We start from the raw sequence: 523,237 nt of genomic DNA on the forward strand, positions 1-523,237 counted from the left end.
GGATGTGCTGGATAGTCTGGGAGAGCAGGCACAATCTTGCATCTCTACCACATATGATGAAACAATGTTGTTTTGGCCAGGCCAATGGTCACAGTGAAAAATGTTTTAGCACAAAGACCATACATTTATCTGAGGGAGGAAGGCTCCTCACTTAGCTGAAGTGCTACTGGATTAGAACTCAGTATCTCTAGCTATAGGAGTATCTGTCCTGTAGGCAGTTTTCAAAAAACAGAGGATACAAAATTGTACTTATTATACCTTTCCTGGTGGATAGTTATGAAGCTCAGAGTGGTTAAGAGTGGAGTTCTTTTATCTGGAGAACTGGGTTTGATTCCCTACTCCTCCACATAAAGCCTGCTGTTTGACCTTGGGCCAGTTGCATTCTCTCAGAACTCTCTCAGCCCCACCTACTTCACAAGGTTCCTGTTGATGGGGAGGTAGAGTTGCTATGTCCAACTCAGCAAATATCTGGGGACTTTAGGGGTGGAGCCAGGAGGCGGAGCAAGGTTGTGACAAGCACAACTGAACTCTGAAGGGAGTTCTAGCCATCACATTTAAAGGGACCAAGTTCCTTTTAAATGCCTTCCCTTCATTGGAAATAATGGAGGATAGGGGCATGTTCTTTTGGGGCTCATAGAGTTGAATCCCCTGGTCCACTCTATTTGAAACTTTGGGGGGGGGATTTGAAGAGAGGTACCAGATGCTATGCTGAAAATTTGGTACCTCTACCTAAAAAAAACCCCCAAACAAAAACAGTCTCAACAGACCCCAGATACCTACAGATCGATTCTCCATTATCCCCTATGATAATCAGTCTCCATAGGGTATAATGGAGTGCACAGCAGACATTTCCCTCCCCCCCCCTCCACACTGTCTGATAACCCTGAAGTGTAGGGAGGACCTCCGAACCAGGGGATCCCCTGCCTTCAACTGGGGATTGAGAGCAAAGTTATACAATTGTAAGCCACGTTGAGACTCCTTAAGGTAGAGAAAAGGAGGTATAAAAACCTATGCTCCTTCTTCAACATATAAACATTTTAGATATTGCCTATTGATTCATATATTTGATTTCATTTCCTATTCCATTTGGTTTGTGGAATAAACTCAGCATTTAAAAAACTGGTACTAAAATAATAACAATATAGTGAATTCTAGTGTGGAATTAAGTATTCCTTTTCTTTACTGAAGGAGCTGGCTTTGCTAGTATACCTGGACGGCTTTCCTTGAGAATTTGCATTGTTAGGGAATATAGCACTAAGCATACTTACTTGGAAACAAATCCTGATTTAAGCAATTGAACATATTTATTTATTTAGAATATTTCTAAATATATAGAAATAATTAGAAATAATATTTCTAAATTGCATTATTTATTTATCTAGAATATTTCTAAATATATATGCCTCTAATATTAGTCCTTGGGTGATTCTGCGCTCATGTTGCAGGTTTGCCCCATGCAAAATGCTGGCGCAGAGCAACTGGTGTGAAATTGCCAGCTTGCTCCACCCCAAAATGGAAGCCCCCCCTCCCAAACCAACGTGAGTGCAGAATCACCCCTCCTCTAATATTGTGGCTTAAAATTAAAAACCACAATACGAAAAATACAAACTACATAAAAACTCTCCATAAAACAAGGCCATTAACAATCTGATGAGAAAACCCCCTAACTAAAACCCCAGCTAAAAAGATGTGTTTTAGCCTGCCATGTTAAAAAAAAAAAAAGTAAAGTGGGTGTCAGGTAAACCTCAAGAGCGAGGACATTCTGAAGACAGGGTGCTGTCTCAGAAAATGCCTTGTCTCTAACCACTCCTCTAAAGGTGGGGACACAGAGAACAGGATGCGAGTGGCAGATCTTAACTGGCAAGCTGGATAGTTCATGCTTCCATGTAGATGCATAAGATGAGGAATGATTCAGACAAAGTTACCGGAGGTGCAATGCACCAGGGTCTTCTTTTGCCTATGTAAAATGACCATGCCATTATTTTTCATGCAAAAGAGCAGTGCCCATTGATTTCAGTTGCTGATGCAGTAAGAGCATTGTTGGAGAAGTTTGCATTGCCAGGCTCTATTCCCTGAATCAAGGTCTCAGATGCCCCAATTCCTATTTAAGCACATACAAAAATAGTCTGAATTTTAGCAGAAAAACATAGAGACAGTAAAGAGGTTTCCTTCAACTTTTGCTATTTATTTTGGGCCATTTCTTTTTTTCCCAAAAAAGGGTCAGAACAACCTTTTACTCACCCAAAAGGCATGCACATGGCTCCCTGTTAAATTCTTCAAAGCCACTGCCTCATTTGACCCAAGAGTGTGGTTTATGAGGGACACACAGAGCAGATCCTGCAGTCTCTGCGGTGCCAATCAGATTCCCCTAGCCTGGGAGAAGAAACTCACATTCCCCAGTTGGATGTCCTACTTCCAAAGAATCACAGCTATCATGTAAACATTTGGCCCAACAGGCTGCTCCTTGACTGAAACTAAGACATCCGACATCCCCTCAGCTTGTTCAAATGTTTGTAAAAGAATAAAAATTAGACTTTGAAATGAGGCATGGTATTATGCATTCTGGACTCTGAAAAGCTTTATTAAAGTACTATCAGCCCACTAAAAATATAAAAGGCCTTTTATACAAACTGGCCTCAGAGTACAGACATCCTCCATGCATTGACATGTATGTGATGCATGTATTTATATCCCACTCCCCCACCTCCACCCCCACTCCTAGTTTGGGGCTTTTAACATATCAGTCTCCTCTCTTCCATTTTCTCACAGCCACAGCCCTTGAGAGGTAGGCCAGGCGGAGAGTCTGTAATAGGCCCTAGGTCAGCCAGTGAACTTCTATGGTGGAAGTTGGGATTCAAACCCAGGTTGCGTAGAGACCTAGTACACCTCTCTGTCTACTACATACACAGTTATTCCTTTCAGGACCTTGAAGCCTGTTTGTGTATAGACATGTTTCAAGTTTCCTTGTTAAAACAATTTTATTTGGTAAAATATGGTAACAATATCTATTTCTTGCATCATTAATAACTTCTTTTTATCTATACCATATATTACTTTCTAACCACCCCTCTCCCTGTTACTTGACCCCCGCCAGTGTTATTTATTTAAAATACTAATATTTAAAGGTACCCTTAACTAATAAAAACAAAAATTAATATTCTTCTTCCTTCTAAGACTTAATCATTATCAAAAATTGTCCAATGTCCTTTTATTTTCCACTCTTTTTCTACATATCTTCTGAACTTTTTCCAGTCATAGTCCCTTAAAGTTCTTGCTAATTTGTCCATTTCACTCCATATCATAACTTTTACAATCCAATCCCATTTCTCTGGTATTTTTTCTTGCTTCCATAACTGCGCATACAATGTCCTAGCAGCTGAAAGCAAGTACCAAATTATAGTTCTACCTTCTTTTGGCAATTTTTCCATTTGTAATCCCAACAGAAAAGTCTCTGCAACTTTCTTAAATTCATATCCCAAGATCCTAGAAATTTCTTGTTGAATCAACTGCCAATACTTTTTTGCTCTTTCACAAGTCCACCACATATGGTAGAAAGAACCTTCATGTTTTTTACATTTCCAACATCTGTCTGGCATCTTATTGTTCATCTTTGCCAACTTTTTAGGAGTCATATACCATCTATACATCATTTTAAAACAGTTCTCTTTAATACTATGACACGTCGAAAGCTTCATAGAATTCTTCCACAAATATTCCCAAGTTTCCATCTGTATTTCTTTATTTACATTAATTGCCCACAATTAATCCTGATACTATCATGTTTTTGGACATGGTGTTGTATCACACAGCTCATAATACCTTAACAATCAAGAATCATAGAAAGGCAGTGGCCAAGAATGGGTATCTACATTATGCTTCATTCCATCCTCCTTTTCTGCGTAATAATGTACCTTATGGACAATTCTTACGCATGAAACGAAATAGCACCTCAGTTACTAAGTATAGAAAATCTAGTAATCAATTGACAGTGCAATTTAGGGAACGGGGTTATCCAGAAGCAGTTATTAAAGGGGCGGAAATTAGGGCTGTGAAACAAGAACGTTCCCTTATGTTACAGCATAGGAGTATCAATCAATCAATCAATCAACCTTTAATGGCATATAGGAGTAAACATAATGTACGAAGAGAGGCTAGGGAAACTCAAAGGCTATTTTGTTCACTACAGTATACTCCCAAAGCATTAGCGATTAAAAACATTATCCTTCGCCATTGGGGTATTGCTTCCAGCATTGCAGGATGTGCTTCTCCACCTATAGTGGGTTTCCGTAGATCTCGGAACTTACGGGACTATTTGGTGCATACTGATTTGAAGAAGGCACAAACATCTTCTTGGTTGCCCCCTGGCCATTTTTGTTGTAAAGCGTACAAATACTCATTACAAATAAAAGAGTATGTGGATTCCAAATCCAAAATGATCATCAAATTAACTGGATTCACTAACTGTGACTCTAAGGGTATTATTTACGCCCTGGTTTGTGGAGACTGTTCAAAAATGTATATAGGATGCTCTCGCAGGGCAATTAAAACACATATCTTGGAACATATTTCAAGGGTCCGCCATCAAGTTCCTGGCATTCCTCTCCAACATTTTATTGAGACGGATCATGACTTGGAATCTTTAAAAAAAATTGTGATACAAAAGGTTGAAATTGGAGAAAGTAGAGGGGGTGATTTTCAAAGAATTATGTTACAAAAAGAGGCAAGGTGGATACACCGTCTAAACACTATTGAACCCTTTGGTCTTAATCAACATAATGATCTTTCTTGTTGTTTATAGTGTTTGTTGTTTCTGGGGTATGTCCTTATAATTTCACTATGTCTCTTGTAAATGGTTGATTAACAACAGCTGTGACCGTCTTTTTAAGAAAATCTGTGTGCTCAGCAAGATTAAGCCGTCAATTAAGATACTGAAATGGGCGTTTGAGAGAGACCTTGGCTGGAAATTTCAGGTTGTTGTATCAACTGGATTTGCATGTTTTTGTCAATATTGGGGTTTTTTTGTAGAGACTGCTTTTACCGGTCACGTCTGTTATTTACAGTTGGCTTATGAGAAAACTGCAGGAGCAGCGGAACGCAATAAAAAAACGGTGGTTGCGTGAAGGCAAGAATTTCTCCTTCAGAAGCCAACAAGCAACGGAGAGACTCCTTTGGAACTTTGTTGTTGAGTCTTAGTGAAATTAAGAGACCTTGATGGGTCCTCCCTGAAATATCACATTTCAGACTTTTGTTTGGCTAAAATGTTCTGAATTTATGATAACTTTTGTATGTTCTTCATAATATATTTAATTTGTACAAACTATTTAAGAATGTGAATTGCACAATATTTTTGCCATATTGGCACTATCCATAATGGCTTTCTCTCATCCCCATATTTCTTATATTTAATTGCAGCTATTCTGCCCAGCAATGACAAATTAAGTTTATTCCATCTTATCATATCTTCGTCCATTTTGCGCCATAGCTTCTCATAAATATTTTTAAACAAATCAATATTCTTCATTGATATCTCCACACCCAGATATTTTACCTTAGAGGTAACTTCACATCCCATTAGCTTCTGCAATTCCTTTTGTTTATTTACTTGCATATATTTACATAAAAGTTTTGATTTTTCTTTATTAGTATAAAGTCCCACCAATTCTCCATATTCTTGAATTTTAGCTAACAACAAGGGTGTTACTTGTATAGGATTTTCATTTATAAACATTATATCATCTGCAAATGCTCTATATTTATAAATAAATCCTTTTACCTTTAATCCTTCTATTTCTTTGTCATCTTGTATTTGCATCAGTAAGATTTCAAGAGTCATTATGAACAACAATGGGGAAAGCAGACAGCCTTGTCTTGTACCTTTGCTAATTATCATATCTTCTGTAAGATCTGCATTTATACACAGCCTTGCACATTGTTCAGTATATATTGCTTTTATCATCCTTATAAAGTTTTCCCCCAACTCCATTTTCTCCATTACTGCAAACATAAAGTCCCAGTTTAAATTATCAAATGCTTTCTCTGCATCCGCAAAGAACAATGCAACTTCCTTTTCTGGATGTCTTTCATAATATTCTACAATATTTACAACAGTTCTAATATTGTCTCTTATTTGCCTTTTGGAGAGAAACCCCGCTTGATCTTCCTTTATAAAATTTATCAAATATTGTTTAAGCTGTTCTGCCAATATTCTTGTATATATTTTATAATCATTATTTAATAGTGAGATTGGTCTATAATTTTTTACATTCGTGACATCTCTATCTTCTTTTGGAATCAATGAAATTACATCTTCCTTCCATGTATTTGGTATAGTCCCTTTTATTCTTATCATGTTCATCAATTTCTGAAGTTTTGGTATTAATTCCTCTTTAAAGTTTTAAAAAATTTAGCTGTATATCCATCTGGCCCAGGTGCCTTTCCAATTTTCATTGCATTAATCGCTGCTTTAATTTCTATTTTTTCAATTGGATAATTCAAAACTTTTTTCATGTTTTCTGTTAAGGCTGCTATTTTAATATTTTGTAAATACGCTTCCATCTTTTCTTTCTTTATTTTAACACCCTTAAATAATTTAGCATAGTACTTAAAAATTCTCTTTTTATTCCTTCTTGATCTACCATCTCTCTTCCATCAGCCACAATTTTATTAATAATTTGCTTTCTCTGTTTTTTTTCAATTGCCAGGCCAAATATTTTCCAGGTTTATTCACTCCCTCGAAAGATTTCTGCTGTAATCTATTCAAATTCCATTCCAGTTCCTTATTTAACAAATGTCTCATTTGTGTTTGTAATATTGTGATCTCCGTCATAATTTTCTTTTTCCCTGGCCTTTTTCTCAGTTCCCCTTCTTTTTTCTTTATTTCATTTTGAATGTCCAGCATCTGTTTTCCTTTTGCCCTCTTATCTTTATTATTGAATGTAATCAATATTCCTCTCATTACCGCTTTATAAGCATCCCACACCATCTGAAATTCTATATCTTCTTTATCATTTATTTGGAAGAAAGCTTTAGTTTCATTTTCTAGAGATGTCACTATTTCTTTAGTCTGTAGTAAATCTTCATTTAGTCTCCATCTTCTCAACTTCTTAGATAATTTTGTAATACACATTATTGGGTTATGATCAGCTCCTATTTTAGGTAAAATCTCTATTTTCTTTGTTATAAGGCCTAAATTAGTGCCCCACAACATGTCAATTCTGGAAAAAGTATTATGTCTTGCTGAAAAAAATGTATAGTCCCGTACTTCAGGTTTAAATTTTCTCCATATATCCTTCAGATTTTCTTGTTTAACCAATTCAAAGAAGGACTTTGGCCATTTTCCTTCTTTATTATTTTTTTCCCAGACTTATCCAGTGTATTCTGAATTGTTCCATTAAAGTCCCCCATTATCAAAACTTGATCATATGTCACTTCATCAAATTGTTGTATAATGTCTTTCAAAAAAATCCTTTGCTCCATTTGGTTTTTTTGCGTTTAATATTATTTCTACCACTACAAATCTGCCATTTTTGTCTTTAAACACTAATTTCAGATCCAATTCTTGTTTAATATAAAAAATCACTCCCCTTTTCTTCTGTTCAGCCAATGTATGAAATTCTAGTCCCAATTGCTTATTCCATAAAAATTTGTAATCCTTTTGTTTGATATGTACTTCTTGTAGACAAACTATATTACAATTCTGCTTTTTAATCCAATGAAACATTGCCTTTCTTTTTTGTGGTGAATTTAGTCCATTTACATTCCAAGATAACAATTTGTAATCCATCATGGTGCAAATTCTTTATGTTCTTCATAAAATCTATGTAGTTCCTTTGTGTTTGTAATTGTAATCCTTTTTCCTTGAAGTTCAAAGCTCAAACATAAGAACATAAGAGAAGCCATGTTGGATCAGGCCAACGGCCCATCAAGTCCAACACTCTGTGTCACACAGTGGCAAAAAATTTTATATACACACGTACACTGTGGCTAATAGCCACTGATGGACCTGTGCTCCATATTTTTATCTAAACCCATCTTGAAGGTGGCTATACTTGTGGCCACCACCACCTCCTGTGGCAGTGAATTCCACATGTTAATCACCCTTTGGGTGAAGAAGTACTTCCTTTTATCCATTTTAACCTGTCTGCTCAGCAATTTCATCGAATGCCCACGAGTTCTTGTATTGTGAGAAAGGGAGAAAAGTACTTCTTTCTCTACTTTCTCCATCCCATGCATTATCTTGTAAACCTCTATCATGTCACCCCGCAGTCGACGTTTCTCCAAGCTAAAGAGTCCCAAGCGTTTCAACCTTTCTTCATAGGGAAAGTGCTCCAGCCCTTTAATCATTCTAGTTGCCCTTCTCTGGACTTTCTCCAATGCTATAATATCCTTTTTGAGGTGCGGCGACCAGAACTGCACACAGTACTCCAAATGAGACCGCACCATCGATTTATACAGGGGCATTATGATACTGGCTGATATGTTTTCAATTCCCTTCCTAATAATTCCCAGCATGGCGTTGGCCTTTTTTATTGCAGACGCACACTGTCTTGACATTTTCAGTGAGTTATCTACCACGACCCCAAGATCTCTCTCTTGGTCAGTCTCACACCCCATCAACTTGTATTTGTAGCTGGGATTCTTGGCCCAATGTGCATTACTTTGCACTTGGCCACATTGAACCGCATCTGCCACGTTGACGCCCACTCACCCAGCCTCAACAGATCCCTTTGGAGTTCCTCACAATCCTCTCTGGTTCTCACCACCCTGAACAATTTAGTGTCATCCGCAAACTTGGCCACTTCACTGCTCACTCCCAACTCTAAATCATTTATGAACAAGTTAAAGAGCATGGGACCCAGTACCGAGCCCTGCGGCACCCCACTGCTTACCGTCCTCCACTGCGAAGACTGCCCATTTATACTGACTCTCTGCTTCCTATTACTAAGCCAGTTTTTGATCCACAAGAGGACCTGTCCTTTTACTCCATGACTCTCAAGTTTTCTAAGGAGCCTTTGATGAGGAACTTTATCAAAAGCTTTCTGGAAGTCAAGGTAAACAACATCTATCGGGTCGCCTTTGTCCACATGTTTGTTCACCCCCTCAAAGAAATGTAACAGGTTAGTGAGGCAAGATCTTCCCTTGCAGAACCCATGCTGAGTCTTCCTCAATAACCCGTGTTCATAAATGTGCCTACTCATTCTGTCCTTGATAATGCTTTCTACCAACTTTCCCGGTATTGAAGTCAGACTGACTGGCCTGTAATTTCCCGGATCTCCTCTGGAACCCTTTTTAAAGATGGGGGTGACATTTGCTACCTTCCAGTCCTCAGGAACGGAGGCAGATATCAATGAAAGATTACAGATTTTTGTTAGAAGATCCACAAGTTCAACTTTGAGTTCTTTCAGAACTCTCGGATGTATGCCATCCGGACCTGGTGACTTATTAGTTTTTAATTTGTCTATCAGTTGTAGGACCTCCTCTTTTGTGACCTCAATCTGACTCAGGTCTTTCAACACCCCTTCCAAAATTAGTGGTTCTGGGGCGGGCAAAAAGTTCTCGTCTTCCACAGTGAAGACGGAGGCAAAAAATTCATTTAGCTTCTCAGCCATTTCCCTATCCTCCTTCAGTAATCCTTTTACCCCATGGTCATCCAAGGGCCCCACTGCCTCCCTGGCTGGTTTCCTACTTCTAATATATTTGAAGAAAGTTTTATTGTTGGTCTTTATGTTTTTTGCAATATGCTCCTCATAGTCCCTTTTTGCCTGCCTGATCACAGTCTTGCATTTGATTTGCCACAGCCTGTGTTCCCTTTTACTAATCTCACTTGGACTGGTTTTCCACCGCTTAAAGGAGTCCTTCTTACCTTTTACAGCTTCCATTACTTTGTTTGTTAACCATGCGGGCCTTTTCTTATGCCTGTTTGCCTTCAGGTATTATCCATCTATATCTCATTTCATTGTCCCGTAATTTTTCTGTCAATTTCTTATATGCTCTTCTGTCATTTATCACTTTTCTTGGCAACTCCATAATGCTTACTCTGCTGCCTCCCGCTATCAATGTCTTTTCAAAGTGTTTGTTCATGATCTTTCCCACCATTTCTTTTGTCATATATCTTATAACCACATCTCTTGGTAGATTATTTTTTGGGGGGCATAAAGTGACTTCACTCTATACATATAGGCATACATATTTCTAGTCCCTTCAGGATCTTCCTCCAGAAATTCTGCAATTATTTTTATTATATATTCTTTCAAGTCAGTTTCTTCATCCTCAGGTACTCCTCTCAGACGTATCTGGGTCTCCATCAATTTGCAGTCATGAATTGCCAATTTCTTGTATTTTTAACAAGGTGGAATCATGTACTTTCACTCTCTCTTCCACCTCTTGCACTTTCTTTGATGTTGCCACAGTCTTGTTCCTGAGATCCTTTATATCTTTTTTTATCTCTTCAATATCTTTTCTAATTTCTTTTTTGGAAGCAGTTATCATCTCCTTCATCCCTTTCATTATTCTGGCTTCCATTGCATCTAATTGGTTCTGCATTTTCTCCAGCGAAGCAGTCCTTGCATGGGTTTGCTTGTGGTCTGACATGTAAAAACACTGAAAATTTTGACCTCACCAAATTAAATTTCAACTATCAGGTTTAAAAGAGTGAAGCTTGCTTTCTTCAATGAGCCTAATTTCACCGTCCTCAGAGCCTCCTGGTCTCAGATATTAATTTTTAAAGTTTTTATTTTTCCCAAAATGGTGGTCGCAACTTTCTGCCTCACTTTAAAAAAAAAATTCTTTTTTCTCTAAGGACTTCTGAAATAGTTATTAACAATAATATCCAATAGCATTTACCTTATAATCGTCACCTCTGTCGGCTCCACCAATTTTTAATGTCCCAAACACTTTAAAAGTTTTATTTAAACTTTAGCCTCCTAGCAATGGCCGCTGATGTTTATCTATGTTATTATAATCCTAGAGTAGGCTGGCTGCTTCGATGATTTCCCTTTTCCATCCAATACTTCCCGCTTTACTTGCCACCAAATCCCGTTTTCGCTGGTAGAGAGATCTCACGATACTTGACGTATTTCCTGTGTTGACTGTGAGAGCTGCAATTCTATGATGATGGGGCTTTGTCTCAAAAACCGCAGGTAGACCAAACAATAAATTCCTTTCCACTTTTTAGCACTGTCCTTTAAATTTACAAAGTCCAAATTTCACCCCTTTTCCCCTTCTTCTTCCAAGCTTTCTGGATTTCAATTTTCCACCTTCTGATTTTATCTTGTTTAACTTTAATTAGTACTGGAATGAAAGACAGCAATCAGTACCTTTTCTGTAGTTATCCAGATCAACACCAGTCTTGTGTAGCTTTAGATGTATAGTAGTATCAATGGAGATTAGGATCCTGTCGAGCTTATGTCAAATAAATGACTCTGGAAACTTCTGCAGATGATGAAAATGCAACTTGTCTCCGGAGACCCCTCAAAGCCTCAAAGAAGCCCCCCCCCCCCCGGGACTCCCTTTTAGCCAAGGTAAATCTCCTCAAAGTTTCCTGTGCATATCTTGGACTGATCTCTGTCTGAGAAAAGTAGGCAGTAGGCATTAGATTGCCTTCCACTACCCCTAACAGAAGTTCCAGCCTGCTCCCCTTCTGAGAAGCAGTTCAGCTCGGCATTTTCCAACCCCGGAAGTCCTAGACAGGTTTCAAATTTGATACAATTTTTCCAGAAATGCAAAGAGGAAAGGGACATTTAAACTATACACTTTTGTTTAGATTAAAAGGGACAGTGTTGTTATTTTTTAAAGCAGAGCAAGAGAGCACATTCAAAACTGAACAGTTGGTCCAGCAGAATATCATATACCCCCAGGGCAGACTAGTGTTCTGAGCACTAACCGGATGAGAGCCAGTTTGGTGTAGTGGTTAAGTGTGCGGACTCTTATCTGGGAAAACCGGGTTTGATTCCCCACTCCTCCACTTGCACCTGCTGAAATGACCTTGGGTTAGCCATAGCTCTGGCAGCGGTTGTCCTTGAAAGGGCAGCTGCAGTGGGAGCCCTCTCGGCCCCACCTACCTCACAGGGTGTCTGTTGTGGGAGGAGAAGATGTAGGAGATTGTAAGCCGCTCTGAGACTCTGATTCAGAGAGAAGGGCAGGGTATAAATCTGCAGTCTTCTTCTTCTTCTATTCTTATGTAAAGATACCCTGAAGAGAAGTGTCTTTTTCTAGTTCTGGGTGGTGGGGAGGGAACAAAAGGGAGAATATATACTTTGCCTGTCCAATGAGAACAGAAGGGGAGGGCTGCATAGTTTGAGGTTCCTTGAAGGTTGTGAGAAAGAGAGGGAGGGAGGGAGAGAAGGCTCTTAGGGATGCATCCACTGTAGATTCCCAAAGATGCCTGAATCTGAGTGGCTGGGCCAGAGAGCCCACTGGGGTTTGGATTTGGGCTGGAAAATTCCAATTTCTGATAGAGCTACTGGAACTGCTAAAAGACTGGCTGGGTGTGCATTGGGTGGGAGGAGAAACTTTACTGAGTTCAGATGGGCAGATTTGGGTAGTAGTTGGATTGGCATTATCCATGTCCTGCTTCTCTGGATGACTCTGAATACTGGCTTTCATTTTGGTTGAAACATTTAAATCTTGAAGATGGGAGTGCAGCAGTCACCAGCAAACAATTATTAGGCATCCAAAACACAGGCCTTCACAATAGTGTCACCAGGTTCTACAAGGCTTGCTGGGCATTTTATTTGTGTATGGTGTGGTTAATCTTAATACAAATTGGGTCAGGGCCCTAGTAGTCTTACCCTCACAAAATGATAATTCAGTGCTAATTTACATAGATGTTTTATTCTGGACTCCATGTGGCTTTGAACACTTGGGAAGGAACTTTACACATTGTACAAGTCAAGCCCTGGTCTGCTCCTGAGAGATTCTAAAGGAAAGGAATTGAAGCTTGTGATTCAAGGGCAGATAGTGGTTTGGATCCACACTAAATCATCCCTCTGTAGTCTCTCCCCCTCCCATGGTAGCTTCTGATCTCTACAAAATGATGCTTCTGGGAGGTAGGGGACTCTGTGGGGATCCGTATAGGGAGGGGAAAATCAGTTGAAATTGCTTATTTAGTCAGTCTGCTTAGGCAGGGAGGGTGGGATATAAATGCGAGAAATAAATAAATAAGTATCCTACTCGATATCCATATCTGTCACCCATATCAAATGCAGCAAAATGTAGTGGACTCCATTAATACCTGTCCCCTGCTTTTGTTCAATTTCCATTCATTTCAAAAGGATTCTCAAGAGAAAACTAACTGATGGATTCTTTTTAGCATGTTCAGAAGACTTGGAGAGTTGGCTACATCAGGGATGTGTGGCCTAATATGCAAAGGAATTTCTGCTACAAAAAAAGCCCTAGCTATAACTATTTCTCATAATATTTCCTCATAAGAAGAAGCTTTTGTGTGTATTTTTGTGTGCCTATGTATATGTGGAGTGATGTATTTATTTATTTAGGGCATTTAATCCTCATTTTCCCTATAAAAATACACACATATTATACACATACATGTCCCTAGATAACGCTGATGTTTTTAGGGAATAGTTATTCTTTTACCCCTAAAACTACCATAGTATTGGTGAAGCAATGAAAAGAAACTGTAAATAAATAAAGCTTTTCTGTACTTCTTACTCAAAATTGCTGTTCAGTGGGGGGGGAATGGGGGGGGGAATCTTCCAGCAGAGGCCTGCTGTTCTAAGCCTCACTTCCCACTCATTCACCACTTGCTCCTGTTTTCTTTCTCTGGCATTGGCTGCTCACCTAGGAAGCTTTTCTAAAATAAAAAAGGCCTGTCGACATAAAGCTAAATAACTATGCCTGATATAATATCTTTTTATGTTTAAATAAACAGAAGCCAAGTGCGTGTGGACAGCAGTGCTAATGGAAGGTTTAACCCAGAGAAAGAAAGAAAGAAAGAAAGAAAGAAAGAAAGAAAGAAAGAAAGAAAGAAAGAAAGAAAGAAAGAAAGAAAGAAAGAAAGAAAGAAAGAAAGAAAGAAAGAAAGACCTTGCTGTCTTTCCTCAAGCTTGGATTGGTTGGAGTGTCTGAATTGAGCCTCACATAATTCCTAGCAAGACCTCAGCTTTTTTATTTTAGTGCCCTGAGTTGTCTTTTTATCTTTTTATTTGTTTTAATGCTTTGTTTTAGAATTTTGCATTGTTTTAATCCTACTTGGTTGAAAGTTACAAGACTGACCTTCTTGGTTGGGAGAGAATATACTTGTAAATTACAATTAAATAATCATGACATAAGCAGGATGGGGACCCCAAATTAGCATACTGATAAGATGCAACTGGTGAATATGCTGTATAAATCCCCACCCAAAAAAAATCCAGCAAAATTTGACTGATCTATGGTATCAGTGAAACAGAGGAAATGTCTTTTTATGACCAGAAGAAACAATGACATTTTCAAACAATTTTCTATTTAAAACTTTTGGTTGCCTTTATCTTTGGCATAAATTTACCTCCACAATCCTGCGGGACTAGAAACATTTTTTTAAAAAAACTGAAAAGGGAGATTTGAATTGTTATGACTTTGCTAAGAGCCTGTGAGCCACATACACTGCTGCGCACCTCTGGACTTTAATTGCTACCTTTCCCATTTCATTCACTGCGTGTTTTTTCTCCGTAAAAGACAGACTGCCAGATCCTATATAAGCCCTTAGTAGTCCTTATTTATGTGTGGATTCCCACTAGGAGTACTCAAATGCCTAAGGGTTTGCAAGCTAGAGCCAGTAAAAAGACTTGCAAGATTTAGTCTTCCTGTCCCTTTTCCAATAAAAACACATGTAGAGAAATCTAGAATTATATGTAAGTCCATTTACTTTTTGATATTACCACATCATTTCCACTTCTGGCAAGGAGACTTTGCTGAGGTTAATTCTGGGCACCGTTTCACTGAGCACATTGGCACCCTTCTATAATCCCGATAGAGGCCTCATTCACAGGAATAGCTATGGCGACCTCGGTGCCCTCTAGTTCTTCTCACAGAATTATTTGTTGAGTCTCTCTAGCTACTGTCTGAGAGCATAAACATGCTACACAGGCAGCATGGACGTGAAATACAGATGATTATATTTAAGAGCTTACAATGGTCATTAAGAGCTCTTTAACCACAAGCTCGAGCTTCAGCTGCACTTTTTTGGCTATTCCCTTCAACTGATGTTCTGTTTCTCCACTTTGAAACCTGGCCAATTGTATCAGTCCAGTGGCAATGGGGAGGGAAGGGGGGTGGGGGGGAGAAAGGACACAAAACATCCAGCCCTGTTAATTGGATTATAAGATTTGAGGGCTATAATGTTGTTGCCGATGATTTATTTTGAAAGTTGATTTTGTTTTAGTGAAAACAAGCCCTGTCCAGTACACAAGGGAGTTCCAGCCATCTTGCCAACTACAATCATTTCTGGTTTGAAAGATGTGATTGCTTTTTAATGTGGAAATTTCACAAGGTTACAAAGACGAGTGGGGGGTGGAGGAGGAGAGATTAAACTCCTTTCTTATAACAAAGTCACTTTGAGATATGTGCTACAACTCCTTGACAGTGTCCAGATACCCCCCAACTCCTCTCTGTACCAGAACAGATGGAAAGTACCAAATTCTCAAGTGAATTTCTGTTATGGCTCTTTAAATACCAGCAGAGAGGCAGGGAGGGATTCCGTGGAGGGATGGCAGTTTTCTTGTGGGAGAGTGAGAAAAATAAATAAGAGAATAGGGAGATTTGGACTGCCAACCGTGCGCAAAGACACCCAAAGGGCAGTGAAAAGGGATGGGCAGAAAAACGCAGTCAATCCAATCAAGCTATCGGGACAAAATAATCTCACTCGTTCTCTTTGATAGCTCAGCGGCCGAGCTTGACAGCCCACAATTTGGCATATTCTGAAGGAGTTTGGTTTTTGAGGCTACTCGACATCCTTCTTCAAATTGGTCAGGAAAATAAGCAATATTAATAATAACCATAATAAAGAGCCCTGTCATTTTAAAAAGCTATTTTCCTAAGGACATAAAGAGGGATGCAAGAAATGGTAGTGAAGCCCTTTTTCATCCTTTTAGCAAATGTCTGCTTCTAGCTTGGAAAAAACTCGACAGTCCTAAATATTGGCAGAGGGGAACAATGAGCTCTCAGGGATTGTCAGTTTTCTTCATCTTCTTCTTTGGCACAGACATGTTTTTGTGCATGGATTGTGGCCCAGCTGAAACAAGGTTGTTATTGAATAGTACCTCTGGAGATTAATTTTTCCAAGTGCAAAGCGCAGTTCACAATTTCATTGTTTCTTTCTCTCTCTCTCGGCTTGGCTTCGTGAACGAAGATTTAAGAAGGGTGCAATAGTCCACGTCTGCTGCAGGCTCGCTGGTGGCTGACAAGACCAATTTCTTTATGAACTTGCTAAATTGCCTTATATAGATCCACCTAGTTTGTATTTTCAATCCCGTGTCAAGCATAAAAGTCAGACATGAGCTGCAAGTTCCCTCAGATTCTGCACATTTATTACCTGATTCATATCAGGGCTGCAGAGCAGTACACCATTTCCCTAAGTTGAAACAACCCTTAGGAAACACTATTTGGCATATAGTCCCTGAATTCCCCATGTGGGTTTCAAGAACAGGTCAGTTAACATACTCCCAAGACCACTGCAGGATGGAAAAACAGCATTCATCCCCTTTACCACATGTACCAATCAGGCACTGCATAAGCAGGAATTGAGGAGAGCCCACAACACATCTGCGACATCTGATACAGGATGGGGGATTACAGACCCACCTTATGTACTTAATAATGTGTGAATCAAGTTGTGTGGCTCTGATCTATCCAGGTGTTGGACATCCTTTAGCTGAACATTCTGAGGAATAAATCTGAGACTTCTCCAGTCAGTCTGGAGAAGAGGAGGTTGAAGGGAAACATGATTGCTCTCTTTAAGTATTTGAAGGGCTGTCATTTAGAGGAGGGCAGGGAGCTATTCCTATTGATAGCAGAGGATAGGACTCACAATAATGAGTTTAAATTAAGTGTGAGAAGATACCAACTGGATATTAGAAAACACTTGTTTACAGTAAGAGTTGTTCAACAGCGGAATCAGCTACCAAGAGAGATGGTGAGCTCCCCTTCATTGGCAGTCTTTAAGCAGCAGTTGGACAAACACTGGTCAGGGATGCTCTAGGCTGATCCTGCATTGAGTAGGGGATTGGACTAGATGGCTTATATGGATTCGACTAACTCTGTGATTCTATGATTCTGTGACTTTCTGCATGCAAAGCAGAAGCTTCAGCACTGAACCTTTGACACTTCCCATCATCTGAGTGGGCTCCCATGCACAGAAATGTAGTACCTACTACCTAAGATTCTTCAGCTGGAGATGCCGGGGCAGAAACTAGGACCTTGTGACTGAGCTACATTCCTTCCACTCTTTCTTACATGTGGCATTCATCTACAGAGGCTTTCAGTTTGTATATTTAATACTTTTTGAACTCTCAAACTTTCCCAACTCAAGGGACTTTGGGATGGATTACCAAGTCACCTTGGTTAAGATCCAAGTAGTTACAGATAGTTCAGAGATGCATTCTCAGAATATGTTCCAAGGAAACCATCCATAGAAAGGAAGACTAGAATGATTTGTAGGTGCTGGGAGAAAGATTGTCCTGGAGCTGCAAAGCCTGGTCTGGTGGGCAGAAAAGAGAAGGATGGAGGATGAAACAGGGGACACAGGGGCAGTTGTTATGATAGTCCCTATGTGTCAAGGTGCTGGACTGCAGGCAGCTGGAGGAGGAGGAGGAGAACTGGTTTTATACCTTTCCTTTCACTACCAGAAGGCATTTCAGAGGAGCTCACACTCACCTTCCCTTCCTCTCCCCCCCAAAACCACCCTGTGAGGTCGGTGGAGCTGAGAGAGCACTAAGAGAACTGTGACTTACCCAAGGTCACCTAGCTGGCTGCATGTGGAAAAGTGGTGGGGGGGTCAAACCTGGTTCTCCAGATTAGACTCCACCACTCTTAACCACTACACCAAACAAAGTAGAAAGCAAAGACTGACAATCCCTTGGACTAGAACCTGAATGGAGTCCAGTTGACAGGCCTGAAGAAGGGAGGTGATGAGAGGAGGCATGCTGGCAGGCTGCACATTCAACCCTAACAACTGCCTAGTCATTGACAAAGCACAGCATGACCTGACCTTAGAATGGGCTTCCAAGGCAGGAGAAGTAATCCTGGAGTCTTGGAGAACAACCTTGGAATTTTGCACTCTCTGGCTCTGAGTGGTTCATCATAAAAGGCCAGGCCAGATATAAAGCTTTTAGTTCAAACTATTTTGGTTCCCGGCAATATAGTATTAACTCAAGGCTTTGTGCTTGCATGCATGATCTATCTTTCCCTTTGGCATGACCAGTTTCTCAGAGTGGGGGGAGAAAACATAAACCAATTAGCTATTTAGACTCATTGTTGGCTTCTAATGATGACTCCCCATGTTTGAAAATGGTGACTGCCATGCTTATATAAAAGCTAAAGCAAACAAAATGTTCACATAATGGATTTCAAGACTGCATTAAAAGAAATTTGGCTTATTCTTTACATCAAGGTTAGGAACTATTTTTTTTTTTCTGACTATACACTTGAAACCTGAATATTTGCAGGTACTTTCTATCTTAGATAATAGGACAATTGGTACAGAAAGTATTGTCAGGTGAATATATTTGCCTGATGGGAATGCATTGAAGTTAAACTTTGCTGAAAGTGTTGAAAATGAGACTACAAAATTATTATCTTTTTGCAGATCTCATAGAGATATGTTTAGACATAAGAACATAAGAGAAGCCATGTTGGATCAGGCCAGTGGCCCATCCAGTCCAACACTCTGTGTCACACAGTGGCCAAAAAAAATTATACACACACTGTGGCTAATAGCCACTGATGGACCTCTGCTTCATATTTTTATCCAATCCCCTCTTGAAGCTGGCTATGCTTGTAGCCACCACCACCTCCTGTGGTAGTGAATTCCACATGTTAATCACCCTTGGGGTGAAGAAGTACTTCCTTTTATCTGTTTAACCTGACTGCTCAGCAATTTCATCGAATGCCCATGAGTTCTTGTATTGTGAGAAAGGGAGAAAAGTACTTCTTTCTCTACTTTCTCCATCCCATGCATTATCTTGTAAACCTCTATCATGTCACCCCGCATTATTTATTAATATTATAGAATCATAGAGTTGGAAGGGACCTCCAGGGTCATCTAGTCCAACCCCCTGCGCAATGCAGGAAACTCACAAATACCTCCCCCTAAATTCGCAGGATCTGCACTGCTGTCAGATGGCCATCTAGCCTCTGTTTAACAGCCTCCAAGGAAGGAGAGCCCACCACCTCCTGAGGAAGCCTGTTCCACTGAGGAACCACTCTAACGGTCAGGAAGTTCTTCCTAATGTTGAGCCAGAAACTCTTTTGATGTAATTTCAATCCACTGGTTCTCATTCTACCTTCTGGGGCCACAGAAAACAATTCTGCACCATCTTCTATATGACAGCCATTCTTGAAGATGGTGATCATATTACCTCTCAGCCACCTCCTCTCCAGGCTAAACATGCCCAGCTCTTTCAACCTTTCTTCATAGGACTGGTCTCCAGCCCGATCACCATCTTTGTCACCCTCCTCTGGACCCGTTCCAGCTTTTCTTTTAAAAAGGATATGGTGCCCAAAACTGAACACAATACTCCAGGTGAGGTTTTACCAGAGCAGAGTAAGCTATAAAAACTGAAATTAGTTCGCAGTTTATTTACTAATTATTTCATATCTGTGGAAGGCTACAACCCTCCCAGTAAATTGTTGGATAAGCAATATATACTTCATTGCAAAGATAACAAGTTTTAAAAAGCATAAAGAAAACTTACAGTAGATAGATGCCTTCCAGAACAGGTGGATGACATTTAGTAGAGACTAGGAAAAGAATGGTTTGTCATTTGGTTTTGTCAGAAATGGATATGTCTTGGATGAAATCATTTACAATATTGTACATTTTGATGGGCATTCATTTTTAAAAGTGTGATTAAAAAAAACCTGGGGCAACAAGGAATAAACAAATATAGTAGATCAGGGGGCCCATGCCTTTCCAGGTGCTTTTAGAAAGTGGGTAGGTCCAAGTGTGGCTTTTGTCCAGCAGGGCTTCTGATTGGCCATTAGAGATCTGATTGGCTGTGCAGATCTTTAAAAGCCTTGCTTTCAAAGCAGCTGTCACCACAGTACAAGAATCGTTACTGTGTGACTGAAGGCAAGCTGTGCGCATGCAAGAAAATATTTTAACATGATTTTTTTTTAAAAAAGGCATCCTGTTAAATGGAGCTTCTGCCTGTAATGTTGAAGAGTTATTATTAGAGTTATGCATAATGTCATTCCCTGACATTTTCTGGTTGGCTCTGCCTCCTAGGACAGCTGTTTTGTGGTTGACTCCCCCTCCTGTGGCAGCTGTTTTGTGGTTGCACCCACTGCCCTGCATCAGAATTCCAAAGGTTCCCACAGGCTCAAAAATTTGGGGCTCCTGAATGAAAAAAAAATGGCAACATCAAGACTGTGGAGGTTTATGATGGCACAATTCCACAAGCATAGAGTGTGTCCAATGATCTCTGGTGGGCTGTATGCTCCATGCCTGATCTGTATCCATTAGAACCACCAACAGTGAGTGGGGCCTGTAAGGATCATTCTGTGCCTATATTAAGTTGATATTTCGGTTATGTAAGCATACTTTTTCCCAACAGCCTACCCTGGAGACACAGTCAGCTGACCTAATAACACTTTCTGATTTTGTCATGAGCATCATTTCCATATGTGGCAGGGGTAATACAACTATGAGTGCTAGTGGTCCCAGCACTGTCAATTTTGACTTTTCACATCAGGAAAAATATTGGCAAGCATTCTTTGTGTTCTGCACATTGTATGTTATGTGAATGGCTACCATCCATACAATCTTAGGAGCAGAATAATATGGAAAGAAATAAAAGTGTTTCATTGAGATCATCTGAGTGAGCATCCAAACCATAAACCAAACTGTTATGGGGGAGCTGTTTCTGAGTGCTGCAGCCCATTAACCAGACTGATCTCTTGAACCCAGGGCCTGCGGGAGTCCCACGGTCTTTGAATTGGAGGAGACTGGGTTCTCTCTGTCACTTAGCCTCTCTCTCCAAAGTTCAGACCTTTATTGGCCTAAGAGTAATAATGATGCACAATCAAAAGTAGGTACAAAGGCCTGAAATATAGTAGGAACAATACAGAAACAATCAATTAAAATAGCAGCCAATAATACTAATCATGAGTAGATACCCAGCAATTAAAATACAATAGTATGCCTAGATTTAATTTTATAGGCTTCTACTAAGAAGCAACACATGTAGTTATATGGGGATTAACATCTTCTAAAAGGTAGGATAGAATTTTTCTTTTAGTAAATACATTGTGTTGGAGATATTCAGCTAAAAATTGTCTATGTTGTGAGGCCAGGAGAGGACATTCTAAAATAATATGGGATATAGAATCAAGGACTCCTAATTCACATGGGCATAATCTATTTTGGAGAGGTATCTGTCTAAACCTACCATAAAGAACTGTTGATGGGAAAGCATTTAGACATGCCAAAGTAAAGTCCGACGATGGAATTGGGAGTCTAAAGTTAAAAAATAATGGGGTATCTTCCGATGTCTTTGGGGTATACCTAGATTGTCTGCAGAGCAAACAGGGGAATGTGAGGGGAACACTTTTTGGTATTCAAGTGGCCCCGCCTGGTTTCTCCATCCTTCACCAGGCCCGGACTAGCGGGCGGGGGGGAGGGGTGGCCTTTTTCATATGGGAGGATTGCTCCTTCAGGATACTTCCGCCGCCAGAGATCAAGGGCGTGGAGTGTGTGGGTCTGGTGTGGGACGTTGGGGAGAGTTTGGCAATCTGGCTGGTGTACCGTCCGCCTAACGCACCGGCCAGTGCCCTGCTGTCCTTGATGGAGGCTGTAGCAGGCTGGGCATTGGAGCACCCTCGACTTATAGTCCTGGGTGACTTCAATGTCCATGCTGAGGACGCAGCTTCCACTCGTGCGACGGACCTGGTGCTTTCCATGGCAGCACTAGGACTTTCCCAATATGTAACAGCGCCAGGCTGGACACACACTGGACCTGATCTTTGCGGCGGGAGTAGTAGTGGATCAGATATCTGCCGAGGCAGTGCCATTGTCTGACCACCAGGCCCTGAAGGCTCGTGTAGACATGCCACCCCTGTCCCATTTAGGCGGTGAGCAGATTCTGGCTCGCCCGCATAGTCAGATGGACCCGTTGCGGCTTCAAACGGCTATACAGGATCCTTGGCCCACCGGCGACTCGTTGGATGAGCTAGTGGAGACCTGGAATAACTGGGTCTCCAAGGCCATCGACGAAATCGCTCCCCGACGTCCTTTTCATCCTCGATCATGATCCGCTCTGTGGTATACCCCAGAGCTGTGATCAATGAAGCGACGATTAAGACGACTAGAGAGACAATGGCGCTATGCTCGTGATGAAGCTACGAGAACATCATATAGGTCATTTATGAGAACCTATGAGATGGCTATTCGGATTGCAAAGAAGGATTACTTTGCATCCAGAATCGCATCTGCGACCTCGCGCCCAGCACAATTGTTTAGTATAATTCGGTCATTAACAGAATTGCCGCAGGGCAAACAAAATAATAGAGAATTGGAAATAGGCTGTGAGGCTTTTGCGAGCTTTTTCACAGATAAGGTCTCGTTGCTCCGACACGACCTACCCGCTATAATTAATACAGTAGATGAACTTGGGGCACCGAGCATTTCTTCTGGTTCAATTCTGGACTCCTTCGGTCCACTTAGTCTGGAGGAAGTCAACAGGATCCTTGCAGCTGTGCGCCCTACGACCTGTAGGTTAGACCCGTGCCCGTCTTGGCTTATAAAGGCTAGCCAAACGTGGCTGCATGAACCACTACAGGACATTATCAACTGGTCCCTGACTGAAGGGATCTTTCCCACACCTCTTAAAGAGGCAGTGGTCCGTCCCCTCTTAAAAAAACCATCAGCAGACCCGGCCATATTGGCAAACTATCGGCCGGTGTCAAACCTTCCCTTTCTGGGCAAGGTCATAGAGCGGGCGGTAGCGATTCAGCTGCAGGGATTCCTGGAGGACACTTCCGTACTGGATCCATTCCAGTCCGGCTTCCGGCCAGGTCACGGGACGGAGACAGTTCTGGTCACCCTCATAGATGACCTTATGTGACATCTGGGCCATGGCGGTTCCGCAGTGCTGTTGTTATTAGATCTGTCAGCCGCTTTTGATATGGTTGACCATCAGCTACTGACTAGCCGCCTTGCCGATGTGGGGATTCAGGGATTGGCCTTACAGTGGCTGACCTCCTTTCTCCAAGATCGGGGACAAAGGGTGGTGATAGGGGAGGAAGCATCCCAGAGGCACTCTCTTAGCTGTGGGGTGCCGCAGGGAGCGGTCCTATCCCCAATGCTATTTAATATCTATATGCGCCCCCTTGCCCAGATTGTCAGGAGGTATGGACTGGGCTGCCATCAATATGCGGATGACACCCAGCTCTATCTATTGATGGGTGGCCAGTCTGACTGTACCCTGGAAAATCTAGACCTGGCGTTACAAGCCGTGGCCTCTTGGCTCAGACTGAGTCGGCTGAAATTGAATACAACGAAGACGGAGATTCTCTACCTGGGTCAGGGCGGTCCGGGGAGAGAGATCCAGCTGCCGGCCCTTGACGGGGTACCATTGATACCGGTCCCTAAGGTCAAGAGCTTAGGCATGCTTCTTGAGTCCTCCTTTACAATGGAGGTTCAGGTGGCAGCCACTGTTAGATCTGCCTTTTTTCATCTTCGGCAAGCGCGGCAGCTGGCCCCTTACCTGGAGTGCAATGACTTAGCGACGGTAATCCATGCTATGGTCACCTCAAGAATAGATCACTGAAATGCTCTCTACATGGGGCTACCCTTGACACTAACCCGGAGACTACAGCTAGTGCAGAATGCTGCAGCACGGCTGCTAATGGGGCTGCCGCAACGGGAGCACATTCAGCCAATGCTGAGAGAGCTGCACTGGTTGCCTGTTGTATTTCGAGTTCGCTTCAAGGTGTTGGTATTAACCTTTAAAGCCCTCTATGGTCAGGGACCTGCCTATCTACGGGACCGCCTTTCCCCATATATCCCCCAGAGAGCACTGCGATCAGGGACAAAAAATCTGTTGTCCGCCCCTGGCCCAAGAGAAGCCAGGCTATGTGTAACGAGATCCAGGGCTTTTTCAGTGGCAGCGCCAGAACTTTGGAACACCCTCCCAGAAGCTATAAGGGCCCTGCGGGATTTATCTCCGTTCCGCAGGGCCTGTAAGACCGAACTGTTTAAACAGGCTTTTGTGATCTAACTGAAAAAGGGCTGCCACCGGACACCGGTGGGTCTGATCATAGTTAAGAAGTCAATACCGCCTATACTGGATTGAAATAGCACTATAGAATGGTTTTAAAGTTGATGTAAATTATGGTTTTATATGTTTTATTGGATTAATTGTTTTATAATGTTGTAAGCCGCCCTGAGTCTGCTTGCGGAGAGGGCGGGATATAAATGAAAAGTAATAAATAAATAATAAATAAATAAATTCATAATCCATAAACCTTAGTTAGATTGTTCTTAAGATATATAAATCGTCACAAGAAAAGAGTGTCCACCTCAATACCAAGTGTTTGTAGTTTGTGGGTAAATGTAGAGAGCCAAGTAATGCTATGCCTGTCTTTCATCAGGTAGTGTAATAAACTTCCTGAATCCATTTTGAAATGAATTTTTTACCAGAACTTAAAAGCCTTAATCCAGGCTCTGGTTTCTAGAAGATGTAAACCTAGCTCTGCACAAATGGATGAGCAGAGGACACATTTGGGAGCACCTAAAATCTGACGGCAGAATGATGATTTCACATTCTCCACGCAGGGACTAAAGGCTCCAATCCACAAAGGTATTCCATATAGCAACTGAGGGAGGATTTTAGCATTGTAAATTTTCAGAGTTGCTGGAATGAACTGGTTACTTCCTAAGAAATAGAACTTTTTAATTTGCTCCAGAGAACATTTTACTAGACTTACAGCTCTATTACGATGCGTTGGCCATCTAAGGTTGTAGTTAAAGGTAATTCCCAAATACGTGTAAGCTTTCACTTGTTCAATTTCTTCTGTACCAATGCACCATTTACATAGGTGCCAGCTCTTTGAAAAAAACAGGATTTTTTATTTTTTCTGATTCAGTATAAGGCAGCTTCATAAGTTCATATGTTCAATAACAGTGTCATCAGCGTATAGCAGTAAAGGCACTGCTGATTGTTCTAAGAAGGGAGGGTGGCCATTCACAATGGACATATGTTGGTTCAAATAATTCAGAAACAGATTAAAGAGATAAGGGGCAAGAACACAGCTCTGTTTTACCCCCTTAGTAATTGGGAAACTGGAAGAGAGTTGACCATCAGGGGATACTTTAATAACACCTGAGGTAGCATCATGTAGTTTCTTGATTAAGAAAATTAGGCGTGGTTTCATCCCCAGAGTTATAAGTTTTTCCCATAGCAGATTTCTGGTGACTGAGTTGAAAGCGCCCTTTAAATCGATAAAGGCTGTATACAATTTCCCTCTTTTAGGCTTCATATATTTATCTGCCAAGAAAGCAAGTGTGGAACAATGATCAACTGTAGATTTCCCTTTGAGGAAACCAATTTGTTCCAGGCCAATGATCTTTTCTTTAGTTAACCAATTTAATAGGTGACGTTCAAGATGTTTAGAATACAGCTGGACTTCCGGGGTTGGAAAATGGCGAGCTGAGTTGCTTTCCCTAACGGGGGCAGGCTGGCACTTCTGTTCAGGGTAGTAAAAGGCAAATTAATGCCTTCTGCCTACATTTCTCAGCTAGAGAATTGTCCAAGATATGCACAGATACTTTGAGGAGACTTACCTTGGCTGAAAGGAAGTCCCGGGGGGGGGGGGGGCTCCTGTGAGGGATCTCCAGAGAGAAGTTGCATATTCATCATGTTGTTGGGAGGACTAAGTTTTAACATCGTTTTTAAAGTGACTGAAACATTAAAAATTAGTGGAGTTAACAGATTTGGCAATTAAAAATTACTACTGTTGGATAGTAGATAAGAAGACTTGTACTGGTAAAAGGGAAAAAAGAATTTTTTTTAAAGTGAAGCAAAAGTTGTGACTGCCATTTTGGGAGAAATAAAAGCTTTAAACATTAATATCTGAGCCTGGGAGGCTCAGAGGACAGCAAAATTGGGTGTATTGGAAAGGGCAAGCTTCACTTTATCAAACCTGATGGTTCAAATTTAATTTGGTGAGATCAAAATTTTTGATCTTTTTTTACATGTCAGAAACAAACTCGTGCTAGGTCTGCTTCAATAGAGAAAATGCAAGCCCAATTAGATGCAAGGGAAGCTAGGATAATGAAGGGGGTGAAAGAAATGATAACTGCCTCTAAAAAAAAATAAAAAAGGATATTGAGGACTCAAAAAAGAATTTAAAAAAAGAAATAGAGAATCTCAGAAATGATACTGTGGTAATAACAAAGAAAGTACAAGAAGTGGAAGAGAGAGTGAAAACACATGACTCCACCTTGTTGAAATTACAAGAAAAAGTGACAATTCATGACTGTAAACTGATGGAAACTCAGATCTGTCTGAGAGGTGTACCGGAAGATGAAGAATCAGACTTGAAAGAATACATAATAAAAATAATTGCAGAATTTTTGGAGGAAGATCCTGAAGGGAATAGAAATATGTATGACTCTATGTATAGAGTAAATTCACTCTATGCAAAAAAGAACAATCTGCCAAGAGATGTGGTCGTAAGATTTATGACAAAACAAATGGTGGTAAAGATCATGCATAAAAACTTTGAAAAGTCATTGATAGTGGGAGGCAGTAGAGTATATCTTGATATCTTGGAATGTAAGTGGAATAAATTCACCACAAAAAAGAAAGGCAACATTTCATCGGATAAAAAAACAAAATTGTAATACAGTATGTTTACAAAAAGTGCATATTAGTCAAAAGGATTATAAATTTCTGTGGAATAAACAATTGGGACTAGAATTTTTTACATTGGCTGAACAGAAGAAGAGAGGAGTAGTCTTTTATATTAAACAAGAATTAGACCCGAAATTGGTATTTAAAGATAAAGATGGAAGGTATATAGCGGTAGAAATTACTTTGAATGCCAAAAAATGTTGTTGTTGGGACTTTATGCTCCAAATGATGCTAAAGACATTTTCTTTAAAAATATTATGCAACATCTTGATTAAGTGACCTATGAGCAAATTTTATTGATGGGGGACTGTAACAGAACAATTCAGAACATGATAGATAAATCTGGGAAGGAAAAAAAATGATAAAGAAGGGAAATTGCCCAAGTCTTTTTTTGAATTGGTTAAACAGGAGAGTTTGGAAGATATATGGAGGAAGTTTAATCTTGAAGTACGGGACTATACCTTCTTTTCAGCTAGACATAGCTCTTTCTCTAGGATTGACATGTTGTGGGGTACTAAAGATTTGGGACTTAGAACAAAGAAAATAGAGATATTACCTAAAATAAGAGCTGATCATAACCCAATAATGTGGATTACAAAACTGCCAAAAAAGTCAAGAAGATGATTAAATGAAGATTTACAACAAAATAAATAAATAGTGACATCTCTCGAAAATGAAACCAAAGCGTACTTCCAAGTAAATGACAAAGAAGATATAGAATTTCAGACGGTATGGGATGCCTACAAGGCAGTAATGAGATGATTACTAATAACATTGAATAATAAAGACAAGAGAGCAAAAGATAAACAGATGTTGGGCATTCAAAATGAAATTAAGAAAAAAGAAGATGAATTAAGGAAAAGGCCAGGGAAAAAGAAAATTATAAGGGAGATTACAATATTGCAAGCACAAATGAGACATCTGTTAAATAAAGAATTGGAATGGAATTTGAAGAAATTAAAACAGAAATCTTTCGAGGGAGCGAATAAACCTGGAAAATATTTGGCCTGGCAATTGAAGAAAAAGAGAGAAAGTAAAATTATTAATAAAATTGTGGCTGATGGAAGAGAGATGGTAGATCAAGAAGGAATAAAGAGAGAATTTTTTAAATATTATGCTAAAATATTTAAAGGTGTTAAAGTAAAGAAGGAAAAGATGGAAGCGTATTTGAAGAAGATTAAAATAGCACCCTTAACTGATTATATGGGAAAAGTTTTGAATGATCCAATTGAAAAAAATAGAAATTGAAGTAGCGATTAATGCAATGAAAATTGGAAGGGCAGCTGGACCAGATGGATTTACGGCAAAAAATTTTAAAACGTTTAAAGAAGAATTAATACCGAAACTTCAAAAATTAATGAATGTGATAAGTATACATGGGAAAATACCAAATACATGGAAGGAAGCAGTAATTTCGTTGATTCCAAAGGAAGATAGATATGTCACTAATGTAAAGAACTATAGACCAATCTCATCATTAAACAATTATTATAAGATATACACAAGAACCTTAGCAGAACAGCTTAAACAATATCTAATATACTTTATAAAGGAAGACCAAGTGGGTTTTCTCCCTAAAAGGCAAATAAGAGACAATATTAGAACTGTTGTAAATATTGTAGAATACTATGAAAGTCATCCAGAGAAGGAAGTTGCATTATTCTTTGCGGACGCAGAAAAAGCTTTTGATAATTTGAATTGGGACTTTATGTTTGCAGTAATGGAGAAAATAAAGTTGGGCGAAAACTTTATAAGAATGATAAAAGCAATTTATACTGAACAATGTGCAAGATTATGTATAAATGCAGATCTTACAGAAGAAATGACAATCAGCAAAGGTACAAGGCAAGGTTGTCCGCTTTCACCATTGTTGTTTATAATGACTCTTGATGATGATGATGAAGAAATTGAAGGAACACGAATTAAAGGATTTTCCTATAAATATAGAGCATTTGCAGATTATATAATGTTTATAAATGAAAATCCTATGCAAGTAACACCTTTGTTGTTAGCCAAAATACAAGATTTTGGAGAATTGGCGGGACTTTATGTCAATAAAGAAAAGTCAAAAATTTTGTGTGGAAATATGCAAGTAAGTAAACAAAAGGAATTGCAGAGATTAACGGGATGTGAAGTTACCCCTAAAGTAAAATATTTGGGCGTGGAAATAACAATGAAAAATATTGATCTGTTTAAAAACAATTATGAAAAGTTATGGCGTAAAATGGATGAAGATATGATAAAATGGAACAAGCTTAATATGTCATTGCTTGGTAGAATAGCTGCAATTAAGATGAACATTTTGCCGAGAATAATGTATTTGTTTCAAACTGTTCTGATTGTGAAAGACAGTAAACAATTTAATAAATGGCAAAGAAAGAGTTCAGAATTTGTATGGGCCGGGGAAAAACCAAGGATTAAAATGAAAGTTTTAACAGATGCTAAAGAAAGAGGAGGATTTCAACTACCAGATTTAAGATTATATCATGAAGCAGTTTGTCTAGTGTGGACAAAAGATTGGGTGACGCTGTTGAATTAACGTTGGAAGGTCATGGAAATAAATTTTGCTGGCACGCTTATATGTACTATGGAAAGAAAAAGTTGGAAGTTTTTTTTTTCTCACCATTATATAAGAAATAATCTACTAAATATTTGGATGAAGTACAAGAAATATGGCGACGAGAGAAAACCACTATGGATAGTGCCAGCAGAAGTAATAAGAATAACAGCTGAGACAGGAGAGGATAAAGGGATGTCATATAATCAATTACTAAAAATACAAAGCAGTAAAATAGAATTGAAAACTGCTGAAGAGGTGAATAATAAATATGGTTGGTTTCAAATGCAACAAATAAAAAGTTTGGTGGAAAGCAATGTTAAAACTGAAGGAATAAGACGAGAACAAACAGAAATGGAAAAAGTTCTGCTTGGTGATAATGAAAAATTAATTTCAAAAATTTATAAGTTACTTTTAAAATGGTCTATGGAAGATGAAGTAGTGAAATCTCAAATGATTAAGTGGGCAATTAATGTAAATAAAGAAATACAGATGGACACATGGGAATATTTGTGGAAGAACTCTATGAAACTCTCAACATGTCAGAGTATTAAAGAAAATTGTTTTAAGATGATGTACAGATAGTATATGACTCCTAAAAAGTTGGCAAAGATGAACAATAAGATGCCAGATAGATGCTGGAAATGTAAAAAACATGAAGGTTCTTTCTACCATATGTGGTGGACTTGTGAAAGAGCGAAAAAGTATTGGCAGATGATTCAACAAGAGATTTCTAAGATCTTGGAATACGAATTTAACAAAGTTGCAGAGACTTTTCTGTTGGGATTACAAATGGAAAAATTTTCAAAAGAAGACAGAACTTTAATCTGGTACTTGCTCTCAGCTGCTAGGACATTGTATGAGCAGTTGTGGAAGCAAGAAAAAATACCAGAGAAATGGGATTGGATTGTAAAAGTTATGACATGGAGTGAAATGGACAAGTTAACAAGAACCTTAAGACTATGATTTAGAAGTATTTAAGATGGAGTGGAAAACGTTCAGAAGATATGTAGAAAAAGAGTAGAAAATAAAAGGACATTGGACAATTTTTGATAATGACTAAGTATAAGAGGGAGGAGGATATTAATTTTGGTTCTTATTAATAAAGGGTACCTTTAATATTAAGATTTTAAGTATATAACACCAGCAGGGGTCAAGTAACAGGGGGAGAGGTGGGTAGAAAGTAATATATGGGATAGATAAAACAAGGTAATTATTAATGATGTAAGAAATTAAAATTTATTACCATATGTTACTAATAAAATTGTTTGAAACAACAAGATGTTTAGAATACAGCTTACATGAGATGGAGAGTAGGCTGATTGGGCGATAGTTTCCAGGGGAAGCCAAATTACCTTTTTTTATATATTGGGCATATTAATAATCTTAACCAGGAGTCAGGGATGTTTCCGTTCTGATCAATAAGAGTAAATAGGTTTGCCAGTGGAATGGCCCACCAGTCCATAAGCAGCTCTCTAACGACTTGCAAAATAAAAAAGACTGCTTTAAGAATTGGAAGGAGGGCCTTATAACCAAGAATGAATATAAACAAATCACCAGTGCTTGTAGAGAAAAGGTTAGGCAAGCTAAAGCTCTGTATGAGCTTAGGCTGGGCAAAGATGCTAAAAACAACAAAAAAGGGTTATTTTATTATGTTCAGAGTAAGAAAAAGAGCAAAGATATGGTAGGCCCATTGCAAGGGCAAGAAAGTGAAATTGTAACAGGTAATGAAGAGAGGGTGGAAAAAAGAGGATCCGGGTAACTACTGACTTGTCAGCTTGACGTCTATACCTGGAAAAGTTTTAGAACAAACCATCAAACAGTCGATCCTGGAAGATTTAGAAAAAATGGATGTGATTACTAAGAGCCAGCATGGTTTTCTCAAGAACAAGTCATGTCAGACTAACCTGATCTCTTTTTTTGAGAAAGTGACTACCTTGCTGGATCGCAGGAATGCTGTAGACATTGTTTTGGGCTGTATCAACAGAAGTATAGTGTCCAGATCATGGGATGTGATTTTATTGCTTTACTCTGCTCTGGTAAGACCTCATCTGGAGTATTGTGTTCAGTTTTGGGCACCACATTTTAAGAAGAATATAGACAAGCTGGAACGGGTCCAGAGGAGGGCAACGAAGATGGTGAGGGGTCTGGAGACCAAGTCCTATGAAGAAAGGTTGAAGGAGCTGGGAATGTTTAGCCTGGAGAGGAGGTGGCTGAGAGGTGATATGATCACCATCTTCAAATACTTAAAGGGCTGTCATATAGAGGATGGTATGAAATTGTTTTCTGTGGCCCCAGAGGGAGGAGTCATCCAGGGAGGAGATGCTGGCTCTTGGCCCAAATAACAACAGCTGGGACCATGTAATTATAGAATCATAGAGTTGGAAGGGACCTCTAGGGTCATCTAGTCCAACCCCCTGCACAATGCAGGAAACTCACAAACACCTCCCCCTAAATTCACAGGAAGGTAGAACCAGAACCAATGGTTTGAAATTAAATCAAAAGAGTTTCCGGCTCAACATTAAGGAGAACTTCCTGACCATTAGAGTGATTCCTCAGTGGAACAGGCTTTCTCGGGAGGTGGTGGGCTCTCCTTCCTTGGAGGTTTTTAAACAGAGGCTAGATGGCCATCTGACAGCAATGAAGATCCTGTGAATTTAGGGGGAGGTGTTTGTGAGTTTCCTGCATTGTGCAGGGGGTTGGACTAGATGATCCTAGAGGTCCCTTTCAACTCTATGATTCTATGATTCCGTGGTCCCAGCTGTTGTTACTTGGGCCAAGAGCCAGCATCTCCTCCCTGGATGACTCCTCCCTCTGTCTTGAATAATGTGCACCAAACTGTTCAGGCACCCCATGACTTTCCTTCTCCCTATCAGACCACCATAGTGATGAGCAGGAGTAGAATTCTAGCAGGAGCTCCTTTGCATATTAGGCCACACACCCTGATGTAGCTAATCCTCCAAGAGATTACAAGGCTCTTTTTTGTAAGCTCATGAAGAATTGGCTACATTATGGGGGTGTGGCCTAATATGCAAAAAAGCTCCTGCTAGAATTCCACCCCTGGTAATGAGTCATTCAGAGTCCCACAACACAAGCCATTCATCTCTTCTAAATACAACCTTTGCACAATCCAACATATTCATATATTTTGCAAAATATTGTGTCGGGGTGGGGGGGCTGCTCCTTCCATCACAGGTTCTCCAACTGACCTGAAGAGCACAAGTGGTCATTTAGAAGGGAGGCATAAGAAGGACACAAACGATGCAGCCCAAATGTTTCCTTGTAAGAGTGGATTGAAATGACACATATGCCACAGAACCTTTTACTTTTCTATGTAATTTGCTATCATTACATGTGTATGGTGCATTCTGAATGCATGTCAGCTTGTTCTCTTTTTAACTCCAAGGAGAGGGGAAGGTGGTCTTATTGCAGGGTTCCTCGCAAAAAGCTCAGCAGACATTGTTATTATTATATCTGCTGGGCACAGCACAGAGAGCACAATATAATGCATGTTTATTAAAGGGACATGGTAAGTGTGAAGAAAATGCATTCTGCAGTTGTTAGGAAAGCCTGGGGTTCGGAGATGCAGGAGCAGAGTGTACTACTGTTAAAAGAAAGGGGGATTGATCCTACTTTTCTAACTGAATAAAGCTCAACAGTATGATGCATCTCTCCTCTGCTGCTTCTTATTCCTTGCATTTATATCCTGTTTTTCATCCACCACAGAACTCAAGGTGGAGTAAATAAGTATCCCAGACAACCTCCCATCCAGGTGCTTGTCAGACTCTCCCCTGGGACCCCATGCGTCCTCCGACTCTCCCCTGGGGCCCTTTATGGCTAATGCTACACATGATAATCTGTCCTGTATTTTGTAGAGGTCTGTGTCCTACCTTAAGCTGTAGGGTGTTCCTAAGGAGCCTTCCTACAACATAAGTGGCTCTTCCAGATTTTGCTTAGTGCAACAGAGGGATACAAGTCAATGTATTGATTTTGTCCATCTTTTACTATATGGTTGCTATGCTTCTGGCTTCCAAAGCCATGCTTTTAATCAGTGATGCATATGAAGTGTTGGGAGAGGGGGTAGGGCATGTTCTTTTCTCCCAAGAAAGTCCACATAGTGTTATGAGCATATTAGGGGTGGCCAACAGTAGCTCTCCAGATATTTTTTTTGCCTACAATTCCCATCAGCCCCAGCCAGCATGGCCAATGGCTGGGGCTGATGGGAGTTGTAGGCAAAAAACATCTGGAGAGCTACTGTTGGCCACTCCTGGCCATGCGATATTTTTATCCCGCCCTTCCTCCAAGAAGCTCAGAACAGCATATGTAGAACTTCAGTCATCTTTCTCACATAGACTGTGTGAAGCAAGTTAGAATGCAAGACATTGGAGGAACTCAGGTTATCCATTGAATGGTGTGGCAAGTGGGAATTTGTCTCCCCATTGTAATCAAACTGCAAGTCCAGCACAGCAAGTCACTGGTGTATATAGGTATGAATCTAAACACACAAAGCCACCATGCATCGATTCAGACCATTGATTCACTCACCATGGTCAGTACTGTAACTGGCAGCCATGTATCAGGTAGAGGTCTCACATCACCAACTGCCTTTTAACGGGAGATGCTGAACCTAGAACTTTCTGCATGCAAAGCAGACTTTCTACCACTGAGCCACAGCCCCACCCCAATGGGTACATTAGCTCTAAGAGTTCAGAAACATGAACTCCATGTTTTAGCAAGAGGAAACATCACCCGTCAGAAACAACAAAGAGTCCTGTGGTCCATCAAAACATGTCTGTGGTCAAATAACGATACAATTGTTGGGTCAGTGGCAGAGCATCTGCTTGGCATGCAAAAGGTCCCAGGTTGAATCTCTAGTAGTTCTAGTTAAAGAATCTGGTACTAGGTGATGAGAAAGACCTCTTTCTGAGGCCCTGGAGAGTTGTTTGGTGTAGTGGTTGAGTGTTAAAAAAGCCAGTTTAGTGTAATGGTTAAGCGTGCAGACTCTTATCTTGGTGAACTGGGTTTGATTCCCCACTGCTCCGCATGCACCTGCTGATGTAACCTTGAGTCAGTCACAAGTTCTCACAGAGCTGTTCCTCTCAAGAACAGTTTCTGTTAGAGCTCCCTCAGCTCCACCTACCTCACAGGGTGTCTGTTGTGGGTAGGAGAAGGGAAAGGAGATTGTAAACCACTCTGAGACTCCTTTGGGTAGTGAAGGGTAGTATATAATCCAATCTCTTCTTCTTGTTGACAATACTGACTCTGATGGACCATTGGGCTGATTCAGCATAAGGCAGCAACTTCATGTGACAATGCTTCAAGCCTGTCCACTTTTGTTTCTGACAGCCATCTGATAATGAACACATGAAAACATCGCATGAACACATCAAATTGCTTTACATGAATCAGGCCATTGGGCCAACAAACCAATATTGTCATCTCACATTGACAGCAGCTCTCCAGGGTCTCAAGCAGAGGTCTTTCTCATCACTGGATTTATTTTAACTGGAATTACCAGGGATCAAATCTGTGACCTTCTGAATGCCAACTGGACACTCTACCACTGAGCTACAGCCCTCCCTTGGGGTAGTAATGATATCAGTGGCAGTGATCATTTCTGTGATGACAGCCTCATTGCATCCTGCAGTAGGACTCTTGCCTCCTTTGCCAACTCAGGTTGGCTTTGGAAAGAGAGAACAGAATTTGCTCTGTGGCTTGTCATGCTATCCTGAAAGGAACAGTGTGTGTGGAGTCCACTGCTCTCACTCTCCACTCTCGCTTTCTGTGAAAAAGCCTAACTAGCCTTAATGAAAAACGCAGCCCGAAAAAGAAGACCACAGCTCACAGGTTTCTGCTGGCAAAACAGACTATCAGAGGCCTAATGTCAGCAAGACGCTGGACGAGAAGCCGCCTTTCATTGGGTTTGTCTTACTGAGAGGAAAAACAGCTTTGTGTAATAACTTTATGGCAAATGTTGGCAGAGGATTTGCACTGCATACTGAAAGAGAGACATTTCTTACCACAACTCCATGAACCGCACTTGTTTACTCTGGCACCTGGCCATTAGTTGTTCAGAGGCTTTCTGTCTCTCCTCAACGTGTTCCAGTCTTGGGGCTAAGTTATTGCCAGTAGTTTCCAGGACATTCCGCTAGGCTAAGCAAAATTGCCCTGAGCAGGAGTCAGAAACCAGGGGGGTAGGACTGTTAAACCCAGACCAGTTGCTGAAAAGGAAAGATAACCAAACATCCTCCCTGCCTGCCTGGCTTGTGGTTGCTGTGCATTAAGGAAGGGAGAAGAGCACAATGCCCTCCATCCTAAGAATATTGCATAGCTGTGACATCATGCTCAGTGGCATGTGCCAGTGGAGTGAAAGAAGCAAGGCAAGGCTGTATATGGCTCTTCGGGTGAATTTCAGCTCCATCCTCTCCAATGAGTGCCATATGTCTGGCACATTCACTTTACAATGGCATCAATGGATTCGTGGTGCCTGGAATGGTGTCTAGATGACTCATGCTTGTGTTGACAGTGGTCAGCTATTTCATTCTGTGAGGCCAGCATTACACTATGGTAACCTTATGCTCTAAACTAGCCCACACTAGCAAATAAATTAGCATATGTGGGAATGATGTCAGTGACAGCCTGTGTCAGGGATGGGCTGCTGCTTTATGAGCCTTCCCACATCACACTTTTGTTGTGCAAGAAATTCACAGTTGTTTCTCATCAGTTGGAGCCCAGTCTACACATCTGCTGTCAAGGTTGCCCTTCTGCAGAGGGAATATTGCATTTTCTGACCATTTAGCTATTCATTTTGCACCAGAAATACTCTCCAGATTAGGTTACCTTACCACCAGCCCTTGTGGAGAAGCCTTCACTCAGTGGGAAAGCACACATCTGGCATGAAGGTCCCCGATTTAATCCTCAGCATCTCTGCTTCAAAGAATCTCAGGTACCAGGTATTAGGAAGTCTTACATGGGATCCTGGGGAGATACTCCCTGACAGAGTAGACAGCAGTAGGCTGTCTTGGAATAAAGCATTTTATATATTTCAAGATTTTTAAAAAATTCTGAGCTGCAGTTTCCCCCCAAATATAATGAGCAGATATGGACAAAAAGGGTCTTGCTTGTACATTCAGCTCTGTAACTTTCAAAGTCTATGCTCCAGCTCTTTTCTCATTCCTATGTTCCATGCTGGCTGCAGTCTGTATAACACCACTATTGTTCTAATAAGGAAAAGAGAATTCAGTGGACAAGGAATAATCAAACAAAAGGGATTCATGGCCAAAGGAAGCGATGGAGTTCCTCCCAGCCTTTTAGATGTTATGTTTTCCTTGAGGCCTACTGAAGTCTGGTTTCTTCCCCAGCTTTGAATGCATTATAATTAACTCATAATAGCACTCAATTAAAAATGTTCATGTCTCCCTGTCCTTGCTGCAATTTCCCATCACATTTGACATTTTTGTAGACAGCGGAGGAGCAGAGGGAGGCAGGTATACAGAGAGCGGCCACATCAAACAAAATCCAAGGGAGGGAGGGGGAACATTTGACACCTTCTTGCTTCCCTGCATGTTTTTAATTTCACCAAATCACTCCCGTCTGGGGATTGTATATTTTCAGTGGCCTCTCAGAGATGCAGAGCTACGTGGCCCCTGCCCCAAACTCGAGTTAAATCTTTTTGAGGTGCCACATATTTATAGGATGTCAGACCCAACAAGCAAGAAGGGACGTTCAGCTCAGAAGACTAAACCAAAACAAAGGTCTCATGGCTCTGGAAGGCAGGGCCAAGAAACCATCCAGTTCCATTGTTTTTACTGTGGAGATAAGCTGATAAAAACCATGTTGGACTTTGCACGTCATGGCTTTGGTACCATTAATTGGGGCTCTTTAACCCATGTTGATTATTCAGTGTCAATAACTGATATGATTCACATCTCCAGTGGCACTTTCAGAGTTATCCTGACAAGGCTCCAGCAATTTCATAGCAGGAGCAAATTCAACAAATAATGTTTTTCCCAACGTATAGATTCAGCAGTGCATCATTTGAATTTATGTCTTATGAACAAGTGTTAAATGCATAGAAGCCCTAGAAGAGAAAAACATGGAAACATTGCTTCCAGATTTTATTTTTTAATTTTTTTTGCAGGGCAGGGGTGCAGGGAAGACTGAAGACACTGGTTGAGTCCAGATCTACAGGAATTTTAGTCTACACTGGCCCTTGCCAGTCAAAGTGGATGACAAGAACTTTAAATAAAGATGGGCAAGAACTGGGAAAATTTGGTTTAGTTTGGTTCATGGTTTGTGGTGTGCCCAGTTCATGAGCCACATATTGTCGTGAACTTTTAATCTCCAAATGAACCAGTTCAGTTCATGAGGTTCATGATGTCGTCAAAGGTGACACCCCCCCCCCCCGCAACTTTCTAGAAATATCAAACTCACCAGGGATCTCTGGCTGACTCTCTACCTACACCCCAATTGGTGAGGATTGGATTTACTGGGTCCAACGAACAGCCCCCTCCCCCCCACGGTTCCCCCAAGGAAAGTGCGTTAAGCGCATTTGGGGGAAATGACTGCTGCAGGTCCAAGAGGCTGTGGAGTATCTAGAATGCAAGCTAGAAACATCAAACTTGCAGGGAACCTTCCCATAATGGCCCTCTACATGGCCTCCAATGTATGTACAGATTGGACTTAGGGGATCTGAGTTATGGCTTCCCAAAGAAAATGCCCCCAGGAAAGTGCTTTTGGAGAAAATGTCAGGCACAGGTTTAAAAAGTGCAAGCTACACACATCAAATGCACAGGGAACCTATTGGTGTTTCCAAGGATAGAGAATTCTGCCCCTGCTGTTGCTTCAAAATTGCTTTGTTGCTTTGAAGCTTGTTAAACATTTTGATTGAGCTGAGACAGTCTGTGTGGAAATGTATCCATTCAAGAACTAAAATGAACAATAACTGTGTATAAAGCAATTGGAATAAAGGAACACCAATAAAGATATTACAAAACACTATGTCATATACTAAGTATGGATAAATAATACACAAAGGAAATAACCTCTGAATAAATTTAAATATACTATGTTCCATTTGAGAAACATGTATTCCAAAGTTCATTCAATGTTCCAAAAGTCAGTTCAAGACGGGCTGGCTAGCTGGAAGCTTGGTCACCGAACTGAATCTTCACATTATAGCAATCTGTTATTCTGCAGCGTGGATAAGCAGGTTTTTGGTCGTTTGAATGGTGAACAGATTGTCTTATTATAATGCTTATCCATTCTGCAGAATAACAGATTTGATATAACCTGGAGATTTGGTTCAGTGAGCAAGCTTCCAGTTAAATGTGGCTTTGATTGGAGCTAGCCAGCCCATCTTGAACTGACTTTTGGAACATTGAATGAACTGTGGAATATACATTTCTCCATGGATGAAATTCTAGCAGGAGCTCCTTTGCATATTAGGCCACACCCCCGATGTAGCCAATCTTCCAAGAGCTACAAAAAAAGAGCCTTGTAAGCTCTTGGAGGATTGGCTACATTGGGGGGTGTGGCCTAATATGCAAAGGAGCTCCTGCTAGAATTCCACCCCTGCATTTCTCGGATGGAATGGACCTTTTCAAGTTGTTAAAACTGACATGCTCAAGTTGCAGAATTTAGGGGTTTAAATGACTGTTCTGTTGTCTGAGTATTACCATATAGTATCATATTTAATTTATTCAGAGATTTCTTGTGTGAATTATTTTACCATATTTGACCACTCGAGGGATAGGACAGGGTATAAATCAAAATTTAGAATTAAATTTAGTAAAGGACATAGTGTTTGGTAATATCTTTATTGGTGTTCCTTCATTCCTTTTGATTTATATACAGTTATTCATTTTGGTTTTCATTATTGTGTATCTCACCTCTGTGTTGCTTTCCATTCAAGAACTGGCAAGAACCACCATGAACAACTTAAAAGTTTATGGAAAGCTCGTACCAGTTGACCTGCCATGAGCTTTAGTTCATGAACTACAAACTGGCCAAAATTAGCCACAAATTTTAGTTCATGAGCCGGTTCATGTCCTCCCCTAATTGTAGAAGGGTCAAATAAGGGATGAGATACCCATATTGGAGTTGGTATAGTCAACTGCCTCTTTAAGGGTTCTTGAACCTCTAAGGGCATTGGAACTGGAAAGTCTCTTGATCAAATATCACCCAAGTCCTGAGTTTACTGGGTGATTTTTAGTAGGCTGCTGTCTAGGGTTGCCAAGTCTCCTCTAGCCACTAGTGGGGGATGAGGGGTGGGGTTGCCAAATCCAAGTTAGGAAACACCTGGAGATTTGGGGATGGAGCCTGGGGAGGTCAGGGACCTCAATGGGATACAGTGCCACAGAGACTGGCCTCCAAAACATTCATTTTCTCCAGGGAAACTGATTTCTGTAGTCTGGAGATGAGCTGTAATTCTCAGGGATCCTCAAGTCCCACCTGGAAGCTGGTATCCCTAGCAATTTCTCATCCTTTATACCCCATCTCAAATCTATAATGTTGGGTGTATTTATGCCCTACCATACAAGCAGGGTTTGATTAATAATGTGTGTCTATGTGCCAATTAGAACTTCTTGCTGTGTGTAAACATGCTAGCAACACTAATCCAAGCAACACTAATGAATCAATAGACATATTTGTGCTGTATATGTCAGGTGCACAGAATTTCCTATATATAAACAATTTTTATTCGTTATGTATGAAATTGTCCTGCAAGCTCTTCTTCTTCTAGGACATTTAGTTCATCAACTGTAAAATGAGAATAAGAACAATATATTTTACCCAGAAGTTGTAAGGAGAACCTCTATGAAGTTCATAAAGCATTTTGAACATTCATTGCATGATCTTTATAAACCAGAAGCAGTAAATATCACCTGAGATCTTCTTTGGGAGTCTATGGCTTCTGGATACTATTAAGGCAATATGCAGAAGTTTCTCACTGAACTTGGAATTTAAATGCCAACGTCTTCTAGCTTCTCCTTAGCAATCAGCTGACTAGACTCAGGTGCCCAGCTTCTCTGTACCATCAAGAGAGTAAAGTCAATGGCAGCAAATTGACTGTGAGCAGGCTTAACCCCACTGTGACATCAGAGCAGGTAGCCAGTCACTGCCTATTCATAAGCTTTGGGCTGGGAACCTACTTGAACCAAAGACAATTGACTGCACTCATGGCTTCATTCAACAACATTGTTGAAAGGGTTTTAATTCTTCCTCTGATATCCCTCATAACACATTTTGCAGTAGCTTTAAATAGAAGCATTGTAATGCAGGAGACAGGAAACAATGAATAAGAGGTTGGGATTGTATACCCAAATCTGCATTTCATTTGCCCAAAATAGTATGTCTGGATTCCATTTCTTCTCCATGCTCTACATTGACCTTACTTTCCCCAAGAAATTAAGCATGCGTACATAACTGTTCAGTGCTGCATAAATAAAGCAGATGCTGCTGGTTACCATTTCTGTCATCCATTTGTTACCACTTCCTAAGCAGCTGTCAGTGGGTAGTATGTTTTCTTCAAAACAAACAAATAAACCAGTTTACTGACCTTAGCGTGTGGCATTTCTTTATTATGAATTATGCATCTTTTATTAGCATGGTATTAATTAAGTCCTAATATATTAGTGAACTCCCAGGCATTCATTTGGAACAAGACATATTTATATGCAAAGCTGTGAATTTATATGGTGGCATACTGAAATCAATTGTGGTTTAGCATTTCCGCCCAATCAGTTTCTGGTACAATATATGCACATTTGTATTTCATTTGTGACTCTTCTCTCGAGGCTTCTTCTTGAGACAGAAGAAAAGCAAAACATCTGAATCCAGTTCCACTCAAAATACATATAGAGCTCAAGGAACTTCCTGCAAGCATCATGTCCTTAAAACATCAATTTTTCTGATCCTTTGTATGAAACTTTTCTGCCAGCAGTATGGAAGTCAGGGAACCATTGCAGACACCACAGTTGAAGCCAACTCCCATATAAGTTTTCCACAGGCAACTCCATAGATAGTCAGCAAGAATATTGGATTCTGTTCATGGAATCAGTTCTGGAAAATTAATGTTGCAGCTTGAATTCTGATTGTGATGGATCTGTCTATTGTATATAACCAAAAGAATGGTTAATGTGTCTTAACAACTGAGGATTTCTCCTCAATGGGCCTTAAGTGTCAGAAAATTATACTTAAGTGGTTGAGTGCCCGTCAGGGTCTGGAAAAGGTGAGCCCTCTTCCTGGACTCAGATACGTGCCTGACTGCAAAGAAAATGCAGTTTAGACTCCAGAAGAGACAGAGCAGGGAGCTAGCAGGCAGAGCTCTGAGTTGGCTGGAGTACCTTGGGGTGTAATATTTCACTCCAGAGACCTGGTGTCGGGTAGCATATCTGCTGCCCTGTGAGAATTTCCATTTGCCTGAACCTGTGCTCTACCTGTATACTGATACATAAACCAAATATCACAAAATCACCACAAGTCACCAATGCCCTGTCCTCCAAAGGAAACCAACCCAACCCATGTCCCACGCTTAACTGGGAACTTCCCACCAATCAGGGACATGGGGTGGGACTGTAGCTCAGTGGTAAAGTATCTGCTTTGCATGTAAAATGCCCCAGAGCCAATCCCTGGCATCTGCAGTTAAAAGGCTCAGGTAGTGTGCCATGTGTAAGACCTTGATCTGAGACCCTGTTGGTCAGAACAGACAATGCTGAACTTGATAATCTAATAGTCTGACTCATTATAAGACCTTTCTGTACATTTATTACATTTCTATCTTGCCTTTCTTCTTCTTTGCATAGTGTTTGTGCACCCATGCCTGGAAGTCATGGCAACCTCTGGTGACTCCTACTGGTGCATGAAGAACATTCAGAGAAGTGGCTTGATAGCCTGACTCTGACTCTGGTATTCTCTGAAAGCCTCCCATCCAAATACTTGCAAGGGTCAGCCCTGCTTAGCTTCTGAGATTAGATGAGATTGGGCTAGCCTGGGCTATCCAGTCAGGGCTATCTTGCCTTTCTTCTATGGAACTCAGAGGTTTCCTATCCAAGCACTGACCAGATCTAGACCTGCTAAGCTTCTTTGGACTTCCGGGGTTGGAAAACGCCGAGCTGAATTGCTTCTCAGAAGGGGAGCAGGCTGGGCTTCTGTTCGGAGTAGTGGAGGGCAATTTAATACCTACTGCCTACTTTTCTCAGTCAGAGATCAGTCCAAGATATGCACAGGAAACTCTGAGGAGATTTACTTTGGCTAAAAGGGAGTCCCGGGGGGGGGGGGAAGGGGGCTCCTTTGAGGGGTCTCTGGAGACGAGTTGCATATTCATCATCTGCAGAAGTTTCCAGAGTCATTTATTTGACATAAGCTCAACAGGATCTTAACCTTCTTTGAGACTGCTAAACATCTAAAGCTATACAAGTCCAGTGTTGGAGCTGAATAACTGCAGAAAAAGGTACTGATGACTATCTTTATTCTGGGACTATTTAAAGTTAAACAAAATAAAATCAGAAGGTGGGAAACAGAGATTCAGAAAGCTTGGAAGAAGAAGGGGAGAAGGGGCGAAATTTGAATTTTGTATATTTAACGGACAGTGCTAAAAAGTGGAAAGGAATTTATTGTTTTATCACCTACCTCTAATTCACAGTTCTAAGTTGCCTGGTCCTCTATTAATTTAATCTGTAGTTACTTAAATTTAAACCCCAACCCTAATCTCCTCAAATTGATTAGCTAAAGAAAAAAGTAGGGGAACTGAGAAAAAGGCCATGGAAAAAGAAAATTATAAGGAAGATTACAATATTACAAATGCAAATGAGACATTTGTTAAATAAAGAACTGGAATGGAATCTGAAAAGATTGCAGCAGAAATCTTTCAAGGGAGCAAACAAACCCAGAAAATATTTGACCTGGCGACTGAAGAAAAAGAGAGAACGTAAAATTATTAGTAAAATTGTGGTGGATGGAAGAGAGGTGGTAGATCAAGAAGAAATAAAAAGAGAATTCTTTAAGTATTATGCCAAATTATTTAAAGGTGTTAAACTAAGGAAGTAGCATTATTCTTTGCGGATGCAGAGAAAGCATTTGACAATTTAAATTGGGATTTTATGTTTTTCAGTAATGGAGAAAATGGAGCTGTAAGAAAGCTTTATAAGCAATATATACTGAACAACATGCAAGGCTATGTATAAATGCTGATCTTACAGAAGACATGATAATTAGTAAAGGTACAAGACAAGGTTGTCCACTTTCTCCACTGTTGTTTATAATGACTCTTGAAATATTACTGATGCAAATTCAAGAAGATAAAGAAATAGAAGGATTAAAAGTAAAAGGATTTACTTACAAATACAGAGCATTTGCAGATGATATAATGTTTATAAATGAAAACCCCATACAAGTCACACCTTTGTTGTTAGCCAAAATACAAGAATATGGGGAGTTGGTGGGACTTTGTATTAATAAAGAAAAATCAAAACTTCTATGTAAAAATATGCAAATAAATAAGCAACAAGAATTGCAGAGACTAACGGGCTGTGAAGTTACCTCCAAGGTAAAATATTTGTGTGTGGAGATAACAATGAAGAATATTGATTTGTTCAAAAATAATTATGAGATGCTATGGCGTAAAATGGATGAAGATATGTTAAAGTGGAATAAACTTAATTTGTCACTGCTGGGTAGAATAGCCGCAATCAAAATGAATATTCTACCAAGAATAATGTATTTGTTTCAAACTATTCCGATTGTGAAAGACAGTAAACAATTTAATAGATGGCAAAGAAAAATTTCAGAGTTTGTGTGGGCGGGGAAGAAACCAAGAATTAAAATGAAAATTTTAACAGATGCAAAAGAGAGAGGTGGATTTCAATTACCAGACTTAAAATTATATCATGAAGCAGTTTGCTTAGTATAGATAAAAGAATGGATAATATTGTTAAACAAAACACTCTTAGCGTTAGAAGGTCATGGAAATAAATTTGGCACGCTTATATGTATTATGGGGGGGGGAAAGATAGACGGCTTTTTCTCTCACCGTTATATAAGAAACAGCTTGCTAAATGCATGGATGAAATATAAGAAATATGGAGATGAGAGAAAACCGTTATGGATGGTGCCAGCCGAAGTGATAAACAGCTGAGGCGGGTGAAGAAAAGTGGTTGTCATATAATCAACTATTAAAAATTCAAAGTGGCAAAATAGAATTGAAAACTGCTGAAGAGCTGAATAATAAATATGATTGGTTTCAAATGCAACAAATAAAGAGCTTGGTGGAGAATGACATTAAAACTGAAGGAATAAGAAAAGAGCAAACAGAAATGGAAAAAGTTCTGCTTGGAGACAACGAAAAATTAATTTCAACATTATATAAATTACTTTTAAAATGGTCTACGGAAGATGAAGTAGTAAAATCTCAAATGATTAAGTGGACAATTAATGTAAATAAAGAAATACAGATGGAAACTTGGGAATACTTGTGGAAGAACTCTATGAAGCTTTCGACGTGTCATAGTATTAAAGAGAACTGTTTTAAAATGATGTATAGACGGTATATGACTCCGAAGAAATTAGCAAAGATGAATAATAAGATGCCAGACAGATGTTGGAAATGTAAAAACCATAAAGGTTCTTTCTACCATATGTGGTGGACTTGTGAAAAAGCAAAAAAGTATTGGCAGATGATTCAACAAGAAATTTCTAGGATCTTGGGATATGAATTTAAGAAAGTTGCAGAGACTTTTCTGTTGGGATTACAAATGGAAAAATTTTCAAAAGAAGATAGAACTATAATTTGGTACTTGCTTTCAGCTGCTAGGACATTATATGCGCAGTTGTGGAAGCAAGAAAAAATACCAGAGAAATGGGATTGGATTGTAAAAGTTATGACATGGAGTGAAATGGACAAATTAACAAGAATTGTAAGAGACTATGATTTAGAAGTTTTTAAGATGGAGTGGAAAAAGATCAGAAGATATGTAGAAAAAGAGTGGAAAATAAAAGGACATTGGACAATTTTTGATAATGATTAAGTCTTAGAAAAAAGAAGAATATTAATTTTTGGTTTTATTAGTTAAGGCTACCTTTAAACATTAGTACTTTAAGTAAATAATACTGGCGGGGGTCATATAACAGGGGGAGGGGTGGGTAGAAAGTAATATATGGGATAGATAAAAGAAGTTATTAATGATGCAAGAAATATAATTTGTTACCATATGTAACCAAATAAAATTGTTTTAACCTTAGACCTGCTTAGCTTCAGCAACATTAGTGCATCAAGTGCCATCTGACTGTACCCTTTGGAGAAACTAGAAATCTATTCTTCACATGATCACATTAACTGAATATGTTATCCCATAACTGCTAAACATCATATGAACATATGAAGCTGCCTTATACTGAACCAGACCCCTTGGTCCATCAAAGTCAGTATTGTCTTCTCAGACTGGCAGCGGCTCTCCAGGGTCTCAAACTGAGGTTTTTCACACCTATTTGCCTGGACCCTTTTTTGGAGATGCCAGGGATTGAACCTGGGACCTTCTGCTTCCCAAGCAGATGCTCTACCACTGAGCCACCATCCCTCCCCCACATCAGCATTAATCACATCAGCATTAATCCTAATCAGGGATTTTTTTGGTAGAAAAAGTCCAGCAGGAACTCACTTGACCCCAAGCCAGCCGGTACTGCGTTCCTGTGCGTTCCTGCTTTTAAAAAAAACCCCTGATCCTAATGCTCTTGCTATCTTTTTGAAATATTCTGAAACAGAATACTAATATTTTGGTAGCTGCTTTGGATTCCCACTGGGAAGATAAGTGGGGTATAAATGAAGTAAAAGATAATAATGCTAAAATATACAATGCACTGGCAATGGTAACAAGAAATTTCTGGCATTTGAAAATATAACCTTCATCTTGAAAATCTGAGCTGAAGCTAATAACAGCTTGTACATTTGCAGAAAGGTGGGGTAAAGAGAAAAAGAATATATCTGTGGTCAAAAAGAACAAAAAGAATTTGATTGAATTTGCAGGAAGGAAAATGTAAAGCTAATATTTTTGAAGTACCACAAGATTGGCTGACTATTTTCCGTGGATTATTTTGTATTCCTGATGCCTAAGAGCTTTTCACTAATAGATTGACTAAACATCTATCAAGACTGCTTAGATTTAGGAATTTTGTACTGAGAAAAGCATCAAGTAGCAGACTGAAGTAGACTTAACAGCAAAGAGAAGATTGAACTATATGGATGAAAAGGCACAAATCAGAAGAGTGGAGAAAGACATTACTAATCACTTACACCACTCTTTTTCGCAGGCTGTTGCAAGAATCCTGTATTGAAGATCAAATAGTTTTGTTGCATAGAGTAAGACCTGAGACTGCATGGTAGCAAGTTGGCCAGGATAACTCAGTAAATGTACCACAGAGCAAAAAACAGAAGGGTGTATCTATGCTACAGACTTATTTCTGTTTTATACTGGCTTAGCTGTCACTTGAAAGAGTTCTGGTGGTTTGGTGGATAGGCTGACAATTATCTGTTATAGATCTCTAACATAACTCTGAGGAGAAGAAAAAGTTATTAACGTAGTCTGGGTCCACAGGTCATATGGAACAGGCTCCATACTCTCAAAGTAGCTGAAAGATGCTTTTGTACAGAAGACAAAGCATGGTAAATCACCTTCACAGGTGTCGCTGGGTGTTAACAAGCTGAGAGCTCTGAGAACACAACAAGAGTTTGCCAGTAGTGTTAGAATTTATGTATGTTCCTTGCCAAAACAAATACCACAACAGTAAAACAAAAAGATATTTTTTGTGAAGGCAAATTCTAGAACTTTCTACAATCATAATGGAATTTTCAGGCATGGATTTGTGAGAGGAATACACCATAAACATGCTAAACTCTGCATGCAGAATGAAAGTGCTCAGTGTTCCTGATCCTGATGAGAAAGTTGGAAAGCTGAAGAATTAGAAAATGAGTTTAGCAGTCCCATTTTGCAGTTTAATTTAAATGTATTATTGGATGAAATGAAGAACCATCTATGCCACTCTGAGCACCTTGGAGGAAAGTTGGACTAAAAATGCAGATGGTGAGGGACACAGGGAGTGAGAGAGAGAAAGAGAGGGGAGTGAGTGCAAACCCAAATTTGAAAGTTTTCTTTCAGGAAGAAAAAGGATAGCAGAAGAATAGCATGGTATTCAAGCCTATTATCAAACTTTGTCTTTCTGACTGATCTTATCTTAGAAGCACCTTTAAGATCAGAACCAGGAGAAACTGATGGTGAGGTGCAGCTCTTGCAAGAGAAGAAAGTACTCAGAGATAGAACTGCAAAGCTGCTGAGTAGTTTCCTAGCGTATTTCATTTTCTGCGAAGTCATAGCTGTAGTGCTACACATACTGCATATACACTTAATGATCACATGAGGGGTCACTGGGAAGGAGGTAATTGCAGGTTTTCAAGTTCTTATGGGAAAACACAGGGATCATCTGCATGTTTAAAGGCACAAGATACACTCCTGGCACTATATCACTACAGAAAGCAATGGGGAGATAATATATCTGAATGCTCTCCCAGTCATAAGTTCTTTTTTTCCCATAGAAAGGGGTTCTATCCCAGCCTGATATGCCACTTTTCTATATGTGCATAGAGAACATTCAAATAAATAGGATATTTTAATCATCAGTTTGTACTAGGAATGAGATGATGAATGTTACATGTTTGACACAACTTTCTAAAAAAAACCCCTCGTTTTTCTTTCATAAGAGAACATAAGAACATAAGAGAAGCCATGTTGGATCAGGCCAACGGCCCATCAAGTCCAACACTCTGTGTCACACAGTGGCAAAAAATTTTATATACACACATACACTGTGGCTAATAGCCACTGATGGACCTGTGCTCCATATTTTTATCTAAACCCCTCTTGAAGGTGGCTATACTTGTGGCTGCCACCACCTCCTGTGGCAGTGAATTTCAAAAGTGACATGATCTTAATATAGTTTTATGGCTTACTATCCAAATCAATGGAAATTCTACCACTAATTTTAGAAGTGGGATAGACTAAGTTAGACTCTTGTGGTCCAATTTAATATCAGGTTGAATGGGAAAGAAGGCAGTTGTGTAGCCCAGTCTCATCAGATCTTGGAAGCTAAGCAGGGTTGGTACATGGATGGGACACCATCAAGGTCCGCAGACAAAGGCAATGGCAGGCCACCTCTGCTTCTCACTAGTCTTGAAAGCCCCTCGCTAGGGTCGCTATAAGTCAGTTGTGACTTGACAGTACTTAACATATTTACAGAAAGAACAATTATGTATGTATTCTATGCCACCTGATATGCTATAGCCCTGTTCACAAGTTACAGTGAATGTACAAGCAATCTGTGTACAGTGTGCCCTTAGCTTTTCTTTATAAGTTCATAGAGTAATTGTTATCATAGAGTAATTGCTCTCTCCCAGATCGCGCCCCCGGGATACTCGGTCTTTCACCAGTCGCGGACTAGCGGGCGGGGGGGAGGGGTGGCCCTGTTCATTCGAGAGGTTTACTCCTTCCGGGCCCTCCCGGCTCCGGAGATCAAGGGCATTGAATGTGCCGGCCTGGCGTGGGATGTTGGGGAGGGGTTGGCGATCTGGCTGGTGTACCGACCGCCTAACGCACCGGCCAGCGCCTTACTATCACTGATGGAGGCTGCAACAGGGTGGGCATTGAGGCACCCGAGACTTTTGATTCTGGGTGACTTCAATGTCCATGCCGATGACGTGACCTCCAATCAGGCGATGGACCTAGTGTCTTCCATGGCGACACTAGGACTCTCCCAAGTAGTTACGACACCCACTCACCAGGCCGGTCACATGTTAGACTTGATCTTCGCGTCGGGAGTTTTAGTGGACAATCTTGCTTCTATAGCGGTGCCATGGTCGGATCACTATGCCCTCAAGGCTCGTGTGGACGTCCCACCCCAACCCCGTTTGGGCGGCGAGCTTATTTTAGCTCGCCCGCGGAGCCTGATGGACCCGGAACGGTTCCTGACGGCTCTGCGGGATCCCTGCCCCCCTGGCGATTCCCTCGATGACCTGGTGGAGTCCTGGAATAATAGGCTCACCAGAGCCATCGACGAGATCGCGCCTAGGCGTCCTCTGCGCCCTCGCGCAAGGCCGACACCCTGGTATAACCAGGGGCTGCGTCGGCTGAAACGGGGACTCAGACGACTAGAGAGGCAATGGCGGCGTACTCGAGACGAAGCGACTCGAACATCTTATAGAGAGGTTATGAAGTCCTATGAGATGGCAGTCAAGGCCGCAAAGAAAACTTACTTTGCGGCGGAGATTGCGTCCGCAATTTCGCGCCCGGCACAACTGTTCAATACAATCCGGACCCTTACAACGCTGCCACAGGGCAGACCAAATTTTAATGAATTGGAAATTGGCTGTGAGGCTTTTGCGGATTTTTTTGCGGATAAAATCGCATCGCTCCGTTCCGACTTTCCTGCCATATTAGATACAGTTAGCGAACCTGAGGCTCCGTGCCTGTCTTCGGATCGCGCCCTGGACGGCTTCGGCGCGCTCAGCCTGGAAGAAGTTGACAGGATCCTCCTATCTGCACGCCCAACAACTTGTAAATTGGACCCATGCCCCTCCTGGCTTATTAAGACCTGCCGGAGGGAGCTAAGATATCCTATACGGGATATCATAAATAGATCCCTACTGGAGGGGCATTTTCCATCAGCGCTCAGAGAGGCGGTGGTCCGTCCCCTCTTGAAGAAAACATCGTTAGATCCGACCGAATTGGCACACTATCGGCCGGTATCGAATTTGCCCTTTTTGGGCAAACTTATCGAGAGGGCAGTGGCGTTGCAGCTACAGAGCTTCCTGGAGGACGCTTCTATCCTTGACCCCTACCAGTCTGGTTTTCGCCCGGGCCACGGGACGGAGACGGTGCTGGTCGCCCTGGTGGATGACCTTCAGCGGCATCTGGATCAAGGCGGCTCGGCAGTGCTGATGTTGTTGGACCTATCGGCAGCGTTCGATATGGTCGACCATCGGCTTCTGGCGCGCCGCCTTGCCGACGCAGGGATTCAGGGGTTGGCCTTGCAATGGTTTTCCTCTTTCCTTGACGGTCGGGGACAAAGGGTGGCAATTGGGGAGGAACTGTCCCGGAGACACACGCTTGATTGCGGGGTGCCTCAAGGGGCGGTGCTCTCCCCGATGTTATTTAACATCTACATGCGCCCCCTTGCCCAGATTGCCCGAAGGTATGGGCTTGGGTGTCACCAATATGCTGATGACACCCAGCTCTATCTGCTTATGGATGGCCGGCCCGCCTGCGCCCCAGAAAATTTGGACCGAGCGTTACAGGCAGTGGCTAGGTGGTTTAGGCTGAGCGGGCTGAAGCTGAATCCGGCGAAGACAGAGGTCCTGTGCCTTGGTCGCTGCGGCCCGGGAAGGGAAATCCCCCTGCCAGTTTTTGACGGCGCGCCACTAACAGCGTCGGGCAGGGTTAAGAGCCTGGGGGTGCTATTGGAGCCTTCACTGACAATGGAGGCCCAGATAGCAGCCACTGCCAAGTCCGCGTTTTTTCACCTTCGGCGGGCGAAGCAGTTGGCCCCCTTCCTGGAACGTGACGACCTGGCAACAGTGATTCATGCTACGGTCACCTCGAGGTTAGACTACTGTAATGCCCTCTACATGGGGCTACCCTTGTGCCGGACCCGGAAACTGCAGTTGGTGCAGAACGCTGCTGCCCGGCTGTTATTAGGGCTCCCAAGACGGGAGCACATTCGGCCGGGGCTCCGGGATCTGCACTGGCTGCCAGTAATATTCCGAGTCCGGTACAAGGTGTTGGTTATTACCTTTAAAGCCCTATATGGCCTAGGACCTGTCTACCTTAGGGACCGTCTTTCCCCACACGTTCCCCAGAGAGTACTACGCTCGGGTTCACAAAACCTGTTGATAGTCCCCGGGCCAAAGGAGGCCCGTCTAAAATCCACCAGGGATCGGGCCTTCTCAGTAACGGCACCTTATTGGTGGAACCAGCTGCCGGAGGAGGTGCGGGCCCTGCGGGACCTAGGGCAGTTCCGCAGGGCCTGTAAGACAGCCCTCTTCCGGCAGGCCTATAATACTGACTGACAAGGAAATCTTTTGGATGGAACAAAATGCATCTGTAGACCGCCGGTTTTTATCTATCTTGCTTTTATTAATTTATGGTTTTAATTTTACTTGTAAGTGTTTTAAATTGTAGTATTTGTATTATCATGTTGTAAGCCGCCCTGAGACACTTCGGTGCGAAGGGCGGGGTATAAATCCCAATATAAATAAATAAATAAATAAATAAATAAATAAATAAATAAATAAATAAATAAATTATGTTTTTTAACAATGAAGTCTTGATTTAAATCTCAAAAAGTATACAAAACAGTAGGCTAGCACAAATATGACACAATCTGAAGACAAAAATTAGATACCAAACAACAGGCAAAAATATAAATCTTGAGAATGCTTTGGTACCTCAAAAAAAAAAAGCGCTGAACATGTGTTTGAAACTATGCATTTATCCAGATACTGGTTCCCAGTTTCATTTGGAAAGTGAATGCATGATGGTTCTTTTTTACAAACCGATGTATGCTCATACATGCAGGATGTACATGTGTTCACCAATGTTCCCTCTAAGCTGCAGAGTCTTGTGAGCAAAAATTCTGCTTTGTGAGCTACTGGTATTAAAGCTGTGAGCTGCGTGCATTAAAGTTGTGAGCTACTGCATAAATTATTGTCCTTTGGGGTCATCCTTCCTGAGCTAAGACAAAAATATGTGAGCTGGAGGCTAAAAATTCATGAGCTAGCTCACACCAACTCAGCTTAGAGGGAACACTGGTGTTCATCATAAACTTGTGGACAAGGCTAGAGTGAGGTTGTGAACAAGGCTAGTTTGGTTATAGCCTACTCCTCTTGTGCTAATGTAAATTTAAGCATTTTTATTAATTTAAGTATGAACTTATATTATGTAAATGTTTAATGGTGTACACCACCATGAGCTCAATTATTTAGGAGAGAGTGGTTTTAAAAACTAATTAAATAAATAATATATAGCATGAAAGGCATATACTGCACATACCAGCCTACATGTGTACAGCACACCAGAAATTTGTAACTCAGTGGGACATACTGCTGGTGCAATAATGCTATAGATGGATGGACCAGCAACCATGACAAATACCTTTAGACTTGATGACATTCTCTATATGGAATACCTGTAAATGCATTTTGTAACGCAGCATCAATTATGTCTGTATTAGGCATTCAAATATATTGATATTGCATTGTCCATATGATTGCAAGTGATTTGCACAGATCACATAAAGGAGATTTTGAGATAAGTATGCTGCATGGGTTGGCATTGCATGCTACAACAACAGAGTGCAGCTTAATGTAATTGTGATGTAATTCAGGGGCCTTAAATACATCTTATTTTCTTGTATTGAGACACCGGTGAGGAGCAGGTAAGAAGATGCCTGAAAATGATGGACTGGATGTACTGCCCAACAACAAAAGCTTCAAGTCAACTTCAACAGCAACTGTAAAAAATGAAAAAAGATGCAATTAATAACTTACTAAGGAGCAACATCTGTGCTTGATATACTTGCAAGTCAGCCAGAAATTCATCACATTAATTTTTACAATGTTATATGTGATGTGAATAAAAACCTATTCAGAAGCCATGCAATGGAACAGCCTGTGAAAATCAGAATAATCAGAATGTCAGAATAAGCTTCACAGAGCTAGCAAATATGTATACATATTTGTTTAGTTCACATAACAAAGGCCACAGGTAATAATACTAATAACAACAATTTAGTATTTAATTGTCTAGACTACAGACAATGCAAAACCTTCCTCTTTTAGCTGATGTGTCAGGAATGGCAGATAATTCCTTCCTTTCTAAAGAAGAATGAACCAGCAAGAAAGTACACATGAGGTTCTCATGTTACTAGACCCAGATCTGTTTAGCTTCAGCAACAGTGACAAACTGGCCATTAAGGCCACCAGGGATAGTCCTATAGGATCAGCTCCCTACCAAAGCCACTCTAACCCCAGGGAAGGCCCAGACAAACTGGGCAGGAAGCAGTGAAGGGGTGGGAGCCACTGCTGCCACAAGCTAGTGGTCCCCACCCTCTACAGTGCTGATGGGTATGAGCCAGGGTTTCCAGGTCTCTTCTGGCAACCAACAGGGGATGGGGGTGTGGCTTACCTGGAGAAAGAGAAAGACCCAGGCCTTGTCACTAGCATCACAGAGGAAGTGTTGTCATCACACCAACAATGTCCAGGCAATGCTCTGGTATTTGGGCAACAATGCTGTGGTAAAATTTGCTTCTACATAGAGTTTTTGCCCAGAGTACTGCCTCTGGTGTGATGACATCACTTCCTGTGTGATGCCAGCAACAAGGCCTAGACCTTTCTCCTTCTCCAGGTAAATCCCCCCACCAGCCAGCTGACTGGCAACTGGGGGGGCAGGGCCTGGTGGTGGGGGACTCATGCCTCCACTAGGGGTCTAGCAACCATAGACTGTGAGCTAGGTGGAAGCCATTGCAAGTCTGCTCCTTCTTTCCCCATCTATGAGGGGGGCAGGGTTGGGCCCTCTTTACCCTTCTCTGCTGTGGGATGGAAGTGGAGTCCTTTCTAGGGCAATTTTTGCCTCCCTGTCTGCCCCTGTTTAGAAAAGTTGTCTTCAGACTATACCCTAGGACTGACTATGGACCATACCTGGACTTGGCCATGGTGTGTGGGGCAAGAGCACAGCACAGTGAAAATTCAGAAGGTCAATGATTAAGTGGGCCTACAAATTTACTGCTAACACAGTCACAGACTTGACAAAGGAGTTCAGTATTGCAAAAACAGCCTCTCAGCTTGAAATTTTGAAGAACGTTCATTTCCAAATAAATGAGTACTCTGCATTGTTGATGTCAATACTGATGGCAGAAGACACCAATAAGGAGAATGTCACACAAGAAAGGTAAGATTAGTTGATGAAATTCCTTGTAGAATATCTTTCTTGGAGGGATTTAACCTCATTTAAAAAACTGTTCTTTGATGAAATAATATATTCACTCTTGCCTCTTCTTTAACTTCACAAGGAGCTATCTTTGAAAGAACTGTAAGTCAGATCAGATTCACCTTGCAAAATTTTAACTCACAAAGATTCTACAGGTATGTAACCTCTTCTGTATGACCTGAAAGTCAGTGTATGAGCCACTATGTGAAAGATACTTCTCCAAAAGCTGGCATGTGATAGAAGACTCAGACATCTTGGCTATTATATTAGTTGCATGAAAAAAAATTGGCTCAGGAATCTAATTAGCAAATAATAGGAATATAAGTAGCCCACTTCAGACACAATGGCCTATATCCTACTACTTCAGTAAGCAAAGTTCAAAGCTTTCCTCCAGCATAATGGAAGAGCCACTTTGTAGGTAGGTATAACTTCTTCCAGCCTAATATTAGTGCCCAATATTATTTTTCCAATGAAGATAGGTATACCAATAAATCATTGACTGTTTGAAAACTCCTGATTAACCAAAGTGTCCAGACACTGGTCACTTTCAAATTCCTGCAATGAATGCTTATGGACACCATTGCCAAGAATATGCATGTCTAATCACGGAGTTCCCAGCAGACTGTCCCCCACCCCTGTACTGGTTGGTGGTAGCATATGGAATTCTTACTGGATGGCCTTGGGCCATTCACTCGTCTAACATACCTGATAGGGTTGTTCTGAGGAGTGTGTGTGTGTGTGTGTGTGTGTGAAGACTATCTACCCAGCCTTTAGATTCTTAAAAGAAAAAGTGGGATAAAGATGTGACTAAGGCATGTCACAACATCAGGAAGAGACAGCATTGTGTATTTCCAGCATGCTTAATTCCTTGATCATATAGTGCAAATGCGTAGTTTTGTGTGCATTTTGAGTTTTCTGTCATCAATTCACCAGTCATATTTGGAACTGGTCAGTGTTCTCCCTATTTCCATTATGTTCTTGTGATTGACAGGAGGCTGCCTGGCCCCCAAGTGGTCAAATAACTGTTCCTGTGTAAATGCCTGAGCCAATCTGAAGGCTTCAGCAACATCCAGTCAGCTTTCAGAGATCTAATGGTGCTCCAGGGAAAGTGCAGGCATTTGACAGTGGAGGTCTGACTCTTGAACAGAGAAGATGCATGTTGTTAAGATCTGTCTCTGGGAGTTAGCAGACATGTTACTTCGGTCTCTGCCTTTTTTATTCTTAAGATGGGTTTCTTAATGCTGGTTTTTAATTTATATCTTTTAATTTAATAGCTTTATTATGTTATTTTGTAAGTCCCTCAAATAAATCATAACAAAAAACTATCCGTATTCATATTACACTGGATGCATGTATAACCTGCATGTACAACATGTGTACATCTGCTTGTAAGAAACAGCCAGTGAGAATTCACTTCACAAATGAAAGTAAGGATCAGTATATGGGTAAATATGTGGTTTCAATCACACATTCAGCTGTAGGTACATTGGATGCAATGTGAGAATTATTCAGAGATTGTATAAAGAACAGTTAAATGTACACTGAATGTGGATTGGGCATGAGTTCACTATAAATTGTGCATGAACAGTTGCTGTTATTGGTGGAACAAACTAGGTAGGCTGTGGGTCTAATCTGGTTCAAGGCAATTCTTCAGTTGGGAGACTGGCTAGAAACTGTTTGTCAAGGCTGTGTGAATAAGGCAGAAATTGACTAAAGGGAAAGGCCCTGAATAATTAGTGGCTGAAAAGTTATCATTCAGCAGTGAAATATCCCTTAAGTGTCTGGAAGTTATTGAGATAAATTGTATATAGAACTTTTCTTCCATGAAGAAGAAAATATTTACCTCAGCCCAGACTGTAAGATTACTTTTACGGTGGAATTTCTGAGATGGCAAACTACATCTTCCAATGCCCCTGACTCTGGCAGTGGGGGTGGAGATGGTGGTTGCCATCTCTGGGTGCAGATCTTTGTGCTGACAAGAAAAAGTAAAGCATGGCTGTTAGCTTTTCCAAGATTGGAAGTGGGGTGAGACTGCCCAAATCCTGATAACCACTTTGGGAAGCATGTTGGGAAGCCTGAGCTAGGAAATACATATATGTGAGTGGGATATTATTGGGCAGGGATTTCAGCCTAATAAACCTTCATTGAATCCATTTTCTTGTGTCTGACATCTTTATTCTTGGGTGTCATAGCAAGTTCTAGTACCATTCACTCTTGATGGAGAGATTTAACCACATTTTCTATCCTTGAAGGATGCTCAAGAGTTTGGGTGAGGCAGTGTTTAACTCACTGGTTTACTTTTTCAGAAGGTATCTTGGGCAATACTTCCTTAACACCCCATCGATTAGTAAAGCTCTTCCTGAATATGCCAGCCTCATTGTGGTAACATTGCTTCTGTATAAACCAGATTGGACTCACAGCCTACCTAATCTGCTCCACCATCTAATAAATAGCCCTGTTCACAGTTTATAGTGAACACAAGTACAATCCACTTACAATGTACACAACTATTCTGTCATTGGTGTTAGTTTATCTGGGCAAGGCTGTGTCGCATCTATGTTGTGTCCGACATCTAGCATACCTCTTCTGTTAATAATGTCAGTCAGTCATTCTTTATTATAGTCATTTGACCAAACATGTAACACATTTACACACACAAAAATTCAAGGCATAAATAACCAGATAAAACAATTTAAAATTAAACTAGTTACAATAAAGTTTCCAAGACCAAAAAATCACCAAACAGAATCTGGCTACCTGATGAGTAATGTTAGCATTCTTATCAGACAGAAGATAATCAAGTCTAACTTTTCAATAAAACCAGAGATTTTATCAAATGACAGAGTGATTATTTCATCACATGCTTCCTTATAAAATGGGCAGCTAAAAATTAATTTTGGGTATATCCACACTGCAGATTTCAACCAGCTGAACAGTCATTCTGAGAAACCATGGAAATGTGGTTTAGTGAAGGCAGGGGCTAGAGATTCTAATAGACTATCAGCCCTTTATCAAACTACAGTTTCTAGGATCCTCTGAGGAAAAACCCGCGGCAGTTAAAGCCAATAGAAGTATAGGACTGCAAGTCATTGTAAAAGTTGCTGAAATTGAGCACAGAAAGCTGCCTTATGTGGAATCAAAATTCTAGGTTCGGACTTTTGGAATTTTGAGAAAGGGTAGTGGCCGGGTGCCACCATAAAATGTTTACCATAGATGTAGGGCAAAATATCTCACCAGGGGAAGAATTAGGTTTCAGTTTCCAAAGAAAGAAAAGGATTCACTCCCTGCACACCCACAGAAAGAGGCTGCCATTTTGCCACATAAGGAAGTCTGTGTCTATGGCCAAGCCAAGGGCATATTGCTGTGACACAGCTGCTTAGAATGAGCTCAGTCCTTTGCGCTGAACAGGTGCGATATGACCAAGAGCTCTCCGTTGTTTTTTCCTGTTACAATCAAGATCTTTGAATGGAATAGAAGCATCAGGAGCAAGTAGGAGCCAGGTGGACACCATGCAGCTCACAGACACCATGCTGGAGGATCACTGATGTAGCTCAGTATTGCTGCTACTGGCTCTCCAGGGTCTCTGCCAACATCTCCTGTCTGAAATCTTTCAAACTGGAGGCCTGGAGACTGAACCTGGGACCTTCTACATACAAATGACATGGACAACCAATGAGTCATGCTTATGTAAAGTACTGTAAAGTCACAACCAACTTATGGTAACCCCAGCAAGGGGCTTTCAAGGCAACTGAGAAGCAGAAGTGGTTTGCCGTTGGCTTCCTCTGCAGAGTTCCAATGAGTTATAGCCCTCTCATAAGCCAGATGCATGTAGCCCTCAAAGAGCAATGCCATAAATAACAGGCACTCTTCTTCAGGTTGTATTAGTATGTACATCAATACATGCCTGTTGTACAAGTTATCACAAGCTGGAGGCAGGGGAGAGAGAAAGAAAGATACAAAGCTGGCTCCTTTCCCAACTCTATTGCAAATTGTTATTTCTAATCTGTACTGACTAATGGCTTCATTAGAGGTCTCTCGAAGAGCTTTACCAACTGTTGGTAGCCAGAATGGTTGTAACTGTACACTAGGTACAGCTATTAAATTATGTTTTGTTAATAACTATTCTACCCATTATGTACGTAACAAGTTTTAAACGAATAATTTAACCTTAGAAATGATTAATGATAGAGATTTTTCTGTCTTGTCAAAACATACTACTTGTTGAAAGTGAGTACAGGTTTTTTCCCCCTCCTCCAGGATAGTTAATTTTTTAGCCCACACAATTGGCTTTATACAAGCAGTAGCTAAAAATCAGCTTTCAAAGGGGAAGACTGTTATTTCTATATAATCTCACCTAGAGGGGGTCAGTGGGAGGTAGCAGGCTTTTCTCAAAAGCTAGAGAAGGCAACATCAGTTTCTAGTCTTTTGAATGAGATATAATGTAATTGTGAGAAATCAATATTAATTCAAAAAATGATGGCTTTTTTTCTGGTTAGATCCTCCTCAGCTCCTTTGGCTGTGCCTGTTCTGAAAGCAGTGGGGTTTACACGCATAAGGGAAGAATGTTGGGGCTAATTCTACTACCATTTATAACTCTCCTTAATTTCTCTGCTTCTCTTATGTCATGGCTGTGTCCTCTTCAGCCTCTTGCATCTGAAACGATGGGTGAAAAGGTATTCTTCTCAAGTGTTCAAAAACCCCTGAAATCCAAAAATGGGGTCTGGATCCTGTGAGCAACATCCAATCATTTCATGGAAGAGAAAATAATAAGGATTGGGGACCCACACACATGGCACTCCATATCAGACATTATCTTATGCACATGAGGGAATAAGCACAAGCACCCTGCTTTCTGCCACACTCACAACATTGTCAGACACAATAAACATGAGAATTCAGTTGTTTGAATTCTCAAGATCATTACTATGAAGGCAGCCACATTTTTAACTCTGGTATGTCAATGGGATCCTGCCTGGAGTAGCCGGTTTGGTGTAGTGGTTAAGTGTGCGGGCTCTTATCTGGGAGAACCGGGTTTGATTCCCCACTCCTCCACTTGCACCTGCTAGCATGGCCTTATCGGTGCGTGTGTGTGCAGAGTGAGGAATAGAGAACCGTACAATAGTAAGCTCTGGGAGGAAGGTGAGCCACACACCAGCACCTAGTATTAAAACAGTGTATTTACAGAATATATACAAAGTAACTAGTGCGGTGACAAACATAGATCTGAGCGACAAAGTACTCCGCCAGTATCCACCTCTCAAGTGAGAGAACTACGTACAGGCAATGCAGTCCTTATATATGTACATCAGCCAATCAAGGCAGTCCATATACTTGCTGACTCCAGCAGGTACTTTCCCTTAGTCATTGTCCAGCCAGAACCGGCTTGCTGACAAGGTTACTCTGACCTGACCTGTCAGATAGATCCACCTGCTTCCTTGTTGCTCCTGTCATGCTGTGTAAAGGAGGACTCCATATACCGACAGGCCTTGGGTCAGCCATAGCTCTGGCTGAGGTTGTCCTTGAAAGGGCAGCTGCTGTGAGAGCCCTCTCCAGCCCCACCCACCTCACAGGGTGACTGTTGTGGGGGAGGAAGGTAAAGGAGATTGTGAGCCGCTCTGAGACTCTTCAGAGTGGAGGGCGGGATATAAATCCAATATCTTCTTCTTCTTCTCTATAAGCCTTTAACTGTTTTTGCTTGTTCCTTCAATTGACTGCATGAGGTCTACGGGGCATTCAAAAGTCAATGATGGGAGTGTGGCTCAGTGATACAGCAGAAAATCCCAGATGGCACTTCTAGTTAAAAGGATCAGGTGGTGGGTAATGTGAAAAATCTCAGCCTAAGACATTGGGTGCTGCTGCCTGTCAAGAATAGACAATATCGACCTTAATAGACTAACAGTCTGACTCAGTATACAGCAGCTTATGTGTTTACGTTATTTTAAAATCATTGCTTTATTTATTGTTTATACTTATTATCCTGAAGATCTCAGGGCTCCATTCATCCATTTTGTATCCTCCCCCATCTTCATTGTAGCTGGGAAATAGTGGCTGGCACAAAGTCATCAAGGGAGACTCACAGTATAGCAAGGTTTTGAACTTCAGTCTCCCTGGCCATTGTCTGACTCTTTAACCATCATGCTACTGTTTTATCTGCTTCTTATTTGATTGACTCAGAGAAATGAAGTCTAGTTAAGGATGTCCCTTATTCCCTAGATTCATGTGGGAATCCAAACATCATCAATCATATTGTGTTGCTTTTTCCTTCAGATGACCCTCTGTGCATTTAATAACATCCAGATTGCAAACTATCCTCTGCACAACTCACTTTGTCCTTATTATACTGCCTCACTAGTAAAGGATAAGGAGGAACAAAGCGTTCTATGCCAAAGAGCATAGATGAGACACATTCCCCAACAATCAAAAGGCCATCCATTTTATTCCACAGTATTTTAGGTCTGTATCACATGGTCAGTTTCTCGCAATACAGTATGCAGCTTAAACTGTCCTAACTTTCATGCACACCTATTACAGTTGAAGCAGGTTCCACAAATATAGATGAAGCACTCTTTCTGCTCGGCTACACATTACGAGAAGACAAGAGTCACTGAAAAAGACAATAATGCTAGGAAGAGCTGAGGGCAGCAGGAAGACCCAACATGAGACAGCTTGGCTCAGTCAAGGGAACTATGACCCTCAGTTTGCAAGACCTGAGCCAGTTTGCAAGGTGGTTAATAATAGGACATTTTGAGGGTTATTAATTTACAGGTTTGACGTAAATTGGAAACAACTTGATGGTATTTAACACACACATATTTATTCAAGCTACCATATTTATGGGATTGGTACTAAATTACTACAGCAGTATGGGACTGACTGCAGATAACATTCTTTGTTCCCATACATCTCTAGATGCATTCCACATTCGATAAGTTCACTAGGCATAGACATGCTATCCCTGTTTCAGAAAAATGACAGAACCCAATATATGGTTGTGTTATTAACTTCTAAAGCTATTTATAGTTATAGTTGTGATCTCTCAAAGATTTAACATTTCATAACGTCCGTTTTATAATGTGAAATCATTATTCAGTTATCAGATACTTCAGTTTAAAAGAAATACAGTTAACAAGAGGTATTGTCAGGCCAATATAAAGTTGTTAGCAAAACCTGCTAATTCAATGTCAGACTATTATTTCTGTCCCAGAGCTTCCTAATATGGAATTATTCTTGCCAGTATTATGCTGGCTTTATAGTGTCATTGTTCCAGGTATTTATTCATCCAGAGGTGACTGAAACACTTATCAAGGTACCAAAGATTTTCAAGTGAAAATGGAGACATAAAAGTTATTTCGGAAACCTAATCTCCACTCCCCTTATCTAGAAAAACATTTAGCTTCAATTTATAAATGCACAACCCAGCTCATAAACTGGGTTTTAAAAGATTTCAACCCCCTTTACACCTACACTTTGAGGCTTGAGCATGTGGATCAGTGGTTGAGTATCTGTTTGGCATGCAGGAGATCCCAGGTTCAGTCCCCAGCATCTCGAGTAGATTTCTGTGAGAATTACACTGTTGTCTACGTTATAAATTTTAAGTCGGTTTTGAACAGTGTCAACCTATCACATTTTCCTATAAAAGTCCCTGGAAGTTTGGTTTGTAAAATTGCTTACAACCAGGCCTCAGATTCAGTGGGAGCTCACAGGAACACAGCTCCTGAATCTTTCTGAGAGTTCCTCCTCCTCCTTCTGAGAGTTCTACCTCCTTGTTCATTGAATAGTAGGTGCAGCTGCATAACAATCCCTGGATGAGCTCCACCACCTATTTGTCTACAAAATGACCTCTGCTTTCAACTATTATTGGGAAAACCCTTTGCCTTGGCTGCAATCCAGAAGACACTTTCTTGGGAGTAAGCCCCATGGAATAATGTGAGACTTACTTCTGAATAGATCTGCTTCAGGTGATTCTGTATAGGTGTCCCATACTAGTGTGGAAAAGCAGCATGATGTGTACAGCTCTAAAATGTAAAATCTGCTTTAATTAGTTTTAAACTGAGTTGCAATACTTGAAACTATTAGCCCTCAAGCATTTTTCTGATTATTTTCTTTTGATTTTTATCTCATGACACGAGAACTGTAACATTTAATTGAATGCTTCCCATAGCAGAGACCTTGCTTCTTGTACTCTGTTAAGTGCCATACACATTGATGGCACAACATGATGATGATGATGATGATGATGATGATGATGATGATGATGATGATGATGATGATGATGATGATTATGATGATGTAGTAACGATAACATAGGACAAACAGGTACCCTTTGGGGAAGCAAAGGAATGCCTTCAAAATATATGCCAAATTAAGTTTATAACAATTGTCACACAGTGTTTAAAATGTGTGAGTTGGCCACTCTTGTATGTGAGACATAAATGCATTTTCCCCCTGTAATTCTCTGTTCTGTGGAAGACTTTACCATGCAATTTTTCTGAACATATAGATCATCCCAAGCTAGATAACCTTTAAGGCTCTTGAAGCCCTCCAATCCCATGATTTCACTAATAGCCACCTATGTTTGATGAGTATGCTTCAGAAGAAAATAGATGATATTTCTGAAAGAATAGAATTAAATCTTAATTTCTGCTCTTCTTCTTGGCCTGCCATGAATTTCCCTTTTCTTCTGCCTGTGTCAGTTACAAATTGAATGGGCATTTAATCTCCTTCCAGTGTGAAGCCACAATATTTCAGAATGTAAAAGGGTGGGCACCTTGATGCGACATTTGAAATCTGTCCGTGACTCTCAGCATCTCGTGTTTCTCTCCCCAAGTCAGGCTTGTCATGAAGATGTAGAACAGCAGCTAAATGATAATGATTATTCTGAAGTGTCAGATTCTGATCTTTCTCACATAGTGCCCCATGTAGGATGAGATTTTCCTAATGCATAAACAATAACTATGATTATGACTTTTGACAATGAAGGTGTTGGGGGAAATGCTATTCTTGTGTAAAACCTGCAGTTTTGAGTTGAGTGGGAGGGAGAAGCAAAGCATTATATAGTTCTTCTTAGCTGTTCCAGAGAGACAGACAGACAGACAGAAAGACAGAGGACTATGACATCTCTAGCAGAAGATGTTATCTGGCCAGAAATATATTCCATCATTTCATCTATAACTCTTTGTAACTATGAGTGAGGACAGACAGATATTGTAAAATGTGGTGGAACTGGTTTGATCACAATGTATTATATTCTGAGGCATTTGTTTCCAGGCACAAAATAAGTGCTCATATCACTTGAAGTAATTGAAGACAATAAAATAATAATTCAAGTTCTTGATTGGTAGTTTATGCTCTTTAATATTGGTCAATAGTCTGATTAACCATAGTGAGATTGCTCTTACACCATGGAGGTATCTATATGTTGTCCATGGGCACGTGCCCTCTGTATCCACCAGTGTATGGTGTGATCTATGACATTATAATCCCACAGTTCTTTCCATGAGTTCAGGGCAGGATACATGCTTCTCCTTTTCTCATTTTATTCTCATAATAGCCCTATCAAATAGGTTAGGCTGAGAGAGAGTTAAGGGTCCAAGATCACCCAACAAGCTTATGGAGGAGTAGAGATCTGATCTTCCAGGGCTTTAACCACAATAATTATTCTACAACATTGCAAAGAACCAGTCACAAACTCTTAGCCTAATCTACCTCATAGGGTTGTTTTGAAGAGAAAATGGAGGGCAAAATAATATAAATAAATAAATAACAAAATAAAAGGATAATATTTATTTACTTACTACATTTGTATCCTTCCTTCCTCTCCAATAGGAGCCCAAAGTGGCTTAACCATTCTCCTCTCCTCCATTTTAGCCCCTAATATTTTAGCCTTACAACAATCCTGTGAGGTAAGTTTGGCTGAGAATGTATGACTGGCCCAAGGTCATCCAACAAGCTTCCGTGGCAGAGTTGGGATTCAAACCTGGGTCTCCCTGTTCCTAAGTCCAAGGTTCTAAATGCTACACCAGGGATGTCAAACATGCAGTTCAGGGGCCGAATCAGGTCCCCAGAGGGTTCCTATCAGGCCCATGAGCAACTGGCTGTCGTCTGCTTCCTTCTCCCTATAGCTTGCTTCCTTCTGCATAACAGCCTGCTTTGCATGACTTGCTCAATCACACAGGAACTACAGAGCAAAACTTCTATTTTCTCCATTGGCTGAGGCTACTCCCTTGGGAATAAAGGGGGGAAGAATAGCTTGCTTTGCCAGGCTCTCTCAATTGCACAGTGAAACTACTGAGCCAAGTCTCTCTTCCTTCTACTGGTTGAGGCTCCTCCCCAAGGAAAGGAAAAAAGAGTCAGAGCTTCCTTTGGCAAGTTCACTGGATCCCAAGGGACAAATACAAAGAAAGCATCTTTAAGACCAAGAAGTGCTAACGTTTGAAGCATGTTTTTAAATTTTTTAGAAAATATATACGGTATATATGTGTTTGTGTTTTTTATAAAATTTATCTCTCTGCTACCTAATCTTAAATAAGTACACAAGTGGCCCGGCCCAACATGGCTCAACCCAACCTGGCATAACCCGGCCCAAGAAGATCTCATTTATGTCAGATCCAGCCCTCATAACAAATGACTTAGACACCCCTGTGCTACACCATGCTGGCTTTGTAGTGTATTAGGGGAACATCTGAATCAAAATGTCAGATGCTCGTAGTTCAAAGCTTTTTTCACAAGAAGTTCCCACTGTAAACAAAAGATTTCATGTATCTTCATTGCCTTCTCTAGTGTGCAAGATATGTTCATGTTCAGCCCATTATTCTTCCCACCCACCCAGCACAGAGTCAAGAGATCAGAATAAGATGAGGGACCTATATGGTTTTCAAGGATTAGACAATCAGGTTGACTGCATGTACTCCCCAAATATTACTTATGCCTGGGAAAATGTGCTTTGGGACCTATGCCCTGCATTGCCATATAGATGTTATTTAGAAAAGCAGCAATGAACACTGGACGTTCAGATTCCCATTTGAAGACAGTAGGCAATCCAAGTTGTTTATCTCGGCTAGGATACCTAGGAGGCAGAGGGATCATTGGATGCTGGGTCATTTGTGTATGTCTGTCAGACTTGTTTAAAAAAAACATTTAAAATAACTAAACAAAGAAAAGACACCACCTGGGGTTCCATAAGCATTTCACTAATTTAATTCACTGAAAACCCAAGCAGCTACAATTTTTAGAATGTTAGTAAGAAAAGGGACAGGAGGCTTCATGAACACATTAAAAGGCATCATGACGAACAAATCTAGTTCACCTGATTCAGGGCACTCGTTCCAAAGCTAAAAGTAGTTTGTCTTTCCAAACATGAATATATTACAATCAGGGCATTCTCTGTTTTTCCTGTAAAGTTGGAGCTAAGCAATATTCAGGCTTTTATTACAGTGTGGATCTAGTGCTCTTTAAAGAAGGCAGGGGCGAGTGGGAAAAATATAAAAATGAAATAGTGGAGCAAAGGGATCTAAATGGTAAAGGAAATTGCTTTCTACAAGCTGTGTAAACTTCAATTAGAAGACAAAGGGCTCTGTTCTCTTTCCAGCACTGGACTTGCTTGGCTTGCACACTCCCAAACGCTTGGGATGGGGTGAGGGGAGGGTGCGTCTCTGCTGGGTGAATCAAAGTCCAAGGTAAGGTGAATGCAGGTAACCATATGCAAATGGCAATTTACCATGGGTGTACCTGTAGCCGGATGATAAATTATGTGATGTAAACTTGATGCTGGTGGGCAGAAACTTAACTGAGCAATACAACCTGTTCCTACAGCCTTGCTTAAAGTGGGCTTGCGGCCACTGCACATGCAGCGTTGCACACCAGAGTTCAGTAGTCCAGGCATGTGTTGTGTTACATTGCATGTGTAGCCAGAATCTCAATTCTAATGAGATGCTGGGCATGAGCAGTATCACATGGGTATGTTACTTCTTGTCCATCTTAAATCAGGCTTCTGTATCCTCCTGATGAAGGGTCACCAGAAATGTACGACTTTCCTGCTTCCCCAGATATCTGGAGTGAATTTATGTTTGCTGCGGGAAGCCAAGGGATGAGGGCAATACTACCACGATTCTGTACACAGCTAAAAATCCAGGGAAACAGCAGAGTGGTAAGAATAACTTTACCACTTGGCAGGATCAGTACAGATGATGACCACCTTACCAAGACATTATTTTGCATACCGTGGGAAGTTATCACTTGCTATTTACTTCAAGTCATTAAAGAGGATGTTATGGTTACAACTATGTTTTGGATCAGAAGGAGCTTGTTTAGTTCATTTAATAAAGACCAGCTGATATAATCATTTGGCTATTACTGATGGTAGTGAATACTGATTCAAGTGGATAGCCAGTTTGGTGTAGTGGTTAAGTGCACGGACTCTTATCTGGGAGAACCAGGTTTGATTCCCCACTCCTCCACATGCACTTGCTGATGGGACCTTGAGACAGTCACAAATTCTCACAGAGCTGTTCCTTTCAAGAGCAGTTTCTTTTAGAGTTCCTTCACCTCCACTCACCTCACAAGGTGTCTGTTGTGGGGAGGGGAAGGGAAAGGAGATTGTAAGCCGCTCTAAGACTCCTTTGGGTAGTGGAAGTGAATAGTTTATTGTAAATGGACATTGACCGTTACAATATAAAAGCACATTATAAAAAACACAATATAGAATTTACATTCAAAATACCAAGCTTAAAAACCAAGTCTTCAGGTTAAAACTGTATGGCGCTTCTAAAATTTCAAGCATACAACATTTAAAATAGTTAAATTATATTAACTATGCTGAACTATAGAGCAGTGAAAGTGAAAGGTGGGGTATAAATCCATTCTCTTCTTCTCTTCTCTAGCTGCGTTGGTCTGAAGCAACAAAACAAAATTCGAGTTCAGTGGCACCTTTAAGACCAACAAAGTTTTCTTCAAGGTATAAGCTTCAGTGTGTAAACACACTTTTTCAGATACATTGAAGTGAACAATCCATAATTTAGGTAGATGGTGAGCAGCAAATTAGCATACAACATAACAAAGATATTCAACAGATGCAAGGACCAAACAAAAATTGGAGATCGTAATTTAATTCTCCTGGAATTAAATCCAAACAAATAGTGACCACATAAACTAAGCTTGTTATACCTGTTTTGTTCTTGCATCTGTTAAACATCTTCATTAGGCTGTATGATAATTTGCTACCACCTACGGACTGGTAACTTCCATTTCAATGTATCCAAAGATGTGTGAGTGCACATGGAATTATATACCTTCTACAAAGAAAAGCAGCTTTTCTCCTGGGAGGTTAGAGATGAGCAAAGCCTCCAATGTGTGTTTTTTAGATTTTTTTTCTCCCTCTGGGCAGAAAGCAGGCATGGGGAGAAGTTTGTGCAATTGTTTTTACAACATACTTCAGCTCATCTTCATTCAAATGCTAACAGATCTGGCAGGAGATATAATGGGTAGGTCCAGATCTCTCCCTTCCTCCTAGCAGGAAACATAGGTTCAGAGGACTTTAGGCTAACAAGGCTCTATGACTAATCTTCAAAAAAAGAGATGAAGGAAATGTTTCCTTGACCTGGCCTGGCCAGGTCAGTGGGTGGAGAAACAGAGATAATAAAACCTCTTTGCAAGAGGAAAGAGATCTCTTTTCCTTGGGTGCTGTGTCCATGAGCACACAGAAAGTTCTCCACTAGCACCATTCACCATGTGCTTGCCTCAAGAGCCAGAACAAGCTTCAAGGTTATAGAAACTCTATAGGGATCTGTAACATCCTAAGCAAAAGGGACTTATCCTATTTTAACATCTGATAGGTCATGTATGGAGAAAGGGACAGAGGACTTGCGTTTTCCCCATTTCTTTTGGTATTCCTTGTTCAATTTAGTGCTTGTAAACATTTTCTTTTTAATAACTACTTTATAACTTTGGATGCTGGGAGGTCTGTACCACAGAGACCTCTACCATCTTGGATACACTATTTTAAAAGAAGTGCCGGGGGAAGGCAAACAGTTGGCAAGTGGCTATTCCTCCAGGGGTGCAGATGGCAGTACATTGTCCCCGTAGTGACCTGGTGCTGGGCAGCAGGAGACACAGAGGCAAGGCCTCAGAATTTGGAAGGGAAGATGGGAGTCCTGACCCTCCTCCCCAGTGGGCAATTCCAGCAAAAGGTCAGCTGGTGGCTGCAAACTATCCTGAGAGTGGAAGAAAAGTCCCTACAGGTGCAGAAAAACACCTAGGAGGGCAGGGTGCAGGCCAGAGCAGGCACACTCTGCCACACCTTGAATAACACTTTGTTGGTCTTAAAGGTGCCATTAAACTCAAATCTTGTACTGAATATTGTTATTAATAGATAATTGTCTAAGCAAAGGCATGTCCAACTCACACACTAGAGTTAAAAGAAGCCTCCAGTGTATAGGGGAGGGTCGTTATGTGCCTCATGGCCTGTCACTGGCCCCATGCTTGCTGCCATGTGCTGGAGGAGGAGGAGAAGGAGACCTTTATCTGCAAAATGTGTTCTAAAATAGGATCCACCAACAAGAAGGAGTCCATCACTGGAACACTGATGTTTGGTCACCAGATAAAGGGGTCATGGGAGCTGACAAATGAATCGTAACAAAATCCAGAAGAGTTTGGGTAGTTTGCTATAGTTAAAGGATTAGGCTCTAAATATGACTTCAGACAATATCGGTAGCCACCCCGATCTACTTAGAAAACAGTATAGAGGAATGACATGGCCATGGCCCTGTTCTGCATACTTTTGAATCTACATCTTTTCCCAAGTTCTACACAGGCAGCTTCCCACCTATCTAGCCCATCTCCGTAATTCAACACTCAATCTTTTTGCTATTCTCAAAAAGGGGAAATTTAGTTGCTAGGCAACAGAACTCCTTCCCGTTCTCCTAGATAAAGATAATCTAACTATGAAATATAAACCCAGTTCTAAACCAGCCTCAACACTCTGGTTTGGATTTTTCCGAGGTGTATTCAACTTGAGTCTCTGTTCCAGCCTTCCTCTTGACTTCTGCACTGTTCAGCATTCCTACCCATCCACCCAATTTATCTGACTGAAATGAGTCTGGTTAGACCTCAAAGTGAACTGCAAGAGCTCTTCGGGTTAGTAAGACAAGCTTGCAAAAAAACTCATAGTAAATCCTGAGAAGTGAACACAGAACTAGAAACTTCATCAAAGAGAATTCTGGTATACGTCGTTGCCTGGAAACATGCTCATAATTAGCATTTCTTTAATTTTTCTGAGTAAAACATTGCTATTTAATCTTTGTCTTAAGTTTCTACATCATTCTAGCAAATGGTTCTATGAACCTCACCCATTCCCATGTTTCATCCAAAGAAATGATAGCAATGCTTACTTATATTGGTTTCTTCCGCAACTTGACATTAAATACCAAGATCCCAGTCCCCACCACAACTCTAGTTCAAATTATTTGCCCTCTGGTTGCTGGAAGAAATGTAGGGGGGAAATAGAAGAGATCCAACTATACTTGACTGAAATGACAGAAGTATCAGTGGAAGTGATGGATACTGTGTGCACTTAATTTCAGTTTTGCCTTTTCACTTTCTGGGTATTTGTCTATTTATGGTACAGCCTTAATGACATCATGTAATTGCAAAAACTACACCCAAATATGCTCTCTGTAAATATGTGGACTAATTTCTGTTTAGTGTCAGAGCAATTCATCATTTTGATACACCATCAAAAATGCTTTGGGGCAGAGAGTATGAATGTATATTTTCATTAAAAGCTCTCCATTTGTTCCCTTTGCAATTGACTAGAAAATGTTGGTAGTTTTGGTCCGAGAATTAGAGAAGGAAGAGGGGGAGGAGAAGAATAAGAAGAAATACAGAGAGAATACTATCAAGATATATATATATATATACTATCAAATATATAGCAAATATATATAAGTCTGAGCAAAACTGATCCAGGTATATCATTATGCTAGCAATGTTTAAAACTTTCCAGACTTGCTTTCACACTTCACCTTACGTGGAGTTTCTTGACTTAAAGAAGTGGCTTATGTGGAGTTTCATGGTTCTCCATGAAACACAATTAAATATATTTTAAAAACTTAAAATAAAACATGCTTATAACATTTTTAATGAACAGAAAATGCAGGTACCCCACTGGAAGAAAACCTAAAAGCATCAGTAGGGTAATATGGTTGATCATCTGAAAGGTCATCCTGTTGTAGCTTTTGAATTTCCCCCCAGTAATGAAAGGCTTTGATTTAATTTTTGAGGCCCAAACCAGCATAAGATTGAAGAACATTGCATTAAAAATTTTACTATACACTGAGGACCTAGGCCACTAACCAAATGGCCACATTCCTTTTTCTTCTACTAAGAAAAGCAGCAATTTGGGCAGATTCCTTATACCAGGTTTGTAAAACAATGTCCCTCAGGTTGGAAGAACCTTCATCTCTGGCTAGATTAATTCTCTTGGAGGAATGCCAGGTATCCAATATCTGCAGCCCTTTGTGGAAACATTTAAGGCCCATGACCTAACACATCAAAAGCAGAAGCAGCAGACATGAGAAATTATCTGTATCCCAACATATGCTTTGCTCCCACTCTTCCTGGATTCAGAAACAAGTGGTGGCCTTGCATCCATTTTTTCCCAGCCTAATGCAATGCTAGCTCTGCCTGACTCACCTTTATTTGAGAAGTATGAACAGATATGAGAGGAAAAGCCTTGTGTTCTGTTGAAAGAAGGCATCAAGATAAGGGGCAGAGGATATGAAAGGAAACAGCAAAAAGAAGAAAGAAGTGAAAACTCTGAGAAGGGAACATAGTCTTGTAGGACAAGAGAAAAAGAAAGGGTAATAAGAGGTAGGGGTGCAAAGAGAAGAATGATAGCATCACAGGGCACAAGGAGAGCAAAGGATGTAGCAAGACCTCTGGGAGAAAAACAGAAGGAAAAGGGAATAACAGAAGGGGGCTAGGGATGCCTGTGGTGGCCCAGAGAAAGAGACAAAATGAACACTGTGGGATGCATAGAGAAAGTGGGAATAACTGAGACAGTATACAAAGACAGCTGTGGAAACAGAACAGCACAGATGGGGGAGGGGGTCAGCCCAGAGATGCTTCAAAAATAAAGAGAAGAAGACAGACCTATGGATATTGTCTTCCCTTTTGTCCCTCAGCAGGTGAGAAGTGTAAGGTTCAGAGAAACCTGTGTGTGTGTGTGTGGTAGGGAGAGAGAGAGAGAGAATGTGAATGTGAATGCATTGTGGGATGTAAAAACTAGGGCCAGTCGAGAAAAGGTTCAGGACAACACAGTGAGCTAAAGTTCCAGCAAAAACACTTTTTTCCAGCATTTGATGCAGCCCTCACAATGGTCTCTCCTGATTTATATATGTAGAATGCTGGAAAGGAAATGAGGAAATGAACATAGCTAGAAGTGGCTTAAGCTTTATAAAGGCAGAAGGTGATTTGATTTAAGAGAGACATAGGAAGGCTGAGATTCCAAGAGCACAGCATTTGGATTAAGCCAAATTGAGTTCTGTGGGGATCATTTCTGAGTACATATGCATGGAGCTGTTTGTTGTGATTATTGTGCTGGTTTTAATTTTAAATTAAACTTCCTAAAGAACTTACGTTGCTTTGCTGCTACATCATTATCCAGCCATAAAGCAGCCTGGCCCTTTGGCAGTTTTTTAGATACCTGCAGATATCTGTCCTTTTGGTATCCATCTTAACGGTCAAGCTAAATCAGCATCTTCTATAGTCAGTCTCCCCTTAAATTAGTATGTAACTAGAAAATGAAGCTGTGAAGTCTCTCAAAAAGTGTGCCTCTTTGTCAACCATTGAATGCAGCTTAGTTCTTTATTATTTTCCATATTTTAGTTTACTTCATTTATGCCCTGCCTTTCTCTTCAAAGGGGGAGGGGGGCAAAGCAGCTCACACAATCCTGCTCTCCTCCCATTTATCCTGCTCCCATTGCTAGGTTCCTTGCTGGTTCCACCCACCACAAAAATCTAAAGCTTATTCAAAGGTGTGGGAAAGGCTGACTAATTCTTTGCATTCATTGCTGGGTCCTTTTTCAGCTTTATAGTTGAGGTGGCCACAGCAAAGAATTCCCTTCTCTAAAGAGAAGCTGCTTGAAGTGTGTGTATTAGGGGGAAATGGAACTCCCTTCTGTCCCTCAGCAGATGTTTGGCTTGTTTTCTGCAGAAATGAGAGTTAATAAAACGGATGGTTACTGACTGCCTGGAAGGGGAAAATGTGCTGTCCTTTTAATAGACCCTTAATATGATGTTATTTACCAGGTGATGCTATTTACTTCCATGCTATTAAAGGCTTCTGTTGCCCTTTTCCATACATTGTCTGCTAAAGAGACAGACCAATTTTCACCAGGCTTGTTGGTACCTCTAGAGAAACTGGTTTTTAGTCATTAGAGTGCCATTATCGATGTATGTACCAGCTTGTGTATTGTGGAAGCATCATAACAATCTTATACTCCCATGAAGAAGTAAGACCCCAATACATATATGTATGTAATACAATGCGTTTTCCCTCTACAAAATACAACCTAATCTAATCCAGTCTATACACAAGATGCAAATAAAAGACCTTAAGATCATGGCCCACAATATACTCATCCCCTTTTGAGCATCCACTTTGATTAAATATTCTCTAAAACTAGAAAACTTGCACATTATTTTGCAACATTTTGTTGGTCATATAAAAGGTACTGTGTGTATCTTTTGGTATACATTTTACCATGGGGCCTTTAAAAGAACATGCACAAATTAGGGCAAATCAACATATCATTTCATGCCCATCTATAGTCAACCAATTTCATGTTGGGTGGGTGGAGAGTACAGCCACAATGCTCTTAATCTTGAAGGTAATCACTGAAGCATGGGTAGCTTTAATCTCTCATTTTCAGTCATCAAGTTATTTTCTTTATTCTGGCATTTCTCTCGTTACCACCTGGCAGTGAAGGCCCCAGAAACCCAAGGGCTATATCTTGCCAAAAGCATTTTCCCCACAGTGTGATGACCTGATTGCTGCTGTGAGCACCCTTTAGAGATCAAAGGAGGATTAATGTGTATTTTTAAGCATTTCTTTGGCACATGGCAAACCTCTAGAGATGGGAAGGAAAGAAAGCCCAGAGAGCAAGTGCAAAACAAAACAAAGTGTCCCAGAGAGCATTCAATGAGGAAAGGCTAATACATATTGAAACTGGTTTGCCCTATCAGTTGAATAATGTCAGCTGGTGCTTAGAAACATATGGCCATTGTGTTTCAGACTAGCCTGCCAAGAGACTGACATTGTCATCCTAAACACAGACCATTGCTCTTCTTTAGTGGGAAATATGCATACAATTAAACAGAAACATATTTTTTCTCTAATAAACTATATATGAAATACATAAGTATTCAAAGCAGATATATCTGGTTATTACTCTGGAGTAACACATTGAACAGATGCAATCTTATTATCCACTAAAGTTTATCAAATACATGTTGGGGAGTGAATGTTTTGAAAACTACAGTGAACTATAAAATGGAAGACTAGTACTGAGAGGGATTGACAAGACCAGGGGTGGCCAAAGTGTGGCCCAGGAGCCACATGTGACTCTTTCACACACATTGTGTGGCTCTCAAAGCCCCCACCATCCCATCAGTCTCTTGGAAAAGGTATTTGTCTCTTTAAATCACTTCTCCAAGCCAAGCCACCCAGCAGCTTGGAGAATGCATTTAAAGTTGTTTTCTTTCCACCTCTTTCTCCCCCATCTATTTGCCTGCCTTCCTTTAAACATCTGACATTCATTTCTTGTGACTTTCAAACATCTGGTGCTTTTCAGTGTAGCTCTTATGTTAAGCAAGTTTGGCCACCCCTGAGCTAGACCTTGATTCAAAGTCTTATTTTGCCATGGTGGTTACTGGTGGATATTTCAGTCTAACCTAGGGATGGCTAAACTGTGACTCAAGAGTCACATATGTGTGGCTCTCAAAGCCCCCACCACCCCATTATCCAGCTTGGAGAAGGCTTTTGTCTCTTTAAATCACTTCTCCAAATCAGGCCGGCCAACAGCTTGGAGAATGCATTTAAAGTTAAAGTTGCTTTCTTTCTACCTCTCTCTCTCTCCTCCTTCCCCATCCATATCCTTCCTTCCTTCTGGCTCTCAAACATCTGATGTTCATGTCTTGTGGTTCTCAAATATCTGATGTTCTTGTGACTCTCAAACATCTGACTTTTGTTCTATGTGGCTCTTACATTAAGCAAGTTTGGCCACCCTCGGTCTAACCTATTTTACAGCGTGATTGTGAGGATAATGTAGTGTGAGCATGAATGCTTGTTGCATGGGGTTACTCATTTTTCAATCAGCATTAACAGTGCCACCAGAAGCAAAGGCCCACCCTGCTAGGATCATGGAGCTGAATGGATGAGTAACTTGGTTTAGGATGGTACTGTCTCACAGGACAGATAGGCAGGGGAAATAATCAACAGCAAAATGTTTATGAATTGCAGCTTGAAAGAAGCAGCCTTTTCAATAGGGATACAGTATTTCTAATGTAACTTTTCAGCAAAGCAAACAGACAAACAAAAAACCAAGCGGGCTTCTAGTCTTCCCATGACAGAAGGCAACAGATATTTTGCCAAAAATGTGCCCTTCTTTAAAGATGGGGAAATGGAACCATACCAGTCTGATGCAAGAAAACCCAATCTGATCTACCACCATAGGAAGCTTTTTTGTGCGGAGAACAAGAAATGGATTGTGCTCCCATTATTATACATTAAAGACTGCAGGTTGACCTGTTTCTCTTGGCAGCCGACAGGGCTTGAACCGACTATGCAGTTCGCAGAGGCCTAAGGGGTGAAGGAGGGTCCCTCATGAAAGATCCGAGCGAGCCCACCATGCAATGCGGGGCTTTCCACTCAGCCTCCTGGCGCCTGGCCCTGGCTTTCCGGAGGATGTGGCCTGCGCCCACAGCAGCCCGTGAAACTGTGAGGAGAACCGCAGCTGGAGGTGGAGGCGCGCTTCCCACCCGGTCGCTTCCCCCGCCCTACCTCTGGCGGCGGCTGCTGCTCTGGAGAGGAGGGGAGCGCGGCTGAGGCTGCTGGTTTTGGACTCGCCTCTGCAACAGCAGGGCTGGCCTTGGGGAGAGAGAGACCCGCCTGTCTGTCTGTCTATCTGTCTCTCGCTCGGATTGCCGCGGGGCCTTCCCAAGGGCCCCGGGAAAGAGGGGCCTTTCTCCACCCTCCCGGCCACCGGCCCGGGCGATCAGAGCCCTGTGGGAGAGTCACGCTTGCCAGGGATCTCGCCCGGGAGACGGGGAACTCCTTCGGGGGGCTTCCCCAGCAGATCTTCCCGGCTGGGGACTGCCTCTCACTTTCCCAGCTTTGGCGGCTATTAAAAACTTCTCTCCCCCGCGCCCCAGGGGAGAGAGAGAGAGAGAGAGAGAGAGAGAGAAACTGCCGAGAGAAAATAAGAAATAGACTCAATGCTGCGGCCCCCTGATAAAGGAGAACAGGGAAGACGACGGGGCAGCAAAGGACAACGGGGGTGGGGGGTGGGGTGGCCACTCTCTCCAGCAAGTTTTTCTCCATCCTGACACCAGTTGCCCTTGACCACAGCCTGAGCGCCCCATCCTAAACACGTCGAGTGGGACGCCCTTCCTGTTATTTCCCACTGACCTTGCAACCCAAGGAAGTAAAATCAGTCCCAGTACCATTGCAGCTTCGGGTAACCGTTGGCTGCGCTGCGTGCTGGGAAAAGCAGTACCGGCTGAATTTCTGCCTGTCACGCACCCTGTAAAAGCGCAACTGTATGGGGTGCAGAGGGAATGACCCATCCCTGATCCCCTTGTCTTTGCCTCCCCTTTGTCTCGTCCTGGCGCCTCTCCTCCACCTCCTCTCTCTTCCTCCTTTTCCTCTCTAGATTTTCTCTGCTGGGAAACACCTCCCCCCCCCCCCCACCTCACCACAAAAAGGTCCGAAGAACGTCCTACACCAAGAAGTTCGCTGGAGGGGAGGGGATGGAGGAGAACTCCAATTGTACCACAACACTCGAGAGACCAGCACACTCACAGATGCTTAGGGACAAGGAAACAGGAAAAGCTTCCCGCGATTCAGGCATCTGACGATGGCATCCAGGGTCTGCGCGGGAGTCGCCGTTTCCTCTGCCCGCCAGCCAGGCCAGGCAAGTTAAGCGAGGCGATCCCAAGCCTTGTAGTTTGGTCTGATGGGCTGCAAGAGAGGACCACGAAGGGCTGGGCCAGTGATTCTTTCCAGAAGAAGGTATTGTAGCACCCTGCACCCGCAGAAGCCCCTCCGGGTCTCGAATGTATCCTTAAACTCCCCGGCACAAGCACTTGGGAGGAAGTCCAGTTCGGTTCAGCAAGGAGTTCAAGCCCGCCTAAGATCGGGCTGCTCAGTTTTGCAGAAAGAGTGGCCTCCCCCTGCCTCCACCGCCTGGTTTGTGGGTGGATGAAAGGACATAAAGGAGCTTCAGATGGTTTGTTTAGGAACTGCTGGGTCCATCTGAGAGAAGAGACATCTGGGTTGCGATATCCGGACACAGGGCATCCCCCCGCCGCTTTCTGTTTGCACCCCAACCTTAAATGTACCGGGGCAGGCTCCATTAAAACCAACGGGAAGCCAGCAATTGGGTTCAAGGGGCGTTGTTGGAAAGCGTGACCAATTTCGCACTAGACTTTTAATCCTGGTTTAACTCTGTCCCCAAGCTGAAATTCTGCACTAAAATCATAGAACCATAGAGTCATAAAGCTGGTTTCTCCGAGTCTAATGTAGAATGTCAGTTTGGGGACAGAGTTAAGCCAGAATTAAAGCTCTAGTGCGAGATTGGTTGGTGTCTTTTGGAACCTGCGGGCCTTTCTGCCACCTACATTGAAAGGTTTGGTTTCTCCGGGCTTGAAGCAGAGCTAGAAAGACCCTTCTAAGAAACCCCTGCCCTTTGACGTCTGCAGGCCAGCTGCCCACCCTCCATCAAACCGCATCATCGGCTGTGTCGCGGATCCGGCTGCTGCGACCAGCCATCTACCTGCAAAACTCGAACAGGGCCGGGATTGGATTGCGTTGCTGCCCTCAGTGCTCGTTCACATGTTAATCAGAGCTCAGCCGGAGTCGGCCTCCGGAGCCCACTGTGAGAAAGGGGGACATCTGGCAAGCATTGTATTCTGAGGTCTACTCTTAAGACGCTGTAGGAGGACACCTATAGGCTGTGATCACATACACTAAATAATGCATTTTCAATTCACTTTCAGTGCCATTTCCAACCGGATTTTACTGTGTGAAGTTGCAAAATCCAGTTAGAAAGTGCACTGAAAGTGGATTGCGAGTGCATTATTTAGCGTGTGCGATTGCAGCCATAATGTAACAAGCCCCTGCTGTTATTCGAAGGGGGCTAATTCGGAAATAGGGGCTGGATCCAGATCCCCCTCAGATGGCTTTGTAGGGCCAAAAACCATGTCTGGAGTTACAGCCAGAGAACTCGAGTGTCACCTGTAGCTGCTCACGCATAACTACCCGCCTTCAGATGCCTATATCTGACCATGGGGTGGGGAGGGGGAGGACGTGATAATGAGCACATGCGCGAAATCGAAGTTCGCAGGCAGGCGCCTCTCTGCGCGCTTTCCCCTTTCGGCGAGCACATGCAGACTCCCAGGAGGCGGAGCTAAATGCGCATGCCCAGTGCAATTCAGTCTTCCAGCTGCCCGCTAGTGTAAACTGGGGGACTCGGAGGCTCTTTTAAAACGGCGCGGGAAGGGCGAGGAGAGAGAGAGCTTTGCAGTTTGGCGCTTTTGCTTCTGCTTAAACGCTATTACTTAGTTCCAAAGATCCGCCACCCAGTTCGATCCAGTTTACGCCGACTCACAAGCCACTTAAGCCCAAGGAGAGTCCCTCTCCCCCCGCCCCGCCCTTTAGCACCTGCAAACGTAGAGCCGGACCACATTAATTCGGAAGTAACGTCTCGTGGTTTCAAGGGCTATTTCTTTTGGATGATTTTGCATAGCGTTGCAGCCTGACTCGCAGACCAATTCCACTGAATCTAGTTATACTCCAAAGAAAGATGTGGGTAATTCCGGTGCCGAACAGGTCAAATCCTACTCGCTACAGTGAGTGAACCGAGTTCTCTGGAAGGGCTGTTGGACTCTGGATTTCTCAGGTTCTACTAAAGCTCAAGATCCCCGCAATTTCTAAATCAAGACAACCCCCCCCCTTCTCCAATCCAGCCTCTTTGATCAGGTCTAAACTGGGTTACTCGCTGGGCGAAGCCTCCAAGATCTCCTCCCTGCAACTTGCTCCTGATCTGTAGGTTTAAGTATAGCAAGATGTGAACGGGCTGAGCTTGCGTGTCTTGAAGCCTAAGCGCCTGAAGTCCCCTCCCCCCGGAAAAGAATCGTCCCCTGATTTATTGCATATTCTTCTATTTTTCCAACACTGATAACTAAAAACCTGGATAATAAAAGGAAATAAAGGAGCCCGCGAGTTCCACGCGGAGCCAGAGACACGCACGCTCGCGTCTATGTACATGTTAGGCCAGAAAAAAAAACAAATTAAAATTGCCGGGAGGGGGAGAAGGGAAGAAAATAGATCGAAAGGCAAGAGAAAGGGGGACCTCGATTTTTCTCCCCTCTCATTTGTTTATCTCTAGATTTCCCAACCAAGCCCCCTCCCAACCTTTTTCCCTACAAATTCATTTGAATAGCTTTCAAGCTCCGAAATGGTAATGTAAGCTCCTGCCCTCTATTTCAGCTGCCGCAGCCGCGTCCTGGCAACAGAGCAATTTTCTATCATCAAGGATAAATGGCATCGAACAGAACATTCTGATAAAAAGGAGGGGGGGGAGAGGGAGAGCAAGTGGGGAGGGGGCGCTTGAGCCCGACGAGACCGTGATTGCTGCCCTTCCTGTCTGTCATCCCCTTCCCCAAACCCCTCCTCCAAACCTGAGCCGGGCGCTGTCAGACCTAATAACGTCTTCCAAAGGAGGGAGGGAGGGGGAGGGAGGGAGGAGAGCCGAGAAAGAAACGGCAGGCAGACAGACACAATGTTCCCATTTATGACATGGAGCTCCTTCCTCCTCTCCTCTCCTCTCCCCTCCCCTCCCCTCCCCCTTCAAAAGAAAAGGGGGAAATTGAAAATATATATCTTTGTTTGGTTGGCTCGCAAATTAAAAAAAAGAAAGAAAAGCACGAGGAAGTTGCACGATGCACCCTTTTATTCGTGTCACAGCAAAGCATCATCCCTCCGCATCTGCCTGCTTAGGTCTCGGCTGCAAAATAGAAAATGAAAAAAGTCAAAATGGCTCGTGCTCTCTCTCTCGCTCTCTCTCTCCTATTATGATTTTTAAAAAAACCAAAAAAACAAAACCTGACTGTGTATCTGTGTTTAAATGAGGTTATTTGCTGTTTCCTGAGCCTTGTAAAAAAAAAAAAATGTAGTGCGTTGAGATTGGATAGTAATTCGGTAATAAACTATTTCAGACTCCCCCTCAGGTTGCCCGCAACTCTCGCGAACGCAATGATCCCGAGAACTGGGCCTTGGATGAAATCATAGCCCAACCCACGACCCGGATCAATGTATATTTGGAGACAGAATCGCCACCCTGCTGTGCTGGAAAGGAAGACCATTTGCAGGGGGTTCAATACTTCTAAGGAAAGAAGCACAGGACAGCAGCCCCCTTGAAACCAGCAGGAAAATGCTTCTGGAACAGACCAACTGGGGAAAAACAGCTGCCCAGTTGGGAGAACAGTCCCATTTCCCTCAGTGGCCATGTCACCCTTCAAACACGTTCTCCACGGAAGTCACGTTGATTTCTATGGTGCAAGAAGCTGCCAAGGAAGTTCCAGAGACGTTCCCTCCTCACTGGCTTAGCGATAGCATATCTATATGACTGAATCCTGCTCTTCCTACCACAAGGCGAGGTGCCATAGATGGCGGTTCTTTTTATTCTCTCTGCAGCCCTTCCAGGAAGGTCAGCCTAAGAGAGTGAGTGGCCCAAGATCACCTAATGCATTTCATGGCATGGCTTTGACCTCCTAGTCTGACACTCTAACCACTAGCAACACCAAACTCAACGTCCAAGAGGCAGAAAGGTGGATTCTCCCTATCGTTGCTTCTCTAGATTAGCAGCCTGGGACTGTATTCACAGCCCGTGGAAGTGATGGGAGAAATACGCCCCTCTCAATACACACATGCCAGTGCTGTTTAGCACATTACTTGGAATTCAATTCCACTGAGTTCACTTCACCTGGCCACAAGCAAAATTACTTCCTGGAACAAAAATCCACTCATTCCAGTGCCTTCACATAAATTTGTTTAGCACCTCGGAGCAAGGCACTGGTTCTCAGACTTTTTAAACTGTGGTTGACTTCTAAATTCCCTGCAGTTTTGGGGTCCTACTTGCCAAATAACTCCGCTCTCCCTCAACCTAAAATGCAAGGATTTCATAACACTGAACACATTTTTTTTTTTGCTTTTAATGATTAACAGCATTAACAAGCTGCATTTCACAGTCACTTTGCACATAATGCAGAGGGCAATCCAATGAACCTTTCAAAGAGTTCAGCTCACCCTGTTCGTCCTCATCTTCCTCTGTTCCAGTCTAGAGACCCCCTTGTGGCATCCTGACCAAAAGTCTGAGAAATGGTGTAAAATGATGCTCTGGAGAAGTCACTAGCCCTCAGTTTTATGCAGAATGGTAAGAGTGGGACCCTAAAAAGTAATTATATCAATAATGATTAGTGGGATTTCACTGAAAACTGTTTAGGTAGCCTGCCTCCGCTCCTTGAAAAGAAGAGCTATTTGTTTCCTGTAAATACTTACTAGGATCTCAAATGCTAGCAAAATATACCTACATGCATGCATGCAACCCATTTTCACCCTTGTGATTAAGCACACACACACACACACACAACAAATAATCAATGGCTATCATCTGATCTCAAATGAAGTCAACAAGTGAAACCTAAACTGTATGTTAGAAGTTCAGAAATAACAACAAAATAAAGGAGGTATTTGTTGCAAACTATATAAATTGGGGGTGGACGAATATCTGTCTATTCCATGTGCTTAAAGCCCTGAATTGCATTTGCTGATGCTCACAGAAGACAAAAGAGTTGATTGTTTTGATGTTGTTTTATTGGACCAGACAGTGATCTGAAGGTCGATTGTGCACTTATACAGCCTGGCTTTGCCAGTGGCCGGATGGGAGGCTACTAGGGAGACCCACATCCATTGCTCTGACGTCTTTAGTTGAAGCAATGTAATAATAAATAATGCCTTTTTGACTTCTTTTTTAAAAAGCACAGAGATCCCTGTTTCCAGGGGCCATACCACAGCTCATAGCTTCAGGGGTCAAATAAGAGAGGGAAAGTAATCTCAGGAATATTAACTGGGCTCCCTTGTGGAAGGTAGATCTCTTGCAACTTTTCACAACCTTCCAGCTCGTTGCATTTCTTTCTCCCTCTCCCCCCCCCCCCCAGGTTATTCAAGGAGCTCTCTCTTTCTTTGTAAGATAAAACACAGCTAGATTCCAAGGGCTTCTTTAAGACCAACATAGTTTGATTCAGGGTATGAGCTTTTTTGTGCCAAGCACACTTTGTCAGATACTGAGATAGAATTGAAATAACACTCCTACATAGAGAAGGTGGGCAGTGAATTAACGTGCAAAATAGTGAAAATGTTTTTAACAGCCTCAAAGAATAACAAGGTTGGTTTCTGGTTATCATCTGCCTGGGTTCAACTGGGGTGGGCTGGGGGGACAGCAAAGGCAATAAACATTTGTGAGATAAATGTTACTTTACGTCCCATCATTTGAAAAGTGAAAATAAATGTTCAGTTGCAGGGATGCATACAATCCTGGATGGTGAATGCTTAGGTCTGAGCTCAAATGTTTCCTGTGTAACACTGTGCCATTCCTGAACTGACCGGGGTTTGCAACCTGCAAGCGTTTCTGGGTATGGGTCTTGGTCTTACGTTTACTGAGTCTTACATGTACTGTGGTGGATGAAGGGAGCTTGAACTCTCGAAAGCTTATCCCCCTGAAACCCTTGTTGGGCCCTAAGGTGCTCCTGGACTCAACTCTAACTATTCTGTTGCAGGCCAACATGGATACCCTCTGAAACAATTTACTTTCAGCTGTTAGTTTATTTCAAAAAAGGGTCTGTGCTGTCTCATCAAAGGTCAGCTAGCAAGGTAAAGAAATAAAAACAAAAAACCATCAAATCACAACTAAAACAAACATAAGCATCAGCAATATTAAAATGAGCCATAAAATAATCATCAGGCTAGAAGCAGATAATTTTTTTTTAAAGATGAAAGCCTTGGTTAACAGCAATATTCTGTCCCCAGCATATAAAAGACAGTAAAGGGGGTGCCGGGCAAATCTCAAGGGTAAGCGCTATCTATTGGTGAGGTGCCACCACTTAAGAAGTCCTGTCTCTGGTTGCTCACTTCTCACACTGCCTCTTGCCAGATGGGGCATAGAGAGCCATGCTTGGGGAAAAGTTCTTCCTTTCCTCAAGCATAGGAAAGTTCCCAAGTTTAAGGCATCATGCAAGGAGGCTGTGGCTATAATGCTATGCACTCCCTATCCACTAGGGGAATAATCCCCAATGAATACAGTGTAAAATTGCACAGGAGTACACTGTACATGACTCATCCTATTTATGTTGCCTGAATGGTCAGTATTTGCTCTCACTCCCAGATGGATAGGTGTCCTCTGTAGGTCTCAGATCTGGGAAACCCAGGGTCAAACCCACACTCCACCACAAAAGCTTGCTGGATGACCCAGTCACAGAGTCTCAACCTACCACACAGGGTGATTGTGAAGATAAAATGAAGAAAGCAGTGATGTGGCAAGCCCACTTTGGGTACCCAGTGTAGAGAAAAGCAGGGGATAGATGAAGATATAAAAGAATCTTCTACAAATAATGGAAGGGATGTCTCCTAAATAACACGTTGACACTAAGCTGAAATCTTTGATCCACTTTCACATTTGCCTGGACACAGACTTGGTCTCAGTCCAAGTCATTTTCAAGAGTTCTGGGACTGGAGGAAGGAGCCACTTCCTCCAGTGATCATGGGGACTGGATACAATTCCTTCTGGAAAGCCATCTGTCTTTCCGATTGAAGGTTTCCAAGCAGCATTTGATAGCTGCTCTTAAGCAAATCCTGTTGCCTCCTTCTCAGCTTTTCCCCTTCCTTCCCAGGCCACCGTTCTTGTCTTTCTGGCTGGGGTGAGGACAGCCTATGTCCTTCCACCCAACAATTTCTCTGGGGTGCTGCTCATCCAAAGCACATTCTTGCCTGGTTAGCCTTGCTTTCTTGCTCTCTTGCCTTCTCCCCACCCCCTTTCTCCTAAACTCCTCCAGACTTTTAGTTCCGTCACATTGCTGCATTTGCTTCTCTGTGGGTGCTGTACAAGTATTAACATCATTAGCAGTATCAGTAACAATTCCACACACACACACCCCGTATCATCACCACCGCCAAGGAGCCTTTGGCCATCCCTCCCTTTTTTGGTATCTCTGGAGTGGCTCTGTGGCCTCTCCACTGAGTTGGTCCTCTTCCAGCAACACCTTTCTTTTCTTTTGAAAATGGACATGCTGCCTCTCCAGAGACCTGCTCAAGGCCAGTCACAAACTAAAGCTCAAAAAAATCATTACAATCATTACAATGAACAAACCATTAAAACCACAGCCATTAAAAACCAGTAAGAGCAGAGAAACAGCGTAAGAGAGACCAACTGCCTTCAAGGATCCTTACTGTAAAAACAGTGTAAAAAGATAGATATCAGAGAGACACATGTTTTGACCTGGCGCCTAGAAGAGAGTAGGGTATCTGTCAGACCAGAGGTGGTGCCACCACTAGGAAAGCCCTGTCTCCTTTAGCTACCCATCTCACTTCTGCAGATGTGGTGGGGGCATAGAGCACAGGCTTGTGAGGAGGATCTGGGACCGGACAGTGCAGGAGACGGTGGCCCTGCAAGTATTCTGGTCCCAAGCCTCTTAGGGCCTTCGGGGATAAGAACCTGCACTTTGAACTGTGCCCTGAAACAAATTGGCAGCCAGAGCCTCTCGCGCAGCACAAGGGTCATCAGACACCTGTAATCCAATCCCCAACAGAATCCTGACTGCTGGATTTTGGGCCACCTGAAGTTTTTGGACAAGTTCTGAGTCCTTCCTTTCCTCCCAGGTCTTGCAGAAGAAGCACTGTTCGCACACTGGCACTCACTCACTCACTCACTCTCACTCTCTCTCTTTCTCTCACTCACTCACTCACTCACACACACACACACACACAGGCTATTCTGGAGTAAAGCAAGACAGGAACAGTGGAGGAAAGGGGGAAGACTCCTGCCAATTTAGTGTTCCTTTCTCCCATCTGCAGATACTTGTGTCCAGGTTGGGAGGGAGGAGAGTATAGAAATATGGGGAAGGGGGTGGGGGGAGTGATGGGTACTTCTCCAAGGCAGTTTGATTGCGCTGGTGGCTGGAAGGGGGTGATATGCTCGGGGACAAAGAAGGACACGAAAAGCGACTGGTGGGGGATGGGAGGGATGTATGTAAGTGAAAGACTGCCAAGACTCTGGGTAGGTTTGCTTTGGTTTTTAAAAGCACAGCCTGGTTCGATATTTTAGCGGCTAAAACACCGCGGCGTCGATGGCTTGTGGAACTCGAGAGCATCACACCTGAATTCTGACCGCATCGGTCTGGAAGGAAAGGTCCGGCATCGATTTCCGAGGGATTTAGAGAAAAGTACCATTTGACTTACACAGTGGCTTGCTGAACAATCGCCAGCGAGAGGAGAGTGATCGATTTCCCCCGCGCGGTGTTTTTCTGCTTAGATTGGATTTAGGGAAGAGCAAATCAGGGGTTTGGGGGGGGGGGGAGGGGGGCGTTTCGAGCCAGGGCAGGAGTGACTTCGAAGGAAACCGGCACCAGTACAGATCAATGGGCCATTCCTTCCAGACACAAAAGTGTGTTCGTCACCCAGGCACCATTTTCTCCGAAGGGGGCCCGCCGGCGACTTCAGCCCGACGCTTCCAAGCCGCGCAGAAACCTGAAGCTCTTTCGGAGAGAGACCTTCCTTTCCTTCCCGGCTCCCCTTGGCTCAGGATCTTAATCAAAGCTGTCAGAGGCGACCAACTGCTAATAGCAATGGACGAAAAAAGGCACCCACATGGGTCCCATACCTGTGCCTTTCGTCGGGTTTGGCGCACTCCCGATCCTAAAGACAGCAGCAGCGCAAGCCCAAGTATGACCCCCCCCCCCCCAACTCTCACTGAATTCAATAGAACCCTTTCCTCAAGCACAAGGTTGCTCTGTTAAAGCCAGTGGCCTTGTTGAAACGAAGAAAGATTCTACTTTTACGTGTAAATAAGCCCTGGTGACGTCAGCGGGACTCATTTGCCTTCAGGATCGCGCTGCCCTTCGAGGGGACTTGCTGCAAGTCCTTTGCTGGAACCCGGCTCCCCTTCGGTGTCCAGAGACCGTGGACACGGACCAAATAATACTGCCAATTACCCCTGGCCGGCGCCTAAGCGGATCCTTCCTTATTGGATATGGACTGCGGCAGCTTTTAGCTTGGTCCTAGGCGCACGGTCCAAGCCCGCTGCAGGGTTCCTGCCTAGCCTAAGACGTAGGGAAATACTAGGTTCCCCCCAATATTCCCTGGCCAGTAGGCCAGCCACTTGGGCAGCATGGATGGGCCGGCTGGCCGAAAGCAGCTCCAGAGCTTGCTCCTGTTTCTCTGACGCTCTGCGCTCGGCGCTGCACAGGGAAGCGCACCTGGCCGGCCTGCAAGTGCCATCTCGGCGGCGAAAGGATTTCCATTGAGCCCTGCTGGGCTTGGTTAATTTCTTGTTCCTCTCCACTCTGTTGGAGCCTACATATGGGCCGACTGGGGCTTCAAAGGCTCAGCTGAGAAGCAGCAGGACAAAAGAGGAGCTTCTAGCTTGTTGGACCTGAACTTTGGTTGACTGGAGATGGGTTAGGAAAGTTTATATCATAATGAACCTCTTAGGCAGCCAATCCCATTGGAATAACGGAGATTTCCTTTCAGGTAAACACGTGGAGGTTTGGCCTACTCGTCTTTGAGGTGCCCCCCCTTCTTTAGGGGAAATACTTATTCCAACAAGGAAGGGTTTTTCGGTAATCAAAACTGTAAGAGCTGGTGACGGAATATAGCGCACCATACATATCCACTCCCTGCAAGCAGCCGTTTCTGAACTTTTAGGTGCAGACGAAGGATAGAGAAATGCGGGTGGGGAAGTATGTCTTCATGCACTAGGCACGGGTGTTCTTGCCCTGCCTTCCCATTCTGGATCGGGGGAGAGAAAACAGACTTCTAAGAAGGTCGCAAGGCGTCATTGGGCATCCCTTGTCCTCGGATTCCTCTCTTCCAGCTTCGTTCTGCGCCTGTCCCTTGGGATGGAAATCCTGCCGACTTCCCGGGGACTTATTTCCAGGGCAGCGACCACAAGTACACTTCCGGGGGGGGGAGGGGTTCCCACTAACCTCTAGAAGTTTTACTCCCCAGCAGGGCTTTTTTGGTAGAAAAATCCCAGCAGCAACTCATTTGCATATTAGGCCACACACCCTGATACCAAGCCAGTCTGAATGTGCCTTCCTGCTTTTAAAAAGCCCTGCTCCCCAGTAATTGCGTTTACGGCGGAATGTTACCTGTTTTAGGGAAAGGAGATCTGTATAACTCTCAAATCTGCATTTATTTGCCGGAGGATTTTTTTTTTTTTTAAGACCATAGACTAACACAACTGTTGTCACCTAGCGGTATGCTGTGACTAGCCTGTGATGGGAAGTCCCTGCTTCAAATGTCACCCCTGGGTGGGCCCCAGCTCCGCCTCCCTCCCCCTTGTGACCGATGGGGGAAGGGCTAGTCCTAGCATATCCGACGACTGGGCTGTTAGGACAAGATCACGGCCACGAAGTACTCTGGAGACCAGACGCGCCCTATAAATGCTAAAGACTGTTTTCGTCGATATTCACTGAGCTTGCTAGCGTTACAAATAGTTCTATCGACCGGAAATGAGGAGACACGACCCGAAAGGGAAAAAAAAATGTGATATCAGTATTCATCGGCCGCCAGACCCGGCTCTCTTTTCCTCCCTTGCCCCGGCAGCTAGAATTGCCAGGGTCCTTTATACCCCGCCTCTCCCGCCCCGCCCGGCAGGGAATCCAAAGCACCTTGCATCCTTCCCCTCTCCTTCGTTTAATAAGAACATAAGAGAAGCCATGTTGGATCAGGCCAATGGCCCATCCAGTCCAACACTCTGCCACACAGTAGCCAAAAAAAATAGGTGCCATCAGGAGGTCCACCAGTGGGGTCAGGACACTAATCTTCACAACAATCCTGCGAGGTAGGTTAGGTTGTTAGGCGGAGAGCCTGTGACTGGCCCAAGGTCGCTTGTGGTGTTTCTATGGCTCCAAATAGGATTCAGACCCAGGTCTGGCAAATACTACACACCACACCGCCTCTTAAGCGGGATAAGATAAAGAAACATCCATCCAGGAAGAAGGGGAAGTCCGCCCGACTGGCCAGCTCTAGTAAGGACTTGACGTTGAACTGTCCTCTTGCCTCACCGCACAGACACACACACGTTGCGCGCATCCATCAGTCCCTCAGATCCATCAGTCCCTCAGAACCACGAGGCGTCTCTCCCAACTTGACAGATCTCTGGGCCTTACGTCCGGCCAAAGCAGCGCCCCTAGCCCAAGCAAACTTACTTGGAAGTAAACTCCACCGAAGGAAGTGCGATTTACCTTCGAGTAGACATCGTTTCGACCCCAGAAGCAAATATATTAAGGAGTAGAGAGCGGCGCGTGGGCCATGCTGGTGGTAATCTTAGCCACGGAATCTTCATCTGTGTCCCAGGGGGTGGTGAAACAGGGAAGGGGAAGGAAGGCGAAACCGCTTAGCAGCAGATCGACAACGTATTGCCAGCCGATCCTGCTTTGTCTTCGTATCTGTGCATGTAACACCTATGCCCGTCCATATGCCCATAGATATTATATCAGTAAGGAGAACGCCCAGGAGATCTAAAGGGCAGCAGCTCTGCTGCAGACGTTTCCCCTTTGTACACCGGCCAAAGAGAAAGAAGATTCACTGATTGATTGATTGACTGGTTGATGAAATATCGTAGTGGAAGAGGACTAACCAGCACATGATCTAACAGTGCAACCCTAAATCAGTGGGTTTGGAAACTGGCAACTGTGTTTAGGACTGTACTGTTAAGACTCCACGCCAAGCGTTTTAACTTGATTTATGAATCTAGCTATAAATTTGCAACTCTTAAATGTGCGCAGTGTTTATTTTGGCGAGCTAGTCACAAAAAAAAAATCGACTTTAATAGAGATTTTTGTGGGGCTTGGTGGTGGACATAATTATAGGCAGAAGTCAGAGAGGGCTCTCGCTCTGGCGCGCTCTCTCTCTCTCTCTCTCTGGCACCCTCACAGGGAGGCACGCGCCTTCCTCTCTCCCGGGGGTTATTAGATAATGGAGCTCAGTGGATCGCCGGCGCATAATTAATTTCCACTGTTGTTCTGCCGGGATCTGGGGGGGGGGGGGGGAGCCGCTCGGTTTACATCGAAGACAGCCAAAGGGAGGCCAAACGAATGAGTTCCCTCAAATAGTCAGATTCTTAGAAAGGCCCGGGGCGGAGGGGGGGGAGGAAGAAGAGGAGGAGGAGGAAGGGGAGAAGAAGCCATCTTCTTCGCTATTTAAACCAACTCCAACTAGTTTCCTACAATCCCACTCTCTTTTCGATAAATGTATACCTGAAGGCAAGCGTGAATGATGGCGTGGAGCTCCACAAGGGGAAGCGACAGAGTTTTATTTTCTAAATGCTTTCTTTAAAAATGAAAAAGGTAACAGAAAGAGGGCCAGGGGCGAGGCTGGGGGGGGGGGGGGACAGAGGAAAGGAGGCCTCTCGGGAGAATCACGCCTGCTTGCCTTGCCGGGACCACCCCCAACCCAACCCACCCCACCCCCTGTGCAGCCAGGAGACCATCCCCAGCCAGCCACGGGGTCGGGCGGGGCTTCCTGCCTTACGAGCGAGTAGGATCCCGCGGCACCGCCTGCGCGAGGGAGAGAGACCGGGTGGCGCTGGGCTGCAACTGCAACAGCCGCTGGGGCCTTTGGCGGAATCCCCCCCCCCCCGCGGCTGTCAGGCTTGAGCAGGGGGGATCTGCGGGGCCCCTCCAGAGGTTTTGGGGGTGCGGAGGCTGCGCGGCCCGAGCCGGTTCCTACTCGGAAGTAAAAACCTCCGAGGTGAAGGGGCGTTGCTCCCAAGGCAGCCAGCGCAAAGCGCAGTGTGAGCCCAACCCTCCCCTCCCCGGCTTGGCTCCTTTCAGCAAAGCCCCAGCCAATCCCCCGCAGCGCCCGATCCCCGTTAGCTGCACCCTGAAGCACGTGGAAGGAGGCCGAAGGAGCCCCTCCCAGTCAAGCGGGTCGCGCCGGGGCAAGTTCCGCCGAGGGGGAGGGGGTCGTGACGGTCCTCAGTCCGCTCCGCTCGCCGGCAGAGGGCGAGTCCTTGGGGCACAACAACAACAACAATGGCAATACCAACGACAACCGCCGCAGAAGTCAGAAGTGGATAAAGAGATGCCACAATCCGTATGCAGAATCCGGCTCAACTGACCTTTCTGTTTTTTCTCTTTTTTTAAGACCTTAGCTGATAGGAATGGCCTGAAAGTAGGGGTGGGGGAGCTGAAGAAGAGAGCTCCGGGCAGCTGCTGTAACTCACGCCGATTTTGCACCAGACCCCCGGGGGGGGGGGTTAAAAAAACAAACCCAAAACCGGAGCCACTCCGGAGTGGCGATACCAGGATTGTGGAGTGCTGAGGGTTCCAGCCCCCAAAGACTGGGGAGGCGAGAAAGCCTTGGGCTTCCTGCCCTGGGGGCCTCCCTCTGACAGACTGACTGACAGCCAAGGAGGACCTCGGTTGAACTGCGACGCCGGTGGGAGCCAAGGGCACCTTCCCGGGAGAAGAAGAGGGGACCAGGAGGGGCGGGCTATTCTCCTTATGGCCAAATTGGAAGCGAAGCGTCCCTTTCAACAGGACGGGGGTGGGGGCTGTCCAGGTCGCCGGCTAGACCGTGATTGCCTCTAGGTGGCCAGACTGTCTCGTGGTGGATGCAGCCTCCGAGTTCTGCCTCGGGGCGCCTCGCCTTCCGTCGGGGGACTCCCCTGACAGAACCGAACCGGAAGAATTCTCGGCCTGGTCTGCTTTGAGCAAAACCGCCGCTGTCGTTGCCCAGACGCCCCCTCTTGAACTACAGACCACCCCGCACCCTCTGCCGCACACGAAGCTGTTCCCCACCATCGCCACCCCAAGAAAGACCCTCTACGACGTCCGGGTCTGGCACCACGTTGAACCATGCCCCAGCCCCACCCCCCTTGGCACAAGCGCTGTCTCCTCCCCCGCCCCGCCTCGCCCCTCCCCGCCCCGCGGTCATCTGGTCCAGGCAGGGCTGAAAACGGGCTCTGCCTGCCCGAGCCGCCAAACACACACGGAATGCATCTGGCAGAGGGATCCGGTTTTAATTACACGACAAATCTGTACAAGAGCCAGTGGCGGAGGCGGATCTTTCCCTTCTGCCTTGCATTATGCTGACCCGGCGGTGCAGTACAGCGGAGCTGCGTGGGGGATCCATCTGCGGGCTCGCTCTCCCCGCCCCGACCACCAGTTCTTTCACCCTCGCCCTATGGGAAGCCCTCGACGCCTGCCCGTCTGTTCCGGGGAGGGGTGGGGGCAGGGGACGGGGCGCCCTCCCTCCCTCCTTCCCTCTCTCCTCGGCCGAGCAGCCTTTAACTCTCTGCCTGCCCCTTAACAAGAGCTGGCCTGGCCTACGGGGGGAGGAGGAGGTGGCCTCCTTTTGTGGGATCCTCGGATTGCTATTGAGGAGATGCCGATGTGACATCCTGACAGAAGAGCAAATGGGTTTGGGGGGCGGGGGGGAGGGGGGCGCTAGACGGCCGGAGAAGAGTTGGGGAAGGGGAAGCAAGGCAGCAGTTGGGTTTTCTCGGGGCTTCCTCGGGAGAAGCCCCGTCAGTTCGGGGAGGGGACGCGAAGGATGGATGGCAACAGAGAGGGGGTGGGGTGGGCGGGCTAGGAAGGCAAGGCTTGGGCGGGGAGACGTCCTTCCAGCCGCCTCCCATTTACTCGGGCGGGGTATAACTCGGCAGAGCGGCTGGAAGAAGCTGAAAAACCCCGCTGGGTCCGGATCCGACCGAGGTCCCTGCTGCCACCCCCGGCAGCCTGTTTCCCACACCCCGCAAGAAGAGCGTGGACCGAACACAGAGGGGACGGGGCCGTTCTTACAATAGGGAGGGCGTTGTAGGGAAAAACCACGTGCTTCAGAGGTTCCAAACGACCGCATGGGTGGATGCACGCAACCAACCCGTACGCAGAAAGAACCGAGCGAGCGAGCCAGAGATTTACTTCATTTATTCCACATTTTCCTCTCCACTAGGGATCCAAAGCGTGTTACAACGTTGTCCTCTTCCCCATTTGATCCTCACAACCGCCAGGTGAAGTTGGTTAGGTTGCGAGAGAGAAACTGGCCCGAGGCCACTCAGCAAAATCGGATGGGCGCGTGGGGATTCGAACCTGGGTCCCGCGTCATCCTGAAACTGGTGGCAAGTTCTGAGACACCCAGTGAGAGAGGGGGGTGGAGGAAGAGGGAGAGGGAGAGCCCAGCTCTATCGATCTTGCAAACAAGGATTCTCTTCCTAGGGCTACGCTCTCAATAAGGACTGGGTTTTTTGTGGGAGATTCCGTGCATTCCTCATAGCCCCATCCGCAGCCGATTTACTCTGGAGCCAACTACAAGGCTTTCGGCTACTCTGTTCACTATTCTATAGGGTTCTGCGATCAGCGCATCTCGTTACAGATTACACTAGCTAAAGAGGATTTACGATCCGCGTTTCTGTTTCGCAGATACCGAAATTGGAGTTTTTCTTCAGGACAAGAAACGCTGACATAACTCGCCTCAAGCCTCCAGGAAAGGGTGGCAGAGAACTCCAGAGCGAGGAGGAGGAGGAAACATTACAGCTGAACTTAAAAATAAAAAATCCATATACAGCTTCATGTCTTCAACTTTGTTAACCCTATACAGAATTACTCATATATATACATAATCCAGGCGTTATCGCTATAACGTTTTCAATTCGTGTAAGGAAGCTCTTGTTAGAAGAAAGCACTATATTTTTTAACCGATCAACATAGAATAAGAAGCACTTTTGAACTCATTTTAGCACCGGGAGGGGTATGTATGTGTCATACCCTTCTGTGTCTATACAGTTTCAGAAAACAAAGCTTTACTCTTGTAAAGTTTACTCGGGAGTAAAACTAAATTCAACTGCAGTGAAATCGGACAGGATTGGGCTGCGATGCGCAGCCCTCCAGAACCCCTCCATTCATAGAGGTCCGGAGATTCTTTTTGGGGGGGGGAGGGGGGAATATATTAGTTAGTATCACTTCAACGTCCCTTTGCTCTAGGAGTTCGTGAACAAGGTTCTTGTAATCGGAGGCAAACTTCCTCGCCTTTCCTGGCGGTTCTGCCAGCACCGCCTGCTTAATCTTGTTTTAAATGGATTTGCCTCCGTTGATCCCTTTCAAAAAAGGTACACAATGATTTCGTTGGGAACCGATGGGGGGGTGGGGAAGAGACACCTTTTAGAGCCCAGTCCACCGGGATGCTGAGTTTCTCCCTTCATTTCAAGAGTGTATTGATGGATTGTGCCCCCTTTTCTCCCTCATCCAGGAGAAAGAGGAAAGATTTCCTCTAAAGTTCTCTTCTCTCAACCCCCCCCCAACCCCTATAAAACACAGGGTGTTGCCTCCCCCCTCCCCCAAGGTCATCCAGCGGATGTTTGCAGGCTCTCTGGGCTTGAACCGGGCTGAGCTAGTAACCGAAAAGAGCCCCCCGACTTTCCTGGGCTGTGTGGTCATGAAACCCATCTCTTGGCCACTGTTCTCGCGGGCTTGTGGACAAAACTGACTGCACTTCCCCTTGGGGAGAGCCGGGGCTGAACAAACGCGCTGGCACTGAGGCCCACCTTCTGCTGCGATCCTAAAGGGAACCTCTTATTTTGCGACGAGACCACATCGGAACCAACTGGACCGCCTCACTGGGACTGTAGGCGCGGCCAGATTTCTTGGCGTCCACAATACCCTGGCCGGTCCTCCTCTCACCGCCTCTCTCGCTTTTCATTTCTGCGAATTCTGCCTCGATTCAAGGCCCTTTGCCTCCCGAGTTCAGTGCTTTCGCGGTTCTCTCGCTTGGTGGGAAGGTGGGCTGGAGACTGCAGGGAACGCTCAAAAGCTAAGAAGATCGCTGCTGAGTCTGACCAAGGAGGCGTCCTCGTCCAAGCTCCTGTTTCTCACAGTGGCCGACTGCCCTGCCCGAGAAGACCCGCCGTTTCCCTTTGTCACTGCCCGCCCAGGATCTGGCTTCCAAAGGTATATTGCCTCTGGATACAGAAGCTCCATTCAGCCGTCCGATGGGCTTGCCCTTCGTGGACTTGTCTAACGGCCTTTTAAAGCCATCTAAGGTGGTGACCATCACTACACCGAGTGGCAGCGAGTTCCGCAAGAGAATTCTGCGTTGCCTTGATACGAGATTTCTTGGTCTGTTCTGAATCTACTGTCGATCAATTAACCGAGCTTTTTATTTATTTATTTCTACTGAAATCCATTTATATAAAGATGTATATAATTTATATAAAGATTTATATAAAGAGCCAAGGAGTAGAAACCAGAAACCGTGCAGGGAGAAGGGTGTATTCAAAATTCATTTTGTCAAAATAAAAACACACAGAGAGACACAAAGAAATGTGTCAAATGCTGAATTCAGACCTTTTAGAATGTACATGAACGCTAACAACATTGATATGACTACCAACAGCAGAAACAATTTTTCTAGAGGGCCCGTGTGATCTAAAGCTGCGATAACACATCCCCCCACCCCCGCGACTCCTGAGGCATGGAGTGCAGATAATCCTGGGCGTATATTTGAATGCCACATACAGGCATATATCCCATATTCGTGCGCAGCATCAGACTTCCGAGCCCCAACAAGCCACCTGGACGCAGAGTCAGCCACTCTCTCCCGCCCTGCCAAGCCAACCCAAAGCTGCGCTCCCCGGGCAGTGTGAGTCCTCCCGGAAGGCGAGGACTGGACGGAGTGAAAGGGCAGCATCTCTGAGTCCCTTCCAGCCCCTGCATTACATTCCAAGCATCTGCCCCCCACCCCCCACCTGCCCTTGTCAGTTTGGGGCTTGTGGCCCTGAATCAACACGCGGGGGGGGGGGGGCTTGCTACAGTTTGCTGCGATGAGACGCGGGAAGGAGAGAGAAAGAAGTGGCGCTCCAGAGATCGTCCTGCTGCTGCTGGCGAGAGGGCGTCGCAGGCAGGACTGAAACTTCACGGGCGGAAAGGGCGCAGCAGGGCGAAGGGCGAAGGGCCTGGTCTTCTTTCTCTCTGGTGCTCCTGGGTCGTTGTCGTTCTTGGTTTCCCTTGATGGCAACAAGAAGCCATAAGGATCACAAGCAGAAAGAGAGAGGCGCGATCCTCTTCCGGCTTAAGGAAGCTAGATTGCCGGGCCCTTTGCTTTTACGCGCCGGATCCTCATCCCTGCCAAACAGCTTTGTGGCTGCTGTTGTTATTTGTGGATGGATTACTTCCAAATAAACGAGGCTGGGAACAGGCAGAAGAAAGGGGCAGTTTTGAGGCGACGTTTCCTTTTGCTGCTCCTTTCCGTCCTTGGAGCACCCGGAGCTGCCTCGCCCGCCGCCGTTATATGATTTCGTTGCCTTGTCAGTGAATGCCGAGTTATTCCTGCGGACTCCACGGCTATTTATACAAGTCTAATGTCTTTAGATTCAGCTTTGTGACTGAGCTCATCTTGGCAACCAAACTCCGAGCCAGGTTTGTCCTCGCTGGGCTGAGTGAGGCCTAAGAGCCAAGTCGGAGGAGGCCCAGCTAGCACCTCAGCGGAAGGAAGGAAGGAACCTGCGCGCATTGTATTCTAGGTAGAGCATACCTCTACCCTGTCGTTAAAGCAGAGTGTTTGAACGGAAAGAGGCCTGGGACTGGAAACCTTTCCCAAACATCCGGGCAGCACATCTCTTAAGACATAAGATGACACTAAATTGTTCAGGGTGGTGAGAACCAGAGAGGATTGTGAGGCACTCCAAAGGGATGTGTTGAGGCCTGGTGAGTGGGCGTCACCGTGGCAGATGAGGTTCAGTGTGGCCAAGTGCAAAGTAATGCACATTGGGGCCAAGAATCCCAGCTACAAATACAAGTTGATGGGGTGTGAACTGGCAGAGACTGACCAAGAGAGAGATCTTGGGGTCGTGGTAGATAACTCACTGAAAATGTCAAGACAGTGTGCGAATGCAATAAAAAAGGCCAACGCCACGCTGGGAATTATTAGGAAGGGAATTGAAAACAAATCAGCCAGTATCATAATGCCCCTGTATAAATCGATGTTGCGGTCTCATTTGGAACACTGTGTACAATTTTGGTCACCACACCTCAAAAAGGATATTATAGCGCTGGAAAAAGTCCAGAAACGGGCAACTGGAATGATTAAAGTTTTGGAACACTTTCCCTATGAAGAAAGGTTAAAACGCTTGGGGCTCTTTAGCTTGGAGAAACGTCGACTGCGGGGTGACATGATAGAGGTTTACAAGATTATGCATGGGATGGAGAAAGTAGAGAAAGAAGTACTTTTCTCCCTTTCTCACAATACAAGAACTCGTGGGCATTAAATGAAATTGCTGAGCAGTCGGGTTAGAACGGATAAAAGGAAGTACTTCTTCACCCAAAGGGTGATTAACATGCTTGAATTCACTGCCACAGGAGGTGGCGAGGGCTACAAACATAGCCAGCTTCAAGAGGGGATTGGATAAAAATATGGAGCTGAGGTCCATCAGTGGCTATTAGCCACAGTATATTACTGGAACTGTCTGGGGCATTGATGCTCTGTATTCTTGGTGGGGGGGGGCAAAGTGGAAGGGCTTCTAGACCCACTTGTGAACCTTCTGATGGCACTGGGGGGGGGGGTGGCCACTGTGTGACACAGAGTGTTGGACTGGATGGGCCATTGGCCTGATCCAACACGGCTTCTCTTATGTTCATAAGTCGGGCCGAGCCCAGTTTTTGCCCCGGATTTCACTGAGAGGGGCAGGGCAGGGCACTCCTAGGCAGCGTTATGCCCCTCTCAATCCACTAATTTCCATTTTGCACTGCTAAGCTTTATTAGGCCGGCCACCTTCTTTCACAGTCAATACCCTTTTCCCCTCCACGGAAGTGTCTTCCTCCCGGAAAGAGCAGAACAGCCAGCTCCGCGGCGTCCCAGTATTTCAGCCCCAGGAGGGAAATAAAGGGGGGGGGGGCTCTCCGATAGGGGGGGAAGGGAATCCCGGTGCCATCTTCTCCCGTGACACTCCGGGCTCGATCCATAAGCTGGAAAGAAAGACTCAAGCCCGAGTGGGAAGAAGGGAAAGGAGCAGCCTCCCTCCCTGGGCAGTGAAACCCGCTCAGGCGCCCGAGGCGGAAAAGGCCAGGCGCGCATCTGGGGAGAACTAACGGCCCACACACACCTGGACTCCTGTGCCCCAATGGCCCCACCTGCGGCGACTATCCCTCGCCTTCCCCCCCCCCGCCCCCGCCTTTGGGGATGATGGGCCAGCCTTGCCCTCGTCCCCGGAAAGGGGCCTGCAGGGCGCTGCGGCCGCGGGGCCAAACGCGGAAGGAGAAGCACCGGCGTCTCCCGCCAGCCAGGCGAATCACCCCAATTCGGCGGAGGAGATGAGTCCGCTTGGCTCCACCCCTCCGCGTGTCCCACCGAGGTGTGAAGCTCTCGCTCAGCACCACCGCGAAGCAGCGACGGCGGAGCTCCTCCGAGTCAAGAAGAGCCAGTAACATCAGACAATGGGAGCCACACAAAGTTCCCCCAAGCCTGACGGCTTTGGCTAATTACACTGGTGGCAATCGCCCAGCTAACACGTCAGGGGCTCCACGGACTCGGGGCAAGTGGGAGGCCTGGGAACCGGAGGAGGAGTCTGGCTGTCGGTCCGTTCGTCCACCCACCATCCATCCATCCATCCACCCACCCACCCATCCATCCATCCATCCATCCATCCATCCATCCATCCATCCATCCATCCATCCATCCATCCATCCATCCGAGACGCTGAAAAGAAAGATTCAAGCTGAACGGATGTAGGAATACCTGGTATTAATATTCTTATTGATTGTGTATATTGCTGGAATGAAATTGTGTTTGTCTATGGGTAGGTCTTTCGTCTTTTTAAACCTCTTTTTTAAAAAGAGAAAGGCAGAGATATGATACCCTCCCATTGTTACTCCGGGAATGTCTCCCTGAAATAACTGGTCTATTTCGGAGTAAGAGATCGGATTGTTAGAGCCACTCTGTATATTCCTGGGGAGGATCAGTGCCTTTGCTGAAGCACCGCCTCCTCCTCCGAAACAACACGGGACAAAGATGGCAAAATAGTCCGGTGGAAATTATTATTATTATTATTGTTGTTGTTGTTGTTGTTATTGTTGTTGTTGTTTAGAAGCGAGCTCCATAGATGCGGGAGTCTGCGGGTTTGACCTGCTGAAGAGCCCGGTGCAACTCGCAGCCTCTCAATCCTCTATCCCAGCAGAAGTTCTAGACAGCACCTTAACAATATGGGTCTCCACCCCTTCCCCCTTTCACTTTATTCTCTACTGGAATTCTCTGCTGAAGCTGGAAATGTCTACACCAAGCATGGGACTATATCTCGAAGAGAATGGTAAAACCATAATAATTGCTTCAGTTAAAAAACAAACACTCGAACTACCCGGCAATAAATGAGAGAACATTTGGATCAGTTTCTGCACCTTTCCACCCTCGTAATGTCATTACAAACAAACACTGTCTCGAACAAATCTTCCCATTAACAGCGCCGGGTGTGTTTCTCCTTATAAACTGCTTATGGATCTATCCATTCCGTTTCCACCGATCCTCGCAGTTTCGTCTCCCCCACAGCCCTGCACAGAATTTCTTCCTGCTCTCTATGCCCTTGAAACCATCGCTTGACAATTCCATTGTGACTTCTCTGGATTCTGCTGGGGGGGGGGGGCTCACGTAAGGGGACTCGGGCAGCCGGCTCCTGTGCACGTTTACTCAGAAGTCAGCCCCGCGGAGCTCGGCGGGACTTGCTCCCAGGGAGGCCTGCCTGCCTGCAGCTTTCGGGAATGTCTGCAGCAGATCCCAAGCGGTGCGGAGCCCAGGCTGCCTTCCTTCTGGGGTCTGCGCTCCCCCTGGTTCCTAAGGCGCGCGGGGTGGGGTGAGGCGAGAACCGCAGTCCTGGCACCTGCGGGAAGCCTCCTTTCCCTAATGGATGTTAGCAACAGGCTGGAGGGGATGAAGCAATAAACCTACCAGATCTACCTGTACTTCGCTGACATCCTAGAAATAAAGTCTTGTAGGGAACTGGCAGGACAACGCCACCAAGTCTTTCCTTAGTCTCCCCCCTCCCCCCAAAAAAACACCACCACCACCACCACGCCTGCACATCTCTTCAGCCCCGCGTCCCCTCATATCCCGAAGACCACTTGTATTCATTGGAGAGTGGTAAATGCCCGGCTCCGGTTACGCTCTCGCGTGGTCGAGTGGAACTTTTGGTGAAAAGAATGAGAACAAGGCAAGACACTTAGAACTGCATTCAGAGTTACTGAACCGACTCCAGGGGCTCGAGAAGTTAAATGCCGAGGGGAGAGGGGGAGGGGAGCAGCAGCAGCAGCCCACCGTCTCTGAAAGAAAAACGCAATCCAGTCTGTCCCACGAACAAGTTGTACGACAAGAGGGGGGAGCCCGCAGCCAAACACTCATCGGCAACAAGCCGGGTTAAGCCAGTATAAGGTGGAACCAAAAAGAGTCACCGCAACCAAGTCTTCAGGAAGCCTGAACGGCTGAAAAGCAAGCAGGGGGGGGGGGGGGAGGAGGACCAGCTTCTCGGATCCTTCTCAAACGTGAGGCCTCTAACACACACATACACACACCCCAAATCCGGAACAAAAATCAAATCCTGTGCAAAGTACTGTTGGTTTATCTGTCTTGGCGCACTGAAAGAATGAGAGTTTCTCAGACTTTCCGGTTGTCTCTACTCTTTGCCAGGGGTCTGATTTTCCTACCTGTCTCCTCTTCCGTAAATCTCCAAAGATCCCATTTTTCCCTTTCTTCAGTGGACGCCAGCTTTAAATCACAAACTGTCTTTCAAAGAAAAGAGAGAGCGAGAAAGTGAGAGAGAGCGAGAGCGGGTGAGAGAAAGCAATAGATCCGCATCCGTGTTGGTTCCAACATTATGTCTTTCCCCAGTCCATCTTTGCAAGAGATGTGGCGATACCACCTGGATGCTCAGCTATAAATCCCCTTGCAAATAATAAATGGATTAATAATAACAAGGTATGAAGTTCTTTTTATAGAAAAAAATGGGAGAGAATTGAAACTAAATGCGGCAGTTAGACAACCATTTTGATAAGAGGATAATTGAGGCGACACTGGTGTATAATTAGAGGATAATTTATGCTATATCCACTTTTATTCCACCTCCCAAAATAAACCCAGTCCATAATCATTACAGGCAAATTGTTCTGAATTTTATAGCTGCAATTTGAACAAAGTAGTGCAGTTAATCATGGGAGATTTTTTCCCCTCCTTTTTGTGTATTCCTGATTAGAAGTCTAATTGCCTCCTTTCGGAAAGTAAAAATAACTGCGAAGCGACTCTATTTTTATCATTAACAATGTTGACAATAAAATAAAATCAACTGGAATGGTAATCGAAAGGCAAATTTAGGGCTAAAGCACTTCCCCTCGGGTAGTTTATATTGCAATCAAGATGTGCCAAACCACGAACCGCATCTCTCATTTGCATCGCAGGAGCTTCTGTTTGCAACGGGGGGGGGGGGGGGGGTGTATAACGGAAAGATCTCAGAAGACTCGCCGTCTGAGTAGGATGCTCTGCCCAATATTGCACTTGGCCAAAAGAGGATGCCCCAAACATTCCAACTCTCTTTAGGGAAGTCTTCCTATAGAGTCTGGGTGGGAAATAGCCCCCGAAGGCAATTCGGGCTGCTGGATCCCCTCTTTGAGGGACGGGCCTGAACGGTGCTGAGGAGCCCATTGCACTCACATAAGCGGCAGAATGACAATGTGGACCAAAGGGGTTTTAATCAAAACAAACAAGTGGCCGCGGATGGTGTATCTAATCTAAAGCCTGGGGGGGGGGGGCATGCCTGGGTTTGCAAGTGGGGGGGGGGGGTGCGTGCTTCTGAGCGCAGCTTTGTTGCAGCGCAAACACATGGGGCAACAGAAAGGGGGGGGGCGGGCGAGCGAAGGAGCTGGAGAGCGCGCGGGATCTGCCTGCCTGCCTGCGGGCTCCCAGCTCTGAAGTTGTGCGGAAGGTGGGCTCGCGCAGACGCCAGTAGAAGTGCCCGGGCTGGTGACGTCAGGGGTTGAGTGACCAATGGGGAGGCGCTGCCCTTTGGAGGCGAACCAGTCGACTTGTGGCGTCTCTCGCTGGCTGGCTGGCTGCCTGCCTCCCCCCCCCCCCCCCGCCCCTGCCTCCACTCGGAAACTGCAGAAGCGGAACTTTCAGAGAATCCACCTTTGAAAAAAGGAGCAGGGGGAGGGGAAAAAGCCCTCTCCCTCTCGCTCTCCCTCTGCCTTCCATCCCACCGGAGGGGAGGGGGGGAGAAGCAACAACAAACCCCGGACCCCCCACCTCCCCCCCCAAAAAAAAAGACAAGGGAAGAGGGGGGAGAGAGAGAGGAAAAGAGAGAGAGAGAGAGAAGCCACCCCCGAAAAGCCCGAGCAGCCCCCAGTCGCGCATGGAGGGGAAGAAGAGCGCGAGGAAAAGCCCGGCGAAGGACGCCTGAGAGAGCGAGGCTGCGCTCTCGGCTGCCGCCGGCCCCCGCCTGCCTGCCCTCCCCTCCCTGCCTGCCTGCCCTCCCCCTCCCCGGGCGAGCAGGGCCCCTCTGCTCCTTCTTCTGCTTCTCCCCCCTCCCCCAAAAGGGCGCGCGAGCCCCGCCGCCGCTTCCCGCCCGGCGCCGTCCAAGCGGCTCCCTCGACCGTGGCGGCGGCGGCGGCGGCAGGCGCTGGGGGCGAGGCGGGCCGGGGCGCGGGGGGCCTCCTCCTCCTCCTCCTCCTCCGCGGATGATGACCATGACAACGATGGCGGACGGGCTGGACGCGCCGGACTCCTCCAAGTCCGCCTTCATGGAGTTCGGGCAGCAGCAGCCGCCGCCGCCGCCGCCCCAGCCTCAGCCCCAGCCCCAGCCGCCGCCGCCGCCTCCTCCCGTGGCACAGGCGCCCGGCGGCGGCGGCGGCGGCGGCTCCTCTCAGCACTCGGCAGCGGCGCAGCAGCAGCAACAGCAGCAGCAGCAGCAGCAGCAGCAGCAGAGCTCGCCGGCGGCCGCCATGGCCGGCGCCCACTACCCGCTCCACTGCCTGCACTCCGCCGCGCCGGCCGCGCACCCCCACGCCCACCCCCACCCGCACCACCACCACCACCACCACCACCACCATGCCGCGCCCTACCCGCCCGGCCCCGCCGCCGCCACCGCCGCCGCCGCCGCCAACTCCTACAGCCACCGCTCCCTCGCCGCAGCCGCCGCCGCCGCCGCCTACCCCTACGTGAGCCACTCGCAGCACAGCCCCTACCTCCAGCCCTACCACGCCGGCGGCGCCGCCGGACAGACGCGGCCCGACGACGCAGGTGGGTCACCTCCCCCCCCCACCCCACCCCACACCGCCCGCCCGGCCCTGCTCTCCCTTCGCACCGGCTGGCTGCTTTAAATCTTTCTTTCTTTCTTTCTTTCTTTCTTTCTTTCTTTCTTTCTTTCTTTCTTTCTTTCTTTCTTTCTTTCTTTCTTTCTTTCTTTCTTTCTTTCTTTCTTTCTTTCTTTCTTTCTTTCTTTCTTTCTTTCTCCCTCCCCATGGGCTGGGGGCTAACTCTTGCTTGCTTTCTCGTTCTCTTCCCCCCCCCCCCACTTCCCCCAATTTACTTGGAAGTCAGTTCCGAAAATCGCGCCTTGGATTATACTTGGTGCAGAATGGCCCAAGATCCAGCCCTGCCGTCATCACTTTTGACTCTTGTTAAAAGCCCTGTCCCTCCAGCGGAGGTGAAATCCCTTTGGCCCGATCCCCGGGCGTGCTTCTTAGGAGAGCCGCGGACTTCCATGGGCCTGAGCCCCGAGGAACGGGTGCCTGTCCTGGCCTGTGTGCCCCCGGCTCCCCTCGCCTGCCTCTGCTCAGCCTGCGGCAACGTGTAAACCGGAGAGGCGGCGCGGAGGCGTGCTTGGCCTGGCGGCTGGCCCGGCTGGGGCGAGCCTGCCTCCCTGCCGCCGAGGCCCTGCTGTAGGCCTCCTGCAAGCTAGCCATCCCTCCGGAGCTGCCTTTGTGGGCGCAGAAAACGCTGGTCGGGAGAACGCATCTTTTCTCCTGAAGCCCGAGGCTGCTGCGGCAGGTTGGGCACAAGCGCCAGGCCGGCGAGCAGCGGGAGAATTCCTCGGGAGAAGGACGGGAGAGCCGGCGCTCAGCTGCTGCTTCTGGCAAAGCGATAAGCCAAAACAGGAGGAGCGCCTGAGGCAAGGAGGTCAGAAAGCGGGGATTTGTGTGTGAGTGCAGGCTGCTGGAGGGAGGAGAAGTGTTTCTTGCACAATTCAGCACATGGTAACCCGGCCGCGGCGTTCAGGAAAGGCTTCCAACCCCATCCATCCATCCATCCGCCCCTCGCCTATCTTTTCGGCTAATCTCCGACTAATATCACGAGAAACAAAGGACAGACACCCCTGTCAGAATGCCTGCGCCTCCAACATTAAATTATCCCTCACTCCTGGGGGGGGGGGGACTGTCTAAATGCATCTAAACAATTAGACACCAATTTGTATTTATTTATGGAGACACATTTAGATCTTCTCGGGTAATATATATATAGGATATAATCCTTTATGGAATGCATGATGTTCCTGAGATGCATGAGTGTTATGGAAGGCGTTTCAACGGTGTGCCGTTGTGTGTTTGTGCGTACAGAACAATAATGGTTATGGACAAGAGGATATATAGACCTGAAGGCATGATATTCAAAGCATCTCTGGTGACCCTCTCTATAAAACGAGGGTTCATTTCAAAACTCCTTCTGGATCAATCCGACAAGTAGCAGTGTTGTTGTTGTTGTTGTTGTTTTCGTTGGCTTGAGCTTGTGTGCGATTGAGTGGCGCTGGCCTGGCACCTCTGGGAACAGCCACCCTGTCAGCGGAACAAACGGAATAATTTTGCAGGCTGAAGTGCAAGTGAATCCTGCACAATAGAAAGAGCTGTTGGCCTGAGAGCGCTTGCCTAAGGTGCTCGAGAAGCCTCATTCGCCGGCGGCGCTGAATTCCTCGGCTGCCGGCTGAAACCCCCGAGGCAAAACCCGCCAATATGGCCCTTTCCCAATGTGCTTTTCGCCCTTTTCGCTTTGCAGACCAGCAAAAAACCACGGTCATCGAAAACGGCGAGATCCGATTCAACGGGAAGGGGAAGAAGATTCGGAAGCCTCGGACCATTTATTCGAGTCTCCAGCTGCAGGCTTTAAACCACCGGTTCCAGCAGACCCAGTACCTGGCGCTTCCCGAGAGAGCGGAGCTGGCCGCCTCGCTAGGACTGACCCAGACGCAGGTAAAGGGCTGCGGGGGAAGCCCAAACCTGGGGAGCCGGGAGCAGATCGCAGGGCTCCTGCCGACTAGGGGGGGTCGCTCGATCGGGGGGAGCAGAGTCCACATGTTCGTGCAAAGGCATCCTCCATGCATGTCGGTAAAATGTATGTCGCTCCGAATTCTTCCCTTCCTTCCATCCTTCTGAATGTTGCATTTAGAAAAGTCAGCACGCTCGTGATTTGGCCATTTTTAGACAGTGGGGAAAAAAATAGGTGCGGTAGAACTCCTTGCATTGAAATAACTTAGAAACAGCAAGCGGGCTTGCTTTTAAAAAAGAAAAGAAAAAAGTCTGGTGTAATTAATGGCTTGCACTGCCTGTGGGCCTGGAGAAAGCACATCTTAGTAATATTCAATAGTAAATTACCCTGGATGAGTAACTGGAATTCAGTGGTTGCCCTTAGGCGAAATGTACAAAAGGTGATGATAGAGCTGACGATCCAAGGGAAGCGTGTACAAAATTAGAGCGAGTTAAACCACTGTTAAATGTGGTTGGTGCGTTCTTGGTTTCCCTGCACATCTAAGCCTGAATGACATCCTAGATAGTGTTGGCTTGGGAGGAAAGCGATTAATTGGATTCGTGGATGCAATGCAAAACAAAACGGTTATGGAGGCACCTCTAATCTTCTGGACACAAAAAAGGGTGAGGATAAACCATCTGCAGGAGTCCACTGGGGGCTTCGAATTAAGGGAAGCGAAAGAGAGACTTCACGGGTGGAGCAGGGCTTGTTGGCCTTCGGGGGTCCTAAAGAGGCCCAACGACGACACGAGGGCGCGTTTCCTGAGAATGCTTTAAATCATCGCACAGGAAAGGTGGCCAAGACAACGACAGGGGCTCGGTCAGAGGCACTGCTGAGGAGGGGGTCGCAGAATGTCCTTGTTTGAACGACACCCCAGATCGCCTTGCACTCTTGGGACCTTTTTAATATATATAAAATTTTACTCAGGTATCCGGTTCCGATACCGGTCAAGCTCAGTCTTGTCGATTTCAGGCCACTTTGAGAGGCCCCGATGATTTCCACAATAAGCGTCGGATCAGCCTGCTCAAAGGGGCATCCATTGTCCTGATCTCTCATTACCCGCCCCCGCCCCCCGCCCGGCCTATGGCGAATGCTTGAAAGCACTCCTTTAAAATTCGCTGTTACTTCTTTATAGGCCGATCTGGAATCCAACGAAACTGGATTAAAGCCAGTTTAGTCCCCACCGTAGCCAGCTGCAAGGGTGTTTTACAACCTGAGCTAAGCTCGTTAAAGCGGAAGCATTACTCCCCTCACACACATTTACTTGGAAGTAAATCCAGCAGACTCCAGTGGGATTTCTAAGTAAGCATGCTTACACCTTTATCCTATTGAAATTGAAATTGATGGCGCATCTGCCTGCAGCTGCCAGGCTCAGAGCCAGGGCCCAGAGCAGCATCTCTAGCCACGCGGTAAGAATGGACCCAAGAAACAAGGGGGTGGGGGAGGCGGGTAAATACCGGGCAGAGGGGACCAATCCATCTACTCGACTGGTTAGCCTAAGCGCTGCATTTCAGGTAAGTATGAAGCGGTGGTTGCGCATTTCTAATTAGGCCACATCATCTGCCTCCACGTAGGCAGGTGCTCGCGTGCGTCGGTGCCTGGAATGGACGCGGATGTCATACGCGAGAAACTTTTAATGGTCAGAATCAACCAGTGCCAAGTGAACGACTCTGGCAGGGAAACAGCCTGTTTACTCTAAACGCAGTTAGCTGAGCCAGCCTTAATGGCAAGAAAGAAAGAAAGAAAGAAAGAAAGAAAGAAAGAAAGAAAGAAAGAAAGAAAGAAAGAAAGAAAGAAAGAAAGAAAGAAAGAAAGAAAGAAAGAAAGAGAGAGAGAGAGAGAGAGAGAGAGAGAGAGAGAGAGAGCAAGAGAGCGCAATTTGCCTTCTCTGTCCCCTTCCCGCTCCTTCCATATTCCACCCTCCCCCCCCCCCTTAAGCCGGACCTCTGCAGGCCTCTCACGGCTTCCGCTTTTTGGTTGCAGGTGAAGATCTGGTTCCAGAACAAGCGCTCCAAGTTTAAGAAACTGCTCAAGCAAGGCAGCAACCCCCACGAGAGCGACCCCCTGCCGGGCTCCGCCGCTCTGTCCCCGCGGTCTCCTGGCCTTCCTCCTGTCTGGGACGTTTCAGCCTCTGCCAAAGGAGTCAACATGCCTCCCAACAGCTACATGCCTGGTTATTCTCACTGGTACTCTTCTCCACATCAAGACACAATGCAGAGACCACAAATGATGTGAGCGGGCCAAGGGAAACAGCTTCCTGGAGCGGCCGCGTCTCCAGCCGGGCCCTGCCAAGGGGGGCCAGCTCGCAGGGCTCGGCGCGGATTGGGAGCGTGTGGCCAGGAAGAGGGACGCGCTGGCTTCGCCTTCTCCCTTTGGCTTTAACCTCAGCCATTGATCTCCAACCGAAAGAGACCGTTCGCGTTGCGGGCCCGCGTCAGATGCTCCTCTCTGGGATATTTCCAGCGGGACTCCGAGGCACCGCATCTCTCTTGGGAGTACAAGTCAAAGCAAAAAAAAATTACAGACTTTTTCCCGCAGCAGTGGACTCAGCAACTTAAAAACACAACACAACACACACACACACAACCAGAACTCCTTTAATGAAAAAGAAGCTCTCCTATTTTTATTCGCGAAACCGAGACGGACAGAATAGATTGGGGAAAGGGGGGTGCTGTAGAAGGGAGGATGCCCTGCAGAAAGGAGGGGGGAAGGAACACCTTTTTTAAAAAAACAAAACAAAACCCGACCAAACGAATGACTGGGGACGCTCTGCGGATGCCATCCCTGCATGCTTTCTCCTAGCAGAACTGCCGGCCGCCAGAAGGGCAAGGGCGGCCCGGCTCTCCCCCCGCCCCGGACATGAAGGGCACCTGGGACTGAGGAGCGGCGGCGGCGCTGCGCCCTGGGGTGCCTCTCCGTCGTTCCAGCGGGGCCGGGGCAGGAGGAGCGCCTCCTCTCTTGCGGACTGCGGGCCCCGGGAGGAGGGGAAGGAGGAGGCCGGCGGGAGGTCCCTCAGACGCCAGCTCCCGCTTCCCCGGTTAAGGGTAAAACGTCCGCCCCTTCCCACCCCACCCCGCTCGGAGGCGACCCCCTCGGCGACCGAACAACCTTGTTGTACATATTGTTGAATTTTAGTTGTATATATACTTTGTATGTTTTGTCTCCTTTCATATAGAGAGTAAAAAGCCTCAAAGCCTGCTGCCTTTCTCCAGGTCTCCAAACAGACGTCTCACCCCCCCCCCCACCCTGGTCTCGAGAATCTTACTAAGGCCGCTTGTAAAGCATGTGCTCGAGCCAGAATGGCCTGCCCGGCTGCGCACGTTTCCAGGGCAGGCCGCTTCCTCCCAAGCGAGCCTGTTAGGAATGCAGCAGCCAGGCAGCCCACGTCACGGTGCTCTTGCCTTCACCAGGACTGCTCTAGGACAAAACTATGGCGAATGGACGGGAGGCCTAAGATCTGTCTAGAAAGAGCAGGAGGGAAAGTTTCTATCTTAAGTGGTGGAGGAGAGAGAGAGAGATTCACAGTTTTATCTCTAGGGATCCAAGAAGCAGGTGGGCTCGATGATAGATGGATATTATGCACCAGGTAAAGCAGCCGGTCATAAAGTTGTGGGTGGGTTGTTTGGGCGGGGGCTGGGGTGATAGTCTACCTGGATACCAAATCAGGAAAGAGGTTGTGTGATCTTTTGCAATTTTTTTTAAAGAGTTCAGTTAATCAACCACCGGGTGAATTTAAGCCGATTGCCCCCGTCGAAATCACTAAAACCTAAACTGGCTTTCAAAGGACCTTCCTTAGGTTAACCGGGATGGTGTCTCCCGGTTGCGAAGCCAATGGCGGCTCTTGCAAAAACATTGGCGGATATTTTCTTTCCGAGGGGCCCGTTTCTTTTAGCAGCAGGGTCGGGCCCCTGCCTCCGACTCGGGTCGGGGGGCTTTGGAGGGTTCTAGCCCGAAGGCTGTGTGGGGGAAGGGGCCTGCCTTGTGTGGGTGGGTTTTCCACAGGCTGACCGCAGGAGCCACCTCAGACTCGCGTGCCCTCAGGCGGGTGTCCTGGTCCACCAAGCAGGGTCCGGAGCGAATGATATCCTTCCTATGCCGTGCAAAAGCGAGGAATGAGGGAACATGAAAAGCCTCTTTTTCGTCACACAAGCAGGGTGCCCCATACTGCGAGAATTAATGGCTCGAGCCCTGGGCATCCTTCAAATTATGAACCTTGAAACCACTGAGCCATTTATCAGAAGTCAATGGAGATCCTCAGAGTGCTCCATATAATGACAGCTACATACAGTCGTGCAAAAGGACAGTCACTATAATTAGACACAAAAGCCAAGTCTACTTACCAATATACCAGCGCCGGTTTTTTGTTGAGCAACTTCCACGCTCAGTCAGTCTTCAGAATGGCTTAAAACCGATCCAAGTCTTGTCATTTTCTACCATTCGCATTGTTACATTAGGAGGGGAAAATGTTTTCTTTTCTTTCCCCCCCCTCCCCATTCCCACTGTGAAACTTTGGGTTCAGCTCTCCCCAGGATCAATTGTGAACAAAGCCCCCAGCCTGCAGCGCCATCCAATTTGAAGCAGACATTGGGGACAATTTAAGGTTTTTATCCATAAGAAGGTTTTTTCCCCATTCTCTTAAATGCAGCCATAATTAGAGTAATTTTTCATGTAGCCCGCTGATTACAGCGTTTTTACCGTCAAAGATAATTACCTGTAATTTTCTTCCACTTTTAATACTAAAAAGCCATCTTTATTTAGATTCAGGAACAGAAAGGCGAAACAAAGAGGGAAATTATTCTGTTATTCATACACAAATTGCAGAGACGTAGGACCTAAAATTGAAAATTAACCAAAATTATAATGCTAGGAAGAATGGAAGAGGCTTCTGAGGTACAGCTGGTTGTGGGGTTCACTGAATTATTCAGATGGGTGTTAGAGAGAGAGAAAGCTATCAGACATTTAGGCCAGGGGGGGCCTTGGTAGACGAGCCAGGCTATCCGTCTGTCCCCAGAGAGGGCCTGAGGAAAGGGAAGCCTAAAACCACAGGAAAAGGAAGATACTGCTGCCACCACCGGGGCCACATTCGGGAGCAGCAGAATCTCCGAGCAGGCTTCCAAAAGCGAGGGCTACGAGGATGTAAGTCAACGTGTCTAGGATTCGGAGTGTTAAGGAGACAGGTTTCCTTCCCCGACTGAAATCCTTGGCCGTTGATTGTAATTGTTGCTGGACCTCACATGGAATAGCTGATGTTTTGGCTTCACTGGATCCTGGCTCATCCGTCCACCTTCATACACACATCTCTCCCCCCCCCCCCCCTTAAAAAGGGTAGCCCTCGCCTCTCTGATGAAGGCCCAAACGCACGAACTCACCTCCCCGTTAACATTTTCATGGCTCTACCATCTCATTTCGCTGGAGATGGCTGGCAGGAGAAGTGTTGCGGGGAGTAGATCTGGGTAAAGGCCTTCCGCACTCCCAGCCCAACCCCACCCCCTTTGCTGTTTTAAACTTACTTTAGGAGAAGGATTAGAAGTGAGATTGGGGAATAGGATTTGTTTACAACGACAATTAGACGAGCGCGGCTGGGGTGAGCGGGTTGCAAGGCAGGCCTCTTGGCGTCAGGGAGCGACTGGGCCAAGTAAAACGAGAAAGGCATTCAGTCACCCGGCTGCCGCTCAAGCGGGAGACTCGGGAAACAGCGTCATCTATGGATGGCAGAGAGACAGGTCTGCCGTTCCACAAGAACACCGAGTCTCTCCTCGCTCACCGAGGCAAGGGGTCGACCAGAAAACCCACCGGGTAAATAGAATCCCTCTTTGCTCAACCCCCACCCCCACCCCCGCCTCCAAAATTCCGACCGAAGTAACAACATGATAGTCTTTCCCATTTCCAGTTTCTTAAATAGGACGGGGTGAAAGAAGATGGGGGAACCCAGAGACAGATGTACTAGGGGGGGCGGGGTGTGGGGGGGGAGATAATACACCTGCCACTGAACTGGATGGCAAAACGCCTAGTGGTTATATAGGTCGGGGTTGTCCCAGAGTAATCGGGACCTCAAACGCAGGCGAAATCGAAAGCCTGGCCGATGTTCTGAAGTCGAACAAGTTAAAGAATCCCACTAAACATCCAGGCCAGGTCCGATTCGCAGCACCTTACACGGAAGCAGCCTAAATTGACCCCCGATGTCCAACAAACTCCAGAAAGGAGGAGTATTAGATGATCTATATACCTATGGGAGATATTGTTCCTAGGGACAGGGCTACGAAAAGATGGGTTTCTAACATGACAAAGTTAGGACTGGTGGGGCATTTTTATTCAAAGTTCTTTCCCTTGTCATGACTCTTTTGGTAGACAATGTGGGGAAGAATTTGCCCGAATAAGAAAAGCAGCCAGCACTTCGTTCCTTACCAAATCGACCTGGGTTGAGGGGGGGGGGGGGAGCCCTAGCAGGCGTGCACAAGGAAATATGTCCGATTAAACTCAAAGCGACTTGCAAACCTGTAGCCTTGTTTTCAGATTAGTAGATTTAGGCTGGAGGCATAAAAGCACCAATAGCTCACCTCACCTTACTGCCAGTTCACAGAGTGGATTACTCTGGGTGCAGCAGATGGCGGTTTTCTAGAGAGGGTGGATCTCGATCCCGAGATCTGGCTCTATATAGAACAAATCGTAGGGACAGAATGAGAAATCCGAACCCCCCCCCCCCCCCGCTCGTGGCCAAACAGACACCCCTCACAGTGAAAACAGAACGACCCCGCTTTCTCTTATCGGTTTGGAGTCAGACCGCCCCCCCCTCCGCCCAGTGCTTCCCTTTCCTTTCTAAACCTGTGAGTCATGCAGCACAGACAGGTCGAGTCAACTTAATAAAGGGGGGGGGGGGGGAGAGACCCGGTATGGACAAGCCAACCCCATAGCGATGCAACCGGGCGTACCTCTCTAGTAATGGGGGAGGGGGGGAGCAGCAACGTACCGCGAAATAAATAAATAAATAAATGCTGGTCGTCGTGACTTGGTTAAAACGAAGGTTTGGGGGAGGAGGAGAGAAAAAATTAACCATGGTAAAGAGCAAGGTGACAAAAAATTAAAAAAAAAAAAAAGAATGAAAAGCAAGCGTCACCAAAGAGTGAAAGCCTACCCCAGAAAAGAGACGCGGCAGTAGAGGAGACAAATATATATACATTTTAAAAAAACTTACCCCCGTGCAAATCTGTTAAGCAGAGATGAGGGTCTAAGGAAATGTATAGTGAACGGTAGCGGTGGAGAATATTTTTCTGAGTCTGGGGGCAGAAGCTCTTTCTCTATATTCTTGGTTGACTGAGCATATCCAGGTGTGAAATTGTTTGCACACCCCAGCACCTCTTATATTGCCAGCAAAATTAGCTGTTATTACTGTCACTGTTTAGTGATGGTTAGCTTGATAAAAAAAAAAAAAACCGCTGTAATCAAGACCTGGCGCATCTTTGCAAATTACAGATAATTGTAAACGTCCAGATTATGATAATAGCATCCTAATCCAGCCTGCAATATAATTATTACAGAGTGTTACATCTGAAACTGTCCAGTAGGGCTAATTCGGCCATTATTTAGACTTTTTTTCCCCCTACTACAAATGGGTTGCTGAGCTGTAAATGTACGATTGTAATTTCACGGGGCAGTCAATGAGTAATGATAGAGGAAGAGGGGGGGGGGGAATACAAAAGTGAAATGTGAACAGGAGCGATCAAATCAAACTCGGGAGGACAAAAGAGAGAGAGAGAGAGAGACTGCCTTGATTCAGGGGGGAATCAGAAGAGCGGGGATTCAGAACCCAGCAAATCAGGCGGCTGCAGCGTTGCGTGTCCGAAGCTGGACCGGCAAGCGGGCCTTAGTGGTATCGGCAGGAGCCGATGGTCCGTGGCGTGCGCCTGCACGCGAGTAGGATCCTCTCCTCTCTTTTCAGGGTGCAGCCGGAGAGGCGGGCAAGGAACAGAAGAGGCAGGAAGGGAGAGGCCACCACTGTGCCCCGGTTCACACGATGTGGAACCAGTTCCCAGGGTGGGTTTCCACTGGAATCTTCATTCCCCCCCACCCACACGAAGGGCCCTGTTGGATCCCACCATCCAGCGCAGCTGCCGCCAGTGGCCAGTCTGGGAGGCCGCGGCTCCTCCCGCTGCAAGGGCTGGTCGGGTGACCCCGGATGCCCGGGCCTTCCAGTGGAAGCTGCCCCTTGGTTGGAGTTCCCAAGCCGAGTCTCAGTGCCTGGCACGGCGAGCCCCCCTCGTCCCCAGCGGTCTTTCTTGCCAGGCCAGCGTGCGTGGGGGGGGGGGGGGGGAGGCTCAGGCTGGCTTCCGAGGAAAGGGTTAAGCCTGAGCCTCCCTTGGAGTCGGGCTTCGTGGGGGGAGCCGCAGCCTGCCTCGCTCTCGCCCTGGTGACGACAGAGCCGTTCCCGCGCCGAGCCCGAAGAAGACTCGCTTTTCTCGTTCGCCTTCCCTCATTGGACGGGGCCCTTGGGAACCCCAAAGGCAATTAGGCAGGCAGGTCTTAATTGCAATTAATTAGACCGAGCAACCTGTCGCAGAGGAGCGCTCTCGCTTCTATTGTCTCTCTGGTCTCTGGGAAGCGCGCAGCAGATGCCCCGCGCTTCCTTACCTGGCAGGAGACAGCCGCGCTCCCTCTCGCCTGCACCCCGCCCGAGACCAGCCCCAACCCAGCCCGGGGGGTGGGGGTGGGGGTGGGGTGGAAACAGAGAGACTCAAGAAAAGCCACGGCAAGCCTGGCTGCCTCTGAAGTCAGGGGGAGAGACTGGGAGCCCCCACCGAATTCACTGGGGAAGGATCCCTCTTGACATAACTGAGGTCTTCCAGTCGGGGCCTGCAGCTGACCCGCTTTCCCAGACCTGCACTGGAGTCTCTCCCAATGACCGGCGTCGACTCTCCCAGGGAAATGCTACCCAGCCAGGCCTGCAAGCGGGATGAAGGGCCGGCCCCCCAACTGGAGGCTCCGTAGGGGCCTTCGGCGCAGAACCACAGGTCTCCCCTAGAAGCAGGCCTCGGGGTGACCCCCCCTTGCCTTCGGGCACTGATCATCCTCCCCTCCCCCGGTGCCAACCACGTGCAAGAAGCGGAGCTGTCAGGTGGTCCTTTCCGGGATGTTGTGCCAGCAGAGAGCGGCAAGGGGCAGAGGTGGGGCAAGGAAGAACTCTATGGGGGGAGGGCTTGGGGAGGACCAGCTCAGGGAGGACGGAGGGGGCGTCGAGAAACCAAACCATCCTCATTCCCTCTGGAATCGTTTTGGAGGACGGTCAGGGCTTCTCTTCCGTGGGATGCCAGGGTTTGCTTTCTTTTCCATCCTCCTATCAGGTGCAGCAGAGGAAGGAAGGGTTAAACTCCCCCCTCCCGTAAAACCACCCACCCACCGCCCAAGAGCGCCTGTATTGCCGGCCGGGAAAGCTGGAAGCTGGCTGGGCGCCCCGGGAGAAGGCATCAACGCCTCCGGGGCTTGCTAAGGTGTTTTCATTTGATGAAAGATCGTAATGTCTGGCATTTGGTGGCCTGCTATAAAAGCTGGCTTGAGGAGGCGGAGGAGGGCTCCCCACAAGGCTTGCGCGCCTTCCAGATCCGGGGAGCTGCTGAGACCCTCGGGGCGCGCCGTCTCCCACTCCCCGCCGGGCCCGCGCAGAGGCGCGCGCCCGCTTCCTCTCCCGCGCCCGCGCCCAGAGTCCCGCCTCTCTTGTCAGGGTTTGGAACCGACCTATAAAGCGAGCGGTCCATGCAGCAATGCAAGCAGCGAGAGGGAGGAGGACGGGGGTGGGGTGAGGGGTTATTCCAGTCCCTCCCAACATCTCCCTCCCATTGCTCGGACTTTTCTGAGGCCACAGATTTCTTACCCTCCTTCCGCGATTCTGTGCTTCCCTCCCACCCCCCGCGCACCCACCCACTGCCGGGCGCCACTTCGGGGCTGAGCATCTGCCAGGGCGAGCTTTCCTAGGCCCGGCTCCAAAAGGCCCCCCGGGAGCGTCTCAGACAGGGCAGGGGGAGGGGGAAATGCTGATGCCCGTGCTGCTGGGCCTCGTGTGGGGTGGGGTGGGAGGAGGAGAAGAACCCGGGCGAAAGGCCACTCGGTGGAGGGGACTGACTTCGCCGAGAGAGGACAGCCGAGGGCTCCTGGGGGAGTTGAGGCGGTGGGGAGGGCTGGAGGCCGCTTTCCCACCTTGAAATGCAGCTGGGATGATTGGGCGGCGGGGTGGGGGGGGGGTCCCTATAATGGGCCCTGCGAGAAGGGAGGGCTGGAAAACGCTCAGCAGCCCAGTGGAGTTTTCCAAAGGTGATTCACGGAAAGTCTTGACTTCTGCAGGGGTCAGTCCTGCCATTGAAGGAGACGAGATCGAGGGGTGCTCGGGGAGGGCTGAGGAGCGTCCCTCAAGGGGGAGGGTTTGGGGTCTAGGCAGGCCCTGGAGGATTCTTGGAAGGCCAGACCAGGCATCCCAAGCTGGCGGGCTGGAGGTGCGGGGAGCTTCAGACAAGGGCTGCCTGGTCCGTGGAGGCGGCGCAGCGGGTGAGCCGGCCTTGCCCAGGCCGAGCGGAGCCGAGGGGAGGAAGGCGGGTGGGTGCGCCTGTGGCTGGCTGGCTGGCTGGTGGGCGGGCGAGCCCCGGGGTGGAGCTGCAGCCCAGAAGAGGCAGATCAAGGCCGGCGAGGCTTGCGGGCTGCTCGCTTCCCCCGGGCTGTGTCCTTCGGGAAGGCCCTGTGGCTCCGCTCTGGAGCCGCTCGGCACCCACAGGAATGCGTCTCCTCTCGGCTCCCCTCGCCCCAGCAGCTCCACTTGGCAGCGACGCCCGGGAGGGAGGCGGAGAGCGGGAGGGAGAAGCCAACTTTGAAAGAGCCGACGAGTCCCCCAAGCACCAAGCCCAGTTCCTCCGGGAGGGCACAATCGATTGGCCAAAAGGAAAAGAAGGTGTCTTCCTTGCAAGCTCTTGGTCATCCGGGCTGGGAGGGTCGTCTGCAAGCGAAGACGCACCCGCTCTTCTTGGGCCCCCTGCCGCAGACACGAAGCGGGTCTCCTCTGGTGGCGGGCGGCGCCTGTTCTTTCGCCGCTTCCAGGATCAGGCGAGGGGAAGAAGCCCTTTCTTCCAGACCCCCCTCCCCCCTTTAGCGCTGGCCTTGTCTGCGAAGGAGCAAAGGCCCCGATCCTTTTTAGACTGGGGTGGGGCACAGCGAGGCGGTGAAGCCCGGGGGAAAGAGGAACCCTGGCTCTGGAAACCGACCTGAAGGCCTGCTTGGAAAAGAAGCTGTTCGCCTTCGGGGGCAGGCAGAACCGAGAGGAGCTTCAAGGGCCGAGTCGATCGGGCCCAAAGAGCCCCCCTCCCGCCTCCAGCTTACGCTGCACAAATGGTTTCACTCTGCAAAAGGAGGCTCTCTTGCATTTTTTTCTAGGTAGCCCCCCCCCCTTCTCCTGCAGCCGTTCATCCACAGCGCTGAGCAAAACACAAAAAAAAGATACTTCGTACTTGAATTTACTGTTATTACACAGGGGAATATTGGGGGGGGGGGGGGATGCAGCGAGAGAGAGGAAGAAAAATCCCCGCCACGACTGTAAGGGAAATCAGACCCTTTCTTGGGGTGGATCGTTTTAGGGACAAGGAAATCCCCTAATATTTCACACGTCAGATCCTTCCTCAGAGACAGCATTTCTGCTAAATGTGGAGTGAAGACAACGACAACAAAGCGAGGTGTGTGTCTGTGAGGAGTGTACCTGGAAAGAGTCTTTGGGGGCGGATTGCAGAACTCCTAGTTTCTCTCCCCACCCCTCACTGCAGGGGAGGCTCTGCCGCTAGGATCAAAGAACAATGAAGCAGGCCATTTTGTGCAGGGTTGCCTCCGCGGGCACGCGCGGGCGGGCACACGCTCGCCTAAAATCCAGGGAAATTCCACAAAAAAACAACAACAAAAAACCATCCTAAGATCCAGTCCTGTTGGTCTAAAATCGACTGCTGCGCTCCCAAACCGGTTTAATTCAAAGCAACCTTGCTGGGATCTTCTGAACTGAAAAATAGAATGGTTTAAAAAAAAAAAAAAAAAAGCCTGAAAGAAAAGAAGGGGGAAGGGAAAGAAGCCGGGCGAGAGTCTAGAGACAGGTAACTTGGCTCGGGGCTACAAAGCGTGCCTTTTCAGGTCTTGTCTCCCAACCCTGGAACAGCTCTTACTGAAATCCTCAGATGACAGGATGTGATTTTTTAAAATGTTCTAATCCTCTGTCTCTCTCCCTCCCCACCCCCCACATTTACTCCCGGCGTTTTACCACCGGAGAATACATTTGCCGGTTGCTAAAGCAGATTTTAAAGGGGAGGATGGTACAATTTGGAAGAGGAGGTAGGGGGACCCGGATGGGTCTTCCTAGAGGTCATTTGCCACCTTTCTGCATCGGGCCCCAAAGCGATTAAAGGCAGACCAGTTATCTAGGGCTGGAGAAACCCCAGGAGGGTGCGATTTAAAAACAAACAACAACAACGTTCTGCGTCCAAAAGTCCAGGACTGGAAGCTGCGCTTTGCTCACTGGGCGTGCTGGGGAAGACACCCGGGCGGGAAGGAGCCCTCCAACTGCCCGGGACCTTCCCTAGTATCGGGCCTTCTCCTTTGTCGGCCAGAACGCAGTTTTGACAGGGGAGGGGAAAGAGAGGGAGAGCACGAAGAGGTAGGCCAAGGGCCTTGCACCCATCGACTTTTTCCAAAAGGGCGGAGCTCCCCAGCGGCCCCAGTTTCGCCGGTTGCCTTTGTCTCCAACGCAGACCAAGGAGAAGAAAGGGGGGATCTCTCTCTCTCTCTCTCTCTCTCTCCATTTTAGCGTCTTGTCCTGTCCTGGAGCTCCTTTGGAAGGAAATGTAATTTGGATAATTAGCTGATGGGAAGCCGGCTTTCTCTCGGGTAATTGCTTTTATGGGAGAGAGGCTGAGAAGAGAGCAAGGCACAGCGCTGCTGGGTAACTCGGGGGGAGGGGATAGATTCGCCCCCCCCCCCATCCTGCGCCTTTTCTTCCGAGGCCATTTCGCCTTAAGCGGCCTTGGCTTTTGTGGAGGGACTGAAAGGAGCCCCCGCCTGCCCTTCCTTGCCACGGAGGGGGGAGGGTTAACATGCGAATGGCTGCACCTTCGCGCAAGCAGGGCCTACTGGACAGAGGGAAGGGGAAAAAACAGAAAGACAAACCCCAACAAAAATACCGTAAAAAAAACAGGAGTGGGGAGATATTCAGCGTCTACACTCCCGGACGACTCCCCTTTAACAACCGGAGGAAAGAAATACTTGGTAACGTGTCTTTTTTTTTTCTCCTGTTCTCATGGTGGAAATAATTTTATTTATTCAGAATATACAGTTTAATTCCTCTATCTACAGTTATTTACAGGGTTAAAATGACATTGAAAAAAGTCTCTGGAAAAAAGTTGAGGTCATAAGATTTCAAGGCACCTTTGCAAAGTGTCCACAGCTGATGAAACAACCCAAAAAGTCCGTCTGGTTTTTTTTCTTTTCTTTTTTTAAAAAAAGAGGGGGGCTGGGGAAGTTTCCTTTGAAATGCAATAAGTTACATGCACAAGCTTTACACATTTCATCATGAAGAGTTTCCTTTCCCTTAAAAAAAAGGAAAACAAATAAAAAAAACAACAACGAAAAAAATCCCCCTTTCGCATTTGTTTCCTTTCCTTTTACCAATAAAACGCTGCCGGGAAGGAAGGAAGGAAGGAAGGAAGGAAGGAAGGAAGGAAGGAAGGAAGGAAGGAAGGAAGGAAGGAAGGAAGGAAGGAAGGAAGGGAGGGAGGGAGGGAGGGAGGGAGGGAGGCAAGCGGGAAAGGGAGGGGGCGGCTGGTCTAAAGGCGAACTGCTGCTGCTGCCGCCGCCGCTGCTGTCCAGCCTAGTAGATCGTCCCGGAGGCGAGGGCTAAGGGGTGCTGTAGGGAGCCGTGGGGCTGCAGGTGGCCGCCCAGGGAGTTGCCGCTGGGGTACCAGGACGACGAGTTCTCCAGGTAGGCGGAGGCGGGCGACGGGTTGGAGGCGGCCCCGTGGGCGTGCGGGTGATGGCCGAGGGACCTGGCCGTGCCCTGCGGTTCCCACACGGCAGGCGACTGGGGGGAGTTGCAGGCCATGGGGTCGCTGGCGCTGGGGCTGTGCTCCGGGGGCATCTCGCCGTTCTTCATGATCTTCTTGATCTTGGACCGCTTGTTCTGGAACCAGATCTTCACCTAGGGGAGCAAGAGGGGACAGAAGTCAAGGAAGGAAGCGCGGGGAGCGGACCTCAAGCGGGGGGGGGGGTGGGGAGAGGGGATGGACAATCCAGAGACCCCCGCCGCCCCCCTTGGGCTCTGCGCTGCTGCGGCCCCTCTCGGCACGTTTCCTCGGGGGAGCGGACCCCCAGGATCCAAGGAGAGGTTTGCAAGGTCTGCTGGACTCAGCCGGCCTCGTGGCTTCCCCAACTTAGGCCTTGTGTTTGGGACCAAGGGAAGGCACAGCAGATCGGACCCGGCCATTGTGAGCCTAAACACACGCCCGAGGAAGCCGGGCTTCCCCGAAGGCGAGGACCGGGGGCTGTCAGCAGAAGCAAGGCTCTCCCTGGCTCTGGGGTCGCTCTGCAAATGGAAAGCGGCCATCTTCCCAGGGCAAACCTGCCTCTCTTGCGCCACCAGATGTTAGGAAAGCAGGATCGTGGCCTTGCGCCGGCAATTTTTTTTTTTAATGGCCTGTTTTGGGATATGAGGCTTGGTCTGCCGAAGCTGCCCACAGTAGTGTTTTCATGGCAGAAGGACACGCGATAGAGGGGCGCCGTGTGAACATGGCGGGTCCGGCGACTTGTTTGCTGTGTCTTTGGGCGGGCTTCGCTCCCTGCTTCCCCCAGCCCCGGAGAGCGACGGCCGGCGGGGTCCCAGGACGCCAGGCGCCGCAGAGAGGCCACGCTTGAACCAAACAAGCCGCACTTCCCTCCCGGGTTCAGCGGGATTTGGAAAGGGAAGAGTGTCCAAGACCGACAGTTCCTCCCCCCCCCCCCCCTTGGAGCAACGAAGATTTAAAAGCCTGACACAAAACAAAACAATTTGGAAAAAAAAATCCTGCCAGTGAACACTTGGCAGACGCCCGGGACGGCGCTTGGCCGCCACTCCCCGAGCATTTTACGTGGCAGTAAAACGAAAAACGGCGTCGAAAGCATCGTGACCGCCACCTCCCCCCACCCCCGACCCTAATCGCAGCGGCCTCCCCCTCCCCCTCGAAGGAGGCCTGGTGGGTTTGCAACCAGTCCGCTTTCCAAATCGGAAACAAAAGTAGGCGCACAATGAAATCCCCCAAGAAGAAAACCGGGTTGGGTTTCGAGAGACAAAAGCCCCAGCAGAAAAGCGAAGCCTCCCTCGCAGACCCCAACGCCCGGCACAAAGGCCAGCAAACACCTGTGGGGGCGGGGCGGGCGGGGGGTCGCTTCGGAGAGCCCGGGAAGGGAAAGAGTCCCGCGGGCGGTAGCAGAAGCAAGCAGGAGGGGGTCAGCAGTCCCGGGGGTCGGCGAGGCATGCCCAGGCCGCGGCCCTTACCTGTGTCTGGGTCAGGCCCAAGGGACGCCGCCAGCTCGGCTCTTTCCGGCAGGGCTAAATACTGAGTCTTCTGGAACCTCCTTTGCAAGGCCGCCAGCTGAAAACTGGAGTAAATAGTCCTTGGTTTGCGCACTTTCTTTGGTTTGCCGTTCACCATCCTCACCTCCGGCTCAGCCACCTCTTTTTCTAAAAGAATTGGGGGGGGGGGGAGGGGATGACAGAGAAAGGCAGGTCAGACCGGGGCCGCAGGACTCCTCGCAGCCAAGACTCTGGATCGCGGCGGGTAGGCCGGGAGGGAAGGGACAAGTTTGCCAAGGCAGCCCCGCGGTTTTGTCTCCAGAGACACAGCAAAATTGGGAGGCAGGGAGAACTGACCAGGTAGGGAGCGCAGGAAGGTCTGGGGTGGTATCTGCCCGTGCTGGAGGGCAGGCTAAGTTAGAGTCTTGCTTCCTTCTTAAATATTCTGTTGCACTGGTCACTCCAACATTTTCCAGAGGAGGAAAGAGACTCGGCTAGACTTGGACCACGATGGGTTGAAACCCAAGACCCCCCCCCCCCCCCGACGAACCTTCCGCGGCCTTCCTCGGGGTGGCTTCCCTGTGGCGACCGAAGGACCCGCTGGGGCTCCCTCCCTTTCGGCGACGCCAGGGCCGCGCATTTCCCCAGCCTAGCGGGAGCTTTTTTTTTGGGGGGGGGGGGGGGAGGACAGGCGATGGGGCTGGCCGGCGAGTTGAAAGGGAGCCCCGCCACAAGGAGCCCCTTCTCCTCCTTCTCCGTCGCCTGCAGCCGAAAGGAGCCAGATCCGGCCCAGACAGAGAGTCGATTCTCCCAAACAATCTCGCCGCCGATCGGCCGAAGGGGGAAAGGGCGGCGGGGGGGGGGGGGGGAGCGAGCCAGCGCCAGAGGTTCAGCAGCTGCGTCTGGTTCCTTTTACAAATTCTTAACGCGCCACTGGCCCTTTCCCGGCCCTTCGCTTTGATGCGGGAGGCAGCAGCCCTCGCAAGAGTCCGAAACGCGCGCGCCCCGGCGGGAGAAGTTCAGCAAGATCTTTATTTAGTTAGTTAGTTTTACATTAAAACTTCGTAAAGTTAGATAGTTTCTTTTTAAAAAAGGACCCTTGTCCAGGCCAGGCCGCAGTGGGCTGGAAGGGCGGCGGGTCGCCTGGGTTTGGCGACAGACGAGTCCTTCCCGCGGAGGCGACGTGTGGGAGGGGAGGGCCGGGGTGGCCCAGCGCAGTCCGGAGTGGGTTTTCCGGAGTTTGCTGCCGGAGGAACCGCAAGGAAGCTGCTTAACCGCGCTTCTCCCTGTGTGGCATTCGCTCCTGGGCTCAGCTGCGAGTTAATATTAGCCCGGTTGTTCAAGTCCTTTAGGAGATGGAGGGGTGAGATCCAAGCAGCCCTTTCCTCCTCTGCAGCCTCCTGTCCCCCTCCGCAACTCGGCCGCCCCCCCCCCCCCGCAACCATTCAGCGCGCCCGCCCCACCCCCACCCGCAAAACTTTCGGTCCTTTCAAAGAAAGCCTTTTTCTTTCTTTGCTGCTCCTTTTCCTTGAGGGGGATGGTGGAGAAATCCGGCTGTTTTCCTGCCCTCTCCCCTGCCCACTCCGAAGTCGCCTTCCACTCACTGCAGGCGCAGCGGGAGGGGGCTACGCGGAGGTGCCCCTTCCCAGTTCGCCAGTCGCCAGCTTTCCGATCCGGAACCGGGGAGCGGAAATGATCCGGACTGAATTGTTGTCCTCCAATTCAGTTGGGAAGGAACTGTTGCTGGGACAGAGTTGGAAGGAACTGTTGCTGCCCCCCTCCCCCCACACACTTCGGATTAAAGCTCCGAGAGGAGACAAACTGAGAACGGCCGCACCAAGGAGAAGCCCTTTCCCTTCCACACGCAGCGCGAACCGGCCCGCCACAGTCGCCCACCCTCCTGCCCGCCGGCCTCTCACCTGGCTGCGCCGCGCTCTGTGCCCGGTTGTACGCGCCCCCGTACTGGTGGTAGGGGCTGGCGTAGCCGTAGTCTGCATAGGCTTTGGCGGGGTAGCTGCCGGCCGCTCCGTTCATGCCGTGGTACTGGTACTGGTAGGGGTTGAGGGCTTTGCCGTAGGAGGCCGAAGAGGGCGAGCAGTAGCCGTGCGGGGCTCCCCCGGGGGAGCTGTAGTAGTCGGGGTCCGTGGCCGAGGACTCGGGCAAAGTGGGCGACTCCTGGGGCGGGTGGTGCATGGTAGTCGCCGCGGTGGGGAAGGGAGCCTGGAAGTCGCTGGCTCGGATAGCTGGCACTCTTCTGTCAAACACCCCTGTCATAGCTGGGAGGCGGGCGGCTCGGTCTTCTAGGCAGGCATGGCGGGGGGAGGGAAGGAAGGAAGGAAGGAGGGAGGAGGAGGAGGCGGCGGCGGCGGTGGTGGCGGCGAGCTCTCTGGGGCTGGCTCTGGCAGACTGCTAGCAGGGAGCGTAGAGGCTTGGTTAAATCCTTAATTGCGCTCTTACGCACAGCGGGGTGGATCGGGTTCCATTGGCCAGAGCAATCAGGAGCAGCGACACCCTAACTCGTCCAACGAGTTTCGCACAACAAAGCGCTCTGCTGCTGCTGCCGCCGCGGCTCGCTTGTCTGTTCCCCCCGCCCCCCCAAAAAAAAGTTGCCCAGGGAATACCAGCTGCACCGTTTCCTTGGGGACCGGGGGAGAAGAGACTTTGGCAATAGACTCAGAGTAGTAGGGAGGAGGGGCAGAAAGAATCCCCGGGGGGGGGGCTGCTAGTGGGCCCCCACGCACCCAACCCCCTTGGTGCCCTGTTTCAAGACAGGAAGAGGCTGGAGTTCCTCTCTGGACTCCGGAAAGAGGGTATGCTCGGGACCTTTTGGGAAAGCTGCCTGTTTTCCAGACTAGGAGTGTGGTCCCCCCGTTTGAGGGTCTGCAGAGGGGGTTCCCCAGTGGTTTGAAAACCGCCACAGGCGACACACATCCCGCGGGTCCTGCGCAGGAGGGAGAGAGGCTTGTTCCCATCGTCTCTGCATTCAGCCTTGGAGGGCCCTCGAGCTCTCGCCCTCAGTTCTTCCCTCTGTAAAATGGGGGGAATAAAGGTTCGAAGGAATTACGGAGCGCCGCGGGGTGGGGTGGGGGGTATTTCTGCATTGTGAAAAACGAGCATCTGTGATAACGACCGGGAATTCAGTGGGCCAATTACTCCGGATTTTAACCGGAGTAAACTTTCCCCAACCGCTCGGAAATCAAATGAAGGCTAACCACAACCGGGACTGAAGGGAGGACTATAGCATACTGGGCGTTGTGCATCACCTCTGCTCATAGACTGGGAAGTCAGCCCCTGCAGCACTCGCCTCTGAATAAACACGCGTTGGGACCGGACTTGGAATGACAAGTCTAGTAGTGAGGCCCTCCACCCCCCACCCCCCGCGGGTTATCTCTAGAAGGGGAGGGGAGGGGGGAGGGAGGAGGGAACCGGTCAGTTGACGCTTATGCCGGGCTGAACTGCGCGGCGGGAGGGGAGAGTCGAGACCCAGGGAGTTCTCGGTCGTGTATGGGACTCCCGGGGGCCCCTGATCGCCATACCACGACCGAGCCCCGGGGGAAGAAGGGAGGGGGAAGCTTCAGACGTTCTCAGCTTACTCCCTAAGGCAAACTCGCCCAGCGCGCTGGCTCAGTCAAGCGCCAAGGGGGTGTCTCGTCCAAAGAGGCTGCCTCGGTGCGTGTCTCCTGAAGCCTCTCTGTGTGTGTGTGTGTGTGTTTTAGGAGGTGGGAAAGTCATAGGAAGGGAGGGGAGGGCAGCTATTTTGGCTGCTGCAACAGCTGCTCTTGGAAGCATCTTCTACAGCCGACGTTCCCCAACTGGACCCCCGGTTCCATTCTTTTGGGACCCCCTCTCTTCTGTCCCCCCCTCCGTAGATCTCTTTCTTTTCCAGCGGATGAACCCCTCCTCCAGCAGGAACACAAGCTTGCAGGGTTCCTGCCCCATCTCCACCCCATAACAGCTTTGGGAGGCGATTTCTATCGGGAAACAATGCGATGAAGCATCCCCCCCCCCCCCCGCACACACACGAGGTTCCGATTCCAATCGCCCCACCCCCATGCATGCTTTCTTTATCTTAAAGGCTGGAAACCTTCGGCCTGGAACGTGTGCCTTGTTTGACCTCCTTTATAAACTCCCCCAAGTTCACCAATATTGTCATAGATGGATCTTAGTAATACGTTCGGGGGTCTGAGATTGCGATCCACCATAGACTTACTCGGCGCTAAGGCCTACGGAAAGCAGCACTTCTCCCAGAAGGGACACGAACCCTCCTTTGCAACAATTCTGGAGAAGGGTGTGTGTGTGTGTGTGTGTGTGTGTGTGTGTGTGAAAGAAAGCATTTCGAAGCCTTGTGTTGGAAATAGATCCAGGTGGGCAGCCGTGTTGGTCTGAAGCAGTAGAACAAAGTAGGAGTCCAGCAGCACCTTTAAGACCAACAAAGTTTTATTCAGAATGTAAGCTATCGTGCGCATGCACACTTCTCCAGACGAGAAGTACAGTTCTGTTGGAAATGTTATCCCAGTAGACACCCCTCCCTCCCAGCGCCTACGGAGCATCTCTATGTTGGAAATGGTTTTAGCAGCCTTTTGCACAATTGTTTGCGGCTGGGGGGGGAGGGGAAAAGATGAGCCCCCCCCCCCTTCACTAGAGACACCAGGCAAACAACTCCGAGGCTGTTTTCGGTGACTGGGGCGGGAGGGGGGAGGAGAAGGGGGGGGTGCGCGGCTTCTCCTCCGCAGGCTGTTTACTCTCCAGATTTAGCCTGTTTGCTTTCTCCAAGATCTCCTCGCCAGTTGGGTCGCTCCTGCCGCTCGGCCGGCTGTGCTGGACTCGAGCGCCTTGTTTGCTTTGGACGGGGCCGCCGCTCTTATAAAATCACATTAGGCAAATCCCTAACCGTTTAATTATAGGAATCGCTTCCCCCAAATCAATGGCAAATAACCTTTTTTGAAGAGAGAGAGAGAAGAAGAAGAGTGCACGCGGAGTGTCTGGAGCCGCCCACTCGACACCCGATGGGTCCTCCTAGGAAGGTTTTGGTTTTTCTGGCGGGGGGTTGCCAGATGCGGGGACGCGGAAACCATAAATCCCGAGGCTGCCATAAATTTGTCAGAAGTGCGCTTGAACAGGCCCGGGCAAGGCCGAAACATTGGCGAGAATGGCGTGAGAAACAGTTCAAGCTGCAGCGCACAAGCCCTCTCTGTGTGTTTGTGTTTGTGTGTGCGATTGTGCGTCTCTGTGTGTTTGAATTCCATCCCGCGCGGCCTACATCCACCTGGGGTCGGCCACAAGCTCTCTCTCTGGCGCGGAATTCCTCCTCTGTGCAAAATCCGGTAGGGGACGAAGAGAACCCCAACGGGCTACTTTTCTCCAGCTCCCAGCGCTTCAGGGCACCTCAGCGTCAGTCCCAACCACTGGGGCCCAGTCCCGTGGACTTCACGGTCCCTCGAGTATCTGCAGCCTTGTGCATGGTGCACACCAAAGCTCGTCGCAACCCCCTCCCCCCCCCCAATACAACGTTGTTGGTCTGAAAGGCGCCCTTGGACTCGAGCGTTGTAGTGTTGCTGCTCCAGAGCAACGTGGCTGCCTGCCCCCCACCCCCACCCCCGGGTCTCTCAAGCACGTGTGCGCAGGGCCAGCGGCGGCTACCCATTTTGTGGGACTGCTGCGGATGAAGAGCAGTGCAGCGCCCGTTGCCTTTGGAGATACTGCGGGCCCCAAGAGGCGAGTTGGATGCATCGTGGCTATTTTCTAATCCGGTTTAAATTGCCACAATTATCTCGGGGATTTCTAAACGTCCTTTGGGTGGGATTCTGCCTTAGGAGAAGGAGTTGACCTGACTCCTACCCCCCCCCCCCCCAGCCCCTTTCGCCTCTCGGGAAGAAGTGCCCCTGCTGGTGGGGTGGGGGGCTGCTTGCTCGGCTAGGCATCATTTGCCCTTCTCTGCCGATCGGCTGCCCCGTCTCTGCGCCAGCTCCAACCCCATCGCTGGACTTTCTTTTGCTTTCCTCGGTGGTTTATATTTGGAACATCCGGAGCGGAGCGTCCAGGGAGCTTTCAGCAACGAAGCCGGAGCCGGCTGGGTCTTGCACAATCTGCTCATTGTTTGGGGCTCGGGGATCCGAGTGGGGGGGGGAGGTGCTGGCTGGCTGAAGTGGTCACGGCGGGAGCCTGTGGCGGCGGCACTTTGGGCTGGAAAAGCATTCAAATAAACCCCAAACTCGTGTTCTGCTGAGTTGGGAGTTTGCTTTATTGGAGCAGCCTCTCGCGCTCGGGACAGGAAGGAACCTCAGGACCATCAAGACACGTAGGAAGGACGAGAGGCGGCCCAAAAAAAGAAAGTTATTTTCAGCATCCCCCAAAAGCTAGATAGAGATGCTGAAGTCTTTTATACGAGTGCCATCTCGTGGCCGAGAGGTTCATTGCTGTATGCACGTCCCCTTGCAGAAGCAGGAAGTACCACCCACCCGGAGGAAAAACAGTCTGCTGAAAGGTCATTCTCTTTCCTCTGCTTCTAAATGGGTCTATAGTATCCACGCATCAGGTGCATCGCCATTAGGTAATACTAGCTGCTGCAAGTGCATGGGAAAGAAGGGCCAAGAAGACTGACGATAATAAGAGCATGGCAGTGTGTGTAGTATAGCCAAGAGGAGATCCTAAGATTGTCTGGCAGTCAGAAGTTCTAGCTCTTTTGTGTTCTGCACCACTTGGCAGTGAGCTCGATTGGGAGGGGGGAGGTTTGGGGGGGGGGAGGTTTATAGGCCTGTCTCTTCGCCACAGCCCTGGTATTCATTGGAAGTCGCCCTTCCAAACAGTAGCCAAAGCTGACCCTGTTTAACTTCTGAGATCTGACAAGATCAGGCTGACCTGGGCTATCTAGGTCAGGGTTCACCTAAAAGACTGTCTAAATAAGACATCCGATGGAAAAGGGACAAGATAAAGACAATGTACCGGCTGTTCCACGCATCTGTTGGCGCTGTTCAGATCAAAATGTCCCAGCAGCAGGGTCACTTGATGATCGGAGATGAGCTGATCCCTGGGCCTGTTCCATTCAGTACTGACCTGCTCATTCCATTCAGTACTGGCCCGCCAAACTCATTTGCACCAGGACTTTGCACAAATAGGCTGCCAAACCAAAAAGATCAGCAGCCATGAATTGTACTAAAGATTGCTTACTGAACATCAAATGGAAGGATTTTTAAAGTGTTTCATTTATATCTGACTGCACTGATACAGTTTGTGATATATGAATATATGAAGCTGCCTTATACTGAATCAGAACTTCAGTCCATCAAAGTCAGTATTGTCTACTCAGACTGGCAGTGGCTCTCCAGGGTCTGAAGCTGAGTCCTTTGGATGACAGAACTAAAAGAATTGCTTAAGGAAGAGGGGAGATGGCAGAGGAATTATTTGCACCTGTTTTTACTGATGAAAATGTTGGGTACATACCTATGCAGGAGCCACTGTTTTTAAGAAGGTTGTCCAAGAAATTGTGTCAAATTGAGGTGACAAGATATGAAATTCTTATCCAGGTGGCATACACCTAAGGGTTCTTCAGGAACTCAAGTATAAAACTTCTGATCTACCAACAACTATGTGTTACTTGTACAAAAAACCCAAAAACCAGCCTCTGTGCTGCATGAGGGTTTTTTTTTTTTTGGGGGGGGGAGGTTTATAGGCCAAAGCAAATGTCCCCCTAGTTTTTAAAAAATATATCAAGAGGGGATGCAGAAAATTACAGGCCAGTTAACCCGACATATGATCCATGTAGATTAGCAAAAACTGTTACTAAAGAGATGATCATTACGCAAACTGAGGAACAAAGTCTGCTGAGGAAAAATCAGCAGACTGCAAAGGAAAGTCCTGCCTCTCGGATTTCTTTGAGCACACTAAGGAAAGTCCTGCAAAGGAAAGTCCTGCCTCTCGGATTTCTTTGAGCAAACTAATAATCATGTGGATAAGGGCAATCCAGTAGCTCCATGTACTTGGTCTTCGCAAAGGCTTTTGACAAAGTACTTCACCAAAGTCTCCTAAGTAAGCTTAGCATTCTTGGGATAAGGGGACAGGTCCTCCTATGGAGGGGTGGAAAACAGAGTAGGAATACATGGACAGTTGTTGCAATGGAGGGAAGTGAGCAATGGAATCTCATAATTTTTTTTTTTCATAAATGTTTTGGGATTAGGGGTGAGCAGTGCAGTAGTCAGGTTTGCAGATGATACTTTATTATTCAGGATGGTGGATTGTAAAGACCTACAGGAGGATCTCTCAAAATTAAGTGAGGGGACAATAATGCAGCAAATGAAGTTCAACATGGGTAAATGTAAGGTGATGCAGACTAGAACAACAACAACAAAAATCTATAAGGACAGAATGGAGAGTCTAAGCTCTTAAGAACATAAGAACATAAGAGAAGCCATGTTGAATCAGGCCAATGGCCCATCCAGTCCAACACTCTGTGTCACACACTGTGGTTAATAGCCACTGATGGCTCTGCTCCATATTTTTATCTAATCCCCTCTTGAAGCTGGCTATGCTTGTAGCCAGCTTCCACATGTTAATCACCCTTTGGGTGAAGAAGTACTTCCTTTTATCCGTTTTAACCTGACTGCTCAGCAATTTCATCGAATGTCCACGAGTTCTTGTATTGTGAGAAAGGGAGAAAAGTACTTCTTTCTCTACTTTCTCCATCCCATGCATTATCTTGTAAACCTCTATCATGTCACCCCGCAGTCGACGTTTCTCCAAGCTAAAGAGTCCCAAGCGTTTCAACCTTTCTTCATAGGGAAAGTGCTCCAGCCCTTTAATCATTCTAGTTGCCCTTCTCTGGACTTTTTCCAAAGCTATAATATCCTTTTTGAGGTGCGGGGACCAGAACTGCACACAGTACTCCAAATGAGACTGCACCATCGATTTATACAGAGGCATTATGATACTGGCTGATTTGTTTTCAATTCCCTTCCTAATAATTCCCAGCATGGCGTTGACCTTTTTTATTGCGATCACGCACTGTCTTGACATTTTCAGTGAGTTATCTACCACGATCCCAAGATCTCTCTCTTGGTCAATCTCTGCAGTTCACACCCCATCAACTTGTATTTGTAGCTGGGATTCTTGGCCCCAATGGGCATTACTTTGCACTTGGCCACACTGAACCTCATCTGCCACGTTGACACCCACTCACCCAGCCTCAACCAATCCCTTTGGAGTGCCTCACAATCCTCTCTGGTTCTCACCACCCTGAACAATTTAGTGTCATCTGCAAACTTGGCCACTTCACTGCTCACTTCCAACTCAAAATCATTTATGAACAAGTTAAAGAGCATGGGACCCAGTACTGAGCCCTGCGGCACCCCACTGCTTACCGTCCTCCACTGCGAAGACTGCCCATTTATACTCACTCTCTGCTTCCTATTAATTAGCCAGTTTTTGATCCACAAGAGGACCTGTCCTTTTACTCCATGACTCTCAAGCTTACTAAGGAGCCCTTGATGAGGAACTTTATCAAAAGCTTTCTGGAAGTCAAGGTAAACAACATCTATTGGGTCTCCTTTGTCCACATGTTTGTTCACCCCCTCAAAGAAATGTAACAGGTTAGTGAGGTAAGATCTTCCCTTACAGAACCCATGCTGAGTCTTCCTCAATAACTCGTGTTCATCAATGTGCCTACTCATTCTGTCCTTGATAATGGTTTCTACCAACTTTCCCAGTATTGAAGTCAGACTGACTGGCCTGTAATTTCCCTGATCTCCTATGAAACCCTTTTTAAAGATGGGGTGATATTTGCTACCTTCCAGTTCTCAGGAACCGAGGCAGGTATCAATGAAAGATTACATATTTTTGTCAGAAGATCCACAAGTTCAACTTGGAGTTCTTTTAGAACTCTTGGATGTATGCCATCCGGACCTGGTGACTTATTAGTTTTTAATTTGTCTATCAGTTGTAGGACCTCCTCTCTTGTCACCTCAATCTGACTCAGATCTTTCAACACACCTTCCAAAATAAGTGGTTCTGGAGTGGGCAAACACTTCTCGTCTTCCACAGTGAAGATGGAGGGGAAAAATGCATTCAGCTTCTCAGCCATTTCCCTATCCTCCAGTAATCCTTTTACCCCTTGATCATCCAAGGGTCCCACTGCCTCCCTGGCTGGTTTCCTGCTTCTAATATATTTGAAGAAATTTTTATTGTTGGTCTTTATGTTTTTTGCAATATGATCCTCGCAGTCTCTTTTTGCCTGCCTGATCATAGTCTTGCATTTGATTTGCCACAGCCTGTGTCCCTTTTATTAATCTCACTTGGACTAGCTTTCAACTGCTTAAAGGATTCCTTCTTACCTTTTACAGCTTCCATTACTTTGTTTGTTAACCATGCAGGCCTTTTCTTATACTTGTTTGTGCCTTTCCTAATTTGTGGTATATATTTTATCTGAGCTTCTAGGATTGTAGTTTTAAATAGCCTCCAAGCTTCCCCAAGAGTTTTGACTGTATTTATCTTTCCTTTCAGTTTCCTTGCTCTTGCTTAGCATTTTGACATAGTTTGACTCTAATTGTAAAAGCTTGCAGTTCCTTTTCATAGGATGGTGTCTTCACAAGTTGGTAGATTTAACAGAGCCCTTTAGAACAGAGGAGTCAAACATAAGGCCTAGGGGCTGGAAATGGCCCATCTAGGAGTCTTATCTGCCTCACAAGCAACTAGTATGATGTAGGAAATGGAAGGCTGCTCAGGGAGGAGTGGGAGGAGCCACTCTGATTGTGGCTTCAGCATGACGGAACAATCTCATATGCAGAACTCGTTTGCTTCAGCAGCACTGGTAAGTTGGGAGCCACCACACCTGCATTCATGCAGGCTCAGGGCTTCAAGGTGACATCGCATGCCTGTCTGCTTGGCCTGCAGCTCTGGGGGTGCTGTCCATGATAGTGGTGTGTGTGTGTGCAGATCATCCTCTGCTGAGGCCTGCTGGTGGACAATGCCATCACCATATTTGCACCCCCCCTTGTGGAAGCTGTGCTGTGGTCCATAGGGGTGTGTGCGCTCTTTTGCAGTCTCTTCCACACATCAGGAAGTTTTTTCCACACCTAGTCCTGCCACCAAGCATGCAACTTGGTGGCTGGGCCTCCCCCCACTCCAGAACACTTGGTGACCTTCAGCTGTAGGCAGCTGCCACCTTGTGATCTCCAGCTATATTGGTCACTGGGTGGCCTGCGGCCTCTGTCACATATGCAGCCTTGACTGCATGGTGCCCACTCCTTCATCCGAGGATTCGGTGGCCTTTGGCCTGGGCAGGTGCTGCTGCATGAGGATGGCATGACTTGCTGATGATCTCTGGCTTGAGTTCTAGCATTGCCCCACCACAGATCACCTGGCAGCACTGGCTGGAGGCCAACAGAGGCACACAGGTGTCTCCAGCTTATCAGTCTTTGCTTGGCCTGGGTCCTGCCTTCCTGCTGGGCACATAGCCTTGTGCCTGGGCTACTGCTCCCCCACCCCCCGTTCCCACAACTTGTCTTCCTAGTTCCCTTCCATGTTGGCTCTGGAGCAAGGGAGAGCTCACAACACCCAGCCACATTGCATTTTTACCCTGGACTTACAGCACTGGCAGCAGCAGTGGGCTGGAGGGAAGGGGTTTGCCCCCCTCTGGGAAGAGCAGGGGTGTCTGCCCAGTGCTGCATGGCTGACTCGCCAATCCATCCATGTGGGTTTTCCTCTGTTCCTCCTCCCCCTCCCGACTTTGCAGGGAGGACACACCAACTTGGAGCTCCAGTACCTGACACAACATTTTATGGCACTTATGGCCCAGCCCAACAAAGTGGCATTCATGTCAGATATGGCCCTCATAACAAATGAGTTTGACGTTTCTGCTTTAGAATTTCTTTGTAGCTTATTTTTTACCATCATGATAAAAGCATTTTAGTTGACATCAGCAATGATTTTCTCCTTAATATAACTCCTTTGAAATTAAAAACCTGACTGTAAGTTCTGAAAAAGATAAATATTTAGTATTTAGAAGACAAATCTTCACTCGGAGAACTATTATCAGATAAATTAACCACTGTGTATAGCACAAAAAAGTGCTCAGTGATGAAGATGCAATAATGCTGGCACATTTCCTTCCTTCCTTTCTTCCTTCCTTCCTTCCTTCCTTCCTTCCTTCCTTCCTTCCTTCCTTCCTTCCTTCCTTCCTTCCTTCCTTCCTTCCTTCCTTCCTTCCTTCCTTCCTTCCTTCCTCCCTCCCTCCCTCCCTCCCTCCCTCCCTCCCTTCCTTCCTTCCTTCCTTCCTTCCTTCCTTCCTTCCTTCCTTCCTTCCTTCCTTCCTTCCTTCCTTCCTTCCTTCCCACCCTCCCTGGCACTCATCAAAAGAATATGGGGTTTGTTTATCAGAAAGATATACATAATAAGATATTAAACCTGAAAATAAACAAGTTTTTCTTTGAGGCCGAATTATTTTGACAATATCAGCCAGAGGTTCAGTAATGGTTTAAAAATGAGAAAAGATATCCCAGAAACAAATTTCTTAGACTGAATCTAACCTGAACTTTGCATACAGAAGCTGAACTTCTTGCATAGTTGACCCTGGGAACGGAAGGGGAGATGGGGCTCCTTGGGTTGAATCCAACTAATGGCTCATGGCCACCCAAAAAAATGGAGAAAGGGGGCTCCCTTTGACCACCAAAAGACCGTGCTGGAGATCAAGAGACTTGGATCAACAAAAACCCTCTGGGGTATGGGGTGTAGTACAGAGGGGAGAGTGACATGGTGTGTGAAAGCTGGCTGCATCCAAGCCCAAATAGCCAAAGAAAGCTTGGAACAGCAGTACAGAAGAAAAACGTAGAGCATTTTCAATGGCATTATTAGGCCCACCTGAAAAAGGCCACCAGCCTGGACTCTGTAATACTTTCTTTCTTCCATATGATCTATTTGAGGGCGGGTGTTATGTGCTATCAAGTCGCTACAACTTATCAACTAAAATGCTTATGGATTAATGACCCTCAAAACACCCTGCTTGGGTCTTGCAAGCTGAACTGAAGCTCATGCAGAGCAAAAGCAACCATATGCTGCATTACTTTCCTTTGCCCTAAGTAACTGTGATGTAGCCAAATCTCATTGGGCTGTGTCATGAATTTCCAGGAAATTGTTTCCAGAAGAAAGATAAAAGTACACTGGCACACAAGCAGTAGGCACTGAAGGAAAATCAGAGGAACATTTCAGCCCTGCCTGAGTTCCTGTCCATACCGCAAATGTTTACTGTTATACATTTGGCCTAGTCCCAGACAGTCCTGCACTTCCACTCCTGGCTTTCCCAAATCATAGACCTTAATCATTTCCTTCCCTTGTCTCACTTCAGGAGTTGTCTCTACTTTTGAGCTCATCTAACTTCTTTATGTGCCTCCATTTCCTAACCCCTACTCACTCTGTCAACATATTCTCTGCCATTCTTTCCTTTCCCAACATTTATTCCTGTCCCCACCTGCTCCTTCTTGACTGTGTTCAAATGTGTTTACCTGCTCCCATATTCTTAAAAATCTTAATTTTTAATTTTCAAAAGTTTTTATTAGTTTCAGTAAAGTTTAGAAAATAGGGAACAGGGAAAAAGAGGGATAAAAGCACAATATATTCTGGTCTTGTTTTATATAAAATACTTTCCAAAATCAAAAGGATAGTTCTACAATATTTTCCTAACGTAAGTTATCTCTTATTATTCTTTTAATCTAAACAATATATAATCCATTTTAAAGTTTTATAATATAAATCTTTAACTATATTCTAGTAATTTACCAATTTTATTCAAAGTAAATTTGATAATTGGATTAAAGATAAGTATTATAATAGAAGCATAGGGAAAAAAAGAAAAAGAAATCAGATCACACCAGAGAACCTTAAGAGTTTTGAGTGTCCAACCAAGCATAGATTTTCATCCAGTTTTTTTCTCGCTTCTTCTTTAGATTTCCCAGCCATCAACTGGGATAAAAGTCAAGCTCTGCAGTCTCCAAAACTTTTCCCTATTCTTAAAAAATCTTGACCCATGCTGCCCCTCTGACTACCACCCCATTTACCTTCTGTCCTTTGCTACCAGGTTGCTACAAACATGCTACTTCCTCATGCAGCCTTGACTTTCTTCCATCTTCCATCTTCATTCTACAGCCTCTGCAATCTGATTTCCACCTTCAAAACGCCACTGAATGATTCATGGTCTCCTCACTGCCTGCCCTCATCCTCCTTCATCCCTCTGCTGTCTTTGGTCTCGTTAATCTACTCTCTTCTGTTTGGCTGTTTTTGTCATGCCGTACATCTCTGTGGCTCTGATCTCTGCTCACTCATCCTACCTGTATAATTGCTTTATTAAATATTTCCTCTTCCTACCTGTTTAGTTGCTTTATTCAGTATTTCCACAATGGAAACAGCCCTCTTCCTCTGCTCTCCTCTGTTGAACAGGCTCCCACATGGATCTGTCCTTTAGCCTCCTGCTGTTCTCTGAGCACTGTTCCAGGGTGCCCTCTTCAAATCCCATGGCTTCCCAGCATCACATAGACACAAAAAATGCCCATCTCAGCTTTTCTACCTCAGAACTTCCCCCTTCACTTCATCTCTGCATCTCCAGCCTCCTGCCTGATTAGTAACACATGAATGTTTCATTGGCATCTCAAATTCAACATTCAAGACAGAGCTTCTCATCTTTCATACTAAACTTTCCTCTTCTTGGGAGCTCTCTGTATTCATCTGCCAATCTCACCATACGCTCTTTTGCTCAGGCATGAAGCACAGGCTTTACCTTTAATTACTCCTCCCCATTCATTTCCTGCATTTAGGACATTGCTACATCGTGGTTCCTGTCTCTGTAGGACACAGCCAACATGAAGCCATTTCTCTGTGCCCTACTCACACATGGACCATCTCCTGCCTTTATTAGAACTTTCTCCTTTCAGCTCTTCAGCTATCATACCTCTCTCCTAAGCTCTGTTGTTACAATATGAAGAGATGAAGCTGCCTTAAAATGCAGCAGATCATCAGTTGAGGTCAGTATTTTCTACTCAGACTGGCAGTGGCTCTCCAGAGTATCAGGCGGGGGTCTTTCACATCACCCACTGCAAGATCTTTTTACTGGAGATGCCGGGGATTAAACCTGGGACCTTCTACATGCCAAGCAGATGCTCTACCACTGAGCCAAGGCCCCTACTCACAATCATTAATCATTCCTACTATACCACATCACATCCCTTCACTGGCTTCTTGCCTGCTTTGCTTCCATATCCAACACAATCTTGTCACCTGCAAAGCCTTCTATGACCTGCCTTTCTCTCTGTGAATCCTTTTATGTGCCTGCTGGTCCAGCTCTGACACTGAAATGATTCCACTTTTTGCCAGCTCTGGGTTGGGAAATGCCTAGAGATTTTGTTAACAGTCAGACCCTTTCTATTTGAGGGGCAGTTTAGCACTAACTGTCTTTTATGTCAAGCCTTTGCTGTATCCCTTTAGTTTTAATGCTCTATTAAAATAAAATCTAAATATGTAATATGTATTCCTCTTCTCAGTCCTAGGTTCCTTTCCCATGCCACTCTTCAGCTTCAAGTTAAAAGACATTAAAAGCTGCCTTGAGCAGATAACTGAAAGGACAGCATGCAGATTTGGTACATAAATACATTTCCTAAGCAAACAAACAAATGCAGAATCATGGGAGCTGCCTGTATAATTTTGTTCTCCCTAGAACTTGGTAAACATGCTATGCCTAGGATGCTGTCTCAGCTACTAAGCTAAAGGCCTACGTTTGTTGCACTTTCTCCCAAGTAAACAGGATGCCACCCTAACAATATGCTTCTATGCATGTCTACTCAAGAGTAAGGCTCACTAAATTCCACAGGGCATTCTCTTCACTAAATGTCTTTAAGACTTCAGCCTACTAGCACACTTCTCTGCAGATAGATTTAGGTGGGTGTCTGTAGAAACAACAGAACAACATTGAAGCAATAGAACAAAGCTGGAGTCCAGTAGCCCCTTTAAGACCAACAGAGTTGAAATCCAGGCATAAGCTTTTGCGTGCATGCCCACGTCTTCAGCAGAGTTACATCTGTCAAAGTCTATTGAAATCTATGGGCTTAGAAAGGTGTAACTCTGCTGAGGATTTGAATTGTAGGTTTGTTAACGGTTTCCATCACTGTGCCAGAAAAAAACAATAAGTGCATACACTTGTGGGATATATAGTAACACTGTGGTTTTCATTTTGAAATCTCCTCCCCCACACCTCTGTGCATTTGTGTAATTTTGGTACATTCAGACAGAACAAGAAGGGAATAAAAATGTCTTCTACAGCTGTGTTTACTATCTTACAAGTGTCTTCCCCCCCCCCCCCCCCAGCAGCACAACCAGCCTGTGATAAGAGGTCTCCCTGCTGTGTAACACACCATAATCAGCTGCACCCGCTCTACCCACCTGGTGTACTCTGAGCCCTGCAGAAAATAGAAGCAGTAGAATGGAAAAGTCAATAGTTTATTTCTGCTAAGGGGCATTGGAGGGGGTGACAGACTCACCAGTCCCTCAAAGAGATAAAAGTACGCAAGACGTTGCCCTACAGTCTTGACCATACAGGAAATAAAGCAAATGGGAGATCCATCCCTTGAAGAAATCACATCTGTTTCTTAATACATCTATGACCTGAATAACAATCTAAACCTTTGTGAATTTGGCTTTGCAGAATGGATGATTAAAGGCAAGACATCACTGAACTGGGGAAACGTCTTGTCATGACATTTGAAATATATATTTTTTAACTTGCACACTTTTTTGTATGCAAGAAAAGCATTTGATTGATGAGAGAAGGGGAAACACACACACACACAAATAGCACAGTACTAATATAAATGGTTTTAATGATTTCCATGCATTAGACCTTTTGAAATTAATGAATTTTGGATAATAAAATACAGCCAAGTAAAAATATCTGTGAAACAGTTTCCTCTGACAACAAAACATAATACAAATGTATTTTAAAGTGAGGCTTTTATTCTCTCATTTCAGACCAAAAATTCTTCTCTTCAGCTTAACAAAAGTCCTTAGTGGATCAAGTTAAACATTCCAGATGTCTATAACAAATTACATGCTCATCTGTTATTGAAATTCTAGATAGGAACAAAACTTTCTTACATTTCCTTTTAAAGCTCTTCCACCAGAAATCACATTTCTATTTGATTTCAAATTGATCCCATTTGAAGAAAAATTGGTTGTGGCATGAAAAGTGTGTTTTTAAAAAATGTTTGTTCAAAACATAAACAGTTTCCAAAGATCTCCCAAAGATTTTTTTTTAACAATAACAATTTGTTATAAAAGTCAGTGTGGTGCAGTAGTTAAAGCACTGGACCACGGGTGGCCAAATTTGCTAAACGATAGTGCCACAAAGAATAAATGTAAGATGTTTGAGAGCTGCAAGACATGACCATCAAATGTTTAAGGAAGGGAGGGCGGGAGGAAGGAAGGAAGCAAGGAAGATGGCTTGCCTTGGAAGAGTGATTTAAAGAGACAAATGCCTTCTCCATGCTGGCCAACAGGGCAGTGGGGTTTTTGAGAACCACACAATATGCGTGGAAGAACCACATGTGGCTCCTGAGCCACAGTTTGGCCACCCCTGCACTGGACTAAGTCTGAAATGACCCATGTTCATTGGAGGACCTTGGGCTGGTCACTTTCTCTCAGCCTAGCTTCCCTCACAGGGTTGTTGTAAGGATAAAATGAGGGAAAGATACATTGCATGCTGCTCTGGACTTCTTGGAGATAAGGTGAGATTATAAAAAATCAATCAAATACATTTAGCATTTTGTAAGTCTAACTAAATATATGGGCACAATATGATCCATCAAGTTGCAAGTGGCTTCTGGCAATTCCCATGGGGTTTTTCAAGACAAGAGATGAGCAGAGGTGGTTTGCTATTGCCTTCCTCTCTTCCTCTTTACACATTTATTATAGCGTCTCAGTGCATGCTTCATTTTTTTTTAAAAAAACCTAGAGTTTATTAACTTTGACATTGAAAAGAATTAATTTATTTCCATATGTTTAGAAAAGAAAAATAATTTTGTCTTTTACTTGCACTTGTGTGTGTTAAATGCCAAGTTCCTTCTCATGGTGACCCTATGAATTAATGACCTCCAAAATGTCCTATTGTTAGCAGCCTTGTTCAGGTCTTGCAAACTATGGCCATGGCTTCCTCAACTGAGTCAATCCATCTCATGTTGGGTCATGTCTCCTTCTTTTCCTACTGCCTGCAACTTCTCCTAGTATTATTGACTTTTCCAGTGAGACTTGTCTCCTCATATGGTGACCAAAGTATGGTAGCCTCAGGTTGGTCGTTTTAGCTTCTAGGGAGAGTTCAGGCTTGATTTGATCAAGACTGAATCAACTTTCTTCCTGATACCTTTCTTCACTGTCCAACTTTCATACCCACACATTGTGAAGGGGAATACCATAGAATGAGTGTGAGTTCTTTCAGGGCTGCTCTTTCCAATCTCTATCTCCTCCTGATTTCTTGATTGCAGTTTTCCTTTCAGTTGATAATTGGACCAAGGAATATAAAATCTTTAACAATTTAATGGTTTCTTCATAGTCAACTTTAAAATTGGATACTTCCTCAGTAGTCATTACTTCTGCCTTTTTGATATTTTCCTTTATCCCTGTTTTGGCCCTTTCTGCTTTAACCTTCATCATCAGTCATTTCAAGTGTTTACCATTTCCTTTCACCAATTTTTTCTTCATAGTCTAAATCTAATCCTTATGGTATGCTCAGTTTATAGATTAAAGAGAAAGGGAGATAAAACTCATCTTTGTCTGACACCTCTGCCAGCTGGAAACCATTCTGTTCCTCCATATTCCATCCTAACAACAGCTTCTTGTTCAGAGTACAAGTTGCACATCAAAACAATCAGTAGTTGTTGCACACCTATTTCTTTTAAAACCAATCATAGCTTTTCATAATCCACACAGTCAATTGAAAGGTAGTTTGGTGTAGTGGTTAGACTAGGATATGAAAAACCAAGGTTTGAATCCTCACTCTGTCATGGAAGCTTGCTGTGTGATCTTGGGCCAGCCACATACTCTCAGTCTAACATACTGCACAGAGTTATTATGAGGATAAAACAGAGAAGAGGTGAATAAAAGCTGCTTTGGAGAGAGAAGTAGGATATACATCAATAAATGATAAACAAATAAACTGTCAAAAGCTTTGTTGAAAACTATGAAACACAAGCTGATTTTCTTTTGAAATGCTCTCATATGGTCAAGTAACAAATGCAAGTTCTCAGTATGATCTTTAGCGCCTTTTCCTTTTCTGAGTTCAGCTTGAATCTATGGCATTTCTTATTCCATGTATGATAACAGTCTTTGTTGTAAGATTTTAAGCATCACTTTACTTGTGTGAGAAATTAATGTGGTCCAACAGTTGCTGCAGTCTTTGACATCTCTTTTTTTCAGAATTAGACTATAGATTGAGCATTTCCAGTCTGTGGGCCTGTCACGTTTTCAGGGTGCAGACAGGCAGGAGTCCAAAGCCTGTCCAAGGTCAAAGTCCAGGAAGTCAAGAAGGAGCCAGGTCACCAATGCAGAATCACAAACTGGAATTAGAAGTCAATGTCCAAAAGCCAAAAGGTCAGGGTGCCAAGGAAATCAAGCAGGTCAGGATCAGGAAGGAGCATGGATGCAAGCCAGAGAATAGACTTGTTGTTTCCACAAGGTTACCAGGTCCTGGGTGGGAGCTATATGAGAGTCTCAATCAGCCTGCTCCCTGGGTGGCAGTGACTCTGCTAAAACTCAGGGCTGAGAGATCTGAAGCATCGGCATGCCTCATGTCTTCGCTCTGAAAGTTCTTTCTGGAGCCTGCTTCGAACTCTTGAGATGGGAGGAGGAGAGCTTGGAGGAGATTGATTGTCAACAGCTGACACTGGTGCCTGGAGAGTGATTGATGGGCCAGCTGCTGTTTGTTCAGCTGAGGAATTGACTGGCAACTCTTCCAGGTCTGTTAACCCTTCCAGCTCCTCCTCCTCATCAGGGATCATTTGTTGGCATATTCTTTTTCAGATTTTGATGGACTTTGTTTCTGTGGCTTGAAACAGCTCTATTGATATCCCATCTATTCCTGGTGATTTGTTTCTCCCAATTGCTCTCAATGCAGCTTTCACTTCACTTTCTAAAACTGCAGATTTGTTATTAATTTTTTAAAAAAAGAAATCTGTTATACTTTCATCTCTTCTGTATAGTTCTTCAGTGTATTATTTCTATCTTTCATTTATTTTGTCCTGTTCAGTTAATGTATTTCCATGCTAATCTCTCAGCCTGCCTAACTGCTTTGAATTGCCCTTTGATTTTTTTTGTGATCTTGTGTAATAGCTCTCTTGTTCTTCCTCTTTTTACTGTTCTCTTCTGTTTCTTTACACTAGTGAATATAATAGCTCTCTTTGTCTCTATGTGTAAGTTGCCAGAACACTGCACTTAGACTGATTCTATTTCTGTCACCTTTTACTTTTGCTTCTCATCTATCTTTAGTAACTTTAAGAGTTTCAACAGTCATCCATTGAGGCCATTCATTTCTCTTTATTACAGGAATAGTCTTTGCACATTCTTCCTTGATAAGAACTCTGGTTTCAACCCATAATTCTTCTCTTGTGCTTAGTAATGCAGATCTGTCCTTTATGTTCTTTAGCTTTATTCTAATTTTTGATTTTAACAAATCATGGTCTGTACCCCAGTCAGCTCCTGGTCATATTTTAACAAAGAAAATAGAGCTTTTGATTATGTAATCTGTTTGATTTTTATATTGGCCGTCTGATGATTTCCATATATACGTGACTGTTTGGTTGCCTGACACACATTTGCAATGAACAAGCTGTTGTCTTCACAGAATTCTCCTGCTTCATTTCATGCTTCTAAGTCCAAATTTTCCAAAAATATTTGATTCTACTTTGTATCCCACTTTTGCATTCTAGTCACCTATGATTATCAGCACATCTTGTTTTGGTGTGTGACCAGTTTTTTCTTGGACATTTGCATAAAAGCTTTCAGTTTCTTTCTTATCAACATCTGTAGTTGGGGTGTAAACTTGGATGATGGTTATGTTGATAGGCTTTCCATTAAGTCCGATTGATTGTATTTGGCCAGACTTTGCAATATAGTCCCTGATTGCTTGTGCTACATCTCACCTCACTATCAGAGCAACTTCACATTTGTCATTTCCTGAGTAAAACACTTTGAAATTTTCTGACTGAAAATGTCCTAATGTCTTTTACCTACTGGGACATGATTTGGCAGAGGGTTTTGACCAAGAAATGGCATGACAATTTGAATAATTAAAAGCAAAAGCTCAAAAGATGTGTGACCTCCAACTTCTTAAGACAGAAATAAAGTGGCTGTCAGTACCATCATAAGCAAAGTTATAACCTCTCAACATTGAAATGAGTGTACTTAGAAGGGTTCAGTTCTGTTTAGGATTGCACTGTAAAGAACCATGCCATCAGCTTTGTACCTTAAAAAGAGGCTGAATGAACTTATTTCTAGCTGACCTTAGTAAAGAACAGCACTAAACAAGAATTTTAGAAAAGAATCATCCTCCCTTTTTCTTGAATGTAACCGAATATGGCTACTTAAAGAAATGGCTAATTTGTATGAGAGTGTTATAAAATCACCCCAAATCATTATATGACATCCAAAAGTGGGGAAAAAGATTATTTATAAAAGCTCATCCTCTTTTCTCAGAATGAGAACCCCAAAGATCATGTTATCAATTAGACATGAAAAGATCAACTTGTGCTACGTTGGGTTGTCCATTTGATGTAATGGTTGAAAATGGAAATGACTATAGTTGAAACTAAGGATTCGCATTTTAACAGAAAATGAATTTTTGCTGCAATCCATAGTCATTTCCTTTGGAGAAGTCTCTTTGCTGACTATAATAAACCTTATTCAGAAGTAAATGGGTTATGAATTGCAGCATCAGTTAGTGAAGCAGACTACTAATCAGCACAGGAGAGTCTCTGCAACCTAGACCTCTTTAATCAGTCCTGTGATATTTCTACTGGAATAACCTGTGGCAAAGAAGGCCAACTCTTGTCTAATAAAGCTGGGTAAAAGAGGGAATGAGAGCAGCCAGGAGATTTCTGGGCAGTCTAATGCAAAGATATTCCAGCCCAGGCAACTTTACATAGGATTCCATAGAGTGCCACTAGGAGATGGGAGGCCTTTGTTCAAATCCCACCTGATCTTCAGCCATGAAACTGACTGAGTGACCTTGATCCAATCATTCTTTCTCAGCCTAACCTACCTCACAGGGGTGTTGTGAGATTAACTGGAAGAGGGGGGATCCATGTATGCTGTCTACTTGTCTTTGAAGGTGCCAAGTGAGGCAGGTGCCATCTTTAGAAGTTTTAGGAGGTATTGCAAGGCCATTGTCTTACCAGGGCCTTTAACAGGGTGTAGGCTGCAGGCAGTTTCTTGGAGAGGTGAGTTAATTGTGCTTTTATGGTACTTTACATATTTTAAATATGCAATATGGTCCTTTTAACTGGAGATACCAAGGATTGAACCTAGGACCTTCTGCATGTCAAGCAGATGCCCCACCATTGAGCCACAACTCCTCCTCTTCTGAGAACTGACAAGATTCGGCTGTGTCATACCATTCCACATCCCTTGCCTTTGCATCTAGTCACCCTAATTATCATGGTGAAATTTTATAAGCAGTCTCTAGTGTGAACAAATGATTCATATAAGGGTTCTAATACCCTTTGTAGAGTCAAAAGTCGATTCAGAAATAAGAAGTTTTTTTAAAAAAAAAATAGTAGAGCAGACTTAGGCAGACACTGAGGCCTATACTACCTTATAAACATTTGCCACTTGTAGACACTTTTAATGATCATGGCTTCTCCCAAAGTTCCTTGGGAACTGTTATTTAGTGTGGTACAGACAATTATTTCAGTAGATCCTCGTGTTTTCACCCATGTCATATAACAAATGTTCTCTGGGTAGAGGGGATGGCTAAGTCTTGTTCAGATATGGCCTGTCAGTCAGTGAGAGAACTTCTTAGCCCCAAATCACACCACCATTTAGTTCTATTGGCAAATTTTGATATTGACCAGCATGAAACATCTCATGTTATACACTCACTCATGTTTTTCATGTAATTTTAGTGAACAAAAATGTGAGCCTATAGTTTGCAAACCTACTGTGTGATTAGACAAGTTGCATTTTCAGCCACAACCCTGAGTAACCAGCCAACTGTATGTTCTTGTCTTCCAGCTATCACATAACACATCATACTCACAAATAAACAACTCTTTTCAAATGGTACTTCCAAAAGGAAGTCAGCAGAATTAGGGGAATGAAGTTTGAACGTATCAATCCTGATTGCTTCATAAAGTTTTTGGGAAACTTCTTGAAAAGCAAACTATTCTTCAAGGCTACATTTCTCCCCTTGTAAAGATTTTCCAGGTGGCAAACCATTTTATTCCTTTTAAGATGTTACCAAGGAGTCAGGCCATTTAAATATCCTGAAAGTGGAGGTCCCTATATTTATAAATCATCATGTCAGATATCTTTTCTGTTACTGAACAATACTGATCATCCACGATTTTCTGTATTGTACTGAAATCTATAATTGGGTGACTGAAGCACTAAGATTTCTTCCCTCCCCCTCCCCAAGGGAGTCAGTTTTTGTAAGTATTTGTGAACACTGGAAAGGAGAACATTGGAAGAATGACAGATTGAGATTGATCGCCCCAACAATGCCGATCGGATAGAGTGTCATTTTATCACTATGAAAAGGCAGCTTCAGAGCCTTTCATAGAGAGCTGAATGTGGTGGGCTTATCTTTATGCAGCTTTTCATATCCCTGAAGGAAAGGTGACCATTATTTTAAAATGAATCACAGACCTTAAAAGGACATCTCGAGGAAGAAACAAAAGTATATGACTACCTGAAAATGGAGGAGGTCTTTAAAAATACAGTTACACGACTGTCCTATGCAAAAAAAAATGGTGAGGAAATACTCATTTGGGATAATTTTGATGTTGGATAAAAGAAATATTTGGCTGCTAAAAATACTAGTCTCTCTGTTAAAGATTTGAGTACTTCTGTCATAACAAAACAGGGACCTGAATTGTGGAGCCGTTCCTAGCTTTATAATTTGTTGAGTGGCTGTAGAACACACACCGATATCACTCCCTTTCATTCCTGACATTCTTATGTCATCTTTATAGCTCAGCACTGACAGCATTTCATTTTGACATCATTCTATTACCTCAGGTTGTTTTGCACTGAAAACCTCAAGAGTTTTTTGAGAGGATACTGTAGAAGGCACTGTGATGGAATGGATAAGCAACCATGAATACTGAACCAAAATCTTCTGGAGACCAATTGACTGCCTCATGCTCCAGTTTTCCGTTAAAACAATGATGGGGGGTGGGGACAGATATTACTATTGACTGTGACATGTGTTGTGTTGGGCCACAAGGGTTTTTGTGGGGACATACCAATGGAGGCATCTGATATAACTCACATGTTGTATTTTTGCGTATTTCATAAAACTTAAAATTGTTTGAAAGAATGTGAGGGACTGCAAATGCTACAAAAGCCCACTGATTTCAACTCAACCTTCTTGGTAGCTCAAATAACTAATATTTCTCAGCTCCAGAAACTACAAAAAACCAAGAAAACACACTTTATAATCTCTCCGCGACCTGGATAACTTACACTAGCCTGATCTCATCAAATCTTGGAAGCTAAACAGGGTCAGCCCTGGTTAGTACTTGGTGGGAGACCACTAAGAATGTCCAGGGTTGCTGCACAAAGTCAGACAATAGCAAATTACTCCTGAACATCACTTGGCTTCTGAACATCTCTTGCCTTCAAAACTCCATGGAGTTGCTGTGGCTTGACAGACTGGTCTGCAGAAAAATCTTAAAAGCCTGTGTGTGTGTGTGTATGTGTGCGTGTGTGTGTGAGAGAGAGAGGTTTAACTTCCCTCCCCTCTAAAAAAATACTAATAACAGGACAGCTCCCAGGAGCTCAGTTGGCTGTGGGGTGCTCTATTGCCAATGAGTGGCTACTGGGGGCTCTACTGCTGAGGCAGCAGCCACTAGGCGCTATGCCACCAACATGGTAGCTTCTGGAGGCCCTGCTCTTGATGCAGCAGCTGAAGCTCAAGGTAAGGAGCAGAAGACAGGAGAAGAGAGATGGGGGAATATTAATAGAGAAGGGGAAGGAGAAATAGAGGAGGGAGATTGATGGAGAGGGAGGGAGAGAAGGAGAAGGAGTAAGATTGTCAGGGGAGGGGAGGGGAAAATTGAGGGGGTAGAAAGCAAAAAAGGGGGAGAAAGGGGTGGAAGATTTTTTTGAGAAGGGGGAAAGGGAAGGAAGCAAAGGTGAGGGGATGGGATGCACCCTCCCCACAAATTTCTTGTCAGTCCCCACTTGCATGTTTTAATAGCTAATTGGCCAAATCTGAAGATACTTAATTAGAGTTGCCAGGATTTGGGGGGTGTTCTGGGGTGGATGTGAATGTTGGTGACAAGCTGACAGCACTTCCAGAAGTGACATCATCACATTGGTGATGATGGGGTGACACTCCATGTTTTGGGCAAAACTCTATGGTAAAAACAGCTACAAGTCAGTATGAAAGCCAGTGTGGTGCATCTCAAAAGTTTCAGAGTAGGATCTGGGGGACCCAGGCTCACATCACCAGTCTGCCATGGAAATTCACTAGGTAATATTGTGCCAGTCACATACTTTCAGCCTGACCTACCTCACAGGGTTGGTATGAGGATAAAAAAGTGAAGAAGAGAATGATGTAAGCTGTTTTAGTCCCCACTGTGGAAAAAGGCAGGGTATAAGTAAATAAATAATAAATATAGCTGAAGATGGGAGGCTAATAAAAGGTAGGTTGGTGAATAACTGAGAAGGAGAGAGGATATGCTGGATGCCAGAATAAGAGAAAAAGGAAATAGTTCAGGATAGGGAATACTGGGGGAAGTGAGGTGCCATCTACAAGTCCTGTCACACAGCTAGGCCATCATTTTGCTAGGGAGAGGCTGCTGGTGTATATGGAGGGAAAGTTGAAAAGAGAAGGGCAGATGAAAGCAGGTTGGATAAGAAGGAGAGAAGGAATCTGGAAACATGAAGAGGCTATGGGCACTTTCAGGAGAGGGAAAGAGGAAACAGAGGGGGAAATTAGATGTCCCCCATAAGTCCTTGCGGGCTTCTACTTTTGTATATATATTCCTTTAAGCCTAAAAAGTACTTTTCAATCCCTAGTACATTCATCTGGATAACTGTTTTTGGCCAATATGTGCATGGAGGAGAAAACTTTGCATATATTCAAAGCATTGTCATTGCAATTGAATCAGCTACTGCTGCAGAACAGTCAAGCCACTCTGAATAATAAACAGCAGCTGATCTCTTCAGCAGCAGCAAGTAAAGCAAAACAACACATTTCTGCCTCCAGATGTGATTTCCTTGCTACTGTGTGCATCCTGCCACTTTGAACCTTGGCTTGACAGCCAGTACAATGCAGTGGTTAGCATGTTGGAATAGAGTCTGGGAGACCAGGTTCAAATCCCACTGTGCCACAGAAGTTTGATCTTGATCACTGTCTCGTAGCCTAAAATGGAGGAAGGGAGAAAAAACGTTATAAGATGTTTTGGGTCTCTATTGGAGAGAAAAGCATGCTCTAACAATCTAAATAAATGGCATCCTCTCCAAAGTATCATCCTAGGGTGACCATAATGTCTGAAGGCCAGCCAGGGACACGTTGGGGGGGGGGAAGGTAGGGGTGCGCGAAGCTCGCGCAGCCGGAAACAGGAAGTGACGTCACTTCCGGCGACGGCATGCCACCACAGGAAACAGGAAGTGACATCACTTCCTGTGACATCATTTCCCCGCGTCACCTGCCGGAAATGGGAAGTGACATCACTTCCTGTGACATCATTTCCCCCAAATGACATCATTTCCCCCAAATGCCACTGCCGGAAACAGGAAGTGACTTCACAGCACTTCCTGTGACATCCCCAAAAATCCCCCAAATATCACCGCCGGAAACAATTTTGTTCTGAAATCCTGTATATACTTCATCAGTATATGGGATAAGGCACTTTCTCAACTGTGCTGCATAATGCAGCCTATTTATTTTGTCCTGTTTGCTCTGTTGGCTCTATCTGCGCCACCTTCATCACTTTCGGGGTGTGGATCCCCCAGTGGGGTGGTCTCCCGACTCCCTCCGCCGGCTGTTTCTGATAGCCCTGTGCCCCCTCTTTCATTTGATATGTGTCCCGTGCGGGTGCCACCCTCCAGCCGGGAGATGCCGCAAAATGAGCCCCCTTGAGGCTTATGGCGGCAGGGCTCGGGGGAAGCGAGCTAGACTGCTGTTCTTTTGAGGGGTTATAGAGTGTTTCGAGCCCGTCCCTGTGGCATCGGTCCCATCATTGTGGGGCCCAGGGGGCCGGCGCAGCGGCACGCCGAAGCAGCCTGTCACTAATAACACAGGTCGAGATGCAGGACAGGAACCCGGAAGTGACCGACAGGCTGCTTCAGCGTGCCACTGCACCGGCCCCCTTCCCTCTGGAGGGCCTCCAGGGACCAGCGGAGGCCGCGGGGACGCCTTCGCTGGTCGGCGCTGGTCCCGGAAGGCCTTCCAGAGGCTCTGGAAGGCCTTCCGGGACCAGCGCCGGGTGCTCCGCGGCGTCCCCGCGGCCTCCGCTGGCCCCTGGAGGCCCTCCAGAGACTCTGGAGGGCCTCCAGGGACCAGCGGAGGCCGCGGGGAGGCCTCCACCACCGCCGCCGGGCCCCGCGCGCGGGCGGGGAAGGCGGCGAGTGAGGGAGGGAGCGGGGACGCTCCCTCCCTCACTCGCCGCCTTCCCCGCCGGCGCCCGCGGCCCACCGCCTCCGGGGCTGGCTAAACCGGGACCTTTAATGGTCCCGGTATAGGCAGCCCGGGAGGCGGTATTGGGTGGCCAGAACCGGGACATTCCCGGGCTCCCGGGACGGTCTGGCCACCCTATATCATCCAGAGCTTCATGCTTGTTTCCTAACTCGGTTTTTCTAGCTTGTCTCCATAAAGCTTGATCTTGTTCACAAGAAACCAGATACTGAAAAGCTGGGTCAGAAAAAAAGAGGTTTTAAATGAGTTCTGCTCTGGTCTCTTTTAACACAATTACTTTGGAACAAAGCAGGAGTCAAGTTTGACCTTTAAGACCAACAAAGTTTTATTCAGAACGTAAGCTTTCGTGTGCTCTCTAAACATACTTCATCAGGCGAGGGGATCAGGTATTGTGGGCTGAAATACATGCAGTTTGTTGTTTAAGAGTGCAAACTGGTGGTCATATGATAAAACTGTGGCTTGGCCATTTGGTCTGGATAGCCATAAAAGATAATAAAGTGCCCTACCAATTGGTGTTTTTGCAAATCATAGAAGGACATGTATTTCCTAGTTGTAGGCTACCTAATTTACTTATCAGCATCAATCTATACATTATAAACATCATTCTATATCATACAATTACTTTGGGATATATTTTGAGAGAGCAAGAGCATAACTGATGCTTTATTCTGCAGTGGGAGGCATAAAGCCAGATAGAGGAGGGGCTTAGTGGTAGAGCATCCGCTTGGCAAGTAGAAGGTCCCAGGTCCAAATGCCCTGGCATCTCCAGTTTAAAGGATCAGGTAGAAGGTGATGTGAAAGACCTCTGCCTGACACTCTGAAGAACCATTACTTGGTCTGACTGACTCAGTATAAAGCAGATTCATGTGTTGGGGTCTTGAAGACCACTACATTAACAGTGCTCTGCATACGGCTTTGTGAGGTTAAAAGAAGATTAATGTTGGGAGCTTATAAACATCAAATCCTGTATTTATCTATACAGATACGTAAACATATAATCCTATATGACTGAAGTCAAGTCAAGTCAAGTCAAGTTAGCCTTTATTGGCATTGGTTAAAAAAGGTAAAATGGAATGATTGCATACATATACATCAGGAAAAGCATAAACATAAACTGTTTCTATGAGATCCTCTGACGTGCCTTTAAAACAGAATAAAGAAACTTAACCACTTTCTCAGTGACACTAGATGAAGTATCGTTCAAAAGACTATAGACCTTAAGTGCATCAGAACAATCTACCATGCTAACTAAAAGAGGATGTAAATACTTGTGACGAAGATCTGTATATAAATTATAATAAAGAAGAATATGAGTAACTGACTCCACACATTTTTGCTTACAGAGATAGTATCTGACTGAGTAGGCTGTCTTGTTAAATCTGCAATAAAGAATGGCAGAGGGCATGGCATTGCCTCTGGCAAGGGAAAAAGCTCTACGCTGCTGTGGCACCTGCAAGACGGATAGATATGAGGCCATTTTCCCAGTACTAAGAGAAATCTCAAAACTCAGTGGGGAACAAGTTTCCTTAGCCAGACTGTATAGGTCTTGGCGCTCAATATCTAGCAACCTGTTTTTAATTTGTTGGACTGCGGTGGTGAAGGACATGGACAATAGTGGACAATTATCTAGGGATAAATCCATTGCTTTGATTGTTCTCTCAATATGTGCTGACCAATTTGACAGATTAAATTCAGAGAGCATTTGAGAGTTATAGCTCCCTGGTTCAGAGTTGTAGCGCAAGCGTAGCCAGAATTTGAAAGTCATAAGCCATGCACTAGTAACCATTAAAGATATTCCAGTTTCTAACCAGATAACTGCATATGGGACACATTTTGGCATGCCCAGAATTTTACGCAAGAATTTGGATTGGACACATTCGATAGCACATTCATAAGATCCAATCCAGATTGGAATGCCATACAGAAGTTGTGAAAGCACTTTGGCCTGAATATTTTTATGGGAGCTGGCACAAATTGGTTACCTCTGCCATAAAAAAGCGAGCTGTGGCAGATGCACTGATGTTAGCTATCTTCACTGCATACTTGCGATGGGTAGACCAAGTCACATTATATTGAAAATAAACACCTAAATATTTAAAATACTTTACTTGTTCTATCTACCATCAGTAACCCATTTGTAAAGTCTCCACTTTTTTGAGAAAACTAAGATTTTGGACTTCTCATAATTGAGCTGGAGCTTATTACTAGTAAAATACAGAACACAACGGGACAACAGACGCCTTAAGCCCACTCTAGAGCAGTCTTGAATGCATTATCCATAATAGCTCACACACATATATGTTACATATTTTTAAAAAACTGCCAACAGACAGGCCTCATTTTGGGCAGGAGATCACAAGAGTGGAGCTCCGGAACCGCTATATTTTATTCTGTTCTTTCTTACCCCTCCCCCCCAAAAAAATTGCTTCTGGGCTCCATTGTTTAAGCCTCCTGTGAGAATTTTGCTGAAATCTAAGATTTGACAAATTCTAATATTTTCCCCCACAAAAAAAAGAGAAAATAACCAAATAACATATAAAGCAGACAGATGAAATCTTCATCATGTCACTGTGGCCACATAGGAGAAAGTAATTTAAAACGTATAATGGGAGTAAGGTTTTATTATGACAGTTATAATTTAAGAAGCATTTTAAGGTAGATGCTGAGCTGATATAATTTAGTACACCTTCTGGTGATGTCAGGGGTGTGTGGCATATGCAAATGAGTTGTGCTAATGAGCTCTGGCACCTTTTTTTCTATGAAATGACCCCTGCCAACAGATATAAACAATCGCCGAGAGAAAATATCAGTTACAAATTTAAGCTATTACTTATAGGTATCAACAGAACAGCCACCATTTACAGTGATTTCTCTATTGCTGGAATTTCACTGACTTGTTGGTTGTTTTCATCACAATCTTTGGCCCCTCCTTCTTGAGTTCTGTCAGAAGCTGACCACACTGCAGAGTGAGAGAGACAGGACAAGGCTTCTTCCCTAACTTGTGGAATTCACTGACACATGATAAAAGGCATTAAATAAATGAAAGACAATAGGGGATTTGGTCTGTATGTTCATACTTTAACATCTGAATGCACATTCTTTGACTACATTCTACCTGCACAGGGCCTACTGTTGTGCAGCTCCCACTGAGGTAGGGAGTAAATCAGAAGATTCTGCTCATAATGTGGAAATGAGAATGCAGCAAGATTATCTACTGTCTTCACTTTGTCATACCTGAGCTACCTATTTTAGTTCATATATTTTACCCAGAATTCCATTGCTTTTGAGATGGGATCGCCTCATTTCCGTAAATGTTTAAAACAGAACTCCCTGTGGTAAAATGGCATTTTAAACATCAAACAGCCAGTTTGGTGTAGTAGTTAAGAGTGCAAACTCTAATCTGGGAGATCTGGGTTTGATTTACCACTCCTCCACATACAACCAGCTGGGTGACCTTGGCTCTCTCAAGAGCAGTTCTCTCAGAGCTCTCTCAGCCCCACCTACCTAATAGGGTGTCTGTTGTGGAGAGGGAAAAGGAAAGGAGATTGTAGACCACTTTGAGACTTCTTCTTCTTTTCATCCTCCTCATCCTCATCTTCCTCTATTAGATCATTTGGTCCCAATACAGAAATTATGTATGACCAATACAAATCCTGACCACTGGCTTTTAGAAGAGCTCACTCAGAAGAAAGATTTGTATCATCCTCAGTACATATTACATGGAGTCATTGACATGTATCCTAGTTCCTCTGAGGAAAAGGAATTGCTGTTAGTGGCAGGGGGGCAAGGAATTCTGCTAATTCCTCCCACACACCCTGTGAACTCCTTTGTTCCTGATGGTCCTCTGACTCCTTCCCCCATTGAAAAAAACAAAATTTCAGGGAACTCAGTTAGCTAAAGCAGGCAAGGAAGGTATGAAAGTCCTGCTTTGTGAAGTCCTCAGGTGTTGAATACACACCCTTGAGGTGGAGTATAAATGATGTGTTGGATCTGATCAGTGTTCCTGCTTGATCTTGCTTGATTCCTCTTCCCACTGTGGCCATCTCTGTCCTTTGTGGCTTTTGTCTATGTAAGCCCCACAACCGTGTCAAAACGTGTCCCACTACCAGAAGATTTGGTAAGATACAACCCAATATTAATGGAAATGTTTTTCCACTTGGGAAATTGAGGCAAATGGCTACAATTTTATGTTGAGGTAAACTGGAAAATACTCAACTGAACTTGGAGGAACCAATGGCAGTTTGCATCAGGCACAAGATTTATTCCAGTGCTCAGTGTGAATTTTTTTCAAAAAAATTATTTCATTAAAATAACACATATCATTCATGGGAGAAACAGGCAAAGGAAAGAAATTATAACACCTACATAGTAAGGGGAAGGCAAACACCATACTCCTGCTATAAGGGGCATTAAGCCTGCACACTCAGTGTAAGATTTCACCTTCTGACTGCTTTCTTCCTAGAGTTTTTAGACTCAGATTGTACATACTTTTTAAAAAAAAAAACAGAGTATCAAAATAATTTACAAATTTTTTCCATACAAGCCTAGAAATGTTTCCTGTGCATCAGAAAGTTGAGTCACATTGTAAAACCTAGATCTGGGATTACTGCCAGGTGTTTACTTCTGTATTCATGTTACATTTTAACCTCAAATGGAACTTGCTGACTATATTACAAATATTATTATATATTGTAAATTAGGAAACCTCTTTGAGACACAATAGTTGAAAAAATAGATCCAACTTTCAGCTTCTACTCAATTGCTTTCAAAACATACTTTAAAGTATAATTTATTGATTCAAATTATGGTCATAAATTATTTTTTGAAGAAAGTCTCATAACAGTTAAGTCATGATAGAGATCTTTCTCCTTTCCTCTTGACATTTGTAGTACGTAATTGTTACTAATAGTATTCTCCAGCTTATTTTTATAAAATAGGCACTGCATGTACTGAAACAAAGGTTCTTCCAGATTTCACTGAAGATACTCGCAGCCTGTCCAAGGATAGGAGAAAAAAAAACATACATTTTATTTTTACTAGCAGTAATACAGATTAGGGATGTACTATCTTTGCATGCCCCATGGCACAGAGTGGTAAAGCTGCAGTACTGCCCTCTGCTCACGACCTGAGTTCAATCCAAGTGGAAGCTGGTTCAGGTAGCCAGCTTAAGGTTGACTCAGCCTTCCATCCTTCCAAGGTCAGTAAAATGAGTACCCAGCTTGCTGGGGGGAAAGTGTAGATGACTGGGGAAGGCAATGGTAAACCACCCCGTAAAAAGTCTGCCGTGAAAACGTGAAAGCAACGTCACCCCAGAGTAAAAAATGACTGGTGCTTACCTTTACCTTTTTATCTTTGCATGTTATTAGGAAATAGTCTATATTTTTCCACAGCAAGAGTAACAGCAGCTCAGGTGGGTGTGTACTGGGAAAACAGTGATGCTCTGTTTACATGAACTTTAAAGAGGATGACAGATCTCAGAAATTCCTTCCTCATGATATTTCATGTAGAGGGAGAGGGATCTCAGATCCCTCTTTATCATGTTTCTTTCATTTGTTGTAAGATCTGGCCCTGCTTGGGGGAGGGAGTGATTGATCTTTCCTCTGCTCTGCAGCTGTCTACTTGCCTGCCTGTCTTCCAGAAGGTACAAGCAAAATTGTTGCCTCTTTTCCCCATAAGTGCAATATCTACAGAGGGGTTAGGAGTAATGTAGCAGGCCTAGCTGCTGCCCCCCCCCATCACTTCCCTTTCAGAAAATATAAGCACAAAGTTAGCTTCTCTCCTTGAAGGCATGCTGCTTATCATACGTGTGTGCATATGTGTGAACTCAGGTTGTGTCTTTATCTCCCACTCAGTTTGCAGCATCTGCCTTCAGAAAGTGCAAGCAAAACATTTATATCTATGCAGAAAGGCAAGCACAATGCCTAATCATATCTGAAAACAAGCCAGAAAGCAAACACATCCTGCTGCTTATATAAAATCAAGAGAGACCTCCCCAAGCCATTAGGAATATGATGAGTGGCAAAAAAGTGCAACACCATGCAGAGAAATGGCTGCTGGTTGTCTTTAGTACACTTATCTGTTAACTCTTGTGATTGGAAGACAACTCTATCAATTAGATTTATTTCCTGAGACATTCTATTTCTTCATTGCCCCCAACCTGGTTGTTCTTGTATGGGCATTTCCAGAGTTTTCTGTAGATTAACATGATTGTGAGGGCGACCTGGCTGCAACATCTGTCACCCCATTGATTGCCAGGGTTGATTTGGCTGATCTGGCTGGCTAGGCAGGTGTCCCTTACTTCCCTCACCAGTCCATGTGCATCCCTCCTGAAGCTGAGCGCTCGGTGGAAGAGAACGACCATCCCAGATAGAAGGAGTGTACCGTTCTTCGGTCAAGGGTATATGATAGCTGTAGATTACCAATTTTGAGTTTGGAACAGAGAGAGATGTAGACAGAGGCTGCTGTGTGTTGGTTGAAGTGTCTTGGAGTACTCTGTGGACCTGTTCTCTACAGGAATAGCCAAGTCTGTATTGTATCTGTATATTTTTAAATGAAGCAAAATGTTACAAAAATCTGTCCCATCATAAGCCTACAGTGCTCTCTCCTCCAAAGTAGCCTAATAGCCTTGCCCTTGAACTTTTTCTGGTTCAGGGTAGTGAAGCACCCCTAACTACAAAACTGAATCCTGTCAAAATCAATGGGACAAAGAAAAAGAGTGACATTTTACTTATAATTCCGATATAATTTACGTGGAAACAAGCAAGTTCAGTGGTATCTGCATACTATGCATACATATCTTTATGTATTGGTTTGCTTCATTTGTATTCCACTTTTCTCCACAGTGGAGATTCAAAGTGACTGTGGAAGCTCCACATCATAGCTCAAATACAAGAGCTTTTCCCACAGATTTCTCTGGGGGATGACCAGACACCATGTGTGTCTTTCTGCACAGGCAGTGCTGTCCCCGCTATTAAAAAGGATCAGAGTTGGAGTTGCCACGTCTGACTCAAGAAATATCTGAGGACTTTAGGGGTGCAGCCAGGAGCAAAGGGAGTTCTGGCCATCACATTTAAAGAGACCACACGACTTTAAAATGCCTTCCCTCCATTTGGAAATAAATGAAGGATGGAGCACCTTTTTTGGAGGCTCATAGAATTGGACCCCCTGGTCCAATCTTTTTGAAACCTGGAGGGAGTTTTGAGGAGTGGCACCAAATGCTATGCTGAAAATCTGGTGTCTCTACCTAAAAAAATAGCCTCCCCAGAGCCCCAATACTCACAGATCAAAGCTCCATTATACCCTATGGGAATTGGTCTCCACAGGGTATAATGCAGTGCTCAGCAAACATGTCCCTCTCTCTCCCCCCTGCTTTCTGCTAATCCTGAAGCAGGGGGAGGGCCTCCAAACCGAAAGATCCCCTGCCCCCAACTGGGGATTAGAATTACAATAGAGAGAATCACAGAGAGAATGAAAACCCAAAGAGAAACCGTGACAAAATAACGAACACAATTGTTAATTAATTTACAATTATTTAAGTATGAAACTTCAAAGCACTGATTATTACAATCCAATTCAACAATTAATATATCAAGGTCAGTACATGTAAACCATTTCCAAAATGCATCTAAGCACACACTTCATTAGAACAAATTGCTTAAAGTGCTTAGTGCTACAAAGTGCTTGTAGGTCAAAGTGCCTGTGGAGATTTTTCTTTCCAAAAGGAATGAATCCAAAGATTCCCTGAGGTCCCTTTGACGGAGCCTGGAGCCGACAGGATGCTTGTTGCACTGTTTCCACTGTCTTTATCAAAGAGGGATATCCAAATTGATGTATTTCACAATGGCACTATTAGCAAAGACTAAACCTAATACTAGCATTCCTAGCCTTAGGAATGATACTGCATGTTTGTATTAGATATGGATATTTGGATATCCCTCTTTGATAAAGACAGTGGAAACGGTGCGACAAGCGTCCTGCCGGCTCCAGGCTCCATCAGAGGGACGTTGGGGAATCTTTGGATTCATTCCTTTTGGAAAGAAAAATCTGCACAGGCACTTTGACCTACAAGCACTTTATAGCACTAAGCACTTTAAGCAATTTGTTCTAATGAAGTGTGTGCTTAGATGCATTTTGGAAATGGTTTACATGTACTGACCTTGATATATTAATTGTTGAATTGGATTAAAATAATCAGTGCTTTGAAGTTTCATACTTAAATAATTGTAAATGAATTAACAATTGTGTCTGTTATTTTGTCACGGTTTCTCTTTGGGTTTCCCAACTGGGGATTGGCAACCCTAACTAGAGCACATGTTAAGCTTGAAGCAGAGACTATGTGCTTATTTGTGTCTCCAACCTATGATCCACATGCCTTTTTAAAGCTTAAGCACACATGCTTCAAGGAATTGTTTAAGAGAGCATGAAAAAGACAAAGGATACAACAAAATCAGAAAGTTTGCCATTCCTCCTCCTGCAGCCTCATATTTCTGGCACTGATAAGTGAATCATATAGAACTGATCCATCAGATAGGTGTGCTGCTGCTGTTTTATTTGAACTATAAGAGCTGTTACAGCTCTGACATCCCAGTGACACCTAGTGGCCAGTCAGCTTTCCTGTAAGATTGTACTGTGAATGCAATGTACTAATATGAAAACCGTGGCACTGTAAGAGAAGCGTTAAAGTATTTACAATTCTACTCATGCTCCAAAATACCATGGAAAGATGCAAGTGAAGTCTATCACCCTATCTACTGTGCTGTGTCCAGTGTACATTATGATATCAATGTTTATTTTAAAACATTAATTACTACATTTATAACTCAACATTCTCTGCATGGGGGAAACCAAATGGCTCATTGTCCCCTTCTCCATTTTATCCTCACAACAACACAACAACCCCTGTTCCCAGATTCTATTCCCTGCCACCTCTGAAAGTGGTGGCGGGAGAAAAATTAAAAAGAAAAAAACAAGGCCTTGTCAACTAATAGGAAGTTCTTACCATAGAGTGATTCCTGAAACTACCCAGAAGAAATAAATGGTAGTCCTAGGAATTGCCAGAATCTCTATGGTAAGAACTTGCTGAAAATAGACAATGCCTTATTTTTCTTTTTAAATTGTTCTCCCAGGACACTCCTCACTCAAAACACACATAGAGACAACCCTTTTGCTGGTTGCCATAGTGGTAATTCAAACCCGAGTCTCCCAGATCCTAATTTTACACTCTAACTACTATGGCTCTTATTTGTATTCTGAAAACTGCCTCAGGCAGTGGATACTGTAATTTACCAGTTACACTCTTAACAAGCAGCATTAACAATATCATGGCTAAGGGCTGCTGTTTAGTAACATCATACCTGGTGTTCAAGGAAGAAAATCACTTTCCCTATGAAGAAAGGTTAAAACACTTGGAGCTCTTTAGCTTGGTGAAACGTCGACTGCGGGTGACATGATAGAGGTTTACAAGATAATGCATGGGATGGAGAAAGTAGAGGAAGAAGTACTTTTCTCCCTTTCTCACAATACAAGAACTTGTGGGCATTCAATGAAATTGCTGAGCAGTCAGGTTAAAATGGATAAAAGGAAGTACTTCTTCACCCAAAGGGTGATTAACATGTGGAATTTACTGCCACAGGAGGTGGTGGCGGCTACAAACTTAGCCAGCTTCAAGAGGGGGTTAGATAAAAATATGGAGCAGAGGTCCATCCGTGGCTATTAGCCACAGTGTATGTGTGTATATGAAAAAAAAATTGGCCACTGTGTGACACAGAGTGTTGCACTGGATGGGCCATTGGCCTGATCCAACATGGCTTCTCTTATGTTCTTATCCCAGAACCAGTCCCTGGCATCTTCAACAGAAGAATCTCAAGAAAGTGTCAAGAAAGACCTTTCTCTACCTGAGATGCAGGACAATTTCTGCCTATTAGGATAGACAATATTGAACTAGATGGACAAATGATCTGATAGTGTTAGGCTGCTTCTTATGTCCACAAACAGTCCTCTTCAATGTGATGGACAAAGACATCATGGGAATGTCTCACTAAAATCATGGACAATTTTGATGGGATTTCTTAATTAAAAGTAAGACAAACAGAATGACAGAAAGCCAGCAGTAGTGACAATCAGGCTGAGATGCCACTCCCTCAAGGACTATACACTATTGTAATAACCATTCAAAAGCCTTTTGCACCAGACTGCAAAAGCACAAATCCCCTTTTCTCATTTTTTATAACTGTTTGACCTCTCTTGGTAACATTGCTGTAATTATTAGGAGCAAATACAATGAATAGCCTACAAATATAAGGATTTTTATTGCTATTGAATCTCCAGTATACCCAGTCTTCCAATCTCACCAACAATTCAGCCCTTTCCCGTTGAAGGTTTTTTGTGCCACCGTCCTCCACCCAATGCAACCTCAAATGCCCTTGAAAGCAAAGAGTCAGGAGAGTGTTTGTGACATTTCAGTTATGTCATCAAATAGGGCTCTGTCTAATCCTCTGAAAAAGTGGAAGAAAAGAGAAAGACGATGGGCAGGATATCAAGTCAAGAGAAGAAGCAACATAGTGGGCAAATACAGCAATCTTATGTGCTTATCCTAGAGGTGAGATTTATGGAGGCTGAAATAATAAAATCAAGTACATAATCACAATGCTGGAAATGCTACATAGAATTCCAGGAACCCTGGCATAACATTTGAGACTCCATCCTCCTAGCAACTGCCTCAGAGCTGGCTTTAAGATCCTGTTTGTATCTACAAGAGGGAAAGCTGCATGGTGGTAGGGTTGGGGGAGGGAAATAAGCAAACTGAAAAGTTCTCTCAAAATGGTTCTTCTCTGGCTCCTTTACTAACATCATTCAGAAAGTGGGAGAACAAAACAGAAATGCAGACAGTGATGGAGTCTGCTGGTGGACATGACCTCTTTATATTTTAGTGTTCAATGACTGCATTGTATCTTGGGGTGGATTGACGAGACCATGGACTAGACAATAGTAACGATATCAATGAGAGTATTTTTGAAAGTAAAAAAAGACCATTAGGGGATATAAAATTTCATGTGAAATGTCTGGGCATCTCATTTTTTGCAAGATCAGAGTTGTGGTCAACTATAGACTTGTGGTCTGTCTGGGAGAAAGGTCTGGGTTTCAGAGGCTGTGAATCTGCTAAATGGAACAGAACCCTTTGGAAACTCAAACATTAACTTGATGAGTTGTGGGATTCTTTTCTCTCCGAAGTTCTTTTCTTTTTACAGAAGGAAAACTATGAATAGTTAGTGGCTGTATTTTGGGGACGTTAACTATTTCCACATGAGGATGGTTCCCCAGCATGGGTGACACAGCATACCCCTGCCTTATTTGGGAGTATTCATATGATGTCGTACTCTTTCTGAGCACAGCTTTTGGACTTCATGAAGCTTTCCATTTTAAGCTCCCTTACAGGGTGACAGTTGCAGACAAAGCATCCGTATGAAAGCTCTTGCCACAACCAATTGTGTGGGGTGGAGCTTAGCACTGCCTTTTAAATGATGCTCAGCACTGGCATCTCTCCCCCCTTAGTGCTTTAAAAGGATTTTTAAAAAAATAACTGAGCCCAGGCTCAGCTGTGAGTTACAGCTCAGTTGTTGGTGGGAAGTGGGGCTGCTGAGATAGGAGGACTGGAAAAATTGTTCATGGGTTAGTTCTGTGTCAAGGTGACAAGCAAGAAGGAGGTGGGGAATGGTGGTACCAGCAGTGAACAGGGCAGAAACAGGGCATCTGAATCCACTCACTGCTGTCAGCAGAATAAGGCCATCTTCTCTTACCCATGTGGGGGAAGCAGCCATTGTTTACTCATGTGCAGCCGACAATTTCCTGAAATCACTACATTGTACAGCTCCTTCTCTAGCCATTCTCCCTCCAAAGCAAGTGCAACTGGGGTGCAATTTCCCCCCAGCAGCAAAAATCAACAGAATTCTGGTTCTGTTTTATACCCCAGGTACTTTTCAGTTTACAAGACAGAAGCTGTAAATGGTGTGCAGATTAAGAGTGTACAAAAAGGACAAAATTGTAGATACACTTCTCTGGGCATTCTGCCCCGCCAGTGCAACTGGCTTGGGAATTTCCATGAGATTATTTCCAAAATAAAATCACATTTTCTAACCTCTCATTTCCTATTTGTTAAAAAAGATGTAAAGAAATAATTGTAAAGTTATTTGCATATGGTTGCCAACTGGAGATCTCCCACTTTTATAATTGAGCTCCAGACTGCAGAGACCAGTACCCCTGGAGAAAAGGGCTGCTTGGGAGGGTGGACTTTATGGCTTTGAATCCCTGCTGAGTTCCCTCCCTCCCCACCAGGCTTGCAATTCTGTGCTGTTGCCACACAATCTTTATCATCCTAGACTATGGAGGCACACAACATCTGGCCCTTGTTTTGCCTGGGATGGGTCCTCCTGCAGGCTTCGGCTACCTACATTTGAATGAGCACTCATTCAAATGTAGGTAGCCGAATGTTTCCTAATTCAATTATTTTCTTTTTCAATGTTTCCTAATTCAATTATTTTCTTTTTCAATGTTTTGGTCACTGGTTTCAGTTCTCTGCTCCCCCCCCCCCCATGGGATTTGTGCATTCTTTTGTAATGTATACTGTACTCCACTGCACAGATGCACATGTGCTACAAGTACATAGGCTGTACATTTTCAGATGCAATGGCTGTAAAATCTATTTATACAATATATGCATCATTTGAGAAAGAAGGCTGCATGGGATAGCCAGATCTCATCAGATTTTAGGAGCTATGCAAGGTCAGTATTTGGATAGAAGACCCCCGAGGAAGGCTCTGCAGAGGAAGGCAATGGCAAACCATGTCTGTACTAACTTGCTTTGAAAGCAGCTTGCTGGGGTCACATAAGTCATTTGTGACTTCACAACATGTACAGCATTTAAATGTGATGTAGTAGCTAGAGTGTTGGATTAGGATACCCAGGTTGAAATCCTGCCACAAAGGTCTGCTGGGTGACCTTGCAGTCACGTAATGTCATCCTAACTTAACACACAGGCAGTTGCAAGGGGAAAAGTGGAGAACAATGCAAACCGCTTTGGGTCCCCACTGGAGAGAAATAAATAAATAAAGTAAATAAAAAATGTCTAATTCTGATTTATTGATGAACTTCATTGCAATAAATGAACTTCATTGATTGATATACTTCATTGCAACCCTCCCACCCCAAAAAAGCAACAGGATGAAAAAAGAATGCAATGGAAATATAGAGGAAAAATGGACAAGAAAAGCCTAACTGACTCCAAATCTTCCTATCTAGATGGCAAGTGAAGACTATTTTCTTGGCTTCTAGCAAATGTGCTTCTAAAAGTCTGGATTCAGAGGCCAGCAAATGTTCTCTTCTTCAATGGTGGTGTTCAAGCTATTTTTGACTGCTTCAGCAGGGTTTTGCTTTGATTCTCCTGAGGTTAGCAGGGTGGTTACAATACTGGCAGAGTTACACAAACACGGCGTTCACAGCTCAGCAATCCTTGGATCCGCATTTGGAGTTCAAGGTGGGTGGCATGTCTGCAAATGCCAGTAAAGAGGCTACAGCAAGGTTGTTACAGAGACTAAATGACTCAGTACAGTCCCTTTGCAACTTGGAATTAAAGGGCCAGAAAGCCTTTCCCCGATGACTGGAAAACTATTAGCAAATCTCAGTCAAATGGAATTCTTTTTAATGCTTGTTTTCATCTTATCTTCAAGAGACAGATGCAAATGACAAATAGCTCATTCACACACAGTGTAATCTCTCATCTGCCAAACATAAACAATTCCATTTGGGGAGGGGGTGAAAGTACAGGAATATAGATGTATACAGTCCAGAGAATACATGAAGCTTAATCAAATCTTTAGTTTGTTGAGTTCAGACCAGTCTTCTCTGTCTGCCAGGAACTCTACCTGATCTCAGATGGAGAGAAGCCTTTCCCAACATCTTCCACTTGAGATCTTTTAACTGAGGATGCCAACAGTTGTACCTGGAACCTGCTCCATACAGGCATACCACAGCCCAATTCCCTGGCCAACATTTGTATTCCTTGAGACAGAGGAGGAACAGAGGTTTCCTGCCATCTCCATGACTCTGCAGGGGCAGCAGGTGTGGTGTAAGAGGGGTGTGATCTGGGCAACAAAAAGCCTTTGGACCCCATCATACATTCTATGATGTCAAATGGGACCAACCTTCTCAAGTCAAAGCCCTTTTAGACCTCGTAGGACCTATTTTGGATATTCTTAATTTAACAAAACTCTCAACAGAATTGTTCAGGAGGGCTTTTTAATAAGGGCAATAGGGCTATATTTTAGTTCAAAAGAGTGATTTAATAAAAGGAACTGGACTGTGGGCTACACAATTGTGTGTAGCATGTATTATCTGTTTACCATATGTATTGTCTTGTTGTCACAACATTTTCTACCGGTCATTCCGCTTTTCAGCACTGTTAACATATGACTAATATTTATGCTCTGTTCCATATTCCTGTAACCCTAATCTTAGCATTTTGTTTATCAGCTGTCATACTCTATCGATTGCACTAATTTAATATAATCTGCTTTGAGTCTCAATGAGAAAGGAGAACTATAAATAATGGAAATCAATCAATCTCAGATAACCTCCATTCATCCAGCACCCTGAATTGGGCAGCAAGTTCTCAGTGATCCTCTTACTGTACCTAAATCTGAAAAGTTTTTAAGCCTGGCAATGTTCAGACTTGCTTCTCAACCTGCATAGTTCATATCTTCTTATGTAGCATGTTCACTTTTGTTTCTGAACAAGAATGATGCAGAGCATTTGATGGAGTTTCAAACTGCCTTCCCTTTGCTCAAACTTTCATTCAAACTCTCAGGCATACAAATACAGATACTCTCGTTCATTCTATCAAACACTTGCCAGAGGTGCTCTAGGCTGACCCTGCATTGGACTAGGCTGACCCTGCATTGGACAGGGATTGGACTAGATGACTCCTTCCATCTCTGTGATTCCATGATTCTATCTTCCCTGGTTGCTAAAGTAAAAGTGTTATGACTTTTCTGTGATTGAATGACTTGAACTTTTTCAACCCCTCTGCCAGGAGTCTGGTTGCCAAAACTGAAGCAGCCACACAAGAGTAGTAAGAAAATGTAAAAAAAACTAGAAAGGGGGGAAACTAAACCAAATAATATTATAGTGCTTTTACCCAGAGCAGCAGTCTTGCCAAGGAAACCATATAACTTGCACTTATGTATGCCTTACAGAAAACATGTTTAATTAAAACAAGAGATGGGCAATAAACCTTTTAATGTCACTTAAATGCATGTTACTGTTATATTTAATTTCCTTTTGGAGTAACATAAAGTTGATCTTAAAACTAAAACCACACTCTTTATGGTTGAACTGGTAAATTAATCCAGTGAAGGCTCAGCTATTTAACTGCTGAAGGCAGATTTTAATTGGTGAGGGGGAAAGGGGCACCAGGAATGGACACACTAGATTGGGACTCTTTCAACTTGTGGAAACTTTGGGAATTCTGAAAACAGGTAATAGGTGCCACCAAAAATGGCTGCCATGAACTGCATGACCAAAACCAAAGTGGCTGCCATGGAGGCTGGAGCCAATGATAAAATGGTGGGAGATTCCAATCCAAGAGTCCTATGATAAAGCCAATTATTCCTAAATGGGTTCTGCATGCCAATGCAAGGATTCTGGGTTCTTCTGTACTACATTCTGGTTCAGTGAAATGGAATAATAATAGAGTTGGAAGGGACCTCCAAGGTCATCTAGTCCAACCTGCTGCACAGTGCAAGAACTTCACAAATACCTCCCCCCCACACACGCACACTCCCTCAGTGACCCCTGCTCCATGCCCAGAAGATGGCAAAAACCTTCAGGATCCCTTGCCAAACTGACCTGGAGAAACATTGCTGCCTGACCTCAAAGTGGCAACCAGCATTTCCCTGGGTACGTAAGAAAGGGCCACAAGAACTAAGCATTGATGCAGCCCTTCTTGCCGTCCTTCTCATGATCTGCCTAATTCACAAAATCAGCCTTGCTGTCAGATATCTAGAAAGCCTCTGCTTAAAAACCTCCAAGGAAGAAGAGCCCACCACCTCCAGAGGAAGCCTGCTCCATTGAGGAACCACTCTGTCAGGAAGTTATTCCTAATGTTTAGTCAGAAACATTTGATTTAATTTCAACCTATTGGTTCTGGTCAGACCTTCTGGGGCAACAGAAAACAATTCTGCACCATCCTCTATATGATAGCCTTTCAAGTACTTGGAGATGGTGATTATATAATTTCTCAGTTGTCTCCTCTAGGCTAAACATACCCAGCAACCTTTCCTCATAGGACTTGGTCTCTAGACCCCCTCATCATCTTTGTTGCCCTCCTCAGGACATGATCCAGCTTGCCTGTATCCTATATCCTTAAACTGTGGTGCCCAGAACTGAGCACAATACTCTTAGGTGAGTTCTAACCAGAGCACAGCAAAGTGATATCATTACTTCATGTGATCTGGACACTATGCTTCTGTTGATACAACCCAAAATTGAATTTACCTTTTTAGCCACCACATCATACTGCTGACTCATGTTCAGTCTATGGTCCACTAAGACCCCCTAGATCCTTTTCACACATACTACTGCCAAAATAAAGTCTCCCCCATCCTATAACCATGCATTGGATTTTTCCTACCTAAATGCAGAACTTTACATTTATCCCTATTAAAATTCATTTTGTTTTAGTCCAGTTTTCCAACCTGTCAAGATCATCCTGTATCCTGTCTATGTCTTCTATTTGTATTTGTAACCTCTCAATTTAGGATCATCTGCAAGTTTAATAAGCATTCCCTCTATTCCTTAATCCGAATCATTTATAAAGATGTTGAACAAAACAGGTCCCAGGATAGATCCTTGAGGCATTCTATTTGTCACTCTTCTCCAAGAGGATGAGGGACCATTCAAAAGTACTCTTTGGACTAAGATGTAGAAGACTTGGGTCTGAATACCTGCTGTACCATGGAAGCTTACTGGGTGCTCTTGGGTCCCTCTCTGTCTGCTTTACCTACATCAGAGGGTTGTTGTTGTGAGATCAAATATAAGAAGGGAGAATGATGTAAGCTACTTTGCAGGTGGTCTATATTTCTATAAATAAATGAAAGTGTAATGAAGATTGTCCACTAGGGGTCTCAAGAGGACATTGGAGAGGGAGGGAAAATGTTTTTAAAGGACCCCTAGAAATACTGCCATTGGGCAGTTTTGTAGCACACTGACCTTGCAAGGCAGGGGATCAACAGAATTTTAGCTAATATATTGGAAGAAGAAAAACAGAAAGAAACAGCATGGGGACTTCATTTTTTGGCAACAAGTAACCAACTGTTATGTAAACCTGCTTCTAATTCAATAGCAAGTAAGTAACTTTGAAAAAGGCTGTGTGAGGTGCAATTGTAAGTGCAACTGATGCAGTGTGATGTTTCAATTTCTTATCTGTTGACTTTTGAAAGTGTCAGAGGCTGGAAATATTAAAACCACTGAGTCAAAGTGTCCAGAGAGCAATGGAGTTCAGGTCAGGGCTAGAGGTGGGAGGGCAGCAGAAACCAAGGGATTTGTCATTGCAACCCAGGGACTGAAACCAGGCAAGACCTGGCTTTATTAGACTGCCCCTCATTTTCAAAATGGCAAATAAACCAAGTGTAAATACAGAGTGGTCAGTAGTTAGTATGCAACACCATCATTCTGCATTGCTCCTCTCTGGCACCCTGTAAGCCCTGCTTCTGGTCTTAAAATGAAGATATTTACTATACTGTAGCCTGATCTCAGCAGCTCTCCAAAGCTGAGGTAGGTCAGCCCTAGTCAGTATTTAGAAGGGAGACCACCAAGGAATACCAGGGTCATGACATGGAAGTAGGTGATGGCAAATCACCTCAGAACATCTCTTGCCTTGAAAAGCCCACAAGGTCACTACTGTAAGTCAGCTGTGACTTGATGGCAAAAAAAAAAAAATGAAACAAACAAAACCAGAGTTTGTGGAGTAGTTACCCAGTAACACACAGGAAGGTATGAGGAGGAAGCAATTGTGGACAAGCAGGATCATAATTCCATCAGCTCAGTTTGCAGTGCAAAGTATCAGCTGTAAGACTTCAAATGACATGTTATTTTGTTGCAGGCAGACCGGGCCACCCAAGGCATGTTGCTGTCCCCCTGCAGCTGTGCCACAGAGTCAGAGAAGATCCCATGTGGCACATGTCATGCTTTCTGACTGGCATACGCAGATCTTTCAAAGGGGCATGTGACCCTTTGAAACAGCAGCTCAGGTTATGTCCTCTCATGTTTACCCTTTTGGTTTCCAAATAAAAAACTCTGTTTGCACCACACACACAGGGCTTATATGTTCTTGCCAAACAGTACTGTAATATCCAAGCCTATAATTAAACATCTCCTGTTAAAATAGAATTTGGGTGGCAGAAGCCATACCCCCTCTACCAAATCCGTCAGGACTTTTAAGGCTTAACTTGCACCCTCTCCCCCGCATGGCTCCTTTGTGCAAACAACCCCAATCCCTTTACATTTAGCACTCTGTCTAATCCTCTTTTTTCAAGGCCACATCCCAGTTTCATTTGTGCAATCCAAAAAATGGGAAGTAAAAAGGCCAAGATGCTTGCTTTACAAGAGGAAAGACATGCTGAAGTACTGGAAATGGAGAAGACAAAGAATTCTTTAACTAAAATAAAAGATCAATATACAAATGCAGGGAGGAGGCAGGATAGTCGATCACAAGAGGAATGAACGTCACTATTCACCGACTTAAAGGGCTAGTGAGACCCATGCTCCTGTGCTTTAGTGAAGCATTCTAATACATCTAAGCATTTTTGCTTAGCCTTTCCTGCACTGTCCTTCCTTCCCTTTGTTGTCTCACTTGCGTCAAGCACTAACCGTAAATATTTTAATACCTGTGTGGTAAATGAATATGTTAACTGCACAGGGGGTTTGCCACTTAAAAAGTTGGCATCTGACTTCTTCGTATCTGGGCTTAAAGCTGGGTACCCGGATGTATTCTTTTCAGGTAAAACAGTCACTGTACTGTTCGCTTTACTGTATTTTTGTCAGGCGCCGCGCTCTGCCTGATCCCCCCAAAGCTCGAAGGTGCTTTGTAGTTCTATCTAAAATATAATAATTGTGTAAATTTGTAAATGTAAATTAACATATGCAGAAATTATGCAGCCCCCCCTTCTTTTGGCGTCTGATTGGGTTCTCTTTCGATGGACAACCTGGGAAAAAGGTGGCGAATCCTTTCCGGTCGGAGGACGGAGCTTGGCGACAGATTTCTGGAAAGCAATCGGGGAGAAGCAGCCGCCTGCCCCGTCCCGCCCTTTACTCTCCCGCTGCCTCGCGACAGCAGCCACGCAACAGAGGCCCGCCGACGGCCTCTAGCTCAGCCCCACGCAGGGCGGAGTCAGCGGCGGGACCGCCCGTCGGTGCTCCCAGCTCAGTGCTCCGGCCGCTAAGCAAGCAAGCACGCGCTGCGTCTTCGAGTGCCCTTGGGAAAGCCGCCTGCTGCCGCCCCCGGCCGGTAACTAGCGAGAGCTCTCCCGCTTCCTCTTTCCGCCCTCCCAACGCAACCTTGCCAGCCAGCGCGGCGCCTCCCGGCCAGCGTTGCGGGTGAATCCCGCCCCCTCCTTGCCTGCAGGGCGGGCTGCCTTCCTCGCCCAGCCTTCAGGGTTGCGGTTTGAGGTTTTTTTTGGGGGGGGGGGTGGAGGAGAGGGAAGCAGTTGCCACGCCAGGTCGGCCTTCGCGTCCAAAGATGCGGGGCTTTCTAGCCCGTGGTTGGTTAGGGGAGGGGGGAAGAGCGGCCGCTGTTGCAGGAACTCTTTCCTTTACACGTTTCTATAGACGCGTGAGGCTGCATTCTTTTGTACTTCCAAGTTACGTCCCGGGCAAACCAAACTACTTTGTCATTGACATGGTTGTGAAGAAGGTACAATGACAGTCCCACATCACGCTAGGGTTGCCAGGTCCGACTCAGGAAATATCTGGGGACTTTGCAGGTGGAGCAAGATTGTGACAAGCAGGACTGGACTCTGAAGGGAGTTCTGGTAATCATTTTTAAAGTGACCCGCGCTTTTAAATGCTTCCCTTCCATTGGGAATAATGGAGGATGGGGGCACCTTCTTAGGGGGCTCATAGAATTGGACCCCCTGGTCCAATCTTTTGGAAACTTGGGGATTTTGGGGGGGAGGGGTACCAGATGCTAAGATGAAAATTTGGTGCCTCTACCTAAAAAAACAGCCACCTCCCCAGAGCCCCAGGTACCCACAGATCAATCCTCCGTTATACTTTATGGGAATTGTCAGATATTTCCTTCCTCCTCCCCACTTTCTTATAAGACCGAAGGGGGGCTCTAAATAAGGCAATCTCCTGCCCCCCAACTGGGGACTGGCAACTCTACATCACAGCCAGGAGCGGAAGAAACCTGTGCAGACTGTATTGGGGGGGGGGGGGATGGCATTGAATGCTGGTGGCGAAATCTTGCCTATGGAAAACTAGAAGGGCCAGTTATTTAATGTCACTTATAGCCCAGCTTTTCTGCTGAGACTTAAGGCAGATTGCTAGATTTTGGCGGCGGGGGGGGGAGGGGGTGGAATTGATTAGACATCAAGAATGCCAGTTAGCAGTGCAGTAGGTTTAGATACATCTATGGCTGTTTTCTTTGTATTGAGATTTTAATTTAAAACTGAAAACCTTCAGTCTTGGGAGGCCTTCAGAGCCAGAGGAATTTGTCACAGGCAGGTTTTCAACCTGAGCTGCTGTTTGGGTAGAACTAGACTTGAGGCTTTTTTCCCTCTTGGGCAACCCTGGGATTAGTTTTGTTTTGTTATTTGCATTGACAACACAGGGATGATCAGATTCAGGCTGGGACATTTGGGCTCACTTCGACTGTAAGCCCCGTTGAACACATTCAGATTTATGGCTGGTTAGCCCAGGTAAACTCAGTCTCATCAGATCTTGGAAGCTAAGCAGGGTCAACTGTGGTTAGTACTTGGATGGGATACTTCCTTGAAATACCTAGTCTGGAGGAGAGGGGGAGGCTTATTCAGCTTCCTCCCTGAATATCTTTCAGGCCCCCAGTAGAGGTGGGTCACCAGAGGTCATCATTACTTCCAAGTGTGGACACACACACAAAAAATACAAAAATATCCCACACACAAAAAACTGTAGGGCTGAGCATTGGGTGTACTCAAACTATATAGGAGCCCCTCCTTCCCCCAATTTGTGCCAGCATTGGCCTTTGCATGCCTTTTGGGGAAAGATTATTTGAATTCACAGGTAAAGGTATGGAGGAACCAGAGCTGGATTTATGTCCAAACTAAGCCAACTTGAGTTTAAGGACTCAGATCATGAGGGGCCTCTAAATATAAACAGATTATTAAAGATTACACATGTAGTTTTTATAATGGGTCGTTTTTAATCTTAACTGAAAATGAGAAAAGGGGGGGGGGGAGGAAAATAAATTTAACCCAATCCAAACCGAAGTAAGTACAAGAAGGTTAAGAAAATATAAATGTATAGGCCCAATAATAATGTTAATTAAATTAAAAAATTAAAAATATAAACAAATGTGCTAAAATATACAGGTATTGGTCCTCACATTAGCCTAATTACCATTGATAATATAAAATGTCATCTATAAGTGAGAAATATTGACCCTTGCTCAGTAGTCAAACTAATAATGCTAAACATGGCTCCTGACATAACTATACCAAATTCATTTATCCTAAACTGACCTAGATGAAGTTATTCTGATAATTACTGTCTGACCAAAGGCAAGGGTCAAAAGCCTTATTCCTTTTAAAATTTATTTGTATCTATTATTATAATAATCAGGTTTTTTTTAAAAAAAAAACAATATACATATAACAAAAAAAAACATAAAACAAAAGCATTGGTGAGGTCATAGTGTACAACAAAGAGAAAAACAAAGGATACAAATATGGAAATAAACAATCTTGGATACTTAAAACTCCAGAGGGTAAGAATAAAGTTAAACAGATTTATATTATAAGCTCACTTATTCATTAAACATTTAATAACATAAATCATTTTTAAAGTAGAGCAGATCATGGGAGAAGCGATTTTGTGAGAGAATATCATGTTTGGTAAGATATTCTGCTATTCGGTACCAGAAGACCTTATATTTTAAAAGACTCATTCTTATAATGATGATGCAGTTGTGTACCTTTCTTGCTTGGTCAGAAAAATCCTGTAGTGCCAAGAACCAATAGTGATTTGATAATGTGAATAGTGATGATGGCTATATACATTAGGCCTTCATGACACCGACACCATCACAGGTTGCACTGAAGAGCCACAGCTGTATTAACTTGGATGACGTGCTGCTAGGCTCCATGCCTGGTTATTTTTCTTTGATCCTTTCCTCAGTGAGGATTAATCATCCAACCTGTCCTAATACTCCCACAGCGTAATTGCATTGGAAGATAAAATGCTGTACGGAAACTACAATTCCCCCTTCCTGTGCTTGCTTACTCACTAGGTCAGGCACTTACTGGTCAGCCCTCCCACCTATATGTCTGTAGCACTACCATCTCCACCTGTCCTGGACAGGTGGAGATGCAACTCTAGCTGGAGGGGGGGTGCTCACACTCTGCCTCTCCCTGCCTGCTTGTGGTACAGGGATGCCAGCTCCTCTTCAGATGGGCAGTGCCAGTTCCCACTTCTTCCCCAGTTGCCCATTATCAGGCTCCTCCCAGCTTTCCCACACTTACCAGCAACTCTGAGTGACAGAAACAGGGAACCATCAGCCTCCCAGCATGTCAAGGTTATTCCTGGCCCTTGGTGGCAAGAGTGGTCTGACATAGCTGTGGGCATTAAGACAGGCTGTCACAGGACCTCAATCAGCATCTCCGTCAGATAGCTGGTAGAGGTGCCCAGTCTTGGTGGAAAGGGGACAGGGGTAGCCACACCGCACATTTTGCTTGCAACAGTTTCCCCTGTGGAAGGATAAGGAATGCTGTCTCAAAATGGTAGCCATTTTCTTTTTGACTGCTTCAAATAGAGCAAGGGTGGGGAACCTTTGTTCTGCCAAGGGCCATATGGATATTTATAACATCATTCGAGGACCATAAAAAATTATCAACTTAAAAAACAGTGCTCCCCCAAGGGAGAATGATTCAGGCCAGCAAAATTAATGCAAATAATTTTTTTTTTCTATTTGAAGTCATGTGGGGAGAGCCTAATCTGGCACACATACACCCGGCTCATCGCCCTAGGCAAATGCATAGGTCCAGGGCTTTTTTGTAGAAAAAGCCCAGCAGGAACGCAGTGGCATATTAGACCACATCCCCTAATATTAGCATATTAGGTCACACCATCTGAGATAATCAAGTGCAAACTGAAATTGTGACAGTAACTTTTTCAGGCCCTACAGAAATTCTGGCCAGCCAGTCAGGCCCCAGGGAGGCTGCTGCACAGTACATCTGGGCCCTGTGATCTCTGCCTGGCCCTGGGGAGGCTGCTGCATAGTGCGGCTGGGCCCCACAATCTTCGCTGGTCAGCCAGGCCCGCGGGAGGCTGCCACATGGCAATTCATGTATCTGTCCAGCAACTCCTGAGGGCCACACCAAGTGACCTTGAGGGCTGCATATGGCCCTCGGGACAGAGGTTCCCCACCCCTGAAATAGAGAGTTGGGGTAGAGACCACACTGGTCAAGCTTTGCATCATGCTGCCTCTATTGCCAGATCATATAAGACCCACAACTTGCACACCAAGTGGTTCTGAAATTGTGTGTCTGCCTTGTGTACAGTGGTACCTTTGCAACCCAGTACTTTGTGCATAAGTATTCATAAAGTGAGGCACCACTCTAATGCCAGCATCAGAAGCAGACTAGAACAGAGCATTGTTGAGCAAAAGTATATAGCCAGGATAGGATTTCCCATGGCTTTCCCCCCCTTAGTCTCATTCTCACATTTCTTCTCCAAACCAACCAAACAGCAAGGGGAAGAGCCAGAAGCAAGAGAAGGGGGAAGTTCCTATATGTCTCCTTTTTCATTGTAATTTCCATGCTCAATAGCCATTTTGGTGCCAGCTGTCCTAAACGTGTACTTTGGGAGGCAACATCTCATTAGTTTTCCTTGCTATAGGATCTTCTCCATCCTCAGAACTCTGTGCTTCTTCCCAGAGGGAGACCTGCCCCACAGAAAATAAATGGGTTCAAAAAGTGATTTTCAAACTTTTTGAAGCAGGACTCCTAAATTCTCTCTATCTTTTGGGAACCTACCACTGCTGTGTTACAGGCTGCAGGCGCAGCTGGTGACAGGTGGAGGTACTTCTGGAAGCAGAGAGAGAGTTGAACCCTGGGCATGAGTGGAGATACTGCATGAAGAAGGAGAGGAGGAGGAGGAAATGTGTTGCTTTCAGTTCCCCTTCTCTTTCCTACTTGCAGGAGGATGGGGGTAGGAGTCTCTCTCAGCTAGCCTGACCCGTGCAATCCACCATGAGAGAGCTGCAAACCAGCAGTGGGTCACAAACAGACCCATGGTTTCACAACCACTGGGTGTGAAAGTTGGGGTCTTAAATGATGTGGAGATAGAGTCATCATGATATAAAGTTTGACCAATGTGGTTTGTTCCCCAGCCCTATACCTGACAGACATAACACAAGTGGCTTCTGAATGTAATGCAATGTCCAGTACCATTAAGGGAAACAGGAAAAGTGCATGTTACTCCCATTCTGCAGGCTCTCCATTGATGTTAAGTTATCAGGTGGTGGAAAGTGCCGCCAAGTCACAGCAGACTTATGGTGACTTGTAGGGTTTTCAAGGCAAGACACATTCAGGATGGCTTGCCATTGCCTGCTTCCATGTCAGGACCCTGGTATTCTTCCGAGATCTGGGCTATCCAGGTGAGGACTATGTGTTTGTTGCTGGCTCATTATGTGTAATCTCCCTTGAGTCTCTATGGGAAAGATATATAAATAACATAAATAAATAAATAAATAAATAAATAAATAAATAAATAAATAAATAAACGAACTAACTTTCCTTTACTCCTGGGGTCAGGGGAATAAGGTGGAGGGTGTTCAGAAAACAGGACAGAAACAGCTGTTGGGCCCTCTCATTTATAAGACCACACTTGATTAACTGAGGAGGGCAGAGAGCAGTTAGCAGCCATGTTTTCCCCAGAAACCAGAGTCTGAGATCCCACAGTCTCCTAGCAAAGGATTTCTTTCAGCCTACTCCTCTGGAGGCAAAATCTACCCCATTCATACACCGCCATCTATATCCCAAGCTGTTTTCATCCCGGGCCTGCGGTACTTTTTGGCTACCTTGTCCCCTCTGAAATCCAGCTGACTTGCTGTTGAAATGGTTTCCCTAGAACCAGTCCTGACAGAGGAGGAATCCAGAAACCAGTAGAGCTTCTTTGGGGTTATGCCAAGCGGTGTAAGCCTTCATGTGTCTCGGGTAAGGGCTCTGTACCGAAGAATTTTGCAGTTGCACCGTGCGTTGCCACTGGAGCTGAAGACTTTGGGAGATCAGTATGTGAAGGATGAATTCAGGAGACATAAATCTGTTGGCTCTGCAGAGGCCCAGCACTTCTTGCAGGAATGGGAGGTAAGTCACCCTTCACTGTTTTTTGCCATGCTGCCTTGCTCTAGGTCAGGGGTGGCCAAACATATTGTGTGGCTCTCAAAACCCCCACCACCCTGTTGGCTAACTTGGAAAAGGCCTCTCTTTAAATCACTTTGCCAAGCCAAGCCAGCTGGGAGCTTGGAAAATGCATTTAAAGTTGTTTTCTTTCCACCTCTCCTCTCTCCCTCATCTGTTTTCCTTCCTTCCTCCCTCCCTCTCCTTCCTTCCTTCCATCCTCCCTCCCCTTCCTTCCTTCATTTAAAGTTAAAGTTGTTTTCTTTCCACCTCTCCTCTCTCCCTCATCTGTTTTCCTTCCTCCCTTCCTCCCTCCCTTCCTTCCTCCCTCCCTCTCCTTCCTTCCTTCCTTCCTTCCTCCCTCCCTCCCTCCCTCCCTCTCCTTCCTTCCTTCCTTCCATCCTTCCTTCCTCCCTCCCTCCCTCCCCTCCCCTCTCCTTCCTTCCTTCCTTCCTTCCTTCCTTCCTTCCTTCCTTCCTTCCTTCCTTCCTTCCTTCCTCCCTCCCTCCCTCCCTCCCTTTCTCCCTCCCTCCCTCTCCTTCCTTCCTTCATTTAAAGTTAAAGTTGTTTTCTTTCCACCTCTCCTCTCTCCCTCATCTGTTTTCCTTCCTTCCTTCCTTCCTTCCTTCCTTCCTTCCTTCCTTCCTTCCTTCCTTCCTTCCTTCCTTCCTTCCTTCCTTCCTTCCTTCCTTCCTTCCTTCCTTCCTTCCTCCCTCCCTCCCTCTCCTTCCTTCCTTCCTTCCTTCCTCCCTCCCTCCCTCCCTCCCTTCCTTCCTCCCTCCCTCTCCTTCCTCCCTCCCTCCCTCCCTCCCTCCCTTCCTTCCTTCCTCCCTCCCTCCCTCCCTCCCTCCCTCCCTCCCTCCCTCCCTCCCTCCCTCCCTCTCCTTCCTTCCTTCCTTCCTTCCTTCCTTCCTTCCTTCCTTCCTTCCTTCCTTCCTTCCTTCCTTCCTTCCTTCCCTCCCTCCCTCCCTCCCTCCTTCCCTCCTTCCTTCCCTCCTTCCTTGTGGCTCTCAAACGTCTAACGTGTATTCTGTGTGGCTCTTTCATTAAGCATGTTTGGCCACCCATACTCTAGGTTGATCTGTGTCTATCTTTGTCTGTTCCTTCTTGCCTTGGAGATGATGATTTCTAGCAGAGCACTTCATAATCATTTTAAGGCACTTTATAATCAAAAGAACAATGACATTTGATCCCTGATCTGCATAAATTTAAGATCCAGAGCCTGCAGATCTGGGACCTGAGGACTGTCATGCAGTTATTGAACCTGCACATAAACACCAACTTCTGGCTAAAGTGAGGAACTGCCAAGAGATTGATTAGCAAGACCAATCAGCAAGCTGCTTAATAACAATAGAGCAAAACATGTAAGATGAAACTCTGTGATGCTGTACAGGTTTCCAGGTCAGTTTTATTAGTGAACTGCTTGTCTAACACATCTAAGAAGGTACAAACTTCCCCTTCTGTAGAAATACTTTTGGTCTGTCTGAAGAGTGGCATCATAAACAAAACATCTGTAAGTTGCAAACCTCCTTTTGATTCATTGACATTCATTACTGAAATGTTATGGTCAATGCTCTGAGCCTAAGACCCAGGGGAAAACATGAAATGGCTGAGCACTGTGAATTTTTGTGCATAAGTTGCTTTGTGTGCTGGTCAAGAACATGTGAAAGCACCATGGCACAGGCTGAGGGCTATGTGTTTGTCTACAAAACTATAGTCTTCCCCAGAGAAATAACTTCAACTCCTACGAGGCAGTGCAAGAATACAACCATGTATAGTGGTCAGTATCAGTCTGCTATCTGGAAAATCCAAGTTCAAAATCCCCAATCAATCAAAGGAAATTAAAGGAAAATGTGAAAGAAAAACCAAAGGAAATGTGCTGGGTGAACTTGGTCAGGACACACCCTCAGCCTTATCCATCTCACTGGCTTGTTGTTATTCCTCATCTAGAGAAAGACTGGATCATGAGGGCATGAATAAAGTGATAAAGGGGAGGCAAACCCAGTTGCACCTGGGAGAGGCCTGCCATAACAGGCTCAACAAAACAGTCACACACACGCTCTGTGTAGCAAGGCAAAAAGCTCATGCCTTAGGTAAAACTTCATTGGTCTTAAAGGTGCTTTGTATCTCTCCCTTGTGATTGAGGGAACTGGGCAAAGTAAAGAAATGAGGAGGAGGAGGAGCCACAGCCAATGGAAGAAAGAGAGTCTTGGTTCAGTAGCTCTGCTGTGTGATTGAGAGAGCCTGGCAAAGCAAGCTCTCTTGCCCTGTAGCTCCTGTGTGATTACAAGAGCCTGGCAAAACAAGCTGAGATGCAGAATGAAGCAAGAGAGGGAGAAGGAAGCAGAAGACAGTTCGTGGGGCATGATAGGAGCCCTGTGGGGGCTGGATGCATCCCACAGGCCACATGTTTGAGGCCTCTGGTTTAAATTACTCCCAGCCATTTAAACCAAACAGCTGAGTGGCGGGGAGCTCCTAGCAGCTCAGGTGTTCATCATGAAGAGCAGAAAACAGGGCTTTTATGCTCTTCAGGAACTGCCAAAACCACTGTGAATTATGCCAATATTTGCTGAAGTCTGTTTAGGTTCTTCAGTTCATGATCATGAACTTCATTTCATGAATATGAACGGGATAAAATGTGTGATGAACTTTATTTGTCAGCCAATTCATGCCCATCCCTGTTGTACACAGTAGATAATGGGAATAGCTGTGATATATTATCTATGCATTACACTTTTATCCTGCCATTCAAGGAATTAATGGTGCCACACAGTGTGATGTCCTACATTTCATTTTCACAACCATGTTATGAAGTCGATTAGGCTGGCCCAAGGTCTTCTAGGGAGCTCTAGAACAGAGTGGAGATTTGAACCTGGATCTCCTCAGTTCTGATCCAGCCACTAAACCACAGTGACTCTGGAAAAGTATACACTCATTTCCATTTATTAGTTCCAGCACTTAAGGAAGTGGGAAACTATTGGTCCAGACCTGATCTGACATCGAGAACATGCAAATAAGTTTAATGGCCAGTAGTACTCAAATCCAAAATATTTGGTATATGGTGAACTTTTAGCTTGTCACCAATGACATCTTACTATAGTTAGTCAGTTATATCTTCAGGGTCCAACTATAAAGGGAGCTTTTGGAGGAGGAAACGTATTATCTTTGCAGTTAGTCTAACCACTGCTGAAGTAAGCAGTTCTCTGTTTATTTCTTTGTACATGGTGATGTAGTGCAAAGTCTGATTAACTTCCTTTGTTTAACTTTTTATAACTGAATTAAATGCCTTTTCCCCCTATGCTACTAGTTGGGTGGTCATGATAAAATGGGAGGAGGCACTTAAAAGAGAGTGTGCACTGCTGTTTTAAAGTTCAAACCAAAAGTTCAACTGCTGTTTTAAGGGTATTCTGAAACAATGTCTGTTGGAAGATTTCCCATGATAAGGGAGTAGATGTGTTTTTGCCTATGTGCTGCTTATTTACTGAACACCAGAAACTGAGTGTTCAAAGAAACAAAATCAATGTAAGATACTTTAAAAATTGCAGGAAAAGATCTGAGAAAGTGGGGAGGAGTTCTTATGCCCTGGTGACTAAGGCAGTAAATCTCTGAATATCAGTGCTAGGAGGTAACATCAGGGGAAGGCCTTGGGCCTCTGTGCCCTGCTGATTGGCCCACTAGGGCAACTGGGTGGCTACAGTGTGAAACAGAATGTTGAAATAAGCATAGGTCCCTAACATGGAAAAACTATAAGAAATTGCATTAGAGGCCATATCATGTACTCTAGTCATCTAGATATGAATGCTGAGTTATCTGGCTTTAATTACTGAGAATGCAGACTCAAGAATGGAGACACTTCATCTGTTGCGAGATCACATGATGGTTCTTTAGCTACAAAGGATGTTCACTGTTCGTTTATCAGCAGACTGAATGTACTCGACAAAGGCAAGGAATGATACCTGTGGACCTTATCAGCCATTGTGCTTTAGAGTACTGCAGGTGCACAAAATAAGGAAGCACACCATTGGAAAGAAGTGGGAGCAGTGTGTCTTATGGCCCAGATGTGGCCTCTGGTTCTGTCTGCAAAGGGACAGTGGATGTTTTGGCAGTCCAAGAGTTAGGTTATGCTCTTGGAGCAGCAGAAATTCTTGAAAGAGATGCCCAGGACATGGCAGCTCTTCAGATGCTGGTATTATAAAGGAAGAGTGTGACGGAAAGCAATGGGTTAAGCATAAGCTGAAGACGCACAGGGCTGCATCAGGTGACCTGAGGGTGGGGGCAAAGTGCTCTGAGCTCTCAGGGAGGAAAAAAAAAAGTTAGTTTAGTGAGAGAAACTGCTGAGGCAGGAGTTCAGTCAGTTGGAGTCTGACAGAGTGGAGGCCTGTCAGAGAAGTCTGTCAGTGTTGGGGCCTGACAGAGACTGAGAGGGTCAGTTAGTGCCGGCCAGAAGGGCTAAGAGGGCAGTTGATCCTGTGAAGAAGCTGGAGACGGGGAAGTCTTCCAAGACTGCCAGCTGGACAAAACCAGCCAAGAGGGCTGTGTGTGTGTGAGTCAGTTAAGACCAGAATGGTCACAGACACCGGGAAACTACTCTAAAGATCTAGTGAGGAGGCTGAGGGAGTGGATGTGGGTCTGAGACACCAAGAAGGGCTGAGAGGAGAGACTCCAGTCGAGGGGTGAGACTAGACACATCAATCCCAAGAGGCCAGACCTTGGCTAGAGGTGGAGAGTGAGTTAAAGGGAACGGTGAACTGTGTAACTGTGAGAGATCCAAGAAAGTAAAAGTGACTGTAAGCTTGAAACAACTGAACAAAGAATAAGCCTGTGTAAATATCTCCCATATTCCCAGTTAAGACTTTTTGTTACAATAAATCTGTGGTTTAAGTTAAAGTTCTCGTGAGCCTATATATTTTGTGGGAAGAATAAACAAAGCTGCTGGGGTCCCATCAACAGAACAAGTAAAAATACCCCGAAGAGACGAAAATATAGAGATCCAGTGAGGCCGTGAGGTGGGCGCTGCTATAAAGAGACAGGGGGTGGTGAAAGTGGGTGGTGAAATTGGCCACAACCAATTTATGGCAACCCCTCAAAGAGTTTTCAAACCAATTGACTAACAAAGGTGGTTTGCTATTCCCTGGCTCTGCATGGCAACCCTGGTTTTTCTTAGTGGTCCCCCATTCAAATACTAACCAGGGTCAACCCTGCTCATCTTCTGAGACCTGATGAGATTGGGCTAGCCTGGACCATCCAGGTCAGTGCTGAACATGTCTCCCTAGTGGCAAAAGACTGTCTTGGTTTGGGCACAACCATGTGAAAAGGATGGCATTGAATTCAAGATGGCAATTTTTATAAATCTATGTATTTTAAAAATACATATAAATAACCATTCAGCAAGTTGTTCCTGAGGTTGTTTTTGATAATGTAAAAATAGAATAAAAATATCGCTAAAATAGAAGCCACTTTACTATACAGTGTGATCTAAGAAGTAGTGGTGCCCCAAATGAAGAAGTCCTGCATCTAGTTAGCCTTCTAGCATATCTTGACACAGGTCCTCTCCTACAGATCTCTTGCTGTCCCCCTATACACTAAAGATTGAATTGGTCTGTAAATTAAGTGCTGATGACCACGGTATTTTGTTGAGCCAGAAAAATCTACCACTGGAATGAAAACCACAGTGACAGCTTGGACTTGCATGTACTGTCAAGATTAAACTGTTATCAGAGGTAATTTTAACCAATTCACTCTTAAAATTCTTTACTATCATTCACAGAGCATTCCTACAGTGTCACTCTAGGGCACCATCTGAACTCTCCCAGCAAAGAAATGACATATACAATTTTATTACTTTAAGCAAATGAGATTATAGCAACAATACTGGAGTCCATGATGGCTCTGCTAACAGCCACCAATCACGGAGCAGCTGATGGTGCTCTCATACATAGAATTGATCTACATGCAACAGTATTGCCATATGCCTGTGACATCATCATGCCCTGCCACATATGGCACAAAGCAAATATGGAAGGCTCTTTGGTTTTCCCAGGAGGAGTTCTTTGATTACCATGCTCAGAGGCTCTCTGCAGATGGGGACTTGAATCCCCTTCTGTAAACAGCTGTCCTTCAGTCAGGCATAAAAACAGGGATGGAAGGATGGACCATCCAGGGATTTAACCCAGCCTTTGCCACAATTCCCAGACATGGGTTCAGGTTTCTTTGAGTTCTGGAATATTGACTTGAGGAGGCAGTTTTTATCTAGGCTACTGGGGCTTAACTAAGCCAAAGTGTGAGAATTTGCAGAAGTGGGAGGATTACATTTTTACAACCAAGAAATGTTCACCATGTCATCAGCTAATCTACTACTTTGTCAACTTGTGCTGTCTCAGGATGATGCAAAGATGCCTTTCTTGGATGCATGTGATGCTGCAATTTGTTTTTTCTCTATCTAGTTATATAATATTGCAGTTTCTGAGGACTGCCACATGATGGCATCAAAGGCCTATGCCAAGTCTTGCAGCAGCTGCTCAGAAGGGGCCAGGATGGGTCACAGCAAAAGATGTACTGGCATGTGATGAGGATATCAGGAAGAGCAGCAGGGTGCCCTAGTTCTGCTACAACAGCCACATGCCCTCAAGATTTTACTAGTGCATCTTACACAAACTTCCAGGGAAAGGGGCAGAAAAAGATACTGGGCAAAATATTATTTTTGCTCTTTTTAACTGTTTTAAGTTGCTTTTTCAGTTACAGACACATATTTGATTTCTATAAATATAGAACATATACACTTGGATTTGGAATCCTAGGTCACAGCAGGGGAGATTGTGGGTTTTCTGCAAGTAGATACATAAGATCTGGTGCACAAGCCCATGCACAGGTTTTCACATTAGCTTGCATTTGTGGCTGAATCATAGCTTAGTGTTTTGTGCATCTGAGAATCAGTGCCTGGAATCTCTAGTTAAAGGATCTCAAAGAGGGAGGCCTGGGGAGAAGCTATGCCAGAGACCTTGGAGAGGCACAACAACTCATGGTAGGAGATGGACTAGGTATAGGGTTGCCAGGTCCAATTCAAGTAATATCTGAAACTTTGGGGGTGGAGCTGGGAGCAAGGTTGTGACAAGCATAATTGAACTCCAAAAGGAATTCTGGTCATCACATTTAAAGGTACTGCACACCTTTTAAATGCCTTCCCTCCACTGGAAATAAGGAAGGAGAGGGGCACCTACTTTTGGGGCTCATAGAATTGGACCCCTGGTCCAATATTTTTGAAACTTGGAGGGTAGTTTTGAGGAGAGGTACCAGATGCTATGCTGAAACTTTGGTGCCTCTACCTCAAAAAACAGCTCCCACAGAGCCCCAGATACCCGCAGATCAATTCTCCATTATACCCTATGGGAATTGGTCTCCCTAGGGAATAATGGAGGGCGCAGCAGACATCCCCATATGTTCCCCAGAGAGCACTGAGATCTAGCTCCCAAAACCTCTTAAAAATCCCTGGGCCAAGAGAGGCTAGACTGAAGACAACCAGGGAGCAAGCCTTTTCAGCAATGGCCCCTCGATGGTAGAATCAACTTCCAGAGATGGTGCGAGCCCTGCGGGACCTGAACCAGTTCCACAGGGCTTGCAAAACCTCTCTGTTTCAGCTTGCCTTTGGGACAGAACCTGGTTAAACGGATCTGTAGCCATCCAGCCATCTTGTGCATGATTGTGATCTATAGCACTTTATAGCACCGTTTTATCCATCTAATTAACTATGTAATTGAATTGTAACTGAATTGTATTTTAAAATTGTTTGTTTTATATTGTATTTTACTTATATCACGGTGTTCCGTGTCTGTGAGCCGCCCTGAGCCCGCCATTGGCGGGGGAGGGCGGGGTATAAAAATAAACTTATCTTATCTTATCTCCATCCCCCCCCCCGCACTTTCTGATGACCCTGAAGTGGGGGGAGGGACTCCAAACCAGGGAATCCCCTGTCCCCAACTGATAATTAGCAACCCTAGATAGGTGACACAAAAGTCAGTATAACAGCAATTGATTATATCCTGGCAAGAGATATAAAGGCTGAGGAAAAGGGGAGGGGGGGCTCTGCAAACATTTGGAATATAAATGTTTTCTTCTACTCTGCCCTGATTTTTGAAAGGAAAAATTGGAAAAAAGTGTGTGTGTGGGGGGGGGGGGAGGAAATAGAGGGGCGTTCCTCTTCTTAATTTTTGTTTCCCCCAGATCTTTTACATCTCTTAATTGTTGCACATGGCATCAGCATTTTAGTTTCTTTCCCCTCTTTGTATGAAGTTTTCAAAGGTTTTGGCACATACAATACTTTTGATTGAAGTTTCTACAAGTTGATTTTAACCTCTGAATCACATTGTTTGAGTTTAGTAGGACACGGAACCATACGGGGCATCTTACATCGAGTCACTCTATTGGTCTCTCTAGTCCAGCAGTGTCTCTGGTGACTGACTGTGACTTTCCAAGGCCTCAAATGAAAACAATTTTTTTAAAAAAAGACTGATTGTGCTATGAGGGATTCTTCTCAGTTGGAAATGCCAAGGATTAAACCTGAGGTCTTCTGCATGCAAAGGATGCGTTCTACCAATTAGCTACAGCCTCTCCCCTTGTCATTGTTACTGCAGGTCTCAATACAATAATTGCTGTAACAGCAATTGGACAGGAAATTTGAATCTAGGGTTTTGATATACTGTCTTAAATAGTTTATTTAGTGACTAGATATTAATAACAGCTGTACTTTTTGCTAGCATATGTTTCAGAATTAAAGCCTGGAAAAAAATTATTAAAAGCTTAACAATATGAATTGCTGTAGGGCACTGTGCAAAAAAGTTCTATTGTAATTTCATTGTTACAATGGTACTAAATTGCAGCTCTCCATATTGTATCTCTGACACTTTGTGAGAACAGTCTCTAGCTAGTGATGATCCATTTCTGGCTTTTTCTTTGGAGAGTATTTACTGCCTTCGTATACCTTTCATTGTTGTTCTTTAATGTTTGGTTATTAAAGTAATGATCCAAAGTAGTCTCTCTGGAATGACTTGCTTTGATTTTAAATTGATTTTTGAGACAGGCTTCCTTATTGCATTTCATGGAGAAAACTCTTATTTTATTTAAATTGATTTTAAATCCGTCCCATGTTGTGCTTAATTCAAGGTAATGAAGGAACATGCAATGTACATAGTTAATCATTTGTTCAGGTAGTGCTTTTGATTTACTAAAGTAATAGGACTGATGGTTGCTGGCCAAGGTTTGTTATTGATATAACAGTGTCTGCAGTCAGTGGAATATTGAAATTATGGCCATTTGTGCAATGGCCAAAAAGGCTCTTATGAGTAACCTAAAACTTGTAGGTGGGCCTATCACATTGGGGCACTTGTTGAACAATATTAGGGTGGATCCATCCATCCTTCAAGTAGCCTTCTTCCAGTCTAAGGAGGCTCTTCCTCCACTTACAGCCGCTTAGATTGGAGGAAGGTTTCAAACTTGAGCCAAAAGGAAAGGCTGGGATATAAATATTGTAATAAATAAATACACTTGGATCAGTGGGGTGATAGGCTAGGGGCAGGACCCACCCGATTGAATTGTTCAACATTGTAATCTTTTTACTCTCCATCCCCACATTTAAATGCTAAGGGGAGGGCATCACAGGCAAGGCTTTTCTGTGGTAGTGCCTGGGTTCTTTAACTCTTTTTCCAGTAGAGTTGCCAACCTTCAGGTGGGGCCTGAAGTTCTCTTGGAATTCTAACTCATCTCCAAAGAGATCAGTTGTCCTGGAGAACATGGCAGCTTCAGAGGGTGGACTCTGGTATCACCTTCCCACTGAGCTCCCTTCCATTCTCGAACTCCTCTCTTGCCAGGCATTTTCCAACCCAAATCAAGCAGCCCTGCTCTTTAAAGAAATTTGCCTAGTGTCAAATTTAGAAACGTTTAGGCTCCAGAGAAAGGTGTTTTTATTAATGCTGACCTTTTTGACCTTCATTCCCTGTGAAGGTTTATTTAGATACTATATCAGATGCTTTGACCTGGATGGGCCAGGCTAGTTAGATGTTGGAAGCTAAAGTAAGACTGGACCTGGTTAGTACTTGGCTGGGAGACCACTAAGGAAGTCCAGGGTTGCTATGCAGAGGCAGGCAATGGCAAACCACCTTACTTTGAAAACCCTATGGAGTCACTGTAAGTCAGTTGTGGCTTGATGGCATTTTCCAACCTCATTGTATTGGATTATTGCATTGTTCTGTTTATAGGTTTTCTGGCTTTGCTTGGGCTTCTTTAACAGCCCACTCTCTTATGTCATTATGGCAGACAAAAGGACAGATCTTGCTTCTTATATATGGCTGTGGAAGTTGTTCAGTTCAAAGGCTGACCTTTCACGCTACCTCAAGGTAAGGCTAGCTTTATCAGTATCCTATTTACCAGATTGTACTAACTCTTAAGGGCATACCTTTGCAACTTTTACCTGATGAGGTAGTTCTGAAAGAAGTTTAGATGTCTTTAGCATTGTACCTAGGAAGGAAATGCATATTCTCTCCAAGAGTATTGAACTAATGTAAGTCACTGCCATGGGATATAGTTTAGTTGGCTTTAATAGGAGATGATCCAAACTAAGGAAGGACTGATCCATCAATGGCAGTAAGCCGTGATAACTAAATGGAACTTCTGCATTCAAAGGCAATAACTTTTTGAATACCAGGTGGTGGTGGTGGTGATGGTGGTGGAGGAGGAGGAGGAGGAGGAAAATGCTGTCAAGCCACAGCTGATTTATAGCGACTTTGTAGGGTTTTCAAGGCAAGAGATGTTCAGAGGTGGTTTTTTCCATTGCCTGCCTCCATGTCATGATCCTGGTATTCCTTGGATGTCTCCCATCCTAATAATAGCCAGGACTGACCCTGCTTAGCTTCTGAAATCTTACAAGATCAAGCTAACCTAGGAAATACTAGGAGAGGGAGCAACAGAAGAGGACGACTTTCATCTCCATGCTTGTAGGCCGTCCCGGGGGCATTTGTTTATCCACTGTGTAAATCAGAATGCTGAGCTACATGGACCCTTGTTCTGATCTAGCATGCTTGCTCTTATGTTCTGATGTACCTAGGTGAATCCCACCTCTAGCACCCTGCCCCTTTTGTGTGCCCATTTGTCAGAAACTCTAATTCTACATTGTCAGAAATTGTAATTCTACATCTAGTGGTAGAACAGTATTGCAGAACAATACTGATTCACTGTATTGTGCTATATCACATTGCAAAAGGGCAAGACACTGTGCTACACAGCAGGTATTCCATGCTGTATGACTGATCCCTGTAATACATATGGACAGGTACCATCTTCAGTCCACGCTGATCCTGGTGCTTATTTTGAATGGATCACTCACAGGGCATTATAATCTACACAATTGATTTCTTGCTATTAGCATGAGCCTTTGTTGAGGGTTCTGGCATCAGCCAGCTAGGTTTGTCCTAATAGCAAAGTGGGCTCTACTTAGTTTGAAAATCTGTTAAGCACCTATACTGTAACATCTATTCTGTAATATGCAAACGTTATCATCTTGCAAATATTAACATGTACTTTTTCTTTTACAATTTTTGGATGCAAATGTTTTGTTCTTTTACTAAAATACAAGCTAAATCAGAAAAGATATTTTTGACTCAGTTTCCTTTCCCCCACCCCCACAAAAAAATCCTATTTCACCAAGGTAATGGAACTCAATTTAATATTTTCTATAGTGAGCCTGATGGAACACTATTTTTATATTGTTGAATGAGATAAAATAAAAATACTTGCTTGTCTGGTCAAAGAAAAGGAGAAATTAGGAATGGACCAGACATTGGACCAAATTTAGAAGAAATGAATTATGTGACTGGGTTTCTGTCTTGAGTGTTTTTTCAGTGGTAAACAGAACTTGTGGGGGCTCCAGTGCAGATTGGGGTTGTGGCCAGTTGGAGGGTGGATAAGTCTTCCTGCGATGAATAGCTCCCTGGGACATAGCCCCAGTGGGGAAGCATATAGGTTGCTTGTGTGTCATTTGTTTGGCTGTACATTGTGGCCAGTAGGAAGTCTGGTAGGTCATTTCAGGTTGGGAAAGCAGCATAAAGGAAAGGGTGGAATCCCCCCCTCCTCCCTGCCATAGCTTCGATCCCCTCCCCTCCAGGCACAACTGCTATTTATTAATTAAACATTACTTAGGAGATTCATTCATGGCCTTAAGCTATACCATTTAAAAAGATTAATTCCATTTTTCTTGAAATCTCAAAATCAGGGACATGTATACAGACTATACAAATGTTGATGTCTTATATTAGTAACTTGGCATGGCTATTAAATGAAGCATATTGCTGGAATCGTCCACGATTAACACATTTATGAAAATACTATGCTTCTAGTGTCTACGTTATATTTTTATTAATATGCAAATGGTCATGGAAAAAAGAAACTCCTGATACAAAGGAAATCCCTGTTACTAAGGTTGAATTAGTCAGTTTCACTGCTGGACTTCTGTGGCAATATAAGATGCTGGTTGTCAGTTTGGGATTCCATTTGGTCTGACGCTCCAATCTCTTCTTTTCCCCTCCTCATGCTGTCAAGGTCTCAGGAGCTGTCACTTTTATGTAGCCATCTTCAGATCAGGGAGCACTCTCAGAGGACCCTGAGTGCAGTTCTAAAAGCTTTAATAGATACCTCTTCTGAACTTCCTTCTCTGGTGTCAGTCTGTTGCCTACCTATTAGAGCAGTAACCCTCTGAGCCATTACCTTAGCAAAAGGAGGTCTCAGAGCAGGGCAGTCTAGCTATTACAGACTGAATTACTTGAATACTCCACAGAGACAAAAATATATTAAAGAACTATAACTCAGTTAATTCCTTAAGAGAATGTAGGGCTTCTGTAGGGCATCAGGAATCTTCCTGATTGCTGCCAGGAAATCTAACAGTGGGTATTTTATGCATGAACTTTGAGTTCCACTGCATTTGTATTATCTCTCTTTCCCCACATACAATATGCTACTGCTGTGTGGTTTTCAGAGGGAGGGAAGCATATATGGAATAAGAATATGTTTTGTATGACCATAAAAACATAAAAAACCCTTTACTGAATCATATTTTATAAGTTACAGTGGACATACATGCAACAATTCATTTCTGTGTTCTTTGAGCAATTCTCATGTTTTATTCAGTTTATATACTGGTGAATATGATTTAAACTCCACATTCATCCAGGTACTGATACCTGGTTTCATGATTAATGATTATGCATGTACATGCAGTGCATTCACTGGAACATATGAACAGAACATGTATTCAAAATTAAACAAAATCAACACATCAAAACTCCTTGCTAAGATGGCTCAAACTATGAATAAAGAAATATGCAGTTTAGCAACTTGTCTGTAATTTATGTAGATGTATATATACTTATCGGCTTGATACAATTTATTCTGTTTTGGGAAGGGACAAAGAGCCCTGTACATACAGCACCTTTGCCCACATGGAATCTTGTGTTCCTATTCATTTTTGGTACTTCTTTAGATGCTTCTACACATTTTCAACACTACCTTTAAGCAATAATCATAAGGATTAGAAACCTGCTTTTTATTGTCATGGAATCCCAGAGAGCCGAGACTAATCTCTGGTAAGAGTCTTTCAAGGGTCTGGGAAGAATGCTTCAAAGATGTAGTGTGCTACAGAATCTAGCTGCTACTCCAAAAATGGCAGCATGACCTCCAGTGAGGACTGGCGAAGTATAATGAGCCAAGGTGGTCTTTCAGATGGAATTCAGGACTAGACCATTTAGGACTTCAGAGACCAAAACAAGAACTATGAATGTCTTCAACAGAGCCATGCGTACAGTTGGTTACAATAATTAAACTTGGAAACAGAGTATGTGGAAGGGTTACATAAAACTGTCCTTCTGTAGCCCAGTGATACTTTGCTCTTCTAAATGGTTGAGGTGCTATTGGGACATCCACATCCTTAACAGAGTTACATCCTTCTAAGTCCACTGAAGTCTACTTAGGGCTACATTCTCAGTCATATAGGAACTCTGTATTCTTTTACTGTGTACACAGAGATCAGCTTGGTATTCCTGAGTGTATTTCCAGGGGATCTATGTAAAGAACTTCTTTCTGTAATGAATTGTACATATCTAATGTTGAAAGGCCTGCGATGCAGCTCCTTGTATTTAATCCACTTCTATTTTATCCACTTGCTTGATTCCATGCTCCTTGAGACTGTCAGTCTAGCATGGCTGGATATATTTTTCCTCAATACGGAGCGACAGCATTTTTTAAAAAATCAGTTCTTTATTAGACTAGAGAAAGAAATAGTGGGTTGGCATTGTAATTGTTCCCTTGGCAGTGACATAAAGAATAATAGAAAATATTTAATTGGTTGGAAAATTAAACACATTTTCTCTCTTACGGCTTTGAAATAATTTGATATTGCATTAGCTTTTTTCCTTCATTTCAGCTTAGTTTGTAGGTTGGAGTGTGTTTTATTTTAAAACCAAAACAGTAGTAACGTGTGTTTCACTACTGTTTTTTTTTGGGGGGGGGGGTTGTTTCCTCTTGTTTACTGTACGTTTACAGATTCTAATGTAAGTTGCCACAAGAATCAAGGTGGCTAGAATTGCACAGTAGAAATGCCTAAAATAAATAATTTATTATAGGGGGGGCATGTGGTAATGTTTTAAGGATGGTTTGCTGACTAACAAAAGGTGTATATTCATCACCTTTTCTCCAGGAAAAGCAGATGAAGTTTGTATCATGTCCAGGGTGGAGGCACTAATTAGACTTCAACTGCAAGGTTAGAGTGTGCAAAAATAAATTTTCTGTTAAAAGGAAGCTTGCTTCTCTATTCAGCTTGGTGTAGTGGTTAAGAGTGGCAGACTCTGATCTGGAGAACTGAGTTTGATTCCTCCACATGAAGCAGCTGGGTGACCTTGGGTCAGTCACAGTTCTCTCAGAATTCTTGCAGCTCCACCTACCTCACAGGGTGTCTGTTGCGAGGAGGGGAAGGGAAGGAGACTGTAAGCAAGACTCCTTTGGATAGTGAAGAGCAGGGTATAAATATTGCTACTGCTACTACTACTGCTGCTACCTGCTTCTTGAAACACATGCCCTCTTAGCAAGCAGGCCTTCACCTGGCTAGGAAGGGCTCTTATTCAAGAGGTGGACCTACCAGCCTTCTCTTCCAGGGGACCCATGTATGAGTAAACACCCCAATCTGTCACTTCAGGAAACTGGCATGCCTTCACACAAACAATTTTGCTCTTCTTGAGTGCCAGCTGCACAGCCGCAAATGAAAAAGGAGCAGAAGATTCTGGAGACTAGCTTCTCCCTTTTATTTGCAGAAAAGAACAGGGCAGGGCAAATGCAAACCAACTGGTTTAATAAAATCAGTGATTAAAGAAATGTCATAATCAGATTTATATATTAATATATTAAGTGCATTTTTTGCAACTTGGTTTAACAGGATATCTGAATTTAATAATAAATACATTAAAGCCTATACACAATATCTTGATACTGAGTCTTGACCACCTATCAATGTTGTTTTTTTTGAGAAACTATGGAGGATAGATATTTAGAATCAAAGTTAAGTTTTCTGAGTGACACATTAATACATATGTTTTGTTCATCAATCCATCTGTTAATGGAGGGTTTTTGTTTTTCAGAGGTACAGGGAATTAGGAAATGTCACGATATGGGTTGGATCCAGACAGTATTTGTGCTGTGGGAAAGGAATGATCATGAGGGTATCTCTATTGATCTTCAAAAAAATTATGTTGAGTATCTTGAAACTTGTGGAATAGGGGCTGGACTAAGGAGCAGAAACACACAAAAGAGCGGGGGGATGTGGGGTGGGATTTTTGCTTAGGTCCAAAAGAGGGAAGATGTGGGGTGGGATTTTAGCTTAGGTGAATTGTCACAAGAGGGTGTGTGTTGGAGACCATTTTCTCTACAGAGGGTAAAATGTTAGGAATCCATTAACTCAATTCATAACCACAAAAACTATACGTGAGCTTAATTAGTAGACTGGCAGAGAGCCAGTAATAGTGTGTAATAGATTTAATTGTATTGTGAAGGAAAAATTAGTTTGGTTTTCGGCTTTTTGCCTTTAAATGTATTCAGTCTGCTTCTTTCGGGAGGACTGGTCATGACCTAATTAGCTCATTCCATTTACTAATCAAAGCTGTTTGGAGAGGCAAGTCTATTGCTTTATTGGCATCAACTGTAAATGTGCAAAATCATTTGGGTGGGGCTTAGGGACTGAACCAGGGATTGTGGTGTGTTCAGTGAGTACCCAACACTGAATGCACCATAATCACTGGTTCAGTCCCTATCACAACTCCAGTTAAATTGCTGCAAATTATAGGTGTGGGGATTCCCTTGCTGTGCCTTCTTGAAGGACCCCTGCCACAGGAGACAAGGCAAAAGTAGACTGACCGGTGATGGTTTCATGTGCTCCATTTCATATGTTCAACATTGTAGTTATTTTTATTTATTTAAAATATTTATAAACTTGCCTTTTCCCTGACAATACAGGATACAAGGCAGATAAGAATATAAAATACATTAAACTATCAAATACACTAAAAACATGTTGAAACAATAAAAGCATGCATTTAAAACTGTGTTAAACTAACTAGTTTGAAATAATCCTGTTTACTGCCAGTAAAACATGCCGTCTCTTGCCCAGAGCCAAAAACTGTCCGTAATCATTCCATTTTACAGCCTTTCCAGAAAGCCAGGTCCATAGATATCCCTGGGAGATAGTTCTCCAGGTATGGAGCATCGGCTACAAAAGCCCAAGTTTCAGGCCATTCAGAACATGCCCTAGACAAGGGAAGTACTGACAGTAGACCTTGCTGGAAGGAGCAGAGGTGGCATACCAGACACCTGTGTTTGTATTTCTGTTGCGTTAATGTTTCCATTCCTGCCAATCCACATAGTGGGCTTTCCTTGGATACTGGAACCAAATAGGTACTCTGAGAGCCACAGGAAATAAGAGAATATTGAAATGCCAAATGGATAACGCTTTTGGTTTTAGAAGAAGAATGCGTTGCTCATGTAAGACTCTCAAGGAAAATCAGGTATCATTTTTTTCTTGTTCTGTACTCTTCTGATTTAAAAGTAAAAACAAATTATTAAAGATAGAATCTAATATTTTCCATCGTTCCCTTTCTCTTTCTTTGCTTTCACATAAACCATAAACAAATAGGCAGTCATTTGTGCAAACAGAAGCAACCCACAAGGCTAACTAGGTTTGCAACACTTTGAGGCACTTTATTTTCCTGTTCTTAATTATAAGTGGAAACATGCTTATTTCCAGAGGGATAGCTATGTTAGACTGTTGCAGCAAAAGACAGTGCCACAATATTCCTTTTTGTTTCTACTTGAAAGTATGCTCCAGTGATTTCAAGGGAACCTGTTTAGAAGAAACAGTGGTTTGGAATGGATCCATCCCAATTGTGTGCATGTGTACTTGGGGAAAAAAGGGCCAAACTCAGGGCTTTTTTTGAGCAGGAACTCATAGGAAAGCAGTTTCGGCAGGCTTGGCATCAAAGGGTGTGGCCTAATATGCAAATGAATTCCTGATGGGCTTTTGTTACAAAAAGCCCTATGCAAAACAATGGTGATGTCAGTGCAGAGGAAGGGAGGATTAACTCTTTGACCCTGTGCCATTTTTGAATGGCTCTCATGTTCTTGTCATCACATCTAGATTGGCCCAGAGTTCTGCTGCATTTAAAGGGACTTACTCCATGAAGGCATGCATGATGGTCAAACGTCTAGGTGTACCTGTAGTAAAATCAGTGGGCTTGGTTCCAAGTTAAAGCTTTTAGAGACACAGATATTTTAAAGAAATAAGATAAAAGAAAATTAGAAGCTACAACAAAGAAAATTAGAAGCTACAACTTGGACAAATCTGAGACAGTACTGTAGAATATTCACCACCAAAATGGATGAGAGAATTTCAGGAACAATTCTTTTTCCAGATCTTCTGGGTCTTTCATTTCTCTGAGAGGTCACATCCCTGAGCTGGGTACAGGGATGTAAATTTTTCAAATAAATACATAAAAGAATGGCCAAATAGACATTTAATAATTTAACACCACATGCCATGTTCTTTTATGTGCTTTAAATGATTTTAATTTATCTTAATTTAACTGTCTCCTGGATATCATACTAGTTCAGCTGAGACATCATAATAAGTCATGGTTGATAAAACGCAATATGATGTCTGAGTTGAAAAACTATGCTTTGTGATAGACCAGCAAGCCAGAATCAGAAATCAATGTTAAGGTGGGCTTTTGAAACCATGGTTGGTGCTACCTATGGTTGATGTGAAGGCTGAGTTCATAGACCTCATTTATGGCCATCACTGCATCTCCGTGGACTGCTGTATCATGTAACCAGAAGAGAAGCTGTGAAACTGAGAGGGCAACATAATATAGCAAGATGAGCCACTTCTAATGATCATAGAATCATAGAGTTGGAAGGGACCTCCAGGGTCATCTAGTCCAACCCCCTGCACAATGAAGGAAACTCACAATTACCTCCCCTCAGATTCACAGGATCCTCATTGCTGTCAGATGACCATTCTAGCCTCTGTTTAAAAACTTTCAAGGAAGGAGAGCCTACAACCTCCTGAGGAAGCCTGTTCCACTGAGGAACCGCTCTAACGATCAGGAATGTTGAGCTGGAAACTCTTTTGATTTAATTTCAGCCTATTGGTTCTGGTCCTACCTTCTGGGGCCACAGAAAACAATTCCACACCATCCTCTATATGGCAGCCCTTCAAGTACTTGAAGATGGTGATCATATCACCACTCAGCCGCCTTCTCTCCAGACTAAACATGCCCAGCTCCTTCAACCTTTCTTCATAGGACTTGGTCTCCAGACCCCTCACCATCTTCGTCGCCCTCCTTTGAACCCATTCCAGCTTGTCTATCTCCTTCTTAAAATGTGGTGCTCAAAACTGAACATAATACTCCAGGTGAGGTCTTACCAGAGCAGAATAAAGTGATACCATCACTTCATGTGATCTGGGCCCTATGCTTCTGTTGATACAGCCAAAAATTGCATTTGACTTTTTAGCCACCACATCACGCTGTTGACTCATGTTCAGCATATGGTCCACTAAGACACCTAGGTCTTCGCACATACTACTGCTAAGACAACCCCATTCTATAACCATGCATTGGATTTTTCCTACCTAAATGCAGAACCTTACGTTTATTCCTGTTAAAATTCATTTTGTTGGTTTTAGCTCAGTTTTCCAGCCTGTCAAGATCATCCTGTATCCTGTTTCTGTCTTTTACTGTATTTGCAATCCCTCCCAATTTAGTATCATCTGCAAATTTAATAAGCATTCCCTCTATTCCTTCATCCAAATCATTTATAAAGATGTTGAACAAAACAGGTCCCAGGAGAGATCCTTGAGGCACTCCACTTGTCACTCCTCTCCAAGAGGATGAGGTACCATTCACAAGCACTCTTTGAGTATGATCTGTCAACCAGTTACAGATCCACCTAATGGTAACAGGATCCAAACCACATTTTACCAACTTGTCAACAAGGATACCTTATCAAAAACCTTCGGATGGTTCAGAAGATCAAAGCATTGAATGTATTCTAAACTGTGCTTGGAAGAAACCTTGGTTTGGTGTGATATCTGACCCAAGCCACCACCAGCCTCTTCAGGTATTCTACTCCAATATCATATTGCAAATTTATAACTAGGATTTTTTAAAAATGGTTTTAGGTTGTTGAAGGGCCTCAGGACTCCCCATAGGAATTCTTAAAAGCATTTTTCTTTGAACAGCACAGCCTGCTGTTTGAGACTCACTCCAGTTTCACGTTTGAGAAAGAAAAGCACAAGCTCCACTTTGTAATAAGATTCCTTGTATTCTGGGTTACATGTATCTTGATCTGTATCACAGCACAGGCTGATTCACGTCGTAAGAGATAGGTAAGAAGTTTACTCTTCCTATGTGAATCAAAACTCACAAGTAGTATTAGTCATACTTAACTGTACTTAATTCTGAGCTACAGAGAACACATTATTTTACTAGCAAAAAAGAGTTGCCATGGCAGCAGAGGCAGGAAAAAAAGACATTGAAATTTCAGTTTTATTTCAAAGATGCATTCGTTTTAAACCCTCCTTTATTGATGACTAGTCAAGCAACATGGTTTTTAAAGAAACTAGGGTTGGCACATTGTTCAGTCTCTGTGAAGGGCTTGAAGAGGATTTGAAAGAGTTTCCTTTAAAAATTGGCTTAACCCTACAAACTGTATTGAAGTATAGATGTGGATTTTTTGCACACCAATGAATACAAATTTACATAATATTTTATCTCATAGAGCTTTCCTGTGCCTCTTCATGAAAGTCATCGTTCTGGGAAGTAAATATTATGGGTTGGATCCTACGCATCAACAGAGTAGTGCTAGAGGAGAGCAGTTTCACCTTCCCTCATCCCACTCTGCCTTCTTTTCCACCTAGAATTGTGCTCCTGTGAGTGAGAGAACCACCCAAATGGAGGGGAGAACATTAGGCAAAAAATACACAAAAATTGCCCTCCCCTCTGTGAACAGAAATGTCTTTCTGTCAGTTGTACTGCTGCTATGCTGATGGAACCACAGTTTAGGGTCCAAGCCTATTTTCTCCACATGAAGTCAGCATCAGAAATATTTAAGATTTTAATGCTGCACTTCCTTTTACCTTTTCAAACACCTGTTGTTTATTCCCACATTAATTTTACCAAATCTATTTATGTAAAGTTACAGCATCAATTAAATGTAGATTGAGCGGCAGTCTGGTATAGTGGTTAGAGGGCCAGATCAAAAAGTTGCCAGGCTGCCGTTCTTCCAGCTGCTTCAAGTCAGGCAACTGGCACCTTACCAGTCTCGCCCTGACCTAGCTAATCTAATGTTAATCTATGCAATGGTCACCTCCAGGCTAGACTACCGTAACTTGCTCTACATAGGGCTGCCCTTGAGGCTGATCAGGAAACTCCAACTGGTTTAGAATATGGCCGTATAGGTCCTTATTGAGACCCCCACATGGCACATATTCAACCTGTGCTGTGTGAGCTGCACTGGTTTTCAGTGGATTACTGGATCAGGTTCAAGGTTCTGGTGTAACTTTCAAAGCCCTTAATGACCTGGGATCCATGTAACTTCAGAACCTCCTCTCCTGGTATACTTCCAGAAGAGCTTTTCACGCAGGTGATAAGAACTTCCTGGTGGTCCCCAGACCAAGAGATATCCTGCTGTCTTCAATTAGGGCCAGGGCTTTTTCTGCCCTGATCCCTACCTGGTGGAACTTTCTGTCGAATAAAATTTATGCCCTGCGGGACCTGTTGCCATTCTGCAGGGCATGTAAGGCAGAGATGTTCCACAAGGCGCTGAGGACAGTGATGGTCTTCCATCTCCTCTGGTAGTCCTCTTCCTTTCCCCTCCTCTACAAGCTATGAGGCAATGATATTTCCAGGAATTTATCACCATCAGACTAGCTTGCTGTAAATTGTATTTTATGTGTTATTTAATTTTGGAATTTTTTATTTTCTTTGTAGGATTTGTAAATTTATTACTGTTGTATGCTGCCCTGAGCTGTGTTTTCAGGGGAGGGCTACTTAAAAGCAAAATTTAACATATAAATAAATAAGACTAGGATGGGTAGCCTTGAGTCAGTCACACACTCTCAGCCCAATCTATTTTACAGGGAATCTGTGAGGATAAAATGACAGGGAGGAAAACTCATAGAGTTGGTTTCTGTGATTCCATGATTCAATATAGAACGTCATTTTGGGGACAGGGCTGAACCAGGATTAAAGGCCTAGTGCAGAATTGGCCTAAAGAAATACCAATGCTACCCCTTCACACACACACACACAATGGCCGTTTTCGCACTTAGCGTTTGCTCCCCTTTTTCCGTGGCGCAATTATGTCCGGATCATTTTTCTCGTTTTCCCACTAGTGACTCTTTGCGGAGTCGCCTTCCCTGAAGCCCCGGCTCAAATCGTTTTCCCACTGGCATCGGCTTGAGTTCGATGCCCTGTCAATCATTTTTTTTTTAAGCGCAAGTCTAGTTGCGTAATGACGTACTAACGTACTAACGTAACATCGAGCTGTTCCCTCCCCTTCTTTTCTTGGACAAACCGCATCACGTGTGCTGCTGCTGCTTATGGATTGGCTGCAGCTGTAGAATCCTCCACAGCCCTTTATGTATTAACGGAAGCATTCACAGTGGAGAATCCTAGCACTAGATTCCCCCCCCCCAAATTCTGAAGCACTAGATCCCCCCCCCAAATTTCCTCCGCTCTCTTTCCCCTCCCCGGCTGGCGCTTGCAACGGGGACCTGACTGATTCCTGCTGCCAGAGCTCCCCCCCCCCGCTCCATTCTCTCCTTCCCCTTCTATGGCGCGTGTGAAGAGCGAGGTCGCGTCTATTTTCTAACCGAGCGGAATGTAGCCAGGGAGAAGAATGCAGGACTCCAACTTCCCATTTTATACATGGCGATTTTGTGCAGGTCCAGAAATCCTGGTGGCACAGCTGAGGGAGGCATTCCCTTTTTAAAACACACATACATGAATGCTTTGGCCCGCACCGGCACTAGATTCCCCCCCCCAACAATGGTCGTTTTCGCATTATCGAGATAACGCAACAGCGAAATAACGCAACTAAAGTCAATAATAATAAAAAAAATTCTAACGAAACCAATTGAAGTGGCAATTGAGGCTATTCCAGGAGGGTTTTTTTTTCTATTTGTTAATTTCGAAATATCGCTATTACGCAAAACTGTGAAGTTTAAAAAAAAAAAAATGGCCGTGCCGGCACTTTGGGGAAGCGCCGCGAAAGGCTGATGATTGGCCAAGCGGGTGGATGGGTGGGAGGACGGAAAGGGAGAGGGTGACGCCCACAAAGCAGTCGATCCGGCGTGGATGGATTTCGCACAGCAAACTCCGCTGAGTGGATCCGGAGTGGATCCGGAGGTTTTCGGAAACTCCGGCAACATGCTGAAAAACATACTCCGGCGTAAAATCCCTGAAGCGCCAGAGCAAAGCGCAGCGCCGGAGCAACATGTGCGAAATCCAAGAGAAGATCCGGAGGTAAATGGGGCGCTACGCCGGAGCAAACGCTAGTGCGAAAACGGCCAATGAAAAAGACTTGAGATAATTTTCTGGTTCTACATACAATGACAATATTTGGTTGGCAGAGGTTTCTTTTTCCTGTTCTCTTATAAAAAGTAAAATATCAGTACTATGACTTGTTTAGATATCTTTTGATGTGGTATTTTCATATGTAGTTGATTTTCCCTTACAATAAATCTGTGTGACAGAAAAAGCATTGCTGAATCCCTAGTGGAAATAAAAAAAATTCTTGCCAAAGAGGTATACTGAATACAGAGCCAAAAAAAAAGGAAGAAGTGTGGATTATGTCTTGAAAGTGTTTTCTGGAATTAGTCATATTTATTTTCAACTGGGCCATGGGATGTTGATGATGTTGGCTGGAAATTAGATTTTCATTGCAAGTTCTAAAATATATAGGAAGTGTTATACTTCTGCTAGGTAGGGCAGTTGTTTTTATACCTGAGAGTACTCTCATGTAGTTGACCTTTCTGAACTGCTGTCACAATGCCAGTAAATACTCTCAGGTTGCCACTGGCTCATACAAAAACCACAGTGTTTGTAAGTTGCTAAACACAAGGACTGCCCCAGTCTCCAGCCCTAGGAACATGTGGAACTAGGATCTGTGCAGAGACTGGATGAGCACTTTGACTTATTTGTTTGGGGCTGATCTAGATGTTTCATAGGAGATGTGAAAACAGTCTCATGACTTTTTAAAAAGTGCAAAGCAGGCATGAGAGGTTGCCAGTGTGAATGAACAACTGAGACCAAGAGTTGCATAACGGTCCAGCAGTTTTCAGCTCAAAACTAAACCTTCCCAAAAAGTGTTAAGTGGAAAGCAGTTTAGGATCCCAATATGGAGCCAAACCCTGATCTCAGGAGAAAGGCCTTCCCTTTGTCTTCCATTCCCACAGCTTCCCACTGCTGACCTTAGATGTCATGGACAAAATAGGATTGGATGTAAATAGCATTTGGACACAGAAGCGATTGGGCTGCTACTCCCTTGCACTAAGCTCTATCTGTATTTGAGTGTCATTCTTAGCAATATATAACTAAATAAAGAGTGAGCTTAACAATACAAGGTAAGTTATTACAGTTCCATTCATCAGTTTGATGAGTGTCTCAGTAGGTCCATCTAGGCTTCTGCAGATTTTTGCCATGTCTGCTTTATGTTTCGCACTCTTCTGTAACCTTCCCTAAATGGAGCAGGAGACACAGAACAAGAGATGACAAGATTGCTATGATACTTGCCTGCAAACAGCAAACCCAGTTTCTTCTTTATGCCATCAAGCCTAAGTTTATAGGCAATGGATCTCAGAATTTCCCTTATTAAATATTGGTGTGCTTTATTGGGGCTTTTGCAACACAGGCATCAAATTTACATAATTATGTCTGGATGCTTTCAAAAGACAATGCTGAAAGTATGTTCAGGCTTACGTATTGTTAACCTTAAAAGTTCAGTGATGTCATGTAAAGAATTCCCACCTGTCCTGCATTCTGGAGACAGATTAGTCATCATCTCCAAGATCAATAAAGGCAGCTGGTTTAGCAGTAGCCAGTGCAACTTTACTAAACGAAACACCAAATTTTGAGTCAGACTTCTCAGAATTGATGTCTGTGATGGGGTCTGTGTGATGGTTTGTGTGATGTACCCTTGTCCAGTTTCTAGTGCTGGTTGTATATTTGCAGTCCAACAATTCTGATTTGAAATCTGCTCACCTCTGTGGCAAAATATACACAAAGTATACATGAGTGTATACACATGGGTTTATCTGCCTAACTTGTTCAGCATCTGTTGCCCCCTCCCCCCGCCCACCCTGGGAGCCTGGCATATACTTTGAAGATCTAGAGTATAGACAGGATACTTTTCAAAGACCCAGCTATCTTTGAAGTGCATGAGTTTTTCTGTAAGTGGAATTTTCAAGCTGATCCCCAAATTCGTCTGGGTCTACATTCATGCTTTATTTCAAGTCAAGTTCAAGTTCAAAAACCTTTAAAGGCATAAAAGTTTTATGTCAATGAACTGGGGGCACATACTTCCTGTGGGTTTCTTTGAAAGTTCTAGCATACAACTGTCATCCTTGCTGTTTCAGAGAGTTTCAGACCTGCTTTATTTAATGGGTGGCTGTGAACAATGAAGGCTTGATGTAAATGTGACATGGGCTGAGGCAAGAGACTCGCTTGTGGGACTTAGCATTTGCACAGTATCTTATTTGAACTGGGGTACTTGGCAGGGTAGCAGGCCCATTCAGATGAGTGCAAAGATCCAGGAGTGTGTACCTTTGCTTCACCTGGGTCATAGAACTGCCCTTCCTTGAAGTGGACTTAAGAGTCTTCATCATTGATCTTCAGGGAATATGGGCTGTCCAGGAAAGAGAGAGTGGTTTGTTTACAGAAAAACAGTGGGTAGGAGAAAGGAGCAAAAAAGGCATCTCTTGTCATGCTATCCAGGCACATGCTCAGACCTATACTATACTATGTCATGCCCCAGAACTTTACAAAAAAAATAAATTAAAGCCAGTTTTGTAAAACTTGAAATTTAGTATTTTTAAAGAAGCTCCCTATAATGCAAAGAGGATGGCACAGTGGTAAGCTGCAGTACTGTAGTCCAAGCTCTGTTCACAACCTGGGTTTGAGCCTGGCAGAAGCTCACAGGTGACTCAGCCTTTCAGGTATCTGGCTCAAGACTGACTTAGCCTTCCATCCTTCCAAGGGTGATAAAATGATACCCAGCTTGCTGGGGGTAAAGTGTAGGTAACTGGAGAACAAAAGGTCTGCCCCCATAACAAAAAGTCTGCCAAGAAAACATTGTGATGTGACATCACCCTATGGGTCAGTAATGACTCGGTGCTTGCACATGGGACTGCCTTTACCTTTATAATCCAAAGCCCACAACTATAGGATACTTAGGTAAATCTGACTCTGATCCTACTTCCAGTTAGCATGAAAATGAAAATTTGTTTAGTGTCACTTAAAGGTGATATACTTAATGGCAATGTCTGTGTTATTATGACACCTTTTCTCCATCCAACTCATTGATCATTGTTCTATCCATCATTTTCCAATTTTGAAGGAAACCTTCCCAATGGCCTGTACACAATAGCTGGGAGAAACACTTACCTGTTTCTGTGCAAAGTGGAAATGGACCAGAAGATGGACCCAGTAGTTCCCCCCCCCCCAAAACCATCATGCCTCCCATTCAGTAATTGTATGAGGTCCATGCCCCTTCTATCTCCATTTCCTACTCCATGTGGATTGATGACCCCTGTTTGCACCATACAGATAGAGGAAGGAGTGTTTAAAATCATCCTTGCCCAACTCTGTTCTGCACAGAGCCTATGTGTACGTCAGTCACAATAGTTAGGACGTAGACCAGCCCTGTAGCCAGGATTTGAAGAATTTGGGGGCCCTGATTTTTTTCAGGCGGCACATGGTGGCCCCAGCCTCCATGGCCTCACCTACCACCGCTGAGGAGGAAAGCTGCCAGCTTGCTGCCATACAGACTCCCCCCTCCCCACAGCTGCCCCAAGGTGATCCTTTTCCAGCCCTCTTCCAGAAGCTCTGGTGGGGAGCCACCCAGAGGTTTAGATACATGCCGCATGGTGCCCTTACCTGTAGCATGATCCAGCTAGGCAAGCCCGGCAGGACTGGGGGTTGGGGTGGAAGGCGGCACCAAATCGCAGCTGACTTCTGGGGTTACAAGACCTCCAATTCGGATTTCTTCCTGTTGCAGGGTGAGCCAAAGCTGCCCAAGCGCAGCTCCCATCCTCACTCGGGTGGCCAGCGAGACCAGGCCAGAAAACCCCTGCAGGCAAACATCACCTCTCCACTGATCCCCAGCCCCGGACTGCAGCCGGGACCTCCACTTGTGTGCGCCAGCCTACCCTACCCTGCCCTGTCTGCAGGGGAGCCATCTGCCCCCTACGTCCGTCCCCTCACTTGAGGGCCAGAATGGCCTCTTCTTGCAGGCGCTCTTTAATAATAATAATAATAATAATAATAAACTTTTATTTATATCCCGCCCTCCCTGCCAGGGCAGGCTCAGGGCAGCTCACAAGACATGGTGTATACCATGATTACAATAAAATACAGTTAAAACACAGTGAGATAAATAGATTAAAACCAATATAAATTGAAGGTGCTACAGTACAATACATATATAACAAGATGGCTGGATATCATTTTCAGGATTCCACTTTGAAAGCCAGTTGAAAGAGGACAATTTTACTAGCCCTGCGGAACTGATTGAAGTCCCGCAGGGCTTGCACCTCCTCTGGTAGCTGATTCCACCAATGGGGAGCCATTATTGAGAAGGCCTGCTCCCTCGTTGTTTTCAGTTTGGCCTCCCTTGGTCCAGGGATTTTTAGAAGATTTTGAGAACTAGATCTCAGTGCTCTCTGGGGAACATATGGGGAGAGGCGGTCCCTAAGGTAGGCAGGTCCTCGGCCATATAGGGCTTTAAAGGTAATAACCAGCACCTTGTAATGAACTCGGAACACAATTGGCAGCCAGTGCAGTTCCCGCAGCCTAGGCTGCACATGTTCCCACCAAGGTAGTCCCACTAACAGCCTGTCTGCCTCATTCTGCACTAGCTGCAGTTTCCAAGTTCGGTACAGGGGCAGCCCCACGTAGAAAGCATTACAGTAGTCCAGCCTCGAGGTGACCGTTGCATGAATCACTGTTGCCAGGTCGCTACGTTCCAGGAAGGGGGCCAACTGCCTCGCCCTCCTAAGATGGAAAAAGGCGGGTTTAGCAGTGGCTGCTATCTGTGCCTCCATTGTCAAGGAAGGCTCTAGCCCAACGTCAGCCCAACATGGAGCTTAACTTTCAATCCTGGGTGCTGAAAGTGCCCCGTTGTTTCTGCTTGCTGAGGGGTCAGAGATTTCTTCCAGCCCCTAAGCAAGCAGAAGCAACTTTGAGCTTAACTTTCAGTTCTGGGCTCCAAAAGTGCCATGTTGTTTCTGCTTGCTGAGGGGTCAGAGATTTCTTCCAGCCCCTAAGCAAGCAGAAGCAACACAGAGCTTAACTTTCAGTCTTGGGCACTGAAAGTGTCCAGTTGTTTCTGCTTGCTGGGGGGATCAGAAATTTCTTCCAGTCCCTAAGCAAGCAGAAGCAACACAGAGCTTAACTTTCAGTCCTGGGCCAGTTGTTTCTGCTTGCTGAGGGGTCAGAGATTTCTTCCAGCCCCTAAGCAAGCAGAAGCAACAGGGAGCTTAACTTTCAGTCCTGGTCTCTGAAAGTGCTCTGTTGTTTCTGCTTGCTGAGGGGTCAGAAAATTCTTCCGGCCCCTAAGCGAGCAGAAGCAACTGTGTATGATCACGTCCCCTAAGCAAGCAGAAGCAATGGTGTATGATGACAGCAGAATGGAGAATGATGCAGCTGAAGCACTGGAGGCTAGTTAGGGGCCCCAAGTCAGGGGGCCCTGCCTAGCAGTCGGGGCTGTGGCCCCACAGGCCCCCTCATAGCTATGGGCCTGGTGCAGACTGCCCAGAGAGGATAGATGTGTACAGCTTCTACACATGTAGGTTCCATAGAGAAGTTCTGATGAAAGTCTAGAGGTCAGATGCTGCCAATGAATCCAGTCTTGACTCTCCTACACTATAGCTTGGATCCTATAACTGTGGTCTGCATGTGCATGACTCTGACACAAGATCAGTGGTATTCATTTCAGTGGTATTCATTGAGCCCCTTGCATATGAAAGTGTTAGTAGCAGAGGAGGCAAGCTGTGCAGAGGCAAAGCACATGTGGAACACAGTCATAGGATCCAAGCCCATGGATATGTTACCTGTACAGGGCTGAGGTGCAAAAGATCAGTGTAGCAAATGTGAAGCCTGCTAAGACCAAGTCTGATAAACTGTAGTCTTAATGTAATGCTGTCAGCCGTGTAGTAGATAGCAAATCTACATGGCAGATCAATGCCATCAAGAAAAAATGCAATTCTTGTTTGTTTATGGGAGCTTTTAGTGGTATGTGGGTTGCATCCAATGTGACCATTTCTGAAGCAGAGAATTGAAGAGATTCATTGGGGGGAAAAACTACTGTATTCTGTGTAGAAGGGATTTTGATGTGATGCTGATTACATAGCTTTCACTAGTAAAGGCAGCTTGAAATAACCTGATGATAAATTGCTGCTGGTGAGTTGGTACATGAGTTCAAATTGAAATGCAAAGTAGCTGTCAGCTGAAATCAGGTGTCCTAATAAATTCTCTAATTCAATCTATTTAACAAGAGTCATTTGATCTTTTAAGATGTTGTTTTAAATTGGCTAGGGAGTGTAGGTTGCTGTAGAATTGTACTTGCTGCAAAAGCGAAAGATAGTAAGTTAAATTGTGGGGCTGGTAAAGTTATTCCTTGTGTTGTTTTTAGGTTTCCAAATACAGTAGTAAAAAGTAAAACAATTAAGCACACACATATTATTTCACATACAGTTAGACTACAAAAACCACAAAACAAACAAAAAATAATGTGGGGTGCAAACACTGAACTATCATTTCAATTTATTTTCATGTTACATATATAGAAATCTTCTTTAACCTAGTCCCTCTCTCCTATGTTACCTAACCCTCCTTATCCAACCAATCATACATAGGTTGCCATACTACTTTACACTGAGTTATATTCCCTTCAGTCAATTTTACTGAAAGGAAGTCCATTTCAGCTGTTTCTAGTAACTTCTGTACAAATTCCTCTTTTGGGGGTATCAATGATGTCTTCCAATACCTTGCATGCACAATTCTCGCAGCCGCGGTTGCGTAAATCAAGAGTCTAGTCTGTAACTTAGATATGGAGCCTTGACATGTACTCAAAAGATAAAATTCTGGTGAATGTTTAATGCTTATTTTAAGTACTTTTTGTATCCATATATATATATATATATATATATATATATATATATATATATATATATATATATATTTGGACCCAATATCTCTTTGCTTTCTCACATTGCCACCACATGTGATAGAATGAGCCAACAGTCTTCTGAATTTCCAGCATCTACTCGAACTATTTGCATACATTTTAGATAATATCTCAGGCGTACTATACCACCTATACAGCATCTTATATATATTCTCTTTGAAAGTGGAGGATCTAGTCAATTTTATATTCATTTGCCATAGCTTCTCCCAGTCTGCCAATGCTATCGTATGTCCAGTGTTTTGCATCCACTTTACCATGCTTTTTTTTACAATTTCGTCTTGCGTTCTCATGCCTAATAATAAGTTATATATTTTAGTAATTAGTTTTACATCAGTCTCAATCCATATTTCATCTAGTTCATTCATTTTTTCTGCAAAGCCAAGGGTTTTCTCTTTTATCTAGTAATGTATGGTAAGTGTAGGATTCTTTCCAATTAAATAAGTTTGGATGGATCGAAGCTTCTGTTGGAGACAACCACTTCGGCACCTTGTTGTACAGTTGCGGTTTGATCCATTGCCAAGTTTTGTAAACCGCTTTCCTTATTTCATGTCTGACAAATGAGCTATTTTTTGGTTAATCTTTGGTTCTAGATTTTTTTCCCCATTTTCCTTCTCTTTTTAACTTACCTTGTTTTATCTATGTATATTTATGTTCAATGTATGATAAATTTCCCAATATACTTATTCACAATACTTAAATATTCATAAAACTTATTTACCTCTAATATTTATAGTTCCTGAAACACTTTAACCACTCCTGCCAATTAAGGTCAACTCTTTCTAAATTTTATACCTCCTATTCACTTATCAATCCAGTAGATTTTATACTAATAGTTATCTCCAATCAGTTCTTCAGGTCACAATTAATTGGTTAAATCACGTCAGAAGCTAATTGCTTCAATCACCAGCACAATCAAAATTAGTTGATTCCATACAGATTAATTAAACTCAAAACACCCACTACATCTAGTTAAATTCCCCTTGTATATTACGGTCTTACTTCCTCCTCCTAGGCAACAAGTTCCGTCTCTAGAGCATCTACAACAGTTCTGCTCTGTCTTTCCTTCTCCCTTCTTGGTACTCACTTCCTGCTTCTTCTTCCCACAAATCCCTGCAATACCTTTGACAATACTTAACGTTAGTTCAGTTGTTCAATCAATCAAAAATATAAGTCAAGTCCGCTCACAACTTCCACCTCCCACAAACCCGACAATTTTCTCATCTCCATTTCAATCCATCGTAGTTTGCAGCCCTTTCTTCGGAGAAGAGGCAGCCAAGTTGTCGCTAAGAGCCGCCCCTTCCCCCTTTAGCTTCTTCAAAATGGCGACTCCTCCAACTTCCTTCTCACCCTCACTTTGATCCGTCTCCCAATATCCTCTAATATCTAGCTTTCGACTTTCCCTTCCTTCCCAATTATTCCAGTCTTTCTAACGTAAGTTCTGTATCCATCTCTACTCCATTCAGCTTTCACCACTATGCCTCAATACTCTCTCTCCAGCTCTCCACATCCCACTCACCACCTCCACATTCTGTTATGCTCACTGTCTTCCTTTCCATCCGCAAGCCATCTACCGCCCCTCCACTTCCTCTCTGCCATTTCAGCCACGTCACCGCCACCGCCGTGGCTCTCCACTCCAGCTCCTTCTTCAAGTTCCCCACCACTGTGGCCGCGTTGTCTCCAACAGCACATCTCACCGTCTCCACACCTTCCTCTCCACCGCCGTTGCAACCACTGCCACCACCGTGCCTCTCCGCCTCAGCTCTCTCCTCACCTCCTCCACCGTTGGCGCTGCCGCAGCTATCCACCTTGACTCTCTCCCCAACTTCACCATTACCACCATTCCGACATCTCTCCAACTTTGTTCCTTTCCTGCATCAACTCTCTCCTTGGCATTTCTCATAGGGTTAGGTATGTCAATCTTTTTCCATCCAAAAAATCTCCGTTCTCGGTTCAAATTAATGCAGTTCGGGTTATTACAGTTTGATGTAATTTCTGCATTCCCACTCCTCCAAGTTCCGGAGACCCAGTTGAGTCGCAAAAAGCATTTACTAGCCTCGGCATGAGAGAGGCTGAAAAACTGGAGAGGGAGACCTCTGTCTCCCCTCTAGCCTCCCAACTAATTCCCTTAGCTATAGAGAATCTTACCAATCCTCTTTTTAGGGGTACCCCTGTCAAGGAGCCCCCTCTAAACCTAGTAATCAGGACACTTGGAGAGCACTCGGACAAGCGTACTGTGTCACTGCGCCATCTTCCCGGAAGTCTCCAATTATGCTTTCCAAGTTTACTGAGTAATAATTGTTTTAAATTATTGTTTCAGAATTCATCTTCTGTGGGTTATAGAAATAAAGGAAATCAGTACTGCAGACAAGATACAGCGTAATAAAATTACTAGCGACTAATTTATCCAAAGTACCTTTACCAGATATTGGCTGAACACAGAATTATGGAAGGCATAGGTCAAATATAGTCCTAAGATCACTGGCCCTTTTTGTGATACCAGGGTTTAATTGCATGAACTTCAGAGGATTTAAAGCTGCTGAAATAAGGACCGTGGTTTATCTGGTTTGTCGATTAGGCTAGCCATAATTTTCTATGAAGATAAATTCAATTACGGCAATGGGACATAATGTCACATAATAGGATTTGGGTGAGCGGCTGCTCCACTAAATATGCTTCCTCAGAATTGTGGCTGTTGGCCACAGCTTAGCACACCATTACATATGCTTGCAGAACACTCAAATCAATGTAGTTTAAAAGCAATGCAGTTAAAGTGCGCGTAGCTGCACTGAGACTATTAAAATCAGTGAAGGATTTAATATTGTATAAATGTTATACCTTGAGTTGACATATCAGTCAATTGACTACCTATTATTTGACCATGATAAAATACTGTCAAATATTCCATGAAGACAAGAATGCGACTGTGTAGTTGCTATCTTGCCTTTTAAACTCCATTAGGATGTCATGTGTTTGCAAAGGCAGAAGCAGAGGATGGCTGCCGCTAGCCCTTCCAGCATTGGGACAAACAAAACATTCTTTTGGCCAGGTGCTATAACTGCAAGCATCTCCAAACAGAAAAAACCCCAGCCTGCTACCTGTTTGCAATACAACCTTTAAAATGGTCTTTTGTTTTTCATATTTCTTGTTACTTTGTTTTGTCTCTGTTCTGATTTCATGTTTTTGAAAAAAATGTCAAAACTGTATGCTGATTTTGATGTTCCATGAGGGAAGCCAAAGAGAAGAAATGTCCAGTGGATCATTCATGTTTACTTCATATTGTTTGTTAACAGTTCAGATTCATTACATTAAAAATCATTCTCATTGTTTAACAGTTTACATTATTTGTTATTGTAATTCACCTAAGTATCAAAGCTGTTAATGAAAATAACTTTCTGTTTTAAGAACACTTGACCAGCATTTGACCGGTCAGTTCACCAAATCCTTTTTTGATCAGTCAACTGGTGAATCCTAGCATCAGTCAACTGGTGAATCCTAGCATTAGGACAGCTTTTAGATCCTTTATGGATCAAAGATCAAAGTGAACATACTAAAGTGGATTTGGAAGCAGTTGGCCAGTTGATAGTTGCAGGGAGTCAACAAAGGACAACATTTTCCAACCAACTGCTATTTTTCATTCAGTGAAACCCAAAGTGGTTAGAATCTGTTAGAACGCTGGACCTTCTGGCCTATCTTTGTCAGAGTTCCCCACTGCTGTTCTTATTTCATTTGTACATTTGCATGTATATAGTTCTGTGTACTCAGTGGAACATTTCAGGCATCTGATGAAGTGGGTTGTGCCTTGCAAAAACTTGGGATTCAATATATTCATTTGTCTTTTATATACCAAGAATCTGTGTTATTTGTGTCTACAGCAGACTCACCTGGCAACCACACAAGGTTTAAACTTACCAAACTTAAAAGACGCATTTGAATGGTAGCACCATTCAGATGTAGATGGGGAAGTCACTCAGTCCCCACCACTGTAGTATGCAGTCTTTCTTTGCCTGATAATGGTTAACCCAAATGGTCATCTTCAATTTGATAGCATATTGGTTGGATAAGATTGGGGAAAATGATCTGTGGCAGGTTGGTTGCTCTTAGAAATGGACTTTGTATGCTTAAGTTTCCTACTTTCAATCACTGAATTATTCCCCCCCCCCCCCAGAACTATGCAACCATGCTTGGGAAGCAAACCAATAAAAATGAAGAGAGCTCACCTAACAAGCCTTGCTTTGGATCCCACCTCCCAGAAGAGAAACTTGAAGCACTTCGAGATGAGCAGCTTGGACAACTACAGGAACTAATGCAAGAAGCTACCAAACCCAAGAGACAGTTTAATGTTTTGGATGATACGGAATACAAAAGCTAGTCTATTTCTTTGAATAGATTTTTAAGTAAAAATTTTTGGTGCTTCCTTTTGCTCTAATTTTGAAGAAAGCCTCACTGTGAAAAATAAATCAAGTTGACATACATCCTTTCTCTTTTATTTCAACCTCCAGGGATATACATGGGAATATTTAGAAATAGATACTGTCCCACTTGTATTAATTATGGCCTACGCTACCACTTAGCATAACAGAACACTTGTTATTTCTCAGGCTTTTGGCTATGTTAAGTTTGTCTCTGGCCGTTTTCCCACTCACGTTTTACTGGCGCCACGACCATCCTGACGCCGGCGAATCTGCCTGGATTTCGCATCAGAAGCTCCGGCGCTCCCAGAAGTGCCGGCTACTTCCGTCGCTAAGCCAGCGCAAACGGAAATCGCAAAGATGCAGGAAAACGTTTGCGCTGGCTTAGCGACGGAAAGCGCCGGCGCTTCTGGGAGCGCCGGCGCTTCTGTTGCGAAATCCAGGCAGATTCGCCGGCGTCAGGATGGTCGTGGCGCCAGTAAAACGTGAGTGGGAAAACGGCCACATGCAGGGAGAGAGTTAAATAGAAGGCTTTGTACTAAGATAAGATTTCAGGGGAGAACATAATGGGATTTAAGAAATGCTGGGTGTAAAGGTACCACTGTTTTTCAAGATCTGAAGTATTCCACAAATCTTGTTGTTCCTTTCTTATAATAGTACAGTAAGATGAGGTCACTCCAGAAGTGTCCTGTAGCTTCATTTCTGTAACTGCTTGTGCCTGAAGCTGCAAGGAGGTATATGTATGGCAGGACCTGAGGCCTGTTAAGACTGGTAGATCTCAGTTCTGTTGCAAGTTTCAAGAGGATTTTCAGTGGCGACTGGCACTAGCAGGTCTCCCTCAAAAGTATGAGAGCAGCTGGACGTGATGCTTTTTTTCTCCCTTGCCATGATTGGAAAAGTTACTGGAAGTAAATTAAAGGGGAGAGAGATGTCTTTTGGGGACAGGGAAGATCCTGGAACTTGATTAAGCAAGCTCCTGAGTGACATAGCTCCCCACTCCCACAAGCCCAAGATAATTGCTGGCTTGACCACTGTTCTGTGAAGTCTTAGGGCCAAACGACACATTCGGGTTTTTAAAGAGTTGAGTTTGCCAGAGCTGCAGGGGAAGAAAGGGCTCCTCTCTTCCCTCCAGCCCATTTTCCAGCATTAAAACAACACCGGGAGAAGTTTCCCTGTTTTAGCTGCTCTCCAGCTCTGTTTCTGCATTTCCTGCAGCTGCAGGAAACACAACTCTCTGTAAAAAAAAACTCAAACATGAAGTTAGGCCCTTAAAAATAAACTCTTTGAGGGATATTGGTTTAGATCTCTTAGAGACATACTTTGTGTGGACAGGACTTGGGATGAAAACAGACAAACTAAATATGCATTTTGTATAATTCACTTTTTATATTATGAAAAAATTAGAACTCTTGGTGAGAAAACTTTGCGATTTTATGTTAGGGTTCCTGAAGAACTCTTTTGTATACATTTGACCCTTGGGACTGCATAATTTTTAATTAACTCTAAAATGTCATCTCTTGCCACTCTCATAGTTTTTCAGATGCTTTTCCAGAAAAACAGTTTTCCCAATATGTTCCACTGTGAAGACTGATCAAAGGCAGCTGGATTCAAGTCCAGTGGCACTTTAGAGGCCAACAAGAGTTTGGGGGTGTAGGGTTGCCAGCTCCCAGGTAGAAGTGGGGGAATCCCTTGGTTTTGTGGGCTCTTGCCCGCCATAGACAGCTGGCTGGCAGGGGAAGGCCTGCCACAACAGCCACAACCCGGCACACCACCCCCAGTGTGATGGCATCATCATGCCGGGGACATCACATGGCAACACTCTGGTATTTTGGGCAAAACTCTGGTAACCATAGAGTTTTGCCCTAAATACTAAAGTATTGCCGTGCGATGTCACACACACACACATCCCTCCAGGAATGGTCCCTTCCACCCCCTACTAGTGAGAGCATAGGACTGGGCAACCATATTGGGGTATGAGCTATCAAAAGGAAGGCTCCAAAGAGTCAAAAGCATGCATTCATCTTGTTTGTCCTCCCTCCACCCTGGGGATTCTAAACAACAGTTTAATCTTTGTTTAGAGGCATAGTCTGTGGGAAGCAAATTCACCTACATGCCCTCATTTGATCAGTATGTTGTTTCTTTCAAAGCTTCTGAAAACTGGAAGCCTTACTTGTGCTTATGATGAAAGGCAAGAAGGGAAGGAGACAAGAGAACAAAACATGTAACCATGACATCAAGCTGCATTTGTGCCTGTTGCAGTAAATCTTACATTTAATTTGCAGTGTGTTGTGAGATCTGAATGCAGCCATAATCCCTATGTCATAGTTTTGATTGTTGTTACCAAACAGGATGGGATCTGCCTTTTCAGCACAGTTCTGTGACTTTTCAGTAATATTTGTATGGCAATACCTTGTGAAAGAAGTGTGCCTTTCCACAGATGTGACCACAGGGATGTATGATCTGAACTTTATGCTGGTCAGGGGTCTGCATTCATCTCAGTGGTCATCTTTGGTATAACTTGTCCCCATCTTAGCATCCATCCCATGCATCCTTTTTTCTCCTTCCCACTGAGTGTGTTCTCTCACCTGGTCTGTTCTCTAAGTGGCTTCTTTTCTAAGAATGTATAGGGTTTTGCCTGTATCTATTATGGGGGAAGGAAAGTACCTTCTTTCACATGCTTGCTTGTTTATTTTATTTATTTAAAACATCTGTATGCATGCCACCTTTCTGTCCAAATAGGGCCCCCAAGGTTGTCGTTCTATTGTTATTGTTAGCCCTGGTAGGTGAGTCAGTATAGCAAGCAACAGACCAACGACATTCTGTGCTTAACAATATACAATTTATTTACATAATTTATATCCACCACCAAAGTGCTTCGCCAAGCAAACCACCTAGAGTAGAAGGATACATTGCACAGTACAGCATTGCTTATATACAATTTACGTAGCATATGCACCAATGGGTTACAAGTGCTGAGTCATTGTGCATTAAACACTCAACCTTTGCACTCGTTACCAAATGTCAGTCAGAACTGGTTTCACCTTGTTGAGACTTGATAAGTACTGACAATTAAAAAGGCACTATGAACCTGATTTTGAAAACAGGACACACAAATGGAACAAACAATTAAAAGCAAGCAAGAAGAAGGGTCAGTAATGGTATGGCACATGAAACAGAAAAATCTTAGGTCATTGGTGGAGACAATGATTGTCGAGGATAAGTGAATCTTCCTGGGAAGAGAATTATAATGTTGGCAGCGTGAGCAAGGAGGCCCTTTTTTTGGGTTACCATCTGTCTAGCCTTATTCTTTGATAGGACTGATATTTTATTTGTTTGTTTGTTTAAAACATTTTTATTCTGCTTTCCCATCCAATCAGGGTCCGCAAGGAAGCAAACATTAAAACATTTGAACAATGAAAAACATTTAAAAATATAAAATGTCAATAAACAACATCAGAACCAGGAAGGAGGTCCAGTAACCATTACCATGAATGTGGCAAATGAAAAAGTCTTCACCCACTTGTGGAAGGCACTAATAGAGACAGCTAAATCTCCCTGGGCAGGGAGTTTCAATGTTTTGGTACCACTACTGAGAAAGCTTTTTCTTGGGCCACTACCCATCTAGCTGATGGCGGGGGCAACCATTGCAGGGCTTCTGAAGGTGACTAGAAGCATTCCCTTAAAGGAATTAAACAGTGCGAGAAAATTGGAAGTTCAAGGATTTGCCCTAAGATTACATGACCTTGGTTCTAGAACAAGGTTGAGAGATGGCTGTACAAGGCATTTTCATTGTTCTTCATGGTAAAGTTGTTTTCAACCATGCTTCATTCTGGTCTCTTTTTTTTAATCAGCAAACCTTGACATAGACTAAGACTCCATCTTAGACTTGGAGCTTGATTGACCTCAACCAGCATTATGTGAAGATCCTGTGCCCCACCGCATGATTCCACCTACGACAGCAGAGCTTTTAATGTTAGTAGTCATCTTTCAAATGCCTCATATCTTTCTTCTCACCATGTCCTTCACATATGATCTTGACCTTCTCTAAAAGATTCATTTTCCACAGTGAATTCATCATTAAAAACAGGGGTTTGGTCATTGTGAAACAGTGTAATACATATAAATATATACAGCAATGCTTAAAAAGTTGAATGTCAAATTTTAACTTTTTATTAATGTCAAAAAGTGAAGGATTCTGAAAACTAGCACCAATAGCTTTGTATTCATGTTTTGTTTGTATGTTAACAAAATAAAAGTGTTACCTAAATAAGGCCTTTCTAGATAATAATTTGCAGAAGGATACTATAGGTCGTATGAGATGGGTACAGATGATGCAAATATCTTTCCTTCCGCTTGCGTATTTGATACATGAAAATTCCATTTTCTATGCACTCAGATGCAAATAAATGATAGGCAAAAGCTGTCTCCCTAAGGCAGTACTGAATATTCAATATTCACTTTGAAAGTAGGGATACTTGAACATCTCTTTGCTTGGAATAGGCAACAGTTCAAAAAAAAAGTTTGAGTCCCAGACATTTGAATGTGTTGATAATATGATCAAATACATTTACATGAGCATGTTCTTCCAATGTCTCCTGCCCCCATCTACCCATGGCTCAACCTGGAACAGAAAGATGCTTCCTTTTTCTCTTTTGATTCTGCAAAAAGGTGAGGGAATCATCTGTATGGCTTGTTTGTCTAATATTCCGTGCTTGTTTTGGCAGCCCAGTTGAGTGTGTTTGAGACAGAGTGCATCACAAAATAGTGATGTGTTCTCATGCTGTGCCCTGGGAGCTATTGGTTGTATCCTGCAAGTTCTGAGGATATGCCAACTCAGAAATAGCAGTGACTGATGAATGGTGCCAAATCAATAAACACAAAACTTACCCATCTGTTTCATTTTTATTCTGCTAGTCTACTAAGATGCTCAGGGCATCCTATGTGATTCTTCTGTCCTCAGGATGAGAAAATGAGAGAGACTGAGTCAAAATCCTTTAGTGAGCTTCTTCAAAAGAGGCATTTGTACCCAAGTACAAACCGAGAGCCAGTTTGGTGTAGTGGTTAAGTGCGCAGACTCTTATCTGGGAGAATCGGGTTTGATTCCCCACTCCGCCACATGCACCTGCTGGAATGGCCTTGGGTTTGCCATAGTTCTGGTTGTCCTTGAAAGGGCAGCTGCTGTGAGAGCCCTCTCAGCCCCACCCACCTCGCAGGGTGTCTGTTGTGGGGGAGGAAGATAAAGGAGATTGTAAGCCACTCTGAGACCGTTTTCGCACACAGCATACCATGCGGTCACGTTCCTGTTCTCTCCGCAGTGTCTGTCGGATTTCCCATTATCTGCACCGGAGTTACAGGAAATGTGGCTTTTTGCAGCAAATGTAAACTGGGTTTTAGCGGTTTACATTTGCTACGCAAAAGCCGTGGCACTTCCTGTAACTTCAGGGCAGATAATGGGAAATCCGACGGACGCTGCGGAGAGAACAGGAACGTGACCCTGTGGTAAGCTGTGTGCGAAAACAGTCTGAGTCTCTGATTCAGAGAGAAGGGCAGGGTATAAATGTGCAGTCTTCTTCTTCTTCAAGTCTCCCTGGTCTTGGCTGAGCATTGCAACAACTATATCACAGTGGCCAAAACAGTAGCTAAACTTATTTAAATATGTTACCAGTGTTGAATGCAGAGGCAAAATGCTGCTCATTCTTAATTGTAAGCAAATAATTGAGGCAATCAGTGTAAACACTATCTTTCATACAAGGTAAGTGAAATTTTCAATGTTTTTCTTTTCCCCCAACCTTTCACTATATGAAATACAGTGGAGTGGACATTTGTGTTGGTTCACCACTCTGGGAAGCTCTCTTGTTTGGCTGCTGCTTCTTCTTACCACCTGTTTCCGAAGCCCTTTTCTTTTCAGCCCTTATCTTCATTTGTCCTTGCAGCTATTTGATGACCCTCGAATGCTTCATTTATACGCATGCATTGTGTCAAATGTGGGCCCACAAAATTGAACAATAGCATGAGCAATTGAGATGATGGTCTAGGAAGGGGGGAGGAGAGAAGAACACCATATGAACTGCATAAAGTTACTTGCTGAAAAAGTTGAAAAAGAGATCCAATTTCTCATGCACAGAAAAGGAAGAAGAGGTAAGTCATTCTGGTTCACACCTAATCCAGCCACACTGGTTCACACCTAATCCAGCCACACTGTTTGTGTTTTGGTGGCATGAGTGTCACTGGCACTCATTTGACGATGCCTGAGGGCCATTGCATCGAGTCCCTTGTTTGCCACTGATCGTGTCCTCCAAAGAGAACCAAAGTTCATATCAATTCTTTGATGTATGGACCTGAATGATAGAAATTTCTTTTGAACATTTGTTTGTCACTTCAATACTTTATATTTTAGAGATGCATCTAAAGAATATAGGTGTGAAACATCTCTGAGATATCACTACAGATGAGCAACACAATTCCTTCTCCCTCCAGTTCCTTGCAGGCTATTTTTATATTCCTTTTGCAGATGGATAATTTAGATTGGAAGGGAAATGCTTTTCTCACTGTCACATAAAGTGCAAAGACCATTCATGCAAACAAAGAACATTGCAAACCGAGTAAAGAGCCTCAAACTGGATAGAAGATCAGCTGGTAGAGAGAAAAAAACCCATTTAGCAGTCAGAGCTTCCTCTGTTTTTTGTGATTCCCCCCCCCCCCCCCCCCGTTTCTGTTTCTCTGCATTAATAGCTGCTTTGGGTTTCTACTGGGGAGGAAAGTACCCTACATACCTCCTGTTAGCAATTCCCTGGTGTTTTAGGCATTCTTAAGGAAACTTTTTCAAGTTATTGTTCATACTATTTGCAGTATTTACACTCATGGCACAAGAATTGCTGAGGTGCATAGTCTATGGTAGTTCAACATTAGACAACAACAAAAGTAGAAAATAAAAATTCTTCATTTTCAAATAATCCAACGACCCAGTGGTCTTCATCAACATAAAACATTACTAACACCCTCTAATTCCACCTCGGTCTTGAAGCTACCGCAGCAAAAAAATTTGTCACATAAACCAACATAATGCCAAAATCATACTAGCCAGTAAAAAAGTCAGGGAAGTAGAAGAAGAAGCAATCATTGGCTGAATCCCGAAGTCTCTCAAAAGGGCCATCAATATGTAAGCAAAGAAATATATGAGCCAATGTTTCAATTACACCAGATTCACAAGGATGCAACCTATCTGAATAAACCACTCATTGGAATCTACCCAGCAGAACTGTGGAGGAGAAAGCATTTAACCTAACCAAATGAGAAGTGCTCCAATATTTAGGGACAATCAATTGTTTAAAATACAGTAGAAGTATAGAAGGAGGCACAATTTTAAAAAACCAATATATTGCACTCTATGAGCTCTAGCAGAAGCTGACTGACAATCTAAGGCCTCCAGTGCTCTACCAAGAGATAGCCTTGCAGCCTTAGGGCCAACAGATAACAGAAACGCAGGAGACAGCCCCAAAATATGGAGTTCAGGATTGAGTCTCCATTGTGAAACAACAATCTTCTGGGGTGCTTTGTTCCTGCAGCAATTCAAGATTTTAGGGCAAAAGTGTTGTCACAGCTTTTGTGCTGGATCAACAGAGTTGATAGGTCTATTGAATACTAAAAATCAGCTCAGCCTACCAATATGGAGCCAAAAAAGGAAAATTTTGTTAGGGCCATAAAAATGAGCAAATATAAGGTAATAATAGCAGTATGCTTTCCCCCAACTTGTTCATAGAAAGTAAAATAGCAATAGAATGTATCATAAGAAATATGTGGAGAGCAATGTTGCCCCAATTTTTAAATAATTAACAGAACTACTCTCCTGGCAGCAATACTTTTTTAAAAAAAACAAACAAACCCCAAGGTAATGAATATTAGATGTGTAGAGAGAGAGTCTCCAAAGCTGAGACTGCAAAATAGCCTGACAATTGTTTTAAGGGTATTTGTACCTGGTAGATATGGGGCTCAGCTTGTGGTACATTTAAAAGAACTTGCCAAAACAACTAAAAACACACACAAAAAAACCCCATGTAAAATATAGCTTTTCTGTGATCTAAATAGTGACCAATGTTGTAGAACACCTGAAAAAGTAAAGGGATAAATGAAATCTGAAAGAGTTGTAAAGTATTCTGTGGATTATAGCCTAAGTACGACCTTTCCCTTGGAGTGCTGTTCTACTTAGTGGACAATGTTCAGCTAGTAACTGTTCAGAATGGGTTCAACTCAGAATATGCTCTCCTAGAAATGAGCTACAGTGATCTTGAGATGGATTACACCTGAACTAATTTGAAACTCAAGCCTGTTCTGAATTTTAGGCGACACTCCAGTGACTCCTCACTCCCTCATGAGCCTTTACAGAGGGCTGGAGGCTTTCCCAGCCCCTTTCACTAGCCCCCTTCCCTTTCTACTCCCCACACTTATCAGGTAGCAGCTGTCAGAAGTTACTGCAGTTGTTGTTAACAGGCTTGTAATGCACCAACAGCATTTTTACTAAGGAACCAGATGTCCTCCTAGGGAACACTTTCCAGTGGATTAAGCATCTACAAGCATGTTGTTGCTATCTAATGATGGCTAGAACAACAGTTCATCTAACCATCAGCATTGCCAAGTTGGTTGGGAAACTGAATGGGTCCATTGTGATGGCAACTCAGACTTTTGCTGGTGCTGATGCTGACCTAACTATCAGCTCACAATTACTCCAAAAGTTCCAAACGGGGAGAGTTCATACACCAAACTCTCTAATATTGGACTTCCACTGCCTAACTATACCAAGCTAGAAAGTCCAGTGGCCATATTGAAAATAAATCCTCTTAATAACTGAGCAGAGGGATGAAATTTACTTAACACACCATCTTGTTTGAATAAGGAAATGCAAAAGAGCTTATCAGAATAGACAAAGGTGTGGGAATGGCTGGAAAATGGTACTGATATAATCTTTCACATATTAAAGGAGGAAGTGAATTCCCGTAGTATGCCTGAGCATATCTCAAGGGAGAGCTATACAAAAGGAGCACCCATCTTCAGCATAGGGACGTTTGAGAACTTCACCAATAAGTCATTCTACAGTATTCTGCAGACTTACAAACATTTTGGGCTCTCTGTAACATTTATCTGACTGGTTGCTCATCAACCACAAAGTGTTACCAAGTGAGGAAGGCTAGTTATCTCACAATATCTTGTCACCAACTTCTTGTTGAATCAAAATACCATTTTTAATGGATGTGTAGAAATGCAGTTACTTGCAGCAAATAATGGCTTAACGAAAAGGATATAGAAATGGAGCCACAGATGGGTAGTGAATATGTTTTTGTCAAAATTCTGCTGGGTGGAAAGACCAATATAGAAAAAAGGGGACTCCCTGAGTCTAAGCTAAACGATATACTATCAAAACATTTATATGTAATAAGAAAAACCTTTTGGCCTCTACTTCTGAGTAGACTCTACTTCTAAATAATTGAAGATGAACAATATAAATGTGCACAAAGGCACTTTAAACAAAGCTGCTACCTTTTACCAAGACCAAGACAGACTGCACTTTAGGAACCTTCATACAGCCACATAAGGTTCTTCTCTCGCCACCAAAATGCAAATATTCCTTCCTCTTGTGATGAATCACTGCTTAAGTGTGTTGTTGTCCCAGGGCTTGTTGCTATTGAATACCTGACACAAGGCCTTTTGTAATTTTTATTTTTTAGAAAAAGCTCAGCAGGAACTCATTTGCATATTTAGGCCACACACCCTGATACCAAGCCAGCCAGAACAGCGTTCCTGTGAATTCCTGCTCAAAAAAAGCCCTACCTGGCACTAAATCCTGGGATCTAGAAAGATGTTGGGGGCTGCTTTCAGTGGGGTGAATTAAGTGGGGTGCACAAGTGGGGTGCACAAATTAAGCGCCAATGCAACATGGAAGCCCCAATGCAACATGGGAGCCTCATTTTTTTATTGCAAGGTCCACTATTTAATTCAGATCTGTGAGGAGCATGCGGTGCTTATTTGGAGATGGTATGCACTCTGCCGATGCAGAGGGTCTTCTTGATTGCTATATCTCTTATTATAAAACAGCTGTGGCTTTTAAATGAGGTTCTGGTACTGAATTAGGATTCAGATTAACCCCTGCGAAAAAACCAGGGCAAGCTGTGCCTTTGCAATCCAAGCAAAGCCACCTCTTCCATGCAACCCAGTCCCTCAAACCAATGAAACCAAAGCAGTCTTACAGCCTTAGATCTTCAGTAGATTTATGCCAGCAGCTTCTTTCTTTGTAGTCCCAGCAGAAAATGCACTCATTAGTTAATTAACAGAGCTGTCCCTAGAATGCTTTTAATCAGTATCTTCTTCAGTAGCTAAAAGTTCAACTGGTAGGATTGGAAAGTAGAAATTTAGGTTATAGTCATTATGCTGGAGTTTCATGCAACTGACACCAACAGCAATTTTGACTCTTTCCCAATTACAAAACTGATTGCCTCTGTACTTCATTACTCATATTTTGTATTAATTAACTACTATATAGTAGTTTCCACTGGCATGCTGTTACAGCATTGTGGGATGACAGTAAACATCAACAATTCTCAGTGGCTGTCTCCAGCTTTACAAGCTGTTTTGATTTCTAAATATGCAACAGTTCAGTATTCCGAATATAAGGAAAAACTTAGCACCAGTTGAAAGATAGGTAACAGGAAAAAAACTGGATATAGTCGTTCCAAGAGCTGTGAGGATGGGAATCCAAAATACATTAATGATACAAGGACGGATCTAAGGGTACTTGCCTGCTATGAAGAAATCTTCCAATTTGGTGTAGTGTTTAACTGTGTGGACTCTTGTCTAGGAGAGCCAGGTTTGATTCCCCACTCCTCTACACGTACCAGCCAGAATGACCTTGGGTCAGTCATAACTTTCTCAGAACTGTTCTGCTCAAGAGCAGTTTTGTAGACCTCTCTCAGCCCCACCTACCTCACAGGGTGTCTGTTGTGGGGAGAGGAAGGAAAAGGAGATTGTAGCTGCTCTGACACTCTAAGTGAAGGTTAGAATATAAATCCAGTCTCCTCCTCCTCTTTCAAAGAGTATTTCATTCATAAATGGTCAGCTCCATGAATGGAATATTCTGTAACTGGAAGATTCTTCCATATGCATAAAGACACCTTTGGATTTAATCCAGTGATACTAAAAGGCTTTCCACCTTATTAGTGTTTTCATAAATAAATATACATATAGATTCCAGTCCAGTAGCACCTTAGAGATCAACAATTTTGGAGATATAAGTTTTTGATAGTCAAAGCTCTCTTCATCAGATTTCTGACAAACGGAGCTTGACACTCAAAAGTCTATCCCCTGAAAATCTTGTAGGTCCTTAAGGAGCTACTGGGCTTAAATCTAGCTGTTCTACTTACAGGCTAACATGGCCACCCTCTGAAACCAGCTTCATGAAATGTACAATTGTGACTCATGTATTGTGGGCAACCTGTGTCATCCTTCAGGACTACATTGCTGTTGTGCAGGGTATTGTGTAATATTTTGCATTCTGGAAAAAATGTGATACTTTCCCAGACAGCAGATATTCCCTTTGTGATCACCATGTGGAATGAACAACACAGTTTAGTAGCTCTTGGCTGTTACGTAACTGAACAAGATGGCAGACTGATATAAAATTGTAATGTTTCATTTAAACCTTCATCAGTCACTTCAGGTGGCTTCCAGTCTTAAAGGAGGTCATAGTTTAATGCAAGGTACTACGTTGTTCTGGCAGCAGTAGCAAATAATGACATGTGGAATGTGATCTTGGGACTGTGAAAGCAATCTACTGGACTGTTTCTGTAATGCAATTAGTTATGAGAGATGTAGATGAAATTACTGATGTAGATGAAATTTTTTTGAAAGTTATATTTACTTAATTGGGAGAGGGAGCAAAAGGCCAGCTTTGCGCATGCACACACACACACTGTGCAACAGGACAGCATAAATGACTGGACAGCAGGGCGGCATAAATGAGTGGAAAGGTCCAAAGAAGCACCAACTAATACAAATATTTACTTTCTACTTACTCCATTTATAGTCCACCTTTCCTCCATTTTATCTTCATAACAACCCTGTGAGCAGGGGGGGGTTTGTAGCAGAAACTCCTTTGCATATTAGGCCACACACCCCTGATGTAGTTAATCCTCCAAGAGCTTACAGTAGGTCCTGTAATAAGAGCCCTATAAGCCCTTGGAGAATTGGCTACATAACAGGGGTGTGACCTAATATGAAAAAGAGTTCCTGCTACAAAAAAGCCCTGCCTGTGAGGTAGCTGAGGCTGTGAGCATGTGACTGGCCCCAGATCACTCACTCAGCAAGCTTCAATGGAAAAACAGGGATTCAAACCTGGGTCTCCCCAATCATAGTCCAGTACCTCTACACCCTGGTGAAATTGGTAAGTCTGAAGAAAATATATTGGAAAGAATTTATATTCAATAGGGAGAGCTGGGCCCCTTGATTAGGGCTGCCATGGAGGCCTTTCCTACCAGGCAGAAGGTGGCCAGAGGGCAGCTGTGCTGGAATATCACAGGATCAGAATCAATTGTATTTCTTGTAGGTTATTTCTTGTAGGTTATTGTAGGTTATTTCTATGTTAACAGTTCCTCCAATATTTCTTAGTTATTGCTCTGATTGCTCAAACTTTCAGTTACTTGAGGCAATGAAATAAACACAGAAGGGAAAATTGCAATATGACTGTTGTTACCTGACACAATATGGAGAACTTTGGCATCATGTGTTAATAGTGCAAGGTTCTTATTAAACAGCTTTAAGATTGATAGAAGCGATGAAATGAACTTACCCACTCACTGAACTGAAAATGGAGAAACAACCAAGTGTGGGCTACTATGCTTTAGGTTATGACTATTGATAGAATAAATATAAGATTCATTAATTCAATGAAGAAGGAGATATAAAGCCTAAAGAAGCCCCCACCCTTCCCCAGTTTTTGGCAGTTGAAGCTCTGTGTGTTTTTCTCTGATACTGGCTTCCTGCCTCCCTCGATGTGGCTTGGTGGTTAGGCCATTTCCTACTGCAGTTTCTCAGCAACCCTTTATTTTAAGTTTAGAGTTAGAACCCTCCCTTTCTGTTTCCTGCTCTTCATATATTATCTCTCTAGCCAGCATAAGTTACCTATTTCTGGGGAAATGTTTTTCATGAACTAAGCAAGCCAAACTGTTATAAATCTATGATATTTAGCATGAAGAGTAGGGTAAGATATGGTACAAATAATTAGCCACTAGGGCAAAATTAGTTTTAGAGCTGTATACTCAGTTGAGTCATGCGCACTGTTACTGCATAGATAAGAGGTGTCGGAACTGGGAACTTCAAAGGGCACCTGCAGAGTGTTTGTTTGAAATGCAGAATCACAGGGTTAGTAAAGTTCACAATATGGAGTCGGTTGTGCTAACCGAGTACCATTCTAGCTAAGCATATAGATAAAGTTACAAGTTTTGACAAGAGGAAGTGTTGCTGGGCGGATGTTTGTACCTTTGTGCCTTATATGGTCATAGCCTTAGCCTTTAACCGGCCGTGGAACTAGACTGTGAGCTCTGCGTCCAATGGCAGTTAGCCTCAGAGCAAGATAGGGATGACGTCGGGAACCCTATAAAGGCAACGGTTTGACCCAAAAACAGGCAGAGAGGTGACTCTGTCCTTTGTCTCTCTCTCCACTTTTGCAAAGGTGACAATAAAGCTGTTTTCTCTGAACAACAAAGCCTCCTGCCTGGTAATTGGTATCTGGTCAGAGGCTCAGCCCCAAATCCGGTTAACACTATGACTTAGCTTCTGCTGACTTTCACTTCCCTGTGCCATGGATTTCCATGACACCTGATAAGCCTGCCATCTCCAGCTGAGGCATCAACTTGTGAGAACTTAACCACTGCCCCCATTCCCTGTTCATCGTACTTACAGAATTTCCTTTGCAGTGTGAAAAATGTAGGATATAGAGTTATGGAGAAACATGTCATTTGAGACTAGGTGTAAATACAGCACAAGACCCAATATATTTACATTTGACAGGGTCAAACTCCATGTTACATTTTGTAATGAGTTGGGTCCAACTTCCCCATACCTGACTTGCTTTCACCTTAGCTTCACAATTTTAAAAAAAGGTAAAGGTAGTCCCCTGTGCAAGCACCAGTCATTTCCGACTCTGGAGAGCCAGTTTGGTGTAATGGTTAAGTGTGCAGACTCTTATCTGAGAGAACCGGGTTTGATTCCCCACTCCACTTGCACCTGCTACATGGTCTTGGGTCAGCCATAGCTCTGGCAGAGGTTGTCCTTGAAAGGGCAGCTGCTGTGAGAGCCCTCCAGCCCCACCCACCTCACAGGGTGTCTGTTGTGGGGAGGAAGGTAAAGGAGATTGTGAGCCGCTCTGAGACTCTTCGGAGTGGAGGGTGGGATATAAATCCAATATCTTCATCTTCTTCTTCGTCACATCACGATATTTTCACAGCAGACTTTTTTACATGGTGGTTTGCCATTGCTTTCCCCAGTCATCTACACTTTCCCTCAGCAAGCTGGGTACTCATTTTACCAACCTCGGAAGGATGGAAAGCTGAATCAACCTTGAGCCAGCTACCTGAAACCAGCTTCTGCCAGGATCAAATTCAGGTTGTGAGCAGAGAGTTCGGAGCAGAGCTTCACAATAACTGCAAGCAATCAGAATTTTAAAGTTCCACAGAGGTCCAATTTGGTTTGGGACTATATTGTAGTGAAGGAGGGTTCTTGCCTTCCCCCCAGCTTGTTTTCCCAAGCTGAAATGTTCCAGAAGGGAGTTATTTGCCCTATTTTGGAGAAGCAATTGCAGTATGTCCCTCCTCAACCAAGTTCCAGTCCATAAATAGTATAGCTGGGAGAAAAGCCCTTAGGCAGGAAAGATACACAGAGCTGCAGGGAAGGTCTGACTCCTGTCCCTCCTCCTCTACTGGGCCCCACATCCTGCTTTATATAGGACAGTGGCAGCTCCAGTTTTAAATAAATGGGCTTCTTGGTGTCCCACATAGTTGGAACTTGAGAACAACACAAAACTGCTGCTGCACTATTCGCAACAGAATACTGGTTGACACGTGCTTGTTTACGTGTTGTCTCTTAACAAACAACTTTCTTCATTATGCCATATTCTCTATCTTTTGTTACTTATCCTCCTACGTAAAAATGGGTCCACTTATGAAGAGCCTTCTTCCTGCTGATGATCAATGCAAGTAGTTAATTAAGTGAATAGGGAGTTCATATATTTATATATACAGACAGAGAGGCCCTGGAAGTTTATCATCATGGCAGTGCATGTATAGGGACTTGTGAAGCATACTTACCAAGAGGAAGAGCTTGCAGGTCAGATGATGTGACCCCATGCTAACCTGAACCTCATCACCTCTTGTTTGGTGAAGATATTACTGGTCCCTATGTCCCCCCCCCCACCACCATGGGGAGAGCTGAAACAGCAAAACTAGTATGGGGGGTGGAATATGTATAACATGTTAATCCACCTCCCCTTGTGTAGTGGCCCTGTAGTTGCCTTTAGCCTTTAAAGATAACTGGGAGAGCCTGATTCTGGATCTCCTGCTTTGTGTCTCTAAGTGGCTTCACCACTTCCAATTCCAGGTGGAAAGACTCACATTTTAATACTGATCTGTGTAAAAACTCCCTGGAAAGCTTATAGCGTGCCTCTTCACATTGTCTGCTAGACTTCTGCTTACAGGGATTTGTTAATGTAGGGGACCTTTGACAAAGGTACTCGCTCCACGTGGTATAGTCCATTCTACTCCCTCTGTATTCTACCCCCTCATTGTACTGCATGTGTAAATCAAAACTCAAGAGACTCTGCAGCTCTAATGCTCAGTGTCACCATTCCAAACTGTTAGAAGCACTGAGATTTATATGGTCATCATCAACAGGAAATAGTTGGATTTGAATGGGAAACCTGTTTCTATTTATTTTCATGGGGAAAGAAAGACTCAAATGGATGTTGTTCCTTTCATTCTAAGAAGCTGGCTTATTACTCCTCAGTTGTTTAAAAGCCCTGACAATTCCACATGGATTTAGTTCTGCTCACTGAAATGTTGCAAACTGCCAGAGGCACTATTATTAAACACTAATACAAAAGCCAGTCTTCTAGAAGAACAATGTGCTGTACAACTCCTGAGACTTGGCTCTTGACTGACTGGTACTGTGAATTTTTTTTTTGCCACTTTGAAACTCATGGCCACCCAATTGGGTGTTGTTTTTACTAATTCATATCCTGCTATAAAAATGCTGTAATATAAACTACCAAGTCTTTTAAATAAAAACATTCTGGCTTGGCTTGGAGATCACAAGAAACCATGGCTTCTTATAACAATATTAGTTTGCAAATTTAGGATTCAGTTCACTGGTGATCACTCAAATCCTAGTTTCCCCTTTAAAATGCTGGTTTCATTGCCTTCACTTTAGGTAGGCATCTCTGCAGCCTGGGTATGTGACCTGAACACTTATAATTTGTGATGCTCTTTAAGTGCAATGCAGTATGCAAAGGATTTTGCATTTCCTATCTTGTATGCAGCCCTGGAAGATGAAAGAAAGCCTTCTCCCCAGCCAGCGTACAACCATCAAAATGGATCCTTGCTTGATCTTCACACATGGCTTATATACATTTCCCTACCACAGTATGGACAATGTTACATGTGAAATGGACCTGAAATTCATAGCTGAGGTTGGATTTTAACTTGCTGCAAGCCCTATGTTATGGAGTGTGTTAGAAATGTTGTTCAAGAAATGTTTTATCAAAGGAGGCGATAGAATATTTTCTCTCTGCATGGTGAAGAAATAGATGTTTACTAATTTCCTAATACTAAACTAAGCCAGGACTAAAAATCCTTGAGATGGCATAAAAGTCACTCATACAAACTAACAAATGGATTGGCCACACACAATATTAGTATTTTTTCCTGTCTAGAATGATTACCTGGGGGAAAATATCTTTTTATGTTGTTATTATCCTTTTGGTAAATCTCTATGTGATATTTTATGTCTCTTGTCGAAATTTTTCATTGCATGAAGACATGAGTCATACACACAAATTCTTAAATATAGAATCTATTTTCTTTCTATCTGTTTTGTCTTTATTGCTTCTTTGTAAAAGCTTACCCTTCCCCCCTTTACCTTAAAACACTTGGGTTCAAGAGAAAACAGTTATGAATAGTGGAACATTCTTCAAAACAATTTAAAGGTAAAGGTAGTCCCCTGTGCAAGCACCATTCGTTTCCGACTCTGGGGTGACATTGCTTTCACAACATTTTCACGGCAAGCTTTTTACGGGGTGGTTTGCCATTGCCTTCCCCAGTCCTCTACACTTTCCCCCCAGCAAGCTGGGTACTCATCTTACCAACCTTGGAAGGATGGAAGGCTGAGTCAACCTGGAGCTGGCTACCTGAACCAGCTTTCGCTGGGATCGAACTCAGGACGTGAGCAGAGGGCTCCGACTGCAGTACTGCAGCTTTACCACTCTGCGCCATAGGGCTCTTTCAAAACAATTACTCAGCTGTAAAAATGTTTCTGTAGTCGTCTTACAAGATTTCTGAGAATGCATGGATTTGTTTTAAAAGGAATTACAATTATCATTACATTTCAGTTGTTATTACATTTCAGTGAATATAGAACCTTTATTTATTGCAAAATACATGGTATTTTCGGTGCAACACACCTAGGAATCTGGGACGAGCTGAGATTACCTGGGTTGGCAGCATCCCAAAATACTGTTGGGTCAGGAGCGATTCAGTAGAAATCCTCCAGTTTTCTCTACAGATCCTCTGGCACAGGGGTGACTAAACTGTGACTTGGGAGCCACATGTGGCTCTTTCACACATATTGTGTGGCTCTTGAAACCCTGCAGCCCCATCAGCTGACTTGGAGAAGGCACTTCTCTTTCTAAATCACTTCTTCAAGCCAACCAGCAGCTTAGAGAATGCATTTAAAGTTAATGTTGCTTTCTTTCTACCTCTCTCTCCCTTCCCTATCAATTTGCCTTCCTTCCTTTCTTCCTTCCTGTCTTGCAGCTCTCAAACATCTGATGTTCATGTCTTGCGGCTCTCAAACATCTGATGTTTTTCTATGTGGCTCTTGCATTAAGCAAGTTTGGCCACCCCTGCTCTGGCAGTTGGCTCCAGAAAATAATTAAGTTGAAGAACTTCCTTTTCACTTTCCTGAAGCTACCATGCTTTAATTTCATTAGATGTCTGCATGATCAAATATTAGCACAAAAGGAGAAAAATCTTTATTTACTTTCTCCACCACATAATTTTATGAACCTATATTGATTCCTCATTCCTTAGTCATCTTTCTTCTAATCTAAGAATTATAAAATTCTTAGCCTTTCCTCATAGGGAAAGTGTTCCCTGAGCCTTTTGGTTGTCCCTTTCTATGTTATTTCTGATGCTACATTTTTGAATTACAATATACACACTATTCCAAATGAGGGCACCCCACGGAGTGATGCAAGTTTTCTGGAGCCAACTGACAAAGGATCTGTAGAGAAAACTATAAGACGGTGGCTCAATAGTAGAACATCTGCTTGGTAAGCAGAAGGTCCCAGGTTCAATCCCCGGCATCTCCAAAAAAGGGTCCAGGCAAAGAGGTGTGAAAAACCTCAGCTTGAGACCCTGGAGAGCCGCTGCCAGTCTGAGTAGACAATACTGACTTTGATGGACCAAGGGTCTGATTCAGTATAAGGCATATGTACATATATTTCTACTGACTGACCATTTTGCCTTCCATTCCTAACAATTCCAGCACAGCATCTTCTGCTGCACACAGTGCAATGCTACGCTGAGTTACTGTCTTCTTTAAACCCATTGACCTTAGAATGATTTACTCCACTTAGGATAACTTTGGTTCTCACCATTTTGTATAATTTGATGCCATCTTAAAACATGGCTTCTTCTCAGCTCATCACTGATTCCAGATCATTTATAGACAAATACATATAGACAAATATGTAAATATTCTACATATCCTGAAGCTCACTGTTTACTGCCCTTCAAGGTATGAACCATCCATCTGTTGCTTCCTGTTGTTTAACCACTTCCTGATATCCTCTTATATCATGAGTGCTATGTTTACTCAGGAGATTTTGATGAGGAACTTTTCAAATGCTTTTTAGAAATCCAGATAAATGTCCACCCTTTTCTAAGTGTTTGTTAATCCTCTCAATGAATTTCCAAAGGTTGATGAGACCTTCCCTTCACAGAATGCCATGCTGGTCCTTTCTCAGTTGGGCTTGTTCTTCCTTGGCTTAATAATTCTGTCATTAATCACAGTCTCCACCAATTTATCCAGAAAAGACATTAGGCCAATTGCTCGTAATTTCCTGGATCTCTTGTGGAATCCTTTAAAAAAAAATAAGTGTTACACTTTCTAGCCTCTAGTCTTCTGGAAGGGAGGCCAATTTTTGTTCAGAGGGCAACCATATAACATCTGAGTTCCTTAAGACTCCTCAGGCATATGCAATCCAGGTATCTGACTTGTTATTTTCTACTTTGTCCAACAGTCCTGGAACATCATCTTTTGTAACTTCTATTTGACTCAGCTCTTCTGATACCTTTCCTAAAAACAGTGGCCCTGGGATGGGCAGCTGCCCGACATTTTTGTCAGTGCACAAATAATTCATTCAGTTTCTTTGTGATCTCTTTATCTGCGCTTGTTCAGCAGTCCTTTAAGGTCTTTGTCATCCTAGGGCACAAGTGAGCCCCTGGCTGGTTTCCTCCTTCTGATGGAATTTATAATATTGTTAATCCTTGGTTTAAGGTTTTAAAGAACATGATCCTCATATTCTTTTACCTGTCTTATTGTCAGCTAAAATCTTGTGCATTGCTGCTCAAGGACTTTTTTTACTTTTATAAAGGAAAAAAATCCCTTTAAATTTCCAAAAGAAAATCATTTCCAAAGAACAAGTATTCCCTGTCACTGGACATTTTCCTTGATTGAAATTTATACTTGCAATTTATCGGAATGCTTCTCATTTTCAATACAGACAGAAGTTTCAATAGATTACTCTGGTTGTCAATGACATTGCTTGTGTATGTGTAGGTGTGTTTGTATCCCTGTTATATTTTTTCTTATTGATTTCAGCATGGTTGGGGGTGGGGAGTCTCCCACAGAGATTCTCCTGCACCTACTGTAGTGATATATCACATGTGCCTGAAAGTGTCAGGCAGCAGTTCTCTACTCATTACTCAACAGATTGTCTTTTTTTAAAAGTATTTTTATATACATCACAAAAGTCACAAAAGAGGATAAAACTGGTGAAGAAACTATGAAAAAACATATTCAGTCTGCCAATCAGAGATCTAAATGAGGAGATCCATTCTTGGTATCTGACCTGTAACTTTAAAGGGATCAGACAAGCTGTTCAGTTTTTCTAGGTGCTGAATTCAAGTGTCACACTAAACTGCAGTTAAACTCTAATTTGCTGCAGTGGGCATGGACGTTGCTTGTTTGCCATGCCCATGTGCTCCCCTGGCTCCCCCTTTCTGATGCAGAGTGCCAAACCAAGCTCTGTTTGCTGTGGTCTGAATACAAGCACTTGGCCAAGCTGGACTTGGCCTCCTCAAAAGCCTGATTTGTGGAAAGGAAAGGTCCCCTGTGCAAGCACCAGTCGTTTCCAACTCTGCGGTGACGTTGCTTTCACAATGTTTTCACAGCAGACTTTTTATGGGGTGGTTTGCCATTGCCTTCCCCAGTCTTTTACACACACCCCCCCCCCAGTGAGCTGGGTACTCATTTTACCGACCTCGGAAGGATGGAAGGCTGAGTCAACCTTGGGCCGGCTACCTGAATCCAGCTTCTGCTGGAATCGAACTAAGGTCGTGAGCAGAGAGAGTTCAGACCACAGTACTGCAGTACTGCTGCTTTACCACTCTGGACCACAGGGCCGCAGTTTTCCCAGGCACCTGCATCCTGATGTCATGGATAACTGGAGCATAAGGGGGAAGGAGGACGTGGAGTATAGGCACAGTGAATGAGCTACACTCATGCCTGCCAGAGCCAATTAGAGTTTAATGATGCTTGGTATGGTATCTGAATGCTATCAATGCATTTTTGATTGGGGAGGAAAGGGGACTGTATTACTACAGGACTAGAAAAGACCCAAGGTACACTGTGAAAACTTTCAAACAGATGCTCTAGTTTCCAGGTGATACTGTACTGTACTAGTTATCGCCACCATCTCATGATATATTTTGAGTACATCTCAGTCCCAGAGAGGGACTGAACTATTCTGTCACAACCAAAACAAAACAAGATTGGATCCTATGCCATCATTCCATGTGTGTTTATTTTTGGCCATCGTGGAGATAGTCCTATACTGTGGAGACAGTTCCTCTTGTGCTATGTTCTTTGGAGCACCTTGAAAAATGTTGGCTTTGCAAAAGGGCCAGAAGAAATTTAGTTTGCAGCTGAGGATAGCTATTGCAACAGTCAAAGAGAGCATATGTAGAGTGAAGGCATAGGAGCTAAGCCAAAGACTTCTGTAATATCTTAAAATAAACATATTATATATACAGTATATGACCCAAAAAAGCAAATGCCTACAAACCCATCTGATAACATATCCAATAAAAGAGGTAATGTTGTGGTGATGTTCCGACCAGAGAAACAAAGCAAAGAAAATACATAACCCAATCCAGAAAAAAGCCTGAATAGTTAAAAAGGAAGAAAGGAGCAAAGGGGAGGGTGGGGTGGGGTGGGGTTGCTTCCATTCAGGTTGGCTGTGACTTTACATAGTTTTCATAGATTCCATTTCTGATAAATAGTATCTTCTAATATAACTATTGAAATTAAATCAAAAGAGTTTTCAGCTAAACATTGGGAAGAACTTTCTGACAGAGCTATTTCTCAGTGGAACAGGTTTCTTTGGGAGATGGTGAGCTCTCCTTCCTTGGAGGTTTTTAAGCAGAGGCGAAATAGCCATCTGACAACAATGTTGATTCTGTGAATTAGGCAGATCATAAGAAGGAGGGCAGAAAGGATTGCATTGGTGCTTAGTTCTGTGATCCTTTCTTACATGCCCAGGGAAATGCTGATGGACACTTTGGGATCAGTCAGCAGTTTTTCTCCAGGCCAGTTTGGCAAGGGATCCTGGAGGTTTTTGCCATTTTCTGATCATGGAACAGCAGTCACTGGGGGTGTATGTGGTGCGGGGAGGTATTTGTGAATTTACTGCATTGTGCAGGGGGTTGGACAGAAGACCCTGGAGGTCCCTTCCAACTCTATGATTCTAACTATTCAATGCTTTATTCAGATTTTCAGGTAAGGGTGTCCATCAAGAAAAGAAAATTATTTTAATGAGCTGTAGTCTGGAAATTCCATTAAATAAATTGTAAAACTATTCCAAACATATTTATTCTAACACAAGCTTTTGTGTTGAATTTCTAGTCAAATTGACAGCAGCTGCTATACTGGAATCCATCAGTGGGCTGGATTCTAGTTCTCTTGGCATTAGGGTTCCCAGATCCTGACTGAGAAATTCCTGGAGATTTGGGGTGTAGCATGGGGAGGGTGGGGTGTGGGGATGGGAGGGACCTCAGCATCATATAATGCTATAGAGTATGCCCTCTGAAGCAGCCATTTTCTCCAGGGGGACAGATTACTGTCATATGGAGAACAGTTGTAATCCCAGAAACTCTTCGGGTCCCACCAGGTGGTTGGCAACCTTAAGTTGGCTCAACAGAACTGGCTCATTTCAGAAAACTACTTCTCATCTTACCACTTTGCCTATTCATCACGGGTTCAGAGAAGCTGACACCCACTCTGATGGGATTGTTTGCTAGTTCTTGGTTTCATCTGTGCTTTGTAATGTGACACATCTGTGCCTTGGAACAAGCAGCCTTCCCGGCCTCTATGAGTGGTTCAAACTTGTATCGGCCTGATTGCTGCTGAAAAGTTTTCCCCTGTGGCTGGATTTCTCCATCAAATCAGTCAGATACAGGAACAGAAGATCCCATTTTGAAGCCTATGTGTATGCCTTGTCGATCTTCATCTCAGAGACGGATGACTGACAATCCTATGTAGATATGCTGAAATGGCATTAGGCTCAGAGCATCGGAACGGCTAGTGTGTGACCTGTCAGCTCTGTTATCAATTGCAAGAAATAACTGAAGAAAATAGATGCCTCTCCTCTCCTGAATATGAAAATAACTATTCTTGAGAGATATCAAGAGGCTGTGTTCATAGCAGGGCTTTATTACGCCTGATTGTTCTGAACAAAAAGTGAAGTATCTTCTTAATTCAGGTTTTTCCCCCCTCTTAGTAACGAAGCTGTCAGTAATATCACTTTGCTAGAGAAGGAAGGGAGAAGGAAAGCCTTTCCTATATGTTCCTAATGGTTTTCCTTCCTTTTAACTTGTAAATAGGGTTGATTGAAATGCAGGCATATCTGCAAAGGACAAGGGATAAGGGGGTAGGGAGGAAGCACACTGCAGCTGTAATAATTCTTTCCTACCTGTGAAAGTAATTTGCTTGTGAATCAAAACGAGCATGAAAAGAACCTAGCAACAAAGGTGGATGATTAAATTAGATTAACCTACGATTATTTTAGATATCTTCCTATGATTTATGTTCAAATCACCACTTACACTTGCTCAGTCATGCTGTGTTTAATTGCCTGTAAAACATTCTTATGCTTCTTAAGTTAAAAGAAGTAAAAAGGAATTGGAGGTGATTATTTTGTGGAGGGAGGGGAAGCCATTAGTTTGAGCAGGATTTTGGGGGAAGTGGCAGCAGTTCTCCATATTAACTTGTGTTTGAAACACAAGGCATCCTATTTGTTTCTGTCCAGCACACATGGATCAAAAGTCAGCCTTGAAAGTTTTTTTCCTGGTGGTAACAAATGTCTTGAGCTTGTCTATCACTGTTTGATTACATAGGTTTTAAAATTCATATTGTATCAAATTCTGCAACTCTGGACACTAAGCAGCTTCACCTGGCAAACAGATATAGCTGCCTTTTTCAGAGTCCAAATTTTGAAGTATCTAGCAGAGAAGAATACATCCAATGGCTTGAAGAGCCAATGTGGTGTAATATTTACAGTGAACAAAAAAGGGGGCAAAACAAAGATAAAGAAACAAAATGGCACAGAAGGAAAAGAATCTTTAATAACTGCACAATCCCTATGTGTTTTGTGTGCAGCTTTGTCAGGAGGAATCTTTCAGATTCTTTTTAGTTTGATTCCCATACATGCACTTAAACAGATGCACCATTTTGTTTCTTCATCTTTGTAGTGGTTAGAGTATCATACTAGGATCTGGGAGACTCAGGTTTGAATCCTCACTCTACTATGGAAGCTTGCCAGGTAACCTTGGGCCAGTTACATACTCAGTCTACCTCACAGGCAATACTCCCTCTAAGCTGTGGAATCTTGTGAGCCAAAATTCTACTTTGTGAGCTATTGGCATTAAAGTTGTGAGCTACTGCATAAATTAGTTTGCTCTGAGGTTCATTTTTCCTGAGCTATGACAAAAGTATGTGGGCTGGAGACTAAAAAACTGTGAGCTAGCTTACACTAACTCAGTTTAGAGGGAACACTACTCACAGGATAAAATCCTGTGAAGATAAAATGGAAGAGATTAGAATGGTATAAACTGCTTCAGTTCTGCATGGGGGAGAAAGGTGGGAGATAAATGAAGTACATTAAATAAATTCCCCAACCCTTGCTACTTGTGCTCCTTTAAATGGAGATGTTAGGGATTTAATCTGGGGCCTTTTGTGTGCAAAGCTGGCACTCTATCTCTGAGCCACAGCTCTTAGCCAAACAGAACTTCCTAATAGATTGTGATACTATCTCCGTACTGGTTTGTCAGTCCTCCAATAGTATCAGTGCATATGTGCTATGTGACCACTGAGCTAGCCGCAGCATTTTATTGGAACTGTCTGGGGCAGTGATGTTCTGTATTCTTGGTGCTTGAGGGGGGGCGGGCAAAGCAGAAGGGCTTCTAGCCCCACTTGTGAACCTCCTGATGGCACTTGGTTTGGGGTTTTTTGCCACTGTGTGACACAGAGTGTTGAACTGGATGGGCCATTGGCCTGATCCAACATGACTTCTCTTATGTTCTTATGGTCAACATCAACAGGCACATTTTGCCCAGTTTGAACTGGCTTGCTATTTACAAACATCCCAAACTCTGAAAACACTTACTGGTCTTCTGACAGTTCTCTCCTGGCTCATACTAGTAATGCTAACATGAATGTTACATCCATGTGGCTTGTCATTTTGCTTGCTGGGAATTGTAGGTCCTCAGCACCATCCATGGCTGAGATGTACTCATACAGTGTGTGTTTCTCACTTCCACCAAATACACCCAAGAACAAAGGAAGGTTTTATCATTGGAGAGGGTGGAGGAACAACAATATACAATGTTTGTAAAAATTAGTCTCAAAATAACAGAAGACATTTTCCAACCTAGTGATGGCTTTGTTGGGTGGTTGTCTCAGACCAAATGCCAACCCATGCCTATGCAAGAGCTCAATTGTCATTCTGAGCTGGAAAGTTGGAAGAAATCACTCTCAACTCATAACACAATTTAAAATTCTAAAGGAGGAGGAAGATGAGCAGAAGATTGGATTTATACCCCACCCTTCACTTGGAGTCTCAGAGCAGCTTACAGTCTTCTTCCCCTTCCCCTCCTCACAACGAATACCCTTTGAGGTAGGTGGGTCTGAGAAAGCTCTCTGAGAACTGCTCTTGAGCAGAACAGCTCTGAGAGAGTGACCCAAGGTCTTTTCAGCAGCTGCATGTGGAGGAGTGGGGAATCAAACCTGGTTCTCTTAGATTAGAGTCCAAGCACTTAACCACTACACCAAACTGAACCACTACACATTCTGAACCATCTAATGATGAATTTCTCTCATTGCAGAACTGCGGACTTGTTATACAAATTGCTAACAGTTGTGCTACCTCATTGCGGACCAGTTCAGGAACTCTTGCCAGTGGATGGTGCATATGGATTTCCAATCCAGACTTAAAAGGTTCTTGTGGTTAACAGTCATTTAGTTAATTGTGTCAACACGGACCACAGAGCCACAATAGGCTGAGCAAAAGATGCAAAAATGAGGCTGGCCCCAGATACACCCTTGGTGTGAAAATATTCTGAAACTGTTTTTTTAAAAAGTCATTTTATGGTCCATTTAAGTGCAACAAATGCAAGCAATTTGGATAGGTCTCTGCTTAATTCGATGATCTAGATAACAACGACTTCTAGGGTGCTCTTGGCATGGGCTGTTCTCATGCTAATAGTAACACTATGACCCTGTAAAGTAATTATGCCTCAGATTTCACTGCTGAAAGCAGCTTGTCTGAGTGTGCTTTCAGGAAGCCAAAGAAGAGCAGGTGAGCAGCATAATCCCATCCCTGGAGGGTGCAGCCTTGGAAGGCAGCAGCAACCTGTCCTGGCTGATTGGAAAACAGCAACAGAATATTAACACGGTTCTTGTAATGCTAAGGAGGGCCTGAGTGTATCTGTGTGGATTCACAAAATATGATTGCCACTGCTGGCTGATTAATGCAAGCCATGTTTGGCAAGCTCTGTGAAGCCGATTTCAGATCTGCATTCATTATAGGATGGGAGTGGAGGGGGAGGGGAGCTGTTTCCTCTGTGGCTGTGTCTGAATAAAACTTTTGACATAACTGGCAATTATTTGTATTAGCGAAATGTAAAAATCCTGATTTCCTTCACAGCTTTGGATTCTCCATAACTCCTGCCCTTCTTTTCTTGTACCTACCAGTTTCATGCAATGGACATGAATATTCTGCTTTCAAATAGCACTTTCAAATTTCCCTTTGTATAAAATATGCTTATGTCTACCCTTCTGCTTAAGATACTCAGGAGAAATATGTACAGATTAGAATGGGATCCTGGCACACAAGGCTTGGAATTTTCAGTTTTCAAAGTTTTATAGTGAGTTTTTTGCCCACATAGGACATGATCTAGCCAAAGCTAAGATCTTTTAAGTCCCGTTGATTTCAGGGAAAGAGAGTTAGTGAATAGGGACTGATAGCTGTAATCTTAACCAGATTTACACTCTTCTAGATCCATTGAAGTCCATCTACACAGAGCAAGGTATATGGAATGTAAGCCAAAATGCCCTCAAAACGAGGTTGGGGAATTGTCAGGTGGGCACCTGGCTCACTCAGGATCTTTTTACTTGTGTATACAGGAGTCCACGTCCAGAAAAGTAATGCTTAAAATATTAGGGACTCTAATTAAGTAAAACAATTAAAATTTATTAAGAAAAATATAGGCTTCCATACAAGATAAAATACTCATAAAATCATACACACAGTCCTAGGAAAAATAGATAGAGAGATAGGGGAACACATGGGTAGACAAACAGGGTGATATTTACCGATCGTAGTCTTCAAGGAAGGCTCCAATGGTGAAGAGCGAGGAAATGGGAGAAGGGACCTGAAACTGATCAGGAATCGGGGATGGATCTATGCAGCAGAAGTTGGGATACTGCTAGAAGCACACCTGTGGGTTGCTAGTCCACAGATTATAAGGACTCTCTTGAGCCCTTAGGGGATGGGAGGTACGAGGGAGGAGGAAGGTGGTCAGCTGGTGCATGACCTCACGAAAAGGGGAGGATTCGCAGTGACTATAAGGGCTGGGTTACTGCGACAACCAATAGAAAGTTCATTGGTGGCACCTAATTGGGTGCTTGCTCTTGACCAATGGACTTGCTTGGATCCTGGATACCTGAGTGAACTTTCAGGTTGAAATAGACCAAGGGGAGGCTTCAAAATGACAGTTGGGAAGAAGAATAGAAAGATTACTTGGGTGGGGAGATGCTTAGGACTATTAGACTTATCTAAAAGGGTGACAATAGAGAGTCAAATCATGGCCTAGATAACACCCAGTTTGTACAAAGGAACTTGGCTCTGGCTGAAGATGGTCTTCCTCTTCTTCTGTCTTCTTCTGGGCACCAGTCTTTGTCTAGAGTTCCGTCAAACAAAGAAAGTGGCAGTTGGACGATTAACCACTCCTGGGGTGGGTAGGTTGCTTGCAGGCATAGGTGACATCTGGTGTGTACGTGAGCCGTCTGCTTCGCTGGAATGGAGTCAAGCCTAGTAGGAAGATGGCTGCGTGTGGTGTTAGCCCTCCACGGTGGATTCCATGGTCAGAACTTCAAAACCATTCGCCTGGATAGCTCCTGGCGGCGCAGTCTCTTCTGCTCCATGGCTGAGATGGACGTCATACAGAACGACGGGAAACCATCCGTTCTCCTGGTGGGCACTCTTGTACCGGTTTAGAGTGCCTTTGTAGCATTATGGCTGCTAGTACTGCATAAGTCCCTTTTGCCCCTGGATAGGTTTACCCACACTCTCTGGCCAGACGTGTGTGAGTCCCTTCTCCAGGTGCTCTGGCAACCAAGCTGGTAATCACAATGTTCTGTAAGGGGGGTTTTCCTCACAGGAATTAGTGCTTTTATTGCTGTATAATGTTTTAATTATGTTCTGTAAGCTGCCTTGAACTGGGGGAACTCTGCATAGGACTGCAATGTAAGAGTGCTTAATTTTGGTTCAATCATATCCTTGGCTTGGATCCACTGGAGCATTTTCAGGAACATCATTTTGTAGCCTGCAATGAGATGGTCCACTGACAGAAATCCTTCTGCCCTCACTGTACCCTGGTGGATCCACCACCTTTCTTTGTGTCTCTGTATATTCCAGCCCAAACTGTATGGATGCTCCATTGCACACAAGGTACATCACGTCTGAAAATGTGGGAAACTCCAATAAGCTTTAGTTATGTATATACCTTGTTCTTTCTCCAAGGAGCTCTGAGGAGTACTTTAACCTTTACAACAGTCTAATAGCTTAGTCTAAGAAATACCAATTTGGAATCGTAGACTTGGAAGGGACCTCCAGGGTCATCTAGTCCAACCTCCTGCACAATGCAGGAAATGTACAAATACCTCTCCCCACACACCCGCAGTGACACCTGCTCTATACCCAGAAGATGGCAACCCCCCCCCCAAAAAAAACCCCTCCAAGATCCCTGACCAGACTGAAAAATTGCTACCTGACCCCAAAATGGCAAATAGCATTTCCCTAGGTGTGTAAGAAAGGGCTCAAGAACTAAGCATTGATGCAGCCCTTCCTGCCCTCCTTCTCATGATCTGCTTAAGTTCACTAGATCAGAATTGCTATCAGATGGCCATCTAGCCTCTGTTTAAAAACCTCCAAAGAAGGAGAGCCCATCACCTCCCAAGGAAGCCTGAGGAATCGCTCTGTCAGCAAGTTCTTCTTCCTAATGCTTAGTCGGAAACTTGTTTGCGGTCACCTGGATGGATGAGAGTAAGCAGACTTTTGGTGACTTTTCTGTACAGAGCTGTTTGCTACATTCAAGGAGAGCCAGCCTAAACTGTAAGAAAAACCCCCTACTTTTCATACACAAGGACATCGTGATCACCAGTATGGTTGCCAGGGTGCCTGGAGTTTTGACTCGCACACATTTGCTCTAAGAAGTGGACTTTGCCCACGGTTTCTAAGGCTTATGTGGATACTATAAGCCTCAGCTTTGCAGCAGCATTCTACATCTCTGGATGGGTGTTAGCCAGAACTACACACGAGGTTCCAGCTGCTCCTTGCGTGCCCAGTCTCGGCCGTTGCAGTGGAAGAAGCCACACCACCATGAACTGTACAGGCAAACAGTTTCCAGCCTGTTTCCATGAACCAAAGGCTAACACCACCAGAATCCATCTTGTTTTCGTGACTCCATTACAGCAAAGCAAGAGACTCACGTATCCAACAGCTGCTTCAACTTCTGCATAAGGCAATCAAGCTTATCTTAGGCATGGATCCTACCAGACTGCCTAAGCCTTTGTCTAACGGAACTCAAGACAAAAACTGGTGCCAAGAAGAAGACTGAAGAAGAGAAGACCATCTTCAGCAAGCCAAGTTCCTTTGTGTAAACCGGGTGTTACCTTAGGTAGCAATCTGGCCATCTATTGTCACCTTTTTAGATAAGTTTAATAGTCGTAAGCACCCCTCCACCCAGTGATTTTGCCCCATTCTTCTCCCCAAAGGTCATCCTGGAGCATCCCCACCTTGGCTCATTATTACCTGGAGGTCCAATCAGGTAACCAGGGCCCAAGCTTGTTCATTGGTCAGTTATGGGCACCCAATTAGATGCCACAAATTAACTTGCTATTGGCTACTGCAGAATGCCAGCCCTTATGGTCATGGCAGAGCCTCCCCTTTTTCCACCCCTGTACCTCCCATTCCCTAAGGGCTCAAGGGAGTCGTTATAACCTCTGACACAGCTCCCCACATGTGTGCATCTAGCAGTACCCCAGTTTTGCTGTCTAGATCCATCCCCAACTCCTGATCAGTTTTGGGTCCATTTCCCCTGTCCTCTTTCGTCGCCATTGGAGCCTTCCTCGAAGACTACAATCGGTAATTATCACCCTGTTTGTCTATCCATGTGTTGTCTCTAGATCTCTCTCTATTTTTCCTAGGACTGTATGTATGTTTCATGAGCACATTGCCTTGTATGTATGCCTATATTTTTCTGGAATAAATTTTAATTGTTTTACTTAATTAGAGTCTTTGATAAATTTAAGCATTAATTTCTGGACGTGGATCCTGTGTACATAGATAAAAGATCCTGATTAAGCCAGGTGCCCACCTGACAATTCCCCAACCTCATTTTGAGGGCATTTTGGCTTACAAAACTACCTCAGAGGATTGTTGTAAGGATAAAATGTTCATCCCACTGAAGTCCTGAGACAAAGGCTAGGATAAAAATGTAATAAAGAAAGAAGGATGGCCCTTGTGGGCAACAGGATTTACTGGATACATCAAGCAACTACCTAACCTTTCATCTCTTTCTCAAAATACAAAACTTTTGGCTGTTGTATCAGTCATAGAGGCTCCTCTCCCATTCTCTCTCTCCCCCCTATTCTGAGAGAAATACTGAAGATTTTTTAACACTGGAAGAAAATAAAATACTAAACAAATATTAAAGCAGATAAACATGCAGGTGCTTGGGGGGAAATCCAAAAACATAAGTAAAACTGGATACTCTTTTTGTTAGTCATTGCTTATGTGGTTTCTTTGCAGGTTTTTTTGTGACATCAGAAGAACATTTATCTTTTGTTTTTGATTTGTTGTTTTAAAATGATAATAAATAAAAAGGGAGAGATAGAAGGAAAAAACACCAAATTCTACTTACCTGAAGAATGGAGGTCAGAGCTGGGTATGGAGACCAAATATATGTTGTTGCAGGAATGAAATCTGAAGAAACATAGCTTATCCTTCAACAGAAAGACTTCTTTATTCTCCTGCTTCCATGTATGTCTGCACTAGAGCTAGTCCATGGGCACAGAAGGGGCTGTGTGCTTTGGACATGTTTATCAGTTTTCAGTTCTATGGGACATGTAAATCTGCTGTTTCAGTGCAATGTCACCGTTGCCAGTGAGGTGTAGTGGTTGAAGTGTCAGATTAGAATCCGAGACCCAGGTTCAAATCTCAACTCTGCCATGGAAGTTTGTTGGGCCTTGGGCCCACCACATAAGCTGCTTTGAGATCTCCATTGGGGCAGGAGTGGTAGGTTTATAAATGATGTCAGTATAGATAAATAACATATTTTGTGTACAAGCAGCACTTCATTTCTAAAAAAAAAAAGGCGAGTCGGAAGTGAAGTCTCCTGGGGAGGGGAAACCTTTTTCTGAAGGCCCTTCATTCCAGATGTGACTTTTGAATGGCTGGGCAAAGATGCTCAATAAATGTTCAGAGGCATTGTTGTTATTGTTATTTTATGTGTTCTGGTGCTGACCCTTAGAATAAAAAGTAGGCTAGGAAACTAAACCTTGCCAGGTTAGCATCTAATTTCAGGCTGGTGTTTGTCAATGCAGACCCTATTGGTACAGTAGGAGGGCTTTCTACTCTAAAGTTTGCAGTAAGGTCTCATTCTAAAAATTTAAGATGGGATTTAATGGACCCTCATCTCTTTTATTCCTTCTATAAAATTCTGTTTAAAAGGAACAAGGTGCCCAAGTCTAAATTGTTTTTTTTTAATTGTGATTTTTTTTAAAAGACCAAGAACCTGCCCACCCAAAAATCACGAACCACCATAAAAAATAAAAATAAAAATGGAGGTGGTAAAGTTCAGCCAACCCACTTCCCAGCACAGGCTGTTCCAGACACACATTGTTTTGGACAGCAAGACAGAATGGACTAATGGGAAAGGATCAAACTCCTGTGACAAAAATGGACATTAAAATCAGAGTAGCAGCACGGCACACCTAGCTGCTACAGTTGCTTTGAGTTAGAGAGCATGTTTAAATTTCTTCTAAACAAGATGGTCAGGTCCATTCAGTCTAGCAGAGGTTGTCAAAGTTATCAGTCTGGCTTGCAAATGTCACTGATCCTGTGTGTTTGATGTTCATGCAACCCTCTTTTTGCAAGCAATCAAGGGTCAATATGTGGCAACATTTCACTTGCATGGAGTGATCAGCATCATGAAATGGATGACAAAATAATGCTGTGCAATACAAGCTGATGCTGAACTAGGTTAAGAATGAACTTGGAATCTTTTTTCTTCCCTTCCCCCCGCCCCCGGTATTTTAAGGTACCCATCCCATGTTTTGTGTGACCCATGTGGGTTGGATCCCATCTAAAATACCTGCACATGCAAAGTGGGAAGCAATTTCCCCTCCTTTTGCAGCTCTTCCACTCCTCTCTCACATTACTGCTGGAGGGGGGTCCCCTGCCCCGCAGGAGCAGCATTTCAGGGGGCATTTTGGGGCCGCTTCAGGAAGAGGGAGGGAGAAGTTTTATCTGCCATGGAAAGACCAGAAAGTTTATTGCAGGTATATCCAAAAACATGCAAGACTAAGCATGCAAAAACATGCAAGACTTACTGCTCAAAAGGAAGTCTGGTTTAATTTAATTTAGTTCACTGTAAGGAAAATGTTTTTTAGGATTACAGCCCAAGTTTCAGGGGCTCCAGCAGCATTATAGTGAAGTCCTAAGCAAAGTCAAACTTTTCTAAACCCATAGAAATCAATGGTTTTAGAAAGGATAACTCTGTTTAAGATTGCTCTGCACCCCAGAATTGGAAACGACTGGTGCTTGCACAGGGGACTATCTTTACCCTTTTTTTGCACCCCTGCAAATCAAGGTCCTACAAAAGTCACAGAAGCAGGGGTGGGTAGAATGATTGCCCACTTCCCCTCAACTTTATTTGTGACTTGCCAATCATTATGAATCCAACTATGTTATTATATGTTGGCAATATAATATGAGCATCAATGTATTTCAGACCGGAGACGCACGTAGGGCAACATTCTTTATTAGGAGCACGTTGCAAGAGAGCGAACACGCGGGCCGGGTCCCGCTTATGTACAGTCCCCGGTACAGCCTACTGGACAGGTCGGGCCAATCCTGACCTGTTAAACTTCCCACCACAGCTGGTGATTGGCGGAGGATTTCGCGCCCCGCGCTGGAGGCGTCTGGGACAGCCCAGTCGCCTCTGCGCATGTCGCGTCTGGCTGCTGATACACTACATAATAAATCTTCAGTCCAACACATCAGAACAAGGAAACATTCCAGTAAGTTTTGTTGGTTTCTAAATATTTTTGAAAAACCAAGATCAGATTGGTTGAAGCCAAGGAGTACCCTCTCTGCCACAAATACCATTTCCTCTTATTGTTATTCCTTGAGCAAGTAAGTCTGTATTGGGAACTTTAACACTTATTAATCTCCCTTTATTTCAGTGAGCTACAGCAAGAGGCATAGAAACCTTCTGCTCTCAGCTTGCTGCTGGCAGTTTAATCACAGAGCATGTCTGGGAAATATGAGTCCAAGAGCCACAAGGAAAACAGCATGCCATTTCCTGCCTACTGGGACACTTAGGGGTTGTGTTTGCTCCAGTCTCCATCTGAATATCTCTAATTCAACTGTACAGGGAAGTGCAGCATCATATCTAGAAGCCTATAAAGGATCGCTCAACTCATATTTTGTTTCCAAAAACCCAGTAGTTCTCGATATACAATCTGCCCTGCATGTGTTGATTCCATTTAAGTTATCCCCAGATGCCATTTAACATGTGTGAACCGCTCTGGGATGAACAGCATGTGATTCTGGGTACGTTTGGTTCTCTGTATGTGTATCTGTGCTACAAAAGCAGCTGGGGAAATGGACTGGGGCCACAGTTGTGGGAATAATAAAGTTAATGCCCACTCTCAATACCATTTGCCCAATCAAAAATACTGAATTATATACACCTGGGAATTAAAACACAGATCTTCATACTGATGTGTGGTTTTATCCGAAAAGAAGGAGGAGATTGGATTTATATCCCACCCTTCACTCAGAGTCTCAGAGTGGTTTACAATCTCCTTTCCCTTCCCTTCCCCACAACAGATACCCTGTGAGGTAGGTGGGGCTAAGAGAGCTCTTTCGAGACTTGCTCTTTAGAGAGCAACTCTTTCAAGAACTCTGATTCACCCAAGGTCACTCAGCAGGTACATATGGGGGAGTGGGGAATCAAACCTGGTTCTCCTGAATTAGAGTCCCTGCACGTAACCACTACACCAAACCGCTACACCAAACTAGGTCTACCTATACATTTTTCTCAGGTATATCCTTGAACAGGGCTTTATTTTGGTGTGTGGTGGTACTCACCAGTATTGAGTACCAACATCTTTTAGAAGGGCTCTCCTGAGTTCTGCGGAAAGAATTGGTGGGAAAGTACAACCTTGTATATGAGCACCAGCACCTTTTTTTAAAAACAAAACCAAAGCACCATTCCCAAGTCTGGTCATTTTGTCGAATGTGTTCTGGGAGTCTGTGCCCAGTGCACAAGGGAGTCACTCTAGAACCCTCAGTGCTCAGAGAGCACCTAAGTTAGGGTTGGCAAGTCCAATTCAAGAAATATCTGGGGACTTTGGGGGTGGAGCCAGGAGACTTTGGGGGTGGAGCCAGGAGACATTAGGGGTGGAGTCAGGATCAAGGCTGTGACAAGCATAATTGAACTCCAAAGGGAGTTCTGGCCATCACATTTAAAGGGGCGGCACACCTTTTCAATGCCTTCTTTCCATAGGAAATAATGAAGGATAGGGGCACCTTCTTTTGGGGCTCATAGAATTGGACCCCCTGGTCCAATCTTTTTGAAACTTGGGGGGTATTTTGGGGAGAAGCACTAGATGCTATATTGAAAATTTGGTGCCTCTACCCCAAAAAACAGCCCCCCCAGAGCCCCAGACACCCGTGGATCAATTCTCCATGGTTTTCTATGGGAATAAATTTCCATAGGGAGTAATAGAGTTCCCAGCAGACATTTCCCTCCCCTCCCCCTGCTTTCTGACAACGCTGAAGTGGGGGGGGGGTCTCCAAACCGGGGGATCCCCTGCCTCCACCTGGGGATTGGCAACCCTAACCTAAGTTGACCTAAAACAGCTCTTGGTGGGTGCTACTTGCTCATCAGGGAAACTTACCTCTCACCCATTAATGCATATGGAACCTGCGGCACAGTAAGCACCCTCTAAGGCTGTTTCAAGTCATGGGAAGGGCACAGGGGGCAGGCTCCCTGTGCACCAAGTTCCCAATCCAAATAGGAGAACAAACTCCCCAAACCTGTCTCATGACCTGGGGTTGTACCCACGGAACAAATGTCATGTGGTTAGGCCTTCAGTGACCTCATGCATAGAGGGCAGCAAGTCAGGTGATCACAGGCAGATCCTTCTGGCCATATACATGCTAATGAGACCTCCAGCATTCTTGTCCAGGATGCCTGATGCTGCATCTTCCCATTCATTTCTCAGTGTCAATGCATATGCAAATAATTTCTTCCCATAGTACTTGTTGCATGAGATGGGTTGTTACACATGAATATCTCTGAAATACCTGTGAATCTTATTTCCAGTTCTCTAGGCAACAAGTTATGACTCAAGTCTAAACTTAGAAAAATGGTGATTAACCAGTAAAACTCTTACACTATTTTAAACACAGTTTTTTCTATCAGCAGATCAGCAAGTGAAACTTGCTATTATCAGGTAACACTTGGGAATAGGTTGGTTTCAAAAAGACAACTAATTTCATGTTACTTTTCTCTGAAATGGTAAAATGATCTGTTTCTGAGCATAAACTGACTTTCCTGTCCAACAATCTTCTTCCAAATAATCATTACTTATCTCCATGTACGTACATTGAGTAATAAAATAATTACAGCCTTTGAGTGAGAAGATTTGAAAAGATTTCACTCACTGAGTTTCTGATGATAGGGTTGGATGAATACAGCATGACATTTCATCAGCATGTCACTTAAATGCTGCATTTATTGTTTTCTGGTACAGACTGTGCACAGTACACATATATTGGCTGCACTCAAAAATTAAACTCTGGAATTACTGAAGACATCTTTAAAAATATCACTTTTATGTTCTGAAAAAAGGAACATCGAGTTTCCCCAGGAAATATATTTTCTAACTGTTCTTCATTTCTCAGTCTGTGCATACTGGAGTTGTTACAAATGCTTGGTCTAACATAAAAACTAACAGACTCTGTGAAGGACACTTCCCCTCAAGTCAAGACAAAAAAACCCTATTCATACTTTTCTTAAGTGCAACTGAATCCTACTTGAAAATAAGTCATCTTGTCAATGGTGAGACTTGTTTGCAAACTCCAAAACCCTAAGGATACCCATAAGGAAGGTCTCCTGTGTGAGTGTGCTTGCTCATTCATTGTAATAGATGGTGTGTCCCATTGCACACATTGATCCCTTTCCTCCATGGCTATGAATGAGGACATTGGAGAAAAGTCAACTGAGGGGTGACATGACAGAGGTTTACAAGATTACGCATGGGATAGAGAAGGTAGAGAAAGAAGTACTTTTCTCCCTTTCTCACAATACAAGAACTCATGGACACACAATGAAATTGCTGAGCAGTCAGGTTAGAACAAATAAATGGAAGTACTTCTTCACCCAAAGGGTGATGAACACATGGAATTCACTCCCACAGGAGGTGGTGGCAGCTACATGAATAGATGGCTTCAAGAGGGGATTGGATAAACATATGGAGCAGAGGTCCATCAGTGGCTATTAGCCACAGGGTATAGATGGAATTCTCTGTCTGGAGTAGTGATGGTCTGTAGTCTTGGACTGGATGGGCCATTGGCCTGATCCAACATGACTTCTCTTATGTTCTTACGTTCTCTTGGAACCTTTTCCAATTTGGAAAAGAGAGCCAGTTTGGTGTAGTGGTTAAGTGTGTGGACTCTTATCTGGGAGAACTGGGTTTGATTCCCCACTCCTCCACTTGGACCTGCTGGAATGGTCTTGGGTCAGCCATAGCCCTGGCAGAGGTTGTCCTTGAAAGGGCAGCTGCTGTGAGAGTCCTCTCAGCCCCACCCACTTCACAGGGTGTCTGTGGTGGGGGAGGAAGATAAAGGAGATTGTAAACTGCTCTGCGACTTGGAGTGGAGGACGGGATATAAATCCAATATCATCACCTTATTCTCAGAAAGGCAAGTGCAGCTTGTGTAGCTATTCATGGGCATAGAAGCTGGCAACTAGCTGCCTGGTTGACAAAGTTAGCAGCAGTGGCAGTAAAGGTGAAGAAGCTTTGTTGCTTTCTTAAGCAACACTCAGGATGAAGAGCAGTAGAAGATTTACATACCAAACCCAGGAAGTGATTTATTCCTCCTGATGACTGGACTTCCTGGCTGTTCACAGATTACTGCCTATTGGCTTGAAGGACCTGCAGTTCTCACTCCACTTCAAACCAGCTGTCCTAATATAGGGTTGCCAACACGGCTTGGGCAAATATCAGGAGATTTTGAGGATAGTGTCTGGGGGCAGGTGGAGTTTGTGAAGTATGGTGTAGTGGTTAAGAGCTTCAGACTCTAATCTGGAGAACTGGGTTTGATTCCCCATCCTTCCTCCACATAAAGCCCACTGGGTGACCTTGGATCAGTCACAGTTCTCTGAGAACTCTCAGCCCCACCTACCTCGCAAGGTGCCTGTTGTGGAGAAAGGAAGGGAAGACAATTGTAAATTACTTTGAGACACATTAGGATAATGAAAAGCAGGGTATAAAAACCAACTCTTCTACTATTCCTGAATGACACTGTAAGAATTTCCCTTATTATATATGGTAAAAATTATAAAGTCATGAGGAAATTCCCATTTTACTATGGAGGCCATTTTCCACTTGTTTTTCTTCCTCTCTTCAATTTCTTGAGGCTGGGGGATTAGGGCCAAGAGCAGGGGTTTACCTGCTGTGGGTGGGCAAGAGACAAGCAAAAAACTGATGTGTGGTTTCCAGTATTCCTGATTAAAGTTTCATGGCACCTGAGAGGAAAAGCTTGCTCATGTCTGTTTTCTGTAACACACTGGAGTCTGCATGCTTGATAACAAACTGCTGGGAATAAGACTATTTAGAATCAGGATGTGACGTCATATCTGAACTGCACGTTTTGTTGCTGCTAAAATGGAAGGAATGGCAGTAGGAGAAAAATAATTCAGTAAACAGGCCTATTTGACAGTTTTGAGTATTCCAACTATGCAATGTGCATATAAGATGTCCAAAATGCTCTTTATTTTATAGTAAAATCAGAGCAAATATGTAGTAGGGCTTAAAATTTTAATCAACACATCAAGTAATTTTAATATTAATTTATTGATTTAAAGGACACATATAATTGGTTATGGTGAAATTTAAGATATTTTTAGTTTTTGAGACTATTTTAGATTTATTTATTTAAGTATTTATATCCCTACTCTCCATGAGGGAATCCAAAGCAGCTTACAACAGGAGAAAATGTATAAATAAACCTTATTAGCCTGGACTGACCCTGGACCTGTTGGCTGGCTTATTTGAAGAGCCCTTTGGCTCTCATTCTTCAGCTCAAACCCAAGATCATGTGCCTCTGGTTGTGCACAAACTTTGCAAAGGAACTGGAACAGGGTGGACGAACCACTTCTCAAAAATGATGTTCAACAGATACAAAGAAAAGATGTTCCTCTCAGTCTTCCCTTCCCTTCTAGTTCTGGCAGATTACTGGAATGAGGAATGCAGGATTCTCATATTGAAACAATGACTTGATTAAATTAATCATTAGCTAATATAGGTGTCTGTAATTAAATGGGAAACAGATTTTCAACTTTTTAAAAAAATTATTTTTAATAAATGAACTTACAAAATGAGGGGTGACAGACTTCATCTTAGGAGAAGCATTTCCCCTTCACTTATATACAGAATGAATACCTCTTTTAAGATGATACCTATCATGATGCAAAGTATGCTTTTATTTCCTTCATAAGTTTGGTTTGTATACAAATATGTGGTTTTGATTAATAGATCAGCTTAAACTCTTCTGATTAATTGGTTAAGGACTGACTAAGGCTTCTTTTGCACATGGATAATGCATTTTCAGTATATTTTTCAATGCACTTTACTGATCATTTGCTAGTGGATTTTCCTGTGTGTAACATTGGAAATGCATTATCCAGCATGTGTGAGAGCAGTCTAAGACTTTTAAAGCTGTGTGGCAGCCTAGAAAATATCAAAGATGGCATTTTCTTCTGTCAATGGATACTGGTTTCAGCTTATTACACTGTAAATCATCTTAAAATTTTGTCCATTATCACCCAAAGTCTTGGAGGGTCAGGTGGTAGGGAGGTACTGGTGGCATGTTGATGTTTAAATTTAATTGATTAAGAGACCAATCTAATGTAGTGATTAACTGACTGATATTTCTTCAGTCCACTGACTAGTGACCACTCATTTACCAACGTAGCCTGCTCTGATCCTGGTGATGGCTTTTAACCTTGTAATGAATGATCTTTCCAAATGTGTACTTCAAACATACAACAGTAAGCAGAGGAGCAAAAAGCAACAAACAAAAGGAAAGGGTAAATCAATATAAAACAAAAATCAAAAAATGAAACCTTGGTTTTCATGATTTCTCTGGAGCTTTTAGTTGAAGTATGTTGTTGCTCAACAGCCTCTGTTGGTTTCACTTTATGAGATTCTCGAAGAATGGACATGCAGTGTGGCCTGCTCACAAGTTACAATCCAGCCTTGTTCAAATGTAACAGTGAACATGCCTACATCCTGTATGTATGTGTGTACATCTGTACATTCATTTGTAAAGCCTGTGCATGCAGTAGCCCCATGCATTTATGGGATGTTCAGGGAGGGAGAGGAGAGGCAAGAGTGCAGCCCAATCCCCCCCCCGCCTCTGCCAATGGCCTGGATGGTTGTAGCGGCAACAGTGCAGAGGAAGTGATCATGCTAATATGCATGGCCACTTCCTCTGTGCAGATGCCCCTGCAGATGCCCAGGAAATCAGCAAAGGTGGGGTGGGAACAGCATGCTCACCCTTGCTATCCCTCCCCATGCATAGAATGTTGTGCGCTCCAGACTTAGAAAACAGCCAACATGCATGCAGTTTACAAATGAGACCAGGGACCAGTATTTGAATAAATGTGCTGTTTTAATCACACGCTCAGCAATACATGTGTTGAATGCAACTTGAGAAATCATTCAACACTCTTATAAAGAAAAACTGTGTTCACTGTATCATGTAAACATGGCTTCTATGTACAGTACATACCTGACTTTTCTTTATAAATGTACATGTGTACATGCATCAAGTACCTGTGTTCTCTGCAACATGAACAGGACTACTGTTTCCTTACGTAAGATGAATTACAAGTGGATCAGTGTACCTAGGCACTGCAGAACTTCCATGGAAGAACTCAAAGTAGTTATGATTAAATAATTAATAAAATTCTATGAAATTATACTGATAGCTCCTAAGAGAAAAAGGAGACAATGGTGAATATCAGCTGAAAATCCCAGACAGTTCAGAAACAGTGACAAGCGAATGGCGTCAGACAAGGAAGAGATATTCATATCATTTTTGGACAGCATGAAGGTAATTCATTTACATAATCTGATTTTATCCCCAGTGCAAGTAATTTCTGGCCCTTTGGACTGATTACAAATACTATCACATTTTATAAAAGGAGGAGTATGATAAAAAGCTAAATTGAAATGACACATCTGCAACTTCTTATTTCCTGTAAATTGAGAAATGGGAAAATACTGCTTTGAATCAAACAACCTAAGTTAGGGTCTACTGTCAAACCAATGGTTTCCTTACTCCTCAGTATGGACAAATGTCTGGAATTTTACATAGGTTATAGATACATATTTAAAACACCCTTTTTGAATCTGAAGCTGTGATGGTGTCCTTAGATGGAAGGGACACTTCAAATGTTGCAGCAGATCATCAGCCTTATTAAGCCTGTGGTCGTTTTTAGATTTTGAGAACAGGTAGTAAGTACTACCATAAAGTAGCTGCCAGGATAATGGCTGGGTTTTTGATAGTTAAGTTTTAATGGATTGTTCTACATGCTTTTTCTGATTTTTGCTTCATTCTCTTTTCGAAGACATCTTGACCAAGTTCTCTGGAGAGACAGCATAGGGATTTTCTAAATTGAATAAACAAGGCTGGTCAGTGACCAAATGACTGTTACAGTGGCTAGTACCAGTCATTATATGTTGGTGGTTTCAAACCAAGCATCCTCCTATGATGGAGGCAGCTGTTTCCAAATGGGTGTCCAATGCAAATGCAAAGTTGATGCCTCTTGAACTCTTCAAAAGCAACTCTTGTTCTAGTGAGGCAGAGGGAAGCCGGGATTAGCTTTTCACTTTGGGGAAGAGGGAAGTGGGCAGCAGGAAACATAATGACAGACAGCATGATGCTCATAAGTACCACACTGTGGACAGCTAAGGTTGGCAGCCTCCAACTGGGGTCTAGAGTTGTTCTAGAATGATGATGATGATATTCGATTTATATCCCATCCTCCACTCTGGGTCTTAGAGTCTCAGAGTGGTTCACAATCTCCTTGATCTTCCTCCCCCACAACAGACACCCTGTGAGGTGGGTGGTGCTGAGAGAGCTCTCACAGAAGCTGCCCTTTAAAGGACAACTCTGCCACAGCTATTGCTGACCCAAGGCCATTCCAGCAGCTGCAAGTGGAGAAGTGGGAAATCAAACGCAGATAAGAGTCAGCGCACTTAACCACTGCACCAAACTGATCTCTAGATTATAGACATCAGTTCCCTTAGATGAAATGATAGCTTTGGGGGGTGGACTTTATGGCATCACATCCTTACTGGACTCCCTCCCTTCCACAGGCACTACCCTCAAATCTCGGCAAATTTCCCAAGGTGGAGCTAGCAATCCTGGCTATACCCTTGGTAAATGGCCAAATGTGTTAAGTCAGTTTCCACCTGGAATCTTGAATTTATTTAGATATTGGATTTATATCCCTCCCTATACTCTGAATCGCTGAAAATACTTACTATATTCTTGTAATCCTATACCTGAATATGTTAACTGATCTGATTCATTACAAGTCTCTTAGACACCCTTCCTTCTTGGTCGATTGTTTTAACTACCCCATTCTGTTTTAATGATTGGTTTTAAAGGCCTGTTTGATTGCTGTTTTTATGATCTTGTTTTTTTAACCTGTATTTTGAAACAGTTGGTTGAATTTTGACATACTTCTTATTTCTTAAAACTTTATTTCTTAAAGCCATTTCTGGAAGGAACATTAATGATCTGTGATATGCAGACGACACCACATTACTGGCAGAAAAAAATGAGGACTAGAAACAACTACTGATGAAGGTTAAAGCAAAAAGTACTAAAGCGAGAAGACAAAAGTAACGACTGCTGGGGAATGCCACAACTTTAAGGATGATGATAAAGAAATTGGAATTGTTCAAGTTTTTCTCTTCCTTGGTTCCATCATCAACCAAAAGGGAGGCTGCAATCAAGAAACTGGAAGGAGATTGGAGCCTCCGGGAGCCCGCTGCAGCATGGCGTGGTGAAAGGGGGAATTTCCCCCCCCCCCGAGGGAGAGCGGACAATTCGGCGTGCTTCTAGCGTGTCTCGAGGGGGCGGGGCTTCAACGTTACTCTTGAAGCCCTGTCCGTTGCCGAGGCAGTCCTCTGAAGAAGCTAGGAAAGATTCTTCAGTGTAGGGATGAGTCACTGGAGATCAAGATCACAATAATTCATACCATTACTATGTAAGGATGTGAAAACTGGGCAATGAAGAAAGCTTATAGGGAAAAAAGGTGGTTCAAAATGTGGTGTTGGAAGAGAGTATTACAGATACTGTGGATCACCAGAAAGGCAAATTAGAGGGTTCTAGACCAAATCAAGTCTGAACTCTCCCTTATGTCACATTATGAGAAGACAATGGTCACTAGAAAAGACAATAATGCTAGGAAAGGTTGAAAACAGCAGGAAAAGACGAAGACCTGATATATGAACTCTATAGAGGAAGCCACAGCCTTCAGTTTGCAAGACCTGAGCAAGGCTGTCAACAATAGGCTGTTTTGGAGGTCCTTCATTCATAGGGTTACCATAAGTCAGAAGCAACTTGATGGCACTTAACACGCATACAAGCCATTTCTGATAGTTTTATAGACAAATGTAATGCAAATACCATAAGAAAAAAGTAGACTTTTGAGGTATAAGGATTCACTGAATATGTGCCATGACTCTTGCTTTGTTTTGAGATGACTGATTTTCTACAAGATAATTTTTAAAAGGTAGTTGTTACAAAATGGTATTCTCCCCTCTTTCTATTCCTTCACCATTCTATTCCTTCACTCAAATGATCCTGGCTAGCATATGGGATTTTGGAATTTCCTCAGTAAATCTTTATAAAAGTGGTAGAGCAAAAAAAAAAAAAAATGAAGGTAGAGCTTATCTTACTAGAGGTTTTGTTTTTGCCTTTCAAAACAACATTTCTTAAATGCACAGAAAACGTATTTAAGACTGAAGAGGTTCTTGAAATATTAATGCTGTGGAGCCCTGTGAGAAGAGAAAGAATAAAAGAGGGCAGTAAATAAAATATGAGACTGTAGAAAACCTCAAGAAAATCAGGAAAAAATACCCTTAAAGGATGATTGAAGCATATGGAACAAGAAAAATAGCATTTAACAGGTTAATACTGAAAGAAATACTTAATTTTGTGGGAACATTTTAATTTTGCCTCAGTGTGTATTTTAAACTTATATGTGTAGCTAAGGGAGGGTAGGGCAAAAAAACATGTTTGCTTTAAAATAGGGAGGGTGGACTTTTGAAATAGAAAACTCTTTACAAGTACTGTGGAGAAACGACTGAAATAAACTGACATGAGAATGATTTCTTAATTGATGCTGAATGAAGGAAATGTCATTGCAGAAAATGCTCAAAGGCCATTTATCTCAGTGGGGGGTGTACTTTATGAAATAGGTTCTGTTAAAACACCAATTCCACATCCTCTAATTAGAGCCATGGAGAAGAAAAGCAGGCAAATCAAAAGTCTACAGAGTTGTTTAACTTCAGCAACTGTACAAATTAGCAGCAGAAAAGAGAGAGAGAGAGAGAACGCCAAAGATGAAGTGATGCAGCCCAGCACTGTTCCACTCCAAGTATGTAACTTACCTGACTTAAACAAACAAGCAACAACACCCTCACCCCAGATAGATACAGATGAGCAGCCGTGTTGGTATGAAGAAACTGAACAATGTTAGAGTCCAGTGGTACCTTTAAGATCAACAAAGTTTTATTCAAGGTATGAGCTTTCATGTATGTATGAGCTTTCATGCATGCACACAAAAGCTCATAATTTGAATAAAACTTTGTCGCTTAAAGGTGTCACTGGACTCTAGCAGTGTTTCCCCACTCTCAAATGTTGGTTTTCTTAAGAAGAAAATGTGACCTGGAACATGCTGCTTTGCAAAGTCATTTGGAAGTGACCACCAGTCATTCTCCAAGTGATTAAAAGTAGCTCTCTACCCCTTCTCAGAGGCTGTTGGGATCACTTTAAAGTTATCAGAGCAGCTTCTCTCCTCTTTCTCTTCCATGTGAAGAAGCAGGCACATACACATGCACACATTGTTGCTCTGAATGAGAAAGCAGCAGTGCCAGCACCCTTCTCCATCTACTTCTCCTCCTCCCCCATATATGTACACATGCACCCTTGCTCTGGACAGGAGAGGAGAATGCAATCGACTCTCTCTTGCTGTGTCAAAGTTGCTACTTGTCTCTTCCTAGGACACCATAGAAGTAATTGTACATTGAAGTCAATGGAGCTCTGTTTAGGATTGCACTATTAATTTCATGAAAAAGTAGCAGTACCCTTACTCCAGTCACAGTGTAACTGAACATGAAACCACCCCAGATGCTATGAGCCCTAGCAGGGAAAAAATATGGGCAACTACTTGCTCACACATAACTACAAAGTGGGGCTAAGCCCTGTGCCCTACTGCACTTGACTCTGGTGCTTGAAGCATTTTTCTTTCAGACAAGCTGCGGTCAGTCGGGCTGGGAGAAAAATCCTAAAATTAGTCAAGTGCAGTTAAAGGCAGAATTTCGTTTTCCCTACTCCCCAATCCTCACGCTCCAGTTTTGTTTGAAAAATCCAGAATTGTCGATCCCAAGGAACAGGGAAAATCTAGTTTGCACACCAAACATATGTACCTCCCTGTTCCCATTATACAAGTGATAATTTTAATGCCACATAAAGCAAGGATGAACACACATTCCCTGTTTTATTTCTTTCTATGTTCATTTATATTTTGTCTGTGGCTTTGGTTCTTGGCTTTTTGTTATTTGTTTGCAGACCTGATTGTGATGTATAGGAATGCTATATGGTATGATTTATAAAGTATTCACATGTATTTGTGTGTATAATAACCAGGAGCCCCGTGGCGCAGAGTGGTAAAGCTGCAGTACTGCAGTCGGAGCCCTCTGCTCACGAACTGAGTTCGATCCCAGTGGAAGCTGGTTCAGGTAGCCAGCTCGAGGTTGACTCATCCTTCAATCCTTACGAGGTCAGTAAAATGAGTACCCAGCTTACGGGGGGGGGAAGTGTAGATGACTGGGGAAGGCAATGGCAAACCACCCCGTAAAAAAGTCTGCCGTGAAAATGTTGTGAAAACGTCACCCCAGAATTGGAAACGACTGGTGCTTGCACAGGGGACTACCTTTACCTTTTTATAATAAGCTATAGTTATGATGTACTAGCGCACAAATAAAAAATGGCAACATATTATGTAGGAAATTAAGTGCAAGGAAAAGCATATGAAAATAAAGACTCATGGGTTTGATTTGCACAGGGAAGGATAAAAACCTGAGATTTGGGAGTTGGAAACGACAGAAGTGAGAAATGTGTAATCAAATGGGAACACTTTGCTTTCTCTCCCTGAAACTTTGCAAGGAGGATTCCATACTTGAGAATTTCATCCCTATTACATAGAATACAAAACTGTACATGCAGCAAACTGTCCCATTTATTTATTTACTTACTTACACCCCATCATTCCCCCTAATGGGAACCCAATGGAGCTTACATTGTTCTCATTTTTTTCTTCTTCACAGCAACCCTGCTGAAACAAATGGCAATGAATTAACCCATGGAATAAAGAATCTGAAATGGGGTAATAGCAGTAAGAGAGACAATGAATACAAGACACTGAAGAAGCAAATGAACCCACAAAACCTGAGTAGAACAACATATCACTAATGCATGTATGTTTGCTGGAAATAAAAAACAGAGAAAGCATTGCTGAATATTTTTGAGAAACCTTCCAGACCCTGTTCCTCAGTCACTCATACCAAACAGTATTGATTGTAGCTGAGGAAGTTTCTAGCTGTAACAACAAATAAAATGAACTGATATTTGTATGGATATTTTTAGGTTTGCAAGGATAGCCATAAAAATTGTTCATCACAGGGGGTGACTTTTAACAATGAGTTCCGCAACAACAGGTTCTATCTGGAGAAGCTAAAACACATATAAACATGAACATCCTTGCTTATTATGTACTTTATGAAATATGTAACCATTCTCTGAGCTCTCCATTGTAATGTTGGCTGGGTACATTTTTGTTTCGTTTTGTCATATGTCATGTCCTATTTGAATTTTTAGAGTAATAATTCCCCCACATTTTGTGCCAATATGTTAATTTGTTCTTGCTGTAACTCTTCATAGAATTGATGTTCCAATTTATATATGGTAAAGTACAACTAGAAAAGAATATATTATCTTTCAAAGATTCTCAGGGACTCTTTTGAACATAATATTTTCAAGGAATGATGCACCAAGTTACCCATCAGTGGCTATTTTTTAAAAAAAATTGAATTGTATACTTGGTAACTACTTCTCTCTTCCAGAAAGCTTCGCAAGGGCTTAATTTAGGATTTAGTTTTAGAGATGACACCAAAAGTTCATATAAGCTTCAGTAGCTCATAATGTTCAGTTTCAGTGTGGTGAGAATTACTTACAAACATACCTATTGCTGCAGCTGTAGAGTTACACAATGGTGGAACTGGTAGTAGGTAAGAAACAAAGGTTAGCATTCTCCAAGTTTATCTCCTCCTGGGCACTTTGACACACAGCATCCCTGGCATACTGTGCACTCGGAAATGTAGTTTTCAGGAAGTATACAGATCGAGTGTTCTGGGAGCAGCAGAAAGAGCAAGAGTCCAGTAGTACTTTAAAAACTGACAGAATTTGTGGTAGGGTATGAGCTTTTGTGAGTCGCTGCTCACTTCTTCAGGTGTGCTGGGATTAGGGAGCCTAGAGGTCAGGTGTGCTGGGATTAGTATTGCCAGCTCTGGGTTGGGAAATTACTGGAGACTGGGGAGGACAGGGTTTGTGGATGACAGCAACCTCAGTGTGGCATTCTGCAAAGCAGCCATTTTCTATCAGATGTGATTCCAGGATACTCCCAGGCCCTACCTGGAAACTGGCAACCCTAACTGGGATCTACACTTTCCAGATTGTACTCGGCATCTCAGATGCTGTGCTTCCAAGACCCTTGAGAAGATAGGAAGAGAGAAGAAAGAGGCCCAAAGGAATCTTTCCTCTTCTTGACCCGTTTGATACCCAGTACTTTTTTAAAAAAAAAAATCTGTTGTATTTTGTTACACTGCTGTGCCAGTTTCCACTGGTTCCCTCTTCCATCTACATAACCCATGTCAAAGTGTTCCTGAGGATCCACTCCACTCTCTCTTTCTCTGATTGAGTGGGGTGGGCCAGCAAAGGAGGTTCAAAACTTGGAAGAGACCCCCAAATAGCTACTGGGACACTGTACCAGTGTGTATCATCTCACACATGTACACACACGCACACAGCCCTGCTGCTACCAACTGCTATCACTGTAAATTCACAGCAGTAGCATGTAAATTGAGGTTGGGGTGGGTCATGCAGAATCTCATGGCCCTCTCAATGATATTACGGGGTATTCCATGAGTACCAGAAATTGGGCTTTGAATTACTTTAATAATATGTCAGTTTATTAGGAAATAGCTCAGTTTGTCCAAATTTGATTCCAGGCTAAAGGAAGCTGGGATATCACTGCTTGTGTTCACCCAGCATATTCAGCAGATCATTCAAATGAAACAGCCATTTTATTTTACTGGAGACTATTATTTGAATTAAAAATGGTGCTTCCATTACTTCCTTCTGATTCTAAGGAAATCTCTTACCTATATGCAACTACTTTGTATTCTGAGGCCCACCTTGGCTTTACAGCAAAGATATAACTTCAGTGTCCTTGCCTGCTTTGGTAGATAATATAAGACAAACACAGGAAATGTACCTGACTTAGTGGACTCTCATCCATAACAGCTTATGCTAGTGTAAAAATTAGTTAGAGCCTAAGGAGCTACGAAGCTACTGTTTATTTGGCTACAATGGACTAACAATCCCATATTGATGTAGTGTTGAATTTCCAAACTGTTGAATCCATAGGGTTGCCAGCTCTGGAAATACCAGGAGAATTGGGGGTGAAGCCTAAGGAGGGTGGGTGGGTTGGGGAAGGGGAGGTTCCACAGTAGAATATAATGCCATAGAATCCATCTGTGAGGAACCCAATCAGAGGCTTACTCGGGAGGTGACCACTTTAAATTTTCTCCCCGGTCACCTTCCCTCAGTCCATCAGTAACACTCCCAGAAATCCTGTCAGAACTATTAATAATTGGCACCAGACAGTTTTAAAGGCAAAACCCACAAAATATTTATTAGGTAACAAAAGGCAAGGAGGGGGATGAAATAATATTGATTATAACTGTTCAATATTAAAAGGCAAATCAGTTGGCAGCTGGTTGGCAGAATAAAATAATTACAGAGAGTAGAGACTTTTTCAGGCTGAGGTAAAAATATAACAAGACTTTGGCAGAAGATCCTTAAAATAAACAATAAACCAGGCAGGTTTCAGAGTCCCATTAGACTCTACTTCACACAGGCTGTCTGTGCCTTCTGGGCACTCAGAATACTGTTTCTTCAGATGTTTTACCCTAACTTAGGCAGTGCCAAATCATATAAATAACAAACTTCAATCACTCTTGATTGAACACATAGAGAACTCCTGACTGGTGTCAGTATTTTCCCTCACAGACCCTTTCACACTAGCTATCTTCCAGGACTCACACCCCTCAATTCTGATGCATCTCAGCCCCACAGTTAGTCCTCTGGTCTGAATCTTGGGCAACCCTGCTGACCACCAGAATCCAGTTCTCCCCTCAGTGTGTATTTGTGTGATCTAGTTTGTACCTGGAGATTGCCTGATTTCCCTTAGAGAGTTTCAAACCGTCTGAAAACTCCCTCTTCCAGACAGAGTCCACTCAGCTCTGTTTCCCACAAGGAGCCCAGCCACTCTGACCACTCTTGGCCCCTCATCCAGGTGATTTTACAACTGCCCGGCCTAAGCCCACTGTCTTCACTTCAGACTGGTATACTTAAGACTTCTCTCAAAGACACCCTGGCTCAGACTAAAAATCCTGAGGTGATTTTCTGCTGAGCAAACCTCAAAAGGATACTTTTCTGTTGCTCGGGCAACTTTTTAGCAAATCGCTGCAAGCCTGTTTCTCAGCTACTCAGGTTAAAGGCCTGAGTCTGTCACACCATCCTCCAAAGCAGCCATTTTCTCTAGGACAACTGATCTTAGTCATCTGGAGAAAATTGTAATGGCAGGAGATATCCAGGTGCCACCTGGAGGCTTGTGACCCTATTGGACCTCTCATCTCTTAATTTCTAATCATTCAAAAATATTTGTGCTTCATTCAAGGGTTGCCAAGTTCCTTTGAGTAACTCAACAAAAAATGCAAGCTAGTAACCAATTTACTAAGTATATAGAAATCAGTCCAAATGTCCAAAACCTGTATATGTAAGGTGAAAAAACAAAAATCTTCACAGTCATGATTCTTTTGCATAAAATGGCTGACCATAGGAGCTTCAATCACAAGCAAAAGAATCATGACTGTGAAGATTTTTGTCTTTTCACCTTATACAAATATGAACAAACAGATAGAAATGAAGACGTGCACAAGATCCTGCTGCAAAAAGAGGCATACTGGATACACCAGTTGAATTGCATTTCTCCATATGGACTGAATATGACCATTGATTTGGCATGTTTTTTATGAATGGTCTTCTTTATAATATTATGAGTGCTGTGCATAATTTGCCTGTGTGATAACATATTTTTGTATAAATTATGGGATTTGACATTCTTTGTATGGAATATTTTGTATGTTGTATCTGCTGTGATATAGTTTGTGGTGTTTGTGTCTTTTAGCATGTTGCATTAGAAATATGTTACTTTACTTTTAAGAGGATTGTGTAATGGCAGCTGTAAATGAGATGTTTGCCTTTTTAAACATGTTAGTTGCACCATTAGGGTGCACAAGAAGCCACATACTGAGCTGTAGCCGATGTGAAATTGCTGCTGGAGACGCTCTGCATCCCTCTTTTTTGAAAATTATGTAAAGAACCTATATAATTGAATCAATATGTAAGTATGATATATTTTTTCACTGAAAGAGGGTTGGTGGTGTCTGAATGTCCTTCTGATATTTTTGTATAATATTTTCTTTTGTTAGTGGTCCCAAATCTGATGAAGACTGGAAAGAAACAAGTACTTAATTGATTGGCTTGTCACCACACTACTTTGGGACTTGAATATACATGTTTTGGACATTTGGACTGATTTCTATATACTTCATAGTAAATTGGTCACTAGCTTGCATTTTTTGTTGTGTTATCCATTATAGTGACCTCTCTAGGATTGTATTCAAGTTCCTTTGAGTAGCTGATAGGGGAAGGAGAGGTGCATGTACTAGGAGCAGGGAGAAATGCCCGGCATTTCCGTGACATGCCTACATGACCTGGAAGTGATGTAGAGATGTCAGGGACATTGAAAGGCAATGCTTTGGTTTTTGGGCAAAACTCTATGGTAGAATTAGCTTCTACCATAGAGTTTTTGCCCCCACCCATTCTTTATTGCCTCAAAGCCAAAGGGTGCAAACCTCCAGGTGGTAGCTGGAGATCTCCTTGGATTACAATTGATCTCTGAGCAAGTAGAATTGTCAGTCCCCTGCTCCAAGTGTGGGGGGGTTCCCTCAGTTTTGCAGGCTCCCCACCACCAGCAGCTAGCTGGCCAGTGGGAAGAAGCCTCACCCCAACATTCACAATGTGCCTTTAGATCTCAGGCAGGTTCAGAAATTTGCAGCTGCTTCTGTTTTGGAAGGTTTTTGTGTGTGCCTTTAAATCTCAGCAGGACAGAAGCTGTTGTGGGGGGGGGGGTGAGCAGAAAGAGCCATGTGTGTGTGAGAGAGAGGAAGCCAAAGAGCCCAGTCCTTCTGTTTGTTTTGCATTCCTTGCAGAAGCTGTTTGTATAGTGAAAAGAATAATTAAAAATTTACTAGAACCTGAGTATGGGATAGAGGAAAACTCCACCCCTAGACCAGGGTGTTAAACTAATTTGTCACGAGGGCTGGATCTGACATAAATAAGACCTTGTCAAGCCGGGCCATGTGTGTACCTGTTTAAGATTAGATAGCAGAGATATAAACTTTATAAAGGAAACAGACATAAGAGAAGCCATGTTGGATCAGGCCAATGACCCATCCAGTCTAACACTCTGTGTCACACAGTGGTCAAAAAACCCAAGTGCCATCAGGAGGTCCACCAGTGTGGCCAGGACACTAGAAGCCTTCCCACTGTGCCCCCCCCCAAGCACAGAGCATCACTGCCCCAGACAAAGAGTTCCACCAATATGATGTGGCTAATAGCCACTGATAAACCCCTGCTCCGTATGCTTATCCAATCCCCTCTTGAAGCTGTCTATGCTTGTATTCGCCACCACCTCCTGTGGCAGTGAATTCCATGTGTTAATCACCCTTTGGACAAAGAAGTATTTCTCCCATGGGATCTAGGGGACTGGGCAAAGGAACCTCTGTCTCTTTCCTTCCTTCCCTAGAGAACCAGGAGGGGAGGAGCCTCAGCCAATAGAAGGAAGAGAGAGCCTGGCAAAGCAAGCTATCCCTCCCCCCCCCTTCCTCCCCAAGGGAGAAGCCTTGGCCAATGGAGAAAATAGAGGTTTTGCTCTGTAGCTCCTGTGTGATTGAGCAAGCCTTGCAAAGCAAGCTATTATGCAGAAGCAAGCAAGGGAGAGAGAGAGAAGAAAGCATATGACAGCCAGTTGCTTGGGGGCCTAATAGGAACCCTCTGGGGGCCTGATTTGGCCCCCAGACCGTATGTTTGACACCTCTGCCCTAGAGCTTTGTCTCTGTAAATTGGTTGAAATACACCATTTCCCCAGGGAGATCACAAAAGTGTAGACATAAAAACTGTTTATTTTGGTTGCTTTGTGTGTGTATGTGTGTGTGTGGTTCAATTTAGTGGAAGTGCAGCTGCTGTGGAATCATCTGAATGCAAAAAAGAGGAGGAAATGAAGACTGTATTCAGGGGTACTGCACTGCTATATTTTTATTTATTCATTTTTGGGAAATGGGAAAGTCTTCTGGCTCCACCCCCAAAGTCCCCAGATATTTCCTATGTTGGACCTGGCAACCCTAAAGGTAACAGAGATCAGTTCCCCTGGAGAAAATGGCTGCTTTGGAAGGTGGGCTCTGTTGCATTATATTCCACTGAAGTCCCTCCCCTCCCTACATCCCACCCTCCTTGGGCCCCCCCCCCAAAAAAAATCTCCAGGTATTTCCCAACCCAGAGCAGGTAACCCTAGTTAGGCAATCAACATTATTAAAGAAATCCTAGTCATATATAGACAATGGGTGACATTTTCATCTTGTGCTATCATAGCCTTGGGATACCATAGACTTCTGTGAGCCTAAATACATGACTTTAGTAGCCCCAATTACATTTTATTCACAAGCTCCATTATTCAAAGAGAAACATCTGGCACACTATATAACATGCATTCATACCTGTGTCCCAAAATGGTTGCTGGTGTGATCATTGGTTAAATGAATAAAGTCTTCTTGTCACCACAACCTCTCCAACAGTACCCTCTCAAGCAAAGTTACACCATTCTAAGCCCATAGACTTCAATGAATTTAGAAGGATATAAGTCTGTTTAGGATGACACTATGGATTGCAAACCATTACTTAGCCTCCCATCTGCATTATGAGAAAAATGGCCTACCTGACAAGGATGTTGCAGGGATTAGTGTAATACTGCTTATGAATCATTTTGAACACTGAAAATATCATATTAATGCTAATATATAATTAGGGTTGCCAGGCCTCTCACAATAGCAGACCTCCTGCTAGCAACCCTTGTTACCCATCATCACTTCAAGTGGTGGAGGAAGAAGTTTGTTTGTTTTTTTAAAGCCAGCATTTCATAGGGCATGACATACTTTCTGTGGTAATTCAGACATGGCATCCTGTAGCTCTAGGAATTACTAGAAACTTGATGGCTTTAACATAGCGTTTCTAGCAATTCCTATAATGATATGATGTCACTTCCTCATTTCCCCAGAAGTGAAGTCATGGCACATGTGACACCACACCCCTTATCCCCCCCCCCCCGAAGCTTTCACCAGTTGCCAGCCATGTCCTAACAACCCTCTATATAATTGAGCACAAGTGAGCTCATGAGTCACTGACTGTTAGTGGCTAAGAGGAGATGGAATTATTCTTGTGTCTGCTAGTTCTGTGAATATTGTAACATTTAATTTAAAATCAATTGATTTATATTTGAACGCTTACATACATATATATCTTAGCTTCTGGGGGGTAGGAGAGTTGTTTGCAGGTTTTTTCTCCCCTTTTTGGATGATTTGTAGTCCTACAAGCCTCACCTAGTAGACCACCCTACTGAGAGTTAAAGTCTAATTATCTTCTTCCTGAGAGGGACAGTGGGGAGGGACGGTGGCTCAGTGGTAGAGCATCTGCTTGAGAAGCAGAAGGTCCCAGGTTCAATCCCTGGCATCTCCAAAAAAAGGGTCCAGGCAAATAGGTGTGAAAAACCTCACCTTGAGACCCTGGAGAGCCGCTGCCAGTCTGAGAAGACAAGACTGACTTTGATGGACCAAGGGTCTGATTCAGTATAAGGCAGCTTCATATGTTCATATGAAATTAAAAAACAGCATATTCTTTTGAGACTCATGAAGCTGTATGTATGAGTTGAGAGTGGACGGAGGCAGGTATGCTGTGTTACAAATTTGTGCTGGCCCTAGAGTTGATGTTTGTGTCCTGCTGGTTTTTCTGGCTACAATTACATCAATGGAATAACATTTTGTATTTTCAATTATTTATAGGATACCTTGTAAGGAACCTATGCTTTGTGGGCTGTAGTCTGCACCAAAAGCAACAAAACAGTAAAAATGGGTTGAGATACCTCGCCTTAAATTTACTATGAACAAATTACTGGCTCTTATATTAATCACAGAGTACTTTCTATACAGTGATATAATATCTGTTCATGTTTCACAATGGAAGATCATTCATTGATTCTTTCCAAGCCTTTTTCTGTGTACGTTGCATGATGGTATAGGGAATGAAGTACAATTACAGAATGTGGATTGCTAGTGCTACATCATTTGTATGACCAAATAGCTGCCCTGGTGCATTACAAAGTGTCAGGCATAATTTATGCACTTCCTGTAAGATGGAGGGTTACTATGGCAGCAAACTATTGAGTTTACAGTAGCTGCTTTCTGGTATTCATGAATTCGTTTCGGTTTGTATTCATGGCTCGGTGCAATAAGAGGTAAAAAATATCGCTTTATTGTGTATACCCAAATCACTTCTGCTTCCATAGTGTTGCAAGCAAGAATTATTTTCCAATGGAGCATAATGAAAAATAACACCAAGTACGGTAATTTCCCCACACAGTATACTTTGCTTTCAGTGATGGAACATTTTCACAGTGAAAGACTATAAGTATTGCACTTTGCTGGTGTTGTGGAGATCTGCTGTGAAAGTCTTGCACATCAGGTTGTGCATCTTGTCTTTCAGACTTCTGTATCCCAGTCCAGGGAACCACACCTGCAGGAGAAGCTGTGTGAGTGCAATAGTACTTGTGCCCTCTCCCCCCAACAAGAAGTTATTCACATGTCTAACAGAATGAAGTGGGAATAAGGAGCAAGAAGTCTGAGGCAATTTTACTACTTTGCACAGAAGATGGGGAAAATAGAATAAAATAAAAATAATCTTTTTTTCCCAAATAGTTCCCTTGAAATAACCCATACAAGAAGAAAATGAACTCAACAAGGACTTGAATCTTTTTCTATGGTACATTCAAAAATGGTATCTGAGGTATGATGTATTGCCACCTCAGTTCTCTACTGCTTCATTCTTCCACATCCATAAATATCTTCCCTCTAGCAATGCCATCCTTTTGGAGACAGGAAAATGAAATATTTTGACTCAGAGCCTCATCTCCCTCTCTCCATATCTGGCCTCCTGCCTACCTAACAGATGAGCTGCATGATCATAGGTTTTGATATAATGAATTACTTATTAGGTAATCAAAGGAAAGAGAAAAGGCTCATATACTTGGTCCTGATTACAGTTGTGAAGATTTGGAGGGGGGGCAATTGGGACAATACATTTTAAAGAATCCCCCCCCCCCAATTTCTCCAGTGAAAAAAATGGGAAATTTGGGGAAGTACTGGGGAAAAACTTCTGACCTTTTTGCCTTGAACTGAGTAAAATGCTTGTTAAGACAATTTTTACTCAATTTTTACTCAAATTGTCTTAACAATGAGATAAATGCTTTGAGGACAAGGTTTATTTACTCAGAATGTATACCATGAGTCTGAGGACCACTAGAAAAACAACCTAGAAAAACTGGAGAACTCTGAAAAGAATTATGAAATATTTTTTTCCTCTTGAAATGAGTGAAGTGCATGGGGTGCAGCAGTTTGCAGCTCTCCCCCCATTAGTGTTGGGTACATTTGCAATTTTGCTTTTAGATAACCCCTTGTCTTCAACATGTCTGGAAATTTTACATTTCTAATATTGATGCCTCTTATGGGTTCCTATCCACCTTCATGCATCAGAAGAGGATGCCAGCAACAGAGAGCAAGAGTGAAGGGTGTAGCAGATACATGTCCTGTTAGAACTGATTAATGTCCAGGAACTTGATGCTCATGCCAACTAGCTTCTGATATCCCTGGGTTGGAACCATGATCTTCTGTTCCTTCATCCAGAGATGGTGCAGCTCTTTTCATACAAATGCTTTGCAATTGTCTTGAACATGAGAATGTTGCCAGAATCTCTCAGTGTCACTGGCAACCTTATCCTATGAGCATCATAATCGTGATGCAGAAAACAACAGCATTGTTATTTGTACCAAAGCTTATCTTTGTATGCCATTAAAAAGGCAGAAATGTTAAGCTTGGTTTGTTTATTTATTTATTGACATTTATTTATTTCATCCAAAATATCAATTAGCATAGATCAAGAATGACCAGTGGGAAATTTATGTTGCAGCTGAGCCCAAAAGCATTTTTGTCTCGCCCATTTGGCTGAATTTTGCATTGTTCTGGCATATTTTCTGTGATGAATATTAATTGGCTCATTTAAAATATTTCTGTTCTGCATTTTGGCCCATAAAGTGGCTTACTGCATATCTACAAACATAAAAACTATTAAGACTCCAGACCAGATTAACTGACCAAAATAAAGACAACTAGTACACCTACAAGATCCAACTAACATAAAATAAGGGAAAGTGCAACATTAGCAGTTAAAATGCTATTATTTCAATCTGCTTAATTTAATATATTTAATAAATCCTGAAATAAAGTTATTTGACCCAACACTAGCAGCTCACAGGGATGGTGTGAAATTGACTTCTTTTTTGAGGAAATTCTACAGCCTTGATACCATCACTGACAAGTCCCTGTATTATGCAACCAACGCTGATGTCTAATGTCCTACCTACTTATCCAGACTGTTCATGGTGTGTGCTGAATGGTGTGTGCTGAATTGTGCAACAGCATATATTTCAGTCCCATATAACTTTCTGATACAGAAACTGGAGGGATGGGAATTAACATACTGTGGATTTTTAACGCTCATAATTTATATAGTAAAAAAAAGGAGAAGAGTTGGTTTTTATATCCTGCTCGTCTCTAGCTTTTAAGGAGTCCCAAAGTAACTTACAGCCTTTTTCCTTTCCCCACAACAGGCACCATATGAGATAGATGGGGCTGAGAGTTCTAAGAGAACTGTGACTGGGCCAAGGTCAAAATTTTAGTTCAATACCAAATCAGCTCCAGAGAATCAGTGGCAATAGTAAAAAGAAGGTTATTGGGACAGCCAGCCAGTTATGTATCCCATGCACCTGAAGGCAAAATTTGGCAACTTTATTAGTTATCTCCTGGGAAGAGTCTGCAAGAAGAGAGACATAAAGTTGTCCTGATCTTCCTGGTAAAGTTGACAGAATTTGATATACTGAGATCAGATGTCATTACAGAATGGGCAATGCAGCAGAACATGTTCAAGAGACTCTACTTTCCCTGGATGGCATGGACAGAGCTGTGGAGTGAGTGGGACATGATTGTATCAGACTTCCAGGAGGGCTAAAGGTACAGCATTAAAGCATGCCAGAGCAGATTCTTTGATATTTGGAGATCTCAAGGAATCTAAGTTTATCCGCTGGTTGAAAGTGTTTGGTACACTGCAGAGTAACTGGATATTTTAGAATCTGTGCCCAATCTGATTGTGAAGCATGATCCCACAACCACTGCTTAATTATTTCTTTTGCTTTGTGATGCCCAAAATGCAGTAAGATTTTGGGAGAGAGACTATGCTCCTGGAGTTTCCTCTCAGTTGCTTTTAACCACTACACCACGCTGGCTCTCTGCTTAGCTGTTGTTACTTGAGTTAAAAAATATACAGTGAATGACTAATATCCAAAGGGCTCCACACATGTGATAGTAATCCTTTCTACAGGTAGTTAGTAATATTATGTCCATATTGCGGGTGTTGGGACCATGGCTTGATAGACCATGGGCCATACCATAGACTGAGAGCCAGTTTGGTGTAGTGGTTAAGAGTGGTGGACTCTAATCTGGAGAACCGGGGTTGATTCCCCATGCTTCCTCATGCTGCCAGCTGGGTGACCTTGGGCACAAGGTCAGTTCTCTCAAGAGCAGTTCTCAAAAGACCTCCTTCAGACCTACTTACCTCATAGAGTGTCTATTGTGGGGAGAGGAAGGGAAGGAGATTGTAAGCTCCTCTGAGACTCCTCTCCCCTGCCTTTGAATGAAGGAATTTCCTCCATGATAAAAAAAAAAAAACCTTCCACCAGCTGATGAAGCTGTCTTTCAATTGAAGTGGCCCTACCTCTGAAGGAAAGGCCTTACCCTTGCCTCCACTAACATTTCATGATGCTGCAATAACATGCCCCCTTCCCTCAGTTGTTCCTCCATGGTGAGATTCAGTGCCTGCCCTATGCTCTTCATGGATAGCTGCCGTCCCTAAGAAGTGTAACTTTATGACATATCTGTTTGTTCTATTCACTTTGTTCACAATTTGCATGACTGAGCTATGAGAATCTCTGGGGCAGTGCTCAAGGGCTTGGCTTAATGAGAGAATTATAGTGACTTTGTAATCTTTGCTTTATTTGCAAATAAATGAGCAGAGCATAGAGGAAGCAAATTTACCACTACAAGCAGACTAAACACTACAAATTAACAAATCTTGCATCAGGTCCAGGAAAAGAGCAATTGCATCTCAAGCGTGCTTCATCACCAGCCAGCCACTTCAGTACTTTTTCTGTTTTTCCTGTCATATTCCCTGACAATTCAGAACTGCAAATGGATATTTTCTTGGGCAGGGGAATACACATATCCAGCACATCAGAAGTGGTAGGTGTTTTTTGAAACAAAAATGGGAACAATGGGAGCTAAATTTACACTGGTGCCACCCTGCACAGCATGTGTTCCAGATCCCATCTTTGCAGATGATTCCTCATTCAGAGAACACACCTAGCCATTGAAGAAAACCATAACATTCCTTCATGTGGTGTCATCAAGTAGAATTTTAGACAAAACAATTATAGACACATTCACATTGATGAAGACAACCCACACGGATAACAACACTTCATATTTTAGGCATCCATTTAGGACATTTTACATGTGCACTTTAAAAATATGATTTGTGAAGTAGCTCAATCAAGTCACAACTCTGATGAGAGCTGAATCAGGAACACCACAGCTCCCCATTTTTGATACCCCATTTCTTCAACATTTTATAATATTTGGTTTAACATGACCATTTTTGGCCACTTGAGAACAAAGCACACAGTGTCTACAACAGAAGGCACTCTCTTTTTAGAGCAGCTTTTCTCTCCCTAAGAAGTTTCCAAGTTTTGCCTAAGACTTCATGAAGCCCCCACACCATAACATTTATGAAGAAGCTGGAAATAATCTCTGAGCAAAGCAATTTCTATGCTAGATTCATTATGGGTATATTTAATTTTATCTAGACACCCACGTAAACCAAATTCTATGAACTTTGGAAACTGTTTAAGCACATTTGAAAGTCTGTTGTTTGAGTCTTTTGTCTTTCAGGCAGCAGAGATAATATGACTGTGCAGCACCTTGCATTTTAAATTTACAGATGCCTTCTGCATTTACGGTGAAAAGAATCCCACTTTCTAACACACAAGGGAATGAATAAAAGCACATATGGTGCTTAATCCAGAAGAAAATGGTGCATTGTGACCAAAATTACTTCTGTGGCTAAGAGGTGTGCAGGCAACTATGACCTAGAAAGAATGGCTGCTTCATCTGAACAAAGAAATAGTCACTCAAGAGCAGAATACATGACCTTGTAGGGTTAGGCCTGAATGGGGAGAAGATAAGAAGAGGGATTTAAAATTGAGGCCTATTATTGCTTAGCATATAATTTCTTACCTTTTACCTCCAAAATAATTCCAAAACAACTCCAAAACCCTAAATCCTATATGGACGTGCCTGATGATGTCATAGGAACCACAAGATTTGACACTGAATAGCAGTGCTGTAATAATGCTTCCACACACTACTGGGAGTTGTATCCAGCTGAGAACTGGTATAATCATACTCATATGCCATTGAAAAGATGGACTTTTCACCACTCTTACAGAAAGTGTATGGGGCTAGCTGACAGCTCTGAGATTTTGACTTGTCAGTCTAAATTGAAGCCCTGAGAATGGAGCCCCAAAACTTGAGTTTTAGGGCCATAGCCTGACAACCCTACTTCCAAGTCTGCAAGCTGAAAGAATTGGGGAGATTCTCTACCAAGGACCTAACCATTTGCCAAAATAAACAAATAGACTTTATACTGGTTGAACCAAGGGGTTGCCTGCTTTATTCCCCAATACTATAATGCACTGAAAGTTCCATATGTCTCAAACAACACTAAACCCAGCCAGTAGTGTGTATTGATAGCCAATAGAAACTAAATGGTTATTTAGTAGGGGCCTAGGTCAGCAAAGGGCCTAAATCTATATGCTCAATGAATGCTGGCTTGCATACATTCATCAGAAATTTGGCCGGTCCTCAGAGGAAGTGCGTATGGAAGATCCCTATTGGCTGGTTGGAGGACAGTGCTGAGTTCATTCCCCTTTCCTTGTTTTCCCCTGAGCCCAAAAAAGAGGTAGCAGTCCCTGAGCCCCCAAAAGAGGTAACATCCATGTATACCAACAGCCTAAACAACTGCATATATTAGGTACATATGCTAATACACATATATACATGCTAATACACATATACACATGCACACAATTTCACCATGTTGTCTAACAGGGGCAACATGCCAACTTTGCTTGTGCCAATTGCCCCTATTCAGGCAATGTGGTGATCATGTGTATTGGACCTATATGTGGTTGAGAGGCTGCTGTGTGCTTAGATATAATGTCTGAAAATGACTCGCTTCAATAACAATTCCATACATGTGTAAAGGAGTTAAAAATGCTAATTTGAAATTACCATTCCACATTAAGCATAATGGGTATTTTATAACATGAACTTTAATTGGCGACAGCTTACCAGTCAGACCATTAAGGCTGATGATTTCCAAGGCCCACGCTTTCCTGGACTTGAGCAGGGCAGCCTGTATTAGCTCTTCACAGATGATGAACAGTTCTTTTACTTCTATTGTCAGGAGACTTGCCACTATGCTGAGTGGTGTTTGTAGTCACACAGGAGAAAGGCATAAAATCGACATCAATAAAATAAAAATGAGCAAAAACATCAAGTCCCAGAGGAGCAATCTGCTGGAAAGTTGCAAGGGTGGGGGGATCTATTATATTTTCTTTGTGCTTTATCTGTCATATGTGTCTTTGGGAAACTCTTGTCTAAGCTCTGATTAAAAGACTCTGAACCTTTTCCTAACGATATGCATACTCTGGATTTTTAATTGCACAATAGGTCATACCAGAGCTTGGATAAACATGATCCACAAACTGCAATGAAATTTATCTCTCAGTTCTAGCTTAACTGTTACCTACCAGATATATTGGGCTCAATCCTACTGCATGTGCTCCAGCTATCCTTGTTATATGGTTCCTCTCCCTGGCTGATCACTGTCCCTATCTGACCCTCATGACCCACGACAGGACTTTTCTTTGACCACAGCCCAGTTATGGAAAGCTGTCTCTCACAGACACTTGCTCAGCATGTGCAGTGCCATCCGAAGCAGAGCAGCATTCTTCTAACTCCATCAGAGTCCATGGTCTCAGAGGGGTGTGACTTTATCTAGGATGGAATTGCTAATCTAGTAGGCTTCCCAACCCTCCTGCCCTGGCAGGGGACCCCAGGATTTCCAGCCTCTTCCCCCACTCCCCCAAAAAATGGAAGCGGGGGAGGGGGGAAACGGCTGCACCGTGAGGCTCCCGAGCCGGTGTTGGAGCCTGGCGCCAGGAGAGGCTTTGCCGCGTCAGGCGAGGCGTGCCTGGGGGTCCGCACTCGTTGCTGCTGCTGCTTCTCCAGACTTCAGCGCTGCAGCACCCGCACTGCCTCTGGGGGAAGGCTAAGCGAGAAGCGCAGCGCCACCTCTCTGCGCCCTCCTTGCGCCGCGCCGAGACTCTCGCAGGAGCATGTGCCTGAGCCTGGCAGCACCAAGCCTGAGCGGCCCCGGGCAGGAGATGGAGGAGGGAGTCCCAAGAGCGGTGCTGCCGCCTGGGCCGGCGCGAGGTTGCTGCTCCCTTGGACGGCTCTGCTGCGCAGCAGCTGCTTCTGGAGAGAAGCGCTGGGCCAAGAACTCAAGAAAGCGCCGGAGCGCTCCGAAGGTGGCCCTCGACCTTTCCTATAGGCTTAGCATGCCGAGCGCATCATTCCCAGCCAGCCAACGACCCCCAGCCCCGGTAGTCGAACCACACGCAGCTGACTGGGCCTCAGGCCGCTCCCTGCTCTCTGGGGGTGGGGGTCGCCCCTGGAAGGCTCTTTGGAGCAAAGCTGCTCCAGGAACAGGAGGGCTGTGCGCGGGGAGGCGGGCACATGCTCCGTGTGGTGCGTCGCGTCCTAGGACATGTCGGCGGTATCCAAGGTGGTGCTTGGGGTGACGGTGCTGCTGTCGGTCGGTGCCATGCCTGGCGTTCACATCCAGCAGAGCCATCTCAGAGAGGCAAGTGGAGGCCCCTGCCCCATTCGCAGGAAGGTGCCGGCAGAGGCCAAGCCGCATCCCACCCCCCCACTCCCGTCACGAGTGCAGGGTCACGCAGCATTTGATCTTTGGAGTTCAATTATGCTTGTCACAGCCTTCATCTTGGCTCCACCCCTAATGTCTCCTGGCTCCACCCCCAAAGTCTCCTGGCTCCACCCCCAAAGTCCCCAGATATTTCTTGAATTGGACTTGGCAACCCTTTAGTCTAGTGATATCGAGGCACAGGGTTGAAGGTGCTGGGGCAGGAAGCTAGGTATGCATCCATGGTACCTGGATCCAACTCTAGCAAAAGGCCTTCCATCTTCAGCTTCTGACTGCTATTCCTGAGGCAATCAGAAGGAAAGGTGTTGCTTGCTTGCACCACCAGTTCCCCCACCATTCTGAGCAGTTGTCAGGGGAAGCTTTAAAAAGGTAAAGGCGGCCGCCCTATCAGCACATTTCCCTGCTTTCTTTTCTCCTTGCCATCCTCCCATGAACCAACCTATCTTTTATCTGTCCCCTATCTTCAACTATATTTCATTTATACTCTGCCTTTGCCCACAATGAGGACCCAAAGCAGCTTACATTATTCTTCTCTCCTCCATTTTACCCTCATGACAACTCTGTGAGGTAGATTAGGCTGAAAATGTGAAAATAACCTGTCCCCCCTATGAACACCATGGCAGACTGGGGATTCCAACCTAGATCTCCCAGATCCAAGTCTGAAACTCTGACCACACTGCAGACTTCCTTGTGGTGCTTGCTGTTGAAGAGTAGTAAGCAACCAGACCTGCCAGCGGTTGTCGGTAGGCCTGCTCCCAATGGGTCCTTTCTTATATGCCAAAAAAGTCCTGGAAAGAGCCATGTTCCCTCCCACTATCTTTTACTGATAGCACCCAAGGCTGGTGATCTTGTTGTGTTTGCCTACCAACCCGCACAATGGTCACTGCAGAAGGCACATTTTTTTTAAGGGTACAGGCACGGCTTCTTTAATTTTGTGTGGTTTAACCAGAGACTTTTCTCAGGTTTGTAGAAAGCTCCATCTCATCTGTTCATAGTTCCAATCTCGGCATATAAATATCCATAGATGCAGCCACATTAAGAATGGAAATAATGATAAGATGGTTTCTGCTGAATGATTTGTTTTAAGCTTCTGGCTTTCCTGTTTTGTGCTGTGGCTTTCCCTTTTTAAAAAAGAGCCCCGTGGTGCAGAGTGTTAAAGCTGTAGTACTGCAGTCCTAAACTCTGCTCACGACCTAAGTTCGATCCCCGGTGGAAGGTGGGTTTTCAGATAGCTGGCTCGAGGTTGACCCATCCTTCCATCCTTCCAAGGTCGGTAAAATGAGTACTCAGCTTGCTGGGGGTAAAGTGTAAATGACTAGGGAAAGCAATGGCAAACCATCCCATAAAAAGTCTGCCATGAAAACGTTGTGAAAGCAGCGTCACCCCAGAGTCTGAAACAACTGGTGCTTGCACAGGGGACCTCTCCTTTCCTTTCCCTTTTTATTGACTATTTTGTTGATAATGAACTTAGAGTTGATTTTATTTTCAAGCCACTTTGAAAATCCATCTAACTAAAAAGCAGGATTAAAAAACATTTTAAATAAAAAAACACATCATTATGAGATTTAAAGTGCAATCTTACCCTGAGTTACACCTTCCTAATTCCTTTGAGCAAGAAGGGTGTAACTCTGTTTCTTTGGTTCTTAAGATTCCAGCCATTAAGATGCTTGAACTTTGAAGAGGGTTAAAAATGTCTTAGCAAGCTATATTCCATCTCCCAACAAAGGAATATCTCTAACCAATCATTTCAATAAGTAGCTCTTGATGCAAACCTGTAATTTCAATTACTGCATCTTTGTGCAATCTTATGGTACAGTGAAACCTCATCTTTGTGGTTCACTGCACTGTGCTCATGACCTGTTACAAAACTGTATGTCGGGAAAAAAGTCAGGCATGGAATAAATTCAGTCCACACTATGGTATACCTTCCTCCAAAATGCTAGTAGCTCCTTCTGATTATGATAATAATAACCAAGCTAGGGCAGACAGAATTATTGCTTACCTGGTCATCAGTCATCTATGTTGAGGGCACTGCAGATTTCAAACTGACAGTACTGATTTCCATATTGTTAGTTACATCGTCTGCTGTTCATCTACAAATGATTAATTGGGTTTTACAAAAAGAAGAAAATTACATTTCTCAGTGCTTACATTTCTCAGTGCTTACATTTTGAAACTGATTTCTTCTTTGCTGTCCCCTCTTTAGCAATGAGCCCAAACAGGATAAATACTTCTCCATTGTGCAGAAGAGCTGAACCGTCTTTATGGCACCCTTTTAAATGAAAACACTGAACTTACTATTCTCCTTACTATCTATACAACACAAGCAGTGTGCATGGCATCTAACAAAAGTACACTGATAACAATAGACAGGCTACAGCTCCAAAGGAACTTACACTCTAAAAGAGAAAACAGAGAAAAGAACAGAGGCAGAAGGGTGTGTGACAAGGGGAGGAGACAGGCTAGTCTGTGGGCAAAGAGAATGAAAATTTGGTGTACATCTAAACTAGGTATGCTCAAACACTGGTCAGTTTGGCACTTGTCCTGTTTGCCACTTGTCCAGTTTGACTTCCAAAAAGCTTTTGATAAAGTTCCTCATCAAAGGCTCCTTAGAAAACTTGAGAGTCATGGAGTAAAAGGACAGGTCCTCTTGTGGATCAAAAACTGGCTGAGTAATAGGAAGCAGAGAGTCAGTATAAATGGGCAGTCTTCGCAGTGGAGGACGGTAAGCAGTGGGGTGCCGCAGGGCTCGGTACTGGGTCCCATGCTCTTTAACTTGTTCATAAATGATTTAGAGTTGGGAGTGAGCAGTGAAGTGGCCAAGTTCGCGGATGACACTAAATTGTTCAGGGTGGTGAGAAGCAGAGAGGATTGTGAGGAACTCCAAAGGGATCTGTTGAGGCTGGGTGAGTGGGCGTCAACGTGGCAGATGCGGTTCAATGTGGCCAAGTGTAAAGTAATGCACATTGGGGCCAAGAATCCCAGCTACAAATACAAGTTGATGGGGTGTGAACTGGCAGAGACGGACCAAGAGAGAGATCTTGGGGTCGTGGTAGATAACTCACTGAAAATGTCAAGACAGTGTGCGTCTGCAATAAAAAAGGCCAACGCCATGCTGGGAATTATTAGGAAGGGAATTGAAAACAAATCAGCAAGTATCATAATGCCCCTGTATAAATCGATGGTACGGTCTCACTTGGAGTACTGTGTGCAGTTCTGGTCGCCTCACCTCAAAAAGGATATTATAGCATTGGAGAAAGTTCAGAGAAGGGCGACTAGAATGATTAAGGGGCTGGAGCACTTTTCCTATGAAGAAAGGTTGAAACGCTTGGGACTCTTTAGCTTGGAGAAACGTCGACTGCGGGGTGACATGATAGAGGTTTACAAGATAATGCATGGGATGGAGAAAGTAGAGAAAGAAGTACTTTTCTCCCTTTCTCACAATACAAGAACTCGTGGGCATTCCATGAAATTGCTGAGCAGGAAGGTTAAAACGGATAAAAGGAAGTACTTCTTCACCCAAAGGGTGATTAACATGTGGAATTCACTGCCACAGGAGGTGGTGGCGGCCACAAGTATAGCCACATTCAAGAAGGGTTTAGATAAAAATATGGAGCACAGGTCCATCAGTGGCTATTAGCCACAGTGTATGTGTATATAAAAAAAAAATTTTTTTGCCACTGTGTGACACAGAGTGTTGGACTTGATGGGCCATTGGCCTGATCCAACATGGCTTCTCTTATGTTCTTATGTTCTTATGCCAGATATGAACAAGGAGTCAACTTTTGGGTGGACTGTTGGGTTGTTCATCAACACCTTCAAAGCTGTTTGGCAGGTTGCTTCATCTTGTATCTTCCTAACAATTCAGTACAGCATAGCTGGGTTTTTATGCACACATGTTCTCACACAGCCCAACTGACTGTTGTAATAAACAACCCCCTTTCACTTCCTTCCCACTTCAGACAAACCAAAATCACCCAAGAAAACCTTTTCCTCCCTACCCCACCCCTTTTCCTGGAATGAGAAACCTTAGTAGCTACCATTGCCACCAACAACCCAGCCCCCATTTTTCTGCTCTGCGTAGTGAAGGACTGCTGTGGGGTATGTGCGTGAGAGAGACTGGGTGAGGGGAAGTAGTGCAAGTTGTGGTGTTTAGTTTCCCACCCCGTTTGTCCTTGCTCAGCTGGAACTGTCCTTTCAGCACCAGACCGCAACCTGGTAGTATGGAAAAATATCATGAGTCAAGCCACACTCAAGATCATTGTGTATATAATTTAATAACTAAGTGAATCTTAATGAATACAGATAATTGAGAACAGCCTGAAAACTGATACTTAACAGGCAGAATACTAGGCAAAAGAACCAAATCTATAACACTATCTAAACCTTTACTTATGCAGGGTCCTCTGCATTTCATTCCTTGGAATGGGTGTAAGAAACAGAAGCTGGACATTGACTGTCTTTCAGGCTCCAAGCCTGGATGTTGTCCTACTCCCCCCTCCCAGTCTCTTATTCTTGGACACAGATGGGTCCTCTTATTCTTGAACTCTCCACTTAATGGGCTGACAATATTTAAGGAATCAGTTGCACCCTGGGAGGATCTTTTTAACCCAATCAAATTTGGGATGGGCAGGCTTCCCACCAAGCCTGCTGTTGACCAATCACATCAAAAGTTTTAGAGCTCTAGAATGGGAAATGAAAAATGGTCCATTTTGACTTCCTGGACAACCTGACCAAATGGTAACATCTGAGCTACAGCCTTGCAGTTTCCAGCTCGTCTGTCACCATATACTTCTCTCTCTTTCCTGAACATAATTTAAAGCTTTCTCTTGCCCAGCTCACAGATGTGTCTTCCTTCCTAAAGCAAATTCCCCTCTCTCATTACAACTTCTTTTTACCTCCTCACTGCACTGCTGGTCTAGCCAGCAGAAAATAATTAGGCAGTTAAATCAGCCACAAATAATATAACTCAATTATAATGTTTTTTTAAAAAGCCAAAACCCTACTATCTGGTGTTCTTCTAAACTGTTCATATAAATCTATCTGTAAACATTGACGGGTGCAGCAAGTGGGCAGTCGTCAGCTAGTCTTATTGGGTTTTGGCAAAAGGTGCCAGGGGCTTTCCAATATTTTTTATTCACCACACAGAGACCCAACAATGGGAAGACTGGCCCAGCAGGATAGTTTCTTCCCTCACCACTGTTTGACCTCTGATTGCTGCCTTCTCCCTTCCCTAACTGGAAGCTGCCCTTAAGGATTGGCCCAGCAGTTGAACCCCCCTCATCTGTGGATCTGCCCATCCACCCCACCCACTTCAGAGCCATAGGGGAATCCTCTCCTCATAACAGCTGTAAGTATTCTCCAGCTTCACCTCAGGTGATTAGATCCAGGCTTCATCCAAGCTACTGTGGGCTTCTTCAGTGCCTCCTTAGGGCCCAGACTTGGGCTGGCCTCTTCCATGTTAGAGTCTCAGCGGCTGCCACCACACTCTGGATGGAGCTTCCTCAGTCTCCCAGGTTACACTGTCAGAAGCCATTTTGCACTTGCAGAGTATTGAAAATAGCCAATGCAAATCTGTCCAGCAGGTATGTGAGTCTACAGTGCTGAGCCCAACAGATTAGGCAATTGGTTCGCTTCTGAACTATACAGTCAAAGATGGTAAGTTTGACTATCAAACACTTTGTGCTGAAAATAACCAAACATTCATCATGTGGAAATGGAAGTTATGAGGGTGGACTTGAAGAGAGAGAGATCCCAGCCAAGAGCAGTTGTTTCAATGGAGAGCCAACTATTGTGATTCAGATTCATTCCAGATTTCAGAACAATTCGGTAGGGAAATCTGAATTAAATAGTGATCCAGAATTACGTTGATATTCATGTTTGGCAAATGAGAGGTTTTGCTGCACCATGTCCAATATGCATAAAACATGAAGGCACTCCTTTTGTTATTGGGCTCCCCCCACCCCTCATCCTCATCACCTTTCCACACAGCCTCTGTTCTGAAGGCTCACACACTTTCTGTCTTCACTTTCTGATGCTATTCCATAAAGCAAGCCAGATATTTTGACTTGTGCATCCAAGAATGAAAAAACTGAATGAGAAAAGGATGCACAATGACTTACACACCAGTTCATTAAAAGACACTGGCATAAATCTAGCTGGAATCTGGATCTGTGCAAGATACACTGTATAGCATTACATCCACCATTTAGTAAAAAGTCATTATCCTAAGCAATAAAATGGCATCATTATCATCACAGAAGGGTGTCTTTAACTAAATATCTTGGAGCTTTACCATTAGGGTTGTATTTTTCCATTCTTTGCTTATTCCGTATTTTAATAGAGAAGGCTGCCTGATAATGCTTTCTGTAATGCTTAAAGAAAATGTGTAATTTAAGCTTTCTCTCTCTCTCTCTCTCTCTCTCTCTCTCTCTCTCTCTGTGACATGAAGATTTTAGAGTGCAAATGAGGAGGGGAAACATTCAGAATTCTCTTGTGAAATGGAAGTTCTCTTTCAACTCTGTTTTAACTGTGGCAAAAAAGAGTTCGGCAAACTTCTAAAAGTAATTTTCTGTGAATTAGAATATATGCTAAATATATAACTGATTCTTACAGTCTGATCCTGTCTGTATTAATTTAGTAATAAATGATGTGTGTTCAATTGGACCAAATCCCAGGTATATATACACTTTATTACAGCCTTACAGTGTAATCCTATACAATGTTACACCCTTCTATGCCCATTGACTTCAAGGGACATAAAAGGGTATATCTCTGTTTAGGATTGCACTGTATATATTGCCATTTTAAGGGTGTAGATTCAGGAAGCAGCTGTTCCGACCAATAGGACAATATCTTCGTTTGCAGTGCTGAAATAATTGCGCAGGCTATTTCTTCAGTTCAGGTCATATGGCTGTTAATCACAACCTAAACTAAATTTTGTAGTACTTGTTTCTAGGCAGCTGTTAATGCCTCTGTTTAGAAGAAAGAAAAATTTAAATATCAAAAGTCTAAATCTTAGGGCATTTCACTCTGGTGCCTCTGGGCCTTATGAATGTTAATATCTGATCAATGTTCATGTGAGAAAGAAAAGAAAGAAGATGTATTTGTAATGCAGATGAATATTCCGATCAGTGTAAATTTTAAATCTGCATAACAAAGATGACTGACAGGACACTTTAAACTGTGAAAGTGGTTTCAAAGAGGTAGCAGAGTTAGCCCCTCCCCGCAATAAATAGGAATCTTGTGGCACCCCAAATTCTAGCAACACTTTATTCCACCATAAACTTTCTGGACAGATGCAATGAATGGATCCTGGCTATACAGTTATTTTATGTAGGGTTATGAAAAGGAAAATCAAGAACAATACCAGGGGCTATGAAATGCGGTAAGTTCAGGGTGAAATGTAATATGAAAACTCTAATCAAAGAAAGCTCTGTGTGACTAATCACTAGTTATGCTAAAATAGTTAACACCTGAGATGACTGAGAAATCCCAAGTCCCTGTTCAAGCCAGGGAAGGAAGATGCGGACCCCATAGGTATTATACTGGAATAGCCTCTTAAATTAGACAAAGCTTCCTTAGGCTGGAATAAAGTTTCAAACTTTGCTGAATGCCGGTGACACACGATACACAGACAAAACGGAATTTTTTGTTATGTGTCAAAATCAGAGAATGTTTTTTTTTTAATTATGAATGGGCCCTATATGACCTCTCTGAGACAAGCCATTATTGATATATTTATGCACTTTATTTTACATTTATTTCTGTGCAGAGTGAATGATACATATGATACATATTTATATGGGTAGTAGGAGTGTTTTGTTACTTCTAAATTATGAAAAATTGTTATAAAACATTATTGGTCAAATCACGGGATGCATTCTCCCAATGAATCCAGCATTTTCCCTCTTCTGTTATTACACTGATGATTCCTTGTAAAATAATTTTTTCTTTTTAAAATTTTCTTCATTTCTTATCAGTGGCCAACTTTGGAATTCCAAACAAAACTCCTTTTTATTAACATGGCATAAGAAAGGCCAGGACTGTTTAATAAGAGAAAACCATACACCAATTCAGACTTTCCACAAGGAAGTGAAGAAAAATAAATGGGTAGAGCAACTGCTCAACCCATCACGTACAAAACATTTTTTTTGGTGTTAGAGTCTTAAACAACATTGATATCTTACTTCTGTAACCCAGAGCTTCTGTTTATATTTACTTACTGTTTGTACTTTTATATTTGGTGTTGTCCTGCCTTGATCTGCTAAAATAAAATACACAGCACAAATGCAGCTAGGGCAGTATAGACAAAAATAATATCTTGTATTTATATATGACTTTGTTCCCCCTATGAAGCCTTGAGACACTCCATAGCCACCTCTCCCTCTATGTTGACAGCTATCCCCCCAGTCAGACTACTCAACAGATAATGAACTTGCAATGTCTTCCCTTAAAAAAGAGAATAACTTGCATGCCACAGTGAAGGCATGTACAGCTGAGCATGTGATACAAACCTCACATTTTTCCAGATACTGGTTGTTGATTTCATTCATAAAGTAAATGCATGTTGGCTCTTTCATATGAACAGATGTATGCATGTACAGGCAGGATGTATGGACATTCTCTGTAACAGGTGACCAGGACTAGTTGGAGTGGTGGACTGTGGTGTGTCCCAGATGGGGCCCCAAGCAGAGGCTGCCTTTCATTGCTAAAGTTTTCCAGTAGCCAAAAGATTGGCTAAAGAGAAGAGCACCTACAGATTCATTAAGTCTCTCTTCATCAATATAATAGATTTGTGTCTCAGCTGTACCCAGGGGCGTAGCTAGGGCTTTCGGGGCCCGGGGCCCAAGATTTATGTGGGCCCCCCTACGTGTGTGCACGCCGCCGGAAACAGGAAGTGATGTCACTTCCGGTGACGTCACTTCCTGTGACATCATGCCACCGCCGGAAACAGGAAGTGACATCACTTCCTGTGACATCATTTTCCCCCGCGCTACCTGCCGGAAGCAGGAAGTTACATCACTTCCTGTGGCATCACTTCCCCCAAATGACATCATTTCCCCCAAATGCCACTGCCGGAAACAGGAAGTGACTTCACAGCACTTCCTGTGACGTCCCCAAAAATCCCCCAAATATCACCGCCGGAAACAATTTTGTTCTCAAATCCTGTATATACTTCATCAGTATATGGGATAAGGCACTTTCTCAACTGTGCTGCATAATGCAGCCTATTTATTTTGTCCTGTTTGCTCTGTTGGCTCTATCTGCGCCACCTTCATCACTTTCGGGGTGTGGATCCCCCAGTGGGGTGGGCTCCCGACTCCGCCAGCTGTTTCTGATAGCCCTGCGCCCCCTCTTTCATTTGATATGTGTCCCGTGCGGGTGCCACCCTCCCGCCGGGAGATGCCGCAAAATGAGCCCCCTTGAGGCTTATGGCGGCAGGGCTCGGGGGAAGCGAGCTAGACTGCTGTTCTTTTGAGGGGTTATAGAGTGTTTCGAGCCCGTCCCTGTGGCATCAGTCCCATCGTTGTGGGACCCAGGGGGGCGGCGCAGCGACCCACCGAAGCAGCCTGTCACTAATAACACAGGTCAAGATGCAGGACAGGAACCCGGAAGTGACCGACAGGCTGCTTCAGCGGGCCGCTGCGCCGCCCCCCTGGGTCCCATATACTGATGAAGTAAATACAGGATCTGAGATCAAAATTGCACCAGAAGACACAAACACAAAGCTCCCTTACACTGAATCAGTGCTTGGGTCCACCAAAGTCAGTATTGTCTACTCCAGGGGTGGCCAGAGTTGCTTAACAAAAGAGCAACACAGAATAAAGGTCAGATGTTTGAGAGCTGCAAGACATGAACATCGGATATTTGAGAGCCCCGGAAGGAAGGAAGGAAGGAAGGAAGGAAGGAAGGAAGGAAGGAAGGAAGGAAGGAAGGGAGGGAGGGAGGGAAGGAAGGGAGGAGGGAGGGAAGGAAGGGAGGAGGGAGGGAGGGAAGGAAGGAAGGAAAGAAGGAAGGAAGGAAGGAAGGAAGGAAGGAAGGAAGGAAGGAAGGAAGGAAGGAAGAAGGAAGGAAGGAAGGAAGGAAGGAAGGAAGGAAGGAAGGAAGGAAGGAGGAGGAGGGAGGGAAGGAAGGGAGGAGGGGAGGAGGGAAGGAAGGAAGAAAGGAAGGAGGGAGGGAGGGAAGGAAGGAAGGGAAGAGGGGAGGAAGAAAGGAGGGAAGGAAGGAGGGAGGGAGGGAGGAAGGAAGAAAGGAAGGAAGGAGGGAGGGAAGGAAGGGAGGAGGGAGGGAGGGAAGGAGGGAAGGAAGGAAGGAAGAAAGGAAGGAAGGAGGGAGGGAGGGAAGGAAGGGAGGAGGGAGGGAAGGAAGGAGGGAGGAAGGAAGGAGGGAGGGAAGGAGGGAAGGAGGGAAGGAAGGAGGGAGGGAGGAAGGAAGAAAGGAAGGAGGGAGGGAGGGAAGGAAGGAGGGAGGAAGGGAAGGAAGGAAGGAGGGAGGAAGGGAAGGAAGGAAGGAGGGAGGGAGGGAAGGAAGGGAGGAGGGAGGGAGGGAAGGAGGGAGGGAGGGAAGGAAGGGAGGAGGGAGGGAGGGAAGGAGGGAAGGAGGGAAGGAAGGAAGGAAGAAAGGAAGGAAGGAGGGAGGGAAGGAAGGGAGGAAGGAAGAAAGGAAGGAGGGAGGGAGGAAGGAGGGAGGAAGGAAGGGAGGAGGGAAGGAGGGAAGGAAGAAAGGAAGGAGGGAGGAAGGAAGAAAGGAAGGAGGGAGGGAGGAAGGAGGGAGGAAGGAAGGGAGGAGGGAAGGAGGGAAGGAAGGAAGGAGGGAGGGAAGGAAGGAAGGAAGGAAGGCCGCCCCCTCCCGCCAGCCGCCTCCCCCGCTTTTGGCACCCTCCCTCCCTGCCTGCCCTCCTTACCTGCTTCCAGGGCGGCGGCGAGGCCGGCGGCGGCGAGTCCAGCGCGGCGGCGAGGCCGGCGAGGGCGAGTCCAGCGGCGAGGCGGCGAGGCCGCTGGAGGGCCTCCAGCGACCAGCGCCAGCTTCTCCGACGCCCTCCCCGGCCTCCGCCTGCACTGGAGGCCCGCGCGCGGGGCCCTGCGGCGGTCGCGGAGCCGGGGAAGCATCGGAGAGGCCGGCACTGGTCGCTGGAGGCCCTCCAGCGACCAGCGCCGGCCTCTCCGCCGCTTCTCCGGCCTCCGCCACCGCCGCCGGGCCCCACGCGCGGGCGGGGAGGGCGGCGAGTGCAGCCGGCTTCTGAGGGGCCCCTTGGCATTGCCAAGGGGCCCCCCAGACCTGGGGTGACCCGCCCCCCACGCCCCTCCCTCCCCACGCCACTGGAAGGAGGGAAGGAAGAAAGGAAGGAAGGAGGGAGGGAAGGAAGGAAGGCCGCCCCCTCCCGCCAGTCGCCCCCCCCGCTTTCGGCACCCTCCCTCCCTGCCTGCCCTCCTTACCTGCTTCCAGGGCGGCGGCGAGGCCGGCGAGGGCGAGTCCGGCAGCGGCGAGTCCGGCGGCGAGGCCGCTGGAGGGCCTCCAGCGACCAGCGCCGGCTTCTCCGACGCCCTCCCCGGCCTCCGCCTGCACTGGAGGCCCGCGCGCGGGGCCCTGCGGCGGTCGCGGAGCCGGGGAAGCGTCGGAGAGGCCGGCACTGGTCGCTGGAGGCCCTCCAGCGACCAGCGCCGGCCTCTCCGCCGCTTTTCCGGCCTCCGCCACCACCGCCGGGCCCCGCGCGCGGGCGGGGAAGGCGGCGAGTGCAGCCGGCTTCTGAGGGGCCCCTTGGCATTCCCAAGGGGCCCCCCAGACCCCCCAGACCTGGGGCGACCCACCCCCCCACGCCCCCCTCCCCACGCCACTGGCTGTACCCTTTAAAATTCCAGGTGGGAGTTCACATCACTGAGAGTTCCTTCATATGATCTGCTCCCACATCTAAGAAGTTTTTTAAACTTTCAGTTTGTGTCATAGCAATTCCCATTTAAAAGTGATACTTTTGCTTTAAATCAGGAAAATGATAGTAAACAAACAACTCAAGCCATATTTAGCCAGTATAATTGTGAACATAATAAGGTCCTTCAAGGAAATGTAGTTAATTAAGACAAGTCAGCCTGGGGATTGATTTATTTATAAAAAATTTATATGCCACCTCTCAAGAGCTGCTTAAGGAACTCAGATTAAAAACTAAAAGAAAGCCAAGACAAAAGATATCACTACAAATAAATCATGACAATAAAAAACAAATCAATAAAACAAGCCAAATAAATAAGTAAATACAGACAAGACAATAAAAACAAGTCAGGGCAAATAGTCTAGACCATAAAGCAGTTTAAAAAGATAAATTATTTAGTTAAAAGCCTGGGTATAGAAAAATGTTTTTGGCTGGTGCAGAAAGGAACCTAAGATAGGCACCTGGTAAGCATCAAAGGGGAAGGAGTATTCCAAAGCCAAGGTGCCAGCACCCAAAAAAGTCCTGTCTCTGATTGCTGCTTGCCTTAGCTCTGCAGAAGCACAGAAACGAGGGCTTGAGAAGAGGATTGTAACTGGTGGGTTGGACAAAATGGGAGGAGAGGGTCCTTTTTGTCATGATATTACTTCTTCCCTCCACATACAAATTGTTTGGGAGAGGTCTGACCTTGCCTAGAAATATTGCAGCCAGATGATGAGCAGAGGTGGGTGAAGAAGTTTATCTATCTGAGCTGTGCTATGGGAGCCACTCAACTCAGATTATGTCTGCAGTGCCAGTGATGAAGGTGTCAGCTGAACTCACCTTTTGTACCCAGTGGCAGTGCAGGAAGAGGCAACAGCTCATTGTTGCTGTCAAAAGGCACTTGGATTTGCTTGTTCCTGACTTGGCAACAGCCTTGTAAGGCCATGGTCCACCAGGAACATTCCTGGTAAATTAAATGGCCAGTCCTCTACCTGATAGTGAGGGATGCAGGCTACCGCACTAGGAGGCTAGAGGTTCAGTGACAGCTAAGCCTTCCACCAGCTCCATTGCCTTCTCCATCTGTTCTAAATTGTGGCCCATGACAGCTTAAGGTCTTTGACTTTCATTCAGCTATCTGGATAGGGATGAGTTATTTAATTCTCTGCAACTGAAAATGATTAAAATATGCTACTCTAGGGAGGATTTACATGTTCACTCAACAGGATATGCAGTCATTAAAATGTGCTTTGGTTTTATATGTTGTAACATCTAAAAGGCAGCCATCTCTTTCCATCAACCTATTTAAAACAACATTGTACATCCTGAGAGATGATTAAGGGTTGTCTGTGATACTGCAATAAATGGCCAGGACATTCGGAAAGAAAAACAGAACTTAATTGAGGTTTGATACAAATCTCAAGCCATGGACAAGAAAAGGCTGTGCATATCTTTAACATTTTTTAATTATAGAAAATATACAAAATACTAAATAGAAAACAGAAATAGAAAATATATAATAGACCCACCAGTCAGAATAAAAAACACAAAGTGATCAGCAATCTAATTCAGGTATATCTGACCAAAACTTATGGAACACATTTATTCTGGACTTTGTTTTCTAATACATAATAATAAACATTAGCCATTTCTCTACAAATCTATCAGGAACTTTACAATCTTTACTTCTTACAGTCTTTAATTCCCACATAATATGTTGATTTTGTTATTCAAACAGTTTTCTATACTCTTTGGTGCCAGTCTTCAACTGACAGTGAATTTGATCTTTCCTGTTCAACCACTATACAAAATTTGTCTACCATACCAAAATACATATTCCAATCAGGCTCCACTACAATCATTAAATAGCATAATAATATTTCCTTAGGAGTCAGAGGTAACAAATAACCTGTTATATCATGGTCTGTTTTATATAATTTTTAAAAATATTTTAATAATGACAAGTATTTCTCTATGTACATAATTTCCTTGAGGATATCCTAAAAATTGTAATGGCAGAGTTGAAAATCTGAAGAGATGATCAGCGATCCAGTTCTTACTAGGGCTACCAGAAGCCCCAAGTTGTCTGGATTTTCCCTTGACTCTGCATGCCACATGATGTCCAGGTGTTCGGGGTGCCCAGAGATACTCCAGTCTTTACAGATTTAGAGATATGAGGTAGGCTGTATACCACCCAGGCAGAATCAAGCCAACCTTCCAGGGTTTTTGGTAGTGAGGGAAGTCGGTTATACTTGACATTCTTGTAGAAAGAATTTTGCTGCATCTCTCCTGGACAAGCTTTTCTGTTGATTTATTTATTTTCATTATTTATAACCCATCTTTCTCACTGGGGCTCATGGTGGATTACGCAGAGTGAGTCATCATGATCAACAAATCGGGACATGAGTCAACAGTGGAATATGATTTGGGTTGTAAATCCAACCAGAAGTCTAGAAAACAGAACAAAAGCAAAGTGTATGTATTAACATGGTACATTAAATGATGAAAAATTAAAATAACAAGAGCTAGCCCACAGCAAACAATACGCAGTGGCAAGGGAGGCATAAACAAATGCCATGACCCAGTCAGGTAGAAAAGGTTCTTCTTATCCCCCCCCGCTTTTTGTGGTAGTTGATAGAAGAAGACAATAGATTTATACCCCACCCTTCTCTGATTCAGAGTCTCACAGCGGCTTATGATCTAAGGCCATTTTAGCAGCTGCAAGTGGAGGAATGGGGAATCAAACCCAGTTTTCCCATATAAGAGTCTGCACACTTAACCACTACACCAAACTGGCTAGAACAGATCCACATGGTTTTACTGAACAATAAAACAACAATGAATGTATTTTACTTGCATAATTAGCAACATGTTGCATAATATACCAATAAGGTCCCTTGAATTTGGAGAAGTGGATCATGTCTGCATCCACATGGGAGTGCAACAATGTAGCAGTAACACTGAGAGAATGTGTAGGCACAGTGTCCTCAACCTCCTTTTTCCTGAGCTGTTCTCTGCTGTCATCACTCCCATGTCCCACTCTTCCCTCCTTTTCCTGTCATGCCTGCACAAATGCACAGATGTGACAGTGACTTTTGTCTGGACACCCCTTCAGTTCATAAACTTCTCCCCCTCACCGCCTTCTTTTTTCTGTTGAGACATACTGTAGCACTACAGCATGCCTCTGGCTGGGGAGTGACCTGGTACTCTTAAATCTATAATTTGAGGTCCAAAACAATGGGATGAGAAAATATTTTATTTCTGGGGTTTTTTTACACTTATGGCAAAAGGAATGGCTGTGCCCTCCAAGCTTATTTTTCTTTCTGCCTTCCATTATTAAGCAAAGGTATGAGTCACAATGAGGTATTAATAAAATTTATTAGGTAAATATGTAGTCTTCCTTGTAGCTGGGAAAAACAAAGTGGTTCTCAAACAGATCATGACTAACTTCAGTTAATGGTGCCATAGCATGCTTTTGTGGGAGATAATTCAGGTTACATGCTTCACAGCACCACTAAAATGTCATGCTGTAACTTGCTCAGAACTTCGGGGAGGAAATTTACTGTTGCTCACTGAAAACTCAACAGTGACCTTTCATGGAAGAGGCAGAGTGAGAAAACAGAGTAAAGATACTGGCTGCATTCAGATGTTACAATGATTAGCAAGATTCAGGGAAATGGACAAGAACCCAGTTTGTTGATCGGTTTACACCTTGTTCTTTGCTCTGCTCACCTCCTTTCTTGTGCTAGGATTTAATACCAGCAACAGTACAATCCTAAACTGAGTCACACACACATTGAAATCAATTTGCTTAGTAAGAGATAAGTCTGTTCAGGATTACTTTGAAACTGGTTGCTTATGACAAGGTCGCCTCCTCCTTCTTTTCTGAGCAGGAATGCACAGGAATACAGTTCTAGCTGGCTTGGCATCAAGGTGTGTGGCCTAATATGCAAATGAGTTCCTGCTGGGCTTTCTCTACCAAAAAAAATTTCCCTGCCTGTGACATATGAATGCTGTTGCATGAGTTCACTGGGGTTAGACCCACCAGCATGCAGGATTCAAGCAACAGTCTACACATCTAACGACAAGAGGAGGTAGAATTTGGGGGGTGGGGGAGTAGAAGGGACTGTTCCAATTCAGTCTGTAGGTGGGGAGAATCTCATTCTTAATGTCCCACAGATGTAAAAACTCCCAGCAAATAAGGATAGCACATCAGAGTGAATGGGGTTTTTTTTTGTGTACTGTGTTACATTTCCAGTTACATAGAATTATAGGGTACATCAAAAAATGTAAGGTACTTCAAAAAATGAAGTACCTCATCTGCAGTCTGCAGGAGTAGAGTCTTCAGGACTTTGGCACCTCCTTAACATCTCATTCTGCTGCATGTATAGACCAGGCCAAAGTCAATCCAGGGTTAAGATGCTGGTTAATGGGGGAGCAAATTTGTTCAATTTAACCCATGACCCTCTATTTGTATGTCTTCAATAACCAAAGTTAGCACTGAAGTATGATTATTGCTGCAAGAAAAGTGGGGTCAGGTGTAGTTTCATGTGATGTCTGAATGTAGCCCAAGTTTAGTACCTGTTAAGCTTTTAAAGAGTGAGAGGAATCTACACTTGAGGGCCTTATAATCTGTCCCACTTGTAGCAGTTGCAAAGTAATGAATCTAGACAAGTGCTAGTCTCAGTTCTCCCTGGAGAACACACAATGCAAAATGGGAAAGTATATTCTATTAGACTTTTTTCAAATAACAGGCACAATGCTTTCCATATAAAACATATGCACATCAGTCCAAAGAGAAAGGTAACTACATTTCATTTGAACATACAGAGTTGGTCTTGATACAAATGCCAGTTGATATCCTTTGTTATCAATTGACTTAGAAGGGTGTATCTCTGCTTCTAATAGGACTGCTCATCACTTTTCATAAGTTTCCTGTTAGTCTACCACATTTTTGCCTGCTTTTCCTCTGAACATTTCAGGGAGGCTTACGTGATTGCCAGATGACATCCCATTCAAAAAACTTAACAGGTTTAGATTTTAGTAACAGAGCCATACCAAATGCCCTCAAACTGCACTCTAGATCATATCTGTCAGAGGATGACTATGGCATTACCTAGCTTTTTTCTTTGGGGACCAAAAGCTGTTTATATTGTTTCAGTCAGTCAGTTTATTGCGGCTCTAGGCCAATCAACAACAACAACAACAACTCATCAATAACAGTACAACACAACACCAAGCCAAAATATAACACAACAATATAAAACTATGTACAACCATCAAAATAGTAATAAAATTATCTGACGTAGGCAACACTTAACTAAGGGCACCTTCTTTCAAATACAAACAGCATTAAGTTTCTTCCTGTCAAGATCGGCAACATATAGAAACTTAGCAAGATCCAGAGAAAGTTGATCACTCCCATCCCCTAAGAGGAAGTAAATGACTTGGGCCTGATTCAAAGATTTAGCTAGCATTAGATGGTTCCGCAGAAGTCTGTACCTTGCCTCTGTGTGAAAAAGACAGTTCAGAATGAGATGGGGAACCGTATCGACCTCCTCCAGGCCGCACGGACAGATCCTGTCTTCTAACGGGATCTTGTGGAAACGGCCTCTCAGTACTGCTGTGTCAAGAATGTTCAGGCGTGCCAAGGACAGCATCCGCCTGATCTTGATTGGCTGTATCTTTTCAAGATACCTGGCACATTTAAGATCACTTGTAAAAAAGGATGGGATATACGTCCCCCCAACTTTGGCCAGAGATTGTTTTAACTCCAATTCCAGTAATCGGTCTCTGATAATTACTTTTGCCCCGTTCTTGAACATGAGGGCTAGGGAATCAATATTCAGATCACATTCCTCTAGTTTGGAATTTAATTTCCTCAACCAATTGCTAACAAATGAGTCATAGAAGATTTGATGTACAATATCATCCGGATTCGCCAGCACCCTTAGAAGGAGACTCAAACCTCTATTCCACATTACTGTGGAGAGGCTTGGATTGTTTGCAAAGTGCAGATTCATTCACCCTAGAAATAGTGTGGTCTCATAATTCAAGAGCTTGGAATGGCTCAGGAGTTACGTCTCCTCCCTGCAATGCCATTAACACCTGAGTGGGAGAAGTTTGTAATGGGTTCCGCCTGGCTTAACCCAAATTAAGTAAATCTCAAAGGCACAATCAAAGTAAGTCAGGTGCCCTATACCCTTTGCTTGACTATATCCTCAGGAAAGGTAACACCTCATCAATAGTCCAGGTCAGCCCTGACAAAGAGGGACTGGAAGGATCCACATAGCCTAGTTACTGCATCAGGATTCCATTCAGGTAGTGAGCATATGGAGCATTAGTCTCCATTAGAGTTCCTTCCAGTCTTTCACCACTTGCTCCTGCCAACTCTTTGGTAGAATTGGCCCCCACTTCTTCTCAAGGCTACATCAGGATATTGGCCTCAGCAAGGCTTCTTCCAGCCAGTAATGAAAACATTTTGTGAGACTGATGGGGGTTAGAAGCCCTGGGTTCTATTGGCACCACCCAGAAGTATTTGCCATGATGGCAGCATGGTGGGATCTTGTGGCAGCAGAGATCTCTGCCTTAACAACATTCACCAATGCCAAGTAGCCTGAGAATTGCACTTTTTTCTTCAATATGGCTCAATCCCTGTTATAGAACTTGTCTGGGGAGTCAAACTCAGTGCAGATGACCAGGGAAGGTAATGGCAAACCACCCCATAAAAAGTCTGCCATGAAAACATTGTGAAAGCAACATCACCCCAGAGTTGAAAACAACTGGTGCTTGCACAGGGGACTACCTTTACCTTTAGTCTGCTACATTAATCTATGTTAGCTCTTGAATATGCAAAGCAGTCAGGGTTGCCCAAGGACTTTTGGTACCCTAGAATGAACAGCTCCCACTTCCATGAGTCAGTCCAGCTGCATTCTGTGCCACAAGCCAGCATGAAGGTCAGAAACAACAGAGGCCAGCAATGGTGGAGCTGGCACCCTCCCTCTCTTTTCCCCTCCTTCACAGGGACAGAGCAGGGGAAGGCTGACTGGGCCAGCTGCTGCAGTGCTGTGAAGTAGAGAGAGGCCAGCTGCTGCCTGTGTGCTTTCCCTCCTGCCTTCATGGAAGTGACATCATCACATTGGGGCAGTCTCTAGCATTCACCTACAACTATATGGTTTAACCCCAGAGTTTTCAGTGAATGCTAGAGCATCTCCCAATGCCATGGTGTAACTTTTAGGTTCTGCCTCCCATCCCCTCCCCTCCCCCCCCATCTAACAGGTAGAGGGCAGGTCTCCCACTTCAGCAGGAGATCCAGTCTCCCTAAGAGGAGTCTGGCATGAGGGAGCTTTAGGCCTCCTGCTCTTCTGCTCTCCTTTGCAGGGGTGGACCAAGGGAAGGCAGGCTGGAATCACCATGCCTGCTATGGAGTTGGGTTGCCAGTTCTGGGTTGGGAAATATCTCAAGATTTTGGGGGTTGGAGCCTTGGGAGGGTGGAGTTTGGGGAGGGAAGGGACCTCAGCACAGTATAATGCCACAGAAGTCACCCTTCAAAGCAGCCATTTTCTCTAGAAGAACTGATCTTGATAGTCTGAGGATCAATTGTAATAGCGGGAGGTCCTCAGATGCCACCTGGAGGTGGAAAGCCTAGAGCCAGGGGCAGAGAGCAGAGTGCAGCTCTCTATATGGGTGGGGGGTTCAATGCTGGGACTGGGAGAACCACTAGGGGCTGTCACTTACCACCAACAAGCTTCTTTTGGTGCTTCTCATGCCCTGATCCGCGGGTTTCTGGGGCTCTGGGGGGGCTGTTTTTTTTGGCACCACATAGGTAGAGGCACCACATTTTCCGTATAGCATCTAGTGCCTCTCCCCAAAATACCTCTAAAGTTTCAAAAAGATTGGACCAGGGGGGTCCAATTCTATGAGCCCCCAAAAGAAGGTGTCCCTATCCTTCATGATTTCCTATGGAAGGAAGGGATTGAAAAGGTGTGCTGTCCCTTTAAATGTGATGGCCAGAACTCCCTTTGGAGTTCAATTATGCTTGTCACAGCCTTGATCTTGGCTGCACCCCTAATGTCTCCTGGCTCCACCCCCAAAGTCCCCAGATATTTCTTGAATTGGACTTGGCAACCCTAATCAAGTAGTTTCCTATATTTTAATGCAAGCAATAGATGAATTGACCCTTAGTCTGTCTTCTGTTTTTATTTCAACATGAAAGCTGCTGCTAAGTAATCTATCCTTACAGTGAATGTCCATATTCTGATTTCTTTCTTTTTTTCACCATCCTGAAAGTCCGATTGAATTGTTCATCGGAGCAAAGTGAGGAGGTGCACAAGTCATGTGTCCAGTAATTTAGACAAATCAGTGACAACTGTCAAGAGAGCTGACAGACAGAGAGGGCTGATACAGAGTTAAGAGCACCCACCTTCTCTCACTCACTTTGCCTGCTCCCTCTTCCTGTCACCCCTGCTGTAAAGAGAGAATGTTTCTGAGCTGCTGTGTTAATTTTTAAAATAGTGTATGTTTTTACATGTATGAATAAGCATTCAGTGTGGGATGTTTCTTACAGAGTTGTTTGACATTGCCAGGTGCCAAGGATAAGGGCTACGTAGTCTGTTAATGGATTGTTGTTTGGCTTAGGAATAAGGGGGCTTTTGATTTCCACAGAATTACTCATCAGGCTGAACTTGGTCTACCATCATGTCTGGCAGGGCTTTTTGTGCCTTGAAGAGCTGCATAAGCATCAAACCAATACAGCTTTTCCCGACAGTGACAGATTTCTGCAATGCTGAATTTCTGCCTGACAGGCAGATGCTAAAGCCACAGAAATGCACCAATTTTGTCAATTTTCATTTCACAAAAGCCCCTTTTAAATGGATTATAACACAAATACATTTAATTGCTAAGACAGAAACTGAAGCTGAAAAGCAATTAAAATGGAAAGCAGAGACCCTCTTTATTCCTGTGCAATGTGATTTTGCCACCCATTACGCATGTTTTTCTTCTTTTGCTATTTTCTCTTGCAGCCTAACCTATGATATTGAGCAAAATAAACCACAAGGTACCAATTCATCAAAGGAATTTACATGAAAAGGGGTATATGAAATGGAAGAGAGAAACTGGTATATTTCACAGAAATATATTTTGGTTACACTTCCATTTCTGCAAAAGGACTATACCTTCTGGATATAAACTTTTCATCTTTGTTGTATTTGTACAAGTTTAGATCAAGAAAAGAAATTCATACATTAGATATTTGTATTTATTTTAATTGCAAACTGATAATATATATTATAATAATAACATATAATAAATGCAATAATATATAACAAAGACAAGGAAGAACCTTTTTAACAAAATGCAATTCAACAATTTAACAAAATGCAATATATAACAAAGACAAGGAAGAACTTTTTAACAAAATGGAATTCAATTACTGTTTTAGAGTCTGATGGTTTGTTCTGTATGGATTTTACAGTAAACATACTTGAATGAAATTGGAAACAGAAAGGTAGAATAGAAGTTGCCCAAATAAATATTTAAAAATAAAAATTAACAACTAAGGACAAATAAATCAAACAGCCATATTGTTTAAAGCAAAAACTGCAATCCTGACCAGAATGTTAAAAATATTCAAGATCAATTTTAATAAAACACACTTCCAGATCTCAATTTTTTTGCGATGGATGGTTTCACAGTGTTGGGGTGTAACAAAAAAGAATAAAACGGCCTCTTGGTGGCAATAACTAATTTTACAGTGGTCAATACTTGCATTAAGTTGTTGCTATTAGACTTTCGTGTGCAGGAGAGTACCTAGATAGAAGTTGTACCCTCATAGGTTAGCAGGACTAGACCTTGAGAGGGTTACTGTACCTTTAAAAGTATCATAGCAGGGAGAATTCTGTGACTTGGCAAGTTCGGGCCAATCTACAAGACATTCCATACCGTGGTTGCTGGGTCGCAGGTGTATGTCCAAACTGCAGACCAACCAACATTGGGAGAACTCATTTTAAAAAGTGCTCGTTTGCTTCGAGCTGTGAGGGCAGTGGGGGGAGAAGGAACATCTAGTTTCCACCCCCCCTCCACTTTGTCCAGCCTTTGCTCCTTTTCTCTGGCTCCATGTGTCCTTCCTAGGGTGTATCATGTGGCTGCACCATTACAGGGATGCATCAGTGTAAAAAGATAAAAGTAGTTCTCTATGCAAGCACCAGTCATTTCCGACTCTGGGGTGACGTTGCTTTTACAATGTTTTCATGGCAGACTTTTTACAGGGTGGTTTGCCATTGCCTTCCCCAGTCATCTACATTTCCCCCCCAGCAAGCTGGGTACTCAGTTTACCGACCTCGGAAGGATGGAAGGCTGAGTCAACCTGGACCGGGCTACCTGAACCAGCTTCTGCTGGGATCGAACTCAGGTCTTGAGCAGAGGGCTCAAGTACTGCAGTACTGCAGCTTTACCACTCTGCGCCACAGAGCTCTTAATCAGTGCATCAGTGTAACAGGGTGGAATTCGTTATACAACTTATCTATACTTAAAACAGCATGAAAACCACTGGTTGTGGTCTGTGATGATTGTGTATGCTCTACTGTTCACTGCACACATATATGAGGAAGCCATAATTACGTATAGCATATTGTCAAAATCCTTTAAAGCTCTATTTTTCTATAGTTCTGTTTGCTGTTACCTCATTTCACTCTGCTTTAATTATTTACCTACCTAGGGTTATTTTTTTTTGTTTGTTTAAGAATTGCCTGGCCAAACTCTTTGCTTTGGAGGAAGGAACTGCACCAAGGTATGTTCAAACAATGAGTTTCATGATCTCATCAACTGAGCCAAATTAAACAAGATGCTTGGAAATCCCTTCACAGATCTCCAGAATGCTCTTAGATCAGGGCCATGAATCAAGGTCTTTTTAACCTGCCACCCTGAGCTGTTGTGCTGACCTCAGAGACCAGGGTTACTAGCCTCCTGTTGGGCTGACACTGTGACACCATTTCAGGGGAGCCCTGAAGTGACATCATGCCAGTCTAAGAGTCACCAGAAACCCTATGGTTTCAGTGGTGAAAAGTGTTATCAAGTTGGAACTTAGACAATCCTGTAGGGTTTTCAAGGCAAGAGATGTTCAGAGATAATTTGCCATTGCCTGTCTCTGCCTCAGTTTCCTAGAGGGAGATCTCCCATCCAAGTACTATCAGGGCTAACCCTGATTAGCTTTTGAACACTGACAATATTGGACTACCCTGGGCTTTCCAGATTAGTTCTGGGTTCTCCCTTGATGTGACATCATCCAATCACCAACAGCTGCCATCCTATGTCCTCACCCCACCCCTGGACTCCTGTTGATTGCCAGGCTGTGACTGCCAACCCTAAGTACTCAATTGTTGCAAGCAGGTGTCTGTTTTGTTCATTGCCCTCATGGAAGCAAAGCCAGAATTGATCTTTACATATTTGTTGCCTTGCTTGATTAGAGCATTTCATGTGGTTCTCCTGTTTTGGAAGTTATCTGTTAACACCACTGAGCACTGAAATAGACCTGACTAGTTCCATTCTGAAGGCCACCATGTCTGCTCTGAAACAAACAACTCTCTCTTCACAAATGATTTATGAGACTGCCTTCATTAGTCATTCACCAGCTGAAGCATGTGACAGAGTGAGCGTAGAGTACTTCAATTAACTAATTAATAGCAATAAGCACATCAGCAGGATGAGTGGGATGCATTTATCTGAAGAATGAAGTCTGAACAGAATAAAATCAAATTGCATCTAAAGCTATAATCTTTTGAACACTTCCTTGGGTCCTTGGGAGTAAGCCCTATTGAACCCGGTGGAATATATTTCTGAGTAAATATGCGTAAGATTGGGCAGCACAAACCAATGAAGAAGAGTTTGCCTCAGTTACAATCAAAGCCTTTTTTTGAGCAGGAATGCAGTTCCGGCTGGCTTGGTGTCCAGGGGTGTGGCCTAATATGCAAATGAGCTCCTGATGAGTCTTTTCTGCAAAAAAGCCCTGTGTGAACATTGGTGATGTCAGGATGTGTGGCCTAATAGGCAAATAAGTTCCTGCTGGGCTTTTTCAACAAAGAAAGCCCTGGTTACAATTACCTGCCACCCTGAACAATGAAGCAATAGGTAAAGCAGGATCAGGTGATTGTAAGGGTCAAGAAGGAACTGTCAGTGATTCAGCCCAGTATTCTCTACTATGACTGGAAGCGCCCCTCCATGGAAGCAGATCCAAACCAGAAGTTAACAGGGCATGTGAGTTTGCTACTCTTTTCTCTTTGGTAACAACCAGGTCACTTGTTCACAGGTTTCCTTGCCCTAACTTGGATATTTTTGTAAGCATGCTTCCCCACAGAATTCTGGTGCTGCCATGCACCCCTGAATTTCCCCATCTTTCCCAAAACTGTTTTGAGGAAATATTTGGGGGGAAATCAACAACCCCTAGTAACATCCCTGTAAATGGAAAATTCTAAATCTTCCTGGTTCCACCTGCCCTACTCTCCCATGGTGGCTAATTCCCCTTCACCAGCAGATGGATTTTTTTTAAAAAAAATTGATAATTGTATATCATTATAGTATTATACAAATCTTTCTATCAGGTACTCTCATTTTTAGCCCCGTTCATAAAGGAGGAGGAGGAGGAGATTTGAATTTATACTCCACCTTTCATTTGGAGTCTCAGAACAGTTTACAATCTCCTTCCCTTCCTCTCCTCACAACAGACACCCTAAGAGGTAGGTAGGGCTGAGAGAGTTCTGAAAGAACTGCTCTCAAGAGAACAGCTCTGAGACAACTGTGACTGAACCAAGGTCACCCAGTAGCTGCATGTGGAGGAGTGGAGACCAAACCTGGTTCTCTAAATTAGAGTCTACCGCTCTTAACCATGACACCAAACTGACTCTCAGCCTATGATACAGGCCACTGTCTCTCAGCCCATGGTCCCAACAACTGTAATATGGACATAATATTACTGACTGCCTGTAGAACAGATTACTATCATGTGTGTGGAGCCCTTTGGATACTTATCATTCACTGTATATATTTTTTAACTCAAGTAACAACAGCTAAACGGAAAGCCAGTGTGGTACAGAGGTTAAGAATGATCGACTCTAATCTGGAAAACAGCTCTGAGGGAACTGTGACTGTCCCAAGGTCACCCAGCTGGTTGCATGTGGAAGAGTGGGGAATCAAACCTGGTTCTCCAGATTAGAGTAATCCACTCTTAACTACTGCACCAAACTGGCTCTCTTTTTCTTTCCCATCATAGCTCAGCAATGAAAGGGGCTACTGACTGACTTTTTAAAGAATGAAACTGAGAAATCAGCAAATTTGATAGACAGATTATTATAACAATATATCAATATGTCAACTGCTGAGTATTTTTGAAACTTGGGAAAGCCCTTGCTGGTGCAAGGGGGAGTGGTTTCAAGTGGGGGGACAGAAAGTATGCAGGGGAAGCCTGCCATGTGGAATCCTTCTGCTGCTGTGCTGTATTGGCAGCTGCCTGAAGCAGCAACAGGGAACCACTCGAGCCTGTTCCCATGTGGAATGAATGAGACAGATCATAGTTGAGCTGAAAATGGCTCTGAATTTTCTCACTGAGTCAGATATTCAGAAGAAGATGCATTGTTGGAAGATTGAGTTATGGAGGCTTCTGAAACCACACACTGATAGACCAAAGAAAGAGGAGATTCACACTTTACCCATGCTGTGAAGTATGAAGTATGCCTGATATTGGCTGTCCTTGAAGATGCATTTTTACAGTTTAAAAATGACTGCAAGCTTAGGAACAGTTTTAGTGGCGGTTGTTTGCACTGCCTGTATCAAGTCACCAGAGTCACAGCATTCTCTCATATACCCAGTCCTTTAAGAGCTGTCGAGAAGCCATCTAAGAGGAGCATCTAGGTTCAACTGTCATTCTACTGTACTCTGATTTCTCTGCAGGTCTGGCTGCTGGCTGCCAGTAGTAACAAGAAAATAAAGAGCTGTCCCAGTCACAGGAGATAAAAAAAAATAGGTCCAAGGGCAATGGTGCAAAGTCAGGCAAAAATATATATTTTATTGCTCAATTAAATCTCCACAAATTCCCTAATGCGTTTCACCAACAGGTTTTGTTAGGGAAATTTTTTTCATTTTGTAGTAGTTCTTCAAAAAGAGTAAAAGATCAGTAGGTTCTGATCTTTTACTTTCTGAAGAACTACTGTAAGATGACAGATGCCTCTGATGAAGCCTGTTGGTGAAATGCAAAGGGGATTTTTGGAGATTTAAATGAGCAATTATATATATATATAATTCGCGAAGTCACGCCGATATATATATATCTCGGCGTGACTTCGCGAATGAAGATTTAAGAAGGGTGCAGTAGTCCACGTCTGCTGCAGGTTCGCTGGTGGCTGACAAGACCAATGCGGGACAGGCAGATCCGACCACAGTGGTACATATATATATTTTTACCTGATTTTTGCATCATCAGCCTTGGCCACCAGTAGTTGTCAACTAGTTCAGCTTTTGTTATTTTCTTCTCAGCATCCTGACTGCCAATAAACTGTATGAACTGGTTTTTTTAAAAAAAAAAATCTTGAACCCCCTCTCCCCCTTCATGATGTGTGTTACTGGGGAGTGACCTGAACCAAACCCAGAATAAGCTTGATTATGTTACTGCACCAAGGCAGGGTCAGTCTCGACAAGCGTATAACTAATTATACTCTTAAGGAAAAGACACTTACTATACCTTTTAAACCTTAATTTTGATTTATTATTTAGTTTTTGACTTTCAAGTGTCAGCTTCTTGCTTTCTTTTATTCTAACAGGTAGGAAAGCTTTAGGGGAAGGAGAGGATCGTTGAGCAATACAGAAGGCTGTGGATTTGTCTTCTTAATAGCCTACGTCTCACATGCCATTGCTCTAATTAACTGAAGATAATGTCATGCCTGATGCTCATGCTCACTCTTTAGTTTCAAAAGTATTAGGCCCAGGACTGCAAATGTGATTTCTTAATTCTTCTAGTCATTAATAGTACACGAAGAAGAAGGGAAACTGGCAGTATCATGGTCAATAAATACAAGAACCTTGTGCACCTTTCTAACAGACAGACAGGCTTGTCATTACCTTCTCTTGGCAGGCAAATACCTGCCCTCTACCCCAATCCCCTATACTGCATAATTTGAGGAGCAGAAGAAAAAAAAAGGGAGGCATGAAATCAATGGTGATGCTCTAGGAATTTCCCAAGTTTCTGTGGAAAAGAACTTAGAAACTGGAGCATTCCTAGAGATAGTGTGATGTCACATCCCCTAGAGATAGCATTCCTAGAGATAGTGTGATGTCACATCTTCCCAGGCATCATCCCAGAAATTTCACAGCATTTGCCATTGCAGGGCTGGCAAAACTACAGCCAGAGCATCACAACCTTAAGAGTATAAAGTGGCATAGGAACAGGCACATTCTTTCCCATGCAAATTAAACAGGTCTTGAGTAAAACATATGCAGTAAATTGTACTGACCAATCTTAAATTTAGAATGGATCAGTGCATTCTCTGTAGATTATACTGTGTGTTGGTCTTGGGGCTGTAATAAGGCAAGAGTCCAGAAAAGGGTATCAGTCCTTCAAAACTGTTCTTCCAGGATTGCCTGCTTGTCAGTGGATCACTATTTGCCCCTAATTCCCACATCATCTTCTTGCCCCCCTTCCCATTAGCACAAATACAAACTCATATACAGCTGAGGACAAGAAGTCTAGAGTGATATGAGTAGAAAGAAGGTGTTATGGACTACACATGGCAGCATTGCTGTTGTAAGCCACTATTGCTTAGCCTGAGTCCTCCCTGTTATGACAGGGACACAGGTTGTTCTGTGGATGATCCTCATTCAAAGACATTTCAGATCAATTCAACAACCAAGTACAATTTCATCGTACTCAGATGTCAAAGATGGGTAGCCATATTAGTCTGTGTGTAGCAGTAGAAAAGAGGAAGAGTCCAGTAGCACCTTAAAGATAAACAAAATGTGTGACTGTGATCACACAAACTAAATAAAGCACTTTGAATCCACTTTCAATGCACTTTCCACCTGGATTTTACTGTGTGAACTGGCAAAATTCAGTTGAAAAGTGCATTGAAAGTGAATTGAAAGTGCATTATTTAGTGAGTATGATCACTGGTCAGTTCTTCAGATACATGAAGAAGGTAACTGAAGAAGTGAACAGTGACTCACAAAAACTCATCCACTACCATAAATGCTGTTAGTCTTTAAGATGTCAAAGTAATTAACTTCTGAGCATGTGACTTTCCAATATAAGCACTCATCCGATGAATGACAACCACCTCAGTGCAAAATCTACACACACTTCTCATTTCAAATTCCAGAGTCAAGATTTTAGAGCAAAGGAGCTTTCTTGAGAATACAACCAGGCATAACAAGCTGGGGTCATTGATATTCTCAGTCTGCTGTTTTCAGACTTCATCAGCATCTCTAATTGAGGCCCATTCACTCCCTTGACATACAGAGGAATGTATTGCTGTCACTTGGCTGGGGAGATCTCAGACTGAGGGGCAGCAGTAGCAATTGAATAAAGTTAGAGTCCAGTAGCACCTTTAAGACCAACAACATTTTATTCAAGGTATAAGTTTTCATGGGTACACACAGCAATTGTTTCCTATATACTCCATGGAGGAAAGAACAGAAAGATCTGGAAGTATGCTAAATCCAGGAAATCCTGAATTGTACAATAGGATTTACCACTGAATCCATGCAATCCACCTTAGATAGCATACTAAGGGATTTCCTATGAAGGAGAAGATGATGGAGAGATGAGCTGAGAGATGCACCATCTCAACCTTTTGTAAGTCTCCACTTTCCTACATATACTAACAACAAATCTGTTTTTATATGCAGAAAGATGTGGTAACTATTGTATGTGTCATTAATTCACCCTTAGTGGAAGGCTCTATATCCTCCTTTTTGGACACTGGAGGCTTAAAGGCTGAATAGCAGCAGTCAATCAACTGCAGATGTTCCCCATTAAAGAATGCTCTGGCAGCCGCACCCAATGGATCCTTCTATGAGCAGGCTCCATAAAATTGCCACTGGCAAACTTAATGGCACCAATGTCTCAAGTCTACACAGCCTGAGCTTAGTGAATTTAAGGACGCAAATGTGCATCATGGAGGCCAGTCACAAAGGGACCTAGCTGCACTAGGAGATCATTCAGACTGGAGAGATCTCTAAATGAGCCCATGCAATACAGTACTGACTTGGTGCTTTAGGACTTGCAAGGGAATACTGTTTGTAATCCAATGCAATATATAGGAATCAATTTTTTTCCTGACATAATAATACTTCTAAAGAACAACATACTGGTATTGTATTTAGAACAACATATAGTGATTGTAATGTAATGCAATGAAACTTGAAATATACTATACTCCACCCCAACTAAAAGGGAAAAATTGCTGTTTGTTACCTTCATGCTTGAAGGGAGATGAATGGGGTATCATAAAGGAATTTCAGTTAACTTCCCACAATTAGAAATATTCTCTTACACACTTATCTCCTATTTTGACATATTTATTGCTTCAACGTTAATTGGATTCATACAGTTGTTGGCCCTGTACACTGGGCTTGTTGCTCCTGTTTGGTCTCACAATGTCTTCATGCTGATTTGTTTTTCAGCCCTGTCTATAAGTTTGAATGGTTTCCTTCCATTGCATTTTATCTGAAGAAGTGTGCTTGCACACGAGAGCTCACCCCTTGAATAAAACTGTTGGTTTTAAAGGTGCCACCAGACTCTAACTTTATTTTATTCCAAGGGACCTGACAGAGTTCATTTTCAAGACTCCAAGAGGTATTGTGTTGCAAAATTCTTCTGAATGTGGCAATTCTGCATAACCTATGTGTAATTTTCTATATTATACCAATATTTGAAGAAATGCTTTTTGGAACAGCTAAATAAACAACTACACATCAAAAGAATCCCCCAAATGTGAACAAGTTGAGTGAACTTTAGCACCTTGTGTGTGTGCATGGCTGTTATGACAGCTGTAAGAAAGTAGAACTGAAAACACATCTAAGACTTAACCAAATATCAAGTCTATTTATAAAGCAAAAACAAGAAAATATGTTTGGCAGCAAGAACAATCTGCATAAGTACACTAGTTGGATCTTGCAAACAAAAAAGTTTAATCCAGCATTTCTTAACGGAAGATGCTATCTTCAGTTGACTGAGAAAAGAGACATGAGCCTGATTGTTTAAGCCAGATTTCCATTTGTGAGCCACTGTCGTGACTAGTGAGGGCCAAAATAGACACTGGAGTTCTGTCATGATTTGATGCATTTTTATCCCACCCAAAGAGTTCAGGGCCACACACATTATTTTCCCTCTCTTCTATTTTACCCATACAACAACCCTGAGAAGTAATTTAGGTTGAGAGAATGTGACTGGTCCAGACTCAACCAGCATGCTTTCATGGCAGAGTCGGAGCTGAAGCTACGGCTGCTGGATCCCACTCTTAACACTTTAACAGTGCCAGCCTAAGCAGAGTTACACTTCAATGTATTTAGAAAGATGTGACATTGTATAGGATGGCACTGTAAAGTGGCTATATTACACAGACTTTGGCATATGTGAGTTATGAATTGGTGGGGTTAACTCATCCCCCTGCATCTTTTTCCTATATGCTTTTTCAAAAATGCCCTTCCCCATGTTTCTTCAAGTTCCAGCAGGGGGAGCGGAAGGGACAGGCACAATATAGGTACAATACTTGTCTTTTCCCCTACCAGGGCGTAAAGCAGTCTAAGGGAGAGCATTTCCAGTCAAGAAATGACATCAAGGGAGACTGTTAGAACTCTCCTTCTCCAAAGCCACATCCCTATTCATAATACCCTTTGATGCTTGCTTTTTCTGAATCCAGATTACATGTCTGAAGTTCCATTAATGAAACTCTAGAGTCATGTGGGGTTTGGCCCTGAGACTGAATGAAATATTTACTCCAGATTTAGAGTTGTCTGATGAGTTTTTATTTTCAAACATGTATTCAAAAGGCTAAATTGAACATTCCTCTGTGCTGCTTTGGATCAGAAGCAAATTTTATTTAAAATATTTTAATCCTATCAACCAATAAGAAATAGATAAAAGGATAAAAATATCAACCAATAAGAAATACAGTAAAATCACGGTACACTTACAAACTACTTAAATGTGATAATGTGGATTCTGTGCAAGCTATAGACTTCAAAGTTGCAGGGGACCTCCCCCAGATGCTCCTCTATATTTCTCCAAGTTCTGACCACCCTGTCGCTTTGAAGTTTGGTAAACATTTAGATTGAGTGAAGATTGGACTGTGGAGAGTGGACTGACACTGAATCCTGCGAAGACAGAGGTCCTTTGTTTGGGCCGTCGGGGACCGGGGGGGGGAATCCCCCTGCCAGCTTTTGGCAGTGTACCGCTGAGGCCAGTGGACAGGGTCAGAAGCCTGGGGGTGCTACTGGAGCCGTCCCTAAAGATGGAGGCTCAGATAGCGACCACTGCCAAGTCCGCGTTTTTTCATCTTAGATGGGCAAGGCAGTTGGCCCCCTTCCTGGACCCCGACAACCTAGCAACAGTGATCCATGCTACGGTCACCTCGAGGTTGGATTACTGCAATGCCCTCTACATGGGGCTGCCTCTGTGCCGGACCCGGAAATTGCAGCTGGTGCAGAATGCCGCGGCCCGGCTGTTACTGGGCCTCCCAAGATGGGGGCACATTCGGCCGGGTCTTCGGGCTCTGCACTGGCTCCCAATAACATACAGGGTCCGGTACAAGGTGCTGGTCATTACCTTTAAAGCCCTATATGGCCTGGGACCTGCCTACCTGAGGGACCGTCTCTCCCCACACGTTCCCCAGAGAGTACTGAGGTCTGGGACTCAAAATCTTCTCAACATCCCCGGGCCCAAGGAAGTGGGTCTCAAGACAACTAGAGACAGGGCCTTTTCTACAATGGCCCCTATGTGTTGGAAGAGGTGAGGGCCCTGCGGGATCTTACTCAGTTCCGCAGGGCCTGTAAGACGACCCTCTTCCGGTTAGCCTACGCCTGACTGGATAAATGTAGCTTTCTAGATTTCTGTGATTACTGTATAGTTTTAATGCGAAATAATTTTAAGGTTTTTAGGTTTTTAAATGCTTGATTTTAAATGTAATTACTTTGTTCCGATTTTATTGTTTTATTGTTTGTTGTAAGCCGCCCTGAGCCACTCGTGGGAAGGGCGGGATATAAATCCCGGAATAAATAAATAAATAGATTGTCCAAATATGTATCTGTTCACAAACCAGCACAAACTTCCACAAATAGCTTGAAAGTTCATGGAAAGTTTGTGCTAGTTGACTTAATAGGAACTTCATTTTGCAAACCACAAACCATCTAAAATTCATCATTAACTTTTGTGAGTTGATTAAGGACAATCTCCATCTCTGTTGTTCCAGTTAATTAACTTTTGTTCAAGTCAGCATGCAGGTTCAGTTAAACACTTGGATCCTATGACAAATCTCAATTGATAGAAGGCATTTCTGTCACCTGAACATAATAATCTCTCCTAACTTCTCCTACTGCAGTACAAAACAATCCTCAAAATGCTGATCATCATCATCATCATCAAAATTTTCTGCACCTATTAAAATACATACCAGGGTTGGCTTTATTTTGAGGTAGATGACTGGAGAGTCTATGGTAGTCAAAATGTGCTTAGAATGCTGTGACGTAGCCCTGTTCTGTCCCAAGTGGGTTGGGGTGGGGGGATGAAGAAGAGCCCGCTGCCTTGCTGGCAGCAAGCTACCAGTAGATGAATTCCATCTAGGATTATTTTGTTTCCCACTTCCTGCAAGTGTTTAGCTTCCCCTTCCTGCAGCTTGGGTGGGGCTGAAGCATAAGCCTGGGGCTCACAAACTGGAAATTCAGGGTAGTCAGCTTTCTAGACCTAGACCAGATCCATTGTGTTTTCTTTGTCTGTTTTTTTATGAGACTTCGTAATTTGGTATTTTTTTGCTTCTTTTTTATAAGGCTGTTTGTGACACACACACACACACCCCGGGAAAACAGCAACCTAAAAAATGCACAAATAAACAAATAAAATGTCCAAGTGAATTATGCCCATTCTGTTCCACTCTCTGCATCTGTGTTGCCTAAATCTCTTCCTTGCCTCTGGTGGTTGTTGTCAGTTTCTGTCCTGCATTATGGTGGTGTGTAATGTTGCTACAAAACATCTAGGAAGGGAGCTGTGGTCACTTCAAACCAGCACTGTTGAAACTGAGTTCCCCAATGCATGCTTGACTGTGAATCTCTTCATGTACCTGTGATCCAACACTTGCTGGCTGTGTAATGCACTCAAACTTTCTGATGGCCAGAAAACATATGGAGCAGAGGTCCATCAGTGGCTATTAGCTACAGAATATAGATGGAACTCTCTGTCTGGGGCAGTGATGCACTGTATTCTTGGTGCTTGGGGGGGCAAAAGTGGGAGGGCTTCCAGTGTCCTGGCCCCACTGGTGGACCTCCTGATGGCACCTGGGTTTTTTGGCCACAGCATGACAGAGTGTTGGACAGGATGGGCCATTGGCCTGATCCAACATGACTTCTCTTATGTTCTTATATTCTTAACCAGTGCAAAGACTGAGAAGAAAGAAGTTGATATGGATGCCAAGATTGGGGGGGGGGGCAACAGCTTGCTAGATGACGGAGCACTCCTGAAGGTACTGTACTATATGTTATATACTTCTTTACTAATGTAATAAACCATGGATAAAAGCTCCACAATGCAATCCTAGGCAGAGCTACACCCTTCTAAAGACACTGATGCCATTTGCAGCCCAGATACTTGGATCCCTGACTTCATGCCAAGCCCAGAGTGTAACTATGCTTATGATTTCACTATTAGTTGAAATCAGCAGCTGAATCAAATTGACCAGTAAAGTAATGGTTCATCTTCTGCAGTGAATATGAGCCTACATTTTACTTCTTGGCATACATTTTGTACTGGAACAGCTGTGGGAAAATCCATTTGGAACAAACGGAAAAAATAAAACTATCTTAGTAAGACTAATATTAACGGTTCAGTCAAAAAGGTCAATTTCACTTTGATAGAAATACACATGGGTTTAAAGTTCACCAGTACAAAGCAATCTAAGGCAAGCAGTAATAAAACAATAACCTTCGCCTCTGTGATGTTGCTTTTAATGCAGATTATTACGACAGGCATTATGGATGCTACTTTAGAGCCTAATGAAGCAAAGAGGATATCATTTTTGTCACTTAATGAAATAATTACAATTTCTATCAAGCAAAAGACAAAGCTCTAATCTGAAAAAAACAAACAGAAATTGGAGTCTAATGCTCTTACAGACACTGGTGTACACATGACTGAGGAAAAGCTCTTATGGTTATTAACATTTCCAGGCAAAACGCAGGCATTATAGCTCTAAAAAGAAAAGAAAAGAAACATTTTTTTACACATATAATCAAATGTTTGGGTGAAATAATTTTTTTGTTGCTGTTGTTTTCAGTTCTTTAGTGTGGTCTGCAGATGAAATGGGCCAAGGCTGGAGTGATATGGTCCCTATGGTCTACTCCAGTCAACATCCTGGCTGCAGCATTTTGCATCAAATGAAATTTCTGAACACTTTTCAGGGCAGCCCCACACAGAGTAAATTGCAGCAATCTATTCTAGGGGTGTGGTTACACACACTAAATAATGTTCTTTCAGTCCACTTTGGTTTTTGCAAGTTCACACAGTAAAATCCAGTTGTAAAGTGCATCTACAGTGGATTGAAAGTGCATTATTTAGTGTGTGTGATCACAGCCTAAATGTAACTAGGGCATGCACTATAGTTGCCAGATCTTTTCTGTCCAGAAAGGCCACAGCTGGCTAACCAGTCAAAGATGGTAAAAGGCACTCCTGGCCACAACTGCCACCTGTTTATCCGGCAGCATGCTTGGGTCCGAGAGCACCCAAAGATTATGGGCCTGTTCCTTCAGGGATGTACCACCCCATCCAGCATGGGTGACACCTTAAATCCCAAGTAAGACCTGCCACTCACCAGTAGTACGTCCATCTTGTTGAGATTAAGCTTCAGCTCATTAGCTCACATCCACTCCAAAACAGCCTCCAGGCAGCAGTGTATAATGATAAATGCAGGAAAAGAGGAAGATCCAGCATGAGATGGATTGACTCAGTCAAATAAGGCATGGGCCTCAGTCTGCAAGACCTGAGCAAGGCTATTAATGACAGGATGTTTTGGAGGACATTAATTCATAGGATAGCCATAAGTTGGAAGCTACTTGTTAGCACTTAACACACACAGCATGATAAGAAAAAAGGGCATTCATCAAAGGATGAATCTCAGCACAGTTAATGCTGGGGAAGGAGAGTCACACAAGCTCTTGAAGAACCTGCGGTGGAAGAACCCTTGAACCAGTTGGCATAAGAAGCTTATAATCAGATCATTCATTTTCTGCAGGACAGGGTGGCAAATCTGTGAATGGTTCAACATGTGTCAGCAAAAAAATATGTGTATTGCATATCACCCCAAATGTAGTTGCTGTGGTCTTTTTTGTCTTTGCGCTGGATGAGTGCATGCAGCAATAGAAGGATCATATCCTAAAATGATAATCACCTGGACTCATTTTTTTAAAAAATGTCTGTTATCAAATGCTCTTTTTTCCCTATGGTATCACTTTCACTTCCTGTCTTAGCAAAAGCAGGTCGGTAAATGAACTGCAATATGAAAACAAAGAGCATCAAATTGTGTGTATGATCATTGGGATATCATCCCAGGATATCTAAAACTGGTTTTGCCCTTGGTAGCTCTACACAGGTTTCCTGAATAATGTAATAACACTGCAAACAAAATGAGAAATCAAAACTAACTTGGTTTCTGAAAGTTACTGATAAAATAGTTTAATCAATCTATTCCTGAGCAAAATCCTAAAGAAAATGTGCTAAAGCTAAGTGAGTAACATATAAAAGAAATGGGCAAGATACAATAAGACGTGCAAGCCAGATCATGCCAATAATATGTTACAAAAGAAAATTGAATCTGAACATTTCAATTGGGACCATCTAGCCAGCCACACCTTCAGAATGATAGCATCCAGCAACACTGAAACCACAAGAATATCCACTGATTTAGTCATTAGAAGTGAATGTTCCATCTAATGTGTATAGTGCAGCTTGATCTTATGCATATTTATTCAGAAGGAAGCCCCACAGTTTCCAGAGACTCTCAAATAAGTGTGCATTCCCTAGTGCCCTACTGATTTCAATGAAAAAATAAAGCATGTGTTTAAATCCCTCTCATTAAAATGAAGGCGGCTGTAAAGTGTGAGATTACACTGGTTGTTTTGATTATTAAATATGCAAATAGGTCACTAACACTCGCCAAGTCTTCAGTCCACATATAATCCACTTTTAGTTTTCAAAATGTGTCGTTCAGCACTTTGTATTTCAGAAATTCTTCCTTCACACACACAAACACAAAATTGGACAAATGCTGTCTGTACTATTTTTCTTACATGTTCTGGACAAAGCTCCCAAAATATGAATGAACCATGGTATTTATGAATAAGTAACATCCCTGAAGATAGCAGGAATAGAATGGCAGATGACAGTAGTGGGATGTAGAATAAATAATGGAAGCACCCCAAAGGAGTGTTGCTTTGACTAATGGAAGCTTAGTGGCAGATGTCAATGGCACTTTTATAAAATCCTGTATTTGTGTATTTGCAGAGGAAGGATTTCTCTCCCCCCCCCCACTCTCTTTCTTAAATTGCTTCTCCTTCATTACATATCCTACCTATTGCTACATTTCAGACTGGGTGGCCAGCCATTAGGGAGGATTTCACATTTGTCATCCTGAAGGAGACTTTTAATGAGGAGGGTTAGGACAGCACATACAGCAGATTTCTTGGCAACTTTCCCCAGAAGAAAAAAAAACCCCACAATGTGACTTTCCAGAATATAAAATCACCAAGCCAAATGTCTCATAACAAGATCTCTGTCTTGAAAAGTCAGAAGAACTGTAATTCAAGCCAGTAGGATAAAACAGCATCAAAGACTGTATGAACTCTTAGGAGGAGAGCACGGTGGTTGGAGATCTGGATAATTGCCACTCACATTTTTGAAAGTGACTCTATCAACTTCAAGTGCCAATCAGAGAGACAATTTTGTGGGAGGAGATGATTCATGAAGGAACAAAGCAGTTGGTTTTCTTTCCCTCCAACCATAGTAAGAGTGTGGGAGAAGAAGAAAAAATTGTTCACAGTTGAAACAACAGCAATTATTTTAAAACGAGTAAAAAATTGCTGTGACCATTTTAATGTAGTGTATGTGGCAGTTTGTATAGAAAGCACAGCAAATACTACAAGTTTATATCACCGATGATGATTAACTAGTAAAATAATTAGAGAAAAGATATTGGCTGCCAAAAATATCAAAGAAATATTTGCCCCTCTGCTCTGGTACTTAATGTTTGCCCCTTTTTTGTTTCTGGCTGTATATCTCATCTACAGTCCACATGTTCTTCTTGTTGCATATTCTGCACATGCAGATCCATGTTGCTGAACCTAACCTTTTTTAGTGGTTAAAGGGGATCCCTCCTTTTTTTCAACAGCAGAAAAGTTGGCTGGATCCAGCCCACTCTCACCAATAACTTCGTTGATGGCACATAAAGCAGCAGGTGGGAGAAGCTTTTATCTCTGTGGCACTTGAACAGAACTATATAGTGTTCAAAACTGAAGTGGAATCCAGATGAGACATAAGCAATGCCAGATAGGATGGCTGATATTCTAGAGGGACTGAGTCCTCATGGCCTAGATGCAGTAGAGGTGGTTTTTTCAAAGCAGGTTAAGAGTTTGTGGGTGCTCATGGTCTCTGTGTTGCTGTTTGAAAAGCAGGTTGGCAAGAGATTCCAGCATCCAGATGGGACCTTAGAGAGCCTCCAGAATCACAATTCAGTCGACTTCCGGGGTTGGAAAATGGAGAGCTGAACTGCTTCTCACAAGGGGAGCAGCCTGAAACCTCTGTTCGTGGTAGAAAAGGCAAATTAATGCCTACTGCCTACTTTTCTCAGTCAGAGAATAGTCCAAGACATGCTCGGGAAACTCTGAGGAGATTTACTTTGGCTGAAAAGAAGTTCCTAAGGGGGCTTCTTTGAAGCTTTGAAGGATCTCTGGTAACAGGTTGCATTCCAGCATCTACAGAGGATCTTCAGAGTCATTTAATTGACTTAAACTCTCCAGAATCCAAAACTTCTTTGTTTTATTTAACATCTGAATTGATATAAGGACGGTGCCTATCTGGATAACTACAGTGGAAGGTACAGATTGCTATCTATCATTCCGGGACAAAAATAAGAATTTTATGAGAAAAAATATAAGGTGGCAAGCGGGGTATATTATGTTTATATAAAGAAGAAAAGGAGGGATGAAGTTGAGAACTTTAAATGTTAAAGGACAGTGCTAGAAATGAAAAAAACAACAACAAATGTTTTGAATATTTGCGGTTTTGGAGGAGAAATACCATCGTCACAGAGTTGTTGATGAAGCAGATGCTACAGGAAATGACATTATAAAATATCACGAGACTTCCTAACCATAGAGAACGCGATTTGGCGGCAAGCAAAGCAGGAAGTAACCATCAAAAAAGGGGAAAAGTGGAGTCAGCCAGCCTAATCTAGGACTGGAAAATCATAGAAAAACATTGGCGACCATTAGAAGAAGGTCAAAGTTTAAGAATTAATTAAAAACATTTGGGACATTAAAAATTTGTGGAGCCAGCAAAATTGGTCAATGCAAGGTGGACATAATTGATTAATATTGATGAAAATAATTTTAGTAGCCCCTGGAAGAAAGTAGAAATCTTTTTTAAAAGGGGGCAGAAAAACCTCAGGCACCATCTTGGACAAAATAAAAACTTTTAAAATTTATATTTCAAGGTAGGAAGCTCCAGGATTGGCAATTTTGGGTTTATTGAAGAGAGCAAGCTTTGCTCTTCAAAACCTGATACCTAAAACTTAATTTGGTGAGATCAATTTTTTCGGCATACCTTCATGTCAGACTCAAAACCAGCACCATGGAAACAAGGATGATGAAAGGGATGAAAGAACTGCCTCCAAGAAGGAAATAAAGAAAGATATTGAAATATGTACAACAGCTTTGAAGAAAGAAATTGAGGATCTTAGAAATGAGACTGTGGCAACATCAAAGAAAATGCAAGAAGTGGAAGGGAAAATGAAAGAACAAGATTCCACCTTGAAAAGAGTACAAGAAAAAGTAGTTATGCATGACTGCAAACTGATGGAGAACCAGATACGCCTGAGAGGAGTACCTGAAGAAGAACAAAATGACTTAAAGGAATATATAACAAATATTATTGCTGAATTTTTGGAAGAAGATCCAGAGGTTTCTAGAAATATATATTATGCATATAGAGTTAATTCATTTTATGCCAAAAAGAACAAACTACCAAGAGATGTGGTAATAAGATTCACGACACGGGATGTGGTGGGAAGGATATCAGCAAAATTTTTGAAAAGACATTAATAGTTGGTGACAGCAAAGTGAGAATTATGACAGAACTGCCAAGACAAGTTATAACTGATAGAAGAACGTATAAAAAATTAACAGAGAAACTGAGAGAAAATGAAATATGATACAGATGGATACTACCAGAAAGTGTGAGCTTCGAACTTCAAGGGAGGAGGATTACAATTACAAATATATGAGAACTTTGCAGATTCCTGGAAGAACATAAAGAATTTGGAGATACAGCATAATATAAAGAACCATGATGGATTACAAATTATTATCTTGGAATATTAATGGACTAAATTCACCACTAAAAAGAAAGACAACATTTCATTGGATTAAAAAGCAAAACTGTAATATTATATGCTTGCAAGAAGTACACATCAAACAAAAGGATTACAAATTTTTATGGAACAAACAATTGGGACTAGAATTCCATTCATTGGCTAACCAGAAAAAGAGAGGTGTGCTTTTTTATATTAAACAAGAATTAGAGCCAAAAGTAATTTTTAAGGATAATGATGGGAGATACTTAGCGGTGGAAATAATATTGAATGCTAAAAAAACATTGTTACTGGGACTGTATGCTCCAAATGGGGCAAAGGACTTTTTTTTAAAAAAAGAAATCACACAACAACTAGATCAAGTGACATATGAACAAATCTTGATAATGGGAGATTTTAATGGAACAATAAAGAATGTACTGGACAGGTCTGGGGAAAAAAAGAATAATAAAGAAGGAAAACTACCAAAGTCATTCTTTGAGCTAGTTAAACAAGAAAGCTTGGAAGACATAGAGAAAGTTCAATCCTGAAGTACAAGATTATACTTTTTACTCAGCAAGACATAGTACTTTTTCAAAAATTGATATGTTGTGGAGTACAAAAAATCTGGGACCTATGACAAAAAAATAGAGATTCTTCCTAAAGTAAGAGCAGATCATAACCCATTAATGTGGACAACTAAGTTGACCAAAAAGACAAGGAGATGGAGGTTAAATGAGGACTTACTACAGAATAAAGATACAGTGACGTCTCTAGAAAAAGAAACTAAAGATTTCTTCCAAATAAATGAAAATGAAGACATTAAATTTCTAACAGTATGGGACGCATATAAAGCAGTGATGAAAGGAGTTTTGATTACATTGAATAATAAAGACAGAAGAGCTAAAGAAGAACAAATGTTAGACATTCAAAATGATATTTTAAAAAAGGAAGGGGAGCTGAGAAAGAGACCTGGGAAAAAGAAAATTATGAGAGAGATTACAATACTACAAACACAATTGAGACACTTATTAAATAAAGAATTGGAATGGAACTTGAAAAGGATGCAACAAAAATCTTTTGAAGGACCAAATAAACCTGGAAAATATTTTGCTTGGCAAATGAAAAAAAAGAGAGAAAGTAAAATCATTAATAAAATAATAGTAGGGGAGAAAGAGATTGTGGATCAAGAAGGCATAAAAAGAGAATTCTTTAAATATTATGCCAAATTGTTTAAAGGATTTAAAGTAAATAAAGAAAAGATGGAAAATATCTACAAAAGCTAAAAATAACTCCTCAAACAGAGAATATGGAAAAAGTTTTGAATGAACCAATAGAAATCAGCAGTAATCAATTCAACGAAGTTGGGAAAAGCTCCCGGCCCAGATGGTTATACCGCAAAATTTTATAAAGTCTTCAAGAAAGTGCTGATACCAAAACTTCAAAAAATGATGAATACTATAAGAAAGGAGGGAACAATACCAAATACATGGAAGGAAGCAGTCATTTCACTGATTCCAAAAGAATATAGAGATGTCACGAATGTTAAAAATTATAGACCAATTTCATTATTAAATAATGATTATAAAATATATACAAGAATACTAGCAGAACAACTTAAGAAATAACTGATGAACTTTATTAAAGAAGAACAAGCAGGATTTCTTCCCAAGAGACAAATTAGAGACAATGTCAGAACTGTTGTAAATATTGTAGAATATTATGAGAGACATCCAGAAAAAGAAGTTGCATTGTTCTTTGCGGATGAAGAGAAAGCCTTTGATAATTTGAACTGGGACTTTATGTTTGCGGTAATGGAAAAATTGAGATTGGGAGAAAGTTTTATAAAAATAGTGAAAGCAGTGTACACTGAACAGTGTACAAGACTTTGTATAAATGCGGATTTAACAGAGACTACGATAATTAGCAAAGGTACAAGACAAGGTTGCCCCCTATCTCCATTATTGTTTATAATGACTCCGGAAATTTTGCTGATGCAAATTCAGGAAGACAAACAAACAAAAGGGCTGAAGATGAAGGGTTTTACTTATAAATACAGAGCATTTGCAGATGATGTAATGTTTATAAATGAAAATACTATACAAGTAACATCATTGTTATTATGCAAGATACAAGAATATGGAGAACTGGCGGGATTTTACATTAATAAAGAAAAATCGAAAAATTTATGTAAAAATATGCAAGTGAACAAACAAAATGAACTGTAAAGACTAACAGAGTGTGAAGTCACTTCTAAAGTAAAATATCTGGGTGTGGACATTACAATGAAAAATATTGATCTCTACAAAAATAATTATGAAAAGCTATGGCGCAAAATAGAAAAAGATATGCTAAAATGAAATAAGCTCAATTTGTCATTGTTGGGTAGAATAGCTGCAATTAAAATGAATGTATTACCAAGAATTATGTATTTATTTCAAACAATTCTGATAGTGAAGGACAATGAACAATTTAGAAAGTGGCAAAGGAAGATTTCAGAGTTTGTATGGGCTGGGAAGAAACCAAGAATCAAAATGAAAATTTTAACATGCAAAAGAAAGAGGTGGATTCCAACTACCAGATTTAAAGCTATACCATGATGTGGTATGTTTGGTGTGGATAAAAGAATGGGTGACATTATTAAATAGAAAACTTTTAGTATTGGAAGTCCATGGAAATTTATTTGGTTGGCATGCATATATGTACTATGGAAAAAATAAAATGGATGGCTTTTTCTCTCATCACTATATAAGAAGAAATCTGTTAAATACGTGGATGAAATACAAAAAATATGGAGATGAGAGGAAGCCGTTATGGATTGTGCCAACAGAAGTAATAAAAATATCTGCGGAGACGGGTGAAGAAAAGTGGCTACCATATAGCCAATTGTTAAAAATACAAGGTGGTAAGATAGAATTAAAAACATCCGAAGAATTAAATAATAAGTTTGACTGGTTTCAAATGCAACAAATTAAGAGCTTAGTGGAAAATGATGTTAAAAAGGAAGGAATAAGAAAAGATCAAACTGAGTTGGAAAAAGTTCTGCTGGGAGATAACGATAAACTGATTTCAAAAGTATATATGTTATTATTGAAATGGTCTACTGAAGATGAAGTAGTAAAATCTCAAATGATAAAGTGGGCAATTAATGTAAATAAAGAAATACAGATGAAATCTTGGGAATACTTATGGAAGAACTCTAGGAAGATTTCGACTTGTTACAATATTAAAGAAAATTGCTTTAAAATGTTATGCATGGTATATGACTCCAAAAAAACGGCAAAAATGAATAAAAATGTCAGATAGGTGTTGGAAATGTAAAAAGCATGAGGGTTCTTTCTACCATATGTGGTGGACTTGTGAAAAAGCAAAACAATTTTGGCAGATGATTCAACAAGAGATTATAAAAATATTAGGATATGACTTTAAGAGACTTCCAGAGACTTTTTTATTGGGATTACAAATGGAAAAGTTTCCAAAGGAAGATAGAACTTTAATTTGGTACTTACATTCAGCTGCAAGGACATTGTATGAGCAGTTATGGAAGCAAGATAAACAAGAAAAATGGGATTGGGTTGTTAAAGTTATGTCATAGAGTGAAATGGATAAATTTACAAAAATCTTAAAAGACTATGATTTGGATAGCTTTAAAATGGACTGGAGAAAATACAGAAGATATATAGAAAAAGAATGGAAAATAAAAGGACATTGGGCAATTTTTGATAACAAAAGTGTTAAAAATATTAAAATGAAGAACGAAGGTGTATTATAACAATGAAGATAGGGTTATGTATTAGTAATATTAGAAATATGTATTTTCTTGAAGAATAACAATTTTATATCTTTCTTTTCTATCTTTATGTTATAAGATTCTTAAGAGATAAGGTTACCTTCTTTTTATTTTGATCAAATGACACCGGCGGGAGTCAAGATATAAGGGGGAAGTAAGGGTGGAAAATAGCAATGTATGAGATAGATAATGCATTTATTAATGTTTTATTGAATTTGAATATAATATGTTGCTAAAATAAAAGTGTTTTACCACACAGAATCACGATTCAGACTACAGAGACCAGTTCCCCTGGAGAAAATGGATGCTTTAGAAGGTGGATTCTATGCTATGATACCCACTGGCATCCCTAGTGGGATAAAATGTGACTTGGAGAAATTATTTCAGCTTATTCAGATAGAAATTATGTACAACACACGCAGCCCAAATCTGAAAACAAAAGAGAACAGGTGAACACAAACAGGAATCATGCAGACTGGGAAATAGAAGGGAACTACAAAAACCATCAGAGGTGGTGTTGGTTGACACAAGTGTGTACTTTCTGACTCTCCTGCTGCTGTTGCTGCACTGATAATTCTTGACCAACATTTTGCCTTTTCTATCCTGCATCTAGCTCAGGCCTGGCACAAACTACTTTTCTTGCACCTCCCTTTTGTTGTCAGTGTTTCATGAATAACAGAAATTAACTTTCTACCTTGAAAGGTATTTGATATTCCTCCTCAAAACAGTTACCAATTCTACCACCCAGCATATTAACATTCCATTTTGCTGAATTATTAGTAAAGTCACACAAGGCAAGTCAGTAGTAAAAAAAACAATCATTTTGCAATCATCAGAACCAAATTTTTAAAAATGAGAAGACATCCCAGCTCCTCTAATCAATCTTTTTGACATTTTGATAAGGTTTTTATAATCTGCATGCAACTGTTGTCCATCATGATCATACCTATGCATAACTATTTCTTTCAAACTGTAGTGTGTTGTTTTTATGTTCTTTCAGGCATATTGGCTTTTGTGGGAGAAGGGAAGCAGCAACAAGTGAGGAGCCTCCTTCAGCAATGGCATGAGGGTAGTTCCAGGAAAATTTGGAAGCCAAATTTCATCAGCACTTCCAGTGAGATTGAAACATAGCAATTTGATGAATGTGAACTTTGGAATACAATTGTTTGAAATATTTTTGTAAGATATTGGAGTGTTATATACAGGGCTTTTTTGTACAAAAAGACCAGAAGGAACTCATTTGCATATTAGGCCACATCCCTGAAGTCACCATGGTGTCACACAAAAGCCCAGCAGGGATCATTTGCATATTACAGGTGGGTAATCAGCCAATGCTGCGCAGTCTGCACTGGCTACCAATTGAGTACCGGTTCCACTTCAAGGTTTTAGCATTGACGTTTAAAGCCTTGCGCAGCCTGGGACCAGCATACCTGCAGGACCATCTCTCTCTATATGAGCCCCGAAGGCCATTGCGATCGGCCGGTGAACATCTTCTGATCATCCCTGGCCCAAAGGATGTCCAGCTTGCCTTGACCAGGGCCAGGGCTTTTTCAACCCTGGCCCTGACCTGGTGGAATAAGCTTCCTACAGAGATTCAGGCCCTTCCGGAATTGTCACCATCCCAGAGGGCCTGCAAAATGGAGCTGTTCCGCCAGGTCTATGTTTGAGGCAAGCGGACATCCTCATCCTCCTATTATACCATCTAACTGACCTCCCAGCAATGACTGCCATTTCAACTGGGGTCAATACGGTTGACATCTTAGGGCAACTTAAGGCTGCCCATGGTAATTACGCCCCATGTGCTCAAACCATGCCGTCTTAAATAATTAATTTTAATTTATTGGCTTCATTGTTTTAACTATTCTGTTTTACTGTTTTAGCATGTGGGAATCTGCCCTGAGCCCTTATGGGAAAGGGCGGACTATAAATGTATAAAATAAATAAATAAATAAATAAAATATTAGGCCACACCCCTGACACCAAGCCAGTCAGAACTGCGTTCCTGTGCATTCCTGCTCACAAAAAGGCCTGGTTATATATGTTGTATTGCATTTATTTATTTATTTAAATTTCATTTATATCTTGCCCTCTCTGCCAAAGTGGGCTCAGAGCAGCTTACATGCTCATGTGTATGCATGAGTAGAAAACATATAAAAGACATAAAAATAATAAAACAGTTTAAAAACGTAAAAGTTAACATTTTGATGCTATGGTCTTAAATTTATCGTACACATTGCACTTTATCATTTCTAGAAGGTATTTTGATATTAATTTTGTTCTACAGAAGAGCCCTGTGGTGCAGTGTTAAAGCTGCAGTACTGCAGTCCAAAGCTCTGCTCACGACCTGAGTTCGATCCCTGGTGGAAGCTGGGTTTTAAGGTAGCTGGCTCGAGGTTGACTCAGCCATCTATCCTTCCGAGGTCAGTAAAATGAGTACTCAGCTTGCTTGGGGGAAAGTGTAGATGACTGGGGAAGGCAATGGCAAACCACCCCGTAAAAAGTCTGCCGTGAAAACGTGAAAGCAATGTCACCCCAGAGTTGGAAATGACTGGTGCTTGCACAGGGGACCTTTCCTCCTCTCCTTTCCTTTGTTCTACAAGGAATTTTGATATGAACTTTATTAATAACTTTGGCATTTAAAATATACATATTGCTTTAGTTAAGTATATTCACAGTTTCTGTTTGAAGTCTGCCACTATGGCAGGTGACCTCCTGAGCCATGAGGACTTGAAGAAGGACCCATGCTGAGGATGCAGACCTAGAGCCTAAAACCTGGGTAGAAACTGATGGAGGTGGACTGGCCAGATGACAAGAAGACTACTAACCTCTAGAACTGGCTATTACAAGTGAGCTGGTCAACCAAAGTGAAACCAGTGCATTTCTTGGTTGTTGGCTTGTCTTCGACAGCACTGATAGAAAAACCAGGTAGATATGACCAGTGTTCCCTCTAATCTGAGTTAGCATGAGCCAGCTCAGTTTTTTAGCCTCCAGCTCATACAATTTTGTCTTAGCTCAGGGGAAATGACCCCAGAGCAAACTAATTTATTCAGTAGCTCACAGATTTAATGCCAGTAGCTCACAAAGTACAATTTTTGCTCACAAGACTCCACAGCTTAGAGGGAACATTGGATGTGATCCTCAGTGCTGAGGGTTTTACAAGTCAGTAAGGCCTGAGATTTTGCAAAGATGAGCTGTTTGGGAGGGCTTTTAATGAGGGTTAGAGGTGACAGAGATATTCTGTTATTTTGTTCTTGATGGTGTTTTATGACTTTGGCATTGTACTTTTTCTGGATGGCAAGTGGACTAAAAATCTTTCAAATAAATGATTGTTTAAAAAATATACAGGAACATTTGTAATAAAAACCACAGCTAATGAGAGCCCTCATCATTCTATTTCAAAAGCTTATTTTCAATTGCTTACTGAAGGGATTGACTCAAAACTCTCCATTATTTCCATCCATCCAGTTTGGTATACAGCTAGGAAGGGACCATCCTACCAATTATTTCTTCTGTAAGACTATGATCCTCTGATTTTAGAATACCCTTGTGATAAGTGACAGTGGCTATATTATTCCAACCACTTCTTGTTTCTTTTGGAAACTTCGTCGCCAACACATTTTGCTCCTTTGTAAGCAGTGGCACATCATTATAAGCATATATTTGAACACGGTGAAACAGGCAGAGTTTCATTGTGCTGAATGACAATTATCTGTTTTTTGTAACCAAAGTTGATAGTCAACTATTAGCCTTTTCCAAATGCCAACATTATTTTTATAATTGTACTAAAACTAACAGCTCTTCATTTTTTTCCCTATACAAATTATAGGATTCATAGATGAATGCTTGCCTCTCCAACTGAACTATGAGAATAACAGTTGATTACGCTAGACTATATTCCTAAGGGGTTCAATATGGAGCTCTACGAAGTTCCAGTACACATATACATTCTCCTTGCACACCTAGCAGATATTCTATACACTTCAATGCTAGGGAATGCTCAGTAAGCGTGGAACAGTCCTTTCTGGTGTGAAATCACAGGAATCCATCAGAGGTCATATATTAATGTTGTTAATGATGGCCAATGGCTAATAACGAACAGCCAGTTACTAGGGAAAGGCATAAACTTCTTTGTCCTCTTTTATCTGAGATATTTTTGTAAATCTTGAATTAATAACACTTAACATTCATATGACACTTTCAAGAGTTTGCTTCATGCACATTAAATGGTTGTTATTCCTGTAAATTTAATGAGAGTTATTATTCCCATTTTGCAGATGGTGGGGGAGGTGAGGCTAAGAGACAGTGGTTTACATAAGGCCACCTGAGGGAGTTCATGGCAGAAACAAGATTCAAAACATGGATTTTCTGAGTTTTAGCTTAGATTCTCAAGCCACTACGCCACACTAGATGTCATTAGCTAGGAACAGGAAATTACTGGCCAATACTTTCTTAGTCAGTGGCTTTTATTGGTGGTTTATACATTCACAAGACCAATTGTATTGATTATACTATACTACAGTCAGAGCTGGATTAACAATTAGGCCAAGTAGGCACTGGCCTATGGGCCCCCCCCAGTTTTCCTGATTTGCCTGGTGTGACTGCTGCTGCCATTGTTGCCAAGTTTGCCTCTCTCTGCCTCTCCCTCACAGCTTAGTAAAAGGGGCTTTGAAGAAGGTGCCTGCAGGCTACAGTGGGGGCCGTGGGTGGCAGGGCAGGCGCTCTGACTCTGAGATAATTTTGGGGGGGCAAGATTTCAACTGCCTGGGGGTGTCCACAGAGTTTAATTCGGCACTGACTACAGTATGAAAGACATCATCTATAAAACCAACCTTGAAATTACTTCGGAATCTTTCCTCCGAACAACTCCAACTTCCACCCATCCCATATCAGCTAAAATGAAATCTTCCTTTGTCTTCATTTCAATTTTAAAACACCACAGGAAGCCATGAACATCATTTCAATAGGTAAGAATTGGAAAAATATATAGTCTTACAGGTAATTGCAAGGGAATGTTTCACTGAAATAATTTTTGAAAGTTTACAGGTCTGAAGTGACTGGGCTTTTTTTCAGAGCCAGTTTGGTGTAGTGGTTAAGTGTGTAGACTCTTATCTGGGAGAACTGGGTTTGATTCCCCACTCCTCCACTTGCACATGCTGGAATGGCCTTGGGTCAGCCATAGCTCTGACAGAGGTTGTCCTTGAAAGGGCAGCTGCTGTGAGAGTCCTCTCAGTTGTGGGGAAGGAAGATAAAGGAGATTGTGAGCCGCTCTGAGATTCGGAGTGGAGGGCGGGATATAAATCCAATATCTTCTTCCTCTTCTCACTGTCCTTTTTTAGATCACTTTTTTAGACCTGGGAAAGCAGAGGGGGAAATCTTGAAGGAAAACTAGAACAGAAGTAGCCAGACAAACAATACTGTGAATGACAGAGGGGAAATCCAATGCAGTTAAGAAGCTGAGCTGAAGCAAAAACTTGGTGTAGAAAAGTCCACTGACTGGCCAGTCTGGCTAGCCAGAGCTGTTTCAACAGATTTAAACAGCCAGTCCATTGTGTGCAAAAGACGGTTCATAAGGCTCATTACTCTCACAAAAAGCCCTTAAACCATAGAAGTTCAAGCATTGATAAATTTGTCAATGTGATCCACAATTGAAAGGTTAAATGCAAAGGGTTAAAAAAGTTAATGCAATTAACAGTTAAATAGTTCATCTTTTTAAAAAAAAAAAAAAAAAAAGAATAAAAGCCTTGGGATAGTCTGCATGAAATGGTCACTGATTACAGTTTGGGGAAAATCTTCCTTTAACTACTATGACATAAGCCCTGTCAGACTACAGTTTTTGGAAAACTGACTTCATATCCTGACTTGGCCATGAAGGTCTCTGGATGACAGCAGGCCCATCATCTCTCTACTTCACAGGGTAACTGTGAGGGTAAAATGAACACTACCCTAAGCTCCTTGGAGGCAGGGCAGAATAAATACATGGTAGATAGACAGATTGAACAAGACAGGAGAAACCCTATAAGAGACTATTGTTAATGCTCTGCTGCCTTCAGGGGGGGATGTAGAATGGTATAGCATCACCTGATCTCATCAGACCTTGGAAGCTAAGCAGGGTCGGTTCTTGGATGGGAGACCACCAAGGTAGACTTTGCAGAGGCAATGGCAGACCACCTCTGCTTAATCACTTGCCCAGAAAACCCTATGGGTTGGCTGCAACTGGATGGCATGTTACACGCACATCCCCATGGGTCTAGTTCTTCCATCATCAGTACACACACACAGCATATCCCAAATTCTTGATCTGCATATGTAGCCTCTACAAAGATCAGTGGAAGTTCATATACAAAATGACAGCATGTGGTGTACTTAAGATCCATTTCTGCCCCAGGAATTCCACCTTCACTGAACAAGAAATGAAAACCCAAGAATGGAAGGAATGAACAGTGCGGTCATAAACACAGCTGTGCCTTTCTAAGTCTATTGAAGTCAATATGCTTTGAAGGGTGAGTTGGGGCTTCCGGTTCCGGCTCTGAGGGAGCAGACGCCTGCTGATTGAGCTCTGTGGAAGGGGAGTACTGTTGTTTGGTTTTATTTCAGTTTTAGCCTTTATACTCCTATAGTAATCTTATCTGCAACCTTTTATAATGGTTGCAGAGATGGGGGAGGAGTGAGGGCTTTTAATGAGCAAACAGTAATGAGTGCTGCTCCTCACTTCCCACGGACTTTTTGACTGCATTACATTTGATCTCTGACTGCTGGAGATTTTAGCCTTGAGATTTATACCTCAGCAGAAGGAAAGCCTTTACTGAAAAAAGTTGAACTATGGGCAAGGCTTTTCTTTTCTTTTCTTTGTTTTAAGAATCTCAGCTTTGCAGCTTTTAGAGGTTTTTTCTCTCCCCTTTTGAGCCTAGGTCTGAATCCCAGTTCTTCATTTTGGGCGTCAGCAAAAGAACTTGTGACCTAGATGACTCTTTCTTTCAGCCAGCACATAAACAAACTAAAATTAATTATTTCTATGTTTCAAGTCTACTCCCACCAACCTGTGATATTCCAACTTCCAACCGCTTTACACTCCTCATAAATCTCAAGGAAGATACCAACTCCACCAACAGGAGGGAAGATAAATCGCTCCTGCTGCAAACAGTTGACAAAGACTTCAAACTTGCTTTGAAGGTAGAACTCTGTTTAGGATTGCACTTGGAAGACATGAAAACTATGCTGCATGTATCTGTCATTTCTAGTAACATTTCATTTTGCTGGGAATGCTGGGGGATGTTTGCCAAACTCTCATTTATTTTTGAATAGCTGAGAACTATTACAGAGTACAAGAGCTGGGTCCAGGGTTTCCACCCTGAGTCCTTTTTAACAATCAAATCTGAATTTGGTTATCTTGTTGTGAATTTAGATTGTGACTGCAACACATGTGGAGAAAGGTATACTGCTTCCCCCCCCCCCTCCCCAGTGCCATTTTCCTGACCTGATATGGTCCTGGGAGACACTGTTTGGCCTGTTGTGGAAGTCCATGTGCCCACTTTTTGACTTTATCAAGGATCCCAAAAGTTTTTGCTTGCTCTTTTTTCCTGCAAGCAGTTCCCACCGTCAAAGTTGCTCTTCAGTTCAAAAGGTGTCCTGTCTCTTTGGCAATGTATTAACTGTTAATGCAGAAAGGTCCATCTGTGCCCCTGATTTGTTCTTATATCTTCCTTTCCTTTAATATACTAGGTTAAAGCTTCGGGATCTGTAGATCTGAATCACATGCAGGAGGCACACAAGGGATCATGGAGAGGAGGGCAACAATTTGAAAATCCTCCTCCTCAAAAAAAATTATTCCCCCTTGAACGTACTGAAAATTATCAGGGACTTGAGCAGGCTATTCCTCGTTACTCCTGTCATAAGAACATAAGAGAAGCCATGTTGGATCAGGCCAATGGCCCATCCAGTCCAACACAGTGGCCAAAAATTGTGTGTGTGTGTATATATATATATATATATATATACACACACACACACACACACTGTGGCTAATAGCCACTGATGGACCTTTGCTCCATATTTTTATCTAACCCCCTCTTGAAGCTGGCTATGCTTGTAGCTGCTACCACCTCCTGTGGCAGTGAATTCCACATGTTAATCACCCTTTCGGTGAAGAAGTACTTCCTTTTATCCGTTCTAACCCGACTGCTCAGCAATTTCATCAAATGCTCACGAGTTCTTGTATTGTGAGAAAGGGAGAAAAGTACTTCTTTCTCTACTTTCTCCATCCCATGCATTATCTTGTAAACCACTATCATGTCACCCCGCAGTCGACGTTTCTCCAAGCTAAAGAGCCCCAAGTGTTTTAACCTTTCTTCATAGGGAAAGTGTTCCAACCCTTTAATCATTCTAGTTGCCCTTTTCTGGACTTTTTCCAATGCTATATCCTTTTTCAGGTGCAGTGACCAGAATTGCACATAGTATTCCAAATGAGACCGCACCATCGATTTATACAGGGGCATTATGATACTGGCTGATTTGTTTTCAATTCCCTTCCTAATAATTCCCAGCATGGCGTTGGCCTTTTTTTATTGCAATCGCACACTGTCTTGACACTTTCAGTGAGTTATCTATCATGACCCCAAGATCTCTCTCTTGGTCAGTCTCTGCCAGTTCACACCCCATCAACTTGTATTTGTAGCTGGGATTCTTGGCCCCAATGTGCATTACTTTGCACTTGGCCACATTGAACCTCATCTGCGACGTTGACGCCCACTCACCCAGCTTCAACAGATCCCTTTGGAGTGCCTCACAATCCTCTCTGGTTCTCACCACCCTGAACAATTTAGTGTCATCCGCAAACTTGGCCACTTCACTGCTTACTCTCAACTCCAAATCATTTATGAACAAGTTAAAGAGCATGGGACCCAGTACTGAGCCCTGCGGCACTCCACTGCTTACCGTCCTCCACTGCGAACTGCCCATTTATACTCACTCTCTGCTTCCTATTACTTTGCCAGTTTTTAATCCACAAGAGGACCTGTCCTTTTACTCCATGGGCATTTTCACACTGACCTTAATCAGCAGCGACGCCCCTCTTCACCGCGCAGGATCAGCGCAGATTTCGCACTAATTGCCGTGGAGCACCCGGAAGAGCTGGAAAGTCCCGCGGCTTTTGCGGCGCAAACGGAAACCGCCAAAAACCAGTTTCCATTTGTGCCGCAAAAGCCACAGGACTTTCCGGCTCTTCCGGGTGCTCCACGGCAATTAGTGCGAAATCCGCGCCGATCCTGCACGGTGAAGAGGGGCGTCGCTGCTGATTAAGGTCAGTGCGAAAACACCCCATGACTCTCGAGCTTACTAAGGAGCCTCTGATGAGGAACTTTATCAAAAGCTTTCTGGAAGTCAAGGTAAACAATATCTATTGGGTCTCCTTTGTCCACATGTTTGTTCACCCCCTCAAAGAAATGTAACAGGTTAGTGAGGCAAGATCTTCCCTTACAGAACCCATGCTGAGTCTTCCTCAATATCTCATGTTCATCAATGTGCCTACTCATTCTGTCCTTGATAATGGTTTCTACCAACTTTCCCGGTATTGAAGTCAGACTGACTGGCCTGTAATTTCCCGGATCTCCTCTGGAACCCTTTTTAAAGATGGGAGAGACATTTGCTACCTTCCAGTCCTCAGGAATGGAGGCAGATTTCAATGAAAGATTACATATTTTTATCAGAAGATCCACAAGTTCAACTTTGAGTTCTTTCAGAACTCTTGGATGTATGCCATCCGGACATGGTGACTTATTAGATTTTAATTCATCTATCAGTTGTAGGACCTCCTCTCTTGTCACCTCAATCTGACTCAGGTCTTTCAGCACCACTTCCAAAATAAGTGGTTCTGGAGCAGGCAAACACTTCTCATCTTCCACAGTGAAGACGGAGGCAAAAAATGCATTCGGCTTCTCAGCCATTTCCCTATCCTCCTTCAGTAATCCTTTGACCCCTTGGTCATCCAAGGGCCCCACTGCCTCCCTGGCTGGTTTCCTGCTTCTAATATATTTGAAGAAATTTTTATTGTTGGCCTTTATGTTTTTTGCAATATGCTCCTCATAGTCCCTTTTTGCCCGCCTGATCACAATCTTGCATTTGATTTGCCACATCCTGTGTTCCCTTTTATTAATCTCATTTGGACTAGCTTTCCACCGCTTAAAGGAGTCCTTCTTACCTTTTACAGCTTCTATTACTCTGTTTGTTAACCATGCAGGCCTTTTCTTATACCTGTTTGTGCCTTTCCTAACTTGGGGTATATATTTTATCTGAACTTCTAGGATTGTAGTTTAAATAGCCTCCAAGCTTCCCCAAGGGTTTTGACTGCGGGTGTTTTCGCACTCAGGTTCAGCCGGCGCGACCCCCCTCTTCACCGCGCAGGATCTGCGCAGATTTCGCACTAAATGCCACGGAGCAACCGGAAGAGCCGGAAACTCCCGTCGCAAAAGCCGCGCAAACGGAAACTGGTTTTTGGCGGTTTACATTTGAGCGGCTTTTGCGCTGGGAGTTTCCGGCGCAAAAGGCTGCTCCATGGCATTTAGTGCGAAATCCGCGCAGATCCTGCGCGGTGAAGAGGGGGGTCGTGCCGGCTGAACGTGAGTGCGAAAACGCCCAATATTTACCTTTCCTTTCAGTTTCCTCTTCACATGCCTCCTCATCTCAGAGAATTTACCCCTTTTAAAGTTAAACGTGGTTGTGCCAGTCTTTTGGGGCAACTCTCTATTTATACAAACAGTGAAATCAATAACGTTACGGTCACTGCTCCCAAGTGGTGCAATCACTTTTACATCTCTCACCAAGTCTTGGGCATTACTTAGGACCAAATCCAGGATTGCCCCATCCCTGGTAGGTTCAGAGACCATCTGCTCCATAGTGCAGTCATTGAGAGTCATTTCCTTTCACTGATGCTCAGCTGCTTTCAATGTTCGATTCCATCCCTGTTCAGTTCTCTTTAGCGTGCTTTTTACAACATATTTTATTTTGTTTAGTTTACAAAGTCATATTCTGTCTATCTCAAGTAGCCAGAGACTCCTCCCTTGTCTATAGGAAGCCTTATTATGCTGCTTTACCAGTAGACTTGCAACCAGTACCCACTTCGGCTGGGGAATTTTTTGGAAGCATAGGACCACCTTTATGTGTGTATGGGTAGTGACTTTGTAAACTAACCAAAATAAACTAGCAGAAGACAGACAGGAGAGGGAAGTCAATTACTTCCAAGTTCTGTGTCAGTACCAACCATCAAAGCTTTGGAAATACTAATGGTCATCCTGGTCAAGGACAAAGAAATGGCCAGCTCACACCTTAGCTGGGATCTGAAACCTAGGATCTGATACAGGGACTTGGGGATGCAAGAGGCTAGATTTCACCTTCCTGGAGACTTCAGGAAAGGATTCTTTGACCTACAAGAAGATGGGAAAACAGAGGAGATAAAATCCCTTGAAATGGAAGGAGAGGAGCCATTTGGGGGGGAAGGAGATCTCATATTTGGGTTCCATCTTGATGGCTGCCATTGCCAAATGGAACAAAGACTCTAAGGCCAAGAGAAGCATTCAGCAAAGAGTAACTTCTCAGTGAAAGAGCCTGCCTTATTCTAAGACCAGTTAGGGCATGTGAAGGAGAGGGAAACTGCATGATTGCACCTTTCTTTGGTCTCAGTCCATTCCTGTGCAGAAAGCATGCCTATAGACTTCTAATTAATTATTTACTATTTTAAATGTTCATAGTTGTTCTCTGTACCACATATACCCCCACAATTTAAACATGCTATTCAAAATGGGTGCCAGGGAAGGGAGGCAGTTGGTTGCCAAAATGCCGGCCCCCCAAGAGTGCACAAGCACAGAAGCCATCCTCATGGTAACCAGTCGCTGGGTAGTGGGAGACACAGGCACTAGAAGGGGCAATGAGGGAAGGGAAGCTAGGAGCACTGGCCTTCTTGTTAGGAAATTCCAAAAATAACCAGTTGGTGGCAGGGTTTCTTGCAGAAATGTGGTGGGGGGGGGAGAGAGTCCAACGAGCCAGAAGAAATGTGCATTGCTGGCTGGAGACTTGGGACAGGTACTTGGGTGCTCAGATGCAATGGAGAGTCAAATGATCAGTGGGGCCATTCCACCACATCTGCAAATCCAGGAGCCTCTCCTGATCTTCCAAAGCACTCACATGGGGGCTGCCATACATGTCCACAAGTCTGTAGAACGTTTTTTTTTTTATCACTTTGTACTTTGCATCATTTAAAATATAGTCCTTTTCAATGAAGTATGTACATTCAACTTCAAGTCACCAAATAATGTCTATGTATGCTGGGTTCAGGTAGCCAACTCAAGGTTGACTCAGCCTTCCATCCTTCTGAGGTTGGTAAAATGAGTACCCAGCTTGCTGGGGGTAAAGTGTAGATGACTGGGGAAGGCAATGGCAAACCACCCCGTAAAAGTCTGCTGTGAAAACGTCGTGATACAACATCACCCCAGAGTCGGAAACAACTGGTGCTTGCACAGGGGACTACCTTTATCTTTATAGGACAAAAGTCTGGCAGAGGAACCTGTTCTTTCAAGAGGACTACTCTTCTGCTTCATTAAATCCACAAAAAAAGATACAGTTCTGTGATAGCTTGAAGACCTTTTTTTGCTACCTACATCTGAAGGAGCAGTTTTATTAAGCACAGAACACAGATGGGCAGGCAACATCTTCATAACATTCTGATTCACAGTGTACTGCTGAACAGCTGCCATGTGTCCTACCCACGAACAGATAACACACTGTCAATCAATTAACAGTTACAATATTCATCTGATGTGTTAAGGAAACAGTTCAACAAAGACAGAATGATACCAAGGGATAATCTGCTACAGCTTAGGGCTAAACAAAACAACAACAGAATACCACACACAACTCTTAGCTCAAATTGGTTAATGCATTGTTAACAAACTACAATCTATGCCAGACAATGATATTCCTCTCTGACAGGCATTGAGAGACAAACCTTTCTTGCCCACAGACAGCCTCTTAACCTTAAACAATTTCTCACCCACAACATTGTCCTCCTTGAGAGCCAGTTTCATGTAGAGGTTAAGTGCGGGGTCTCTTATCTGGGAGAACTGGGTTTGATTCCCCACTCCACCACATGCAAGTGCTGGAGTAACCTTGTGTCAGTCATAACTCTCACAGAGCTGTTCTGCTCAAGAGCAGTTCTTGGAGAACTGTCTCAGCCCCAGCTACCTCTTAGGGTGTGTGTTGTGGGGAGGGGAGGGAGAGGAGACTGTAAGCTTCTCTGAGACGCCACATGAAGGGCAGGGTATCAATCCAATCTCCTCCTTTTCATAGACAGATTCTGCGACCGGGGCCTGCAAGAAACCAAGATGCCAGTTCTGTTCCCATATTAATTTTGACAACACAATCACCAGACCAAATAACACCGGCCATAGTATCTCAGGTTAATTCACTCATTTATCTTCCAACATTATATGTGCCATCAAATGTCAGCAATGTCCTCCCACTCCCTTTTCTGAACAAACAGGTCAGACACTACACAAAAGAACAAATGGACATAAATCCAACATTAAAAACCACAACAATAAAAAACAGTGGGAGAACATTTGAATCTTCCAGTTCATTTCATTGTTGACCCATGAATGACAGTCCTCAAACAGAAAAGCTTCAAGGAGAGATTACGATGTGAGATTGCTGAACTTTTTCATTCACAAGTTCAGAACAATGGGCTAAATGGGGACAGAAGATTCTTATCTCACCATAGATGCTACAGTGAGATTAGACTCTTGGACGCTATTTTCTGCCCAAAGCATTTCCCTCCTACTCTAATCAAGCTGATCACAGTGTGTTTCGTACCTCTGTATCTTGAGTTCCTTCTCTGTAACATCCCTCCCATCTTCTAATGGGGATATAAGGACTCAGGGATCTCCATTCCTACTTGTACCTGATGGAGGGAACACTAATTCTCAAAAGGTCATATCCTAAAAATCTTGTTGGTCTCTTTGGTGGTACTGGACTCCAATCTACCTGGTTCTACTGCAGACCAACATACCTACCTTCAGAGACTAAATTGTGCAAGCCTTATGTTCTCCAAGACTCTAGGGGGGCTACTAAAGATACCTTCTCTGAAGGCTCCCTGAAATCTTCAAGCTAAAATTAGAAAGTGAGTTAGACTTGAGAATATCAGGTCTTTCAAAGCTCTAGCTCAGAACAGAAGCTCATTTGTCACTCAGTGACACTTATCTAATGCTGAGTCATTTGCTCTTGGATGGAAGCTCTGAATGAATTCTTTTACAGAAGGAACCCACAAGCTTCTTTCCATTTTCCTATTTGTTCTGTGTGTCCCTGTGAAATGCTTACCTTCAATAATTAAAAAAAAAAAAAACCACACCATGCCTCCCATAGAAATGAGACATCTTCTCAGAGGATGCCCTTCAAGTCTATTGGCTGATGTGTAGCACTGTAACCGTCTGGACAGAAAGATTTAGTGAGTTAATAAGCATAAGTGACATCTTGGAATAGCACAAGCATTGTACAGATATTGCTTGCTGAACAAAACAATATTGTCTGATGAGCATCTTCATTAGTCTTCTAAAAGGTGTTGGGCAAAGTGCCCAGTTTCTCAGCTTTTCTATCCAATGCAGGCACAAAAAGAAGAATAAAACTATGCCCTGCTTTAATTCAGTATTCAGATTATAGGGGACCTCCTTGGTATGCACAACTCCCCCTGCCCCTAGATAAAATTATAAAATGAGACTAACCAACTGAATTAATTGTAAAATATTCTATTCCATCTGAAAAGTTTTACAGCTTTAAAACAGTTACTGTGCTAACTCTTGGAATAAGGAACTGAGAGCTAAACTAGATGATACTGCATCCCTGAGTATCATAAATCACCATTTTAGAGCTTTTAAAAAATTTAATATCCCCATAGGGGCCTGATCTTATTGGGGACCATGTTATGGTGGGAATGAAGGGCTCCTGTGTTCCCCCACCATGCTATTTTCAGGAGCTGAAAATCAGCATTTCAGTACTTGAAAATGGGGAGGGGAGACAGTGGTCCCTCACCCTTTGCACTTACGGTCTCCAGGAGGATCAGGCACCCAGAAAAACTTTTGTTTTTTAAAGGCTCTAAAATAGTGTTGCATCCCTGTGGCATATTGAGGATTCTGTACTGTGTAGTTTGGCCCTGAATTTGACAGGAAATTAGTGAGAAGAGGCAATGCTGTGATGAATACTAAGGGGTGGTCACTGCCCTACATAACTGTGCATTCATGCTTCAAAGGCATTGTAGCCATATGAAGACTGTATCCAGTGGTGTGGTCACATGACATTGGGAGGTGTATGGGGTGTTGTGTGGATGAAGCAGCCATATAGATAATGTCCATGAGCCCTTCCTACTGGTGACTGGCAAGCTTCTGCCAGGCAAAGTGAAAATAAAATGAGGAAGATTTATACCACTGATCCTCTCTGTGAAGTTGTTTAATGAACCCATAAAAGAAAAAGGGGGGTTGTGAATGTGTCTCTACCTCCTGTTTCCAGTACGTAATGCCTGTGTGAGGCCAGAGGCATGAGCCCTTGGGTATAAAGTGAACCTCAGAGCTAGAGCCAAAAGGCTCGTGATATTGCAACAAAACAAAGAGAAATGGAAAATTGAGTGTTTGGGCATTTCAACACACATTTTCCAATTACAAGAGTACAATCCTAAGCAGAGTTGCCTCTTTTTAAGCCCATTGACCAAATATGACCTTGGCTTCGCCATCAACTGTTGCTGTGCAGCCAATTTAAATTTAAGTTCTTTGAGCTTCAGTTTGCTCCCCAAGGACGGAATAAAGAGTCAGACACAGAGTATTGGTATAAAATTGGGCCACTTTATTCAATATTCTAATAAACAGCAAGGGTACCCCACCAGCGGCCTGGCCAGGGCTAGGGGTCACCGTGACTGCTCCCCTGCCATTAACGGGTGAGAGACCCAGCCCCCCAGCAGGCCCAGCAGGGAGGCACGCACCAGAGGGCCCAAACCCAGACGCACGTCTCGCCAGAAAGGCACCCTCTAGCCGAGCCTCCCAGACAGTCTGCATTCTCCAAACCCGGGTCTTCAAACCCGAAGGGTGATCATGCCAGAGCCCAAATTCCCCAAAAGGGGGATGCTTCACAGTCCTCCCCTAGCCGCATAGTGCCCTAAACCCCAAAAACCTGCCACTAAAGTGACTGCCTATTTAACAGCGCCTCCCGATAGCCAAATCCTCAATTCACTGCATTGCTATGTAGGGTAGGCAAAAAACGCACCCCAGCCACTGCCAATCAGCCAAGGTGTAAAAAATTCCTACCCGGCTCCTCCAAGGAGGCAACCAGCAAATTGCCCACATAACATGCAGGGCGGACGGGAGGGCTGATCGTCTGCCAAGACGAAGGAGCTGACGAGGAGCGCAGACTGTCAGATCTCACCTTTTTCTCTGCACGCTGAAACAGGCGCCCCCTGATTCTTCCCATCCAGGGAAGCAAACTCTGCACATGCAGCCTAGCAGCTATGCTGCAGTCCGCAAGCATAAGATTATGAATTTCACTTTTGGGTGGAAAATCAGCATCAAACTTATTGCAATGCAGAGCCTTATAATGACGCTCCAGATTACCCTTTTTGGGTAAGGATACAGCAGCGTTCCAAAGTAGACAACAACACTTGTCCTTCACAATGATGAAGTAGTCCATTACCCAATCATCATGAAAGTGCTAGATTTTGCTCTTCTTTGGAACACTCATCTTCGTTATACTGGGGTAGCTGGGGTGCTAAGTTAACACTGGCTGAATCTGGTCCAAAACTGTCACTGTCCCAAAGTATTAAAGATCAAAGCAACTGAAGACCTCTGGATGATGCCAAAACCACACAAGCAGTTATAAAAGTAAAAATAAGAATTCATCATCCTGGCACCAATAATGAGTCTGCTTGCAGAGAGGGCGGGATAGAAATCTAAAGTAATAAATAAATAAATAAATAAATAAATAAATAAATAAATAAATAAATAAATAAATAAATAAATAAATAAATAAATAAAAATACCACCGCACCAAACAATCATCAAAAAACCCCAAACACCTGTCCAGCAAACCATGAGACCAAGTGGGGCTGCTGATCTACCTCTGACACTTCCGCAATCTACTGTTGGACATACCTGGTCTATGGGAATGATTACATTGAATGGGCCCATAAGGTTAGGGTTAGGGTTACGGTTTGAGTAAGAGTTAGATTCAGTTTAAAGATATGCTCACCTTTGGGGCTAAGTCAACGGAAGTTTACAAATCATACCAAAAGAGTCAGTGGTTATTGGAATTTTTTTTGATTTTATATGTTTTCACCATTATAGTCTATGGGAATCATCACAGTGAATAGGACCATAAGGTTAGGGTTAGGGTTACGATTCGTGTAAGAGTTACATTCGGTTTAAAGGTATGGTTATCTTTGGGGTTAAGTCAAAGGAAGTTTACATATATTACCAAAAGGGTCAGTGGTTATTGGAAATTCTTTTTGAATTTTTTTTGTTTTCCCCATTATAGTCTATGGGAATCATTACAGTGAATGGGCCCATAAGGTTAGGGTTCAGGTTAGGGTTACAAAACGTGTAAAAGAGAGATTCGGTTTAAAGGTATGGCTACCTTTGGGGTTAAGTCAAAGTAAGTTTACATATCATTCCGAAAGAGTCAGTGGTTATTGGGAATTTTTTTGAATTGTTTTGCTTTCCCCATTATAGTCTATGGGAATCATTACAATGAATGGGCCCATAAGGTTATGGTTAGGGTTACGGTTAAGGTTCATGTAAGAGTTAGATTCCATTTAAAGATATGGTTACCTTTAGGGTTAAGTCAAAGGAAGTTTACATATCATACCGAAAGAGTCAGTGGTTACTGGAAATTTTTTTGAATTTTTTGTCACCACTATAGTCTATGGGAAACATTACAGTGAATGGGCCCATAAGGTTAGGCTTAGGGTTACGCTTTGTGTAAGAGTTAGATTCAGTTTAAAGGTATGGTTACCTTTGGGGTTCAGTCAAAGTAAGTTTACATATCATACCGAAAGAGTCAGTGGTTCCTGAAAATTTCTTTGATTTTTTTTTGTTTTCCCCATTATAGTCTTTGAGAATCGTCACAGTGAATGGGCCCATAAGGTTAGGGTTAGGGTTACGGTTCAGTAAGAGTTAGATTCTTTTTAAAGGAATGGTTACCTTTGGGGTTCAGTGAAAGGACGTTTACATATCATACCAAAAGAGTCAGTCATTGGAAATTTCTTTGAATTTTTTTGTTTTCCCCATTATAGTCTATAGGAATCATTACAGTGAATGGGCCCATATGGTTAGGGTTAGGGTTACGGTTCGTGTAATAGATAGATTCTGTTAAAATGTATGGTTACCTTTAGGGTTCAGTCAAAGGAAGTTTAGATATCATACTGAAAGAGTCAGTGGTTATTGGAAATTTCTTTGAATTTTTTTGTTTTCTCCATTGTATTCTATGGGAATCAGTAAAATGAATGGGCCCATAAGGTTAGGGTTAGGGTTCATGTAAATGTTAGATTCCGTTTAAAGGGATGGTTACCTTTGGGGTTCAGTAAAAAGAAGTTTATATATCATACTGAAAGAGTCAGTGGTTACTGGAAATTTTTTTGTTTTTTGTTTTGTTTTCCCCATTATAGTCTATTGGAATCATTACAGTGAATGGGCCCATAAGGTTAGGGTTAGGGTTAGGCTTGCGGTTTGTATAATACTTAGATTCGGTTTAAAGGTACAGTTACATTTGGGGTTCAGTCAAAGGAAGTTTACATATCACACAGAAAGTATCAGTTGTTATTGGAAATTTTTTTGATTTTTTTTGTTTTCCCTATTATGAGTATAGCACAACTGGCTTTTTGTGCATCTGGATTGTAACACAACCCAATTAAGTTCTACTACACCCATTCTTGCTGCATAACTGCTCTGCTTAGCAGCCAATTGTCTAAGTAAACAATTAGATCACTTACAAACCATATATATCAGTCAACGCAAGGGTTGCCAGCCACTGCTCAGCAACCAACTGGAGGCTTAAGGGGGGTGGGCCACAGCATCACAGTAGTAAAAAATTTTTAAAAACACAGAACAGCTCTAAGCAGTTACTGGAGGTTCACACAGAAACTGACAAAAGGTAGCTCTAGAATTTCCAGTGATTCCTAGAGCTTTCCTTTGTCACTTTCTGTATGTAGTTCCAGAAAGTACATGAGTCAGTTTTTCTTGTCTTAATTTTTCTCCCACCACTACTAGGAACAGCAGCAGGCAACAGAACATGGAGGCAGGGTGTTCCCTGTTCCCATGGGGGATTTGGCTGCCCTGTCATCAATAAATGCTCTGTTTCAATAAACTCCTATCCTTCAGTGTTCATCTGAGTGGTCCTTAGTGATGCCTAATGGCTGCTCATCAGTTCGAATCAACAGCATCTGTGCAGTTTTGGGAAGACCCAAGACAAACTATTTCAACAGGCACTCACAGCTGCTCAACAAGGCAAGTTTGACTGTCAAACTTGTTCATGGCAAAATTTGTAGCACCCTTAATTTTGTTTTTGATTTAAACTTGTGTTAAGAAAATGATGAGCAAAGCATAAACAGTGGCCATTCTTACTTACCCTTTCTTAACTAGAAGCAAGTGGAAACATATTCTATGTTGAAAAGCAAATAGTTTTTGCCTCTCAGCTAAAGCCTGCAAGTAATGATTATCTTCTGGTGACCCCTACTGGGGCTTGGACATTCAGAGTTGTAGCTTTTTTGCCTGCCTATGAGTCCTGGCCTTGGTATTCCTTGGAAGTCTCCCATCCAAGTATTTGCCAGGGTTGGTCCTGCTTAGCTGCTGAGATCTGAAGCAATTAGGCTTGCCTGGGCTATCCAGGTCAGGGCAAATGTTAGTCTCTTCAGTCACCTCTCATACCTTTCTAGGGTTGCCTGGTAGTTTAAACCTTGATGCCACCTCCTTCCAGAATGAACAGTGTGAAGCAGCAGTTTCTGCTTTGCGCTTAGGCCAGGGATTTTTTTATAGCAGGAACTTCTTTGCATATTAGGCCACACCTCCCTAATGTAGCCAATCCCCCAAGAGTTTACAGGGCTCTTCTTACAGGGCCTACTGTAAACTCTTGGAGGATTGGCTACATCAGGGGTGTGTGGCCTAATATGCAAAGAAGTTCCTGCTACAAAAAAAGCTCTGGGCACAGCAACACCTCCCTTGCTCACAGTGCAAACCGTGCAATGCACATTGCACTGGGAAGAGCACCCAGCGCTACTTCCTCTATACCCAAACAGCATGCTTCGTGAGGTAAGGTTGCCAGTTAACCCAAACTTCTGAGATGGACAGGTATCACTTAGACCACATTGGGCTGCATAAATCTAAATCCTTGGGATTTAATTTTTGTTCTCCAGATTATCACAGATTTCCACACTGACCATAAAACTAGCAGAAGAATGTATCATAAGTTTTTAGACTTCCAGCCAAGAAATAAACTACTGGATGCTGTGAGTTATACTTTTATTTTGTATTCTTAAAACCAGAGACCTCACAGTACATGCTCTAGGGTCTGATAAATATGATGCATGAAATAAATCAACAAGACTTCAAATCACACTGACTATAAAGAAGGAAGAAAGTTATAAAATTAACTATCACATTTCTATATCAGCAGCAGCAAGGACTGAACATAATTTTCTTTAATTGGTCTCAAAGCATACATTTCTAATCCAGAAAGTAACACGGGAATGAATGTATGATTTAAGGATTAACAAACTGATGCTTGGTTGGAAAACACACACACACACACATGAAAGTATTTCAGCACAGAGATACTCATACATCAAAGATCAGCTGTAATTTCTTTGAAGACTGACACCATAACCAGAAAATGAGCCAGTGGCAGCTTTACACCCACTACACTGAGAGCAGATATCCATCAAGCTTTTACAGTTTCCTCCACCTACATTTGAAGTTCATGAAAACTGCAATAAGTCAGCTATCATAAATCTTCTCACCTGTGTTTGGTAGATGAATGCAACTCTAAGCAGGCCAGAACACCTGTATGAAACCACGGTAGGTAGGCAAGGCCAAGGTGATCATGTTTCCTTTATCTACTGCTCGGCTGCCATGCTCTTTGGAGGCTTCCTTAAAAGCCTCTGAATAGTGTGGTGTTTTAGTGGTGCCCGGTCATTTTTGAGTTGAAAGTGGCCGGGCGCCACTAAAACACCACGCTATTCAGAGGCTTTCAAGGAGGCCTCCAAAGAGTGTGGCAGCCGCTTTCAGCTTGAAAGCAGCCAGGCAGCACAGGGAGAAAGCAGCAGTGCGGCAGCACTCTTGTGTGCCACCTGTCGCTCTCTCCCCCCATGCCGCCCTGCATGATGACATCACTAGTGACATCATTGCACAGTGCATATGCTATGTGTACATGAGAAAAAAATTAAAGGGAGCTTGTGGGGACAAGTTGTTTCAAGAGGAAGCAAGCTGAAAACACAGCACAGCCTGTCCCTCCCCTCAGCTTCACAGCCCAGGTGCAGAGGTGTGATTATGCACACATCACTAATTAGTTAAAAAAAAATGGTGGCCAGGAAAACAAGAGAGACCAGTCAGACCTGCTGCCAGCTTGGGTTCACAACAGAGGGATCAGACAACAGTAAATCTGGTGTGAAACCAGCTCAGCCCAAAAGGATTGGACTTTCATAGGTATCAAATAAACACACAGTAAAGGGAGGGGGACAGGATGCAGGCAGCTGAGGCATGACAGACAGATGTTGCTGTCTGATTGTGCATTTTAAATCCAGAAGGAAACAGCAATGGCACGTCTGACCGCAGCCCAAGAGAGAGCAAGAGCTTGTGGTTAAAGAGGATACAGATGCAATATTGCAATACACAGAAACAGACAGTAGGTTGCAACCCAACTAGCCCTTATCCACCCACTGGACTATGACCAACAGGATGGGTGAGAGAAGTGAGAGAAGAAAAAAGAATCCAGAGATATAGACTTTGCTAAACAGAATTTGTTGCTCCTTATCCAGTACTGAGGCTGTATTGTGGTAGATGTGGCTGCTGATGCTGAAAACATAGACTAAAATAAGACTGCGGCAGATACCACTCTTTAAATGAAGGACTGCCCAGACATACATACAGTAGGAAGGGAGAGCCCACTTTTTACAGAAAAGGGGGTACTATTCTAAGAGCTATCCAACCTCCCTACAGTCTGTCTTCTGAGAAGATTACCCCCTCATCCAAGCTCCAATACTAGAAGTGTGCCTATCTGGGAGAAAATCTTTTCAGGGAACAAACTTCAGGGACTTTAACACCCCACTTGTGTGCTCTTGTGTGGTACCATATGATTTATACATTATGTGGCAGATTCATCTTTACCATTATGTTTGTTTTGGCCCTGAGCAGGATAGCTAAAAAGAGACTGCAGGCTCTGCTGGATTTAGGGGAACTGACTGAAGTTCCCCAGGCAAGTAACCAGATCAGCTAAGGTGAGATAAAGGATATCCAGCACTTCTGAGAACCCTGCCAGGCTCATCTGCCAAGACTGCTATAGAATAGGACTTAGCACGGTAAGAAACATTTTGAGTGCTCTGCCTCCATCTTCATCTGAGTGTAGAGGTGGGGAGGTAGCAGGGATTAATGGTTGAACAGTTTATTCTGACTGTTGCTCCTCCTCCGGTTCTTTCTTCATGTTCCCCTTTTCCTAAGCCTTTTGTTTATGAGTAAACAAGTTATAACAGCATTGGTATACCATTAAAGGTTGTTGTTGTTGTTCAACGGCATTCTGCAATTCTTACAAATATCAAAATCAAACTAACCCTCCTTGCAATGACATTGGCACCTTATATGCTCATGCTGAAGATGTCAAATGAGCAGTGTTTCGAGGGTATTGGTTTCTGTGCAGTTGACAGCATTCATAATCACATGGGCATGCAGCTGGTAGCCATTGTTGATGCTTGTTCACAGTTTACTGGATTGATGGGGTTTATGGGAATGGTGGTAGTGTCCTTGGTCTGCTGATTCAGTTCTAGGGCACCTGAAAACTATAATTCCCATCAACCCTGGCAAAAAGTCATGTTGGGAAGAGTAATTTACAAAAAAAGGCCCCAGTTGGAGACTGTCTTTGTTTCAAGAGCTATCCACTCTGACATGTTGTTTACCACCTTCAGAAAAGTATGTTTGGGAAGGGGGGAACTGGTGGGGAGATGGGGGACTGGCAGACACAGACTAGACACACACATTTCTGCAAGGATCCCATTGAACACTTCTCAGTGTCCTCTGGATATTCTTAAAATGCTCAACAGGGATGCTTGCGAAAAAAGGTTTCAGGTCAAGAATGTTTTTTTTTCCCCTCCCATGAAATTCATTTTTACTTTCAAGCACTGGCAATCTTTTTAAGAAACTCCAGGAGTGAAGAACAGCCAGCTGGGCAAAATAAAGGTTGAAGTTGCTGTTAATGCCATGCATCAGTTTACAGATGTTGCAGGTGTAGCCAAAGGCAGCCCAAAGCTAAGTTAAAATATTTTTCAGTCTGAAATGATTCTATCCCTTTCTTTCAAGTTTCTAATTTATGTTAAGTAGAATGTATTAATAACCTTCAGTAGCTAATGAACTTTCCCCTCTTGCTACACTATTGCAGGACACAAGTAGAAAAGTGTTACTCTTCTGTTGCTTGGATTTTAGGTGGATGTCTTTTCAAGAATTATAGGGAGAATTTTATGAAGGTGGTTTGGGGTTTTTTTGCAACAATTAAGGTCTTTTTGACAGGTATTTACATATCCTCTGGCAGATTTCACTTGAAAGCGTCAATGCTCATTGTAAATACAAAATTCAGTGATCGCGTTAGTCATACAGCATAAATTATATGCTATGATGGATCTCACAGAAATGCTACTATAATGTAACCTTTTTTTTTAAAGCTCTATTAAGTCTGGCATCTGAATGCACAACAAAAACATTCAGCATTCTATTTACATTAGTAGAGTAGGACTACACATATTATTAATGGTTTTCACAAACACAAAGCCACACATAGGCCAGAATTCCAATTCTCATCTGGTCCAAATGATCATCACCAGGCCTCAGATTCAGTGGGAATTCACAGGAGCACAGCTCCTGCACGTTTCTGAGAGTTCTTCCTCCTCCTTCTGAGAGTTCCACCTCCTTGTCCATTGAATAGTGATGCAGCTGCATAACAATCCCTGGATGAGCTCCACCACCTATTTTTCTACAAAATGACCGCTGATCATCACTGTCACAAAGCAAACATTATAATGCTTTCTCACTCATGTTTGGTCACATTCACTTGGGCCGTTTTCCCACTCACGTTTTACTGGCGCCACGACCCTCCTGACGCCGGCGAATCTGCCTGGATTTCGCAACAGAAGCGCCGGCGCTCCCAGAAGCGCCGGCGCTTTCCGTCGCTAAGCCAGCGCAAACGTTTTCCTGCATCTTTGCGATTTCCGCTTGCGCTGGCTTAGCGACGGAAGTAGCCGGCGCTTCTGGGAGCGCCGGAGCTTCTGATGCGAAATCCAGGCAGATTCGCCGGCGTCAGGATGGTCGTGGCGCCAGTAAAACGTGAGTGGGAAAACGGCCTTGGAGTTTTCCTCCATTTGCAGTCCACCCAAGTGCTCCATCTCTCGGAATTCCTCAGTAAAGCATGGGGAATTCTGGTCTTCGGGGGGGATGAGGGGGAGACACTCTGAAGCAACCATGTCCAAAGTCTGAGTCATCTCTGCATTGCACAGATCATCCAAGGCTACAACAGGAGCACATGCCTTGCTGACCAGAAATTCCCAAGAGATGTCAGAAAACTGTCCAGATCTAGGGCTTTTTTTTTAGCAGGAAAGCACAGGAACACAGTTCTGGCTGGCTTGGCATCAAAGGGTGTGGCCTAATGTGCAAATGAGCTTTTGCTTGGCTTTTTCTACAAAAATGCCCTATGGTAAACAATAGTGATGTCAGGGGGTGTGGCCTAATATGAAAATTAATTCCTGCTGGGCTGTTTCTACAAAAAAAGGCCCTGTCCTGCTCTATCAGTTTCCCCTGGTCAGCCTAATTTTCAACATCCTTGGATTTGAGTATTCATAATGAGTGTCAAGGGCAGACTGAAAAATTCCCCCCTTAGTAAGCCATGCACTTTGCCCTCAGAGGAAACCAAATCAAATGTATATTCAGCTATATATTTAGGGACTACAATGTTCTGGGACAACCCCATGATTGACATGGTGGCCATGAAGTCCTGTGCTACTCCTGTCAGGGTAGACTCAGTGTGGATATTGAAGTCTCCAAGGATCTTGGAGTTCTCAATATGAAATATGGGACCACCTCTGTCATCTCACACAGGGAGGCCATTGGACAATGGACAGCCAGTACACCAATAGAATCTCTGTTCTGTCCTGAATTACAACATCAGGTGCATTCATTCAAAACTGGGACCCTTGGTAACAAAGGACCTGGAGGCCTGGTTGACCACATACTCTCCCTTCCCAGCCTACCAAGCCTAGACTGATGCTATAGCGGGAAACCAGGGTGGCAAAGTTGAAAACAGCCACCCTCTCTATTCTCTGACCCAAGATTCTGTGATGTACCAGGTTGGACTCCTTATCCAGTATTTAGTCCTGGATGAGGGACATTTTATTGCAAACCAATCTAGCATTCATTAGTATCACTTTTAGGCTTGATAGGTGATCAGTAAGTGGTGGTCCAAAAGCAAGGTTGAGTTGTCAACTCTGGTTTGGAAGAGTCCTCAGGATTTGGGGCTTGCAGACTGTGGAGTCTGGGGAAGGAAGATATCTCTGAGGGTATCTGCTGCCATCAAGTTTCACTCTCTGAAGCTGCCATTTCCTTCAGAGGAACTGACTGGTGAAATATGAAAATCAGTTGTAATTCTGGGAAAATTCCAGGCTCCACATAGATGTTGTTATCTTAACCAAACTGGCAGCACCTCAGTTGTGGCAAACACTCAGCTTCAGTCAGCTGACAACTGTTCTGTCTCCTGCTTCCCACCCCTCTCGCCTCATGCCCATGACCAAAATCTGGATTTTATTCAATGGAAGAATTACCACAAGAGAAGTTAGTCATCCAAACTATGCATAAAATTGATTAGAGTGAAAGATTTTGAGTCTCAAGCACCATTTTAAGAAGGCTGGAAAAGGACAACTGCTGTCATGGCAGGTTCACACAGTCACACTTTTGTGGTGTGGATTCTACAACTCAACTCAGCTAACAGCAACAGTGAAAGGAACTTTCTTCCTGATGAAAACATCTTTTTCACTTATGTAAGAAGCTTTTGCATCAGAGGATGACTTTTTGCACCAGATGAAGGCACTGATGTTAGCTGAGCAGAGTCACATATCTTGATTGGTTCTTGCACATTTTTGTAACTGTTCTGCTATCCAAATCTAAAACACTTATTTCTTCTTTGTGCTTTTTGGGAAAGGGACAGAGTGGGAGAATTTCCACATAGCTCTCACAGTTCCAAAGAGACCGTACAGTAGTGGAAATGCACATTCCAGATTGGAAAACAGACTTTACAAAAAATCAACCCCAGTATCAGTAATCCTCAGTGACCAAAACCTCTTGTAGAGTTTAAAATAAATATTTCTGACAGAACACAATTGAATAAAACCTGCAAAAAACCATTGCTTTTCTTTGAGATGCAACAAATTAGTTTGCTGCTGAATAATGCATGTGACAATCATTTATAACTTTCATAGGTAGAACATTTATTACCATGAGAGATGATATAGAGTGTATATTTTGTAGTGAAACAACAATGAGCACACAGCAAAAGGCCATCGATAATTTTGTCAGTGACATTGTATATTGGATAGTGTTTCCAGGAACTGGAGGGTGTGGGAACAACTGTGAAGCTATTGCTATATCAAGTTGGATTTTAGCAAGAGGTTTTCAAGAGCCCCGTGGCACAGAGCGTTGAAGCTGCAGTACTGCAGTCCTAAGCTCTGCTCACGACCTGAGTTTGATCCCCAGCAGAAGCTGGATTTTCAGGTAACCGGCTCGAGGTTGACTCAGCCTTCCATCCTTCCGAGGTTGGTAAAATGAGTACCCAGCTTGCCAGGGGAAAAGTGTAGATGACTGGGGAAGGCAATGGCAGACCACCCCATTAAAAGTCTGCTGTGAAAACGTTGTGAAAGCAACATCACCCCAGAGTCGGAAACGACTGGTGCTTGCACAGGGGACCTTTCCTTTCCTTTCAAGATTTTTGTCACTGGAGAAGTTTCAAATATTACAAAAGTCTGGAAAGTAAACTCCAAAAGTTTGCTGTCTCTTCCTATAAAAATGAAGCAGAAATACAAACCTGTATTCTAATAAGCACCCAGTCTTTTGGAAGAAGTAGCATATCAACAAAGAGCTCAGGAGGTTTTGCTGTACTTTCTGTGATAGTGATTTCAAGAGCTATCTTTTCAGCAGCTGTTTGTGAGTGACAGGTTTCACATGAATTCTCTAGTATCTATGGTTAGTGCTTTATTAAGGCTCAGGGGTCACAGGGATCTTTGGTCATTTCAAAATAAAATATACATTTTTTGTTCATGAGTCATGACGGCATGCTTATGCAATGAGACCGTGTAGGTAGGTAGGTATTTATTTTAAATATTTATACCCTGCTTTTCTCCACCATGGGGACCCAAAGTTGCTTACAATATAATTTTTCCATGCTCTGTTGTATCCTCACAATACCCTTGCTAGCAGGGCTTTTTTTGAGCAGGAACGCACATTCCTGGAGCTAACTTCCAGGGTAGCTCTAGGAATTGCTGAAATCTCTATGGGTTTACCATAGAGTTTATGGTGATGTCTAGAGCTACCCTTTGTCATTTTCTATATGGACTTCCAGTAAGTGGCTGGCTTGGTGGCAGAGGGTGTGGCCTAATATGCAAATGACTTCCTGCCAGGCTTTTTCTACAGAATAGTCTTGTGCAAAACAATGATGACATCAGGGGGTGTGGTCTAATATACAGATGAGTTCCTGCTGGGCTTTTTCTACAGAAAAAAGCCCTGCTTGTTAGATTGGTTAAACAGGGAGAGAGTGACTGACCCAAGATCACCAAGCAAGTTTCTCCAACGGGGGAGCGGGAAGCAGACTTATGTATTTACTGGATGTTTATACAGGAAATGTATATACCATAGAGTTTATGGTGATGTCTAGGGCTACCCTTTGTCATTTTCTATATGGATTCCCAGTAAGCAGATGAGTCTGCATTTTTAAAATATTTCTCCCATTATGCTGTTACCCCCCTCCCCCGCATATACAACCTTCCCCAACGGTTGCAGTAAGGTGAATCAACAGTGAATGCAGAGCTACATTTTGATTACAGGCTGTGATATTATGTAGGCAGGGCTGTGGGAGTAAAGATGCAGGTAACCAGTGGGAAATCCAGGGAGGCAGGGACAAGGGGAGGGCAGCCATCAGACCTATGGCAAGACATCATTTCTGGGGAAACCTGGAAATGACATCACACCTCTTTAGGAATTGCCCAAAGCCCTGTGGTATAACCATAGCTTTTTCAGAGATTCTTAAGGAGGACTATCATATCTGAGTTTTTCTGACAGTGACATCATGCCATAGAACCAACAGCCATTTTTTTTTAATTTTCTCTTGCCACTGCTCTAAGCAGCAGCAGGAAAGAGGACCTAGGGGTATGGCATTCCAATATGTAGGCCTATGGGTTCTTGACTCTCAGTGGGATTGTAGCCACTATGCATGTGGATATGTTTGGAAAAGTGAAGTGATGTGTGGAAAACTGTTGAAATGACCTGGGGGTGGTCCTCTACAGCACTTTGATTTTAAGGCCTAGTTCTAATGGAGCCTGATTGTTCAGTCTGTATGGTTGCGTCTGAAGTAAGAAGATTGCATGGAGGAGGCAAGGAATATTGTTTGTTGTTATAGTAGATAAACCCCAACAATAATGGATTTGAGCCTGTCATTGATCCAAATAGATAGGGTCCTGTGCACATTATACATTGATAACAATATACGTGTCCAGTGCATGCAGAGGTGGAGCAGAAACTGAGAACAGTGCCCCTGCCCCCTTTGTATGCATACCTGAATGCAGGGCTGTGCAAAGCTTACATGTATACAAGTTGTTCCAATGTGAACTATTCCTGTGACTGAGAATAACCATCAGAATTGGGAACATTCCAATTGTTCCTAACTTCAGGAATGTGTAAGTGCTGTGCACACATGCAAGCAAAGACAGGTAGGAAAGAGTAGATGGTGGGAAGTGCGGACAGGCCAGTGCAGTTGCTCCTCCTTCCGCCTCTTCCAATCTTTCATGTACCTAGGGCTACAAGCCAAGACTGCTCAGTTGGGCGTCTGGTCACGTAATTTACAACAGACAAAAAGTGTAAGGGACCAATACTGAATAACTTTTTTACATGCAACTATAAAGCAGTTGATTTGTAGCAGCTGGTTTCGGTGCTTGGTATGAAGATCATCAACTGCACATGTGCAGGATGTTCCTGAGCATTCTGAGAAAAAGAAGAAGTCCTTTAGGAAATTACAGTGTTATTTGTAATATAGCTAAATGTTACAAGCTGGACAACTTTGTACATTAAACCAAGTAACTGCGAATTCTAAAAAGTCTATTGAGATCAGAGACATTTTCTTTCAGGCTGAGCTTTTGTTGTTTCTATATTACTCTGAAATTAATACGGTTTGTTCTCTCTATTCTAACGAAGAATCCAGGCTTGCAAGGATTTTCTGTGCTACAGCAATTTTTAAAAATAATAACAAATAAGCATTTAAAAATAATTTAAAAACACAATAGCAGTGTGCATGATGGACAGCAAAAGTATTCTTGAGGTTTTAAAAGATGTTGTTCCCATAAAATTTCCTCCTTTCATTCCCCTTCCAGCATAATTAATTACTTCCCATTGTCTCTTGATTCTTTAGTGACATTTATGAATTAATTGTAAGCTATCCATTATCACTCAGGGGCAAAGGCTTACATATTGCTTTGTATTTTACAACCAACAAAACCAACTGCTTCTTTTAAAAAATATATTGTTATTGCATAATTGTACAGTTATGATCATAAACCAATGTTGCATGACAATTAGCAAGGTGAAAGAGACCATAAAGTTGTTATTTAGGATGAAAACAAAGGAAGAAATGGGAAACTAATGGAAATGGTGGAACTGTTGTTGAACAGGACTTAGATTTGTTCCACACTAATCCATTGTGGTGCAGTCGCCATCAATCATACATACAGTTGGAACTGTGAATATAAGAACATAAGAGAAGCCATGTTGGATCAGGCCAATGGCCCATCCAGTCCAACACTCTGTGTCACACAGTGGCAAAAAAATTTATATATATACACACACACTGTGGCTAATAGCCACTGATGGACCTGTGCTCCATATTTTTATCTAAACCCCTCTTGAAGGTGGCTATACTTGTGGCCGCCGCCACCTCCTGTGGCAGTGAATTCCACATGCTAATCACCCTTTCGGTGAAGAAGTACTTCCTTTTATACATTTTAACCTGTCTGCTCAGCAATTTCATCGAATGCCCACGAGTTCTTGTATTGTGAGAAAGGGAGAAAAGTACTTCTTTCTCTACTTTCTCCATCCCATGCATTATCTTGAATACCTCTATCATGTCACCCGCAGTCGACGTTTCTCCAAGCTAAAGAGTCCCAAGCGTTTCAACCTTTCTTCAAAGGGAAAGTGCTCCAGCCCTTTAATCATTCTAGTTGCCCTTCTCTGGACTTTCTCCAATGCTATAATATCCTTTTTGAGGTGCGGCGACCAGAACTGCACACAGTACTCCAAAAGAGACTGCACCATCGATTTATACAGAGGCATTATGATACTGGCTGATTTGTTTTCAATTCCCTTCCTAATAATTCCCAGCATGGCGTTGGCCTTTTTTATTGCAAACGCACACTGTCTTGACATTTTCAGTGAGTTATCTACCACGACCCCAAGATCTTTCTCTTGGTCAGTCTCTGCCAGTTCACACCCCATCAACTTGTATTTGTAGCTGGGATTCTTGGCCCCAATGTGCATTACTTTGCACTTGGCCACATTGAACCGCATCTGCCACGTTGACGCCCACTCACCCAGCCTCAACAGATCCCTTTGGAGTTCCTCACAATCCTCTCTGGTTCTCACCACCCTGAACAATTTAGTGTCATCCGCAAACTTGGCCACTTCACTGCTCACTCCCAACTCTAAATCATTTATGAACAATTTAAAGAGCATGGGACCCAGTACCGAGCCCTGCGGCACCCCACTGCTTACCGTCCTCCACTGCGAAGACTGCCCATTTATACTCACTCTCTGCTTCCTATTACTCAGCCAGTTTTTGATCCACAAGAGGACCTGTCCTTTTACTCCATGACTCTCAAGCTTTCTAAGGAGCCTTTGATGAGGAACTTTATCAAAAGCTTTCTGGAAGTCAAGGTAAACAACATCTATCGGGTCTCCTTTGTCCACATGTTTGTTCACTCCCTCAAAGAAATGTAACAGGTTAGTGAGGCAAGATCTTCCCTTACAGAACCCATGCTGAGTCTTCCTCAATAACCCGTGTTCATCAATGTGCCTACTCATTCTGTCCTTGATAATGGTTTCTACCAACTTTCCAAGTATTGAAGTCAGACTGACCAGCCTGTAATTTCCCGGATCTCCTCTGGAACCCTTTTTAAAGATGAGGGTGACATTTGCTACCTTCCAGTCCTCAGGAACGGAGGCAGATTTCAATGAAAGATTACAGATTTTTGTTAGAAGATCCACAAGTTCAACTCGGATGTATGCCATCCAAACCCGGTGACTTATTAGTTTTTAATTTGTCTATCAGTTGTAGGACCTCCTCTTTTGTCACCTCAATCTGACTCAGGTCTTTCAACACCCCTTCCAAAATTAGTGGTTCTGGGGCGGGCAAAAAGTTCTCGTCTTCCACAGTGAAGACGGAGGCAAAACATTCATTTAGCTTCTCAGCCATTTCCCTATCCTCCTTCAGTAATCCTTTTACCCCATGGTCATCCAAAGGCCCCACTGCCTCCCTGGCTGGTTTCCTACTTCTAATATATTTGAAGAAATTTTTATTGTTGGTCTTTATGTTTTTTGCAATATGCTCCTCATAGTCCCTTTTTGCCTGCCTCATCACAGTCTTGCATTTGATTTGCCACAGCCTGTGTTCCCTTTTACTAATCTCACTTGGACTGGTTTTCCACCGCTTAAAGGAGTCCTTCTTACCTTTTACAGCTTCCATTACTTTGTTTGTTAACCATGCAGGCCTTTTCTTATGCCTGTTTGTGCCTTTCCTAACTTGTGGTATGTATTTTATCTGAGCTTCTAGGATTATAGTTTTAAATAGCGTCCAAGCTTCCCCAAGGGTTTTGACCGTATGTACCTTTCCTTTCAGTTTCCTCCTCACATGCCTCCTCATCTCGGTGTATTTACCCCTTTTAAAGTTAAACGTGGTTGTGGCGGTCTTTTTGGACAACTCCAAATTTATACAAACGGTGAAATCAATAACTGTGGTTCCAGATTACATTGGCAACAATCAGCAGATCTCCTGTTCATTCCCCATTACACTACCAAGTTATTCCATGAGCTGATTTGATGAGTTTCTTTGTGCAGAATGGTACAATCTCTGTGATACATGGATAGTCTCTGTGCTACTATTTTGTAACCTGTACAATTCCTCACCTTCCATGCAATCTCCTGGCAGTGCCGTGACAGCCATCAGTATCACAATTATAAAAAAAAATATTTTTATTGGCTCTGTCAGGCCATTAAGTATTAGTGCCACTCCACAATGTGTGGTTTTCTTGAGCAAAAACTGAACTTGAAGAGAAGAGCTGTGAACTTCTAACTAAATTCACACAGGGGTGAAACCTGGGTGGGGGCTACAAAAGTTGGTCCCTGAGAACAGGATGCAGCATTTGCAAATGTAGTGCTTACTAGCAGTGTGGGGATGGGGGAGCACTAACATGGTACCATGGAATAATAGTGAGAAATCAGCTCACATAATTTTTAATTTTATCTCCTCTGATGCCACTGGACTGAGAGTGGTCAGAATCATGGTGAAACAATAGAGTTTTCAGTGATTCCTAGAGAGGATTGGCATCTTTTCTAGAGCAGTTCCTAGAGAGTCATGACATCACTTCTCGGTTTTCCCAGAAGTGGGATTTTTCTTCCTCTTGTCACCCACTGAAGTGACAGCAGTTACGGTTCGATAGGAACAGGAGGTTTTCCACCCCGGTGGGTACATGGCAACCCTACTCTCAACACAGAGATGCCACAGGAGTGAAATTAAGTAGGTCGAACATTTACAAAGTGGCCCATTTATTCTCACCATTGTGCTGACTTGTACCGGTCATGGGGAAGCCAGCCACTGCCACAAGGGTGGGGGGGAAGCAAACATGCTTTCTCCATCCCCACCCCAAAATTAGGTTCCCCTTTCCTTTTTACATTCATACCATCATCAAGCTGTCAATGCTGGGACAGAGCTGGAAGACAAAATTCATTCTGTTTCCCTTTATTTATGAATTCATAAATGCATTCATCACATTCTCTGCAATAACACTAGCAGAAGCAATGCACAAAAGCCATAAGCAATAGAACAGAAAAACATTCATAGAACATGATAATTTGAAACAACACAAACGACAAAATGGTACTAGCTAAACTGCTGGGGATCTGATAAAGAGCAAAAATGATAGTACATGGAGGAGGCATGGAGGACTACATGGAGGAAAGTACACTGAACAGGCACTGACATTTATGTGCCCAACTCCCTAATATTAGCCTTATATCCCTTGTAGATGCCTTGCCCATTCTCCCTCCTTCCCAAGAAGAAAACTGCTTAATCTGCCTTGGCAATGGTTGTGAATAAACTTTTCATATTTCTAGCTACTTGTACTTTCAGCTGATTTTTAAAATCATATTTTCAATTGATAGTGAATAGTTGTTTCTTGTCTTCTGGCATCTTTTTACAGATCTGGCAATGGCTGCAAGATGCCACCTTTAAACTTATGACCACTTTCTCATGAAACAGATCCTTAAATATTGTACTGGAGGAGGTTATAGAAATTACCCTCTTTAGTCTGAAGGGTTACCAGTGTAGCTTCATTTGTAACCAGAGCTGTGGTGTGACATATCAGATCCCCAGCAGTTTAAATTTGGCAGAATTTGTCTTCCATTACAACACATATGTAGTTAGGGTTGCCACTGTGTGGCTTATGGTGGAGTTGGAAATGGAGATAACTGCTTTCTCTCTTGGTGTATCTATAAGGACCTAAGTATCCATGATTGTACACAAATAGATCCAAGCGGGCAGCTGTGTTGGTCTGAAGCAATAGAACAACGTAGGAGTCCAGTAACACCTTTTAAGACCAACAGAGTTTTATTCAGAATGCAAGGTTTTGTATGCATGCATACTTCATCAGACAATGGAATAGGATACAGTGAGCAGAGCTACTTATACCTGGTGGGCAGTTGTTAAGAATGAAAAGTGGTACAAAGTTAGAATCCAATGTACACAAATCATAGTCCATTGACAGCAACATAAAGAGAAACTTAAATGCTCTGACCTCATGAGGTGGAATGGATGAGAAAAATCTTTGCCCTGTAGGTTATATCAAAGTGATAAACAAAAATACTCATGACATTTGGAAATAGGATACTGCACAACCATCTGAGCAAGCAGCTTGTAGAAGCAAGAAGTTCTTCCTATTGAGGAAGATGATCACCAGAAGAAAGTGAAGAAGTTAACAGAATCTGACAAGTGGAGAGAGAAATAGAATATATATCAACCTATTTAAATTCAAGGACAAGAGTACATGCCAACATCCAATTAAAATCAAATTCCAATGTTAATCAGATATATCTACAAGTCTTTTAACTGTCTTATACACTGTCAAAATGGCAAAGGAAATAAAAGTTTAGAAGATTTAAATGGCATTCCTGCATTAAACTCGCAAGGGAATACATTAACAAAATCTGCAATAGTTGAGCAAACCAAAAGCAGAAAGTTCATCTAAGTGGACTGTGATATATGCCAGTATCCTTCACAGGATTTTGTGGCACCTTAGAGGCTAACAAATTTATTATGGCATAACCTTCCATCAACTAGGGCCTAATTCATTAGATGCCTGAAGTGTGTTCCCCATTGGCCAGAAAGATAGATATACACATGCACGTTGTTGTAGAGAAACAAAATATTGTCAACAATGGTGCCAAAAATAAAATACAAGAGGTAAATTTAAGCCTGCCAGCTGGTGGTTGTCACTCAGCAAGAGATGGAGGGCATAGACATGGGGGGCATGTCACATTTAATGTAACATCACTTCTGGGGGGGGGGGGGAATTAGAAGTGATTGTGCATGATGCTATTGAGATAGATAGATAGATAGATAGATAGATAGATAGATAGATAGATAGATAGATAGATAGATAGATAGATAGATAGATAGATAGATAGATAGATAGATAGATAGATAGATAGATAGATAGATTCTCTTGGCTCCTAAAGGAGCAGCTGTGGGGGCTGGGTAACTTGATTTCTCCTACTCCACCATATCTTCAAAAAGAAAAAAACCCAACAAGTTAGATAAAAAAAAGAATTACTGGCCCAAGGTCATTCTTCCATGGCAAAGTGGGGATTCAAGCCCAAGTGTCCCAGATCCTAGTCTGACACTCCAGACATTAAACCAAACTTACTTGTAGCATAAGCCCAGCAATCATTTACAGCAGCAGTAATAAGCAATAGCAAAATATTCTCAGGCATAGGTGTTGCTAGCACCATCTGATCACTAGAGACACAAGATTCTGTGTGCTCAACTCTAAGGCAGGCCTCTATGACCATCTCAGCATACCACTCATGCTTTGGGAAAGGATAGATATTTTGAAAACTCTCTGTTTATGCAGTCCATGATAAGAAGAAAAACCAAGTGGAACTTTAGGATTCACCCAAACTTTTTGCCCCAATATGGAGATGCTGCTTTTGGTTCCATGTTGGAAGTGGCATTGGACATTGACCTGGCAACTCTACTCACACTTCAATCCAAATCATGGTCTAGCCGTGTATTTTTAAAAGGTGTAGGAGATAGGCATGGGCCCAAACGAGCTCACGAACTAAAGTTTGTGATGAATTTTGGGCAGTTCTTCACAAATTGAAGTTCATGGCAGATCAACTGGTGTGAACTTTCCACAAATTTTCAAGTGGTTCGTGAATGGCTACATTTCCAGACAGATTGTCTCCACTCAATCAAAATGTTTACCAGTCTTCAAAGCAACAGGGGGGCGGAATTCTCCAGCCTTGGAAACACCAATAGGGACCCTCCAGAGCTTAGCAGAGCTTGTTGGCTGCCAATAACAGATTTTGCATTTTGCTCTATGGAATCAGAATGTTATATATAGTGTCAGCTCAGCTCCGTACCTTCTCCTCAGTAGGGTATTGGCAGTTAGACAGAGAGGCAGAGAACTTGTTAAAAGCAGAGCACATTAATTTTTTCCTGATCGTGAGCACCTCTTCCCTGGTGGGGTTTGGGTTTTATGTGGACTCTGGGATCTGAGTCACACCGTCTGTCTGCTCACACCAAATAGAGGGTCTTAGCTACTGAGTTTCTCAGCTGAGACCCATGTTTATACCCTCCCACCACTCCTGATTGTGAGCACCTCTCCCCTGGTGGGATTTGGGTGTTAGGTAAACTCAGCTGCTCTGTATCACGGTGGATCTCAGATACTAGTGATTTTGATTGCTCAACGATGGGGTCCTAAAAAGAGGAGCATATTAACAGTTCACATCTTCAGGATACCTCCTCTTGTATTTTACGGAATCCCTGTGGCCTAGAAAGCTAAAATGACTGGCCTGCTTCTGAGTTCCAGTTTCATGCTGGAAGTGACGTTTTGCATGAGCATGACATCAAAGAGCTTATTCCACCCCCACCCCAAATCAAATTCTTCCAATGCCAGCTGGCAAGCCTAGGTATAAGTGACAAATAGTTATGTCAGATAATATTTGGATTTAAACTTGATCAATGACATTGCAATCCATAGTCATGTGACTCAGTTCTTATATGCTCAGCAGCAGCATAAGGACCTTACAAATCTAAGGTACAACATTCAAAATATTCAGTGTGGTACTACAGATATCAATGAGGCTATTTCAGATAACTGGATTTAGAGCTGTAGTTCCAATCACCTTCAGAAATAGGTTGGTTTTCCAGAGAGAATTGCAAACACAACCTATTGGGCCAATAAAACCTAACATATTCCAGGAGAGTTCTAGTGGCCTCCAGATAGAGTTGCCAACCTCAGGTTGGGGCTTGGAATTATCCTGGGAATGCAACTGATCTCCAGGGCACAGGGAACCCCTGGAGGAACTCCAGCTTTGGGGGGTGGACTCTACAATATGACATCCCCACTCAGCTCTTCCCCTCCCTGTACTTTACCTTTCCTAGGAACTGCCCTTAGATCCCTAAGATATTCCCAAGTAGGGCTTCCAGCTCCGCACTGGAAAATACATGGAGATTTTGAGGGTGGGCTTGGGGAGGGCAGGGACCATAGTATGGTATAATGCCCTGGAGCCCAGCCTCCAAAGCAATCATTTTCTCTAGGGGAACTGATCTTGTTGTCTGGAGATCAACAAAATAGTGGGAGATCTCCAGGTGCTACCTGGAGATTGGCAACCAGAGTTAGTAACCCTACCTGCAGGACTGACTTGTAATAAATTGTTTGCAGACTAAACATCAGCTTCTTGGAACTTTTTAAAAGAAAATTTTCTGTTAACAATTTTACTGAATCTGTGATCCCTGTTCATCCTAATCCACTAGGAGATGCAGTTTTAGCAGTGCCAGGGAGATGTCAAAAATTCAGAGATAAGTCCTATTAACCTTGATGCACTATAATATATTTCATGGCACTGTTTGTATGGCATGTCTTACATTACAGATGTTTGAGAAACAACATTTTATGACTGCAAAATCTTACTAAAATGACATGCTCTCTGACATTGCCTATTAAACATGACATGCTGACACTCTGATAGATAGGATAGTGTTCATTTTCAGAGTGAGTCATGTTCATTAAGGCTGGCTGTGTATAGTATCCAAGTCATGAGTGTTGCAGTGCCTCTTTTATGGAGAAATCATGAAAAGATATTTTAAAAGTTGCAAAGAGTGGGAATTAATGAAAAAAATCATAATGCTTGGACCTCTCTGTATTACAGCAAGATTTTCTCTGCTTTCGCCAACACACTCAAGGTTGCATTGAAAGAAAGCAGAGTGCTATTTATAAGTGCATTTGTTGTGACTGTTTTTTTATACTTTTGTCATACTTGTGCTCAACAGCACCTCAGAGGGCAGGGGCACCCATCACACCATGTCCCCCCCTTTTGCCCACCCTCACCGTTAGCTGCTGTGAGCCCTTTATTCACATTTTTACGCACAGCTATGGAGTACCATCCCTTGAATCTGAGTCCCCTCTGTCTCTTCAATAGGTTTGGAGCTGGCCTACTGGCTCCACCTCAGAAGGGTTAATATGTGCCCACTGGGAATGAGAGATCTTCCTCCTCTTAACTTCCAGTTCCAGAGAGTCTCCCTTCCTTGGGAGCCATCTCCATTCAATCTTCCAGGAAGATGCCTGCAGTCTTCCCCCGGTGCTCCTTCAGCAGCCTACATTCCAGCAGCCTACATTCCCCTCTTCCAGCCAGACCCAGCCTCTTTATCAGGTTCCAACTGCCATGTCCACCCCACCCCCCATGATCATTTCTAAGCTCAGCTGGGCTGGTGATGGCACACACAGCCCTCCTCCCTCAGAACTGTATATTAATGATAGCCATGTTATCAAGGTCAAACAGGTAAAAGCAATCGTGATCTTGCAGCCTGCAGCATAGCTGCTAGGCTGCTTGAATCTGTTTGCCCACCAGGGTGGGAAGAGTTGGAGATCACCCGTTTGGGCGCGCTTTGCTGGGGGCGGGGTTTAGCCGCTTCAACGGCTAGCTCACCGTCCCTTCGTGTCAGTCCCTTGGCGATCGGCCCTCCCACCCGCCCTGTCTGTTATGTAGGCATTGCTGGTTGCCTCATTTGGGGAGCCGGGTAGGAATTTTTTATGCCCCGGCTGATTGGCTGGTGCTGGGGTGTGTTTTTTGCCTATCCTGCATAGCAGTGCAGTGGATTGTGGAATTGGCTTGGGGAAGGTGCCTTTAAATAGGTGGTCACTTTAGTTGGCAGGTTTTAGGGGTTTAGGACACTATGCGGCTAGGGGAGGACTGTGAAGCATCCCCCTTTTGGGGAATTTTGGGGTCTGGCATGATCGACCTTGGGGTTTGAACACCCGGGTTGGAGAATGCAGACTGTCCAGGAGGCTCGGCTAGAGGGTGCCTTTCTGCCGAGACGTGCGTCTGGGTTTATTTATTTATTATTTATTTATTTGGGCCCTCTGGTGCGGGCCTCCCTGCTGGGCCTGCCTGGAGGGAGCTGAGCGGCTCAGCTCTGGCTGGGGGGCTGGGTCTCTCGCCCATTAATGGCAGGGGAGTGGTCACGGTGACCCCTAGCCCTGGCCAGGCCGCTGGTGGGGTGCCCTTGCTGTTCATGTTGGAAGTTAATAAAGTGGCCCAATTTAATTCCAATGCATTGTGTTCGACTCTTTATTCCGACCTTGGTGGGCAAAGGGATTTGTGTTTTTGGTGTGCTAGTACGTAGACTCATTTCACTGTCTGTAACTATAGCCACTTATGATACAATTCTAAACAGAGTTATACCCTTCAAAATTCATTGAGGATCTTTGCTTAGGATTGTTGTGTAAGGGTGTGGTCACATGCTCCTTTAGTTCCGTCTTACCCACTGTTCCCATTCGGATTTTATGAGCACGTGGAGGATTTACAGATATCACCGTCACTGCCCAGTTCCAGGAAACTAGTTCCTGGAAGTCCCCAAGTTTGAATTGGCAATGTTAATTCCCGGAACTCCACCCACCCCCCACCTGCCTCTGAAGCAACGTTTGATTTTCCACCTCCCAACAGTTGGGTGCATGTTCAATGAAAACCCCAAGGCAGAAATCACCGTCTGAAATGGTGTTTCATTTCAGAGTTAATACAGTGACCATTCTATCCCCACTTTTTGATCAAAACTGGATGAATGGATGGATGGAGGGGGTGGGGGAGAGAGAGACGCCTTTAGATCTGCTTGATCGGTTGTGCGCATGCTCCAAGAGTGTGATAGCATTCAATGTCTGATCATTCAACAACAGGTCAAGATCAGGACGAGTTGCATTCTTGGATGCTTGTCTGATCAGCCCTGCATCAAATCAATATTCAGCACTTCAAATTTGAGTGCTGCATGCCTGCTTTTAATGCGGCATGCGATCGTACCCCCTGTATATAGACATATAAGTGGTTTTGATGAATAGCTACATACAGGTTGAACACTGGGGGAGGATTCATCCCCACTGAATTCTTTGATAAGGTTGGATGGCTCCATTTTCCCTGCCAGAAATGTTTGAGTTCCTCTCTGCTAGCATTTTGATCTCTTGGCTAGCATTTTGATCTTTTGGTTTCCAACTGAAATCGAATCTACAGGTCTAATTACTCACTGTAGTCATTTCTATTACTTCTAAAAATTTCTAATAACTCCTATGTGAATTATTTAAACACCAAACACATTCTGTTTCATTTCAGAGTTAATACAGTGACCATTTTCCCCACTTTTTGAACAAAGCTGGATGAAAGAGAGAGAGAGTCAAATCAGAATCAAATCTCCAAATGAGCAGGAGCTGACACATATTCTAGCTTGTCTGAAGCTTGTTTAAATTTCTGGCCTTTCCATTTTGAGGCAATTTAGAAAATTTAACTAGCTCATCATGAGCTAGCTGGGGATAGTGGAAAAGGAAGCACTGAGTGATTTGCTTAACATTCAGAGATTTAATGTGGCTTTTTGGGTAAGGTTATAGAGTGGGCTGTGTTGACTCAGTTACAAGGGTTCTTGGATGACACTTCTGCACTGGATCTGTTCCAGTCCGGCTTTCATCCAGGTCATGGGATGGAAACAGTTTTGGTTGCCCTCATGGATGACCTCCTGCAACATCTGGATCGAGGCGGCTCAGCAATGCTGTTGTTAGATCTGTCAGCCGCATTTGACACTGTGACGGTAATGAATGGGTTAACAAGAAAACTAAGGACGCATAGAGCCTGCGTCAGATGACCTGTGGGTGGGGGCCAGAAGTGATTGACAGCTAACGGCTGAGGGCAGTCAGTGACTAAGAGAGTCTGAGGGAGACTGCTGAAGAGGGCAGTTGGTCTTAGAAGGAGCTGAGACAGGAGCTGAGGAGAGTCTTTGAGAGAAGCAAGGCTCACTGCTAGCTCTAAAGAGACAGCCATGGGGCTGTGTGTGACTAAAGGAGAGTCACAGTAAAAGACCTGAGAGGTCACAGACACATAGACACTTCTCTTAAGAGCTAAAGAGGTGGATGAGGGAAAAGATGTGGGTCTAGAAGTCTGAAGGGCTGGGACACCAGTCGACTGAAGAGACTTGGCACAGTATACCCAAGAGGCCAACCTAGAATAGTGGTGGAGAGTGATCATATATGAACTGTGTACCTGAGAGACCTAAGTGAAATTGATATTCTAAAGCCTGAACTACCTAGAAACTGTTAACTGCTTGAGATACAATATAGCCCATGTAAATACCTCCCATTCCCCAGTTGAAGACTGTGTGTGTGTGTTTAAATAAATATCTGTGGTTTACTTTAAAGTTCTCTGGTGCCTGTATATTGGGGAAAACTATCAAAGCTGCTGTGGTCCTCTACCTATTGAGTTCTATATCCATCTGTGGCAAATCAAATGCAAGACTGTGATCAGGCAGGCAAAAAGGGACTATGAGGAGCATATTGCAAAAAACATAAAGACCAACAATAAAACTTTCTTCAAATATATTAGAAGTAGGAAACCAGCCAGGGAGGCAGTGGGGCCCTTGGATGACCATGGGGTAAAAGGATTACTGAAGGAGGATAGGGAAATGGCTGAAAAGCTAAATGAATTTTTTGCCTCCGTCTTCACTGTAGAAGACGAGAACTTTTTGCCCGCCCCAGAACCACTAATTTTGGAAGGGGTGTTGAAAGACCTGAGTCAGATTGAGGTGACAAATGAGGAGGTCCTACAACTGATAGACAAATTAAAAACTAATAAGTCACCGGGTCCGGATGGCATACATCCGAGAGTTCTGAAGGAACTCAAAGTTGAACTTGTGGATCTTCTAACAAAAATCTGTAATCTTTCATTGAAATCTGCCTCCATTCCTGAGGACTGGAAGGTAGCAAATGTCACCCCCATCTTTAAAAAAGGTTCCAGAGGAGATCCGGGAAATTACAGACCAGTCAGTCTGACTTCAATACCGGGAAAGTTGGTAGAAACCATTATCAAGGACAGAATGAGTAGGCACATTGATGAACACGGGTTATTGAGGAAGACTCAGCATGGGTTCTGCAAGGGAAGATCTTGCCTCACTAACCTGTTGCATTTCTTTGAGGGGGTGAACAAACATGTGGACAAAGGAGACCCGATAGATGTTGTTTACCTTGACTTCCAGAAAGCTTTTGATAAAGTTCCTCATCAAAGGCTCCTTAGAAAGCTTGAGAATCATGGAGTAAAAGGACAGGTCCTCTTGTGGATAAAAAACTGGCTGAGTAATAGGAAGCAGAGAGTGAGTATAAATGGGCAGTCTTCGCAGTGGAGGACGGTAAGCAGTGGGGTGCCGCAAGGCTCGGTACTGGGTCCCATGCTCTTTAACTTGTTCATAAATGATTTAGAGTTGGGAGTGAGCAGTGAAGTGGCCAAGTTTGCGGATGACACTAAATTGTTCAGGGTGGTGAGAACCAGAGAGGATTGTGAGGAACTCCAAAGGGATCTGTTGAGGCTGGGTGAGTGGGCGTCAACGTGGCAGATGCGGTTCAATGTGGCCAAGTGCAAAGTAATGCACATTGGGGCTAAGAATCCCAGCTACAAATACAAGTTGATGGGGTGTGAACTGGCAGAGACTGATCAAGAGAGAGATCTTGGGGTCATGATAGATAACTCACTGAAAGTGTCAAGACAGTGTGCGTTTGCAATAAAAAAGGCCAATGCCATGCTGGGAATTATTAGGAAGGGAATTGAAAACAAATCAGCCAGTATCATAATGCCCCTGTATAAATCGATGGTGCGGTCTCATTTGGAGTACTGTGTGCAGTTCTGGTCGCCGCACCTCAAAAAGGATATTATAGCTTTAGAGAAGGTGCAGAGAAGGGCAACTAGAATGATTAAAGGGCTGGAGCACTTTCCCTATGAAGAAAGGTTGAAACGCTTGGGACTCTTTAGCTTGGAGAAACGTCGACTGCGGGGTGACATGATAGAGGTTTACAAGATAATGCATGGAATGGAGAAAGTAGAGAAAGAAGTACTTTTCTCCCTTTCTCACAATACAAGAACTCGTGGGCATTCGATGAAATTGCTGAGCAGACAGGTTAAGACGGATAAAAGGAAGTACTTCTTCACCCAAAGGGTGATTAACATGTGGAATTCACTGCCACAGGAGGTGGTGGCGGCCACAAGTATAGCCACCTTCAAGATGGGTTTAGATAAAAATATGGAGCACAGGTCCATCAGTGGCTATTAGCCACAGTGTATGTGTGTATATAACATTTTTTGCCACTGTGTGACACAGAGTGTTGGACTTGATGGGCCGCTGGCCTGATCCAACATGGCTTCTCTTATGTTCTTATGTTCTTATGTTCTTATCTGAAAGCAAAACAAAACCCCCGAAGAGATTAGTATTGAGAAATCCATATTGCACCCACCCCTTGAGTTCCATAGCCATGAGGTAAAATTCAAAAGGAAGAACTGGGCTGAAGAGGGGCTGGGGTAGCCATAAGTCGCTTATAGAAGTGATCCAGTCGGACCGTGAGGCGTGCTGTTATAGACACAGTTGACCACCAGCACTGTCTAGCTGCCTCACTTATGTGGGGATTCGGGGGTATGCCTTGCAATGGCTGGCCTCTTTCCTCCAAGGTCGGGGACAAAGGGTGGTGATAGGGGAAGAATCGTCCCAGAGGCACCCACTCATATGTGGTGTGCTGCAAGGGGCAGTTCTGTCCCCAATGTTATTTAACATCTACATGCACCCCCTTGCCCAGATTGTCAGGAGGTATGTGCTGGGGTGTCACCAATATGCGGATGACACCCAGCTCTATCTATTGATGGGTGGCCAATCTGGCTGCGAACCAGACAACTTAGACCTGGCACTACAAGCTGTGACATCTTGGCTCAGGCTTAGTCGACTGAAGTTGAATCCGACGAAGACGGAGGTTCTCTATCTGAGCAGCGGTGGCCCAGGAAGGGAGATCCCCTTGCCGGCTTTTGATGGGGTGCCACTAATTTCGGCCCCAAATGTCAATAGCCTGGGAGTGCTCCTGGAGTCCTTGTCTATGAAGGCCCAAGTAGCAACCACTGTCAAGTCCGCCTTTTACCATCTGCAGCGGGTACAACAGTTGACCCCTTTTCTGGAGAACTGCAACTTAGCAATGGGGATCCATGCTATGATCACCTTGAGAATAGACTGCTGTAATGCCCTCTTCATGGGGCTGCCCTTGACGCTGACTTGGAGACTACAGCTAGTGCAGAATGCTGCAGCACGGTTGTTAATGGGACTCCCAAGATGGGAACACATTCAACCAGTGCTGAAAGAGCTGCACTGGCTGCCTATTGTGTTCTGAGTCTATTTCAAAGTGCTGGTATTGACCTTTAAAGCCCTATATGGCCGAGGACCAGTCTATCTAAGGGTCCGCCTTCCCCCATATGTTCCTCAGAGAGCAGTGTGTTCAGGAACTAAAAATCTATTGTCCATCCCTGGACCAAGGGAGGCCAGACTGGGATTTACATGGGCCAGAGTCTTCTCAGTGGCAGCACCAATGCTGTGGAATGTGCTCCCTGAGGCCATAAGAGCTCTGCGAGATCTCTCCCAATTCCACAGAGCTTGTAAAACTGAACTTTTTAAACAGGCCTATAACAACTAGGGGAGAAGGCTGCCGCTTTTATGCTACTGGGCAACTCCACCAGAAGGACCACCAACAGACAAATTGTATACTTTGTATAGCACCAATACTTCGTTTTAAATTGTTTTAAATTATAATTGACTGTCTTATTGTTTTATATTTGAAATTGAGAGGTATGGGCTGGGGTGTCACCAATATGCGGGTGACACCCAGCTCTATCTATTGATGGATGGCCGATCTGGCTGCGTCCCAGACAACTTAGACCTTAAACGAAATTGAATCCATTTGAAATGGGCAGGATATAAATGGAAAGTAAATAAATAAATCAAATTAAATTAAATAAATAAATTGATCAGATTCAGTTTTTATTGACCTTTGAGTCACTTCTGGAAAAAGACCCTATTCTGTGACTTGATGAGGTGAGTGAGGTGCAAAGGCAGAGGGTATGCAAATTGAGACAACAGTCATCCATAGCATTAGGGCTTTTTTTTTGTAGCAGGAACTCCTTTGCATATTAGGCCATACACCCCTGATGCAGCCAATCCTCCAAGAGCTTACAGGGCCTACTGTAAGCTCCAGGAGGATTGGCTACATCAGGGGTGTGTGACCTAATATGCAAAGGAGTTTCTGCTACAAAAGAAGCCCTGCATAGCATTCTTCCCTGGCATTAGAAAGGGAAAAATAGAATTCAGAATGAGGGCAAAGAGGACATGCTGCTGATTCTTAAGTCCCTCAAAGTGTCTGACCTGGCAGTCTCAGATCTCAACAGCCATTGTTGCCAGCCATGAGATTAATTTTAAAAATGTCCTCCTGATACATGAGGGAAGGTGGTTTATATGTTCAGTTAAACATTCAAATTATAAGGGGTAAATAAGGACAATTAATGTAGTCCACAAGCTATATCCCCTGCCACCCTTCTATTTTAGAACCTCCAACTAGGGTGCAAATAGACTGACAGAGAAACCTAAGGGAAAATCAGTGGAGGAAGAGGAAGCTTCAAGAAAATGGCAAAACCAGAGGTAAATGAGAGAGGTGGTCTATAGAATTATATGAATAATTTGTGCAGTAATCTCAGAGTTGAGAGAGACTATCTACTATGCTCCCCACCCCCCAGAAACTGCACACTGGCCAAATGCCCTCTCCACCCACCCTCTGGTGACTCCAATCAACAGAGAATGGGTGCCTGGCCAGCGCACAGTCTCTGTAGCGCTCTCCGAGCATCTTCCGCCCCAAAGCGGAGGATGCTCAGAGACTGCCTGCTGGCCAGGTACCCTCCCCACCTGCTCTCTGGATGCTCAGAGAATGCTTCATGCTCAGAGGATGCTCAGAGAATGCTACAGAGACTGCACACTGGCCAGGCGCCCTCCCCACTCGCTTCTGGTGGTAAAATTTGGGCATTTGCCTATGATACCAGGCTGGTAGAGCTGAATTTGGTGCCCTCTCCAGCCAGGCATACTAGGCAAATGCCCAATTTGCCTAGTGGGAGGGCCAGCACTGAGTAGGGGACAGAAGAAAAAAATACATTCAAAATAAAATGACAAAAATAAATGGACCAAGCATATGCAAATTAATTTTTCACAGATATAACTGGTTTAGAATGAACAGAAGTAGTGGAGGGTAATCAGTATTTCAGGGAAATAAGACATCTAATAGAGTTGCCAACCTCCAGAGGGTATATAGATTACGAAGGAAATCACTGAATGAGAGTAGTACTAACCTGCAGATAGGGCCTGGAGATCTTCTGACATTACAATGGGTTCCCCAATTACTGTTTTCCTAAAGAAAATAGGGGCTTTGGAGGATGGATTTTATGGCCCATAGAGGTTCGCCCCCAAATATCCAGGAATTTCCCAACCTGGAAATGGCAATCCTATGAACTAAAGACATTAGATAAGATCACCCTTTCCCCTGCAGTGTTACAGCAACTGTTTATTAGTAATGAAAAAAATTAGGTACTCTAGATATGTAAAAGTTTCAGTGTGCACAAAGCTAATTTATTTGCAGCTGGGTAAACCAGAAGGACTCTTAGATCATAAGAAAACAAAAAAATGGATGGAGACATGAATGCTATCTATACAGGGTAGTGACATGGTGCCAGTTAATAGATATAGCCAATGAACTATTTCAATTGCATAAAGAAGGGCACAAAAAGCCCTTTTAAAAATCAAACAATGGAAAGTTATGGCCATTTTTAAGGCTTTGAAAGGGCTCCATGTTCTGACAGCATAGAGGATTTTAAAACTTTTGCCCAGAGTAGCAAAAATCCTTGATACTGGCTCATGATGACATTTTAGAATCATGCGTGCAACCTGGCCAGAGAGACCAGGAACATAAAAATCAGTAGTTAGCTTTGATCATAATATACCTTAACTTCATAATGTCTGTTAAATTGTAGCCATCATATCAGAACAAATAGAATTATTGAGGAATAGATGTCTGCAGACTAATTCCAATTAAGATACTAGATTAGTTCCTAAGAGAATGACAAAATTTGTTTCAAATTTTAAGTAGGTAATAAAAAGTCAAGTATATGCTGTAAGCTAATTACAGGGCTGGTGGGAGAAGGGAGGGTACATGCCTTAATATCTAGTTTTGTTCCCATGCAAGGAAGTTGATGGGTTTACTTGACTATTTTTCAAGGATCTTGGAGGACAGGCACTTTGTGGTGAAAAAGATGTATAGTAAAACCCCACTGCACTGGTTAGAAAACAGTCAACTGTGTTATAAAAATCGTTTCAGTGCTACTACCTTATTGTATTTATGGGACAAGTAGAAAACTAGCTAGCTCATGGCTTCTACTGTGGCTTCTAAAATGACAGATTATAGCTCTTGTCTCAGCAAATAGACAATTTAGATATAGAAAGCTGCTGCTTTAATCACTGCAGTTTCTTCACATGTTGCTGGAAAGTGCTAAATAAGGCTACATCAGAACTATTAGGCCTACTATTGCCATTGGACAATTACGTTTGTTCAGCTTCATAAAGCATTCAATAGCTGACGTATTACAAGAATTAATTTGGAATGTAAGAACAGCAGTGAGTCTAATCTGTGTCAGAAAATGGAAAGCCCAGTTTCATCAAAATCAAAACTACAGAAAGCATGGGAGATGATGTGTCTTGTTCAGCTGACAGACTATCAGAGGTCTCTCAACATTAAATAATAAACCAGTTTTGAATAACTTATAGCATACTGGAATTGTCTGAATTTGATTCAGTAGTCTGGAGTATTCACAGAACTTGTTTGTACTCAAATGTGTTATACAAGGAAGCCTCACTTTATAACCCGTTTGAACGATTATGGTGTCTGTTCTGTTACAACCACAAAGATAAAAGAAACAAGTTTTTTTTTCTAGAGAAGGGGAGAACAAGGCACAAAACAAACATGGGGCTGATCGAACAATGGACAGTACAGACATGGGCTGGATTTTTCTCGGTGTGGAAAGCAGGATTTATAGGGAGCATTTGCATGATGTTGTGCTGATTTTGAGCATGACTCGTGGTATTATTGGTAATTGATCTGGCAAAAAAACCCCTTTTCTCTTTCTTCAGCATGGCTGCCAGGGAATGTCCATGTGTATAACTTCCTCTGTTGCCAACGGGGAGAGGAGCAGAACTAAGTTGCATTTTCAAAATGGTGTGAACATAAGAACATGAGTAGAACCCTGCTGGATCAGACCAATGGTCCATCTAGTCCAGCATCTTGTCTCATACAGTAGCCAACTAGTGCCTCTGGGTGGCCAACAACAAGGCACAGAGGACGAGGTCTTCCCCAGATGTTGCCTCCTGGCTCTGGGATTGAGAGGCTTAGTGCTTCTGAATGAGGAAGTTCCCCTCAGTCACCAAGGCTAGTAGCCATTGATAGACTTATCTTCCATGAAGCATCTTATTGCCATAAGCCATTCCCTCCCAACTTAGACGTTTAAAGAGCTTGTTCTCTTTTCTTCTTGAGCTGCACTGCAGCACTACAGCTTGGTTGAAAAAAGGGAAAGTGAGGGTAGTGTCAGGGCCACCAGAGGTCCCATATACAATCCTTATCATGCCTGTGCATTTGAATAGGTGTGACGGGGGGGGGGAGGGATATGGGGTTAAAGGAGCAGAAGAACAGGATCAAGGATGTGGAGATGCTATTCGTGTCAGTTCCTATGTAGTCTGCTGCAAGGGGAGGGGCAAACATTTCCCAGTGGGGAATCAGCTCTGGAGATGGGGAATGGAGGACAAGTAGGAAGGAAATCGGGAATGTACAAATACACACTTTTTCATTTTGTTGTTGAATGTTGTCATTATGAGCCTTTTAGTCTGTCCATTTTCTTGTTGGCATTCTTGATTTACTTGATTTATTTCTTGTACAGAAGTTCTGTGCCATTTTTCATCTCTGAAAGTACAAAACAGACATCAGTATCAACTCTAATAATCCTATTGAAGTTTGGGGAACTTCGATGGGGAAAACATGACTATAGTTTCATTACAGTCAGGGAGAAACCATGTCAGAAACTGGAGGGAGGGGAGGTTTTGAATCGAAACATTGTGCTCACAAACTTTGGCAACATCCCAAGAAAGAAGGAGATAGGAAAAGCAGGTTTGAAGAGCTGCTAGGTGTGGGGCAGGAATAGAATGCTTGGGGCTGAGGGCAATTTTGCTAGCTGTAAATTCTGCTGTTTACTGCAATGACACCATGGCCTGTTACGCTTCATAGAGGCAATTAGGGGCAAGGAAAGAGCAGGGTCAGATTCCACACGTCATTTTCAACTAAACAGCCAAAATCCTTGGCTGCGGGGGCTGCAGGTTTCAAAGTGAAGAAGAATTCACATGAAAATGCTCTGATCTGGTCATTTATATGAAAGCAAGCTGCTCCCCTCGCATGTGTAAGGCATCAAATTGATTCCATTATTCTATCCAGTGTGCAAATTGATCACTAGAAGGATGTTCTCATTAACTAAGTGCTGCAGGTCATCATGTCAGCACGCCTTCTCATATGATAGAGAGCATTGTTTCTGTATCAGCACGAGGAAACTGAACATTACAGCATGAATGCCGACATTCCTGTCATTACTGGAAGCAGCAGATCAGCTTGCCTTTCACTTATGGAAAGGAGCATCTGGCTTTGTTGTCCTCCATCCAAAGGCCAAGACTGCTGTCCAATCAAATGAACGCTGCAGCCCCATTTCAGGGAGATGAGTATTCTGATAATGAATGGTCTTGTGTGCCATGGACAATCCCCCCATGACAGTAAGAAAAAGCATGACATCCTCAGTGGTTTACTTCCTCATTATGTTTTTTATCTGCATTACTCACCATCTCGAGTAAAACTAACCATGAGGGTCCTACAGGATCAGAGAGTCACCTTCAACCTTTGTAATCCTTTTTATAAATAGCTCTTCTGCTTGTGCTCACATTTAGCAATCAAAATGCTTTTGATGTCCACCCAAACCATTTATTTTCTTCATTTAATAATAATCATTAATTTAATCATTGGTTGCAGCCCAGTTGTGGCAACGCCATGGGGTTTTCAAGGCAAAGAGACTCACGAAAGTGGCTTGCCATTGCCTTTCTCCATATAGCAGCCCTGGAATTCCTTGGTGAAATCCCATCCAAGTAGTAACCAGGGCTGACCCTACCTAGCTTCCAAGATTTGACAAGATCAGAGTAGCCTGGACCACTTGTACCCCCACTTTCCCTTTCAAAGTAGCTAACAGCATCATTTCTGCCTCCTTTGTTTTATGCTTACAAGCACCCTGTTAAGGTAGTTTAGGTTGAGTGTTGTGTGACTGGCCCAGGGTCACCCAGCAAGCTTCCATGGAACAAGTGGAGAGCTGAACCTTGGTCTGTCAGAACCTAATCTGACATTCTAACCACTACACTACACTTGTTCATTTAGACAAATGAAGCTGCTTTCTGTTCCTTCTACTGCCTTATCCTTTCAATAATTTATATCCTGGTTGCTCCATAAGAAAAGTCTCTATAGTTCACTGACAGTGCAATCCTAAGCAGAGTTACACCTTTCTCAGCCTGTTGAAATCCAAGGACTTAGTGTGCACATAGCCATGAAAAGGATGAATGTTCAACCACAAAGATAAGTCAGTCTAGAAGCATCCAATTTGATGCAATTTGGGATTATCTGAAGCCTCTTCCAGACACCTGCTGAGGAAATCACACATAGAGAAGAGAATGGGAACATGCATGTTGATTCTACCACCTGCAGAACATAAGCATGTTGTTTGCATGACAACAGATTGTAAACATGTAGACTCTATTCCCATGATTATGGATGTTCAAAGAAGAGGCATGCTGCTGAAAAACCTGGGGCTTCTGCATTCAGATATTGCAACAAACCACAATTAAAGGCAGGTACAGGAACAAACCAGGAGTTAGAATCCCATTAAGCATGGGTCTGGATCCACTGCTTCCCTTCTGCCAAGTTGGATCCAAATGACTCCTTTCCACCAGGTTGGCTCCAATGGATTCCAATGGTGTCATATCCAGAGGAAATTTCCTCTGACAGTGAAAGATGAATGGTGGAAATCTTCCTTTATCAGAGGAAAACTTAAGAATATTGGGATGCTACCCAAAATATTTGGAATGGAATGCCAGTAGCCCACCATTAGTAATAGATGCAGGGGGTGATGGAGAAAGACTCAGTAGACCTAATACATCGCACTGACTGTCTATTGAGAAAGAGGTACTAATTGAAGAGGGTGGTTAATTATGCTTTTGATGTATGGACTTGTATGAGATGCAAGAATGAAGTTTATTCTACAATCGACGGTTCTGCTCAGCAACGTATGTGGCAGTGTTGCTCTAATTAAATTAATTAAACAAAAACCCAACAGGATTTTCTTCAGGGTCAAGGAACTTCTTATAATATTGCTTCACTTTTAGAAAACCACTCTCCTAAAAGATTACCTGACAACTTTTTGCTGCTACGAGGAGGGGACTTTTCTGTGGGAGGTGGTGTTACCTTTTAGTGTTGCCCTAATTAAGCAAGCAATTATGCACAATGCATCCAGAACTGGTAATGAACATCATGGACTTCCTGCAATAGTACGTTAGCCTGATAACCAGCAAGAGAGAGAAATCTTCCTGACCAGGATAGTCCAGACAAGCCTGATCCCATCAGATCTCGGAAGCTAAGCAGGGTTGACTTGGATGGGAGACCTCCATGGAATACCAGGGTCAGGAGGCAGAGGCAGGCTTTATTCAGCCACCTCTCTGAATATCCTCCAGGTCCCCAGAAGGGGTCGGTCAACAGAAGTTGCCATGACTTCCAGGTACAAACACACACACAAATACAAAAATACCCAAAGAGAGAGGGAGGGAGGGAAATCTTGGCCACATCTCTGTCAGCTGGATAACTTAATGGGCTGAGTTTCTCTTGCCCTTCCAATTACAGGCATTCAAGCCCAAGCATTGCCAGAGGCATGAGCGTTTTAGCCTTAGCCAAAGGCATTTCAGTCCTTGGCTCTAGGCTTACCAAATTGCTGGAGGATTCAAGGGTGGAGCCTGGGGTAGATGAGGTTTGATAAGGGGAAGTTTCCTCACTGGGGCATAATGTCTTACAGTCCACCCTCCAAAGCTGGGGTGGCCAAACTGTGACTCAGGAGTCACATGTGGCTCTTTCACACATATTGGGTGGCTCTTGAACACACACACCCCCATTGGCCAGCTCATAGAAGGCATTTATCTCTTTAAATCACTTTTACAAGCTAAGCCAGCCAGTGGCTTGAAGAAAACATTTAAAATTAAAGTTGCTTTCTTTCCACCTTTCTCTCCCTCTTCCCTCCCCCATCAATTTTCCTTCCTTCAACATCTGACATTTATGTCTTGTGGTTCTCAAACATCTGGCATTTATTCTATGTAGCTCTTACATTAAGCAAGTTTGGTCACCCCTGCTCCAAAGCAACCACTTCCTTCAGGGGAACTGACCTCTGTAGTCTGGAAATCAGTTGTAATTCTGGAACACCTCCAGGCTTCACCTGGAGGTTAACAACTTTGCTTGGTTCTACTCCTGGATCGCAGCCAGCAGCTCTGTGTGAACCAGCATAGTTGATCCAGGAGTAGTCCAGGTGTTAAAGTTCTGCTGTAACTTTTTTGTTGTTAGGTTTTTTTTCTAAATTATATTTATATTATGTTTTTGTTTATCTTTGTAAATCGCTTTGAGTCCCTAATGGTAAGAACAGTGGGATAGAAATGTTTAAATAAACAAATAAATAGCCACTCCCACTTCTCTAAAGGAAAGGAATCCCCTCTTATCTCCAAAAATCTCCTTTGTTATTTCTGTAAAGGTATGAGGCACAAGGGGCAATTTGTAGAAGAGGCTTACAGAGAACAAAGGAAATGGATCCTTCCTTTATCACAAGCAGGAGCAGGAGTTGTTTCCCCAGTGAAGACAATGAAAATCTCCAGAGGTGAAGGCAGTATTTTAATATCTGAAATATATATGAGGAAAAAGATAACAGCCACTGGGAAGTCTTTCTAGCCTAAGAAGCCTTCCTCCAACCTTAGTGACTCTTCCCATGGGTAAGATACAGGCTATCAAGCTGAAGCTCAAATACTTTGGCCACCAAATGAGAAGGGAGCACTCACTGGAGAAGACCCTGATGCTGGAAAAGACAGATGGCAAAAAAAGAAAGGGATAGCAAAAGATGAGATGGCAAGCAATTATGCACAATGCATCCAGAACTGGTAATGAACATCATGGACTTCCTGCAATAGCGTTACTGGACAGCGTTACTGATGTAACTAACATGAAATTGAGCAGACTTCGGAGGATGGTGGAAGACAGGAGGGCCTGGTGTGACTTGGTCCATGGGGTCGCAAAGAGTCAAACTCGACTGTGTGACTGAACAACAACAAATCATCTTCTTCATATGTGTTTTTCCCAGCTACTCAATTTAAAGTAAAATAAAATGTGCAGCCTTTTCTTCCTGGTGTTTGAATGAGCAAAATACATTATTAAATTATTCAATTCAACTTCTCTAAAGCTTAAGAGATGGTTGTTGGCATAAATACTTCATAATGAGAAGTTATGACTCAAGCCATCAACGAGCGCCTCCTGCTTTGTCCTGAGGAAAAAGGCATTGCAGTGGCTTTCAGAACTATAAACTTTTAATGGCATTTTACTTTGTAAAACAAAAAGAAACCGGTTATATATTCCAGAGACTCATTCTAATTACTCTTAATCTCTTTATAAAGCCATTTTCTATAACTGTATAATTTGCATAATTGCTGCTCTATGCAAGCGGGAGAGATTGTGCTACCTGCTGAGAACTTTGATCTCTGAATAGCGCTAGGTTAGAGTTAGCGCATGTTCTGAGAACAACTGTGTAGTACAGCCCCGTTGTGACTGTACCACTTCACACTGCAGTTGGCAAGAAGAGGAATGTGTAAATGTTTGTTTCTGTAAAAATAAAAAAAAAACCCATGCATTTAAACCAGCACGACAGGGGATAGTTGAAGGACAACTCTACAAAAGCAGGAGGGAAGCTGAAGTGAAGCATGCCTGCGGCTACATGGAAGTCAACCCAAAAACCCCACATACACCATTTTTAATTCTATGATGGAAGAAAGACCAGCTATAAATATATAACATAGATGTGATAAATAGACTTCTATCTTATGTGCTCATTTCCTCCATTCAGGGAGTATTTATTCAGCTGAATCAGATATATAGTCACTGGGCACTGCATGATTTGGTGTAGTGGTTAAGTATGCAGACTCTTATCTGGGAGAACCGGGTTTGATTCCCCACTCCTCCACTTGCAGCTGTTGGAATGGCCTTGGGTCAGCCATAGCTTTCACAAGAGTTGTCCTTGAAAGGGCAGCTTCTGGGAGAGCTCTCTCAGCCCCACCCACTTCACAGGGTGTCTGTTATGAGGGGAGAAGATATGGAAGATTGTGAGCTGCTCTGAGATTCTGAATCAGAGAGAAGGGCAGGGTATAAATCTGCAGTCTTCTTCTTCCTCTCTTATGCCTTGCTTAATATTTACAACTATTTGGTCCCAACTTGACCAAGATGGTATAATGTAGTGGTTAAGAGCAGAGGACTCTAATCTAGAGAACCAGGCTTGATTCTCCACTCCTCCACACAAAGCCTGCTGGATAACCTTGGGCCAGTCACAGTTCACTCAGAATTCTCTCAGCCCCACCTACCTCACAAGGTGCATGTTGTAGAGAGAGGAAGGGAAGGCAGCTGTAAACCACTTTGACACTACCATAGGGCAGTGAAAAGTAGGGTATTAAGCTATGGATGGTCACAAAACTGGCTCATGAACTAAAGTTCATCACACATTTTTGGCTTGTTCATGATGTTCGCAAACTGAAGAACTGTCATGAACTGCCATGAATTTTGATGCATTTTGTGGTAGTTCGTGGAGAGCAGAAAGCAGCTTAAATGGCTCTGAGACATTTAAACCCTGGCTTTTCACTCCTCATGTTCAGCTGTTTGGTATAAATGGCTTGTTGCCATTTAAACACTGCTTTCTTCTCCCTGTGAAAAGTGGAGGGGAGCAGAAAGCAGGGGTTTAAATGGCTATGAGCAGGGCTTTTTTGTAGAAAAAGCCTAGCAGGAACTCATTTGAATATTAGGCCACATCCCCTGACATTACCATTGTTTCACACAGAGCTTTTTGTAGAAAAAGCCCAGCAGGAACTTATTTGCATATCCTGACACCGAGTCAGTCGGAACCGCATTCCTGTGCATTCCTGCTCAAAAAAAACCCTGGCTACGAGCCATTTAACCTCCTGCTTTCTGCTCCCTGCCAATTTTCACAAGGAGAAGAAAGCAGATGTTTAAATTGCTCATGAACTGATACAAGCCAATTTGGTTCACAAACCAGCTTAGAGGTTTATGATTGAGCCACAAACTGAACTGCAAAACTGTGGTTCATGCACATCCCTAATAAAAACCAGTTCTTCTATTTTATCTTTTCCATAGATGTACGGTTCTAATTGTATTTTTATTGGTCATATTTTCTGGATCTTCATAAATTTGTAATGTGCCTGAAGTTTTATAAAGAGCTTTCATCTGACAGCTCAGGTTTTACAAGCCTTTTGAGGGCCCTTTTAGACAACTCCCAAACCCCATATTTGTCCCCTTTTTTTGTTGTTCAGTTGCACAGTTGAGTTAGTGTTAAAGAAATAACAGTAAATAGGCAGGCTTCAGTAATGCATTCCCCTTGTCTCACTGTAGGTGCTGCTGTGCTAGTAATCCCTGGCCTCCACTAACTGAGTGTTCTGAAATATGATGCTATGTTGAGTACTTGTATGGCCAGGCATTATGGCTGTGATCCTCAGACTTTTTTGGGAGCCCTCCCACCTGACCAGTTCCCATAAGGTTGCCAATCCCCAGGTGAGGACAGAGGATCTCCCAGTTTGGAGGCCCTCCCCCCACTTCAGGATCATCAGAAATCAGGGGGTGGGAGGGAAATGTCTGCCGGACACTCCATTATTTCCTATGGAGACTGATTCCCATAGAGTATAATGGAAAATTGAACCATGGGTATCTGGGGCTCTGGGAGGACTATTTTTTTAGATAGAGGCATCAAATTTGCAACATAGTATCCAACGTTTCCTCAAAACACCCTCCAAGGTTTAAAAAGAGTGGACTAGGGGGTCCAATTCTATGAGCCCCACATGAAGGTACCCCTATCCTTCGTTATTTCCAATGAAGGGAAGGCATTTAAAAGGTGTGCAGTCCCTTTAAATGTGATGGCCAGAACTCCCTTTGAAGTTCAGTTATGCTTGTCACAACCTTGCTCCTGGCTCCACCCCCAAAGTCCCCAGATATTTATTGAATTGGACCTGGCAATAGGGTTGCCAATCCCCAGGTGGGGGCAGGGGATCCCCCAGTTTGGAGGCCCTCCCCCCGCTTCAGGGTCGTCAGAAAGCGGGGGGAGGGGAGGGAAATGTCTGCTGAGAACTCTATTATTCCCTATGGAGATTTATTCCCATAGAAAATCATGGCAAATTGATCCACAGGTATCTGGGGCTCTGGGGGGGGCTGTTTTTTGGGGTAGAGGCATCAAATTTTCAGTATAGCATCTAGTGCCTCTCCCCAAAATACCCTCCAAGTTTCAAAAAGATTAGAGCAGGGGGTCCAATTCTGTGAGCCCCAAAAGAAGGTGCCCCTATCCTTCATTATTTCCTATGGAAGGAAGGCATTGAAAAGGTGTGCCGTCCCTTTAAATGCGATGGCCAGAACTCCCTTTGGAGTTCAATTATGCTTGTCACAGCCTTGATCTTGGCTCCACCCCAAAGTCTCCTGGCTCCACCCCCAAAGTCCCCAGATATTTCTTGAATTGGACTTGGCAACCCTAAATTCCCATCATATGCCCAATATCTCCTTTGCCTCAGAAGTGGAGATGAAGAAGATAATCTATCCCCTGTCCCTTCTGCCTCTCAGCATTGTGCTTGCTTTGGCAGAAAGCAAAACATGCCCTCCTTGGCCATCTTCCAGCCATTTTCAAAGTTCACAGTGCAAATTATGTATGTCCAATGGATGCTTCCATCCTCATGCAAGACCAAGAACTCTCTTTAGAGGCTGCAGTCTATAGAGGCCTCTTTGATGGCTGTCTTAGGCATTTCCAGTTCACTGTTGCCAATGTCTGTCTCAGTGGATGCTGCCCTAAAGGAGAGCAAGTTCTCCCTCCACACACACACACCTCTTCTAGTAAGAAGGCTGGACTCAATTTGCAGAGCCCCTGGAGTATTGTCACAGACCCTCCAGGGTTCCACAGGCACCAGGCTAAAAAACACTGAATTAGCGAATATTTTAGTGCATAGTATTTATCTTTTTCTTTGTACTTCTCAAGTTTTTGTGTAAGATGGAAAGATCTGAAAATATCTAGAAACCACGTAAGCCTTTGTAGTGTGATCTTTTGATCATCTTTCAAGAACAAGCAACAGGAGTGAATTCATACTGAATGTGGTTGGTTTTGAAGCATAGTAAGCAACCGTGAAAGTCATTACATGGTGGAACCACTGACGGTATACCTACATAAGATACATTTGAAGCCCTTTCATAAACATCAAGGCTCTCTCAACTGGTACTGTACAAAAAGTCTATTTGTTATACCTGAATAATAAAAAAGTCTGCTCAGATAAATTACAGCACTTAGATTAATACAATTATCAATAATGGAAGTAATAGTTTAAATGCATTCCATTTTATTTGTTCAACTATATAGAAGCAGCTAACCAAATTCAAATGGATAGGTACCATGCACAGTGTACAATTTTAATCAAATAACAATTTAATTGAAACTTAAGTCCATCTGAAATGCGAAATTTGTGCATAGCAAGCCACGTGGCTGACTTTCCTGCAAAAGCTCAACTGATGTTTAAACAAAAAAGACATTAAAAGTAAAGTAAATCAAACCATCTAAGAGGTATTTAATATATAAAGATGAAAAGCTCCTTGCATTACTGCGCTGAATGTACGTATATTGCTTCTCATAGCAAACTTTAAAGGCAAGCAAACTTTGACAGAAAAACAGGCCATGTAGGACAGAGGCTTCTAGCCTTTGCTTTAATGAGAACTACTTTGGAATAATGAAAAAAATAACCTGAGCTAATCCTCCCCCCACCATCACAACATCAGGCATATTACCAAGTGTTGCTCCGTCTGAGTAACAGAACATGGACTAGGAGAAGCACCAGCTGTCAACTACGCTGTGCAGGGCATAGAAAAATTCTATGAACAAAAGGCCTTTTTTAAAAGCCTCATGCAAATCTTCTTGTAATCTTTCCCTTGATCTTCTAGGAGCTGCATGAAGTACTCTGCAGCAGCCAAGCAGCTACCTGTTTAGAGGTCCCTGATGTAGGGATTCCTGCATTTTCAGGGGACTCCCTTGGCATACAGCTGCCAACACCAGGTTGGGAAATTTTTGGAGAGAGCAGGGTTTAGAGAGGGGCCTCTTTGTTTATAGTGCCGTAAAGTCTACCCTCTCTGTAGTCTGCAGATTAGCTGTAATGCTGGGAGATCGCTAGGTTCCACCAGGAAGTTGGCAACTCTATATGCAGAATAACACCATAATATCACTCCTTCCCTCAAATGTAGAGTTACCAACCTCAGAGGGGGCTGAACTTATCTCAGAATTTCAACTTGGTCTTCAGACTGCAAAAAGTTCCCTGGAGGAAATGGCAGCATAAGAGGGTGGTCTGCACAGCACTACATTCTTGCTGGGCTCCCTCTCCAGACTTCACTATCCCCAGCCACACATCCCAAATCTTCCAAGAATTTCCCAAGCTAGAGTTGACAATTTTACTGAAACAGAATAATGAGGCCTGAGCAGGGTTGCCAGCCTCCAGGTGGGCCTGAAGATCTCCTGCTTTTACAATTGATCTCCAGCTGACAGAGATCAGCTCCCCTGGAGAAAATGGCTGCTTTGAAGGGTGGGATCTATGGTATTGTACTATGCTGAGGCCACTCCTCTCCCAAGCCCCATCCTCTTCTGGCTCCACCCCCAAAGTCTCCACGTATTTTCCAACACAGACCTGACAACCTTAGGTTTGAGCATTCTCATTGTCATCTAGGAGATGCAGAATGCTGAGAGCAGTTGAGGATAAATTAGCCTTCTCATTCCCCTGAGATTTGAGCTAGAGCTGCCAGTCTCCAGGTGGGGCCTATATATCTCCCAGGATTGCAACTGATTGCCAGATGGCAGAGATCAGTTCCCCTGGAGCAAATGGTAGCTTCACAGGGTGGACTCCATGGTATTATCCCCTACTGAAGTCCCTTCACAGTCTCCACCCCGAGATCTCCAGAAATTCATCAACCCTAATTTGGGTTGCTATCAGTGTGCAGATGACACTCAGCTAAGGTTGCCAACCTCCAGGCAGCACATGGAGATATCTTGCTATTGCAATTGATCTTCAGACAACCAAGATCAGTTCCCTTGGAGAAAATGGCTGTTTTGGTGGCTGGACTCTATGGCATTATACCCAGTTTGGTGTAGTGGTTAAGTGTGTGGACTTTTATCTGGGAAAACCGGGTTTGATTCCCCACTCCTCCACTTGCACCTGCTGGAATGGCCTTGGGTTAGCCATAGCTATCACAGAGGTTGTCCTTGAAAAGGCAGCTGCTGTTAGAGCCCTCTCAGCCCCACAGGGTATCTGTTGTGGGGGGAAAAGGTAAAGGAGATTGTAAGCCGCTCTGAGTCTCTGATTCAGAGCGAAGGGCAGGGTATAAATCTGCAATTCTTCTGCTGCTGCTGCTGTGGTCCCTCTCCTCCTCAAACCCTGATCTCTTCAGGCCCCACTTCCCAAATCTTCAGGTATTTCCCAACCCAGAGAACTGGCAAGTTTACAATCAGCTCTATCTTGTGCTTCCAGTAGATCTAGGGAAGCTATAGGAACCATGAACATGCGCCAGAATGCAGTTTTAGAATTCATGAGGATTAACAAACTGAAACTTAATCTCAACAAAAAGCAGGTGCTAGTGGTGGAAGGGGAAGTCTGTCCCAAGATGCTCTGGTTCTCCACCTGTTCTGGATGGGGTTGCACTCCCCCTAAAAGAACAGGTTCATAGCTTGGGGGCATTCCTGGATCTAGGCCTGCTGTAGGATAAACAGGCGGCAATGGCAACCAGGAGTGTCTTTCACCAGCTTCAACTGGTGAGCCAGCTGCAGCCCTTCCTGGGGGTGAGGCAAGATCTTGCGACTACGTATGTCCTAGTAACATCTAGATTAGATTACTGCAATGCCCCCTATGTGAGGCTGCTTTTGAAGACTGTATGGAAAGTACAGTTAGTACAGAATGTTGCAGCCAGCATGTTGACTGGAATGGGTCATAGGGAGTTGAGACCATGTCATTCTACTCTGGTTCCATCAGATTGTTTTGGGGTCCAATTCAAGATCCTGATATTGATCTTTAAAGCTTTAAATTCAAGATCCTGATATTGATCTTTAAAGCTCTATGTGGCTTGAAGCCAGCATACCTGATGGACTGGCTTTTCCCACATGAACCTACCCATCTACTCTAATCATCTTTGGAGGCCCTGCTTCAGGTGCCCCTCCCACTGGAGGCTAGATAGGTGGCACAGAAGGGTCTTCTCAGCCATGGCACCAAGACTTTGCAACACCCTTCCCAAGGAGATTCATCTTTCTCTCTCTTGTCTTCTTCCAGTGTGTGAAGCTTTTTTTGTTCTATTTGGCCTATCTATTATGTTATATATATATATTATTGAAGTATTGGTTTACTGATAGGGTTGCCAAGTCCCCCATGGCCTCCGGAAGTGATGTCATGTGCCAGCCACTTGTCATGGGTGCTGGGGACCCTGCAGAAGAAGCTGAGCCTGCAGAAGAAACTGTGCCCCTGCCACTTGCACCAGTGCCCCTGCCTCCTGTTGGAGAAGATCCAAGCCCCCCTGCCTCGCCCTCTCGGGTGGCTCGTGTGTGTGACCGCCTTCGTCAGGACCTCAGGGATCGGAGGAGGGCGGCACGCTCACAAGCAAGACGCTCCCTGAGCCTTGAGTTTTGAAAGGATTCTGGCCCTTCTAGGAGTGAGGATGCTTGAGTCTCAGCAGGATCCTGGCTGCCTCTCTGAGCCAGCAATTAGCCCAAATGGGCAACAGACAGCAGAGGGCTATATAGCTGTGGGCTTTGGGAGGTGGCTTTGTGGAAGCAACTAGTCACTTACCTGACGTTCTAGCATCCACTCCAGCTTTTGACTTTGGCTTCTGGACCCCCTGACTTTGGCTTTGACTTCTGGACCCCCTGACTTCGGCTTCTGAACCTCTGACCTGCGATACCTGGACTGTGATTCGGTTTTGGCGCCTTGGACCCTCTTTGCTCACCAGCTACAGACCTTGGACTGCTCCTGGACTTTGCCTGACCCGGCCCCAGCTCGTGACACCACTCTAGGCATTTCTGGAAAAACTCTATGATTTTCCCAGATGCTCTAGCGATTTGGGAGGTAAAAACTCTATGGTACGTATTGTACCATAGAGCAGGGGTGGCCAATGGTAGCTCTCCAGATTTTTTTGCCTACAACTCCCATCAGTCCCAGCCAGCATGGCCAATGGCTAGGGCTGATGGGAGTTGTAGGCAAAAAACATCTGTAGAGCTACCGTTGGCCACCCCTGCTAGAGTTTTCCCTCCCAAATTGCTAGAGTGGCCAGTGCGCGGCATCACCAGTGTGATGATGTCACTTCCGGGTGACATCATTGTGCTGGCGACATTGGGGGAGGTTCTCCCTGCCGGCCCTATGTGGGTTGGGAACCTCCAGAGGGGAACCTCCGCCCAGCCTGGGGGCTTGGCAGCCCTATTTACTGAACTATTGTTTTTAGGTTGTAATGTTTGATGTACACCACCTTGGGGACCCTATTTGAGTGTGAAAGCAGCACAGAAATATTTTAAATAAATAAATCACAGGCCAAAATGAATATGACATTAAGACCATTTATATCCATACCAAATGTGCTTATTTACAAAAGCAAAGATGTCACTGGCCTGAAATAGAATGCATGGTTTCTGCATATCACTGTAACAAAATACTAACAGTAGACCCATGAAAGAAAATAACATATGCTACTCCAAATTTTGCTGTTACATGACACTGTTACATTCCTAAGAGTCGCAACTCAGCAAGTGACCTAAATTTAGAGACCAGATTATTGGATCCGATTCAATGTGCCATCATTCTATGGGTTGGTAACGACTTGGTGCTTGCACAGGGGACTACCTTTACCTATGCTGCAGTTTAGTTTGTGCACAAATCCAGCTCTAATTATTCTCTTCTACTAAGCCTTTCCTTGATGGAAAAAGATCCCTCTGTGGAGAAAAGCTTTCTTCATTGGAAAAACGCTGCTGTAAGACTTTCTCTGTTAACAGAAGGCTGAGTTGAAGGAAGATTACTGATTTATGAAAAAAAGGAAATTGTACCCTTGTGCCCTGTGGCCTTATCCAAGCTTTATACACAATGGGGATGGCAACACCTGAGCTTTATAAGCAGTGGGGAAAGAAAAGTTCAACTCCTCTGTAACTCGTGTTGCGAAGTGCCCCAGTAGGCCCTTCCCACCACTGCTCAGCTGGGTGGAGGGACAGAAATAAGGGAAGAAGAAGAAGAAGATATTGGAAGTGGTTAGCAATGTCCTGGCACACTGACATGACTTTTGGCATGACTGGAAGTTATGTCATTACATCACCAGCACCATTTGTCCAAATGTCAAAGCAATGCCAGCAATATCATTATGTCACCGGCTAGCCCCCACCCCTCAACAGCAAGCTTCCTGCTGGTTGCTCGCCTCATGATGGCAAATTTAAATGTTACCCTCCCAATCTCCCCCCCACCCCCACCCCACACACACTGCAGAAATTATATGCATGTTTTAAACCCAACAGAGCAAAAATGGCATCAACACAGGATGCAGCAAGAAGGGTAGAGTTCAATTGAACATCCATCCATCCTCTGGGACTCTCTGAGTCTTATAAAGGATTTCCACAAAGACCCTCCAGAAAGTCTCCAGCAGCTACAGCTTTTGAGGCTATCACCCACAATGTATATAAAAACAAGTTGGCAAACTTATCAAATGCCACAAAATTGATATTTTGTATATATTATAATATATTTATATATTATATTCAAGGCTCCCTTTGAGCTTCAGACCCTGGCCAAAAGCTGCTCCTGGATGCTCTCCACTCTCCACCACCAGTGGTTCTGCATTTCAGATGAAAGCACATGAAACAGAACATCCCCTTCCTCTTGCTAGAAAAGCAAAGTGTTCAGAAGTTGTACAACTTCATTGTGATCAAGGAAAGGAACTTTCAAGTGGTATTTAGACCTCCATGGAAGTGCTTATGTGAATGCTCACACACATGCCATAATTGATTAGTCCGTTGGCAGCATTGCCCAGAACAAATAATTAAATACTTCATGCCAGGCCTGGAAACAGATGTTTCCTGAATCCCTGGGGCTATGCTGGTGAGTTGACACTTCATATGGCTATGATCCAGACTTTTCCATGGCATTTGTGTGGGTACAAGCATGACTGACAGTTCTCACAGAGGGAAAGACACAGGCGTGATTTCCCATCTCTCCTGCTGATAGCAAACGTGCTAATGAGTCCCCTCTCTTTGCCACTGCCCACGGCTTTGTACTGAAAGTGCTAAAATTGGAAACCAAAGCATCTCTCTTTTGGAAGAACCATTTTAGCTTTGTACCTTGCCTCTATGCATTCCAAGCATTTGCAATTGCACTCCATTTTGGCAACATACTTAGGCATGCAGGTGCACTTTGCTGAATGATTTCTACATCTGAGCTCCTCTGTAGAATTCAAGAAATATACCAGATTTGAGGAGAGAAAAAATATGAGCTAGCTATTTCTTCCAAAATTCATATTGGGTCTATGTAAATATTAACTTCAATTAGGATTACCAGTCTCCAGGTGGGTCCTGGAGATCTCCCGCTTTTTACAGCTGATCTCCAGCTAGCAGAGATCAGCTCCCTTGGAGAAAATGGCTGCTTTGAAGGGTGGCCTCTATGGCACTCTACCAGGCTGAGACCCCTCCCCTCCCCAAGCCCTGCCCTCTCCCAGATCCACCCCCAAAGTCTCCAGGTATTTTCCAACACAGACCTGGCAACCCTACTTCTTGATATTACACAAGTGTGTTAATAGGGTGAACCCTGTGTTTACCAGAAAAAAAATGAAGAAAGTCCAGAAAGTTACAACACACAGGGGTTTTGAAAAATACTTCTGGAGCTGTCACTCAAAGCTTGTTACTAGAAATATCACTTATCCTTTCTCATGGATCAGGATGGGTAGCCGTGATTGTCTGTAGCAGTAGAAAAGAGTCAGAGTCCTGTAGCACCTTAAAGACTAACAAAAATTTGTGGCAAGGTATGAACTTTCGTGAGTCACTGCTCACTTCCTCAGATACCTCAGATACCTCATCACATAATGCTGCTGGTTTCATGTGAGAGCAAAGTGCTATCAAGTCACAGCTGACTCTTGGTGACTCCATAGGACTTCAAGGCAAAAGACATTCAGAGGTGGCTTGCCTCTGTGTCGCAACTTTTGGCTTCCTTGGTGGTCTCCCACCCAAATACTAACAAAAGAAGGAAAAAGATCTTGGGGTCATAGTGGATAGCTCAATAAAAGTGTTGACCCAGTGTGCTGCAGTGCTGAAAATTGGAAACTCTATGTTAGGGATGATTAGGAAAGGGATTGAGAACAAAATGACAGACCTTGGGATGGGAGCAAGAGAAAACAGTGTTGGGGTAAAAGAGGACGAGAAAGTGCTGACGGGGTGGGAGAAGCAGCAAAAGGCAGTGGAGGGTAAAAGGTGCAGAAGAGATAGGGGGACTGGAGAAACAAGAGAAAGCAGTGGGTTAGTGAAAAGGGAAAATAAAGGGCTGATGAGAAAGGAGAAATGAGAGAAGGCAGGGGGCTGAAAAAGAGAGAGAAAATTATGTGACCGGCCCACCCCTGAGTCTTGTAGATCCCTGCTTGTACTGTATGTTGGCTGTTTGCTAGCCTGAAGTTTCCTTCCGTTGCTTTAGGAGGTGAAGACAGAAAAGCATTCAGTGCAGAAACATTGTCAGATACCATGAATCCATTCTCTTACTTGTATGTTAGAAAACCTGTATTTTTATTTACTACACATACATCTTCAGTTCTCTATGGCATTCAACAGATATTGAAGAAACATAATAAAGATGGGGTGGTAGAATAATATAAAAGAAGATTAAAAACAATCAAGGCAAGCAAATAAAGTCCCCAGCAAGAAAAACAACTCCAGCTGTTCTACAGTCGCTGCTATTCCCAGGGTGTTCTTGTTGCAGTAACAACTTTCAAATAATCTTTTGCTTATCAGCTCTCAAAGTACAATAACCCATTTTATTTTTTTCCATTCTGGATTCCACTCATGCAAGGTACATTTGTCTTTGGAACAGAATATTTCTGCCTCCTGATCCCCCCAAAATGCTGCTTCTGGGTGGTGGTGGGGGGACTATCTTCAGGTAGAGCTAGAGACATCTGTAGCAGGGAATGGGTGGCAATTACCCCACCTTTTGTTAGTGGAAGAGTTAATCCAGACCCAACCACTTTAGTTGGTGTACTCATTAATGCACTTTTCTGAGGCAAAGAACAACCGTGTTTATATTCACATTTTACATCTTGCCCTTTCTCCAAGGACCTCAAGACAACTGATATTATCTCCACACAAACACACCATTTTAGCCTCACAACCGGGGGGGGGGGGGGGTTCTGGAAAAAGAGGTGCCGGAAATCTCAAGAGGGAAATGAGGCATGGGCACCCTTCATGAACTTTTAAACTTTTTTTTTTGAGAATTTTGTTTCTACAGAGAGATTCTGGAACTCTGTTCCACCGTGTTCCTCCAGGAAAAAGGCCCTGCTCACAACAAACCCTGTTCAGTTGGTTAAGCTGAGGGAGGATTTCTGGTTGAAGTCACCCAGTGAACCTCATGGCTGAGTAGGGATTTGAATCTGGCTTTCCACACCACATCGATATATGAAGCTGTCATATACTGAGTCTGACCATTAATCTATGCTGACTGGCACCAGGTCTCCAGGGTCTCAGATGGAGCTCTCCCTCATCACCTGTAACCTGATCCCTTTTTAACTGGAGACATCAGGGGGTGAAAATCTGGCCTTCTGTTTACAAAGCAGATGCTCTACCATGAAGCCACAATCTCATCCTGCATGGTCAGCTATTCTTACAGAATAAATTTGGCTTGAAGCAGCTATATATTAACCCAGTCAATCAAGCCCATAACAACTTATTTATTATTAAAACAACTGCAATCCTGTCTTTCAGCATACAGGGCCAGCAATATTAACCACAATATAATATTCTGCAAAGAAAAGAATCATAGACAAGAGCATATCACCTTAAGGAGCAGGAGAACTAAAAAGCATGCAAAAGGGTTTTAAGCTAATAAAAGAGAAGACAGTACAAATATGTCTCAACACATGAAAATCTTAGGGAAGGGAGCCTTGTCAGGTCCAGTAAAGGTCCTCTAATCTGCAGCTAGCAGCAGCTCCAAATCTTACTCTATAAACCATCTGGGTACTCTGCATTCAGGAAAGAACCATAGGGCCAAGCTCCACTGCACCACAGTGCCCTCCTGAGGATGGCCAACAAAAGGAGTACAGCCTGCCTGGAAGTAGCCAGTGAAAATTGCTTAGGGCTGCGGTCACACTCACCATTAAATCCATCCCTAACCCATCGCTATTATACCACGTGGTTTTTTTACAACGAATTTCCTGATCAGACATCCCTCCACCCTTCAGTTCTAAGCAGCATTGGTCCTGTCGCTGGTTGATCAGAGGTCTCAACCGGACCTCATTTTTTGAGATGGCATTCCACACTTGCACAAGCGCAGTACGTGGGATACTGTGCTTGGCTTTTTTTTTTAAGGTGCCAGAAAAGATGGGCGATCTGCCCCCCCCCCCCCATTTAAACACCCAGAAAGGAAGGGGAAGCCCAGGAGCTCTCTTTGCTGTCTCCCCGCCTGGTGGGGAGACAGCAAAGGTGGGTGATCTTCCTCCCCCCCCCCCATTTAAACACCCCGATGTGGTGTTTAAATGGGGGGGGAGCATGGCAACTCTCTTTGCTGTCTCTCCGCCTGGCGGGGAGACAGCAAAGGTGGGTGATCTTCCTCCCCCCCATTTAAACACCCCGCCATGGTGTTTAAATGGGGGGGAGCACGGCAACTCTCTTTGCTGTCTTTCCACCTGGTGGGGAGACGGCAAAGGTGGGTCAACTTCCTCCCCAGCAGGGAGAGAGCAAAGGTGGGTGATCTGCCCCCCCCCCCATTTAGGAAAGGTCCCCTGTGCAAGCACCAGTCGTTCTCGACTCTGGGGCGACACTGCTTTCACAAAGTTTTCATGGCAGACCTTTTATGGGGTGGTTTGCCATTGCCTTCCCCAGTCATCTATTCTTCCCCCCCCCCCCCAGCAAGCTGGGTACATATTTTACCGACTTCGGAAGGTTGGAAGGCTGAATCAACAATTGCTGGTGCAATGATATCACTTGGAGTGGGCTCTCGCAGGGAAGTGGATGTGCGCTTGCGAAGAGTCGGCTACAGTGGAGCGTTCAAACATAGAAAGTACGTGCGGGAGTCGTCAGAAGCATTCTTATTCCTGATTTAATGTACTATCAAAAAAGTCCATGTCTCAGTCGTGGCAGTTCAGGACACGAATGAGCCAACGACCATTGCCAGATGCTGATGTTTGGACAACCGCATAAAATCCGACATGCATCTGGCTTTCATCCAGGCCCATCTCGTCAGTTTATGTGTGTCTGACCTCGGCCTAGGAGTGTGTGAGAGTAATAAGTGTAGTCTCTCGTGATGGGATTTTTCATCTCCAAACATCATTCAGGGCAAAATTGTCTAGTAAGCTCTTCAGTTGAGTGTCTGAGTTATTAATAATAATAATAATAATAAACTTTTATTTATATCCCGCCCTTCCCGCCGGAGCAGGCTCAGGGCGGCTAACATGACATGGTATACCATGATTTATAAAACAATTTTAAAATACAATTAATACATACAGTTAAAACAGTTACATTAAATTACAGCTAAAATTAAGTTAAGGTGCTATATTCAGTTGACGTATTTCGATGGCGAGATATCGCTTTCAGGGTTCCTCATATGCTTGCAGAAAGAGAGTGGTTTTGCAAGCCCTGCGGAATTGATTAAAGTCCCGCAGGGCTCGCACTTCCTCCGGCAATTGGTTCCACCAGTGGGGGGCCATTACAGAAAAATTACTGTGCTCAGCAGATTTTTTTCTGTCTATTTGTCCAAGACTTTATTTACAAAGTCTCCACCCAGGAGAACTTTTCCCTCCTTGAATTCTTGCAAAGTTGTGAGTGTGTGTTTTAAAAATTGAATTTGCAACTTATTTGGGGCGTATATGGAGCCTAGTGTGATCATGTGGCCGTCTAGATAGCCTTTGGCAAAGATAAAGCATCCCTGGGGATCTTTAAGTTGCTCTTTTAAGTCAAAACGGGTGTTTTTTGCAATTAGAATTGCTGAGCTTCTGGCTTTTGAGGAGCCAGGGGTGTGAAGTTGAATTCCAAACCATGAGGATTTGATGATAGGGTGATCAGCTGTTTGAATGTGAGTTTCTTGTAGAAATGCTATGTGGGGTTTAAATTGCAGAAGGTGAGACGTAATTCTCTTTTGTTTGACGCAGTTATTTAAACCGCTGACATTGAGAGAGATAATTTGGTACCCCTGCAACATTTTGATAAGTATGTCTGAAAAACTTAAGTATGAAAGTGCTTTCCTTATATGATGTTAGGGAAGTGTGTCAGCAATTTTGAAATGAATGTCTTCTTGTCTAGGATAATTACCACTTCTGATTGTGAAATGTCAAATCAACAAATAGCTAAATGAAACTTATAAACCACTAAGAAACGTTAAAATGCTTTAAGAACAGTTACTCTATTGCAGTTGTCTTAGATTAATAAACTTAAGAATCAATAAGCAAATATCCTAAAGCTATAGTATCGGTGTTATCTAGAGACTGTTACCAAAAATGAAACATTAAAATTTAAAAATTTATATCTATAGGTGAATCTATCTCTAAAGATCCTAATGTTTCACTATGTGCTTTTCTAACAATAATAACACAATCTGGAGCTGGGTCCTATAAACAAATATTGTTCCCCACCCCCTCCCTTATAACAAAGACTATAACAAAAGTAATCTCAATCGACAGTAATATCAATTGTAATTTCTGTCTGTTACTTAGTTATTAACACTTAAACGTAATGAACTAGGAATCAACTATCACTGTTGTATTAAGGAGCCAAGAGTACTTAAGTTGAAGTAGTTTTCATGATGAAATGAACTGGCACAGTCTCTCTATGACGTTGCTCCTGTTTTAGTCCCATTAGAAGACTGTGTGGTTGGAGATCCTGGAGCTGGCATCTTATGTGACATTTGAGGTGATGCATTGAAAGACAGTTTTCTTTTGTTGGTTTTGGAGGTGTTGTCTGTGGGAGCATCCAGTTTTCATGCCTTGAGTAGAACTAGACCTGTCAGTTCATCATGGGCTTGTAGTACTTTTCCTTGGTGGCGAACTGTAAGTTTCCTGGCAATGTTCCACCTGTATCTGATTTGGGTGTCTTGCAGGCATTGGGATATTGGTTTAAGAATTTTTCTGATGCTCAGGGCTTCAGGGGGGACATCTGGAAGAATGAGGATGTGTGCACTTTTAAAATCCAGGTGTCCTTTTTCTCTTGCCACTCTCATTATGGCGTTTCTAATGCTTAGGTCCTGGAATGTAAGCAAGATGTCCCTAGGAAAGTTTTTATTAGCCATTTGTATCGCCCCCAATCTGAATGCCCTGGTGATGGTGAGTGGGATTGTTTTATCCAGATGCAGGACTGAGGAAAGCCATTTGGTGGCCCAGTCAACAAGAGGATTGTTCGGTGCCCTCTTCCACCCAAGAAATTTTAAATTATTTTGTCTTACTGTAGCTTCCAGTGTCATCAGTCTGTCCTTTATCGCATTGATTTCTCCATGTCGTCTTTGAGGAGCATGCTCATGTTCATGGCTGATTCGGCTCTCTGTGTAGTATTGTGCAAGGCTTCCGATAGTTCTTGAAACCTCTGGGTTGTTGGTTGCAGCAACATCGCTATTTTTTCCGATAGTGTTTGAAGCAGTTCATCCTTCATGTCCTTAAATGAGGCCTGAAGGGACGTTTGGAGAGAGTCTTGAAGTGATTCCTGCAAAGATAGAAAGTTTGAGGCTTCCATTAGACTGTCATCAGCAGTTTCTGAGGCTTTTGGTTTTGCGGCGGCCATTTTGGAAAAAATCGCGCCGAGTGTGCTGCCGCTTTCTGCTTGTGGTAAGGCTCATTCCGGTTTTCTATTGCCCGGAATGATCTTCAGGGTCTCTGTCGTCCACTCAGCCTGGCCGGGCTCAGAGTCATTGTGTTTAGTGTCGGCTTCAGCCTTTCATGGGAGAAGGGATCAGGAGCTCAAGGATCACATGTCCGCCATATTTCGCGGCTACACTCCACTCCCCTGTTCAAATTCAAGTTAGTTACATCAGTAATGCTGTCCAGCCATCTCATCTTTTGCCGTCCCCTTCTTCTTTTGCCTTCTGTCTTTTCTAGCATCAGGATCTTCTCCAGAGTGTTCCCTTCTCATTTGGTGGCCAAAGTATTTGAGCTTCAGCATCTGACTTTCCAGGGAACAGTCAGGGTTGATTTCCTTTCGGACTGACTGATTTGGTCTTCTTGCAGTCCAAAGGACTCTCAAGAGTCTTCTCCAGCACCTCAGCTTGAAAGCATCTGTTCTTCTGCACTTGGCCTTCCTTATGGTCCAACTCTCACAGCCATACATTACTACTGGGAATACCATCACTTTGACTATATGGACTTTTGTTGGCAGGGTGATGTCTCTACTTTTTATTATACGGCTTAGGTTTGCCATAGCTATCCTCCCAAGAAGCAAACATCTTTTAAATTCATGGCTACAGACACCATCTGCAGTGATCTTGGATCCCAGGAATGTGAAGTCTGTCACTACTTCCACGTCTTCCCCATCTATTTGCCAAGGAGTGATGGGGCTGGATGCCATAATCTTAGTTTTTTGGATGTTGAATTTCAAGCCTACTTTTGTGCTCTCCTCTTTCAGTGGTGGAAACAGGTAATCCAGTAGCAAATTGTCATGCAAGCTGTTGATGCATTGCAGTGAAATGCTTGAGATACCATAGATGCAATGTTAGATGCATACTTTCACAGGCTGTCCCCAAAGATCCTTCCTTTCCTATAGCAACACTTTTTAAATTTAACTTAATGTTTTTAGACTTAGTAACTGTTTTAACTAATGTATTAATCGGTTTGGGGTTAATTTAATGTTTTGTTAAATGTATTGTTATTTTGCTGTTGTTAGCCGCCCTGAGCCTGCTTGGCGGGGGAGGGCGGGATATAAATAAAATTTTACTTACTTACTTACTAATTTGCACATTACATTAATTTACATATTGCATAATACATAACAAGACTACAGCTTGTTAGCCACTTTGACAAAGTGCTTTTTGTGTTTAATGTTATAAATATAGTTAAAGTCAGTAAAGAAAAATGTGTTATTGAAATCAAGGATTCAATATTGCCCTGACCTCCACAGACATTCATCTAAAGATACAGACTGAAAATTCAGCAATTTGCTTGCTTTATGAAGCTAACCTTGAACATTTCCTTGAAATCTTCTAAGAATGTTGATTAAAATGGCATGCATTTGCAGCCACTCAGACGAATCCCCATGCAGTAGTGAAAAGATTAATTACTGGGGGATACTGAGGCTTTTCTGCAGGTATTGGAGCCTTCTTTTACATTTTCTCCCCACTGAATTATAATTTTCAAAAACCCAGGTATTGATTGCACAAGTGAATTCTCTGCTGTAGGAAAAGAGTATCATTAACATTCTAACAGAGTTTTGTTGACTCATGCTCTGCTCTTTCCTTGCTCTACTTACTGACAACTGTTATCCAATAATGAAATCCTAAGCAGAGTTAACAGTTTTCTAAACTCATTGAATTCACTGAATGGTGTAACTCTGTTTAGGACTGTACTGGAACATACTTATGATAATCCAGATTTACATTAAAAAGTGAGTACAATTTAATTTCTGTTGAGTTTCTAATATTTTGCAATACAGACAGGAGACAAGAATGAGATTAAGGAGAAAATACAGGTAGTATTTTCACCCTGAACAAGTAAACACAGAAGTTGGAAGAATCTGTATCACTATGTGCTTATACGATCTTTATTGGTACTTTCTTTAGTGTTGTTTTTTGTTTTAACTGTGAGATTTTTTTGTTTCATTCATTTTTATTGCTGGCCTTCCTAATTTATTTTTTGTGCCATTTCATTCCATTTGTGCATTATAAATCATTTATACACTATTGATACAATAATAATGTTCAAAATTTCATAAAATTAACAGGAAAAATGGGTGTGAAGAAACAGTAAATAAGGGCTTGGAGGATTTGATTAACAGGTTGTAATGGGATTTTTTTCCCCCAAACTGAGATGGTAAGATTGAAAATGTAGTAGCATTTTGTGCTCACTTAGATTAGTCTCCATTTGGTATTCATATAAGTCTGTGCTATTATCAAGGTGTATGTGCATTTTAGCACAGCCTTATGGCAATCAAAGTACACACCTCCATGCACATGATATTTAACTACTTGAATTGACCCTCTGTGATGCTGAAGGAGAACTGATTTCACCAACTGCACAAATGTGAAAGGAGCTTGCAAGGCAAAAGGAAATAAGGCTTCACCACCACAACTACTATGCACCACAAAGTTGTTTGGCTGTTGGAGTCAGTGAGTGGTGAGGCAAGGAGATCTGAGGCTCAGCTTGCACTTGACTGTAGCTGTCAAAACTATTCACCATGAAGTTTGCAGCAACCCTAATTATGAAAAAGTTAAATACTCACTCTGTATTTAAACCAGCATCATAAGTAGGGCATTTCAGAAATCCTTTAGGGTGCAAGTATGCCACAATGCCTGGGGGATTTCCCATGAAGACTACTAGAACATGGATTTCCTTCACTTTGAGAGCTGCTATGAGGGTGTAGCAGTTAACACATCCAACCACCATTGGGGAGCCAGCCCTGGATTAACTATTAAGCAAAGCAAGCATGTACTTAGGGCGCCAATGGAAGGGGAGCAGCACAGAGCACTATTATGCCCTTAATTTTTCCAATGCCACAATGGACTTCAATCAATTTTTTTGTAATTGTCCATTTTAAAAAAAAGAGAGAGAGAGAGAGTTTTCTTTGGCATGGTAAGTGACTAAAGTGTAAAAGTTTGGTTTGAAGGTGTCATTAGATATCACATTTGTTTCCCTCTCATGGCATGAAAGTTTCACTTCTGTCCAGTGTAAGCACAACTGGTTGGGTCTGGCTAGCATTTAACTCATCAGCTGATTCATGTAATGGACCCTTAAGCTCTTTATTTTATTATTGATTTTATTGATTTCCCACATAAATTAGGTAAATTTTATTGCCAAGGGGCACCATTGTTGGGCTGTCTTAGGGCATCAGTTGACCTTAATCTGCCCCTGTGGGGAGTCCTGTGTTCAAATCTTCCCTGAGCAACAAAGCTCACAGTATGACCATGGGCCAGACACTTTCTCTCAGTCTGGCCTATTTTCCAAGGTTGTTTGGAGATAAAATGGGGAAGGAAGAAGATCCCCATATGCTGCCCTGAGCTCTTTAGAGGTGGGATGGGCTGAAGAAATACTGCAAAAATGTCACTCATGTGATATGAGTTCAATTTGCTTTTTACTTGGCTTGCTTTCACTAGATCTAAAAGTTCACACAAAGGGCTTGTCCTAGCCCACTGGGATTCCCCCCCCCCCCTTTTACTTCCTTCCTTTGAAAAGCAGATCCCTATTATCATATCATAATGTTTTTGAAACTCCCTTCAGTTTCAAAAGTAGTGACATGGGAGAATACTCTGTAGGAGATGAAAGTTGTTTGGATCCAGGCCCTTTAAACTATATGAAGGCAAGAACTTCATAGTCTATATAGATAACTTCTGATCTGGAATATTATTCCTTCCACTTTTGCCATAGCTGTTCCATCAGATAACTTGGTTAAAATTTTGCAAATCTTGGCACCTGATGAATCTGGCATGATTTACCACACATTGCAGAGACTTGGTTTTCACTGGTTCTCCAGGATCTGGTAAACACTAGATTTGACAAGGTGGGAGAACATTCAGAAGAAATTATTCACCACTTGAACCTTACAATTGACTGATGTGTGTGTGGGGGGGGGGGAGAGGTCATTATTCAGAAGAGGCTGCAAGTCATTGATGACGCATTGAGCTTAACAATGATTAAGTGCATTGGGTTGTTTTGAGTTGAGAGCTACGATTACTGATGTTTCAACTTGCGCTCTGCAAGAGGTCTGTTTAACACTACTATGTCTAATAGGGCTAATGACTGTATGACCTGGTGAAGTGAATACATAATTAAGGGTCAGAGAGGAAAAAGGACTTCTAACCCAAGCTGTGCAGAAATGTCTCCCTTGGAGTTGCTTACAAATAGAAATGTGGTCATATTTTCAAAGAAATTCCTTCCCTAAGCCTTATTCTGTCAGCATAGTAATACTACAGTCATAGGATATGGCGCTGACAGTCACCCATTGAGAATGGTATACTTTTGGATTTTCTGCATAGGGTTCCCAAATCCCCCGCTAGGCCTGGAGACTCCAGATTTGGAGCCTCCTCCCCCCGCTGGCCATAAAAGGGAAAGCGGGGGGGGAGGGGGGAGAACGGCAGCCAGAGCTCTTCCGTTTTCTCAGGCTGCTTCCCGCCCCCAGTCAGCTGGCCGGTGAAGGGAGGGGAGCCCAGCCACGCCCCCAAAGGACCATGTGCCTTTGCACCTCCGGAGGTGAGTGAGTTCTGTCCCCTGCATCAGATTTCCCAGAAACGGGGGGGGGGGGGAGGGGGAGGGGGAGGGGGTGGAGAGGGAAACGTCTTCTCATAGGGTATAATGGGGAATTGATCTGGAGGTTTCGGGGGCTCTGGGGGAGCTGTTTTTTGAGGTAGAGGCACCAAATTTTCAATATAGTATCTAGTGCCTCTCCCCAAAGTATCCCCCAAATTTCAAAACGATTGGACCAGGGGGTCCAATTCTATGAGCCCCAAAAGAAGGTGCCCTTATCCTTCATTATTTCCTATGGAAGGAAGACATTTAAAAAGGTGTGCTGTCCCTTTAAATGTGATGGCCAGAACTCTCTTGGAGTTCAGTTATGCTTGTCACACTCTTGTTCCTGGCTCCGCCCCAATGTCTCCTGGTCCACCCCCAAAGTCTCCTGGCTCCACCCCCAAAGTCCCCAGATATTTCTTGAATTGGACTTGGTAACCCTATTTCTGCATAGAGCAGTGGGTTGAACTTGTTAATAGGGCCAGTTATGACAAAGTTAGGCCTTGTAGCAGTTTAAAAGTCCCCATACATAAAAAATATTGTTTCACTATTATTTTCACTGAAAGAACACTTAAAATCTAAATATAAATTCTTTCTTTTTACATACATTACAAAGGGGAGTGGACAAAGAATTTAATTTTTTCCCTTAGTTAGAGACCTTTTGTATTGTGAAGTCCTAAACTGTAATTTACCCAACATTCCTAAATGTGACATGGGGTTGCCAGCTCTGGGTTGGGTAGGGTTACCAGCCTCCTGTTGGGGCCTGGAGATCTCCCCGCTTTTGCAACTGATCTCAAGCTGACAGAGATCAGTTCCCCTGGAGAAAATGGCTGCTTTGAAGGGTAGACTTTATGGCATTGTACCATGCTGAGGCCCCTCCCCTCCCCAAACCCTGCTCTCTCCCAGATCCACCCTCAAAGTCTCCAGGTGTTTTCCAACACAGACCTGGCAACCCTAAGGTTAGGTAATACCTGGAGATGGGGGGGGGGGGAGCTGGGGATGAAGAGTTTGGGGAGGGACCTCAGCAGGGTGTAATGCCAAAGAGTTCACCCTCCAAAGCAGCCATTTTCTCCAGGGGAACTATCTTGGTGGTCTGGAGATCACCAGGCCTCACCAGGAGATTGGCAACCCTAAAACAGCCTATAAGGTCTTTTCCAGCTCTGGGACTTAGCTGAGTGAGCCTTAGCAACAGTAAAGGATCAGCCAGTGATACCTCTATATAGCAGACTGGCTTTCTGTGCAGTATAGCTGGAATGAACTTCACTAACTAGGCGGGAGCTTAAACCAGATTTTGCTTGGTCTGAGGATACATCTGCAAGCTAGTCTGACCACTTTTTACATTTGGTGTTAGACCCAGTTCTTACCCAGCTGGGGCTTGGAGGCAGTGTGGGGACAGTTGGTAGGTAGCACAAGGAGTAGCAAGGAAAAACTAGGGGTTCCCCTCCCCCCAAATAAGAAAGAAAGCCTCAGTCAAAAACTTTTCAGGGACCAGAGAACATCACCCAGTTTGCCTTGGCCTATTGTTGTTAAGGGTGTTCCTTGTTACTATAGTGTCCCTCTGCAGTTCTTCCTATCTTTAAGGCACAGATGCATGGTAGTGTGCAAAAAGAGACCCTGTCTGAGAAGCTTGACCCAACATCACCCAGATTAAGGTCATGCTGTAGGTTTTAACCTTGTGTTTTCCATAGTACAAGACTGTTGTGATGTTAAATCTGGTAGTTCTTACATGTTTCTTTCCAAAAACATTGAGGCTGTGGAGGTCCAAGAAAGACAACAGTTGAAATCAGAGTATTCTGATGTTTTATTAATTACCCTCAATATCAACTTTAACCCAACATGTACACAGGCCTAATTGTGGGGAGTCGGGGAACCACTTATCTACTTTACATTCAGAAGGTCCCATGTTCAATCCCCAACATATCCAAATAAAAGAATCAGGTAGTTGTTGATGTGAAAAAAACCCCTGAGATCCTGGAAAGCCACTGACAGTAAGTATAGTGTCAGACTCTGACATCAGGATGGAGTCTGGGGCTGTCTTCTTTTCTGGGGTTCCTTTAGTAAGGCTTGCCCTGGGGGAAGAGCTTCAGAAAAGGGGGAGAGGTTACCACTTTCTAGTTGCCTTAGGTGAAGTCTAGACTTTCCTCCCTTGTTGTCTCAGGGTACACGCTTTAAAGGACTGCCTGTGGGTTGAACAACTCTGGCTTCACCCACTGCTTCTGTCCTAAGGGATGGGTCTGTGGGAGTGGCAGGTTCTAAGCCCAATGGGCAACTACCTGCCTGGGATCTTATTTCCCCTGTACTCTCCCCCATGGGAATCCTCATAAGGCTTCTCCTCTGGCCCCTGATGGCTTTAAGAAAGCAGCCTGCAGCCTGTTTCCTTCCCTTCCTTTCCCTTCCCTTTCCTTCCCTTCCCAATAAATAATTAAATTTGGGAGTCCCTAGTAGGATTGCCAAGTCCAATTCAAGAAATATCTGGGGACTTTGGGGGTGGAGCCAGGAGACTTTTGCGGTGGAGCCAAAAGACATTAGGGGTGCAGCCAAGATCAAGGCTGTGACAAGCATAATTGAACTCCAAAGGGAGTTCTGGCCATCACATTTAAAGGGACAGCACACCTTTTCAATCCCTTCCTTCCATAAGAAATCATGAAGGATAGGGGCACCTTCTTTTGGGGCTCATAGAATTGGACCCCCTGGTTCAATCTTTTTGAAACTTTAGAGGTATTTTGGGGAGAGGCACTAGATGCTATACTGAAAATGTGGTGCCTCTACCTCAAAAAACAGCCCCCCCAGAGCCCCAGAAACCCGCAGATCAATTCTCCATGGTTTTCTATGGGAATAAATCTCCATAGGGAATAATAGAGTTCCCAGCAGACATTTCCCGCCCCCCCCCCGCTTTCTGACGACCTTGAAGCTGGGGGAGGGCCTCCAAACTGGGGGATCCCCTGCCCCCACCTGGGGATTGGCAACCCTAGTCCCTAGGCACAGAGTTTCCAGAGTCCCCATCCCCTGCTCTATCCACCACCAACCCCCTACTTGTGTTTTCTTTCTGTCCATCCACCCTCATGCCCTCCAGGCTGTGCCCCCACCTTTTTTATTTGTTTATTTTCTTTATTTTATATCCTGCCCTTTCCATGAGACAGGCTCAGGGCAGCTTACAAATTACATAATATCGTGATAGACACAAATGATGGATAAAAACCATAGTCAGGTTTAAAATTCACACAGTTAAGATCAAGTTGTACAGAAAATGAATGAAGTTACCACTGTGATGACACACCAATAGAAAGCTTGGGGGCAGCATCATGGGATGTCAGCAGAGCTGACAGCAGGGGAGAACAGATGGAGATTTAGATGTCCAATTGCCTCAGCTGAAAGCTTCCTCTTGCAAGTTCTCTCACCATTTGTATTCCCAGCCACCTGTACTGCCAGCAGCCCTTTTCCCTAACTGCATTTTGCAATGGGGCAACTGGATGATGGCCAGAAACACTGCCACTGTGTACCACCTGTAAGCCTTCCCTGGTGGCACTTGTCAGGATGTTCACCTGGGAGGACAGGTGGCACTGGCAGTGTGTTTGCAAGCAGTGAAGGAAGGGGTGCATAGATGGATGGTGGGAGCAATGTGCCCAGGGCAGTCTGTGGCTACGGCCCTACCAAAAGCCTTGAGCCCTGACAGCCACCTCACGTTGGGGTATGCTGATGGCAGCCCTGTTCTCCATATTCAAAAGAGTCAAACTCCTACCTCCCACACCGTTGCCAAGCACTCATCCAGTCTCCACACCTCCAAGCAAACTGTCAATTCAGAGACCATCCAGGGCCATTAAGAGAGCATTAATATTCTTGTGTCAAATCCCAGAGTCTCATCAGAGGCCTGGCCCATTCATAGCAATCAGACAGCAAACTCATAACAATACAATTAGCGGTTAATACTCTGTGTGGGTTTCTTCAGTACATAAAAGGAATGAGACACAAATCACACATCTCTGCAGCAAATAAATTCCACAATGGGAGCAGCAGCAGAGAATTGTCTCCCTCCAATACCCTCTCCATCCCTGGCAGAAAATATTGCAGTATTTTTTAAGTAAAACTAATGGGTTTTAAGACTCAATCAGGTATAGATGGATTACTAGACTAATATAAATTGACAATAGCTGCTGAGGGCATGTGGTTTAGGTAAAATAAAGCAGATTTAGGCTAGGATAAGATAAACAAAAGGCTATGTCCAAAGGTAGCAATCTTGTAATAAACTTAATACTCTCGATATTACTACCTGGTAGATCTAATGAAGGCAGCCCTTCTATTACTTTGCTTCTGGGAGCGTTTCTATTGTGTTTTAACACACATTTAATCATTCGTTGCATCTAATTCCTCAGTCTGATCTTTATCTCAGGACAATTACTTCTTATCAGGAAAGGAGAATTGCAAAGTGGAAGCACATAACCAAAACTCGCATATGAGTACAATCTTTAGTTCAGGGATGCACCAATTCCCGTCAAAATGTTACTTTTAAAAAAAAGGTTCAAAGCCTTATAATGTTAAAGATGTGCTAGAAGAATTCAGAAAGAAAGACACAGAAAAAGTACTCAAGTGATTTAAAGCATGGGAGGGCAGTCCCTGCCTGCAGCTATTCTTCCTAATGGTACCCCAATGCTTAATGGAGAAAGCAATGTGCTTTTGTAATGAAGAATGGTGGCATACAACATATTATTCAGTTTAGTCTCTAAAGTAAACTGAAGAAAAGCACTCTAATCCACAAATGATGCCCACAGATTCCTGGCTCAACTGCCAAATCACCACAAAAGACGTCAGCCCCCTAAGTTGCATGTCTTGAATTACAGCATTTTTCATCCATTTTACCCTTCCTGAATAGTAGAGAAATAGTAACATTGATCAAAGACTTGGCAGCTGGAAGAAATGACATCTTTGTGAACACAGCACATCACAACTATCTGAATCGGTAAAATAAGACTCACGACAGGTCCACTTTGCAGCCAGCAATTTGTTTTCTCATCAAATGGGGAAGTAATGCACTTTAGTTTCCCTCCCCCCACCAGCCATTGACAAACAGATGATTAATTTGTTCAATATTTTAGGATGATGAACACCATTTCTGTTGCAGTGAACAGTCACATCAAAACTACAGTTAAGGGGAAATGAAGAGATTCATATTTTTTTAAAATGAATGAAATGCAATTTTAGCACAGTTCAGACCTGAAACAGGAGGTGTCATTGGTTGCAGGAGAATGGGAGGAATGCCATAAACTATCGGTGGTTCACTTTCTCTGAGCAAACCAAGAGCTGAATTGGATGAGATGCAGGGAGATCCATGATTGGGTTTCATTTTTCTCCAGTTGCAAACAACCATTTTTTTAGCGAGTGAGGGGTCAGCTACATGCTACCTTTCTTCCATGTGGAGCATCAAAACCACCAACATAACTCCCACACACACACATGTTTTCCCTTGGATAAAAACTGAGGAGAGAGGCACGAGCTCTTCATTCCCTTGCAGTGCTCTTCTTTTTGGGCGTTCCTTTTTTAAAAAAACAAACAACCATGAGTGTAAATAAGTGAAGAAAGATAACATGTACTTGACCCTTTAGTGAAAAGCAGCGATGGGGGCCTGAATAGGCATGGAGCCCTGGTACCAGGGTAAGGGGGTTTACTCCACATGAGGCTCTGTACACTTTTCCCCCATGGAGCAAATACCATCTCCAAGAGGGTAATTTACATTAAGAAGCTGGAGCAGATGAAGGATTAGCTGCACCCCTCTCTTGTGCCATAGACCACCATGAGGAGATCCAATCACAGATCTCCTTTCATCTTATTTAGTTCATCCTATCTAGTTAAATGTGTCTGAATGCTCCCTGGATTCTGTGGAGCATTCTGTACATGTGCTTGAGTTAACTTTTTATGGGTTTTTTTGGTGTTTGTGTGTGTGTGTGTGTGTATATATATATATATATACACACACACACACACACACACACAAATATATTTGCCACTGTGTGACAAAGAGTGTTGGACTGGATGCGCCATTGGCCTGATCCAACATGGCTTCTCTTATGTTCTTATGTTTTTGGTACTGACACATCAGCCAACCTTTGCCTTCTTTCCATGATGCAGGAGAAAACTGAGGAGGGGATGACTCCATGTGATCTCTCTGCCATTGGGGATTGTTTTGCCCACTTTGGCTCTTCAGCCAAAGCAGGAACACAGTTGTCATCTTGTGTTTATGTATCACACATTAATCCAACAAAATGGCTATATCTGTTACTTGGAGCAGAATTTAAAATAAAACTTGGGCATGAAACGCATACAAGCTGTAAAATGTTGCATGGCATCTAGAATAATTGCCTTCATTTTGTTTCTTGTTTGCATTTTGCATCATATGCTTCACTGGCAAGGATTTGAGAAATGACAGGGATTATGAATAAATATTTCTAAATTGGGTACTTCTGTCATGGGTGCTGGGGACCCTGAAGAAGAAGCTGAGCCTGCAGAAAAAACTGTGCCCCTGCCACCGGCACCAGTGCCCCTGCCTCCTACTGGAGAAGATCCAAGCCCCCCTGCCTCGCCCTCTCAGGTGGCTCGTGTGCATGACTGCCTTCATCAGGACCTCAGGGATCGGAGGAGGGCAGCACGCTCATGAGCAAGACGGTCCCTGAGCCCTGAGTTCTAAAAGGATCCTGGCCCCTCTAGGAGTGAGGATGCTTGAGTCTCAGCAGGATCCTGGCCGCCCTCTGAGTCAGCAATTAGTCCAAATGGGCAACAGACAGCAGAGGGCTATATAGCTGTGGGCTTTGGGAGAAGGCTTTGTGGAAGCAACTAGTCACTTACCTGACGTTCTAGCACCCACTTTGGCTTCTAGACCCCTTGATGTTGGCTTTGACTTCTGGACCCCCTGACTTTGGCTTCTGAACCTCTGACCTGTGATACCTGGACTGTGATTTGGTTTTGGTGCTTTGAACCCTCTTTGCTCACCAGCTACAGACCTTGGACTGCCCCTGGACTTCGCCTGGCCTGGCCCCAGCTCGTGACAACTTCATAGACCTTAGAAAAGGGGAAAGAAGATATGCACAAGATCCCATTGCTTCAAAAATATGCTTAATATTTCATATTCTGCAGTACTTTCCACTAGCCAGCAAGCAACTGACATATTTTTTTTTTTTTTAATTCACAATGGCACTTTAGCTCTCAGGAACTGCTTGTTCACTGTATTGCATCAACAGTTCTGGAGCTCCAACTGCATAAGGCACTTGTTCCATCAGCACCCACAATTACCTGCTCTTATTCCCGACGGGGGTGGGTGGGCGAAAGGAGGACAATTTCAGTGGAATCCTAAACAGAGTTACATCCTTCTAATCCCATTGACTTCAATGGACTGAGAAGTGTCTAACTTTGTTTAGGAGTGCCTTCTTATCATTTTCAAAAGCTCACGCCATTGTTCTTTTTTAAAAAGTATGATAGTTATTTCATAAACAATGTTTTAGAAATTATGAGCAGTAACTTTGTCTAGTTGCAAAGTGAAAAGCAGTGCCAAGGCCGCTTCAAGAGAACAGGATTACATTTAAGATAATTTATTAAGAATTAATTAGTGAATAAAAGGAAAAGTACAGAAATAACTGGTGTCTTTTCTGAAAAAACTGACTTCTGAGTAACCCTATAACCACATCTTTCTCATGAAGGACTTTTTAAATGGAGAATATTGAGCTATATTAAGTGGTGTGTGGAGGCCCAGCTTCAGTTCTGCTTTCACTGAATGCCAAAAAGGGGTTCTCCAAAAATATTTTTTAAAAATGTAGTATAGAGTTTGGTTTTAGTCTCTAAACTCCTAGGGACATCTTATATTGTCCTTCTACAATATATCCCAAATAATATTACCCCAGACATGTTTTCAAGTTTTAAAAAAACAGGTAATAATTATGCTCCTGATCACAATTTACAGCTCCCTCAATAACAATCATCAGCCTTAATAAAGTCATAACAAAGCTCTTGAAAAGCTTGCAAGAACAGCAGGGCCTCTGACAAATATTTGCATTCCAAATTGTATACCTGTGAGAAGAATATTGACAAAATGAATGAAATCAATTAGGAAAGTAAATACATTGAAAGAGATTACTTATTCCTAGCATGCAAACAGATGTCTTTTGCATTTGCCCTCTGTTAGTTGTTTTCTCTGTACAAACAGGGAAAGCAAAAATAGCATGTTATATGTGTTGTATTAAACTGATAATCCATGCATGGTGCTGTATGAAGACTTCCTTTCAACAGTTTCCTGTTAAATAAATTAACCAGAGTCTTTATCTTTCCTCAGTTTCCAACAATCATTCTTTCCCTATGGCGCACCATACTGTTAGTCATTTCTGCTTCTCTGGCAATTACATTTCACTTTGTAATATTTACTACATGAGCTTTGATATTTTGTATGCTAGATAAGCTGGTTACGCATTACTCACAGTGTCCTCCAAGGTGTTGCTGATGCACAAGAGAAGCTTCCTTGCACAGAAGATGCACAAGAGCAGCCTCCTTGCACAGAAGATGCAAGCAACCTATAGCCCACCTGAGTGCCATCCACTTTCTGGGGAGTAAGCCCCATTAAATAGAGTTGGTGCCAAACAGGTCTATTTGGAAATAAGTCTCATTTTATTCAACAGGACTTACTCCCAGTAAAATGTATTTAGGATCACCACGTATGCCAGGAAAACCCCATAAGGACAGGCATTCCCCCTGATCCCCACAGACTCAGGAAAAAGAAAGTTTCTGGCTCAGTCTCAGGCTGTGGAGCTAAAGAAACCAGAGGAAAAGGAAGATAGGATTCTTGTATCTTTGGTGAGTTTGTAGGATTTTGGCAGGCTCAAGGCAAAAGATGGAGGAGGTTTCCATTGCCTGCCTTTGCATAGCAACTCTTTGATCTCCTGGGTGGTCTCCCAGCTGTGTAGTAACCAGGTTCTACCCTTCTTAGCAACTGAGATCTGTGGAGGTCAGGCTAGTCTTGGGCCATCCAGGCCCGAGCTGGAAAAAGAAGCTATACCTGGTGAAATCACTTCTTCCGCAAAACTATTAATGTGACAACCCTTTCTTTCTGTATCTAGCCAACCTGCAGACTACCTACATATGGATGGCTAGGCTACTACTCTACCACTATTCCTCTCTGTTATCACCTCTAACCACTCCCTTGGCTTCTCCCTCAACTGCATGCACCAGCACTTAAGTGTAATAATTTCCCAGATGAAGGCAATCTGGAAGTTTTGTTGGCAGGACATCCAGCTCATTATCCTTGAATTGCTCACTATAGCCTGCCTGTATTATAAATCAGATGACAACTTGGCTGAGATTTCTTTGTCATCCTCCCATAAACCATGCAGTTATGCTGTGATTTCGACAAGCTCGCACACCCTCTCTGTATAAGAACATAAGAGAAGCCATGTTGGATCAGGCTAATGGCCCATCCAGTCCAACACTCTGTGTCACACAGTGGCCAAAAAAATTGTGTGTGTGTGTGTGTGTGTATATATATATATATATATATATATATATATAATAGCCACTGATGGACCTTTGCTCCATATTTTTATTTAACCCCCTCTTGAAGCTAGCTATGCTTGTAGCCGCCGTCACCTCCTGTGGCAGTGAATTCCACATGTTAATCACCCTTTGGGTGAAGAAGTACTTCCTTTTATCCGTTTTAACCCAACTGCTCAGGAATTTCATCGAATGCCCACGAGTTCTTGTATTGTGAGAAAGGGAGAAAAGTACTTCTTTCTCTACTTTCTCCATCCCATGCATAATCTTGCAAATCTCTATCATGTCACCCCACAGTCGATGTTTCTCCAAGCTAAAGATCCCCAAGCGTTTCAACCTTTCTTCATAGGGAAAGTGTTCCAACCCTTTAATCATTCTAGTTGCCCTTTTCTGGACTTTCTCCAATGCTATAATATCCTTTTGGAGGTGTGGTGACCAGAATTGCACACAGTATTCCAAATGAGACCGCACCATCAATTTATACAGGGGCATTATGACACTGGCTGATTTGTTTTCAATTCCCTTCCTAATAATTCCCAGCACGGCGTTGGCCTTTTTTATTGCAATCGCACACTGTCTTGACATTTTCAGTGAGTTATCTACCACGACCCCAAGATCTCTCTCTTGGTCATTCTCTGCAGTTCACACCCCATCAACTTGTATGGGATTTTTGGCCCCAATGTGCATTACTTTGCACTTGGCCACATTGAACCTCATCTGCCACGTTGACGCCCACTCACCCAGCCTCAACAGATCCCTTTGGAGTGCTTCACAATCCTCTCTGGTTCTCACCACCCTGAACAATTTAGTGTCATCTGCAAACTTGGCCACTTCACTGCTCACTTCCAACTCCAAATCATTTATGAACAAGTTAAAGAGCATGGGACCCAGTACTGAGCCCTGCGGCACCCTGCTACTTACCGTCCTCCACTGCGAAGACTGTCCATTTATACTCACTATCTGCTTCCTATTAATTAGCCAGTTTTTGATCCACAAAAGGACCTGTCCTTTTACTCCATGACTCTCGAGCTTACTAAGGAGCCTTTGATGAGGAACTTTATCAAAAGCTTTCTGGAAGTCAAGGTAAACAACATCTATTGGGTCTCTTTTGTCCACATGTTTGTTCACCCCCTCAAAGAAATGTAACAGGTTAGTGAGGTAAGATCTTCCCTTACAGAACCCATGCTGAGTCTTCCTCAATAACTCATGTTCATCAATGTGCCTACTCATTCTGTCCTTGATAATGGTTTCTACCAACTTTCCCAGTATTGAAGTCAGACTGACTGGCCTGTAATTTCCTGGATCTCCTCTGGAACCCTTTTTAAAGATGGGGTTGACATTTGCTACCTTCCACTCCTCAGGAACGGAGGCAGATTTCAATGAAAGATTACATATTTTGTCAGAAGATCCACAAGTTTAACTTTGAGTTCTTTCAGAACTCTTGGATGTATGCCATCCGGACCTGGTGACTTATTAGTTTTTAATTTGTCTATCAGTTGTGGGACCTCCTCGCTTGTCATCTCAATCTGACTCAGGTCTTTCAACACCCCTTCCAAAATAAGTGGTTCTGGAGCAGGCAAACACTTCTCATCTTCCACAGTGAAGACGGAGGCAAAAAATGCATTCAGCTTCTCAGCCATTTCCCTATCCTCCTTCAGTAATCCTTTTACCCCTTGGTCATCCAAGGGCCCCACTGCCTCCCTGGCTGGTTTCCTGCTTCTAATATATTTGAAGAAATTTTTATTGTTGGCCTTTATGTTTTTTGCAATATGCTCCTCATAGTCCCTTTTTGCCTACCTGATCACAGTCTTGCATTTGATTTGCCACAGCATGTGTTCCCTTTTATTAATCTCACTTGGACTAGCTTTCCACCTTCTTACCTGTTACAGCTTCCATTACTTTGTTTGTTAACCATGCAGGCCTTTTCTTATGCCTGTTTGTGCCTTTCCTAACTTGTGGTATATATTTTATCTGAGCTTCTAGGATTGTAGTTTTAAATAGCTTCCAAGCTTCCCCAAGGGTTTGGACTGTATTTACCTTTCCTTTCAGTTTCCTCTTCACATGCCTCCTCATCTCAGAGAATTTACCCCTTTTAAAGTTAAACGTGGTTGTGCTGGTTTTTTGGGGCAACTCTCTATTTATACAAATGGTGAAATCAATAACATTATGGTCACTGCTCCCAAGTGGTGCAATCACTTTTACATCTCTCACCAAGTCTTGGGCATTACTTAGGACCAAATCCAGGATCACCCCACCCCTGGTAGGTTCTGTTACCATCTGCTCCATAGCACAGTCATTGAGAGCATCTAGAAACTCAATCTCTTTCTCTCAGCCTGAACACATATTGACCCAATCAATCTGTGGGTAGTTAAAATCACTTATTATGACAATTTTTACATTTAGCCGCTATCTTTAATCCTTCCATCATATTATAATCATCCTCTATCTTTTTATTTGGTAGGCGATAACAAACTCCCATAGTTAAATTTCCTTTTGGGCCCTCTATTTTGACCCAAAGCATTTCTAGAAGGGAATCTAATTCTTTGACCTCAGTCTTACTGGACTGTATACCCTCTCTGACATACAGAGCCACCCCACCTTCAACCCTTCCCTCCTATCCTTCCGGTATAACTTATATCAAAAAATCACCATGTCCCACTGATTTTCCTCATTCCACCAAGTTTCTGAAATTCCCACAATGTCTATGTTTCCCCCCAACACTAAACATTCCAACTCACCAATTTTACTTCAAACACTTCTAGCATTTGTATACAAACATCTATAATTTTCCGGGCAAGTTAGGCCCGCAACCTTCCTCCTGCCACCTCAAGATTTTGGCAGACACTCCATACTGTTTGTCACCATCTCAGTGGACAACTCTGACCTATTACCCAGTAGAAAAGTAACAGCTAACCCTTCATCTCTATGAGATGAGTCCTTCCGAACCAGAGATATTTCATCTCCTGTCAGCTTTCCCCCAAGATTTAGTTTAAAAACTGCTCTGCCACCTTTTTGATTTTAAGCGCCAGCAGCCTGGTTCCATCTGGGGACAAGTGGAGACCATCTCTTTTGTACAGCTCCCGCTTGTTCCAGAAAGCATCCCAGTGCCTAACAAACTTAAACCCTTCCTCCTTACACCATCATCTCATCCACACATTGAGACTTCTAATTTGTGCCTGTCTCTCCAGCCCTGCACATGGAACAGGTAGCACTTCTGAGAAGGCTACCTTGGAGGTCCTGGCCTTAGGTCTTCTGCCTAGCAGCCTAAATTTTTCCTCTAGGACCTCATGACTGCATTTCCCCACATTGTTGGTGCCAACATGCACCACGACCACTGGCTCCTCCCCAGCACTATCTATCAGTCTATCTACTACATGCATAATGTCCACTACCTTCGCACCAGGCAGGCAAGTCACCATAGGGTCAGTACGCGGTTTTGCCACCCAGCTGTCTACTTGCCTAACGATCGAATCACCAACTACCAAGACTCCTCCTCTCTCCCTGCCCAGGGATGGTTCCTTGACGCGAAAGGATTCCCGCTCACCAACTGAAGAAGAGGTCCCTTCTGAGGGCGCATTCCCCTTATCCTCAGCACTGCTCTGTGTTCCCTCTAGACTCTCATGCTCCCTGGCAGCAACGGGGCTGCCACATTCAGAGCGGTGCTCATCTAATACGTCCCAGAGAGTCTTCCTCGAGTGCCTAACTGACTGTCTCTGCTTCTCCAGGGCAGTCACCTCGGCCTCAAGGGTATGAACTCATTCCCTGAGAACCAGGAGCTCCTTGCATCTGGAACACACCCAAGACTTCTGTCCTGTGGGCAGAGAGTCATACATGTGACACTCAGTGGCCGAGGACCTGCCTACCTAAGGGACCGTTTCTCCCCATACGAACCCCAGAGAGCACTGAGGTCAGCAGGGAAGAACAAGATGACTATCCCTGGACCAAAGGAGGCCAAACTTCAAAACACTCGTACACAGGCCTTCTCCATCGCAGCCCCACACCTATGGAACCACCTCCTGGAAGAAGTGCGAGCCCTGCGGTGCCTTGACCAGTTCCGCAAGGCCTGCAAACCACCCTTTTCAGGATGGCCTTTGTTGACTGAGAGACTGCTGTTGGGTGACTTCGCTACCATCATTTATAAATGGAATTAGCACCTGGAAATTTGTATTGTATTGGTTAACTGGAACGTTTTAAAGTTAATGTGTTTTTAAACTTTGTATAATTTTATGAAAATGTTGTTAGCCGCCCTGAGCCCGCTTTGGCGGGGAGGGTGGGATATAAATAAAATTTTATTATTATTATTCAGTGCAAAACACTGGAAAGCCCCCACCCCCCTGCTGGCATTCTACCTTCATGATAGCTTTTAAAAATATATATACAGTCCCCTTAAAGTCCTGTTTATGTGGCTCCCCTTCTGGAGGGTCAACTTGGCTTATTGGGAGCACAAGGAAATTAGGGATCTGGGTTCCTGGTCCTTACACAGCCCCCAGGCCAAGAGCCACAGGCCAAGAGCCCTTTAGCTCTCTGGCAAGGCTCAGTTTAATAACACAAAGAGGGTGGGGAACACAGTCACTCCTAATCAATTAGCAACAATCACCTTCAATCACCTTCGCCTTCAACCCACTCAAACCAAACAGAAAGCTGTTCCCCAGCAACCACAAACTCAGAATTTTCAGCAGTCACACAAACTCAGAAATTCTCAGCAACTTCCCCAGCTTACATCACTTATTCTCTGCTCTCTCTCAGAGCTTCTCTGCTCTCTCTCAGCACTCTCTGAAATGTTCAAGAATTGTTCTGAGACAAGAATTGTTCTGACAAGAATATGACAAGAATTGTTCTGAGATTTCCCCCATAGCAAATTCCCAAAATGGGTTTGTAACCTCCATGAAGAGGTCAACTGGCCCCAATCCTAAAGCCATGAGAATTCCATTTCAACTGTAGGGATAGCTGCCTAGGATGCCATTTTTCCATGGCCATTCCATTCTTGTAGGCTGCATGATACCTCATGTATTGGAGGCATTTCTCCGTTTAGTCAGGCTGCCCATTTTCATACTGCCCAATAGAGCTTTACCTGAACAACTGCAATGCTCAGCCCTAATGACTAGAGAAAGAACCTCTGTGCATTTGCGGATTTCACCTGCAATCAGTCACCACACATCTAAGTATGAGAAAATTGTTTTAGAAAGGTCTGAAGACAATACCTTGATATTTCTTATTACTTGCATTCAGATTTCCTCTGCCCCATCATAGTCTTTGGTTAAACAACATTTACAGTTTCTTGCAGATCTACTGAAAATTTTGTGAGACCTCTTTGAAAATGTGTCCCCAACCATTTCTATGATTTATGAGATAGGTAGAAGAATGGCTCTTAAGTATCTAACCTGATGAAGACTTTTGGAGAACTTGAAAGTTTATACACGGTTTGTGTTCTTTTAGGGATTACATTATTTTTTTTTTAATTTTTCTTTGCATCAATGCAGCTAGCTGGAACATCTATACATAGAGTGTCTGTAACCACACAAACAAACCAGTAGAGCATGCAGAAAATTCTTTAAAATCAGAGTGAATCCTTTTTCTTGATCTGTTTTCTTTAATATTGATATTAAAGCACTTCTCATTGATTGATTTAGTATTCATTTTCTATTTGTTTCCATCTTCCATTGGTTTCAACATTCAGATAGAACTCCCCCCTGCCCTGCACACATACACATGCAACTGAGATGAGATTATTAGAGACTTCAGCCCTCATCAAGGAAATCCTGCCAGTCAAATAGTTAACAGGTGGGAGGAATTCCCCATTTTACAAGACATTCAGGTTCTCCCTTGCAATGTGGACCCAGGGATATATAACAAATGGGTATGTGCTTGTTTCAACCTTTCTTGAGATCCTCAGATGAGTGGGTGGGGGCTTTACAAACAAGGTGTGCGTAAACAGATCCAGGTGGGCAGCCATGTTGGTCTGAAGCAATAGAATAAAGTTGAAGTCCAGTAGCACCTTTAAGACCAACAAAGTTTTATTCACAATGTAAGCTTTCATGTACTAGAAGCACACTTCATCAGACAATAAGATGGACCCCACTAGATTTATCATTAGATGACCTTGGGCCAGTCACTGTCTCTCAGCCCAATCTACCTTACAGACTTGCTATGAGGATAAAATGTAGAGGATCATATATGCTGTCCTGAAATCTCAATATGATTAAACATCTGTAAATCACAAAATCCTTGAAAGAGTCTCAAAATGTGGCATCTCCAACTCTCAAGCTTTCTAGAGGCCAGCTGGTTTCCAGTTTGGTCTTTGAATTACCCAAGTGTCTATTGGCATAACTTATTCTGTTACTGTTTGATACATTTTGAGATATCTTAAGCACACCAGCAATGTGAACAGCAAATTTATTTTTTTCATTAACTGCATTCTGTTCTTTTGTGTTTAACTTCTCCTATGATGCTGTTAATCACAACAGCACTGCAGTAAATTGGCCAGATGACAGATTTATGAGTTCTGTATGACTTGGGTTACCAAGGTAGATAATCATTGTATTTCCTGTATTGGGATATTATTCCTTCATCTGTTAAAACTATTCTTGTCCAAGCCATTGAAGAATTCCTTTATTTTCCTTTATAATTCACAAGCTAGAGTTGCCATCTGTGGGTTGGGAAATTCTTGGTGATTTAGGATTGGAGCCTGGTAAGGCTGGGGGTTTAGGAAGGAGAGAGACCTCAGTGGGGTACAGCCAACCCTCTAAAGCAGTCATTTTCTCTAGGAGAACAGATTGGAAAAACTGATCTGTAGGATGGAGATCAGTTGTAATTCAGGGAGCTAGCTATCCAGGCCCTCCTGGATGCTGGTGACCCCATCCAAAAAGTGTTCATGCATATAAAGTACCTTATGTTGTTCTCCTGAATATGGCAGGTAGATTTAATTTCTGATGACATAAACAACACGATGTATGTATATATGACCTGTCAAGTCACAACCAACCCAGCAAGGCACTTCCAAGGCAAGTTAGAAGCAGATGTGGTTTGCCGTTGCCTTCCCGTGGAGAGTCTTCCTTGGTGGTACTCCATCCAAGTACTGACCATATGTAGTTTACAGGATCCAATAAGATCAGGCTATACCATGCCATTCCATGTCCCAACAATATTGGAGGCTTGTATTTCCAACTGTTTTGCCATAGCCATTGCTGCACCATAAACCCACAATCAGCAGTGGTCCATGTGGTGGTCTACTGGCAGACTACCTGTTTCCATCTCTGGAATAGGGTGACGAGGTCTATGCTTTTACCAGACAACCTAATGAAGATTTCTTGCCATCCTTCCTTGCTGCCAAATTTCTAGTTGGGACTTCTAGTTGGAAATCAGTGATTTCCAGATAATATACACATATATTATACACATATATTACACACATAATGTACACAGTGATTTCCAGAAAATAATATACGCTTGCCCTCTTGTCAAGCTACAGTGATGCAGTGATAATTCAGTTTTTCTCTTCTGCACCCATTTTGTCTACAAAGAAACTGTTTTGGGTGGTGAATGATGCAAAGTGGGGGCACACTCATAATGGCTGTTGAAAGGCAGCTGCATTTTTTAATATATTGATACTTTTAAAATGGATTTTTATACTGTTTTATTGTTTTAATTGTAAGCCACCTTGAGTCAGGCTCTGAAGAGGTGGCATAGAAATATCCTAAATAAATACATGCATAAGTAGAAGCTGAGTGTTTTGCTGGCTGGGGTTTTACTTGTCTCCCTGGACACCAGGGTGCAGGATGTATTTATATTTATTTCTATACTTTATTTAAATCCCATCATTATGACTCAAGACCTAGTTTGCAAAATTGCAGTTTAAAAAAACCATACAAATATGACCATAAAATCCATACACCATAACTCCACACATTTCATCTTTGCATGGATTTGCACTCGCAAAGAATCAATCTTAGCACTTGCTAAGAATCATGTTCTTAGCTACGAAATCCAGCCTGCTCCCAAATGTCCAAGCAGCTGCTGTTCCTGGAGATGCTTTTTCTGAGCTCAGACTATTTCCATCTCCATTCTTTCTTGGATAAAGTGGGTCTGGCCACTGTCACACATGCCTAGACACTTTTTAAATTTTAATTTTGTCATTAAACACAGCCTCAAAGCCAAGCCAGGATGCAGACGTACTAGCCAGTTACCATCTTGTTTCCCAAAGGAGCCTGGATTTATCAAGATCCAGATGTATCTGGATACTACCAACTTGGCTTTCAACCCCGATATGTTACTGAGACTAAACTGGTGGTCTCGACCAATAACCTTCACAGCAGTGTTTCTAGAGGCACTTTACTCATCTTGGCTTGATGGGGATCTTGTAGGCTAAACAACTGTTGTCAAGTGGTACTTTTCACTCTTAGCAAGGAGAACCCAGAGGATGACTGCTCATGTGCCCTTTGGTTTTCTCCATGCAAAAAAGAAAAAGAAGAATTCCCAGTTAATGGTGAGCCTCATGCACTTATGTTTTACACCCATGGGATATTGTGAATATTCCCATGCATGTGCATAAATTGTAGAGAGCTTGCTACAATGATCTGGAACTCTTCCCCCTCTTCCAGCATAGTTTGTACATAGTTGGATTGTCTGGAAAAGATTAGGATATTAGACCTCATAGTATACTGATCTGCTAATAAGAGGTTCATGAAATGAAAACAGCACTTTACAATGTGGACATCCATCAAGGCCTCATTCACTGCATTAAGTAACAAAATTAGCAAAGGAAGGAATAGATAATCTGCATGATTTGCAATTACTGAGCCTTCTGGATGTTTTCCAATAGGAAACTAGTTCCTGTCATTGTATTTAAAGGAGTGCTAAAGCATGAGTGTAAGATTGTAAATTGTGTAATTTTGTTCTACTTTATTTGTCCCGGTGGGCATTCAATTTGTCACAAAATGTGGCATGTTTTCCGTTGTAACAAAATGCTAAAGTTTACCACTCAGGAAGCCTCATCTGAAACTGCCTAATCATGTGGGATTCCTTATAGAAAACAGGGGCATTTCCCCCTGAGGCAACCTGTAATTTTCTCAGTGGAAACTGCTCTCCATTTTGGTGTGAATAAAGTAAATAAGGAAAATATACTGTTGACAAACTTTAGTGAGAAAGAACAAGCAAGAGATTAGCTGGCAGAGCAGCTTCCGGTGAGAACAGACAGAATCTTCACTAAAGTGGCCACTTAAAAAGTAGACAAGAAAGCCAAGGGGGTGTTGTAGTTTAGAACTTGGAGGAACTTGTAGTTTAGAAAAAGAAAAGAAAGGCAAAAAGAAACAGATTTCCTCATTTTGTCTTCCATTTCCATATCCCCCCCCCCATTCTATATGCTCTCAAAACAGCCATTTCTCTCTCTCTCTGTGTCTCTCTCTCTCACACACATAACACAGGGGCTTAGTTCATAGATGCAGGAGAATGAGGTAGGAATGAAGTGGCAGGGCCCCAAGTTAGACTGTACCACTTCAGACTCTAGGTAGAAGCCTGCTCCTCGGGATGTTCTGCTGTGTAAAAACCTCTCAGCAAATTGAAGACTAGGGCAGCTGGAGGGAAGATTCTTCCTCTTCTCATGTTCACTATGCTAGTTTTCTATTTGCAGGGACTCTTAATATATGGGAGCATCCCAAAATGTGCTCTTCCATGACCCTCCTGCTGCCTTCTGAAGTGGTGCAGTCCATTCTGTCATGTCAGTGTAGGGTTGCCAGTTTTGGGTTGGGAAATACCTGGAGATTTTGGGGATACCTAAGGAGGGTAGAGTTTGGGGAGGAGAAGGACTTTTTTGGAGCAAATACCATGGATTCTATCTTCCAAAGCGGCCATTTTCTTTAGGTGAACTGATCTCTGTCAGCTGGAGATCAGCTGCAATAGTGGGAGATCTCCAGACAACACATGGAGCTTGGAAACCTATGTCAGCTGTCTACCATCTTCTTCTAAATGCATGAACCTGACCTCAGTTTCTTTCTGTCTTTTTCTCATGCACGCACACTCATGCAGAATACTTTTTTTTTCATTTTCATTCTAATTCCATCTTGGTTTCAAGAATGTAATGACTTTTGGGTTTAGTTATTAAATCTATTCTAGGGAAAGATAGTTCCCATGTATGAAAGTTCTCCAGTCCCTCCTCCTTTACCTCCCCACCATCTTCACTGCACTGGTGACTGTGGGTGCAACCTGGGAAATAAAGTTGATGGGGCACCTTGGGACAACATTCCCCAGAATTCATCAAAAAAACACATTGGAGATGGCATCTGACTTGCTGGGGCCAGTGGAAAGACATTCTGTGCACCTACCTGTGCACCCCATCTCCTTCTTTGGAAGTTTTTAAACAGATGGCCATCTGACAGCAGTGCTGATTCTGTGAACATAGACAGATAATGAGGAGGGCAGGAAGAGTTGCATCAGTGCTTAGTTCTTGTGGCCCTTTCTTACACACCCAGGGAAATGCTGTTTGCCACTTCAGGGTCATGCAGTAATTTTTCTCCAGGCCAGTTTGGCCAGGGTTTTTGGTTTTTTACCATCTTCTGGGTGTGAAGCAGCTGTCACTGGATGGTATTTGTGAGCTTCCTGCATTGTGCAGGAAGCTGGACTGGTGGTCCCTTCCAGCCCTATGATTCTATGACTGCCTGGTCAGAGGATGTGCTGTTACTGTGCATACCAACTGGATGAGCAGAGTTCCATCACTCTTGCAGTCAGTCTGGACAGCAGCTCCTGCTACTCCCAGCAACATAACTGTAGTGCTGTGATAGAGGGGGCGGAGCAGAAGAAAGGAGGAAGAGGGAAAAGAATAGAAGAAGGAAGGGCAGCACATGAATGAATACTATTTGTTCATTAATTGCTTTTCACCATTAATAAATTAAATGACTGGATCTCTTTCCATTTTTTCTACTCTGAATGTCTCTAACATCCCTGTATTCATATGCATATGCATAAGTCTTAAAGTAACTGCAACGATAAATAAAAGTTGGCAGACATAAAGAGATACAGAGTAGCAGACACCTTCTGTTTGTCTAGCCAACATAATCTGTAATCTCTTCACAGCAAGTAGGCATATCCTGTTTGCCACACTGGATAAACTACCTGGGTCTTTAAGTTTATCCTATGATTAGGAACATGACAATTTCTCTCTCTATGATATGAAATAGCGCAGGCACAATCTGGACAGCAATGAATTTTAAAAGAGCTAAAACTAGAGAATGGGACCAAAGGATTCTTCAGCAGATGCCATACAAATGAGGACCTAACAGGATGACATATATCTCATTGTTTTTCAGCTTCAGTGAATGGTGTCTAAGCCTGACCAGGTTAGTGCTTAGGAAGTATATAGGTGATTCTGAGACTGGGGGGTCAGAGAATATGGAGGGACTTCTTTTTCATTTTTAAGACACCTTTATTTTCCCTGGACATCAAATAGGAGGCTTCTCTAAGGTCCATTAGGCTCAAGAGAGGGGCATTAGATCCAGGAGAGGCAAACAAAGGCAAAACAAAAGAGTACAATGAGAAGCAAAAAAGTGAAGTCAAAGTGAAGGATCCCCGAAGATTGTGGAAATGGAGGGGGAGCTCCACAGGCCAGAAAAAGAATCAACATGAAGGGGCCAACAGACAGACAATCTCCAAAACTAAGAACAAAGAGAAAGGACATCATTTTAACCTTTTCTTTGCTTGGTATTTTTGTATAACTCCAAACATAGCCTAAGTATAAACTCCTTGCAAACCCAAATCCACATCTGTTAATCAGGCACTGGATGTCAGGTGAACCAAATTCATTCTATATGGCTGCTCAGCCAAACAGATTCAGAGGATTGGTAAGTAGACATTTTAATTAACCAGAATTTCCACCAATCATATGACCATTCCTGAAAAAAATCCCAGGAGAAGGGGTATTCACAGCATTAACAGCTGTAACTTCATTTGCTACATGGCTTTTTCTGCCAAATGAGGCATTGGGTGGCACTGGTGTGGGCTGTGAATATTCCATCCAATGGGGAGGGGTGGCAGAATAGTTATTCAAATAGGCAACACCTCTCCCAAGCAGGCATTTGATATGTGCTGCTGATGAACCCACCCTCGCATGCTTAGGTCATAACTGTGGTAGTGAAAGTGCCATTAAGTTGCACCCAAATTATGGCAACCCCATTGGGTTTTCAAGACAAGAGACATTTAGAGGAAGTTTACCATTGCTTTCCTTTGCAGTTTTCCTTGGTGATCTCACTTCCAAGTACTGATGCTGCTTAACTTACAAGAGCTGGTGAGATTGGGCTAGCCTGGGCCATACGGGTCAGAGGAAGCTATAACTAGTAGGCAGGAATAGAGCACGTTGCTCACAAGAGGCAGAGATAATTGGCAAGCAACCTGAGGCATTGGGCATGATGGAGGGCCATGTCCTGAACAGCCTATCACATGCCTTACAGCTAGGTGAGTTGGGCTGGAGCACCCTGAGTGCTGAGCAGCATTTTTCAAGACCAGGTAAAGGCCTTACCAGGGGAGGAGATTCAGGTGGCTCTTCTTGGCACATTGCACAAGCAGGTGAGGCCAATGGAATCAAATGGTCCAGTTTGGAGCTAGGGTGGATCCGCCCATAAAAGGCAGCCACTGCCTAGGGTAGACTGCCCTTAAAATACGTTGACATATTTTAATACATTATTATATAGACCAGCCATTTTGGCTAGTTAAATTTATGCTGCTGTCTCATGTCTTTATTTGAGGGGTGTCTGGGCAAGTCGATACTCCCTCCATGGCAGAACAAAACCAGCCATAACAGTAAGAAAATCAAGTCTACTGCAAAACATACAAATTATAAAAAGAGAACTTGCTGCCTGATGGCATTTTTTTTTTACATTGTACAGTTCCTCTGTCAGATTGCTGTGCATCACTGTCTCCTGCCTTAGGGATTCTTTAATACTCTCTGCTTGTTGTGTTGAGTAATACAAGCGCCCCCAGAGTTCTGTCAGCTAATAATAAAGTAGTAAGTTCAATCAGTCCGCCAGCAGAGGCAGTTTAATAACTTGCACACAGTGTTCTGCAACATGAATTAGATTAATTCTTTTTTATATACTGCACAGCTTCTATATGTATTGGATGTTGGGATCCAACCAGTACTTCCCTGGTGAAAAAGCACAAAAAGACTATGTCAGGGGCCCATATGGAGAAAAGCCATGTGGGACGTGGGCTGTATAAAGAGTGGAGTTGAGAATGAGTGGGAAAACTGACTGGATCCATCCCAATATCTAGTATTATTCCAGGTACCGGAAAGGAAGATGGACTGTAGACATTTTTGTACTGATGCCATAGTCTCCAAGCCTGGAGAAAAGAATAATATGAATTGCTGAGTGGTGGATACAACAAGACATGAGATAACTGGGAGCCCGATGAGGAGCTAACCCCTCTCAGCCGGGGGCAGGGGGAGGAAATGACCCATACAACCTAGCCACTATCCAACTGCCCATTGCTTCATATTTACAGGGCATACATTTGGCCATGGGCTGGTCTTACTTTCACAGTCTGTCCTGCCAGTATGAAATCTGTAGTACCATCACATGCCTGAAACAGCTATTCAACAACTATAGAATTTAAGGGTAATAAAAGTAGATGTTTTGTTGCAAATATCAATGGTCTAGTCTGACAATATATTATCAATGTGTTTTGATTCTTTTTAAAACATCTGAGAGGCATTTTCAGTACAATTCTTTTCCACAGTTATTCCAGTCTGAGCTCCTTGAAATCAATGTCTGAAGTAACTCTGCACAGGACTGAAATTATTTACTGTTTATTTACATTTATAGTCTATGTTTCTCACTGAGACTCAGCATGGATCAGACAATGTAAATCAAAACTATCAACAGGATGGGGCATCCAATAAGCAATGGAATGAGATTTGGATTGCAGAAGCCTGAAACCAGATAGAAATCTGAAACAGAGCTAAAGCAAAACGTAAGTATTAACACAACATGTTAATAATGCATAAATTACATAGTAGGATAGGATCATACTTACAGCAACAGGCAGTATGTTCTAAGTACAGAAGCATAGTCCACAGTTCCTATCCCTTTATCAAAGCATCTTTCTGAATAATTTTCTTACAGTGCAAGTTGCAACCCTGTTACTTGTGTAAAAAAACCTTCTTGAATAATTCAGTTTTGCATAGTTTGCAGAAAGCCATGACAGTGAGAGCCTTTCTAACCTCATCAGGCAAGCCATTCCATAAAGTGGGGGGCCACAACAGAGAATTTATGTATAGGGGCAGTTGTTGATTTTGTCCATTTGAAGGCTGGCACTTCCAGAACACCCTGCTCAGATGAGCTAAGCTGTTATGGTGGAACATACAGGGATCCTGCAAATACAAGGGACCAAAGCCATGGACAGCTTTGTATGCGATAGCCAATACTTTGAATTGAGCCCAGTAACTGATGGGCAGCCTATGGAATGACTGCAGAATGGGAGTAATATGCACACTCTGTTCAATTTCTGATAATAACCGAGCTGTGGTATTCTGCACCAAATGGATTCTCCTAATTGACTTCAAGGGGACATCCATGTAGAATGGGTTACAGTAGTCTAGTCTCAGTGTTACCATGGCATGGATCCAGGTTGCCAGAGCAGCTGTGTCAAAGTAGGGGGGCAACTTTCAAGCAAGACTGAGCTGAAAGAACCCTCCCCCCTTTTTATTTTATTTTTTTTGCCATTACATTAACTTGCTTCTCCAGCAATATTGGATCCAATGTAACCCTTAGGCTCTTATTTGAGTCAGCAAGGGTCAGCTAAACCCCATTGAAAGTGGGGAGCTCAATGTCCATTAAGATGTCCACCTTCTCAACCAGCATTAATTCTGACTTTCCAGGATTTAGTTTCAATTTGTTCCTTCTCAGTCAAGCAGAAAGCACTTCAGGACTTCCACCACTTGACATAAGGATAAGGAGATATAGAACTTGGTATCGTCAAGGTATTGCATTGGTTCTTCTATTACATTGGTTCTTAAAAATCTGGGATGTACTAGTCATAAATAAGCTGGCTTCACAAATCAAACAACAAGAAGTTCCTTTATTTAACAATGATTTTGTTGAGAGATGGTTCTGCTTCTTTGAATATCTTGAACATTTTAAAACAGCTAACTGTAAAGGGCCTTTATTAAAGTATAAAAATTTGGTGTTTTATTAATGCACGTACACATCTGAACTGAAGGCTGTGTCTTTGTTTTATGATTTTTATACTTAATCCCTTGATCCAGGTATATTTTTGTTCCTGTTTCAGTTTGTATATTCTGCATTTATTTGTTGACAATTTGCAGAGAGATTTATATGTTTTTTTTATTTAAAATTTGAAATAAAAGAAATTTTGAAACCAAAAAAATGCCATAATAGCAGCATATAGTCAAAAACCCATGGTGAGATAAAAATGCAGTATTGGCAAACAGGAATAAGTGTTGCTCTGGAGGAACCTCTGCACACTTGGCCATTGAGAGTCAGTGCAGATCAGTACTTACTGGGTAAGCCTGGGTTCTATATCCCCAGTGTGACATTAGGTGGTCTTGGGCCATTTATATAGAGTCAGTTTGATGTAGTGATTAAGAGCACAGACTCTAATCTGGGAGAACTGGGTTTGATACCCCATTCCTCAACATAAAAACAGCTGGGTGACCTCGGGTCAGTCACAGTTCTCTCAGAGCTCCCTCAGCCCCATCTACCTCACAGGTATTTGTTGTGGAGAGAGGAAGCAAAGGAGACAGTAAGCCACTCTGAGAGTCCATGTGAAAGGCAGGATATAAATCCAACTCTTCTTCCTCTTCCTTTTCCTCTTCTTCCTCTACTCTCTGTCGTTATCTCACATAAATATATTTTGAGAATAAAATGGCAGGAACTCTGAATGCTATCCAGGGGTCCTTGGAAGAAGGGTAGGGTAAGAAGTTAATGAGTCCGCTTGCGGAAAGGGCAGGATATAAATGGAAAGTAATAAATAAATAAATAAATACATGTAAATGATCCAGAAAGGGTGATGCACACCTAGAAAGAAACCTGTAGTTAGAACATTTGCCAGGCCCAACAGGAACAAGAACTGCAATTGTATCCACTCCATTTGCAAAGAGCTGTTTTTTAAAGCACACATGTGGGCTGCTGCTGCTGCTGCTCTGCAGGTTTTTTAAGGCATTTTAAATGCAAGAACAATCTCTAAGTGGAAATTAGTACAATTGAGTAGTCTAGAAGCAGTGTTTTTTATTTAATGAAATTTTTAGTTTGGTATCATTTGATCTTTTCATTTTTTTGCTTAGCATTAATGCCTAGTAAATGGTGCCTGTGCACATAATGTATCTGGACAGTCTTTTCCCTGTTAAATGTAATCCACTATTGAGAAACCTCCGCTGTAGAGTCATTTATTAAAAACTCTGTTTGAAACAGCTCCGATGAGGCTTTTGATCCCTCTGCATAATGACTGATGGCAGAGACAATCATTAAATAGGACTCTGATCAGCTCACACAGACTTGTATACAGCGATGCCATTAGGAAGCCATACTTCTATGGATTAAAAAATGGAAGCATAAATTATTATGAACATTTTAAACAAAATATAGTCATTAATAAGTGAATCTGTAGCTTAATCTTCCTTTGGATTGTCATGTCTTCTTGCTGGATCAAGCTCACAAGGAATGTACAAGCTCACAAGGAATGCATTTTCAGCTTGGGAAGGTTTGAATGAAATTATTGTGAGGTCCTTCCCCCCCCCCCACTCTCACCCCACCCCCACGTGAACTGTTCCCCATTAAGAAAAAACTAGGATTAAATAATAAATGGAGTAATGTGGTACTTTTTCTCTTGGAAACAGAATCTTGCATTTAGGCAGAAAGCTAGCCTACCTGATTAAAATAACCAGCAAATCAGCTGCTCTATTTCCTCTCTGTGTGAGTATGAGGTCCAATTTTGAGCAAGAGAGAATCATCACATGGCATCATTTTCTAAACAAATCTGTTCCTGTTTACTCACTATCGGTGTGTTCTGAAAATCTAGTCCTAACTGAGACAACAGGAGCTGAGTGCTTTTGAAAGCTTGCTTCTTATTTTTGTGTTCACGTTAGATACTCTGGGCAAGATACTTACAGTTCTCAGCTTCCAAAATCTAAGTACTCAAGCTGAGTGGAAAATGTAAACTAACAACATTGAGAAAGCTTGATTTGACCTTCAGATACAATGTTACAAAATATACTATTCCAAACAATATTTTTCTTTCAGGACACAGTTACAAATGCCACCTCTGCTTAGCTTATTAAAATGACGTCTATGCTTCCCCTTTCAAACATTACTGTTTTGATACTGCTACCGTGTAATGTGACAGCACATTATATGAGATCCTCTTGATATGCATGTTCACTACTTTGTGTGAACAGAGCAACACATATATTTTCCATCTTCGGTACATGCATCCCAGGTATATGTTTGTGCCTGCATTGTCCTGTTACACAAAAGGATGAATACGCATATTGGAAGAATCATGCATAAGAGCAAAAAAAGACCGTAACAACTGAAGAGGGGCATTCTCTCCTAAATCATCTCAAAGCCACGAAGGAAGGAAGGATGGATACAACAAATCTTTTTCACCATGAGGTACCTTTTCAGCTACTTTATGATACCAATCCATGTGCATCCTGCTGTTGTGAATCTATATATTTATTTATGTCATTTATAGCCTGCCTTTCTCACTGGGACTCAAGGTGGATTACACAGTGTGAGTCAATGCAATCAACAGGATGGAACACTCAATAAACAATGCAATAGAATTAGGGTTGTAGAAGCCAGGAACCAACTAGAAATCTTTTTTTAAAAAAATGGAAGCAAAGCTTAAGTTTTAACACGGTACATTAAATGATACATTAATAATATAGTAGGATCCTGCTTACAGCAAGCTGCACCCAGAAGTGTAGACCAGTCCCTCATCATTTACCCAAGTAACTTTGTGACCCATTTTGTACATTGCAAAGTTATCATTTGTGCAGAAAAGCCCTCGTGAATAATCGAGTTTTGCATAGTTTGCAGAAAGCCAGGAGAGTGGGCCCTGCCTGACCTCTCCAGACCAGCCATTCCATCAGGCAGGGGCCACAATGGAGAAGGAATGGTTATTGATCCTGCCCATTTGCAGGCTGGCTCTTGCAAAAAGCCTTGCTCGGATAAGCAAAGTTAACATGGCAGAGCCCAGGAGCAGGGATAGTCCAACAGTTATGAGAGACCAATGCCATGAAGGGCTTTGTATGCAATAAGCAATACCTGAAAGTGAGCCTGGTAACTAATGGGCAGTCAATGGAGTCTCTGTGGAATGCGGCTGATAGGCATGCTCCATTTAGCTCCTGATAATAGCCAAGCTGCAAGCAGCATGCCATAATAGTGCCAAATACTCAAAAACCCATGTTGAGATAAAAATGTCTAGGATGGTTTTGAGGGGAGAGCAATGTACATGGCGTTACAGCATTCTGTCTTGATGCATTCTTTAAATCAGCTGAATTATGGTTTAAACTGAGTTGGAAGAAAGCAGTTTTTGCTGCTGCATTAACTTGCTTCTCCAGCAATAATTCTGGATCCAGTATTGTTGGAAATATGTATCTGTTTTGTATGTCCTTTGCAATGTTCTAAAGTTCCAGTCATTATAGGGTTAACACTGTGCCTGAGTCCCTATTGTCTGCATGACCTGGGAAGAAGATACTGACTGCTGTCAATTAAGGTCTAGAAGAGGGAAAACCTGTTTGTCTGTTTGGTCAATTAGTCAGGTGACTTCCTTTGTTCAGGCAAAGAGTTCAAGAAGAAGGAGGAAGTGGTCTTCCATTAAGCATGTGGTTCTAGTGTTAGGATGTAGTTCTTTAGTGTTGTTTTATCTCCCAGTACCCTTTCCCTGTAGTAATAAATATGTTTTTGCTTTTTCATGTTAAATGCCCTCTCAGTGATTATTTGATCCAGTGATCCATTGCACTGTTTGAGATAAAGAAATAGAATTTAAGAACATAAGAGAAGCCATGTTGGATCAGGCCAATGGCCCATCCAGTCCAACACTCTGTGTCACACAGTGGCCCAAAAATAGATAGATGATAGATAGATAGATAGATGATAGATAGATAGATAGATAGATAGATAGATAGATAGATAGATAGATAGATAGATAGATAGATAGATAGATAGATGGAGAGAGAGATATATACACACACTGTGGCTAATAGCCACTGATGGACCTCTGCTCCAAATTTTTATCTAACCCCCTCTTGAAGCTGTCTATGCTTGTAGCCGCCACCACCTCCTGTGGCAGTGAATTCCACATGTTAATCACCCTTTGGGTGAAGAAGTACTTCCTTTTATCCGTTTTAACCTGACTGCTCAGCAATTTCATTGAATGCCCATGAGTTCTTTTATTGTGAGAAAGGGAGAAAAGTACTTCTTTCTCTACTTTCTCCATCCCATGCATTATCTTGTAAACCTCTATCATGTCAACCCGCAGTCGACGTTTCTCCAAGCTAAAGAGCCCCAAGTGTTTTAACCTTTCTTCATAGGGAAAGTGTTCCAACCCTTTAATCATTCTAGTTGCCCTTTTCTGGACTTTTTCCAATGCTATAATATCCTTTTTGAGGTGCGGTGACCAGAATTGCACACAGTATTCCAAATGAGACCAAATGAGAATTCAAACAGAATTCCCTAACAAGTATAACCCCAGGCTTTCAACCGAGTCAGCAAGGACCAGCTGAAATCTATCAAAAGTGGGGAGCACAAAGCCCTTCAAACCAGTATTATCAGTGTCTTGTCAGTACTTCGTTTCAATTACTCAATTATAGGCAATTAACCACAGCATACCAGTGATTGTTAACCTTTTGTATTTTATGACCCACCTTTGGTGTCCCACTTTCACTTACCACTGATTGAGAACTACTGGATTAGATTATGATCCAGCACTACTGAGGTCAGCCTCAAATGACAGACATCTACCAATGTTGATTTACTACTATTTTCTCAGTTTTGCCACTCCCTGATCCATGACAATCAGTACAAGGGCTATGTTGCAGAACAATTCTAACCCAAAAGTCTGGCAGTTAGCTAACTGGCTATGACTTGAACCCCGATGCTCTCAACATGTATGGAATCATCTATTTCTCCATGCAATGTGAAGATTTTAATAAAAGAACCCAGGTCAAAGCTACCTTGAGATAACAGCAAGTAGCATTTTAACTGACATATTTGTGGCTGGATTCAAGAATAAGGAACTAGGAGCTGGGAACTAACTTCTTCCTTAACTCTAGACGAGGGAACAGCATTGGTCCCTTACTGAGTACAATCCCCAGAGCCTGGGTCTTTATGAACTGGGGTGGTCCAAACATTATTTTGAGTAGCAGTTGCTCAGTGTTTGCATCAGGGGGAAATACTGATGTCCTTCGGGGGCAGAGTAGTTTAGGGATGTATGCTTTGGGGTGCAGAAAGGATGCAGCTGGCTCAGTTGCTTACTTAGTACATCTTAGCAATACAAATGAAAGAGAGTGTTGGAGGCACCCAAATTTGGCTACATCTGAAATCCCCTCTCCAGCCTTTGACAGTTTCACTTCCCTGTCTTGTGCTGTCTATTGATGAATATTCCAGATGTTTACAACATGGACTCTTCACAACATCACTTCAAACAGAGAATTATTTACACTGGCTTTCCAAATTCAGAACAGCAGGATTGTGCTAGTTAATATTTTACAACCCATTTTAATGCAGAATGTGTTACATGAGAATGTATGAAGCAGAGAAGCAAAACAGGCTACAAGACTGGCAAGATTTTGATTCCAAGTACCCAAGCATGGGAGAAAATTCCTTATGCTACTACAATGACATTCTCAAAGAGTAGATGGTCCTGGAATGCAGAAGCCTATCACAGTGCCACCACTTTTCAGAGGTAAACAGTACAGGAACATTCCTCCCATTTGTATCCTCCGGATGCAATCCTAAAAACAATTTCTGGGGAGTAATCCCTGACTTGGATGGTCCAAAATAGCCCAATCTTACCAGATCTAGGAAGCTAAGCAGGGTTGGACCTGGTCAGTACTTGTATGGGAGACCACCAAGGAAGTTCAGGGTTCCTATGCAGAGACAGACAATGGCAAACCACTTCTGTTCATCTCTTGCCTCAAAAACCCTACAGGGTCACCAGAAATTGGCTGTAACTTGACAATACTCTCCATTACCAATCTCCATTGAATAAAATGGGATTTGCTTCTCCGTAGACTTTTGTAGAACTGCTCCTTCTCTTTCCCCAGAAACTTGTTTGGGTCAGCAAGGCATTTCTGACACAACCCACTGAGAACACCAGTCACTATGAAATGACATGGAGGAAACAAGACCCAGCCCTGAGCCCTGGCTCCTTCTTCTCATTGCCTATCGTTACCACTATCATCCTTCTATGCATTATTTCTATAATGCTCACTATGTATTAAGCACTTCAGAATCAATTAGAAAATCTTTTTTAAAAAATGCTCTTCTGAACATTTCTGTTTTGCACATTCTGAAGAATAATAGGTGGGCCATTCCACAATGTGGAAGCCCCAACAGAGAATGAACATGAATGGGCAGTTGGTGATGTTACCCATTTACAGAGTGGCACCTTCAGAAAGTCATGAGCAAAACTCACACAGCAGCTCGGAGTCAGAGAAGTCCAAGGCCATTAAGGACTTTATAGGTGATAACCAGAAATTTGAACTGAACTTGGTAATTAATTGGTAAGAAGCAAAACTGCAAGAAGTAAAAGAGCTAGCATAAAACATGTTTCAGGCATCTTCTTCACCCTACAGCAAGATTGTCTGCACATCACAGCTCATCCTAACTTATTTGATTGGGAAGATCATAAGACAGTGCCAATTGGCTAGGTCCTGATGAAGAGGAAAGTTTAGGTCCCTAAAAATTATGGTATCCAACAATGGAGGGGGGGATATCTTTGAGGGAGGGAGCAAGAAAGACAGAAAGAACTCATGATTTTAGAAACTTCCTCAGGTTTAGCTCCAGGAAGTTTCTTGACCTTACCTAACCTACTTTTCCACTTTGGTTGGTGGGTGGATTATGAATTTTTCATCAGTGCCAGAGCAAAATATCACTGCATCTTGAATCCCAAGGTCTTGTTCTCTTTCTTTCCAGTTGTTACATTAGTGTAACATCACTGATTTCAACCAACCTCTACTGGACTGATTCCAAAACAAACTAGATAAAACGATCCCATCTGTTTCTGCACATATCTTGCAGTTCCAAGTGGGATGACTGAAGATCAGGGACCAGCTTCCATTCCCTCTTGTCATAAAAAGAAAGAGCATGACCAAGCATGTGTCCTATTTTTATCCTTGAATGCCAAGAGCTAAACATTGCCACCCTCAACAAGTCAGTTTTATGAAGGCAAGATAGGCTATATCAGGGGTGGCCAACGGTAGCTCTCCAGATGTTTTTTGCCTACGACTCCCATCAGCCCCAGCCAGCATTGCCAATGGCTGGGGCTGATGGGAGTTGTAGGCAAAAAACATCTGGAGAGCTACTGTTGGCCACCCCTGGGCTATATGGATTAGTTAATTTTATTACTAATTGCTCAACTCTCATCGACCTCTGCTGGTTTGTGCCATTGTTATTAGCACTAGCAAGTAATGCTGCCCGTTATTCCACACTCTAGTCATTTTAAAAATCATATTAAGGTTAACTTTTACTTGCTTTTTAGAAATCCCTTAGAGATCAATGGCTATCTTCATATCACCCAAATATTTGGACACTGATGTTGGTCTTTTTAAAAGTTAAATTGAGAAACCCACCAAGCCCATCTTCTCCTCCATGATAATGTTTTATTGTTTTATGAACTTTACTTAGCCGCCCTGAGCCTGCCTCAGTGGGGAGGCCAGGATATAAATAAAATTTTATTATTATTATTATTATATTATTACTTTTAATCAGTTTATTTTTCATTGTTTCCTCCCATCTTTAGCACTGATACTCACTGCAGTATCCCCTTTGATTATAGGGAAGAGGGGGAGAGCTGTCTTTGAGAGAGGACACTAAGTTTACCTCTGGCTTTCTTTGCTCATCTCTCACATTCAAGCCTGGATAGAAGAAAGAAGATTACAGCCAGGAGGAATCAGTGAGTGCAACACCCCATCTAGAACAAAGATTCACCCACCTAAGAATTTAAAAAACTCCGACTGTTTGATTTCGGGCATGGCATCTGAAGAACGTGATCTTGGTTTTAGCACAGGCAAAAATGCTTTTCTCCTCTAATACCATTTGTTCAGACTATTAGCATAAAAGCAATAATGATTCACAATCAAAAGTAGATACAAAGGCCTGAAGTATAGTAAAAACAATACATAAAACAATCAATTAAAATAGCAGCCAATGATACAAATCAAGAGTAGACACCCAGCAATTAAAATGCAATAGTATGCCTAGATTTAATTTTATAGTCCTCTAATACCAATGAGTGGAGGTTAGTTTCTCCCCAAAAGGTGTGCTCCAAATGCCACACCAAAATTGATTGAGGGTTGGGATGAATTGTTTAAGAGCACAATCCCTTATGTGTCCCCTTAACATACCCTTTTTGCTTCTGTGATTCTGTGCACAGCTGCTGCTTAAAGGACAACTTAAGAAATGGACTGATAGTTTAAGGAAGATTTTTTTTTTTATTAATAGGCGAAAATCTTGGAACTTATTACATATTTATGTTGTTAACTGTACAGACAAATACAGTTCATAGAGAACTTTGGGGCTTCATGAAAAGGTAATAGAAATTTTTGTTAAACAGCTATAATAATTAGTTTTCCATGCATTTCCATGTAGCTTTTCCTGAAAATGTGGCTGCACCATCTAGCAAAGGAAGATTGGCTACATCCCTGGAAATGTACCCAACAAATTTCATTAGTCATATGTAAATAAGCCATTTTGGATTGCTGTAATTGGACATGGTTGTATAGATTTCAGACAGTATGTTGATGTAAACTGGTTCACTTTGGAGATTCAACATGGCCCAGTGCAAACACCAGAATTCACAATACAAGAATTCGTGGGCACTCAATGAAATTGCTGAGTAGTTGGGTTAGAATGGATAAAAGGAAGTACTTTTTTCACCTGAAGAGTGATTAACTCATGGAATTCACTGCCACAGGAGGTGTTGGAAGCTGCAAGCATAAACGGCTTCAAGTGGGGATTGGATAAACATATGGAGCAGAGGTCCATCAGTGGCTATTAGCCATAAGGTATAGATGGAACTCTGTCTGGGGCAGTGATGCTCTGTATTCTTGGTGCTGCAGGGGGCAACAATGGGAGGGCTCCACTAGTGGACCTCCTGATGGCACCAGCTTTTTTGACCACTATGTGACAGAGTGTTGGACTGGATGGGCCATTGGCCTAATCCAACATGGCTTTTCTTACGTTCTCACGTTTACATTTCCTCCATGGTTTCCAACTTGTGTCCATAGACTGATACATCTTTCAGAAAGTCAACAAGCAGCTGGTTCCACAACTAGATTTTGCTTTACTTTCAACCAACATACAGCTGTCAATTAACAATATTATAATGTGTCAATAACATTTTTATAATGTGTCAATAACATTTTTAAAGCTTAAGCTGAGAATCTGCAACTGGCCCAAGGTGAACCAGCAAGCTTCCATGGCAGTGGAAGGATTCAAACTGGGTTATGCAGATGTTTGTCTATAACCACTACACCACACTGGCTTTCATGCATTCACAACAGAACACAGAGAATGATCACTGTATGTATGCAGCCTAGGAGAAAGAATACACTTTCTCCCATTTAATGATGTCACCCTTGCTTTTAAAATAACTCTGTGAAGCAGCAGGGCTTTGGAGTTCCAAAGAATCTCTGGCTTTATATTGACCAGTTGTAATCTTTCTTTCCTTCACATGTTCAAAGCTTAATGAGCGCCCTCTCTCTCTCTCTCAGCAAAAATGATACAAACAATACAGAGGCCAGTCATGATATACTGTAAGTAGATTCTAATTGCTATCGCTAGGCTTACTAAAAACTGCTTCTTAAAAAAAAATCTCAATTTTTTTAAGATTGAAAAAAATATATTTTCTTTTTTATTGATGCCATTATTGCAGTGATTCTTACTGATACCATTGTAATCATAGCACTCAAGAAATGTTTAGAGGCTTTCTTGTAATGGAGTGGAGTTTGTTGCTTCTTGTTTTCTAAGTATTTCTTTTGTGGCAATTATTTTTGCAATGAGGAAAAACAATTTCAATGCCTTATCATTCTCAAAGACAAAGTCCAAACTCTTTCTGATATTGTAAAACTATATTACAAAATACCTATATAATCTTACCATCTTTTTAAAGGACATGCTGTAACCACTGTCAAGCACTGTGCCTATCATACTGTTATGGCTCTTGCTGGGTAACCACTACAGTACTGCTAGCCTTCAAGCCTTGGTTTCCATCAGTAAAAGGCAGGAAGAGGGGGGAATGCCCTTTCTAGGTTGTTTTGGTGTTTGAGTGAGGGAAGACTCATTGGGGCCAAGCCCAACAGCAACCATGGGTGACTTGATACTATGCAATTTCTATGACTCCCCCAGGACTGGCTGCTTGCTACTGTTCAACAGGAGCCATCCCACAAAAGCCAGTGTGGTATGACTGTGCTGGGTTGCCAGGAACAGGCTGTCTGGCATTGTACTGATGCACAGCATCACTTCTAGTTTAAGACTTGATCTCTTCATAGTCTGTTGCTCCAGGTCCTTTTCTTATTTCGTGTTTCACTTCCAGTGTAGGAATTAGGGACAGAGAAAAATGCCTTGAGTAATTGCTTAAGGGAATGGAAGGCATGGGAGGGAGGACCTTCACACCCACATGCTCTGTTTACTATTAAATTAACACCCACCCACACTTTATCTGTGAATAGGACAGACACTATCACTATCACCTCCACTTTGGTTTTGTTGTATTCCTGAGGAGGGGGGGAAGCAACATTATAACTATTGTGCTAGCCACATATTAGGATTATCAGGTGATTATGGATGTCATCCATCTTATTAAATGGAAGAATGACCAAAGGCAATCTTATCCAAAGGCACAGAAAAATCAAGGTAAATAGCTGACAATTTAATTTGCCCTGACTGCATTATAATAATGGAGAGAAAGCAGAGAGCTTTGTTCACTTAAGTCTGGGTTTCCTCATGAAGAAAGAATGGTAGGAATGGCCCTGAACTTCCTGAGCAAGTTTCATGAAGGCAAAATATACCACTTCATTAGCTTAAAAGTAAATACAGGAAATTAAGCCGCCTACTGAAAATTAAGGACAAGTAGAAATGAAGCGTTAATTGAAGCCAATTGGAGAGCAGTCACTAAGGGATCATAAGAAAATAAACATAAAAGAGTAGAAGAAATGAAGCCAATGTTACATTTCATTACAATCCTCATAAGTTCTTTTGAATTTACCCTCACTAATGCAATAGACTTAATAGTAGGATGATGTTAGATAAACTTTGAGGTTGGGTGACTATGTGGCTTCAAGAACTGGAGGATCTACTCTATGATTTGTAGAGTGTGAACAGCAAATCAATAAACACTGGTAGAGCCAAAGAATAGCACAGTCACAGTGTGGGGAAAACAGTATGGCTATTGGTATGGTGGCCACTCACAAAAAATCTAATTCTAGCATTCAGGGTTGTGTTGAAAAACTGAAGAGTTCAAATGCAAAGAGTTACTTTCAGTATTTCCAAGGACATGGGCATGTCCAGTTCTCTTTCTCCATTCTGTGTCACAAAGTGTTTTTTTAACCTTTCCTTCTCCAACTTTGCATCCTATTAAATGTAAACATAAATGCCAGAAATTAAAAGGAATTTATTAACCTGTCTTCCATGGTTGTGTAATCCTCTTTTATAGCCAACTGAGCCAATGGCTATCATCAGTGTCAGCAAATCCCACTGTTTATTTATTCATTTGTGTACGCAGATTTATACAGATATTACAATGATAATCATGTTATTCTTTGTTCCTTATCATCCCAAACATGGAATAATCCTTTTTTAATGCCACTACAGTCTGAGTTTTGTTTTTGACTGACCTGCTGCAAGATACCTTTTCTGGTTGCTGCACACCACCACCCCTTACTGGTGAATGTTGTGATGAATAGATCAATTTGTACATTCAGATTGCAATCAACTCCTGTTTTTTTCCCTTTCTAACTGAAGAATAGGGACTTTTTTGTTGTAAAATGTGTTTGTAAAATGGAAGGCATGGGAAGGCCAGTTGTAAAATGTGCTTTCCTCTCATGTGCTTTCATTACATCTTGTTGGCTTGAAGAAAAAATTATTCTATTTTCCAGTGTCTTTGGTGAGCTTTGCAGTGTTGTGCGAAGCAGAGTTACCCTCTTCTAAACCCACTAAAGAGAGTGATTTGGTTTAGGATCACACTTTTAACCAGTGGTGGCTTTAGGTTATATCTGCTGTGGTGTGGCTGCTTTTCTAACTGGCATCACATCAATATTGTTTTAGACTGTGTTTGAGTTTGTTTTTTAATTGATCGGCCTTGCTTTTAATGGAAAGATAGGATGTTTTTATGAATAGCACTACTAATGAGTTAAGGCTATGTGATTTGAACGTATGTAGAACTATGCACATAATTATTAGAAGAAGATTCTGTTTGATGATGAATAAAAAGAACATTCTTTCCTCATTATTTTCAGACACTAGATAAACAGATGGTTTCAGATTTGTCTGATCTAAAGGGTAGCAGTGTCTCCCAGAAGAGGAAATGAATTAAAGCCATATGTTGCAATTTGACACCTTTAAGACAGGCAAAGTAAGTGTTTTTGTTTATTTTTAATTAATGTAATACTGACATTAATCTGGAACATAGAATTAAATTTTCAGTACATCAAACCTTCACAAGATAGAAATATCCATGATAAGCTTTGGGCAGCAAAACCTCCATGCTGTCATTAACGTTCTGAGTTTGACTCCAGAATTTTTGTCTCATGATTATTTCACTGTGACAAGATGTAGTAATTGAACAATAGCATAAATGGCTATTAAAAAGAGTATTAGGTACTGCTGTTAGCCATGATGGCAAAATGGAACCCCCATATTCAGAGGCACTGTGGGGCAGGCAACAACCAGTTGTGGGGCAGGCAAAAACAGGGAGAGGCTTCAGCATCTGTTCCTTGCTTGTAGGCTTTCCTGAAGTATCTGGTCAACCATTGCGGAAAATGGAATACTGATCTAGATGGACCAGTAGTGTTCTTCATGTTCTTATGTGATGCTTAATGATTATATTTAAACTCTTTGAATCTTATCTTGATTTTGGATTTCAAAGATATTAATTCTCACTGTTTCATGTCAATACAGACTATTCCCCTGTGCTGATACACTCAGTTTTGAAACAGCAACCACTGCTGCTGCAGTTGATTTGCGTGTTCAGCAATGGGATATAATTACCAGAAAGTAAACTTTTTGCTAAGATCTTGATTTGAGAAGGAAATATTACACTTTGATGCCTCACCATGCTTTGTTACATAAGACAACTCACCATCAGGGTAACATGGCATGACATTTAAAATTTTAAAGATGCTATTTCATTTTTAGATCAGTTGCTCATTCTCAGTTCAAACGGAACCTTCTTCAATGAGAATATTCACTGCTCGGAGCACTTCCTGCATGAATGAAAGATGATATCTCAGCAATGTATGAGATACCGGGATGATTCAGAAATATAAACTCAAAGTAGCTTGGCTTAAAATTATCCAAGAAAATAACTGACATCCAATTATTAGGGCAAAAGATGTCAGCATTTAGCCAACCACCTCCTTGTATCAATCATGCAACAAGGATGGCTTTTTAAAGATGTAAAAATATAAATATTTCACTAAGATCATCATAGATAAGGTACTCTATTTGGGTCTGAAATGAACAGACAGACAGATAAATAAAATATAATGTTTATATTCAACTGGAAAAGCATTAAAGGCTAAAAATAAGAGTGAAACAATGACAGGTACAAAACAGGCTTGGGAGAAAAGGTAGCACAATATAGTCAGATCTGAGAAAATCAATAGGGTGGACACTTGAATGGGAGACCACCAAGGAAGACTCTGCAGAGGGAGGCAATGGCAAACAAGCCCATTGGTGGGGTCACCCTAAGTTGGTTGCAACTCAGCTTTACTTACATATCCATAAAACAGTTGACTAACATTGGGCTAACTAACTTTGAGCTAACATTGGATTAACACTGGTCTAACAAAACAAGCAGAACTTGAATTTTTGGAGTAAAAAACTTATGGCAGGAAAAAACTTCTCAAACAGAACTGAAAATTGACAGTCTCTGTAGCCCTTATCCCCATGGCACTAATGACCTGGAAGAGCTTTCTGCATTCTGCAAATATATTATTAATCACAGAGACAGTAAAAGAAAGTCATGCAAGTAGTCATGAGACCACTATAAGGAAAATGCTTGCATGCTGATTTATCCCATTAATTTTTATTGAGTTAGATCTTTTTTAAAAAAAAAACAGAGGCTAGATGACCATCTGACAGCAATGCTGATTCTGTGAACTTAGGCAGATGATGAAAAGGAGAGCAGGAAGGGTTGCATCAGTGCTTAGTTCTCATGGCCCAGAGAAAAGATGCTCACCACATTGGGGTCAGACAGCAATTTTTCTCCAGGCCAGTTTGGCCAGAAACTTCGTTGGAGGGTTTTTTTGTTTTGGTTTTTTTTTACCGTTCTTTGGGTGTGGAGCAGGTATCACTGTGGATGGGGGGGTGTAGGTATTTGTGAGTTTCCTGCGTTGTTCAGGGGGATTCTAGCTCTATGATTCTAGGTCCAGTATCTCTAGTGGGTGTGTGACATGTAGGCAATTTGGGACACTGCGTATGTAGCAAAGATTTTTATAAAATCATACTGGTAACAAAAGAATAAAAGGCTATTTCACCCCAGCCAAAAATATCATACTACTATAGAGAATACAGAAAAAGACTGAAAGTTAGCATAGAGGTAGAATTTGTGTAGCAGACCTTGGTGTACATACCTCCCTGGCACTTTATTTTACTACTATTACTAAGAAGTTGAGAATCATAAGCATCTGGAGAACTGAGCTAAGTGTCATGAAAGCTTATGCTGGAATAAAATTGACTAGGCTTGTGATACTTGAATATAGAGTTGCCAACCTCCAGGTGGTGGCTGGAGATCTCTTGCTATTACAACAGAGATCAGTTCCCCTGGAGAAAATGGCTGCTTTGGAAGGTGGACTCTATGGCTTTATATATCCCTCCCCAAACCCCATCCTCCTCAAGCTTCGCCTCCAAAATCTCCAGGTATTTCCCAATCTGGATTTGGCAACCCTATGCTTGATTTTTTTCACTTTGCTTACAACGGAATAACATGGCTACTCTTTTGAAAGTACTCTATGAAACCATGCACTCTGTGAATAGGCTTCCCAAACCTCCTGCTCTGGCGGGAGACTTCTGGGTTCGCAGCCTCATCTCCCGCTCTTCAAAACTCTGGAAGCGGGGGTGGGGGGTGGAGGGGGGGGAGAACATACCTTTAGGCTTCATGTTGTAGAGCTCCTGAGCCTTTTGCAAAATGTCTGCCCCCTTAAGGCTGGGCAGGAAGCAGGAAGCAGAAAGGGCTTCTGAGAATGGCCCCTCCCTTTCTTTTGCTTTCGTTTTCACAGTTAGTAGAGTTGTCCGGAGGAAGATCTGGTACGTGTGTGTGTGAGAGAGGGAGGGGGCAGGGGATTCCCTAGTTTGGAGGCCCTCCTCCCCTTTAGAAAGCGTGGGGGGGAGGGAAATGTCTACTAGGCACTCTATTATTCCCTATGGAGAACGATTCCCATAGGGAATAATAGGAAATTGATCCGTGGGTATTGGGGGCTCTGGAGGGGCTATTTTTTGAGGTAGAGGCACCAAATTTTTAGTATAGCATCTAGTGCCTCTCCCCAAAATACCCCCCAAGTTTCAAAACGATTGGACCAGAGGGTCCAATTCTATGAGCCCCAAAATATGGTGCCCCTATCCTTAATTATTTCCTATGGAAGAAAGGCATTTTAAAAGGTGTGCTGTCTCTTTAAATGTGATGGCCAGAACTCCCTTGGAGTTCAATTATGCTTGTCACATCCTTGTTCTTGGCTCCACCCCCAATGTCTCCTGGCTCCACCCCCAAAGTCCCCAGATTTTTCTTTAATTGGACTTGGCAACCCTATCTGTGAAAGTAGAGAGGAGTCTCTGCACAGTAGAATACTATAGTCTGATTGCTTGAGAAATAAGTTCACACACACATACACACACTGAGACTTGTTATTAAGAAAATTAATAGTAGTTCTTTATTTTAAGAGAGCCCCATACTAGATAAGAAAGGCAGGGTGAAAACTCCTAGCTATCTAAAGTAGGATGACAAGAGATAGTAGAAAGTCTGTTCTGCCCGGGAAGTGCGGGGGAGAGGACCAGAGGGAAGGGAATAAGAATAGCTTACTGGGTAACAAAGGGACAGTTGCAGGAGTGCATGAAGCACCCTATCAGGGAGCACCTAGAAAGCCCTCTATTGACTCTTCACTGCCCTCCTCTGAGAGTCCTACATCTCTGCTAGCATTAAGCAACATTACAGAGTTTATTCCTTCCACTATCTGGTGGGAAACTTCCACTGCAAAACCTGTAAAAATGCATGGGAGTTGTATGAGAGAACAGGTTGTGCCCATTGTAAAACTGATTGAGTTACAATTCACGAATGCAAAAATGTTGGCTATTATTCTGATTTACCATTAAAAGGCTGAGGTTACTAGACAGCACATGGTGTTTCTGTCAAATGCTTCAAGAGATATAGGCAGCAGGAAGCGTTTTTCAAAAACGTGACTTTCAAAACCACAAGTTCATTGGTTAATAAATAATACTTGATTTATATCCCTGTTGACTGCATGTGGAATGATTCTGTGTAATACAAAACAAATTTGCCTGGAGAGTTTCTATCAGTGTGCTGTTTTTTTAAAGAAAAAAAATCAGAGCAGCTCACAGGCAAAAATGTACAAATTATTGTTTCTGGCACAACAAAACAAGTAGCTCAAATGTGCACAAAATCATAACCACAGGGGAAGCTGGGGTGTTTGTTATAATCATTTCTCTTTGTGAAACCCCAGAACAAGCTTTGAGATTATTGCCAAAATAATACCTAAATGCTGCGTGTGACTTTGCTTGTCTCTTGCTAAGTTCTAAAAGATTAGTTGATTTATTGAAGTGCTCTTGTGCCAGGCTGGTAAGACTACAAATTATTTGCCCAAGTCAACAGTGTTGCACTGTGAAGTTATTTGTGTTGACATTATTATAATTTGTTTTAGAGAAAGCCCAGACAGGAATCAGGTGGGTCAACTTGAACAAGGTTGTCATGGTTGCAGTGAAGGAGAAGAACCTTCTCATTCTAGCCTGGCTTTGGTGTGTTATAATAATGGGCAAGATGCTCAAAAGCAGAATTGCATTCCTCAATGGTTACAATCAGTAGAAGCCTTAACAGAGACTTGCTTACTTTTCAGGTATCTTCAGGAAATATTTTCCTCCTTCACCCAAAAATCAAAACCTGAAAACATTCAACACAGCCCTATCAGTAGCAAGATTGTTCCTTACTGTTAAGATTTTTCCTTACTGAGTTTTCAAAATCTTGTCATGCCTAAACAGAGACATGAGTTTCCTCATTTCTTATAATGTCTAATAACCCATCAGGACCTACTTTTGAGAAACTTTAATAAACTATTCTTTTATTAATTTATGTTGTATGATAACATGCCCCTTTACCAATATCCTTCAAGTCTCTCATCCTTCAAAATGCTTCTGCTTTGATGAGGCTGTTATTTGCCCTGATTTACTGCCCTTTTGTTTACCTTCACCATATGAGATAGAGTGACAATGAAATATTGGAGTCCTGAATGTAGGGATCTTAATTTGATAGCCATACTGAGACAGTAAAAAAATTTCCTGTGCGAGGGCCAAAGAAGCCTTTCTCACTACAAAAGTTACAAAAGCGTTCTTCAAACTTCTTCTCTGTGACACTTTGGTTGAGATTACACACACTAAATAAGACACTTTAAATCAACTTTCAATGCACTTTCCAACTGGATTTTGCCAGTTCACACAGTAAAATACAGTTAGAAAGTGTACTGAAAGTGGATTGAAAGTGCATTATTTAGTGTGTGTGATCACAGCCTTATACTCCAGCTTCTGTCATCTTTGCATCACTTCCATCCCACCAGTTACATCTGCAAAAGTTTGCTACCATAGCAAGTAGTGTACTGTGCATGTCTAAGAATGTGTCCCTACATTCTTGAGGTCTTTATCTACATATAAGAACTGGTTGAAACAGCTTCTGAAACTTCCAGCTATTTTGCCAGTCCCTAGGGCACAAGAGTTCATTCTTAAGCAAGCAGAAAAAGTAGTTTTATAATCAAGTTAAAGGATATTTTTTTCTTCTTCAAGAGGTTAGAAGCTCTGACCTCTTCCATCCTCCATTATGTATTACAATTTAAGCTCCTTAAATCCCTGGCATAGAGAATCACACTCGATTTGTGAGACCATGGCTCTCTCTGCTCATGTCCTCCCCTCCCCACCTTCCCTTCTGAAAATTATTTATTTATTTATTTATTTATGTATTTATTTATTTAATTTATATCCTGCCTTCCCCGCTTATCCAAATTTGTTGGATAAATGAGGGAAATTATTTTCTTTTCTTTCTTTCCATTGCACCTGAAGAAGTGAGTTCTAAATCACAAAAACTCATGCTGGAATAAATAGGATTCATGCCCCTGAACTTCTGTTTTATTTTCCACAATCTGGCCATGGTATTTTAGGTTGGATTCTCCTCACAGTACATATCATGTGGCATTTTAAATCATTTTAATTCAGTTGATGTTATTGTATTTTTAATGTTTTATTGATGCATTATGATGCTTAATTGTAAACCAGTTTTCTTGAGGCTTCTAAAATGGAAAAGCTGCCTTTTAAAATAACAAGATAGCTAAAGGAAACCTCCAGATTCCAGAGGCCATATCCCAGGTGCTGGGAGCAAGCTCCATTATGCTTGTGAGGTTTCAGAGTCATTTTGCTGGCTGCCGTTGGAAAGGATGCTAAATTACAGGGCCACTGATCTGATATGCCAAGGCAATTCTGAAAGTAACCTTACCATTACTATACCTTCTAAAATTATGCATTTTTTTAGTCACATGATAAAACTTCAGTGTGCCATCATAAAAGCCAATGTGCGCAGTGTTATTACTCACTATCTCAGAGATTAATATTTGAAAGGTGGTTGATGAAAAAATGTGCTAGTTATAATGAAGTCACACAAAAGAAAAACTGATTGTGTAACATGTAGCTTTTCCACTTTTGATGTAATCAGATATACAGTACATACAATGCCATCCTAAACAAAATTACACCCTTCTAATCCTAATGTCTTCCACAGATTTAAAGGGTTACTCTGCATAGGATTGCACTGATAGGATTTGTATCCTTGGTATAAATTCCTCCACTTTGCCTCATTTCAGCATTAAATTATACATGAAGACATTAATAAGGAAAGATCTAATTCCTTAATTGAGCAGGGAAGGGCCTTTAACCAATGACAAGAGAAAGGATGTCTTACAGCTAATTTATTTTAGTATTACACTTACCAGTTCCGGAAGCAGTGGCCCTCATACTCTCCTTCAATGCTCAGCAATGTCATGTCATCTTTTTCTAAGCCCCTGCACCAATTTAAACTGCAGGATACAGAACATTTTGACATGCCCAGATGTTGCATGCATTTGTGCCCTGATTTTCAACTCAGCTGTCAGCACACATAAATTCATACTTTGTCTCAGATAAAAGGTGTTTCCTTTTCCAAGAGGAACTTGCAGGAAAGCAGCACCGATCCCACATTAGCCTTTGTCCCAGTCTCCTTCTTGGCTCTTGAGTTTGCATGGGGCAGGGAGTAAGCAGGGATCACGCAGCCCTGCTCCAGAGATGATGAAGAAGAAGAAGAAGAAGAAGAAGATATTGGATTTATATCCCGCCCTCCACTCCGAAGAGTCTCAGAGCGGCTCACAATCTCCTTTATCTTCCTCCCCCACAACAGACACCCTGTGAGGTGGGTGGGGCTGGAGAGGGCTCTCACAGCAGTTGCCCTTTCAAGGACAACCTCTGCCAGAGCTATGGCTGACCCAAGGCCATTTCAGCAGGTGCAAGTGGAGGAGTGGGGAATCAAACCCGGTTCTCCCAGATAAGAGTCCGCACACTTAACCACTACACCAAACTGGCTCTCCAATGACAATGCAGAATCCAGAAAAAAGAGCCGCCATGAGGAGCCCCACACAGAAGGGAGGCAAGTGCTAAATGTGGAATTGGTCCAAAACTGGAGTCCAGTTGCACTTTAGAGACCAGCAAAATTTCCCAGAGTGTAAGTTTTCATGAGTCAAAGTCCTGGAAAATTTTGCTGGTGTCTAAGGGCTACTAGACTCCAATTTTGTTTGGCTACTACAAACATGGCTTCCATCTGATACTATGTTGTTGGGAAGCTGTTGTATATGTGCTTAGAACTGTATCTATAAGCTGGAGTTACATAAGAACATAAGAGAAGCCATGTTGGATCAGGCCAATGGCCCATCCAGTCCAACACTCTGTCACACAGATTTGCTGTTCAAATATGGCAAATTGACACTTTGTTAAATTATTGCAGCATCTTAGGCCACATAAAACAAAAAGGTGTGGTAAAAATCTAATAAATTTAAAAAATAGGTCTATGACAGTCATAGCAATGAATCTTTGCTACTTTCTTCTTTTTGTGAACAGCAGCAGCAGGAGCAAAATGGAAGGGGGAAGGCAACACCAGTGACTAGAACTGGCATTGCAGCATTGCTGCAATTGTCTAGCAATTCCTCAAAGCTCTATGGTAAAACCACAAAGATTTGGAAGGTTGCTACAGCATTGCTACAGCATTGTCACAATACATGACATCATTTTGAGTCATGTAACTGAAAGTGACATCCCACATCACTGTAACTTTCTAGCAATTCTCCAGATCTCTATGGTACAACTATAGAGAGACTGGGAGTTTGCTACAGCATCACAGTAATCTGTGACATCACTTCTGGTTATGCAACCACAAGTGATGCTGTGGCATCACATCATTGTGTGACACCCCCCCTCCCACAGCTCCTGCAGGTTAACCTTTAGCGGGCAACTCTGATTACTACCCACACTTCAGAACTTTGTTTTCAAATACCCATAATATTGTTAGCTGAGTTAGGGAAATAATCCAATTCCACACATGCAGAGTTGCTTCTATTAAAGTGTACTGCACAAAAGGATTTACAGACAGCATTAACTAACTGGAGGCCTTCCAACACCAGAGACACCTTCAGGATATAAAAAAGTTGCTTAGAGACAGCAAAAAAGCACAAGAAGAGGTAGGAAAAAGAAGAAAAGCATTCAGCAAGCTCCAAACAGTACATAGAATGCACTACAGCTCCCCCTGAAGTTCAAATGGACTAAACACACTCTTTGTTGGTATTTACATCAATCAAACTGCTTGCAGGCTGTCACCTCTCCCACAAATATATGCACATAAAAATCAGGTTACATTAGCAAGATAGGTGCTATTTCTGGATATGCACTCAGGAGGGACTCAGTGATGAACCTGTTGAGTCATTTAAAGAATGTAATTAATGCCTAAGATAGACCTTTGCTACTGCTAAAGTGATTTTTATCAGGCAGTGGAAATTGATCACAATCTTGGGAAAGCAACATTGGTTAACTATTGACTGGAAAGTGGTTGAGATGGAGAAATGGATTACACATGAGGGACCTTTTGGAACGGCAAAATGCATTCAATGACAGTTAAGGTTTGCAACCTTGAAGGAAGAAGGAAAATATGTAGACCCAACATGAGAGGGATTAGCTTTATAATGGAAGCCATGGTCCTCAGTTTGTAGGACTTGAGAAAGATTGCTAACGATAAGACATTTTGAAGGACTGACTCATAGGCAAGGCTGACCCTAGACTGTCTGGCACCCTAGGCATGGCTAACTTCTGGTGCTCCCCTCCAACTGATAATGTCACTGAGTCACATGGGGGTGCCCAATTCTCCTCCAGAAGGCTGGCGCCCTAGGCAATCGCCTAGTGGCAGGGCTGGCCCTGCTCATAGGGTCGCTATGGGACTTGGCATTTCAGAGAGAGAGAGAGAGAGAGAGAGATTTTGTAATGTACTGGAATCTAAAATTTAGCACATAGCAGGTCTGCATTGTATAATTCTACATGGCAGAGGAAATGAAGAATTGGGAATTTCATCACAATCCAATATCTGATATCCACCCTCCAAGATATTATAAACTCTTGAGAGTTTCAGCTAACCCACTCTTCCTCTGTTTCTCCTTTGGTTCCCCCATAACTGACACTCTACTATTTGCCCACATGTACCAGGCGAACTCCTACCCTTGCCCTCAATTGCCTGCAGTTAGTTGACTGAGCAGCTGGAGGGAGGGGGGAGGAATGATGTCATAGCATGTTTGATGCTCCCCCCTCCTCAGGTTCCATTCCCTGTCCCAAGCTCCTGGGATTTGCAGGCACAGGACTGGCAACCAAACACTCAACTGCCCTCAACATCTCATGCCACCTACAGCATGATGAACTCTCATTGGCCCATTTTTGCATTAATTGTCTTCTCTGTTTGTGATGTAATAAGGTTCTGCATTCCTGAGGAGAGCTCTAAATATGCAAAAAAACTCACCTTGTCTGTAAAAGATCGTGTTTCCCTCTGTCACTCAACCTGTGAACCTCAAAACTTTTATATTATACATTGGGGACCTGTATGGAATGCTGGGCAGGGGGTGGTAAGCCAGTTTCCCCATCTCCCACTGTTTTCTCTTCTCTTTAATTGGCCCTGAATTTCTGTCAGTATCTTGAGGCAATGAGCTTCCTCCATCATCATCAGGTTGTCACAGGAAAAGGGTCAGTTCTTTCACAGACGTACAACTTAATATTTTTCTCAGTGCCTGGGATGTCCTCCAATTATGCAAGGATCCCAACTTTGCAAACAGGCAGCACCTTCTTCAGGCTTCATTAGCATTTGCTGTTGGAGGGAATTATTAAGCTTAAACAAATGGAGTGAAAGACTAGATATAAAAATTCACAATCAACTGAAAAGCCAGTCCGAAAAGGAAAGCCTTGCAACATGTTGTCACATAGGAAGGATGTCCATAGCTTTCAGTCACATGAATGTCTGTCTCTGTGTACCCCTTGCTGCTCTAAAATGAGCAGGTGGATGAAACAATCAAGAGGATGTTCTTTATTTTCCCTGTAAGAAATCAGACCAGAATGTAGGAGAGGGAAGCAAATTATGGACTTCCACACTGCAAGGTATTTTCAAAGAGTTCTTTTACCTAATGAGGATCATGGGTTAATGCAAATGCTTCCTTCTTTAGTATGCTTTCCTTTGTGAAAACTGTTAGTAGCTACTGCCTGCTCCTGAATGAAATGGCATGCCTAGAGGGGAATATTCTGCATCCTAACAATGCATACACTGGAAAAGAGTCAAGGTTAAATGAGTGCAAGCCATGCTTAAGTAACCTTAAACATTAGACAGAACAGCTCCCCAATCTGTAAGGAAACAGAAGTAGTTATTTAAACCGAATGTTATATTTCACATAGAACTATCACACTTGGCAAAATAACACACAGGTGACATTTGGTGCTAGGCCTAGGGCTACCAAACCTAAGACAATTCATAAAGAGAACTGAATTGTGGAAATCTGTAGGCGTTCACACATATACACACTTTCCTCATTCAGAGACTGAAATACACTCAGATGGTTGGGTTTTTGACACAAACCGTTTTTGCACACAGCTTACCATGCAGTCACATTCCTGTTCTCTCCGTAGCGTCTGTCGAATTTCCCATTATCTGTGCCAGAGTTACAGGAAGTGCCGCAGCTTTTGCACAGCAAATGTAAACTGGGTTTTAGTGGTTTACGTTTGCTACGCAAAAGCCACGGCACTTCCTGTAACTTCGGCACAGATAATGGAAAATCCGACGGACGCTGTGGAGAGAACAGGAATGTGACTCCGTGGTAAGCTGTGTGCGAAAATGGTCACAGACTTTCCTGATCAGAAAGATTTGAGAGCCACTATCATTACCTCAGACACTATGTTTTCACAGGGAAACAGTTCATACATTCAGCTGCAAATCACTGAGCGGTGCACATGTATGCATGCATCACTCCTGAGCTTTTCAAAAACATGTATGAACTATTATTATTTAACATCTATGGTAATGTACAGTAGGTGCTGCATAGATTTTCATGTTTAATGTAAGGTGTGTATGCAGGAGATCCCAGGATCAGTCCATGACAACTTGATGAGAAGAACTGCTGCCAATCAGAGAAGAAAGTACTGAAGCAGGTGGGCCAGTAGTCTTACTCAGCATAAGACCACTTCATACACACATATGTACACAAAGGAATGGACTTCTTGTGTGCTTTGAAGCAATATCGTAAGAATGCAATCCAAGCATTGTCCCAACAAAAGATGAGTAATAAGTTACACTTTCTGGGCAAGGATGACAGGTCAATATGAGCAGTCTGTGATTTCACCAAAGCACCATCAAATGGACTGATAGCCATCTCCCTAGAGAACTAGAATATATGAGAAGACTGTGGTAGTTGGGATGGTGAGCAAATGATCCACAGTCTTTGAATTAGTTACACCTTGTTACAAAGAAAGAAAGAGACTGAGGTTATGCAGAAATGTTCTTGACTTGATTGAGTGATACTCTCCACGTTTAAAATGTGCAAGAGTATCTGCAGAGACACACTAACTGCAAGAACATGACATGAAAGGCTCTGTAGCAAAACAGCCCCTCATATTCCTATTCTACTGCAGGCTGTACCACGTCAAAGAGCAGCTAGGGTATTGCATGATTGAATGATCCATAGACAGACAGAAAGATGTGCTTTGTTTTATTCAAAACCTCTCTGCGCTTAGAAAATTAGCACAGAGAATGATTCTAGTCTCACCTTCTCATGAGGAATGATCCAACAAGCACCCCTAAAACATGTAAAATTGGATTTGAGAATCAGAACTGGTATTACTGGCAGAGAGAGAGAGAAAGCACAGACTCGTTCAGCCTGGAGTATTCTTTTCACTTGGGAGTTCTCTATTTTTCCTAATTGGACTATTTTGTTGGCATAATCATCTCTTGCTGCTAATCACACCCTGAGCCATAAAGTGTAAATTACTGTCACAATCACATCCTTTATGGCTGCAGAGAGAAGCAAGAGAAGCAGGAACAATCTAGAGATGAAGGCAGGTAGCCCAGCCCAGCTTCTATCACACTGCTCCCACCTGCTCAGAAAACCTTTTGGAGAAGTACCTTAGAGGTCTGACTCATAGGTTAAATCAAATTGGGGGTTATTTTCTGACTGTCATCAATCAGAGGGGCAAAAAACCCAAGGAGATAAAATGAATATCTCAGTTGCAAACAAAGTACACCAAACTATAGTTAGATCAGGATGGGTAGCCATGTTAGTCTGTCTGTAGCTGTAGAAGAGTAAGAGTCCAGTAGCTCCTTAGAGATTAACAAAATTTGCGGCCAATTATGAGCTTTTGTGAGTCGCTGCTCACATTTTGCAAGCTTAAAAATGTCAACAGTCTAAAAGGAATTGGGTTCATTATGCTCTCAATACAACACGCTTAGATATTCGCCCGTATCCTTTTCAGAGTGGAAATGGAGAGTATGCAAGTATTTATTTATTATTTGCTTTACAGACTAGTCTCCCCAGACCACCACCAAGGCAGTCCTCTCCCAGGTTACCACCTACCTAATCTCAAAAGGCTAGGGCATCTGAAGAGAGATCTCAGAAGAAGTAAAAATGGGTCATGCATTTGGGAGGGGCTGTGGTTCAGTGACAAAGCAGAAGGTTCAATCCCCAACATCTCCAGTTTAAAGGATGTGAAAGATGTCTTCTGTGACTCTGGAGGTAATGTGAAAGACCTCTGTGTGAGACTCTGGAGAGCATATATAGTTTTGCCACTGGAACTAGGGTTGCTACTTTAGTGCTTGCTTTCCATGCCTGTGTGGAATTTCAGCTCATGCCTGTCCACATAACATGCATGTGAAGGATGAACATGATGGCATCCTGGAGCACAAGGAACGCACCATTTCTGAGGACATGATTACCCACTTCCTATTTTCCCAAAGAGCGACAACTGCAAGGGGCAGAGCCACCTTGGTTGCTTTCCTTTGGAGGAGTCTTACGGTGTTCTTGATAGTCTTGCTTTATTTACATAGACTTACAAGCAGATTGAAACCCTGGAGCTTCTACAAAGCAGCAGATCCACTACTTCACACCAGATTACCCACACCTCCAGGTAGTTCATCATCAGCCAAGTCTCAGCTGCCCTTCTGTTCCCTTCTTGAGAGTCAGTTTGGTGTAATGGTTAAGTGCACGGACTCTTATCTGGAAGAACCTGGTTTGATTTCCCACTCTTCCACTTGCAGCTGCTGGAATGGCCTTGGGTCAGTCATAGCTTTTGCAGGAGTTGTCCTTGAAAGGGCAACTGCTGTAAGATCTCTTTCAGCACCACCTACCTCACAGGGTGTCCGTTATTGGGGGAGGGGAGGTAATTGTGACCACTCTGAGATTCAGAGTATAGGGTGGGATATAAATCCAATATCTTCTTCTTCTTATATAATACCCAAGTATTTCCTTTCAAATATGTACACACCTACCCCTCTCTCAAGATCAGACTGATGGTCCATGCATTCAAGCATCCTGTTCCACAGAGAGGTCAACTGGATATTCAGAAGACCTATAAGCCAGAATATTTTTATTCTGTCCTTGTTCCAAGGTGCTCAGAACGATGTAATGTTCACTACATTCCTGTAAGATAGGTGAGGTTGTAGGAGAGTAACTGACCCAACTTCAATCAGCAAGTTTCCAAGGCCAGCTGGGGATATGAGATTGGGTCTCCCAACTCTAGTCTAATGCTCTGGTTGCTACACCACATTGAAGTAGGGCATGTTGTTGCCTCATCATAGTTAGGATGTGTGACACCTTCTTCCCAAGCTCTCATTCAAGGATAGAGGTACTAGGATAATTATCTGTCCTAGTACTAGGACATAATCTGTTAACAGAATATTATCTGTTAACCATTATCTCCCATTGGGGAAACATGTGCAACCATTAAATGTTAACATTTATTTGGCTCTCATTATGTAGCACTTTAGGCAATGCCCTAATTAAATGGCATTATGGCATTCAGAATACCCAACAATACTCACTATGCATTTGATACTAGCTGTATTCATTCTGGAAAACCAGTTATGCAGAAAGCATATCATGCCATGGCCCCAGAGAGTAACCTTGAAAGTGGCAGCTGATACATCCCTCATGTGAGGATGCCACTTGTCCACACACCCTGCCAAACAGCTCTAACCAGATGTCTAGTGAATCAAGAAGAAGACACTGGCTGGCTGACCATGGGTCAGAACCTGGCAGCTCAAGAACTCGCAGATGACATAACTTTATACCACATATGAACTAACTATACCACAGATGAATTTTGCAGAGTGCATATGTAGTTTTGCCATTTGTTTCCAAGGTGTAAGCTTTCAAGAGTCAAGCTCCCTTCATCAGCTTTGACTCTACAAAGCTTTTTGCCTGGAAACCTTGTTGATTTAAGGTGCTACTGGACTCAAATCTACCTCTGACCAATAAGGCTACTCACCCAAAACTATCTTAAATTGTGCTGATCTAAGCCACACTGCTTATAGATACCCTGCCATCAAGCAATGTCATCCATATGGTATCAGGCTACCTAAATCCACAGTCCTGAAATACACCAGGATCTCAAATTACTATCAAGGCTGCAACCAGTTGTGGGGCACAGAGGGCAGCACATGCCCCCTTTTGAATTAGGGGCACCTCCACTCCCCTTTCCCTTTAATTTTTAAACACCATGTTCTACAGCTCCCCTCCTTTTCACTCACCAGCCCACAGGAGGAGGAGGCGAAGGGAGAGGAAGGAAGAGTGGGGCCTCTGGGAAGAAGAGCCAGCAAGGCCCTGCAACTGCCTGCTGCATCCTGGTGGCCAATTCAGCTATTAGGCAGCATTGAGAGCCTGGGAGATGCTGGCAGGGATAGGAATGGCCAATGCCTGCCAGGGCAGGCGAGAGAGCCAATGCAGGTGTAGGGGAGAGGAGAGGACTGAGAGGGACAGTGAGCTTGAGCTGCGCTGGTTCTTAAATGGCTTAATTAAATTAAATTTCATTTACTTGGTTCCCCCTGGCACACGTACACACAACCCTGAGGGGGGCGGGGTGAGAAATCCTGGTTATGGGTTTGATTACTCTGCTGAAAATACAACAGGTTTCACGTAGTAGTCCTTTCCCATGGTTTCCAAGATCCAACTACATGAATGTGGCTCTAAAAACCAGCTGCTGGGGGAGGGAAGCACTGGGGAAGAGGGAGACTGCCCCCTGTGCCACTTCCCCAGTCAAAAGATGCCCCTACAGGGAAATGAGGCCTTAAGCAATCTGGGGACATTTCCAGTTGAGTGGAAAGAATCATATACTCCCTTTTACTCCATGTCCCAGCCTCAACCAGATTGAGGGCCCCACTCAATGGCCCCTTTTGAATGCTAAAATTTACAATGCAGGATTCACTCTCAGATTTTCAAGGCAGCATATTGTTAGGGAATGCCATTTGAACCAGTTTACCTCCTGCAAAGTTAGCTAAACAGCTTGAATCCAGATATTTTAATGCAGTCGGGTTGAGCCTGAAGAAATGAATTTTAATCACCCACCCCAAATCCCTGAATTGCCCAGGTTAGCCTGATCTCCTTAGATCTCTGAAGCTAACCAGGGTTGGTCTTCATCAGTATTTGGATGGGAGACCACCAAGGAATGCCAGGGCTGTGATGCAGAAGCAGGCAATGGCAAACCACTTCTGAACATCTCATGCCCCGGTTGCCATAAGTCAGCTGCAGCTTGATGGTAAAAAATACACATCGAAAAACCAAATTAACCCCCTCTTTCTCAGAGGAGCTTTCAGAAGCTTTCTCTCTCTAACCTACTTCTTCCCCAAGGAGCAACAATCTGGCTAGCAGATATCCCTTGATTTATGTTCAGTTCCAGCCTAGCCTCCTGCACTGCTCTCCCTTCCCTTGCTCCTTAGGGCAGCAGGAGATGGAGCAGGATTCACATCTCCCTCTCTTCTTTCTGTGGTCCAAGCTCTGAGCTGGGAAGGAAGTTGGGGGTGGGGGGGGCATCAGTCCTCCTGTCTAGCCAATGAACACCTTTGGCCAAAGTTATCGCAGGGGATGACAGAGCACTGAATGCACCAAAGGGCGGACATCTCCTCAGACACAAACGTTTGCAGCCAGCCTTTCAAGTTGGAGGGTTGCACTGAGTTATAAGCAGTTCTTGAGCTGCCAAGTAGTCTCAGAGGTCGTGCTATCCTTTGCAAATCCATTGTTACTTTTATTAATTATATTCTCGAAAGTAAAACGAGATTCTCTGCTCTGGGGGTTCTTTGGAACTTAGCAGAGAGTCCTCCCTCCGTCTCTCCCTCGCAAGAAGACGTGTGTGTGTGGGGGGGGGGGGGGGGTCTTCTTCAAACCGAGCCCTGACTTGCTCTCCCCAAGTCCCTCCAGCTGCGTCACTAGCTCTGCTTTGATGATTCATGCGGAGACCCCTGGGACAGAGGCGCAGGAGCCAGGCCACCTTCGGGAGGTGGTCACGCACAGGGGAATCCTGGGGAGAGGGGCACCTTCCAGGAAAGGTTCGGTGGGGCGTAGTTGGCAGGACAGGCGCCGGGAGAGAAGGGGGAGGGCGGCTGACTATCGACCCCGCTTGGGGAGGTGGCGGGGTGGGGTGGGGTGGGGAGCGGCCCGTCATGTGACTCACAGGAGAAATCCGAGGGAGCGATGCGAGGCCGGCAGGCGAAGCCCTCCCCGTCGCCAGGCATATAAAGTGGCGGAGTTTTTTCAGAGCGCCTTCAGCCGCCCAGGCACCAGCAGCGCAGCACCCGCTCCCCGCGCAGTAAGTGCTCTGCCGCCCCAGTCCTTGCGCTCCCTCTCGCACTCCTCCGGGGTGAGGGGCGGGGCGGGAGGGAGAGGCGCGCCGGTCGGCTCTTGGATCGGGGCAGAGCTGGGGGGGCAGCCCCTGACAGACCCCCTCCACCCATACAGACCTCCCGCCCTTCGCCCAGCCACTCCCCCCCCCCCCTCATCCTTCTCTGTCTCTCGCCACAGCCTCGGAGCTCTCCGGGCAGCCAGGAGGCGAGGAAGGGACTGGCAGCCAGCGGCCCCTCGACGGCTTCGCTCTCCTCGTGCGCTCTGCCCGGCCGCCCCTCGACGGAGAACAGCAGGCTGGCGACCATGAAGCTCTTGGTGACTCTAGCCGTGCTGGCCCTGGTGTCGGCTCAAGCGCTGGCCGACCAGCTGGGGGACAACGACGAGCTGAGCTACTTCGCCGACTGGTCCGACGGCGACCAGAACAAAGTGAGTGAGGCCAGGGGGGAGCCTGGGGGCCGGGGTGGGAGGACTTCTTTGGTTGGAGGACGCGCTGATGTTTGACTGACCAGTCGGGGGAGGAGGTCGGGCGAAGTCGGGAAAGACTTCACAGGCAGCAGCTGGGGACTTCTTTGCCCCCCTGGGTGTTGCGGGGCGCCCCGAGCCCCGCCAGACCGCTCCGTCTGCCCACCTCGGTCGTTCCAGGAATGGTGTCCCCGCCCCGGAATAGAATAGAACGCCGTCGGGGAAAGTGCCAGCCGCCGCCGTGCACATTTGCTTAAGAGTAGACGGACACCGTGCGAGAGCTGGCGGGCTGCACAGCCGCGGTTCGGGAACTGAGGAACTCTGTGCCTAACTAGTTACGGGAGAAGGGGTGTATTTTAGAGCAAGATCCTCCGCACCCGCGACTTTACGCTGGAAAAGAACTTCCTGTAAAGAAAGCTTGTAGGCTAGCCTTAACTCCAGAGCGCGCGGGCATTGGATTTCAAACGTTAAGTCCCACACGCCCCAATCGCTTCTAGGCAGGGGATGTGCCCGCAAACTTTACCGGCTGAGACCAAGAATCTGCCTGGCGCCAGGGGAGGCAGGCGGGTCCCCCTTTGCAGGGCGGAGAGAGATGGAAGCCAGTCTACCCCTCAATAAGCCACATCCACCCCTCGGTTGTCCACCCCCCCACCCCCATGTGTGATTGCCCAGAGGCAACTTGCCCTCTGTTAAAGTCCCCAGTAGGATGACATCTGGGTACAACTTTTGTCAAGTATTCTTTCCCGATCCTTCTCCTTCCATCTTTGCACCAGTAAGTGAAGCACAGCTGCACTGGAGACATCTGTGCAGGCACGATTCCGAGCTCTAGAGAGAATCAGGCCTGTTCTCAGCTGAAATCACATATCCATTCATAAGAAAACTGACAGGGGACCAGAAATCAATGGTTTTCTATGGCCCTCCTGGAGCCCATCCTTCCTGTTTTTTCACAAAAGGACTTTGAGTGCTTTCAGTGGCATGTGCAAGTTTGGCTCTTGGCAGGACAATGGCATCCATATCCCATCTGGTTCTGTTCCAGCGGATTCCGTCTGGACCACTGTGACAGCCAGCACTGTCCTTTCCATCTTCTTCTTGCCATGTTTGACACACCACCAGTTGATGAAGCATCTGGAGAGATGGCAGGCTGACCATTTCAAGAGCTTATTTCTTCCCCTCACCATGCAGGGAGATGACTGGTCTCCTCCGGGGAAACCCCCCACCCCCCCAAAAAAAACCCCTGATTTAAATTTCAGCTTGTAGGTGGCTCAGATATAAGCATCCCTGACAATGTGAAGATATATATCTCTTCTCCAGGCTGTTCAGCTGCAGGTTGACAGTTGCTGGTGGGGATTGGTTTTGTTTTATTTTGCTGGAGTTTGTTTCCGTTTTCTCATCAAGAACAGACTCCTGCATTTAAAGCCAGGCTTGGGGAGTTGTGGGGGACAGAGAGCCTAAAAGTAACCAGCCTTTATCTGCTTCTTCCACAGTGTAAATTAGAACAAATGTTACAACAGCCTTTACAGAGGGCAGAAGCCCATCCCGAAATAATAGATGTTACCGCTGAATTTCACCTGCTGGGTGAATTTTTTCCCCCTTTTAAATCACAGGCATCATGAGAATTAGGTAGCTCATTTCTTTCCATAGTCTTGCTTCATTTCACACATGAGCTGAGTTTACACAGTTGACAGTCCAGGAGGAAAACATGCACATATGGGGGGTGGGGTTTGGTTTGTTCTCTAACTCCATGTACATTTCACACAACCCTGGTAAAACAAGACTGCCCCACACTTTCCTATTGCTTTCCACCTTGCAAAGGCAGAGGAGATGCGGCCAGTTTGGTGCTCTGATGCATGAAGTTGTTATGAACAACGCATCTCCAAATATATATGCACTTTAAAAAGCCCTTGGGTATATTTGTAACAGCTCTGACATGGATGGCCCAGGCTAGCCCGATCTCATCAGGTCTAAGATACTCAGCAGGGTCAGCCCTGGTTATAACTCAGATGGGAGACCACCCAGGAAGTCCAGGGTCGCTATGCAGAGGCAGGCAATGGCAAGCCTTCTTCATTCATCTCTTGCCTTGAAAACCTTACAGGGTCACCCTAATTTGGCTGCAACTTGACAGCACTTCACACACACACATTTTTAAATGATGTAATGGGTGAAATATCCCAGCATGTCATGAAATCCATGCAGAAAGTAGTCATCTCGAAGGGATCAAAGCAATGGAATCTGTAGCCACCAGCTCTTTCCATTGGCTTTGGGCTCACTCCCATATCATGTTTTCCTCCACAAAACTGACATACAGAAAACATGGGACTAGAATGTAAAATCTGCCACTGTCGAGGTTACATTGCTGAGACCCTACTGGGACTGAATCATGCATTTTGTCTTTGGTGGCGCTCACGCCTTGCATGATTTAGGCTTCAGAATGAAAGAGATGGATCAATGGGAATCCTGTGAGGTGCTAAGTTGATATATCATTTCCTGCAAGCGGATAATTTCTCCATCCCATATATCTTCCCACCCCAAGAGTTCCCTGCCATTGAGCCAGTGCATATTTAACCGTCAGCTCCAATATAGCTCTTTCAGACGGTGTCTGCTTTCTTCCCTTGGCTCCCTTTTCCTTTCCATCTCCCCCTTGCCCCCTTAGTTTTTGCCACATAATTGCTCCAGCTTCCTACATTTGAAGACCTCATGTGCCTTTTTCTCCATTGGTGGTCTCTAAAAGAAATCTCACCCTGGCATCCTGCCCCGCACATTCCTATTGCTTTCCACTTTGCAAAGGCAGAGGCAGATAGAAGTCAGGACAAGATTTTAGCTGGGTTTTTTTGTCCTGTTTTACCAGGGTTGTGTGAAATGTACATGGATTTAGAGAGAAAAAACCAAACTGGAAATATTATTCTGTTTCTTCTATACATTGTCATCCAGACGATCAGAGCTGGAACAGTTGTGGGAGAATAATGTGAGGTTTTGTACATGAAATTGAGCTTTCTTACTGAATTGGTGTAAGAGTGTATCTAGAACAAATGTTGTTCCTTGTCCCTGTTGAAAGAAAGCAGAAGGATCTTGGATGGAATGCCTCACTCCCTAGTAATTTTGAGCAGGAAAATAGAATCCCCTCTCTCTATTCTGTAAGCAGAAAAAGGGAAGGGAACATACCACTCTCTGGGCTATCAGAGAGGATGCAAAGGACGAAGAACATTGGCAGATGGGTTTTAAACATAACTTTAAGTACTGCATTTACTCAAATTGAAGACTTGGCTTTTTTTTTTTTAACGGCACACCATCAAAAAATTCATATAAAAATTATACCAATGGCCAATCTTTTATATATAGATATAGATAGATATAAATATATATACATTTTTAAGGGAGTCATCTTTACTTCAGGGTTATCTTTTTTTTGAGAGCCAGTTTGGTGTAGTGGTTAGGAGCATGGACTCTAATCTGGGAGAACCAGGTTTGATTCCTTACTCCTCCACATGTACCTGCTAATGTGACCTTGAGTCAGTCACAAGTTCTTTTAGAACTATTCTCAAAAGAGCTCTCTCAGCCCCACCTACCTCATGGGGTTTCTGTTGTGGGGAGAAGAAGGGAAAGGAGACTGTAAACTGCTCTGAAACTCCGAGTGAACAGTGGAGTATAAATCCAATCTCTTCTTCTCGTCTTCTTCGTCTAAATATGGTACTACTCATACAGCATGCTGATCTTACATTTGGTGGAGAACCCATCAGCTATTTCAGTTAACAGGAAATATTTCATGATGGAGAAGAAAATCTTGGAATTCCAGTTCATACAGAAGTGCTATGGTGTGCCTATAACCTCAGCAAGGGGCTTTCAAGACAAGTGAGAAGCGGTGCTTTCCGCTGCTTTCCTCTGCAGAGTCTTCCTTGGTGGTCTCCCATCCAGATACCAATATCTGATGAGAGGGGGCTATACTATGCCACTTTCTTTCCTGGGACTCAAGTACGTCTTGATGTACCCTGTCCTGGATAGCCCAATTTCATCAAGGAAGCTAAGCAGGATAGGCCTTGGCTAGTATTTGGATGGGTGACCTCCAAGGAATACTAGGGCCGTGACCCAGAGGCAGGTAACAGCAAACCAAATCTGTTTTTTAATAAATAGCACACCATATCTGAAACATCTCTTTCCTTAAAAACAAGTCTAGCTCACCACCTAATGGTGCATACTGCTAAAGGAAATGGAACTTCTGGCTGCCAGACAATCTTAGGATCTCCTGGCTATACTACACACACCGCCATACAAAAATTACTATTTATTGCTAGTACATCTTGAGTAATGAGACCCAACATAGTTTAATGGTCAGGTTGGAGTAGGATCTGAGAGAGCTAGGACCAAACATCTACTTTGTCTTGGAAGCTCACTGGGTAACCTTCGTCCTGTGACTCTTTCCCAGACTAATTTACTTCATGGGGTTGTTGTGAGGATAAACAAGGAGAAGGAGAGGACAATGTTGTAAGCAGTTTTGGGTCTCCATTGTGGAAATAAGCGAGACGTAAATATCAAAATAAATAAATGCTGCTCCCTGTGTTTACTTGAACCTGGAGCAAACTCTTACCAAGTTGGGGGGGCGGGGATGGGATCATCATTATGTACTGGCCAGAAATGAGTCGTTGCTGAAGGAAGAGAAATGGGTTTGTCTGAAGCCATGAGGAAAATCAATCTTATTCTATAAGAAAATATAATATCCAAAGTCTCTTTTTATATGATCCCTAAGATTAGTTTGTCTTTTGTCCCTAAACAATATGCACTCCAGTCTAAAATACGTGAACACACGCATATATACTGCCTTATACTGACTCAGATCCCTGGTCTATCAAGGTCAGTAGTGTCTACTCTGACTGGCAGTGGCTCTCTAGGGTCTCAGGAACAAAACTTTTACATCTTTTTAACTGGATATGCCAGAGATCTTCAGAGCAATGGTGAATAGGGTTGCCACCAGGTCTCCCCTAGCCACTGGTGGGGGGGTGAGAAGGTAGGGTTGCAAGATCCAAGTTGGGAAACTCCTGGAGATTTGGGGATGGAGCCTGGAGAGGACAGAGACCTCAGTGGGGTGCAATGCCATAGAGTCCACCCTGCAAAGCATCCATTTTCTTGAGGGGAAATGATCTCTGGAGTCAGGAAATGAAATGCAATTACAGGGGGTATCCAGGGCCCACTTGGAGGCTGGCATCCCTAAAGGGCAGAAAAGACTAGCTGGGAAAATTCAGACAAATACATTAGTACTGGCTGAAAAATCAGGTTTTCTGATAATATTATGTTTTCAAAAAATAGACTTGAAGTCATGTGGACAAGTTCTAAAAAAACCTTAAACCAGATCATATGAAAAATTTAACTGTTTCAAAATATAGAAGAGCTTTTATCACTCAACTCCTAAATGTACTACCTTCAGTGGTTACCAGCAGGCATTATGTAAAGCAACCATACTTAGAAAGGCTATGCCCGTGTGGCAGTGAGAAAACAGCAACTATCCTACTTGACTGCTATACCCATTTAGAGTATAGAAATGAGCTGATTGTCATTCCTGAAGGTTTGTCCTCTGTGTCACCCCCTACTAGGGTGACATGGCTTTTAAAACACAAATTAAGAAGTTACTCTGGCTATAGCCAAATTCTTCTCAATTGTCATGGCTTGTCGTACAGCTGTTCAGAACCAATAGTTTGACAGAGCAGTAATTTTATCATCATCATTTTTTAAAAAAAACCTTTAAAAGCTGGGTTGTGCAGGGTGAGGGGTGACCATGATTGCTAGCAAGCTAGTTGGGCTGCTTCACACATGCACATAGAACACTTGCTAAGGAATGAGTCATGTCAGTGTTCTTGCTCCTCTTGGTGACTAGCAGTACCAGAATGCAGAATCAATTATGTAAAAGGAGCAAATGTGTGCATATTCACTGATTTTGCATAATTCATATAGATCACAGAATTTTGCTCTCTTCTCTTCTGTATGTAGAATCGTGTTTCTATTTGGTAATGTGTTGTTGCTGATTGTACACGGCCCTGCTTCTCGCTTCCAAACAGGACCAGTTGATACAATCCTCTGAACTATGGCTCAGTTGCAAAGCTGTATCTGATTCAGGGACTGTAGAAATTGTTCTTAGTGGCTGGGCTCAACTCTAGTACATATGAATTAATTATAAAAGGAAGTTCATTTTGTAAATGTGAGGAATGTCTCTTCCACACTATTGAGCAGCAGTACATTTGGGATTTAGGGGAAGAGTTTCCAGACTGGAAAATACATTATTCAGGCCAGCCCTGACATTTAAAAATATATATATACCAGTTATCCACAAAGTGGTTCCTCTAAAGAATTTGGTATGTTTCATCTTGCATACAAATTGCAATCCAACAGGCATTTGTTGTGCTAAGAACATAAGAGCATAAAAGAAGCCATGTTGGATCAGGCTAATGGCCCATCCAGTCCAACACTCTGTCACACAGTGGTCAAAAAACCAGATGCCATCAGGAGGTCCACCAGTGGGGCCAGGACACTGGAAGCCCTCCCACTGTTGTCCCCCCAAAGCACCAAGAATACAGAGCATCACTTGCCCTAGACAGAGAGCTCCATCTATATCTTCTGGCTAATAGCCACTGATGAACCTCTGCTCAATATGTTTATCCAGTCCCCTCTTGAAGCCATCTATGCTTGTAGCTGCTACCATCTCCTGTGACAGTGAATTCCATGTGTTTATTACTCTTTGGGTGAAGATTATTCTTTGGGTAATTATTCTTTGGGTGAAGAAGTATTTTCTTTTATCCATTCTAACCTGACTGCTCAGCAATTTCATAGAGTGTCCACAAGTTCTTGTATTGTGAGAAAGGGAGAAAAGTACTTCTTTCTCTGCCTTCTCTATCACAATCATAATTTTATAAATCTCTATCATGCCACCCCTCAGTCGTCATTTCTCCAAGCTAAAGAGAAACTACTGCAGAGATTGCTAAATAGATTGGCTGCAACATATGTATTGAGACCATTGCTTGTGCACATTCTCAAATGTTTCTTTTCAGGCCCATTTCTGCATGTGGCAGTTTGAAAATAACATATAGCCCTGACCCACTGCCTACTGCTTCAGTCCACAGGGAACCTGCCACAAGAGTGGAGTTGGGTTTTGGCAAGGCCACTACCACCCACCTTAGATCCCCCCCCACCAGTTCTTTATTGGAAAGTTGGATTTTGATCCAAACAGTGTGTTCCTACAAAGTCTGCATTGGTTAGAATGGACATGGCATTTTTTTCCTACAGTGGTCCCACATCAAGAACATTGACATGTGCAACAGAGGCTCCAAAGTGCCCAACTAAAGTTGAGTTCTGTGCAGGGCTTTTTTTGAAGAAAAAGTCCAGCAGGGACTCATTTGCATATTAGGCCACGTTCCTGTGCATTCCTGCTCAAAAAAAACCCTGGTTCTGTGACTGAAACCCCAGATGTGTTATTTGGCTCTAAAAACAGCCTCTTGGGTGGGGCTAATATAGAATATGACTGCAGTGCTGGGGATAACTCTTCCTCCCTCCTCTTTTTCATTTGCAGATATCCTCCCACTATTTAAAAACCTGGTTGGAAGAAAAAGACAGATGTCCATATTGTCTTTTTTTCCCATTGGGAGGCTTAAAATGGTGAAAGGCATTTGCAGTCGTAGAAACAGCAGGGGGGATAGTTTTTATATGTTTCGGCATACTGCCTTGGCCTCCTTCTCTTGCAGTTGCTTTTGGAGGGCCAGTTACATGACTGGAGTTTTACAGGGCAATCCTAAAGGGTATTATAACGTAATGAACTCGCTGAAGTTAGTGAGCTTAGAGGGGTGCAGTTTTATGCTGCTTGTCCCAGACCTCTAGCATTCTGAGTAATTTGACTCAAGTTTATTATTTTATTATTTCTTATTTATTTGTGTTATTAATAGTCTTGAACATATGAACATATGAAGCTGCCTTATACTGCCTTCTCAGTAATGGCCCCCCGATGGTGGAATCAACTTCCAGAGGTGGTGCGAGCCCTGCGGGACCTGAACCAGTTCTGCAGGGCTTGCAAAACCACCCTCTTTCAGCTCGCTTTCAAGATAGAACCCGATTAAACTGACCTCTAGCCATCTAACCATCTTATATATGACTGTGAATTGTAGCACCTTAATTATTAATTATTAACATATAACAGCTGTTTTATCTAATTTTATCCTAACTTATAATGGTAATTTAATTGTATTTTAATTTGTCTTATTGTATTGTATTGATTGTATTTTATTGAAATCATGGTTGTTCCATGTCTGTGAGCCGCCCTGAGCCTGCCTTTGGCGGGGGAGGGTGGGATAAAATAAAGAAAAAAAAAATACTGAATCAGACCTTTGGTCCACCAAGTCAGTATTGTCTTCTCAGACTGGCAGCAGCTCTCCAGGGTCTCAAGCTGAGGTTTTTCACACCTATTTGCCTGGACCCTTTTTTGGAGATGCCAGGGATTGAACCTGGGACTTTCTGCTTCCCAAGCAGATGCTTTACCACTGAGCCACCGTCCCTCCCCCAGTCTTCCTTTCTGACAGGGACTTATTAATAGACTGCCTTTCTGACAGGGACTTAAGGCAGATGACACAGAGTGAGTTAGTACAATCAAGAAAATGGAACATTAAGTAATCAGTGCATTGGGATTTTAAAAGTCTGGAGCCACCAGAAAGAACTGAAGCAGAACATATTAACATGACATATTAAGCGGTACAGAAATTACATAATAGGATCCTCCTTATGATAAGCTACATGCAGCGGTATAGACCACACTCTCAATAATTCATCCAAGGAAGTTTGTGAACCTTTTTGCATAGTGCAACCCTGTCGCCTGGGCAGAAAACCTCTCTTGCATAGTTGCAAAGTCTGAGAGAGTGGGAGCTTTCCTGACCTCCTTGGGCTTTCCTGACCTCCTTGGGCAGCTCATTCCACAGTGTGGGAACCACAATGGAGAAAGCATGTGTGCAGGCAGTTGTTGATTTTGCCCTTTTGGCACCTGCAGAAACCCCTGCTGACATGAGTGAAGTTGTGGTGGAGCATAGGGAGAGAGGCAGTCCCACAAGTAAGAGGAGCAAAGGCTGTGAAGGGTTTTTATGTGTTAGCCAATATTTTAAACTGGACCTGGTAACAGGTGGGTAGCTAATGGAGCATGGGAGTGATACACATAGTCCATCAAGCTCCAACTAATAGTTGAGCTGCGGCATTCTGGACCAGTTCAAGTTTCAAAGATGATTTTATGGGGAGATGAACATACAGTGCATGATCTCGTATGGTTATTCTAAAAACAGCCATAGAGTTGGAAAAGGTTTCTCTCTCTTGAGGAAAAAAATGCTATAAATTAGTCTCAATAAGGAACTCAGCACCTCACAGATTGTCTAGGATTTGTAGCGAATATAGTAGGATGTGTTAGAAATGTGGGTAAGCCAGAGGAAAATGTTTTTACTTCATTGATTGTCCTGCAAAAAATCTAAATAGAAGAGACAATGCAGATAATTTAGACAATCAACACAATACTGAGAGCTAACCAAATCCCTAACTCAATAATTTGCTTGCTGATACATTTGAAATTTTCCAGAAACATTGATGTTCATTTGCAAGACAGATTTTTTGCAGGGCTGCATTTTGTAGGGTATTGGTCAATGCTAGAACTCTTCAGCCGAGCACCCGTGAGCACCATAGTGCCTGCTGATGTGTTTCTTCATGCCTTCCCCCCCCACCACCTTTGAGCTCTAGGGAACTATCTTGAATGGGATAAAAGAAAAACAGGGAGCTTCAGGTAACTCCTTGCCAGCTGACTGAATACCATAGTACCAAGCTCAGCTTTCACAGGTGCATCATCTGGCATTGCTGGGAGTGTTAGAGCAGAGCAAGGGTCACAGATGACGTCCTCCAATATGTAACATCACATCTAAGCAAAAACCCAGATGTAATGTTAGTGTGTAGCATGACACTCTTGACAGTTCCCAGAAACTTGATGGTAAATATCATAACATTTTTTGGCCCCTCCCAGAGTATCACCTAAGATGCTGGTGTCACAAAACAGCATTTCTGAACATTCCTTCCACTGGTCTAGTAAGTAAGTAAGGTACAGACTTCCTGATATTCAGCCAGTGTGGTGTAGTGGTTAAGTGTGCGGACTCTTATCTAGGAGAACTGGGTTTGATTCCCCACTCCTCCACTTGCACCTGCTGAGATGGCCTTGGGTCAGCCATAGCTCTGGCAGAGGTTGTCCTTGAAAGGGCAGCTGCTGTGAGAGCCCTCTCAACCCCACCCACCTCACAGGGTGTCTGTTGTGGGGGAGGAAGGTAAAGGGGATTGTGAGCCGCTCTGAGACTCTTCGGAGTGGAGGGCGGGGTATAAATCCAATATCTTCTTCTTCTTCTGAAACTGGCAGACTTTTCCTGTGGCCTCACAAGGACCATATTATCCCTTTTCTTTTGAAACAGAAAACAAAGAACATCTCTTCCCCATAGCAAACAGCTGATATTGGTGGTTCAGAACAGCCAGAAAGCATGGACTTTGCATCACCCATTTCAGAGGCAGCTGCCTTCAGTGCAGGATAACACTTGATTTGGAACCGCTCAGCATAGTGTTGAATATTTCAGCTTTTTATTATCAGCTTGAGCCCCCTAAGCAGCCATTTTGTATTTGACCCCATCCCCATGGCAACCATTTTGTGATTTGTTCTGTCATCTGTGGCAGCCATTTTGAAATGGTGCACACAGCCCTTTCTCATAATTCCAAAACTGCCTGCAGGCTCAACACAAGCACAAGCACAATCCTAGGCTAAGATAATGGTTTGTTAAATTTGTTAAATGAACAAGATTGCATCTAATACATGAATTTAAAAGTGTTGAAAGTCAACAAATGCAAGACAAATTAGAGATAAATAAGGTTGTTTTGGAATCCTCAGCAAAACAGTGTTAATAGTAAACTATTGTAAGAAACCTTCTTTCCTCTTTTTTTAAAAACTGTTTGTCTCTTCCTCTGTATTGTTCTCCTTGTTGAAATAATATTTTTAAAATAAAATAATAGCGGTCACAGGGGAGTAGATGAAGACTAGATCAAAGCTATAGTGCTGACAAAGAGTTATGTAACCATTGTATATCATGCATTTGCCAGTTTTGGGTGACCCTCTTTTTCCCAGGGGTATTTTTACATGTGAACTCAGAAATGGGATACGAGTCTGATCCTGTAGGACCACAGTGGATGTATCAGTAGGACTGATGTATACAGAGCATTTTCCCCCATTTAAAATAGCAAGTGTGGTGCAAGATTTGTTTGGGGGCCGTATGGGGAGGGAAAGTTGATTCAACCCTCTACACCCAGGGTCATTTTTCCTAACCAGTTGGAGCAAACATAAAGCCATATATACAGCACTTGCATCTTCTCCATAGGGATGTGGAATGGTATTGTATCACTTGATCTCATCAGATCCTGGAAGCTAAACAGGGTAGGTACTTGGATAAGAGACCACGCAGGTGGACTTTGCAGAGGAAGGCAATGGCAGACCACCTCTGCTTAATTACTTGCCTTCAAAACACTGTGGGGTTTGTCTAAGTCAGCTGTGACTTGATGGCACCTTATACAGACATACATCTTTTCTCTAATGGGTAAATAGCAGCTACATCAGGCCATTTCAGGCTGGAAAATGATACTACAGGGAAGGCTTAACCAACCCACCCCCAGCTCTCTAGCTGAACTGCAACCCTAGTTTGAATCAGCATGCTGTTTATATGGTATTTAAACACACACACACAAAAGTACATGGAACTCCCAAGGTAGCATTGGTTTCAGTCCAAGACATAAGGTCTTAATATTTTCTGATTCTATATTTCCACTGCCCCCTAGTGGTTCCTGTCTAGCAGAGCATAAGGGCTTTGATTCCTGATGAACAGTGAAGAGTCTATCTGGATTCTGCTTAGTTCATGACCTGGATTTGCATGGGAGGAAATCCTTTGGGGACAGGCAATAGATAATCTCTTATGTGCGGTTTTGGAAAGGAGCAGGCCAGAAAAGTGAGCTACAGAGATGTCAGGCACTGAGTGATATGTGATAACCACTGGATCTACAGTGCCCTTGTCTATCTCGTTCACCTCAACTGTAAGCAACGTAAACTCAATTAATTATATACTACTTCTGTTTCAGGAGGAGCTGCCCTTTTCCTTTGAGCACTTTCTCCAGAGAATTGCCAGGCGACCCAGACCTCAGCAGTTTTATGGATTAATGGGAAAGCGAGATGCTGGTGAGGCCTATTTTTGATTCTCTCTTTTTAAAAAACAGTTTGATGAATTTGTTGTGCATGGAAATCTTAGCTTAGAGCCACAGTTGCTGAGCCATATTTTCTTTTCAACTCTCCTCTCTGGAGAAGACTTTGGGTTTTGTTTTGTTTTTTTAAAAAAACCTGTTCCTATTAACATGGAACATTTATAAAGTGGAATTAAGGTGCCAGGTGATAGATAAAAGATAGAAGCAACAGACTTCCTCCCTCCCTGAAGGCTTCTTTTCTAACCAGTCCCAGGGGCTGCAGTCAAGCTTTTGCTTTTCTTCTCCTTTAGGCAGGTCCACACTATAGGTCAGATTGACAAGCAGTTGAGTAAGAGAGGGAGGCTGTAGAATGGAGAAATCACTGGAATTAAAGGGGGGGAGCTGTTATTCAGCAGCCTGATAGCCCAACCTCATCAGAGCTTGGAAGCTAAGCAGGATCAACCATGGTTAACTCTTGGATGGGAAACCACCAAGGAAGACAAAGGTTGCTACACAGAAGAAGGCAATGGCCAGCCACCTCAGCTCATCTCTGGCCTTAGAAATCCCATCATCCTTGGGTTGCCATGAGTTGTTTGTGACTTGACAGCACACATTTATTTTTAATTAGTTGCTATTCCTGTCTTCTTGCTGGAGCCAGTGTGGTGCAGAGGTTAAGAGTGGCAGACTCTATTCTAGATGAGTTTGTTTCACCACTCCTCCAGATGAAGCCAGCTGAGTGGCCTTGGGTCAGTCACAGTTCTTTGAGAGCTCTCTCAGCCCTACCTACCTCATAGGGTGTCTGTTATGGGGAGAGGAAGGGAAGGAGATTATAAGCTGTTTTGAAATTCCTTAGGGTAGTGAAAAGCAGGGTATCCTCCTGTCAGGGATAGCGCTATCATTTGGACAAGTGAGGTGGCCTCCTCAAGCACAGGGTCTGGAGAAGCAGCAGCTTTGCTGAATGCACCCCTTTCTCCACCACCTCATTGTCCCCATCCCAACCCAAGAGCTGGAGAAACATGGTAGACAGCATGCACCCTGTAGGGCTTCCTGAACTCTCTCAAGATTTCTTTCTTATCTCCTGAGAGTTTGGGAAGCCTTAGTGGACATGCACAACTTGCTCTGCTTTTTAAGAAGAAGCCTGGGAGCCCAAGGAGTGAAGGAGGACTAGCTGCCCTGGTAGCACAGTCTCAAGCAGCACTGTGACTTCAGCTGGCACTGCCTCATGGGAACCCCTGCGTATGCTGCCTTTACTTCCCTGGTAGAAAAGTAAACCGTAAATGTCATAGCAATAACAGCATCTATTTGTTGAAAATATTTGTCCTTCCTTCCCACATAGGATATCCAGAGCAGTTTAGAACAAAATGGTATTAAACTGTATAAAGAAAAGAAAACATATGCTTTAATATTTCTCCTAAGTAGGGTTACCACTGCCAGACTCCAAGTGAGACCTGGAGATCTCCTGGGATTCCAGCTGATCTCCAGACTACAGATTTCAGTTCCCCTGAAGGAAATGGCTGCTTTGGAGGGTGGATGCCTCACTGAGGTCCCTCTTTTCCCTAAACTCCTCTCACCAGGCTGCCTCTGCAAATCTACAGGAATTTCCCAACCCAGAGTTGGCAGCCCAGAGTTGGGTTATGGCTGTGATTGAAATATTCCATTGAAATAAGTGGGACATTTACAAATAAATATGTTTATGGGTAAAATGTAGTTCTCCCAAGGATCGTAGTTTGGCCTCTACATGAATCAAATCCTCGACACAATTCTCTCCATAGTGATGCCACTCAAGTGGAAAAACTGGTTTGCTCTTTAGATTTATTGCTTTAAGAAGGCTATGCAGTAGTGCTTATTGTATTGTCTCACCTAAAGCAAACAGTAGGAGTACAAGAGACCATTGTCTTTTTTAAAATTCAATTAGGCAGAGTCCAAAGAACATGTGAGCCCAAGGACTGGTTTGTGCCTCTTAACCAGCAGCCCCTTATTTGTGAATGATATGCACCGTCTGTGAAATGCAGAGACAGCTCTGTCAGTTAGCATCACCGGGCAGCTGAACAAATCTGAAAGACCCATAGCCAGCTCTGAACTGCTGCAGCATCGTAGCAGTGGCTGCTGCTTGTCCTCTTTCTCTAGGAGGTGGTAGCTGGATTCGACCCCCTTAGGAGGATTAATTCCTCTCTAGGTCCCTCCCTGCTCAGGACATGCAGCTATTATAGCTCAGTCCCTGGGGAAAACAAATGGCTGCAGCCTCTGCCATCTGCCTGGCTGCCCAAATGAGTGGGATAGAGCAAGAGTTTCAGTAGATATTTTCCTGGCATATTGTGCCCAGTATTACATGGCCATGAATTTCTCAGAATTGTTTCAGGCAGTGGAAGTACACTATAGTGAAACTGATATGGTCCCCCCTGCCCCCCCCCACTGGACATGATAATAGTAAGATTACACCATTTGAGCACCAGCCATAGCTAATGTTTATTTTTGCTGTGTCTTCCCTCCCAGGATATGGCCCACTGTCTCATAAAAGTAAGTTAATATCCATTTCTTTCCCATTTTTCCTGCCCACTCATCCATTTCAATGCATTTTGCATGCAAGACTGCAACCTTACACTCTGATTCGGAATGCTTGTCTACCAATCCAGCAATTCTGATCCAGGCATGGAAATCCTAATGTGCTGCACATGGAGAAGAATTGCTCTGTTAGCCTCTGTGTTAGGAAATCTCTATAAGTGCAATGGGACCGCGTGCAAATAACATACTCCAGTGAGCGCATAGAGTGGTCTTTGAATGCCAGGGCCCAACACACTGTGACTTGCCATGCAATCCTAAACCGTTTTGCATCCAGGGCTTTTTTCATAGAAAAGGCCAAGCAGGAACTCATTTGCATATTAGGCCACGCCCCCTGGCATCAAGCCAGATGGAACTGCATTCCTGCTCAAAAAAAAGCCCTGGTTGCACCCTTCTAATCCCAGTGACTTTAACCGACTAAGAAGGGTGTGACTGTTCTGTGGGTTGCATTGCAAGTCCTGCTGAATTAAGCTGATATGACATTCAATTTGTGTTGTTAGTTTCATGAGTCTTCTAAGAGATTGCTTTGGAATTTTTACAAAATGCAGTCACTCGAGCTGTACCTTAAAGGTAAAGACTGTCAAGGAGGAGAGAAGTGCTTGCCTTATTTTACCACAGATCACACCCCTCCCAAGCAATTTTGGCTTCCCCAAGGAAAACTTATAGGTACCCATGAAAATCTGAAACTTGATAGTGGTTGTCAACAAGAAAGCTGAGCAAGGGGAAAGAGTTAAGAAGATCCTTCTCCTCTGCCAGTTTCTTCCTACAAACTGCAGTTCTGGCAGTTGTGTTCTGTAAAAGACAAATCAGTGTCTATGAAATGAATCACAGGGCTACACACAATGCACAGTTCCTCCTTAGGCCCCACTGAAACCAATGGAACAAATCACAGAACATTTAAATCCCATTCAGTAGGCCTTAGGGCCAAACTACGCCCATGACCACTGTCACCATTTTAGAGAAGAGTTTGGTAATTTAAAATGCCATGAGGGCAAGATCCTAGTTGAGCCACAGCACAGAGGAACTCCTCACCTGTGCCTTTTCAAGTCTGGAAATAGCTGTCAAGGACTGTTTCAGCACTTGGAAAGGTGTGTTGGGGGGGGGCAAGATTGCTTGGTCCTGCTGCACTGTGGGTCATAAGTGGGGCTTTTTTTTTTAGCAGGAACTTCTTTGCATATTAGACCACACACCCCTGATGTAGCCTCCTGGAGCTTACAGTAGGCCCTGCACTAAGAGCCCTGTAAGCTCTTGGAGGATTGGCTACATCCGGGGTATGTGGCCTAATATGCAAAGGAGTTCCTGCTACAAAAAAGGCCTGGTTATTAGTGGTTTCAAATATGACAAGAGCTACCAAAGGGAGATGGCTTGTGAGTCTCCTTTTGGAGCTGCCAGAATGCATGTTTATAAATGTTGCTCATTTGTCACTCATTGGACGATTCCTTGCTTCCACCATCTTTGCATTACTCTGGAAGTACAAGAGGCAAATATGCTAATTACTCATGCACACATTTTTGAGAACTTCACTATCACATACAAAACCACTCTCTTGCAAGGCTACCCACAATTAGAGATGAGCACCAACCCAAAAAACAACCCCAAACAAACCAAAAATGACTTCCAGACATTTAAACCCAAACAGTTTGGCGGGTCCACTAGTCAGCTGTTACATTTAAATGGTTAGCAGTCATTTAACTCTTCAGTTTCACTTTCCACCCCTTCAAGGGAGAGGAGACAAAACCAAAGGGTTAAGTGGCTGCTAGACAGCCCTTTAAACCTAACAGCTAGCTGGCAGACCCTGTGCTGCTCAGCCGTCAGGTTTAAATGACTGGGCTTGAACAGCCAAACTGAACCAACCACAAGTCCAGTAAATGTTTAAGGAAGGCACGTTCCCTGAACATCAGTTTATGAACTCCAAACTGGCTCAGGTTCAGGATGAATTTCAGTCCATCACTACCCACAATTCCTGAAGTTGTCCTTTTTTCCTCCTTTCAAACTGATTTACAGCACAAACCTGTGCAGAGTTGCTCCAGTCTAAGCCCACAGTGGGTTTAGTCTGGAGTAATTCTGCATACTACTGCACTGGATTATGACTTTATTCCACCTGGTCTCTCTTTAGAGTTTTCAGATTCTTATACAAAACACAAGATCATTCCTAAGTATAAAACCCTGCAAACTCTTTCCAGACTCATCTGCGAGAAGCTTGGCAATCATCCCACATTTACACAAATGTCACCAAGTTTGACTTCACGTCAAAATCTAAATCCAAACTTGAGCTAATCATTATAATTGCATTCTCATATGAGGCACGCAAGTGATGCACAGGATATTACATAAGCCAGTTCAACAGGAGTTTGGACTGTTCCACTGCATTTCCCCAAAGAAGAAGCACATCAATAGTGACACGTCAAACATATTTCCCCTGAAGCTGCCTGGAGCTTTCAGATCAAATCCAGAAACTTGGATTTCAATATGACTGATGTTGACTGACAGACATATAGTATTGTGTGGCACCAAAGATTAGTAAGGCTCCCGGAGTTCTTGGCTGGTGGCTGCATTAAATCCTTAGATCGCCTTCTAAATGCAGTTAAAACTGTTTCATTGAATGCTTCTCTCTGTACCTCCTGGCTGCTGTCAAAGTGTTCATCTGCAAGAGATCATTCAAATACAAAAGAGGTCCGAGTCCTGAAAGCCTTGCCATTTATTATGTATTGATCTATCCTGTTGATTGGGCAAAAATCTCTGCTGAGACAGATTCCATTCCAAATCCAAGCCATTTAAAAAAGAAAACAGCAGAGTCTTTTCATGTTTTGTCAAATTAATCCAGATAAGTTTTTACAGGGTGTTTCCTCTGGAGAAGACTGGGTGGATGGGTTGCTGAGTGTGCTGAGCAGGCAGGTTTTCACAGGGGACAAAAGCAAGCATGCCAGTAGGCAGCAAAAGTCAAATGTAACACCAGTGCTTTAGCGTGTCACCATAGCAATTTCTCACCGTTCAAAAATAGCCCCTCCAGCATCATTACCAGAGTGCAGGGAAACTATTGTAGCATAGCAAATGGATCTGACTCAAGATGGATTTCAGTCCTTGGAACCAACATTTTCTTGCCACTTCCAACAGTCCAAAAACCAGCCTACATAAGGTCTAAAGGCAAGACAGTTTTGCCAGAACAGTGAGACTCATGAAAATCCAACATATCTCCCGTGTCAGTGATGGTCATCTTCTGTTTGAATTTGTGGCCATGAAGCCTTGGTGTGCATAGGCTGTTCATCAGAGGGAGGCAGTAAGGCAGGAGGAAGCCAGAGACAAGTGGACAGCTGAGAGGAAGGAAATGTCACAGGCAAGGAGGTGCCAGTCACTGCTGCCATGGCTGCTAAACCAATGCACTGCAAAACCCTGGTGACTGGTCTGGAACGATATCCCCCTGTGGGCTGGAACAGCAATCAGAAGAGGCCCCTGAGCCATCTCCCCTGCTCATGGAGTAGAGGAAGTGGTAGGAGGAGGAAGAGGGACAGGAGATGCTGGCTTGGGTGGGATCCTGCTGAGGCATGCATCTCAGGAAACATCTGCTCCATCTCTGCTTACAGTGTTTTACATTTTTAATTCACTTATCCTTCGCATCAGCTCTTATAGATTAGCCTAAGAGTCAGTGACATGTGAAGTGAATCTCATATAATTCTCCATCCCTCAGACAGACTCACAGTTTGTTACTCTCTTGATACAAGAGAATGTTAAACTTTTCCCCAGAAAGGTCTCTGAAATGGAACATATTCATATAAGCAGATGAATCACAAAGTACCTTCCAGTCATGTCTCTGAGGGGTGTGCTGTGCATGATCCAAGCTCTCTGTCCCACACAGCTCGGTTGAGAAGCAGCTCCATACAAGAAAGGGCCGATCTTCTCCATTGACAGAAACAGGCACACAAATGGTCACTGGACTGGGTTGTTGACTATGAGAAAAAGAAGAGAAGCCCCCTCAAAACCAAGATACTTTGAAAGAAAGAAATATGTCAGGTGCCTCCGAGTTCAGTCATAGATTTTAATCACTTGCTATTGTTCATTCAAAGCCATTTTAAATAAGTGAAAATGGCAACTGTTTGTGCAAGGAATAGATCAGAACCTGTACGCATGGGTGAGGAGACCTAGCAAGACAGCAGATTTGATCGATAGCTCAAATTTTTCTAGAGTCTGATTCCAACTTATATTCATTTTTGAAAACACAAAACCACAGAAAAGGGCATATTTAAAATGTTTTTAAACACCCCAAATATATTTTTCAGGACATAAAACAGACTCATTTGTTGGACTCATGGGCAAAAGATCTTTAAATTCTGGTATGTATGAACTACAGATAAGACTAAGAACACAACCTTTTTATCTACTATTTTTATTTTTCAAAGAGTTTTGAGAATATATCCTCTGATAAGAAAAGGGAGATGGCAACTTTGGGAGTAGATGAAGCCTAGAACACCCACCCTGGTTCAAAATGTCCCATTCCCTCTGCATGCCTTTAGTCCAGTTAGACTACCCTTTTCTCAGTAGATATAATGCTTCCTGATGCCCTTGATACCATTACTTGTCTTTACAGTTAAATCTAAAAAAGGTAATGGTAGGCCCCTGTGTAAGCACCAAGTCATTACTGACCCATGGGGTGACAATGGTTTGCCATTGCCTTCCTCAGTCATCTACACTTTACCCCCAGCAAGCTTGAGCCGGCTACCTGAACCCAACTTCCACCGGGATCAAACTCAGGTCATGAGCAGAGCTTGGACTGTAGTACTGCAGCTGACCACTCTATGCTACGGTGCTCCTTCAGTTAAACCTAATGACACATTAACCTGGTAGTCTATTGATACTATTTTGTTATGGTTCAGTTTACAAATCTGAAGTATGAGGACTGCTGCTAGTCCGCAAGATATTCATTTAACAACATCCCTTAAGATTATTGACTTAAATATATTAAAAAGACTAGGGGTGGGGGGGATCTCCATTATTTCTTGAAGTAGATTGAGGAGCTAAACACCCAATGGCATTTGGAACATTTAAGCTTGCATTGGAAACTATTTTCTAAAATTACAGTTATCTGAAGAAGTGAGCAGTGACTTATGAAAGCTCATCCCCTGCCACAAATTTTGTTAGTCTTTAAGGAGCTACCAGACTCTTGCTCTTTTCTGCTGCTTACAACTGTCAGTTGTTTTCAGCCTGCCTCTTTCTTTTCCTTCACGTTATGTCTATATTTTATTTAGTTTTACAAATCATTAGCAACTGTGTGCAGATTTATTTGGAGAGGAATAGCCATCAAAATGATTGTATTCTCAGAAATACAAATTGACAGATTCAACTGGGATTCACTTTCCATTGTGATCAATTGCCTGAAAATATAATGTACACAAGGCGTAAACATCTGCTTTTAAAATATCTTCTTATTCTTTCAAAATAGCTGTAATGGATATAATAATTTTTAGCAACTCTCCTGAAGTGAGTATGAATAATTCATCACCATGCTAAACCACTATAAACCAGCCCTCAGATTAGGGTTTCCAGATTTTTTTTAAAAAATTGGACTTGCCAAGAAGCTCTTTGTACTTGGTGGAGGAGCTGCCAAGCATGTACATCTGCCCCATATCTCCTTCACCCACTGCCCTCCTTTCTGTGACCCACAGCTATCTTTTGAGGGTGAGGGCAGCCAGAGTGGCCAATTCCCACCACTGGCACCTCTGTGCTTTCCCTGGCCTAGTTGTCTTTTCTTCTAGTGGAGCCACCAGGACAGCCCCAACACCATCTAGGTCTCTTCACAAAAATACTGAACATTTAAATATATGTTATTTTTTTCTCCAAGACAGTCAGTGAAATACCTGGTGAGTGGTGACTTTACCTAAGATACTAAATTTTAGTTTCTTTCCTATTTTCCCCCTCCATTATTTAATTAGTTAAATCCCACCAGTTACATAGCCAGCTGGCAGAGATCAGCTTCACTGGAGAAAATGGCTGCTTTGAAGGGTGGACTATATAGCATTGCACCATGCTGAGGCCCCTCCCCAAACCTCACCCTATGTTTTGAAAATTGGGCAGGGAGGAGAGACGTTCCATTCTGAAACAACACTATAACCTTTCTTTCCCAGTGGCTGTCTTTAATATTGATAATTCTGCAAGTACTTTTGCTATCCACATTGGGTACCCCTCTCTTTTGATGGTACCTAAGACTATCACCCCACTATTTCTGCACTTCTGCACATCAGTGCTTCTCCTACTATTTTTTCACATTATGATTCCTGAAGACCACAACTGATGGACTGCAAAGGGCCCCTACAAAGACTCACTCTGGGTGCATCTCGTCAAGCACAATGATCCCTATCACTATCGGCAGGTCTCAGATTTACCCTTTTTGGGTAAAATCATTGAGAGGGCAGTAGCTTTCCGGAGGACACTTCCATTCTAGACCCACACCAGTCCAGCTTTCATCCAGGTTATGGGACGGAGACAGTGCTGGTTGCCCTGGTAGATGATCTTCAGCGGCATCTGGATCGAGGCGGGTCAGCAGTGCTGATGTTGTTGGACCTGTTGGTGGCGTTCGACACAGTCAACCATCAGTTGCCAGGTCACCGCCTTGCCAACACAGGGATTCAGGAGTTGGCCTTGCAATGGCTCTCCTCTTTTCTCCTCGGTCGGGGACAATCGTCCCAGAGACATCCGCTTAATTGTGGGGTGCCTCAAGGGGCGGTGGTCTCCCCAATGTTGTTCAATATCTATATGTGCCCCCTTGCCCAGATTGTCCGGAGATTTGGGCTGGGTTGCCATCAGTACACTGATGACACCCAGCTCTATCTGCTGATGGATGGATGGCCTCTGCCCCAGAAAATTTAATCCTGGTGCTGCAAGCCATGGCAGGGTGGCTCAGGCTGAGTCGTCTGAAGTGTAATCCGATGAAGACAGAGGTCCTTTGCCTGAGTCGTGGTGGTCTAGGAAGGGAAATCCCTCTACCAGCTTTCGATGGGGCACCACTGATATCGGCGCCCAAAGTCAGAAGCTTGGGGGTGCTACTGGAGCCCACATTGGTAATGGAGGCCCAGATAGCAGCCACTGCGAAATCCGTCTTTTTCCACCTTAGGAGGGCACAGTTGGTCCCCTTCCTGGAGCGCAGCAACCTAGCAAGTGTGATCCATGCAACGGTCACCTCAAGACTAGATTACTATAATGCCCTCTACATGGGGCTGCCCTTGTCTCGGATCCAGAAACTGCAGTTGGTGCAAAACGCAGCAGCCAGGCTATTATTGGGTCTCTCTATACGGGAGCACATACAGCCAAGGCTGCGGGAACTGCACTGGCTGCCAATAGTATTCCGGATTCGCTACAAGGTGCTGGTTAAAGCCCTATATAGCCGAGGACCTGTCTACCTTAGGGACTGTCTCTCCCCACGTGTTCCCCAGAGGGTACTTAGATCTGGATCGCAGAATTTACTGTCAATCCCCGGGCCGAGGGAGGCGAGACTGAAGGCTACCAGAGAAAGAGCCTTCTCAGTTGCTGCCCCCTACTGGTGGAGCCAACTCCCAGAAGATGTAAGAGCCTTGCAGGACCTTGCCCAGTTCCACAAGGCCTGTAAAACAGCTCTATTTTGATTTGCCTTTAGTTAAACTACAGTATAAGTAGATGCCCAACGTCACTGAATGTAATGGTACCAACACTAGCACCAAAAATTGTTTTAAATTGTTTAATTGGTAATGATTGTTAATTTTAATTGTTTGCTTACTGTTCTATTGTTTGGGTTTGATTGTTGTTAGCTACCCTGAGCCTGCTTCGGCGGGGAGGGCGGGATATAAATGTAAGGAATAAATAAACAAACAAATAAATAAATATGAGGGCTGCTTTTTTTGAAAAGGCAGATTCAGGAGTAGGAAATTCCAGAACAAAGTAGTGACAGGAGGAGGGCTACTAAATTAACCTTTCCCTTTCTGCTGCTGCTTCTCTCTGAGTCTCCCTACCTCCTGCAGAGTTCCAAATACATTTTTGCCTCAGTAATGAAGGCGGCATTTGGTCAACCCATTTATTGCCTGTCTGAAGTGCCGGTCTGTCTGAAGCCCGCAAGTCATTATTCAGTTCTTTTTCATGTTACGGATCAAATCCCCTTGAGATTGCTTGGAAAACTGAATGCAGTTTGAGATTCATGAATATTTCCTGAGTGATTTATTCACTTGGAGAGCTTGTAATTCAAGAGCTAATTGTGGGAACATCTCTTAGCAGGGGAAGGCTTGGCAGCAAGACAATGCTGAATACCTTGCCAAGAAATGTTGATGTAAATCTTAACTATTCCAGAAATTTAGAGTATTCATGGAGCTCAGTGATTCTTTATAGTTCCTGTTCTATATGAACATCCTCTTCTTTCTAGCTCATATGCCTTTTCCGCATCATTAAGGATTCAGACCTCTTGTATTTCACGCTGATCTATCTCAAGTGGATCTATATAATCACAAACATGGATTATAAACCTCACTGAAAAATCCATCTATGTCCTAATCATAAGAGGTGATTGAACTCTAGCACAGGGGTGGCCAACGATAGCTCTCCAGATGTTTTTTGCCTACAACTCCCATCAGCCCCAGTCATTGGCCATGCTGGCTGGGGCTGATGGAAGTTGTAGGCAAAAAACATCTGGAAAGCTACCGTTGGTCACCCCTGCTCTAGCAGATATGTGAGTGATCTTGATGATCTTATTAACATCAAGTTCTTATATTGATTTATTTATGTGTTTATTTAAAACATTTGTATGTCACCTTTCCATCCATTTAGGGCCCTCAGCAAACGCTATAAAATCAGTTTTTAAACACTACATACACACATAGTTCTGAAACTACAAGGAGTCTGCAAAGCAGGTCATAAGGAAATTGCAAGGGATTCATTTTTAAATGGGAAAGCACGCCAGCATTTAATCTTCCCTGTCCCCATTCGGTAGTTCTATAGACCAGCCAGTTATACAGCTAAAACAGCTGATTTAAGCTACCACAGTTCATTCAGTTTGTAACGAATGCTGTGGTGGGAAATAAATTGAAAATTACAGCCTGGTACAAAATAAAATGAAAAAAGATAGTAGTGGCAAATTTTAGGATGACAACAAATCTTAGGATGGCAGTGGCTCAGGTTTTAATCAATGTTTCATAGTGCATGCCTTTGAGAACCATCAAGCCAGGGTTCTGGAAATGAGGAACTAACTACTGAAATTCCATTATTGGGGAAGGTGCTCTGGATAAGTGATGCAACAAGGAGAAAGGATGACTTTCCCTCCGTATTTTTCCACAACAAACTTTTCCTTCCCTGGCTGCTTTAAGGTAATATTTACCTCCATGCCATAACCAGCTTCATCTGCCAATTTCCACACATTAAGCCTCTGTTAAAAGGACAAGACTTTTTTCCTAGTCATCATGCACAGTTTGACCTCTATCAAGATGCTCAGGTTACATTGATTTTTCAATAAATCATGCCTAATAGTGCAATCAGTGAACGTAGAATGGGGTAATTCCTATGTTTGGGATTGCACTATCAGACACTTCCAGATTAAGCCCTCCTCCTGTCTTTATTAAACTCTTTCTGTTGTTATTTTTTTTCCTTCACAGGATCTTCTGAATGGAACACAGCACAGATTTATGAAAGGAGACGTAAATGAGACCATTCCTCCCTCCCCCACTCATTATTTATTGAACTTTGTTTGTTTAAATGGCCAATTTAGGGTAATATAAAATAGCCATTGTATGGAAGAATTCTTTATTTAATATTGGTCATTGTAAATTCAATAAAAATTATTTTTCCTCCTATTGTGGCAGCGATACATGCAACGTACAAGTAATGTGGTGGATTCTGCTATGACAACACTGAACAGAATACAGAAATCAGTTGGTGTTTCACAACAAAGCACATTCTTTGATATAGTCTGTAAAAGAGATGTTCACCAAATTAAAAAAGTGAGAAAGAACTGGATTTTTTTGTTAGTTTCAAGAAATCGTATATGCTTCACTACCAACGCCAAGTTAATCTGGTATCGAGTGCCTCAATGTCTGCATAGCAACAGTGTACTGTAACTTCGGTAGCCAAAATATATTTGTATCATTGCAGCATGAGTTTTTATTTTTGTTTTGTGGCAATATATATAAATATATATGTGGGGTTTTTTTAAAAAAAAGAGAGAGATATTTAAATGTGGATTTAGAAGTCTTCATGTCATTGACTGGCATTTTACAGTGTCTAACACTTTCACTATTAAAAAGCCGCTCTGAGGATTTTTGCAACATATATTCCATGGAGAGACTAATGAGTTTAAAGCAGAAAAATACTTGATATAAGGAATTCTAAAATGCTGGTAGCTTGTATTTGTGTGCAGCAGATCAGATACAAGGTTGTTTTCTGTTATCTCTTGATAGTGCCATGTAGACACAAACCACTAGGAATGTAGCAGACACAACAAAGAGCAGATCTCTGTCAACATGTAAAAAGGTAAACTGTGTGCAGAACTACAATTCAGACTGCAGGAGATTTTACCCTTTAAGCCCCACTCAGTTCCACTCATCAAAACCAGATTCCTGATGCAGTTGCTCATGATTTTAAAGCTAAGCTATGCCTTTTTAAAAAAATCCATATAAAATGCTAATAACAAGCCGAGTTTTGATTTGTGAAACTGATGGAATGATAAAATGTTACATTCCCTCTTTCATTCCTCCAAGCAACAGTTGTACACAAACACACAATGTCTGCATGCACAAACACACAATGTAGCTTTAACAATATGGAGAAGAATCCAGATGTCAATTAGCCATTTTAGTGGCATTTTGCTCTTGCTTCAAGGCATTCTGTAGGCAGCTTTCAAGTACAAGGAGATAAGCCATGGTTCATATACAAAACAGGAACCACAAGCCTGGTCCTGGTACTGAAAACAGGTTCTGGTGTTAAGCATTGACCCAGATAAGCTGTGTCATTACCACCATTAGATTGGTTTTGAAGGAGGAGGAGGAGGAAATGATTGAATTTATACCCATCCTTCACTCAGAGTCTCAAAGCAACTTGCAGTCACCTTCCCTTTTTTCTCCCTGTGAGGGAGGTGGGGCTGAGAGAGCTCTTAAAGAACTGTCTTGTGAGAACAGCTCTGAAAGAACTATGGCTTGTCCAAGGTCACCCAGCAGCTGCATGTGGAGACATGGGGAATCAAACCTGGTTCTCCTAGATTAGAATTCATGCTCTTAATCAATAAACTAGCAGGAAATAGGGATGCCAGCCCCCAGAATTACTGTTCATCTCCAAACGACTGAGATCAGTTTCTGTGGAGAACATGGATACTCTGAAGAGTGGACTCTATTACATTGTACTCCACTGAGATCCCTATCCTCCCCAGACTTCACCACCAAAACTCCAGGAATTCCCCATCCTGGATCAGGCAACCCGACTCCCTCACCCCCCACAGATGGGCGGGGGGGGGAGGCTGGCAAACCTAGCTGGAAGCATGTTGTGTTTCCTAGGGAACTGCAAAAAGCAACAGGTGGCTGCCACCTTCCAATTAGCCCTCTCCTTCTAAAACAGCAAATTGACCTGGCCTGATTAACCCATGCCATTTTAGGACAGTTGCCTGGCAACCAATCACCAAACTCAATTACTCCCACTGATTTCAACAGAATGTACTTTCAGGCAAGGATGTTTAGGAGTTAAGGAAATTAAATATTACAATTTTGAGTAAAGAGGACAAAAATCCTAACTTATCCACTCTTTTACCTCAGGCAGTGATCTGTAATGCCTCACTGAGAAGAGCATTAACCCTGAGTCTTGAGAACAGATAGATTCAGTCAGTCAGTAAAACTTTATTACAATCTACAGGTCATAAAGAAGTGGAACAAACAAAGTAGATTACTAATTTATAAAATGAATATTGATGGACCAAGGGTCTGATTCAGTATAAGGCAGCTTCATGTGACAAGAATTCCATTGGTGAGACCCTGAGATGAAAAGAAGCAGGTAGGAACTTGAGCTAATGCTTCCAAATTATACATGTTATCCAAAAGTGAAAGAGCATTAGGTATATTATGAAAGGGACATATTAAAGGGACCCAAGACAGCCTGCAGTAAAAGTCCCCTAAGATAACTGAAAACAAAAAAATAACCATTACATTGTATAAATAAATCCAAGTACAAGATTTATTTATTTATATTTAGACTTATATCCCGCCCTTCTCACCGAAGTGTCTCAGGGCGGCTTACAACATTATAATTTACATAGGTTTGGTTTAAAAAACATTTACAAATAAGCTGAAACCATAATTAATAAGAAGATAAGAATAAAAGCAGCGGCCTGTAGATGCATTTTTGCTCCATCCAGAAGATGTTCTCCTTGTCAGTTAGATGTTATAGGCCTGCCGGAAGAAGGCTGTCTTACAGGCCCTGCGGAACTGCCCTAGGTCCCGCAGGGCCCGCACCTCCTCCGGCAGCTGGTTCCACCAGTAAGGTGCTGTTATTGAGAAGGCCCGATTCCTGGTGGCTTTAAGACGGGCCTCCTTTGGCCCGGGGATTACCAGCAGGTTTTGTGAACCCGATTGTAGTACTCTCTGGGGAACGTGTGGGGAGAGACGGTCCCTAAGGTAGGCAGGTCCTAGGCCATATAGGGCTTTAAAGGTGATGACCAACACCTTGTACTGGACTCGGAATATTACTGGACTCAGATGTTACTGAATAGCTATGAACCCCCAGAAAATTCCATCTGCCATATTTTGTACCTCAGCTATAAAATACCCTCCTAAATAACTTTGGGCGTTTTCGCACTCACGTTCAGCCGGCGCGACCCCCCTCTTCACCGCGCAGGATCTGCGCGGATTTCGCACTAAATGCCGCGGGGCAGCCTTTTGTGCCGGAAACTCCTGTCGCAAAAGCCGCGCAAACCGAAACTGCTTTTTGGCGGTTTACATTTGAGCGGCTTTTGCGCCGGGAGTTTCCAGCGCAAAAGGCTGCTCCGCGGCATTTAGTGCGAAATCCGCACAGATCCTGCGCGGTGAAGAGGGGGGTCACGCCGGCTGAACGTGAGTGCGAAAACGCCCAGAGCCATGTCAGTTTTTCATGAAGGCAAGCAGGGAAGAAATCCCAGCATAAGCTTTTCCTCAGTGTTTTTAGTTGGGCAGATGTGTGTGCTTCCAGTACACTGCTGGAAACAGGCTCCCATCTTGGATGACTGGCAACCTGCCAAGGCTGAGAGAAAGATCCTATGTCAAATATAACAGTGGTTCTTGGGAGTATATATTCTTTCCCATTGTATTCATGATTAGGAGTGAGTGTTCATTTTTGTTATTGCATTAACTTTGCTTGCAGTAGTTTAAACAGATACACAATTTAAACAGATTTGTTTTTTGTCCAGTCTGTGTGAAATTCTCAGAGGCTGGAGCCCTCTCCCAGAGGCTTGCTTCCACCAACTGACAAAGATGGAGACTGGGGAAAAGGGCCCACAGTTTATATGCAATTAAAACAAAGTTTTGTGGATGTAAAAACTCAGTTACTGCTACATCTAGAAAGCTACTTATTCACTTACCATAAAACACAGGGTTTGTTTATGGACTTGGGCCTCAGGGATATCTGAAGAAGAGCCAAAAGTGTTGAGGGTTGGAGCCATTTAACCCACTGCGTTCTGCTCCTTGCCACTTTTCACAGGGAGCAGAAAGCAAGAGTTCTGCCCACAAAAGTGACGAGGAACAGGAAGCAGGAGTTTCCCTGTGAAAATGGCTCTGAGCCATTTCAACCCCTGCTTTCTGCTCCATGCCACTCAGCTGTTTTTTGTGAAGAGCAGAAAACGGGTTTAAATGGCTCAGAACCTTCACATACCACCATGAACTGCCTTAAAATTCATGGAAGTTTGTGGCAGGTCTTCAGTTCACAAACTTCAGTTAGCAAATGATGAACTGGTCAAATTCAGGAGCCAATTTGTGTCCCTCCCTTTGCAGGAACTTTCCAAGAATCCCGGGTGGGCACTGAGAAGTAAACTATCCATACTTTATTGGAACCTGTCATTTTCACACCCCACCTCAACCAAAAACTCACCAGAGTCACCACACAGGTTCCTAAAGTTTCCTCAAGGAATTGAAAAACAGCCAATTTGGTTCCTCTTGAGATTCATGAAAGGAGCATAGAGATGATGGACTTCTCTGCTTCCCGAAAACATTTAGTACTAAAAGGTGACAATTGTTTGACAGAGTATCCATAAATTTTAATTTAGTATATGACACAGTACTTGATTTTATGAGTCTTGAAGTTACTGCCAGTTAATTTTGGTGAAGGTATTAAGGGGAATGCTAGACTTGAAATTCTGTGTGAAGGAACATAGCTACTGCTATGAGGTAATGCCTATTACCACACTGAAACCTTCTTTTTTTTTTAACCAAACTGTGACTGTTAGTTTTGTTTTTGTTTTTTTACACTGACTCACAAATTAGTATTGGCTTCAAATGTCCTTGGTCTGCTTGGGAACAGGCAATGTTCTCCATTATCCATCCTTTAAAAACATTTCCTCTAGAAAGGTTCATTTAATCTATTTGGGTGCCTCTAAAGCAAAAGCATAAAAATGGTTCAGCTGCCAAGAGAAGTCAATTTACCCTGATGAGAATGGCGAGGAGGGCTTTTTAATCATCCACATCTTGGCCTGTTGCTTCTGCCACCAACCCAGAGAGCTATTAGCAAGCAAGGACTCCATCTGAAATGTAAAGGCACTTCCAAAAATACAAAGCTCAGCTATTCCTTGGCTGACATTGTGAGAAAAAAAATTAACAAATCTGGTAATCTTACATTACAAAAGAGAAAGATAATCTTATTACAACATTACAGCTGTTAGGGAGTAAAAAACTCTATTGATGCATTTTATTTTATTTCTTATATCTTACTCCACTTTTCTGTCATGTAAAGTGTCTCATAACCAAAAATAATTGGTTGTTTTAAATAACCAATTTTTAAATAATAGAAGCAAAACCAAGGTAGCAGATACTGAATGCCAGTCAATTCATAATCAAATAGCTATGAAACTGCCTTATCAGACTTTTCTACTCTAACTGGCAGCGGTTCTCCAAGGTCTCCTGAAAAGGTCTGGCATATCACCTGTTACCTGAAGTTTTAACTTGAGATGCTGGGGATTAAGGCTGACACTTCTACCAGGTGCTCTACTACTAAATTACTGTCCCACCTGCACCTATTATCCAGGGTTTAGTCTTGAATTAAGAACCAACTTGAGTCACTGAGGTCTGGTTGGGGAAAGCAGAAATTGATCTCTCCCACTTATACCCAGCAAGTTTTTATTTTGTTTTTTTTCCACAGCATCAGTCTCAGTTTAATGGTCAGGAAGAACGAGGTTCCTTGTCAAATGGCTAGGAAAGATTATCCAGAGATCTGAAATTGTGCCACCTTTTTAATGATTGCAGCTAGTTTTTTCAATAGACTCACAGTGAATATCTGGAGGCAGTAATGATCTGGATCACATCCACAATGAGGATCCTTGGGGGGGTCGCGGTATTTGTGAATTGGGGGGGCGGTATTTATGAATTGCCTGCATTGTGCAGGGGGTTGGACTAGATTACCCTGGAGGTCCCTTCCAGCTCTATGATTCTATTATATGATTCAAACAACCGGTCTTGGAAAGACAGAAATACCACAGGTCAATGAAGGAGCAATAGAGCCTTTTTGATGATGGTACTATAGCAATCATCTTCAAAAGTCCCACCTCTCCCAAACCCAGGGCTTTTTTTGAGCAGAAACACACAGGAATGCAGTTCCAGCTGGCTTGGCATCAGGAGATGTGACCTAATATCCAAATGAGTTCCAGTTGGGCTTTTTCTACCAAAAAAGCCCTGTGTGAAACATTGGTGCTGTGAGGGGGTGTGGCCTAATATGCAAATAAGTTCCTGCTGGGCTTTTTCTTTTAAAAAAAGCCCTGCCCAAACCAGTTCTTTTTATTCAGGCCACATGCACATCTCAGTAATTGTTAGTTAGTCAGAGTCCATGGAATTTCATTGGATGAGAGGCAGGCAGCAAGCCTCAGTTTAAGAGAGGAGAGGGAAAAGGGTCCCCTCCCCCCACCCTCAGTCATGGAATTTAGGTACCTCTGAATAAGAACATTGGTTTAGCCAGGTTTTATTTGGCTTTTAGTTAGGGTCCAGAGTTAGTTTAGGGAATAAAACTTGTTTTGGTGAGACAAATAAGCACCCTATTAGGGGCTGTGCGTTCCTAATTTACCTGTACAGGTTCTGTGGATGAGAGCTCTGTATGTTCTTAAAAAAAAAAGAGCAGCCTTGAATCCGCTGAGATAACCTGTCAGAAGAAACGGGGATCAGATCTTCCTTCAGGGTAAATATTAACTGAGATTCAGTTACAAAGTGGTTACTCTCATTGGAAAGCTTGTAGTGGTGATGTTTAGAAGCAACTGCCTTTATAACAGTGAGACAAGCAGGTTCCTGCCACTTCCTTCACCTGGGTCTCAGGTAGCTGTCTTCCAGCAGCAGTGTGGCTCTGACCTACATCACACAGGCATCAGGGGGGCATCCCTTTCTTGGCTCTGGTTGGGGTGCAATGGCAGGGTTATGGTGGCAATGATTCTGTCCTCCTCTAAACCACTAAGACTGCACTATGCACAAAACAGTTTGTGTTTCCACAGTGGCTCCACCATGCAGATTTGTATGTCTGAATGGAGCCTGGCTCTATTCCCTAAACAGCAGAAGAAACAGAAAAGGAAGTGAAAGAAGAAGATTTTATACCCACTTTTATCTACTGTAAGGTGCCTCAAAGCAACTTACAATCACCTTTCCCTCCCTCTCCCCACAACAGGCACCTTGGGAGGTGGGTGGGACTGAGAGAGTTCTGAGAGAACTATGACTGACCCAAGGTCACACAGCATCTGCATGTGGAGGAGTAGGGAATCAAAACCAGTTCTCCAGATTAGAGTCTGTCACTCTTAATCACTACACCATGCTGGCAGTCTGCACTGGGCCCATAATCAATCTCTATGAACTCAGTTTTCAAAATAAATGGACAAGGTGGAGAGGAACACAGGTGAAATCCCTGTCCATTAGACCATGCTTCTTGTTTCTCATCTCTGTGGTGCAACAGTCTTGCCGTGACATTTCTTCTGCTTTGTGCTATCAGTGTATGTTCTAAGAACTAGAATATTTTAAAAATCCAAGGACTTTGGTTTAAAATAGAACTTAATTAAAGGTTATTGGCTCACTGTGCCTCTTTCAAGTGGCAAGGCCTTCATTGCTGCCTCTCTGAAACCTCTTAATGCCTGGACAAGATTCAGTGGGAGTAGTTACTAGCCTTCAACCCCTTTCCACCCTTAGAGAACAAAAATGTTGATTCCTCAGTGCTCTCCCCCTGCATGGGCCACAAAACCATATAGCTCAATAGATGGCTGTTAACACCGTCCTCCATTAAATTTTGATCCTACCAATCTGAGAATTACTTTCCAAAGAGTCAGATATTATGCTAAGCTGTTCTTTTACTGCAGCTGGACAATTGCTAAGAATCTATTCACTCCTGCAAAATGATTTCATGACTTTCGGGCACACGATAGAAGGAATTTAAGTAACTTTTCCCCCCAGTGATATTCTGCTCCACTTTCATTTGAAAATGGTTTCATTTCACATTGATTTTTAACAGTGTGGCCAATGACTCAGCCAGCTTTAAAAAAAAAAAAGTTTATACATGTTCAAATTGTCGTGAAAACACTCTCCTCTCCCACAGATCTCTAATCTTTCTAGTAATGTGGGTAACATGGATGGTTTCATTTTTGTGATGGCGTCGCTGACAGATGCATTTGAAAAGATTCATGCCCTGCTGCCATTCCATCTTCCACTGTGCAAATTGTCATCTACTAAGACAGCGCCCTCGGTTAACTACTGACAGGTAACATCACTTCCAGCTGCGTCGATTCACATTCCCTGCCCACCTGCAAAATGAGGAAGGCCACAGGGAGCAAAACGACAAGTCATTTGAGGGGCTGTACCCTATTAGTATGTTCAGATCGGATAGGAGGTGATGAATGGAAGAAGAGAAATGTAGGAAATTAAATAGACATGATATTTTAGAACCAAGTTTAAGCAGACACACAACAAGCTTGATTCTTATTGCTTTGAATGTTAAAAAATATTCCCACTTTAATACATCTTTGCATTACAGAATGTTTGCCAGACAGGGGGTCTTAGAAGTTAGCACAGTGCATTTCCCCCCAAGTTTAGAAAGCAGTGGTATAAATTATCCAAGCATAACAGAGCAAAAATAGTTGACTTAGCTGAGAGGATTCAACATCTTCTCAAGCAGGGGGCAAACAGCTCACCACAGAAGAGAGGGAGAAGAGCCACAACAACCTGTGCCACGCCTTAGAGGAGGTTTATGTAAGGAAAGGGGGGAAATGAGTGAAAGGAATTTTGCCTCTTTTCTCGTTTGAGAAGAAAATTCAGCCCAGGCATCAGTCTGCCCAACAGAGCAGGTTGTAATTTTTGAATGTTTGCAAAGGGGTAGCCATATTAGTCTACCATCGCAAAATAAAAGTCCAGTGGCACTTTAAAGACTAACAGCATATACAATACAAGCTTTTATTGGTCACCGTTGATTCTTTCAGATGTGATTCATTTCTTTGTTTTTATACCTTCCCTCAGCCTAGGCTGCACCTAGTCTTTAGGTTTCAGCTATAACAGGAGCATGGAATGCATACTGAAGTGGACTTGACTGTGTTGGATCCTACAGTCCGTCAGCAGAAGTGATGGCCACAGATGGTCTCCACCTCCCTCCCTGCCACAGTCTGTTCTGACCCAGGAAAAGGTCATTCCTGGGGTTGTGAGAGTCACACGAAGAAAAAGGCATGTGGGTTGGGAAGCTGTCATGGGAAGGGGGGAAGATAGTAAAATAGTTTTTCACTTCTCTTCCATGAGTGGAACTCTACAGATGGATGAGAATGGGCCATTTTGGCCCCTTTCTGCCTCTCAAAGCAGCCTCCTGATTCACCTGGCTATGTCACCACCACACAGGGTCCATGGCTTTGGGAATAAACTTTTTCAGGGTTGGCAAAGAGGGGTGGTGTCCCAGGATCCTTATGCGACCTTTGTGCTGGAATCCATCCCACCATATTTTGAATTGGATTATTTCAGAAAACTGCTTTGGAAACATTCTGGTTGAGCAACAGGCCCACATACACACACACTCAACATATCAGTCAGTTTCAGGAATTTGGTTAGTCCTGACTTACTGGGGTTTTTTTTTATTAACTGCCATTTCAATAATAACTTTTATTTGAGCAGATGTTATGAACTGTTATGATTATTTCGGTTGGTGTTCTGCCATTTTATGATCAACTTTTAAATTTTGCTTCATTTTAACTAACATCTGTTTTTGTTTTCCCAGTGTAAACCACTTTGGATTTTATTATAATAGAAAGGCAGAGTATACATTCCCCCCCCCCCTTAAATTAAATAAATATTGCAGTGTCAGAAGTGAATGGTGCATACTTCTGTTTGGGAAAGAACAGAATACCATTTCTAGACTGATTCAATCTGTGCATGCAGCTTCTCATTTAAACTGTATATCAGTCTTCTGCATTACATTTTCAGCTACTACTCTGAGTGGAAAAGACAGTATGGGGTGGTGGAGCTCCATGTGTGCATTAGAACCTTGTTATCCAGATAGTGAGGCCTTTATGCTTACTAAGCTGTTGACCTGATCACAGAGCATGTATCATATTTAAAAAGTGACATACAAAAATAACCTTTAAAAACCATTCTCTAAGGGACCTTGAAACACATTTCTCCCTAAAGGGAACAGAAACTAGCAGACCCATAAAAACAGCAGTTGCTCTTGTGGGTAAAACAGAATGACAAAACTGGTTTCCATTAACAGCTACAGGCAAAGCTCTTCAGCCTCTTGTATTAATGCTGCCCTCTGTGTCACTTTCCATGAAAAAGCTTTTTGCATCTTCTGAGCAACCAAGGCCACTTTACCTCATGACTGTTCTAACAGTCTCTTGAAGATATTTCAATTGTCCTTGAGATCAGTTAGCAGAGTGATTAAAAACAATTTTACCTATAAGTCTCAGGTTAATTTGTTGCATAAACCAGAGAGAGAAAGAGAGAGAATAATGGTAGTAGAAAATGCAGTCAACTTGCAGCTGACATGACAACCTCATAGGGGTTGAAAAACCATCTCTTGCATTGAGGCCACAAGCCGGGTCGTCAGGGGCAGCCTGATTGCCCCCTCCCTTCTCTATTTATCTGCAGTGCCGCACTCCAGCCCCTGCCCCCCACTCCACCACCACCGCCAACTGTAGCACTCTCTGAGCATTTTTCAAGGCAAGAGGTGGTTTGACGAAGTCTGCCTCTGCCAAAGCCCTGGACTTGAGAGAGAGGGAGGGAGGGAGGTAGAGAGAGAAAGAGATTTCTCCTAATTTGTTTTCTGTTCAGTGTTTTCAGCAACTGCTCTAAATTCTCCCCCTCCCCACTGGAGGTATGAGTACCACCATCCCTATAGATGTTCTAGGCCAGCGTTTCCCATTTGCAGGGTTGCGACCCGGTACCAGGCCACAATGCCTGGTTGCCAGGGGTGGTCTGACTGCCCCCACCCCTCTCCCCTCTCTGTTTATCTTCAGTGCCGCACTTCAGACCCTGACCCCCCACTCTGCCACCGTCGCCACCTGTAGCACTCTTTGAGCATCCTCCAGGTGGAGGATGTTCAGAGAGTGCTACAGAGACTGCGTCCTGGCCAGAAGCCTTCCCCCGTCGCTCTCTGACGTTTGGAAACATCAGAGAGAGCGGGGAAAGCTCCTGGCCAGCGCACAGTCTCTGTATCACTCAGGGAGTGATACTGAGACTGTGCGCCAGCCAGGCACGCTCCTCTGCCCCTCTCTGATTTTCAGGCAATGGGGAAAAAAACCTCTGCTCGAACCATGGGGAAGATACTGGGCCACGGGGGGGGGGGGGCAGTGGAGTTTGAGAAACCCTGTTCTAGGCTAAACTGAAACTATTCAGGAAAGGCACTGCAAAATGAAGTCTATCAGTGGCTACTAGCCATGGTGATTGATGGGAACCTCCACATTCAAAGGCACTAAGCCTTTGAATTCCAGAGCCAGAAGGCAACATCATGGAAAGGCCTCAGCCTCTGTGCCATATTGTTGGCTGTCCAGAGGAATTGGCTGGCCATTGTGTGAGACAGGATGCTGGTCTAGATGGCTATTGATCTGAGCCCCAGAAGGGCTCTTCTTATGTTCTTATATGACTGGTTACATTGTGTAATTTGCCTTTAACCTCATTGAGAAAGGCAGACTATGAATAATCTGAATAAATAAATATATATAATAAATACTATGAGATGGCACTTACTGCTTTTAAAGCATCTGATGTTTGTGTGTGTGAATAGGTTCAGATTTTTATTGGTTTAATTTATGAGCCATCTTAGAAGTCTGTTAAAACAGCATAATAACAATATGATTATTTTTCTTCCTTTCCTTCCATTTCTGATTTTTCAAGGATCTACGGTGGCAGATATCAAAATAAAACATAACCAATACATAAGAGCAATAGCCTTTAATGCCCCCTAATATTCATTGCCATACCCTCATTATTTATTTTCCACACTGTATAATAATGTAACATAATAATAATGCATTACCAGCTTACAAAATATCTCCAGTACAAAGTTTTGCATAATAATTTCACTTGCCAAACTAATAATAATAATTTCACTTGCCAATAATTTCACTTGCATAATAATTTCACTTGCCAAACATTTCTGCTTCATTTTTAAAAAATCAGGTATGAGAGTAATACTCTATATTTTGACAATACTGGGATTATCATCTAATACATGGATATAACTGGGCTAACAAGACTATTTTTTTACATAGAATGGGCAAACTACCCAACACTGCACCCCTTCCCCCCCAAAAATATTTATGGGATGATTATTGTACCAGAGAGTTTTCCCTCCCAAATTGCTAGAGCGTCCTGGAAAACCATAGAGTTTTCCTGGAAGCTCCTAGAGTGGCTGGCGTGCAACGTCACCGGCATGATGACATCACTGCGAGTGATGTCATCGTGCCAGTGACGTTGGGTAAGGATCCCCGTGCTGGCCCAATGTGGGCCAGCGGGTTGGGAATTTCCAGGGTGGGGAAAACCCCGCCCAGCCTGGGAACTTGGCAGCCCTAAGAGAAACTCACACTGGTCTTGTATGATGTGACACTAAATTAAAGCTCAGAATATGGACCCAGGAGATGGAAGCAAGAATCAGAGAAAGGATGTGCCCTGATAGGATTTTTTACAAATTATATAACTGAATTATAACTGAAATGCTAATAGTTGTACATTTGGAAACCTTGGATTCCCTTTTTTATTATTCAAACAAGCACATTTAGGCAATTGTCCCAAATCTTTTATTTGATACGGATCATAGGAAACTAAAACACGTGGTTAGGCAGAAGCAACTTGAGTTTCTAAATTATAATACTAGAACCAATGTAGCCAAACTGCTACAGTTAAAGACGGATTTTTAAAAAATAATTGCAAGAAAGAAAAAAAGAAGATATGATTTGTGGTTGGGAGATTTTGCATAAGGCTTCAAATGAGTATAATCTACAAATTTTCAGAAAAAATATAATAGAATCAACAAGATTTGATGGTCTGAAAAATCTTATGTTAAATTCCTTTATTTTCATGGGATCACTGTTTTTTAACCTTATTTTTGGTCTAATCCAAGAAACGAGATGCCAGAAGTCCCAGAATGACCACTGATATCCATTAGAGAAATGGCAAATTTAATCACAAGGTTACAACAGGGGAAGGCTTCAGGTCCAGACCTTTGTTCTGCAGAGTTGCTTAACACTAACCCCACTTGGTGGGCCAGAATTCTTGCTCTGATCTTTTCACAAATAATATGGGTATAATGTCTAAAATCTGGGAAAAGGCTATAATCAGGCCTTGAATTCAGCAGGAGCTCACAGGAGCACAGCTCCTGAACCTTTCTGACACCCCCCCTCCTCCCCACCTACCGTGTCCATTCAATAGTAGGTGCAGCTGCATAACAATCCCTGGATTAGGAGAGCAGGCAGCCAGCCAGCCAGCCACCAGGGGTTTTACCACACCCCCAGCAGCCCTCATTAACCCCTGGAGAAGCCCATGCCACCCTTCCTCCACTTCTTATGTGATTTTGGGCAGTGGGTGGCTTGCTGGCCTTTTGACTGGGGTGAGGCAGCCAAGGAGAGCCCCAGGTGAGCGAGGTCTGCTTGGGATGGCTGGATCTCGAGGCAGCCCAAGCAAGCCTCGCTCATCCAGGACTCTCCTTTCTTGCGTCAGGTTGCTTTTGGCTGGTGGGGGGGGGGGGCAGCATATGCTAATGAGTTCCACCATATATTTTTCTACAAAACAATCCCTGGCTATAACAGTTCTAATTTATAAACAAGGAAATAGTTTAGACACACAAAATTACCATTCAATCAGACTGTTGTCTATATGTCATTTGTATGCCACTTTTTATATGATAAACTAGTCATTTGGCTCCATTCAAATGATTTTTTTTTTGCCTGGAACAAGCTGGGTTTTAAAAAAAATTAATCAGTCATTCAGCACTATTTAATTCTTGGCATTCTTGTTGACAAATATGCCTGGGGAAACAGAGGAATTCTGGGCACAGTTTTTATTGATCTCAAGCAGGTATTTCCATTTCAAGAGAAGAGTATGGATTAAGCTAGAAACTTCTTCAATTCATAAACACTTGTGGCTAATTAAGCAACTCTTAAATCTTCTGCCCAGATAGGTACTGGTATTGAGGGACAATTAACTGATGAAATCGCATTGCATAAGGAGGTGAGGCAGGATTGTTTATTGGCCTCACTCTTATTTAATATCTATCTAAATGATTTGGCCCCTCATCTGTCCAATTACATAACCCATGTACCAACACTGGCAGAACAAAAATTGTCACTTTTACTGTATGCAGACAATACTTTTATTATCATGCACTCTGCTTGGTTTACATAAACTGTTAAAAGTGTACTATCAAAAGAATACTATGTAAAAGAACTACTACGCAAAAATAAAGAATTATGGTGTTTGCTAAATCTTATATCCCTCCAATTAATTGGATTATAAATAGGCAAATAATTTAACAGCTGAAGCAATTTAGGTATCTGAGGGCCATCTTTCAAGTGGCAGATTCTGGGTTTGATTCCCCACCCCTCCGCATGAAGCCTGCTTGGTGACCTTGGCTAGTCACAGTCCTCTCAGAACTCTCTCAGCCTTACCTATCTCACAAGATGCCTGTGGTGAGAGGAATGGAATGCTATTGTAAGTCACTTTAAGTCACCTGAAGGTCGAGCAAAGCAGGGTATAAAAACCTACTCTTCTTCTTCATCTGATTAGTGCAATGGAAAAGTCTAGACTCACCAGTAATGTAGTTACTCAATTCTTCTTCACCAAGGTGGCAATTACAGTTAGTGCTATTCAGCTCTTCAGTGCTGACGTAGTATCCCAATTGTATTGAATTGGGGCTTTTTTTTAAGAGGTGGTGAACGTATCATTTGATCAACCTCTGTTATGGTTTATCCACAACATTTGTTGCATACCAAGCTGTTTCAGCTATTGTTCTTAGAACTGAATTGGCCCAGAATTCATTGGAAGCTCATGTGTGGATTTTGGCATTTACATTAAAGCAAAAAATCTCCTGTGCAAAGGAATGGATTCAAACCTGGAATGCCCCAGGCCTAGTCCATACATAATACTGGCTCTCTCTTGCTAACCAACTAGAGGTTATTGTGAGAACAAAGGGTGAAAAAAAATGCATAAGCACCCTGAGCTCAGCAATACTGTTCCCCACATACCAAGACAGGTCACTGGCTTCCTGTGCTTTAATAACATATTATTGTAATCTGGGTGCCTATCTGCTCTTAAGCAGAAGCTTAATGGGCAACAAGGGAGGAAGGACTGAAAACTGACGTTGTTCTCAGCTAGATTTCTAGCATAAACTCTGTTGTTGGATAGAAACTGAGCATGAATGAGAAAGATCGTTTAAATATATCCAGGGTGCCATCTTGTGGTTTCAGACTTACTTCATGATAGAATATCAGAAAATAGCAAAAAAAAAACCACTCAATTTTTAAAAATTATATTTACATTAAGATTTGCATTTTCAGTCGCTTTTAAAAAAAATTAAAACATGGTATGGTTCCTTTGCTAGATTACAATTAAATTTTCAAAACCATCTTTAACCTCTTAAAACATGTGTGGTGCCTGTATAATCATAGGTAGGTTTCACTAGCCCTGTGCACATTACAGGGAATGCTCATACAAGCTGTGTGTATACGTATACATTAGTTTATAAGAAATGAAACAAATGAAACCAGCGAACAAAAGTTGGATATACGTGTAGTTTCAACCACATTCATCTGTATGTCTTGAATGTAACCTGAGAATTATTCAGTGTACAAAAAAGAAAAATTAAGCACACATTGTAACTCCATTGTTATGAGTGTTCATTGTGAATGGGGTTTATATAGTTATTAGTATCAGGAAAGTTACATTTTTATTGCTAACCTTACAAGTCTTCCAACAATATATAGTAGAGATTACAGTGGTCATTTTGACAAGTTTCTCATCAACAAAATGTTCAGGTTGTAAGTGTGCACAGTGACTGAGGCAACTAGATACAGTAAAATAGAGGTCCTGAATCTCTAACAACTGCATCAAAAAGAGAACTCCAGTGCTTGATCATGCTAGTGTTTTATTTTTTCAAGAAACCCCATACCAACTGAAATATCCTCACCTGGAAAACTTTAAAATTAGGGCACTGTTATTTCCAGACGCTCAAGACAAACAACCTCCTATAGTAAAAACACTGTTTGGTTTATGAAAATATGATGTTTTACATTAACAATGAGAAGCACAGGTTATGACTACAAGTGTATTGATGAGAGATCCAAGTACGAGAAAATGTAGAACTGCTATGGTGGATAACTACCATACAGCAGGCATAGTGATAGTTGGAAAATTGCACTTAGAGACTGCAGCCCCACACAATTACAATGCAATCCTAAGTAAGCCCCACTGAATATACCAAGTAGGATTCTGAGCAGACCTATTTGTATGCTCTCATACTAATTATGTTATATCCCCTGTTTGGGAGCAGAAGACCTCTAGGCTAAGCAGTCCAAATTGTAGATCAATAGCACACTGAGCAATACCATGGGCTTGAATTAGTTATTTAAGACTATATTGGTTGTAAAATGCAGTTTAAGTAGAATATTGAAATGTCTTAAGACATGCTGAGGCCCTAAACTATGTTGAGTTTAAGAGGAAGCCAAAGCATTATCTCCCCCTCCCCCCAAAAAATGGTAATTTAATATTTTAAGTAATATTTTTGTATTTAGAGGTCTTTCATAATCTTAGTCCCTAAACTGCAGTTTACTAACTTATGCAAAAATCCAAACTCAGCAAAATATAAACCTTAGTTTTAGACAGTGCTTTAAATCAATGATAAAGTCCCTCTTCTTCAGAAAGGATTAGCATATTTATTCTTAAAAATCTGTTTGCTTGCTGTCCTCTTTGGGTGCAAGAGAGCCACATATTAACAAGCAGCTTACAAGGAGTAACTTTTGAAAAGTCTATTCTTTGGGAGCTGATTTGTAATGTTGCAACGTGCGAGCAGATGGATCAGTGGCTTTGATCCACCTTGGCATCCAATAGTGAGGGAGCCAACTGGAACGTCCTGGGTAGTGTTTCTCAAAGATTTGGCGGTAGTAATATCCTTCTTTTGTTTTAGGGGGATTGAATGGAAACTTCTCTGCTGCCTTCTCCAGCAAATAGTCCTCAACCTGCATGGATAAAAAGGAAACAAATTTTAAGCTAAAAAACTACACTGCAAATTGCATTGTGTTCCATGAGCGGAGGGGGCGGAGCCTCATCCAATAGAAGGAAAAGAAGTTTGGCTCAGTAGCTCTGCTGTGCAATTGAGAGAGCCTGGCAAGGCAAGTTCTCCCTCCCCTCCTTCCTCCCCAAGGGAGGAGCCTCAGCCAATGGAGAAAAAAAGGCTTTGCTCTGTAGTTCCTGTGCAATTGAGCAAGCCTGGCAAAGCAAGCTGTGATGCAGGAGGAGGCAGGAGAAAGGGAGAAGAAAGCAGACTTGCTTGCAGGCCTGATAGGAACCCTCCAGGACCTGATCCGGCCCCTGGGCCACTCATCTAAATTCTCTTTGCCAATAAAGTTTTAAAAGGTTTGATTCTAGTTGTGTTTTTAAGGAAGGTAAACAACCCTATTATTATAAGATCGATGGAACTATCTCCTTGATGCGCAGTATTTAATCCAGTGTTTTCTTTTGCAGGAGTGGGGAAATGTGCCAGAACTCATGAGTAAGGCTACACTGATTTCCATAATTTCCTCCTCGGGACTTGGGACACCCCTCCAAAGGCACCAGTACTCAATACTGGTGACTACCACCACAAACTGTTTCTCAGATGTCTTTTTGGTTGCTGTAGCCTTCATTCCCAACACCATTATTTTTCTAAAGTCATCTTACAACTGCAGCAGAGGGCCTGCTGATATGAAGGGAAATAACTTATAAATATTTAAAATGAAATAAAATAACCAAATTTTAGAACCTTGAAGAATAACAGCCAGTTCCCCTTGTACTATGGCAGGTTTTTGGAGACCAGTTTTTGCAAACACAGGAGCTGTCAGCGTACATGGGAAACCTGTGCTGGTGCAAATAATATAAGCCATTAACGTGATACTGACTCATTTAAGAAAGGGGTTATTCTGGATCCAACATTACTACTGGAAAAGTTAATACAGTGGCAAAAAAACCCCACAACAACAACCTCTTTCTTCCAACTTAGTTTAACCCAGAACATGACCCCCCTACCTTGACTCAGGCAATCTGGCTGCCTGGATCCATGCCATGGGGAAATTGAGACTAAACTACTGTAATGCACTCTGCATAAGTCTCCCCTTAAAGACACCTCACAGACTCCAGCTGGTCCAGAATGCCACATCTTGGTTATTATCAGTAGCTAAGTGGAGGATGTGTATCACTCCCATTCTGCAATTGCTCCATTAGTAGCCATTGTTACCAGGTTTGATTCAAAGTACCAGTTATCCTATACAAAGCCCTTCATGGCCTTGGTCCCCCAAATATTTGTGGGGCCACCTCCTCTTCATGCTCTACTGAGACAACTCATGAGAAAGGGCAGGGTATAAATTAAATAAATAAATAACTCAGGGCCTCTTCAGGTACCACCCTGCAAATGGGCAAGATTAACAACTGCCTGAGCATGTGCATTCTCTGTTGTGTCCCACCCCCACCCGGCAATCTTGTGGAATGGCCTGCCTGATGAGGTCAGAAGGCTCCCACACTCCTGACATTCCACAATCTACATAAAACTGAATTATTCATAATGGCTTTCACAAAGGCAATAGGGCAAATTGGTCCCGGAAGATGCTTTAATAAACAAAAAAGGACTGTGGACTATCCAGGGGTGACCAACGGTAGCTCTCCAGATGTTTTTTTACCTACAACTCCCATCAGCCCCAGCCAGCATGGCCAACGGCTGGGGCTGATGGGAGTTGTGGGCAAAAAAACATCTGGAGAGCTACTGTTGGCCACCCCTGGCTACTATTGTGTACAGTATGTACTACTTCTTGCTGGATATATTATCCTACCATGCAATTTCTGCATTGCAAGTCATGTTAATATTTATCCTTTGTTTCAGACTTCTGCAATCTTAATCCTGTTCTATTGTTTATTGGATGTTCCATCTAGTTGACTGCACTTCTTTGTACTGTGCAATCTGTACTGACTACAAATAATGTAAATAAAAAACAAAACAATACATATTCTGTAATTCATTATTTACATTACGGAGCTCTGCACCTGGCAGAGGTGTCCTCTGCTATGATCTCAAGATTACCACTACACACACACTGGCTTGGATCCTGCCTAAAAGTTCTATGGATGCAAGTTTTACCATCCATGGAAGCACAATTTCCCTGCCTTCCCCCTCCTACTGCAACCCAAAATGCCACTCCTGTGGGCCACAGGACCCCAGGAATAGCTTTGGTGGGAGGAAAAGTCTGAGGTCTGTCACAGGAGGAGAAACCTGGCAAACCATCCCCCTCACATGCAGAAATGTTATATGCAGAACTCAACCTATTACAAACAATTCCTGCGTCTTCAATTTTATACATAAACATAATGTACAAAACAGTTCCATGAATAAACTGTGAATTCTATATAATTCTGGCAAAACTTAAAAGTTCATCATGAGGTTTACACTCTCAAAACAATTAGAGAATATATTCAAATCAGCATTGTACCTGAAGGTCAATATAATCTTGGAGTATTGAGAACCAGGATTTCTTGACAGACGTTAATCCATCACTGAAGGCTTCTTTGGGTCTCCAGAGGATTTCTTTGGGCAGTAAGTTGGTATCTTGAAAGGCCTCTCTCAAGAGATGCTTTTCAATTCCATTCTGTTAGAAGACAGATGCAGAAATACCACCACAGTTGGCCACTAAAGTCTGACATTTTAAAAATTATTTTAAAAACAATCCTTTCCAAAGCACCTCAGCTAGATAACACTATATCCAACAGCAAAATGTTATTAAACATGCCCCATTAAGTTCAAAGTTAACTGTATGATTTGTTTTAATATTGGAGTAAGGTTCAAATCTCAGCTTGCCCTGAGATACAAGGTATGACTTTGGGCCAGTCCTCCTTTTTCCACCTTAACCTATCTGGCAAAACTGGTACAAGGACAAAATAGAAGAGGGACACAGCCATGGCTGCATCATGACCAAAATTCCAGGATACAGAAGGTTTTCCATCTGTGGTTCCACATTCTCCCTCTGCAGCCCAAAACGCCACCTGAAATGCTCCTGTGGAGTCAGAAGTCTGCTGCAGGAAGGGAGAAATCAGGGGTGGAAAGCCCTCACATGCAAAAATCAAATCCCCTTGTAGGAAGGACAGGATATACATACCACTACAATAACATCTAAACATATGCCTCATCAATCATGCCCTCTGAGGGCAACTGCATCCATCATGGATGAGTCTACTGATAATAACAGCCTTGGTTTCCTACACTGTTGACCCCTGAATAAGGGACCCACATGGTACAGTACTGAAGTCCAAGCTCTGCTCACGACCTGAGTTCGATCCTGGTGGAAACTGGGTTCAGGTAGCCTGCTCAAGGTTGACTCAGCCTTCCATCCTTCCAAGGTTGGTAAAATGAGTACCCAACTTACTGGGGGTAAAATGTTGATGGGTGGGAAAGGCAATGGCAAACCACCCCATAACAAAAAGTCTGCGAAGAAAACGTCATGATGTGACATCGCCCCATGGGTCGGTAACGACTTGGTGCTTGCACAGGGGACTACCTTTACCTTTTTAACCCCTGAATAGTTTGGGCCCAGAATTCTTTGAGGATCACCTTATCCTCTGTGTACATCTAACTGCCTATTAAGACCACCCTAAGAAGCCATGCCTCATATGCCCACATCCAACTCCCTGTTGTTGTTCAGTTGCACAGTTGAGTCCGACTTCCTACTTCCCAGTTAATTTTTAGGCTCCAAAACTGCTGTGGTCATTATTATTATTAGTTATGGTGATCTGCTGCTCAACTTATTTATTTTAATTTACACTGTGGTTTTCCTAACCTTCGTTAGCTGCCATTTAGTTTGATAATCAAAAAAACAGGGCAATAATATTTCAGTAACAATAATACAAGGAGAGTTTACCTTTGGTATTCTGAGCTCTGCGGGCAAAGACAGGTAATAAGAAGTAAACCGGTGATCCAAAAATGGAACTCTCAGTTCAAGACTGAAAACAGAAACAGAATGAGGAAAGGGTAACAGACTGCTGGCTCTCTGGTTGACAAATTCTACAACTGTTAATATATTGCTCCAATTCTAATGGGCTGTTTTTGCTTATATATAATTTATACAGTTTATTATCAAGGTGTATAATTACAAATAATCCTATTACTGGATAACTTGAGGAACCGATAAATCTTTGCTCATCTTTCACAAAAAACCTCATTTCACTTGATGTTTAAACAAGACCATGATGGGTCTCTGTAATTTGTAAGATTAAAAAGACACTGAAGACAAATTAGTTTTACTAAAAGACGACACTGATCTGGTGACTGGACTTTTTCATAGCAATTGCAGCCCACTCCAGTCTTGCCACATGTAAAGGTGTCTTATGCCAAGCTGTACCCCAAACTGGATGGCCCAGCCCAGTTCTGTCTCATCAGATCTCAGAAGCTCAGCGTTGGTTAATACACGTAAGGTAAACCAGCAAGGAAGTCCTGGGTTGTGACACAGAAAATGGCAAGCCATCTCTGAATGTCTCTTGCCTTGAAAACTTCACAGGGTCACTATAAGTCTACTGTGATTTGACAGCACTTTGCACATACACATGCCAAGCCACTGATCCCAGCAGCTATTCTCCAGGATCTCAGGCAAAGACAGTGTTTCCTACACCTTCTATCTAAAATCTTTCAGCTGCAGACTCTGGGACTGAACCTTGTGATACAAAACATGTACCACTGAGCCACTGTCCTTCTCAACATCAGTGTTGTATCCATAAGCCTACAGAGGAGACTTACCCATGGGCAGCAGTTGTTCTATCAGCACGAAGAACATCAAAAAGGTAGAGCTCTTTGAGAAGCCTCTCGCTTTCCTCTACAGCATCTTCAGGTTTGGGTGCCTGCCACAAACACATGTACAACAATGACATATACGTGAGCATGCATACCAAGCATCACAGAGAGACAACAAAAGTCCTTCACACTGATCCAAAGGGCAGTTAGTCCACTGCAGGAGCAACATCACTGCTGCTCCACCCCCTCCCCCCAACACAGATGCAACAATGCAAGGACACATTTGATTCCCATGCCAGCTTCTCCCACACTCAATAATGTGCAGCCGCAGACAGCAGCTACCCAAAAGGGAGAATTTTATTCCTATAATACAAGAGTTTCCCCAAGTTCCACAGTCACTGACACTTTGCACCTTTGATATTTAAATCAGTGCTAAATAAATCTAACAGGGAAGATAATAGAAAATGTTATTGCTTATAAAGTTTAGTCCCTAGAGCCCTTGGTGGAAATATATTTGAGGTCCTCTTAAAAGTCTGAATTCAGCAAGAACAGGAATATACTCTCATGATTCACATGCAAACATTCTCGTAAACTGGAGTGTGACACCTTCAGTGTAGGTTTTTCTTGTTAAATTCAAAGAAATAAAAGGACCAATGTCTTCCCATATGGAAGTGCTCTTTTCCCAAGGAGCTCGTGTTATGACATGCTCATACACAAGCAACAACCATCACTATCCTGACAACCAAGTGCATTTACCTTATGAAAGTAGATATAGCCCTGAGTCAGCTCATCTGACCCTTCTCCTGAAAAAATGACCACACTGTCTGTGTTCTTTCGAATGTACTTGGAGACCAGGTACATACCTACAGAGATGACATAATTTTCAAAGTTAGTTTGTGCTCAGAGCAGAGGAAGCCTTAAGCTTACAAGAAAGACAAGATTCTTTCACAGCTTCTTATTGTAGTATACATTTCTTTAGATGGAGTCATTCCACAAAGAATATGAGAAATATAAAATGGTGGCTTGGATACCACAAGAGAACCAGGTCCAAGACATGTCCTTCTTGGGCAATGAGGGCAAGTCTTTGATTCCTGTTGGCACTATCACCCACCATCTGAAGGGCTGTCCTAATACTCAGGATGCAGTTTCCAGTAGGCACAAGGGGGAAGAGAGAAAAATTATGCTTTTAGTTCATTCATCACAAGCCAAAGGATCTAACCTAATAACCCATAGATCTAATAAGTCCTATCTAGCATGAGCAAGCTATTCTAAAAAAAACCCCATAAGTAGCCTATTATTTTGAGCTGAAGGATTAATGCTTTGTGCACAAGTCCATGTTCAGATTAAGCTGGGTGGAATGCAGAGTAGAGAAATTGGAATGCAAGTCTTGTAACATTTCCCCACACACACCCCAAACATGAGTTAAATAGTTTGGAAGTGGATTCTGGAGTCTGTGTTAAAGCAAATTTACAAACTGATCATCCTCATCAACTCTTGGAAATCACTTACAAAAAAAAATTCATATTGTAAAAGTGCAATTATCAACTTCTCTATTTTATCATATTTTATGCTTTATCTACTACTTTTTATTGATTTAAGATTTGTATTTAATTCTATTACATTTTATTGTAAGCCGCTTCCACCATAAACAAACGGAGAAGTAACTGAATAAATGCTTAAATAAATAAATGGGTGACACAACTGCTGCTGGACTGGGGGGGGGGAAGGGCAGATGAAGAGCAGCAGGTAAAGATCTTGTACATTCCATGCCCCTTTGCTCATCCCACATGAACACACATGATGCTGCCTTATCAAGCCATCAAAGTCAATACTGTCTGCTCAGACTGGCAGCAGCTCTCCAGGGCCTAAGGTGGAGGTCTTCCACATTACCTACTACCTGATCCTTGAACTGGAGATTCAGGGGACTGAACATGGAACCTTCTGCATACTGTTGAAGATGCTCTACCACTGATCCATGGCCCCTCCAGGTGTCATTAATTCACTATCACTTTAAGGTATTTTTCTTTTTAAAAAATCTTACCTACGGAAGCTCGTACAGTTGTGATGTCATATGTTTCCAAGCAAATTATAACATCTTCCAGTGCCTGAATCCCTTCTTCAGAATTAAAACTGACCTCATGGTGTTCACTGCCAATGTAAGCCGCTACCTGTCCACAACATTTTATATATTAAACATGCAAAGAAACTGGTATTGAATTCCAGAACTGAAGCAACAGCTGAATTAGACTTTAAACTCATTATTTAGTAAGGCATTATATACTCTGACCTAAAAGTAATTACAAATATAACTCTGCTCCAAGGAAAGTGGTATCCTGCGACTACAAAATAAATAAATAAATAAAAACACTGCTGTTTTCTTCTACTAGGCATAGGGCAGGGAAATAAATATGCAAAGGTACTTAACTTCCACTCCTAATTTATTTGAAATGCTTATCAGCATTCACCTTCAACTTCTCATATTTCATGAATCGCTGACCATGCATGACAAACTCTGCCTTTTCAGTCTAATGTCTAGAACTTTGTCTTTCTTGTCCTTTATAATAATAAACCATAGTGGTATTAGCCAAATGGAGCTTTCTTTTGGCCCATCATGTGTCAGACAACACCTCTGAATTCCCACTGGTTGACTTCCCTGTCCCTTGCCTACTGCAGGCCTGGGAGCACTGAACAAACTGCCGAAACAGTCTTACCTCAAAGACAGATGCATCTCCAATGCTTCTCTGTGTCCTTTCCATCAACCAGCCGCAGAAAGGGCTGCCACTCTACTGCAGCCTCATGAAGCATTTCTTCAGAGGTCATGGCAGCTGCCTCTTTCCTGTCACTCCCTCCCTCCGCCTCACTCCAGGACAGATGAGGACTGGGCTATTGGGGAAGCTGCTAGACAGAGGCTGTTGCTAGGCAGTAAACAGAAAGCCCTCTGCTGAATATAATGCGCCATAGAGTCCACCCTCCAAAGTGGTTATTTTCTCCAGGGGGAGAGAGATCTGTTGTCTGGAGTTCAGTTGTGATCCCAGTTGCGATCTTCAGGCTCCACCTGGAGGTTGGCTACCCTGGGGCTGGCTGCGCCCTCTGGGTGACTAGATGCCACCTGACTGGCATGACTTAACTAGGCCTGGCTGCTTGCTTCTGTTCAGCAGCAGCCCCCTCTGACAGCCAGTGTGACTTAGCAGTTGCCAACTCCAGGCTACAAACTCCTGGAGATTTGAGGAGTGGAGCCTGGAGAGGGTAGGGTTTGAGGAGGGGTGGAACCTCAGGCAGGTACAATACCATAGACAATACCCTCTAAAACAGCCATTTCCTCCTGGAGAACCACTACTGTAACATCAGGTGAGGACTGGAAATCACCTCATCTTGAGGTGTGTGGGGGTGAATGCCTTCACTTGGGTGGGTGGGAACACAGCAAGGGTCGGGGCACTTGCCCAAAGCCTCTTTCTAGAGCTCATATTTTTCTCCACAACAGGGCTTATTTCTAGTGCAAACGTAAAAGACAAAGTTCTTGATGATGCCTTTTCACCTGCAGCTGCAACCAACACAGAACCCTACTAGTTGGATAAATATTTGTTCTTGAAAACACCACTATACCTTTCTAGCAGCCAGAAGGTCAGGACTATCTTCCATTCCAATAGCAAAGGTCTGTAAAGGGTAGGAAAAGTCTCCTTCTTTCATCAGTTTAAGAAGCATTGCAGCAACCAAGCTAGAATCCAAGCCACCTATTAAAAATAAATTAGTTTGTGTGTCAGCCTTGTAGGTGTTGTGCAGAATACAACACAGGCTTTATGTTTTAATTGAACACGCTCTTGCCAACGTGTTTGCGTACATCACAATCTGAAACATCAGAAAAAAAACCTTCCTGAATATAGAAATGGGTATTTTTAATTTTATTTGGTTAATTTTGGTTTTTTTGTGACAATGTCATTTGCCTAGTGTCACCTTGAAACACCATCTAATTCATTGTTTCCTATGTGGTCTTCATACAGTTCACATTCTTCTATCATGTCTGCTCACCAAAATAAAGACACCACTGACACACAATTATCTCTTGGCTATAATTTGACATCCTACAGTCATCTTCCATCATTTCCATGACTTTTTAAACATTTTTCTTTATTTAATCTAAATCAACCTAGGTCACCTTCCATCATTTTCCCCACTTTTGTAACATCCTTATTTATAGCCCACTTTTCTCTTCAGTGACGAGCCAGAACAACTTATATCCACATCTCCATTTATCCATAAGTATCAGCCTAGGCTGAGACAGTGGGTGGATGCAACCATCCACCAAAAAGCCTTCCTCTACCCTAGGAAACCTTCTCTAACTTAAGTGGTTCCTCATCAGATAGAAGAGCCACTTGAGATAGAGGAAGCCTCCTTAAGCTGAAGGAAGGCTTTAACTGTGCTCAGTGAATTGGTCAAGTGCACCCAATAGCTCGCCCAAGGTCACCCACTGAACTTATATGTCTGACCTGGGGAAGAATGGTCCCCCAGAACCTAGTCTGACACTATGTTACACTATTCCATCCACAGCATTTTTCTAGCAAAGAAACAACATGCACATTTCAAGCCGATCACATACACAAGAACTTTACCTTAGATTTGACCGCTGTAAAAAGTGCTGCACAATTATAGTGAACTATTTGCTCTACCAAAGTTAGAAAGCTGACGGCTGGAGCTTGTGACTCACTTAGTGGAAGGAATTTATAGAATTCCACTTTTAATTGTTGTGTATTCAAATTCTTTTCAATGTTTCCTTTAAGTTGTTAGTAAATAAAATTTGTCACGAAACAAATACAATAAGAGACATCACAAACGTCCTGAAGTCATTACTATAATCAGACATTTTTACCTGACAAGAGACAACCAATCCTTCTGTGAGTCATCAATCGTTTCCTAACAGAATTTTCAAACAGAAGACGAATGTTGCTTTTCACTGTTTCAATATCAAAACCTATCAAACAAGTGGGGAGGGATTTATAAAAAACAGATAAAACAAGAGCGCACAATTCTTTATCAACAATAATGATATCAGCCAAAGTTAATCGAGATGTAATCTATTAACTATCATGTTGACATCCACAATGTATCAGATACATCTGCCACACAATCAGGGAGGCTTCCACAGCAGGGCGATTTTCCATCATAGCCCAGTTGCTGATGCAATTCTGCATTAAATTGCCCTTGCAACATAAATTCCAGACAGCAAAGGGCAATGAGTTTTCTCTCCACTGCTAGCCGTGGTTTCCTTTTCACACATGATGTGCACTGAAACCCCACTCCCATTGAATTATCATGTGACCTTCAGGACTCTCTTTTTGATTTTATTTATTTTGAGGAGCATAGGTAATGCAGTGCTGCATGGAAATAACACGATATCTTCTGTAAAAACTAAAAAAACAAACAACTACATATTTGCAGAGGGTTGCCAGACCCCAGGGACACCAGGGTTTCCTCACTTGCCAGCCCCCCAGGGTTGCCAGGTCCCAGCAAGGGTTTCCCCATTTTGGGGAGCTTTGATTTGCTGCCAACCAGAGAAAACCACCCTCTGAAACAGGGACATCACATAACAATTTTCTGGGTTTTGGGCAAATTCTATGGTTTAAAGGCAAAAAGACAAAGTTTTGCACCACAGCATTGTGTGCAATGTCGCCAATGCAATGACATCACTTCTGGATTATGTCATAGTATCGGGGACACCATGCCCACCAACAGAACACCTTCCAAATCTCACCACGATGACAGAGAGGGGACTTGGCAACCCTACCTCCAACAATCAGTACACACACACACCGGCCCTAAAAGACAGGCTGAGCTGTGGACAATTTTCTTGGGGGTTTTTTAAGCCACAAGCATGAATAACACTAGATAGAAATAACACAAGACCTTTACAATATTTTAAAAATCATCCTTGGATGATACCCTCCCCTGTCAATTTTTATTTAACAATATTTTTATTTCACAATTTTTATTAAAATAAAACATATACAATAAAAATCACCGGAGAAAACTAAATGTCTAAACATCTAGCAACAGATCTAAGAATTTGCTTCCAGTTCTGTTGCACTTTAATCATTAAATACATTTAATGATTTAATCATTAAATACATTTCTTTAAGTTTCTCTATCAGTTCCAGAATTTAGCAAATACAATCCAATTAGATTTAGCAGAATAACTTGAAACTTTCTTAGAATGACAGAGAAGTAGTTAAGAAGCAATATTTTTGCCTTAACAAGTATCTAAACAAATATCCAATTCCAGCTGATGAATTATTGATTTCCAGAATAAATTCATGCTTGAACACTTCCACATGTGGATAAAACCAGCATTTACCCCTCTCCTCTGTCTAAAAGGCAGCTGATTGATTCCCCTTTGTTATGCTAATTTCTTAAGAGGACTGGCCCCTTTCAGTCATCCATGCATGATTATAACTGATTATTACTTCTATGATTACTGTCACTGTTTCTCCTTCAGACACAAAACACTGCTTGTATCCAGGGCACCTTGTCCAGCAAACATCAGGTTTTTCGCAAGTTTAAAATAAAGCAGATTTTTTGTGCAGATGGAACAGGCTCTTAACAGTCTGTGCACAAATGACAGATGAAATGAAAAAGGGAGGGCAGGCACACCAATCAGTTGTTTCAGTCTAGAGGCTGAAACACGGAAAATCCCTAGTGTGGAAGAAGTCCGGGTTAAAGAAGCAAAGTTCAAAATTTCCTATTCAGGCAGAGTGAATTCCTGTCATGAGGGAGAATAGCGTTGTACCTGCTGGCCCTAGCCAGATGTGTATTTGGTATAATTTGTCAGCAAAATAGTAGAAGCATGCACACTTAGGTTCAGTACAGAAACATGTGACACTACCCCATGTGCTGATCACAAGGACAAATCGTGACACTACCCCATGTGCTGATCACAAGGACAAATCCCATGCAGGCAGGGGAAAGGTGGGGCCACCAAGTGATATCTCATTCTAAAATGTTACAAAACCAATTCCATGTTTGCAGTTACCTGAGGACAGGTTTTGTAGTGAATCATAATCAGCATGTAGAGGCTTATCTTTAGGGCCGTGAAATTTTACCAGTTCCACCGATCCAACTTTGCCATTTGCCTTTAGATCCAACACTTCATAGTGTCCTGGAAGGAAAGGCTCTACTTTCGGAGCAAAAGACATTGAATGCTTCAAGTTGACAAGCCCTATACAAGAATAGTTTTAAAAAAAAAGATAGTGACAAAACAAAAAATAGTTTTTAACCAGGTTGTGATAAAACACCCTCCATAACAATATTTAAAACTATCTACACCATACATAGCAAGCATACACAGTCTTCCCATTCCCATAATACTTCCCATTTCCACAAGTGATCTTGCCTGCTCAGTGAAAACATGCATGATAGATTGTGGGGAGGAGAAACATGGTTCCATCATGCTTTGTGGAGTATATTTCACATTGGAATCAAGCTATATGTTTATTTCTACCAGCAGCCAGATAGGTTTTTAAAAAAACACCTACCCAACAATAAGTCCCTAAAAATTACCACAGTAATTGATTACATGAGTTTGATTTCTTTGCTTTAGCTTTCCACTGAAAGCAAGTTGTCAGCAGACAATGGGAGCTTTTCTAAAACTGAACTGAGAACTATATAATGCTCCTGAATAAAACTCAATTTAATCAAACACCAATATGCCTACAATTACTTTCATAGAGACAGAATTCTACAGAAAACAAGCTACTTCACAAATTAAACAAACAAACCAACTATTAGACCCATGTATCTATTTACTGGATCAAAGTTGCAAAGGCAGATAACATTTTTACCACATTAAGACAAATCCAAGACTGAGGTTACCTTTTGCCTCAGAGCAGACACCAAGGAATCCATCGTCAGTAAGAACCCTAAACAGCGGTCTGACTCCATACGTATCTCTTCCCAGAAAGACCTTCCTGTTTGCTGTGTCCAGCAGAATGAATGCAAACACACCATCGAGCACTGAGGCTGTCTGTTCTATTCCTCCTCTGTTGTAAAGGTGAAGGATAACCTCTCCATCTACCAAGGTCTGGTAATCAAATCCAAATTGTTTTTGCAACTAAGGAAAATATATATTTTTAAAGAAACCAGTTAGTATTCAAACACTGGCCTTGAAAACAATAAAGCAACTGAAAGACAGCTAGTCAATGCCAGCCTTTCAGCATATGATCTTACCTTATGACAAATCATTAAATGAAAGAAAAGGCTGTTACCTCAGGATAACTGAGCATGTAAATAAATAGTGCCTGAAGTCCTTTTGCCTTTGTTTACAAGTTTTACAAGAGTGCTGAAATCATACAGACAAAACGCTTTGAATATATCTGGAAGAGTACACTTGAATGTTAACAGTATGATTCAATTCTGTATTACCTCTAATAGCTTTATTTCAAGATGTTGCCTTTTGATTTTATATTAGGGAAATTAGAAAACAGAATCTTCTACAGATGTTTATGGAGATCTTTCTCTTTGAACCCTTTGTGAGCCAAGCCAATACAAAAGAAAGGATTTTTATTTGTGAAATAACAGAAATTAAGTATATACACACACAGCTTCAGAGAGCATGCACACAAGATATTGGAATAAAAGGAAGTGAAGAGTGCTATGTTACCGATCTCAGGAAGCAGACAAGCCTGAGGTTTGGGAGAAAAAGGTACGTCACAATGACCAGTGCTTACATATACAAAGGCCTGATATGGATCAGGGATGTTCACTTACTGGGCGACCAAGCAAAGCACACTGGGCATGTGACAGACCAGGTATATTTATACCCAAAAATGTTTCCTAAGGGTCTGATAACATGGGTGAGCTAATGTGACAATAGAGTGATCAAAGGGTGATGGGATTTGAGTGGTTGGACAAAACAGGAGCCTGGCATTTCCCAAGTGTCTAAACAAAAGGCGGGATGTTTCCTAATAGGTGTAACAATGGGACTACGTCACTACTTCTGCCTCAATCTGGCTTCCAGATTGCATACCAACCTTTTCCTGCATCTGCCTTCTCTGGTGGATCCTCTACTATAGATAGATTCTAATGGAACTATTTGCTCTTTTTGTGGTTAACTCTATTAAATTATATCTATTGTTGTAAATGCTCTTTATCTCTAGCTATGGACATAGCTCTTTTGCATGCATTTTAAACTACTAGCTATATGTAAACTTATTGACTCCAACATCAATCTTGCACTGTATTTTATGTTGTGCTTTTTGTATAATTTCTGATGTTATTTTTGAAATTTAATGAAACTTTTTTAAAAAGAAGAATGGGGATAGATGTTTATTTAGTAAAACTGGAAAGTTAATGTTTTCCTGGATAGCTTGGAATGAAAGGAAGGAAATGCAGATGTATGACAGACAACTGGAAGAGTCATGTTCAGGAATGAGGTGATTAACTGGAAGGAAGACCATATTAGGAGAGGGATAGAGACATGAATCATATTACCAGACATAATCCATTAATGCCAGAGGAGATGGGCTAGATGTGTAATCCTTTATCTGCATTGCAGGCAGACAATAAGCAGCATTTTATCCATAGATTTCTGAAGCTTGGGGGCATAGACAGTGCTTGCCCAGCTGCTATTCCATAGAGAAGAGGGAAAAGAGAGGGGGGCTGTATGGAGGATCTGGCAACAATGTCAGCCCTATCAATGAGCCTATATCACTCTGTGTCAGGCGCATAGGTGTCTCCTGGTCTCCTTGCATATCCCCTCTTGCCACATCTGGCCTTCTGGGGAGCAGTGCTTTTAGGAAGGTCAGAGGTTGTTCCAGAGTTTGGAGGTGTCTCGACTCAAGGGAAAGACCACCCTGTTGGAGGGCTGTTGCCATAGTTACATCTGTGAACCACAACTGAAAGATGATTGTGGATCTTTCCCATCTCCCCCAATAGCCCTCTGCAAACCCTTGTAAACAAAAAGCCACAGAGATGGGGAGCTGTAGTGAGAAAGAATCTAATGAAATTGCCTTTTGTTGTCCTCCTTTTCCTCATGGATTCTCCTGCACCAGCAAAAGGGCCACTGGTGAAAAGAGGGAACAATTTTGACCAATTCCCTCTCCTCAGTGCAGCCCTCCTCCAAAGGTAGGCATGTTGTCCAAAAGTGTCCCACAGTCTCCAGTATCAGTTTTTCAAAGGCTGCAGAAAGCTGCGGTGGGGTGGGGGCAAGGGCCATGCCAACCACTCCATTTGCTGTTCCCAGGATCCAATCCAATATTTTTACTGATAAAATATTCAGCCAAATAATTTCCTACTGCGACTGAACACATCTTCCAGAAGCTGTCATACATTTCCTCTTGTAAAATTCTGGCTCCGAGAATGAAAGGTAAAATTCCACTAGCTTCTATCAAAGAGTGCAGAAGCAACATGGAACATGTATGTGGAAGCAACCCATGTTGTATAGTTCTAGTTTTGAATGTTCTGCACCAAGCTGGGAATCTGACTAGGCTGTGATCTAGCTATGTTAATAACTAGGACTGCTTTCCTCTCTGCACATGGGTCTACCTGGTCTGCTTTTTATTCACTTTTTTTTTCTGCTCCCAACTTGACAACAGATAAACAAAGCCAATTTCCTTGACTGTTTTACTAGCCCTCCTCAGAGATGGCTCAAGAACACGAGTGATGCTTTTGGAGATTTTATTTACATCCATGTTCAGCATTATTTTAAATAAATTCCTAAGTCATCCTGTTGCCCCAAATCCCTAGAGTGTTTAAAGGCAGCGATATCACAGATCACTTCAGCAGGACAAAAGAGGCACAAAAAAATTCATATGGGATGCCATAAGAGGCACCTGGATAGACATAGCTTATATCAGTTTTCACCTGTTTGAAGTTGTAGATTTCTCCATTGTAACACAGCCATAAATAGGGAAACTTCTTCACCCGTAGAGGTTGCATTCCATACAGCTGGTCAACAATCGCCAGACGGTGGAAACCAAAACAGCAGTTGGTGAATCCATTGACATTTTCAAAGCGAAAAGCGTCTGGGCCTCTGTGGCCTATTTTCATAGCACTTAGACACTGAACTGAGAGGCACTCATCACTTCCAAACAGGGCCCAGATGCCACACATGGTGATTTCTACTTAATGCTGTAGAGAAATACATCAAAGGAAATGAACAGTTTTGTTAGGGTTGGGACAGGTTTTGTTTTTAGCAGGAACACACAGGAATGCAGTTTCTGTTGGCTTAGTGTCAGGGGTGTGGCCTAATATGCAAATGAGTTCCTGCTGGGCTTTTTCTACAAATAAAGCCCTGGGTTTCAGAACTGTTTCAACCCAAAAAATTGCAGATCAATTTGATCAAACCAGCTTTTCCACTGGTGAAAAGGGAGTAAGAAGTCCCCTTTGATCACCAAAAATGCTGGAGATACCTGCATAGGTAAAAGTTACATAGAACTTGGGCTAAGTCCAGGAGGGGAACTGAATGAGACAGAGCAAAAAACCTGGCTAGATCCAACTCAGTGGGCCAGGTCTCAGGGATCTGTCCTCTGGTGGCAATCCTATAGAAGCATAAGAAGATATACTACAGAAGGAAACAGTTTTCTGATGAATCTCATAACTTTTAAACTGTACTTTGCAATCTTAAATATTGCAGTTTGTTAAAAGCTGTTAAGGGCAATGCAGCACACTCTGGCTCAGTGCTGACCTTATTTGATTTCTGTGCACTGGCATAAAGCAGTAGCCAGAGTTGTTTACCCAAACTGCCCATCAACAAAGGACAAATTGATCCTTTCAGTCCAACAGCTGTCAATACTTACTAATTTACACACACACTATTATACACGTGTAGTATAGAGCCATGAAGTCCTGGGAAAACACTGGAAAGATCTGGGGAAATTTTTCCAAGGACTTAAAAAATAAATAAATCAGCTTTTCCAAAAGAATAATTGGAAATTTGGGGAGCTGTGAAAAAAGCACCTCTATAAAAGATTTTCTCTTTTGGAATGAGTGGAATGTTTTTCAAAATTAGGTTTTACTCACTCAAATGTGCACAATGACGGTATTTTGGACACTACTATATTGGATGATGATAATTCCTATGCATACAATACACTTTCAAACATATGTTTGTTGTTTAAATTTGAGTAATTTAAGTTTAACATGAAAGTCAAGAATGCTAATAATCTTTCTGTTACTATTTCTGTGCAAATAATGTAATCTCTTTTGTTTACTACAGGTTTTTTTTGTTTTCAAATTGTATTTTTCCCTGTTTCTCAAATGGAGAAAAGGAAGATATGTATGCTACAGCATCACCTCCTGTTGAAGTTCTCTGCAGGCCTCTCTCATATGTATTAGGTCAGGGTGTTAAACTTGTGGCCCAGGGGCCAAATCAGGCCCCCAGAGGGCTCCTGTCAGGCCCATCAGCAACTGGCTGTTATCTGCTTCCTTCTCCCTCTCTCTTGCTTCCTTCTGCATAACAGCTTGCTTTGCAAGGCTTGCTCAACCACATAGGAGCTACAGAGCAAAACCTCTCTTTTTTCCTTGGGGAAGAAGGCAGAGCTTGTTTTTCCAGGCTCTCTCTATCACACAGCAGAGCTACTGAGCCAAGCCCCTCTTCCTTCTATTGGCTGAGGCTCCTTCCCTCTGTCCGCTGGGAAAGGAAAGAAAGAATCACAGCTTTCTTTGCCCAGTTCCCTGGATCCCATGAGAGACATACAAAGAAAGCACCTTTAAGAACAAGTGCTAATGTTTTAAGCATGTTTTAAGTTTTTAAAAATATATGTTTAATTGTGTTTATCTGGGTCCTTTATAAAGTTTGTATCTCTGCTATCTAATCTTAAATAGGTATACACATGGCCTAGCCCAACATGGCCCGTCCCAACAAGGTCTCATTTAGGTCAGATCCGGCCCTCATAATAAATGTTCGACACCCCTGTATACCCAAAGAGTAGATACACCCAAACAGTACAATTTTATATAGTAATTTGTAAATTTATGACTATTATGCTGTTAAAGCAATAAAATCAGATTAACTTTGATAAGGAACTAATGTACATATTTCAGTTTTCCTCCAAGTGTCCATTCTTTTTCAGAAAAAAAATCCTCCCTGCAGTTTCAAAATTTGTTAATTTAGTATCTCTATATAAGAATAATAAAAACTTTGCAAACTACAAAACAATTTTTCCCTTTCACACAGTAATACAACTATTTTAGACAGAGAGAGAGACTCATTTTTTTTAAAAAAAATTCCTGGTAGGGCTCATTACACATTATATTCAGTGGTCTTGGTGGGGCTGCCATATTTCCAGGTGGAGCTTCAAGCAATGAATAGGAAATAAAGCATTGCTACAATCAAAAGAAACCTCTACAGTCCTGTCACAAAACTTATCCATGAATGGCTAGTGCCAAAAACATACACTCTAAAGAACAGATATTTTAAAGTTCCATTAGAGGCCTGCAAGTGTTGAGAACTTGGCTTGTAACTAGTATTGCTGACATGAAAGGAACTGTTAACAACACAGGCTCAGGAATTGCTTGTTAAAACTTGATTATCCAGTTGAGGTGGGTAGCGGTGTTGGTCTGAAGCAACAGAATAAAGTAAGAGTCCACTAGCACCAACAAAGTTTTATTCAAGGTATAAGTTTTCATATGTTACATGCACAAAAGCTTATACCTTGAATAAAAATCTGTTGGTCTTAAAGGTGCTACTGGGCTCTTACTTAAATGTTTCAACATTTAGAGAAAAACTAATGGCCTGACTATTTATTTATTTGCTGAGCGGCAAAGGTGATGGGGGAGGGGAAATGTTGGGGCATATCTTAAGTTCAAAGGTGAGAAGAGAGCAAAGTGGATTGCAAGATGTAGTAGAAGATGTGCCACGTTATATGTTGGCACAACCTTGTTCCGTTTTCCCACTTACAAGAGAAACGTTCAGAACTTACACACTTCTGTAAACTCTCCCCCCACTGCGAATCTGAGCGCCTACATGCGAGCATCCCAGGTGGGATCCACACATCAACGGATATGGAGTTTTCCTAATAAATAAGTTAACGCCTGGGATATTCCTGGAAAACCCAGAAGGTGATCTAAGGATCCCGCCCCTTTTTTTCCCTTCTATGTATTTATTTATTTATTCCTCCCTAAGGGAAATCCGGTACCTAAATGCCTTTAAAAGAAGTACGACCAGAAAATGAATAGGTTCAACTTTCGCCCCTAGAGCGGTGGGGCAGCTGCTGTGCAGCTGTTAACAGAGGCCAGTTCTGCACCGAAGGGGGCAGCAATCCCAGGCGTGATTCTCCCACCCCGCCGCATCTCCGTGCCTCGAAGCTCTCTCTGCACGGTCACCCCCGCTCTGCTGAGGCTCCCCCCCTAGAAAATGCTACCTGTGCAGTCCAGAAGGGGTCACAGACCGGCGCCTCTTCCCGCCGAACCTCGTGCTGCCTGCCCAGAGACTAAACACAAAAAGAAAACGGAAACCGGCAGCCGCCGCTAGACACGCCTTCTCTCCGACCTCGTGCAACGCCGAGCCGGATTTCATCATGCAGCTCTCCGCCCCCGCCTTCGGTCGGTTTCCTGGCCGAGGTGGACTGATGCCATAGGACTGCTGTGCCTAGTGCGGTGCCACCCAGGTTTACGCTGCCCTGCCTGCCTCTGCTTTCCGTTTCTCCTCGTAGACCAGCCCGATCCCGCCGGCGTTTCTTTGGGACTATCAATGCCGCTGTACTTAGTCGTAGGAAATAGCATAGAGCGGGACCTCAAGATTCCCTCCAGTCCGCTTAGCTACTAGGCTTTGCTGAATGGCCGGGCTGCAAGGGTTTGTTTTGCCAGGAGTCACCTCGAGTGTCTGTAATGCCTCCTACTGGGTTTTGCGGTACTATTAATCGTTTAATGCCGGTTCCCTGGTGTTCCGGCCTTCACCTCCTGTTCCTTTTGCAGGATCCCCACCGGTGGGGCGGGCTAGGGCTGCCAGTACCACATTGGGAAACTCCTGGAGATTTAGGGAAGGAGCCTGGTGAGGACAGGGACCTTAGTAGGGCACAATGCCATGCAGTCCACCTTCCAAAGCATCAATTTTCTTTAGGGAAACCGATTTTTGTAGCCTGCAGGTGAGCTCTAATTCTGGAGGATCCGCGGGTCCTGCCTGGAGGCTGGCTAGAAAGAGGTTGTGGAACCAGAAAGAACATTCGGATAGCCACTGAAATAGAATATGAAAACTAACATGGGGAGCAGGATTAAACACCCCTACTAGTCTGTGATACTGGTTTGCCAACCTCCAGGAGGGGGCTGGAGACCTCCTGGAATTGCAGTTGATCTCCAGAACTGGGTGCTTTGGAAGGTGGCCTTTATGGCGTTCTACCCAGCTGAGGTCCCTCAAATCTCCAGGAATTCCAACCCAGAGTTGTCAACCCCAGCTCCAGGAGGCACAGAATGGGACAGCTTTGAAGATATAATAAAAATTTTAAGTATAGGGAAGTGGAGAAATTGGCTGTTTTAACCCTCTGCAAATGTGTATAATCCCAACAAGAAAGATGTGGGGCTGCAGGTTGGGGGGATTCCAAATAACTGATTCTTCCCCAGAGATGGCAGCATGGGTGCCAGTCATTCCAACTCCATGTCAAGACCTGGTCCCTTGACTGCCCCAATCATTTAGTGATCCCAGATTCTTCCTAAACCTGGTTTACCGCAAGGATTTGGGAGAGACTGTGGGTGGAAGCCTTGTGGGTGGAAATAGGGATGCCACCTGCCTGACAGCCCCCTGGAGGATTTCAGGAGAAAAGACAAGCATATGGGCACAACATCACTTCCAGCAAAAAAAAAAAGAGAGAGAAAGGAAGTAGCATCCAGACATCAGAGTTATAATAGTGTGTGTGTATGTGGGTGTGTTTTTTGCTAATCCTAATGTGTTACTGTAACATCAAAACAGTACTTTGCGGGTTTTGCCCAAAGTGATGTTGCACACCAGTGCACCCACCCCATTTGCCTTTGACATGCTCATGGGCAATGGAGGGGATGCCTGGAAAGTGCCCCAGCAGGAGACCAGGGATCCCAGATGTCTGGATCTTCCTAGTTCCACCCCCATCTTTGCCATTTATTCTGCCCCATTCCCCATAGCAGCCATTGTTGCCACACCACTAAGGTTTTTGTTATTGTTTTAAAACATTCAATAACTGAGAATGGCTCAGAGCTATATACTCTGCATCCATGACAAACAACTCACAGTCACTGACCGATCCTTCTTGAGTATATCAAAGCGAGTGCAGGTGATCACATCTTTTGGTATCCTTTTCAGTAGTAATTGTGATTTTGGCTTTTTGCTTGTGCTCAACTTTTTGCTAATAAAAGAAATACTAGAGAGCCAGATTAGTGTAGTGGTTAAGACCAATGAACTCTACTCTGGAGAACCGGGATTCCCCATTTCTCCACATGCAGCAAGCTGGGTGGCCTTGGGTCAGTCACAATCTTCTCAGAGCTGTCTCAGTCCCACTTACCTCACGGTGTCTGTTGTAGAGAGAGGAAGGGAAGGCAATTGTAAGCCACTCTGAGACTCCAAGTGAAGAGCAGGGTATAATCCAACTCTTCTTCTAATTTCCTAGTGTTTATGGTTTTTTACTTCTCTATCATTCTGCTACCCAGTCACCAGATCTGGAGAGATCCTCTGAGAGTTTCTTACAGCGTGCCTTGGATTTCACCATTCTAAATAATTTCCTGTTATCTGCCAATAAAGCCCTGCCCCAAGATAAATAGCTGAATTAAATAGAGTTCAATACAGATTTTTGATGGACCTCTGTGTTTGTTTCGCTCTATTGTGAAATCTGACCAGTTATTCTTATCCTCTGCTTTGTTTAGTAAATCAACTGTTGATGCAGAAGACTTATCTTAGAACTCAGTGTCTCCCAATCCTTCATAAGGAGAGTTGGCAGGGGACTTTCTCAAAGCCATTTTGAAAACCCAGGTACATGTTCAGGATCCTTACATGGCTACCAAATACATGAATCACAAGCAGATTTTGATCACTGTACAGTGCTTCTGCAGTGCAAGCTGCTTTTCAGAGACTGTGGTGAAATATTCCATCAGACAGTTTCTCTCTGCTTGTGAGATGAGAATATTATATCCCATTTGTGCAGATGGGGAGGAAAGGACTTTAGAGAAAGCCAGTTTGGTGTACTGGTTAAGTGCATGGACTCTTATCTGGGAGAACTGGGCTTGATTCCTCACTCCTCCACTTGCACCTGCTGGAATGGATTTGGGTCAGCCATAACTTTCACAGGAGTTGTCCTTGAAAGGGCAGCTGCTGTAAAAAGCTCTCTCATCCTACCTCACAGGGTGTCTGTTGTTGGGGGGAATGTAGAGGAGATTGTGACCGCTCTGGCACTTTGAGATTCAGAGTATAAGATGGGATATAAATCCAATTTCTTCTTCTTCTTTATGAAGGGGAATCACACCGAAAGAAAATTTACTACAGGGGAATTGGAAAGGCTCATCGGTGACATATTGGTATCACTTGTGAGGCACTGATGTCACTTCTGGGTATACTAGAAGTAATATCAGTATATTAGGATGCTGATGATTCTGCCCCCCTCATTTTTCTCCCATTGCCTAACTTCATGATAGTGGAAAGGGGCTGCTGGAGGTAGGAGATAGCTGGCAAATTGTAACCCTACAGTATAAATCCATTTTATTTGTAGGGACTTTGAATGGGTTTTGAGCTCCAGGCATTTTTTTTGAGGGGGTAGATCAATGGGGTTTTACCATATTCTGTATGTTTTTAATGTTTGGAATTGTAAGCCACCTTGAGCCACAAGAGAATGGTGGGGTATAAATAATAAAGGGGCACACATTATACAGGTCTGTTGAGGCCTGCTCCATTATGTTGCCATAAACCACAACCAACTGGTTAATTGATGGGCCCCAGGAAGAGCCATATTAGGTCTGTGAAGTTTTATAGCCTTGGTTTGCAGTAACCATGTTGCCCTACACAAACTCAAACATGCCTGAACTGGCAATGATGACAGAAAATGGAGACTATACACACAACTAACTGGAGCATTCGGTATGGCTGTGTAGGTTTGTAATTGTGTAAAAATTAAAAAATCCCCGGAAGTATTTAAAATCCCAATACTATCTGGAAACACTATGACATTTAAGAAAAGAAGCAATTACCTTGTTCTGTCACAAGAGAGCGCTATTGAGGTACTTGCTCCAATTCAGCTGGGGAGGGGAAATTATACACTGAGTAAGGTAAACATTTCCAGTAGTCTGATGCAAAAGGACTTGCAATTCACATATTTAAAAAAGAAAATTTGCAGTAATTGTGCCAGTTTTTCTCAGAAGTGTTTTTTTTATAACTGACCCAAAGTCTTAGGCACCAAGAAAATCTGAAGGCCAAGCTATCTGTTATGTATATTTTACTATACCCTAGTGGCTCATTTTTAAGTTTCAGTTCACAGTATATCTGTCTGTTTAACTATAAAAACCTTTGTTTTATTATTCCATATGATGCTGCATTAAATATTTTTTGTTTGTCTTGCAAGTTTTATGCCTGATTTAGCCCCATCGAATCCATGCAGGCAGAAGTTATACAAGTCATGTCCAACCAATGTGAGGAACTTCCATACAAGGATGTGTGCGAAAAGCTGTGGCTTAATCTGCTTAGAACTTTTGTGTTAAATGATACAAATTCTAGGGATGCAAATGAAGAGACTGAAGATGCAGTAAGGTTCAATTGCTAAAGTCCTAACTAGATATTACAAGCTCCATGTGATTGCATCCCGTAATAACTCAATTCCGCAGGGACCTAGTTTGGATGGGAACCATGGTGTCAGGGATTTTGAGCCTAAAATGCAAAGGATAAAGGGAAAAGATTTCCTGATCCAACCTGCCCCACCCACTCTCCTTATCCATCTGTGCCTGAGAGGTGGTGGGAATCAGTGTTTGGGTGAGGGACTGGAGCCTACTTTCAGCCCGAGCCTCTTCCCCTTTTACCCACTAAACTTGTTGCCACCATGTGACCTGCCCTCCCTTCTCTATATCTCCTTTGCAGTGGCCTGGCACTGCATGTGCATGGTCCATGCCCAGATCTCCAGAAATTTCCCAACCCAGAGGCAGCCCTATTGGAAGAGCAAGGCCAGTGTCACACAACATTAGTTCTTATTATTAGCATAACTAATTTCTTATTATTAGCATAACTTCTATCAGAGTTTTGGGGATTTCTATTGCATCATCATGTTGTACAACACATACTCTCCCTCTCCCCCACCTAGAGTTTCTGTGGGGGCAAGGGAGGAAGCAGTTTTTGCCAGTGCACCCATCCTGTGAGAGACCTCTGATTTCCCGCACGTTATTCTTAAGGGTTTCAAGAGCTTAGGTGTTTGAGCTGGGAACACACTCATTGTTTTCATTCAGATATTTCAATCCTGAATTCATGACAGCATCTTTTGCAATCCCATATTTCCCCTTGGTAATAGGTATGAGGGCTGAGCTGAGGGTCATACTTTGGGATTGTTACTTGAATGCGCACTCCAGATTTCCTCACACAGCTTCAGTATCCAAGGGAATTATCGTATTATGGGGGTAGCCAACCTTTTCTACAATGTGAGCTGTTTCTCAGTAAAAAAAATATCCCAAGCTATACCTCCCCATTTTTTGACCAAGTTTTGTTCTATCCAGTGTAAACCTGAAATGAAGCCATCAGATAAGCAACATAGAGAAAAAGCCTAAGGCAGCTCTCTTCACAGTCTTCTCCACAAGTTTTCCAGAGGGGTGCATGAGCTACTCTGCAGCAGCCAGACTCCTGCTATATTACAAACAAAACAATTAAGTTTATCAGAGAATTCTAAACTATCCATTTTAAGCTACGTCCCATTCCATTAGACCTCAGTTTGCTTGTTCCAGACTTTTCTTACCTGCTTCTTCAGCATGCAGTTGTACAATAATTTTTATTGTGAAGAAACATCCAATTTACATTCCCCATTAATTGTGTTTTCAGTTAAGTGTGTATTTGGGATTTAGTACATGACAGTTGTCAGTCATCATTTCAGTTGGTTCCATACACTAGAGCTCTTAAAAGGCATCAAGGTTATAATAGGGCTCATCTAAATGAAGTTTATTTTGCCATGAGTTTGGAGCCTGTCTTCTGGGCTAAATTGGCATGCCTGGGGAGAAGGCAGGGCCTCTGATGAGAGAACATTAATGTTCTGTAACAACTGTGGGTGTTCCTTCAATGGCCACTTACTCTTAGGTGACAGCTGTCTTCAAGTACCCATCAGAGTTTGGCTCCTCCTAGTTGACAGGAAGAGCACTGTCATATTGTGCAGAGAAACTGAATTATTTGAGTTGGCTGACTGCAGTCTTTAAGCAGAGTTACATTCTTCTAACAAAGCAATTACAAACAAGGCTTCTCAGAAGCTTACTGTGCTTTACTCCAGGGCTAGCCTGAAACTGGCACCCTAGGCAAGGCTAACTTCTGCCCCCACCCCCCGCACTGATAGCATCACTAAGTCACATGGGGGCGCCCAATTTGGCACCCCCAGAAGGCCAGCATCCTAGGCAATTGCCTAGTGGCAGGGCCAGCCCTGCTCTACTCAATGGGGGCCTGCTCTCAGGACAATGCATTTAGGATTGCACTATATGACCATTGAAGTCAATGGACTTAGAAGGGTGCCAATTCTGTTTAGGAATAGAACAGAGTTTGAGTCCGGTGGCACCTTTCAGACCAACAAAGTTGTATTCTGGATATAAGCTTCCATGTGCATTTGTGCACATGAAAGTTTATACCCAGAATGCAATTTTGTTGGTCTGAAAAGTGCCACTGGACTCAAACTTTGTTCTGCTGCTTCAGACCAGCACAGCTACCCACCTGAAGCTATCTGCTCAGAAATGTTCAACAAAGTATCCTGATGATCAGAAACTCTCTCTGATGTGAAGAAGCAACACTGCTCCCCTGTGTTAAGTGTTTGTCTGTACCCAGGGGTGGAATTCTAGCAGGAGCTCATTTGAATATTAGGCCACACCCCCTGATGTAGCTAATTCTCCAAGAGCTTACAAAAAAGGGTCTTGTAGGCTCTTAGAGGATTGGCTACATCAGGAGTGTGTGGCCTAATATGCAAATGAGCTCCTACTAGAATTCCACCCCTGTCTGTACCTGAGCTCTGCTTTGGAAATACCCAAACACAAGTCTCCGGTGTAGAGTTCTCCAAAGGGAACTGACTCAGGAAGCACTGTCTCTGGAACTTCTTACTATTTGGGGAAAAGGGCAGCATCTGGCTATTTGCCCAGGGTCTTGTGACCCCTGCTAATGCCTAGGAAATGGTGTAGAGATGGGCACAAACTGGGAAAATGTGGTTCAGTTCAGTTTGTGGTGTACCTAGTTCTCAAAGCATGAACCGCTACAAACTTTTAAGAGCCAATCAAACTGGTTTGGTTCATGAGATCTGTGGCGTGGTAAAACACATATACACCCCCAATGTGCTGGAGACACCAAACTTGCCAGAAGTCTTCAGCAGACTTCTTTATCTGCCCTCTGAGTTTGGTAATGATCGGGTTTACAGGGTTTGAGTAATGCTTTGCTAAAGAAGGTGCCCCCAGGAAAGTGCTTTTTGAGGAAATGACAGCTGACATGCAATCATTTTGATAGGCGTAGGTTCTGGAGTAAATATAGCAAGTCCTGTGCAAACTAGAGATACCAAACTTGCAGGCGATCTCTGGATGACTTTCCTCTATCTATCCTCCGATATTGATGAGAACTGGATTTACTGGGTCTGAGTTACACCAAAGAAGGTGCCCTACCCTCCACTGTTTCCAATGGAGGGGGAAAACAGCAAAAAAAGCAAGAGCAATAGAAGCCCAGCAGAACAGAATCAAAGTTCCCAGGAATCCCTTTAGTAGAAACTGAAGGTGGGGGGCATTTTGCAAGCCCAGCAGGACCAGTGCCATTGCGGCAATGCAACCCCATCAGGACTAAGGTCAAACCAGAGAATCTCTGCAGTAGAAACTGCAGGGGGGGGCATTTTTCCCAGCCCAGAAGAACCAGTGCAATGTACTAGTGCCCAGCAGAACCCAGCACCATTGTGGGAATGCCAGCTCAACAAGACTTGTATCTAGCACAGAATCACACTTCAAGCAAGGGAGAGGGGGTTGAAAGCCCAGCAGAACCAATGCAATGTACTAACATTCAGCAGAACCCAGCGTCAATGTGGTAATGCCAACTCAATCACAAGCGGGGGGGGGGCATTTTTGCAAGTCCAGCAGAACCAGTACAATGTACAGAGTGTCCAGCAGTACGAGTGTAGTCACAGATTGCCCACCAGAATCCAGTGCCAATGTGCAAATGTTGGTAAGAGTAAGGTGATGCATACTGGAACAAAAAATCCAAACTTCAAGTATCAGCTAATCGGGTCTGAACTTGCTGAGACTGAGAGGGGAAGAGTTCTTGGGGTCATAGTGGACAGTTCAATGAAAATATCAACCCAGTGTGCTACAGTGGTGAAAAGGGCAAACTCCGTGTTAGGGATTATTAGGAAAGGAATTGAGAATAAAATGGTCAATATTGTAATGCCCCTGTAAGGCGCTATGGTGCAGCCTCATTTGAAATACCGTGCACAGTGCTGGTCACTGTATCTCAAAAAGGACATTGCAGAGCTGGAAAAAGTACAGGGGAGGGATTAGGGGGTAGCAGCAACTTTTTTTATGAGGTAAGGCAGAAGAGTCTGGGACTTTTCAGTTAAAAGAAATGACTACTTGATAGAGATTTATAAAAATTATACACGAGGTGGGAAGAGCTAATAGATAATTTTTTTCTGCCTCTCCCAAAATACTAAAACTTGAGGCCATTCAGTGAAACTGATGGGTAGTGTCAGTGTGCGTGGAAGTTCTGCAGGTATGAGTGCCTGATAAGTGCAGCCACCAGTAAAACTCTATGAAGACACAAACTCCAACAAGCCAGTTGAATCAGTTGTATTTGGGGTAAGGCAAAGAGAGTAGTAAGAGTCAGTCCATATAGTCAATACAGTAAGTTCAGTCCATCCAAGTTAGCAGTACACAGTCACAGCCCAAGAGAGTAGTCTTACACATACCAGGTCATCATCATCATCAGTCAGTCCGACAGAGTAACAGCCTCTGATCACAAATAGCTCTCCACACCTCTGCACGTCCTCCGTATTCATCAACCCACAGAGAATGAGAGTTAGGCTCTCTGTTGATATAGTGCAGCCAGCCAATCATGTTACCCAATTCTTAACTAGCTGCACATGATTCTCACATGCCTTTCATTAGCAGGTATAGTAGGAGTTACATAACAGTGCATCAGCACTTTTCTCCTTAAAGTGCCCAATGCTGACATCCTCCCCCTATGTAACGACATGGGATATACATTGCATGTAACCTTAACATTCATAGTTAAAACATTTTCCACAGCATGACATTACTGCTTTTCACATTTTTCAGACCTAAAGATAGACAGCTTTCTTTATGCTTCACATGTGTTTGAACCTTTGTAAACAAGTCTGCAACATTGTCATTGGTTTCACAGTATTCAAGCACGATTAGTCTATCCTCCAAGCATTGCTTAACGTTATGGAAACGTACATCAGTATGTTTGGACCTACTCTTGACACCAAGAGTTGTTGCTAACTGTATAGCAGCCTGATTGTCTTCCCTCACAATTATGGGATTGACATGACGTATTCCAGAGTCTAACAACAATTGCTTGAACCATATGAGTTCAGTACATATAGCGCTCAAGGCCGCGTATTCTGCCTCGCAACTAGACAGAGCCACGTGTCTTTGCTTCAGTGACCGCCACCCAACCAGGGCGCCACCTAGAAAAATAGCCATTCCTGTAGTAGATTGCCTAGTATCAGGATCGTTGGCGAAACTAGCATCTGCATAAGCAAGCATGGTAAGTTCTCCAGTAGGAGTTATAAATAAACTTAAATCCATGGTCTGCTTTAAGTATCTTAAGATATGCTTAGCTGCTAGCCAATGTTTCTGTCTTGGCTCTTTCATTGCTCTTGCCAATACATTAGTGGTCATGGCTATGTCCGGTCTGGACCAATTAGCTAGATATGACAAGCTGCCAATCAGGGATTGATATATCCCCTGATCGAACAGTGGACTCTGTTCGCTGTCTGACTCATTACATGGGAACATAGGACTTTGCACCCCTTTGCACTGGTCCATTTTAAACTGTTTTAGCAAATGGGATATTTTTGCCCTTTGTGATACTCTGTATCCACCATCTACTTTTTCTATCTCTAGGCCAACATATTGCTTGATCTCTCCTAGATCTCTCACAGTAAATTTGGACCTTAGAGCATCAATAGTATCATTCATTACTTTGGCAGATTTACATATTATGACCAAATCATCCACGAAGATTAGGATGGTGCATTGTTGCTCCCCCTTCTGTTTAGTGAACACACAGGGATCTGCAACTCCTTGCTTATAACCTAACATTTTAAGGTTATCTACCAAATGCTGATTCCATTCGAATCCAGCCTGCTTTAACCCATACAAGGATTTCTTAAGCAACCAACAAGCATTATCATTGTCATTGTCACCAGAGGCACCTGGTGGTTTCTTCATATACACACAGTGTCTCAATGGGGCATGCAAGTAGGCTGTTTTAACATCAAGATGCCTAATCATACAGTGCTGTTTTGCTGCGATAGTGAGAGCACAGTAAAGTGAAGTGGCTTTAAGGGTTGGAGCAAAAGTTTCATCGTAATCTTGCCCCCCTTGCAAGAATCCCTGGGCTACAAGTCTAGCCTTGTACTGAGTAGTACCATCTGTGCCAGGCTTGAGTTTATACACCCATTTACACCCTATGAGTCTCTGACCGGGCGGTAGAGTGGTTTCTTCATAGACGTGCAGGTTACGCAGGGACTCTAGCTCAGAGCTCATTGCAGCGTGCCATCCAGCCTGTTCCTCCTGTGATAAATGCTGAATACTCTCAAAGTTAGAGGGCTCTGCAATCACAGTACATGCCTGTCCTGGACTGTAGCGATCCGGTGGCCTCGTCTCACGTGACGACCTCCGAAGCACCGGTTCTGCAGATTCATCAGACACTGTCTGTTGTGCTGCCATCTGCTGCTGTGAAACACCAGCTCCTGGAGATGCAGGGGTTAACGGCTCCTCCTTGACTGCTCCGTTGCTGGGCGACGGGCTCCTCCTCCCCTTCCTAGGAACGGGTGGTGTCTCTTGTTTCTCTGCTGTCGGCAGGATTAGAGTCGAGGATGTTCGCTGCCAGCCAACAGATCTCTCAAGGAAAGTTGCCGACGCGCTGGTCGTTATCTTCTTCTCTCCAGCATGGCAGAACCTGAAAGCTCGATGATTGTTAGAATAGCCAACAAACAACAACTTTTCAGCTTTGTCTTTTCCCTTCCTTCTGAGCGCCTTTGGGATGTGGACGTAAGCAGGGATCCCAAAGATTTTTACATGCTCTATGGAGGGCTTCTTGCCATACCAGGCTTCTGCAGGAATCCTTCCTATAGCAGATGACCAAGACAAATTTAGTACATGAGAAGCACACATCATGCTCTCCCCCCAGTAGCTCAAGGGTAAATCACTGTCTTTTAACATAGCCATACACATATTGTACAGGGATTGGTTCCTTCTTTCGCAGAAGGCATTGTGCTGGGGTCTATAAGGAGCGGTACATTTTCGTTCAATGCCATATCTCCTGCACAAAGAAATCATTCTCTCATTGCAGAATTCAGACCCATTGTCACTGAGAATAGACTTAGGAACTTTGCTGTCTTCCGTTGCACAAAGCGAAGCCAGTTGTAGAATGCCTGGAATGTTTCCGCCTTCGACCTAAGAAGGAAGCAGAAACCATACCGGGAAAAATGGTCTTCTATGCATAAACAGAACCTTGCCCCGCCCAAACTCCTCGTAGGGAATGGGCCAATCAGGTCGAGGAACACTAAGTCAAGTATCTCATTAGTCTGAAACTTGCTAGGAGACATAGTTGCTGCTGCTTTGGACTTGACAGCCTTGCATACTTCACATTCTATGAAACATCCGCATGGTTTGGGGGTAATTCCGGCCGCTTGAAGAGTCTTCTTCACCGCCTGGAAATTGATATGCCCCAGTCTGCGATGCCAGAGATGTACGCAATTATCACGTGGTGGTTTTTTTGTACTCACATGCTGCACTGAACGCTCCTTCTCAAGGAAATATAGGTCGCCTTTCCTCTTGGCTTTAGCAGATATACCATCTGCACATATGTTGCAGTCTGTAGCTGTAAAACAAACTTTAAGGTGCTGTTCAGTCAAGGCTGATACTGAAAGCAAATTATAGTTCAGGCTTGGAACATTAAGCATATGTAACTTTCTCCCAAGGCTAGGGATGTTGATAAGACCACTCCCTGCTACATTGGCAGACAGCCCGTTTGCGAGCTTCACACACTGACCTTGTGTAGGAGTGAATGTCTCAAAAAGCCTTCTATCCTTGGCAATGTGCTCCGTCGCACCACTGTCAATCATAAATTGCTGGCTACTGCAGGAGGAATCATTAATGATAACATTACACCCACCTCCTTTAGTAACAGCAGGAGAATGCTTCCTTTTGTTCAAGCTGCACTGGCGTTGTAGGTGCTTGCAACTTCAACACAAGTAGCACTTACGTACAGCATATGCTTTAGCTGCAGCTGCTTTGCATTCTGCCCCTTTAAGAACCTCCCGGGCAGGAACATTTGTTGAATGGGCTGGAGCCTCATGGAATTGAGCTGCGTCTCTCCTCCTCATCGCCTCATTCAGCGGTTGGTGGGAAATGCTGGACACGGTGAGCTCAGCTTGTGGAACAACATCAAGGTTAGCCACAAATTGATCATAGCTCTGGTCCAGGGAACAGAAGATTATGTACACCTGCTGCAGGGAAGAAAAAGTTACCTCCTTTTCCTGCAGTTGGAGTAAAGTGCACTTCATGTATTCCAGGTGAGTCATCATGTCTCCACCTCTCTCCAAACGTGCACTCAAGAGCTTCTTCATTAGGAAAATGTGGGACCCGACGCTCTCTCTCACATATAGAGCCTTTAGTGCATCCCAACATGACTTGGCAGTAGTAGACCCTTTAACATGGATGAGCTGTGAATCTTCCAAGGTTAAGCCAATTAATGAGAATGCCTTATCATCATTACTCCGATGCTTGGCTATTACATCCGCATCATCAGCAGCATGTAACACTGTTAAGTCTGGCGGAGTTGCCACATACTCCCACAACCCTTGGTACTTCAACAGCATGGTGACTTTCTCTGACCATGTGACGTAGTTGTCTCCATTAAGCCTCGTAATGAGGAAGCCAGAGACATGTACGCTGGACTCCATGGTTTGCCTTATACACATACAAAGTGCCACGCCCAAAAACTGTTCGTCTTACTCACGAGTAGAACGCTGGAAAATGCTGCAGCAGACAGAGCTTACTCTCCTGTAGACCACGCTGGGCCCATAACCGATGTCAGTGTGCGTGGAAGTTCTGCAGGTATGAGTGCCTGATAAGTGCAGCCACCAGTAAAACTCTATGAAGACACAAACTTCAACAAGCCAGTTGAATCAGTTGTATTTGGGGTAAGGCAAAGAGAGTAGTAAGAGTCAGTCCATATAGTCAATACAGTAAGTTCAGTCCATCCAAGTTAGCAGTACACAGTCACAGTCCAAGAGAGTAGTCTTACACATACCAGGTCATCATCATCATCAGTCAGTCCGACAGAGTAACAGCCTCTGATCACAAATAGCTCTCCACACCTCTGCACGTCCTCCGTATTCATCAACCCACAGAGAATGAGAGTTAGGCTCTCTGTTGATATAGTGCAGCCAGCCAATCATGTTACCCAATTCTTAACTAGCTGCACATGATTCTCACATGCCTTTCATTAGCAGGTATAGTAGGAGTTACATAACAGTGCATCAGCACTTTTCTCCTTAAAGTGCCCAATGCTGACAGGTAGTAGATTCAGGACAGACAAAGGGGAATACTACTTTTCATAATGATTAAAATGTGGACTTCCCTGACAGAGGATGTAGTGATGGCCACAGGAATAAGCAGCTTTAGAAAGGGATTAGAGGTTCATGGAGGATGTCTGTCAGTGACTACCAGCCATGGTGACTGAAGGCAACCTCCACATTCAAAGGCAATCATCCTCTGCATCCCAGGGCCAGGAGCCAACATCGGAAGAACTCAACATTGGGGGTTGGCTGCTGTGTGAGACAGGATGCTGGACTAGATGGACTATCGGTGTGATCCAGCAGGACTCTTCTTAATAAACTTTCAAAGTTCAATAAAGGGTTCTGAAGTGGGAGACCCCCTGCAAGTCAAGCCTTTAGCACTCACTTATGTTAATGAATGCAAAGAACTGAGCTGTAAATGTTGACCCACTCACTGCTTGCTGCTTAGCACTGTTATTTCAGAAAGAGCTACTAAATAAATTTGCCCTTAAACTACACAGTTCCGGTTTTAGTGCTGATTCATAACAATAAATCCTCTTTTGCTAAAAGGGCAAACAGGATGTAGGTAAAGAAAAGCTGTTTACAAAAGGTTGATTAATCAAGTAAAGACAAACATGGTTTCCAATGCTATTTTATTTTAACATTCCTCTGCTAGACAAACTGTAGATATCCTGGCTCACATGACTGTTCTACTGTTGACCAGCTCTCTGATACTGAAACCATTTGATCCTACCGATTTCAGTAGGACTTGTCTTCATGCAGAATTCTTGAGTAAATGAGAGAATATTCTGTTCCCATACTTCCAAGTGTGCCTAAACTGCTACCATTTATATGGGACTGTTTTTTATTTGCAACATTTCTTGGCATGGAAATGTGGCAGTTGGGAAAGCTGCTGAGATTTTGCCTTTCATACACGTTAAAAACTCCAGCTTGGCAACCACCAATGTAGTGCACAGACGTACGTACTCTAGTGTACTTGGAAAAATTCATTTAAATACATCAAAGTAAAATAGAAACCCAACAGTGGAATCCTGTGCAGAGTTACTCCAGTTTAGGATTGTGTGGTAAGGCTGCAATTGTGACCCAAGCCTGGGCTTTAACTCTGTAGAAGAAGGAAAAGGCTTGCTTTTCACCTCATCTGCAATCTGCAGCTGTGTCTTTCCAAAAACACAGCTGCCATTGACATGGTGGATGGGAAGCAAATGGACAACGGGGTCATTGCCAGCACATTCTCTCATACTGCAGCGATGCAACAGCCCAGAATTTTCAGTTTATTGGGCTTGCCAAACATAGTGTTGCAATGACAGAAAATGACACACAAGGGCAGAATTTTGGAACTTGAAAGGGACAGAACTAGAATCTGTCAGGATGCACGCCTGGTGAACCTAGGCTTTCAACTTAGCACTTAGTTATGCCTGTTCATTTCCTTTGTCTCCTCTTCCTCCTCATGCAGCTGACTGATTACTTATTTCTGTTTTCATGACAAGCCAACAACTTTCAGTTAAAATGCAAACAGCTGCATTCCAAGCATTCTTCAATGGCAGTCTAACATAGTGTGTTACAGTAAACCATTTTAGTGTTACTAAGATGCATAGCAGCGATAAGGTCAGGCTGACAAATGGTGCTACGTTTCAGTGTTGGAATGCTTAGATCTTTTCATTCCAAGGTAATAACACCAGTCAGAGAAAACATAACCCCAGTAATACCAGGAGTAATTGTAGAATTTTGGTTCAGGTGGGTAAGCTGTGTTGGTCTGAAGCAGCAGAACAAAGTTTTACTCCAGTGACACCTTTAAGACTAACAAAGTTATACTCTTGAGTATAAGCTTTCATGTACACATCTGTAGGAGTGTGCGTGCACACAAAAACTTATACCCAGAAGCAAGGGTCATTTTGTAGGAAAAGATGTGCTGGAGTACATTAGTACAACTCATTTGCATATGCCACACACCCCTGACATCACTGGAAGCTGTACTAAATTATATCACCTCAGCATCTACCTTAAAGTGCTTATTGAATTATAATTGTCATAATAAAACCTTACTTCCATCATTCTTTTAAAATTACTTTCTCCTATGTGGCCACAGTGGCATGATGATTTCCATCTGTCTGCTTTATATGTTTTGGTTATATTCCCATTTTTTTTAAATGTTAGAAAGTTTGTCAAATCTTAAGAGTTCAACAAAATTCTTACAGGGAGGTTGGATAATGGAGCCCAGAAGCAAGTACTTGGCGGGGGAGGGGGGGTTATAAAAGAAGAGCACAATAAAATTTAGAGGTTCCGGAGCTCTGCTCCTGTGAGCTCCTGTTCAAAATGAGGGCTGCCAAGAAGAAAACTTTTGTTGGTCTTAATGGTACCAATGGACCCAGACTGTGATCTGTGGAATTTCAGGCTTGCCATGTTCAGTTTATGGGATAACTGAACTTCAGTGGTCGGATCTGTACTAATTATCCCTGTACAACCAGCAAATATAATCGAATACAGCTCATTAAGTCTTTTCTTTTCCTCTTCCTTCTCACCAGGCCAATTTTGCCAGAAAGGAAAACTTACTGAACCAGCTCAAATTCCTGTTGGCAGCCTTGGCAGTTGTTTTTAGAACACCAGCGATTTTAAAAAAAAGACTAAACAATGTGTCTCCAAGCTCAACAATGGTAAAGCACCTTTTGTTAAATATTCGCCCTTAGAAACACAAATTGCAGTTGCTATATTCCACCCCACCCCCCACCCCGCCGCCCCAACTGGTCCTCTTTCTGTTTTGCCACAGCAAGGGAAATATCATTTCACTATCGGCTCTGGTATCAATTGCTTCTGGCTGATTCAGCTCTTGTTTGGCTTGTTATGGGCCAGCAGCTGCTTTTGCCTGTGAGTTTTACCTCCAAATATACCCAGTGTCCAGCTTCCTATCAATTTCGGAAGCTCCTGGGAAAATAAGGAAACTGACTGAATGCTATTAGTCAAAGTCAATCGTCCTAAAAGCAAACAAACGCCCTTAGCTGGTCCTGGATGATCCAGACTGCCGCTAGCCCTATCTCGTCAGATCAAGGAAGCCAAGCAGGATCGACCCTGGCTAGGATTTGGATGGGAGAGGGAGACTACCAAGGAATACTAGGCTCGGACTCGTGACCTAGAGTCAGGCAATGGCCAACCACCTCTGAATGTCACTTGCCTTGAAAACCCTAAGGGGTCGCCATAAGGCAGCAGTGACTTGACGGAACTTTCCACCAGCAAAAGCCCCAAGTAAAGAAAAAGCCTTCATCTAGCAAGAAAACCGGCCGGAGCTGCTTAGGCACCTCTATTCCCCGGCGGCTCGGGGTGGTGTAAGGAGTTGAGACTCTGCTGAATAAGCAGGATAGCAGAGCTAACTGCGTCGGTATGCCCTACTGCTGGCTCGATTCCAGTTCTCGTGGTGATATCCAACCTCCACGAGTCCACGACCCCATGGTACCCTAAAGATACCTTCAAATGAACAATTCCGGCCGGGGGCCATGCAATTTAGTCTTGCACACGTTTACATAAGAGTAAATAGGAATTGCTTTATTCAGTGGGGAAACTCTGAGGTTCATAGGATAGCGCCTTTACAGTATTCCCCCACCCCACCCCAAACCGCCTGCTTTGGAGCAAAATCCAAGACCAAATGACAGCATACCAACTCCCGTCCTGCAAGTGTCTCTGGCAAAGGTCGTATTGCATCGCCAAGCAGCGTAGGCGCGCTGGGGCTCACGGTGTTCCTATGCAACCTTATATGAGCCGCTACACCCCGCCCTCCCACGCCGCCCCGTCTTCCTGCTAAGGACCCCTCGGCCCCTTCGACAAAGAGTTCCTTTGGGTTCCCCTTCCATCGTTTGGACAAGGGGCCCTTAACCTGGGGTCCAAGGACGTGTTTCAGGACTTCCGTGAACAAGGCAGCACG

General features: G+C 43.3%; 5 protein-coding genes, 1 long non-coding RNA gene and 1 other non-coding gene across 14 annotated transcripts; 4 read left to right on the top strand and 3 right to left on the bottom strand.

Moving 5' to 3' along the window:
* Nucleotides 1-53,039: 53,039 nt before the first annotated feature.
* Nucleotides 53,040-100,549, bottom strand: LOC132578486 (uncharacterized). The gene is made up of 2 exons (XR_009555884.1): nucleotides 99,879-100,549; nucleotides 53,040-53,175 (listed from the first exon to the last, which is right to left on the bottom strand). It is a non-coding gene; the product is annotated as an uncharacterized LOC132578486 (long non-coding RNA).
* Nucleotides 100,550-101,900: 1,351 nt separating this feature from the next.
* Nucleotides 101,901-106,754, top strand: DLX6 (distal-less homeobox 6). Its single transcript, XM_060248553.1, has 3 exons — nucleotides 101,901-102,462; nucleotides 104,212-104,405; nucleotides 106,444-106,754. Exons 1-3 carry the CDS (start codon nucleotides 101,901-101,903, stop codon nucleotides 106,693-106,695), a joined length of 1,008 nt encoding a protein of 335 aa, XP_060104536.1. The 3' UTR covers nucleotides 106,696-106,754.
* TAC1 (tachykinin precursor 1) lies at nucleotides 102,976-469,905 on the top strand. Of its 2 annotated transcripts, XM_060248554.1 has the most exons (6): nucleotides 102,976-102,991; nucleotides 444,778-444,964; nucleotides 457,154-457,250; nucleotides 459,746-459,769; nucleotides 464,086-464,139; nucleotides 469,411-469,905. In XM_060248554.1, exons 2-6 carry the CDS (start codon nucleotides 444,842-444,844, stop codon nucleotides 469,458-469,460), a joined length of 348 nt encoding a protein of 115 aa, XP_060104537.1. In that variant the 5' UTR covers nucleotides 102,976-102,991; nucleotides 444,778-444,841; the 3' UTR covers nucleotides 469,461-469,905. The 2 variants fall into 2 exon arrangements, with proteins under 2 accessions (XP_060104537.1, XP_060104538.1); XM_060248555.1 differs by lacking the exons at nucleotides 102,976-102,991; nucleotides 464,086-464,139 and having other exon boundaries at nucleotides 444,755-444,964.
* DLX5 (distal-less homeobox 5) lies at nucleotides 118,334-122,295 on the bottom strand. Its single transcript, XM_060247986.1, is given in 4 exon segments — nucleotides 118,334-118,660; nucleotides 119,993-120,013; nucleotides 120,015-120,178; nucleotides 121,930-122,295. Coding segments are annotated over 4 exon segments (867 nt in total). The 5' UTR covers nucleotides 122,285-122,295.
* SDHAF3 (succinate dehydrogenase complex assembly factor 3) lies at nucleotides 165,124-208,044 on the top strand. Of its 7 annotated transcripts, none has more exons than XM_060248550.1 (3): nucleotides 165,124-165,282; nucleotides 173,262-173,497; nucleotides 207,738-208,044. In XM_060248550.1, exons 2-3 carry the CDS (start codon nucleotides 173,315-173,317, stop codon nucleotides 207,939-207,941), a joined length of 387 nt encoding a protein of 128 aa, XP_060104533.1. In that variant the 5' UTR covers nucleotides 165,124-165,282; nucleotides 173,262-173,314; the 3' UTR covers nucleotides 207,942-208,044. The 7 variants fall into 7 exon arrangements, with proteins under 7 accessions (XP_060104533.1, XP_060104534.1, XP_060104530.1 ...); XM_060248551.1 differs by lacking the exon at nucleotides 165,124-165,282 and adding an exon at nucleotides 166,899-166,935; XM_060248547.1 differs by lacking the exon at nucleotides 165,124-165,282 and adding an exon at nucleotides 167,284-167,442.
* TRNAL-GAG (transfer RNA leucine (anticodon GAG)) lies at nucleotides 262,243-262,309 on the top strand. The gene has a single exon. It is a non-coding gene; the product is annotated as a tRNA-Leu (tRNA).
* Nucleotides 469,906-484,920: 15,015 nt separating the features above from the next.
* Nucleotides 484,921-505,921, bottom strand: ASNS (asparagine synthetase (glutamine-hydrolyzing)). The gene is made up of 12 exons (XM_060248556.1): nucleotides 505,771-505,921; nucleotides 502,271-502,537; nucleotides 499,283-499,520; nucleotides 498,444-498,629; nucleotides 496,287-496,388; nucleotides 495,026-495,153; nucleotides 493,464-493,590; nucleotides 492,179-492,285; nucleotides 491,429-491,529; nucleotides 490,557-490,638; nucleotides 489,135-489,290; nucleotides 484,921-486,638 (listed from the first exon to the last, which is right to left on the bottom strand). The coding sequence occupies exons 2-12, from the start codon at nucleotides 502,517-502,519 to the stop codon at nucleotides 486,429-486,431; spliced, it is 1,686 nt and encodes a 561-aa protein (XP_060104539.1). The 5' UTR covers nucleotides 502,520-502,537; nucleotides 505,771-505,921; the 3' UTR covers nucleotides 484,921-486,428.
* Nucleotides 505,922-523,237: the final 17,316 nt, after the last annotated feature.

This window comes from Heteronotia binoei, chromosome 10, assembly GCF_032191835.1.
Source record: "Heteronotia binoei isolate CCM8104 ecotype False Entrance Well chromosome 10, APGP_CSIRO_Hbin_v1, whole genome shotgun sequence".
NCBI classification, from domain to species: domain Eukaryota; kingdom Metazoa; phylum Chordata; class Lepidosauria; order Squamata; family Gekkonidae; genus Heteronotia; species Heteronotia binoei.

What these genes read in the sequence shown, in the direction of transcription:
- DLX6 (XM_060248553.1), top strand. Translation starts at nt 101,901, where the DNA reads ATGATGACCATGACAACGATGGCGGACGGGCTGGACGCGCCGGACTCC. An exon ending in GACGCGGCCCGACGACGCAG is followed by an intron (nt 102,463 to 104,211) that starts GTGGGTCACCTC and finishes TTCGCTTTGCAG; the next exon opens with ACCAGCAAAAAACCACGGTC. An exon ending in TAGGACTGACCCAGACGCAG is followed by an intron (nt 104,406 to 106,443) that starts GTAAAGGGCTGC and finishes TTTTGGTTGCAG; the next exon opens with GTGAAGATCTGGTTCCAGAA.
- SDHAF3 (XM_060248550.1), top strand. Translation starts at nt 173,315, where the DNA reads ATGCCAAGCGGTGTAAGCCTTCATGTGTCTCGGGTAAGGGCTCTGTAC. An exon ending in ACTTCTTGCAGGAATGGGAG is followed by an intron (nt 173,498 to 207,737) that starts GTAAGTCACCCT and finishes CCCCCCCCCCAG; the next exon opens with AACTATGCAACCATGCTTGG.
- TAC1 (XM_060248554.1), top strand. Translation starts at nt 444,842, where the DNA reads ATGAAGCTCTTGGTGACTCTAGCCGTGCTGGCCCTGGTGTCGGCTCAA. An exon ending in CCGACGGCGACCAGAACAAA is followed by an intron (nt 444,965 to 457,153) that starts GTGAGTGAGGCC and finishes CTTCTGTTTCAG; the next exon opens with GAGGAGCTGCCCTTTTCCTT. An exon ending in TGGCCCACTGTCTCATAAAA is followed by an intron (nt 459,770 to 464,085) that starts GTAAGTTAATAT and finishes TATATTTTTCAG; the next exon opens with GACATAAAACAGACTCATTT.
- ASNS (XM_060248556.1), bottom strand. Translation starts at nt 502,519, where the DNA reads ATGTGTGGCATCTGGGCCCTGTTTGGAAGTGATGAGTGCCTCTCAGTT. An exon ending in AAATCTACAACTTCAAACAG is followed by an intron (nt 499,521 to 502,270) that starts GTGAAAACTGAT and finishes TATTTTCCTTAG; the next exon opens with TTGCAAAAACAATTTGGATT. An exon ending in GCTATATCTACTTTCATAAG is followed by an intron (nt 491,530 to 492,178) that starts GTAAATGCACTT and finishes TGTTTGTGGCAG; the next exon opens with GCACCCAAACCTGAAGATGC.